Source organism: Bombus terrestris, chromosome 17, assembly GCF_910591885.1.
Source record: "Bombus terrestris chromosome 17, iyBomTerr1.2, whole genome shotgun sequence".
NCBI classification, from domain to species: domain Eukaryota; kingdom Metazoa; phylum Arthropoda; class Insecta; order Hymenoptera; family Apidae; genus Bombus; species Bombus terrestris.
Window position 1 is genome coordinate 1,645,495 of NC_063285.1, and position 576,716 is coordinate 2,222,210.

The 576,716-nt window shown below is 41.2% G+C and overlaps 7 protein-coding genes, 10 long non-coding RNA genes, 2 other non-coding genes and 1 pseudogene across 33 annotated transcripts; 12 read left to right on the forward strand and 8 right to left on the reverse strand.

Moving 5' to 3' along the window:
- Nucleotides 1–2,981: 2,981 nt before the first annotated feature.
- Nucleotides 2,982–3,100, forward strand: LOC125386845. The gene has a single exon (XR_007227284.1). It is a non-coding gene; the product is annotated as a 5S ribosomal RNA (ribosomal RNA).
- Nucleotides 3,101–19,342: 16,242 nt separating this feature from the next.
- Nucleotides 19,343–74,841, reverse strand: LOC125386732. Of its 3 annotated transcripts, XM_048413829.1 has the most exons (4): nucleotides 74,710–74,750; nucleotides 53,739–53,895; nucleotides 30,495–30,847; nucleotides 19,343–19,642 (listed from the first exon to the last, which is right to left on the reverse strand). In XM_048413829.1, exons 2-4 carry the CDS (start codon nucleotides 53,765–53,767, stop codon nucleotides 19,533–19,535), a joined length of 492 nt encoding a protein of 163 aa, XP_048269786.1. In that variant the 5' UTR covers nucleotides 53,768–53,895; nucleotides 74,710–74,750; the 3' UTR covers nucleotides 19,343–19,532. The 3 variants fall into 3 exon arrangements, 1 of the variants encoding a protein (XP_048269786.1); XR_007227122.1 differs by lacking the exons at nucleotides 19,343–19,642; nucleotides 30,495–30,847; nucleotides 53,739–53,895 and adding an exon at nucleotides 68,734–69,078 and having other exon boundaries at nucleotides 74,710–74,841; XR_007227121.1 differs by lacking the exons at nucleotides 19,343–19,642; nucleotides 30,495–30,847; nucleotides 53,739–53,895 and adding an exon at nucleotides 73,254–73,486 and having other exon boundaries at nucleotides 74,710–74,841.
- On the forward strand, nucleotides 71,223–85,456 carry LOC125386734. 2 transcript variants are annotated; one of them, XR_007227125.1, is made up of 3 exons: nucleotides 71,223–71,572; nucleotides 78,156–78,307; nucleotides 85,259–85,456. It is a non-coding gene; the product is annotated as an uncharacterized LOC125386734 (long non-coding RNA). The 2 variants fall into 2 exon arrangements; XR_007227126.1 differs by lacking the exon at nucleotides 85,259–85,456 and adding an exon at nucleotides 85,197–85,226.
- Nucleotides 85,457–105,654: 20,198 nt separating this feature from the next.
- LOC125386735 lies at nucleotides 105,655–106,357 on the forward strand. The gene is made up of 2 exons (XR_007227127.1): nucleotides 105,655–105,716; nucleotides 106,046–106,357. It is a non-coding gene; the product is annotated as an uncharacterized LOC125386735 (long non-coding RNA).
- A 25,143-nt stretch (nucleotides 106,358–131,500) lies between these two features.
- LOC125386736 lies at nucleotides 131,501–132,160 on the forward strand (annotated as a pseudogene).
- A 19,682-nt stretch (nucleotides 132,161–151,842) lies between these two features.
- Nucleotides 151,843–155,473, forward strand: LOC125386738. Its single transcript, XR_007227129.1, has 2 exons — nucleotides 151,843–152,291; nucleotides 152,424–155,473. It is a non-coding gene; the product is annotated as an uncharacterized LOC125386738 (long non-coding RNA).
- Nucleotides 155,474–156,093: 620 nt separating this feature from the next.
- Nucleotides 156,094–177,603, forward strand: LOC125386761. The gene is made up of 4 exons (XM_048413891.1): nucleotides 156,094–156,304; nucleotides 157,012–157,276; nucleotides 175,213–177,477; nucleotides 177,588–177,603. Exons 1-4 carry the CDS (start codon nucleotides 156,094–156,096, stop codon nucleotides 177,601–177,603), a joined length of 2,757 nt encoding a protein of 918 aa, XP_048269848.1.
- Nucleotides 177,604–197,730: 20,127 nt separating this feature from the next.
- LOC125384634 (GDP-D-glucose phosphorylase 1-like) lies at nucleotides 197,731–429,152 on the reverse strand. Of its 9 annotated transcripts, none has more exons than XM_048413837.1 (8): nucleotides 428,961–429,152; nucleotides 428,460–428,634; nucleotides 427,845–427,992; nucleotides 424,861–425,141; nucleotides 421,929–422,031; nucleotides 339,969–340,250; nucleotides 339,448–339,659; nucleotides 197,731–198,042 (listed from the first exon to the last, which is right to left on the reverse strand). In XM_048413837.1, the coding sequence occupies exons 3-7, from the start codon at nucleotides 427,932–427,934 to the stop codon at nucleotides 339,585–339,587; spliced, it is 831 nt and encodes a 276-aa protein (XP_048269794.1). In that variant the 5' UTR covers nucleotides 427,935–427,992; nucleotides 428,460–428,634; nucleotides 428,961–429,152; the 3' UTR covers nucleotides 197,731–198,042; nucleotides 339,448–339,584. The 9 variants fall into 9 exon arrangements, with proteins under 9 accessions (XP_048269794.1, XP_048269791.1, XP_048269793.1 ...); XM_048413834.1 differs by lacking the exon at nucleotides 428,961–429,152 and adding an exon at nucleotides 428,756–428,954; XM_048413836.1 differs by lacking the exons at nucleotides 428,460–428,634; nucleotides 428,961–429,152 and adding an exon at nucleotides 428,756–428,954.
- Nucleotides 229,319–273,601, forward strand: LOC125386762. Its single transcript, XM_048413892.1, has 3 exons — nucleotides 229,319–229,359; nucleotides 250,155–250,311; nucleotides 273,214–273,601. Exons 2-3 carry the CDS (start codon nucleotides 250,283–250,285, stop codon nucleotides 273,599–273,601), a joined length of 417 nt encoding a protein of 138 aa, XP_048269849.1. The 5' UTR covers nucleotides 229,319–229,359; nucleotides 250,155–250,282.
- On the reverse strand, nucleotides 295,330–295,448 carry LOC125386847. Its single transcript, XR_007227286.1, has one exon. It is a non-coding gene; the product is annotated as a 5S ribosomal RNA (ribosomal RNA).
- On the forward strand, nucleotides 375,489–379,004 carry LOC125386739. The gene is made up of 3 exons (XR_007227130.1): nucleotides 375,489–375,908; nucleotides 376,041–376,366; nucleotides 376,465–379,004. It is a non-coding gene; the product is annotated as an uncharacterized LOC125386739 (long non-coding RNA).
- Nucleotides 414,116–417,317, reverse strand: LOC125386740. The gene is made up of 2 exons (XR_007227131.1): nucleotides 415,100–417,317; nucleotides 414,116–414,162 (listed from the first exon to the last, which is right to left on the reverse strand). It is a non-coding gene; the product is annotated as an uncharacterized LOC125386740 (long non-coding RNA).
- On the forward strand, nucleotides 424,339–426,116 carry LOC125386741. 2 transcript variants are annotated; one of them, XR_007227132.1, is made up of 3 exons: nucleotides 424,339–424,491; nucleotides 424,846–424,924; nucleotides 425,627–426,116. It is a non-coding gene; the product is annotated as an uncharacterized LOC125386741 (long non-coding RNA). The 2 variants fall into 2 exon arrangements; XR_007227133.1 differs by having other exon boundaries at nucleotides 424,339–424,432.
- A 13,463-nt stretch (nucleotides 429,153–442,615) lies between the features above and the next one.
- Nucleotides 442,616–452,688, reverse strand: LOC125386763. Its single transcript, XM_048413893.1, has 3 exons — nucleotides 451,989–452,688; nucleotides 448,771–451,340; nucleotides 442,616–442,759 (listed from the first exon to the last, which is right to left on the reverse strand). Exons 1-3 carry the CDS (start codon nucleotides 452,686–452,688, stop codon nucleotides 442,616–442,618), a joined length of 3,414 nt encoding a protein of 1,137 aa, XP_048269850.1.
- Nucleotides 452,689–458,507: 5,819 nt separating this feature from the next.
- LOC125386764 lies at nucleotides 458,508–463,153 on the forward strand. The gene is made up of 4 exons (XM_048413894.1): nucleotides 458,508–458,630; nucleotides 459,567–459,669; nucleotides 460,081–462,743; nucleotides 463,043–463,153. Exons 1-4 carry the CDS (start codon nucleotides 458,508–458,510, stop codon nucleotides 463,151–463,153), a joined length of 3,000 nt encoding a protein of 999 aa, XP_048269851.1.
- Nucleotides 463,154–470,195: 7,042 nt separating this feature from the next.
- Nucleotides 470,196–493,116, reverse strand: LOC125386766. The gene is made up of 2 exons (XM_048413895.1): nucleotides 492,002–493,116; nucleotides 470,196–470,580 (listed from the first exon to the last, which is right to left on the reverse strand). The coding sequence occupies exons 1-2, from the start codon at nucleotides 492,028–492,030 to the stop codon at nucleotides 470,196–470,198; spliced, it is 414 nt and encodes a 137-aa protein (XP_048269852.1). The 5' UTR covers nucleotides 492,031–493,116.
- A 22,026-nt stretch (nucleotides 493,117–515,142) lies between these two features.
- Nucleotides 515,143–516,101, reverse strand: LOC125386622. Its single transcript, XR_007226963.1, has 2 exons — nucleotides 515,650–516,101; nucleotides 515,143–515,487 (listed from the first exon to the last, which is right to left on the reverse strand). It is a non-coding gene; the product is annotated as an uncharacterized LOC125386622 (long non-coding RNA).
- A 1,203-nt stretch (nucleotides 516,102–517,304) lies between these two features.
- On the forward strand, nucleotides 517,305–537,704 carry LOC125386620. Of its 3 annotated transcripts, none has more exons than XR_007226960.1 (4): nucleotides 517,305–517,971; nucleotides 524,507–524,658; nucleotides 537,198–537,379; nucleotides 537,467–537,704. It is a non-coding gene; the product is annotated as an uncharacterized LOC125386620 (long non-coding RNA). The 3 variants fall into 3 exon arrangements; XR_007226961.1 differs by having other exon boundaries at nucleotides 517,308–517,971; nucleotides 537,260–537,379; XR_007226959.1 differs by lacking the exon at nucleotides 537,198–537,379 and having other exon boundaries at nucleotides 517,512–517,971.
- On the reverse strand, nucleotides 519,595–521,233 carry LOC125386621. Its single transcript, XR_007226962.1, has 2 exons — nucleotides 521,102–521,233; nucleotides 519,595–519,878 (listed from the first exon to the last, which is right to left on the reverse strand). It is a non-coding gene; the product is annotated as an uncharacterized LOC125386621 (long non-coding RNA).
- Nucleotides 537,705–557,675: 19,971 nt separating the features above from the next.
- LOC125386623 lies at nucleotides 557,676–558,357 on the forward strand. Its single transcript, XR_007226964.1, has 2 exons — nucleotides 557,676–557,716; nucleotides 558,046–558,357. It is a non-coding gene; the product is annotated as an uncharacterized LOC125386623 (long non-coding RNA).
- Nucleotides 558,358–576,716: the final 18,359 nt, after the last annotated feature.

Here is a 576,716-nt window from a genome sequence, read left to right on the forward strand (position 1 = left end):
AACTCAAACGGCCTACAACAACGGGCCATAGAAACTAAAACATTCATATACAATAATAATATAGACATACTACTTGTCTCAGAAACACACTTCACTACAAAAAGCTATTTGAAAATATCATACTACACCATAAATGATACCAAACACCCCTCAGGAAAAGCTCACGGAGGGACAGCAGTGATAGTCAGAAACGATATCAAACATTATCTACACAGCCAAGTTAACAAAGAATATTTACAAGCAACCACTGTGACAGTTCAAACTAGCAGCAACTACTTCCAGTTGTCAGCAGTATATGTGCCTCCGCGACACAAAATAACAACACAAATGTGGGAAGAATACTTCCAGGACCTAGGGGACAAGTACATCGCAGCGGGAGACTACAACTCAAAGCACACGCTTTGGGGGTCAAGAAACATTACACCTCGAGGCAGAACACTGGAAAAATACATTAGAAATAATCACCTGAATATATTATCCACAGGAACACCGACACATTGGCCGACTGACCTGAACAAAAAACCAGATCTTCTGGACTTTGCAGTTACAAGGGGACTAAACACAAATAAACTAAAAATAACACCCAACCTCGAGCTCAGCTCCGATCATACACCCATAATAATTGAATACAGAAACAAACCAATTCACTATAGCAAACCAGAAACACTATGCAATAAAACCACCAAATGGCAAACTTTCAAAGAAATAATAGAAAGCAAAATAAACTGCAACATCCCGTTAAAAACTCCTGAACACATAGAACAGGCAGTAGCAACATTGACAGCAACTATTCAGGAAGCAGCAAGGACAACCACTATTCCCGAACCAACCAGCAGACAAACAATAACAATCCCGCAAGAAATACTCGACAAAATCAAAGAAAAAAGAAAAGCAAAAGCAAAATGGCAAAAATACAGAACCCGAGAAAACAAAAAGCACTTAAACAAACTTGCAAAGGAAATAAAAAACAAAATAAAGGAGCACAACGATAACGAATTCGCAAAGTTCATAGGGACACTCTCCACACACGAGAACACCAACTATTCACTATGGAAAGCCACGAAAAAAATAAGGAAGCCAATAATACCCGTCCCGGCAATCAGAAAAGCAGATAACACATGGGCAAGAAGCAACGAAGAACAAGCTGAAGAATTCTCCAACCACCTCTGCAACACATTCACACCACACATTATCAACAACAGCAACCTCAAAGGTCATACGGAGGAGGATCCACAAACTACTATTACCACAACCGACAAGGTTACCACCATACCTAAAACATCGGCACAAGAAATTAGAAACATAATTGATAAAACAAAAAACAACAAAGCGCCAGGAATCGACCTAATCAATGGTAAAATCTTGAAAAACCTTCCGCCAAAAGGAATAAGACTAATGACAATAATATTCAGTGCAATTCTAAGAATTCAATACTTCCCCAAACCATGGAAATTAGCACAGATCAAAATGTTACACAAACCAGGCAAAGACTCGCACCAAACTGCATCTTACAGACCAATAGCACTGCTCCCAGTATTTTCCAAAATACTGGAAAAGATAATATACGACCGCATAAAACCAATAATAGAGACAAAAAAACTAATACCGGATCACCAATTTGGTTTCAGAAACAAACACTCCACGATAGAGCAAATGCACAGGCTTATAAACGAAATAATAGTAGCACTAGAAAACAAGGAATACTGCACAGCCCTCTTTATAGACATAGAGAAAGCATTCGATAAAATTAACCATGAAAGTCTACTACAAACAATTAGGAAACAATTCCCGGAGCAAATACACCACTTAATAAAATCCTACCTAAGCAGCAGAACCTTCGTAATAAAAATCAAGGACACACATTCTCAAGTTAAAGACATCAAGGCCGGGGTACCACAAGGAAGCGTCCTAGGCCCAATACTATACACATTATACACGGCGAACATACCAACAACTACCAACAGCACAGTATTGACATTCGCGGACGACACAGCTATACTAGTCAGGCATACTAACCCAGAAACGGCAGTCAAAATACTACAAGAACATATCATAAAAATAGAAAATTGGCTACAAGAAAAACAAATAAAAGCAAACCCCAATAAATGCAACCTTATTACATTCACGCTACGGAAAAAGATACCACCAAACATCCTATTGAACGGCACGCATATAACGCAAACAAAGCATGTCAAATACCTAGGACTCCACTTAGATCAAAAACTCACCTGGAAACTACACATCAAATCAATAGTAGAAAAAATACAGAAAACAAGGAGACAAATGCATTGGCTAACAAGCCGAAAATCCAAACTAAGCACAGAAAACAAATTAAAAATATATAAAACGATCATAAAACCAATCTGGACGCACGGAATACCACTATGGGGGACGGCAGCAATGAGCCATATAAACAAAATAGAGGTAATACAGGCTAAAATCCTTAGAACAATAGTAAACGGACGTTGGTACGTCAGAAACGAAGATATACGGAGGTATACTCCGTATATACGGAGGTACGAAGATATACTCAGAAAAATACAAATCAAGAATAGCAACACACATAAACCGGCTAGCTGCGGAAACATACAAAATCATAAATATGGACAGAAGACTAAAAAGGAAGCACCCAGCAGACCTTATAAAGGACATAACCTAAGAAACACGAGGATGGTACCCCGCTGGGGGTAGTCACCAACATGCTAATTTAACCGTTAAAAAATTCCACCAAATGTCCAAATTGGACAAATTGTGAATTTTAATAAATAAATAAAAAAAAAACTTGACTCGCTACTTTTTAAGTATACGCGTACCTATATGACGGAACTTCACAATCCATTGTTTGGGAAACGAAGCCAGGAAAAATGTTATATATCTGTATGCACGTCTAAAAAAATACCATTTATCCTCATAAATACATGTATGTTTTCTTAAATATTTTGTCTATTGGATAACATGAAATAACAAAGCTGATTACTTCAGCCAACGCTCATACCGCGTTGAGAGTACTCGTTCTCGTCCGATCACGAAAGTCAAGCAGCGCTGGGCACGGTTAGTACTTAGATGGGTAACCGCTTGGGAACTCCGTGTGGTGTTGGCTCTTTTTACTTTTGTTAACACTTAGCCAACCAAACCATCAGGTCTTCCCTCTGTGAAGAACATCACTGAGTGACCGAACGGGGAGATCTCCCTTTTTGACTCTAGCAACGCATTCCCTTTTTTGTTGTTGTTGTTATTATCAGTTATTGTTTACTTATCCAGTTACCTAGAATTGTTCCCAATTAATTGCGACTCTTCTTCTGCTTTTATAAAGTGCAATATGTAGTAAAATACACCAATTTAGTGGTCTTAAAATTAATTAAAAAGTTACACTATCAGTTATGACTAAATAAAGTTGAAGTCGAACGATACCACACTGTAAAAAAAAATATTAAAATGCATTATGAATTTTTAACTTCACGTTCAAGTCGTGTCATTTATCATTGGTCATCTTTAATGTTTTTAATTTTACCTATATCTTTTTATACTTTTAATTTGATGTTTTGTATAAACAATATGTGAAATCATTACCGTAAAATATAATTGACCACTTAAATAATTTTTAGACTTTTCTGTTTTTCAAATATTAGTCCTGCTTACTTAGAAAACTGCACATTGTTTTGGTTTTGCGGCCTGTTACGTAGATGATTAGGTCATCTGCGAAGGCTATGAAGCGTTTATGGGTGGATGTATTGAGATTAAATAGATTTAGTAAGTCGCTATTGTAAATACAGAAAAGTAACGGAGAATTTACTATTCCTTGTTGTAGACTATTTTCTATGGAGAATTCTTTGCTTAATGCGTGTGAGCCGTCGGTCATTACGAATGTTTTGTTTGTTATCATATTCCAGACTATTTTAATTAAGTATTGCGAGAAGTTTTTCTTGATCATTTTGTATATAAGACCTGGGATCCAGACTGTGTCGAAGGCTTTTTCAATGTCTATTAAACAGGCGGCTACTCGTTGCCTTGCGTTTAACGCTCAGCAGATGTCCGAGGTCAATTTATTTATTGCGTGGATTGTGGAGTGTTTGTACTGGATGCCGAATTGATTTTCTGGGATTACCTTATTTTTGCGCAGAAGGAGGCTTATAGGTCGTAGGTTTGCAGGCGATGAGCCGTATTTATCTTTTTTTGTAATGCCATCGAAGCCGGAGGATTTTTTGTTGCTTAGTTTGGAGAAGATTATTTTTAGTTGGTTGTAATTTGTAGTTTGTTTCTGGTTCTGATTGTTGGGGGCTATCCGAGATGTTTTCATTTGAGAATGAGCAGACTATTTTATTTAGCGCTATGTCTTGTTCTATTTTATTTTTGAGTTTGTTTGTTTTGGCGATGATAATTCTGTTTAATTGTTCTCGACCCATGTGATCGTTTTGCGTAGGTGTTTTGGAAAAGTGGGTGCCAATAATGTCTACTTTTTCCGTTGTTTTGGATATTATGAAGTTATCCTCGGTGTCTTTGTTGGTGTTGCGTAACGCTATACCTGCTTCTTGGACGAGGGAGGCTTTTTCTGGGGGCAGTTTGAGAGGCGGGATGGAGTTTTGTTGTTTTGGTCTGAAAATTTGACTTATATGCGGGAACATGCTGGCAGAGTCGTTTTTGGAGATATTTTTCATTTTGTTTATCCAGTATTGATTTATAGAGTTTGTAAATTCTTGTTTCGTTTGCGATTTTATTTTGTATAGTAGGTACTTTAGGAATTCTAAATCTTCTCTTTTGTCGTAAGAATAGTTGTATTTTATATTGTTTAATTTGGATAGTATGTAGGTTTTGTCTCGTTGTAGTTTTTATATTTTATTGTTGATATAGGGTTCGCAAAAATTATTTTCTTTTTATCCTTTAGTGATCTTGTCACTTTTCTGAATGTGTCTAGGGTGTTGGTTTGCACTTTCACCTGATTTATTTTTGTTTGTTTAATGGTGTAGTTTTCTTTCCCTGCTGTGTTGTTTAGCAGTTCAATGAGGAGGGGGTCTATTATTTTCGCACCTACCAGGTATGTAAATATGAAACCGGAATTTTTGTATAGAAAATACACGTTTATTGTATGAAAATGATTAAAAATATTTTATTCGAAGTATTGCCCATCGCTAGCTATACATTTTTCCCACCTGTCTGGCAATTGGTGGATGCCACGCCAAAAAAAACTGTCGCTATTTTGAGGCAAACCAGTCATCGAGCCATTTTCGTACATCTTTGTAAGAAATGAAGTGCTGGTCAGAAAGTGCGTGTCCCATCGATGCAAATAAATAGTAATCGGACGGAGCCAAGTCTGGTGAGTAAGCCGCGTGCGAAAGTATTTCCCAACTGAACGCATCAATCGTTTCCTTGACCGGTTTTGCTGTATGTGATGGTGCATTATCATGAAGCAAAATTACTTTGTGTTGCCTTTGTAGATTCGAGCTATCGCGGGGAGACGCGGTCGTTAGAATACGCGTCAACGGCAGTCGTAAATTCCCGTTACGATTAGAATAATCGACACCACGAATAGTTCGATTCCCGTATTTCGGTTAGGATAATCGGGGTAGTTGTTGCGGTATAACACTGGGAGTCACGGAGTTATAATAATGTATATTTCCAACAGTTAGTCTACACGATTGAATAGATATAAACAATTAACAACTTTATCGCACGCAAATAATATAGATGTGTACAATATAGAGCAAGGCTCTTACAATTGAATTCAGTCTCTTAGTGGACGTAGCACGGTATGATACTAAATAGAATAAGCGAATGTTTGGCAATGTCGCGGACCGACTTGAATTACGCTCCGTTGGCGTTCTGTTCAGAGTTAGACGTTAGGCGTTAGAATTTTGACTCCTTGGTCGCTCTTGCGTTCAGGCGGAAGAAAGTTCGGTGTGGGTGTGCCTTTTGCATGACGAACGCGGATTCGTTGTTCACACTTTTCGTTAAGGAGTTCGCTGTCGAGTGCCGAAGCGTGCAGACGTGTCTCTAGTGCCCAGTGAAGTTCGAAAGTAACACGGGTCACCCAACCGTCGAAAGTGAACACAACGTGCTCCTATCTTCCCAAGTGTTTCCTATCTGCCAGAGAGAAGAAAAGCCTACGCACCTAACTCCAACCCGATCCCTGCCGCATAGCCTCATGACTAGTTATTCATATTGAAATAGCTAGCTCGATGATGGCCCAACAATCACGACCAGGCTCGCCTGTGCAAACCCATTACTACCCCGCGCTACTCCCCCCGTGGCAGAAATTCAGCAGATCCCCCCGTGCCAACGACGCCAATAAGGCGAAAAAACGCAAAACCGAACCATCAGACACAAACTCGAACGAACAGCCATCAACGCAAATTAACACCCACAACAGGTTCGCAATTTTGGAATCCACAAACGACGCCATGGAAACCGCAGGCTCGCCACCTAACCACCACGCACAGAGAAGCCCTCCTCCCCCACCAATATTTATTAATGATGTCATCGATATCCAGACAATGACCAAGTCCTTAGAGAGAGATATCTCCAAGGAGGACTACAACCTGAAGATAACCAACAACCAGGTAAAAATCCTGCCGACGAATCCAGAAGCCTACAGGAAGCTCACCAAGACACTTAGGGTCCTGAACGCCAATTTCCACACCTACCAACTCAAAGAAGAAAGACCTTTTCGGGTGGTGCAACGAAACATCCACCACTCCGCAGACATCGACGAACTAAAAATAGAACTATCGAAACTCGGCCACGAAGTCACCAATATCAGCAACATAAGGCATAGACTCACAAAAGACCCGCTATCCCTATTTTTCATCGATTTAAAACAGAAACCCAACAACAAGGAAATCTACAATATCAGCCGCCTAATGAACGCCATCGTAAAATTCGAACCACCGCAAATCAAAAAGGAGTTAGTGCAATGCAAAAGGTGCCAAAGATACGGGCACACGCAGAAATACTGCAACCATACCTTCCGCTGCGTCAAATGTGCAGGTACACACCCCACCGACCAGTGCAGGAAATCACCGAAAACCCCAGCGAAGTGCATCCACTGTCAAGGTCACCATCCTGCCAACTACAAAGGCTGCTCAGCCTACAAAACACTGTACTCAAACAAGTACCCCAGAGCAAAAGAGGTAACCTACCAAACACCCAGCCCGCCGAAATTCACTATTACCCCAATCCCCTCAACCAATCAAACACCCAGTCCTACCAAATTCACCATTCCTTCAACCTCCTATGCCCAAGCGGTACAAGGCACTCAAAATATACCAAATAGCCACAGGGACCTTCCTCAAAGTAGTACCCCCAACTCACCTAACACAGACAACGTCTCTAGGCTTGAAAATCTAATAGAGAAACAATCAGAGCAAATAAATAATTTGCTATCGCTACTAACACTCATCATGGATAAATTAATACGCCCCGACGCAAAATAAAACCAAGACGCATAGCTCTGTGGAATGCCAACGGTCTAGCGCAACACAAATTTGAACTAGAACTCTTCCTAAAACACCAGCAAATCGACGTAATGCTCGTATCGGAAACCCACTTCACCGACAAAAACTACCTGAACATAAACGGATACAAGTTCTAGCCTCACGACTAGTTATTCATATTGAATTAGCTAGATCGACGATGGCCCAATCATACCAAACCGATTCTACGGAGCTTAGTTACAACAACGCCGCTTTTCCTCCCCCGTGACAAAGGGGCAATACACCTCTCTTTGCAAACGATCCTCTTGCGAAAAAACGCAAACTCGAAGCTAGCAGGACCAATGTCAACAAAAGGCAAACCAACCCGCCAGCTAGCCAAGTGACCACCCACAACAGGTTCGCGATACTGGAGGCTGAAGTCGCTATGGATACAACCACAGAAGTAAATACACAACCTACACAAAAAAACCCCTCCACCGCCAATCTTCATCGATGATGTCATTGACATTCAATCAATGACAAAGACAATCCAAAAAGCAATCGACAAGAACGAATATAAATTGAAAATCAGCAACAACAGCGTAAAAGTCCTGCCGGCCAACCCAGACGCATACAGAAAATTAACGAAGCTGTTAAAAACTCTGAATGCCAACTTCCACACATACCAACTCAAGCAAGAAAGACCATTTCGATTAGTGCTACGCAATATCCACCACTCAGTCGACCTAGACGATCTAAAGTTCGAACTTCAAAAGCTTGGCCATGAGGTAACCAACATCAGCAACATAAGACATAGAGTCACAAAAAATCCACTATCGCTATTTTTCATAGATATAAAACAAAAAGAAAATAACAAAGAAATCTACAACGTCAACCGGCTGATGAACTCCATAGTTAAGTTGGAACCACCTCTTGCAAAGAAAGAGATAGTACAATGCAAAAAGTGCCAAATGCACGGCAACACGCAGAAATACTGCAATCATAATTTCCGGTGCGTAAAATTAGCAGGTAGTCACCCCACTGACCAATGCGCTAAATCCCCAGAAACCCCCGCGAAGTGCATCCACTGTCAGGGAGAGCATCCTGCGAACTACAAAGGATGCTCAGCCTATAAACTCTACATAATACTAAGTATCCAAAGCTGAGACCCAAGGAGATAACCATACAAGAACCAAGACCCCCAAAACTCACCACACCATCAATATCCTATGCTCAGGCAACACAAGGAAACATAAACAACTCGAAAACCCACAGTAAACACTCAGAAAATAGTGTTCCCATCTCACAAAACACAGACAACTTCACCAGACTCGAAAAACTTATCGAGAAGCAATCTGAGTAAATTTACAACTTGCTGTCACTACTCACACTCTTCATGGACAAATTTATACGCACAGAAGCAAAATAAAACCAATGCGAATAGCTCTGTGGAAACGCCAACGGTCTAGCTCAGCACAAATTTCTACTAGAACTATTCTTAAAGCAACAGCAAATCGACGTAATGCTCATATCTGAAACCCACTTCACCGACAAAAACTACCTCAAAATACACGGCTACAACTTCTACCACATCCAACACCCCAGTGGAAAGGCACACGGCGGTACCGGAATCATCATCAAATCCAGCATTAAGCATTACGATCTTCCATCATTCCAGAAAGACTACCTTTAAGCCACAAGCGTAGCAATAGAAGACCGCCATGGTACAATCACCACCTCAGCAGTATACTGCCCTCCCAGACACTCGATTGCTAAAGAGAACTTCGACAGCCTCTTTGATGCCCTAGGCAATAGATTCTTTGGTGGAGGAGACTATAACGCCAAACATACCCAATGGGGCAGCAGACTTGTCACATCAAGAGGCAAAAACCTCCTGCATAGCATAACCACCAACAATCTCAACTACCTCATCACATATGAACCCACATATTGGCCCACTGACACTAACAAAATTCCTGATTTACTTGACTTCTTCATAACAAAAAATATCTCGCCTAGATATATCTCGCCAAACTGACTAACTGCGGAAACGATCAGCACTTTAAATATGGAGAGAAGGCTAAAAACGAACCTCCCAACAGATCTCACGAAGGATATAACCTAGCAAACGCGAGGATGGTACCCCGCTGGGGGTAGCCACCAACATGTTAATATAACTATTAAAAAATTCTACCAAATTTCCAGGTTAGACAAATTGTGAATATAAAGAAATAAATAAAAAACCAACCTACATCAGGCGATCGAAAATCCACCACAAACAACAAACTCAGCTCCGCGCTCAAACCAAAACTTAACCTCAACCGATAACACCACTCAACTAAACATCATAAACGTCATCGAAGACTTTAAAAAAAGTATACTCAAAACATTAAACGAATAACAAATACAATTAAATGAAATGAAAAGATCGTTATCAACGCACGAAGAACGAATCGACGCCATCTTTAACACTATCCATAGTATAGATGACGAATAACCAAAATCCATTAAACCAACAATTACAGCAAAAAACATCGGTTTAACTTAAAACATCTGAAAATAATTGCAATAAATGCCAACTCTCTAATTTCAAACTAAAACCAAAAAAGATACAGTATGCTAACCCTAATAAATAAAGAAACCCCCGACATCGTACTTATCTCAGAAGCAACATTGAACAAAAGACACAAAGTACACATCAAAAACTATTCTATGTTAAGACGCGACAGGCCGAACGCTAGCCAAGGAGGAGGAATGGCAATCCTCATAAAAAAATCCACTGTTTCAACCGTTCGTGGAGAGACGCGATCGCGAGATGACGCGTCAACGAGAGTTGTAAATTGTCGTTACGATTAAACAATTGACGCCACGAACTGATTGATCCCCTATTTCTATTACGAGAATAGAAGTGATTGGAATGAGTGCATACGGAAAACTACACTTGATTTGTTAATAAAGTTTAATAATAAATAAAGAAGCAACAATTTCAGTTCAAAATTGAGAAGATATAGAATGGATTCGGAAATACAAATAATTCCCTTTATTTAGCACACAACTGTTATACATATATCTTATACTCTTAAGACCTCAAAATCCTACTCGCACGCACGCTTGTTGTCAACCGACTCTTCCAGATACTTCTAACGACTGCTCTTGTCTTTTGTCTTGTCTAAAATGAGAAAGAAATTTAAAGGAGAGAAGAATGCTTTATTTTTTTCCTCGTTTATACACTTCTGAACTCTAGCCGTGCCCGTTCGAGATTGAGGCTCTTACAATATTTTTTACTTTCGGTGACATCTGTTTCTTCTTTTGTTTTTCATCCTTCATCATCCCCACCACCCTGCAGGCGCACGCGACCGCTGCCACGCTTCCAGAACATTCGGTGGAAGGACCGTTAGGACACAGATGAACCCTCAGGCACTCCGGCAATATACATTGTCGCCAAGGTCGCCATGTGTAATGTTCAAGTATCGGCTGTCTGGAGAATGTTTAGAAGTGGTCGCCTAAGGTGACGTCAGGGCAAAAGAGTTTGGGGTTACACTCCCCTCTCCTTAGAATGAACTTAGTCCTCGAAGTTCCTTTTCCTCTTTAAGATAGATGGGTGAAATTTTGCCTTGGGTGTTTCCAGGTCGAAGGTTACTTGTGAATCGTTGCTGGTGCTGGGCACAGGTAGAATCGGGGTGAATATGTTGATAGGTGCCGGGTTGATTGGCATCGGAGCGCTGGTTGGTGGATTGTTATTTGTCGTGTTTCGCTTGATTTTACAACAGAATAAATGAAAACACAATTTCGGCATTCCTATTTTGTTGAGAAAGTATAAGCATATGAGAGCAATGGATAAATATCCTATAATTTGTAATATAGATATTCCCCGTGATCCAACTTGATCGATTCTATGAGCAAAAGTTAGTTGATTCGTTTGATCTTCGATTCCATCCAGAGTGTTTTTGTATCCGTAATTATCGTTAATAAGTTTTGGAGTTTTCTCTAGTTTATTTAGTAAAATAATCCAGTCTGAATCATTAGCTACATTGACTGTTTTGATTTTAATCTCGTAAGAAATTTCCTTGCTACTACCACTGATTCTCATATGGTTATTCTTGTACAATATGTCTACGGTTTTATTAGTTTGTAACAAAGATGGTTTCTCTAGTCTAACAATTCGATGTGTCTTTTCTTCGAAAATGCTCAGATCTATTGGTTTTTCTGGTATAGCTATAAAATGATTCTCAGCGTTTAATGGGATAAAAGTTATATCTTCAATGTTATAAACTACTACCTTACAGAATTTGACAGTGTTTTCTGCGCTTAAGATTTCAGAGTTACAATCGTGCTTCACTCGACGGTCATGAATCGGCTGAGTTTGTTTGCAAATGTAAAAGTTAGATATAGAACGGCATTGCTTATCCAAGTAGTTTTGATCGACATTGATGTAATTTAGTCCTGACGTTAAAAATATCGGATGAACTACTAAAGGTGCTAAAAACACTTTGTTCGTGAGAGATGGTATGGGATATATTTGCTCTATATCCCATTCCATGTCCATAACTGTTGGTACAGAAATTACAAAGAAAACTTTGTTTCGTCGAGTAAACAATGTGAGTTCTGAGATATCTAAAATATTTTGGAAATTCTCTTCCTTTGGTATAAAAGCGTTTCCTACTGTTTTGCTACCTAGTACTTGGGCGTAATTGTTAATAAAAGTTCCGGGATCAATAATCTGTGGGCTTATTATTCCTTGTTTTCCTAATTGAATATTTCGTCGATTTGGAAATGTAAGTCAGAGAGTGAGCTTTCTAGAGCTATGACTTTTATTAAGGTGATCTCGTTTTTGTTAAGCGTTTTAAGTTCGTTTGTTACACCTGTGTCTACTTGTTTCAGTCGCTGGATGACGTCGTTATTTAAAATTCGTTTAATCAAAGCTGTCTGGTTGGCTACTATGGTTTTTAGGCTGTTACCTTCTTCAAAGAGTTTGTCTATATTTTTGTTGATTATATCTAGATCGTTCGCGGCTAGGGTTCCAAAAAGAGTTTTACTAATAGATCCGATAGCGTCTACTAGTCCTCGTCTACTTCTGAGATGAATGTGAGCTAAGGATCGTAATTCGATGCTAAGTGTTCTGACGTTATTTAGTTTTGCTTGTAAAGAGCGTATTTCTGGTAATATGTTACAGTCCTTTCGTGTCTCGCAATGATTCCTAACTTCGGTTACTCCCTTTTCAATATATCTTACTTGTTCCAATACAGCACTAATATCTAGTCCTATAATAACATTTATGTATTCGCTATAAAGATATGCTTTGGATATTTTCTCATGAAATATTCCATTATTGTCAATAGGGGTTATTGTTAATCCGTTAAGGGTGGTAAAGCCGACGGCAAGGGTGATCGTCCTGAAAAATAAGGTTTTATTCTGTTACCGTGGATTTTCTTAACTCGATCTCTAATGAGAATCTCATAATACGGTGTCTTGACTGATTTAATAACGTAGGGTCCTAACCATTCGTCGTCCAATTTATCCGACTTATGATCGTTGTGAAGGAGTATACGATCTCCTTCCTTAAATAAGGTTTGAGTTCTAATGATTTTCCTTGTCTGATCTCTCATGTACCTCTTTCTACTTTGTTCAAGAGTGTTCTTCGCTATCATTCTATATTTTTGCAATTGTTTTTGCCATAGTGCAAACATTTCTTCGTAGGTGTAATTGAAAGTTCGGGATACGGAAGACGGGAGGTTGGCTTTTCTTCCAAATGTTAGTTCGAAGGGTGAAAATCCAGTTGCATCGTGTATCGCGGTATTATACCCTAGGCAAATAAAGTCTAATACCTGATCTCATTCTTTATTAGAATCGTGTAGGCTCGTGCGAATCATGTCTTTTACTGTGGCGTGTGTTCGTTCTAAGGATCCGTTAGATTGAGGATGAAAACTAGTGGTCTTTATATGTTTGATTTTAAATGCTTCCTCGAATTTTTCCATTAGTTCGCTAATAAAGTTTTGTCCCTGGTCTGTTAGTATCGTTTTGGGTGCTGAGAAGATGTAAATGTAGTGGTGTAGTAGTGCATCGATAATCGATTCGGTTCGTTGTGTTTTCAGTGGTACTAAAACGAGATATTTCGTTAGGTCATCGTGAATCGAAAGAATGTATTGATTTCCACGTGTGGTTTTGGGCATCGGACCAATTAGATCCATGGCTATCTTTTCGTTTGGTTCTACTGGTGTCTGAGGAATTACGGGTTGTTCCTTGGGTCTGATTCTAACTAGCTTTTGTCGTTGACAAGCTTCGCAATTTTTTATAAAATCTTCTATCCTTTCCATGAGGCGTGGGATTTTGAATTGGTCTTTGATTTTACTATATGTCTTTTGAATACCCAAGTGTCCACTAATGTCGTTATGGTTTTCGCGTATAATGTCTAGAGCTTGTTCGTCAGTTATGGTTTGTATTGGTTCGTATGCAAAAGTTATTTCTTCAATTTGGTCATTAATAAACATGAGTGTTACTTTGATCCTAGCTTTTTCGGTTTCGGTAAAACTATTGTCTCCTATCCCAATTTTCTTGTGTTTCTTGGTTAGTTCAAAAATTTTTCGAATCCAAGTATCTTTGTCGAATGGACCTAATGTTTCTCTATTTAATTGATAGAAGGTGTGATCGTTTGGCGTGATTTTAAGTCGTCTCGGGGGTGTCGCGTCTTCTGACCATGCGTTAAAGTGTTCTACAATATTTTCGGAGTTTGCAGGTGTGTCTGGGACTGATTTGTCGGTAATTTGGTAAATTTTTCTGGAAAGTGCGTCGGCTGCTGTGTTCTCTTTACCTTTGCAATACTGAATATCGTACTCGTATTCTTCGAGTTTAAGTCTCCATCTAATCAAACGCGAGGAAGGGTCTTTGCAATTTTTGAGCCAAGTGAGTGCTTGGTGATCGGTTCGAATAACGAATCGTCTTCCTAACAGGTATTGCCTGAGTCTCTTAACTGCCCATACGATAACTAATAATTCCTTTTCTGTGGTAGAATAATTTTTCTCTGGGGGGTTGAGTGTCCGTGATATGTAACAACAAGGATGTCCGTCTTGTGATAAGATTGCGCCTATTCCTTCATTGGAAGCGTCTGTGGTGAGTGTGAATGTTTTCGTGTAGTCTGGGTATGCTAAAACTGGGGCTGAGCATAGCTTTTCTTTTAGTGTGTCAAAGCTTGTCTGTTGCGTTTCTGTCCATCTAAAAGGATTGTCTTTCTTTGTGAGATCTGTTAATGGTTTGGCGAGCTTGGAAAAGTTTTTAATGAATTTTCTGTAGTATCCAGCTAATCCGAGAAATGAATTTACGTCTGTTGGTGTTTTGGGAATCTTAAAGTCTTTAACTGCGGAGATCTTTTTAGGATTTGGCTTTATGCCCTCGTGTGTTATGACATGTCCTAAGTATTCTAATTCAGGTTTTAGAAACTCGCATTTATCGGGTTGGATTTTTAGTCCTAACTCTTTTAATCTTTGCAATACTATAGCAAGATTTTCATTGTGTTGTTGAATTGTACTACCGAATATTATTATGTCGTCAAGGTATACAAAGCAATATTTGTTCAATAATCCTCGTAACGCGGTATCCATCATGCGTTGGAAGGTGGCTGGGGCGTTTTTTAAACCGAATGGCATGCGATTATAGTGAAAGTGTCCCTGAGGTGTGCTAAAGGCTGTATATTTCTTTGAGTCGGGGTCCATAGGTATTTGATGGAATCCCGAAGATAAATCTAGAGCAGAGAAGAATTTGGCGTTGCCTAATTGTGATAGAATGTCGTCGATTGTCGGTAGTGGGTAGGCGTCTTGATCGGTAAGTTCATTTAATTTTCGAAAGTCGATAACTATACGCCATTTCTGTTTGCCTGATGCGTCTGATTTCTTGGGTACTACCCATACTGGACTGTTGTAAGGAGAATCTGATTCTTCAATGATATTTTTATCTAACATTTTTTTCATTTGTTTTTCAATTTCTGCTTTATGGGCTTCGGGAGGTCGGTACGATTTGGTATTGACGATTTTGTTTTCGCGTAGGGTAATAGTGTGTTTTGTTAGGTTAGTACAAGGTAGGGTATCGGATTCTAGGTCAAACACGTCTATGTAATGTAGGAGGATCTTTTCGATAGGAATACGAAGTTTGTCTTCAATATAGTCTAGTCTAATTATTTGTTTCATTTTAGCAATTTTATCGAGATCGTGTTCATAAGAAAGATCATTAGTGATTATAGTTGGTTGCTCACCAGTATTGCAGAAACATACTCTCGTCGGAACTTTATCCAGATAAATTGTTTCGATTTTGGTTTGCCCTGGGAGAATGGTTTTCGGCGCCTGGAAAAATATTTCGTTCCCGTTTAATTGTATTGATTCGTTGTTAATTCGATATGAGTAGTTAGAGAGCATAGGTAAACCAATTATTCCGTCTTCTATTAAAGGAAAATCGTCTGGCACAACGTGAAATGTGTTCATGATGTTAAAGAATTGAAAGTCTACTGTTTCGTCAGTTTGGTATTTGTCATTGCCCATGTAAAATGTTTTAGCTACTGTCTTTTTAGGTTTAAATATGGCACTTGATCTTTTAACTAAATTTATTCCTGCACCGGTATCGATTAAATATCGTTTGATTTCTGTTCCCGATCGAACTCCAATGGATAGAAGTTTTCCTGTTGTTGCGTGTACTCGTACGACGTCTCTCGAGGTTCTGGTAGCGCTGTTTCCTCTTCTCGTCCCGCATTCTCCATGTTTATATTGTAGCTGCGCGGTGGCGGAAGATTTCGCTGGCTGACCGGTTGAAAATTTCGGCAGTAATTTGCGGTATGTCCTATTTGGTTGCACTTAAAACACTTTATTCTTCCTCCGTTGTTTATTTGAGTGCTTGTCGGCAGGCGATTGAGCGTAGTCATCGGACCGCTCCTAAGTGGGGGTTTGCGTTGTGACGATGCATTCCCTCGGGCGAATGAGTGAGCTCTTATTTGCTGCCTGCACTGATTTCCGCGGTTTCGCTCAATTTCTCCGATTAATAGTTCTGCTTCGAACGCGGCATCTTGTGCTTCTTGTAAGGTGCGCGGTTTCATGCTTGATGTTCTGATTTCTATCTCAGGTTTTAAATTTAGTATGAACGTTTTGGTTGCGCGTTCGTTCTCTAGGTCTATCGCGACTGCTCGTCGAATAGGATCGCGAATTTCGTGTTGCAATGCGTATATAAGTTCATTAAGACCTTGTCGAAATCTTTTGACGTATCCGTGTACTGATTCGTTGAAACTTTGCCGAGTTCTTTGTAATTTATCGCGCGCACCGTTTGAAGTTACGCTAATCGATACGAACTTCCTCAGATTTTCGAATAAGGCGCCGTACGTCTCGATAACCGAATGTCTAATGCCTCTTTCGGCTTCGCCGACAATGCGTTTGGTTAGAATTAATTTCAATAAAGCACGCTTTTCCTTACATTCCGATCTAGCTTCGCTTACCTGCTTGATGAATCCCTCCACTCCAATGTCATCTTGACCGTTGAGGACTGGGATGAACTCGATGCTGGTTTTCGCGTCGAACATATGTCGTTCGTACGAGGCTGATTCTTCTTCCTCATCCTCGGAGTTCGCTGGGTCGGAGGTTTCTGGAGTTTCTTTGATCCGAACGCGTTCTTCCGGAGATTTCACTATACGGGTGTCCCGAGTAGTGCTTCTGCTGGCAGAACTAGTATCGTCTGTCATAATTGAGTTGATCTCAGACGTATCTACGGAGGATTGTACTCCTAGCTTGAGTTCGGCCACAGTCTTCCCTATTAATTCCATTTCCTTGATCCGTTGAGTGCTTTCATCGCGGATTAGTTTATACAAATCATTTATAACTGCCTTATGTTCTTCGTGCTGGCGCTGCATCATATCCAAAATTGCCCGCAGGTTTGGATCACCGCTAGTCGAAGCGACAGGTGTAACTTTCTTATCGTCCCTTTTGTCCATTTCAGAGTAATAGATCGTCGGAGTCTGACGTTATCGAATGCAATCGATCGATCCTTTTAGAGGAAATGGTTCTACTTACTAATAAAACCGTTTTTCGTAGTCCAGGTTGCTTGATACACCTTTGGTCGGATGTCCCGTAGGCCAAAACCGTAATCTTGTTTTATCCAACGTTGATGTATCCTGGCAGGATCGCCAAAATGTCACGTAAAATGAGAAAGAAATTTAAAGGAGAGAAGAAAACTTTATTTTTTCCTCGTTTATACACTTCTGAACTCTAGCCGTGCCCGTTCGAGACTGAGGCTCTTACAATATTTTTTACTTTCGGTGACATCTGTTTCTTCTTTTGTTTTTCATCCTTCATCATCCCCTCCACCCTGCAGGCGCACGCGACCGCTGCCACGCTTCCAGAACATTCGGTGGAAGGACCGTTAGGACACAGATGAACCCTCAGGCACTCCGGCAATATACATTGTCGCCAAGGTCGCCATGTGTAATGTTCAAGTATCGGCTGTCTGGAGAATGTTTAGAAGTGGTCGCCTAAGGTGACATCAGGGCAAAAGAGTTTGGGGTTACAAGATCAAGGTTTTCGAAAACATTATATGATCTTTGAAACGGAGTTCGGGATTTCGAGTGGCCGTTCGTTTATGCCTTGGATAGCACCTATCCGTTCTTTGAGAAATTTCGAATTACCTATCCTCCTCGAGCTGTAAATCTGATGATTCAGAGGTCAGGGAGAAACCCCAGGGAAAACCCCCGGTCGGGAAGGCACGATGCATGGACGAGACCCAACGGCTGATGGGGGAAATCAGCGACATACTAGGACAATCACCAACAGAGCGTCGTACCGTGCGGGTGAAATACTTCACTCTCAACAAGATCTTACAACTGCTGTGTTCAAAAGATCAAACTTTACTTTTATGCAACAACATTACTTTTACTTTTATACACTAACAATCGATCTATTAAACCTCCTCCACCTTGAGTATTAAGTCATTCAAGGTACGCGATATCGACCAATCGGTTGGGCTTGGCCGGTCGCTCTTTAGTTGATAATTCGCAACAGACAGTATGCAAGATAACATCATAGATACAGATTTTCAGAATGTTGTCTCAAAATTTTCACATTATCTTAAAACTTGAGAATGAAATGACAAGTATGGATATAATATTTCGATATGATTACAATAATAAAGCACTTCAATGAGGTTGAAAGAAGCGATAACTTTTTTTTTGACGTGGAGGAAATCCGCACGGACACCCGAGTACCTGCGTCACCCTATAAGTCAGGGGGCCCCGGCCCCGTCCAACCAAACGTCCCAGTTTGGAAGGACGGCCTCGAGGACCCTTAGCCCCGGCGCGCCTGTTCTCATGCCGAGCCTAGCACGCCATCTGTCGAGCAGGGCCCGTCGAGCCCGACCCTCAACGTCGGCGCCCACCGGATCGACCTCGTCCGACAGACCCCGAGTGTGAAGGTAAATCTCGCGACACCTCAGTGCCTGCAGTTCGAAAGGGGGGAACCCGGCGAGCACCGCCGCTGCTGCCGCAAAAATGGTGTGGAAGCCCCTCACTACCCTGATGGCCGCCGTCCTCTGCAACCTCCTGACCTTCAGAAGACTGCGGCGGCTGGCTATCAGGTCCTCTGCCCAGATTGGAGCTCCATAGAGGAGCCTCGATCGCACCACGCCGGCGTACAGCCGGCGCACTCCGATGCCGGGCTAGCTGAACATGTACTGTAGAGATGCGTCGACATCTGGTAATCATTTTACCCGAAGAATAGGGTCTGCGTGTGGCGAGCCACAGGACAGAAACCGTTAGAATTGTCGTTTACACGCGTTTACTGTCGCGTGCCGCTATAACTATTTCTTTTAAGGAGAGCTATAGAATTACTCCATACCTTTGTTAGGTAAAAACGTTCATCCCTTGACCGCGGTTACGTTCGGCGACTGGTTATCGCCTCGAGCCCAAGTTCACTATCATAAATCCCGAACAAACACAGTCGGATTGAATGACGACAATTGCTTAATTACGGCTATGGTAGAATCTAGATTAAAGTGTTAAGGGACTTTCCCAAAATTCTAAAGGGAAGGCTCCGGTGTCCTTTCATCATCGACATATATATTATTATTTAAATATGTAGTATTATTTAAGTATGTGTCAAATTTGATATTTCATCTTACCAATAATGGCACTAAAATCTCCATTTCTGTATGTCTCCTACTAAGGTGTGCGTGGGCTGCATGTAATTCGAAAAGAATCAGGCCTCGAATTCGATTTTCAGCTGAAACAAAAAGCTCAAATTATACGTACTATTACTATCCGTACCAAGTGGATGAGATACAATGAAATCGTAAAGTAAAGCATGACGTAAGTAAGCGTACTAATTGATCTGATTCAGGTAGGATCGTGCTCATTGCGCACATACATACGTAGGCAACTGTATGAATTTTTGAAATTGCCGATTTTTATAATCTTATGTAATTGACGATTTTTAAGAAAGCATACTAGTTATATTTGAAATAAAAATAGAGTTAAAATTAAAGATAATGTTTTTTCGTTGCAGCTTTGCTTTCTGATAAATTTGTAAAAGTTTATCAATTGCATGTTTATTGTTTTCTCTTATATATACCCATCATGTATAGCTATAAATGATATGCAGTGATATTTGTACCTACCATATCAAATTGCAAAGAAGAAATATTAGTAGTAATAACATAATATTAATATATCTTCTATACAAGGATTATTGGCAATTATTTACGACGTGGATGAACTTATCGATTTCACTGACCTTGAAATATGTCATCAGGATCAACGTTTTGAGCAATTTTTCCCTATATACATGCCGAGTTATCATTAGGGTTAGGGGCGTGTAACGAATCTTCATTTGGATTAGACATGGTTATTACGCAATAGAAAAAATATTTACTAGTACAAATATGATTATTACAGAATTTGACAAGTAACCGTGGTAATTATATATTCGAAATGCTAATGGCAATGATCTTAGGCCCAATAACGAATCCACGGTCAACGGGGTAGCCAATGTGCTTTTTTCCAAAGTCCAAGTCGAACTGAACTCACTGGTCCACAATTCAAGTGTAACTCAACTTACTTATCTACAAGTAGATCTGCCCAATGTCGGGTGACCCGACGCTGGAGAAGTTGAAGGCTGATAATACAAGGGAAATAAGGAATATGAGGCGTTGGATCGACACCAACGCCGAAATGAAAAGGGAACGTCGTGACAGGAGAATGGTGCCCACCCAGATGACTCCTAAGGAACAAGAGTGAATACACCGCGCTGGCGTGTCGGCAGCCGTTCAAACCAAGGTCGGCCAGTCGGCAAAAGGGAAAGGAATATCGCCGTTGAAAGAAAGAAGAACGACTAATAGGAGAAATCCGAGGCAAGAGAAGCTATCATATGCCGAGGCATGTGGTAGGAACAGACAAAATGCCGAAAGCGAGGGTGAATGGACGGCGATCGTCAGGCGAAGAGGGATTAGGAGTGTAGCTGATAAGACCGATGAGAAGGCACTGAGAAATAAAAGTGGTAAGGATGAAAGAAGGGATATAGTAGCAAGGGGAAAGAGCGAAGCGATCCTGGTTAAAGTTGGCCAGGACGCTAACTGGTTAGATTCTTACAGAGAGGTAGTGGGAGCGAAAGATGTACTTGTTAAGAGCATGATACATTTACACTATACATGTGAATGTGTGTGTAAGCGTCAGAGGGCGTCCAGACCTTAGTTGGGACAAAAGACAATAGTCAGTCGTTAGAAGTATCTGGAAGAGTCGGTTGACAACAAGCGTACGTGCCAGTAGGATTACGTCTTTAGAGTGTAAGATATATGTATAACTGTTGCGTGCTAAATAAAGGAACTTATTTGTATTTCCGAATTCCTCCTATATCTTTACATGGTAGTAGAGCGTGGTTCATAGTTTTGCAAGTTATTTAGTGCGTGGTTTTCAATCTTGAAAGTTAGTTCGAGTGAGTTTTCAGTAAGGGAAGAAACCTTCAAAGGTTACAAAGAGGAAAGATATACTTCGAGCACGTAGGAACGCTTGAGTAAGAGATAAGGAATCATTTATCGGAATCATGATCGGAAATCATGATACCTATATTCGATCGTGAGGATTACGGTATGTGGAAGCAAAGAATAACGATGTTTCTCAGGTATATAGAATGCGAGATTGTCACAACTAGGGTGAAGACCGAAACCGACAGTGAAGACTGGGACAAAAAGGATCTGAAAGCAATAAATATAATTTACAGTGCCATCACAAATAGACAATTGGAATATATTAGAGAAGAAAACACGGCGTATGAGATAGTGAAAAAGTTCAATGAAATGTACTTGAAAGAGTCGACGGCACTACAGATCGTATGCAGAAGGAGATTGGAAAAGATAAGACTTGACAACTACAGTGATTCAGCATCGTTCTTTAGCGATTTCGAAAAATTAATAAACGAATTAAAATGTGCGGGTGCACAAGTGAGTGAGAGGGAAAAATTAAATTATATGCTGAATACGTTACCCGAAGAATACAGCTACATAGCGGATATAATAGATGCATTGAAAGAAGAAAATCAAACGGTAGCGTATGTAAAAAATAAAATTGAAATAGCGGAGAAGAAAAATAAGTCCAATCGAGGAGAAATGCAATCCAACGCCTTTTCTGCAAAAAAGGAAGGATGCTTCAGATGTGGAAGAGTAGGACACTTTGCGAGAGAGTGTCAAAATGGCGTCCAAGCGAGAAGCAGTAACAGTTTTTGGCGTGGGTCAACACGTGGTCGCAGCAGAGGAAGAGGAAACAAAGGCAATACGAGCAGGGGATGTGAAAATTTCCATCGTCAATCAACAACCGGCACGAGCGAGCATGGTAACTCAAAAACAGGCACATGGATAGTGTCACGGTGGTCCCGGGAATACAGCGATAGGATAATCATATCTCATATACCTTAGCCATCGAAACAATAACTAAGCAGTAATAGGATGCTAATGTAATCGGCATCCAGCGATAACCCCTCCACAGGAACCAAACCCTTGATATAAAAACCCTCCCAAGTCAATACTCGACATTCTATTCTATTCTGTTATAACATTCTGTATCGTTACTCTGTCAGTTGCTAATAAATTTTGTAATAACGATCATAATTGAAATACGAGTCTCTCGCCTCTCGTGCGGAACGTGAAGTAATCTCGAATCGACATGCCAATAGCAACAGCGCTCGCAGCACACAGCAGTGAGGTGAACGAGATAAGTGCTAATGAAATAATGTGGCTATTAGGTAGCGGTTGTACAGATCACATAATTAATAATGTCAATTATTTTGATAAATCTATCGACCTTAAAGAACCGGTAAATATATATTTAGGCGATAATAGATCGATAAAGGCAACAAAAGTAGGGAATGTTATAAGCTATTTTGAAGCATTTGGAAAGCAAAATAAAATAAATATGAATAATGTTTTTTATGCGAAAGAAATGTCCGCAAACTTGATTAGTTTAGGCAAGTTAACAGATGATAAGAACACGGTTATTTCAAAAGGAAATATTGCAAAAGTAATAGAAGAGTACAATAAACTTACAGCGGTAGCGGTTAAAGAAAATGGAACATATAGAATGAAAAGTATATTGAAAGGGAAGGAGCACTTAGCAAACAGTGCCGAACGTATGAGTAAAAAGGAAAGATGGCATAGGATAGGATGCTAGGACACGTAAATTTTAAATATTTAAATATTTTGGGTAAGGAGCAGCTAGTGACTGGTATACCGAATGAATTTGAAAAGGAATTTTTGAAATGTAGGGTGTGCATAGAAAGTAAAATGCATAATTTACCATTCAAAAATAATCGAACCAAGGCTAGGGAGATAATGGAAATTATTCATACGGACGTGTGCGGTCCCTTTAAGACTACCGGATTCAATGAAGAGAAATATTTCATCTTATTTATCGATGATTATAGTAAAATAGCTAGAATTTATTGTATAAAATCAAAAGATGAGGTCTTTGATTGTTTCGTACAGCTTGTAAATGAAGCCGAGAATTTAACGAGCAAGAGGTTAAAAATATTGAGATGCAATAATGGAGAAGAACATTTAAATAATCGAATTTATAAATTTGCTAGAGATAAAGGTATCAGAATAAATAATTGCCCAACCTACGTACATGAATTAAACGGGACAGCGGAAAGGTATAATAGAACAGTGATAGACATGGCACGTTGCTTGTTAGCGGAAGCGAAAGTATATAAAAGGTACTGGCCGAAAATAGTTTGTACAGCGGTATACTTGAAAAATCGAATACTGGTAAATACTATAGAGAGAAAGATATCTTTTGAAATATTCTTCGGGAGAAAACCAAGTGTTGAAAATCTACATCTATATGGAAGTAAAGTTTTTGTAAGAAGATCAGAACAAAAAAGAGTTTTGTGTCGGCGCACGAGCACGGAACTTTCCAACGGCTTCGCGACACAAAGCGCTATATCTTCAAAGCGTAAGGCCGACGCGCCTAATGTGTCATCGATATTCCTATGGTTCTTCCGCCGAATGTTTGGAAGAATGCACGCGCGGCAACCGCCGCGGTACATCTAATAAACGCGTGTGTAGTAGGGATATCGAAGGGCAACTAAGAAAAGAATCCGTTCGGTTTCGAACAAGGAGTCATTCTGCCTCCAGCCGCGAAGTGCGAAAGGTTCAGTATCATAGCGACGCAAACACAAGCCGAGACACGCGATTATAAACTCTCGATGGTTAATCGTTAAGTGTGAATCGTATGAATTGTTGACTCGTTGATTGTTATAAGTAATAAACTTTTTGTTGAACATCGGAGTATTCCTTCTGCACCTATCACGACACACCACCTCAGTTTCTAAATGGGATAAGAAGGCAGACATGGGAATTTTGTTAAGATATAGTGAAGTAGGTTACAGAGTGTTATTAGGTGGGAAAATAACAGTAGCTAGACGTGTAGAGGTCATAGAAACAGACACAAAATGTGTCGGTTTTATGGACAATTCATTCGATAAAGATAACGATGACATTGAGGATAATGATTTATTGGTAAGCGTGAATAAGGAAGAGTTAGAAAGTAGGGAAGATGAAAATGATAACAGTCCTGGAAGCTTAAACATCCGTAGGAGATCTACACGTAATAAGAGAAATCCAGTAAGGTATCCAGAAAAAGAAAACATTAGTGAAATCCATGCAAATTATTGTAGAGTAGATATCCCTTGTACATTTGAGGAGGCGATTTGTTGTGAAAATAGCGAAGATTGGAAACAAGCTATGGATAAGGAAATAGAATGTCTTTATAAGAATAAAACTTGAAAATTGGTAGAAAGGATAAAAGGCAAAGAAGTATTAGATGTAAAATGGGTTTATACGAGAAAATCAGATGACTAAGGCTAGATTAGTGGTAAGAGGATTCCAACAAAGAAACGTAGCCGATGACATATATTCCTCAGTAGCGAGTAATCAGACTTTTAAGATATTGCTATCATATTGTTGTCAAAATGGATTAATTATTGAGCAAATGGATATAGAAACTGCTTTTTTAAATGGTGAAGTAACCTCGGAGATATATGTAAATTAACCAAAGGGATATACGGACGGAACGAATAGAGTTTGTAAACTATCGAAAGCGCTTTAAGAGTTAAAAGAAAGTCCAAGGGACTGGTATGAGTGTTTTGATAGGTATGTGACGAGATTAGGTTTTAAGAAGAATAACATAGAGTTGTGTCTATATACACGTGGAGAGGGAGAAAATGTTGTTTATTTATTAATGTATGTAGACGATTTGCTAATTTGTAGTAAAAACAAAAGGAAGATACAAAGTGTAAAGAAGTTATTAACTAATAGATTTGAAATGAAAGATTTAGGTGAAGTCAAAGAATATCTCGGAATAAATATAGAGTATGATTATTTCAAAAATGAAATGAGATTAAGCCAAAAGAAATACATTGAATCATTAGCAAACAAATATAAGTTACAAAATGGCAAATTGTACTGTACACCTATGGAGACCAAGCTAGAAATTGAAAAAGCTGAGATAAATAGAGAGGATATTGGATACAAAAATTTAATTGGCACATTGTTGTATATTAGTGTAAATACCAGACCCGATATAAGTTGTAGTGTGAATTATTTGAGTAGATTTCAAGATTGTTGTAATGAGATACATTTTAAATATGCTTTGCGAATATTGAAATATTTGTACCGGACTAGAGATTTAAGATTAGATTATAAAAGGAATGAAAAATGTGAAACGATAGATTGTTATGTGGACGCTGATTGGGCAGGAGATCATTTAGATAGGAAATCGACTCTGGATATGTAATTAGATTGTATGGAAATGTAATCGGTTGGAAGTCTAAAAAACAAAGGTGTGTGACAAAAGCCTCGACCTATGCAGAGTATGTAGCTCTACCGGAAGCGGCGAATGAATTAATGTCTATTAGGGAAATTATGAAAATCATCAATGTAAATTTAGACGATAACCCTGTACAAATTTATGAGGATAACTCTGAAGTGGTAAGTATAGCAAAGCATGGAAATTTTACAAAAAATTCTAAACACATTAAAGTTCATTATCACTATGTTCACGAGTGCTTAAAGGAGAACAAGATAAACATACTTAAAGTAAGTACAGACGAAAATACTGCGGATATTTTTACGAAGGCACTGTGTAGAGAGAAATTCGAAAGGTTTAGGTCATGGATGAATGTAAACTAAGAGAAATGTAAATAGAGCAATAAGTGTTAAAGTTTCTGTTACATAATTTCTCAAAGCATGTAAATACGATTAAGTGTACAGTATAAATGTAAGGAGGCGTGTTAGGAACATGATACATTTACACTGTACATGTGAATGTGTGTGTAAGCGTCGAAGAGCGTCCAGGCCTTAGTTGGGACAAAAGACAATAGTAAGTCGTTAGAAGTATCTGGAAGAATTGGTTGACAACAAGCGTGCGTGCGAGTAGGATTTCGAGGTCTGAGATATATGTATAACTGTTGTGTGCTAAATAAAGGAAATTATTTGTATTTCCGAATCCCTTCTATATCTTTACAGTACTCAAGGAAACAACTGGTGTGAGGAAGACGAGGGCAGGGCACATCTTGATTGAAATTAATAATAAGGTACCGGCGCACGAGGTTGCAGTGAAACTGAAGACGGCCATGAAGAAGGACATGGAAATATCAAGTAGGGAGACATTGAGATAAAAAATATAGATCCCATTGCTACCAGGGAGGAGCTGACCGAGGACACCGAGCTGGACATCAAGGAGGAAATATGAATTCAGATAAAATCGCTGAGAACCCAGCAGGCGATGGTGGTAGCTCCAGTGAATAGCATTCCACGTGAGAAATCCACCATCAGGATTAGGACAGGATTGACAATAGCAACAGCCAGAGTTATCCCGAATGTCCTCAGATGCTATAGATGTCACATGCTGGGGCATAATGTGTACGGTACTGAGTACAAGGAGGGAGCTATGTCGGAGGTGTGACGATAGGGATCACGCTATAAACGGCTGCAGCAAAGAGCCAAGATGTGCGATCTGCGCGGCAGAGAGAAGAGACAACCTGAGACATATAACAGGATCACTGGCATGTCCAGCGGTGAAGGATACGATGAGAGGAGGAAATAGACTTAGAAGATAATAATCCTAATTTAAAGTTTGAATAGGTGTAGGTTGGCCCAAGAGCTAATGTATCAGTATGTCTGCAAAACTAAAGTCGACGTGGTCCTTATCACTGAGCTTTATCAACAGAAGGCTTACTGGTGTAACGATAACAAAGGTGATGCATCGTTGTGGGTGATCCTGTTCAGAGGAAAACATCCAGATGAAAGTACTGTGACAACCAGCAACGGACTAGTGAGCATTACTGTTAACGACGTGCATTGCTTTCGGGGTATTATTCCCCCAATGTCAAACCAGAAGAATTTTACGAATACTTAAGGGAAATGGAGATCATCATCCAGACAAACAGGAAGAGTTATCCCTCAGTGATGATCGCCGGCGATTTTAACACGAAGACTACTGCGTGGGGCGGCTAGAGAACTGATCGCTGGGAGACGAATCCAATGAATATGTTGGTAAAGAATGGTATCGTACCCATCAATATGAGGGAAAGCTATGCGTTCCGTAGGAACGGGAGAACGAGTTTCATCGATGTGATCAGTACGGATTGAAGACTGGCCAAGAAATACGTGAGAGAGAAAATAGCAAATGTGTGGATAGCGTCAGACCATACGTATGTCCTGCATGATTTTAAAACGAGAAAGACGAGGCGTAACCGAAAAAATTTTAGGTATACTTCGAAGGATGCCGATTTAAATAAAGTTATTTTAAAATTTTACGAAATCTAGTAAACCTCAGTGAAAGGATACCTGCGATATGGAAGGTGACGAAGGAGGTACCTATCCGGAAACCGGGTAGGGACCCCATAATACTATCGTTGTACCGGTCGATCAGTATGTTGCCAACACTTAGTAAAGTCTAGGAACATGCCTTCAAGAATTTGACCAAGGAAAAGCTGGGGCTCGACCCCTTCCATATAAACCAGTTTGGATTTTGCAAGAGGAAGAACACGGTGGACGCGCTGCGCCGGGTAGTTGAATTGGCGGACAGCTTCAGAAGAAAAAAACGGATATGTGTGCTTGCAGCGGTGGATATTAAGAATGTGTTCAATGCTCTTACTGGAATAAGATTCTGCTGGAGGCTGAAGCGAGAGGGATGCCCCGGAAGCTTTTATGTCTTCTAGGCAGCTACCTGAAAGACAAGAAGATTGTAATCCGTAACAGCGGAGGGACGGTGAAGAGGAAAGTTTACCCGGGTGTCCTACAGGGTTCTATATTAGGTTCCCTGTTATGGAATCTTTTATACGAAGGCCTCCTGAAGGAGCTTCAGGATATCCCTCGTTTGAATGCGGTCGCCTTTGCCGACGAACTGGCACTGATACTTGACATAACTAGCCAAGAGGAGATCGGAGTAAGCTTGGGCAATGAATGTAGTGACACTGTGATGTGCTGACAATAGATTAGTGATAGCACACGAAAAGACGGAGGTAATCCTGCCCACCGGGAAACATAATCCCAATGTCATGGACATTTAGATTGAGAGTCATCCAGTGAGAACCAAGAAAGGGATCAGATACCTTGGGGTGCAGTTGCATAATTGCAGGAGGTTCGGAGCTCACTTTGACAAAGTCCGTGGCAAGGCGGATTTATTCATGGAGGCGCTGAGGATGTTGCTAGCTAACGTTAACGGGTCCACTGTCTCAGTCAGGAAACTTTACTATGGAATATGGGAGACAGTGGTGCTTTATGCTGTTGATCAGGAAAAACAGAAACATCTTCCAGGAGGCAGCATTCGTAAAATCGTCTACGGCCTACAGCACTGCATCGCATGCAGTGCCGTGCGTATTGACGGGCACAATGCCGATTTACTACAAAGCGGAACTCCGGGCCGAGATGTATGAAGTAAAGAAGAATTACCAACAAGAACATTATGAGAGTCGGTCTAGCGTAGGAATTGCTTCAAATTTCGTGGAAAGGATGAAGGCAGTGAAAGAACGTATAGACGACAAGTGGAGGAAGAATGGAGCACTTATAGAAATGACAATTGGACGAAGAAATTAATAGGGGACGCTTGTACTTTCAAGAAGTGCAAAAGAAATATTGATCATTGGACGATGCAACTATTGGCCGGATACGAGATATTGAACGTGTATCATAGGGCTATCAGCAAAGAGGTTCATTCTAGATGCTGGGATGCGACACAGAAGGAGACGACACGGAGCATGCGTTGTGACACTGTCCTAGGTGGATCCTCGGCAGAACCAAATTGGGGAGCTATGTCGGCACGCTATTGACGACGGAAAATATTATTGAAGAGGTAATCATGATGACAACTGGAGTTACTTATTATTATACATTACTTATTATTATTATATATTATTATATTATTATTATTATTATTATATTATATTATATATTATACATACTTATTATTACTAAAATGAAGTCACTTGCGGTCGACCCTGACGTGAAGGGGTGGGACACTTCCCCTGACGGGAAGTTCGAACTAAAAGAACCTAATGTGAAATCCGAGTGCCACTGAGAAGAACGGCGTAGATAAACTCCATGACGTGTCATTATTTATTGATTATTTATGGAGGAAAGGACTAAAGGAAACATTAATACTTTGTACTCGAAAATTCCATGAGGTGATTAAAAAAAGAAGCTATGGTCAAGACATGTAGCTAAACTATGGAAAGAAAGAGAACAAAGCTAAAGGCTAAAAACATTATATACTGGTGGACACGGGAGATTGAGATGGGTGGGAAAGAACTGATCAAGAAAAGGTATATTTTAAAAACTTTGAAATAGAGAAGTAGACTACACCTAGAAGAGATTCGTAGTGCTGGGAGAAGGAATGGCTAAAAATGAGCGGAAATGACATGATGTACTCGGTTAAACTCCGACCTAGCCAGGAAGTTAAAAAGCTCGAAAGTAACCTTAGGTTAAGCGCGCGCTCATCATCACGATACCCGAGGAGGAGAGAGTGGAGAACGGCGAATTGGAAATTGTACAATTACCCTCATCTCCCGGGGATCCCTGACGCCTAACCAACAAGAATTTGGTACTATTTCGCATTCTTTCTAGGGTGTGCAATTTCTATATATATTTGCAAATATTTGCATATTTTCAAAAAGAGGGAAATTCTCAACTGCCCTAAGCAATGTGCAATACACACTCAGAAGGAAAGGTAAAGAAGTACGGGGGTTTCTGTGAAAGTATTGGACGGGCAGGTATACGGTTGTATTAAATACATTATAATTTGTTAAAAATCACCCTGATCCCTCCGTCAAATTCCTATAACAATAACAACGGTGGCATCAGAAAATATTAATCGAGTAAACAAATTAAATAACAAAATGTTTCCAGGAATTCCTTGAAATCCTACCATCATGTATTTGTATTTGAGTATTTTGCGTATCTATGGTGAAGTGAATCAGCTAATTTTAACACATAAGACTCGTTGAATTTGTCAGAAATGAGTAAGGTAAATGAAGGTAACATGGAATAATTGTCGTTAGTTATCATTTCTTAAATAAAATACATTACCAGGAACGAGTGTCTTGAGCAATTTATCCAGTTTTTTGCATAATTCTATTTTCTCGATGAGAAGATCTTTTTCTACTGCTGCTAATCCTCCAGTTTGTTGTCCAATCAATTGAGCCAGAGCAATCGTTACATCAATGTTGTAAAAATGATTTGGGTGGAGAGTACTTTCGTAACGACTTATAAATTCGTTACATGCAATAATGTCATTTTTCTTCATGGTTGAAAGGTATATACCAATATTTTCTAATATTTTTTCAATTTCCGCATAAGGAACAATTGATTCACAAATTTTGCATATATAATCCTGTTCCTGTTCAAAAAAAGTTTTTGGTAACATGTATCCTGGACAATTCCTGGAAAGAAGCAAACAGATAAAATCATTCTTGTATACAAATAATTTGAAAAATAATGTTCCCCAACTTTTCGTAGTATTTTTGTGTTAAAGAGAAAGTGTTTAAGACTTTAAGAGCTCATAGTACTTTTCAAGAGAGCGTGTAATTATCATAGATTCTGAAAGCAACTCTTTTGCTGTAAAATTAATTTTTTTTATTTACAAGTGTCTGACATTGTACGTCAGCCACTTCGCAACATATTCCAAATAAGCCACAGCATAGATTTAGTTTAAAAGTACTATAACGTTGCCACTCTCATTCCTGGACCATCAATATAAAAATGACTACTTTATGTTATTTTTATTTAGAAAAAATTGTATTTTAGTTTAAATTATGTATTTTTCTTTAAGATTAAATCAGGATTATTATTAATATAAGCTCGCGTTTATTTTTTATATTTTTTTATAAAAAATTAGCAACAAAATATATTCGAGGCCAGACACTGCGCATCCACGTGAGTGCACCACATAATCACGACTATCAAGCATAAATAGGGGGCTGGTAGTTCGATTCAGTTCCTGGATTAGTGGCTTCAAGAACCGACTTAGAGACTAGATCTTTGAGAAACCAAGAGACTCATAATCGGTTGATTCGCTTCAAGTTTAATGAGCTCGCGAAGAGCTTAATCACCTAGAATTTGCCTGATCCGGTTTTATCTGTCTGTGTAGAGCTCTCAAGATCAACTTGATTAAATTAGCTAACGAAGGAACACTTTTGGTTTAAGGACACACTCTGGGATAAATCTAATGTTGATTTAAGGTTGAGTTAAGATTCGTTCCACGTCTAATGATCTAGCGAGGAGCGGAGCTTCTTAGTAGCGATGTTGTTCAATAAAACTTACTGGATTTACTGAGTTTGAGCTTTATTTACAAAGCCTGTCGCACATGCGCAGTCAGTTTAATTAATAAGATAGATTTTAGGCATCTCAATTATCGTACATATTGAAAACGTTTCAGAATATTATAAACTTCCGTATTCAAACTTTCAATATTATATCATTATCATTCAAATACTTGTCATTTCAGTTTATTATATTAGTATTGTTGTATTTATTGTATCACTATTATTATTCATATTATTTTCATTGAATAAATCTCTGTTTAAAGATCTTAACTTGTGAATTTCTACTCTAAACGCGCCACACGAACATTATTTCCACTCTTACTCCACTCTTACGCCACTGATGCTAACCGTTCTTTTATCAATAACAGGTGCCATAACCTCTGAGAGCGCTTCTTCAAGATTGTCGTTATAATATTTATTAATGCCAACAAAAATTATTTCACAGCAATCTAGACGAAGAAGCTTCGAAGTATGATTGAAGCGCGAATTACAAGCTCTTTTGGATAGTAGAATTTCCATTATTCGAATTTATGGAGGAAATTAATGGAGTGACGACTGCTTGAATGAGGGAATTTGTGGATGGTAGAACACGCGTGTTTTATTATCATTATCGTTCCACTTTTCAAAAAAAATAATTCAAGAACAATTACAAAAAGTACAATATAATATAAATTTTTAAAATCATTTATGGATTTCATATTTTTTTTTGACTGCTATGTCAAATAAATTTGTTAATAGCTTGAGCTGCGTTGAATCATCCTATTTATACCTGAAGACAGTGGTTTCCAACGTGGAAGGCGCGGAGTATTGCCAGGGGAGGCGGCAACATTTTTTAATAAAACATTAATTTTCATACCATAATATCTACAAATAAATAAAACTTCATATTGTAAAGCACGTATATGTTATAACAAAATTTTATTATTATTCTGTTAATTGTAGTTTTCAACTTTTTTTTATTATTTAAAACGTGTTTATATTATTATATCTGTTAAAAAAGTAAAAGGTAGGGAGGCGCGGAAAGAAATTTTTTTTTAGGAGAAGCATAGTAGCATAAAGGTTGGAAACCGCTGTCTCAAGACACTTAAGTCCATTAATGTCATGCTGGCCCCAAACGTCTTAGGAATCGTCGAGGAGGACGCGTGGGATCAGTGGCGATCCCAGCTGTACAACGAGAGAGGCGAACATCGAGGCGCGGAGGCGGTCCTTCCAAACTGGGAAACATGGAGAAGCTGCCGCGACCTCCCGCTCACCTATAGGATGATCCAGGTGCTCACGGGACACGACGTATTCGGCGAGTAACTGAGGAAAATCAGACAGGAGAGACGGACACCTATCACCACTGCGGGGAGGGCAGGGACACGGCGCAGCACACGCTGAAGCTTTGTCCGGCATGGAAGCTGTCCCGCTACACCCTGTGACACGTCATAGGTAAAAGATTGATCCCCCTCGGCGATTGTACAAGCGATGCTGAGCGGGCCACAGGAATACGAGGCTGCCCGCCCCTTTTGCGAGCGAGTTATGCTCGCAAAGGAACGAGCAGAAAGGGAGTGAAAGAAAAACTCACACCCTTGTAGGATAACGCGATAGAGGGGGATGGCGGTCAGGCGGTCTGGAGCCGCTCCATCGTCGTCTCAACGGACCACGACTAAAAGGGGGGATAGCGCTAGGGACAACGCCCCCCCCTCTAACACCAAATTCAACAGTCGGAGAATCATTAAAACTGGCTCGAACAAGAGGACGGGGGAAAGGGGTACAACTGAAGACAATTCATAAGAGGTTCCTGGAGCACTCCTATCATACGCGTAGGATGGGCATCGTGGAGTTTTAGTCGGTAAGAGTTAGACATTACTCTGCTGTTATCGATTATTAGCAACAGCGGAGTGTCCATGAGGATTTCTCCACGTACAAGAAAAGAAGGTCCATTAACGGTTCATAAACGTTTCGAAATAAGAAGACTTTATTATGTCTGAAGATCACTTTCTTGTGGACTTCTGAACGCGTTCTACCTCAACACTAAAGTAATAGAAATATATGAAATTATAGAAGGACATACTTAGAAATATTGTGTAATTAATGATACGTTTGGGTGGTGGAACGTCTCAATAATAAATTATTCTGATAATAGGTCTTCAGATACTGGAAGTCTCACTATATTGACTTTTACCGAGAAAAGATACAAAAGTCACGCGCAGCTCGAACACATAGCTTACTATTTGGCTTTTTACGTTTTATATTTAAATCAAAATTCGTCTGTGACTCCTGCATTAGATAGAATGGAGGTTATCAATCCGTTAGGAAGATACTTTCGTTTAGGTAAGAATCTGATGGAGGAATAAAAGATTTGTTGGATCCTCATGTCGGAAGTTGGTGAAAATACGGAAAAATTCAATAAAACAGTCGTCGCAGAACCGGAAAAAATATTAATTCATCTAGTACATCGATGGAAGACGTTTACAGGTAGATGGGAATAACCGATTTTTCTACTAGATACCATTCCGAAAATTCCTAATTTATAAATTTATTGGAAAAGTACAGGGAAAACTTAAATTACGGTATATGTATGTTGTACATACTATCTTCTGTTGGTAACTTTAAGTTAATGTACAGATATACATTGAATGAAACTCAAAATGATGGCGGCAAGCAGAACGGACACGTGCACGTCGCTCCGTAGGCATAACCGTAATATCTGGGTATATTAAAGAATTCGGGCGGAAAGTGCACGAAAGTGAAGTTTCTAGTGCTCCGGAATGAGTGGGAACACAAGAGATAGGTGAGCTCGCTGGTATAAAAGCGAGAGAAACGATTGAAAGTGCTGTGTGTGAAAAGTGAGGTTAGGGGCAGAGCGGGGGCCATCTTGGGTCGCGCGACCGAAGCGCCACCGTGCGGGCTACCTGGGTAACCAAGGAGTGGTGGAGAGCACCCCCGTGGAGGGCCAGTCAGAACTCCCCGCGTCGAACAGACACGAATCGCATACACGCGGAAGGATACAGTGGGATTATACGACGACCGGCTACGTTGAAGGACATCCATCTCAAACATACATATATATATATATATGTATATTAAGACAAACACAATATGGACAAGTACTGTAAGTCAAGTAAACTTACGGCTCAGGGGGTTTCGGAGCTTCCAGGCCCCGTCGGGGATTCGAGTAGCGTCCCAGGATCGACCCGACGGTCACCCAACGACTGGACGAACGGCGAGGGGAAGGTCGATCCCAGGGCCTCCCCTCGTTCGGCAAACACGACCGGGGACCAAGAAACATCCGCAGTTGTCACAGAGGAAAAGACGTGCACGAAAAGCACTAGAAGATACCTCGAATTTGATGAAGACATCGCGGGAATCATCGAGGATGTCGAGATGCCAATGCAGGCACTCAAGGATAAGACACCACCCACCGACAAGGCGACCCGAATCGCCAAGGAAAAAATCTTCAACGGTGACAAGATCACCAGATATATGAGAAAGTCCCCAGTGGAGGGGAGCGAGTGCAAGCAAACGAGAAGCCTGGCCAGGAGCCAGCCGAGGGCAACGAGGGACGAAGCGGCCAGCACCTCGGAGCTAGACACACCGGCGGAAATGTCGGACAGCGGCAGCGAAGCGGCGGCACCAAGGGAATGTCTCAGGAGGAAGGCCATGGCGAACAGAGCAACGGCCGAGACCGAAGGCAACGACGAGGACAGTATCGTCATTAAGATGAGCGAATGGAAGGCGATGACGGAAATCATCACAGAAGTCTTCCGCGAAATCCAATACATAGGTAGCAGACTCTACCTCATGAGCAAAAAGGATACCGACATCAAGAAAAGGAGGGACGCCATCAGTAAAAAAGCGATCAAGCTCCACTCGATGTTGGACGAGATGAGGCTCAAGAGGAACGCGAGGACAGTCACGGCCACCAGGATGACCACCCCTCCGGGGAGGAGTGAGGAGAAGGAAGGAAAAAGGAAGGAGATATCGCCCGTCGAGGGGAAGGGCGACACCAAGAGGAAGAGACCAACGACAGTGGAGGCCTCCTACGCAGGAGCCTGTGCCGGCAACAGCTCGGCAAAAGCGACTACGGAATGCACGGACAGCGATGTAAAGGAAAACTGGATCCCTATCCGCGGAAGGAGAGGAAAAGGAACGGACACCCCGACGGTGGTCAGGAAGGCGAACGCAGGAAGGGCGGCATTGGACAAGCCAAAGAGGCCGGAGGGACCGAAGAGGATACGTAACAGACCCGAAGCCATCCTCGTCAAAGTAGGGCAGGACAAGGAGTGGATCCAGGTCTACAAAGATCTGATGGGGGCAAGGGGGACCCTAACAGAGAGCTGTGGGATTAGGAGGACCAGAACAGGTGACATCCTGATCGAGCTGAAAGCAGGTAGCAACGCCAAAAAGACCGCGGCGGATATGAACACGGCGCTAAGAGGCAAGGTGAGAGCGCTACCAATGCGCGACAAGACCTCCGTAGAGATCAGGGATATAGACTCGCTCGTAGGCAAGGAAGAACTAGCCAGGGAGATAGTAGAACAACTGGGCATAAGCGACATTACTGAGGTCGAAGTAAAGACCCTAAAAATGGCGCCGTGGGGCACCCAATCGGCAATAGTGACGATGCCGAAAGCCTATCTGGCCAAAGAGGGGGCGAGCCGGAATATCAGAACCGGCTTGACGATAGCCTCGATAAAGGCACTACCCAATGTGGTAAAGTGCTTCAGATGTCACATGTTTGGGAATATCGCGAACAAGTGCACGGCGATAAGCCCTGGAAAGGAGATTTGCAGGAAGTGCGGAGCCAAAGACCACACGATAGCTGCCTGCGTCAACGCACCCTGCTGCTCCATCTGCAGCAAGGAGAAAGGAGTGAAATTTGACCACGTAACCGGATCCCTGGCTTGTCCAGAATATAGAAGGCGGTTGAAAGCGAGTAAATGAGGATACTGCAGATAAACCTCAACAGATGCAAGCTGGCGCAGGACATGATGCACCAATGCGCGATCGAACTTAGGCCGGATATAATAATAATTTCCGAGCCGAACAGGCAGCTACCGCACTGGTTTAATGACACCAAAGGAGACGCCTCGATATGGGTCACACTCCTCAATGGCAAGCTGCCTGATGAAACAACGGAGGTCAAGAGCGACGGGATAGTGGGCGTCCGCGTTGGCGACGTCTTCTGCTTCAGCTGATACCGTTCGCCCAGCATAAATAAGCCAGCATACTGCAAATACATAGACACGCTGTCTGCTATGACGAAGAGCGTTGCAAGAAGACACGACAAGGTCGTCGTGGCCAGAGTCTTCAACGCAAAGTCAACCTGTTGGGGAGGATCGACCACAGACAAGAGAGGGAGAGTCTTAAGGGAGGCACTAAGCGGCCACCGGGTGTTTCCATTGAGGCTCAAGGAAAAGTACACCTTCTTCATGAACGGGAAGACGAGCTTCCCCGACATAATAAGCGTATCCAACAAGGTCAGCGAGATACACGCCGGAAGCGCGGTCTTGGACAAATACTCGGCCTCGGACCATCTAGACGTGCTCCACAGGTTTAAGACGAGGAGGACCCGAACCGTATTGAAGTTCTACAGGTACGTGACCAAGGACATGTCGCCGGAGGAGTTCCTGAGCAGATTCGACGACACACTGAAGAAGGAGGACCTCAACGCCGCTATCGGTGAGGATGGGGCCGAGCCCTTGCAGAAGAGCATCGAAGGTACGAGCGAAGGGATGCTAAGGAAGTCGAACGGTGCGGCGAGCCGCAAGTACGCGAACTACTGGTGGAAACCGATGATCGCGGAACTGAGAGCGCAGGCGCACAAAGCGCTCAGGAAGGTGACGAGAGAAAGAAAGAAGAATGCCGGCAACACCGAGCCCCTCGTCAACGCCTACAAGGAGATCCGTAGGCAGTTAAAAAAGGAGATCGTCTGTAGCAAAAAAACAGCTTGGGCAGAATACTGCAAGATACTGGAGAGCGACCCTTGGGGCAAACCCTATCGCACGGTCATGAAGAAATGTAAAAGCAAGGGACCAACAAACGACATGCCGATCGACATGGTGAAGGCAGTCCTACAGAGGCTATTCACCTTGGGACACGGACCCCCCCCCCCCATTATGAGAGCCGCGAAGAGGCAGAGACCGGAGAAGAAGGAGATATTAGCCTCAGCGTCGCAATCGGCGAAGGCGATGTCGTCGATGCCGCCGGAAGAATGAACTCCGAGAAGGCTGCAGGAGTCGATGGCGTGCCGGGCGAGATCGCGAAGCTGGTAGCGAGTCGCAGGAGCGAGCTCGTGACAAGGGCGTTCAACGGCATCACCGAATCAGGAAGGATCCCAGACTGCTGGAAGACGGTCAGAGTAATACTGCTAAGGAAACCGGGAAAGGATCCCAGTCTCCCCAACGCGTACCGGCCGATAGGCATACTCCCAACCATGAGCAAGATCTGGGAAAAATGCTTTAAGAGGATCATCGAGAGATGCATCGGGACGGACCCGTTCCATCGGAAGCAATATGGCTTCAGAAAGAAGAGGAGCACGGTAGATGCCATCACGCAGGTGATGAAGGTTGCCAACATCTGCAAACAGAAGAAGGTAATATGCGTGATGATCACCCTGGATATTAGCAATGCCTTCAATTCGCTCAGCTGGAAGAGCATATACGAGGAATTTGACAAGAGGAAGCTGCCATGGAAGGTCAAAAGGCTAATCGGCAGTTACCTATCCGGAAGGAGGATCATCGTGAGCAACCAGCACGGCACGGTGGAGCACGAGGTGGCGGCGGGAGTTCCGCAGGGATGCATCCTCGGACCATTCCTGTGGAACTTGGTATACGACCGGTTGCTCGAGAGACTCGACAACATGCCAATGGTCAGAGCAACCGCCTTCGCGGATGATCTGGCCATCACATGTTCCGTCGGGAGGAACGAAGATGCCTCCGTCAAGGTCAACACGATGCTAAGGATCGCCAACGATTGGTGCACGAGTGTCGGGCTCACCCTGGCGAGGGAAAAGACGGAGGTCATGCTCATCACAAGCTTGCGAGTGCCGAGAGTGGTGAAACTCAGGTTGGGCTCCTCGGACATCGAAACAGTCGATCGCATCAGGTATCTCGGAGTCGTCATCGACTCCAGTCGGAGGTTCGGTGCGCATATCGAGATGGTGTGTAACAGAGCCGACAAGTTAATAGGAGCCCTTAGGGGAATTCTACCCAACATCAACGGGCCGCCCAGCTTGGCTCGTAGGCTCTACTACAATGTGTGGGAGTCCATCGTAACTTACGGAGCACCGGTGTGGGCTAGAGCAGCAAATACCGATAAGAACAGGAGAAAGCTGAAACGAGCACAACGAACGGCCCTGAGCATAACAACGACGGCATACCGTACCGTCTCCCACGCGGCACTTTGCGTGTTGACCGGGAATCTCCCGATTTACATAAAGATAAAGATGCTCGGAGAGACCTACGAGAGGAACAAGATCTATGGGTCCAGGATTGGCACGGGTGACGGCTCCAAGCTGAAGGAGGAACTGGAGGCGATTCGCAAGAAGGCCCAAGAGGACTGGCAGAAGGAGTGGGACAACTACAAAAAGGAAAATATCACAAAGAAGCTAATACCGAGTGCGCTGCTATTTACCAAAAAGAAGATGGACATCGATCACCACACCATGCAGCTGCTAACCGGGCATGGGAGCTTCGGTGTCTATAGGAAAAGGATTGGCAGGGACAGCGACAGCAACTGTCTCGACTGTGGAGACCCGAACGACGATGCAGAGCACGCCCTCTTCGCGTGCCCGAAGTGGACGCACAGAAGGATCGAGCTGGAGAACGCTCTGGGAGGGAAGATAGACGTGGGCAATCTGATCGCCACGGTGACCGCCAAGGACGAGAGCTGGAATAAATTCAGGCAATTCTGCAAGACCGTCATGTGTCACAGGAGGGTGACAGCGAGGGCCTGGGAAGAGGCAAGGAGGAGAACGAGCGTAACAACAACTACGCGGAGCAATGAGGGCAAGAACATGGAACAACGAAAAACCGCAGAAGGAGACCAGCCCAGTATTCTGAACTGGCTGAGAGGACGATATGAGCAGTAACTGCCCGAAGAAGTAGATACAACGGGGCACGAAAGGACAACCCTGATGACTGCCGACAGGTTTTACCGGGGTTGTCTGCCCTCTAAGCGGAGGAAGAAGGAGGAGGGGTTTTTAATGGGTATGGCAACGACATCCGACCGACTCCCACATAACCCAGTGATGCGGGTCACTGGGCATGCGTAATAGCATTTTCCCCTCCCCACGCAAAAAAAAAAGATATACATTGAATGTAGTACTGTGTTATATGATGACACAATAAGGAAATTCATTTAAAATATCGTGTCCTGCCGCGCAACACATCTACACTCCATCCCTCGCGGCTTGACAGCCAACGGTCTACGTGCCGTCCTTTGAACCCTCCATAGGCCCAAGGAGACAAATTAATATTTTATTTCAACATAAAGTTGAAATCCTAACTGCATTGTTTGCACATATGGTTTAAGTCAAACTGTTTGCCTGAAAAGACTTTCTAATTCTAGAAGTGTTTTCGGCCGGTTATTAGAAAGGTCCTTGGGTTTATTACGCGCTCTTAAGAATTACGGAGAAAGCGGGTAGTGGCCTAACGAAAACAACGGAGAGTTTCCTATTGCTCCGACTAGAGAGTTTCTCTAGCTCCGACGAAGAGTTCCTACGGCTCTCACGGTGCTTAGAGTTCCCATAGCTCTCACAGTGCCTACAGTTCCAGTCAGTCAGTCAGTCAGATGGTCGAGGTCAAGCAGTCGACGTCTATTCATTCGGTCATTCGGTTGATTCTGTTGATTCGATTCAGTCAAAGTCGGATCTGATAAATCGCTGCGTCTATTACGACCCGAGAGCTTTCATCTATCAAATTGGCAGTCAGAATCTGAATAAGATCAAGGCAATCCCCATACTCAGCGACGTTACTAGTGTGTGTGATTATACGAAGTTGTTGGAAAAAATATAAGTTATAACACTGTTAATCACGGAGTTATATCATTTCAACCACCCCTATTGTCTTAACGGAAATCAAGGGATCGATCTACTCGCAGCGTCGATTATTATAATCGTAACGGGAATTTACGACTCCCGTTGACGTGTTTCCTCGCGATTGCGTCTCCCCGCGATTGGTCGAATTTACATATCGAATGAGTAAAAAAATTTGACTTTACTTCAGGATTTTGATGTAATGCATATATTATATAGGTAATACGTACAAATAAATAGGGAATTGCATATATATGTCGGAGATGAAAGGACACCGGGATCTCCAATATTTTAGTCTCTATACTTTAACTCGATTATAATTGTCCGAGATCTGCGATAATGAGTGTGGCGGCACTCGACAGCATAAATACCACCACTCAACAATAACTAGAGTCGGACGACGGCAGTGCAGTGGTTAGCGCCTTAGGTTACGAACGTTCGGGACCTGGGTTCAAATATCGGCGCTCGTAGTCCGATTTTTCTTCCACGATTCTTAAATAAGAAAAATACAGCAGTACCCCAGCAGCGACATCTACAGTCAGCTACTACAATTATCACGGACAACACAATACACCTCAGGTCAAATCGTCGGAGTAGTAAGAAATATCTGAGAACGCCATCATAGATAATGTTTCACAAAGTTGGTCCCAGTATGGAATCCTGTGGACTATCCCTCTCCTTATGAACAGAAATTTTATTCATACCTGTTTTAAAATCAGTCAAAATGTGTCTGTACTCAAATGCAGTGAAAACAATTCATCGAAACTATTTTGATTACTTGTGAGAAATTCCTATTATCAGTTTCTCGTAGGATAGGATGCGATTAAATAAATCGCAAGCTTAGCCACTTTGTGAAAATGGATCCTCTCCTTTTTCTAATACCGATTTGAAAATTTGCAAGACTATCAGGCCCCAGAGCGAGACAATTTGGGTTCAATTACACATTCCCGTATCTACATAATGCTTAAGAAGATCTCTGATGGTTGGCAATCGGATGGGGAGGAAACAACTCTCCCTCCTCGGTTTCTTAATAAGAAATAGGCAGATCTCTTTTTATTTTTAGGGAATCTTTCCATAGGTAAAAGTATTGTTATATAGAACGCAAAAGTCCTATGACCTGTTATCAATCAGAAGTTTCACAATTTTTCTGGCTTAGGATTAAATAGCTAAATAGCTGCTACCTAAGGCGACTGTTCAGTTAATGAAGAAGTTTCTTAATGGTAATTCTTGTAGCCATCGCTGCTTTTCTGTATCTAAGTTTCCTGCGGCACTTGTTCCTGGAGTTATTTTACGTTTTCCAGTTTTCGTCCTGGTAACATCTTTCGTTAACGTGACTGCACTCCTCCTGCCTCCACTGCTCTTCCATTTCTTCTATAACCATGTCGTTTTGATTATTATTACATTGCTGCTGTTGCTATAGGCCTGGTAAATCTACCGACCTTTTTATATAATACATTTCTCTTTCAGTTGCAATTTTAATTGTTGGTATCTGCTGCTGCATTGTTGGACTTCCCCTCACTATTACTAATCGTTAATTTTATTTCACTTTGAAACACTTCTCTGAATCACTTCACTGGAGCACATGATTGATTACACACGTCTGTTTACCTCGGTTGCCCGAGCAGAACTTTAGCTACCAAAGGTGTTGGTGTTACTGTGGTTAGTGTTCATTGCGTGCTGTGAATTTGGAGTTGTCTCAGTTTCTGTGCTATCCTGTTGCGCTTGTAAGTTATTGTACGCCCTGTTTCGTAGCGGCGGAAACAGTTTACGTTGCGGTTGTTTTCTGATTACACAGCCTTTGTAGCTAGCTGGGTGGTTTCGATTGCAGTTGAAGCATTTTACTTCGTTTATTTTTCCTACGTATGGACAGTTTATTGTTAGGTGCGTTTCTGCGCATTTGACACACGCCGGGTTTCTGTTGCAGTAATTTTTTGTGTGTCCATATTGTTGACACCGTATGCATTGCGGTATGTCTTTTTATGTCTTGGTGGCGCCACTGTTACTATTGTGTTTAGAACTTTTTTAATTTCAAATATTTCTTTGTTGTTGTTTTTAGGTTCAAGCTCTATTAGAAATAGCGGTAATGGCTGTTTAGTATCGTATCTGGTTATGTTGTTCATTGATCTTACCTGGTGTCCGATTTTTGCTAGTTCCTCGCATATGTTGTTTGTGTTTGTTTTTGGGTGTAATCCCCTGATTACTGCTTTGAAACTTCTGTCGGCTTTGAGCTGGTAAGTGTGATACCCCGCGTTTTTCTCATTTAGTGCTTTTGTCACTTTTCTGAATGTTTCTGGGGTGTTGGTCCGAACTTTGACTTGGACTACTTTTAGTTGTTTTATGCTATAATTTTCTTTTCCTGCCGTGTTGTTTAGTAGTTCAATGAGGGGGTCTATTATTTGAGCATCTATGTAGATTGGTGGTGGTTTAGCGATGCGGGTTATTGGTTTTTCAACTGGGTCTGTTACTTTCTCTTCTGGCAGTGTGCTGAAGGAGTTTCGAAGATTGATTTCTTGTAGCCATTGTTGCTTATTTGCTACTATAGCTTTCCTACTGCTTGTGCATGGTGTTACTTTTCTTTCTTTGTTGCAAGTTGCCACCTTCCAGCTTTCGTCCTGATGAGTTAGTTCATTGTTGGTTTTATTCTCATAATTGTTTTGTATTGATTCCATATCTATTTCATTTATAATTGAATACTCCTGTTCTTCATTTAGCGATTGTCTTGGGTTTGTTATGCTTGTAGCTCTATTCGTAGAATATGTTTCGCCTTTGCTTGTAATTTTTATTGTTGGTATTTGCATTTTCCACCATTTAGCGATGGGCGTTGACGTTACTATTTTTTTTCCCACTTTTTTTTTGCGTGGGGAGGGGAAAATGCTATTACGCATGCCCAGTGACCCGCAACACTGGGTTATGTGGGAGTCGGTCGGATGTCGTTACCATACCCATTAAAAACCCCTCCCCCTTCTTCCTCCTCTTAGAGGGCAGACAACCCCGGTAAAACCTGTCGGCAGTCATCAGGGTTGTCCTTTCGTGCCCCGTTGTATCTACTTCTTCGGGCAGTTACTGCTCATATCGTCCTCTCAGCCAGTTCAGAATACTGGGCTGGTCTCCTTCTGCGGATTTTCGTTGTTCCATGTTCTTGCCCTCATTGCTCCGCTCGTTGTTGTTACGCTCGTTCTCCTCCTTGCCTCTTCCCAGGCCCTCGCTGTCACCCTCCTGTGACACATGACGGTCTTGCAGAATTGCCTGAATTTATTCCAGCTCTCGTCCTTGGCGGTCACCGTGGCGATCAGATTGCCCACGTCTATCTTCCCTCCCAGAGCGTTCTCCAGCTCGATCCTTCTGTCCGTCCACTTCGGTCACGCGAAGAGGGCGTGCTCTGCATCGTCGTTCGGGTCTCCACAGTCGAGACAGTTGCTGTCGCTGTCCCTGCCAATCCTTTTCCTATAGACCCCGAAGCTCCCATGCCCGGTTAGCAGCTGCATGGTGTGGTGATCGATGTCCATCTTCTTTTTGGTAAATAGCAGCGCACTCGGTAATAGCTTCTTTGTGATATTTTCTTTTTTGTAGTTGTTCCACTCCTTCTGCCAGTCCTCTTGGGCCTTCTTGCGAATCGCCTCCAGTTCCTCCTTCAGCTTGGAGCCGTCATCCGTGTCAATCCTGGACCCATGGATCTTGTTCCTCTCGTAGGTCTCTCCGAGCATCTTTATCTTTATGTAAATCGGGAGATTCCCGGTCAACACGCAAAGTGCGGCGTGGGAGACGGTACGGTATGCCGTCGTTGTTATGCACAGGGTCGTTCGTTGTGCTCGTTTCAGCTTTTTCCTGTTCTTATCGGTATATGCTGCTCTAGCCCACACCGGTGCTCCGTAAGTTACGATGGACTCCCACACATTGTAGTAGAGCCTACGAGCCAAGCTGGGCGGCCCGTTGATGTTGGGTAGAATTCCCCTAAGGGCTCCTATTAACTTGTCGGCTCTGTTACACACCATCTCGATATGCGCAACCGAACCTCCGACTGGAGTCCATGACGACTCCGAGATACCTGATGCGATCGACCGTTTCGATGTCCGAGGAGCCCAACCTGAGTTTCACCACTCTCGGCACTCGCAAGCTTGTGATGAGCATGACCTCCGTCTTTTCCCTCGCCAGGGTGAGCTCGACACTCGTGCACCAATCGTTGGCGATCCTTAGCATCGTGTTGACCTTGACGGAGGCATCTTCGTTCCTCCCGACGGAACATGTGATGGCCAGATCATCCGCGAAGGCGGCTGCTCTGACCATTGGCATGTTGTCGAGTCTCTCGAGCAACCGGTCATATACCAAGTTCCACAGGAATGGTCCGAGGATGGATCCCTGCGGAACTCCCGCCGCCACCTCGTGCTCCACCGTGCCTTGCTGGTTGCTCACGATGATCCTCCTTCCGGATAGGTAACTGCCGATTAGCCTTTTGACCTTCCATGGCAGCTTCCTCTTGTCACATTCCTCGTATATGCTCTTCCAGCTGAGCGAATTGAAGGCATTGCTAATATCCAGGGTGATCATCACGCATGTTACCTTCTTCTGTTTGCAGATGTTGGCAAACTTCATCACCTGCGTGATGGCATCTACCGTAGTCCTTTTCTTTCTGAAGCCATATTGCCTCCGATGGAATGGGTCCATCCCGATGCATCTCTCGATGATATTCTTAAAGCATTTTTCCCAGATCTTGCTCATGGTTGGGAGTATGCTTATCGGCCGGTACGCGTTGGGGAAACTGGGATCCTTTCCCGGTTTCCTTAGCAGTATTACTCTGGCCGTCTTCCAGCAGTCTGGGATCCTTCCTGATTCGGTGATGCCGTTGAACGCCCTTGTCACGAGCTCGCTCCTGCGACTCGCTACCAGCTTCGCGATCTCGCCCGGCACGCCATCGACTCCTGCAGACTTCTTGGTGTTCATTCTTCCGGCGGCATCGACGACATCGCCTTCGCCGATGGCGACGCTGAGGCTAATATCTCCTTCTTCTTCGGTCTCTGCCTCTTCACGGCCCTCATAATGGGGGGGGGGGGGGGTCCGTGTCCCACGGTGAATAGCCTCTGTAGGACTGCCTTCACCATGTCGATCGGCATGTCGTTTGTTGGTCCCTTGCTTTTACATTTCTTCATGACCGTGCGATAGGGTTTGCCCCAAGGGTCGCTCTCCAGTATCTTGCAGTATTCTGCCCAAGCTGTTTTTTGCTACAGGCGATCTCCTTTTTTATCTGCCTTCGGATCTCCTTGTAGGCGTTGACGAGGGGCTCGGTGTTGCCGGCATTCTTCTTTCTTTCTCTCGTCACCTTCCTGAGCGCTTTGTGCGCCTGCGCTCTCAGTTCCGCGATCATCGGGTTCCACCAGTAGTTCGCGTACTTGCGGCTCGCCGCACCGTTCGACTTCCTTAGCATCCCTTCGCACGTACCTTCGATGCTCTTTTGCAAGGGCTCGGCCCCATCCTCTCCGATAGCCGCGTTGAGGTCCTCCTTCTTCAGTGTGTCGTCGAATCTGCTCAGGAACTCCTCCGGCGACATGTCCTTGGTCACGTACCTGTAGAACTTCGATACGGTTCGGGACTTCCTCGTCTTAAACCTGTGGAGCACGTACAGATGGTCCGAGGCCGAGTATTTGTGCAAGACCGCGCTTCCGGCGTGTATCTCGCTGACCTTGTTGGATACGCTTATTATGTCGGGGAGCTCGTCTTCCCGTTCATGAAGAAGGGGTACTTTTCCTTGAGCCTCAATGGAAACACCCGGTGGCCGCTTAGTGCCTCCATTAAGACTCTCCCTCTCTTGTCTGTGGTCGATCCTCCCCAACAGGTTGACTTTGCGTTGAAGTCTCCGGCCACAACGACCTTGTCGTGTCTTCTAGCAACGCTCTTCGTCATAGCAGACAGCGTGTCTATGTATTTGCAGTATGCTCGCTTATTTATGTTGGGCGAACAGTATCCGCTGAAGCAGAAGACGTCGCCGACGCGGACGCCCACTATCCCGTCGCTCTTGACCTCCGTTGTTTCATCAGGCAGCTTGCCATTGAGGAGTGTGACCCATATCGACGCGCCTCCTTTGGTGTCATTAAACCAGTGCGGTAGCTGCCTGTTCGGCTCGGAAATTATTATTATACCCGGCCTAAGTTCGATCGCGCATTGGTGCATCATGTCCTGCGCCAGCTTGCATCTGTTGAGGTTTATCTGCAGTATCCTCATTTACTCGCTTTCAACCGCCTTCTACATTCTGGACAAGCCAGGGATCCGGTTACGTGGTCAAATTTCACTCCTTTCTCCTTGCTGCAGATGGAGCAGCAGGGTGCGTTGACGCAGGCAGCTATCGTGTGGTCTTTGGCTCCGCACTTCCTGCAAATCTCCTTTCCAGGGCTTATCGCCGTGCACTTGTTCGCGACATGCCCAAACATGTGACATCTGAAGCACTTTACCACATTGGGTAGTGCCTTTATCGAGGCTATCGTCAAGCTGGTTCTGATCTTCCGGCTCACCCCCTCTTTGGCCAGGTAGGCTTTCGGTATCGTCACTATTGCCGATTGGGTGCCCCACGGCGCCATTTTTATGGTCTTTACTTCGACCTCAGTGATGACGCTTACGCCCAGTTGCTCTACTATCTCCCTGGCTAGTTCTTCCTTGCCTACGAGCGGGTCTATATCCCTGATCTCTACGGAGGTCTTGTCGCGCATTGGTAGCGCTCTCACCTTGCCTCTTAGCGCCGTGTTCATATCCGCCGCGGTCTTTTTGGCGTTGCTACCTGCTTTCAGCTCGATCAGGATGTCACCTGTTCTGGTCCTCCTAATCCCACAGCTCTCTTTTAGGGTCTCCCTTTCCCCCATCACGTCTTTGTAGACCTGGAACCACTCCTTGTCCTGCCCTCCTTTGACGAGGATGGCTTCGGGTCTGTTACGTATCCTCTTCGGTCCCTCCGGCCTCTTTGGCTTGTCCAATGCCACCCTTCCTGCGTTCGCCTTCCTGACCACCGTCGGCGTGTCTGTTCCTTTTCCTCTCCTTCCGCGGACAGGGATCCAGTCTTCCATTACATCGCTGTCCGTGCATTCCGTAGTCGCTTTTGCCGAGCTGTTGCCGGCACAGGCTCCTGCGTATGAGGCCTCCACGGTCGTTGGTCTCTTTCTCTTGGTGTCGCCCTTCCCCTCGACGGCCGATATCTCCTTCCTTTTTCCTTCCTTCTCCTCACTCCTCCCCGGAGGGGTGGTCATCCTGGTGGCCGCGACTGTCCTCGCGTTCCTCTTGAGCCTCATCTCGTCCAACATCGAGTGGAGCTTGATCGCTTTTTTACTGATGGCGTCCCTCCTTTTCTTGATGTCGGTATCCTTTTTGCTCATGAGGTAGAGTCTGCTACCTATGTATTGGATTTCGCGGAAGACTTCTGTGATGATTTCCGTCATCGCCTTCCATTCGCTCATCTTAATGACGATACTGTCCTCGTCGTTGCCTTCGGTCTCGGCCGTTGCTCTGTTCGCCATGGCCTTCCTCCTGAGACATTCCCTTGGTGCCGCCGCTTCGCTGCCGCTGTCCGACATTTCCGCCGGTGTGTCTAGCTCCGAGGTGCTGGCCGCTTCGTCCCTCGTTGCCCTCGGCTGGCTCCTGGCCAGGCTTCTCGTTTTCTTGCACTCGCTCCCCTCCACTGGGGACTTTCTCATATATCTGGTGATCTTGTCACCTTTGAAGATTTTTTCCTTGGCGATTCGGGTCGCCTTTTCGGTGGGTGGTGTCTTATCCTTGAGTGCCTGCATTGGCATCTCGACATCCTCGATGATTCCCGCGATGTCTTCATCAAATTCGAGGTATCTTCTAGTGCTTTTCGTGCACGTCTTTTCCTCTGTGACAACTGCGGATGTTTCTTGGTCCCCGGTCGTGTTTACCGAACGAGGGGAGGCCCTGGGATCGACCTTCCCCTCGCCGTTCGTCCAGTCGTTGGGTGACCGTCGGGTCGAGCCTGGGACGCTATTCGAATCCCCGACGGGGCCTGGAAGCTCCGAAACCCCCTGAGCCGTAAGTTTACTCGACTTACAGTACTTGTCCATTATTGTGTTTGTGTCTTAATATACATATATATATATAATATATGTATGTTTGAGATGGATGTCCTTCGACTTAGCCGGTCGTCGTATAATCCCACTGTATACTTCCGCGTGTATGCGATTCGTGTCTGTTCGACGCGGGGAGTTTTGACTGGCCCTCCACGGGGGCGCTCTCCACCACTCCTTGGTTACCCAGGTAGCCCGCACGGTGCCGCTTCGGTCGCGCGACCCAAGATGGCCCCCGCTCTGCCCCTAACCACACTTTTCACACACAGCACTTTCAATCGTTTCTCTCGCTTTTATACCAGCGAGCTCACCTATCTCTTGTGTTCCCACTCATTCCGGAGCACTAGAAACTTCACTTTCGTGCACTTTCCGCCCGAATTCTTTAATATACCCAGATATTTCGGTTATGCCTACGGAGCGACGTGCACGTGTCCGTTCTGCTTACCGCCATCCCCAAAGTTTGTTTCTTTTCCCACTTGCCGCACTTTCACTGAAGCACTGTTTCGCACGTCCGTTTATCTCGGCTGCTTGGGTAGGACTGTTGACCGAGTAAACTTGTCTCAAAACTTTAAACGCGTTTTTCTCAAAATTACTTTTTTCAAGTTGACATGCACGATATCTCAAGTTCCAATAAATCGATTTATTTGAAATTTGGTGCGAATATTCTTTATATATTTTTCTATCGCCTCAACCATGGTCGGATTAAAATTTTTAATTTTACTATTTTAAAAAAATTCGGAATTGCCAAAAAACATGCCAAAAAGGAAAATTATTTTCAAACGGCCGCCATTTTGTGAAAAAATAATTTGTTGACTCTTCCAAGGTTCATACTATAGTCGAATCTATTCTAATTAAGAATCCGTTCAGCTTTTTTGTTTCAGACGACCAGAAGGGTCGATATCATGCACGCCAGGACACCCTTTCTTTGGACCTCCACTTTGCCAGCTCATAACTTTGTGAATTTTTAGTCTTTTTCGGTTAATTTTTTATGTAATCTTAAAATATCAAGATACAAATCATAAAAAAATGGATAGCAAAAATATTTTTTGTTTCGTTTGTACAGAGCTTCAAAAATCGCTCGAAATTCATACCTCTAGACTAAAATACCCCCTTAAAAAGGAAAACAATGATCTGACCCGAATCTCTAATCTTCGCATTCTCTTAACTCGTATGTTACATTTTGATCAGTTATATCAAAGCGATCTTCCTCGTTTGTTAGTAATATTTGTTTTGTTGGCAGATAGAAGAAGATATCATAGTAATAAAAAATATTAACTGGGATATAACAAATTGAAATAGCGAAACACAGACGTCGGTCAAGAAGTGTGTGATGTGAAATATTTTCCGGATATATCTGTGGCATACTTCGGATACATTTTACAAATACAAACATTTGTTCTTACATCAAATAAGGATAAAGTATTGATATATGCATCACAAGTTAAACTTTGAGATAAATAATTTTGTAAGCATTTCCCGTAACCATGAAATTGTATGATACAAGCTTTTTAACACTTAGGCAACCGAATAGGGAGACCTCCCTTTTTGGCTTTAGCAACGTGTTTTATTTTTTCGCTGTTATTATCAGTTATTGTTTACCTGGAATTGTTCCCAATTAATTGCGCCACTTTTTCTGCTTTTATAATGTACAGTATATAACAAAATACGCCAATTTAGTGGTGTTAAAATTAATTAAAAAGTTACACTATCCGTTATGACTAAATAGAGTTATGATCGAACGATACTACATTGTAGAAAAATATTAAAATGCATTATGAATTTTTAATTTCACGTTCAAGTTGTGTTATTTATCTTTAATCGTCTTGAACGTTTTTAATATTACCTATATTTTTTTATACTTTTAAACATGATGTATTGCATAAACAATATGTGAAATCGTTAAATAAAATCATTACCACAAAATATAATTAATTACTTAAATAATTTTTAGACCTTTTTGTTACTTATGTACTGAATATTGGTCCTCGATACTTGGAAAAATGCGCGGTGGAAACGTATAATTCATTGTGACGCGCGCCGGTTGGCTAAGTGTTAAAAGATTTATATTCGAAATATAATGTAATAGTTTGAAACATCCTCTATATCTCCGCGAATATAGAAACAATTACGAAATTGTGCTTCCTTTTCTAAATTCTATTACAGTAGAGCCTTCTTTATCTGAACATCCGTTATCCGAATACAGTACTATTCGAACGTTCTGCTATTCCAACATGATACTTCTCAGTAATAGGTGCCCTTTTCTGTTTCAGGCATGTACATATTGTATTGGTGTTCGTATACAATGTATTCTTTCCTTAATTCAATTTAGTGACTGCTAATTGTAAGAATTTGATACAGAACTTGTTGCGACCTATCAATTAGACGGCGATGAGTCAGGCGCAACTGTTATCTTGAGGTTGCGCCCCTTGAACAATATTACCGCTCAAGGTGGATGTAGACTAATGATGCAAAGTAGTTGGTTTATTTGCACTGTTTGGTATACGTTGCAATAGTCGGAATTCGCGTCAGATCTCTACTGTTTGAGAAAAATCGAAAAGAGTACTCCAAAATTAGGGTCAAAGTTGGTCCCATCAGCTTTACTTAATATTTATAGATATCTGCAAATTGATATTGCCAAACTATTCTATATCAATGTATTAGTTGAAGTCCACGGAATTCATTGAACCCAACAGGAATCGTATAGCTTTTGTAATTTTGCTATAAATTAACAGTGCTGAACAGTCTAATCTGGCGCTGCGCAGCCGTACGAAGCAGACCGTGCAGTCGGGCGCCACATCATAGAGAAAACCCTGAATATCGGCGCCGGCGTCAACGTGTTAACTTGCCTTGTTTGTGTTATGTGCGTGCCAGTCAATTGGATATTTGGTGGTTTCTGTTTTCTTAGTGTAAATGTAATATGGTGGCATTTATTGAGGTTTGCTTTTATTTGTTTATCTTGTAGCCACTTTTCTATTTTTGTGATGTGCTCTTGTAGTAATGTAGCTACTGTTGCTGGATTAGTATGCCTGACTAGCACAGCCGTGTTGTCCGCGAATGTCTGTATTTTGCTGTTGGTAGTTGTTGGTATGCCGGCCGTGTATAGTGTGTATAATATTGGGCCTAAGACGCTTCCTTGCGGTACCCCTGCCTTCAGGCAGCGTCTTTTACTTCAGAATATACATCCTTTATTTTTACTATAAAGGTTCTGTTGCTTGGGTATGATTTGAGTAAGTGGTGGATTTATTCCGGGAAGTGTTTTTTGATTGTTTGTAAGAGGCTTTCATGGTTCACTTTGTCAAATGCTTTCGCAATGCCCATGAAGGAGCCTGTACAGTATTGTTTCCTTTCTATTGCTGGTAAAATTTCGTTGACGAGCCTGTGCCTTTTGCTCTATCGTGGAGTGTTTTTTTCTGAATCCAAATTGGTAATCTGGTATTAATTTTTCTTGTTCTATTGTTGGTTATATTATTTTCTCTACTATTTTGGAAAACACTGGAAGTAGTGATATTGCTCTGTAAGATACAGTTTGGTGTGGGTTTTTGCCTGGTTTAACTAACATTATGATCTGTGCTAACTTCCATAGATTAGGAAAGTATTGAATTCTTAAAATTGCATTGAACATTATTATGATTAAACGTATTGCTTTTGGGGGAAGGTTTTTCAAGATTTTACCATAGATTGGGTCGACTCCTGATGCTTTATTGTTTTTTGTTTTCTTCATTATGATTCTCATTTCTTGAACTGTTGTATTAGGTATGGTACGGTGCTTGTCAGTTGAGCTACTAGTATTTTGCGCATCTTCGTCTCAATGATATTTGGTTTTACTGTTGTTAATATTATATAGAGTAAATGTGTTACAAAGGTGGTTGAACAATCCTGTAGCTTGCTCTTCGTTGCTTCAGGCCCATATGTTATCTGCTTTTCTAATTGCTGGGATTATTTTTATTGGCTTCTTTATTTTGTTCGTGGCTTTCCACTGAGAGTGTTTCTATGAATTTTGAGAATTCGTTACTATTATGATCTTTTATTTTACTTTTTATTTCCTTTGCAAGTTTGTATAGATGTTTTTTGTTTTCACATGTTCTATGTTTTTGCCATTTTACTTTCGCTTTCCTTTTTTCTCTGATTTTGTCAAGGATGTTTGGTTTCTTTTGGTTTATAAGTAATAGTTGCCCCTGCTGCTTCTTGCATAATTTCTGTCAATGTTGTTACTGCCTGTTCGATGCGTTCAGGTGTTTTCAATGGAATATTGCAGTTGATTTCGCTCTTGATTAGTTCTTTATGTTTGCCATTTGATGCTTCTATTGCAAAGCGACTCTGATTTGTTATAAAGTATTAGTTTGCTTGCGTATTGTATTATTAACGGTGTATGATGGGAGCCAAGCTCCCATCTTACTTTTAATTTGTTTGCGTTTACTCCTTTTATACCTGCAAAATTAAGCAAGTCAGGAATTTTGTTTAGATCCGTCTGCCAGTGTGTTGGTCTTCCTGTGAATAATATGTTGAGATCACTAGTTCTAGTAAATGTTTCTAGTGTTCTACTTCGAGGTGTGTTAATTCTTGAATCCTATAGCGTGTGCTTTGTATGTGTGTGAAGTCTTCCGCTGCGATGTAATTACTTATGTTGAAAGAATTACGTGACTTAGCAGTCAAAAAGATATTGATATTCAATATTTAGAGAAGCTATCGATTAATCTTAATTTGTATTTGAAATAAATGAAATTTTACACGAGAATAATGATTGTTATAGTATCAGAAAATTCCATTATCCGAAGAGTATATCTGCTTATAAATTCGCATAAAGAAGACTCTACTGTACTTGCATCAGTTCTGTACAATATTGTAAAGTGGGAAAATATTTTTATTTATAGTAATCCATTCTTCGTTTTCATAATAATTTCTATAAGACTTAATTTTTAACTTAACTTACATTCGATTGCACTTTAAAGCATTAAACATTGTTCCAAATTCTGTGGGATCCTTGCATCGATCACAAGTACATTCAAAAAATTTTGTTTTAAGAAGATGGTGTCTTCTGTTTGCAGTACCCCACAATGGATCCGTATAACATATAGAAATGTGGTCTCCTAAAATATTTCATACAAATTCATACAGTTGCATTTATCTAGAAGATTTAGGCTAAGAACAGACAATTTATTCGACACGATTTTTGACGAATTGGTCACATCGCCTTATACTCGATAGCTGAATTGCTTACAGAAACAGGCACATAATTTCTTAATCTCGCGCGAAAATTTTTAATTCTACCATCGTAAGTGATCCTTTACACCGTTGATTTATTTTCACCTATGAGAGGTACAAGTACACACAAGAAACAGTCCCTTAGCATAAATGTATGTATATACATACACGAACAGGTCATACAGCTGGAACCACTTCGATCACTACATCTTCACTATTTTAGTGAAAAGTATTTCAGATAAAAGTTGAATGGTTGCAAAGAGGACAGAATTTGACGCGATTAGTGTCTTTGTAGGAGAATGCGAAAATACATATGAAGGTCAGATCTATCTTTTTAAATAAAATCATATACTTTTTATTATGTTAGTCGATCCAACTCATAATCCTATATAGAAAAGAATTAACCTATTCATATAAAAATACATTAGTTTATAAGTGGCATAACTGTAGCCACTGCGATACCTCTAAAAATAGTAACTTGAATTCGAGCAGTTCACAAAAAACAAAACTTGACCTTCTGTGCATCTTTGAAACCAACTTATATCTGAAAAATTTGTCACTAAAATCATGACATGCACAGTGATCGAAGTGGTTCCGGTTACCTTCATCCCGTATATTGAATATTCTCAGTAGATGACCATATTAGGTATTCATAGGAAATTTTAAAGTGTAAAATTACATAAAGTGCGTATAATGTGATAAAAGAATTTTCCTCCCTATCTATATTCTCAAAAAGATGAATTTGCATAAAAATACTCAATCCAATTATTAGCAAATTTCTATTGTAATGGCTGTAACAAAAGCTAATATTTTAAATTACTTGTTGTCTTACTTAGAAAGAGGGGAAGAGAGAAGCATGGATATTTACATAGATATTGGAAAATTATTTTGTTGTAATTTTTTTCAATCAACATTGTAATATTTTCAATCAACATGAACTTGGCTATTTGTATATGTAATCAACAGTTTGCAATTGAAATCTATTTTGTAATAGTAGTGTGACTAATTTCTATAAAATTGATTTGGTAATCTCAACGTCTTTTTGTCGACTTTCGTCGACTACCCTGTGTGTACAGTTAAGAAACAGTTAAAAGAGCCTATTACTTCTTTAAAAATTGCTTCGCGTGTTCTTAGTCATAATAATGCTTCTATATGTATATATACAGATCATTTATGTGATATCAAATTATTTGTAAATATGAAAACGGCAAAAAAGGTTAATATATAGAAATACTAGATAAATGATAAACAATTTAACTTTACACTACAAAATGTTTATGTAGACGTCAGTCGTTTTGCCTTAGCATTCACATTTGTCCGAATGACAGACAAAACGTTCAATAACACATTACTTGTTAAGTAGAGCCAAAATGTTCAACACACATATGTACACATGTAATATAGAGTATTCTATTCACTCATCGTAAAACATTGCCAGCATATTCCATAATTAAGAATAAAAGAATCATATAAACATAGGCTTATAAACTTTTTATCAAAAAGTTGTAATGATGATGCGAAATTAGCGAAATTTTCGTTTAAATATAACAGGCAACGAGTACCAACAATGTCGCACCTCAACAACGTCGAGTAATTCTTTGGTTCAACCAGATTTTTAATTGTGATTTTTAATTGTAAACGAAGAAATTTATGTAACATGATTTAATGTACGTCAGGAATCAATATAAAGAAATCAATGAGAAGTTTGTAATATAACGAGGATACTATATCTTTTATCGAACGAAAAATTAATCGGTTGTTTCGCGTTTGTGTTCTAACTTTTTAGAAATGGATTAACACAACATTTTTTCCCTCATATTTAGTCATAGGATATGCCAACACCGTTTTGAACAAAAGAATATGGAATATGCTGTACTATTTGTTGCTCAGAAAATTATATTTGAGACTGCAGAGCAGCAAGAGCATTATTCCGCTAACTCGCTCACCATCACACGATGCCTCATGGTCTTATTTGTAGATACAAAGTTTTTAGCTGACACGCATATCTATTTTTATGATTGAGGCTACCCAAACCAACAAAAATGAAAGCTACATTCGTTCCAAGCGCCTTATTCTGAACGAGTTATATACAGGATGTTCGACTACAGATGTAAAAAAAATTTAAGGGGTGATTATTAAAGCTAAAATATGATAAAAATCAAGAATAAAAAAGTCATTTTATGGAGTAATGTGTAATAATACAAATTGTTGCAGTGAGTCTCATTGCTAGAAAAACTCTACATCTTCTCTAGTCAGTTCGCTGTTGAGTGCCGAAGCGTGCAGACGTGTCTCTAGTGCCCAGTGAAGTTCGAAAGCAACACGTGTCACCCAACCGTCGAAAGTGAACACAACGTGCTCCAATCCTCCCAAGTGTCTCCTATCCGCCAGAGAGAAGAAAAGCCTACGCATCTAACCCCTACCCGAACCTTGCCTCATAGCCACACGACTAGTTATTTATATTGAAATAGCTAGCTCGATGATGGCCCAGCAATCACCACCAGGCTCGCCCACGCAAACTTACAACTACCCCGCACTACTCCCCCCGTGGCAGAAGTGCAGCAGATCCCCATGCGCCAACGACGCCAATAAGGCGAAAAAACGCAAAATTGAATCACCAAACATAAACTCAAACCAACAGCAAACAACACAAATCAACACCCACAATAGGTTCGCAATACTAGAATCCTCAAACGACGCCATGGAAATCGCAGGCCCGCCACCAAACCAACAAGCACAGAGAAGCCCCCCTCCCCCACCAATATTTGTTAATGATGTCATCGACATCCAGACAATGATCAAGTCCTTAGAGAGAGATATCTCCAAGGAGGACTACAACCTGAAGATAACCAACAACCAAGTAAAAATCCTGCCGACGAATCCAGAAGCCTACAGGAAGCTCACCAAGACACTTAAGACCCTGAACGCCAATTTCCACACCTACCAACTCAAAGAAGAAAGACCTTTTCGGGTGGTGCTACGAAACATCCACCACTCCGCAGACATCGACGAACTAAAAATAGAACTATCGAAACTCGGCCACGAAGTCACCAATGTCAGCAACATAAGGCATAGAGTCACAAAAGACCCGCTATCCCTATCTTTCATGGATTTAAAACAGAAACCCAACAACAAGGAAATCTACAACATCAGCCGCCTAATGAACGCCATCGTAAAACTCGAACCACCGCAAACCAAAAAGGAGATAGTGCAATGCAAAAGGTGCCAAAGATACGGGCACACGCAGAAATACTGCAACCATACCTTCCGCTGCGTCAAATGTGCAGGAACACACCCCACCGACCAATGCAGGAAATCACCGGAAACCCCAGCGAAGTGCATCCACTGTCAAGGTGATCATCCTGCCAACTACAAAGGCTGCTCAGCCTACAAAACTCTGTACTCAAACAAGTACCCCAAACTTAGAACAAAAGAGGTAAATTACCAAACACCCAGCTCGCCGAAATTCACCTTTACCCCAATCCCCCCAACCAATCAAACACCCAGCCCTATCAAACTCACCACTCCCTCAAACTCCTATGCCCAAGCGGTACAAGGCACTCGAAATACACCAAATAGCCACAGGGATACTCCCCAAAATAGTGCCCCCATCTCACCTAATACAGACAACGTCTCTAGACTTGAAAAGCTAATAGAGAAACAATCAGAGCAAATAAACAATTTGCTATCGCTATTAACACTCATCATGGATAAATTAATACGCCCCGACACAAAATAAAACCAAGACGCATAGCTCTGTGGAATGCCAACGGTCTAGCGCAACGCAAACTTGAGCTAGAACTCTTCCTAAAACACCAGCTAATCGACATAATGCTCATATCTGAAACCCACTTCACCGACAAAAACTACCTGAACATAAACGGATACAAGTTCTACCATACCCAACACCCCAGCGGAAAGGCCCACGGCGGCACCGGAATCATAATCAAATCAAACATTAAGCACTACGAACTTCCACCATTCCAGAAAGACTACCTCCAAGCAACAAACGTAGCAATAGAAGACTGTCATGGTACAATCACCACTTCAGCTGTATACTGCCCTCCCAGACACTCCATCGCCAAAGAAGACTTCGACAACTTCCTGGACACCCTGGGCAATACATTCATAGCCGGAGGAGACTACAATGCTAAACACACCCAATGGGGCAGCAGGCTGGTTACAGTAAGAGGCAAAAACCTCCTCAACAGCATAATAACCAACAACCTCAACTACCTTACCACATACGAACTCACACACTGGCCCACCGACACAAACAAAATACCCGATCTCCTTGATTTCCTCATAACTAAAAATATCTCGTCAAGACACGTCCAAATCAATTCCTCGGCTGATCTCTCCTCTGATCATTCCCCCGTGATAGTAACAGTCAGTTCAACTATCATCGAGAATACACCTAATGGCTCCATTCATAACCAACACACCAACTGGCAGCTCTTTAGAGAAGTCTTTACCCACACAACTTCAGCCTCAACCTCACTAAAAACCAATGAAGAAATCGAAGCAGCCACGGAATACCTAAACGCGAGCATAATAAACGCTATCCGCTTCTCCACACCGGCAAAAACATCCATCAGCAATCACGAATAATCCCAGTACATATTAAAAAAAATAGCAGAAAAACGTAGACTAAGAAGGATATGGCAGACACATAGAACACCGGAGGACAAACGCAAACTAAACAACGCAACTAGAAAACTATCCAAAACCATAAAAAACTACAATAATGACCGTTTTCACAAATATCTCGCCAGCTTGTCCCCCACAGCCGACTCCAACTACTCACTATGGAAAGCCTCCAGGAAACTCACGCGCCCCCCACAAATAATACCTCCAATCCGCCGCCCACAGGGTGGATGGGCGCGTAGCCCTATAGAAAAAGCTAACCTATTTGCCAAACACTTGACTGAAGTATTCCAACCGCATTCCTCCATAGCTGCAGCGGACGTCACCGAATACCAGCACACCCCCTTCCAAATGTCCCCTCCTATTGAATCCTTCACTTCTGCAGAGATCATAGAAGCAATCAGTCGCCTAAACCCCAAGAAAGCAGCAGGCCACGACCTAATAGGAAATAAAGCAATCAAGGAACTTCCCATAAAAGGGATTGCACTCATCGCATCAATCTTTAACGCCATCCTCCGCCTTGAACACTTTCCTAAGGCGTGGAAAATCTCACTAATCACTCTCATCCCCAAACCCGGTAAACCAATATATGAAACCAGCTCCTATCGCCCAATCAGTCTTTTACCTACCCTGTCTAAACTATTCGAGAGGATGCTCACGAATCGTCTCCTTCCACTCCTAGAAGAATTGAAAACACTCCCAGATCACCAATTCGGCTTCCGAAAACAACACTCAGCAGTAGAGCAAATCCACCGCATAACCCACATGATCAGCCAAACCCTTGAAAAGAAAAAATACTGCTCAGCGGTATTCCTAGACATCCAACAGGCATTCGATAAAGTATGGCATGAAGGGCTACTCTACAAGCTTAAAAAAATCCTACCCCACCCATACTACTCCATCTTAAAATCCTACCTAACCAACGGACAATTCATAGTTAAATGTCTAGACGCCACTTCCGCAACATTCCCAATAGAATCCGGCATACCACAAGGTAGTGTCCTCGGACCCCTACTATTCTCCATCTACACTGCCGACTTACCCATATCTAACGAGGTAACAATAGCAACATTTGCCGACGACACAGCACTATTAACTACCCACGCAGACCCGGCAATTGCCTCATCTACTCTCTAGCGAGGTCTCGACTCCATGGAAAAGTGGTTCCAAAAATGGGGTTTTAAAATAAACGAAAAAAATCCTCCCATGTAACCTTCACGCTCCGAAAACAAACCTGCCCCCAGGTCACCATTAACAACACAATAATCCCAAGCAAGGACTCCGTAAGATACCTCGGCATGACCCTGGACAGGAGGCTAACTTTGAAAAATTCTATTGGCTAAGAAAATTCTATTGGCTCACGGGCCGACGCTCCAAACTAAACATACAGAACAAAATAACCCTCCACAAGGCCGTAATAAAACCTGTCTGGACCTACGGAATCCAACTATGGGGAACAGCAAGTAACTCCAACGTTGAAATACTCCAACGCTTCCAATCGAAAACGCTAAGATCCCTATTAAATTCACCCTGGTATGTTACCAACGAAATAATCCACCGTGACCTCAAGATACCTACAGTCAAAGATGAAATACACAAGTCCAGAAGCAGATATAACACAAGAGTCAACAACCACCACAACCCACTAGTCACCCAACTACTGGACACGACGGACCAGATCCGCAGACTAAAAAGAAAATACCCACTAGATTAAATCCTTAGTTCTACTAGAATCAACAATATAAAGCTATTATAATCCATGTCATTGTATCACGCCAAATTAAGTTACTGAAAATTCTCAACGAGAATTGATTGTAAATATTCTAATAAATAAAAAAAAAAAATCTTCTCTAGTGTTTAGTCTTTGGCACAACGATCCTCTTTACAACGGCTTCTTTGGTCTCTATTATAGTACCGCGGAAAGATCACCGACAATACAGACAATGTCGATGATAAAGCGCAAATGCCGATAAACCGAAAGGGTCGGGAAACTTCAATAGGTCTAACGACCATCAATATATTTCAGCACCGCAGTCATTGATGTTCAGTTGGCCACCTGAAAGTCTAGAGTCAAGAGTCGTTAATCGAGAGTTGTCATATCATACTACTGCATTAAGTTCACGTTAAATAATCATCGTTTTCCGTTTAATCCACTGTAGTAAATCCATCTATCAATACATTATTCTATCGAATAAAAACCATTGGAAATTCGAATTTCTAACATTTCTGAATAAAGCATTTCTATAATACGTTCACCCATGCGTTTTTTCTCTCTATTCCGATATATATACGTCGGAGATGAAAAGACACCGGGGCCTCCCCTTTGGAATTCTTCGGAAAACCCCCAACATTTTAGTCTCTATAATTTAACTCAATTACAATTGTCCGACATTTGTGATAGCGAGCTTGGGCTCGAGGCGACAACAAGTCGCTGAACGTGGCCGCGGCCACGGAATGAACGCTTTTACTTAACATAGGGATGGAGTAATTCTATAGCTCTCCTTAAAAGAAATTATTGTAGCGGCACGCGACAGTAAACATTCCAACGGTTTCTGTCGCGTGGCTCGCCACACACAGACCCTATTCTTTGAGTAAGATGATTACCAGATGTCGACGCGTCTCCACAGTACATGTTCAGCTAGCCTGAGGACCTGCTATAAATCTTAAGATCTGTTTAACTAAAGTCCTTCAAACCGACAAACAGTCCTCGTCCCAACTACGAGAAAATAGGAGAAATCTATTTTCTCACGAACGACGCTTCCTCTTCTCGAACTTTCTCTTAAGGGCGACTAGCACCCTTCCCTAACCACCAACATGGAAATTGACCAATTAACAGTAACGCCGATTTCCCTCACTTTCCGAATGAAGGCTTTTCTCCACGAATCCGATGATTTCGTGCCCTTAGGCACACCCGTCATAATTTTCCTCGACAGCGTTACCGTGATGGAAAACCACTCTCCGGTACGATCGCAAAGACGATTCAAGTAACTCTCAGATACGTAGTGATTGCCTCGTGCATTAACATTGAGTACAACTTAGACGCTGAAGAAAAGTAGAGTTCGTCATCCCCTTGACCGCGGATTCGTTAGTGAGCCTAGGATCATTGTCATTAGCTTCTCGAGTACCTAATTATCGCGATTACTTGTCCAATTCGTTCATAGTCATATTTGCACTAGTAAATATCTCCTCTATTGCATGATGATCACGTCTAGCGCCAATAGGGATTCGTTTATATCGGACATATATATATATATATATATATATATATATATATATATATATATATATATATATATATATATACATACGTACCAAAGAATGCCTCTCCGTCTCGACGATGTCGTCGAGGAAAACTATATTGGGTGGGTCTAAGGATATGAGATCCTCGGATTCGTCAAAGAAAGCTTTCGTTCCGAAGGAGAGGGAAATTAGCGCTATTGCTAATTGGTCGATCTCCATATCGGCGTTTTGAAAGAGATGCTGGCCGCCCTTGAGGGGAGGTTGTTGACGGGGGGCAACGCTCGTGGGGGATAGGTTTCTCCTATCTTCCCGTAGTTGCAACAAAGTCTATTTGACGGACTTCGCTTGACTAAATCTTAAGATCTATAGCGGGTCCTCACGTTAGCTAAACATACGCCGCAAAGGCATGCCGACACCCGGCGATCATCTTACCCGGAGGACAAAATCTGCGTGTGGCGGGCCGCGGGATAGAAACTATTGAAGTATTTACTGCCACGTGTCGCTACGACTATTTCTTTTAAGGAGAGGTATAGAGTTACTCTGTGCCTTTGTTAGATAAAACGTTCATCCCTTTGACCGCGGCTACGTTCGGCGACTGATTGTCGCCTCGAGCCCAAGCTCATGATCATAAATCTCGAATAGTCGGAGCGGCATTTGTTTAATCTAAGTTACAACGTTACGGTATTCCCGCGAATCCAGGGAGGGGTTCCGGTGTTCTTTCATCTCCGACATATATATATATACATGTGTATTGTAGTATCGTGAGGAAAAAACCTGGTTAGAAACAAACCAAAACATTGTCGTCTGACCTTCGGCTGTTGGTTTACATAAGAGAAAAACCTATTGACTAAAGTCATCTAGTCCTTGCGGCACGAAAACAGGACCGGATTAGGAAAAGGACAAAATAACGTTGATCGAGAAGTGAGAACGTTTTATCGAGAGGTCAGAGTTAGTCGAGAAGCGGAGGAGTAGAGTTGTAGAGTTGAAAGAGTCAGCGGAGTTGCCAGAGTTGCTAGCGTTCTTGAGAGATTTAGTTGTTAGAGTTATAGAGTTGCGAGAGTGATTTGAGTAGAATAAGATTTTTGCGTTTAGTTCAAGTTGAACATTTATCGTTCTCTGTCCAATAAATCTCTGTTATTTTTATTTATCTTAAATAAATAGCATTAGGAGAATTTTACAAATCTAAATTATCCTAATCCTATCCTTTCCGATACTACATTTTGGGGGCTCATCCGGGATTGAAACCAGACAGAGAACGACACGTTTTACGGAACTACTCGTGCTGAAAAGAAAAGAGTTGAAAATGGCAAATTGTGAAGAAGAACAGTTTTCAAGTGAGGAAAATCTAACGCTGGAAGAATTAAGAAACAAGCTTGCACAGTTAAATCTACCAATATCTGGTGCAAGGTCAGTGTTGGTTGCCAGGCTAAGTCGAGCATATAGTACTGGACAACCAAGTCCTAAAGAGCCAGCAAACGGTAAAAAGACCACGGAGAAGCAAGGTTCAGGGGCAATACCAAAAACTAAGCGTGATCGAGATGAAGACGAAGATCTCGAGAAGCTTAGGACAAAAGAATTAAGAGAACGTCTTGCTAGTATGGGGCTAGAGACGAGAGGAAGAAAAGCTGAACTACGTGTGAGACTACAGGCGGCGATGGAAGAAGAGAATACGTCGTCGGAAGAAGAGAACGACGACGAAAGCGAAACTGAAGACGACGAAGAAGACGAAAGAGAAAGCAAAAGGAACGTGCGAGGTGTATATCAAAAACCTGACAAATTCCGTAGGAAAGCACGTAGGTATACAACAGTAAGTTTTCAGGATGTCCAAGACGCCTTAGAAGTTTTTACAGGCGAAAACAACGAAAATATTAATCAATGGTTCGAGGCGTTCGAAGAAACTGCAAGCATATGTAGGTGGACAAAAGAATAAAAGGTAATTTATGCAAAAAAGTTGATGAACGGATCGGCAAAAATATTTGTGAATTATGAGTGCCATGCTAGAACTTGGCGCGAGTTAAAAGAAGGTCTGATAAGGGAGTTTTCGAAAAAATTTAACACTTGGCAAATACACCGGAAACTGCAGGAAACAAAAAAAAAAAAAAGGAGACGACGAAGGATGTACAGCGTACATGTACCGAATGCTTGGTATAGCCAGTCAAATGAATATGGAAGAAGCAGCAAAGATAAGGTACATCATAGATGGAATAAGAGACAAAGAAGTCAATAAAACAATATTGTACGGGGCTAAATCAATAAAAGAGCTAAAAGAAAATCTTATCATCTATGAGGAACAAGAATCCCGTATAGCAGAGTCAACTATGAGACCGGTGAGAGCTAAGGACAATGGAAGATACAAGCAGTCGGAAGATGTAAGGAAGTATAAAAGGTGTTATAATTGCGGTGATGAAGAACACGTGTGTGCAGAGTGTCCGAACAAGTCGAGGGGACCTAAATGTTTCAAGTGTAGAGAATACGGATACATTGCATCGAGGTGCGACAATCTGAGCGAGTCCATTAAAGAGGTTGGTAGTGTGTTTCGATTGTTACCGACGAAGCGTGGTAAAGTCGTGAAGATCGGAAATTTCGAACTGAGCGCGCTGGTAGACACCGGTAGCGAGTTAACCTTGATGCGGTATAATCAGTATGTAAGAATCGGAGCGCCCAAATTAAGTCGAGACATTATTGAATTTCACAGTATCGGGTCTAAAAGAAATTTTACGCTCGGGAAATTTCCGACAGATATTATTATAGACGGTGAATTGTATCATATAACGATACACGTAGTTCCGAACACTGCGATGCAACACTCGTTGTTGATAGGTACAGACTTCCTGGATACCGTTGAGATAAACATGAAGAGGGGAGATATCTCCATTAGTAGAATAAAAAACGAGAATTCCGATGGGTTTCCAGAGGTCCTTAAAGTAGACATAGAGACGGGAGCGCGTGAGGTAGATCTATCTCGTGTCGACACAAGCAGGCAGTTGTAGTTCCCACGAGTGCTTGTCTCAAGGACACCGTCGTAATGAACAAAATTTCGTTAGATGAATCGGTTGCGACAAACATAACCGCAATAGCGTCGGGTGGAAACGACATGGACGGTTGCGATGAAGTTTTTGTAGGATGCAGCGAGGATCGCGCGAATTATAGAGTTGTACAAACAAATTCTGTCGCGAGTTCTAAGAAGCGAACCAAAAGCGAGAATGAGGCGGCTGCAAGAGAATTTGAGGTAGTGCGTAGACGAGCTATCAATCCGACCTCTTGTCGGCGAAGGGCGTTCAACTTATTACCAACTTACAAGGGCGTTATTTTGAAAATATAAATTCGATTTGAAATATATATTCGTTTGAAATATAAATTCTGATTTCCTGATATAATAATTAATAATAGCAAATATCTACAAACAACTATTCGCTGTTGTAACCTTCGACCCTGCTGCGGTTGAAAGAATCGCAACGAGTTACGGTATCTTCAGTAGCTGAAAACGCCTACCGGTTTTCGCAATCGCCCTCTCACAGTTAGCGGATAATAACCTGCTCGTCTTTGGGCACGATTTGCGAAGCCGCATTGGTTCCCGCAGAGGACACTGTTATAAATAACCATTTGTTCACATTAGATGCCAAAAGCAAGATAGAATTTTAAAGGTTTATTGATTACTTTGGATTGAATTAAGCTATTGTGACGTAATCTTATACGTCTTGTAGAGATAGCTTACAAATTTCCTACTTTTCCATTCTTAACTATTGTTATTGCGAATGATATGTTATTATTCGCCAATTTCATTTCTTTGTGTCTGAGCGTTTCTCCATGGAAACTGGTCGCTGCAAGTGCTCTTTCGTCACATGGTTTGTTAAAAATTTCATTCGATGCTAGATCAGATATGTCCAAGCTGCCTAAACTTTCCACACGACTAGAAGCGGCATAGATTTGCACTTTTGCAAAATTCTCTTTGCCAAGATCAATTACGGTCCTATCTATTATAGCCATTTGTAATCTGTGTACCGCTACTGTCCAGCTTAGCACAAGCGATGACATTCTTTATTCAACATCTCCGTAACATTTCGTCAGTTGAAACATTGCTATTACTGGAGATATGGGAATGTAGCCGTCAGCATATTTGAATCTGCTTCCAATTCTCTCACTTTCAGCTGACCTCTTCAAATAAATTTCTGACAAATAAATTTCTTTGCCATTCCCATTGCGTCGTTTATCAAACCAACGGAAATTGGTATGTTTCGTCGCAACATAACTCGTGATCCCTCGGCTAATGTTATTGCATGCAACAGTTATCCATGATTATTTACATCTGCATGAATAATATTTTCGGAAGTTTTTTTCTCGCATGTAGCTGCTTCCCGACTCTCGCCTACTCAATGAATAACGTACACACGACGTAATTTCGCTAATTCATCAATCATTTTTGTGTTATATTCGTCTACGAATCTTACTATCTGGAATATTCTTACTGCTATATATCACTCCTTCGCACTCATAGTATTTCAAACTCAGAAGTTGTTATTTCGCCAAACTGTAAATTATCTAATAGGTCGATAAACTCTGTATCATCCTTTTACCTCATATTAATGATGAGTTCGCAGAATGAAACTTGGTACTATAAATTAATCTTTACAGCACACCACTGTTTTTATACAATACAACAATGTTCTTTTGCTGGGAATAATCGCATGAAAGAGATGTCATCGAAGAGAAATACATTTCTGTCACCAAATATTTTTTTATATATCTTGAATTCTTGCAGTCTTAAATGAATTATTCGCAAATTCTCGTAAGATACCATTGAGATCTCATCAACAATCAACTATCTTTTATGACGTCACTTTCGTTCCTCCTGTTCAAACTTTTGTCCTGTCACGCGGTTATAGCAGTGCCTTTCTCAATAGGCAAGGGGAAACAGACAGATACAAAATTATCCCAAATATTTCAACGACAGTAACGTCAATCTTTATATATGTCGGAGATGTAGGGACATCGGGCCTTTCTTTAGGAAGATCCCCAATACTTGGGCTCGAGGTGACGTAACTGGTCGCCGAACGTAGCCACGGTCACGGGATGAACGAAATGTCTTACAGAGGAGGTACCGATGTTGAGGGATACGCTGTATAAGCAATCAAGTCTCGATCAGGAGCAATGCTGGTTTACGCGGGACTGCCTAGTTACGGCGCTTGGGAATTTGTTGATATTCCCGATCTATATGTATTTGACATATGTGACTGTATCTGTCTTTTATTTTGCAATCACCTTAGAGAGTTTACTGTCATCGTCTTGGCTGTCAGTCTGAAAGTAACCCAGCGTCTGAGTTAACGTGTCTGCGTGCTACAAAATGTATTCCATTGTACAAAGAGTTTACCCGTTGACCGTGGATTCGTTATTGAGCCCAGGAACATTGTCAATAGCTTTCGTTATACTTATTAATTATTTCACGCCTAAAATTTCTAACGATAACCCGACATATAAATCTAAGTGGTCATTGTATATTCTTTAGTCGGCATAAATCGTCACAGGATACGATCTTCTGCGAATTATTCATTTTCGACGGAAATCTGTTCGCCGCGAAGTGATGTCTGACGCACTATTAAGTTATAGAAATATCCTTCTCTGTCACTGTTCAAAGTATAATACTGCTGGCGCAGTATAGCTGGTTTATTCCTTATTCGCATACAGCACTGGATAGCCCACACAATTGTTTATTCATTAATAAGTATAAAGAAACGAAACAAGAGTAATAAATAGATAGAAAGAAATTACCGCCTTATCAATAACAATGAAAACCGTTTTACGTTCACCCTGTATTATTGGTCGCTACACTAAAGAATGTATAATAAGATGAAAAATCTTTTCCAAAGAAATATTATCAATTTTGAAATGCATTGCAAAGTGACAAATAATTTTCTTTGTATTTATACAAATAAGGAATATTACAAGAATTAAATAATGTCAACCATATTTATATTTTATTTATACGCACGTATAACAATAGTTAGGATTACTCATTCACTTACTAAACAGCATATTATATATACCGCAACCTTTTCGAAGGTGGCGCAAAATTAAAGATACTACAATATATAGACATATCCTAAATACATATATAAAGATAACCTTTATTGTTAAGATGAGTACAAAGTGTAAGGAGAAGGGTTAAAACTTTACAAAGATGCCTGGATTTCAACTGAAGCGTTTAGCACACAATACGATGGAAAAACGGTCAGGGCATATTTAGGGATGCTTAACTGTTTCAGAGCTCGTGATGGTCTGGACTGTCTCTAAGTTTCCAAAGAGGCTAATTGAGAAAGTCGTAAAATAACCGTCTACAGCCATTCCTGACAATAGTGACGACCTTGATAATAGTCACGAATTTACGACTTCTCATTAACATAAACGAAAGAAATACGAACTACAGAACGAATCCAAACAGAGCTTGTCAGTACGATGTAGTCAAATAAAATGCAAGATATTCCGACGGCAAAATCAAACCAAAACTGATGTAACAATAAATCTAAAATAATGCGATGCATACGTAGACACGGATTTCCGATAAATATTACAAAAATATATTCTTAACCTATGTATATCGCATGGGTATACACACATATCGAAAATATCGCCGGCGAATTTACCTTCATTTTCGAGGTAATCACGCAAATACAAAAGTAAAATGACAGAAGGTGTGCTTTATAAATAATCGAATTATTAATTGTTAATTATCCTCTGAAATGCAAAATTTCATCTGATCGACTCTTACTATTCCTGTAAAGGGCATACGTGTTAATTAAAACCCACCTATATCTGTAACAACATATCTATTTTTCTCTAAAATCTTTTTAATAACGTAGGGGCTTTCAAATTTCGGTACCAATTCCTTATCTACTCCCGGTGCGACGTCCGAATCACGTATCCGATCATCACGTATCGTCGATTTTGATACCCTGTCGCATTTTTATGTTTTCTGTCGTAGACGCGTTCATTTTCTTGCTCAGGCTTGTCACTTATTCCTGTCGCTTAATGAAGCCAAGCTGATTTATTTCAAACAACAATTGCGAAAGACTTTCTCCCGTTGACCTGCAAATTGTATTGTTCTAGGCGAATTCGACTGGACTCTAGACTCAAGACTGCCATTTCCCGGGTGTTTCCGACAATTTTGCCAGCATCGGTGTTCCGTTTGCCTGTGGAGTACCGAATGTAACATGTTCGACCGCATTATTAGTTAGGAATTCTTTGAACGGCCCAGTCGAGAAAACAAAAGTCTCGATTGCTAATTACTCGTCTGGGTCTACTTTAAGTTCTAAAATATTTCGTCATGAAAACTCATATTGGTAAACACCAACCTTTTATGTCTTTGTCGACTGGCATGGGCATAACCGTTTGAAAAGGTACGTTACCTTTTCTCAACTACGCAAATATCCTTCGATTTTACCACTAGTCGGCGAAAACTTTGAGCATTTCAAACAATTGCCAAAATATTTCTGTCTTACTTTCTGTCAACAAATGTACTCTACTAATACTTTCGACGATTTTATTGAATCCTAAATGATATTATTTTCCAATTACAGCTCGTGCTAATCGCTGATGGAATCGAAGATCGAGCATCCTCCGATCGGCTCAATATCAATGGTCAGCGGCCATCGAGCGTGCGATCAGTTCGTTTTTATTGCCAGACACAGCTAAATTTCTAAACTAAACAAGTACCTTCAGCTCCCCAATGGTAAGTTTTATTATTATTATTATTATTATTATTTAATTTGTACTTTACCATTTGTCCGGCTGGAAATTTGGTAAATTTTTCTAACTTAATTGCTAAATAATATGTGGATGGCTACCCCCAGCGGGATACCATCTTCGAGTTTGACTATTTTGTTTCTTTAGCGAGGTCAATGGGGTGTTTTCTTTTTAGTCTTCTATAAATGGTAAATGTGTTCAGATTTCTTCCACGCTATTTGTTTCTCAGGGTTGTATGTGTATATATATATATATATATATATATATACACATATACAGGGCGATACTCTACAGCTGTAGAAAAATTTAAGAGGCGATTCTTCAAGCTAAAATAAGATGCAAATCAAGAATAAAAAGATTGCGTTTTCAGCTTTGTTTTTTAGTTATTGTCAATTAAAACTTAGCCGAAATGTCTCTGTGTCCGAGCAAACCTCCTTAACTGAACAAAAGTAGGTCAGCCTAAACAGCGAGACGCACAGGGATCCTCAAATCGAACGACACATAGGCTTGCCTAGCACAAATCGTAGAAAAGAATATTATGACATTTGACGACGTAAACCATCTTGCGCGACGCTTTGTAAGAAAAATCGTAAATGAATGACAAATAATATTTAAAAGTAAAAGAAATCAAAACGTTTAAAAAACTAAAAACGGAAAGGCTCAAAAATATCTACAGTAGAATAACCTAAACCTCTACTAAATTAAACTTTATGTTTGTTCTTTATGTTTGACTGTTGAAATGATCCTGCCCTTCCAAAACTGTTTTACCCTCCTACCAAATTTCTAAAATCTAAACATGTTATGTAACAAGATAGTAGTGGAGAGTCCATTCAGAAAGAAACTAATATTTAGTTGCGAATAACTAAAAAAACAGAGCCCGAAACGCAATTTTTTTTATCCTTGATTTTGACTTTATTTTAGTTTCAGGAATCACCCCTTAAATATTTTTACACCTGTGACCGAACATCCCGCATAATTCCATTAACGCGCACGCTATTAATACATTTACTGTAATTTGTATCAGTACAGATACAAGCTTTCTGTTATAATGTACTGTTATAAGGACTTTCTGTTATAATGTATTGCAATTTAATACAAATAAATATAAAGTTGACGAGATTTTAAATAATATAAATATAAACGAGTTGAAGTTTTATAGCATGGCACTCGAGCATTGCCATACCAAATGCAGGTTGCTGCAGTATACTTATTATACTGTAATATGTAAATAGAGTAATCTTAACCATTGTTATCAACGGGGATCAAGCGAACTTAAAACACCGTGCACAACCAACATACTCGAGGCTGTAAGAAATATCTGTCGTAATTCAATCAAAAATGAATATTATCTATGTATTGAGTTTGAGTTAGCTTCTCGAATCACTACGTGAAATAATAAAAAATATTATTTTCATAGAATAATGTTATCTAATTAATCATTCGCCTACTATTCTAATAATTGATTCGTTATTATTTCATGCAACTCAACCCTCTGGCAACGGCATTGAAAAATCTAAACCAAATCGGAAACATAGATCATATTCACTTTTAATTTAGCTGTAAATTATAATCATAGAGATATAAGGATAGAGTGCGAGGGCGAGCTGAGAAAGCGAAAGCGAAAGCGAAAGAGAACGCTGCATAAAGGCCTCTTGTGTCCTTGTCTAATAACGCATGCTCGTTCGTATAGCAAACATATAAGTGTATAGCCAACACAAACATTGTCAGTGTCATGCCTGATTAGACAAGGACAGAAGACACTTTTATGCAGCGTTCTTTCTACTCCTATATCGCATCCACTTACACGATAATTTAAGACTATATGACTCGCGTACTCTAACTCTTTGTATATCTATGGTTATAATAGACATTTATTGCAGTCTCACAGTTGTTAGAAATTTTGAGTTTTAGGACATGTCTAAGAATCATCGAAATGGAAAGGTAGGTAGCATTTCTGCACTTCCATCAAAATTACTATTAACAAATTGAACACTTTAAACACTCCATCCATTACATAAACCTCTATTATATAATTGTGATAGTATGACATATTTTTAATCTTCTAATCTATGACCAGAGAGGAAACTTCCTTTCTGCTGTGACGTCCATATCTCATAAAAAGGTTATTTGAAAGTTAGTGGTTTTCACGTTCGTGTTCTATGTATATATGTAGCGCTTAAAGTTCTAAAACAGACAACAATTTAAATATCCGTGAAGGTCACCTTTTATGAACATTGGAAGTTATAATTTAATTTTATACAAATAAGAGATCATTCATATTATAATATTGAAATATACATCTATACAGATATTGCATACATATGTATGTATGTTAGGTTAGAAAAATTTACCAAATATCCAGCTGGACAAATTGTAAAGTACAAATTAAATAAAAAAAAAAAAAAAAAAAGAAAAAAAGAAAAAAAAAAGAAAGAAAAGATATGTATCTATATATATATATATATGTACAGCAAATTTCCAATTAGATGAATTTTTTACTGTATATTCCAAAAACAATATGTAAAACGATTTTAATTAATATTATCATTTGTCATTTTACATCTACCTATTTACAAAGTTACTGTGGACTTGTCTAAAACCACCAGAAATGAATAACATAGAAACTTAGGACTTTACCGTGTCGCTGCTGTTAATGTAAAAAGCACACGACCACAAAGTATTAGTAATAGTAGTTGGTAATATTAGTATTGCTAACTACTATTACTAGTAATAAATATTAGTAATAATGATTATGAAAACAGTCAATCATATACATTTTGAAAATATTTAGATTTTTTTTCTTTGGTTATACTAAAATAAATTCTCTCTTATTTAAGCAAACGGCTCAAAAAATATTTGTTTAGGTATACAATATAATGTATATCTCCTATATGATTATAAAATGGTACATGTAACTTAGAAGAAACCATGTTTAGAACCTCGTATGACTGGTTACTACTTACAGACTTATTAATATGTGTAAATATTTATAGTATATTTAAGAGATTTATGGCCTAACAAAATGATAAGCCTCATTAAATAGACATAGCGACAAATGATTTCTATCAGACTGTTTTAACATTATTAAGCGAACTATTAAGAATGATATTATTTTACAATTTTCATGTATAATAAAGATTTAGAGGTCGTCTTCAAATACTTTAACAAATTACTGAGTATCCTAAATCTAACTTACAAAAGGATATTATAAAAGATGTATACCAACTTTGTCTATCTGAAATATCTCTTATTACTTTAAATAACAGAAAACAGTAAGTTATAAAATATATTTAGATTCTAAAACAGATCTAATATGATGACAATGTATTTTCTTTTATATATATATATGGTGATATCATATACAAAAGATCTTCAGAGTCCTTTCAAGATCTTTTAAGACCTTCATGTCAGTTTCATTTTTTAGTGAAATGTCTTATATTCCAATTTCATAAAATGTTGAATAATGAACATAAAAGTACTTCATTAGATTAATTGTAAAATTCAGTGTTACTAAGATTCCTTCTATCTTTCTTTACAGAAAGATTAATTTTATTAGTGTTTTTTAGATGTGTATGTGTGCATATATTGTTTATCGTAATGAGGCTTGTAATTTAGTACAACCTTTGCTTAGATAAGTACACGTTTAATATTTTAGATACAAACAAACAGTAAATAGTGACTATTAGAAACAGCAGTGTTAGATTGTTGGCGTTATTCTTACAAGAATATTGATATTGAGACATTGTGAAAGTCTAAACCACACATATTTTTCATACCAGAAACACAATTTTTTGGCCTGCTCGAACCTTACAATTGTTATTTTTGGATGTTTTGTTGGGTAGTATATCAGTAACACTGCAAAATATAATAGAAATATTTCACAATGCAAGTAATAAATTCGACAAACTCAAATGTATGAGGAATTATTTTCAATATAATCCCTATTCTATTGAAGTCAGACATAAAAGTTATATGCCTTGACAACAGAAATTCTACAGAGCGTTTTACCTTTTCGCCTACAAAGAAACTATTACAACAAAGTATGTCTTCTTCCTAATTTTTTGTAAATAATTCTTATTCTTCTCTTATTATTTGAAACAATAAAAATGAAGTGAACAGAGTTGGAGGAATACCTTGTATAATACTTACAGCAGCTACAATATCTACATAAATTTTAAAACATTTATCCTATTTAATATTTTTTAAATTTAAGTGACACAATCTTAAACTTAATAATTGTCAATTGTATGAATTTAAAAGTTGTGTTCATGTGTTACAAAGCCTAAAAAACACAAAGAGTAACATGCAGTTTTGTAACAAAATTTTACTTGAAATTTTTTACGCAAACATTCTATGAAGATAAGAAGAACAGTACATATTTTCCTAAGACCTCTGTTATATGATTTTTTGCTGTCATATCCCAATTGGTTATAAGTTTCAAACATAATAATGATGAATGCATATAATTCTGTTCATATTCAATTGTCAGTAGTCGTTGAAATCCATGATTGTTTTCCAGATTGGGGTTAGGTTATATAAACTTTTATATGAATAATCTAATATAAAAAAAGAATATTTATATGTATCTAATGTTGATATTGACTAGATTTTATGTAATTATTCTATTATACGTATACAATTAGCGATATTTAATTTTGTTACTAAATGTATACACATATTCGTGTTTACGAGTTATATTTCTTTAAATATTTATACGCAATTATTCTTCAACCTATTTGTTATTAGAAGTAAAAATACTACTCTTATTTATGTAAAAATATCTCTAGAATCTTCAGGCGACTCTTATCTTTCTAAATGGGACTAAATGTAACATTTAAACATGATAAATTATGTATGAATTTTTTTCTAAAGCTCAAAAATTGCCTTTATTATAACGTATGGTCTAACCTATATTCTAATATTCTACATTTCTGATATTTTATTGTATTCTAATATTCTAACGTATTCTAATATTTTATAACTCTGGTATTCTCATATATTCTAATATTCTATAATTCTGGTATTTTAATATATTCTAATATTTATATAAAAGCATTGTTCTTTATTACTTAACGTACATAATATACGTCACCGTGATTCTTCAGGACTAACGTTACTCCATTAAACCAGTTGCACTACCAGCCAAATATTTATATTTATATTTAATTAATAAATAGATTTTAAATTATATTGATTGTTAAAGAGAAATCTGGTTTATTAATTTAAATTTAAATAGAAATATTATTATGAGTCTATGAACCAAAAATTTTAAGGAGAATAGATTTAAATTAAAATTTAATTAATAAATAGATTTTAAATTATATTGATTGTTAAAGAGAAATTTAGTTTATTAATTTAAATTTAAATGTGAATATTATTTGAGTTTATGAATTAAAATTTTGGGAGGAATAAATTTAAATTGATTAGATTTAATTAATAAATAGATTTTAAATTATATTAATTGTTAAATATAAATTTAATTAATAAATAGATTTGAAATTATATTAATTATTAGAAATAAATCAAATTTATTTTATTAGTTTAAATTTTAATAGAAATATTACATAAGTTTATAATTTAAATTTTGGAAAGAATAAATTTAAATTGAAATTTAATTAATAAATATATTTTAAATTATATTGATTGTTAAAGAAAAATACAGTTCAATTTAAATTTTAATAAGAATATTATTTTAGTTTATTAATAAAATTTAATCAATTTAATTTATTAATTTAAATTTCAATTAATAAAATAAATTTTAATTTAAATTATATTATTAAATAAAATTTTAAAATAATAAGTTTAATTTTTGTAAAATTGGGTTGGGGGGGAGGATAATTTTAAATTTGTTAATTTAAATTTTGATAAAATTGAAAGATTAATAAATATAATTTTAAATTTAATTAATATAAATAAATTTATAATATTAATTAAATTTTATAAAATAAATTATATAAAAATTTTTTAAATTTATCGACGGGGTATGAATCTATAAGCTTAAATTTATCCTATTATATATATATATATACGTATTTAAATATTTAAATTATAAATTGATTTTAAATTTATTTAATTTTTTAAATAAAAATATTTTAGTTATAATATTTTCTTTTTAATGAAATTTATTTTTAATATTAATATTTTAAATAATTAATATATTTTTATATAAAAATTTAAAAAATTTATTAATAGAATATAAATCTATTAATTTATATTTAATTTATTATTTAAATGTTGATAATAAAATTTTTAAAACTATAAATTTTTAAAAATATAATTATTTAGGTTATAGTTATTTAAAAAATATTTATTTATTTATTTTGGTTCATTTGTGAGAAATGTGGTTTTATATAAAAATTTTAAAAATTCATCGATAGGGCATGAGCCTATTAGCTTGAACTTAGCTTATTATATAAATGTTAATTTAAATAATTTTAATAATTTAAAAATTTAAAAAATATTATTTTTATAATTTATTAAAAATATATTAATTATTTTTTTATTTAATACTAAAATTTCAAGAATTATTAAAAGTATATAAATTTATTAATGTAAATATTTATTAAAAATAAAGAAATTTTTTAAATATGTTGTTAGTGTTTATAATTTGTTTAAAGAATTATATTAATTTTGATTAAATTTCAAGTAAAAAATTTATAAATTCGTTATAGAGTATAAATATATTGATTTTAATTTAATTTATTATATTTATATAAATAATATTATTCTTTATTTAAGTTAAAAATATTTAATATAATTTAATTAAAATATTAAAATTAAATTAAAATAAATATATAATATTTAAAAATTAATAACTAAAATTAATAAAATGTAAATTATTAATAAATTATTATGATTTTCTTTTTTTTTTTTTTTTTAAGAAAAAAAGTGGAAATTTAATAAAATTTAAATATTTAAAAATTTGCTTGAATATATATATATATATATATATATATATATATATATATATATATATATATATATATATTGTATTAAACAATAGTAATAATAATATGATATTTTATAAAAATATTTAATATTCTTTTAAAAAAATATTTTTATAAAGAATATATTTTTTATAAATATTATTTTTATAAATAATATATTTTTAAAAAATTTAATATTTAAAAATATATATATAAAAAAATGATGTTTTTATAAAAAATGCATTATTTTTTTTTAAAAATAGATTATCTTATATATAAGTATATATTAACATATAATTATTAATTATAAATATAAATAAAATATACTTTTAATATAAATATTTATATTATATAAAAATTTATATATATTTTAAAATTTAAACAAAAAAAATATATTATATAATTATTTATATAAATATTATTGTTTATGTAAAACATTATTATTTAATAATCTTTAAATATATAATTATTTTAGAAAATATATTGGATAACATAAATATATAATTATTTCTGTATTCATAAAATATATTATACATTTATATATATATATATATGTCGGGTTGAAGTGAGGATTATGGAGAGGGGCGTTTAATGAATTCTCATTAGAATTAGCCATTGCTGTGATACAATGAAGAGATTATTAGCACAGGCTTATTAACAAGATTAGGTACTCGTAGCACTAGTGATAATGACCGATATCGTATAGTTTTTCCGTCGTTTTACATGTTATGAAATAACTAGACTCCATGCTTTTATTGATTTTCTCTATCGCTATACCTGCATCTTGGTGGAGGGGAGCTTTCTCTGGAGGCAGTTTGAAAGAAGGGATAGAGTTAGATTCTTTTTACCTAAAAATTTGATTTGTCTGCAGGAACATTTTAGACATATTTTTTTTTATTTTGTTTGCCAATCTTCTCTTTTTGTCGTAAGAATAGTTGTATTTTAGATTGTTTATTTTGGATAGTACGTAGCTTTTGCCTCGTTGTAGCTCGTTGTAGCTCGTTGTAGCTCGTTGTAGCTCGCTTTCACAGTCAAGGCGCTATTTTAGAAGGGTACTCCAACAGCTAAAACGATTCCCTTCAACATTCGTAGCAGTATTTCTAATTTCCTATGCTATGAGTTTTTTGTAAGGATAATTGACGGATTTTAACGGTCCGAACGGTCGAGCGCCCCTTACCCCTCGGCCAATAATATCTATGCATGGCATTCATCCAGGTATCGTTCACGCTCTTCCAGCGAAGGATCGCCCCACTTGGGGCGTATTCGCGCAGTAAACGCCATCCTGCGGGCGAATATGCCGTTTGACGATTTTCTTGAAAACCAATCAGCGTGCGTATTTGGGGTCATTCGTTTTGAGCCTTGTTGGAGTCTCATTCGACGCTCGCACTTGGGTCTAACACGTTCGAGTTTAACAACGGTATTGGTAGTCTCGTTCGAGTAGTTCAATCGCGAACATGTAGCATCGAGTCAGTTTCCGTGCCTTCGTATCGCTAAACGTGGACTAAACAACCGTTTCAATTTCTCAGTGCTCTTCAAGCGCTCGTGCAGGTGAAATCGTTTCGTCAGTCGTAATGATCAGTTGATACTTTTCTGAACAGGTTTCCTCGGTGCGTCAATATCTTCAAGAATTCGTGGACATGGCTGCAAGCGTTAGTGGAGAGGACAGAGTCGTTCTATCAGGCGTAACGATCAGTGGACAGTCCTGTGCGAAATCTTCAGTTGCGAACAGTATCTCCAAGCATCGATGAAGGTAAGTATCGTTTTAGCGAGCGAACGATTAGTAAACCGTCTCGTGCGGGTCTTTCAAATGCGTGCGGCATCGACACGCGTGTATCGTTAATCATTCGCATCGTCGTACGATAATTCAGTCGCATTCGTTCAGTCGTAAATCGCGTCGCGGCATTCGCTTCAGTTGTATTCGTAAATTTCGTTTTAATCGTCGAAAACAATTTGAAACATTCTCATCGTTTGTTCTTCGATATTTCTTTTTTCCAATTTTAACTTTGTCAATTGTTCTACGCGCATTAAAGCTGTTACCCAAGATTAATTCGGCGGGGAACAAGTTAGAGAGCGCGGTATCGTCGTTATCAGACACACGCGCACGTTAGACGTATCGTTGTTTCTTTAACCGATTGAGTAGCAAACAGCGTGATCGGGCTGTTTAGATTTTGTGTCGAAAAGTCCCAGTACATTTGAACTCTACGGACGACTAACGGTATTTTGTATTTCATTGTTATCTTGATGATTTTTATTGAACAAAACTTGAAATATTTATAAACTAATAGTACGCGTATATAAATATATAGATGTATTTCGTAAGAGTAACAAATATGACGAGCGCTATTGTGCCGCTTGTTTCTCTTCGCAATCGATTAAGAGGCTATCGTGCCGTTCGGCACGTTTCGACCCTGGTTTTTCAAAGACCCCTGGGGCTCAAACGGTTAAATTATGTCAATATTATCTGCAAATAATTATTTTTCTATTTACTCTATATGATTTTCGAAACATTAAAAGATTATTATTACTCGACTACTTCAATATTGATTACGATAATTTTTTAATTACGGTTAAAAACTTGTCACTACTGGTGTGAGAGACTGTAAAATTGATTCGAAATAGTATTTTACAGAGTAACCGATGAAACCGATGAAACCGATGAGTTAGATATTTATATAATAAAAAGTTATTTCTATTTCTGAATTTCCTTTCTGGATATTTCTTTTAAATACCATTTTAAGTAGTTGTTGTTTTACAGTACGAATAAAATATTTTAAATATGTAGTAAAAAATAAACTATCTTTATTTTCACAACGCGGTACATAAAATAAAGTATTTTATCTTTGTATTGTAAATAGTATTGTGTTTAAAATGTTTCTTAACAATGAAAATAGATTAAGCAGAAGGTTAATATCAGGATGCGAGAATCCAAAATATTTGGAAATTAAATTCATGTTCTTTTTAACCCTGCTGCGCGCTCTTCGGGTCTCTTTGTTCTTACTGCTCTCCTTTCTTTCTCTAAGAACTTTTGTATTCTTTAAACGTATAGAGCAAAATTTTGTCCGACCGTTGAAACCGACATATTTGAGAAAAAGACGTGCGATCATAGAAAATCTAGGGAACGCACTGATACAAAATTATATTATAAGATGGTAATATGACCCGCGTAGGAAAGCTGCGAAAGAAATAGCAGAGAATGTTATAAATACATTGGAACATTTCAAAGAGAAAATAAGAGTTTGTAAAAATTTCACTAATGCCAAAATTTTGTTTGCGATAATAGAATGTACCGGTTCTTTGCAATGAAAATTATTATGAAGGATATAAGTAACATATTACTACATTTCCCCGGTCCTTACTTAGAAGATAAAACAAACGAAAACGAATCTTTGTATGCAAAGGTAATTTTCTTCTTCAAACTCTTACCGAATAATTTAGTTGAATGGAAGACCGCAGCAGGGTGTTAAGTAACATGCATTATTCAAAGTTTTCATCGCTTGGATTACTCTTATATGGGCAAACATGCAATCCATTTCCTTTTTTTTTTTTTATTCTTTTTTTATTCTTTTTTTTTATATTTATATTTAATTTGCACTTTACAATTTGTCCAGCTGGACATTTGTTAAATTTTTCTAACTTTATCCGAGTTTGACTATTTTATTTCTGTAGCGAGGTCAGTGGGGTGTTTTCTTTTTATTCTTCTTTTTACGAGAGTTTTGCTCGCTTCAGCAGCTAGCTGGTTTGGATGTATTGCCGTTATTTCCTTGTGTTTTTCTTTTTAAGTACTTGCCGATTTCTTCTTTGACCATTGGTATTTACGTACAACTCTCGATTCCAACTGACGATTCTCTCCCCTCGGTTACAACTCAACTATTTTCTTGATCCGATTCGTTTCTTTTCGTCATCCATCAATATCTCTACTACGCGCGCGTTCGTTACGCGTCCGCCACCGTTGCTACCTACGCCTTCTTCCAATATTACAAAAAATGTCCTATAAGGAAGAACCTTACGGATATCGATGGCTGATTAGGCCTGTCGGCACTTGCGCCTCGGTGATGTTTGGACCGCCGTTGGAAAGTTTTGTTGCCGAGTGCCGCTAAGCCCTATTCGAGTTTTCCGACCGTTTCTGCTTGTTGGCATTTGCTCTTCGTCGCCGACATTGTCTCTATGTCGGCGATCTTTCCGCGTTACTATAATAGAGACCAAAGAAGCCGTTCTACAGTGTCACCTAACTAGTACAGTGTCACGTAAAATTTATGATAAAGAAGGAGTAACGTAATTTGACCGTGTTTTTTAAATTTTGTAGGCTTTTATTCACGAGAACGATTAAGTATAATATTACAATGAAGTTCAAATCACGGCCAAACTGTACACAAGACTAGACTCGAGACTAAAAAAAGACTCTTCTTGGTCGAATGATTGCAGTTTTTACAGGCTGCTGCGTTTGTCGGTGTTGAGGGACAAGGGACGGATCCTAATTGCCCTACGTAATGGGTGGCAAATGTAATGTTGGGCCATGTGCAAAGGTCAATTCAAAACCTTAACGGTCCGCTGTCAGGTAGTATGGAATGACGTGGATTTGACGATTTATGATCGTTGTCAGAACAGCCGTTCGTGAATGTTAATATTTTGCTGTTGGTAGTTATACGCAATGCAGTGAAACTAAATAATTTCAAAATTGAAGTAGGCGAGAAAATTAGAGTATTATGATGGTGCAGGTCGAAAGGGCCTGATTTCCTATACAAAAATAAGTCGATGATGAAGTGACAATTTTTAACACAAGACTTGGTTTTCCAGAAAATCAATTACGAAGTTCCGTCCACTTGACTCGCTACTTTTTAAGTATACGCGTACTTATATGACGGAACTTCACAATCCATTGTGTGGGAAACGAAGCCAGGAAAAATGTTATGTATCTGTATGCACGTCTAAAAAAAATACCATTTATCCTCATAGATACATGTATGTTTTCTTAAATATTTTGTCTATTGTGATAACATGAAATAACAGAGCTGATTACTTCAGCCAACGCTCATACCGCGTTGAAAGTACTCGTTCTCGTCCATATGTGAAATCGTTAAACAAAATCATTACCGTAAAATATAATTGACGACTTAAATAATTTTTAGACTTTTTTGTTTTTCAAGTATTAGTGAATATTAGTCCTGCTTACTTAGAAAACTGCACGTGCGCATACAGTGTTTCTATGAATTTTGAGAATTTGTTATTATTATGATCTTTTATTTTACTTTTTATTTCCTTTGCGAGTTTGTTTAGATGTTCTCCTTACTTAGAAATATGCACGATGGGCAGTTTATAGGTTGGCCTGTGCTGGCGCGGTTGGCTAAGTATTAATAAGATATGGTCGTATACATGAAGAAAATATCTTTTTAGCATTAAACGATTATCACCATATGTTGTATCATTCTCGCATACATGCTTACTTATATATTACTTTGTTTATACTTTCCGATAATGTTATATGTATTCAAAATTGGGAATTGGAGAATGTGCAAGTATTATACATACGTACGTCGTTTGAGAGAGTGCAAAAATACATGTGCCAAAAATTGTGACACAAACCGAAGGGCGATGATTCCCTGCGCGTGGCGAAAATGAAGTCGAAAATGTAAAATGACATTTTTCGCTTTGTTTTCGCGAAAGTCAATTATGAAGTTGCCTCTACTTAACTTCACAGTCCATTTTCTTGAAAACGAAACCGGGCATGATTTTACATATCTCTTTTATCCTCTTACATAATTGTACGACGTAAAAGCTTTTTATTCAGTAATATTATATACCAAAATTGATTACTTCAACTAACGCTCATACCGAGCTGAATGCATTCTTTCTCGTCAGAGTGCTGGGAACCCCCCAAGCAGGTCGGTCCTCACTGGAAAAAAATACCAGGCGCAAGGCCTGTTAGTGAGTTTGCCAATTTATACAGTAAAACTCAATAACGAAAAGTGATAAATAATGCTCACTATAAAAACAATCAAGAAAATAAGAGAAGGAAAGAAACAACCAAAAGAAAAATATAGCAAAAGTGAATCAGGAACTTTCTTGGCAATACAAGCTTTGGCACCCAAAGGACGCGGAAACTCAACCGCCCACCAAACCTGTTGAACAGGAATAACAGGGCACAAAGTAGCCAGGAAAGTGTAAGCAAAAAGGAAAGCACGACAGGAGACGCGGACAGCGAATGAAACGAAACCATAAATTCAGCAGATGGCTCCCCATTATCGGCAATACGAACGAAAAATAGGTTCAGCGTATTGCAATCGTAAGAGTCCTGCCTATCTCGGATACAGCAACACCCTCAAATAGGAACAATAAAAGAAACCACCATAATAAGGAAAAAGAACGGAAGCCTACGGAAGAAAGCAAGTAGGAATACGGCCTCTCAGGAAATCACATGTCCGAAAGAGAATAAAGAATGGATCGAGAGAGAGATATACTATCATCAACGAAAACCTCAACGTCCCAGGCGTAGCCCAGCGAAATGGACAATGAATTTCCAGCGGCAACGCTACCGAGAAGTCAGACACAACCCAGGGAGGCCACCAGCCTCTACAACAAAGAACGCTGACACCACTGCCCCCCACAAATAGAGACAAATCGCCTCCAACATACATTACCAATCAAGACCAGAAGGAGACAGTAAAACTCTTTGAAGAGACTCTAAACACAAATTCATTCCATATTAAACGGATACACACAGATAAACATGTGCTATTCCTACGAAGTATGCCAGTCTTTAACAAAGCGAAAGAAATCGTAATTGCAACTAAGACAGCGTTTACGCATATACACCCAAATCAAAGAAGTACCACACGGTCTTACTAAAGGGTCTAAACAATAGTTTCTCCGAGTCAGAGATACTCGCAGAGTTACAAGCACTACAGATGTCTGACGTACAATTGACAAAATATTGGTGCTTCTCAATAAAAAGATCAATAGAGAACAATGAATTGCTTCCAATTTACATAATCCAAGTATCCCCACAAAGCAATATTAGTTACCTACTAAAATTGAACCGTCTAAATTACTTTAGGGTAAATTGGATAAAGTCAGAAAAAATGACATAACGCAATGTCACAAATGCAAACTGCACGGAGCCGCACGGTCCAAGCGAGTGCAAACTTTGCAAAAAACTTTGCGAGAATATCATCAAATGCAAAGAATCAACAATTTGCGTTACTCAAATAAGCCGCAAATTCGCCCCGTAGTCAAATTTCTTAGCCATCCTAAGACAAGGAATAAGCCGAAACCAAGTCTCTGAAAACCAATCACATCGAACAAATTTATTACCACGCGTAATGCAAAATCCAAATCCAATTAAAACCATATCCGTAACAAACCATACCGTAATAAACTTATCGAAGACTTCAAAAAAAGCATATTCAAAGCCCTAAATGAACAACAAACACAATTGAACTAAAATAATCATTAAGAACGCACGAAGAATGGATTGACTCTTGCCCAAAAGAAGGTTCATACCTAAACATATGCCTTGGAGACACACAATTACAATTCCCTAATTTACGGGCAAATAACAGGCTCAAAACTATAGACTACGAATGCGACCATAACGCTCCCGTATTACAGATAAATAAAAATACATCTGACTTCCTAACCCTAGAAACACAGAGTGACGAACCCAGGTGCGAGTACAAAAAAATAAACTAGAAAAAATTACAAAATCAGCTCGAAAAGTACTGCGACCTAAGTATCCACAACAATGTCAACCTAACCAAGAGGCAAATCGTCTCATTTATAGACAAAATAAAAAAACTTATACAAACCGCTCTTCAAGAATCCGTACTAATAATAAAGTAAGAAAGTCGGCTTTCGAGCCCTATACCTATAATAAAAAAAAAAAAAAAAAATTACGAGACAAAAGCTTGATACCATCCAATATTAACAATCTAAAATAAAACTATTCCTACGATCAAAAAGAAGATTCAGAATAATTAAAGTACCTTTTGCACAAAATAAAGTTGTGTCAAAACAAGAATTCGCAAACATTATAAATCAACAGTGGGCAAACAAAATAAAAAATATCTCTAAAAAGGACTCTGCTAGCATGTCCCACAGAGGAATCAAATTTTTACATCAAAAGAATCAAACTCTACCCCATCTCTCAAATTGCCTTCAGACGAGAATGATTCCATTATGCGCGGTATGAACGTTAGCTGAAATAAGTGATTTATTTGCTTTTAATGTACAAAAAAAGAATATTAGAAAAAATGTATGCAAGAATGAGTGTTATATATGGTATTAGTCATGTAATACTATAACATTTCTATTTCCTCATGTTTAGATTATAGATTATTGAAAATAGATTATTAAGGGAAGTAAAAAGGATTGGAAAAACAAAAAGGTGTTTTGTTTTTCACCACGCGGAGTTACCAAGCGGTCACCTATTTAAGTACTATCCGTGCCTGGCGCTGCTTAACTTTCGTGATCGGATGAGAACGAGTGCTTTTTTTCTATATAACATTTATTGACCAGTAGATGAGTATTACATTTGTATGTTGTTCACAATAAACAATGGACTTCGAGTGCGGGCTGGCTTAGGCAAAAGTACCGATACGTGACGATACGACATAACCATACAATGTTTTGTGTCGGAATTACAGTTTTTACCGGTTGCAGTTTACCAGTTTGAACCGGCGTCCTTGATCGATAGTTATTTTCGAAGGTACGCCGAAACGAGCTATTCGTGTAGAGAGGAGAACCGAGGCAACGGTTGTCGCTTCCATATCAACGATGGGAATGGCTTCGGACCAACGCGAAAAACGGTCGATACACGTTAGACAATGTCGGTATCCTTGTGAATATTGCATCGCGATAATGTCTATGTGTATGTGCTTGAACCGGCCTGCTGAAGTTTCGAACGTTCCGACAGGTGAGAATACGTGCCTGGTGACATTGCATCGTTGACACGGGATACATTGTCGTGCCCAAGTCCGGCAATCTTTATTTACGGACGGTCAAATGAAACGCGACGTCACCAATTTTTGCGTGGCACGTATCTCTGGATGGGAAAGTCCGTGGAGCGAATTAAACACGTCGCGCCGCAAGGATTTCGGTACGTACCATCGTACAATGTCGCCTGATATGTCGCAATAAATTTCTACCTATAATTCTAATGGTAAAAAATTAATTCCTTCACCAAGCTTAGCGTAAATTAGTGTTGTAGTTACGATGAACGTCTTGAAAAATATGTCTAACCTATTACCGTGAATTTTCTTAACGACCTTGTCAATTATTATCTCATAATAAGATGTTTTGACTGGATGTATTCGATATGGTTCTAACCATTCGGTATCCCTTTTGTCTTTCTTATGATCGTTGTGAATTAGTACAAAGTCTCCTTCTTTGAAAATTGTTTGAGTTCGCACGACCTTTTTTTTTGATCTCGAGCGTATCGTTTCTCGCTACGTATTAGTGTTTGTCTCGTAAACTTCAAATATTAGTTCAACTTTTTTTGTCATGGAAAAGACATATCATTACACGTTAGGTAGTGGTTTCTGCAATCGCGGAAGGTAAATTAGCTTTTCTTCCGAACGCTAATTCAAAAGGGATAAATTCTGTTCCTACGTGAAGTGCTGTATTATACCCTAAACATATAACATTGAGTATCTCATCCCATTCTTTATCATCGTTATCTCGTAGGCTAGTATAAATTAGATCTTTAACTACTGTGTGAGTACGTTCTAATGATCCGTTGGATCGAGGGTGAAAGTTAGTCGTCTTGATATGTTTAATCTTAAAAGCTTCGTCAAATTTCGTTATGAGCTCGCTAATAAAATTCTGTCCTTGGTCAGTAAGGATTGTCTTGGGAGCAGAGAATATATAAATGTAAGATTGTTTATCTCTCGGGGTAATTCAGGTGACCGATTCTGAAATCTGAAAATGGAGTTTATTGTGAAAATACTTAAATAAAATACAGGAGTAAACAATAATTAATAATTAACAACAATTAATAACAGTAATAATTAAATAAACAGGAACCAATTAATAACATTAAACAATAAATAACAAGTTCTGTGCAATGTCTAGCTGAAAATCGAGAATCGATTTTCAACCTCCTGAGCTGCCGATCTTTCTCCGTCAATCTTCAATGTTTTAAATAATTACTCCTTCTTCTGTAATCTTGATTATCTCTGATGTTGCTCTCTGTCCGTCCGTTTGGGAAATGAATGTAAAACAAAGAAAGTCGCTCTGTCCGTGAAAGAAAAGAAGTCGTGCTGTCCGTAAACCGAGAGAGTTCCTATCACACTTGAACTCTAGGGAGTTTATATAAATATAATGATTTAATTGCGTTAATAATGGATTCGCTTTGTTGTGTCTTCAGTGGAACTAGCGTCAAGTATTTCGTCAGTTCGTCGTGAATTGATAGGATAAATTGGTTTCCTTATTCTTTGTCGTTGGTCGTATAGTGTCCATGGCTATTTTGTCGTTGGGGTTTAAAGGCGTGTCTGAAATTACTGGTTCTTCCTTAGGTCGTATTCTAACTAGTTTTTCTTTTTGGCAAACGTCACAATTTTGAATGAGATCTTCGATTCTACTTATTAAATTTTGGATCTTACATCGTTCTTTGATTCTTTGGTATATCTTTTGGATTCCTAAATGTCCTATCGTACCGTTATGATTTTCCTGAATTATTTTTTCTATCTCTTCCTCGGTTAATTCCTGGATTGGGTCCCATGCAAAAATGACAGGGTATCGGGTATCATTGAAACATAGAAGCATATGTTTGATCTGGTTCTTTTCTAATTCTGCAAACGTGTTGTCTCCTATACCTACTTTTTTGTTATTTCGTAATATGTTGTCGATTTTCCGTAACCATATTGCCTCGTCGAACTCTTCTAATTCTGTTTTAGTTAATTGATAGAAAGATTGATCGTTAGGTTTCATTTCTAATCGTTTTGGGATTTCTTTTTCCATTCCGTAAAATGTTGTAAGAAATCTAAGACTACTGTTCCTTCAGGGGTTTCTACTTTTTGAATCGCATGAATTCTAGATGAACTATCTGCGACTGGGTTTTCTTTGCCTTTAACGTGTTCGATTGTGTATTCATACTCTTCTATCTGTAGCGAGGCACGAGACAGAAACCGTTGGGAAGTTTGCTGTCGAGTGCCGCTACAGTACCCCCTTACCAGTGACAACGTTACAATTTTTTTACCAAATGTCGGGGTTGATTCCGCATTCGGCGACTTTTAACGCCTAGCCGAAACCTGCCTGAAACCAATCGGGAAATCGGACTCTACGCCCTGATCACGTAACGCGTCTATTCCGAGCGTTTTCTTCGTTCGTCCGGTTGTTGTCGGCTACATCGCTTTCGTCGCGGGCGTTCATTTGATCGGTGTTTTGTTCGTACCGAAGCCTCATCGGAATCGACACGTTACGAGTCTCGGCGGTTCTTTGTTCGAGGTCCTCCGGTACGATAAAAGCGGGCTTTAAGCGGTCTATGGAGACCGTCACGTCGCGATTATTTATCTTTAACGTGTAATTTTTTTCGCCTCTTTGGATTATCTTAAATGGCCCGTCATAAGGCGGCTGTAAGGGACCTCCGATCGCGTCGTGGCGCAAGAATACGTACGGCGAAGATTCTAACTCGCGAAAAACGAAAATTTTCTTTTCACCGTGTCGCGTAACCGGATGCGGTCTGACGTTGCCCATTTGTTCCTTTAGTCGGCTCGCGTATTCCGAATTGGCCCGTTGATTCGTCGGTAAGAAAAATTCTGCCGGCAATCGTATGCCGGTGCCGTAAATCATTTCGGCCGCCGTTGCGTTGAGGTCCTCCTTGATAGCGGTTCGAATGCCTAACAAAACTATTGGCAAAATGTCGACCCAGTTGCTCGTGTCGTGGCACTTGATTGCCGCTTTGAGTTGTCGATGGAGGCGCTCTACCATCCCGTTGGACGCAGGATGATAGGCCGTCGTGCGTAGATGTTTGACGCCGAGCAACCGGCATAATTCCTCGAATAAGCGCGATTCGAATTAACGTCCTTGATCGGTTGTAATTTTCAAAGGTACGCCAAAACGAGATGAGATATCCAGGTCGAAAGGAGGGCCGTAGCAACGGTTGGCGCTTTCATGTCGGCGATAGGGATTGCTTCGGGACAACGCGAAAAACGGTCGTACGCGCTATATTTTCGCTGGGCGGAACTCAACGGTTTAGTGAGGAACCCTAACGGCTGCTAAGAGTCGTTGACGCGTTGCTGGAGTACCGCTCCTACTGCACAGTCGGATGCGTCTACCGCGAGGCTAACGGGAGCGCCAGGTATCGGGTGCGCTAACATCGTGGCGTTAGCTAGGGCGCGTTTCGATTCGCGGAAACTAGCTTCGGATTGCTTCGACCATTCGATGGGCGCGTTGCCCTTTTTTCCTCCTTTTAACAGGTCGTTTAGCGGCTGGAAAATTTTTGCTGCCCCCGGTATGAAACGTCGGTAGAAGTTAATCATACCGAGGTACCTGCGTAGTGCTTTAACGGTCTCGGGGAGCGGTACTTCTACAATGGCGTCAACACGTTCTGCAAGCGGCTTTATTCCGAATGCGTTTACGGTGTGTCCCAGGAATGTGATCTCGTTCACACCGAATTCGCACTTTCCGGGGTTGATGACTACCCCGTAATGATTCAGGCGTTGGAAGAGCATTCGGAGGTGTTCGCGGTGCTGCTCTTCGGTTTCGGAGGCGATTAGAAAGTCGTCGATGTACGCGAACACGAAATCTAAACCTCGGGTGATTTCATCGACAAACCTTTGACACGTTTGCGCGGCGTTTCGAAGCCCAAACATCATGTTGGTTGCTTCGGAAAGTCCGAAGGGTGTCGTGATCGCGGTTTTCCTGACGTCTTCGGGCGCGATCGGGATTTGATGGTAAGCGCGGATGAGATCGATTTTTGAAAAAAAAACGCGTACCGTGCAGGTGTTGCGCGAAATCCTCTATATGCGGGGGGGGGGGTGGGAATACTTGTCGGGCACAGTGCGGGCGTTCAACGCACGATAATCGCCGCATGGTCGTAGATTTCCGTCCTTCTTGGGTACGACGTGTAGGGGTGATGCCCACGGGCTTTTCGATGGCTGCATCACTCCTTGCACGATCATGGTTGCGAACTCTGCCTTGACTTGCTTGAGTCGATCTGGTGCGAGGCGGCGAGGCTTGCAGGAGACGGGGGGGCCGGGTGTGGTTTCGATATGGTGTACCACAGCGTGTCGAATTTTTGAACTTTTCGAGAAGAGAAATCAATCGGCCTTTATCGTTACCAAGTACCTCAGTGTCTATTTCACTAAGATCGATCTCGTTTTCGACGGTCTCATTACAGGCGTTAACTATCTTCGTTTTGCAAATATCGAGGCTGTCGGGCGTAATACGTACGTCGAAGCTTTGACTTAGAATTTCGCGACCAATCATGATATCATATTTTAAGTGACTATCAGGGAGGACGTGAAAAGTTATCTCCAATGTAAGACCGTTGATACATATGGTGGACAAAATCTGTGACGTACTCTTAACACATGTATTCTCTATCCCTCGCATTACTACTATATCGGTCATTCTTCTGCCGGAAAATTTCGGGGCTATGGATTCCTTAATTAACGAGCATTCGACTCCAGAATCGAAGCAAAATGGGAACGACTCACCCTGGTGACTCAGTTTACCGGTTGAGGCCTCCACCACGCAGAATCCGACTCGACGTTCCTTGTCGTTGCTGTCTCTTCCCTCCTTCCGCAACGGGCAGTCAGGTGCGATGTGGCCCTCCGCTTGGCACTTGAAGCAAACCACCTTGGACGATGTAGCTGGTCGGCTTTCTTCTGGGCGTCGTGTCTTCGGTTTTTCGGTCCGCATTCTCTTGCGGCACTCGGTCATTTTATGTCCGGGAATTCCACAGTGGTAGCACCTAGCTCGGTCCATTGTCCTGCTTCGTTTTACTCCAGGTTCCGTCGGTGGATCGCTTGACGAAGAAGTCAGCCCCTTCTTAGCGTACGAGAAAGCCCGCATCTCTTCATAGAATTGCTCCCGCGTCCGGATGTTACGCGTGAATGCTAGCCGCTCGGCCTCCTTGTCCGATAAACGCAATCGATAAAGGACGAAAGTGTTAACTGTTTCGATCATGGTTAGATTTTCCCATCTCGACCATAGGAGAGAGTGAAGACGATGGCCGAAAGCCCCCGTGGTTTCGTCCTCCAGTTGCTGTTCATTGAGGAATCCGACCATCATTGAGGTTATTGTCTCCGTGGTGCCAAAACGCGAGAGAAAATATTCGGTAAATTTTGTCCAAGTAAGACCATCGACCGGAATTTGCGAAAGCCGCCGTGCTGCAGTACCTTCCAGAGCACTGCTTAAAAGGAGATATAGATCGCTATATCTTGTATAGACCTCGAAATTTCTTGTTGAGTTTTTGAATGCTTCTTCTCTGTCTCTTTTTAGGTTTATCTTATTCTCCATTATTTCCTTAGGGACGATTTCAATCATTTTTCCATACAGTAAATGATTTGGAACAAATTCCGTTACACTGTGTCTGGTGTTATTGTACTCTTCTACGCTTTCTTCTGCGATTTTTGTCCAGTTTCTTTTTTTTCCGAATTGATTTTACATCTGATCCTGTTTACTAATGTTTGATTTACCCTCTCGTTTAGTCTTACCTGCATTGATTGATTGTTGAGGCGATTACTAGCGGAAGGCAAGCGACTACTTGAGCAATTGGCTTGCCGTTCTTCTCGCGAGTAGCGTTCTAAGTTGGCTGCTTTCTTTTCAGCTTCTTCAAGATTCACGAGTTCAATGATTAATAATGTTCGACCTATGTCGCGCCTGAGTTCCTTTAGGTACACACGGACAATTTTCTTTGTAGTTTCTTCGATCATTAGCTTGCGTAGAAGTGGATGTGGGTACTCGTTGGTTACTGCGTATAGTAAACGGTTGAGTATTCTTATGAACCGAATATTAAAACTCTGCACTGATTCTTCCCGTCCCTGTCTCAACTCTTTTAATTGTTCCCGATATTCTTCCGAAGTCACTTGAGCTGCCACATTGTTCCTCAGTGCGTTGTACAGATCACTGTAGCACTCAATGGGGATGTTGCGGATACTTTGAGCTGCTTTTCCTACGATTTTTTCTACCTTTATTGCTTTTAGCATTAAATCTTGCTCCATGCAACGGTCTTTCATACTGCTCACTTCTTTGATGAATTCTTCCACACCTACGTCATCGTCTCCGTTGAGCATTGGAATACAACGTATTGCATCCTTAACTCGTAGAGTGGAAAGAGCAGGTGGAAAATAGCCTCTTTTTTCAACCTCGGGTTGTTCGGTGTCGAAGTGCGCAGGTGGGATGCCTGGAACCGTTAACCCGGTCGGTTCGCGTGCCCTAACCGTACTCCCGGTGCGATTAATCGCCGTCGATTTACTTTCGTTTCTTTCGGTAATGATGGAACCAGAATCATCGGTCGCAAGGGATCCGAACCCAGTCCGTAGCTCTGCGACGGTTCTCCCAAGACTTCCGAATTCTGTTACCCAGTATCTATTTGTTTCGTCACTTTGCATAGACAAACGTAACATATCCTCTTGTAAACGGGCAAGACTCTCTTGCTGTTTTTGAATGCTTCACTCAGACCACTCCCGGACTGCCACGGTTGCTCGATGAAGAACTACTGTTGCTCCTGTAGAATTATTTACAATATTTACAATGTTAAATTATGTTTCTTTTACTCAATGTACTTACGTTTCTTTTAATTATGTTTATTATCTTTTTGCACATTAAAAATAAATAAGAAAACCAGTTATTTAAGCCAACGCGCATACCGCGCTGAGTGCACTCGTTCTCGTCGGTTGGCCGTGAACTTTACAGGACGCCGACAGTGAAACCGAAAGCAAGGAGGCGGAACCCGCCATAAATTCAGCTTAGCATTGAATCGAACAGATAATCATAATTCAAAAGACAACCAAAGACACTAACAGCATCATAGGACTTCCCGCACAAAAGACGCAGAAGCTCGCTATTAAAGAGGCGATTCAGTACTGGCAACATTGGTTAATCGATAGATATTTCACTGTCCTTTCAGATCATAAACCGTTGGAATAAATAAGAATAAAGGCAAGAACCAATGAAACTCGACAGACTGTCCATCCTCCAATGGACTGAACGAGAGGGTAAATCAAACATTAGTAAACAGGATCAGATGTAAAATCAATTCGGAAAAAAAAGAAACTGGACAAAAATCGCAGAAGAAAGCGTAGAAGAGTACAATAACACCAGACACAGTGTAACGGGATTTGCTCCAAATCATTTACTGTATGGAAAAATGATTGAAATCGTCCCTAAGGGTATAATGGAGAATAAGATAAACCTAAAAAGAGACAGAGAAGAAACATTCAAAAACTCAACAAGAAATTTCGAGGTCTATACAAGATATAGCGACCTATATCTCCTTTTAAGCAGTGCTCTGGAAGGTACTGCAGCACGGCGGCTTTCGCAAATTCCGGTCGATGGTCTTACTTGGACAAAATTTACCGAATATTTTCTCTCGCGTTTTGGCACCACGGAGACAATAACCTCAATGATGGTCGGATTCCTCAATGAACAGCAACTGGAGGACGAAACCACGGGGGCTTTCGGCCATCGTCTTCACTCTCTCCTATGGTCGAGATGGGAAAATCTAACCATGATCGAAACAGTTAACACTTTCGTCCTTTATCGATTGCGTTTATCGGACAAGGAGGCCGAGCGGCTAGCATTCACGCGTAACATCCGGACCCGGGAGCAATTCTATGAAGAGATGCGGGCTTTCTCGTACGCTAAGAAGGGGCTGACTTCTTCGTCAAGCGATCCACCGACGGAACCTGGAGTAAAACGAAGCAGGACAATGGACCGAGCTAGGTGCTACCACTGTGGAATTCCCGGACATAAAATGACCGAGTGCCGCAAGAGAATGCGGACCGAAAAACCGAAGACACGACGCCCAGAAGAAAGCCGACCGGCTACATCGTCCAAGGTGGTTTGCTTCAAGTGCCAAGCGGAGGGCCACATCGCACCTGACTGCCCGTTGCGGAAGGAGGGAAGAGACAGCAACGACAAGGAACGTCGAGTCGGATTCTGCGTGGTGGAGGCCTCAACCGGTAAACTGAGTCACCAGGGTGAGTCGTTCCCATTTTGCTTCGATTCTGGAGTCGAATGCTCGTTACTTCAGGAATCCGTAGCCCCGAAATTTTCCGGCAGAAGAATGACCGATATAGTAGTAATGCGAGGGATAGAGAATACATGTGTTAAGAGTACGTCACAGATTTTGTCCACCATATGTATCAACGGTCTTACATTGGAGATAACTTTTCACGTCCTCCCTGATAGTCACTTAAAATATGATATCATGATTGGTCGCGAAATTCTAAGTCAAGGCTTCGACGTACGTATTACGCCCGACAGCCTCGATATTTGCAAAACGAAGATAGTTAACGCCTGTAATGAGACCGTCGAAAACGAGATCGATCTTAGTGAAATAGACACTGAGGTACTTGGTAACGATAAAGGCCGATTGATTTCTATTCTCGAAAAGTTCAAAAATTCGTTCATTACGGGTTTCCCACGTACTCGCGTAAGTACGGGCCAGCTAGAAATACGACTAATCGACCCTAACGTCACCGTCCAAAGAAGTCCTTACAGACTTAGCGAGGAAGAGCGGAGAACCGTGCGGGAGAGAATCAGCTAACTAATTAGAGCAAACATTATAAGGCCCAGTAAGTCACCATTGGCGAGCACTATGTTGCTCGTGAAGAAGAAGGATGGCTCAGATAGACTGTGCGTAGACTTCCGAGCGCTAAATAAAAATACGGTCGCGGATCGGTATCCCCTACCCCTTATCTCAGATCAAATCACGAGATTGCAGAAGGCGAAGTACTTTATTAGCCTGGACATGGCCAGCGGGTTCCTTCAAATTCCCATACATCCAAACTCGACAGAGTACACAGCGTTCGTTACACCCGACGGACAATATGAGTATGTAACGATGCCGTTCGGATTGAAAAATGCACCGTCCGTTTTTCAGAGGGCCATTTTCAACGCCTTAGGCGACCTCGCGTATTCATACGTCGTTGTTTATTTAGATGACGTCCTAATTATTGCCGACTCGATAGATCAAGCTCTAGAAAGATTGAACACCGTATTAGATACTCTTGTGAAAGCCGAATTTTCCTTCAACTTCGCGAAATGTTCTTTTCTGAAGACATCGGTACTTTACTTGGGGTATGTGATCCACAACGGAGAAGTTCGCCCGAACCCGGGTAAAATACACGCCCCAAGTTCCTTACCTGCGCCAATGACCGTCACCCAGATCAGGCAATTCATCGGGTTAGCTTCGTATTTCCGCAGGTTCGTCCCTAAATTCTCACGGATGATGAAACCCTTGTATGCGCTCACCTCAGGTAACAAAAGTATAACATGGACCGATAGACACGATAAAATAAGACAGCAGGTAGTTTCCATCCTGACAGACGCGCCGGTGCTAATGATATTTAACCCCAATTGCCCGATAGAACTACACACTGACGCTAGCTCGGAGGGTTACGGGGCGATTTTGATGCATAAGGTCGACGGCAAAAATAGAGTAATCGAGTACTACAGTAAAAGAACTACCCCTGCGGAATCTGGGTATCATTCCTACGAACTAAAGACGTTGATAGTCGTAAACGCCATCAAGCATTTCCGTCACTACCTACATGGACGGGAATTTCTTGTCGTTACGGATTGCAACTCGCTGAAAGCGTCAAGTAATAAAGTACGTTTAAGTGACAGAGTCCACAGGTTGTGGGCTTACTTGCAGACGTTCACCTTCGACATTATGTATCGAGAGGGTAAGAAGATGGCCCACGTAGATTTCTTCTCGCGAAACCCCGTAGACTTAGACCACCGTAAAGTTGATAAAATCGCGGAGAAAGAAAACAATCTGGCCGAAATACCGGAAGACTGGCTACTAGCCGAACAGCGTCGCGACCCGCAAATTATAGAAATCACCCGCAAACTACGAAACGACGAACTCGCGGAAGATATCGCGAATACTTATGAGTTGCGTGCAGGTACCCTTTACCGCAAAGTGCAGCGGCGGGGCACAACCCTCTGCTTGCCCATTGTCCCGAGAGGCTTTAGATGGTCCGTTATTAACCATGTGCATAAGTCAATTATGCACTTGGGTTGGGATAAGACGCTCGAGAAACTGTACGAGTATTACTGGTTCGAAGGAATGGTGAAGTACGTTCGCAAATTAGTAGAGAACTGCCATGCTTGTAGAGTTTCGAAGGCTAGTTCAGGTAAGATACAAGCCGAACTACATCCTATACCTAAGACCAGCATACCTTGGCATACGGTCCACATGAATATAACGGGCAAGTTGAGTCGTAAAAGCGATTCGAAGGAGTACGTCATTGTGTTGATCGACGCCTTCACTAAATTTGTATACCTGCATCATACTCGTAAGATGGATTCCCTTAACACCATTAAAGCGCTTAAATCCGCTATATTTTTATTCGGGAGTCCCTGTCGGATAATAGCGGACCAGGGAAGATGTTTTACGGGTAAAGAGTTTCGAGAGTTCTGCGAAAGCAAACGAATTAAAGTCCACTTGATAGCGACAGGTACCAGTAGAGCTAATGGACAGGTAGAGCGTGTTATGGGCACGTTGAAAAAACGTGTTCACGACAGTAGAAACGACCGGGCGGTCGTGGCAAGACGCGATTGGGGAAATACAGTTGGCTTTGAATTGCACCACTAACCGCGTGACAAACTCGAGAGCATTAGAACTACTAATAGGTAGAACGGCAAAATCATACGATCTGTTGTTACCCGGTAACATCGAAGTGAAGGAAATCGGTATCTCCAATGTAAGACGACTGGCAATAAAAGGGATAGAAACGAATGCTAAATACACGAAAGACAAGTTCAACAAAGCTAAAGCTAGAGTGGTTAGGTTTACCCTCGGTGATTTCGTATTACGCAAGAATGAGGAAAGAAATCAAACCAAACTAGATCCAAAATTTAGAGGTCCACTTGTAATAGCAGAAGTCTTGGAAGGGGACAGGCATATCTTAGAGACATTAGACGGTAAGCGATTGTACAAGTACAGTCATGACGGGTTGAGGAAAATGCCAGATTGTCGCATCTCTCCCGAGTTGGATGTCTGTAGTGATGACAATAACAGTGACCATGACGATATGAGTACTTCGATCTCGGAAGATCAGTAGCACTATGCCAATAACTCCCGGCAGAGCGACTTCGCACGTGTTTCGGGACGATAATGTGATAAAGCTCAGAGAGAACGTGTGATGTGGTTCATACGCTTTTTGTGGTGATAGTATGATAAGGCTCAGTGAGAACATGCGATGTGACTTGCATGCTTTTCGGGGCGACAATATGGTAAAACTCGGTGAGATCGTGGAACGAAGCTCTATGTGCTCTTACGATCCAGAAGACCGACATCCTTTGGAGTGCGAAATCGAAAATGGTCCATCATGCCGTTACGATCCGTCTGATAACCTGCAGGATACAACTATCACCTTGAATACCAACTATAACGCTACTAATTTTCATTATCTTTTATTTCTTTGCTGCCAAACCCCCGAACAGGATTTGTTGCTACACTGGACCCTTGCCTTATTCGACCATTTAGTTTAATTCTAAATAATGTTAATCATATCGAGTCTAATGTTAGAAAACTCAATATTTTAGTTACACCCGAGTGCAACCAAATAGGACATACCGCAAATTACTGCCGAAATTTTCAACCGGCAAGCCAGCGAAATCTTCCGCCAGTGCGTAGCTACAATATAAACATGGAGAATGCGGGACGAGAAGAGGAAACAGCACTACCAGAACCTCGAGAGACGTCATACGAGTACACGCAACAACAGGGAAACTTCTATCCATTGGAGTTCGATCAGGAACAGAAATCAAACGATATTTAATTGATACCGAAATGCAGGAATAAATTTAGTTAAAAGATCAAGTGCCACATTTAAACCTAAAAAGACAGTAGCTAAAACATTTTACATGGACAATGACAAATACCAAACTGACGAAACAGTAGACTTTCAATTCTTTAACATCATGAACACATTTCACGTTGTGCCAGATGATTTTCCTTTAATAGAAGACGGAATAATTGGTTTATCTATGCTCTCTAACTACTCATACCAAATTAACAACGAATCAATACAACTAAACGGGAACGAAATATTTTTTCAGGCGCCGAAAACCATTCTCCCAGGGCAAACCAAAATCGAAACAATTTATCTGGATAATGTTCCGACGAGAGTATGTTTCTGCAATACTGGTGAGCAACCAACTATAATCACCAATGATCTTTCTTATGAACACGATCTCGATAAAATTGCTAAAATGAAACAAATAATTAGACTAGACCATATTGAAGACAAATTTCGTATTTCTATCGAAAAGATCCTCCCACATTACATAGACGTATTTGACCTAGAATCCGATACCCTACCTTGTACCAACCTAACAAAACACACTATCACCCTACGCGAAAACAAAATCGTCAATACCAAATCGTACCGACCTCCCGAAGCCCATAAAGCAGAAATTGAAAAACAAATGAAAAAAATGTTAGATAAAAATATCATTGAAGAATCAGATTCTCCTTACAACAGTCCAGTATGGGTAGTACCCAAGAAATCAGACGCATCAGGCAAACAGAAATGGCGTATAGTGTAGCGGCACTCGACAGCAAACTTCCCAACGGTTTCTGTCTCGTGTCTCGCTACACAAAGACTCTACCCTTCGAACGAGATGATTGCCAGATGTCGATACATTCTAGCCGAATATTTACGTCGAGCCTAAGGACCCGCTATAAATCTTAGAATTCATGCAGCTAAGATTCTCTAAAGGGACAAATAGTCTTTGTCTCAATAGTCTCTACACATACCACCTACTACGGGAAATCTGCTTTTTCTCACGTACGACGCTCCTCGCTAGCAACTCTCTCTCAAGGGCAGTTACCATCCCTTTCCAACTACCAACTCACAATTTAGCCAATTAACAGCGACGTCCATTTCCCTCACTCTCTGAACCAACACTTTTCTTAACGAATCCGATGATCCCGTATCCTTAGACACACCCAAACACAGTTTTCCTAAGGAGCATCATCGCGTCACAAATTCATTCGGAGCTATCGCGAGCCGCGAAGCAAGTTGGAAGACGTTTATCGGAATTGTTTGTCCGCAGTCGTACATAATAGCGAATCTGACTCTCTGGACATCTGTGCAATCGTCTCGACTCGAACCACCGCATAAAGTACCGCGCCGAGTTTGAACTTGTACTCTCGAACCGATAATTGTACCGTGTTTTCACCGCGCTAGTGTATACCACGAACACAAGCAAATAAACAATTATTGTTAAATAACACCGAGTGATTCTTCAATACCTATCACGCCTCATCACCTCAAATTGGTGACCCCGACGTGATTTATTCAGAAAGAGGTGAGTGACGTGATAGTGCCACTAAGTTATTCCCGCAACGCGAAGGAAGTGCGTCAGTGCGATGGAAAACGACAATTCGGGAAAGGGTGCCAACCCGACGATCGCTATGTTTCCTCTGCTGCCAGAGAACACTAAAGGATGGTTCGCCTTCTTGGAGAGGCAATTCCGTCTAGCGCAGATCACAGATGACGAAACTAAATTCGTGACTCTCGTTAAATGCCTCGAGGGCCGTAACGTGCAGCACGTTGAAGATTTACTGGACACCCCACCATCAGCAGGTAGTTATGAGAAATTAAAACGTGCGCTTATTCTCGCACTAACCGACACAGACAACACATGGGTGAAAAAACTTGTGGAGAGCGAGGAGATGGGCGACCGAAAGCCATCTGAATTTTATCAACATTTGAGAAATCTCGCGAGCCTCTCCACCCCAGACGATTTCGTCCTCTCGCTGTGGCGGACCCGATTACCCGATAATATACGGCGTATCCTCGCAGCCGTGGACGACTCAGACTCGGAACGGCTATTGCACCAGGCGGACCTCATCGCTGGGAAGTTTCAACAGGATCACCAGCGTACCTCCCGGATAGCAGCGGCAATCCCATCAGGCGCCGGGTATAAACGAACCGTGGGTCGCCGCATTCAACACATTGAGCGAGCAGATGACACAGATGCGAGTTCAGGTGCAGGCGTTAAGCGTTAGTAATCAACGCCGTCCACGATCACGACCACGGCAACGTACGCGTTACCGCCGCCGTTCGCGGTCCCGAGACCCGCCGCCGAAAGACGGCCTTTGTTATTACCATGCGACGTTCGGAGATCGCGCGAGGGGCTGTCGTTCCCCATGCACGTGGAATTCGGGAAACGCGACCAGCCGTCCGTAAACGCGGCCAACGACGACGGCTTGGGTACCCGCCGCATCTTCGTCAGGGATAGGAAGACGAGAATATCGTTCCTCGTAGACACCGGCGCCGACACGTGTGTGTATCCGCGCAGCAGGATACGCGAACAGGTGAACAAAACTGATTACGAGCTGTTCGCAGCCAACGGAACGCGAATCGCGATCTACGGTACTATTATGATGTCCCTCGACTTATCGTTACGTCGGCCCTTCGAATGGCGTTTCGTGATAGCCGACGTCCAGACGCCTATCATCGGGGTAGACTTTCTGAGCCACTATGGGTTGCTCGTGGACCCGCGAAACAGACGACTCCTCGACACCACAACCCAACTGGCATCAAAAGGATATCCCGCCTCGACTAAGGAGATGTCCATCAAAACCGTATACGGCGAAACGGTCTACCATCGACTTTTGGCGGAGTTTCCAGATCTAACCCGTCCATCGGCCTTCGGACGGGAGAAAATTCGACACGCTGTGGTACACCATATCGAAACCACACCCGCCCCCCCCGGCTCCTGCAAGCCTCGCCGCCTCGTACCAGATCGACTCAAGCAAGTCAAGGCAGAGTTCGCAACCATGATCGAGCAAGGAGTGATGCGGCCATCGAAAAGCCCGTGGGCATCACCCCTACACATCGTACCCAAGAAGGACGGAAATCTACGACCATGCGGCGATTATCGTGCGTTGAACGCCCGCACTGTGCCCGACAAGTATTCTCCCCCCCCCCCGCATATAGAGGATTTCGCGCAACACCTGCACGGTACGCGTTTATTTTTCAAAAATCGATCTCATCCGCGCTTACCATCAAATCCCGATCGCGCCCGAAGACGTCAGGAAAACCGCGATCACGACACCCTTCGGACTTTCCGAAGCAACCAACATGATGTTTGGGCTTCGAAACGCCGCGCAAACGTGTCAAAGGTTTGTCGATGAAATCACCCGAGGTTTAGATTTCGTGTTCGCGTACATCGACGACTTTCTAATCGCCTCCGAAACCGAAGAGCAGCACCGCGAACACCTCCGAATGCTCTTCCAACGCCTGAATCATTACGGGGTAGTCATCAACCCCGGAAAGTGCGAATTCGGTGTGAACGAGATCACATTCCTGGGACACACCGTAAACGCATTCGGAATAAAGCCGCTTGCAGAACGTGTTGACGCCATTGTAGAAGTACCGCTCCCCGAGACCGTTAAAGCACTACGCAGGTACCTCGGTATGATTAACTTCTACCGACGTTTCATACCGGGGGCAGCAAAAATTTTCCAGCCGCTAAACGACCTGTTAAAAGGAGGAAAAAAGGGCAACGCGCCCATCGAATGGTCGAAGCAATCCGAAGCTAGTTTCCGCGAATCGAAACGCGCCCTAGCTAACGCCACGATGTTAGCGCACCCGATACCTGGCGCTCCCGTTAGCCTCGCGGTAGACGCATCCGACTATGCAGTAGGAGCGGTACTCCAGCAACGCGTCAACGACTCTTGGCAGCCGTTAGGGTTCCTCACTAAACCGTTGAGTTCCGCCCAGCGAAAATATAGCGCGTACGACCGCGAACTACTGGCAATATACACGGCGGTCAAGCGTTTCCGACATGCCTTAGAAGGGAGGCATTTTATAATTTACACAAATCACAAACCCCTTACGTATTCCTTCAAACAAAACCCCGACAAGTGCTCGCCGCGACAATTCCGACACTTGGATTACATCGGGCAATTCACGACCGACATCCGATACATAAAGGGGCCCAACAATAACGTAGCCGACGCTTTATCACGCATCGAAGCGATAGGAATGTCTGTGGACCACCGAACTCTCGCCGCCGCGCAGGAAAGCGACGACGAACTACGCGACATTGTTAACACCGGCACGTGCGCGTTGCGATTAAAGAGAGTGCGCTTCCCTGGTCACAACGTAGAATTATATTGCGATGTGCCAGGAGACATTGTACGACCGTACGTACCGAAATCCTTGCGGCGTGACATATTTAACTCGCTCCACGGACTTTCCCACCCCGGGATACGCGCCACCCAAAAGCTGGTGATAACGCGTTTCGTCTGGCCGTCCATGAACCAAGATTGCCGGACATGGACACGACAATGCATCCCTTGTCAACGATGCAAAGTCACCAGGCACGTATCCTCACCCGTCGGAACGTTCGGAACGTTAGCAGGCCGGTTAGAGCACATACACGTGGACATTATCGCCATGCAATATTCGCAGGGGTACCGATATTGTCTAACGTGTATCGACCGTTTTTCGCGTTAGCCCGAAGCAATCCCTATCGCCGACATGGAAGCGCCAACCGTTGCTACGGCCCTCCTTTCGACCTGGATATCTCGTTTTGGCGTACCTTTGAAAATTACAACCGATCAAGGACGTTAATTCGAATCGCGCTTATTCGAGGAATTATGCCGGTTGCTCGGCGTCAAACATCTACGCACGACGGCCTATCATCCTGCGTCCAACGGGATGGTAGAGCGCCTCCATCGACAACTCAAAGCGGCAATCAAGTGCCACGACACGAGCAACTGGGTCGACATTTTGCCAATAGTTTTGTTAGGCATTCGAACCGCTATCTAGGAGGACCTCAACGCAACGGCGGCCGAAATGATTTACGGCACCGGCATACGATTGTCGGCAGAATTTTTCTTACCGACGAATCAACGGGCCAATTCGGAATACGCGAGCCGACTAAAGGAACAAATGGGCAACGTCAGACCGCACCCGGTTACGCGACACGGTGAAAAGAAATTTTTCGTTTTTCGCGAGTTAGAATCTTCGCCGTACGTATTCTTGCGCCACGACGCGATCGGAGGTCCCTTACAGCCGCCTTATGACGGGCCATTTAAGATAATCCAAAGAGGCGAAAAAAATTACACGTTAAAGATAAATAATCGCGACGTGACGGTCTCCATAGACCGCTTAAAGCCCGCTTTTATCATACCGGAGGACCTCGAACAAAGAACCGCCGAGACTCGTAACGTGTCGATTCCGATGAGGCTTCGGTACGAACAAAACACCGATCAAATGAACGCCCGCGACGAAAGCGATATAGCCGACAACAACCGGACGAACGAAGAAAACGCTCGGAATAGACACGTTACGCGATCAGGGCGTAGAGTCCGATTTCCCAGGCAGGTTTCGGTTAGGCGTTAAAAGTCGTCGAATGCGGAATCAACCCCGACATTTGTAAAAAAAAAAAAAAAAATTGTAACGTCACTGGTAAGGGGGTACTGTGGCGACACTCGACCTCGGAAATTTCCAACGGTTACGCGGCACGAGGCGCTTTATCTTAAAAGCGCTATGCCGACGAGCCTTAGGTGTCATCGATATCCCTACGGCTCCTTCGCCGAACTTTCGGGAGACCGCACACGTGGCAGTCGTCGCGGACTTCTAAACAAACGCGCGCGATATCGATGGCTAACAAAGAAAGGAATCAGCGTGGCTTTTGAATCAAAGAGATTCAGTCTGCCCCGAGCTGCGAAGTGCGAAGGATTACATAATACGAGCGTTCTACTTCCTATTACCTACGTTAAGCACTGATCGTTACCAAGCGTGTTAACTGTTAATTGTTAATCGTTACTTGTGTTAATTGTTGTTTGTTGCTTGTTGTTATTGTACGTCAGTTGTTGAGTTAATAAACGTTTTTTGTTGAAACATCTGAGCATTCCTTCTACACCTATCACGACATACCACTTCACGTCATTGTGTTGATCGACGCCTTCACTAAATTTGTATACCTGCATCATACTCGTAAGATGGATTCCCATAACACCATTAAAGCGCTTAAATCCGCTATATTTTTATTCGGGAGTCCCTGTCAGATAATAGCGGACTAGGGAAGATGTTTTACGGGTAAAGAGTTTCGAGAGTTCTGCGAAAGCAAACGAATTAAAGTCCACTTGATAGTGACAGGTGCCAGTAGAGCTAATGGACAGGTAGAGCGTGTTATGGTCACGTTGAAAAAACGTGTTCACGACAGTAGAAACGACCGGGCGGTCGTGGCAAGACGCGATTGGGGAAATACAGTTGGCTTTGAATTGCACCACTAACCGCGTGACAAACTCGAGAGCATTAGAACTACTAATAGGTAGAACGGCAAAATCATACGATCTGTTGTTACCCGGTAACATCGAAGTGAAGGAAATCGGTATCTCCAATGTAAGACGACTGGCAATAAAAGGGATAGAAACGAATGCTAAATACACGAAAGACAAGTTCGACAAAGCTAAAGCTAGAGTGGTTAGGTTTACCCTCGGTGATTTCGTATTACGCAAGAATGAGGAAAGAAATCAAACCAAACTAGATCCAAAATTTAGAGGTCCACTTGTAATAGCAGAAGTCTTGGAAGGGGACAGGCATATCTTAGAGACATTAGACGGTAAGCGATTGTACAAGTACAGTCATGACGGGTTGAGGAAAATGCCAGATTGTCGCATCTCTCCCGAGTTGGATGTCTGTAGTGATGACAATAACAGTGACCATGACGATATGAGTACTTCGATCTCGGAAGATCAGTAGCACTATGCCAATAACTCCCGGCAGAGCGACTTCGCACGTGTTTCGGGACGATAATGTGATAAAGCTCAGAGAGAACGTGTGATGTGGTTCACACGCTTTTTGTGGTGATAGTATGATAAGGCTCAGTGAGAACATGCGATGTGACTTGCATGCTTTTCGGGGCGACAATATGGTAAAACTCGCTGAGATCGTGGAACGAAGCTCTATGTGCTCTTACGATCCAGAAGACCGAGATCCTTTGGAGTGCGAAATCGAAAATGGTCCATTATGCCGTTACGATCCAACTGATAACCTGCAGGATGCAACTATCACCTTGAATACCAACTATAACGCTACTAATTTTCATTATCTTTTATTTCTTTGCTGCCAAACCCCCGAACAGGATTTGTTGCTACACTGGACCCTTGCCTTATTCGAACATCTATTTAATTTGCGAATAATGTTAATTGTATCGAGTCTAATGTTAGGAAACTCAATATTTTAGTTACACCCGAGGACATGTGATAGTCAGAATGGCCGTGTCGGAGATGAAAGAGCGCCGGAACCTTCCCAACGGAACTTTGGGAAGACACCTAGTACTGTAATTTAGATTCCACCATAGTCGTATTAAGAAAACCGTTGTCATTCGATTCGACTGTACTTATTTGAGATTTATGATAGTGAGCTCGGGCTCGAGGCGACAACCAGTTGCCGAACGTAGTCGCGGTCAAGGGGATGAACGTTTTGTTTAACAAAGGCATGAAGTAACTCTATAGCTCTCCTTAAAAGAAATTCTTGGGACAGGGCACGACGGTAAACGTTTCAATGGTTTCTGTCCCGTGGCTCGCCACGCGCAGACTCTATTCTTCGAGTAAGACGATTACCAGATGTTGACGCGTACCCACAGTACATCTTCAGCTAGCCCGAGGACCCGCTATAAATCTTAAGATTTATTTAACGAAAGTCCTTCAAACCGACAAGCAGTCTTTGTTCCAACTATGGGAAAATTGTAGAAGTCTATTTTTCTCACGAACGACGCTACCCGATAGCAACTTTCTCTCAAGGGCTGCTAGCATCCTTCCCTAACCACCAACATGGAAATTGACCAATTAACAGTAACACCAATTTCTCTCATTTTCCGAACGAAGACTTTTCTCCACGAATCCGATGATCTCGTGCCCTTAGACACACCCATCATAGTTTTCCTCGACAGCATCACCATGATGGAGAGACACTCTTCCGTACGATCTTAAGGACGATACAAGTAATTCTCAGGTACGTAGTGCTTGCTCTGTGTGACAACCAGAATATAACTTAGCCTCTCACGAAATATACACGTTCGACATCCCGTTGACCGCGCATTCGTTACCGGACCCGAGACCATTGTCATAGTGCCGCGAGTATCTAAATATTGTGATTAACTACCAACGCTGTAATACCTCTAACTTGTGTCAATAAACTCCATCATTGATCCACCGCATCGATGGCCAATACCAACTAAGATTCATCGAACACTTCTACCCCCAATCCCAACGTTAAGCCGACATATATATGACTTATAATTTGTAGTAATAGATTAAGATTTGAAATTTGTTTTGTTGCAGCGAGATGGTTGTCCAAAAGTTATAAATCCTGGGAGTTCAGAGACTGATCTATATTATGAAAAGAAAAAATATGGGTTCAATAGAAGATAATGACTGATACCAACAATTTTTGACGTGTACAAAATGTTTTTAATGTCGCAAATAAACAACTATGTTTATAAAATTGTAATAATTTATATTTTTTATTTTAAAAATTTAATTTCAAATTCGCGATCATGCAATCGTTTTGTTACAAAATGTGTGTACGGATTAATGTTTTTGTAAGTTGTAAAGAAATTTAAAATAGAGAAATAAATTGTAATCGTGCATAGAGATGCGTTGTATTCTTCTTTTATATAAATATTATCTTGCATAAAATAATACTGTGTTTTGAAAAAGAATATCAACACTCTTTGTCAATTTCGAAAATCTTTATTTTAATTGCATATTTAATCCATAATTTAATTTATAAAATTAGATTTGTAATAGAATTGCCACTCCACCAAGAATCCATTTACTAGCTCTCTCCTTAGTTCTTAATTTGAACGTCCACACGTAAGTAGGTCTTCGCGATCGTGTTTTATAAACAGGACATTCATACATATTCTTTAAATCTTGCTTATCCTGTGTAATCGCCCTAATATATATATTATTGGTAATAATGGAAACAATTCTTTAAATCGAGAGTCCATGATACATCCTGTTTGATCGTCCCATCGTGCAACTTCCATGTATAATCCATTTATATATGCACCTTGTTATTTTATAAAGGTTGGGGTTGATAATCAAGCTGATCCACTCGGATTGGCTATCACACCTTTTCTTTCTTATACAAAACGCCAAATCACACAGCAAGCGTCTAATCACTCGGGATGCGTCTTAGAAAAATAACACGCGGTCGACACCTAAGACAAAAAAGCGTCGTCAGGTGTCAACCTGGTACCAACATAACCTTAGTAACCTTTTAGTAACTAGCGGTCATACCAACTGAGCATTTCTCAACACTCCCCTTTGATCGCTAGTTTCTACAAGCCCCATAGCTTTGGTAAAATATTGGGTCTTAACTCTATTTAACCCTTTGGTTAGAATGTCGTTAACATTCTCAGAACTAGATATATAGGTATAATCCAGTATCCCTTTCGACACGCAGTTCTTAACATAAAAGTAACGCACTTGAACATGTTTAGAACTCTCAGCCCATGTGATCGCTCCAATGTTGTCACAAAAAATTTTGCATGGACGCGGACAATATGACGATTGACCTAACTCCCTTAATAATAAGGACATCCGCACAGAGTCTCTAGCTGCCTCTTGCATCGCTACAAACTCTGCCTCGCATATCGATTGAGATATGATTGGTTGTTTCTTCGACAACCAAGACACCGCCCCACCAGCAAGTATAAAAACATAACCGCTTCTAGACTTCCTATCTATTGCACAGCCTGCAAAGTCTGAATCACAAAACACCTTTAGAGGTTGCCCTGTCCTTTGGTATACTAACTTTAAGTCTTTAGTTTTCAACAGGTACCTAAAAACACGTTTCACTGCCTTCCAGTCAGACACCGTCGGATTCGCACATCTTTGGCTTAATTTTCATATTGCACACGCGACATCAGGACGGCTTACTGTAGCGATGTACATTATATGCCCCACAGCCTGTTCGTACAACTTATTGTCTATTGGTTCACTATCCACAATGTCTAGACCAGCCTCGCACTCCTTAGCTAGTGGTGTAGACACTCCAACCTCTTGAGTAATGTCAAACAGCTCCAACATTTGACTTATCTGCATGGATTGGTCGAACACCACGGTAGTGCTGTTTGGCTTACTCAAGTGGATGGATAGGAATTGAGTATCGCTTCCTAGCATCCTCACATCTAGTTTCTCCTTAATCCTAGTTTTGAACGTGTGAATCATAGCCTCCGTACCGAATACGAGGATATCATCCACATACACAGCCACAATGAGATCCTTGGATGTATTCACATACATGCATGGATCACTCACACATGGGTTCAGATTCATATCTCTCAAGATACAATTTATATACTTAAACCACACTCTCCCCGCTTGCTTCAAACCATATAAACTCTTTTTAAGCTTACACACATACTGAGTTCTATCCTTCCCCGGAACCTTGTAGAAATCAGGTTGCTCCATATATATGTCCTCGTCCAAAGGACTGTTTAGATACGCACACTCCACATCAATGTGTTCGTAACACCACTCATTCTCCGCACACAGAGCAAGCAATATCCTTAGTGTCCTACGCTTTACTATTGGACTAAAGGTTTCGGAATAATCTACTCCAGGCCTTTGCCAGAATCCTCGAGCTACAAGTCTATCCTTATGACTATCTGGGTCTCTTTTCATGACTAGCACCCACTTACAATCTGTTACATTTCTGTCTAAAGGTCTTTTCACTATGTCCCACACATCTTTGTTCGCTAAATTTTCTAACTCCTTCGCAATTGCATCTGTCCACTTTTGAGCATCTGGCCCCTTTAGAGCATCGTGCACATTCACTGACTCACATGAACCTTGCTTTCTACAAGCTGTCGCAACACAGGCACAACTATTGCACGTCTTTGGTTTGTGCAATCTCGCTGATCTCCTAGGTACGATTGATGCACTCACAACTTCTTGCTGACTGTTTTCATTTGTTAGGCTATCCAGGAAGTAGTCACTGTGTCCCTCATCGTTTTCACCGTCGCTTTTAGTCCCTATATCGGTTATATTACATCTTCCTCGGAGTTCGATGTCTTCAACGTCCCATATCCATTCGGTGAATCTCCTTTTGATATTCCTTGCATCCACTTTCATACGCTTATAGGGGAATACGTTTTCCTCGAACTTGACATGACAAGAAATTATTACCTTTTTGGTCTTCGGTAGGTAGATTCTATATCCCTTGACCTGCCTGTCATAACCTACAAATATCACTTCATCCGCCCTGCTGTCGAATTTACCTTCACCTGGGCTTTTTAGGTACCAGACCCTGCATCCGAATACCCTTAGCCTATTGATCTCCCCTTGGATGTCGCATCCCTTACCTTTCCACAGTTCTAGTGGGATCTTATCTCCGATAGCAGTGGATGGGCATAAGTTCCTGATGTGGCATGCAGTGTTCACCGCTTCTCCCCACAGAGAGTCAGGGAGTCCTGATTCGATTAGTAGGCATCTAGACATCTCAACCAGTGTCCTGTTCGCCCGTTCTGAAACTCCATTTTGCGCAGGGTTCCTCGGAACAGTCTTTCTGTGCAAGATATCTCTCTCCTTTAAATAGTTCTCAAAGTCAACTCCTGTATACTCCCCTCCGTTATCTGTCTGAAGGGCACAGATTCTCGATTGATGTAGGGCTTCTACTTCCATCTGGTATTCCTTGAAGCACTTGAATACCTCGCTCTTCCTACTGATGATCCTAATGTACATGTACCTGGAGAAATCATCTATGAACGTTACAAAATAATTACGTCCACCTAACGATCTGCACTGGGCTCTGCCACTGACATCGCTGTGTACGATTTCTAGAGGACGTTGGCACATGTGGTGGGCTGTCTTCGAGAATGGCACCCTTGTCATCTTTCCTTTTACGCAGACTCCACATAGCTCGTCTTGTCTCTTGGACTCCTCCTTCACACTCTCTATAGGAAACTTTCTCATTGCATTTCCATACAAGTGACCCAATCTCTCGTGCCACGACGTGGTACCCTTGTATGCCCTTGCCTCAATGACCTCAATGTCTCCGTCATCCTGGCTTGGTTTCTCCTGATCATGCTCCATGGAGAGGCCTGCCATGTGCTCCTCCGCAGGTATCGTCTCCACATAATATACGTCGTCTCCAACCATCTCCATCATCGTGCGTTCCAATGGCTTCATCCCTAGTGCACACTGTGGTGACGCCCTTCTTCGCTAGTTGTCTAATCGAAATTAGATTTACGTCTAGCTCGGGCACCCATAGAGCGTTGGATAGGGATAGCGTCCAGCCACCGCAGGACTCCGCCATCTTTACGATGATTGTTCCCCTTCCCTTGACTTCCAGATACCCCTTGCCGATTCTGATCTGTCCCGTCGCGGGCGTGAATTCTACGAATCGGTGTCTGTCCGATGTCATATGGTTTGAGGCGCCTGAGTCCAGGTAACTTATCATCTCCCTACTCACATGGCTGATCGAAGATAAAGCCAGAGTCGATATAAGTCTCTTAGACCTTGGCCTTTCTTCCGATTCTCTATCTCTCCTGTTGTCCTCTTGTCTCCTTTTCTCCTTCTGGTTCCTTTCCTCCTTGTCTCCCTTTTGGTCTTGGCATTGATACGATATGTGACCCATTTTGCCACATTTGTAGCACTTCTGATCATGTGCGTCCTTTGTCTTCGGCTTGGCGCCATCTTTGTGCTGCTTGGACTTCCCTTGTCTCCGGGTCGCCATTGCGCTGCCCCTTTCGGATGATCCTTCCGCCGCATCGAATCTCCTCTCCTCGAGTAATAAATCAGATTTTACAACACTCGCGCTCAGATCCTTATCGATTCTCGTTGTTCTGAGATAGGTTGAGTAATCTGGGTCCGCCACGAGGCCGGCTAAGAGGAAACACGCCCTAACGTGGTTATCGATTTTTATACCTACGTTGGATAATTTGTCGCATAGATCTTGTATTCTACCGCAATACTCGGACACATCCATGCTAGGGGTCTTCTCCATTGTTCCTAGTTCTCGCATGCATAATACAATGTCCATCGACGTGAATCTTCCGTGGATATCTTCTAATGCCTTCCAGCACTCCCTTGCTGTTTTCAGGGTTCTGATATCCCCAAGGTATTGGCGGTGTACATGCCGGAAAATATACGCACGTGCTTTGTCCATCTTTATGCATTCGGGCTTCATCATTTCCGCTGGCGTAAATCCTGGCTGTATGGCATCCCAGCAGCCCAGAAAGACCAACGAAGCTTCCGTCATTGTTCTCCAGTACTCGTAATTTCCTTTCTTCAAGATTGGATTCATCTCCTTGTCCACATCGGCCATGCTTTTGTCACGTAAAAATAAAGAGAAATTTTATTATGAAGGAGAAGACTTTATTTTTATTTCGTTTATACAAGTATAAGACACTTCCGAACTCTAGCCGTGACCGTACGAGAGTGAGTCCCTACAATCTTTTTACTTTCGGTCATCTGTTCTCTCATTACCCCCCACTACCCTGTAGGCGTACGTGACCGTTGCTACGCTTCTGGAACATTTTATGGCAGGACCGTTAGGCCATAAATGAATCCTTAGGTACTCTGCCAATATACATTGTCGCCAAGGTCGCCATGTGTTCCTCTCGTCGGTGCATCGGGTGCGAAGTATGCCGACCGGGACACCATGCTGCCCGAGGTGTGTGTGTGTCCTGGTCTCTGATGTGATTTACGTTACATACCTCCCTCCTTAGATTGATTTTGGTCCTCTAAAATCTCAGTATTTCTTCAGGATTGTTTTATGGAGGCTAATTGGCTAAAAGTGTGTTTTCTTCTTTGTCTTAATCGACAAGACAAAATAAAAACAAAGTGCATAACTACTTATGGAGAAGGTGAAGACCGTCCTGGAAAATAAGGTTTAATACGATTACCATGTATTTTCCTAATCGAGTCATTCACCATTATTTCGTAATAAGGGGTTTTTACTTTTTCAATGGTGTATGGCCCTAGCCATTCAGTATCTAACTTGTGTTTTTTATGATCATTATGAACTAATATCAAATCTCCTTCTCTAAAAATGGATTGAGGTTTAATAATTTTTTTTCTTTGATCTCTTTGGTATCTTTGTTTACTCTTCATTAGAGTTTCCCTGGCTTTAAGTAGCTTGGCATCTCATTCTCGTTTCCTGAAGCTGACCTCATCAGCGTATGTTCTTTGCGGATTTTGGGATATGGTAGATGGGAGATTGGCCTTGTGTCCAAATGTTAGTTGGAAAGGGGTATATCCAGTGGCATCATGAACCATAGTGTTATATGCTAGACACACAAAATTTATTGTTACATTCTGTTTCATTATCGTTTTGTATAGCTTTTAACATGTCGGATATTACAGCATGTGTTCGTTCTAGGCTTCCGTTGGATTGTGGATGGAATGAGGTGGTTTTTATGTGTTTGATCCTAAATGCTTCTTCGTATCTTTGCATTAGCTCGCTAATGAAACTTTGTCCTCTGTCAGTTAATATACGTTTCGGTGCGGAGAATATATAAATGTAATGATTCAGTAAAGCATTCCAGATTGATTGGGTCTGTTGTGTTTTTAGGGGCACAAGTATTAAATATTTGGTTAGTTCATCGTGTATAGAGAGAATGTATTGGTTTCCTATCTTGGTCTTTTTCAACGGGCCTATCACATCCATAGCGATTTTGTCGTTAGATTCTAACGGGGTGTCGGTTATCTGTGGTTCCTCCTTTCCTCTTATCCGAGTAGTCTTTGATGTTTGACATGTCGCGCAAGTTCCTATTCTGCCTTTTATTCTGTCTATTAGGTGTGGGATATCATATTTGCCTCGGATTCTGTCGTACGTCTTTTGTATTCCGGGATGTCCTACCAAGTCATGATTTTCTTTTAGTACTTGTTCTATTTCCTCTTCGCTTAAACTCTGTATTGGTTCGTAAGCAAATTCTATGTCGTCGCGTTGGTCATTGAAAAATAAAAGAAATCTTTTTATGTGTGCTTTGTCTTGTGCGTTTAAGTTATTGTCTCCTATTCCTATCTTTCTATTTGTTTTAAGTATGTCTGATATTTTCTGTAATCATACGGTTTCGTCATATGGGCCCAGATATGGTTTTGTTAATTGGAAAAAGTTGTCTTTGTTAGATGTTAGTTTCAATAATTTTGGTATTTCTTCTGATTTTTCCCAGTCTCTGAATTGTCTTAATAAAACGTCAGTTTGTGTTATCGCGTGTACTCTGGATAGGGTGTCAGCGGCTACGTTTTCCCTTCCTTTTACGTACTCTATATCGTATTCGTATTCCTCTAATCTCAATCTCCATCGAATCAATCGACTAGAGGGGTCCTTGCAGTTGTGCAGCCATTTAAGGGCTTGGTGGTCTGTTTGAATTCTGAATTTGCGGCCTAATAAATATTGCCTAAATCTTCTAACTGCCCAAACGATGGCCAATAATTCTTTTTCGGTCGTAGTATAATTTCGTTCAGGGGGGTTTAATGTCCTTGAAATGAAGCAACAAGGGTGTCCGTCCTGTGAAAGGATGGCTCCTAGACCTTCATTACTGACGTCCGTTGTTAACGTAAATGTTTTCGTATAGTCGGGGTATTTTAGTACTGGTGCTTGGCATAGTCTTTCTTTTAATGTATCGAAGCTAAGTTGTGTTTTGTCAGTCCAGTGGAATTGTATGTCTTTCTTAGTTAGTTCCGTTAACGGTTTGGCAATTTTCGAGAAATTCCTAATAAATTTTCTATAGTATCCGGCTAACCCAAGGAACGATTTTACATCCGTAGGATTTTTGGGTAGTTTGAAGTTCTTTACTGCTTCTATCTTTTCAGGGTTAGGTTTTACTCCGTTTGCTGTCACTAAGTGTCCTAAATATTCCAATTCGGGTTTTAGGAATTCACATTTATCCGGTTGTACTTTTAGACCTACTTCCCTGAGTCTTTGGAGTATAATGGCTAAGTTTTTATTATGTTCCTCTATCGATTGCCCGAATATAATGATATCATCGAGATAGACGAAACAATGATTATTAATTAAACCTCTTAACGCAGTGTCTATCATTCTTTGAAAGGTAGCGGGTGCGTTCTTGAGCCCGAATGGCATTCTGTTATAGTGGAAGTGCCCTTGTGGTGTGCTAAATGCAGTGTACTTCCTCAAATTCTCATCCATGGGTATTTGGTGGAATCCCGAGGATAAGTCTAAAGCGGAGAAATATTTTGCGTTCCCTAGTTGCGATAGTATATCGTCAATGTCGGGTAATGGATATGCGTCTTGGTCCGTTAATTCGTTTAACTTCCGAAAGTCAATCACTATTCGCCACTTTTGTTTCCCCGACGCGTCGATTTTCTTTGGGACGACCCAGATGGGAGAGTTATAGGGAGAGTCGGAGGGTTCTATAATCTTTTTGTCTAACATTTCCGTTATCTGTTTGTTTATTTTGATTTTATGGTGTTCGGGAGGACGGTAGGATTTTACGTTGATGATTTTATCTTCTTTCAATGTAATGGAATGTTTAGCAAGAGATGTACACGGTAATGTTTCGCTGTCTAAATTAAATACATCCATGTAATAGAGAAGAATCTTTTCTATAGGTTCTCTGAGAGGTTTTTCTATGTGCGATAGTCGAATCGAAGATTTGAATTTTTGCATTTGATCTATGGTATTTGTATTTTCGATAATGTTAGAAACTTGAATTGAGGACTTACCACCATTGATAAAGCACACTGGCGTTGGCTTCCCTTCGAGGTATACAAGGGTTGGTTCTTGTTGCAGCAGAAGGGTGTTGTTATCTAATTTCAATGTTTCGTTGGAGAGTTCGAATCGATATTGATTCAAACCGGGTAAGCCTAATACGCCATCTTCTATAATTGGGAAATCGTCATCTATTAAAGAGAAGTCTATCTTTTTGTCGAACAAATTCAATTTGACTTTGGAATTAGATTCGTATTCGGAATGTCCCATGGAGAATTTCTTTGTGTCTGGTATTGTTGTCTTTCCTGGGTAGCATCTTTGTTTAAGCAAGTTGATTCCTGCCCCGGAGTCAACGAGAAATCGCAATCCTGGTCGTCCTGGTAATTGTAATAGTATTGTGGGTAATCTTCCTGAGATAGCATTGTTAATTCTGATTGTTCTTGAACGTGGTTTATTCCTGGAGGGGCTTTCCTTTGAGGCGGTATCCGAAAATTTTGGCATTGATTGGGAAGGTGTCCCAATCGATTGCATTTGGGACATTTCGCTTAATGGTCTGTTCTCAAACTTCGTAAAATTGTTCGTTCTTGGTAGAATATTTTGTGTGAGTGAAGTTTTATTATTTGTGTTACTTGTAATAGCGAGGCGATTGTCTACTGGATGAGAAGCCTGGTTACGATAAAATGGCGGGGCGGTTGTTTGTCGCGTCATCTGTCTGCGAGAGTTGTGCTCGCGAAAGTATCTTTCCATATTCATTGCTTTCCTTTCTGCTTCGATGAGGTTTGGGGGGGGGGGGATTAGCCATTAGCGCCTGCCCTATTTCTGGACGAAGGCCTCTTACATAGTCGGTCACAGAGTCCATGTATAGTTGCTCGTTCATCACCCGTCGAGTTAGTTCGTCTCTATACTCGTTGGTAATGCTGTGTTGGAGTTTGTTAAAAACGCTTCGAAATCTGATGTTATAGTTTTGCACGCTCTCAGTTAATCCTTGCCTCATTCCTCTTAATTCGTCCTGTTGTTCTCTCACTGACACTTGCGCAGCTACATTACGTCTCAATGCTTCATACAGAGATTCGAATTCGGTAATACGAATATTGCGGATTGCCATTGCGGCTTTTCCTACAATCTTCTCTATTTTAATCATTTTTAGTAATAGTGTTGGTTCGCTACACATCATTCTTACTTCTTGTATTTCATGAATAAAATCCTCCACGTCTATATCATCCTTTCCGTTTAATATCGGAATGCATTTTAATGCACTCTCAGCTTTTAGCTCTGGTTGCGTATATTGTTCAGGAAAAGTCCTTTCCCAGGATGGTTGAGGTGGTGTTTGAAGTAATGGGCGAGGTTCTCGAAGGACCGATTGATCTTTAGCGGTGTGGGTTACTTCGTCTACGGTTATTAAGGAACTGGCCTCCGATACATTTCCCGTTTTTGTTTTTGCTACAACTTCATCCATACGCAGTGTAAGCATACTCATTTGTTGGGTCAGTCTCTCATTCTGCTTCTGCATCGCATCAAGCAGAGCTTTAACTGTTGGGTCTATTCGCTGTTAGTTAAAGCGGCGCTAACAGTTTAGGTTTTGTCTTCTCGTGGCGTTGCCATTGTTATACTAATTGTGCTGTCTGTTCTCGATCTGTATTTGACAAAAGAATCCAGGGCTTGCTCACCTTGATCGTTTAACCCGTAGGAAAGGTTCCGTTGCGGTGTTCCTTTGTCGAAACGTCGAAAGTGTCTGCTCTGTTACAGTGGTCCACTGATCCTCAATCTTCAAAGTTGACCGTAGCCCGAAATGCGTAATTTCGTTTTCTTGAAGTTGATGGATCCTGGCACGGATCGCCAAAATGTCACGTAAAATAAAGAGAAATTTTATAAGGAAGAAGAAAACTTTATTTTTCTTTCGTTTATACACTTATAAGACACTTCCGTGCTCTAGCCGTGACCGTACGAGAGTGAGTCCCTACAATCTTTTTATTTTCGGTCATCTGTTCTCTCATTATCCCCACTACCCTGTAGGCGTACGTGACCGTTGCTACGCTTCTGGAACATTTTATGGTAGGACCGTTAGGCCATAAATGAATCCTTAGGTACTCTGCCAATATACATTGTCGCCAAGGTCGCCATGTGTTCCTCTCGTCGGTGCATCGGGTGCGAAGTATGCCGACCGGGACACCATCCTGCCCGAGGTGTGTGTGTGTGTGTGTCCTGGTCTCTGATGTGATTTACGTTACACTTTCTTGGTCGGACATAGTGTGCTTTCTCCTCGGATAATTTCGCAAAAAAAATTGAAAACTCAAAAATATATGTCTCTCCTGCCGCAGTTTACTGCCCTGGGCCCATAACCTGTTATTTTATATAGGTTGGGGTTGATAATCAAGCTGATCCACTCGGATTGGTTATCACACCTTTTATTTTCTTTCTTATACAAAACGCCAAATCACACAGCAAGCGTCTAATCACTCGGGATGCGTCTTAGCAAATAACACGCGGTCGACTCCTAAGACAAAAGAGCGTCGTCAGGAGTCGTACCAACATAACCCTAGTAACCTTTTAGTAACTAGCGGTCATACCAACTGAGCATTTCTCAACAAATAATAGTATAGTAATAGCTCCAGCTAATACTGGTAAAGATAAAATTAATAAGATAACTGTAATACACACTGATCATGAAAATAAATTAATTTGATGATAATTTAATGAAAAATTTTTTATTATTATAATAGTTACAATAAAATTTAATGATCCAATAATAGAAGAAATACCTGTTATGTGTAAGGAAATAATTGCAATATCAACTGATGGTGATGAATGAAATAGATATGAAGATAAAGGTGGATATACAGTTCATCCTGTACCTACTTTAGGTGTAAATATATTTCTTAATAATAATATAAATAATGATGGAGGTAAAAGTCAAAATCTAATATTATTTATGCGTGGGAAAGCTGTATCAGGTGAACCTAATATTAATGGGATTAAATAATTACCAAATCCTCCAATTATAAATGGTATAACTATAAAAGAAATTATTAAAAATGCATGTATTGTAACTAAAGAATTATAAATTTGATCACTATTAATTCGTATACCTGGATGACTTAATTCTGTTCGAATTAATAAACTTACAGATGAACCAATTATTCCTGATCAAATAGCGAAAATAAAATATATTATTCCAATATTTTTGTGGTTAGTTGATGTTCCGCCGCGCAACACATCTGCACGCCAACCCGCGCGGCTTGCCAACCAATGGTCTACGTGTCGTCCTTCGAACACTCCATAGGCCCAAGGACCCACCAGTTCGTTCGTGAGTGCCGAGGCGTGCAGACGTGTGTCCAGTGCCCGGCAAAGTCCACAAAGCAGCACGTGACCATCCAGTTGCTGCTGAGTGCCGAGACGTGCAGACGTGTGTCCAGTGCCCTGTGAAGTTCACAAAACTCCACGTGACGCCCATCTGTCGAAAGCGAATCCAACTAACCTAGCCAGGGGTTAACAGCCTCTCGACTAGTTCTTTCACACTGAATTAACTATCTCGATGACGGCTCTATCATTTCCAACAGGCTCCCCGGAGCTAAATTATCACACCGCCATTTTTCCTCCCCCGTGGCAAGAGGGCAACACGTCCATCCTGGTAAACGACCAGCACACGAAAAAACGAAAGCTCGAACCGACCAAGACAAACGTAAACAAGAATCAAACCAAACCATCAGCCAGCCAAGTGACCACCTACAATAGATTCTCAATACTGGAGTCCACGGAAGACTCCATGATTACAACCGAAAAGGTAAACAATCTCCATACTCAAAGAATTCCCCCTCCCCCACGGATATTCATAAACGACGTAATCGACATTCAGTCAATGATTAAGACTATCGAAAAAGACATCAGCAAAGAGGACTACAAGTTAAAGATTAACAACAACCACGTGAAAATACTGCCGACCCACCCAGACGCCTATAGAAAGTTAACCAAGCTATTAAAAACATTAAACGCTAAACTCCACACATACCAGCTCAAACAAGAAAGACCATTTCGAGTGGTGCTACGCAACATCCATCACTCAGTCGATCTAGACGAACTAAAGTGCGAACTGTCAAACCACGGCCACGAAGTAACTAATATCAGCAACATTAGGCATAGAATCACAAAAAACCCACTATCCTTATTCTTTATAGACTTAAAACAAAAAACAAACAACAAAAAAATCTACAATATCAATCGGCTGATGAACTCCATAGTTAAGTTCGAGCCACCTCTAGTAAAGAAAGAAATAATACAATGCAAAAGGTGCCAAAGGTACGGCCACACGCAGAAATACTGCAATCACAACTTCCGGTGCGTAAAATGTGCAGGTAATCACCCCACTGACCAATGCACTAAATCCCCGGAAACCCCCGCCAAGTGTATCCACTGCCAAGGAGAGCATCCTGCGAACTACAAAGGATGCTCAGCCTATAAATCGCTACATAATATAAAGTATCCAAAACTGAGACTCAAGGACATAAACATACAAGAACCTAAACCCCAAAAACTCACCTCACCAACAGTATCCTATGCGCAGGCAACGCAAGGAAACGTATACAACTCGAAAACACACAGTGTACACACAGAAAATAGAATTCCCACCCCACAAAGCGCAGACAACTTTACCAGACTCGAAAAACTTATCGAGAAGCAAACTGAGCAAATTAACAACTTGCTGTCACTACTCACACACTTCATGGACAAATTCATAAACACAGAAGCAAAATAAAACCAATGCGAATAGCTCTGTGGAACGCCAACGGTCTAGCTCAGCACAAATCTGAGCTAGAACTATTCTTAAAACAACAGCAAATCGATGTGATATTCATATCCGAAACCCACTTCACCGACAAAAACTACCTCAAAATACACGGCTACAACTTCTACCACGCCCAACACCCCAGCGGAAAGGCTCACGGCGGCACCGGAATCATAATCAAGTCAAACATCAAGCACTACGAACTTCAACCATTCCAGAAAGACTACCTCCAAGCAACAAACGTAGCAATAGAAGACTGTCATGGTACAATCACCACTTCAGCTGTATACTGCCCTCCCAGACACTCCATCGCCAAAGAAGACTTCGACTACTTCCTGGACACCCTGGGCAACAGATTCATAGCCGGAGGAGACTACAACGCTAAACATACCCAATGAGGTAGCAGACTGGTTACAGTAAGAGGCAAAAACCTCCTCAACAGCATAATAACCAACAACCTCAACTACCTTACCACATACGAACCCACACACTGGCCCACCGACACAAACAAAATACCCGATCTCCTTGATTTCCTCATAACTAAAAATATCTCGTCAAGACACGTCCAAATCAATTCCTCGGCTGATCTCTCCTCTGATCATTCCCCCGTGATAGTAACAGTCAGTTCAACTATCATCGAGAATACACCTAATGGCTCCATTCATAACCAACACACCAACTGGCAGCTCTTTAGAGAAGTCTTTACCCACACAACTTCAGCCTCAACCTCACTAAAAACCAATGAAGAAATCGAAGCAGCCACGGAATACCTAAACGCGAGCATAATAAACGCTATCCGCTTCTCCACACCGGCAAAAACATCCATCAGCAATCACGAATAATCCCAGTACATATTAAAAAAAATAGCAGAAAAACGTAGACTAAGAAGGATATGGCAGACACATAGAACACCGGAGGACAAACGCAAACTAAACAACGCAACTAGAAAACTATCCAAAACCATAAAAAACTACAATAATGACCGTTTTCACAAATATCTCGCCAGCTTGTCCCCCACAGCCGACTCCAACTACTCACTATGGAAAGCCTCCAGGAAACTCACGCGCCCCCCACAAATAATACCTCCAATCCGCCGCCCACAGGGTGGATGGGCGCGTAGCCCTATAGAAAAAGCTAACCTATTTGCCAAACACTTGACTGAAGTATTCCAACCGCATTCCTCCATAGCTGCAGCGGACGTCACCGAATACCAGCACACCCCCTTCCAAATGTCCCCTCCTATTGAACCCTTCACTTCTGCAGAGATCATAGAAGCAATCAGTCGCCTAAACCCCAAGAAAGCAGCAGGCCACGACCTAATAGGAAATAAAGCAATCAAGGAACTTCCCATAAAAGGGATTGCACTCATCGCATCAATCTTTAACGCCATCCTCCGCCTTGAACACTTTCCTAAGGCGTGGAAAATCTCACTAATCACTCTCATCCCCAAACCCGGTAAACCAATATATGAAACCAGCTCCTATCGCCCAATCAGTCTTTTACCTACCCTGTCTAAACTATTCGAGAGGATGCTCACGAATCGTCTCCTTCCACTCCTAGAAGAATTGAAAACACTCCCAGATCACCAATTCGGCTTCCGAAAACAACACTCAGCAGTAGAGCAAATCCACCGCATAACCCACATGATCAGCCAAACCCTTGAAAAGAAAAAATACTGCTCAGCGGTATTCCTAGACATCCAACAGGCATTCGATAAAGTATGGCATGAAGGGCTACTCTACAAGCTTAAAAAAATCCTACCTCACCCATACTACTCCATCTTAAAATCCTACCTAACCAACAGACAATTCATAGTTAAATGTCTAGACGCCACTTCCGCAACATTCCCAATAGAATCCGGCATACCACAAGGTAGTGTCCTCGGACCCCTACTATTCTCCATCTACACAAAGACTTTCTAATTCTAGAAGTGTTTTCAGCTGGTTTTTTAGAAAGGTCCTTGGGTTTATTACGCGCTCTTAAGAATTCCGCAGAAAGCGGGTAGTGGCCTAACGTAAGATGGAAATGCCTAACGGAAAAGTCGGGTTTCCCAAAAAACAAAGGCATCAAACTAGCAACAGTAGTAGGAGGTTCCGTCCCCTCTCATCACTCATCAACATCGACTAACCAATGGATATCGCAGATCGTTGCCCTCACTTCACGAACGAAAAGTGTGAGCAACGAATCCGTTTTCTTCACCCAAAAAACCACACCCACACGAGCTTTCCTCCGCAATTGCACGAGAGCAAAGAGTCAGTCTTACTCATGCGGTCACCCGGTCAATCTTCTTTATACAGTCAATCGACTAATCAGTCGCGAACTCTCTCTTCTAAGAATAATCCTTCTCTTCGCTATCGGTATCTTATGTAACGACGTTATTATTTTGTGTGATTGTATAAATCGTTGGAAAAATATATATTTTTTCTAACTCTGTGAATCACAGTGTTATACCACAACTACCCCTATTATCCTAACCGAAATACGGTGATCGAACTATTCGTGATGTCGATTATTCTAATTGTAGCGGGAATTTACGACTCCCGTTGACGCGTATTCTAACGACCGCGTCTCCCCGCGATAGCTCGAAAATACAGTTGATATTAACCATTTTTTTATTAAGATTTATAAATTTATTTTATATTTTTAATTTTGAAGATTAATAGTTTTAGAAATTAACTTAAAATCTTTATATTTAAATATTAAAGTATTATGTCTGAAAAAGAAATAAATTGTAAATTTATTAGTGGAAGTTAAAATTTTTCTAATACTAATTATATATATATGTCGGAGATGAAAGAATATCGGAACCCCTCCTTGGATTCGCGGGAATACCGTAACTTTGTAACTTAGCATAAACAAATGTCGCTCCGATTGTTTGAGATTTATGATCATGACCTTGGGCTCGAGGCGACAATTAGTCGCCGAACGTAGCCGCGGTCAAAGGGATGAACGTTTTATCTAACAAAGGCACAGAGCAACTCTATACCTCTCCTTAAAAGAAATAGCCGTAGCGACACGTGGCAGTAAATATTTCAAAGGTTTCTGTTCCGTGGCTCGCCACACGCAGATCTTATCCTTCGGGTAAGATGATCTCCAGATGTCAATATACCTCCGCAGTATGTTTAGCTAACGTGAGGACCCGCAATAAATCTTAAGATTTAGTCAAGCAAAGTTCTTCATTTAGACAAACAGTCCTTGTCGCAACTACGGGAAGATAGGAGAAGCCTATCTTCCACGAACGATGCCCCCGTCAACAACCTCCCCTTAAGGGCGGCCAGCATCTCTTTCAAAACGCCGATATGGAGATCGACCAATTAGCAACAGCGCTAATTTCCCTCACCTTTGGAACGAAAGCTTTCTTTGACGAATCCGAGGATCTCATATCCTTAGACCCACCCATTATAGTTTTCCTCGACGACATCGTCGAGACGGAGAGTCATTCTTTCGTGCGATCTCATTGACGAGTGACAGTATTATCTTACAACCAGTGAATACCTCACGTCTAGTTAACAAAGAGTCAGACTTGAACTGTGCGATAACATACGTTTATCATCCTGTGACCGCGGATTCGTTTCGAACCTAAGGTCATTATCACTAGTGCTACGAGTGCTTAATCTTGTTAATAAGCCTGTGCTAATAAACTCTTCGTTGTATCACGACAATGGCTAATTCTAATGAAAATTCATTAAACGCCCATCTCCTTAATCCTGACTTCAATCCGACATCAGAAGTGGGATCAGGGCCATACGTAACGATGGAACAACTTATGGGCATCATGCGCCAGATGACTCAATCGCGAGAGCAAAGACCGAGTGAAACATTTACGACCGTACCGCTTCCACGTTTTAACCCCGGAAGCTTGGGTTCCGACCCAGCCGCATGGTGTGCGACTGTTGACGTGATCATGGAAGAAAAACCTTTGCAAGGCAGTGCGCTACTTTGTGCCTTGAGTGCCGCTCTAGAAAGCTCGGCAGCGCAGTGGCTTACGCAAGTACCTGCTACTCAAGTTTCCTCTTGGCCAAAGTTTAAAGACCGTTTCCTTATACGCCATGGTGGGAAAGAAACAGTTGCCACGGCGCTATGGAAGATGAAAAATGGAGCACGGCTGGAGGGTGAAACCCTGGGAGATTATAGTAGCCGTTTACGTTTCTTCCTGATGGCGAGGTAGGAAAGGTGCACCAAGGACGAGATAGTCAACGCTGCCGTGCTCCTCCATATAGGTTCACAGGACCAGCGCGTTTTACGGATAGCACTCATAAGCGATATCAAGACCGAGGACCAGTTCACAAGCGAAATGACAGTGCTCTACGATTCGGTGAAGAGGCCGGCGTCTTGAGTAAGTAGCTCCTCTACGGGTCCCGAAGCTAAACGGCATAAGCCTTCTGACTCCCGACACAAGTGCTACCACTGTGGTAGACACGGACATAAAGCATCTGAGTGCCGCGGGAGGACAAGACTGGAGGCGGAGAAACGCAATCGAAAACCAGGGGAAAACCAGGCTGCCACGTCTTCGAAGGTGTCCTGCTACAGGTGTAACGAGGAGGGCCACATCGCGCCCAACTGCCCGACCTTACGTAGAGGAAACCCTGCTACGAAAGAGGAGCGCCATGTTAACTTCTGCGTGGTGGAGGCCCCGACCGGTAAATTAAGTCACCAGGGTGAGTCGTTCCTGTTTTGCTTTGATTCCGGAGCTGAATGCTCATTAATCAAAGAATCGGTAGCCTCAAAATTTTCCGGCAAGAGAACGACCGAGATAGTTGTAATGCGAGGAATTGGGAACACTTGCGTTAAGAGTACGATCCAAATTCTGTCCGCCGTATGTATCAGCGGTCTTATACTGGAGGTAACTTTTCACGTCCTTGCCGACAATTACTTAAAACACGATATTATTATTGGGTGCGAAATTTTAAGCCAAGGCTTCGACGTACACATGACGCGCAATAGCCTCGATATTTGTAAGTCGAAAACGGTTAATGTCTGTAATAATATCGCCGAACCTGCGATCGATCTCAATGATGTAGACACCGTGGTACTCGGCGACGATAAAGACCGATTGATTTCCATTCTCGACAGATTCAAAAACTCGTTCATCACGGGTTTCCCACGTACCCGCGTAAATACGGGCCAATTAGAAATACGGTTGATCGACCCTAACATCACCGTCCAAAGAAGCCCCTGTAGACTTAGCGAGGAAGAGCGGAGAATCGTACGAGCGCGAATCAGCGAACTACTCAGAGCTAACATTATAAGACCTAGCAATTCGCCGTTCGCGAGCCCTATGCTACTCGTGAAGAAAAAGGACGGTTCGGATAGATTGTGCGTAGATTTTCGAGCGTTAAATAAGAATACGGTCGCGGATCGGTACCCCCCACCCCTTATCGCGGATCAAATCGCGAGGTTGCACACGGCGAAATACTTCATTAGCCTGGACATGGCCAGCGGGTTCCACCAAATTCCTATACACCCCAATTCGGTGGAATACACGGCGTTCGTTACACCCGACGGGCAGTACGAGTACGTAACGATGCCGTTCGGATTGAAAAATGCACCGTCCGTTTTTCAGAGGGCCATTTTCAATGCCCTGGGCGACCTTGCGTATTCCTACGTCGTTGTCTACTTGGATGACGTCCTAATTATTGCCGACTCAATAGATCAAGCCTTAGAGAGGTTGGACATCGTGTTAAGTACCGTTGTAAACGCCGGGTTTTCGTTTAACTTTTCTAAGTGCTCTTTCCTGAAGACGTCGATACTCTATTTGGGATATGTAATCCAGAACGGAGAAGTCCGTCCCAACCCGGGTAAAGTATATGCCTTAAGCTCCCTACTTGCGCCGACGACCGTCACACAGCTCAGGCAGTTCATAGGGCTAGCCTCGTACTTTTCGGCTCTAGCTTGGTTTGATTTCTTTCCTCGTTTTTGCCTCGTTTCGTAGTACGAAGTCGGCGAGGTTAAACCTAACCACTTTAGCTTTGTTCCTATCAAATCTTTCTTTATCGTATTGGGCGTTACTTTCTATGTTCTGTACGGCCTGCTGTCTTACATCGGAGATATCGACTTCTTTTTCTTCGATATTGTCGGGTAGCAATAGGTCATACGGTCTCTCCGATCTACCGATTAGTAGTTGTAAAGGGTTCGAATTAGTCACGCGGTTGACGGTGCAGCTCAACGCTAGCTGCATTTCCCCAATCGCGTCTTGCCACGGCCGCCCGGTCGTTTCTACTGTCGTGAACATGTTTTTCGACGTGCCCATAACACGTTCTACTTGTCCGTTAGCCCTACTGGCACCGGTCGCTATCAGGTGAACTTTAATTCCTTTGCTTTCGCAGAACTCGCGAAATTCTTTACCCGTAAAACATCTTCCCTGGTCCGCTATTATCCGACAGGGACTCCCGAATAAAAATATAGCGGATTTAAGCGCTTTAATGGTGTTAAGAGAATCTATCTTAGGAGTATGATGCAGGTATACAAATTTAGTGAAGGCGTCGATCAACACAATGACGTACTCCTTCGAATCGCTTTTACCACTCAACTTGCCCGTTATATCCATGTGGACCGTATGCCAAGGTATGCTGGTCTTAGGTATAGGATGTAGTTCGGCTTGTATCTTACCTGAACTAGCCTTCGAAACTCTACAAGCATGGCAGTTCTCTACGAACTTGCGAACGTACTTCGCCATTCCTTCGAACCAGTAATACTCGTACAGTTTCTCGAGCGTCTTATCCCAACCCAAGTGCATAATTGACTGATGCGCATGGTTAATAACGGACCATCTAAACCCTCTTGGAACAATAGGTAAACTGAGAGTCCTGCCTCTTCTTTGAATTTTTCGGTAGAGAGTACCGGACCGTAATTCGTAAGTGTTCGCGATGTCTTCCGCGAGCTCATCATTTTGCAACTTTTCGACAATTCCGGAAATTTGGGGGTCACCACGTTGTTCGGCTAGTAGCCAATCTTCCGATATTTCGGCCAAATTGATTTCTTTCTCCGCGATTTTATCAATGTTACAGTGATCTGAATCTACGTGATTTCGTGAAAAGAAGTCAACGTGGGCCGATACATAATGTCAAAGGTGAAAGTCTGTAAGTAAGCCCACCACCTGTGGACCCTGTCATTCAAATGTGCCTTACTATTTGATGCTTTCAACGAGTTGCAATCGGTAACAACAAGAAATTCCCGTCCATGTAAATAGTGACGGAAATGCTTGACGGCGTTTACGACTGCCAACGTCTCTAGCTCGTAGGAATGATATCTAGATTCCGTAGGGGTAGTTCTTTTACTGTAGTACTCGATCACTCTATTCTTACCTTCGACTTTATGCATCAAGATCGCTGCATAACCCTCCGAACTAGCGTCAGTATGTAGCTCAATGGGGTAATTAGGGGCGAATATCATCAGTACCGGCGCGTCTGTCAGGACGGAAACTATCTGTTGCCTGATTTTCTCGTGCCTATCTGACCATGTTATGTTTTTGCTACCTGAGGTGAGCGCATACAGGGGTTTCATCGTCTGTGAGAACTTGGGGACGAACTTACGGAAGTAGGAAGCTAACCCAATAAATTGTCTGAACTGAGTGACCATCGTTGGCGCAGGTAAGGAACTCAAGGCGTGTATTTTACCCGGGTTGGGGCGAACTTCCCCGTTATGAATTATGTACCCCAAATAAAGTACCGACGTCCTCAAGAAGGAACACTTCGCGAAATTGAACGAAAATCCGGCTTTCACAAGGGTATCCAATACATTGTTCAGTCTTTCTAAAGCTTGGTCTACAGAGTCGGCAATAATTAGGACGTCGTCTAGATAAACAACGACGTATGAATGAGCGAGGTCGCCTAAGGCATTGAGAATGGCCCTCTGAAAAACGGACGGCGCATTTTTCAATCCAAACGGCATCGTTACATACTCATATTGTCGGTCGGGTGTAACGAACGCGGTATACACCGTTGAATTGGGATGTATGGGAATCTGATGAAACCCGCTGGCCATATCCAGGCTAATGAAGTATTTCGCGTTCTGCAATCTCGCGATTTGATCTGCGATAAGGGGTAGAGGATACCGATCTGCGACCGTATTCTTATTTAGCGCTCGGAAGTCCACGGACAGTCTATTTGAGCCGTTTTTTTTCTTCACGAGCATCATCGGGCTCGCAAATGGCGAATTACTGGGTCTTATGATGTTAGCTTTAATCAGTTCACCGATTCTTTCTCGTCCCGTCCTACGCTCTTCCTCGCTAAGTCTGTAAGGGCTTCTTTGGACAGTGACGTTGAGGTCGATTAGCCTTATTTCTAGCTGGCCTGTGTTTACGCGTGTACGCGGAAAACCCGTGATGAATGAGTTTTTAAACTTTTCTAGAATAGAAATCAATCGACCTTTATCACTACCAATTACCTCAGTGTCTACTTCATTAAGATCGATCTCTTTTTCGACGGTCCTGTCACAGACATTGACTACCTTCGTTTTGCAAATATCGAGACTAGTGCGCGTGATATGCACGTCGAAGCCCCGACTTAAAATCTCGCGACCGATCTTGATATCGTATTTCAAGTATTTATCAGGGAGAACGTGAAAAGTTATCTCCAACGTAAAACCGTTGATACACACAGTGGATAAAATCTGAGACGTACTCTTAACACACGTATTTCCTATCCCTCGCATTACTACTACATCGGTGGTTCTTTTGCCAGAAAATTTCGAGGCAGCGGATTCCATAATTAATGAGCACTCGGCTCCAGAATCGAAGCAAAATGGGAACGACTCACCCTGGTGACTTAATTTACCGGTTGGAGCCTCCACCACGCAGGAGTCGACTCGCCGTTCCTTGTTGTGACCGCTTTTCTTATCCTCCCGTAACAGACAATTGGGTGCGATATGGCCGTCCGCACGGCACCTTAAGCAAAACACCTTGGATGATGTGGCTGGTCGGCTCCATTCCCGGCGCCTTGTCTCCTTCTGCTTTTCGGTCCGCATCTTCTTGCGGCACTCCATCGCCTTATGCCCGGGGGTTCCACAGTGATAACACCTAGTCTGGGAGTTGGATGGCCTGCTCCGTTTAGTTTCAGGTTCTGTCGGCAGATCATCTGCCAAGGGTAACGGCCTCTTCCTCGAACGAGGGAGAGCTCTCAGTTCCCGAAGAAATTGGTCCTGTGTCCGGACGTCTTGCGTGAGTGCTATCCGTTCGACACGCTGATCATATGACGTCAGTCGGAGGAGGATGACAGCGTTAATTAATTCGGCGTTGGATATACCACTCCATCTCGCAGCCAGGAGGGAGCGAAATCGAATGCCGAAATTTACCGTGGGTTCGTCCTCCTCTGGTGGTTCCTCGAACACCTTTATCAGCGTTGAGGTTGCCGTCTCCTTGCCGTCGTAGTGCGAAAGGAAATATTCCTTGAATCGTTCCCAAGTAAGGCCGCAGACCGGAACTTGCGTAAGCCACTGCGATGCAAAACCCCCCATCGCACGATTTAGGACGAAAAATAACTCGCGGTCTTGTAGGGGCTCGTTGCCCATAAGCTTACTGACTGTCTCGCACCACCCCATTGGGTCGGCGCCCGCCAGTTCAGGGTTAAAGAACGGTAGCGAAAATTTTTCGAGTTCCACTCCATCTTTCTTTGTTAGCGTATGAAATACGTCACGCATGAAATCCATTTGCCGTTTCATCGCTCTTAACAAGTCCTTGGATCCCACTTCTGATGTCGGGGAGGCACTAGGATTTGAGGTGTGGGCAGGTAACGAATCTTCACCAGTAGTAGCCATTGTCAAGGTATGATCCAGAGTTTATTGACACAAGTATGGAGATGTGAGGTTTGACAAATAAACTGCGGCGGTTAGGTACTCGCGATGCGAATGACAATAGTCTTAGGTCCGATAACGAATCCGCGGTCAACGGGACTCTTTTACTCTTTACTCGTCGGCAACGCCTAGGTGGTACTCTCAGTTAGCACGCGAAGTAAGCACTCTATCGAAATGATACCTTAGTCGATGAAATCGTACTGGAAACTCTCACGGTGACGCTGTTTAGGAAAAACTGCTCCACTCTCTAGCGGCACTAGGTCTTTTATATTCGTGTAGACAAGTCTTCGTTCGGAGAGTGAGGGAAATTGCCGTTGTTGTTAATTGGTCAGTCTTTGGAAGTGTCCTTCACGGAAAAGACTGTTTGCCTATTTTCGTTAATTAAGGTTTAAGGTTTATGACGGGTCATTAGGCTGGCTGCCGATGTTTTGCGAATATGTCTCGACAACCGGCAATCAACCTACCCATAGAATAGGGTCTGCTTATGACGAGCCATGAAACAGAAACCGTTAGTATGCTTACTGTCGAGTGCCGTTATAACTACTTCTTTTTATGGAGGGCTATAGACTTTTTCATCACTTTGTTAGAAAAATGTTCGTCCCTTGACCGCGGCTACGTTCGGTGACTGGTTGTCATCTCGAACCCAAACTCATTCTCATAGATTGCAGGCAATTACAATCAGGCTGAAGGACGGTGATTGTTTAACTACGGCTATGGTGGAATCCAAACTACAATATTAGGGGTTTTTCCCCGGTTTCGACGGAAGGCTCCGGTGTCTCTCCATCTCCGACATATATATATGTCGGAGATGAAAGAGCACCGGAGCCTTCTCCTCGGAACTTTGGGAAGACACCTAGTACTGTAATTTAGATTTCACCATAGCTGTATTAAGAAAACCGTTGTCATTCGATCCGACTGTACTTATTCGAGATTTATGATAGTGAGCTCGGGCTCGAGGCGACAACCAGTCGCCAAACGCAGTCGCGGTCAAGGGGATGAACGTTTTGTTTAACCAAGGCAGGAAGTAACTCTATAACTCTCCTTAAAAGAAATGCTTGGGACAGGGTGCGATGGTAAATGTCTCAATGGTTTCTGTCCCGTGGCTCGCCACACGCAGACTATGTTTCGAGTAAGACGATTGCCAGATGTTGATGCGTCTCCACGGTACATGTTCGGCTAGCCCGAGGACCCGCTATAAATCTTAAGATCTATTTAACGAAAGTCCTTCAAACCGACAAACAGCCCTTGTTCTAACTACGGGAAAATTGGAGAAGTATATTCTTCTCACGAACGACGCGACCCGATGGCGACTTTCTCTTAAGGGCGGCTAGCACCCTTCCCCAACCACCAACATGGAAATTGACCAATTAACAGTAACTCCAATTTCCCTCACTTTCCGAATGAAGACTTTCCTCCACGAATCCGATGATCTCGTGCCCTTAGACACACCCATCATAGTTCTCCTCGACAGCGTCACCGTGATGGAGAGACACTCTTTCGTGCGATCTTAACGGCGATACAAGTAATTCTCCGGTACGGAGTGCTCGTTCTGTGGCGATCGGAATATAACTTAGACTTCCACGAAGTATACACGTTCGACATCCCGTTGACCGCGGATTCGTTACCGGACCCGAGGCCATTGTCATAGCGCCGCGAGCATCTAACATTGTGATTAATTACCAACGCTGTAATACCACTCTCTTGTGCCAATAAACTCTACCATTGTTACTCCGCATCGATGGCCAATATCAACGAAGATTCATCGAACACCTCCACCCCCAATCCTATCGATAACCCGACATATATATATATATCGGAGATGGAGAGACGAGATCATCGGATTCGCAGAGGAAAGTCTTCGTTCGAAGGGTGAGGGAAATTGACGTTACTGTTAATTGGTCAATTTCCATGTTGGTGGTTAGAGAAGGACGTTAGCTGTCCTTGGGAAAAGCTGCCAGTGGGAAGCGTTCGTGGAAGGATAGATTGCTCTTATCTTCCCGTAGTTGCAACAAAGACTGCTTGTCTATATGAAGGACTTTGCTTGACTAAATCTTAAGATTTATTGCGGGTCCTCACGTTAGCTAAACATATACTGCGGAGGTATGTTGACATCTGGAGATCATCTTACCCGGAGTATAGAATCTGCTTGTGGCGAGCCACGGGACAGAAACCATTGAAATATTTACTGCCGCTTGTCGCTACGACTATTTCTTTTAAGGAGAGGTATAGAGTTACTCTGTGCCTTTGTTAGATAAATCGTTCATTCCTTGGACCGCGGCTACGTTCGGCGACTGATTGTCGCCTCGAGCCCGAGCTCACTATCATAAATCTCAAATAAGTACAGTCGGATCGAATGACAACAGTTTCTCAATACGGCTATGGTGAAATCTAAATTACAATACTAGGGGTCTTCCAATACGTGTGTTAAGTTCCAAAGGGAAGATTCCGGTGTTCTTTCATCTCCGACATATATATATTTTAATAAAACATTAATTTTGAATTGAACTTAAAATTCAAATAAACTTACTTATTACAAATTTCTACATGAAATATATTTATATTTCAAGACTCAAATTCTGTTTATTCAGATAATCTTATTTCATTTCATAATTTAACTATAATAATAATTATTATTATTATTACTTTAACTACATTTTTCCTTATAGATTTTACATTAAATAATTTCTTAAACTTAAATTTATTAAAAAATCATACTATTGAAATTATTTGAACTTTAACTCCTATAATTATTTTAATAATTATTCGTTTTCCATCACTAAAAATTTTATATTATATTGATGAAATCATAAATCCTTATTTTTCTATTAAATCTATTTGTCATCAATGATATTGATCTTATGAATATCCAGAATTTAATAACTATGAATTTGATTCATATATATTAAATTGTGAATCAATAAATCAATTTCGACTTTTAGAAACTGATAATCGATTAATTATTCCATTTAAAATTTCAATACGTATAATTGTATCTTCTACAAATGTAATTCACTCATGAACAATCCCTTCATTAGGAATTAAAGTTGATGCAATTCCTGATAGAATTAATCAACTAAACATATTTTGTATTCGTCCTGGAATTTATTTTGGTCAACGCTCTGAAATTTGTGGAATAAATCATAGTTTTATACCAATTATATTAGAAAGAACTTCTTATGAATTATTTTCAAATCGGATTAAAAAAAATTAATATGAAAAATTAGTTAATTAAATAACATTAGATTGTCATTCTAAAATTAATAATTTAACTTATTATTTTTCTATCATTAAATGTCTGAAATTAAGAATTGATCTTTTAAATCAATTAGAGTAATTAAAATTTACTTCTAACGAATTCCACAAATGATACCTATTAATTGATTTATTTATCTTTTTATTATGTATGATTTGCTTATTATTAATTATAATTTTAATAAATTCATTACTATTAAATTTAAAAATTAAAAATATGTTGAGGTGGCCGTGAGTGAGTTATAGTTGTTGGGCCTGGTACGCTGTAATTGTCACTGGGGGCTGTAGATGTCGCTGCCGGGATACTGCTGATTTTTCCTCCGTTTTTTTGGTACGTGGAAATAAAATCGGACTCCGGTCGCCGGGATTCGAACCCGGGTTCCGAACGTTCGCAACCTAAGGCGTTAACTATTGCTTTTTTTTATTTTTGTTTATTAATTCCAGGTTTTTTACATATTTTTTTTACATAATTTTTTTTCCAGAATAAACGTAGCCATGCATTATTACTTTTTTTTTTTTTTAAGATTATTATTGTGCCTTAAATTTAAGCCGCTGTTGCGCTGTGCCAATGTACGATATTTCAATTTATGTCCTGAAAGCCTGGACGCAAAAACAGGACAGTTCGCTAGCCTATTAGGGAGGGATGGGAGGGGTGTTCTGTGGGATTAGTATAATATTTGTTTATCTATTTACATATTTACATATTTACACTTTATTTGGTGAGCGTTGCCGTTCTGTGGCTCTTTATCTTGTTGTTTTTTGTTATGGGTTCCGTATCCACCAATATTTTTTTGAGTTTTTTCTGTGTTTGTCTTCTGTATCCTTTTGGGGGAGTGCCATGTTGTATCTCCACCTAGTGTCTGCAGTACGGCCATCTAGGTTTTCCTCGTATTGTATAGATTTCATTCCTATTTTCCTTTGCATATGGTAAATTATAGGGATGTTGTTTTGGTCTTGGAAATAGTTTCTTTCGTCTAGGTTCGGGGGGGGGGGATGTAGCCTGTTAAAAGAGTGTCTTTGAAGTATGCGTCGTTTGGGAATAAGCAGCCGAAGATTAGGCTGTTTTCTTTGATCTTCGCGGCTTGCGCGAAGTGGTTTCTTGTTAGTTTTTAGGATGTGACAGTCGATGCGGTGGATGTTGGCTAAGTCGTATATTTTTTTGTTTTTTACGTATTTTCTGTATCCGCTGTGTTCTGATCTGTAAATGCTCAGGTAAGCTCTGGTGCATTTTCTTTCGAATATGCGAATTTTTTCCATTACTGACGCTGGTATTTTGTACCATATTGGATAGTCGTAGGTTATAATGGGTCTTATTAGCGTTTAGTAGCACATGATTTTTACTTTGCTATCGAGATGTCTGGAATAAAACAACCTTTTTGTATTCCAAAAAGCTTTGCTGGCTTTGGAGAGTTGGATTTCGATGTGTTGCTTGTAGTTTAGTTTTTCATCTATATTTACTCCTAGGTATTTTACGCAATTTTTGTGTGGTATGAGGTTCTCTTCGTTTGCTTTTTCTTTTAGATGGAATTTCCTGATGCGATCCCTTTCTGCTGGACCGATTTTGCTTGTCATGGGTCTGAATAGAATGATTTCGCATTTGCTTGCGTTAATTTTTAGTTTCCATGTGTGATAGTAATCGCTGATTTTGTTAAAGAGTTCTTGCAGTTCTGTTCTTATCGTTTTGGTTTTGCGGCCTGTTACGTAGATGATTAGGTCATCCGCGAAGGCTATGGAGCGTTTGTGTGTGGATGTGTTGAGGTTAAAGAGGTTTAGTAAGTCGTTATTGTAGATGCTGAAGAGTAGCGGGGAGTTTACTGTTCCTTGTTGCAGGCCGTTCTCTATGGAGAATTCTTTGCTTGAAGTGTGCGAGCCGTCGGTCATTATGAAAGTTTTGTTTGTTACCATGTCCCATACTATTTTGATTAGGTATTCGGGGAAGTTCTTTTTAATCATTTTATAAATGAGCCCTGGGATCCAGACGGTGTCGAAGGCTTTTTCGATGTCTATTAGGCAGGCGGCTACTCGCTGGTTTGCGTTAAGTGCCCAGCAGATATCCGACGTAAGTTTGTTTATTGCGTGGATTGTGGAGTGTTTGTGGCGGAAGCCGAATTGGTTTTCCGGGATTATCTTATTTTTTGAGCAGAAGGCTGCTAGGGGGTTGTTTATGATCATTTCGTATACTTTGCTTATGTTGGGGAGGAGGCTTATGGGTCGTAGGTTTGCAGGTGATGAGCCGTCTTTATTTTTTTTTGTAATGGCTATGAGTTTGGCTTTTTTCCATTTTTTAGGGAAGTACGTGTTGTTTAGTGCGTTATTAAACAGTACTGTGTAGTACCATTTTATTTTGTTTGGTAAGCGTTTGAGCGAGAAGTTTGGGATGCCATCGAAGCCGGCGGATTTTTTGTCGTTTAGCGTGCAGAAGATTGTACTTAGTTCATTGAAGTTTGTAAAGTAGTTTATTTCTGGGTCGGGCTGTTTGGGGTCGTCCGATGTGTTTTCGTTTGAGAATGTGCAGACTGTTTTGTTCAGCGCTATGTCTTGTTCTATTTTATTTTTTAGTTTGTTTGTTTCGTCGATGATAATTCTGTTTAATTGTTCTCGGCCCATGTGTTCGTTTTGTGTGTGAGTTTTGGCGAAGTGGGTGCCGATAATGTCTAGTTTTTCCGTTGTTTTTGAAATTATGAAGTTATCCTCGGTGTCTTTGTTGGTGTTGTGTATCTCGATGCCTGCTTCTTGGATGAGGGAGGCTTTTCTGGTGGCAGTTTGAGGGGCGGAATGGAGTTTTGTTCCTTTGGTCTGAAAATTTGATTTATCTGCGGGAACATGCTAGCAGAGTCTTTTTTGGAGATACTTTTTATTTTATTTGTCCAGTATTGATTTATAGAGTTTGCGAATTCTTGTTTTAGTTGTGATTTTATTTCGTGTAGCAGGTACTTTAGGAATTCTATGTCTTCTCTTTTGTCGTAAGAGTAGTTGTGTCTTAGGTTGTTTAATTTAGATAGTATGTAGCTTTTATCTCGTTGTAGTTTTTTTAATTTATAGTTTACATATGGCTAGCAGGAGTCTTTTTTTTAACGTCAGTACGAATTCTAGTAGGGCGTTTTGTATATGTTTTTCTATTTCGTCTATGAACGAGTCGATTTGTCTGTCTGTTAGGTTGACATTGTTATGGATTTTTAGGTCGCAATTCTGTTCGAGTAGGTTTTGGAACTTTTTCCAGTCTGTCTTTTTGTAGTTGTACCTGGGTGTTTCGGTCTATGTTTCGAGTGTTAGGTAGTCAGATGTGTTCCAGCTTATGTGAAATACTATGGCGTTATGGTCTCTGTCGTAGTCTATGGTTTTAAGAGTGTTATTTGGTCATAAGTTTTGGAATTTTATTCGGGCGACTGCTAGGCATATGTCTAGGTAGAAGCGTCCTTTTGGGTAAGAGGGTAGCTCGGAGCTGTAGAGGTTTGTTTTGTAGAAAATGCTTTTATTGTCTAGCCAGATTCTGACGGAGTTTCCTCTCGTGTTGTTTATTTCGTTTTTCCAGCTGGTATGTTTGGCGTTACGGTCACCGGCTATTATGTAGTAGATTTCCTGTTTGTCGAGCTGCAAAAGTTGGAAGAGATTGTCGAATTCGTCATTAAATTGTTTCTGGTTTCCGTAGGCAGCGTAGGCTGCGGTGATAAATAAGTTTTCCTTATTGTTTATTTTTATTTTTATGATCGTCGTCTCTAGGATTTTGAAGTTTGTTATTTTGTCGTTTTGTATTGTTTTGAACTTCAGGGGGTTTTTTATGAGGATTGCCGTTCCTCCTCCTTGGGTAGCGTTTGGTCTGTCGTGTCTTATTATAGAGTAGTTTTTGTAGTGCACTTTGTGTCTATAGTTCAGTTTTCTTTCTGAGATAAGTACTATGTCGGGGGTTTCTTTCTTAATTAGGGTTAGCATGCTGTACCTTTTTTGGTTTGAGATTAGTGAGTTGGCGTTTATTGAGATGATTTTCAGATGTTTAACTTTTATCCGGTTTATTTTTTGCTGTGATTGGTGGACGGGTGGGTTTTGGCTAATCTTCGTCTATATTTTCGATGATGTTGAAGATGGAATCGATTCTTTCTTCATGCGTATTTAATGCTTTTTTTATTTCATTTAGTTGTGTTTGTTGGTCGCCTAGTGCTTTTAGAATGCTTTTTTTGAAGTATTCAATGACATTTATTATGCTTATTTGGGGTGAGTATATCGTTGGGTTAGGGTTTTGTTTGACTCGTGCCGCTATATTTGTTACTTGTGGGCTTGTCTCGTTCATACTTGTTTTTTGTTTTACTATATCCGCGAACTTTAGCTCGGGGACGTACTTACGGCTTATTTTGGCGATTCTTTCGGTTTTTGCTGTTTTTGCTTTGGTGATTTTTTCATTAATCTTTTTACGTAGTTCGGCGAGTTTTGGGCATCCTTTGTATGATGCAGGATGCCCGAAGTTTTTGCAGTTTACGCAGTAGATTTTTTCTTTGCTTACTGCGACTTCTTTTTTTATCTTGCACTCGCCTGGTCCGTGCGGCTCAGTGCATTTTACACAGCGGTAGTTTAGGTTACAGTTTTGAGCTGTGTGGCCTATTCGCTGGCATTTGTAGCACTGCGTGATGTCGTTTTTTTTAATTTTTTCCCATGCTATTTTCAGGTAGTTTAGTCTGTTTATTTTTAGTAGATTCCCAATGTTGCTATCGGGGGATACTTGAATTATATAGATTGGGAGCAATATATTATTCTCCCTTGATTTTCTTGGTGTGAATCGAGTCACTTTGGTGAAGTTAACTTCTTCTATTTTCAGGGCCTTTATGTCTTCTAGAATTTCTGCTTCTGTGTAGCTGTTTCCTAGCCCTTTTAGCAGGTACGTGTGAGGTTTTTGGCATTTTGGGGTATATGTGTAATAGACCGTGTTGGCTGCGGTCAGTATTTTTTTTGCTTTTGCGTGGTCATTTAGGTTTTGAAGATAAAGCACGTGCTTACCTGCATGGATTCTTTTGATATGGAAATTCTTGATATTGAGGGAGTTTTCCATGAGTGCTATTGTGTCTTTCGGGTCTTGTAATGTTATGTTGATGGAGGGCGGCCTGGCCCCTTTTGTCGATGTGGGGGGGTCTGCCTGGTCTTCAGCGGGGTGGCTGGGTGGCAGGCCCTTATGCGTTTGGTTTTCTGTAATGTTGAAGGTTGTGGTGTTGTTATTTTCGGCGGAGCGTCGGGGGGTGGGGGGGTGCTTGTCCGGGCGGTATAGCTTTTGCTCGTGGTTATTGGTGACGTGTCCAGGGGAGTGGGTTGTCTGGTTGCCTTTTTCCTTACTACGTCGTTTTTTTTTTTTTTAAATGTTTTCGATAATAGTTTGCTGCGGATGCGATGCGCAGGGGTCTTGAGCTTGGAGGGCTTCGAATCTGTTTTTTATTGGGATTGCCATTGGTTGAGGGCTTCTTTTTTGTTTCATATTTTCGTTTTTTTCGTCGCGCTCTTCTTGTGAATCGCTTTCTTCTTCTTTTAAATTTTCTTGTCTGATGTTTTTTTTGTTCCTGCTTACCAGATTTGGAGGCGGATTGAGTTTCCGCGTCTTTTGTACAGCAGGTCTTATGCTGCTATCTTTAATTATCTGTTGTTTTTCTATCTTCCTTTTGATCCCTTTTTTTGTCGGGCTTATGGCGGATTCCGCCTCCTTGGTTTCAATTTCATTCCTTTCCTCTTCTATTTTTATATTGTTTGTAGTAGGGGTGATGTTATCACTATTGTAGTATCGGAAACAGGATAGGATTAGGATAATTTAGATTTGTAAAATTCTCCTAATACTATTTATTAAGATAAATGAAAATAACAGAGATTAATTGGACAGAGAACTATAAATGTTTAACTTGAACTAAAACACAAAAGTCTTATTCCGCTGAAATCACTCTCGCAACTCTATAACTATAACAACTCGATCTCTCTACAACACTAGCAACTCTACAACTCTCGTCTTCGGCATCTGCACTCGCACGCTCTCGCTTCTCAACTCATACTGCACGCCTCTTGCATTCGTTCTCGCTGGCGTCTCAACTAACTCTACCCTTAGCGTTTCATTGTCTTTTCTCGTCCCATCGAACACGTGTCCCGAAACCCCGTGGCCAGGGTCACGCAGGCTCTTTCCACAAAACTGTCCACTTGAAAGGACTGACGACACATTGATGTACTCGACGGCGCCACGGCTCTCGCCACTTTGTATACGGTTCGGCCGATATCTTGGGCCTTTTGCCCACGATACTACACTATTTTTTCACTGTTTAGCACTCTTTTTGTTTTTTTTTTTTTTGCTCTATCACTGAATACTGTACACTGTATAGCTTGCCGCGCTCACTGTTAGGGCCTACGCCTGGTAATCCCTTAGAGCCGAGAGGTCCGGCCTGCTCGGAGGATCACAGTCAACTGCCCGCGTTAACCACTGCGCTGCCGTCGTCCGACACTAGTTAGTGTCGAGTGGATGGTATTTGGCTTGTCGAGTGCCGCCACATATAGATAAACTTTTTGACGAAAACAATAAATTAAAAACCAATATAACTAACAAAACATGTCTCAAAACTATAGCTTTACCCATAAATGACAGTCTAGAAGAAATCCTAACAAACGGGTAACGGATCCTCGGCCAGCTAAACATATACTGTGAAGATGCGTTGACATCTGGCAATCATCTTACCCGAAGGACAAAGTCTGCGTGCAGTTGACCGTGATCCTCCGAGCAGGCCGGACCTCTCGGCCCTAAGGGATAACCAGGCGTAGGCCCTAACAGTGAGCGCGACAAGCTATACAGTGTACAGTAGACAGTGAGAGAGCAAAAAAAAAAGAAAAACAAAAAGAGTGCTAAACAGTGAAAAAATAGTGATAACATCAACCACTCTACAAACAATATAAAAATAGAAGAAGAAAGGAATGAAATCGAAACCAAGGAGGCGGAATCCGCCATAAGCCCGACAAAAAAAGGAATCAAAAGAAAGATAGAAAAACAACAAATAATTAAAGATAGCAGCATAAGAACTGCTGCACAAAAGACGCGGGAACTCAATCCGCCTCCAAACTTGGTAAGCAGGAAAAAAATAAACTCAAAACAAGAAAATTTAAAAGGAGAAGAAAGCGATGCACAAGAAGAGCACGACGAAAAAAACGAAAATATGAAACAAAAAAGAAGCCCAAAACCTCAACCAATGGCAATCACATTAAAAAACAGATTCGAAGCCCTCCAAGCTCAAGACCCCTGCACACCGCAACCGCATGAAACCATTATCGAAAGCATTAAAAAAAAAACGACGTATTAAGGAAAGAGGCAACCAGACAGCCCACTCCCCTGGACACGTCGCCAATAACCACGAGCAAAAGCTATACCGCCCGGACAAGCACCCCCCCCAACGCTCCGCCGAAAAAAAAACACCACAACCTTCAACATTACTGAAAAACCAAACGCATAAGGGCCTGCCACCCAGCCACCCCGCTGAAGACCAGGCAGACCCCCCCACATCGGCAAAAGGGGCCAGGCCGCCCTCCATCAACATAACATTACAAGACCCGAAAGACACAATAGCACTCATGGAAAACTCCCTCAAAATCAAGAATTTCCATATCAAAAGAATCCATGCAGGTAAGCACGTGCTTTATCTTCAAAACCTAAATGACCACGCGAAAGCAAAAAAAATACTGACCGCAGCCAACACGGCCTATTACACATATACCCCAAAATGCTAAAAACCTCACACGTACCTGCTAAAAGGGCTAGGAAACAGCTACACAGAAGCAGAAATTCTAGAAGACCTAAAAGCCCTGAAAATAGAAGAAGTTAACTTCACCAAAGTGACTCGATTCACACCAAGAAAATCAAGGGAGAACAATATATTGCTCCCAATCTATATAATTCAAGTATCCCCCGATAGCAACATTGGGAACCTACTAAAAATAAACAGACTTAACTATCTGAAAATAGCATGGGAAAAAATTAAAAAAAAAACGATATCACGCAGTGCTACAAATGCCAGCGAATAGGCCACACAGCACAAAACTGTAACCTAAACTATCGCTGTGTAAAATGCACTGAGCCGCACGGACCAGGCGAGTGCAAGATAAAAAAAGAAGTCGCAGTAAGCAAAGAAAAAATCTACTGCGTAAACTGCAAAAACTACGGACATCCCGCATCATACAAAGGATGCCCAAAACTCGTCGAATTACGTAAAAAGATCAATGAAAAAATCACCAAAGCAAAAACAGCAAAAACCGAAAGAATCGCCAAAATAAGCCGTAAGTACGTCCCCGAGATAAAGTTCGCGGACATAGTAAAACAAGGAACAAGTATAAACGAGACAAGCCCACAAGTAACAAATATAGCGGCACGAGTCAAACAAATCCCCAACCCAACAATAGACTCAAACCAAATAAGCATAATAAATGTCATTGAAGACTTCAAAAAAAGCATTCTAAAAGCTCTAAGCGACCAACAAACACAACTAAACGAAATAAAAAAAGCATTAAATACACATGAAGAAAGAATCGATTCCATCTTCAACATCATCGAAAATATAGACGAAGATTAGCCAAAACCCACCCGTCCACCAATCACAGCAAAAAATAAACCAGATAAAAGTTAAACATCTGAAAATCATCTCAATAAACGCCAACTCACTAATCTCAAACCAAAAAAGATACAGCATGCTAACACTAATTAAGAAAGAAACCCCCGACATAGTACTTATCTCAGAAACCAAGCTGAACTATAGACATAAAGTGCAATACAAAAACTACTCTATAATAAGACACGACAGACCAAACGCTACCCAAGGAGGAGCAACGGCAATCCTAATAAAAAACCCCCTGAAGTTCAAAACAATACAAAACGACAAAATAACAAACTTCAAAATCCTAGAGACGACGATCATAAAAATAAAAATAAATAATAAGGAAAACTTATTTATCTCCGCAGCCTACGCAGCCTACGGAAACCAGAAACAATTTAACGACGAATTCGACAATCTCTTCCAACTTTTACAGCTCGACAAACAGGAAAACTACTACATAATAGCCGGTGACCTTAACGCCAAACATACCAGCTGAAAAAACGGAATAAACAACACGAGAGGAAACTCCGTCAGAACCTGGCTAGACAATAAAAGCATTTTCTACAAAACAAACCTCTATAGCTCCGAGCTACCCTCTTACCCAAAAGGACGCTCCTACCTAGACATATGCCTAGCAGATGCCCGAATAAAATTCCAAAACTTACGACCAAATAACACTCTCAAAACCATAGACTACGACAGCGACCACTCGAAACGCAGACCGAAACACCCAGGTACAACTACAAAAAGACAGACTGGAAAATGTTCCAAAACCTGCTCGAAGAGAACTGCGACCTAAAAATCTACAACAGTGTCAACCTAACAGACAGACGAATCGACTCGTTCATAGACGAAACAGAAAAACATATACAAAACGCCCTACAAGAATCCGTACTATTATGTATATAATTATTATCATTATATGTATCGTGAACCTGATACAACTTTTCGTAGGTAACGTCTCTATTAACACTTTTCAAATCTTTTTTACTTGATACACGTTTTCTAATTTCTGTCTCTTCGTAAGTTCTTTGGTATTAGTTGAGAACTTGGTATTAGTTTGGTATTGGTTGAGAACTCGGATGATTTCTCACTCATGATCCTGTCTGTGGTGTCGTGCGTCCTCTTCTTATTTACAGTAAGATTATCCTTTATCATAGCAGCGGAATAGTGTTTGTATTGGGAAGTCATATGGAATGAGCTTGAATCTTCTAACTTCCTTGTATCAGAAACCTTTGATTGTTTCAAATGATCAGTATCCCTCTTTTGACTTAGACTTCTATCTATCTAAGTATTCATCTATGCATTTTTCTTCCTAGGTTATTGCTTTTCTTGCTCTTTTCCTGACATCTAGATTAAGTTCAGAGGGCGTTGGGCAGCTAGCATTTGTAGATATACTCGAAGTCTTTATCTTCTTTCTCCTAAGTTCTTTATCGTCTTTCAATGCTTGCAACTCATCATTAGATAATGTTGGGCTTAAATTTGCATTAGAATCAATGTCATCGTTCGACTTACTTTTCTTTATTCCCGGTTTTGTCTCTCGCGATGTTATCGACGATGATGCAGGTATCTTAATTTCGTTTGTTACCCTACTCATACCCATTTTTTCCTCTAATTTACCAAGTGCTAGGTCGAGGTCGGTTATTACGCGAAATTTTTCATCCAACGCGTTCAAATTTTCTAACAATGTCAGGAGCGCGTCCTCATACCGTGAGTTTCATGCGGTCGACATGTTTTCTGTTTATATTTTGTCAATACTCGTAAGAAATTTAATCCTCTGTGGAGCGTATCCCACCGTTGTCACCAAAAAATATTTGTTACGTTCTATTTAGTTGCCGACGAGAAGGTAGCGTTAACTGACGTTTAATGCAACTGGCAATAAGCTCCACTTTCGGCTAACCTGCTATGTGCGAGAATACTGGCATGGGAGAGGATTAAAGTTGTTTAAAAGTAAATTAACAATATGTAATGATTTATTCAAATCTTACTTGATTTCGATATTGAAAATTGACTAACAGACTGACGGATACAAAATTCTTCGGTTGACAAAATGATGATTCTTCGGTTAACAAAATAATAACTAACTATTCGATAGACAAAATAATAATTAACTCCTCGATAGACAAAACGACAACTAACTCTTTGATAGACAATGGTAATTAATCGGTTGACAAACGGTAATTAATTAATATGCTCAATAGACAAACGGTAAAGAATCTCACTCGATTAACGAACGGAAAATATTCTCATTCGATTAACGCACGGAAATATTCTCATCATGACTTCTCTGAGTCGCTACATTTATATCCGTCGAAGTTAAAAAAACGTCGTCGTCTTTCTTTTGAAAATGTTTCGGAAGACCCTCAACGTTTGTTCAACTACCGACTTTGTTCACAATTTAAGTTGTCTTAATATCGTTATAGAAACATGGTTAGATAAGTTTTCGCTAGATACAGCTTTTAGCGGCTTTAACCGTCTTTCACTTCAAATACTGTAAACATGGTTTCAAATAGACTTGATTTGAAGAAATTATCGATTTTTCTTTCGCGCTACGGATCGTGCGAGTCGCGGGACGTGACCCCCCCCTCTGGTTCCCTCTGCTGCATCGATAATTATTAAGGCTTTGAAGGAGCCACCCAGGGACCGAAAAAGGCAGAAGAATATAAGACATAATGAGAATCTATCATTTGATGATATCGTTTCCATTGCTCGGTCGATGAGACCGATATCTACGGCAAAGAACCTTAGTGGTACTGTTAAAGAAATATTAGGTACATGTCAATTAGTTGGATGTACTGTTGAAGGTAGACTACCACGAGATCTCATCGAAGAATAACAGTGTCAAGTAAAACAGTGTAAAATAGTGCTCCTATTACCCTTGGTAAAAGCAAAAACAAAAAAATAGAAGAGAAAGAGAATGAAATTGAAATCAAGGAGGCGGAACCCGCCATAAACCCAACAAAACAGGGGGTTAAGAGGAAGATACAAAATCAAAAGACAACCAAAGACAGTAGCAGCAGCATAAGACCTGCCGCACAAAAGACGCGGAAACTCAACCCGCCACCAAATCTGGTAAGCAGGAATAAAAAATACAACAGCCAAGAAAGTATAAACGAAGAAGAAAACGATACACAAGAAGCGTACTGTGAAAAAAACGAAAACATGAAGCAAAAAAGAAGCTCCCAGCCAACAGTAATACCAACAAAAGATAGATTTGAAGTCCTACAATCACAAGAACCCAGCTTATCGCAACTGCAGGGCCATCCAAAATCAATATTAACGAAAAAAACAGAAACTCAAAATACGATTGTGGAAAGCATAAAAAAAGAAAATAAAATGTTAAGAAACAAACCAAACAGACAACCTACGTCCCTGGCTACAACACCAGAAACCAGAAACATGAGCAATGACGTACGGTCAATCACCCCCCTCCCCTCGAACTAATGAAAAAGACAACATCACAAGCGCAGCCCATGCAAACAGACAAACCCAAATGTCTATCACCACCGACAACGCCACTGAAGGGACAAGTAGTTTGAGCGGTTAGGGATCAACCATTTGGGCCGACCACGCCATTCCTGGAGTATAGCACTCATACTGGCTTCGCAATCAGATGTTAATTATATCCTACTTTCTGACGTCCAATGCCCGGGGAACGACGCGCATAGGTGGTCGGCGCGCGACTTGGAAAAACCCTGCTCTCTCCTTTCGGGTCATTGGACACATTGAACCTACCCTTTCGGGTGGCAGCTCGCTTAGCCGGCGCCGAGCGATGCACGCATCGCACAGCACCGTTACCAGCGGGGGCCACGAAGAGGCCGGAACTGCCAGCATGTAATTCGATCCCAGCAGGTTGGCTTTGCAACCAATTGTCCCTGCACCGTCTCTGCACTCATTTGCATGAGTACCGTCTGCACTGACGGTCACAGGTCGCCTCTCCGACTCGTACTGGTTGTCCTCTCCTCTTCTTCTTAATTCTCATCTCCGTTCCCAGTACTTTTGTGTATTGTCCTGTCTTGGGTCCTGAGTTGTTTTGCAGGTTTTCTTCCTCTTCGCTGTTTTCTTCTTCTTCTTAATCCCTCTCCTCTTCTATTGGGTATTGCCGTCTTCTTCTTCGTTGTTATTGTGGTTGTCGTTGTTGCTGTTGCTGTTGCCTTTGCTGTTGTTGTTGATATTAGTCTCTCCGCTTTCAGGTGCCGTCATTGTGGTGGGTCCCTCTGCGTTGCTTTCTTCTTCTTCTTCCCTTCTTTGTTCGGGCACCCGCCGAGCCAGCCTTGGTCTTCGACTTGGAGGCCGGCCTGTTTGCTCCTCCAGTTGTGTCGATCTTCTTTCTGGGGGTCGTCCTAGCTGCGATGCGCCTCCCATCTCTCGTAGGGTTCTCCTTCTCTTCTATTCCTTTGCTTGGAGTACTTTCCTTGTGAACTGACGGAAGTGGGGGTATACGTCCTTTGTTACGAAATCCCACTTTTCTTCCGGCCAGCGCAGATCGAGTTCTCCTATTGCGTTCCGGAATTCTTGCCTTTCTTCGTTGAAGATTGGACAGTCCCCTAGGATGTGATGAGGGTTTCTGTTCTGCCGCATTTGCATGTGTCCACTTCTCTGAGACTGAATGACTTGAGTTTGCTGTTGAAGTCCCCGTGGCCGCTAATGAACTGTGTCGTGTAGTGGTCGGGTCTTACCCAGCGGTTCTCATGTCTGTCCTTGACACTGTCGAAGTACTCGAACGTCGTCCTGCCCTTCGATGTTGTTCGCCAGCGTTCTTGCCACTTCTCTATCGCCTCTCCGACGATGGTTCTTTCGCCGCGCACTTCGTCGCGTCCTTTTTTCTTGTTGTGGAGTCTCGCCCTGGTTTCAACTAGGAGGTCGATGGGTATGACTCCAGTGATGACCTGTAGTGCCTCGGTTGACGTTGTTCTATAGGCCTTGGTAACTTGGAGAAGCGCCATCCTCTGTAACCTTATCAACTTACTCCTCGCTTTCCCCTTCAGCAGATCACTCCAACCGGCTGCGGCGTATGTGGTTATCGATCGGCTCGTACAGCCCTTTGTACAGGGAACGCATGGCCGCGTGTCCGTGTCCCCATTTTGCCTTGGCCACTCTCGCGAGGCTGCTGAAAAGTTTTTGGCACTTACCGGTTATTTCTTGTACGTGCCTGTAGATTTTTAGGCCTCCTTCGAGATGCACTCCCAGGTATTTGATCGCTTGTTCCATCCTTACATTACTGCTGCTGATCTTAATGATTGGTGGTCTCTCCGCGTTCAGTTTGCCTTTGACAAGCAGCATCTCGGTCCTCCGTGCCGATAACGCTAATTTCTTCCTGGTGCACCAGGCAGAGATTCGGGTAACTACCTCCTGCCCTTTTTCCTGAAGCTCGCTCCTCGCGTTACCGGCGACCAGCATCATTATGTCGTCCGCGTACGCGATAGGTTCGCACTCTGTCTCGCTTTCCGTTAGCTCGGCCAGCAGGTCATCGAATATCAGGTCTGTAAGTATGAAACCGGAATTTGCCTATAGTTGGCCCTAGCTGATAATGTAGTTATCACTGAACTGCGTCATTGATGCCAAAAGTCTTTGTTGACATCTCACAAACATTTTCGACTCAGAACAATACAAGTTTCATACAACAGCATAGTTTGTGATAGCGTTGAACATGTCGAATTTTGTGCCTGGAAACTACGATTTGCGGACAGCATTGATTTTCTGTTACCATTTGAAGAAAACTGCTGCAGAATCGCATCGAATGCTTGTCGAAGCTTACGGTGAGCATGCTTTTGGTAAATCACAGTGCTTTGAGTGGTTTAAAAAATTCAGAAGTGGCAATTTTGACGTGAGGAACGAAGAACGTGGAAGACCACCGAAAAAGTTTCAAGACAGCGAATTGCAAGCATTGTTGGACGAGAATGACGCTCAAACGCAACAATAACTCGTTGATCAATTAAACGTGAAACGAGAAGCCGTCTCCATACGTTTGAAAGCCATGGGAAAGATCTAGAAGGTGGAAAAATGGGTTCCACATGAACTGAATGAAAGACAGCGGAAAACCGAAAAATCACTTGCGAAATGCTGCTCGTCAGATACAAAAGAAAGTCATTTCTCCACCGAATTGTGACTGGCTATGAAAATTCGATATATTTTGAGAATCCTAAGCGTAAAAGATCATGGGTAGCTCCAGACGAATCACCGACATCGACTACAAGACCAAATCGCTATGGACGGAAGATAATGCTCTGTGTTTGGTGGAATTAGAAGGGTGTGATCTATTACGAGCTGTTAAAACCTGATGAAACCGGTTAATGCTGAGCGCTACCGACAACAAATAATTGATTTGAATCAAGCTTTGCGTGAAAAACGACCAGAATATCAAAAAAGGCAACACAAAGTAATTTTGCTTCATGATAATGCACCATCACAACAAAACCGGCATACAGCAAAACCGGTCAAGGAAACGATTGATGCGTTCAGTTGGGAAATACTTTCGCACGCGGCTTACTCACCAGACTTGGCTCCGTCCGATTACTATTTATTTGCATCGATGGGACACGCACTTTCTGACCAGCACGTCATTTCTTACAAAGATGTACGAAAATGGCTCGATGACTGGTTTGCCTCAAAATAGCGACAGTTTTTTTTGGCGTGGCATCCACCAATTGCCAGACAGGTGGGAAAAATGTATAGCTAGCGATGGGCGATACTTCGAATAAAATATTTTTAATCATTTCCATACAATAAACGTGTATTTTCTATACAAAAATTCCGTATTCATATTTACATACCTGGTACAAGGTTCCAGAAGCTTGGACACAGTACCGATCCCTGCGGGTATCCTTTCGTAATGGGCTTGCACACTATTCGTTTTTCCCAACGAGAACTGCCGCGTCGACTACGAAATCTGCGCACACTGCGCAGAAAGCGGGCATAGCACGAAAGAGTGCACAAGCAAAAACAAAGACGCCAGCTGCGTAAACTGCAGGAAGGCAGGGAAGAAGGGCGATCACGCAGCCTCCAGCGTGAACTGCCCGAAGTATAAGAAAGCACTGGAAGTACTTGTTTCACGCACACAGTATGAGTGAAACAGGAAACAGAGACCGAAGAGGACATGGGAAAAAAGGGGGAATATGGATCCTGCAGCATAACATTCAGCGATCCAAAACAGTTCCCTACGAGATCAGCATCAGGATGGATGCTGATGGTGACGATATCCTGTTAATACAAGAACTATACAGCTTCGAAGGAAAAATACCATACCATAGGATACTGGAGACGCTCCTAGATTTCGGGAAGAGAAGTACCATGCCGCAGCTTCAGGAAAGAAGATACAATACGCAGAAGGCCAACTGGGAGGAATTTCAGAGAGCTGTCATGGAGGGAACAGAGACACTCAAAGAAATAACCCTCCAGCGGGCTGAGGACGTCGAGCGAATGGCCGAACAACTCCAGGTAACCTTGATAAGAGCCTGCGATGCCGCCATTCAAAAGAAGAAGTGGCACTACAGGTCAGTACCCTGGTGGACGCCCGAACTCACCAGAGCAAAAAGGAGCACCTACCAGGCGAGAAGAAGATACCAAGGGGTCAAGGACCTCGCAACGAGGGAACAAGAGAAGTTGCGATACAGGGAAACCCGAAAGGAGTATCAGCGGATGATATCAAGAACAAAAGTCCAAAGTTGGCAGGATTTCTTTACCAAAGAAGATAACAGGGAATCTTGGGGCATCGCATATAGAACAGTCACAGGGAAACTCAGAAGGGAGGAAACAATATCAACTCTGAAAACGCCACAAGGAGACACCTCCAACTGGCCGGTACCTAATTAGAGACCAATTAGAATTAAAATTAACTATAAGTATTCGATTGGCGATTTTACGACGACACTGGAAAGTTTATTTGGATACGAATTGTATACATTCGGAAGGATACAGTGTGATTATACGACGACCGGCTACGTCAACGGACATTTCCCTTTTATATAAAAAAAACAATATGGATAAGTTAAATAAGGTAAATAAACTTACTTACGGCTCAGGGGGTTTCGGAGCCACCAGGTCCCGTCGATGATTCGAGTAGCGTCCCAGGCTCGACCCGATGGTCACCTAGCGACTGGACGAACGGCGAGGGGAAGGTCGATTCCAGGGTCACCCCTCGTTCGGTAAATACGACCGGGGACCAAGAAACACCCGCAGTTGTCACAGAGGAAAAGATGTGCAAGAAAGCCACAAGAAGATACCTCGAATTTGATGAAGACATCGCGGGAACCATCGAGGATGTCGAGATGCCAATGCAGGCATTCAAGGAAAAGACACCACCCACCGAAAAGGCGACCCGAATCGCCAAGAAAAAAATGTTGAAAGGTGACAAGATCACCAGATATATGAGTAAGTCCCCAGTGGAGGAGGGCGCGTGCAAGACAACGAAAAGCCTGGCCAGGAGCCAGCCGATGGCAACGAGGGACAAAGCAGCCAGCACCTCGGAGCTAGACACACCGGCGAAAATGTCGGACAGCGGCAGCGAAGCTGCGGCACCAAGGGAATCTCTCAGGAGGAAAGCCATGGCGAACAGAGCGACGGCCGAGACCAAATGCAATGACGAGGACAGTATCGTCATCAAAATGAGCGAATGGAAGGCGATGACGGAAATCATCACAGAAGTCTTCCGCGAAATCCAATGCATAGGTAGCAGACTCTACCTCATGAGCAAAAAGGACACCGACATCAAGAAAAGGAGGGACGCTATCAGTAAAAAAGCGATCAAGCTCCACTCGACGTTGGACGAGATGAGGCTCAAGAGGAACGCTAGGATAGTCACGGCCACCAGGATGACCACCCCTCCGGGGAGGAGTGAGGAGAAGGAAGGAAAAAGGAAGGAGATATCGCCCGTCGAGGGGAAAGGCTACACCAAGAGAAAGAGACCAACGACCGTGGAGGCCTCCTACGCAGGAGCCTGTGCCGGCAACAGCTCGGCAAAAGCGACTACGGACTGCACGGACAGCGATTGAAAGGAAGACTGGATCTGTCCGCGGAAGAAGAGGAACAAGAAAGGACATCCCGACGATGGACAGGAAGGCGAACGCAGAAAGGGTAGCAGTGGACAAGCCAAAGAGGCCGGAGAGACCGAAGAGGCTACGTAACAGGCCCGAAGCCATCCTTGTCAAAGTAGGACAAGACAAGGAGTGGACAGCTATAACAGCTGCATGGTATGATGATCGATGTTCATCTTCTTTTTGGTAAATAGCAGCGCATTCGGTATTAATTTCCTTGTGACATTCTCCTTTTTGTAGTTGTTCCACTCCTGCCACTCCTCTTGGGCTTTCTTGTGAATCGCCTCCAGTTCCTCCTTCAGCTCGCTGCCGTCATCCGCGCCGATCCTGGTCTTATGGATCTTGTTCCTCTCGTAAGTCTCTCCGAGCATCTTCATCTTTATGTAGATCCTTTCCCTTCGATGGGCGATATCTCCTTCCTTTTCCCTTTCTTCTTATCGCTCCTCCCCGGAGAGAAGGTCAGCCTGGTGGCTCTGACCATCCTAGCATTCTTCTTGAGCCTTATCTCGTCCAGCATCGAGTGGAGCTTGTTCGCTTTGTTACTAATAGCGTCCCTCCTTTTCTTGATGTCGGCATCTTTTTTGCTCGTGAGGTATAGTCTGTTACCTATTCCTTGAATTTCGCGGAAGACTTCTCTGATGATTTCCGTCATCGCCTTCCATTCGCTCACTTTAATGACGATACTGTCTTCGTCGTTGCTTTTGTTCTCGGCCGTTGCTCTGTTCATCATGGCCTTCCTCCTGAGACATTCTCTTGTTACTGCCGCTTCGCCGCCGCTGTCAGACATATCTGCCGATGTGTCTAGCTCCAAAGTGCTGGCTGCCTCGTCCCTCGTTGCCTTCGACTGGCTCCTGGCCAGGCTTCTCGTTGGCCTGCACGCTCTTTCCTCCTCTGATGACTTTCTCATATATCTAATGATCTTGTCGCATTTCAAGAATTCTTCCTTGACGATTTGGGTCGCCTTTTCGCTGGGTGGTGTTTTTTCTTTGCTTGCCTGCATCGGCATCTCGACTTCTTCGTTGATCTCCGCGATATCTTCGTCAAATTCCAGGTATCTCCTTGTGATTTTCTTGCACCTATTCTCCTCCTTGACAACTGTGGATGTTTCTTGGTCCCCGGTCGTATTTATCGAACGAGGGGAGGCCTTGGGATCGACCTTCCCCTCGCCGTTCGTCCAGTCGCTAGGTGACCATCGGGTCGAGCCTGGGACGCTACTCGAATCACCGACGGAGCCTGGAGACTCCGAAACCCCCTGAGCCGTAAGTAAGTTTATTTACCTTATTTAACTTATCCATATTGTTTGTTATATAAAAGGGAAATGTCCGTTGACGTAGCCGGTCGTCGTATAATCACACTATATCCTTCCGAATGTATACAATTCGTATCCAAATAAACTTGCCAGTGTCGTCGTAAAATCGCCAATCGAATACTTATAGTTAATTTTAATTCTAGTTGGTCTCAATAATTAGGTACTAACTATAATACTAGCAATTCGTAATTTATTTTAACGAATCTAACTTTATAACCTTAATTTTATTTTTATCATTCTCACTTTCAGTTTTACTAATTAGATGGTTATTATCAGTTCTAACTTTACTCGTAGTACTGCTAACAATTACTTATTGGTTTAAATCTAACTTTGGTCTTAGTAATTGTTTAGTTATAATTATTCTAACTTTAACTCGTAATTATTATCTTACGATCAATCTTACTAATTGTTATTAACAATTTGTTGGTATAATTAAATCTAACTTTTATTCGTAATTATCCTTTTACGAATCAAGTCCTAACTTTATAACTTTAATTTATATTTTTTTTTTATCCGTGCGCGTGTCGATTATGTGTGTGCAGATCTACTTTCTTTCATCTACGTTCGATATTAGCTACTTAATTTACATTTAAATTAAGTGTTTATATTCTCCATTATTGCATCGGTTTTGCCATCGAGTTCGACTCTATGCATCGTGCACTCCGTGACTCATTGATATCCGCATCGATACGAGTCGTCGATCTTGCGACCGTGTGCTCTATGCTTCGGTCGGCCCGCCACGTGCCACGAGTGTAATGGCGGCGCGTCACTGGCGTAATGGCGGCGCCCGGTGATCACCGCACGTTTCACATCGCAGTTACGGTTTACGAGTTTTTTAAAAAATAATAAAATATTCACAGTAATATCCGGATATTTGTAAAAATTCACCGTGACCTGTGCTCTCCTTCTTCGCCTCGATTAGAAAAACCCACCGATTCATGCCCGCTGACGATGCGCTGTCCGCGGAGGGTAAATATTTACCTCGCAAAGTCACTATCACTATTCGTCGAGGAGAATCTTAACTTGCACTACAGCTAGTTGATAAGTTTGTTCATCGGCCTTTATTGATTTGAAAAAATGAGCACGATGCCCCTGGTTACTGCATAACCTCAACCGTGTGACAGCTTGCCTTATAGGCACAAAACCTTAGTAAGTAATATTTGCTTATTATGGACTATTGCCTTCTCATCATAAGAACAATTATGTCCAAAAGTGGCATCGAATTCAGATGTTAGATATCCAGATTGTCATATATCAATTATGAACTTTTCCTCGTTTTAGGTTTGCGACGAGCAATTTTTATAAGCTATCCTGCTACGACACAATCAAGAGCGCTTGTGCCAGGAGAAAGGCACTAGAATTTAGTTTATTGACTATAATTATAGTGCTATAATTAATCTGGCGTTCTATCCAAGATCAGTTCTACAGATGTTTCCTCCCCTTGAGTTGCGTCATATGACCACACGCTTCTATGTATCCCAGACTTTTCCCTTTCCCATGGAGAGTCTCCTCATTTGATTGTATTACACCCAAAGGGCTCGTGAACACATTCAGACACTAGTTGCTTTTACTTATAATGAAGAGCACGTATCTTGCTCCGACAGCTAGTATACAAGATAAGTATTACACTAATAACTTGTTGCTTCGGGCTTATCACATACACGAATCACATACATACAACTATCACTAATACTTTTTCTTCCAGGTGGAGGATTTAACACAACAATCAACCACTCTGCTCTCACACATAATATTTACCTAACTTAATTTAACTTAATACCACTCTACCTTCTGTGACGGTAATGGCCATACCCTGCGTCTACCCTGCTTTTCGCATAATCACTTTCTTAAATGCGACACAAGTTAAACTCATTGCATGGATTACCATCTCATATTTAATAAAGAATCTATAACATCCACCTTTGATTTATAATTTTGTTTTAAACCTATTTGTCCCTATAGAGAGTTATGAACACCGGACATAGCAAAGTATGCTATCACAATATCTTTCTACGTTGGTATTAACCCTTTCCCACTCCTTCTTAGCTCTGAAGGACCGTCGCCACTATTGCTGGTCAAAATTATAACCACATTGTATCAAGAACTCTATAGACTTTTTCAGAAACCTAACCTCGACTTTTCACAGCTCGCCTAGCCTTTGTTTTGACTGAATATATGCCAAAGCTAATGTTAGCATAATCGTTACACCTTGCACTTTTGATTGCACACATCGTAGTTGAGAAATTTATTAATTCGTAAGTTTTCAAGCATATTCTACGAAGTCGATATAACATCGGCATGGCCGGGCCACGTGGCCCGGCATACGATCCCCTATTGATAAGGCATATCTAGATAGCCTAACACGCCAGTATCCAGGACCTAAACAAAAATTTTCTATGGGACGAGACAAATACGAAACGAACGAATACGTAACGAAACGAATTTTTGGACAGGATCACATCTTTCACATAGTATCGGACAACTTCCCTATTATCGAAGACGGAATCATTGGGCTACCATGTTTAGGGAAGTATAACTATTCAATATCCAATGACAAAATCCGACTAAACGACAAAACCATTTTGTTTCAGAAACCAATACACTTAACTCCTGGTGTACTGTTGACCCGAGGAGATCGCTCGTCTCCGCGAGGCGTGAATCCGCGCTCGGCGCCGGTTCACCAGATCCCGCCGTAAACGGCGGCTGGACGAAGCCACGGTGGCTCGTGTGTACGAGGTGAAGAGACGGGCTTGGGACGAGCTTCTGACCAGCCTCGACTCCGATTCCCTGGGGGCACCCTTACAAGATGGTATTGAACAAATTCCGTCCATGGGCGCCTTCCGCAACGGAGAGCATGGACCTTCGGTTCATGGAAGAGGTTGTCGGCACTCTGTTCCCGGGAGCGGTGAACGAGGAAGAGCGCAGGTTCACCGATGAGGAAGAGCAGGAGCGTCAACCGCCGGAAGTTGGAGCCCGGAATCGAGGGTCACCGAGGAAGAATTGACCTAGGCTGTAGGGAGGCTCGGAGCGCGGAAAGCTCCGGGTCCCGACGGAGTCCCAGCCCGCCTGTGGAAGGACGTCGCCGGGGTCTTGCCCTGAGATTAATACGTCTGTTCGACAGATGCCTGTCTCGGGGCGAATTCCCCGTCTTGTGGAAGGAGGGACGGATGGTCCTGCTGCCGAAGCCGGGATGGTCTTCGTACTCGCCTTCCGTCTTTCGGCCGGTATGCCTTTTGGACGAGGCTGGCAAGCTACTGGAGAGAGTGGTAGCTGCCCGCCTCGAGTCGCATTTGTCTGGAAGTGTTCTCGGACTGCACGACAGCTAGTTTGGCTTTCGGAGGGAGCGGTCTACGGCCGACGCTGTCGCCCGTGTCCGTTCCTTGGCCAAGGGGGTCGAGCAGCGTGGTTGCGTGGCATTGGCCGTGTCGCTGAACGTGGTCAACGCTTTCAACAGTATCCCCTGGAACAAGATATGCCGGGCCCTCGAGTTTCATTGGGTACCCGCGTACCTGCGGCGTGTGGTCCGGGCGTTCCACCGGGACCGGAGTATCGTCTACACCGTTCGCGGCGGGGGGATGGCAGATAGGGCGGTGTACTGCGCGGGGTCCTGCAGGATTCTGTGTTGGGTCCGTTGCTGTGGAACATCGCGTACGACGCGGTGCTTCCCCCGGACTCGGCATTGGCGTGCTACGCCGACGACACCGTCAATTCACATCCATTCACATCAGAGACCAGGCCACACACCGCGGGCAGGATGGCACCCAGATGTCTGCACATCCTTGACGCGTACCCTCAATAGTCTTAAGTACTCACCAGGGGTCTTGCAATTTTCATAGTTAAGGTCCCTCAGACCAAGCGAGTATCTCTTGTCTTAGATTTCCTTTTACGTTTATTGTTTACTACGGAAAGTCGGTTTTCCTCACTTCTGGTATATTCCGTTGGCAACTTTCTCACGAGGGCGGTTGAAACCCTTCCTGGTCCACCAACCGTCTTATTATCCAATCGGAGACTGTGTCTACTGCCCTCACTTCCTTAACCAAAATTAACATCAACAAATCCGATAGATCCGTGTCCTCAGACACGCCCACACCTACTTTCCTCGGATACAGTATCGTCAGTACGTCTTATACGTACTGATTGCTCCATGCATTAACCTCGAGTACAACTTAGACGCTAACGAAGAGTAAAGTTCGTCATCCCGTTGACCGCGGATTCGTTATCGAACCTGAGGCCATTGTCATTAGTGTCGCGAGTACCTAGACGTTGTGGTTAACTACCAACGCTGTAATATCTCTACTTGTGTTAATAAATTGTACCTTTGTTCTAACGCATCGATGGCTAATTCCAGTGAAGGTTCATTGAACACCCCTAACCCTAATCCTAACTGCAACCCGACATCAGAAGTGGGATCAGGGCAGTTAACTATGCAACAGCATATAGCCATCTTGCGTGAGTTAGTTCAGACGCTAGTGCAAAAATCGAGTGAGGAAACTAAAAATTTATCGCTTCCGCGCTTTAATCCTGGTATCGCGGGTTCCGACCCAGCTGCATGTTGCGCGGTTGTTAATCTGATCTTGGAAGAAAATCCTTTACGGGGCAGTGCGTTATTTTTTGCTCTAGAAGGTTCTGCAACACAATGGCTTTCGCAAGTACCTGTTGCTCAAGATGTTACCTGGTCAAAGTTTAAGGTCATTTTTATTGCACGTTTTGGTGGCAAAGAAACAGCTACCTCAGTACTAATGAAGATGTCCAATGAAAAACCACTGAAGGACGAAACCACGGGAGCTTTCGGCATTCGTATCCGTTCCTTCCTGAAGGCGAAGTGGGAAAATTTAACTTTGGTTGAGGTAATCAACGCCTCCGTCGTTTTTCAATTGGCTTCACTAGACCAGCGTATTGAACGGATAGCACTTCAAGCGATATCAAGACTGAAGATCAATTCCTGAATGAAATGGGAGCTTTCTACTACGCGAAGAAGAGGCCGGCGTCTTCGTCAGACAACTCCTCAGCGGGTCCTGAAGCTAAACGACATAAGCCTTTTGACTCCCGGAATAGGTGCTACCACTGTCGTAACTATGGACATAAAGCACCCGAGTGCCGAAAGAGGATAAAATCGGAGGCGGAGAAGTACAGAGAAAAACCGATCGGCCACATCGTCGAAGGTGTCCTGCTACAAGTGTAACGAGGAGGAGCATATCACGCCTAATTGCCCAGTGTTGCGGAAAGGAAACCGTACTTCCAAGGATGAGCGCCGGGTTGACTCCTGTGCGGTGGAGGCCCCAACTGATAGATTAAGTCATCTGGGTGAGTCGTTCCCATTTTGCTTCGATTCTGGAGCCGAATGTTCATTGATTAAGGAATCCGCAGCCTCGAAATTTTCCGGCAAAAGAACGACCGATATAATAGTAATGCGAAGAATAGGGAATACATGTGTTAAGAGTACATCTCAGATTTTGTCCACTATATGTATTAACGGTTTTGCATTGGAGATAACTTTTCATGTCCTGACCGATAAGCTATTTAAAACATGATATCATGATTGGTCGCGAGATTTTAAGCCAAGGTTTTGACGTACATATTACGCAAAATAGCCTCGTTATCAGTAAACCAAAGATAATTAATGCCTGTAGTAAAACTACGGAAGATGAGATCGATATTAACATGATCGACACTGATGTAATTAGTAACGATAAAAGTCGATTAATATCCGTTTTCGAAAAATTCAAAGATTCTTTCATTACGGGTTTTCCACGCACTCGCGTAAGTACGGGCAAGTTGGAAATACGGTTAATTGATCCTAACGTCACCGTACAGAGAAGCCCTTACAGACTTAGTGAAGAAGAGTGAAGAATAGTACGTGAGATTATAGGCGAACTAATTAAAGCCAACATTGTAAGGCCTAGCAATTCATCGTACGCGAGCCCTATGTTACTCGTGAAGAAGAAGGACGGCTCAGATAGATTGTGTGTAGACTTTCGAGAGTTAAATAAAAATACGGTCGCGGATCGGTATCCCCTGCCTCTTACTCCGGATCAAATCGCAAGACTGCAACAGGCGAGATACCTTACTAGCCTAGACATGACCACCGGGTTTCACCAAATCCCCATTCATCCTAATTCGACGGAGTACACAACGTTCGTTACCCCTGACGGACAATATGGATACATAACGATGCCGTTTGGACTGATAAAAATGCATCGTCCGTTTTTCAGAGGGCCATTCTCAATGCCTTAGGCGACATCGCTTATTCATATGTTGTTGTTTATATGGATGACGACCTAACTATTGCCGGCTCGATAGATCAAGTTTTAGAAAGATTGGACATCGTATTAAATGCCCTCGTAAACGCCGGATTTTCTTTTTGTTGAAGTGGTCACCACTTCTAGGAAAACTCCACATCTGGTCTTTTTAGCTTTCTCAAGCGCTGAAGCCATCGACAGCACATAGACAAAAGAATAGCAGGGAGGCAGACCATAAACAGTAGACAGGCGACGTTGGCTTCGGGGTTTTCAGTCATAAAGTAACACTGCTAGCATGCGGATCTGGACCAGCTCAAATTGTATTCCTGTATTTCATTATTAAGTCAAATATATACTTTGTATCTTACACTTTATCCACGCGTTTTTCTCTCTTTATATACCGAATAACCTCAACACTTTTAACTTCGCTAAATGCTGTTTTTTAAAGACGTCGATACTCTATTTGGGATATGTATGTAGTATCGTGGAGAAAAAGGCCTAAGATATCGGTCGAAACATAAACAATGTCGCGAGAGCCGAGGCGTCGTCGGGTCCATCAATGTGTCGTAGGTCCTTTCAAGTGAATAGTTTCGTAGAAAAGGCTCACGTGATCCTGGCCACGGGTGTCTGCGGAACACGGAACGTTCTACCGACGTTTCATACCGGAGGCCACAAAAACACTTAAACCGCTCAATGATCTGTTAACTGCAAACCTGTAAATTGCATCCGCTAAGGTTCGCAACGATATTTTTGACCCCCGCTCGGCAAAAATATAGCGCGTACGATCGCGAACTACTCGCAATATACAGCGCAATCAAACACTTTCGACACACTTTAGAGGGCAGAAACTTCGTAGTATATACCGACCACAAACCTCTTACCTACGCGTTCAGACAAAAACTAGAAAAATGTTCGCCCCGACAATTTCGATATCTAGACTACATCGGTCAATTCACCACCGACATACGTTACATAAAGGGTCTAGATAACAACGTAGCCGACGCTCTGTTCCGCATCGAAGCGATAGGAAAGTCAGTGAATCATTAAACTCTCGCCGCCGCGTAAGAAAACGACAACGAACTAAGCGACATCGTCAACTCCGGTACAACCGCGTTACGGTTAATGAAGATACGCTTTCCTGATCACGACGCAGAAATATCCTGCCACATATCAAACGACATTGTAAGACCGTACGTACCGAAATCCTTGAAGCGCGACGCATTTAATTCGCTCCACGGACTTTCCCATCCAGGGATACGTGCCACGCAAAAATTGGTGACGTCACGTTTCATTTGGCCGTCCGTAAATAAAGATTACCGGACTTGGGCTCGACAATGTATCCCGTGTCAACGATGCAATGTCACCAGGCACTTATTCTCACCTGTCAGAACGTTCGAAACTTCAGCAGGCGGGTCGAGCACATACACACATACATTATCGCGATGCAATATTCACAAGGATACCGATATTGTCTAACGTGTATCGACCGTTTTTCGCGTTGGCCCGAAGCCATTCCCATCGTTGATATGGAAGCGACAACCGTTGCCTCGGTTCTCCTCTCTACACGAATAGCTCGTTTCGGCGTACCTTCGAAAATAACTATCGATCAAGGACGCCGGTTCAAACTGGTAAACTGCAACCGGTAAAAACTGTAATTCCGACACAAAACATTGTATGGTTATGTCGTATCGTCACGTATCGGTACTTTTGCCTAAGCCAGCCCGCACTCGAAGTCCATTGTTTATTGTGAACAACATACAAATGTAATACGCATCTACTGGTCAATAAATGTTATATAGAAAAAAAGCACTCGTTCTCATCCGATCACGAAAGTTAAGCAGCGCCAGGCACGGATAGTACTTAAATAGGTGACCGCTTGGTAACTCCGCGTGGTGAAAAACAAAACACCTTTTTGTTTTTCCAATCCTTTTTACTTCCCTTAATAATCTATTTTCAATAATCTATAATCTAAACATGAGGAAATAGAAATGCTTTAGTTTTACATGACTAATACCATATATAACACTCATTCTTGCATAAATTTTTTCAAATATTCTTTTTTTGTACATTAAAAGCAAATAAATCACTTATTACAGCTAACGTTCATACCGCTCATAATGGAATCATTTTCGTCTGAAGGCAATTTGAGAGATGTGGTAGAGTTTGATTCTTTTGATGTAAAAATTTGATTCCTATGTGGGGCATGCTAGCAGAGTCCCTTTTAGAGATATTTTTTATTTTGTTTGCCCACTGTCGATTTATAAAGTATGTGAATTCTTGTTTTGACTCAAATTTATTTTGTGCAAAAGGTACTTTAATTATTCTAAATCTTCTTTTTGATCGTAGGAATAGTTTTATTTTAGATTGTTAATATTGGATGGTATCAAGCTTTTGTCTCGTAATTTTTTTTTTTTTTATTATAGGTATAGGGCTCGAAAGCCGACTTTCTTACTTTATTTTTAGTACGGATTCTTGAAGAGCGGTTTGTATAAGTTTTCCTATTTTGTCTATAAATGAGACGATTTGCCTCTTGTTTACACACAGAAACACTCTGTGTTTCTAGGGTTAGGAAGTCAGATGTATTTTTATTTATCTGTAATACGGGAGCGTTATGGTCGCATTCGTAGTCTATAGTTATGAGCCTGTTATTTGCCCGTAAATTAGGGAATTGTAATTGTGTGTCTCCAAGGCATATGTTTAGGTATGAGCCTTCTTTTGGGCAAGAGTCAATCCATTCTTCGTGCGTTTTTAATGATTGTTTTAGTTCAATTGTGTTTGTTGTTCATTTAGGGCTTTGAATATGCTTTTTTTGAAGTCTTCGATAAGTTTATTACGGTATGGTTTGTTACGGATATGGTTTTAATTGGATTTGGATTTTGCATTACGCGTGGTAATAAATTTGTTCGATGTGATTGGTTTTTCAGAGACTTGGTTTCGGCTTATTCCTTGTCTTAGGATGGCTGAGAACATTGGCTACGGGATGAATTTGCGGCTTATTTGAACAACGCGTTTGTTTTTGATTCTTTGCATTTGATGATATTTTCGCAAAGTTCTTTGAAAGGTTTGCAAAGAATTTTGGGCATCCTTCATACAAAGGATGTATCCGCAGTTTTTATGGTTCACGCAGTACACTTTGCCTTTGTTTACCGTGTCTTCCTTTCTGATTCTGCACTCGCTTGGACCGTGCGGCTCCGTGCAGTTTGCATTGGTGACATTGCGTTATGTCATTTTTTCTGACTTTATCCAATTTACCCTAAAGTAAATTAGACGGTTCAATTTTAGTAAGTAACTAATATTGCTTTGTGGGCATACTTGGATTTTGTAAATTGGAAGCAATTCATTGTTTTCTATTGATCTTTTTATTGAGAAGTACCAATATTTTGTCAATTGTACGTCGGACATCCGTAGTGCTTGTAACTCTGCGAGTATCTTTGTCTCGAAGAAACTATTGTTTAGACCCTTTAGTAAGACCGTGTGGTACTTCTTTGATTTGGATGTATATGCGTAAACCCTGTCTTAGTTGCAATTACGATTTCTTTCGCTTTGTTAAAGACTGGTATACTTCGTAGGAATAGCACATGTTTATCTGCGTGTATTCGTTTAATATGGAATGAATTTATGTTTAGAGTCTCTTCAAAGAGTTTTACTGTCTCCTTCTGGTCTTGGTTGATAATGTATATTGGAGGCGATTTGTCTCTATTTGTGGGGGGCTGTGGTGTCAGCGTTCTTTGTTCATCAGCGTTCTCTGGCTTCTCGGTAGCGTTGCCGCTGGAAATGCATTGTCCATTTCGCTGGGCTACGCCTGGGACGTTGAGGTTTTCGTTGATGATAGTATATCTCTCTCTCGATCCATCCTTTATTCTCTTTCGCACATGTGATTTCCCTGTGATTTCCTGAGAGGCCGTATGACTACTTGCTTTCTTCCGTAGGTTTTCGTTCTTTTTCCTTATTATGATGGTTTCTTTTATTGTTCCTATTTGAGGGTGTTGCTGTATCCGAGATAGGCAGGACTCTTGCGAATGCAATACGCTGAACCTATTTTTCGTTCGTATTGCCGATAATGGGGAGCTATCTGCTGAATTTATGGTTTCGTTTCCTTCGCGGTCCGCGTCTCCTGTTGCGCTTTCCTTTTTGTTTACACTTTCCTGGCTACTTTGTGCCCTGTTATTCCTGTTCACCAGGTTTGGCGGACGGTTGAGTTTCCGCGTCCTTTGGGTGCCAAAGCTTGTATTGCCAAGAAAGTTCTTGATTCACTTTTGCTATATTTTTCTTTTGGTTGTTTCTTTCATTCTCTCTACCTTCTTTCCTTCTCTTATTTTCTTGATTGTTTTTATAGTGAGCATTATTTATCACTTTTCGTTATTGAGTTTTACTGTATAAATTGGCAAACTCACTAACAGGCCTTACGCCTGGTATTTTTTGCCAGGGAGGACCGACCTGCTTGGGGGGTTCCCAGCACTCCGACGAGAAAGAATGCATTCAGCTCGGTATGAGCGTTAGTTGAAGTAATCAATTTCGGTATTTAATATTATTGAATAAAAAGCTTTTACGACGTACAATTATGTAAGAGGATAAAAGAGATATGTAAAATCTTGCCCGGCTTCGTTTTCAAGAAAATGGACTGTGAAGTTAAGTAGGGGCAACTTCATAATTGATTTTCGCGAAAACAAAGCGAAAAATGTCATTTTACATTTTCGACTTCATTTTCGCCACGCGCAGGGAATCATTGCCCTTCGGTTTGTGTCACAATTTTTGGCACATGTATTTTTGCATTCTCTCAAACGACGTACGTATGTATAATACTTGCACATTCTCCAATTCCCAATATTGAATACATATAACATTATCGGAAAGTATAAACAAAGTAATATATAAGTAAGCGTGTATGCGAGAATGATACAACATATGGTGATAATCGTTTAATGCTAAAAAGATATTTTCTTCGTGTATACGACCATATCTTATTAATACTTAGCCAACCGCGCCAGCACAGGCCAACCTATAAACTGCCCATCGTGCATATTTCTAAGTAAGGAGGAGAACATCTAAATAAACTCGCAAAGGAAATAAAAAGTAAAATAAAAGATCATAATAATAACAAATTCTCAAAATTCATAGAGACACTCTCTGCGCACGTGCATTTTTCTAAGTAAGCAGGACTGATATTAACTAATATTTGAAAAACAAAGAAGTCTAAAAATTATTTAAGTGGTCAATTATATTCTGCGGTAATGATTTTGTTGAATGATTTCACATATTGTGTATACAAAACGTCAAATTAAAACTATAAACAGATATAGGTAAAATTAAAAACATTAAAGATGACTAATGATAAATGACACGACTTGAACGCGAAGTTAAAAATTCATAATACATTTTAATATTTTTTTACAGTGTGGTATCGTTCGACTTCAACTTTATTTAGTCATAACTGATAGTGTAACTTTTTAATTAATTTTAAGACCACTAAATTGGTGTATTTTACTACATATTGCACTTTATAAAAGCAGAAAGAATCGCAATTAATTGGGAACAATTCCAAGTAGACAATAACTGATAATAACAGCAACATCAAAAAAGAAAATGCGTTGCTAAAGTCAAAAAGGGAGACCTCCCCCTGTTCGGTCACTCAGCGATGTTCTTCACAGGGGGGGGGGGGAGAGATCTGATGGTTCGGTTGGCCAAGTGTGAACAAAAGTAAAAAGAGCCAACACCACACGGAGTTCCCAACCGGTCGCCCATCTAAGTACTAACCGTGCCCAGCGATCGGACGAGAACGACTACTTTTTTTCTTTTATAACGTTTATTGACCAGTAGGTAGTATTACATGTGTATGTTTCTCATAATAAACAATGAATTTCGGTTGTGGGGTGGATCAGGCAAAAGTACCGATACGTGACGGTACGACATAGCCATGCTATATTTTGTGTGTCGGGTTTACGTTTTTTTAAGTTTACAATTTGTAACTGAAATTTAGGTTGACGTTGTTGTAGACCTTTAGGTCGCAATTCTGTTCGAGTAGGTTTTGGAACTTTTTTCAGTCTGTCTTTTTGTAATTGAACCTGGGTGTTTCGGTCTGTGTTTCGAGTGTTAGGAAGTCAGACGTGTTCTTGTTTATCTGAAATGCTATGCCGTTATGGCCGCAGTCGTAGTCTAGGGTTCTGAGAGTGCTATTTGGTCATACATTTTAGAATTTTAGTCGCCTGTCTGCTAGGCATATGTCCAGGCATGAGCGTCCTTTTAGATAAGAGGATAGCTCGGAGCTGTAATGATTTGTTTTGTAATGTATGCTTTTATTGTCTAGCCAGGTTCTGACGGAGTTTCCTCTCGTGTTGTTTATTTCGTTTTTTCAGCTGGTATGTTTGGCGTTAAGGTCACCGGCTATTATGTAGTAGTTTTCCTGCTTGTCGAGCTGTAAAAGTTGGAAGAGATTGTCGAATTCGTCGTTAAATTGTTTCTGGTTTCCGTAGGCTGCGTAGGCCGCAGTGATAAATAAATTTTCCATACTGCTTATTTTTATTTTTATGATCGTTGTTTCTAGGATTTTGAAACTTGTTATTTTGTCGTTTTGGATTGTTTTGAAATTCAGTGGTCGTTACGGTTTGCCAATTCTCTCTCTAATCAAGTGTTCAAGGAAACTTTAATTTGTGGCGGCATCGACCACGAAACTTTCCAACGGCTTCGCGGTACAAAGAGCTATGCCGTCGAAGCGCAATACCGACATGACCAATGTATCATCGATATCTCTACGTTTCTTTCGCCGAATTCTCGGAAGAACGCATATGCGGCGACCGTCGCGGTACATGTAATAAACGTATGTGTAGTAGGAATATCGAAGAGTAACAAAGGAAAGAATCCATGGTTTCCAACAAAAGAATCAGTCAGTCTATCTCAAACTGCGAAGTACGAAAAGTCCCGGTATAAACAAACCACTAACAAAACATGAATTGTTATATTTTCGTCTTAATTGTTAATCGAAGATACATTTTTGTTGGGAATATGATACATTTACACTGTACATGTGAATGTGTGTGTAAGCGTCAGAGGACGTCCGGGTCTTGGTTGAGACAAAAGACAAGAGCAGTCGTTAGAAGTATCTGGAAGAGTCGGTTGACAACAAGCGTGCGTGCGAGTAGGATTTTGAGGTCTTAAGAGTATAAGATATATGTATAACAGTTGTGTGCTAAATAAAGGGAATTATTTGTATTTCCGAATCCATTCTATATCTTTTCAATTTCGAACTGAAATTGTTGCTTCTTTATTTATTATTAAACTTTATTAACAAATCAAGTGTAGTTTTCCGTATGCACTCATTCCAATCACTTCTATTCTCGTAATAGAAATAGGGGATCAATCAGTTCGTGGCGTCAATTGTTTAATCGTAACGACAATTTACAACTCTCGTTGACGCGTCATCTCGCGATCGCGTCTCTCCACGAACGGTGGAAACAGTGGATTTTTTTATGAGGATTGCCATTCCTCCTCCTTGGCTAGCGTTCGGCCTGTCGCGTCTTAACATAGAATAGTTTTTGATGTGTACTTTGTGTCTTCTGTTCAATGTTGCTTCTGAGATAAGTACGATGTCGGGGGTTTCTTTATTTATTAGGGTTAGCATACTATATCTTTTTTGGTTTTGGTTTGAAATTAGAGAGTTGGCATTTATTGCAATTATTTTCAGATGTTTTAAGTTAAACCGATGTTTTTTGCTGTAATTGTTGGTTTAATGGATTTTGGTTATTCGTCATCTATACTATGGATAGTGTTAAAGATGGCGTCGATTCGTTCTTCGAGCGTTGATAACGATCTTTTCATTTCATTTAATTGTATTTGTTGTTCGTTTAATGTTTTGAGTATACTTTTTTTAAAGTCTTCGATGACGTTTATGATGTTTAGTTGAGTGGTATTATCGGTTGAGGTTAAGTTTTGGTTTGAGCGCGGAGCTGAGTTTGTTGTTTGTGGTGGATTTTCGATCGCCTGATGTAGGTTATTTTTTTATTTATTTCTTTATATTCACAATTTGTCTAACCTGGAAATTTGGTAGAATTTTTTAATAGTTATATTAACATGTTGGTGGCTACCCCCAGCGGGGTACCATCCTCGCGTTTGCTAGGTTATATCCTTCGCGAGATCTGTTGGGAGGTTCGTTTTTAGCCTTCTTTCCATATTTAAAGTGCTGATCGTTTCCGCAGTTAGTCAGTTTGGCGAGATATATCTAGGCGAGATATTTTTTGTTATGAAGAAGTCAAGTAAATCAGGAATTTTGTTAGTGTCAGTGGGCCAGTATGTGGATTCATATGTGGTGAGGTAGTTGAGATTGTTGGTGGTTATGCTATGCAGGAGGTTTTTGCCTCTTGCTGTGACAAGTCTGCTGCCCCATTGGGTATGTTTGGCGTTATAGTCTCCTCCACCTAAGAATCTATTGCCTAGGGCATCAAAGAGGCTGTCGAAGTTCTCTTTAGCAATCGAGTGTCTGGGAGGGCAGTATACTGCTGAGGTGGTGATTGTACCATGGCGGTCTTCTATTGCTACGCTTGTGGCTTAAAGGTAGTCTTTCTGGAATGATGGAAGATCGTAGTGCTTAATGCTGGATTTGATGATGATTCCGGTACCGCCGTGTGCCTTTCCACTGGGGTGTTGGGTGTGGTAGAAGTTGTAGCCGTGTATTTTGAGGTAGTTTTTGTCGGTGAAGTGGGTTTCAGATATGAGCATTACGTCGATTTGCTGTTGCTTTAAGAATAGTTCTAGTACAAATTTGTGCTGAGCTAGACCGTTGGCGTTCCACAGAGCTATTCGCATTGGTTTTATTTTGCTTCTGTGCGTATAAATTTGTCCATGAAGAGTGTGAGTAGTGACAGCAAGTTGTAAATTTACTCAGATTGCTTCTCGATAAGTTTTTCGAGTCTGGTGAAGTTGTCTGTGTTTTGTGAGATGGGAACACTATTTTCTGAGTGTTCACTGTGTGTTTTCGAGTTGTATACGTTTCCTTGCGTTGCCTGCGCATAGGATACTGTTGGTGAGGTGAGTTTTTGGGGTTTAGGTTCTTGTATGTTTATGTCCTTGGGTCTCAGTTTTGGATACTTTATATTATGTAGCGATTTGTAGGCTGAGCATCCTTTGTAGTTCGAGTTCAAATGATGGCGGCAAGCAGAACGGACACGTGCACGTCGCTCCGTAGGCATAACCGAAATATCTGGGTATATTAAAGAATTCGGGCGGAAAGTGCACGAAAGTGAAGTTTCTAGTGCTCCGGAATGAGTGGGAACACAAGAGATAGGTGAGCTCGCTGGTATAAAAGCGAGAGAAACGATTGAAAGTGCTGTGTGTGAAAGGTGAGGTTAGGGGCAGAGCGGGGGCCATCTTGGGTCGCGCAACCGAAGCGCCACCGTGCGGGCTACCTGGGTAACCAAGGAGTGGTGGAGAGCGCCCCCGTGAAGGGCCAGTCAAAACTCCCCGCGTCGAACAGACACGAATCGCATACACGCGGAAGGATACAGTGGGATTATACGACGACCGGCTACGTCGAAGGACATCCACCTCAAACATACATATATATATGTATATTAAGACACAAACACAATATGGACAAGTACTGTAAGTCAAGTAAACTTACGGCTCAGGGGGTTTCGGAGCTTCCAGGCCCCGTCGGGGATTCGAGTAGCGTCCCAGGCTCGACCCGACGGTCACCCAACGACTGGACGAACGGCGAGGGGAAGGTCGATCCCAGGGCCTCCCCTCGTTCGGTAAACACGACCGGGGACCAAGAAACACCCGCAGTTGTCACAGAGGAAAAGACGTGCAAGAAAAGCACTAGAAGATACCTCGAATTTGATGAAGACATCGCGGGAATCATCGAGGATGTCGAGATGCCAATGCAGGCACTCAAGGATAAGACACCACCCACCGAAAAGGCGACCCGAATCGCCAAGGAAAAAATCTTCAAAGGTGACAAGATCACCAGATATATGAGAAAGTCCCCAGTGGAGGGGACCGCGTGCAAGACAACGAGAAGCCTGGCCAGGAGCCAGCCGAGGGCAACGAGCGACGAAGCGGCCAGCACTTCGGAGCTAGACACACCGGCGGAAATGTCGGACAGCGGCAGCGAAGCGGCGGCACCAAGGGAATGTCTCAGGAGGAAGGCCATGGCGAACAGAGCAACGGCTGAGACCGAATGCAACGACGAGGACAGTATCGTCATTAAGATGAGCGAATGGAAGGCGATGACGGAAATCATCACAGAAGTCTTCCGCGAAATCCAATACATAGGTAGCAGATTCTACCTCATGAGCAAAAAGGATACCGACATCAAGAAAAGGAGGGACGCCATCAGTAAAAAAGCGATCAAGCTCCACTCGATGTTGGACGAGATGAGGCTCAAGAGGAACGCGAGGACAGTCACGGCCACCAGGATGACCACCCCTCCGGGGAGGAGTGAGGAGAAGGAAGGAAAAAGGAAGGAGATATCGCCCGTCGAGGGGAAGGGCGACACCAAGAGAAAGAGACCAACGACCGTGGAGGCCTCCTACGCAGGAGCCTGTGCCGGCAACAGCTCGGCAAAAGCGACTACGGAATGCACGGACAGCGATGTAAAGGAAGACTGGATCCCTGTCCGCGGAAGGAGAGGAAAAGGAACGGACACCCCGACGGTAGTCAGGAAGGCGAACGCAGGAAGGGCGGCATTGGACAAGCCAAAGAGGCCGGAGGGACCGAAGAGGATACGTAACAGACCCGAAGCCATCCTCGTCAAAGTAGGGCAGGACAAGGAGTGGATCCAGGTCTACAAAGACCTGATGGGGGCAAGGAACAGGTGACATACTGATCGAGCTGAAAGCAGGTAGCAACGCCAAAAAGACCGCGGCGGATATGAACACGGCGCTAAGAGGCAAGGTGAGAGCGCTACCAATGCGCGACAAGACCTCCGTAGAGATCAGGGATATAGACCCGCTCGTAGGCAAGGAAGAACTAGCCAGGGAGATAGTAGTGCAACTGGGCGTAAGCGACATCACTGAGGTCGAAGTAAAGACCCTAAAAATGGCGCCGTGGGGCATCCAATCGGCAATAGTGACGATGCCGAAAGCCTATCTGGCCAAAGAGGGGGCGAGCCGGAAGATCAGAACCGGCTTGACGATAGCCTCGATAAAGGCACTACCCAATGTGGTAAAGTGCTTCAGATGTCACATGTTCGGGCATATCGCGAAAAAGTGCACGGCGATAAGCCCTGGAAAGGAGATTTGCGGGAAGTGCGGAGCCAAAGACCACACGATAGCTGCCTGCGTCAACGCACCCTGCTGCTCCATCTGCAGCAAGGAGAAAGGAGTGAAATTTGACCACGTAACCGGATCCCTGGCTTGTCCAGAATATAGAAGGCGGTTGAAAGCGAGTGAATGAGGATACTGCAGATAAACCTCAACAGATGCAAGCTGGCGCAGGACATGATGCACCAATGCGCGATCGAACTTAGGCCGGATATAATAATAATTTCCGAGCCGAACAGGCAGCTACCGCACTGGTTTAATGACACCAAAGGAGGCGCCTCGATATGGGTCACACTCCTCAATGGCAAGCTGCCTGATGAAACAACAGAGGTCAAGAGCGACGGGATAGTGGGCGTCCGCGTCGGCGACGTCTTCTGCTTCAGCGGATACTGTTCGCCCAACATAAATAAGCCATCATACTGCAAATACATAGACACGCTGTCTACTATGACGAAGAGCGTTGCTAGAAGACACGACAAGGTCGTCGTGGCCGGAGACTTCAACGCAAAATCAACCTGTTGGGGAGGATCGACCACAGACAAGAGAGGGAGAGTCTTAATGGAGGCACTAAGCGGCCACCGGGTGTTTCCATTGAGGCTCAAGGAAAAGTACACCTTCTTCATGAACGGGAAGACGAGCTTCCCCGACATAATAAGCGTATCCAACAAGGTCAGCGAGATACACGCCGGAAGCGCGGTCTTGGACAAATACTCGGCCTCGGACCATCTGTACGTGCTCCACAGGTTTAAGACGAGGAAGACCCGAACCGTATCGAAGTTCTACAGGTACGTGACCAAGGACATGTCGCCGGAGGAGTTCCTGAGCAGATTTGACGACACACTGAAGAAGGAGGACCTCAACGCGGCTATCGGAGAGGATGGGGCCGAGCCCTTGCAAAAGAGCATCGAAGGTACGTGCGAAGGGATGCTAAGGAAGTCGAACGGTGCGGTGAGCCGCAAGTACGCGAACTACTGGTGGAACCCGATGATCGCGGAACTGAGAGCGCAGGCGCAAAAAGCGCTCAGGAAGGTGACGAGAGAAAGAAAGAAGAATGCCGGCAACACCGAGCCCCTCGTCAACGCCTACAAGGAGATCCGTAGGCAGTTAAAAAAGGAGATCGCCTGTAGCAAAAAAACAGCTTGGGCAGAATACTGCAAGATACTGGAGAGCGACCCTTGGGGCAAACCCTATCGCACGGTCATGAAGAAATGTAAAAGCAAGGGACCAACAAACGACATGCCGATCGACATGGTGAAGGCAGTCCTACAGAGGCTATTCACCTTGGGACGCGGACCCCCCCCCCCCATTATGAGAGCCGCGAAGAGGCAGAGACCGAAGAAGAAGGAGATATTAGCCTCAGCGTCGCCATCGGCGAAGGCGATGTCGTCGATGCCGCCGGAAGAATGAACTCCGAGAAGGCTGCAGGAGTCGATGGCGTGCCGGGCGAGATCGCGAAGCTGGTAGCGAGTCGCAGGAGCGAGCTCGTGACAAGGGCGTTCAACGGCATCACCGAATCAGGAAGGATCCCAGACTGCTGGAAGACGGCCAGAGTAATACTGCTAAGGAAACCGGGAAAGGATCCCAGTCTCCCCAACGCGTACCGGCCGATAAGCATACTCCCAACCATGAGCAAGATCTGGGAAAAATGCTTTAAGAGGATCATCGAGAGATGCATCGGGACGGACCCGTTCCATCGGAGGCAATATGGCTTCAGAAGGAAGAGGAGCACGGTATATGCCATCACGCAGGTGATGAAGTTTGCCAACATCTGCAAACAGAAGAAGGTAATATGCGTGATGATCACCCTGGATATTAGCAATGCCTTCAATTCGCTCAGCTGGAAGAGCATATACGAGGAATTTGACAAGAGGAAGCTGCCATGGAAGGTCAAAAGGCTAATCGGCAGTTACCTATCCGGAAGGAGGTTCATAGTGAGCAACCAGCACGGCAGGGTGGAGCACGAGGTGGCGGCGGGAGTTCCGCAGGGATCTATCCTCGGACTATTCCTGTGGAACTTGGTATACGACCGGTTGCTCGAGAGGCTCGACAACATGCCAATGGTCAGAGCAACCGCCTTCGCGGATGATCTGACCATCACATGTTACGTCGGGAGGAGCGAAGATGCCTCCGTCAAGGTCAACACGATGCTAAGGATCGCCAACGATTGGCGCACGAGTGTCGGGCTCACCCTGGCGAGGGAAAAGACGGAGGTCATGCTCATCACAAGCTTGCGAGTGCCGAGAGTGGTGAAACTCAGGTTGGGCTCCTCGGACATCGAAACGGTCGATCGCATCAGGTATCTCGGAGTCGTCATCGACTCCAGTCGGAGGTTCGGTGCGCATATCGAGATGGTGTGTAACAGAGCCGACAAGTTAATAGGAGCCCTTAGGGGAATTCTACCCAACATCAACGGGCCGCCCAGCCTGGCTCGTAGGCTCTACTACAATGTGTGGGAGTCCATCGTAACTTACGGAGCACCGGTGTGGGCTAGAGCAGCGAATACCGATAAGAACAGGAAAAAGCTGAAACGAGCACAACGAACGGCCCTGTGCATAACAACGACGGCATACCGTACCGTCTCCCACGCCGCACTTTGCGTGTTGACCGGGAATCTCCCGATTTACATAAAGATAAAGATGCTCGGAGAGACCTACGAGAGGAACAAGATCCATGGGTCCAGGATTGGCACGGATGACGGCTCCAAGCTGAAGGAGGAACTGGAGGCGATTCGCAAGAAGGCCCAAGAGGACTGGCAGAAGGAGTGGAACAACTACAAAAAAGAAAATATCACAAAGAAGCTATTACCGAGTGCGCTGCTATTTACCAAAAAGAAGATGGACATCGATCACCACACCATGCAGCTGCTAACCGGGCATGGGAGCTTCGGGGTCTATAGGAAAAGGATTGGCAGGGACAGCGACAGCAACTGTCTCGACTGTGGAGACCCGAACGACGATGCAGAGCACGCCCTCTTCGCGTGCCCGAAGTGGACGAACAGAAGGATCGAGCTGGAGAACGCTCTGGGCGGGAAGATAGACGTGGGCAATCTGATCGCCACGGTGACCGCCAAGGACGAGAGCTGGAATAAATTCAGGCAATTCTGCAAGACCGTCATGTGTCACAGGAGGGTGACAGCGAGGGCCTGGGAAGAGGCAAGGAGGAGAACGAGCGAAACAACAACTACGCGGAGCAATGAGGGCAAGAACATGAAACAACGAAAAACCGCAGAAGGAGACCAGCCCAGTATTCTGAACTGGCTGAGAGGACGACATGAGCAGTAACTGCCCGAAGAAGTAGATACAACGGGGCACGAAAGGACAACCCTGATGACTGCCGACAGGTTTTACCGGGGTTGTCTGCCCTCTAAGCGGAGGAAGAAGGAGGAGGGGTTTTTAGTGGGTATGGCAACGACATCCGACCGACTCCCACATAACCCAGTGATGCGGGTCACTTGGCATGCGTAATAGCATTTTCCCCTCCCCACGCAAAAAAAAAAAATGATACAATTATACGTATTGAAATTTTAAATGGAATAATTAATCGATTATCAGTTTCTAAAAGTCGAAATTGATTTATTGATTCACAATTTAATATATATGAATCAAATTCATAGTTATTAAATTCTGGATATTCATAAGATCAATATCATTGATGACAAATAGATTTAATAGAAAAATAAGGATTTATGATTTCATCAATATAATATAAAATTTTTAGTGATGGAAAACGAATAATTATTAAAATAATTATAGGAGTTAAAGTTCAAATAATTTCAATAGTATGATTTTTTAATAAATTTAAGTTTAAGAAATTATTTAATGTAAAATCTATAAGGAAAAATGTAGTTAAAGTAATAATAATAATAATTATTATTATAGTTAAATTATGAAATGAAATAAGATTATCTGAATAAACAGAATTTGAGTCTTGAAATATAAATATATTTCATGTAGAAATTTTTAATAAGTAAGTTTATTTGAATTTTATGTTCAATTCAAAATTAATGTTTTATTAAAATATATATATGTCGGAGATGAAAGAACACCGGAATCTTCCCTTTGGAACTTAACACACGTATTGGAAGACCCCTAGTATTGTAATTTAGATTTCACCATAGCCGTATTGAGAAACTGTTGTCATTCGATCCGACTGTACTTATTTGAGATTTATGATAGTGAGCTCGGGCTCGAGGCGACAATCAGTCGCCGAACGTAGCCGCGGTCCAAGGAATGAACGATTTATCTAACAAAGGCACAGAGTAACTCTATACCTCTCCTTAAAAGAAATAGTCGTAGCGACAAGCGGCAGTAAATATTTCAATGGTTTCTGTCCCGTGGCTCGCCACAAGCAGATTCTATACTCCGGGTAAGATGATCTCCAGATGTCAACATACCTCCGCAGTATATGTTTAGCTAACGTGAGGACCCGCAATAAATCTTAAGATTTAGTCAAGCAAAGTCCTTCATATAGACAAGCAGTCTTTGTTGCAACTACGGGAAGATAAGAGCAATCTATCCTTCCACGAACGCTTCCCACTGGCAGCTTTTCCCAAGGACAGCTAACGTCCTTCTCTAACCACCAACATGGAAATTGACCAATTAACAGTAACGTCAATTTCCCTCACCCTTCGAACGAAGACTTTCCTCTGCGAATCCGATGATCTCGTCTCTCCATCTCCGATATATATATATATGTCGGGTTATCGATAGGATTGGGGGTGGAGGTGTTCGATGAATCTTCGTTGATATTGGCCATCGATGCGGAGTAACAATGGTAGAGTTTATTGGCACAAGAGAGTGGTATTACAGCGTTGGTAATTAATCACAATGTTAGATGCTCGCGGCGCTATGACAATGGCCTCGGGTCCGGTAACGAATCCGCGGTCAACGGGATGTCGAACGTGTATACTTCGTGGAAGTCTAAGTTATATTCCGATCGCCACAGAACGAGCACTCCGTACCGGAGAATTACTTGTATCGCCGTTAAGATCGCACGAAAGAGTGTCTCTCCATCACGGTGACGCTGTCGAGGAGAACTATGATGGGTGTGTCTAAGGGCACGAGATCATCGGATTCGTGGAGGAAAGTCTTCATTCGGAAAGTGAGGGAAATTGGAGTTACTGTTAATTGGTCAATTTCCATGTTGGTGGTTGGGGAAGGGTGCTAGCCGCCCTTAAGAGAAAGTCGCCATCGGGTCGCGTCGTTCGTGAGAAGAATATACTTCTCCAATTTTCCCGTAGTTAGAACAAGGGCTGTTTGTCGGTTTGAAGGACTTTCGTTAAATAGATCTTAAGATTTATAGCGGGTCCTCGGGCTAGCCGAACATGTACCGTGGAGACGCATCAACATCTGGCAATCGTCTTACTCGAAACATAGTCTGCGTGTGGCGAGCCACGGGACAGAAACCATTGAGACATTTACCATCGCACCCTGTCCCAAGCATTTCTTTTAAGGAGAGTTATAGAGTTACTTCCTGCCTTGGTTAAACAAAACGTTCATCCCCTTGACCGCGACTGCGTTTGGCGACTGGTTGTCGCCTCGAGCCCGAGCTCACTATCATAAATCTCGAATAAGTACAGTCGGATCGAATGACAACGGTTTTCTTAATACAGCTATGGTGAAATCTAAATTACAGTACTAGGTGTCTTCCCAAAGTTCCGAGGAGAAGGCTCCGGTGCTCTTTCATCTCCGACATATATATATGTCGGAGATGGAGAGACACCGGAGCCTTCCGTCGAAACCGGGGAAAAACCCCTAATATTGTAGTTTGGATTCCACCATAGCCGTAGTTAAACAATCACCGTCCTTCAGCCTGATTGTAATTGCCTGCAATCTATGAGAATGAGTTTGGGTTCGAGATGACAACCAGTCACCGAACGTAGCCGCGGTCAAGGGACGAACATTTTTCTAACAAAGTGATGAAAAAGTCTATAGCCCTCCATAAAAAGAAGTAGTTATAACGGCACTCGACAGTAAGCATACTAACGGTTTCTGTTTCATGGCTCGTCATAAGCAGACCCTATTCTATGGGTAGGTTGATTGCCGGTTGTCGAGACATATTCGCAAAACATCGGCAGCCAGCCTAATGACCCGTCATAAACCTTAAACCTTAATTAACGAAAATAGGCAAACAGTCTTTTCCGTGAAGGACACTTCCAAAGACTGACCAATTAACAACAACGGCAATTTCCCTCACTCTCCGAACGAAGACTTATCTCCACGAATATAAAAGACCTAGTGCCGCTAGAGAGTGAAGCAGTTTTTCCTAAACAGCGTCACCGTGAGAGTTTCGAGTACGATTTCATCGACTAAGGTATCATTTCGATAGAGTGCTTACTTCGCGTGCTAACTGAGAGTACCACCTAGGCGTTGCCGACGAGTAAAGAGTAAAAGAGTCCCGTTGACCGCGGATTCGTTATCGGACCTAAGACTATTGTCATTCGCATCGCGAGTACCTAACCGCCGCAGTTTATTTGTCAAACCTCACATCTCCATACTTGTGTCAATAAACTCTGGATCATACCTTGACAATGGCTACTACTGGTGAAGATTCGTTACCTGCCCACACCTCAAATCCTAGTGCCTCCCCGACATCAGAAGTGGGATCCAAGGACTTGTTAAGAGCGATGAAACGGCAAATGGATTTCATGCGTGACGTATTTCATACGCTAACAAAGAAAGATGGAGTGGAACTCGAAAAATTTTCGCTACCGTTCTTTAACCCTGAACTGGCGGGCGCCGACCCAATGGGGTGGTGCGAGACAGTCAGTAAGCTTATGGGCAACGAGCCCCTACAAGACCGCGAGTTATTTTTCGTCCTAAATCGTGCGATGGGGGGTTTTGCATCGCAGTGGCTTACGCAAGTTCCGGTCTGCGGCCTTACTTGGGAACGATTCAAGGAATATTTCCTTTCGCACTACGACGGCAAGGAGACGGCAACCTCAACGCTGATAAAGGTGTTCGAGGAACCACCAGAGGAGGACGAACCCACGGTAAATTTCGGCATTCGATTTCGCTCCCTCCTGGCTGCGAGATGGAGTGGTATATCCAACGCCGAATTAATTAACGCTGTCATCCTCCTCCGACTGACGTCATATGATCAGCGTGTCGAACGGATAGCACTCACGCAAGACGTCCGGACACAGGACCAATTTCTTCGGGAACTGAGAGCTCTCCCTCGTTCGAGGAAGAGGCCGTTACCCTTGGCAGATGATCTGCCGACAGAACCTGAAACTAAACGGAGCAGGCCATCCAACTCCCAGACTAGGTGTTATCACTGTGGAACCCCCGGGCATAAGGCGATGGAGTGCCGCAAGAAGATGCGGACCGAAAAGCAGAAGGAGACAAGGCGCCGGGAATGGAGCCGACCAGCCACATCATCCAAGGTGTTTTGCTTAAGGTGCCGTGCGGACGGCCATATCGCACCCAATTGTCTGTTACGGGAGGATAAGAAAAGCGGTCACAACAAGGAACGGCGAGTCGACTCCTGCGTGGTGGAGGCTCCAACCGGTAAATTAAGTCACCAGGGTGAGTCGTTCCCATTTTGCTTCGATTCTGGAGCCGAGTGCTCATTAATTATGGAATCCGCTGCCTCGAAATTTTCTGGCAAAAGAACCACCGATGTAGTAGTAATGCGAGGGATAGGAAATACGTGTGTTAAGAGTACGTCTCAGATTTTATCCACTGTGTGTATCAACGGTTTTACGTTGGAGATAACTTTTCACGTTCTCCCTGATAAATACTTGAAATACGATATCAAGATCGGTCGCGAGATTTTAAGTCGGGGCTTCGACGTGCATATCACGCGCACTAGTCTCGATATTTGCAAAACGAAGGTAGTCAATGTCTGTGACAGGACCGTCGAAAAAGAGATCGATCTTAATGAAGTAGACACTGAGGTAATTGGTAGTGATAAAGGTCGATTGATTTCTATTCTAGAAAAGTTTAAAAACTCATTCATCACGGGTTTTCCGCGTACACGCGTAAACACAGGCCAGCTAGAAATAAGGCTAATCGACCTCAACGTCACTGTCCAAAGAAGCCCTTACAGACTTAGCGAGGAAGAGCGTAGGACGGGACGAGAAAGAATCGGTGAACTGATTAAAGCTAACATCATAAGACCCAGTAATTCGCCATTTGCGAGCCCGATGATGCTCGTGAAGAAAAAAAACGGCTCAAATAGACTGTCCGTGGACTTCCGAGCGCTAAATAAGAATACGGTCGCAGATCGGTATCCTCTACCCCTTATCGCAGATCAAATCGCGAGATTGCAGAACGCGAAATACTTCATTAGCCTGGATATGGCCAGCGGGTTTCATCAGATTCCCATACATCCCAATTCAACGGTGTATACCGCGTTCGTTACACCCGACCGACAATATGAGTATGTAACGATGCCGTTTGGATTGAAAAATGCGCCGTCCGTTTTTCAGAGGGCCATTCTCAATGCCTTAGGCGACCTCGCTCATTCATACGTCGTTGTTTATCTAGACGACGTCCTAATTATTGCCGACTCTGTAGACCAAGCTTTAGAAAGACTGAACAATGTATTGGATACCCTTGTGAAAGCCGGATTTTCGTTCAATTTCGCGAAGTGTTCCTTCTTGAGGACGTCGGTACTTTATTTGGGGTACATAATTCATAACGGGGAAGTTCGCCCCAACCCGGGTAAAATACACGCCTTGAGTTCCTTACCTGCGCCAACGATGGTCACTCAGTTCAGACAATTTATTGGGTTAGCTTCCTACTTCCGTAAGTTCGTCCCCAAGTTCTCACAGACGATGAAACCCCTGTATGCGCTCACCTCAGGTAGCAAAAACATAACATGGTCAGATAGGCACGAGAAAATCAGGCAACAGATAGTTTCCGTCCTGACAGACGCGCCGGTACTGATGATATTCGCCCCTAATTACCCCATTGAGCTACATACTGACGCTAGTTCGGAGGGTTATGCAGCGATCTTGATGCATAAAGTCGAAGGTAAGAATAGAGTGATCGAGTACTACAGTAAAAGAACTACCCCTACGGAATCTAGATATCATTCCTACGAGCTAGAGACGTTGGCAGTCGTAAACGCCGTCAAGCATTTCCGTCACTATTTACATGGACGGGAATTTCTTGTTGTTACCGATTGCAACTCGTTGAAAGCATCAAATAGTAAGGCACATTTGAATGACAGGGTCCACAGGTGGTGGGCTTACTTACAGACTTTCACCTTTGACATTATGTATCGGCCCACGTTGACTTCTTTTCACGAAATCACGTAGATTCAGATCACTGTAACATTGATAAAATCGCGGAGAAAGAAATCAATTTGGCCGAAATATCGGAAGATTGGCTACTAGCCGAACAACGTGGTGACCCCCAAATTTCCGGAATTGTCGAAAAGTTGCAAAATGATGAGCTCGCGGAAGACATCGCGAACACTTACGAATTACGGTCCGGTACTCTCTACCGAAAAATTCAAAGAAGAGGCAGGACTCTCAGTTTACCTATTGTTCCAAGAGGGTTTAGATGGTCCGTTATTAACCATGCGCATCAGTCAATTATGCACTTGGGTTGGGATAAGACGCTCGAGAAACTGTACGAGTATTACTGGTTCGAAGGAATGGCGAAGTACGTTCGCAAGTTCGTAGAGAACTGCCATGCTTGTAGAGTTTCGAAGGCTAGTTCAGGTAAGATACAAGCCGAACTACATCCTATACCTAAGACCAGCATACCTTGGCATACGGTCCACATGGATATAACGGGCAAGTTGAGTGGTAAAAGCGATTCGAAGGAGTACGTCATTGTGTTGATCGACGCCTTCACTAAATTTGTATACCTGCATCATACTCCTAAGATAGATTCTCTTAACACCATTAAAGCGCTTAAATCCGCTATATTTTTATTCGGGAGTCCCTGTCGGATAATAGCGGACCAGGGAAGATGTTTTACGGGTAAAGAATTTCGCGAGTTCTGCGAAAGCAAACGAATTAAAGTTCACCTGATAGCGACCGGTGCCAGTAGGGCTAACGGACAAGTAGAACGTGTTATGGGCACGTCGAAAAACATGTTCACGACAGTAGAAACGACCGGGCGGCCGTGGCAAGACGCGATTGGGGAAATGCAGCTAGCGTTGAGCTGCACCGTCAACCGCGTGACTAATTCGAACCCTTTACAACTACTAATCGGTAGATCGGAGAGACCGTATGACCTATTGCTACCCGACAATATCGAAGAAAAAGAAGTCGATATCTCCGATGTAAGACAGCAGGCCGTACAGAACATAGAAAGTAACGCCCAATACGATAAAGAAAGATTTGATAGGAACAAAGCTAAAGTGGTTAGGTTTAACCTCGCCGACTTCGTACTACGAAACGAGGCAAAAACGAGGAAAGAAATCAAACCAAGCTAGAGCCGAAAAGTACGAGGCTAGCCCTATGAACTGCCTGAGCTGTGTGACGGTCGTCGGCGCAAGTAGGGAGCTTAAGGCATATACTTTACCCGGGTTGGGACGGACTTCTCCGTTCTGGATTACATATCCCAAATAGAGTATCGACGTCTTCAGGAAAGAGCACTTAGAAAAGTTAAACGAAAACCCGGCGTTTACAACGGTACTTAACACGATGTCCAACCTCTCTAAGGCTTGATCTATTGAGTCGGCAATAATTAGGACGTCATCCAAGTAGACAACGACGTAGGAATACGCAAGGTCGCCCAGGGCATTGAAAATGGCCCTCTGAAAAACGGACGGTGCATTTTTCAATCCGAACGGCATCGTTACGTACTCGTACTGCCCGTCGGGTGTAACGAACGCCGTGTATTCCACCGAATTGGGGTGTATAGGAATTTGGTGGAACCCGCTGGCCATGTCCAGGCTAATGAAGTATTTCGCCGTGTGCAACCTCGCGATTTGATCCGCGATAAGGGGTGGGGGGGTACCGATCCGCGACCGTATTCTTATTTAACGCTCGAAAATCTACGCACAATCTATCCGAACCGTCCTTTTTCTTCACGAGTAGCATAGGGCTCGCGAACGGCGAATTGCTAGGTCTTATAATGTTAGCTCTGAGTAGTTCGCTGATTCGCGCTCGTACGATTCTCCGCTCTTCCTCGCTAAGTCTACAGGGGCTTCTTTGGACGGTGATGTTAGGGTCTATCAACCGTATTTCTAATTGGCCCGTATTTACGCGGGTACGTGGGAAACCCGTGATGAACGAGTTTTTGAATCTGTCGAGAATGGAAATCAATCGGTCTTTATCGTCGCCGAGTACCACGGTGTCTACATCATTGAGATCGATCGCAGGTTCGGCGATATTATTACAGACATTAACCGTTTTCGACTTACAAATATCGAGGCTATTGCGCGTCATGTGTACGTCGAAGCCTTGGCTTAAAATTTCGCACCCAATAATAATATCGTGTTTTAAGTAATTGTCGGCAAGGACGTGAAAAGTTACCTCCAGTATAAGACCGCTGATACATACGGCGGACAGAATTTGGATCGTACTCTTAACGCAAGTGTTCCCAATTCCTCGCATTACAACTATCTCGGTCGTTCTCTTGCCGGAAAATTTTGAGGCTACCGATTCTTTGATTAATGAGCATTCAGCTCCGGAATCAAAGCAAAACAGGAACGACTCACCCTGGTGACTTAATTTACCGGTCGGGGCCTCCACCACGCAGAAGTTAACATGGCGCTCCTCTTTCGTAGCAGGGTTTCCTCTACGTAAGGTCGGGCAGTTGGGCGCGATGTGGCCCTCCTCGTTACACCTGTAGCAGGACACCTTCGAAGACGTGGCAGCCTGGTTTTCCCCTGGTTTTCGATTGCGTTTCTCCGCCTCCAGTCTTGTCCTCCCGCGGCACTCAGATGCTTTATGTCCGTGTCTACCACAGTGGTAGCACTTGTGTCGGGAGTCAGAAGGCTTATGCCGTTTAGCTTCGGGACCCGTAGAGGAGCTACTTACTCAAGACGCCGGCCTCTTCACCGAATCGTAGAGCACTGTCATTTCGCTTGTGAACTGGTCCTCGGTCTTGATATCGCTTATGAGTGCTATCCGTAAAACGCGCTGGTCCTGTGAACCTATATGGAGGAGCACGGCAGCGTTGACTATCTCGTCCTTGGTGCACCTTTCCTACCTCGCCATCAGGAAGAAACGTAAACGGCTACTATAATCTCCCAGGGTTTCACCCTCCAGCCGTGCTCCATTTTTCATCTTCCATAGCGCCGTGGCAACTGTTTCTTTCCCACCATGGCGTATAAGGAAACGGTCTTTAAACTTTGGCCAAGAGGAAACTTGAGTAGCAGGTACTTGCGTAAGCCACTGCGCTGCCGAGCTTTCTAGAGCGGCACTCAAGGCACAAAGTAGCGCACTGCCTTGCAAAGGTTTTTCTTCCATGATCACGTCAACAGTCGCACACCATGCGGCTGGGTCGGAACCCAAGCTTCCGGGGTTAAAACGTGGAAGCGGTACGGTCGTAAATGTTTCACTCGGTCTTTGCTCTCGCGATTGAGTCATCTGGCGCATGATGCCCATAAGTTGTTCCATCGTTACGTATGGCCCTGATCCCACTTCTGATGTCGGATTGAAGTCAGGATTAAGGAGATGGGCGTTTAATGAATTTTCATTAGAATTAGCCATTGTCGTGATACAACGAAGAGTTTATTAGCACAGGCTTATTAACAAGATTAAGCGCTCGTAGCACTAGTGATAATGACCTTAGGTTCGAAACGAATCCGCGGTCACAGGATGATAAACGTATGTTATCGCACAGTTCAAGTCTGACTCTTTGTTAACTAGACGTGAGGTATTCACTGGTTGTAAGATAATACTGTCACTCGTCAATGAGATCGCACGAAAGAATGACTCTCCGTCTCGACGATGTCGTCGAGGAAAACTATAATGGGTGGGTCTAAGGATATGAGATCCTCGGATTCGTCAAAGAAAGCTTTCGTTCCAAAGGTGAGGGAAATTAGCGCTGTTGCTAATTGGTCGATCTCCATATCGGCGTTTTGAAAGAGATGCTGGCCGCCCTTAAGGGGAGGTTGTTGACGGGGGCATCGTTCGTGGAAGATAGGCTTCTCCTATCTTCCCGTAGTTGCGACAAGGACTGTTTGTCTAAATGAAGAACTTTGCTTGACTAAATCTTAAGATTTATTGCGGGTCCTCACGTTAGCTAAACATACTGCGGAGGTATATTGACATCTGGAGATCATCTTACCCGAAGGATAAGATCTGCGTGTGGCGAGCCACGGAACAGAAACCTTTGAAATATTTACTGCCACGTGTCGCTACGGCTATTTCTTTTAAGGAGAGGTATAGAGTTGCTCTGTGCCTTTGTTAGATAAAACGTTCATCCCTTTGACCGCGGCTACGTTCGGCGACTAATTGTCGCCTCGAGCCCAAGGTCATGATCATAAATCTCAAACAATCGGAGCGACATTTGTTTATGCTAAGTTACAAAGTTACGGTATTCCCGCGAATCCAAGGAGGGGTTCCGATATTCTTTCATCTCCGACATATATATATAATTAGTATTAGAAAAATTTTAACTTCCACTAATAAATTTACAATTTATTTCTTTTTCAGACATAATACTTTAATATTTAAATATAAAGATTTTAAGTTAATTTCTAAAACTATTAATCTTCAAAATTAAAAATATAAAATAAATTTATAAATCTTAATAAAAAAATGGTTAATATCAACTGTATTTTCGAGCTATCGCGGGGAGACGCGGTCGTTAGAATACGCGTCAACGGGAGTCGTAAATTCCCGCTACAATTAGAATAATCGACATCACGAATAGTTCGATCACCGTATTTCGGTTAGGATAATAGGGGTAGTTGTGGTATAACACTGTGATTCACAGAGTTAGAAAAAATATATATTTTTCCAACGATTTATACAATCACACAAAATAATAACGTCGTTACATAAGATACCGATAGCGAAGAGAAGGATTATTCTTAGAAGAGAGAGTTCGCGACTGATTAGTCGATTGACTGTATAAAGAAGATTGACCGGGTGACCGCATGAGTAAGACTGACTCTTTGCTCTCGTGCAATTGCGGAGGAAAGCTCGTGTGGGTGTGGTTTTTTGGGTGAAGAAAACGGATTCGTTGCTCACACTTTTCGTTCGTGAAGTGAGGGCAACGATCTGCGATATCCATTGGTTAGTCGATGTTGATGAGTGATGAGAGGGGACGGAACCTCCTACTACTGTTGCTAGTTTGATGCCTTTGTATTTTGGGAAACCCGACTTTTCCGTTAGGCATTTCCATCTTACGTTAGGCCACTACCCGCTTTCTGCGGAATTCTTAAGAGCGCGTAATAAACCCAAGGACCTTTCTAAAAAACCAGCTGAAAACACTTCTAGAATTAGAAAGTCTTTGTGTAGATGGAGAATAGTAGGGGTCCGAGGACACTACCTTGTGGTATGCCGGATTCTATTGGGAATGTTGCGGAAGTGGCGTCTAGACATTTAACTATGAATTGTCTGTTGGTTAGGTAGGATTTTAAGATGGAGTAGTATGGGTGAGGTAGGATTTTTTTAAGCTTGTAGAGTAGCCCTTCATGCCATACTTTATCGAATGCCTGTTGGATGTCTAGGAATACCGCTGAGCAGTATTTTTTCTTTTCAAGGGTTTGGCTGATCATGTGGGTTATGCGGTGGATTTGCTCTACTGCTGAGTGTTGTTTTCGGAAGCCGAATTGGTGATCTGGGAGTGTTTTCAATTCTTCTAGGAGTGGAAGGAGACGATTCGTGAGCATCCTCTCGAATAGTTTAGACAGGGTAGGTAAAAGACTGATTGGGCGATAGGAGCTGGTTTCATATATTGGTTTACCGGGTTTGGGGATGAGAGTGATTAGTGAGATTTTCCACGCCTTAGGAAAGTGTTCAAGGCGGAGGATGGCGTTAAAGATTGATGCGATGAGTGCAATCCCTTTTATGGGAAGTTCCTTGATTGCTTTATTTCCTATTAGGTCGTGGCCTGCTGCTTTCTTGGGGTTTAGGCGACTGATTGCTTCTATGATCTCTGCAGAAGTGAAGGGTTCAATAGGAGGGGACATTTGGAAGGGGGTGTGCTGGTATTCGGTGACGTCCGCTGCAGCTATGGAGGAATGCGGTTGGAATACTTCAGTCAAGTGTTTGGCAAATAGGTTAGCTTTTTCTATAGGGCTACGCGCCCATCCACCCTGTGGGCGGCGGATTGGAGGTATTATTTGTGGGGGGCGCGTGAGTTTCCTGGAGGCTTTCCATAGTGAGTAGTTGGAGTCGGCTGTGGGGGACAAGCTGGCGAGATATTTGTGAAAACGGTCATTATTGTAGTTTTTTATGGTTTTGGATAGTTTTCTAGTTGCGTTGTTTAGTTTGCGTTTGTCCTCCGGTGTTCTATGTGTCTGCCATATCCTTCTTAGTCTACGTTTTTCTGCTATTTTTTTTAATATGTACTGGGATTATTCGTGATTGCTGATGGATGTTTTTGCCGGTGTGGAGAAGCGGATAGCGTTTATTATGCTCGCGTTTAGGTATTCCGTGGCTGCTTCGATTTCTTCATTGGTTTTTAGTGAGGTTGAGGCTGAAGTTGTGTGGGTAAAGACTTCTCTAAAGAGCTGCCAGTTGGTGTGTTGGTTATGAATGGAGCCATTAGGTGTATTCTCGATGATAGTTGAACTGACTGTTACTATCACGGGGGAATGATCAGAGGAGAGATCAGCCGAGGAATTGATTTGGACGTGTCTTGACGAGATATTTTTAGTTATGAGGAAATCAAGGAGATCGGGTATTTTGTTTGTGTCGGTGGGCCAGTGTGTGGGTTCGTATGTGGTAAGGTAGTTGAGGTTGTTGGTTATTATGCTGTTGAGGAGGTTTTTGCCTCTTACTGTAACCAGTCTGCTACCTCATTGGGTATGTTTAGCGTTGTAGTCTCCTCCGGCTATGAATCTGTTGCCCAGGGTGTCCAGGAAGTAGTCGAAGTCTTCTTTGGCGATGGAGTGTCTGGGAGGGCAGTATACAGCTGAAGTGGTGATTGTACCATGACAGTCTTCTATTGCTACGTTTGTTGCTTGGAGGTAGTCTTTCTGGAATGGTTGAAGTTCGTAGTGCTTGATGTTTGACTTGATTATGATTCCGGTGCCGCCGTGAGCCTTTCCGCTGGGGTGTTGGGCGTGGTAGAAGTTGTAGCCGTGTATTTTGAGGTAGTTTTTGTCGGTGAAGTGGGTTTCGGATATGAATATCACATCGATTTGCTGTTGTTTTAAGAATAGTTCTAGCTCAGATTTGTGCTGAGCTAGACCGTTGGCGTTCCACAGAGCTATTCGCATTGGTTTTATTTTGCTTCTGTGTTTATGAATTTGTCCATGAAGTGTGTGAGTAGTGACAGCAAGTTGTTAATTTGCTCAGTTTGCTTCTCGATAAGTTTTTCGAGTCTGGTAAAGTTGTCTGCGCTTTGTGGGGTGGGAATTCTATTTTCTGTGTGTACACTGTGTGTTTTCGAGTTGTATACGTTTCCTTGCGTTGCCTGCGCATAGGATACTGTTGGTGAGGTGAGTTTTTGGGGTTTAGGTTCTTGTATGTTTATGTCCTTGAGTCTCAGTTTTGGATACTTTATATTATGTAGCGATTTATAGGCTGAGCATCCTTTGTAGTTCGCAGGATGCTCTCCTTGGCAGTGGATACACTTGGCGGGGGTTTCCGGGGATTTAGTGCATTGGTCAGTGGGGTGATTACCTGCACATTTTACGCACCGGAAGTTGTGATTGCAGTATTTCTGCGTGTGGCCGTACCTTTGGCACCTTTTGCATTGTATTATTTCTTTCTTTACTAGAGGTGGCTCGAACTTAACTATGGAGTTCATCAGCCGATTGATATTGTAGATTTTTTTGTTGTTTGTTTTTTGTTTTAAGTCTATAAAGAATAAGGATAGTGGGTTTTTTGTGATTCTATGCCTAATGTTGCTGATATTAGTTACTTCGTGGCCGTGGTTTGACAGTTCGCACTTTAGTTCGTCTAGATCGACTGAGTGATGGATGTTGCGTAGCACCACTCGAAATGGTCTTTCTTGTTTGAGCTGGTATGTGTGGAGTTTAGCGTTTAATGTTTTTAATAGCTTGGTTAACTTTCTATAGGCGTCTGGGTGGGTCGGCAGTATTTTCACGTGGTTGTTGTTAATCTTTAACTTGTAGTCCTCTTTGCTGATGTCTTTTTCGATAGTCTTAATCATTGACTGAATGTCGATTACGTCGTTTATGAATATCCGTGGGGGAGGGGGAATTCTTTGAGTATGGAGATTGTTTACCTTTTCGGTTGTAATCATGGAGTCTTCCGTGGACTCCAGTATTGAGAATCTATTGTAGGTGGTCACTTGGCTGGCTGATGGTTTGGTTTGATTCTTGTTTACGTTTGTCTTGGTCGGTTCGAGCTTTCGTTTTTTCGTGTGCTGGTCGTTTACCAGGATGGACGTGTTGCCCTCTTGCCACGGGGGAGGAAAAATGGCGGTGTGATAATTTAGCTCCGGGGAGCCTGTTGGAAATGATAGAGCCGTCATCGAGATAGTTAATTCAGTGTGAAAGAACTAGTCGAGAGGCTGTTAACCCCTGGCTAGGTTAGTTGGATTCGCTTTCGACAGATGGGCGTCACGTGGAGTTTTGTGAACTTCACAGGGCACTGGACACACGTCTGCACGTCTCGGCACTCAGCAGCAACTGGATGGTCACGTGCTGCTTTGTGGACTTTGCCGGGCACTGGACACACGTCTGCACGCCTCGGCACTCACGAACGAACTGGTGGGTCCTTGGGCCTATGGAGTGTTCGAAGGACGACACGTAGACCATTGGTTGGCAAGCCGCGCGGGTTGGCGTGCAGATGTGTTGCGCGGCGGAACATCAACTAACCACAAAAATATTGGAATAATATATTTTATTTTCGCTATTTGATCAGGAATAATTGGTTCATCTGTAAGTTTATTAATTCGAACAGAATTAAGTCATCCAGGTATACGAATTAATAGTGATCAAATTTATAATTCTTTAGTTACAATACATGCATTTTTAATAATTTCTTTTATAGTTATACCATTTATAATTGGAGGATTTGGTAATTATTTAATCCCATTAATATTAGGTTCACCTGATACAGCTTTCCCACGCATAAATAATATTAGATTTTGACTTTTACCTCCATCATTATTTATATTATTATTAAGAAATATATTTACACCTAAAGTAGGTACAGGATGAACTGTATATCCACCTTTATCTTCATATCTATTTCATTCATCACCATCAGTTGATATTGCAATTATTTCCTTACACATAACAGGTATTTCTTCTATTATTGGATCATTAAATTTTATTGTAACTATTATAATAATAAAAAATTTTTCATTAAATTATCATCAAATTAATTTATTTTCATGATCAGTGTGTATTACAGTTATCTTATTAATTTTATCTTTACCAGTATTAGCTGGAGCTATTACTATACTATTATTTGTTGAGAAATGCTCAGTTGGTATGACCGCTAGTTACTAAAAGGTTACTAGGGTTATGTTGGTACGACTCCTGACGACGCTCTTTTGTCTTAGGAGTCGACCGCGTGTTATTTGCTAAGACGCATCCCGAGTGATTAGACGCTTGCTGTGTGATTTGGCGTTTTGTATAAGAAAGAAAATAAAAGGTGTGATAACCAATCCGAGTGGATCAGCTTGATTATCAACCCCAACCTATATAAAATAACAGGTTATGGGCCCAGGGCAGTAAACTGCGGCAGGAGAGACATATATTTTTGAGTTTTCAATTTTTTTTGCGAAATTATCCGAGGAGAAAGCACACTATGTCCGACCAAGAAAGTGTAACGTAAATCACATCAGAGACCAGGACACACACACACACCTCGGGCAGGATGGTGTCCCGGTCGGCATACTTCGCACCCGATGCACCGACGAGAGGAACACATGGCGACCTTGGCGACAATGTGTATTGGCAGAGTACCTAAGGATTCATTTATGGCCTAACGGTCCTACCATAAAATGTTCCAGAAGCGTAGCAACGGTCACGTACGCCTACAGGGTAGTGGGGATAATGAGAGAACAGATGACCGAAAATAAAAAGATTGTAGGGACTCACTCTCGTACGGTCACGGCTAGAGCACGGAAGTGTCTTATAAGTGTATAAACGAAAGAAAAATAAAGTTTTCTTCTTCCTTATAAAATTTCTCTTTATTTTACGTGACATTTTGGCGATCCGTGCCAGGATCCATCAACTTCAAGAAAACGAAATTACGCATTTCGGGCTACGGTCAACTTTGAAGATTGAGGATCAGTGGACCACTGTAACAGAGCAGACACTTTCGACGTTTCGACAAAGGAACACCGCAACGGAACCTTTCCTACGGGTTAAACGATCAAGGTGAGCAAGCCCTGGATTCTTTTGTCAAATACAGATCGAGAACAGACAGCACAATTAGTATAACAATGGCAACGCCACGAGAAGACAAAACCTAAACTGTTAGCGCCGCTTTAACTAACAGCGGAATAGACCCAACAGTTAAAGCTCTGCTTGATGCGATGCAGAAGCAGAATGAGAGACTGACCCAACAAATGAGTATGCTTACACTGCGTATGGATGAAGTTGTAGCAAAAACAAAAACGGGAAATGTATCGGAGGCCAGTTCCTTAATAACCGTAGACGAAGTAACCCACACCGCTAAAGATCAATCGGTCCTTCGAGAACCTCGCCCATTACTTCAAACACCACCTCAACCATCCTGGGAAAGGACTTTTCCTGAACAATATACGCAACCAGAGCTAAAAGCTGAGAGTGCATTAAAATGCATTCCGATATTAAACGGAAAGGATGATATAGACGTGGAGGATTTTATTCATGAAATACAAGAAGTAAGAATGATGTGTAGCGAACCAACACTATTACTAAAAATGATTAAAATAGAGAAGATTGTAGGAAAAGCCGCAATGGCAATCCGCAATATTCGTATTACCGAATTCGAATCTCTGTATGAAGCATTGAGACGTAATGTAGCTGCGCAAGTGTCAGTGAGAGAACAACAGGACGAATTAAGAGGAATGAGGCAAGGATTAACTGAGAGCGTGCAAAACTATAACATCAGATTTCGAAGCGTTTTTAACAAACTCCAACACAGCATTACCAACGAGTATAGAGACGAACTAACTCGACGGGTGATGAACGAGCAACTATACATGGACTCTGTGACCGACTATGTAAGAGGCCTTCGTCCAGAAATAGGGCAGGCGCTAATGGCTAATCCCCCCCCCCCCCCAAACCTCATCGAAGCAGAAAGGAAAGCAATGAATATGGAAAGATACTTTCGCGAGCACAACTCTCGCAGACAGATGACGCGACAAACAACCGCCCCGCCATTTTATCGTAACCAGGCTTCTCATCCAGTAGACAATCGCCTCGCTATTACAAGTAACACAAATAATAAAACTTCACTCACACAAAATATTCTACCAAGAACGAACAATTTTACGAAGTTTGAGAACAGACCATTAAGCGAAATGTCCCAAATGCAATCGATTGGGACACCTTCCCAATCAATGCCAAAATTTTCGGATACCGCCTCAAAGGAAAGCCCCTCCAGGAATAAACCACGTTCAAGAACAATCAGAATTAACAATGCTATCTCAGGAAGATTACCCACAATACTATTACAATTACCAGGACGACCAGGATTGCGATTTCTCGTTGACTCCGGGGCAGGAATCAACTTGCTTAAACAAAGATGCTACCCAGGAAAGACAACAATACCAGACACAAAGAAATTCTCCATGGGACATTCCGAATACGAATCTAATTCCAAAGTCAAATTGAATTTGTTCGACAAAAAGATAGACTTCTCTTTAATAGATGACGATTTCCCAATTATAGAAGATGGCGTATTAGGCTTACCCGGTTTGAATCAATATCGATTCGAACTCTCCAACGAAACATTGAAATTAGATAACAACACCCTTCTGCTGCAACAAGAACCAACCCTTGTATACCTCGAAGGGAAGCCAACGCCAGTGTGCTTTATCAATGGTGGTAAGTCCTCAATTCAAGTTTCTAACATTATCGAAAATACAAATACCATAGATCAAATGCAAAAATTCAAATCTTCGATTCGACTATCGCACATAGAAAAACCTCTCAGAGAACCTATAGAAAAGATTCTTCTCTATTACATGGATGTATTTAATTTAGACAGCGAAACATTACCGTGTACATCTCTTGCTAAACATTCCATTACATTGAAAGAAGATAAAATCATCAACGTAAAATCCTACCGTCCTCCCGAACACCATAAAATCGAAATAAACAAACAGATAACGGAAATGTTAGACAAAAAGATTATAGAACCCTCCGACTCTCCCTATAACTCTCCCATCTGGGTCGTCCCAAAGAAAATCGACGCGTCGGGGAAACAAAAGTGGCGAATAGTGATTGACTTTCGGAAGTTAAACGAATTAACGGACCAAGACGCATATCCATTACCCGACATTGACGATATACTATCGCAACTAGGGAACGCAAAATATTTCTCCGCTTTAGACTTATCCTCGGGATTCCACCAAATACCCATGGATGAGAATTCGAGGAAGTACACTGCATTTAGCACACCACAAGGGCACTTCCACTATAACAGAATGCCATTCGGGCTCAAGAACGCACCCGCTACCTCTCAAAGAATGATAGACACTGCGTTAAGAGGTTTAATTAATAATCATTGTTTCGTCTATCTCGATGATATCATTATATTCGGGCAATCGATAGAGGAACATAATAAAAACTTAGCCATTATACTCCAAAGACTCAGGGAAGTAGGTCTAAAAGTACAACCGGATAAATGTGAATTCCTAAAACCCGAATTGGAATATTTAGGACACTTAGTGACAGCAAACGGAGTAAAACCTAACCTTGAAAAGATAGAAGCAGTAAAGAACTTCAAACTACCCAAAAATCCTACGGATGTAAAATCGTTCCTTGGGTTAGCCGGATACTATAGAAAATTTATTAGGAATTTCTCGAAAATTGCCAAACCGTTAACGGAACTAACTAAGAAAGACATACAATTCCACTGGACTGACAAAACACAACTTAGCTTCGATACATTAAAAGAAAGACTATGCCAAGCACCAGTACTAAAATACCCCGACTATACGAAAACATTTACGTTAACAACGGACGCCAGTAATGAAGGTCTAGGAGCCATCCTTTCACAGGACGGACACCCTTGTTGCTTCATTTCAAGGACATTAAACCCCCCTGAACGAAATTATACTACGACCGAAAAAGAATTATTGGCCATCGTTTGGGCAGTTAGAAGATTTAGGCAATATTTATTAGGCCGCAAATTCAGAATTCAAACAGACCACCAAGCCCTTAAATGGCTGCACAACTGCAAGGACCCCTCTAGTCGATTGATTCGATGGAGATTGAGATTAGAGGAATACGAATACGATATAGAGTACGTAAAAGGAAGGGAAAACGTAGCCGCTGACACCCTATCCAGAGTACACGCGATAACACAAACTGACGTTTTATTAAGACAATTCAGAGACTGGGAAAAATCAGAAGAAATACCAAAATTATTGAAACTAACATCTAACAAAGACAACTTTTTCCAATTAACAAAACCATATCTGGGCCCATATGACGAAACCGTATGATTACAGAAAATATCAGACATACTTAAAACAAATAGAAAGATAGGAATAGGAGACAATAACTTAAACGCACAAGACAAAGCACACATAAAAAGATTTCTTTTATTTTTCAATGACCAACGCGACGACATAGAATTTGCTTACGAACCAATACAGAGTTTAAGCGAAGAGGAAATAGAACAAGTACTAAAAGAAAATCATGACTTGGTAGGACATCCCGGAATACAAAAGACGTACGACAGAATCCGAGGCAAATATGATATCCCACACCTAATAGACAGAATAAAAGGCAGAATAGGAACTTGCGCGACATGTCAAACATCAAAGACTACTCGGATAAGAGGAAAGGAGGAACCACAGATAACCGACACCCCGTTAGAATCTAACGACAAAATCGCTATGGATGTGATAGGCCCGTTGAAAAAGACCAAGATAGGAAACCAATACATTCTCTCTATACACGATGAACTAACCAAATATTTAATACTTGTGCCCCTAAAAACACAACAGACCCAATCAATCTGGAATGCTTTACTGAATCATTACATTTATATATTCTCCGCACCGAAACGTATATTAACTGACAGAGGACAAAGTTTCATTAGCGAGCTAATGCAAAGATACGAAGAAGCATTTAGGATCAAACACATAAAAACCACCTCATTCCATCCACAATCCAACGGAAGCCTAGAACGAACACATGCTGTAATATCCGACATGTTAAAAGCTATACAAAACGATAATGAAACAGAATGTAACAATAAATTTTGTGTGTCTAGCATATAACACTATGGTTCATGATGCCACTGGATATACCCCTTTCCAACTAACATTTGGACACAAGGCCAATCTCCCATCTACCATATCCCAAAATCCGCAAAGAACATACGCTGATGAGGTCAGCTTCAGGAAACGAGAATGAGATGCCAAGCTACTTAAAGCCAGGGAAACTCTAATGAAGAGTAAACAAAGATACCAAAGAGATCAAAGAAAAAAAATTATTAAACCTCAATCCATTTTTAGAGAAGGAGATTTGATATTAGTTCATAATGATCATAAAAAACACAAGTTAGATACTGAATGGCTAGGGCCATACACCATTGAAAAAGTAAAAACCCCTTATTACGAAATAATGGTGAATGACTCGATTAGGAAAATACATGGTAATCGTATTAAACCTTATTTTCCAGGACGGTCTTCACCTTCTCCATAAGTAGTTATGCACTTTGTTTTTATTTTGTCTTGTCGATTAAGACAAAGAAGAAAACACACTTTTAGCCAATTAGCCTCCATAAAACAATCCTGAAGAAATACTGAGATTTTAGAGGACCAAAATCAATCTAAGGAGGGAGGTATGTAACGTAAATCACATCAGAGACCAGGACACACACACACCTCGGGCAGCATGGTGTCCCGGTCGGCATACTTCGCACCCGATGCACCGACGAGAGGAACACATGGCGACCTTGGCGACAATGTATATTGGCAGAGTACCTAAGGATTCATTTATGGCCTAACGGTCCTGCCATAAAATGTTCCAGAAGCGTAGCAACGGTCACGTACGCCTACAGGGTAGTGGGGGGTAATGAGAGAACAGATGACCGAAAGTAAAAAGATTGTAGGGACTCACTCTCGTACGGTCACGGCTAGAGTTCGGAAGTGTCTTATACTTGTATAAACGAAATAAAAATAAAGTCTTCTCCTTCATAATAAAATTTCTCTTTATTTTTACGTGACAAAAGCATGGCCGATGTGGACAAGGAGATGAATCCAATCTTGAAGAAAGGAAATTACGAGTACTGGAGAACAATGACGGAAGCTTCGTTGGTCTTTCTGGGCTGCTGGGATGCCATACAGCCAGGATTTACGCCAGCGGAAATGATGAAGCCCGAATGCATAAAGATGGACAAAGCACGTGCGTATATTTTCCGGCATGTACACCGCCAATACCTTGGGGATATCAGAACCCTGAAAACAGCAAGGGAGTGCTGGAAGGCATTAGAAGATATCCACGGAAGATTCACGTCGATGGACATTGTATTATGCATGCGAGAACTAGGAACAATGGAGAAGACCCCTAGCATGGATGTGTCCGAGTATTGCGGTAGAATACAAGATCTATGCGACAAATTATCCAACGTAGGTATAAAAATCGATAACCACGTTAGGGCGTGTTTCCTCTTAGCCGGCCTCGTGGCGGACCCAGATTACTCAACCTATCTCAGAACAACGAGAATCGATAAGGATCTGAGCGCGAGTGTTGTAAAATCTGATTTATTACTCGAGGAGAGGAGATTCGATGCGGCGGAAGGATCATCCGAAAGGGGCAGCGCAATGGCGACCCGAAGACAAGGGAAGTCCAAGCAGCACAAAGATGGCGCCAAGCCGAAGACAAAGGACGCACATGATCAGAAGTGCTACAAATGTGGCAAAATGGGTCACATATCGTATCAATGCCAAGACCAAAAGGGAGACAAGGAGGAAAGGAACCAGAAGGAGAAAAGGAGACAAGAGGACAACAGGAGAGATAGAGAATCGGAAGAAAGGCCAAGGTCTAAGAGACTTATATCGACTCTGGCTTTATCTTCGATCAGCCATGTGAGTAGGGAGATGATAAGTTACCTGGACTCAGGCGCCTCAAACCATATGACATCGGACAGACACCGATTCGTAGAATTCACGCCCGCGACGGGACAGATCAGAATCGGCAAGGGGTATCTGGAAGTCAAGGGAAGGGGAACAATCATCGTAAAGATGGCGGAGTCCTGCGGTGGCTGGACGCTATCCCTATCCAACGCTCTATGGGTGCCCGAGCTAGACGTAAATCTAATTTCGATTAGACAACTAGCGAAGAAGGGCGTCACCACAGTGTGCACTAGGGATGAAGCCATTGGAACGCACGATGATGGAGATGGTTGGAGACGACGTATATTATGTGGAGACGATACCTGCGGAGGAGCACATGGCAGGCCTCTCCATGGAGCATGATCAGGAGAAACCAAGCCAGGATGACGGAGACATTGAGGTCATTGAGGCAAGGGCATACAAGGGTACCACGTCGTGGCACGAGAGATTGGGTCACTTGTATGGAAATGCAATGAGAAAGTTTCCTATAGAGAGTGTGAAGGAGGAGTCCAAGAGACAAGACGAGCTATGTGGAGTCTGCGTAAAAGGAAAGATGACAAGGGTGCCATTCTCGAAGACAGCCCACCACATGTGCCAACGTCCTCTAGAAATCGTACACAGCGATGTCAGTGGCAGAGCCCAGTGCAGATCGTTAGGTGGACGTAATTATTTTGTAACGTTCATAGATGATTTCTCCAGGTACATGTACATTAGGATCATCAGTAGGAAGAGCGAGGTATTCAAGTGCTTCAAGGAATACCAGATGGAAGTAGAAGCCCTACATCAATCGAGAATCTGTGCCCTTCAGACAGATAACGGAGGGGAGTATACAGGAGTTGACTTTGAGAACTATTTAAAGGAGAGAGATATCTTGCACAGAAAGACTGTTCCGAGGAACCCTGCGCAAAATGGAGTTTCAGAACGGGCGAACAGGACACTGGTTGAGATGTCTAGATGCCTACTAATCGAATCAGGACTCCCTGACTCTCTGTGGGGAGAAGCGGTGAACACTGCATGCCACATCAGGAACTTATGCCCATCCACTGCTATCGGAGATAAGATCCCACTAGAACTGTGGAAAGGTAAGGGATGCGACATCCAAGGGGAGATCAATAGGCTAAGGGTATTCGGATGCAGGGTCTGGTACCTAAAAAGCCCAGGTGAAGGTAAATTCGACAGCAGGGCGGATGAAGTGATATTTGTAGGTTATGACAGGCAGGTCAAGGGATATAGAATCTACCTACCGAAGACCAAAAAGGTAATAATTTCTTGTCATGTCAAGTTCGAGGAAAACGTATTCCCCTATAAGCGTATGAAAGTGGATGCAAGGAATATCAAAAGGAGATTCACCGAATGGATATGGGACGTTGAAGACATCGAACTCCGAGGAAGAGGTAATATAACCGATATAGGGACTAAAAGCGACGGTGAAAACGATGAGGGACACAGTGACTACTTCCTGGATAGCCTAACAAATGAAAACAGTCAGCAAGAAGTTGTGAGTGCATCAATCGTACCTAGGAGATCAGCGAGATTGCACAAACCAAAGACGTGCAATAGTTGTGCCTGTGTTGCGACAGCTTGTAGAAAGCAAGGTTCATGTGAGTCAGTGAATGTGCACGATGCTCTAAAGGGGCCAGATGCTCAAAAGTGGACAGATGCAATTGCGAAGGAGTTAGAAAATTTAGCGAACAAAGATGTGTGGGACATAGTGAAAAGACCTTTAGACAGAAATGTAACAGATTGTAAGTGGGTGCTAGTCATGAAAAGAGACCCAGATAGTCATAAGGATAGACTTGTAGCTCGAGGATTCTGGCAAAGGCCTGGAGTAGATTATTCCGAAACCTTTAGTCCAATAGTAAAGCGTAGGACACTAAGGATATTGCTTGCTCTGTGTGCGGAGAATGAGTGGTGTTACGAACACATTGATGTGGAGTGTGCGTATCTAAACAGTCCTTTGGACGAGGACATATATATGGAGCAACCTGATTTCTACAAGGTTCCGGGGAAGGATAGAACTCAGTATGTGTGTAAGCTTAAAAAGAGTTTATATGGTTTGAAGCAAGCGGGGAGAGTGTGGTTTAAGTATATAAATTGTATCTTGAGAGATATGAATCTGAACCCATGTGTGAGTGATCCATGCATGTATGTGAATACATCCAAGGATCTCATTGTGGCTGTGTATGTGGATGATATCCTCGTATTCGGTACGGAGGCTATGATTCACACGTTCAAAACTAGGATTAAGGAGAAACTAGATGTGAGGATGCTAGGAAGCGATACTCAATTCCTATCCATCCACTTGAGTAAGCCAAACAGCACTACCGTGGTGTTCGACCAATCCATGCAGATAAGTCAAATGTTGGAGCTGTTTGACATTACTCAAGAGGTTGGAGTGTCTACACCACTAGCTAAGGAGTGCGAGGCTGGTCTAGACATTGTGGATAGTGAACCAATAGACAATAAGTTGTACGAACAGGCTGTGGGGCATATAATGTACATCGCTACAGTAAGCCGTCCTGATGTCGCGTGTGCAATATGAAAATTAAGCCAAAGATGTGCGAATCCGACGGTGTCTGACTGGAAGGCAGTGAAACGTGTTTTTAGGTACCTGTTGAAAACTAAAGACTTAAAGTTAGTATACCAAAGGACAGGGCAACCTCTAAAGGTGTTTTGTGATTCAGACTTTGCAGGCTGTGCAATAGATAGGAAGTCTAGAAGCGGTTATGTTTTTATACTTGCTGGTGGGGCGGTGTCTTGGTTGTCGAAGAAACAACCAATCATATCTCAATCGATATGCGAGGCAGAGTTTGTAGCGATGCAAGAGGCAGCTAGAGACTCTGTGCGGATGTCCTTATTATTAAGGGAGTTAGGTCAATCGTCATATTGTCCGCGTCCATGCAAAATTTTTTGTGACAACATTGGAGCGATCACATGGGCTGAGAGTTCTAAACATGTTCAAGTGCGTTACTTTTATGTTAAGAACTGCGTGTCGAAAGGGATACTGGATTATACCTATATATCTAGTTCTGAGAATGTTAACGACATTCTAACCAAAGGGTTAAATAGAGTTAAGACCCAATATTTTACCAAAGCTATGGGGCTTGTAGAAACTAGCGATCAAAGGGGAGTGTTGAGAAATGCTCAGTTGGTATGACCGCTAGTTACTAAAAGGTTACTAAGGTTATGTTGGTACCAGGTTGACACCTGACGACGCTTTTTTGTCTTAGGTGTCGACCGCGTGTTATTTTTCTAAGACGCATCCCGAGTGATTAGACGCTTGCTGTGTGATTTGGCGTTTTGTATAAGAAAGAAAAGGTGTGATAGCCAATCCGAGTGGATCAGCTTGATTATCAACCCCAACCTTTATAAAATAACAAGGTGCATATATAAATGGATTATACATGGAAGTTGCACGATGGGACGATCAAACAGGATGTATCATGGACTCTCGATTTAAAGAATTGTTTCCATTATTACCAATAATATATATATTAGGGCGATTACACAGGATAAGCAAGATTTAAAGAATATGTATGAATGTCCTGTTTATAAAACACGATCGCGAAGACCTACTTACGTGTGGACGTTCAAATTAAGAACTAAGGAGAGAGCTAGTAAATGGATTCTTGGTGGAGTGGCAATTCTATTACAAATCTAATTTTATAAATTAAATTATGGATTAAATATGCAATTAAAATAAAGATTTTCGAAATTGACAAAGAGTGTTGATATTCTTTTTCAAAACACAGTATTATTTTATGCAAGATAATATTTATATAAAAGAAGAATACAACGCATCTCTATGCACGATTACAATTTATTTCTCTATTTTAAATTTCTTTACAACTTACAAAAACATTAATCCGTACACACATTTTGTAACAAAACGATTGCATGATCGCGAATTTGAAATTAAATTTTTAAAATAAAAAATATAAATTATTACAATTTTATAAACATAGTTGTTTATTTGCGACATTAAAAACATTTTGTACACGTCAAAAATTGTTGGTATCAGTCATTATCTTCTATTGAACCCATATTTTTTCTTTTCATAATATAGATCAGTCTCTGAACTCCCAGGATTTATAACTTTTGGACAACCATCTCGCTGCAACAAAACAAATTTCAAATCTTAATCTATTACTACAAATTATAAGTCATATATATGTCGGCTTAACGTTGGGATTGGGGGTAGAAGTGTTCGATGAATCTTAGTTGGTATTGGCCATCGATGCGGTGGATCAATGATGGAGTTTATTGACACAAGTTAGAGGTATTACAGCGTTGGTAGTTAATCACAATATTTAGATACTCGCGGCACTATGACAATGGTCTCGGGTCCGGTAACGAATGCGCGGTCAACGGGATGTCGAACGTGTATATTTCGTGAGAGGCTAAGTTATATTCTGGTTGTCACACAGAGCAAGCACTACGTACCTGAGAATTACTTGTATCGTCCTTAAGATCGTACGGAAGAGTGTCTCTCCATCATGGTGATGCTGTCGAGGAAAACTATGATGGGTGTGTCTAAGGGCACGAGATCATCGGATTCGTGGAGAAAAGTCTTCGTTCGGAAAATGAGAGAAATTGGTGTTACTGTTAATTGGTCAATTTCCATGTTGGTGGTTAGGGAAGGATGCTAGCAGCCCTTGAGAGAAAGTTGCTATCGGGTAGCGTCGTTCGTGAGAAAAATAGACTTCTACAATTTTCCCATAGTTGGAACAAAGACTGCTTGTCGGTTTGAAGGACTTTCGTTAAATAAATCTTAAGATTTATAGCGGGTCCTCGGGCTAGCTGAAGATGTACTGTGGGTACGCGTCAACATCTGGTAATCGTCTTACTCGAAGAATAGAGTCTGCGCGTGGCGAGCCACGGGACAGAAACCATTGAAACGTTTACCGTCGTGCCCTGTCCCAAGAATTTCTTTTAAGGAGAGCTATAGAGTTACTTCATGCCTTTGTTAAACAAAACGTTCATCCCCTTGACCGCGACTACGTTCGGCAACTGGTTGTCGCCTCGAGCCCGAGCTCACTATCATAAATCTCAAATAAGTACAGTCGAATCGAATGACAACGGTTTTCTTAATACGACTATGGTGGAATCTAAATTACAGTACTAGGTGTCTTCCCAAAGTTCCGTTGGGAAGGTTCCGGCGCTCTTTCATCTCCGACACGGCCATTCTGACTATCACATGTCCTCGGGTGTAACTAAAATATTGAGTTTCCTAACATTAGACTCGATACAATTAACATTATTCGCAAATTAAATAGATGTTCGAATAAGGCAAGGGTCCAGTGTAGCAACAAATCCTGTTCGGGGGTTTGGCAGCAAAGAAATAAAAGATAATGAAAATTAGTAGCGTTATAGTTGGTATTCAAGGTGATAGTTGCATCCTGCAGGTTATCAGTTGGATCGTAACGGCATAATGGACCATTTTCGATTTCGCACTCCAAAGGATCTCGGTCTTCTGGATCGTAAGAGCACATAGAGCTTCGTTCCACGATCTCAGCGAGTTTTACCATATTGTCGCCCCGAAAAGCATGCAAGTCACATCGCATGTTCTCACTGAGCCTTATCATACTATCACCACAAAAAGCGTGTGAACCACATCACACGTTCTCTCTGAGCTTTATCACATTATCGTCCCGAAACACGTGCGAAGTCGCTCTGCCGGGAGTTATTGGCATAGTGCTACTGATCTTCCGAGATCGAAGTACTCATATCGTCATGGTCACTGTTATTGTCATCACTACAGACATCCAACTCGGGAGAGATGCGACAATCTGGCATTTTCCTCAACCCGTCATGACTGTACTTGTACAATCGCTTACCGTCTAATGTCTCTAAGATATGCCTGTCCCCTTCCAAGACTTCTGCTATTACAAGTGGACCTCTAAATTTTGGATCTAGTTTGGTTTGATTTCTTTCCTCATTCTTGCGTAATACGAAATCACCGAGGGTAAACCTAACCACTCTAGCTTTAGCTTTGTCGAACTTGTCTTTCGTGTATTTAGCATTCGTTTCTATCCCTTTTATTGCCAGTCGTCTTACATTGGAGATACCGATTTCCTTCACTTCGATGTTACCGGGTAACAACAGATCGTATGATTTTGCCGTTCTACCTATTAGTAGTTCTAATGCTCTCGAGTTTGTCACGCGGTTAGTGGTGCAATTCAAAGCCAACTGTATTTCCCCAATCGCGTCTTGCCACGACCGCCCGGTCGTTTCTACTGTCGTGAACACGTTTTTTCAACGTGACCATAACACGCTCTACCTGTCCATTAGCTCTACTGGCACCTGTCACTATCAAGTGGACTTTAATTCGTTTGCTTTCGCAGAACTCTCGAAACTCTTTACCCGTAAAACATCTTCCCTAGTCCGCTATTATCTGACAGGGACTCCCGAATAAAAATATAGCGGATTTAAGCGCTTTAATGGTGTTATGGGAATCCATCTTACGAGTATGATGCAGGTATACAAATTTAGTGAAGGCGTCGATCAACACAATGACGTGAAGTGGTATGTCGTGATAGGTGTAGAAGGAATGCTCAGATGTTTCAACAAAAAACGTTTATTAACTCAACAACTGACGTACAATAACAACAAGCAACAAACAACAATTAACACAAGTAACGATTAACAATTAACAGTTAACACGCTTGGTAACGATCAGTGCTTAACGTAGGTAATAGGAAGTAGAACGCTCGTATTATGTAATCCTTCGCACTTCGCAGCTCGGGGCAGACTGAATCTCTTTGATTCAAAAGCCACGCTGATTCCTTTCTTTGTTAGCCATCGATATCGCGCGCGTTTGTTTAGAAGTCCGCGACGACTGCCACGTGTGCGGTCTCCCGAAAGTTCGGCGAAGGAGCCGTAGGGATATCGATGACACCTAAGGCTCGTCGGCATAGCGCTTTTAAGATAAAGCGCCTCGTGCCGCGTAACCGTTGGAAATTTCCGAGGTCGAGTGTCGCCACAGTACCCCCTTACCAGTGACGTTACAATTTTTTTTTTTTTTTTTACAAATGTCGGGGTTGATTCCGCATTCGACGACTTTTAACGCCTAACCGAAACCTGCCTGGGAAATCGGACTCTACGCCCTGATCGCGTAACGTGTCTATTCCGAGCGTTTTCTTCGTTCGTCCGGTTGTTGTCGGCTATATCGCTTTCGTCGCGGGCGTTCATTTGATCGGTGTTTTGTTCGTACCGAAGCCTCATCGGAATCGACACGTTACGAGTCTCGGCGGTTCTTTGTTCGAGGTCCTCCGGTATGATAAAAGCGGGCTTTAAGCGGTCTATGGAGACCGTCACGTCGCGATTATTTATCTTTAACGTGTAATTTTTTTCGCCTCTTTGGATTATCTTAAATGGCCCGTCATAAGGCGGCTGTAAGGGACCTCCGATCGCGTCGTGGCGCAAGAATACGTACGGCGAAGATTCTAACTCGCGAAAAACGAAAAATTTCTTTTCACCGTGTCGCGTAACCGGGTGCGGTCTGACGTTGCCCATTTGTTCCTTTAGTCGGCTCGCGTATTCCGAATTGGCCCGTTGATTCGTCGGTAAGAAAAATTCTGCCGACAATCGTATGCCGGTGCCGTAAATCATTTCGGCCGCCGTTGCGTTGAGGTCCTCCTAGATAGCGGTTCGAATGCCTAACAAAACTATTGGCAAAATGTCGACCCAGTTGCTCGTGTCGTGGCACTTGATTGCCGCTTTGAGTTGTCGATGGAGGCGCTCTACCATCCCGTTGGACGCAGGATGATAGGCCGTCGTGCGTAGATGTTTGACGCCGAGCAACCGGCATAATTCCTCGAATAAGCGCGATTCGAATTAACGTCCTTGATCGGTTGTAATTTTCAAAGGTACGCCAAAACGAGATATCCAGGTCGAAAGGAGGGCCGTAGCAACGGTTGGCGCTTCCATGTCGGCGATAGGGATTGCTTCGGGCTAACGCGAAAAACGGTCGATACACGTTAGACAATATCGGTACCCCTGCGAATATTGCATGGCGATAATGTCCACGTGTATGTGCTCTAACCGGCCTGCTAACGTTCCGAACGTTCCGACGGGTGAGGATACGTGCCTGGTGACTTTGCATCGTTGACAAGGGATGCATTGTCGTGTCCATGTCCGGCAATCTTGGTTCATGGACGGCCAGACGAAACGCGTTATCACCAGCTTTTGGGTGGCGCGTATCCCGGGGTGGGAAAGTCCGTGGAGCGAGTTAAATATGTCACGCCGCAAGGATTTCGGTACGTACGGTCGTACAATGTCTCCTGGCACATCGCAATATAATTCTACGTTGTGACCAGGGAAGCGCACTCTCTTTAATCGCAACGCGCACGTGCCGGTGTTAACAATGTCGCGTAGTTCGTCGTCGCTTTCCTGCGCGGCGGCGAGAGTTCGGTGGTCCACAGACATTCCTATCGCTTCGATGCGTGATAAAGCGTCGGCTACGTTATTGTTGGGCCCCTTTATGTATCGGATGTCGGTCGTGAATTGCCCGATGTAATCCAAGTGTCGGAATTGTCGCGGCGAGCACTTGTCGGGGTTTTGTTTGAAGGAATACGTAAGGGGTTTGTGATTTGTGTAAATTATAAAATGCCTCCCTTCTAAGGCATGTCGGAAACGCTTGACCGCCGTGTATATTGCCAGTAGTTCGCGGTCGTACGCGCTATATTTTCGCTGGGCGGAACTCAACGGTTTAGTGAGGAACCCTAACGGCTGCCAAGAGTCGTTGACGCGTTGCTGGAGTACCGCTCCTACTGCATAGTCGGATGCGTCTACCGCGAGGCTAACGGGAGCGCCAGGTATCGGGTGCGCTAACATCGTGGCGTTAGCTAGGGCGCGTTTCGATTCGCGGAAACTAGCTTCGGATTGCTTCGACCATTCGATGGGCGCGTTGCCCTTTTTTCCTCCTTTTAACAGGTCGTTTAGCGGCTGGAAAATTTTTGCTGCCCCCGGTATGAAACGTCGGTAGAAGTTAATCATACCGAGGTACCTGCGTAGTGCTTTAACGGTCTCGGGGAGCGGTACTTCTACAATGGCGTCAACACGTTCTGCAAGCGGCTTTATTCCGAATGCGTTTACGGTGTGTCCCAGGAATGTGATCTCGTTCACACCGAATTCGCACTTTCCGGGGTTGATGACTACCCCGTAATGATTCAGGCGTTGGAAGAGCATTCGGAGGTGTTCGCGGTGCTGCTCTTCGGTTTCGGAGGCGATTAGAAAGTCGTCGATGTACGCGAACACGAAATCTAAACCTCGGGTGATTTCATCGACAAACCTTTGACACGTTTGCGCGGCGTTTCGAAGCCCAAACATCATGTTGGTTGCTTCGGAAAGTCCGAAGGGTGTCGTGATCGCGGTTTTCCTGACGTCTTCGGGCGCGATCGGGATTTGATGGTAAGCGCGGATGAGATCGATTTTTGAAAAATAAACGCGTACCGTGCAGGTGTTGCGCGAAATCCTCTATATGCGGGGGGGGGGGGGGAGAATACTTGTCGGGCACAGTGCGGGCGTTCAACGCACGATAATCGCCGCATGGTCGTAGATTTCCGTCCTTCTTGGGTACGATGTGTAGGGGTGATGCCCACGGGCTTTTCGATGGCCGCATCACTCCTTGCTCGATCATGGTTGCGAACTCTGCCTTGACTTGCTTGAGTCGATCTGGTACGAGGCGGCGAGGCTTGCAGGAGCCGGGGGGGCGGGTGTGGTTTCGATATGGTGTACCACAGCGTGTCGAATTTTCTCCCGTCCGAAGGCCGATGGACGGGTTAGATCTGGAAACTCCGCCAAAAGTCGATGGTAGACCGTTTCGCCGTATACGGTTTTGATGGACATCTCCTTAGTCGAGGCGGGATATCCTTTTGATGCCAGTTGGGTTGTGGTGTCGAGGAGTCGTCTGTTTCGCGGGTCCACGAGCAACCCATAGTGGCTCAGAAAGTCTACCCCGATGATAGGCGTCTGGACGTCGGCTATCACGAAACGCCATTCGAAGGGCCGACGTAACGATAAGTCGAGGGACATCATAATAGTACCGTAGATCGCGATTCGCGTTCCGTTGGCTGCGAACAGCTCGTAATCAGTTTTGTTCACCTGTTCGCGTATCCTGCTGCGCGGATACACACACGTGTCGGCGCCGGTGTCTACGAGGAACGATATTCTCGTCTTCCTATCCCTGACGAAGATGCGGCGGGTACCCAAGCCGTCGTCGTTGGCCGCGTTTACGGACGGCTGGTCGCGTTTCCCGAATTCCACGTGCATGGGGAACGACAGCCCCTCGCGCGATCTCCGAACGTCGCATGGTAATAACAAAGGCCGTCTTTCGGCGGCGGGTCTCGGGACCGCGAACGGCGGCGGTAACGCGTACGTTGCCGTGGTCGTGATCGTGGACGGCGTTGATTACTAACGCTTAACGCCTGCACCTGAACTCGCATCTGTGTCATCTGCTCGCTCAATGTGTTGAATGCGGCGACCCACGGTTCGTTTATACCCGGCGCCTGATGGGATTGCCGCTGCTATCCGGGAGGTACGCTGGTGATCCTGTTGAAACTTCCCAGCGATGAGGTCCGCCTGGTGCAATAGCCGTTCCGAGTCTGAGTCGTCCACGGCTGCGAGGATACGCCGTATATTATCGGGTAATCGGGTCCGCCACAGCGAGAGGACGAAATCGTCTGGGGTGGAGAGGCTCGCGAGATTTCTCAAATGTTGATAAAATTCAGATGGCTTTCGGTCGCCCATCTCCTCGCTCTCCACAAGTTTTTTCACCCATGTGTTGTCTGTGTCGGTTAGTGCGAGAATAAGCGCACGTTTTAATTTCTCATAACTACCTGCTGATGGTGGGGTGTCCAGTAAATCTTCAACGTGCTGCACGTTACGGCCCTCGAGGCATTTAACGAGAGTCACGAATTTAGTTTCGTCATCTGTGATCTGCGCTAGACGGAATTGCCTCTCCAAGAAGGCGAACCATCCTTTAGTGTTCTCTGGCAGCAGAGGAAACATAGCGATCGTCGGGTTGGCACCCTTTCCCGAATTGTCGTTTTCCATCGCACTGACGCACTTCCTTCGCGTTGCGGGAATAACTTAGTGGCACTATCACGTCACTCACCTCTTTCTGAATAAATCACGTCGGGGTCACCAATTTGAGGTGATGAGGCGTGATAGGTATTGAAGAATCACTCGGTGTTATTTAACAATAATTGTTTATTTGCTTGTGTTCGTGGTATACACTAGCGCGGTGAAAACACGGTACAATTATCGGTTCGAGAGTACAAGTTCAAACTCGGCGCGGTACTTTACGCGGTGGTTCGAGTCGAGACGATTGCACAGATGTCCAGAGAGTCAGATTCGCTATTATGTACGACTGCGGACAAACAATTCCGATAAACGTCTTCCAACTTGCTTCGCGGCTCGCGATAGCTCCGAATGAATTTGTGACGCGATGATGCTCCTTAGGAAAACTGTGTTTGGGTGTGTCTAAGGATACGGGATCATCGGATTCGTTAAGAAAAGTGTTGGTTCAGAGAGTGAGGGAAATGGACGTCGCTGTTAATTGGCTAAATTGTGAGTTGGTAGTTGGAAAGGGATGGTAACTGCCCTTGAGAGAGAGTTGCTAGCGAGGAGCGTCGTACGTGAGAAAAAGCAGATTTCCCGTAGTAGGTGGTATGTGTAGAGACTATTGAGACAAAGACTATTTGTCCCTTTAGAGAATCTTAGCTGCATGAATTCTAAGATTTATAGCGGGTCCTTAGGCTCGACGTAAATATTCGGCTAGAATGTATCGACATCTGGCAATCATCTCGTTCGAAGGGTAGAGTCTTTGTGTAGCGAGACACGAGACAGAAACCGTTGGGAAGTTTGCTGTCGAGTGCCGCTACACTATACGCCATTTCTGTTTGCCTGATGCGTCTGATTTCTTGGGTACTACCCATACTGGACTGTTGTAAGGAGAATCTGATTCTTCAATGATATTTTTATCTAACATTTTTTTCATTTGTTTTTCAATTTCTGCTTTATGGGCTTCGGGAGGTCGGTACGATTTGGTATTGACGATTTTGTTTTCGCGTAGGGTGATAGTGTGTTTTGTTAGGTTGGTACAAGGTAGGGTATCGGATTCTAGGTCAAATACGTCTATGTAATGTGGGAGGATCTTTTCGATAGAAATACGAAATTTGTCTTCAATATGGTCTAGTCTAATTATTTGTTTCATTTTAGCAATTTTATCGAGATCGTGTTCATAAGAAAGATCATTGGTGATTATAGTTGGTTGCTCACCAGTATTGCAGAAACATACTCTCGTCGGAACATTATCCAGATAAATTGTTTCGATTTTGGTTTGCCCTGGGAGAATGGTTTTCGGCGCCTGAAAAAATATTTCGTTCCCGTTTAGTTGTATTGATTCGTTGTTAATTTGGTATGAGTAGTTAGAGAGCATAGATAAACCAATTATTCCGTCTTCTATTAAAGGAAAATCATCTGGCACAACGTGAAATGTGTTCATGATGTTAAAGAATTGAAAGTCTACTGTTTCGTCAGTTTGGTATTTGTCATTGTCCATGTAAAATGTTTTAGCTACTGTCTTTTTAGGTTTAAATGTGGCACTTGATCTTTTAACTAAATTTATTCCTGCATTTCGGTATCAATTAAATATCGTTTGATTTCTGTTCCTGATCGAACTCCAATGGATAGAAGTTTCCCTGTTGTTGCGTGTACTCGTATGACGTCTCTCGAGGTTCTGGTAGTGCTGTTTCCTCTTCTCGTCCCGCATTCTCCATGTTTATATTGTAGCTACGCACTGGCGGAAGATTTCGCTGGCTTGCCGGTTGAAAATTTCGGCAGTAATTTGCGGTATGTCCTATTTGGTTGCACTCGGGTGTAACTAAAATATTGAGTTTTCTAACATTAGACTCGATATGATTAACATTATTTAGAATTAAACTAAATGGTCGAATAAGGCAAGGGTCCAGTGTAGCAACAAATCCTGTTCGGGGGTTTGGCAGCAAAGAAATAAAAGATAATGAAAATTAGTAGCGTTATAGTTGGTATTCAAGGTGATAGTTGTATCCTGCAGGTTATCAGACGGATCGTAACGGCATGATGGACCATTTTCGATTTCGCACTCCAAAGGATGTCGGTCTTCTGGATCGTAAGAGCACATAGAGCTTCGTTCCACGATCTCACCGAGTTTTACCATATTGTCGCCCCGAAAAGCATGCAAGTCACATCGCATGTTCTCACTGAGCCTTATCATACTATCACCACAAAAAGCGTGTGAACCACATCACACGTTCTCTCTGAGCTTTATCACATTATCGTCCCGAAACACGTGCGAAGTCGCTCTGCCGGGAGTTATTGGCATAGTGCTACTGATCTTCCGAGATCGAAGTACTCATATCGTCATGGTCACTGTTATTGTCATCACTACAGACATCCAACTCGGGAGAGATGCGACAATCTGGCATTTTCCTCAACCCGTCATGACTGTACTTGTACAATCGCTTACCGTCTAATGTCTCTAAGATATGCCTGTCCCCTTCCAAGACTTCTGCTATTACAAGTGGACCTCTAAATTTTGGATCTAGTTTGGTTTGATTTCTTTCCTCATTCTTGCGTAATACGAAATCACCGAGGGTAAACCTAACCACTCTAGCTTTAGCTTTGTCGAACTTGTCTTTCGTGTATTTAGCATTCGTTTCTATCCCTTTTATTGCCAGTCGTCTTACATTGGAGATACCGATTTCCTTCACTTCGATGTTACCGGGTAACAACAGATCGTATGATTTTGCCGTTCTACCTATTAGTAGTTCTAATGCTCTCGAGTTTGTCACGCGGTTAGTGGTGCAATTCAAAGCCAACTGTATTTCCCCAATCGCGTCTTGCCACGACCGCCCGGTCGTTTCTACTGTCGTGAACACGTTTTTTCAACGTGCCCATAACACGCTCTACCTGTCCATTAGCTCTACTGGTACCTGTCGCTATCAAGTGGACTTTAATTCGTTTGCTTTCGCAGAACTCTCGAAACTCTTTACCCGTAAAACATCTTCCCTGGTCCGCTATTATCCGACAGGGACTCCCGAATAAAAATATAGCGGATTTAAGCGCTTTAATGGTGTTAAGGGAATCCATCTTACGAGTATGATGCAGGTATACAAATTTAGTGAAGGCGTCGATCAACACAATGACGTACTCCTTCGAATCGCTTTTACGACTCAACTTGCCCGTTATATTCATGTGGACCGTATGCCAAGGTATGCTGGTCTTAGGTATAGGATGTAGTTCGGCTTGTATCTTACCTGAACTAGCCTTCGAAACTCTACAAGCATGGCAGTTCTCTACTAATTTGCGAACGTACTTCACCATTCCTTCGAACCAGTAATACTCGTACAGTTTCTCGAGCGTCTTATCCCAACCCAAGTGCATAATTGACTTATGCACATGGTTAATAACGGACCATCTAAAGCCTCTCGGGACAATGGGCAAGCAGAGGGTTGTGCCCCGCCGCTGCACTTTGCGGTAAAGGGTACCTGCACGCAACTCATAAGTATTCGCGATATCTTCCGCGAGTTCGTCGTTTCGTAGTTTGCGGGTGATTTCTATAATTTGCGGGTCGCGACGCTGTTCGGCTAGTAGCCAGTCTTCCGGTATTTCGGCCAGATTGTTTTCTTTCTCCGCGATTTTATCAACTTTACGGTGGTCTAAGTCTACGGGGTTTCGCGAGAAGAAATCTACGTGGGCCATCTTCTTACCCTCTCGATACATAATGTCGAAGGTGAACGTCTGCAAGTAAGCCCACAACCTGTGGACTCTGTCACTTAAACGTACTTTATTACTTGACGCTTTCAGCGAGTTGCAATCCGTAACGACAAGAAATTCCCGTCCATGTAGGTAGTGACGGAAATGCTTGATGGCGTTTACGACTGCCAACGTCTCTAGCTCGTAGGAATGATATCTAGATTCCGTAGGGGTAGTTCTTTTACTGTAGTACTCGATTACTCTATTTTTGCCGTCGACCTTATGCATCAAAATCGCCCCGTAACCCTCCGAGCTAGCGTCAGTGTGTAGTTCTATCGGGCAATTGGGGTTAAATATCATTAGCACCGGCGCGTCTGTCAGGATGGAAACTACCTGCTGTCTTATTTTATCGTGTCTATCGGTCCATGTTATACTTTTGTTACCTGAGGTGAGCGCATACAAGGGTTTCATCATCTGTGAGAATTTAGGGACGAACCTGCGGAAATACGAAGCTAACCCGATGAATTGCCTGATCTGGGTGACGGTCATTGGCGCAGGTAAGGAACTTGGGGCGTGTATTTTACCCGGGTTCGGGCGAACTTCTCCGTTGTGGATCACATACCCCAAGTAAAGTACCGATGTCTTCAGAAAAGAACATTTCGCGAAGTTGAAGGAAAATTCGGCTTTCACAAGAGTATCTAATACGGTGTTCAATCTTTCTAGAGCTTGATCTATCGAGTCGGCAATAATTAGGACGTCATCTAAATAAACAACGACGTATGAATACGCGAGGTCGCCTAAGGCGTTGAAAATGGCCCTCTGAAAAACGGACGGTGCATTTTTCAATCCGAACGGCATCGTTACATACTCATATTGTCCGTCGGGTGTAACGAACGCTGTGTACTCTGTCGAGTTTGGATGTATGGGAATTTGAAGGAACACGCTGGCCATGTCCAGGCTAATAAAGTACTTCGCCTTCTGCAATCTCGTGATTTGATCTGAGATAAGGGGTAGGGGATACCGATCCGCGACCGTATTTTTATTTAGCGCTCGGAAGTCTACGCACAGTCTATCTGAGCCATCCTTCTTCTTCACGAGCAACATAGTGCTCGCCAATGGTGACTTACTGGGCCTTATAATGTTTGCTCTAATTAGTTAGCTGATTCTCTCCCGCACGGTTCTCCGCTCTTCCTCGCTAAGTCTGTAAGGACTTCTTTGGACGGTGACGTTAGGGTCGATTAGTCGTATTTCTAGCTGGCCCGTACTTACGCGAGTACGTGGGAAACCCGTAATGAACGAATTTTTGAACTTTTCGAGAATAGAAATCAATCGGCCTTTATCGTTACCAAGTACCTCAGTGTCTATTTCACTAAGATCGATCTCGTTTTCGACGGTCTCATTACAGGCGTTAACTATCTTCGTTTTGCAAATATCGAGGCTGTCGGGCGTAATACGTACGTCGAAGCCTTGACTTAGAATTTCGCGACCAATCATGATATCATATTTTAAGTGACTATCAGGGAGGACGTGAAAAGTTATCTCCAATGTAATACCGTTGATACATATGGTGGACAAAATCTGTGACGTACTCTTAACACATGTATTCTCTATCCCTCGCATTACTACTATATCGGTCATTCTTCTGCCGGAAAATTTCGGGGCTACGGATTCCTGAAGTAACGAGCATTCGACTCCAGAATCGAAGCAAAATGGGAACGACTCACCCTGGTGACTCAGTTTACCGGTTGAGGCCTCCACCACGCAGAATCCGACTCGACGTTCCTTGTCGTTGCTGTCTCTTCCCTCCTTCCGCAACGGGCAGTCAGGTGCGATGTGGCCCTCCGCTTGGCACTTGAAGCAAACCACCTTGGACGATGTAGCCGGTCGGCTTTCTTCTGGGCGTCGTGTCTTCGGTTTTTCGGTCCGCATTCTCTTGCGGCACTCGGTCATTTTATGTCCGGGAATTCCACAGTGGTAGCACCTAGCTCGGTCCATTGTCCTGCTTCGTTTTACTCCAGGTTCCGTCGGTGGATCGCTTGACGAAGAAGTCAGCCCCTTCTTAGCGTACGAGAAAGCCCGCATCTCTTCATAGAATTGCTCCCGGGTCCGGATGTTACGCGTGAATGCTAGCCGCTCGGCCTCCTTGTCCGATAAACGCAATCGATAAAGGACGAAAGTGTTAACTGTTTCGATCATGGTTAGATTTTCCCATCTCGACCATAGGAGAGAGTGAAGACGATGGCCGAAAGCCCCCGTGGTTTCGTCCTCCAGTTGCTGTTCATTGAGGAATCCGACCATCATTGAGGTTATTGTCTCCGTGGTGCCAAAACGCGAGAGAAAATATTCGGTAAATTTTGTCCAAGTAAGACCATCGACCGGAATTTGCGAAAGCCGCCGTGCTGCAGTACCTTCCAGAGCACTGCTTAAAAGGAGATATAGATCGCTATATCTTGTATAGACCTCGAAATTTCTTGTTGAGTTTTTGAATGCTTCTTCTCTGTCTCTTTTTAGGTTTATCTTATTCTCCATTATTTCCTTAGGGACGATTTCAATCATTTTTCCATACAGTAAATGATTTGGAACAAATTCCGTTACACTGTGTCTGGTGTTATTGTACTCTTCTACGCTTTCTTCTGCGATTTTTGTCCAGTTTCTTTTTTTTCCGAATTGATTTTACATCTGATCCTGTTTACTAATGTTTGATTTACCCTCTCGTTCAGTCCATTGGAGGATGGACAGTCTGTCGAGTTTCATTGGTTCTTGCCTTTATTCTTATTTATTCCAACGGTTTATGATCTGAAAGGACAGTGAAATATCTATCGATTAACCAATGTTGCCAGTACTGAATCGCCTCTTTAATAGCGAGCTTCTGCGTCTTTTGTGCGGGAAGTCCTATGATGCTGTTAGTGTCTTTGGTTGTCTTTTGAATTATGATTATCTGTTCGATTCAATGCTAAGCTGAATTTATGGCGGGTTCCGCCTCCTTGCTTTCGGTTTCACTGTCGGCGTCCTGTAAAGTTCACGGCCAACCGACGAGAACGAGTGCACTCAGCGCGGTATGCGCGTTGGCTTAAATAACTGGTTTTCTTATTTATTTTTAATGTGCAAAAAGATAATAAACATAATTAAAAGAAACGTAAGTACATTGAGTAAAAGAAACATAATTTAACATTGTAAATATTGTAAATAATTCTACAGGAGCAACAGTAGTTCTTCATCGAGCAACCGTGGCAGTCCGGGAGTGGTCTGAGTGAAGCATTCAAAAACAGCAAGAGAGTCTTGCCCGTTTACAAGAGGATATGTTACGTTTGTCTATGCAAAGTGACGAAACAAATAGATACTGGGTAACAGAATTCGGAAGTCTTGGGAGAACCGTCGCAGAGCTACGGACTGGGTTCGGATCCCTTGCGACCGATGATTCTGGTTCCATCATTACCGAAAGCAACGAAAGTAAATCGACGGCGATTAATCGCACCGGGAGTACGGTTAGGGCACGCGAACCGACCGGGTTAACGGTTCCAGGCATCCCACCTGCGCACTTCGACACCGAACAACCCGAGGTTGAAAAAAGAGGCTATTTTCCACCTGCTCTTTCCACTCTACGAGTTAAGGATGCAATACGTTGTATTCCAATGCTCAACGGAGACGATGACGTAGGTGTGGAAGAATTCATCAAAGAAGTGAGCAGTATGAAAGACCGTTGCATGGAGCAAGATTTAATGCTAAAAGCAATAAAGGTAGAAAAAATCGTAGGAAAAGCAGCTCAAAGTATCCGCAACATCCCCATTGAGTGCTACAGTGATCTGTACAACGCACTGAGGAACAATGTGGCAGCTCAAGTGACTTCGGAAGAATATCGGGAACAATTAAAAGAGTTGAGACAGGGACGGGAAGAATCAGTGCAGAGTTTTAATATTCGGTTCATAAGAATACTCAACCGTTTACTATACGCAGTAACCAACGAGTACCCACATCCACTTCTACGCAAGCTAATGATCGAAGAAACTACAAAGAAAATTGTCCGTGTGTACCTAAAGGAACTCAGGCGCGACATAGGTCGAACATTATTAATCATTGAACTCGTGAATCTTGAAGAAGCTGAAAAGAAAGCAGCCAACTTAGAACGCTACTCGCGAGAAGAACGGCAAGCCAATTGCTCAAGTAGTCGCTTGCCTTCCGCTAGTAATCGCCTCAACAATCAATCAATGCAGGTAAGACTAAACGAGAGGGTAAATCAAACATTAGTAAACAGGATCAGATGTAAAATCAATTCGGAAAAAAAAGAAACTGGACAAAAATCGCAGAAGAAAGCGTAGAAGAGTACAATAACACCAGACACAGTGTAACGGAATTTGTTCCAAATCATTTACTGTATGGAAAAATGATTGAAATCGTCCCTAAGGAAATAATGGAGAATAAGATAAACCTAAAAAGAGACAGAGAAGAAGCATTCAAAAACTCAACAAGAAATTTCGAGGTCTATACAAGATATAGCGATCTATATCTCCTTTTAAGCAGTGCTCTGGAAGGTACTGCAGCACGGCGGCTTTCGCAAATTCCGGTCGATGGTCTTACTTGGACAAAATTTACCGAATATTTTCTCTCGCGTTTTGGCACCACGGAGACAATAACCTCAATGATGGTCGGATTCCTCAATGAACAGCAACTGGAGGACGAAACCACGGGGGCTTTCGGCCATCGTCTTCACTCTCTCCTATGGTCGAGATGGGAAAATCTAACCATGATCGAAACAGTTAACACTTTCGTCCTTTATCGATTGCGTTTATCGGACAAGGAGGCCGAGCGGCTAGCATTCACGCGTAACATCCGGACGCGGGAGCAATTCTATGAAGAGATGCGGGCTTTCTCGTACGCTAAGAAGGGGCTGACTTCTTCGTCAAGCGATCCACCGACGGAACCTGGAGTAAAACGAAGCAGGACAATGGACCGAGCTAGGTGCTACCACTGTGGAATTCCCGGACATAAAATGACCGAGTGCCGCAAGAGAATGCGGACCGAAAAACCGAAGACACGACGCCCAGAAGAAAGCCGACCGGCTACATCGTCCAAGGTGGTTTGCTTCAAGTGCCAAGCGGAGGGCCACATCGCACCTGACTGCCCGTTGCGGAAGGAGGGAAGAGACAGCAACGACAAGGAACGTCGAGTCGGATTCTGCGTGGTGGAGGCCTCAACCGGTAAACTGAGTCACCAGGGTGAGTCGTTCCCATTTTGCTTCGATTCTGGAGTCGAATGCTCGTTAATTAAGGAATCCATAGCCCCGAAATTTTCCGGCAGAAGAATGACCGATATAGTAGTAATGCGAGGGATAGAGAATACATGTGTTAAGAGTACGTCACAGATTTTGTCCACCATATGTATCAACGGTCTTACATTGGAGATAACTTTTCACGTCCTCCCTGATAGTCACTTAAAATATGATATCATGATTGGTCGCGAAATTCTAAGTCAAAGCTTCGACGTACGTATTACGCCCGACAGCCTCGATATTTGCAAAACGAAGATAGTTAACGCCTGTAATGAGACCGTCGAAAACGAGATCGATCTTAGTGAAATAGACACTGAGGTACTTGGTAACGATAAAGGCCGATTGATTTCTCTTCTCGAAAAGTTCAAAAATTCGACACGCTGTGGTACACCATATCGAAACCACACCCGGCCCCCCCCGTCTCCTGCAAGCCTCGCCGCCTCGCACCAGATCGACTCAAGCAAGTCAAGGCAGAGTTCGCAACCATGATCGTGCAAGGAGTGATGCAGCCATCGAAAAGCCCGTGGGCATCACCCCTACACGTCGTACCCAAGAAGGACGGAAATCTACGACCATGCGGCGATTATCGTGCGTTGAACGCCCGCACTGTGCCCGACAAGTATTCCCACCCCCCCCCCGCATATAGAGGATTTCGCGCAACACCTGCACGGTACGCGTTTTTTTTTCAAAAATCGATCTCATCCGCGCTTACCATCAAATCCCGATCGCGCCCGAAGACGTCAGGAAAACCGCGATCACGACACCCTTCGGACTTTCCGAAGCAACCAACATGATGTTTGGGCTTCGAAACGCCGCGCAAACGTGTCAAAGGTTTGTCGATGAAATCACCCGAGGTTTAGATTTCGTGTTCGCGTACATCGACGACTTTCTAATCGCCTCCGAAACCGAAGAGCAGCACCGCGAACACCTCCGAATGCTCTTCCAACGCCTGAATCATTACGGGGTAGTCATCAACCCCGGAAAGTGCGAATTCGGTGTGAACGAGATCACATTCCTGGGACACACCGTAAACGCATTCGGAATAAAGCCGCTTGCAGAACGTGTTGACGCCATTGTAGAAGTACCGCTCCCCGAGACCGTTAAAGCACTACGCAGGTACCTCGGTATGATTAACTTCTACCGACGTTTCATACCGGGGGCAGCAAAAATTTTCCAGCCGCTAAACGACCTGTTAAAAGGAGGAAAAAAGGGCAACGCGCCCATCGAATGGTCGAAGCAATCCGAAGCTAGTTTCCGCGAATCGAAACGCGCCCTAGCTAACGCCACGATGTTAGCGCACCCGATACCTGGCGCTCCCGTTAGCCTCGCGGTAGACGCATCCGACTGTGCAGTAGGAGCGGTACTCCAGCAACGCGTCAACGACTCTTAGCAGCCGTTAGGGTTCCTCACTAAACCGTTGAGTTCCGCCCAGCGAAAATATAGCGCGTACGACCGTTTTTCGCGTTGTCCCGAAGCAATCCCTATCGCCGACATGAAAGCGCCAACCGTTGCTACGGCCCTCCTTTCGACCTGGATATCTCATCTCGTTTTGGCGTACCTTTGAAAATTACAACCGATCAAGGACGTTAATTCGAATCGCGCTTATTCGAGGAATTATGCCGGTTGCTCGGCGTCAAACATCTACGCACGACGGCCTATCATCCTGCGTCCAACGGGATGGTAGAGCGCCTCCATCGACAACTCAAAGCGGCAATCAAGTGCCACGACACGAGCAACTGGGTCGACATTTTGCCAATAGTTTTGTTAGGCATTCGAACCGCTATCAAGGAGGACCTCAACGCAACGGCGGCCGAAATGATTTACGGCACCGGCATACGATTGCCGGCAGAATTTTTCTTACCGACGAATCAACGGGCCAATTCGGAATACGCGAGCCGACTAAAGGAACAAATGGGCAACGTCAGACCGCATCCGGTTACGCGACACGGTGAAAAGAAAATTTTCGTTTTTCGCGAGTTAGAATCTTCGCCGTACGTATTCTTGCGCCACGACGCGATCGGAGGTCCCTTACAGCCGCCTTATGACGGGCCATTTAAGATAATCCAAAGAGGCGAAAAAAATTACACGTTAAAGATAAATAATCGCGACGTGACGGTCTCCATAGACCGCTTAAAGCCCGCTTTTATCGTACCGGAGGACCTCGAACAAAGAACCGCCGAGACTCGTAACGTGTCGATTCCGATGAGGCTTCGGTACGAACAAAACACCGATCAAATGAACGCCCGCGACGAAAGCGATGTAGCCGACAACAACCGGACGAACGAAGAAAACGCTCGGAATAGACGCGTTACGTGATCAGGGCGTAGAGTCCGATTTCCCGATTGGTTTCAGGCAGGTTTCGGCTAGGCGTTAAAAGTCGCCGAATGCGGAATCAACCCCGACATTTGGTAAAAAAATTGTAACGTTGTCACTGGTAAGGGGGTACTGTAGCGGCACTCGACAGCAAACTTCCCAACGGTTTCTGTCTCGTGCCTCGCTACAGATAGAAGAGTATGAATACACAATCGAACACGTTAAAGGCAAAGAAAACCCAGTCGCAGATAGTTCATCTAGAATTCATGCGATTCAAAAAGTAGAAACCCCTGAAGGAACAGTAGTCTTAGATTTCTTACAACATTTTACGGAATGGAAAAAGAAATCCCAAAACGATTAGAAATGAAACCTAACGATCAATCTTTCTATCAATTAACTAAAACAGAATTAGAAGAGTTCGACGAGGCAATATGGTTACGGAAAATCGACAACATATTACGAAATAACAAAAAAGTAGGTATAGGAGACAACACGTTTGCAGAATTAGAAAAGAACCAGATCAAACATATGCTTCTATGTTTCAATGATACCCGATACCCTGTCATTTTTGCATGGGACCCAATCCAGGAATTAACCGAGGAAGAGATAGAAAAAATAATTCAGGAAAATCATAACGGTACGATAGGACATTTAGGAATCCAAAAGATATACCAAAGAATCAAAGAACGATGTAAGATCCAAAATTTAATAAGTAGAATCGAAGATCTCATTCAAAATTGTGACGTTTGCCAAAAAGAAAAACTAGTTAGAATACGACCTAAGGAAGAACCAGTAATTTCAGACACGCCTTTAAACCCCAACGACAAAATAGCCATGGACACTATACGACCAACGACAAAGAATAAGGAAACCAATTTATCCTATCAATTCACGACGAACTGACGAAATACTTGACGCTAGTTCCACTGAAGACACAACAAAGCGAATCCATTATTAACGCAATTAAATCATTATATTTATATAAACTCCCTAGAGTTCAAGTGTGATAGGAACTCTCTCGGTTTACGGACAGCACGACTTCTTTTCTTTCACGGACAGAGCGACTTTCTTTGTTTTACATTCATTTCCCAAACGGACGGACAGAGAGCAACATCAGAGATAATCAAGATTACAGAAGAAGGAGTAATTATTTAAAACATTGAAGATTGACGGAGAAAGATCGGCAGCTCAGGAGGTTGAAAATCGATTCTCGATTTTCAGCTAGACATTGCACAGAACTTGTTATTTATTGTTTAATGTTATTAATTGGTTCCTGTTTATTTAATTATTACTGTTATTAATTGTTGTTAATTATTAATTATTGTTTACTCCTGTATTTTATTTAAGTATTTTCACAATAAACTCCATTTTCAGATTTCAGAATCGGTCACCTGAATTACCCCGAGAGATAAACAATCTTACATTTATATATTCTCTGCTCCCAAGACAATCCTTACTGACCAAGGACAGAATTTTATTAGCGAGCTCATAACGAAATTTGACGAAGCTTTTAAGATTAAACATATCAAGACGACTAACTTTCACCCTCGATCCAACGGATCATTAGAACGTACTCACACAGTAGTTAAAGATCTAATTTATACTAGCCTACGAGATAACGATGATAAAGAATGGGATGAGATACTCAATGTTATATGTTTAGGGTATAATACAGCACTTCACGTAGGAACAGAATTTATCCCTTTTGAATTAGCGTTCGGAAGAAAAGCCAATTTACCTTCCGCGATTGCAGAAACCACTACCTAACGTGTAATGATATGTCTTTTCCATGACAAAAAAAGTTGAACTAATATTTGAAGTTTACGAGACAAACACTAATACGTAGCGAGAAACGATACGCTCGAGATCAAAAAAAAAGGTCGTGCGAACTCAAACAATTTTCAAAGAAGGAGACTTTGTACTAATTCACAACGATCATAAGAAAGACAAAAGGGATACCGAATGGTTAGAACCATATCGAATACATCCAGTCAAAACATCTTATTATGAGATAATAATTGACAAGGTCGTTAAGAAAATTCACGGTAATAGGTTAGACATATTTTTCAAGACGTTCATCGTAACTACAACACTAATTTACGCTAAGCTTGGTGAAGGAATTAATTTTTTACCATTAGAATTATAGGTAGAAATTTATTGCGACATATCAGGCGACATTGTACGATGGTACGTACCGAAATCCTTGCGGCGCGACGTGTTTAATTCGCTCCACGGACTTTCCCATCCAGAGATACGTGCCACGCAAAAATTGGTGACGTCGCGTTTCATTTGACCGTCCGTAAATAAAGATTGCCGGACTTGGGCACGACAATGTATCCCGTGTCAACGATGCAATGTCACCAGGCACGTATTCTCACCTGTCGGAACGTTCGAAACTTCAGCAGGCCGGTTCAAGCACATACACATAGACATTATCGCGATGCAATATTCACAAGGATACCGACATTGTCTAACGTGTATCGACCGTTTTTCGCGTTGGTCCGAAGCCATTCCCATCGTTGATATGGAAGCGACAACCGTTGCCTCGGTTCTCCTCTCTACACGAATAGCTCGTTTCGGCGTACCTTCGAAAATAACTATCGATCAAGGACGCCGGTTCAAACTGGTAAACTGCAACCGGTAAAAACTGTAATTCCGACACAAAACATTGTATGGTTATGTCGTATCGTCACGTATCGGTACTTTTGCCTAAGCCAGCCCGCACTCGAAGTCCATTGTTTATTGTGAACAACATACAAATGTAATACTCATCTACTGGTCAATAAATGTTATATAGAAAAAAAGCACTCGTTCTCATCCGATCACGAAAGTTAAGCAGCGCCAGGCACGGATAGTACTTAAATAGGTGACCGCTTGGTAACTCCGCGTGGTGAAAAACAAAACACCTTTTTGTTTTTCCAATCCTTTTTACTTCCCTTAATAATCTATTTTCAATAATCTATAATCTAAACATGAGGAAATAGAAATGTTATAGTATTACATGACTAATACCATATATAACACTCATTCTTGCATACATTTTTTCTAATATTCTTTTTTTGTACATTAAAAGCAAATAAATCACTTATTTCAGCTAACGTTCATACCGCGCATAATGGAATCATTCTCGTCTGAAGGCAATTTGAGAGATGGGGTAGAGTTTGATTCTTTTGATGTAAAAATTTGATTCCTCTGTGGGACATGCTAGCAGAGTCCTTTTTAGAGATATTTTTTATTTTGTTTGCCCACTGTTGATTTATAATGTTTGCGAATTCTTGTTTTGACACAACTTTATTTTGTGCAAAAGGTACTTTAATTATTCTGAATCTTCTTTTTGATCGTAGGAATAGTTTTATTTTAGATTGTTAATATTGGATGGTATCAAGCTTTTGTCTCGTAATTTTTTTTTTTTTTTTTTATTATAGGTATAGGGCTCGAAAGCCGACTTTCTTACTTTATTATTAGTACGGATTCTTGAAGAGCGGTTTGTATAAGTTTTTTTATTTTGTCTATAAATGAGACGATTTGCCTCTTGGTTAGGTTGACATTGTTGTGGATACTTAGGTCGCAGTACTTTTCGAGCTGATTTTGTAATTTTTTCTAGTTTATTTTTTTGTACTCGCACCTGGGTTCGTCACTCTGTGTTTCTAGGGTTAGGAAGTCAGATGTATTTTTATTTATCTGTAATACGGGAGCGTTATGGTCGCATTCGTAGTCTATAGTTTTGAGCCTGTTATTTGCCCGTAAATTAGGGAATTGTAATTGTGTGTCTCCAAGGCATATGTTTAGGTATGAACCTTCTTTTGGGCAAGAGTCAATCCATTCTTCGTGCGTTCTTAATGATTATTTTAGTTCAATTGTGTTTGTTGTTCATTTAGGGCTTTGAATATGCTTTTTTTGAAGTCTTCGATAAGTTTATTACGGTATGGTTTGTTACGGATATGGTTTTAATTGGATTTGGATTTTGCATTACGCGTGGTAATAAATTTGTTCGATGTGATTGGTTTTCAGAGACTTGGTTTCGGCTTATTCCTTGTCTTAGGATGGCTAAGAAATTTGACTACGGGGCGAATTTGCGGCTTATTTGAGTAACGCAAATTGTTGATTCTTTGCATTTGATGATATTCTCGCAAAGTTTTTTGCAAAGTTTGCACTCGCTTGGACCGTGCGGCTCCGTGCAGTTTGCATTTGTGACATTGCGTTATGTCATTTTTTCTGACTTTATCCAATTTACCCTAAAGTAATTTAGACGGTTCAATTTTAGTAGGTAACTAATATTGCTTTGTGGGGATACTTGGATTATGTAAATTGGAAGCAATTCATTGTTCTCTATTGATCTTTTTATTGAGAAGCACCAATATTTTGTCAATTGTACGTCAGACATCTGTAGTGCTTGTAACTCTGCGAGTATCTCTGACTCGGAGAAACTATTGTTTAGACCCTTTAGTAAGACCGTGTGGTACTTCTTTGATTTGGGTGTATATGCGTAAACGCTGTCTTAGTTGCAATTACGATTTCTTTCGCTTTGTTAAAGACTGGCATACTTCGTAGGAATAGCACATGTTTATCTGTGTGTATCCGTTTAATATGGAATGAATTTGTGTTTAGAGTCTCTTCAAAGAGTTTTACTGTCTCCTTCTGGTCTTGATTGGTAATGTATGTTGGAGGCGATTTGTCTCTATTTGTGGGGGGCAGTGGTGTCAGCGTTCTTTGTTGTAGAGGCTGGTGGCCTCCCTGGGTTGTGTCTGACTTCTCGGTAGCGTTGCCGCTGGAAATTCATTGTCCATTTCGCTGGGCTACGCCTGGGACGTTGAGGTTTTCGTTGATGATAGTATATCTCTCTCTCGATCCATTCTTTATTCTCTTTCGGACATGTGATTTCCTGAGAGGCCGTATTCCTACTTGCTTTCTTCCGTAGGCTTCCGTTCTTTTTCCTTATTATGGTGGTTTCTTTTATTGTTCCTATTTGAGGGTGTTCCTGTATCCGAGATAGGCAGGACTCTTACGATTGCAATACGCTGAACCTATTTTTCGTTCGTATTGCCGATAATGGGGAGCCATCTGCTGAATTTATGGTTTCGTTTCATTCGCTGTCCGCGTCTCCTGTCGTGCTTTCCTTTTTGCTTACACTTTCCTGGCTACTTTGTGCCCTGTTATTCCTGTTCAACAGGTTTGGTGGGCGGTTGAGTTTCCGCGTCCTTTGGGTGCCAAAGCTTGTATTGCCAAGAAAGTTCCTGATTCACTTTTGCTATATTTTTCTTTTGGTTGTTTCTTTCCTTCTCTTATTTTCTTGATTGTTTTTATAGTGAGCATTATTTATCACTTTTCGTTATTGAGTTTTACTGTATAAATTGGCAAACTCACTAACAGGCCTTGCGCCTGGTATTTTTTTCCAGTGAGGACCGACCTGCTTGGGGGGTTCCCAGCACTCTGACGAGAAAGAATGCATTCAGCTCGGTATGAGCGTTAGTTGAAGTAATCAATTTTGGTATATAATATTACTGAATAAAAAGCTTTTACGTCGTACAATTATGTAAGAGGATAAAAGAGATATGTAAAATCATGCCCGGTTTCGTTTTCAAGAAAATGGACTGTGAAGTTAAGTAGAGGCAACTTCATAATTGACTTTCGCGAAAACAAAGCGAAAAATGTCATTTTACATTTTCGACTTCATTTTCGCCACGCGCAGGGAATCATCGCCCTTCGGTTTGTGTCACAATTTTTGGCACATGTATTTTTGCACTCTCTCAAACGACGTACGTATGTATAATACTTGCACATTCTCCAATTCCCAATTTTGAATACATATAACATTATCGGAAAGTATAAACAAAGTAATATATAAGTAAGCATGTATGCGAGAATGATACAACATATGGTGATAATCGTTTAATGCTAAAAAGATATTTTCTTCATGTATACGACCATATCTTATTAATACTTAGCCAACCGCGCCAGCACAGGCCAACCTATAAACTGCCCATCGTGCATATTTCTAAGTAAGGAGAACATCTAAACAAACTCGCAAAGGAAATAAAAAGTAAAATAAAAGATCATAATAATAACAAATTCTCAAAATTCATAGAAACACTGTATGCGCACGTGCAGTTTTCTAAGTAAGCAGGACTAATATTCACTAATACTTGAAAAACAAAAAAGTCTAAAAATTATTTAAGTCGTCAATTATATTTTACGGTAATGATTTTGTTTAACGATTTCACATATGGACGAGAACGAGTACTTTCAACGCGGTATGAGCGTTGGCTGAAGTAATCAGCTCTGTTATTTCATGTTATCACAATAGACAAAATATTTAAGAAAACATACATGTATCTATGAGGATAAATGGTATTTTTTTTAGACGTGCATACAGATACATAACATTTTTCCTGGCTTCGTTTCCCACACAATGGATTGTGAAGTTCCGTCATATAAGTACGCGTATACTTAAAAAGTAGCGAGTCAAGTGGACGGAACTTCGTAATTGATTTTCTGGAAAACCAAGTCTTGTGTTAAAAATTGTCACTTCATCATCGACTTATTTTTGTATAGGAAATCAGGCCCTTTCGACCTGCACCATCATAATACTCTAATTTTCTCGCCTACTTCAATTTTGAAATTATTTAGTTTCACTGCATTGCGTATAACTACCAACAGCAAAATATTAACATTCACGAACGGCTGTTCTGACAACGATCATAAATCGTCAAATCCACGTCATTCCATACTACCTGACAGCGGACCGTTAAGGTTTTGAATTGACCTTTGCACATGGCCCAACATTACATTTGCCACCCATTACGTAGGGCAATTAGGATCCGTCCCTTGTCCCTCAACACCGACAAACGCAGCAGCCTGTAAAAACTGCAATCATTCGACCAAGAAGAGTCTTTTTTTAGTCTCGAGTCTAGTCTTGTGTACAGTTTGGCCGTGATTTGAACTTCATTGTAATATTATACTTAATCGTTCTCGTGAATAAAAGCCTACAAAATTTAAAAAACACGGTCAAATTACGTTACTCCTTCTTTATCATAAATTTTACGTGACACTGTACTAGTTAGGTGACACTGTAGAACGGCTTCTTTGGTCTCTATTATAGTAACGCGGAAAGATCGCCGACATAGAGACAATGTCGGCGACGAAGAGCAAATGCCAACAAGCAGAAACGGTCGGAAAACTCGAATAGGGCTTAGCGGCACTCGGCAACAAAACTTTCCAACGGCGGTCCAAACATCACCGAGGCGCAAGTGCCGACAGGCCTAATCAGCCATCGATATCCGTAAGGTTCTTCCTTATAGGACATTTTTTGTAATATTGGAAGAAGGCGTAGGTAGCAACGGTGGCGGACGCGTAACGAACGCGCGCGTAGTAGAGATATTGATGGATGACGAAAAGAAACGAATCGGATCAAGAAAATAGTTGAGTTGTAACCGAGGGGAGAGAATCGTCAGTTGGAATCGAGAGTTGTACGTAAATACCAATGGTCAAAGAAGAAATCGGCAAGTACTTAAAAAGAAAAACACAAGGAAATAACGGCAATACATCCAAACCAGCTAGCTGCTGAAGCGAGCAAAACTCTCGTAAAAAGAAGAATAAAAAGAAAACACCCCACTGACCTCGCTACAGAAATAAAATAGTCAAACTCGGATAAAGTTAGAAAAATTTAACAAATGTCCAGCTGGACAAATTGTAAAGTGCAAATTAAATATAAATATAAAAAAAAAGAATAAAAAAAGAATAAAAAAAAAAAAAGGAAATGGATTGCATGTTTGCCCATATAAGAGTAATCCAAGCGATGAAAACTTTGAATAATGCATGTTACTTAACACCCTGCTGCGGTCTTCCATTCAACTAAATTATTCGGTAAGAGTTTGAAGAAGAAAATTACCTTTGCATACAAAGATTCGTTTTCGTTTGTTTTATCTTCTAAGTAAGGACCGGGGAAATGTAGTAATATGTTACTTATATCCTTCATAATAATTTTCATTGCAAAGAACCGGTACATTCTATTATCGCAAACAAAATTTTGGCATTAGTGAAATTTTTACAAACTCTTATTTTCTCTTTGAAATGTTCCAATGTATTTATAACATTCTCTGCTATTTCTTTCGCAGCTTTCCTACGCGGGTCATATTACCATCTTATAATATAATTTTGTATCAGTGCGTTCCCTAGATTTTCTATGATCGCACGTCTTTTTCTCAAATATGTCGGTTTCAACGGTCGGACAAAATTTTGCTCTATACGTTTAAAGAATACAAAAGTTCTTAGAGAAAGAAAGGAGAGCAGTAAGAACAAAGAGACCCGAAGAGCGCGCAGCAGGGTTAAAAAGAACATGAATTTAATTTCCAAATATTTTGGATTCTCGCATCCTGATATTAACCTTCTGCTTAATCTATTTTCATTGTTAAGAAACATTTTAAACACAATACTATTTACAATACAAAGATAAAATACTTTATTTTATGTACCGCGTTGTGAAAATAAAGATAGTTTATTTTTTACTACATATTTAAAATATTTTATTCGTACTGTAAAACAACAACTACTTAAAATGGTATTTAAAAGAAATATCCAGAAAGAAAATTCAGAAATAGAAATAACTTTTTATTATATAAATATCTAACTCATCGGTTTCATCGGTTACTCTGTAAAATACTATTTCGAATCAATTTTACAGTCTCTCACACCAGTAGTGACAAGTTTTTAACCGTAATTAAAAAATTATCGTAATCAATATTGAAGTAGTCGAGTAATAATAATCTTTTAATGTTTCGAAAATCATATAGAGTAAATAGAAAAATAATTATTTGCAGATAATATTGACATAATTTAACCGTTTGAGCCCCAGGGGTCTTTGAAAAACCAGGGTCGAAACGTGCCGAACGGCACGATAGCCTCTTAATCGATTGCGAAGAGAAACAAGCGGCACAATAGCGCTCGTCATATTTGTTACTCTTACGAAATACATCTATATATTTATATACGCGTACTATTAGTTTATAAATATTTCAAGTTTTGTTCAATAAAAATCATCAAGATAACAATGAAATACAAAATACCGTTAGTCGTCCGTAGAGTTCAAATGTACTGGGACTTTTCGACACAAAATCTAAACAGCCCGATCACGCTGTTTGCTACTCAATCGGTTAAAGAAACAACGATACGTCTAACGTGCGCGTGTGTCTGATAACGACGATACCGCGCTCTCTAACTTGTTCCCCGCCGAATTAATCTTGGGTAACAGCTTTAATGCGCGTAGAACAATTGACAAAGTTAAAATTGGAAAAAAGAAATATCGAAGAACAAACGATGAGAATGTTTCAAATTGTTTTCGACGATTAAAACGAAATTTACGAATACAACTGAAGCGAATGCCGCGACGCGATTTACGACTGAACGAATGCGACTGAATTATCGTACGACGATGCGAATGATTAACGATACACGCGTGTCGATGCCGCACGCATTTGAAAGACCCGCACGAGACGGTTTACTAATCGTTCGCTCGCTAAAACGATACTTACCTTCATCGATGCTTGGAGATACTGTTCGCAACTGAAGATTTCGCACAGGACTGTCCACTGATCGTTACGCCTGATAGAACGACTCTGTCCTCTCCACTAACGCTTGCAGCCATGTCCACGAATTCTTGAAGATATTGACGCACCGAGGAAACCTGTTCAGAAAAGTATCAACTGATCATTACGACTGACGAAACGATTTCACCTGCACGAGCGCTTGAAGAGCACTGAGAAATTGAAACGGTTGTTTAGTCCACGTTTAGCGATACGAAGGCACGGAAACTGACTCGATGCTACATGTTCGCGATTGAACTACTCGAACGAGACTACCAATACCGTTGTTAAACTCGAACGTGTTAGACCCAAGTGCGAGCGTCGAGTGAGACTCCAACAAGGCTCAAAACGAATGACCCCAAATACGCACGCTGATTGGTTTTCAAGAAAATCGTCAAACGGCATATTCGCCCGCAGGATGGCGTTTACTGCGCGAATACGCCCCAAGTGGGGCGATCCTTCGCTGGAAGAGCGTGAACGATACCTGGATGAATGCCATGCATAGATATTATTGGCCGAGGGGTAAGGGGCGCTCGACCGTTCGGACCGTTAAAATCCGTCAATTATCCTTACAAAAAACTCATAGCATAGGAAATTAGAAATACTGCTACGAATGTTGAAGGGAATCGTTTTAGCTGTTGGAGTACCCTTCTAAAATAGCGCCTTGACTGTGAAAGCGAGCTACAACGAGCTACAACGAGCTACAACGAGCTACAACGAGGCAAAAGCTACGTACTATCCAAAATAAACAATCTAAAATACAACTATTCTTACGACAAAAAGAGAAGATTGGCAAACAAAATAAAAAAAAATATGTCTAAAATGTTCCTGCAGACAAATCAAATTTTTAGGTAAAAAGAATCTAACTCTATCCCTTCTTTCAAACTGCCTCCAGAGAAAGCTCCCCTCCACCAAGATGCAGGTATAGCGATAGAGAAAATCAATAAAAGCATGGAGTCTAGTTATTTCATAACATGTAAAACGACGGAAAAACTATACGATATCGGTCATTATCACTAGTGCTACGAGTACCTAATCTTGTTAATAAGCCTGTGCTAATAATCTCTTCATTGTATCACAGCAATGGCTAATTCTAATGAGAATTCATTAAACGCCCCTCTCCATAATCCTCACTTCAACCCGACATATATATATATATATAAATGTATAATATATTTTATGAATACAGAAATAATTATATATTTATGTTTTCCAATATATTTTCTAAAATAATTATATATTTAAAGATTATTAAATAATAATGTTTTACATAAACAATAATATTTATATAAATAATTATATAATATATTTTTTTTGTTTAAATTTTAAAATATATATAAATTTTTATATAATATAAATATTTATATTAAAAGTATATTTTATTTATATTTATAATTAATAATTATATGTTAATATATACTTATATATAAGATAATCTATTTTTAAAAAAAAATAATGCATTTTTTATAAAAACATCATTTTTTTATATATATATTTTTAAATATTAAATTTTTTAAAAATATATTATTTATAAAAATAATATTTATAAAAAATATATTCTTTATAAAAATATTTTTTTAAAAGAATATTAAATATTTTTATAAAATATCATATTATTATTACTATTGTTTAATACAATATATATATATATATATATATATATATATATATATATATATATATTCAAGCAAATTTTTAAATATTTAAATTTTATTAAATTTCCACTTTTTTTCTTAAAAAAAAAAAAAAAAAGAAAATCATAATAATTTATTAATAATTTACATTTTATTAATTTTAGTTATTAATTTTTAAATATTATATATTTATTTTAATTTAATTTTAATATTTTAATTAAATTATATTAAATATTTTTAACTTAAATAAAGAATAATATTATTTATATAAATATAATAAATTAAATTAAAATCAATATATTTATACTCTATAACGAATTTATAAATTTTTTACTTGAAATTTAATCAAAATTAATATAATTCTTTAAACAAATTATAAACACTAACAACATATTTAAAAAATTTCTTTATTTTTAATAAATATTTACATTAATAAATTTATATACTTTTAATAATTCTTGAAATTTTAGTATTAAATAAAAAAATAATTAATATATTTTTAATAAATTATAAAAATAATATTTTTTAAATTTTTAAATTATTAAAATTATTTAAATTAACATTTATATAATAAGCTAAGTTCAAGCTAATAGGCTCATGCCCTATCGATGAATTTTTAAAATTTTTATATAAAACCACATTTCTCACAAATGAACCAAAATAAATAAATAAATATTTTTTAAATAACTATAACCTAAATAATTATATTTTTAAAAATTTATAGTTTTAAAAATTTTATTATCAACATTTAAATAATAAATTAAATATAAATTAATAGATTTATATTCTATTAATAAATTTTTTAAATTTTTATATAAAAATATATTAATTATTTAAAATATTAATATTAAAAATAAATTTCATTAAAAAGAAAATATTATAACTAAAATATTTTTATTTAAAAAATTAAATAAATTTAAAATCAATTTATAATTTAAATATTTAAATACGTATATATATATATATAATAGGATAAATTTAAGCTTATAGATTCATACCCCGTCGATAAATTTAAAAAATTTTTATATAATTTATTTTATAAAATTTAATTAATATTATAAATTTATTTATATTAATTAAATTTAAAATTATATTTATTAATCTTTCAATTTTATCAAAATTTAAATTAACAAATTTAAAATTATCCTCCCCCCCAACCCAATTTTACAAAAATTAAACTTATTATTTTAAAATTTTATTTAATAATATAATTTAAATTAAAATTTATTTTATTAATTGAAATTTAAATTAATAAATTAAATTGATTAAATTTTATTAATAAACTAAAATAATATTCTTATTAAAATTTAAATTGAACTGTATTTTTCTTTAACAATCAATATAATTTAAAATATATTTATTAATTAAATTTCAATTTAAATTTATTCTTTCCAAAATTTAAATTATAAACTTATGTAATATTTCTATTAAAATTTAAACTAATAAAATAAATTTGATTTATTTCTAATAATTAATATAATTTCAAATCTATTTATTAATTAAATTTATATTTAACAATTAATATAATTTAAAATCTATTTATTAATTAAATCTAATCAATTTAAATTTATTCCTCCCAAAATTTTAATTCATAAACTCAAATAATATTCACATTTAAATTTAAATTAATAAACTAAATTTCTCTTTAACAATCAATATAATTTAAAATCTATTTATTAATTAAATTTTAATTTAAATCTATTCTCCTTAAAATTTTTGGTTCATAGACTCATAATAATATTTCTATTTAAATTTAAATTAATAAACCAGATTTCTCTTTAACAATCAATATAATTTAAAATCTATTTATTAATTAAATATAAATATAAATATTTGGCTGGTAGTGCAACTGGTTTAATGGAGTAACGTTAGTCCTGAAGAATCACGGTGACGTATATTATGTACGTTAAGTAATAAAGAACAATGCTTTTATATAAATATTAGAATATATTAAAATACCAGAATTATAGAATATTAGAATATATGAGAATACCAGAGTTATAAAATATTAGAATACGTTAGAATATTAGAATACAATAAAATATCAGAAATGTAGAATATTAGAATATAGGTTAGACTATACGTTATAATAAAGGCAATTTTTGAGCTTTAGAAAAAAATTCATACATAATTTATCATGTTTAAATGTTACATTTAGTCCCATTTAGAAAGATAAGAGTCGCCTGAAGATTCTAGAGATATTTTTACATAAATAAGAGTAGTATTTTTACTTCTAATAACAAATAGGTTGAAGAATAATTGCGTATAAATATTTAAAGAAATATAACTCGTAAACACGAATATGTGTATACATTTAGTAACAAAATTAAATATCGCTAATTGTATACGTATAATAGAATAATTACATAAAATCTAGTCAATATCAACATTAGATACATATAAATATTCTTTTTTTATATTAGATTATTCATATAAAAGTTTATATAACCTAACCCCAATCTGGAAAACAATCATGGATTTCAACGACTACTGACAATTGAATATGAACAGAATTATATGCATTCATCATTATTATGTTTGAAACTTATAACCAATTGGGATATGACAGCAAAAAATCATATAACAGAGGTCTTAGGAAAATATGTACTGTTCTTCTTATCTTCATAGAATGTTTGCGTAAAAAATTTCAAGTAAAATTTTGTTACAAAACTGCATGTTACTCTTTGTGTTTTTTAGGCTTTGTAACACATGAACACAACTTTTAAATTCATACAATTGACAATTATTAAGTTTAAGATTGTGTCACTTAAATTTAAAAAATATTAAATAGGATAAATGTTTTAAAATTTATGTAGATATTGTAGCTGCTGTAAGTATTATACAAGGTATTCCTCCAACTCTGTTCACTTCATTTTTATTGTTTCAAATAATAAGAGAAGAATAAGAATTATTTACAAAAAATTAGGAAGAAGACATACTTTGTTGTAATAGTTTCTTTGTAGGCGAAAAGGTAAAACGCTCTGTAGAATTTCTGTTGTCAAGGCATATAACTTTTATGTCTGACTTCAATAGAATAGGGATTATATTGAAAATAATTCCTCATACATTTGAGTTTGTCGAATTTATTACTTGCATTGTGAAATATTTCTATTATATTTTGCAGTGTTACTGATATACTACCCAACAAAACATCCAAAAATAACAATTGTAAGGTTCGAGCAGGCCAAAAAATTGTGTTTCTGGTATGAAAAATATGTGTGGTTTAGACTTTCACAATGTCTCAATATCAATATTCTTGTAAGAATAACGCCAACAATCTAACACTGCTGTTTCTAATAGTCACTATTTACTGTTTGTTTGTATCTAAAATATTAAACGTGTACTTATCTAAGCAAAGGTTGTACTAAATTACAAGCCTCATTACGATAAACGATATATGCACACATACACATCTAAAAAACACTAATAAAATTAATCTTTCTGTAAAGAAAGATAGAAGGAATCTTAGTAACACTGAATTTTACAATTAATCTAATGAAGTACTTTTATGTTCATTATTCAACATTTTATGAAATTGGAATATAAGACATTTCACTAAAAAATGAAACTGACATGAAGGTCTTAAAAGATCATGAAAGGACTCTGAAGATCTTTTGTATATGATATCACCATATATATATATAAAAGAAAATACATTGTCATCATATTAGATCTGTTTTAGAATCTAAATATATTTTATAACTTACTGTTTTCTGTTATTTAAAGTAATAAGAGATATTTCAGATAGACAAAGTTGGTATACATCTTTTATAATATCCTTTTGTAAGTTAGATTTAGGATACTCAGTAATTTGTTAAAGTATTTGAAGACGACCTCTAAATCTTTATTATACATGAAAATTGTAAAATAATATCATTCTTAATAGTTCGCTTAATAATGTTAAAACAGTCTGATAGAAATCATTTGTCGCTATGTCTATTTAATGAGGCTTATCATTTTGTTAGGCCATAAATCTCTTAAATATACTATAAATATTTACACATATTAATAAGTCTGTAAGTAGTAACCAGTCATACGAGGTTCTAAACATGGTTTCTTCTAAGTTACATGTACCATTTTATAATCATATAGGAGATATACATTATATTGTATACCTAAACAAATATTTTTTGAGCCGTTTGCTTAAATAAGAGAGAATTTATTTTAGTATAACCAAAGAAAAAAAATCTAAATATTTTCAAAATGTATATGATTGACTGTTTTCATAATCATTATTACTAATATTTATTACTAGTAATAGTAGTTAGCAATACTAATATTACCAACTACTATTACTAATACTTTGTGGTCGTGTGCTTTTTACATTAACAGCAGCGACACGGTAAAGTCCTAAGTTTCTATGTTATTCATTTCTGGTGGTTTTAGACAAGTCCACAGTAACTTTGTAAATAGGTAGATGTAAAATGACAAATGATAATATTAATTAAAATCGTTTTACATATTGTTTTTGGAATATACAGTAAAAAATTCATCTAATTGGAAATTTGCTGTACATATATATATATATATAGATACATATCTTTTCTTTCTTTTTTTTTCTTTTTTTCTTTTTTTTTTTTTTTTTTATTTAATTTGTACTTTACAATTTGTCCAGCTGGATATTTGGTAAATTTTTCTAACCTAACATACATACATATGTATGCAATATCTGTATAGATGTATATTTCAATATTATAATATGAATGATTTCTTATTTGTATAAAATTAAATTATAACTTCCAATGTTCATAAAAGGTGACCTTCACGGATATTTAAATTGTTGTCTGTTTTAGAACTTTAAGCGCTACATATATACATAGAACACGAACGTGAAAACCACTAACTTTCAAATAACCTTTTTATGAGATATGGACGTCACAGCAGAAAGGAAGTTTCCTCTCTGGTCATAGATTAGAAGATTAAAAATATGTCATACTATCACAATTATATAATAGAGGTTTATGTAATGGATGGAGTGTTTAAAGTGTTCAATTTGTTAATAGTAATTTTGATGGAAGTGCAGAAATGCTACCTACCTTTCCATTTCGATGATTCTTAGACATGTCCTAAAACTCAAAATTTCTAACAACTGTGAGACTGCAATAAATGTCTATTATAACCATAGATATACAAAGAGTTAGAGTACGCGAGTCATATAGTCTTAAATTATCGTGTAAGTGGATGCGATATAGGAGTAGAAAGAACGCTGCATAAAAGTGTCTTCTGTCCTTGTCTAATCAGGCATGACACTGACAATGTTTGTGTTGGCTATACACTTATATGTTTGCTATACGAACGAGCATGCGTTATTAGACAAGGACACAAGAGGCCTTTATGCAGCGTTCTCTTTCGCTTTCGCTTTCGCTTTCTCAGCTCGCCCTCGCACTCTATCCTTATATCTCTATGATTATAATTTACAGCTAAATTAAAAGTGAATATGATCTATGTTTCCGATTTGGTTTAGATTTTTCAATGCCGTTGCCAGAGGGTTGAGTTGCATGAAATAATAACGAATCAATTATTAGAATAGTAGGCGAATGATTAATTAGATAACATTATTCTATGAAAATAATATTTTTTATTATTTCACGTAGTGATTCGAGAAGCTAACTCAAACTCAATACATAGATAATATTCATTTTTGATTGAATTACGACAGATATTTCTTACAGCCTCGAGTATGTTGGTTGTGCACGGTGTTTTAAGTTCGCTTGATCCCCGTTGATAACAATGGTTAAGATTACTCTATTTACATATTACAGTATAATAAGTATACTGCAGCAACCTGCATTTGGTATGGCAATGCTCGAGTGCCATGCTATAAAACTTCAACTCGTTTATATTTATATTATTTAAAATCTCGTCAACTTTATATTTATTTGTATTAAATTGCAATACATTATAACAGAAAGTCCTTATAACAGTACATTATAACAGAAAGCTTGTATCTGTACTGATACAAATTACAGTAAATGTATTAATAGCGTGCGCGTTAATGGAATTATGCGGGATGTTCGGTCACAGGTGTAAAAATATTTAAGGGGTGATTCCTGAAACTAAAATAAAGTCAAAATCAAGGATAAAAAAAATTGCGTTTCGGGCTCTGTTTTTTTAGTTATTCGCAACTAAATATTAGTTTCTTTCTGAATGGACTCTCCACTACTATCTTGTTACATAACATGTTTAGATTTTAGAAATTTGGTAGGAGGGTAAAACAGTTTTGGAAGGGCAGGATCATTTCAACAGTCAAACATAAAGAACAAACATAAAGTTTAATTTAGTAGAGGTTTAGGTTATTCTACTGTAGATATTTTTGAGCCTTTCCGTTTTTAGTTTTTTAAACGTTTTGATTTCTTTTACTTTTAAATATTATTTGTCATTCATTTACGATTTTTCTTACAAAGCGTCGCGCAAGATGGTTTACGTCGTCAAATGTCATAATATTCTTTTCTACGATTTGTGCTAGGCAAGCCTATGTGTCGTTCGATTTGAGGATCCCTGTGCGTCTCGCTGTTTAGGCTGACCTACTTTTGTTCAGTTAAGGAGGTTTGCTCGGACACAGAGACATTTCGGCTAAGTTTTAATTGACAATAACTAAAAAACAAAGCTGAAAACGCAATCTTTTTATTCTTGATTTGCATCTTATTTTAGCTTGAAGAATCGCCTCTTAAATTTTTCTACAGCTGTAGAGTATCGCCCTGTATATGTGTATATATATATATATATATATATATACACATACAACCCTGAGAAACAAATAGCGTGGAAGAAATCTGAACACATTTACCATTTATAGAAGACTAAAAAGAAAACACCCCATTGACCTCGCTAAAGAAACAAAATAGTCAAACTCGAAGATGGTATCCCGCTGGGGGTAGCCATCCACATATTATTTAACAATTAAGTTAGAAAAATTTACCAAATTTCCAGCCGGACAAATGGTAAAGTACAAATTAAATAATAATAATAATAATAATAATAAAACTTACCATTGGGGAGCTGAAGGTACTTGTTTAGTTTAGAAATTTAGCTGTGTCTGGCAATAAAAACGAACTGATCGCACGCTCGATGGCCGCTGACCATTGATATTGAGCCGATCGGAGGATGCTCGATCTTCGATTCCATCAGCGATTAGCACGAGCTGTAATTGGAAAATAATATCATTTAGGATTCAATAAAATCGTCGAAAGTATTAGTAGAGTACATTTGTTGACAGAAAGTAAGACAGAAATATTTTGGCAATTGTTTGAAATGCTCAAAGTTTTCGCCGACTAGTGGTAAAATCGAAGGATATTTGCGTAGTTGAGAAAAGGTAACGTACCTTTTCAAACGGTTATGCCCATGCCAGTCGACAAAGACATAAAAGGTTGGTGTTTACCAATATGAGTTTTCATGACGAAATATTTTAGAACTTAAAGTAGACCCAGACGAGTAATTAGCAATCGAGACTTTTGTTTTCTCGACTGGGCCATTCAAAGAATTCCTAACTAATAATGCGGTCGAACATGTTACATTCGGTACTCCACAGGCAAACGGAACACCGATGCTGGCAAAATTGTCGGAAACACCCGGGAAATGGCAGTCTTGAGTCTAGAGTCCAGTCGAATTCGCCTAGAACAATACAATTTGCAGGTCAACGGGAGAAAGTCTTTCGCAATTGTTGTTTGAAATAAATCAGCTTGGCTTCATTAAGCGACAGGAATAAGTGACAAGCCTGAGCAAGAAAATGAACGCGTCTACGACAGAAAACATAAAAATGCGACAGGGTATCAAAATCGACGATACGTGATGATCGGATACGTGATTCGGACGTCGCACCGGGAGTAGATAAGGAATTGGTACCGAAATTTGAAAGCCCCTACGTTATTAAAAAGATTTTAGAGAAAAATAGATATGTTGTTACAGATATAGGTGGGTTTTAATTAACACGTATGCCCTTTACAGGAATAGTAAGAGTCGATCAGATGAAATTTTGCATTTCAGAGGATAATTAACAATTAATAATTCGATTATTTATAAAGCACACCTTCTGTCATTTTACTTTTGTATTTGCGTGATTACCTCGAAAATGAAGGTAAATTCGCCGGCGATATTTTCGATATGTGTGTATACCCATGCGATATACATAGGTTAAGAATATATTTTTGTAATATTTATCGGAAATCCGTGTCTACGTATGCATCGCATTATTTTAGATTTATTGTTACATCAGTTTTGGTTTGATTTTGCCGTCGGAATATCTTGCATTTTATTTGACTACATCGTACTGACAAGCTCTGTTTGGATTCGTTCTGTAGTTCGTATTTCTTTCGTTTATGTTAATGAGAAGTCGTAAATTCGTGACTATTATCAAGGTCGTCACTATTGTCAGGAATGGCTGTAGACGGTTATTTTACGACTTTCTCAATTAGCCTCTTTGGAAACTTAGAGACAGTCCAGACCATCACGAGCTCTGAAACAGTTAAGCATCCCTAAATATGCCCTGACCGTTTTTCCATCGTATTGTGTGCTAAACGCTTCAGTTGAAATCCAGGCATCTTTGTAAAGTTTTAACCCTTCTCCTTACACTTTGTACTCATCTTAACAATAAAGGTTATCTTTATATATGTATTTAGGATATGTCTATATATTGTAGTATCTTTAATTTTGCGCCACCTTCGAAAAGGTTGCGGTATATATAATATGCTGTTTAGTAAGTGAATGAGTAATCCTAACTATTGTTATACGTGCGTATAAATAAAATATAAATATGGTTGACATTATTTAATTCTTGTAATATTCCTTATTTGTATAAATACAAAGAAAATTATTTGTCACTTTGCAATGCATTTCAAAATTGATAATATTTCTTTGGAAAAGATTTTTCATCTTATTATACATTCTTTAGTGTAGCGACCAATAATACAGGGTGAACGTAAAACGGTTTTCATTGTTATTGATAAGGCGGTAATTTCTTTCTATCTATTTATTACTCTTGTTTCGTTTCTTTATACTTATTAATGAATAAACAATTGTGTGGGCTATCCAGTGCTGTATGCGAATAAGGAATAAACCAGCTATACTGCGCCAGCAGTATTATACTTTGAACAGTGACAGAGAAGGATATTTCTATAACTTAATAGTGCGTCAGACATCACTTCGCGGCGAACAGATTTCCGTCGAAAATGAATAATTCGCAGAAGATCGTATCCTGTGACGATTTATGCCGACTAAAGAATATACAATGACCACTTAGATTTATATGTCGGGTTATCGTTAGAAATTTTAGGCGTGAAATAATTAATAAGTATAACGAAAGCTATTGACAATGTTCCTGGGCTCAATAACGAATCCACGGTCAACGGGTAAACTCTTTGTACAATGGAATACATTTTGTAGCACGCAGACACGTTAACTCAGACGCTGGGTTACTTTCAGACTGACAGCCAAGACGATGACAGTAAACTCTCTAAGGTGATTGCAAAATAAAAGACAGATACAGTCACATATGTCAAATACATATAGATCGGGAATATCAACAAATTCCCAAGCGCCGTAACTAGGCAGTCCCGCGTAAACCAGCATTGCTCCTGATCGAGACTTGATTGCTTATACAGCGTATCCCTCAACATCGGTACCTCCTCTGTAAGACATTTCGTTCATCCCGTGACCGTGGCTACGTTCGGCGACCAGTTACGTCACCTCGAGCCCAAGTATTGGGGATCTTCCTAAAGAAAGGCCCGATGTCCCTACATCTCCGACATATATAAAGATTGACGTTACTGTCGTTGAAATATTTGGGATAATTTTGTATCTGTCTGTTTCCCCTTGCCTATTGAGAAAGGCACTGCTATAACCGCGTGACAGGACAAAAGTTTGAACAGGAGGAACGAAAGTGACGTCATAAAAGATAGTTGATTGTTGATGAGATCTCAATGGTATCTTACGAGAATTTGCGAATAATTCATTTAAGACTGCAAGAATTCAAGATATATAAAAAAATATTTGGTGACAGAAATGTATTTCTCTTCGATGACATCTCTTTCATGCGATTATTCCCAGCAAAAGAACATTGTTGTATTGTATAAAAACAGTGGTGTGCTGTAAAGATTAATTTATAGTACCAAGTTTCATTCTGCGAACTCATCATTAATATGAGGTAAAAGGATGATACAGAGTTTATCGACCTATTAGATAATTTACAGTTTGGCGAAATAACAACTTCTGAGTTTGAAATACTATGAGTGCGAAGGAGTGATATATAGCAGTAAGAATATTCCAGATAGTAAGATTCGTAGACGAATATAACACAAAAATGATTGATGAATTAGCGAAATTACGTCGTGTGTACGTTATTCATTGAGTAGGCGAGAGTCGGGAAGCAGCTACATGCGAGAAAAAAACTTCCGAAAATATTATTCATGCAGATGTAAATAATCATGGATAACTGTTGCATGCAATAACATTAGCCGAGGGATCACGAGTTATGTTGCGACGAAACATACCAATTTCCGTTGGTTTGATAAACGACGCAATGGGAATGGCAAAGAAATTTATTTGTCAGAAATTTATTTGAAGAGGTCAGCTGAAAGTGAGAGAATTGGAAGCAGATTCAAATATGCTGACGGCTACATTCCCATATCTCCAGTAATAGCAATGTTTCAACTGACGAAATGTTACGGAGATGTTGAATAAAGAATGTCATCGCTTGTGCTAAGCTGGACAGTAGCGGTACACAGATTACAAATGGCTATAATAGATAGGACCGTAATTGATCTTGGCAAAGAGAATTTTGCAAAAGTGCAAATCTATGCCGCTTCTAGTCGTGTGGAAAGTTTAGGCAGCTTGGACATATCTGATCTAGCATCGAATGAAATTTTTAACAAACCATGTGACGAAAGAGCACTTGCAGCGACCAGTTTCCATGGAGAAACGCTCAGACACAAAGAAATGAAATTGGCGAATAATAACATATCATTCGCAATAACAATAGTTAAGAATGGAAAAGTAGGAAATTTGCAAGCTATCTCTACAAGACGTATAAGATTACGTCACAATAGCTTAATTCAATCCAAAGTAATCAATAAACCTTTAAAATTCTATCTTGCTTTTGGCATCTAATGTGAACAAATGGTTATTTATAACAGTGTCCTCTGCGGGAACCAATGCGGCTTCGCAAATCGTGCCCAAAGACGAGCAGGTTATTATCCGCTAACTGTGAGAGGGCGATTGCGAAAACCGGTAGGCGTTTTCAGCTACTGAAGATACCGTAACTCGTTGCGATTCTTTCAACCGCAGCAGGGTCGAAGGTTACAACAGCGAATAGTTGTTTGTAGATATTTGCTATTATTAATTATTATATCAGGAAATCAGAATTTATATTTCAAACGAATATATATTTCAAATCGAATTTATATTTTCAAAATAACGCCCTTGTAAGTTGGTAATAAGTTGAACGCCCTTCGCCGACAAGAGGTCGGATTGATAGCTCGTCTACGCACTACCTCAAATTCTCTTGCAGCCGCCTCATTCTCGCTTTTGGTTCGCTTCTTAGAACTCGCGACAGAATTTGTTTGTACAACTCTATAATTCGCGCGATCCTCGCTGCATCCTACAAAAACTTCATCGCAACCGTCCATGTCGTTTCCACCCGACGCTATTGCGGTTATGTTTGTCGCAACCGATTCATCTAACGAAATTTTGTTCATTACGACGGTGTCCTTGAGACAAGCACTCGTGGGAACTACAACTGCCTGCTTGTGTCGACACGAGATAGATCTACCTCACGCGCTCCCGTCTCTATGTCTACTTTAAGGACCTCTGGAAACCCATCGGAATTCTCGTTTTTTATTCTACTAATGGAGATATCTCCCCTCTTCATGTTTATCTCAACGGTATCCAGGAAGTCTGTACCTATCAACAACGAGTGTTGCATCGCAGTGTTCGGAACTACGTGTATCGTTATATGATACAATTCACCGTCTATAATAATATCTGTCGGAAATTTCCCGAGCGTAAAATTTCTTTTAGACCCGATACTGTGAAATTCAATAATGTCTCGACTTAATTTGGGCGCTCCGATTCTTACATACTGATTATACCGCATCAAGGTTAACTCGCTACCGGTGTCTACCAGCGCGCTCAGTTCGAAATTTCCGATCTTCACGACTTTACCACGCTTCGTCGGTAACAATCGAAACACACTACCAACCTCTTTAATGGACTCGCTCAGATTGTCGCACCTCGATGCAATGTATCCGTATTCTCTACACTTGAAACATTTAGGTCCCCTCGACTTGTTCGGACACTCTGCACACACGTGTTCTTCATCACCGCAATTATAACACCTTTTATACTTCCTTACATCTTCCGACTGCTTGTATCTTCCATTGTCCTTAGCTCTCACCGGTCTCATAGTTGACTCTGCTATACGGGATTCTTGTTCCTCATAGATGATAAGATTTTCTTTTAGCTCTTTTATTGATTTAGCCCCGTACAATATTGTTTTATTGACTTCTTTGTCTCTTATTCCATCTATGATGTACCTTATCTTTGCTGCTTCTTCCATATTCATTTGACTGGCTATACCAAGCATTCGGTACATGTACGCTGTACATCCTTCGTCGTCTCCTTTTTTTTTTTTTTTGTTTCCTGCAGTTTCCGGTGTATTTGCCAAGTGTTAAATTTTTTCGAAAACTCCCTTATCAGACCTTCTTTTAACTCGCGCCAAGTTCTAGCATGGCACTCATAATTCACAAATATTTTTGCCGATCCGTTCATCAACTTTTTTGCATAAATTACCTTTTATTCTTTTGTCCACCTACATATGCTTGCAGTTTCTTCGAACGCCTCGAACCATTGATTAATATTTTCGTTGTTTTCGCCTGTAAAAACTTCTAAGGCGTCTTGGACATCCTGAAAACTTACTGTTGTATACCTACGTGCTTTCCTACGGAATTTGTCAGGTTTTTGATATACACCTCGCACGTTCCTTTTGCTTTCTCTTTCGTCTTCTTCGTCGTCTTCAGTTTCGCTTTCGTCGTCGTTCTCTTCTTCCGACGACGTATTCTCTTCTTCCATCGCCGCCTGTAGTCTCACACGTAGTTCAGCTTTTCTTCCTCTCGTCTCTAGCCCCATACTAGCAAGACGTTCTCTTAATTCTTTTGTCCTAAGCTTCTCGAGATCTTCGTCTTCATCTCGATCACGCTTAGTTTTTGGTATTGCCCCTGAACCTTGCTTCTCCGTGGTCTTTTTACCGTTTGCTGGCTCTTTAGGACTTGGTTGTCCAGTACTATATGCTCGACTTAGCCTGGCAACCAACACTGACCTTGCACCAGATATTGGTAGATTTAACTGTGCAAGCTTGTTTCTTAATTCTTCCAGCGTTAGATTTTCCTCACTTGAAAACTGTTCTTCTTCACAATTTGCCATTTTCAACTCTTTTCTTTTCAGCACGAGTAGTTCCGTAAAACGTGTCGTTCTCTGTCTGGTTTCAATCCCGGATGAGCCCCCAAAATGTAGTATCGGAAAGGATAGGATTAGGATAATTTAGATTTGTAAAATTCTCCTAATGCTATTTATTTAAGATAAATAAAAATAACAGAGATTTATTGGACAGAGAACGATAAATGTTCAACTTGAACTAAACGCAAAAATCTTATTCTACTCAAATCACTCTCGCAACTCTATAACTCTAACAACTAAATCTCTCAAGAACGCTAGCAACTCTGGCAACTCCGCTGACTCTTTCAACTCTACAACTCTACTCCTCCGCTTCTCGACTAACTCTGACCTCTCGATAAAACGTTCTCACCTCTCGATCAACGTTATTTTGTCCTTTTCCTAATCCGGTCCTGTTTTCGTGCCGCAAGGACTAGATGACTTTAGTCAATAGGTTTTTCTCTTATGTAAACCAACAGCCGAAGGTCAGACGACAATGTTTTGGTTTGTTTCTAACCAGGTTTTTTCCTCACGATACTACAATACACATGTATATATATATATGTCGGAGATGAAAGAACACCGGAACCCCTCCCTGGATTCGCGGGAATACCGTAACGTTGTAACTTAGATTAAACAAATGCCGCTCCGACTATTCGAGATTTATGATCATGAGCTTGGGCTCGAGGCGACAATCAGTCGCCGAACGTAGCCGCGGTCAAAGGGATGAACGTTTTATCTAACAAAGGCACAGAGTAACTCTATACCTCTCCTTAAAAGAAATAGTCGTAGCGACACGTGGCAGTAAATACTTCAATAGTTTCTATCCCGCGGCCCGCCACACGCAGATTTTGTCCTCCGGGTAAGATGATCACCGGGTGTCGGCATGCCTTTGCGGCGTATGTTTAGCTAACGTGAGGACCCGCTATAGATCTTAAGATTTAGTCAAGCGAAGTCCGTCAAATAGACTTTGTTGCAACTACGGGAAGATAGGAGAAACCTATCCCCCACGAGCGTTGCCCCCCGTCAACAACCTCCCCTCAAGGGCGGCCAGCATCTCTTTCAAAACGCCGATATGGAGATCGACCAATTAGCAATAGCGCTAATTTCCCTCTCCTTCGGAACGAAAGCTTTCTTTGACGAATCCGAGGATCTCATATCCTTAGACCCACCCAATATAGTTTTCCTCGACGACATCGTCGAGACGGAGAGGCATTCTTTGGTACGTATGTATATATATATATATATATATATATATATATATATATATATATATATGTCCGATATAAACGAATCCCTATTGGCGCTAGACGTGATCATCATGCAATAGAGGAGATATTTACTAGTGCAAATATGACTATGAACGAATTGGACAAGTAATCGCGATAATTAGGTACTCGAGAAGCTAATGACAATGATCCTAGGCTCACTAACGAATCCGCGGTCAAGGGGATGACGAACTCTACTTTTCTTCAGCGTCTAAGTTGTACTCAATGTTAATGCACGAGGCAATCACTACGTATCTGAGAGTTACTTGAATCGTCTTTGCGATCGTACCGGAGAGTGGTTCTCCATCACGGTAACGCTGTCGAGGAAAATTATGACGGGTGTGCCTAAGGGCACGAAATCATCGGATTCGTGGAGAAAAGCCTTCATTCGGAAAGTGAGGGAAATCGGCGTTACTGTTAATTGGTCAATTTCCATGTTGGTGGTTAGGGAAGGGTGCTAGTCGCCCTTAAGAGAAAGTTCGAGAAGAGGAAGCGTCGTTCGTGAGAAAATAGATTTCTCCTATTTTCTCGTAGTTGGGACGAGGACTGTTTGTCGGTTTGAAGGACTTTAGTTAAACAGATCTTAAGATTTATAGCAGGTCCTCAGGCTAGCTGAACATGTACTGTGGAGACGCGTCGACATCTGGTAATCATCTTACTCAAAGAATAGGGTCTGTGTGTGGCGAGCCACGCGACAGAAACCGTTGGAATGTTTACTGTCGCGTGCCGCTACAATAATTTCTTTTAAGGAGAGCTATAGAATTACTCCATCCCTATGTTAAGTAAAAGCGTTCATTCCGTGGCCGCGGCCACGTTCAGCGACTTGTTGTCGCCTCGAGCCCAATCTCGCTATCACAAATGTCGGACAATTGTAATTGAGTTAAATTATAGAGACTAAAATGTTGGGGGTTTTCCGAAGAATTCCAAAGGGGAGGCCCCGGTGTCTTTTCATCTCCGACGTATATATATCGGAATAGAGAGAAAAAACGCATGGGTGAACGTATTATAGAAATGCTTTATTCAGAAATGTTAGAAATTCGAATTTCCAATGGTTTTTATTCGATAGAATAATGTATTGATAGATGGATTTACTACAGTGGATTAAACGGAAAACGATGATTATTTAACGTGAACTTAATGCAGTAGTATGATATGAGAACTCTCGATTAACGACTCTTGACTCTAGACTTTCAGGTGGCCAACTGAACATCAATGACTGCGGTGCTGAAATATATTGATGGTCGTTAGACCTATTGAAGTTTCCCGACCCTTTCGGTTTATCGGCATTTGCGCTTTATCATCGACATTGTCTGTATTGTCGGTGATCTTTCCGCGGTACTATAATAGAGACCAAAGAAGCCGTTGTAAAGAGGATCGTTGTGCCAAAGACTAAACACTAGAGAAGATTTTTTTTTTTTATTTATTAGAATATTTACAATCAATTCTCGTTGAGAATTTTCAGTAACTTAATTTGGCGTGATACAATGACATGGATTATAATAGCTTTATATTGTTGATTCTAGTAGAACTAAGGATTTAATCTAGTGGGTATTTTCTTTTTAGTCTGCGGATCTGGTCCGTCGTGTCCAGTAGTTGGGTGACTAGTGGGTTGTGGTGGTTGTTGACTCTTGTGTTATATCTGCTTCTGGACTTGTGTATTTCATCTTTGACTGTAGGTATCTTGAGGTCACGGTGGATTATTTCGTTGGTAACATACCAGGGTGCATTTAATAGGGATCTTAGCGTTTTCGATTGGAAGCGTTGGAGTATTTCAACGTTGGAGTTACTTGCTGTTCCCCATAGTTGGATTCCGTAGGTCCAGACAGGTTTTATTACGGCCTTGTGGAGGGTTATTTTGTTCTGTATGTTTAGTTTGGAGCGTCGGCCCGTGAGCCAATAGAATTTTCTTAGCCAATAGAATTTTTCAAAGTTAGCCTCCTGTCCAGGGTCATGCCGAGGTATCTTACGGAGTCCTTGCTTGGGATTATTGTGTTGTTAATGGTGACCTGGGGGCAGGTTTGTTTTCGGAGCGTGAAGGTTACATGGGAGGATTTTTTTCGTTTATTTTAAAACCCCATTTTTGGAACCACTTTTCCATGGAGTCGAGACCTCGCTAGAGAGTAGATGAGGCAATTGCCGGGTCTGCGTGGGTAGTTAATAGTGCTGTGTCGTCGGCAAATGTTGCTATTGTTACCTCGTTAGATATGGGTAAGTCGGCAGTGTAGATGGAGAATAGTAGGGGTCCGAGGACACTACCTTGTGGTATGCCGGATTCTATTGGGAATGTTGCGGAAGTGGCGTCTAGACATTTAACTATGAATTGTCCGTTGGTTAGGTAGGATTTTAAGATGGAGTAGTATGGGTGGGGTAGGATTTTTTTAAGCTTGTAGAGTAGCCCTTCATGCCATACTTTATCGAATGCCTGTTGGATGTCTAGGAATACCGCTGAGCAGTATTTTTTCTTTTCAAGGGTTTGGCTGATCATGTGGGTTATGCGGTGGATTTGCTCTACTGCTGAGTGTTGTTTTCGGAAGCCGAATTGGTGATCTGGGAGTGTTTTCAATTCTTCTAGGAGTGGAAGGAGACGATTCGTGAGCATCCTCTCGAATAGTTTAGACAGGGTAGGTAAAAGACTGATTGGGCGATAGGAGCTGGTTTCATATATTGGTTTACCGGGTTTGGGGATGAGAGTGATTAGTGAGATTTTCCACGCCTTAGGAAAGTGTTCAAGGCGGAGGATGGCGTTAAAGATTGATGCGATGAGTGCAATCCCTTTTATGGGAAGTTCCTTGATTGCTTTATTTCCTATTAGGTCGTGGCCTGCTGCTTTCTTGGGGTTTAGGCGACTGATTGCTTCTATGATCTCTGCAGAAGTGAAGGATTCAATAGGAGGGGACATTTGGGAGGGGGTGTGCTGGTATTCGGTGACGTCCGCTGCAGCTATGGAGGAATGCGGTTGGAATACTTCAGTCAAGTGTTTGGCAAATAGGTTAGCTTTTTCTATAGGGCTACGCGCCCATCCACCCTGTGGGCGGCGGATTGGAGGTATTATTTGTGGGGGGCGCGTGAGTTTCCTGGAGGCTTTCCATAGTGAGTAGTTGGAGTCGGCTGTGGGGGACAAGCTGGCGAGATATTTGTGAAAACGGTCATTATTGTAGTTTTTTATGGTTTTGGATAGTTTTCTAGTTGCGTTGTTTAGTTTGCGTTTGTCCTCCGGTGTTCTATGTGTCTGCCATATCCTTCTTAGTCTACGTTTTTCTGCTATTTTTTTTAATATGTACTGGGATTATTCGTGATTGCTGATGGATGTTTTTGCCGGTGTGGAGAAGCGGATAGCGTTTATTATGCTCGCGTTTAGGTATTCCGTGGCTGCTTCGATTTCTTCATTGGTTTTTAGTGAGGTTGAGGCTGAAGTTGTGTGGGTAAAGACTTCTCTAAAGAGCTGCCAGTTGGTGTGTTGGTTATGAATGGAGCCATTAGGTGTATTCTCGATGATAGTTGAACTGACTGTTACTATCACGGGGGAATGATCAGAGGAGAGATCAGCCGAGGAATTGATTTGGACGTGTCTTGACGAGATATTTTTAGTTATGAGGAAATCAAGGAGATCGGGTATTTTGTTTGTGTCGGTGGGCCAGTGTGTGAGTTCGTATGTGGTAAGGTAGTTGAGGTTGTTGGTTATTATGCTGTTGAGGAGGTTTTTGCCTCTTACTGTAACCAGCCTGCTGCCCCATTGGGTGTGTTTAGCATTGTAGTCTCCTCCGGCTATGAATGTATTGCCCAGGGTGTCCAGGAAGTTGTCGAAGTCTTCTTTGGCGATGGAGTGTCTGGGAGGGCAGTATACAGCTGAAGTGGTGATTGTACCATGACAGTCTTCTATTGCTACGTTTGTTGCTTGGAGGTAGTCTTTCTGGAATGGTGGAAGTTCGTAGTGCTTAATGTTTGATTTGATTATGATTCCGGTGCCGCCGTGGGCCTTTCCGCTGGGGTGTTGGGTATGGTAGAACTTGTATCCGTTTATGTTCAGGTAGTTTTTGTCGGTGAAGTGGGTTTCAGATATGAGCATTATGTCGATTAGCTGGTGTTTTAGGAAGAGTTCTAGCTCAAGTTTGCGTTGCGCTAGACCGTTGGCATTCCACAGAGCTATGCGTCTTGGTTTTATTTTGTGTCGGGGCGTATTAATTTATCCATGATGAGTGTTAATAGCGATAGCAAATTGTTTATTTGCTCTGATTGTTTCTCTATTAGCTTTTCAAGTCTAGAGACGTTGTCTGTATTAGGTGAGATGGGGGCACTATTTTGGGGAGTATCCCTGTGGCTATTTGGTGTATTTCGAGTGCCTTGTACCGCTTGGGCATAGGAGTTTGAGGGAGTGGTGAGTTTGATAGGGCTGGGTGTTTGATTGGTTGGGGGGATTGGGGTAAAGGTGAATTTCGGCGAGCTGGGTGTTTGGTAATTTACCTCTTTTGTTCTAAGTTTGGGGTACTTGTTTGAGTACAGAGTTTTGTAGGCTGAGCAGCCTTTGTAGTTGGCAGGATGATCACCTTGACAGTGGATGCACTTCGCTGGGGTTTCCGGTGATTTCCTGCATTGGTCGGTGGGGTGTGTTCCTGCACATTTGACGCAGCGGAAGGTATGGTTGCAGTATTTCTGCGTGTGCCCGTATCTTTGGCACCTTTTGCATTGCACTATCTCCTTTTTGGTTTGCGGTGGTTCGAGTTTTACGATGGCGTTCATTAGGCGGCTGATGTTGTAGATTTCCTTGTTGTTGGGTTTCTGTTTTAAATCCATGAAAGATAGGGATAGCGGGTCTTTTGTGACTCTATGCCTTATGTTGCTGACATTGGTGACTTCGTGGCCGAGTTTCGATAGTTCTATTTTTAGTTCGTCGATGTCTGCGGAGTGGTGGATGTTTCGTAGCACCACCCGAAAAGGTCTTTCTTCTTTGAGTTGGTAGGTGTGGAAATTGGCGTTCAGGGTCTTAAGTGTCTTGGTGAGCTTCCTGTAGGCTTCTGGATTCGTCGGCAGGATTTTTACTTGGTTGTTGGTTATCTTCAGGTTGTAGTCCTCCTTGGAGATATCTCTCTCTAAGGACTTGATCATTGTCTGGATGTCGATGACATCATTAACAAATATTGGTGGGAGAGGGGGGCTTCTCTGTGCTTGTTGGTTTGGTGGCGGGCCTGCGATTTCCATGGCGTCGTTTGAGGATTCTAGTATTGCGAACCTATTGTGGGTGTTGATTTGTGTTGTTTGCTGTTGGTTTGAGTTTATGTTTGGTGATTCAATTTTGCGTTTTTTCGCCTTATTGGCGTCGTTGGCGCATGGGGATCTGCTGCACTTCTGCCACGGGGGGAGTAGTGCGGGGTAGTTGTAAGTTTGCGTGGGCGAGCCTGGTGGTGATTGCTGGGCCATCATCGAGCTAGCTATTTCAATATAAATAACTAGTCGTGTGGCTATGAGGCAAGGTTCGGGTAGGGGTTAGATGCGTAGGCTTTTCTTCTCTCTGGCGGATAGGAGACACTTGGGAGGATTGGAGCACGTTGTGTTCACTTTCGACGGTTGGGTGACACGTGTTGCTTTCGAACTTCACTGGGCACTAGAGACACGTCTGCACGCTTCGGCACTCAACAGCGAACTGACTAGAGAAGATGTAGAGTTTTTCTAGCAATGAGACTCACTGCAACAATTTGTATTATTACACATTACTCCATAAAATGACTTTTTTATTCTTGATTTTTATCATATTTTAGCTTTAATAATCACCCCTTAAATTTTTTTTACATCTGTAGTCGAACATCCTGTATATAACTCGTTCAGAATAAGGCGCTTGGAACGAATGTAGCTTTCATTTTTATTGGTTTGGGTAGCCTCAATCATAAAAATAGATATGCGTGTCAGCTAAAAACTTTGTATCTACAAATAAGACCATGAGGCATCGTGTGATGGTGAGCGAGTTAGCGGAATAATGCTCTTGCTGCTCTGCAGTCTCAAATATAATTTTCTGAGCAACAAATAGTACAGCATATTCCATATTCTTTTGTGCAAAACGGTGTTGGCATATCCTATGACTAAATATGAGGGAAAAAATGTTGTGTTAATCCATTTCTAAAAAGTTAGAACACAAACGCGAAACAACCGATTAATTTTTCGTTCGATAAAAGATATAGTATCCTCGTTATATTACAAACTTCTCATTGATTTCTTTATATTGATTCCTGACGTACATTAAATCATGTTACATAAATTTCTTCGTTTACAATTAAAAATCACAATTAAAAATCTGGTTGAACCAAAGAATTACTCGACGTTGTTGAGGTGCGACATTGTTGGTACTCGTTGCCTGTTATATTTAAACGAAAATTTCGCTAATTTCGCATCATCATTACAACTTTTTGATAAAAAGTTTATAAGCCTATGTTTATATGATTCTTTTATTCTTAATTATGGAATATGCTGGCAATGTTTTACGATGAGTGAATAGAATACTCTATATTACATGTGTACATATGTGTGTTGAACATTTTGGCTCTACTTAACAAGTAATGTGTTATTGAACGTTTTGTCTGTCATTCGGACAAATGTGAATGCTAAGGCAAAACGACTGACGTCTACATAAACATTTTGTAGTGTAAAGTTAAATTGTTTATCATTTATCTAGTATTTCTATATATTAACCTTTTTTGCCGTTTTCATATTTACAAATAATTTGATATCACATAAATGATCTGTATATATACATATAGAAGCATTATTATGACTAAGAACACGCGAAGCAATTTTTAAAGAAGTAATAGGCTCTTTTAACTGTTTCTTAACTGTACACACAGGGTAGTCGACGAAAGTCGACAAAAAGACGTTGAGATTACCAAATCAATTTTATAGAAATTAGTCACACTACTATTACAAAATAGATTTCAATTGCAAACTGTTGATTACATATACAAATAGCCAAGTTCATGTTGATTGAAAATATTACAATGTTGATTGAAAAAAATTACAACAAAATAATTTTCCAATATCTATGTAAATATCCATGCTTCTCTCTTCCCCTCTTTCTAAGTAAGACAACAAGTAATTTAAAATATTAGCTTTTGTTACAGCCATTACAATAGAAATTTGCTAATAATTGGATTGAGTATTTTTATGCAAATTCATCTTTTTGAGAATATAGATAGGGAGGAAAATTCTTTTATCACATTATACGCACTTTATGTAATTTTACACTTTAAAATTTCCTATGAATACCTAATATGGTCATCTACTGAGAATATTCAATATACGGGATGAAGGTAACCGGAACCACTTCGATCACTGTGCATGTCATGATTTTAGTGACAAATTTTTCAGATATAAGTTGGTTTCAAAGATGCACAGAAGGTCAAGTTTTGTTTTTTGTGAACTGCTCGAATTCAAGTTACTATTTTTAGAGGTATCGCAGTGGCTACAGTTATGCCACTTATAAACTAATGTATTTTTATATGAATAGGTTAATTCTTTTCTATATAGGATTATGAGTTGGATCGACTAACATAATAAAAAGTATATGATTTTATTTAAAAAGATAGATCTGACCTTCATATGTATTTTCGCATTCTCCTACAAAGACACTAATCGCGTCAAATTCTGTCCTCTTTGCAACCATTCAACTTTTATCTGAAATACTTTTCACTAAAATAGTGAAGATGTAGTGATCGAAGTGGTTCCAGCTGTATGACCTGTTCGTGTATGTATATACATACATTTATGCTAAGGGACTGTTTCTTGTGTGTACTTGTACCTCTCATAGGTGAAAATAAATCAACGGTGTAAAGGATCACTTACGATGGTAGAATTAAAAATTTTCGCGCGAGATTAAGAAATTATGTGCCTGTTTCTGTAAGCAATTCAGCTATCGAGTATAAGGCGATGTGACCAATTCGTCAAAAATCGTGTCGAATAAATTGTCTGTTCTTAGCCTAAATCTTCTAGATAAATGCAACTGTATGAATTTGTATGAAATATTTTAGGAGACCACATTTCTATATGTTATACGGATCCATTGTGGGGTACTGCAAACAGAAGACACCATCTTCTTAAAACAAAATTTTTTGAATGTACTTGTGATCGATGCAAGGATCCCACAGAATTTGGAACAATGTTTAATGCTTTAAAGTGCAATCGAATGTAAGTTAAGTTAAAAATTAAGTCTTATAGAAATTATTATGAAAACGAAGAATGGATTACTATAAATAAAAATATTTTCCCACTTTACAATATTGTACAGAACTGATGCAAGTACAGTAGAGTCTTCTTTATGCGAATTTATAAGCAGATATACTCTTCGGATAATGGAATTTTCTGATACTATAACAATCATTATTCTCGTGTAAAATTTCATTTATTTCAAATACAAATTAAGATTAATCGATAGCTTCTCTAAATATTGAATATCAATATCTTTTTGACTGCTAAGTCACGTAATTCTTTCAACATAAGTAATTACATCGCAGCGGAAGACTTCACACACATACAAAGCACACGCTATAGGATTCAAGAATTAACACACCTCGAAGTAGAACACTAGAAACATTTACTAGAACTAGTGATCTCAACATATTATTCACAGGAAGACCAACACACTGGCAGACGGATCTAAACAAAATTCCTGACTTGCTTAATTTTGCAGGTATAAAAGGAGTAAACGCAAACAAATTAAAAGTAAGATGGGAGCTTGGCTCCCATCATACACCGTTAATAATACAATACGCAAGCAAACTAATACTTTATAACAAATCAGAGTCGCTTTGCAATAGAAGCATCAAATGGCAAACATAAAGAACTAATCAAGAGCGAAATCAACTGCAATATTCCATTGAAAACACCTGAACGCATCGAACAGGCAGTAACAACATTGACAGAAATTATGCAAGAAGCAGCAGGGGCAACTATTACTTATAAACCAAAAGAAACCAAACATCCTTGACAAAATCAGAGAAAAAAGGAAAGCGAAAGTAAAATGGCAAAAACATAGAACATGTGAAAACAAAAAACATCTATACAAACTTGCAAAGGAAATAAAAAGTAAAATAAAAGATCATAATAGTAACGAATTCTCAAAATTCATAGAAACACTCTCAGTGGAAAGCCACGAACAAAATAAAGAAGCCAATAAAAATAATCCCAGCAATTAGAAAAGCAGATAACATATGGGCCTGAAGCAACGAAGAGCAAGCTACAGGATTGTTCAACCACCTTTGTAACACATTTACTCTATATAATATTAACAACAGTAAAACCAAATATCATTGAGACGAAGATGCGCAAAATACTAGTAGCTCAACTGACAAGCACCGTACCATACCTAATACAACAGTTCAAGAAATGAGAATCATAATGAAGAAAACAAAAAACAATAAAGCATCAGGAGTCGACCCAATCTATGGTAAAATCTTGAAAAACCTTCCCCCAAAAGCAATACGTTTAATCATAATAATGTTCAATGCAATTTTAAGAATTCAATACTTTCCTAATCTATGGAAGTTAGCACAGATCATAATGTTAGTTAAACCAGGCAAAAACCCACACCAAACTGTATCTTACAGAGCAATATCACTACTTCCAGTGTTTTCCAAAATAGTAGAGAAAATAATATAACCAACAATAGAACAAGAAAAATTAATACCAGATTACCAATTTGGATTCAGAAAAAAACACTCCACGATAGAGCAAAAGGCACAGGCTCGTCAACGAAATTTTACCAGCAATAGAAAGGAAACAATACTGTACAGGCTCCTTCATGGGCATTGCGAAAGCATTTGACAAAGTGAACCATGAAAGCCTCTTACAAACAATCAAAAAACACTTCCCGGAATAAATCCACCACTTACTCAAATCATACCCAAGCAACAGAACCTTTATAGTAAAAATAAAGGATGTATATTCTGAAGTAAAAGACGCTGCCTGAAGGCAGGGGTACCGCAAGGAAGCGTCTTAGGCCCAATATTATACACACTATACACGGCCGGCATACCAACAACTACCAACAGCAAAATACAGACATTCGCGGACAACACGGCTGTGCTAGTCAGGCATACTAATCCAGCAACAGTAGCTACATTACTACAAGAGCACATCACAAAAATAGAAAAGTGGCTACAAGATAAACAAATAAAAGCAAACCTCAATAAATGCCACCATATTACATTTACACTAAGAAAACAGAAACCACCAAATATCCAATTGACTGGCACGCACATAACACAAACAAGGCAAGTTAACACGTTGACGCCGGCGCCGATATTCAGGGTTTTCTCTATGATGTGGCGCCCGACTGCACGGTCTGCTTCGTACGGCTGCGCAGCGCCAGATTAGACTGTTCAGCACTGTTAATTTATAGCAAAATTACAAAAGCTATACGATTCCTGTTGGGTTCAATGAATTCCGTGGACTTCAACTAATACATTGATATAGAATAGTTTGGCAATATCAATTTGCAGATATCTATAAATATTAAGTAAAGCTGATGGGACCAACTTTGACCCTAATTTTGGAGTACTCTTTTCGATTTTTCTCAAACAGTAGAGATCTGACGCGAATTCCGACTATTGCAACGTATACCAAACAGTGCAAATAAACCAACTACTTTGCATCATTAGTCTACATCCACCTTGAGCGGTAATATTGTTCAAGGGGCGCAACCTCAAGATAACAGTTGCGCCTGACTCATCGCCGTCTAATTGATAGGTCGCAACAAGTTCTGTATCAAATTCTTACAATTAGCAGTCACTAAATTGAATTAAGGAAAGAATACATTGTATACGAACACCAATACAATATGTACATGCCTGAAACAGAAAAGGGCACCTATTACTGAGAAGTATCATGTTGGAATAGCAGAACGTTCGAATAGTACTGTATTCGGATAACGGATGTTCAGATAAAGAAGGCTCTACTGTAATAGAATTTAGAAAAGGAAGCACAATTTCGTAATTGTTTCTATATTCGCGGAGATATAGAGGATGTTTCAAACTATTACATTATATTTCGAATATAAATCTTTTAACACTTAGCCAACCGGCGCGCGTCACAATGAATTATACGTTTCCACCGCGCATTTTTCCAAGTATCGAGGACCAATATTCAGTACATAAGTAACAAAAAGGTCTAAAAATTATTTAAGTAATTAATTATATTTTGTGGTAATGATTTTATTTAACGATTTCACATATTGTTTATGCAATACATCATGTTTAAAAGTATAAAAAAATATAGGTAATATTAAAAACGTTCAAGACGATTAAAGATAAATAACACAACTTGAACGTGAAATTAAAAATTCATAATGCATTTTAATATTTTTCTACAATGTAGTATCGTTCGATCATAACTCTATTTAGTCATAACGGATAGTGTAACTTTTTAATTAATTTTAACACCACTAAATTGGCGTATTTTGTTATATACTGTACATTATAAAAGCAGAAAAAGTGGCGCAATTAATTGGGAACAATTCCAGGTAAACAATAACTGATAATAACAGCGAAAAAATAAAACACGTTGCTAAAGCCAAAAAGGGAGGTCTCCCTATTCGGTTGCCTAAGTGTTAAAAAGCTTGTATCATACAATTTCATGGTTACGGGAAATGCTTACAAAATTATTTATCTCAAAGTTTAACTTGTGATGCATATATCAATACTTTATCCTTATTTGATGTAAGAACAAATGTTTGTATTTGTAAAATGTATCCGAAGTATGCCACAGATATATCCGGAAAATATTTCACATCACACACTTCTTGACCGACGTCTGTGTTTCGCTATTTCAATTTGTTATATCCCAGTTAATATTTTTTATTACTATGATATCTTCTTCTATCTGCCAACAAAACAAATATTACTAACAAACGAGGAAGATCGCTTTGATATAACTGATCAAAATGTAACATACGAGTTAAGAGAATGCGAAGATTAGAGATTCGGGTCAGATCATTGTTTTCCTTTTTAAGGGGGTATTTTAGTCTAGAGGTATGAATTTCGAGCGATTTTTGAAGCTCTGTACAAACGAAACAAAAAATATTTTTGCTATCCATTTTTTTATGATTTGTATCTTGATATTTTAAGATTACATAAAAAATTAACCGAAAAAGACTAAAAATTCACAAAGTTATGAGCTGGCAAAGTGGAGGTCCAAAGAAAGGGTGTCCTGGCGTGCATGATATCGACCCTTCTGGTCGTCTGAAACAAAAAAGCTGAACGGATTCTTAATTAGAATAGATTCGACTATAGTATGAACCTTGGAAGAGTCAACAAATTATTTTTTCACAAAATGGCGGCCGTTTGAAAATAATTTTCCTTTTTGGCATGTTTTTTGGCAATTCCGAATTTTTTTAAAATAGTAAAATTAAAAATTTTAATCCGACCATGGTTGAGGCGATAGAAAAATATATAAAGAATATTCGCACCAAATTTCAAATAAATCGATTTATTGGAACTTGAGATATCGTGCATGTCAACTTGAAAAAAGTAATTTTGAGAAAAACGCGTTTAAAGTTTTGAGACAAGTTTACTCGGTCAACAGTCCTACCCAAGCAGCCGAGATAAACGGACGTGCGAAACAGTGCTTCAGTGAAAGTGCGGCAAGTGGGAAAAGAAACAAACTTTGGGGATGGCGGTAAGCAGAACGGACACGTGCACGTCGCTCCGTAGGCATAACCGAAATATCTGGGTATATTAAAGAATTCGGGCGGAAAGTGCACGAAAGTGAAGTTTCTAGTGCTCCGGAATGAGTGGGAACACAAGAGATAGGTGAGCTCGCTGGTATAAAAGCGAGAGAAACGATTGAAAGTGCTGTGTGTGAAAAGTGTGGTTAGGGGCAGAGCGGGGGCCATCTTGGGTCGCGCGACCGAAGCGGCACCGTGCGGGCTACCTGGGTAACCAAGGAGTGGTGGAGAGCGCCCCCGTGGAGGGCCAGTCAAAACTCCCCGCGTCGAACAGACACGAATCGCATACACGCGGAAGTATACAGTGGGATTATACGACGACCGGCTAAGTCGAAGGACATCCATCTCAAACATACATATATTATATATATATATGTATATTAAGACACAAACACAATAATGGACAAGTACTGTAAGTCGAGTAAACTTACGGCTCAGGGGGTTTCGGAGCTTCCAGGCCCCGTCGGGGATTCGAATAGCGTCCCAGGCTCGACCCGACGGTCACCCAACGACTGGACGAACGGCGAGGGGAAGGTCGATCCCAGGGCCTCCCCTCGTTCGGTAAACACGACCGGGGACCAAGAAACATCCGCAGTTGTCACAGAGGAAAAGACGTGCACGAAAAGCACTAGAAGATACCTCGAATTTGATGAAGACATCGCGGGAATCATCGAGGATGTCGAGATGCCAATGCAGGCACTCAAGGATAAGACACCACCCACCGAAAAGGCGACCCGAATCGCCAAGGAAAAAATCTTCAAAGGTGACAAGATCACCAGATATATGAGAAAGTCCCCAGTGGAGGGGAGCGAGTGCAAGAAAACGAGAAGCCTGGCCAGGAGCCAGCCGAGGGCAACGAGGGACGAAGCGGCCAGCACCTCGGAGCTAGACACACCGGCGGAAATGTCGGACAGCGGCAGCGAAGCGGCGGCACCAAGGGAATGTCTCAGGAGGAAGGCCATGGCGAACAGAGCAACGGCCGAGACCGAAGGCAACGACGAGGACAGTATCGTCATTAAGATGAGCGAATGGAAGGCGATGACGGAAATCATCACAGAAGTCTTCCGCGAAATCCAATACATAGGTAGCAGACTCTACCTCATGAGCAAAAAGGATACCGACATCAAGAAAAGGAGGGACGCCATCAGTAAAAAAGCGATCAAGCTCCACTCGATGTTGGACGAGATGAGGCTCAAGAGGAACGCGAGGACAGTCGCGGCCACCAGGATGACCACCCCTCCGGGGAGGAGTGAGGAGAAGGAAGGAAAAAGGAAGGAGATATCGGCCGTCGAGGGGAAGGGCGACACCAAGAGAAAGAGACCAACGACCGTGGAGGCCTCATACGCAGGAGCCTGTGCCGGCAACAGCTCGGCAAAAGCGACTACGGAATGCACGGACAGCGATGTAATGGAAGACTGGATCCCTGTCCGCGGAAGGAGAGGAAAAGGAACAGACACGCCGACGGTGGTCAGGAAGGCGAACGCAGGAAGGGTGGCATTGGACAAGCCAAAGAGGCCGGAGGGACCGAAGAGGATACGTAACAGACCCGAAGCCATCCTCGTCAAAGGAGGGCAGGACAAGGAGTGGTTCCAGGTCTACAAAGACGTGATGGGGGAAAGGGAGACCCTAAAAGAGAGCTGTGGGATTAGGAGGACCAGAACAGGTGACATCCTGATCGAGCTGAAAGCAGGTAGCAACGCCAAAAAGACCGCGGCGGATATGAACACGGCGCTAAGAGGCAAGGTGAGAGCGCTACCAATGCGCGACAAGACCTCCGTAGAGATCAGGGATATAGACCCGCTCGTAGGCAAGGAAGAACTAGCCAGGGAGATAGTAGAGCAACTGGGCGTAAGCGTCATCACTGAGGTCGAAGTAAAGACCATAAAAATGGCGCCGTGGGGCACCCAATCGGCAATAGTGACGATACCGAAAGCCTACCTGGCCAAAGAGGGGGTGAGCCGGAAGATCAGAACCAGCTTGACGATAGCCTCGATAAAGGCACTACCCAATGTGGTAAAGTGCTTCAGATGTCACATGTTTGGGCATGTCGCGAACAAGTGCACGGCGATAAGCCCTGGAAAGGAGATTTGCAGGAAGTGCGGAGCCAAAGACCACACGATAGCTGCCTGCGTCAACGCACCCTGCTGCTCCATCTGCAGCAAGGAGAAAGGAGTGAAATTTGACCACGTAACCGGATCCCTGGCTTGTCCAGAATGTAGAAGGCGGTTGAAAGCGAGTAAATGAGGATACTGCAGATAAACCTCAACAGATGCAAGCTGGCGCAGGACATGATGCACCAATGCGCGATCGAACTTAGGCCGGGTATAATAATAATTTCCGAGCCGAACAGGCAGCTACCGCACTGGTTTAATGACACCAAAGGAGGCGCGTCGATATGGGTCACACTCCTCAATGGCAAGCTGCCTGATGAAACAACGGAGGTCAAGAGCGACGGGATAGTGGGCGTCCGCGTCGGCGACGTCTTCTGCTTCAGCGGATACTGTTCGCCCAACATAAATAAGCGAGCATACTGCAAATACATAGACACGCTGTCTGCTATGACGAAGAGCGTTGCTAGAAGACACGACAAGGTCGTTGTGGCCGGAGACTTCAACGCAAAGTCAACCTGTTGGGGAGGATCGACCACAGACAAGAGAGGGAGAGTCTTAATGGAGGCACTAAGCGGCCACCGGGTGTTTCCATTGAGGCTCAAGGAAAAGTACCCCTTCTTCATGAACGGGAAGACGAGCTCCCCGACATAATAAGCGTATCCAACAAGGTCAGCGAGATACACGCCGGAAGCGCGGTCTTGCACAAATACTCGGCCTCGGACCATCTGTACGTGCTCCACAGGTTTAAGACGAGGAAGTCCCGAACCGTATCGAAGTTCTACAGGTACGTGACCAAGGACATGTCGCCGGAGGAGTTCCTGAGCAGATTCGACGACACACTGAAGAAGGAGGACCTCAACGCGGCTATCGGAGAGGATGGGGCCGAGCCCTTGCAAAAGAGCATCGAAGGTACGTGCGAAGGGATGCTAAGGAAGTCGAACGGTGCGGCGAGCCGCAAGTACGCGAACTACTGGTGGAACCCGATGATCGCGGAACTGAGAGCGCAGGCGCACAAAGCGCTCAGGAAGGTGACGAGAGAAAGAAAGAAGAATGCCGGCAACACCGAGCCCCTCGTCAACGCCTACAAGGAGATCCGAAGGCAGATAAAAAAGGAGATCGCCTGTAGCAAAAAACAGCTTGGGCAGAATACTGCAAGATACTGGAGAGCGACCCTTGGGGCAAACCCTATCGCACGGTCATGAAGAAATGTAAAAGCAAGGGACCAACAAACGACATGCCGATCGACATGGTGAAGGCAGTCCTACAGAGGCTATTCACCGTGGGACACGGACCCCCCCCCCCATTATGAGGGCCGCGAAGAGGCAGAGACCGAAGAAGAAGGAGATATTAGCCTCAACGTCGCCATCGGCGAAGGCGATGTCGTCGATGCCGCCGGAAGAATGAACACCAAGAAGTCTGCAGGAGTCGATGGCGTGCCGGGCGAGATCGCGAAGCTGGTAGCGAGTCGCAGGAGCGAGCTCGTGACAAGGGCGTTCAACGGCATCACCGAATCAGGAAGGATCCCAGACTGCTGGAAGACGGCCAGAGTAATACTGCTAAGGAAACCGGGAAAGGATCCCAGTTTCCCCAACGCGTACCGGCCGATAAGCATACTCCCAACCATGAGCAAGATCTGGGAAAAATGCTTTAAGAAGATCATCGAGAGATGCATCGGGATGGACCCATTCCATCGGAGGCAATATGGCTTCAGAAAGAAGAGGAGTACGGTAGATGCCATCACGCAGGTGATGAAGTTTGCCAACATCTGCAAACAGAAGAAGGTAATATGCGTGATGATCACCCTGGATATTAGCAATGCCTTCAATTCGCTCAGCTGGAAGAGCATATACGAGGAATGTGACAAGAGGAAGCTGCCATGAAAGGTCAAAAGGCTAATCGGCAGTTACCTATCCGGAAGGAGGATCATCGTGAGCAACCAGCAAGGCACGGTGGAGCACGAGGTGGCGGCGGGAGTTCCGCAGGGATCCATCCTCGGACCATTCCTGTGGAACTTGGTATATGACCGGTTGCTCGAGAGACTCGACAACATGCCAATGGTCAGAGCAGCCGCCTTCGCGGATGATCTGGCCATCACATGTTCCGTCGGGTGGAACGAAGATGCCTCCGTCAAGGTCAACACGATGCTAAGGATCGCCAACGATTGGTGCACGAGTGTCGAGCTCACCCTGGCGAGGGAAAAGACGGAGGTCATGCTCATCACAAGCTTGCGAGTGCCGAGAGTGGTGAAACTCAGGTTGGGCTCCTCGGACATCGAAACGGTCGATCGCATCAGGTATCTCGGAGTCGTCATTGACTCCAGTCGGAGGTTCGGTTGCGCATATCGAGATGGTGTGTAACAGAGCCGACAAGTTAATAGGAGCCCTTAGGGGAATTCTACCCAACATCAACGGGCCGCCCAGCTTGGCTCGTAGGCTCTACTACAATGTGTGGGAGTCCATCGTAACTTACGGAGCACCGGTGTGGGCTAGAGCAGCATATACCGATAAGAACAGGAAAAAGCTGAAACGAGCACAACGAACGACCCAGTGCATAACAACGGCGGCATACCGTACCGTCTCCCACGCCGCACTTTGCGTGTTGACCGGGAATCTCCCGATTTACATAAAGATAAAGATGCTCGGAGAGACCTACGAGAGGAACAAGATCCATGGGTCCAGGATTGACACGGATGACGGCTCCAAGCTGAAGGAGGAACTGGAGGCGATTCGCAAGAAGGCCCAAGAGGACTGGCAGAAGGAGTGGAACAACTACAAAAAAGAAAATATCACAAAGAAGCTATTACCGAGTGCGCTGCTATTTACCAAAAAGAAGATGGACATCGATCACCACACCATGCAGCTGCTAACCGGGCATGGGAGCTTCGGGGTCTATAGGAAAAGGATTGGCAGGGACAGCGACAGCAACTGTCTCGACTGTGGAGACCCGAACGACGATGCAGAGCACGCCCTCTTCGCGTGACCGAAGTGGACGGACAGAAGGATCGAGCTGGAGAACGCTCTGGGAGGGAAGATAGACGTGGGCAATCTGATCGCCACGGTGACCGCCAAGGACGAGAGCTGGAATAAATTCAGGCAATTCTGCAAGACCGTCATGTGTCACAGGAGGGTGACAGCGAGGGCCTGGGAAGAGGCAAGGAGGAGAACGAGCGTAACAACAACGAGCGGAGCAATGAGGGCAAGAACATGGAACAACGAAAATCCGCAGAAGGAGACCAGCCCAGTATTCTGAACTGGCTGAGAGGACGATATGAGCAGTAACTGCCCGAAGAAGTAGATACAACGGGGCACGAAAGGACAACCCTGATGACTGCCGACAGGTTTTACCGGGGTTGTCTGCCCTCTAAGCGGAGGAAGAAGGAGGAGGGGTTTTTAATGGGTATGGCAACGACATCCGACCGACTCCCACATAACCCAGTGATGCGGGTCACTGGGCATGCGTAATAGCATTTTCCCCTCCCCACGCAAAAAAAAAAGATATACATTGAATGTAGTACTGTGTTATATGATGACACAATAAGGAAATTCATTTAAAATATCGTGTCCTGCCGCGCAACACATCTACACTCCATCCCTCGCGGCTTGACAGCCAACGGTCTACGTGCTGTCCTTTGAACCCTCCATAGGCCCAAGGAGACAAATTAATATTTTATTTCAACATAAAGTTGAAATCCTAACTGCATTGTTTGCACATATGGTTTAAGTCAAACTGTTTGCCTGAAAAGACTTTCTAATTCTAGAAGTGTTTTCGGCCGGTTATTAGAAACGTCCTTGGGTTTATTACGCGCTCTTAAGAATTACGGAGAAAGCGGGTAGTGGCCTAACGAAAACAACGGAGAGTTTCCTATTGCTCCGACTAGAGAGTTTCTCTAGCTCCGACGAAGAGTTCCTACGGCTCTCACGGTGCTTAGAGTTCCCATAGCTCTCACAGTGCCTACAGTTCCAGTCAGTCAGTCAGTCAGACGGTCGAGGTCAAGCAGTCGACGTCTATTCATTCGGTCATTCGGTTGATTCTGTTGATTCGATTCAGTCAAAGTCGGATCTGATAAATCGCTGCGTCTACTACGACCCGAGAGCTTTCATCTATCAAATTGGCAGTCAGAATCTGAATAAGATCAAGGCAATCCCCATACTCAGCGACGTTACTAGTGTGTGTGATTATACGAAGTTGTTGGAAAATATATAAGTTATAACACTGTTAATCACGGAGTTATATCATTTCAACCACCCCTATTGTCTTAACGGAAATCAAGGGATCGATCTACTCGCAGCGACGATTATTATAATCGTAACGGGAATTTACGACTCCCGTTGACGTGTTTCCTCGCGATTGCGTCTCCCCGCGATTGGTCGAATTTACATATCGAATGAGTAAAAAAATTTGACTTTACTTCAGGATTTTGATGTAATGCATATATTATATAGGTAATACGTACAAATAAATAGGGAATTGCATATATATGTCGGAGATGAAAGGACACCGGGATCTCCAATATTTTAGTCTCTATACTTTAACTCGATTATAATTGTTCGAGATCTGTGATAATGAGTGTGGCGGCACTCGACAGCATAAATACCACCACTCAACAATAACTAGAGTCGGACGACGGCAGTGCAGTGGTTAGCGCCTTAGGTTACGAACGTTCGGGACCCGGGTTCAAATATCGGCGCTCGTAGTCCGATTTTTCTTCCACGATTCTTAAATAAGAAAAATACAGCAGTACCCCAGCAGCGACATCTACAGTCAGCTACTACAATTATCACGGACAACACAATACACCTCAGGTCAAATCGTCGGAGTAGTAAGAAATATCTGAGAACGCCATCATAGATAATGTTTCACAAAGTTGGTCCCAGTATGGAATCCTGTGGACTATCCCTCTCCTTATGAACAGAAATTTTATTCATACCTGTTTTAAAATCAGTCAAAATGTGTCTGTACTCAAATGCAGTGAAAACAATTCATCGAAACTATTTTGATTACTTGTGAGAAATTCCTATTATCAGTTTCTCGTAGGATAGGATGCGATTAAATAAATCGCAAGCTTAGCCACTTTGTGAAAATGGATCCTCTCCTTTTTCTAATACCGATTTGAAAATTTGCAAGACTATCAGGCCCCAGAGCGAGACAATTTGGGTTCAATTACACATTCCCGTATCTACATAATGCTTAAGAAGATCTCTGATGGTTGGCAATCGGATGGGGAGGAAACAACTCTCCCTCCTCGGTTTCTTAATAAGAAATAGGCAGATCTCTTTTTATTTTTATGGAATCTTTCCATAGGTAAAAGTATTGTTATATAGAACGCAAAAGTCCTATGACCTGTTATCAATCAGAAGTTTCACAATTTTTCTGGCTTAGGATTAAATAGCTAAATAGCTGCTACCTAAGGCGACTGTTCAGTTAATGAGCTGAAGAAGTTTCTTAATGGTAATTCTTGTAGCCATCGCTGCTTTTCTGTATCTAAGTTTCCTGCGGCACTTGTTCCTGGAGTTATTTTACGTTTTCCAGTTTTCGTCCTGGTAACATCTTTCGTTATCGTGACTGCACTCCTCCTGCCTCCACTGCTCTTCCATTTCTTTTATAACCATGTCGTTTTGATTATTATTACATTGCTGCTGTTGCTATAGGCCTGGTAAATCTACCGACCTTTTTATATAATACATTTCTCTTTCAGTTGCAATTTTAATTGTTGGTATCTGCTGCTGCATTGTTGGACTTCCCCTCACTATTACTAATCGTTAATTTTATTTCACTTTGAAACACTTCTCTGAATCACTTCACTGGAGCACATGATTGATTACACACGTCTGTTTACCTCGGTTGCCCGAGCAGAACTTTAGCTACCAAAGGTGTTGGTGTTACTGTGGTTAGTGTTCATTGCGTGCTGTGAATTTGGAGTTGTCTCAGTTTCTGTGCTATCCTGTTGCGCTTGTAAGTTATTGTACGCCCTGTTTCGTAGCGGCGGAAACAGTTTACGTTGCGGTTGTTTTCTGATTACACAGCCTTTGTAGCTAGCTGGGTGGTTTCGATTGCAGTTGAAGCATTTTACTTCGTTTATTTTTCCTACGTATGGACAGTTTATTGTTAGGTGCGTTTCTGCGCATTTGACACACGCCGGGTTTCTGTTGCAGTAATTTTTTGTGTGTCCATATTGTTGACACCGTATGCATTGCGGTATGTCTTTTTATGTCTTGGTGGCGCCACTGTTACTATTGTGTTTAGAACTTTTTTAATTTCAAATATTTCTTTGTTGTTGTTTTTAGGTTCAAGCTCTATTAGAAATAGCGGTAATGGCTGTTTAGTATCGTATCTGGTTATGTTGTTCATTGATCTTACCTGGTGTCCGATTTTTGCTAGTTCCTCGCATATGTTGTTTGTGTTTGTTTTTGGGTGTAATCCCCTGATTACTGCTTTGAAACTTCTGTCGGCTTTGAGCTGGTAAGTGTGATACCCCGCGTTTTTCTCATTTAGTGCTTTTGTCACTTTTCTGAATGTTTCTGGGGTGTTGGTCCGAACTTTGACTTGGACTACTTTTAGTTGTTTTATGCTATAATTTTCTTTTCCTGCCGTGTTGTTTAGTAGTTCAATGAGGGGGTCTATTATTTGAGCATCTATGTAGATTGGTGGTGGTTTAGCGATGCGGGTTATTGGTTTTTCAACTGGGTCTGTTACTTTCTCTTCTGGCAGTGTGCTGAAGGAGTTTCGAAGATTGATTTCTTGTAGCCATTGTTGCTTATTTGCTACTATAGCTTTCCTACTGCTTGTGCATGGTGTTACTTTTCTTTTTTTGTTGCAAGTTGCCACCTTCCAGCTTTCGTCCTGATGAGTTAGTTCATTGTTGGTTTTATTCTCATAATTGTTTTGTATTGATTCCATATCTATTTCATTTATAATTGAATACTCCTGTTCTTCATTTAGCGATTGTCTTGGGTTTGTTATGCTTGTAGCTCTATTCGTAGAATATGTTTCGCCTTTGCTTGTAATTTTTATTGTTGGTATTTGCATTTTCCACCATTTAGCGATGGGCGTTGACGTTACTATTTTTTTCCCACTTTTTTTTGCGTGGGGAGGGGAAAATGCTATTACGCATGCCCAGTGACCCGCATCACTGGGTTATGTGGGAGTCGGTCGGATGTCGTTGCCATACCCATTAAAAACCCCTCCTCCTTCTTCCTCCGCTTAGAGGGCAGACAACCCCGGTAAAACCTGTCGGCAGTCATCAGGGTTGTCCTTTCGTGCCCCGTTGTATCTACTTCTTCGGGCAGTTACTGCTCATATCGTCCTCTCAGCCAGTTCAGAATACTGGGCTGGTCTCCTTCTGCGGATTTTCGTTGTTCCATGTTCTTGCCCTCATTGCTCCGCTCGTTGTTGTTACGCTCGTTCTCCTCCTTGCCTCTTCCCAGGCCCTCGCTGTCACCCTCCTGTGACACATGACGGTCTTGCAGAATTGCCTGAATTTATTCCAGCTCTCGTCCTTGGCGGTCACCGTGGCGATCAGATTGCCCACGTCTATCTTCCCTCCCAGAGCGTTCTCCAGCTCGATCCTTCTGTCCGTCCACTTCGGTCACGCGAAGAGGGCGTGCTCTGCATCGTCGTTCGGGTCTCCACAGTCGAGACAGTTGCTGTCGCTGTCCCTGCCAATCCTTTTCCTATAGACCCCGAAGCTCCCATGCCCGGTTAGCAGCTGCATGGTGTGGTGATCGATGTCCATCTTCTTTTTGGTAAATAGCAGCGCACTCGGTAATAGCTTCTTTGTGATATTTTCTTTTTTGTAGTTGTTCCACTCCTTCTGCCAGTCCTCTTGGGCCTTCTTGCGAATCGCCTCCAGTTCCTCCTTCAGCTTGGAGCCGTCATCCGTGTCAATCCTGGACCCATGGATCTTGTTCCTCTCGTAGGTCTCTCCGAGCATCTTTATCTTTATGTAAATCGGGAGATTCCCGGTCAACACGCAAAGTGCGGCGTGGGAGACGGTACGGTATGCCGTCGTTGTTATGCACAGGGTCGTTCGTTGTGCTCGTTTCAGCTTTTTCCTGTTCTTATCGGTATATGCTGCTCTAGCCCACACCGGTGCTCCGTAAGTTACGATGGACTCCCACACATTGCAGTAGAGCCTACGAGCCAAGCTGGGCGGCCCGTTGATGTTGGGTAGAATTCCCCTAAGGGCTCCTATTAACTTGTCGGCTCTGTTACACACCATCTCGATATGCGCAACCGAACCTCCGACTGGAGTCAATGACGACTCCGAGATACCTGATGCGATCGACCGTTTCGATGTCCGAGGAGCCCAACCTGAGTTTCACCACTCTCGGCACTCGCAAGCTTGTGATGAGCATGACCTCCGTCTTTTCCCTCGCCAGGGTGAGCTCGACACTCGTGCACCAATCGTTGGCGATCCTTAGCATCGTGTTGACCTTGACGGAGGCATCTTCGTTCCTCCCGACGGAACATGTGATGGCCAGATCATCCGCGAAGGCGGCTGCTCTGACCATTGGCATGTTGTCGAGTCTCTCGAGCAACCGGTCATATACCAAGTTCCACAGGAATGGTTCGAGGATGGATCCCTGCGGAACTCCCGCCGCCACCTCGTGCTCCACCGTGCCTTGCTGGTTGCTCACGATGATCCTCCTTCCGGATAGGTAACTGCCGATTAGCCTTTTGACCTTCCATGGCAGCTTCCTCTTGTCACATTCCTCGTATATGCTCTTCCAGCTGAGCGAATTGAAGGCATTGCTAATATCCAGGGTGATCATCACGCATATTACCTTCTTCTGTTTGCAGATGTTGGCAAACTTCATCACCTGCGTGATGGCATCTACCGTACTCCTCTTCTTTCTGAAGCCATATTGCCTCCGATGGAATGGGTCCATCCCGATGCATCTCTCGATGATCTTCTTAAAGCATTTTTCCCAGATCTTGCTCATGGTTGGGAGTATGCTTATCGGCCGGTACGCGTTGGGGAAACTGGGATCCTTTCCCGGTTTCCTTAGCAGTATTACTCTGGCCGTCTTCCAGCAGTCTGGGATCCTTCCTGATTCGGTGATGCCGTTGAACGCCCTTGTCACGAGCTCGCTCCTGCGACTCGCTACCAGCTTCGCGATCTCGCCCGGCACGCCATCGACTCCTGCAGACTTCTTGGTGTTCATTCTTCCGGCGGCATCGACGACATCGCCTTCGCCGATGGCGACGCTGAGGCTAATATCTCCTTCTTCTTCGGTCTCTGCCTCTTCGCGGCCCCCATAATGGGGAGGTCCGTGTCCCAAGGTGAATAGCCTCTGTAGGACTGCCTTCACCATGTCGATCGGCATGTCGTTTGTTGGTCCCTTGCTTTTACATTTCTTCATGACCGTGCGATAGGGTTTGCCCCAAGGGTCGCTCTCCAGTATCTTGCAGTATTCTGCCCAAGCTGTTTTTTGCTACAGGCGATCTCCTTTTTTATCTGCCTTCGGATCTCCTTGTAGGCGTTGACGAGGGGCTCGGTGTTGCCGGCATTCTTCTTTCTTTCTCTCGTCACCTTCCTGAGCGCTTTGTGCGCCTGCGCTCTCAGTTCCGCGATCATCGGGTTCCACCAGTAGTTCGCGTACTTGCGGCTCGCCGCACCGTTCGACTTCCTTAGCATCCCTTCGCACGTACCTTCGATGCTCTTTTGCAAGGGCTCGGCCCCATCCTCTCCGATAGCCGCGTTGAGGTCCTCCTTCTTCAGTGTGTCGTCGAATCTGCTCAGGAACTCCTCCGGCGACATGTCCTTGGTCACGTACCTGTAGAACTTCGATACGGTTCGGGACTTCCTCGTCTTAAACCTGTGGAGCACGTACAGATGGTCCGAGGCCGAGTATTTGTGCAAGACCGCGCTTCCGGCATGTATCTCGCTGACCTTGTTGGATACGCTTATTATGTCGGGGAAGCTCGTCTTCCCGTTCATGAAGAAGGTGTACTTTTCCTTGAGCCTCAATGGAAACACCCGGTGGCCGCTTAGTGCCTCCATTAAGACTCTCCCTCTCTTGTCTGTGGTCGATCCTCCCCAACAGGTTGACTTTGCGTTGAAGTCTCCGGCCACAACGACCTTGTCGTGTCTTCTAGCAACGCTCTTCGTCATAGCAGACAGCGTGTCTATGTATTTGCAGTATGCTCGCTTATTTATGTTGGGCGAACAGTATCCGCTGAAGCAGAAGACGTCGCCGACGCGGACGCCCACTATCCCGTCGCTCTTGACCTCCGTTGTTTCATCAGGCAGCTTGCCATTGAGGAGTGTGACCCATATCGAGGCGCCTCCTTTGGTGTCATTAAACCAGTGCGGTAGCTGCCTGTTCGGCTCGGAAATTATTATTATATCCGGCCTAAGTTCGATCGCGCATTGGTGCATCATGTCCTGCGCCAGCTTGCATCTGTTGAGGTTTATCTGCAGTATCCTCATTTACTCGCTTTCAACCGCCTTCTACATTCTGGACAAGCCAGGGATCCGGTTACGTGGTCAAATTTCACTCCTTTCTCCTTGCTGCAGATGGAGCAGCAGGGTGCGTTGACGCAGGCAGCTATCGTGTGGTCTTTGGCTCCGCACTTCCTGCAAATCTCCTTTCCAGGGCTTATCGCCGTGCACTTGTTCGCGATATGCCCAAACATGTGACATCTGAAGCACTTTACCACAACATTGGGTAGTGCCTTTATCGAGGCTATCGTCAAGCCGGTTCTGATCTTCCGGCTCGCCCCCTCTTTGGCCAGATAGGCTTTCGGCATCGTCACTATTGCCGATTGGGTGCCCCACGGCGCCATTTTTAGGGTCTTTACTTCGACCTCATTAATGTCGCTTATGCCCAGTTGCTCTACTATCTCCCTGGCTAGTTCTTCCTTGCCTACGAGCGAGTCTATATCCCTGATCTCTATTGAGGTCTTGTCGCGCATTGGTAGCGCTCTCACCTTGCCTCTTAGCGCCGTGTTCATATCCGCCGCGGTCTTTTTGGCGTTGCTACCTGCTTTCAGCTCGATCAGGATGTCACCTGTTCTGGTCCTCCTAATCCCACAGCTCTCTTTTAGGGTCCCCCTTGCCCCCATCAGATCTTTGTAGACCTGGATCCACTCCTTGTCCTGCCCTACTTTGACGAGGATGGCTTCGGGTCTGTTACGTATCCTCTTCGGTCCCTCCGGCCTCTTTGGCTTGTCCAATGCCGCCCTTCCTGCGTTCGCCTTCCTGACCACCGTCGGGGTGTCCGTTCCTTTTCCTCTCCTTCCGCGGATAGGGATCCAGTCTTCCTTTACATCGCTGTCCGTGCATTCCGTAGTCGCTTTTGCCGAGCTGTTGCCGGCACAGGCTCCTGCGTAGGAGGCCTCCACTGTCGTTGTTCTCTTCCTCTTGGTGTCGCCCTTCCCCTCGACGGGCGATATCTCCTTCCTTTTTCCTTCCTTCTCCTCACTCCTCCCCGGAGGGGTGGTCATCCTGGTGGCCATGACTGTCCTCGCGTTCCTCTTGAGCCTCATCTCGTCCAACATCGAGTGGAGCTTGATCGCTTTTTTACTGATGGCGTCCCTCCTTTTCTTGATGTCGGTATCCTTTTTGCTCATGAGGTAGAGTCTGCTACCTATGTATTGGATTTCGCGGAAGACTTCTGTGATGATTTCCGTCATCGCCTTCCATTCGCTCATCTTAATGACGATACTGTCCTCGGCATTGCCTTCGGTCTCGGCCGTTGCTCTGTTCGCCATGGCCTTCCTCCTGAGACATTCCCTTGGTGCCGCCGCTTCGCTGCCGCTGTCCGACATTTCCGCCGGTGTGTCTAGCTCCGAGGTGCTGGCCGCTTCGTCCCTCGTTGCCCTCGGCTGGCTCCTGGCCAGGCTTCTCGTTTTCTTGCACTCGCTCCCCTCCACTGGGGACTTTCTCATATATCTGGTGATCTTGTCACCTTTGAAGATTTTTTCCTTGGCGATTCGGGTCGCCTTTTCGGTGGGTGGTGTCTTATCCTTGAGTGCCTGCATTGGCATCTCGACATCCTCGATGATTCCCGCAATGTCTTCATCAAATTCGAGGTATCTTCTAGTGCTTTTCGTGCACGTCTTTTCCTCTGTGACAACTGCGGATGTTTCTTGGTCCCCGGTCGTGTTTACCGAACGAGGGGAGGCCCTGGGATCGACCTTCCCCTCGCCGTTCGTCCAGTCGTTGGGTGACCGTCGGGTCGAGCCTGGAACGCTATTCGAATCCCCGACGGGGCCTGGAAGCTCCGAAACCCCCTGAGCCGTAAGTTTACTTGACTTACAGTACTTGTCCATTATTGTGTTTGTGTCTTAATATACATATATATATATATATATATATGTATGTTTGAGATGGATGTCCTTCGACTTAGCCGGTCGTCGTATAATCCCACTGTATACTTCCGCGTGTATGCGATTCGTGTCTGTTCGACGCGGGGAGTTTCGACTGGCCCTCCACGGTGGCGCTCTCCACCACTCCTTGGTTACCCAGGTAGCCCGCACGGTGGCGCTTCGGTCGCGCGACCCAAGATGGCCCCCGCTCTGCCCCTAACCTCACTTTTCACACACAGCACTTTCAATCGTTTCTCTCGCTTTTATACCAGCGAGCTCACCTATCTCTTGTGTTGCCACTCATTCCGGAGCACTAGAAACTTCACTTTCGTGCACTTTCCGCCCGAATTCTTTAATATACCCAGATATTTCGGTTATGCCTACGGAGCGACGTGCACGTGTCCGTTCTGCTTGCCGCCATCATTTTGAGTTTCATTCAATGTATATCTGTACATTAACTTAAAGTTACCAACAGAAGATAGTATGTACAACATACATATACCGTAATTTAAGTTTTCCCTGTACTTTCCCAATAAGTTTATAAATTAGGAATTTTCGGAATGGTATCTAGTAGAAAAATCGGTTATTCCCATCTACCTGTAAACGTCTTCCATCGATGTACTAGATGAATTAATATTTTTTCCGGTTCTGCGACGACTGTTTTATTGAATTTTTCCGTATTTTCACCAACTTCCGACATGAGGATCCAACAAATCTTTTATTCCTCCATCAGATTCTTACCTAAACGAAAGTATCTTCCTAACGGATTGATAACCTCCATTCTATCTAATGCAGGAGTCACAGACGAATTTTGATTTAAATATAAAACGTAAAAAGCCAAATAATAAGCTATGAGTTCGAGCTGCGCGTGACTTTTGTATCTTTTCCCGGTAAAAGTCAATATAGTGAGACTTCCAGTATCTGAAGACCTATTATCAGAATAATTTATTATTGAGACGTTCCACCACCCAAACGTATCATTAATTACACAATATTTCTAAGTATGTCCTTCTATAATTTCATATATTTCTATTACTTTAGTGTTGAGGTAGAACGCGTTCAGAAGTCCACAAGAAAGTGATCTTCAGACATAATAAAGTCTTCTTATTTCGAAACGTTTATGAACCGTTAATGGACCTTCTTTTCTTGTACGTGGAGAAATCCTCATGGACACTCCGCTGTTGCTAATAATCGATAACAGCAGAGTAATGTCGAACTCTTACCGACTAAAACTCCACGATGCCCATCCTACGCGTATGATAGGAGTGCTCCAGGAACCTCTTATGAATTGTCTTCAGTTGTACCCCTTTCCCCCGTCCTCTTGTTCGAGCCAGTTTTAATGATTCTCCGACTGTTGAATTTGGTGTTAGAGGGGGGGGCATTGTCCCTAGCGCTATCCCCCCTTTTAGTCGTGGTCCGTTGAGACGACGATGAAGCGGCTCCAGACCGCCTGACCGCCATCCCCCTCTATCGCGTTATCCTACAAGGGTGTGAGTTTTTCTTTCTCTCCCTTTCTGCTCGTTCCTTTGCGAGCATAACTCGCTCGCAAAAGAGGCGGGCAGCCTCGTATTCCTGTGGCCCGCTCAGCATCGCTTGTAAATCGCCGAGGGGGATCAATCTTTTACCTATGACGTGTCACAGGGTGTAGCGGGACAGCTTCCATGCCGGACAAAGCTTCAGCGTGTGCTGCGCCGTGTCCCTGCCCTCCCCGCAGTGGTGATAGGTGTCCGTCTCTCCTGTTTGATTTTCCTCAGTTACTCGCCGAATACGTCGTGTCCCGTGAGCACCTGGATCATCCTATAGGTGAGCGGGAGGTCGCGGCAGCTTCTCCATGTTTCCCAGTTTGGAAGGACCGCCTCCGCGTCTCGATGTTCGCCTCTCTCGTTGTACAGCTGGGATCGCCACTGATCCCACGCGTCCTCCTCGACGATTCCTAAGACGTTTGGGGCCAGCATGACATTAATGGACTTAAGTGTCTTGAGACAGCGGTTTCCAACCTTTATGCTACTATGCTTCTCCTAAAAAAAGATTTCTTTCCGCGCCTCCCTACCTTTTACTTTTTTAACAGATATAATAATATAAACACGTTTTAAATAATAAAAAAAAGTTGAAAACTACAATTAACAGAATAATAATAAAATTTTGTTATAACATATACGTGCTTTACAATATGAAGTTTTATTTATTTGTAGATATTATGGTATGAAAATTAATGTTTTATTAAAAAATGTTGCCGCCTCCCCTGGCAATACTCCGCGCCTTCCACGTTGGAAACCACTGTCTTCAGGTATAAATAGGATGATTCAACGCAGCTCAAGCTATTAACAAATTTATTTGACATAGCAGTAAAAAAAAAATATGAAATCTATAAATGATTTTAAAAATTTATATTATATTGTATTTTTTGTAATTGTTCTTGAATTATTCTTTTTGAAAAGTGGAACGATAATGATAATAAAACACGCGTGTTCTACCATCCACAAATTCCCTCATTCAAGCAGTCGTCACTCCATTAATTTCCTCCATAAATTCGAATAATGGAAATTCTACTATCCAAAAGAGCTTGTAATTCGCGATTCAATCATACTTCGAAGCTTCTTCGTCTAGATTGCTGTGAAATAATTTTTGTTGGCATTAATAAATATTATAACGACAATCTTGAAGAAGCGCTCTCAGAGGTTATGGCACCTGTTATTGATAAAAGAACGGTTAGCATCAGTGGCGTAAGAGTGGAGTAAGAGTGGAAATAATGTTCGTGTGGCGCGTTTAGAGTAGAAATTCACAAGTTAAGATCTTTAAACAGAGATTTATTCAATGAAAATAATATGAATAATAATAGTGATACAATAAATACAACAATACTAATATAATAAACTGAAATGACAAGTATTTGAATGATAATGATATAATATTGAAAGTTTGAATACGGAAGTTTATAATATTCTGAAACGTTTTCAATATGTACGATAATTGAGATGCCTAAAATCTATCTTATTAATTAAACTGACTGCGCATGTGCGACAGGCTTTGTAAATAAAGCTCAAACTCAGTAAATCCAGTAAGTTTTATTGAACAACATCGCTACTAAGAAGCTCCGCTCCTCGCTAGATCATTAGACGTGGAACGAATCTTAACTCAACCTTAAATCAACATTAGATTTATCCCAGAGTGTGTCCTTAAACCAAAAGTGTTCCTTCGTTAGCTAATTTAATCAAGTTGATCTTGAGAGCTCTACACAGACAGATAAAACCGGATCAGGCAAATTCTAGGTGATTAAGCTCTTCGCGAGCTCATTAAACTTGAAGCGAATCAACCGATTATGAGTCTCTTGGTTTCTCAAAGATCTAGTCTCTAAGTCGGTTCTTGAAGCCACTAATCAAGGAACTGAATCGAACTACCAGCCCCCTATTTATGCTTGATAGTCGTGATTATGTGGTGCACTCACGTGGATGCGCAGTGTCTGGCCTCGAATATATTTTGTTGCTAATTTTTTATAAAAAAAATGTAAAAAACAAACGCGAGCTTATATTAATAATAATCCTGATTTAATCTTAAAGAAAAATACATAATTTAAACTAAAATACAATTTTTTCTAAATAAAAATAAAAATAACATAAAGTAGTCATTTTTATATTGATGGTCCAGGAATGAGAGTGGCAACGTTATAGTACTTTTAAACTAAATCTATGCTGTGGCTTATTTGGAATATGTTGCGAAGTGGCTGACGTACAATGTCAGACACTTGTAAATAAAAAAAATTAATTTTACAGCAAAAGAGTTGCTTTCAGAATCTATGATAATTACACACTCTCTTGAAAAGTATTATGAGCTCTTAAAGTCTTAAACACTTTCTCTTTAACACAAAAATACTACGAAAAGTTGGGAAACATTATTTTTCAAATTATTTGTATACAAGAATGATTTTATCTGTTTGCTTCTTTCCAGGAATTGTCCAGGATACATGTTACCAAAAACTTTTTTTGAACAGGAACAGGATTATATATGCAAAATTTGTGAATCAATTGTTCCTTATGCGGAAATTGAAAAAATATTAGAAAATATTGGTATATACCTTTCAACCATGAAGAAAAATGACATTATTGCATGTAAAGAATTTATAAATCGTCGTTACGAAAGTACTCTCCACCCAAATCATTTTTACAACATTGATGTAACGATTGCTCTGGCTCAATTGATTGGACAACAAACTGGAGGATTAGCAGCAGTAGAAAAAGATCTTCTCATCGAGAAAATAGAATTATGCAAAAAACTGGATAAATTGCTCAAGACACTCGTTCCTGGTAATGTATTTTATTTAAGAAATGATAACTAACGACAATTATTCCATGTTACCTTCATTTACCTTACTCATTTCTGACAAATTCAACGAGTCTTATGTGTTAAAATTAGCTGATTCACTTCACCATAGATACGCAAAATACTCAAATACAAATACATGATGGTAGGATTTCAAGGAATTCCTGGAAACATTTTGTTATTTAATTTGTTTACTCGATTAATATTTTCTGATGCCACCGTTGTTATTGTTATAGGAATTTGACGGAGGGATCAGGGTGATTTTTAACAAATTATAATGTATTTAATACAACCGTATACCTGCCCGTCCAATACTTTCACAGAAACCCCCGTACTTCTTTACCTTTCCTTCTGAGTGTGTATTGCACATTGCTTAGGGCAGTTGAGAATTTCCCTCTTTTTGAAAATATGCAAATATTTGCAAATATATATAGAAATTGCACACCCTAGAAAGAATGCGAAATAGTACCAAATTCTTGTTGGTTAGGCGTCAGGGATCCCCGGGAGATGAGGGTAATTGTACAATTTCCAATTCGCCGTTCTCCACTCTCTCCTCCTCGGGTATCGTGATGATGAGCGCGCGCATAACCTAAGGTTACTTTCGAGCTTTTTAACTTCCTGGCTAGGTCGGAGTTTAACCGAGTACATCATGTCATTTCCGCTCATTTTTAGCCATTCCTTCTCCCAGCACTACGAATCTCTTCTAGGTGTAGTCTACTTCTCTATTTCAAAGTTTTTAAAATATACCTTTTCTTGATCAGTTCTTTCCCACCCATCTCAATCTCCCGTGTCCACCAGTATATAATGTTTTTAGCCTTTAGCTTTGTTCTCTTTCTTTCCATAGTTTAGCTACATGTCTTGACCATAGCTTCTTTTTTTAATCACCTCATGGAATTTTCGAGTACAAAGTATTAATGTTTCCTTTAGTCCTTTCCTCCATAAATAATCAATAAATAATGACACGTCATGGAGTTTATCTACGCCGTTCTTCTCAGTGGCACTCGGATTTCACATTAGGTTCTTTTAGTTCGAACTTCCCGTCAGGGGAAGTGTCCCACCCCTTCACGTCAGGGTCGACCGCAAGTGACTTCATTTTAGTAATAATAAGTATGTATAATATATAATATAATATAATAATAATAATAATAATATAATAATATATAATAATAATAAGTAATGTATAATAATAAGTAACTCCAGTTGTCATCATGATTACCTCTTCAATAATATTTTCCGTCGTCAATAGCGTGCCGACATAGCTCCCCAATTTGGTTCTGCCGAGGATCCACCTAGGACAGTGTCACAACGCATGCTCCGTGTCGTCTCCTTCTGTGTCGCATCCCAGCATCTAGAATGAACCTCTTTGCTGATAGCCCTATGATACACGTTCAATATCTCGTATCCGGCCAATAGTTGCATCGTCCAATGATCAATATTTCTTTTGCACTTCTTGAAAGTACAAGCGTCCCCTATTAATTTCTTCGTCCAATTGTCATTTCTATAAGTGCTCCATTCTTCCTCCACTTGTCGTCTATACGTTCTTTCACTGCCTTCATCCTTTCCACGAAATTTGAAGCAATTCCTACGCTAGACCGACTCTCATAATGTTCTTGTTGGTAATTCTTCTTTACTTCATACATCTCGGCCCGGAGTTCCGCTTTGTAGTAAATCGGCATTGTGCCCGTCAATACGCACGGCACTGCATGCGATGCAGTGCTGTAGGCCGTAGACGATTTTACGAATGCTGCCTCCTGGAAGATGTTTCTGTTTTTCCTGATCAACAGCATAAAGCACCACTGTCTCCCATATTCCATAGTAAAGTTTCCTGACTGAGACAGTGGACCCGTTAACGTTAGCTAGCAACATCCTCAGCGCCTCCATGAATAAATCCGCCTTGCCACGGACTTTGTCAAAGTGAGCTCCGAACCTCCTGCAATTATGCAACTGCACCCCAAGGTATCTGATCCCTTTCTTGGTTCTCACTGGATGACTCTCAATCTAAATGTCCATGACATTGGGATTATGTTTCCCGGTGGGCAGGATTACCTCCGTCTTTTCGTGTGCTATCACTAATCTATTGTCAGCACATCACAGTGTCACTACATTCATTGCCCAAGCTTACTCCGATCTCCTCTTGGCTAGTTATGTCAAGTATCAGTGCCAGTTCGTCGGCAAAGGCGACCGCATTCAAACGAGGGATATCCTGAAGCTCCTTCAGGAGGCCTTCGTATAAAAGATTCCATAACAGGGAACCTAATATAGAACCCTGTAGGACACCCGGGTAAACTTTCCTCTTCACCGTCCCTCCGCTGTTACGGATTACAATCTTCCTGTCTTTCAGGTAGCTACCTAGAAGACATAAAAGCTTCCGGGGCATCCCTCTCGCTTCAGCCTCCAGCAGAATCTTATTCCAGTAAGAGCATTGAACACATTCTTAATATCCACCGCTGCAAGCACACATATCCGTTTTTTTCTTCTGAAGCTGTCCGCCAATTCAACTACCCGGCGCAGCGCGTCCACCGTGTTCTTCCTCTTGCAAAATCCAAACTGGTTTATATGGAAGGGGTCGAGCCCCAGCTTTTCCTTGGTCAAATTCTTGAAGGCATGTTCCTAGACTTTACTAAGTGTTGGCAACATACTGATCGACCGGTACAACGATAGTATTATGGGGTCCCTACCCGGTTTCCGGATAGGTACCACCTTCGTCACCTTCCATATCGCAGGTATCCTTTCACTGAGGTTTACTAGATTTCGTAAAATTTTAAAATAACTTTATTTAAATCGGCATCCTTCGAAGTATACCTAAAATTTTTTCGGTTACGCCTCGTCTTTCTCGTTTTAAAATCATGCAGGACATACGTATGGTCTGACGCTATCCACACATTTGCTATTTTCTCTCTCACGTATTTCTTGGCCAGTCTTCAATCCGTACTGATCACATCGATGAAACTCGTTCTCCCGTTCCTACGGAACGCATAGCTTTCCCTCATATTGATGGGTACGATACCATTCTTTACCAACATATTCATTGGATTCGTCTCCCAGCGATCAGTTCTCTAGCCGCCCCACGCAGTAGTCTTCGTGTTAAAATCGCCGGCGATCATCACTGAGGGATAACTCTTCCTGTTTGTCTGGATGATGTTCTCCATTTCCCTTAAGTATTCGTAAAATTCTTCTGGTTTGACATTGGGGGAATAATACCCCGAAAGCAATGCACGTCGTTAACAGTAATGCTCACTAGTCCGTTGCTGGTTGTCACAGTACTTTCATCTGGATGTTTTCCTCTGAACAGGATCACCCACAACGATGCATCACCTTTGTTATCGTTACACCAGTAAGCCTTCTGTTGATAAAGCTCAGTGATAAGGACCACGTCGACTTTAGTTTTGCAGACATACTGATACATTAGCTCTTGGGCCAACCTACACCTATTCAAACTTTAAATTAGGATTATTATCTTCTAAGTCTATTTCCTCCTCTCATCGTATCCTTCACCGCTGGACATGCCAGTGATCCTGTTATATGTCTCAGGTTGTCTCTTCTCTCTGCCGCGCAGATCGCACATCTTGGCTCTTTGCTGCAGCCGTTTATAGCGTGATCCCTATCGTCACACCTCCGACATAGCTCCCTCCTTGTACTCAGTACCGTACACATTATGCCCCAGCATGTGACATCTATAGCATCTGAGGACATTCGGGATAACTCTGGCTGTTGCTATTGTCAATCCTGTCCTAATCCTGATGGTGGATTTCTCACGTGGAATGCTATTCACTGGAGCTACCACCATCGCCTGCTGGGTTCTCAGCGATTTTATCTGAATTCATATTTCCTCCTTGATGTCCAGCTCGGTGTCCTCGGTCAGCTCCTCCCTGGTAGCAATGGGATCTATATTTTTTATCTCAATGTCTCCCTACTTGATATTTCCATGTCCTTCTTCATGGCCGTCTTCAGTTTCACTGCAACCTCGTGCGCCGGTACCTTATTATTAATTTCAATCAAGATGTGCCCTGCCCTCGTCTTCCTCACACCAGTTGTTTCCTTGAGTACTGTAAAGATATAGAAGGGATTCGGAAATACAAATAATTTCCTTTATTTAGCACACAACAGTTATACATATATCTTAGACCTCGAAATCCTACTCGCACGCACGCTTGTTGTCAACCAATTCTTCCAGATACTTCTAACGACTTACTATTGTCTTTTGTCCCAACTAAGGCCTGGACGCTCTTCGACGCTTACACACACATTCACATGTACAGTGTAAATGTATCATGTTCCTAACACGCCTCCTTACATTTATACTGTACACTTAATCGTATTTACATGCTTTGAGAAATTATGTAACAGAAACTTTAACACTTATTGCTCTATTTACATTTCTCTTAGTTTACATTCATCCATGACCTAAACCTTTCGAATTTCTCTCTACACAGTGCCTTCGTAAAAATATCCGCAGTATTTTCGTCTGTACTTACTTTAAGTATGTTTATCTTGTTCTCCTTTAAGCACTCGTGAACATAGTGATAATGAACTTTAATGTGTTTAGAATTTTTTGTAAAATTTCCATGCTTTGCTATACTTACCACTTCAGAGTTATCCTCATAAATTTGTACAGGGTTATCGTCTAAATTTACATTGATGATTTTCATAATTTCCCTAATAGACATTAATTCATTCGCCGCTTCCGGTAGAGCTACATACTCTGCATAGGTCGAGGCTTTTGTCACACACCTTTGTTTTTTAGACTTCCAACCGATTACATTTCCATACAATCTAATTACATATCCAGAGTCGATTTCCTATCTAAATGATCTCCTGCCCAATCAGCGTCCACATAACAATCTATCGTTTCACATTTTTCATTCCTTTTATAATCTAATCTTAAATCTCTAGTCCGGTACAAATATTTCAATATTCGCAAAGCATATTTAAAATGTATCTCATTACAATAATCTTGAAATCTACTCAAATAATTCACACTACAACTTATATCGGGTCTGGTATTTACACTAATATACAACAATGTGCCAATTAAATTTTTGTATCCAATATCCTCTCTATTTATCTCAGCTTTTTCAATTTCTAGCTTGGTCTCCATAGGTGTACAGTACAATTTGCCATTTTGTAACTTATATTTGTTTGCTAATGATTCAATGTATTTCTTTTGGCTTAATCTCATTTCATTTTTGAAATAATCATACTCTATATTTATTCCGAGATATTCTTTGACTTCACCTAAATCTTTCATTTCAAATCTATTAGTTAATAACTTCTTTACACTTTGTATCTTCCTTTTGTTTTTACTACAAATTAGCAAATCGTCTACATACATTAACAAATAAACAACATTTTCTCCCTCTCCACGTGTATATAGACACAACTCTATGTTATTCTTCTTAAAACCTAATCTCGTCACATACCTATCAAAACACTCATACCAGTCCCTTGGACTTTCTTTTAACTCTTAAAGCGCTTTCGATAGTTTACAAACTCTATTCGTTCCGTCCGTATATCCCTTTGGTTAATTTACATATATCTCCGAGGTTACTTCACCATTTAAAAAAGCAGTTTCTATATCCATTTGCTCAATAATTAATCCATTTTGACAACAATATGATAGCAATATCTTAAAAGTCTGATTACTCGCTACTGAGGAATATATGTCATCGGCTACGTTTCTTTGTTGGAATCCTCTTACCACTAATCTAGCCTTAGACCTGTCATCTGATTTTCTCGTATAAACCCATTTTACATCTAATACTTCTTTGCCTTTTATCCTTTCTACCAATTTTCAAGTTTTATTCTTATAAAGACATTCTATTTCCTTATCCATAGCTTGTTTCCAATCTTCGCTATTTTCACAACAAATCGCCTCCTCAAATGTACAAGGGATATCTACTCTACAATAATTTGCATGGATTTCACTAATGTTTTCTTTTTCTGGATACCTTACTGGATTTCTCTTATTACGTGTAGATCTCCTACGGATGTTTAAGCTTCCAGGACTGTTATCATTTTCATCTTCCCTACTTTCTAACTCTTCCTTATTCACGCTTACCAATAAATCATTATCCTCAATGTCATCGTTATCTTTATCGAATGAATTCTCCATAAAACCGACACATTTTGTGTCTGTTTCTATGACCTCTACACGTCTAGCTACTGTTATTTTCCCACCTAATAACACTCTGTAACCTACTTCACTATATCTTAACAAAATTCCCATGTCTGCCTTCTTATCCCATTTAGAAACTGAGGTGGTATGTCGTGATAGGTGCAGAAGGAATACTCCGATGTTCAACAAAAAGTTTATTACTTATAACAATCAACGAGTCAACAATTCATACGATTCACACTTAACGATTAACCATCGAGAGTTTATAATCGCGTGTCTCGGTTTGTGTTTGCGTCGCTATGATACTGAACCTTTCGCACTTCGCGGCTGGAGGCAGAATGACTCCTTGTTCGAAACCGAACGGATTCTTTTCTTAGTTGCCCTTCGATATCCCTAGTACACACGCGTTTATTAGATGTACCGCGGCGGTTGCCGCGCGTGCATTCTTCCAAACATTCGGCGGAAGAACCATAGGAATATCGATGACACATTAGGCGCGTCGGCCTTACGCTTTGAAGATATAGCGCTTTGTGTCGCGAAGCCGTTGGAAAGTTCCGTGCTCGTGCGCCGCCACAAAACTCTTTTTTGTTCTGATCTTCTTACAAAAACTTCACTTCCATATAGATGTAGATTTTCAACACTTGGTTTTCTCCCGAAGAATATTTCAAAAGGTATCTTTCTCTCTATAGTATTTACCAGTATTCGATTTTTCAAGTATACCGCTGTACAAACTATTTTCGGCCAGTACCTTTTATGTACTTTCGCTTCCGCTAACAAGCAACGTGCCATGTCTATTATAACCCCAAACTCTTTTGCCCTGATGTCACCTTAGGCGACCACTTCTAAACATTCTCCAGACAGCCGATACTTGAACATTACACATGGCGACCTTGGCGACAATGTATATTGCCGGAGTGCCTGAGGGTTCATCTGTGTCCTAACGGTCCTTCCACCGAATGTTCTGGAAGCGTGGCAGCGGTCGCGTGCGCCTGCAGGGTGGTGGGGATGATGAAGGATGAAAAACAAAAGAAGAAACAGATGTCACCGAAAGTAAAAAATATTGTAAGAGCCTCAGTCTCGAACGGGCACGGCTAGAGTTCAGAAGTGTATAAACGAGGAAAAAATAAAGTTTTCTTCTCTCCTTTAAATTTCTTTCTCATTTTACGTGACATTTTGGCGATCCTGCCAGGATACATCAACGTTGGATAAAACAAGATTACGGTTTTGGCCTACGGGACATCTGACCAAAGGTGTATCAAGCAACCTGGACTACGAAAAACGGTTTTATTAGTAAGTAGAACCATTTCCTCTAAAAGGATCGATCGATTGCATTCGATAACGTCAGACTCCGACGATCTATTACTCTGAAATGGACAAAAGGGACGATAAGAAAGTTACACCTGTCGCTTCGACTAGCGGTGATCCAAACCTGCGGGCAATTTTGGATATGATGCAGCGCCAGCACGAAGAACATAAGGCAGTTATAAATGATTTGTATAAACTAATCCGCGATGAAAGCACTCAACGGATCAAGGAAATGGAATTAATAGGGAACACTGTGGCCGAACTCAAGCTAGGAGTACAATCCTCCGTAGATACGTCTGAGATCAACTCAATTATGACAGACGATACTAGTTCTGCCAGCAGAAGCACTACTCGGGACACCCGTATAGTGAAATCTCCGGAAGAACGCGTTCGGATCAAAGAAACTCCAGAAACCTCCGACCCAGCGAACTCCGAGGATGAGGAAGAAGAATCAGCCTCGTACGAACGACATATGTTCGACGCGAAAACCAGCATCGAGTTCATCCCAGTCCTCAACGGTCAAGATGACATTGGAGTGGAGGGATTCATCAAGCAGGTAAGCGAAGCTAAATCGGAATGTAAGGAAAAGCGTGCTTTATTGAAATTAATTCTAACCAAACGCATTGTCGGCGAAGCCGAAAGAGGCATTAGACATTCGGTTATCGAGACGTACGGCGCCTTATTCGAAAATCTGAGGAAGTTCGTATCGATTAGCGTAACTTCAAACGGTGCGCGCGATAAATTACAAAGAACTCGGCAAAGTTTCAACGAATCAGTACACGGATACGTCAAAAGATTTCGACAAGGTCTTAATGAACTTATATACGCATTGCAACACGAAATTCGCGATCCTATTCGACGAGCAGTCGCGATAGACCTAGAGAACGAACGCGCAACCAAAACGTTCATACTAAATTTAAAACCTGAGATAGAAATCAGAACATCAAGCATGAAACCGCGCACCTTACAAGAAGCACAAGATGCCGCGTTCGAAGCAGAACTATTAATCGGAGAAATTGAGCGAAACCGCGGAAATCAGTGCAGGCAGCAAATAAGAGCTCACTCATTCGCCCGAGGGAATGCATCGTCACAACGCAAACCCCCACTTAGGAGCGGTCCGATGACTACGCTCAATCGCCTGCCGACAAGCACTCAAATAAACAACGGAGGAAGAATGAAGTGTTTTAAGTGCAACCAAATAGGACATACCGCAAATTACTGCCGAAATTTTCAACCGGCCAGCCAGCGAAATCTTCCGCCACCGCGCAGCTACAATATAAACATGGAGAATGCGGGACGAGAAGAGGAAACAGCGCTACCAGAACCTCGAGAGACGTCGTACGAGTACACGCAACAACAGGAAAACTTCTATCCATTGGAGTTCGATCGGGAACAGAAATCAAACGATATTTAATCGATACCGGTGCAGGAATAAATTTAGTTAAAAGATCAAGTGCCATATTTAAACCTAAAAAGACAGTAGCTAAAACATTTTATATGGGCAATGACAAATACCAAACTGACGAAACAGTAGACTTTCAATTCTTTAACATCATGAACACATTTCACGTTGTGCCAGACGATTTTCCTTTAATAGAAGACGGAATAATTGGTTTACCTATGCTCTCTAACTACTCATATCGAATTAACAACGAATCAATACAATTAAACGGGAACGAAATATTTTTCCAGGCGCCGAAAACCATTCTCCCAGGGCAAACCAAAATCGAAACAATTTATCTGGATAAAGTTCCGACGAGAGTATGTTTCTGCAATACTGGTGAGCAACCAACTATAATCACTAATGATCTTTCTTATGAACACGATCTCGATAAAATTGCTAAAATGAAACAAATAATTAGACTAGACTATATTGAAGACAAACTTCGTATTCCTATCGAAAAGATCCTCCTACATTACATAGACGTGGTTGACCTAGAATCCGATACCCTACCTTGTACTAACCTAACAAAACACACTATTACCCTACGCGAAAACAAAATCGTCAATACCAAATCGTACCGACCTCCCGAAGCCCATAAAGCAGAAATTGAAAAACAAATGAAAAAAATGTTAGATAAAAATATCATTGAAGAATCAGATTCTCCTTACAACAGTCCAGTATGGGTAGTACCCAAGAAATCAGACGCATCAGGCAAACAGAAATGGCGTATAGTTATCGAATTTCGAAAATTAAATGAACTTACCGATCAAGACGCCTACCCACTACCGACAATCGACGACATTCTATCACAATTAGGCAACGCCAAATTCTTCTCTGCTCTAGATTTATCTTCGGGATTCCATCAAATACCTATGGACCCCGACTCAAAGAAATATACAGCCTTTAGCACACCTCAGGGACACTTTCACTATAATCGCATGCCATTCGGTTTAAAAAACGCCCCAGCCACCTTCCAACGCATGATGGATACCGCGTTACGAGGATTATTGAACAAATATTGCTTTGTATACCTTGACGACATAATAATATTCGGTAGTACAATTCAACAACACAATGAAAACCTTGCTATAGTATTGCAAAGATTAAAAGAGTTAGGACTAAAAATCCAACCCGATAAATGCGAGTTTCTAAAACCTGAATTAGAATACTTAGGACATGTCATAACACACGAGGGCATAAAGCCAAATCCTAAAAAGATCTCCGCAGTTAAAGACATTAAGATTCCCAAAACACCAGCAGACGTAAATTCATTTCTCTGATTAGCTGGATACTACAGAAAATTCATTAAAAACTTTTCCAAACTCGCCAAACCATTAACAGATCTCACAAAGAAAGACAATCCTTTTAGATGGACAGAAACGCAACAGACAAGCTTTGACACACTAAAAGAAAAGCTATGCTCAGCCCCAGTTTTAGCATACCCAGACTACACGAAAACATTCACACTCACCACAGACGCTTCCAATGAAGGAATAGGCGCAATCTTATCACAAGACGGACATCCTTGTTGTTACATATCACGGACACTCAACCCCCCAGAGAAAAATTATTCTACCACAGAAAAGGAATTATTAGTTATCGTATGGGCAGTTAAGAGACTCAGGCAATACCTGTTAGGAAGACGATTCGTTATTCGAACCGATCACCAAGCACTCACTTGGCTCAAAAATTGCAAAGACCCTTCCTCGCGTTTGATTAGATGGAGACTTAAACTCGAAGAATACGAGTACGATATTCAGTATTGTAAAGGTAAAGAGAACACAGCAGCCGACGCACTTTCCAGAAAAATTTACCAAATTACCGACAAATCAGTCCCAGACACACCTGCAAACTCCGAAAATATTGTAGAACACTTTAACGCATGGTCAGAAGACGCGACACCCCCGAGACGACTTAAAATCACGCCAAACGATCACACCTTCTATCAATTAAATAGAGAAACATTAGGTCCATTCGACAAAGATACTTGGATTCGAAAAATTTTTGAACTAACCAAGAAACACAAGAAAATTGGGATAGGAGACAATAGTTTTACCGAAACCGAAAAAGCTAGGATCAAAGTAACACTCATGTTTATTAATGACCAAATTGAAGAAATAACTTTTGCATACGAACCAATACAAACCATAACTGACGAACAAGCTCTAGACATTATACGCGAAAACCATAACGACATTAGTGGACACTTGGGTATTCAAAAGACATATAGTAAAATCAAAGACCAATTCAAAATCCCACGCCTCATGGAAAGGATAGAAGATTTTATAAAAAATTGCGAAGCTTGTCAACGACAAAAGCTAGTTAGAATCAGACCCAAGGAACAACCCGTAATTCCTCAGACACCAGTAGAACCAAACGAAAAGATAGCCATAGATCTAATTGGTCCGATGCCCAAAACCACACGTGGAAATCAATACATTCTTTCGATTCACGATGACCTAACGAAATATCTCGTTTTAGTACCACTGAAAACACAACGAACCGAATCGATTATCGATGCACTACTACACCACTACATTTACATCTTCTCAGCACCCAAAACGATACTAACAGACCAGGGACAAAACTTTATTAGCGAACTAATGGAAAAATTCGAGGAAGCATTTAAAATCAAACATATAAAGACCACTAGTTTTCATCCTCAATCTAACGGATCCTTAGAACGAACACACGCCACAGTAAAAGACATGATTCGCACGAGCCTACACGATTCTAATAAAGAATGAGATCAGGTATTAGACTTTATTTGCCTAGGGTATAATACCGCGATACACGATGCAACTGGATTTTCACCCTTCGAACTAACATTTGGAAGAAAAGCCAACCTCCCGTCTTCCGTATCCCGAACTTTCAATTACACCTACGAAGAAATGTTTGCACTATGGCAAAAACAATTGCAAAAATATAGAATGATAGCGAAGAACACTCTTGAACAAAGTAGAAAGAGGTACATGAGAGATCAGACAAGGAAAATCATTAGAACTCAAACCTTATTTAAGGAAGGAGATCGTATACTCCTTCACAACGATCATAAGTCGGATAAATTGGACGACGAATGGTTAGGACCCTACGTTATTAAATCAGTCAAGACACCGTATTATGAGATTCTCATTAGAGATCGAGTTAAGAAAATCCACGGTAACAGAATAAAACCTTATTTTTCAGGACGATCACCCTTGCCGTCGGCTTTACCACCCTTAACGGATTAACAATAACTCCTATTGACAATAATGGAATATTTCATGAGAAAATATCCAAAGCATATCTTTATAGCGAATACATAAATGTTATTATAGGACTAGATATTAGTGCTGTATTGGAACAAGTAAGATATATTGAAAAGGGAGTAACCGAAGTTAGGAATCATTGCGAGACACGAAAGGACTGTAACATATTACCAGAAATACGCTCTTTACAAGCAAAATTAAATAACGTCAGAACACTTAGCATCGAATTACGATCCTTAGCTCACATTCATCTCAGAAGTAGACGAGGACTAGTAGACGCTATCGGATCTATTAGTAAAACTCTTTTTGGAACCCTAGCCGCGAACGATCTAGATATAATCAACAAAAATATAGACAAACTCTTTGAAGAAGGTAACAGCCTAAAAACCATAGTAGCCAACCAGACAGCTTTGATTAAACGAATTTTAAATAACGACGTCATCCAGCGACTGAAACAAGTAGACACAGGTGTAACAAACGAACTTAAAACGCTTAACAAAAACGAGATCACCTTAATAAAAGTCATAGCTCTAGAAAGCTCACTCTCTGACTTACATTTCCAAATCGACGAAATATTCAATTAGGAAAACAAGGAATAATAAGCCCACAGATTATTGATCCCGGAACTTTTATTAACAATTACGCCCAAGTACTAGGTAGCAAAACAGTAGGAAACGCTTTTATACCAAAGGAAGAGAATTTCCAAAATATTTTAGATATCTCAGAACTCACATTGTTTACTCGACGAAACAAAGTTTTCTTTGTAATTTCTGTACCAACAGTTATGGACATGGAATGGGATATAGAGCAAATATATCCCATACCATCTCTCACGAACAAAGTGTTTTTAGCACCTTTAGTAGTTCATCCGATATTTTTAACGTCAGGACTAAATTACATCAATGTCGATCAAAACTACTTGGATAAGCAATGCCGTTCTATATCTGACTTTTACATTTGCAAACAAACTCAGCCGATTCATGACCGTCGAGTGAAGCACGATTGTAACTCTGAAATCTTAAGCGCAGAAAACACTGTCAAATTCTGTAAGGTAGTAGTTTATAACATTGAAGATATAACTTTTATCCCATTAAACGCTGAGAATCATTTTATAGCTATACCAGAAAAACCAATAGATCTGAGCATTTTCGAAGAAAAGACACATTGAATTGTTAGACTAGAGAAACCATCTTTGTTACAAACTAATAAAACCGTAGACATATTGTACAAGAATAACCATATGAGAATCAGTGGTAGTAGCAAGGAAATTTCTTACGAGATTAAAATCAAAACAGTCAATGTAGCTAATGATTCAGACTGGATTATTTTACTAAATAAACTAGAGAAAACTCCAAAACTTATTAACGATAATTACGGATACAAAAACACTCTGGATGGAATCGAAGATCAAACGAATCAACTAACTTTTGCTCATAGAATCGATCAAGTTGGATCACGGGGAATATCTATATTACAAATTATAGGATATTTATCCATTGCTCTCATATGCTTATACTTTCTCAACAAAATAGGAATACCGAAATTGTGTTTTCATTTATTCTGTTGTAAAATCAAGCGAAACACGACAAATAACAATCCACCAACCAGCGCTCCGATGCCAATCAACCCGGCACCTATCAACATATTCACCCCGATTCTACCTGTGCCCAGCACCAGCAACGATTCACAAGTAACCTTCGACCTGGAAACACCCAAGGCAAAATTTCACCCATCTATCTTAAAGAGGAAAAGGAACTTCGAGGACTAAGTTCATTCTAAGGAGGGGGGAGTGTAACCCCAAACTCTTTTGCCCTGACGTCACCTAAGGCGACCACTTCTAAACATTCTCCAGACAGCCGATACTTGAACATTACACATGGCGACCTTGGCGACAATGTATATTGCCGGAGTGCCTGAGGGTTCATCTGTGTCCTAACGGTCCTTCCACCGAATGTTCTGGAAGCGTGGCAGCGGTCGCGTGCGCCTGCAGGGTGGTGGGGATGATGAAGGATGAAAAACAAAAGAAGAAACAGATGTCACCGAAAGTAAAAAATATTGTAAGAGCCTCAATCTCGAACGGGCACGGCTAGAGTTCAGAAGTGTATAAACGAGGAAAAAAATAAAGCATTCTTCTCTCCTTTAAATTTCTTTCTCATTTTAGACAAGACAAAAGACAAGAGCAGTCGTTAGAAGTATCTGGAAGAGTCGGTTGACAACAAGCGTGCGTGCGTGTAGGATTTTGAGGTCTTAAGAGTATAAGATATATGTATAACAGTTGTGTGCTAAATAAAGGGAATTATTTGTATTTCCGAATCCATTCTATATCTTTTCAATTTTGAACTGAAATTGTTGCTTCTTTATTTATTATTAAACTTTATTAACAAATCAAGTGTAGTTTTCCGTATGCACTCATTCCAATCACTTCTATTCTCGTAATAGAAATAGGGGATCAATCAGTTCGTGGCGTCAATTGTTTAATCGTAACGACAATTTACAACTCTCGTTGACGCGTCATCTCGCGATCGCGTCTCTCCACGAACGGTTGAAACAGTGGATTTTTTTATGAGGATTGCCATTCCTCCTCCTTGGCTAGCGTTCGGCCTGTCGCGTCTTAACATAGAATAGTTTTTGATGTGTACTTTGTGTCTTTTGTTCAATGTTGCTTCTGAGATAAGTACGATGTCGGGGGTTTCTTTATTTATTAGGGTTAGCATACTGTATCTTTTTTGGTTTTAGTTTGAAATTAGAGAGTTGGCATTTATTGCAATTATTTTCAGATGTTTTAAGTTAAACCGATGTTTTTTGCTGTAATTGTTGGTTTAATGGATTTTGGTTATTCGTCATCTATACTATGGATAGTGTTAAAGATGGCGTCGATTCGTTCTTCGTGCGTTGATAACGATCTTTTCATTTCATTTAATTGTATTTGTTGTTCGTTTAATGTTTTGAGTATACTTTTTTTAAAGTCTTCGATGACGTTTATGATGTTTAGTTGAGTGGTGTTATCGGTTGAGGTTAAGTTTTGGTTTGAGCGCGGAGCTGAGTTTGTTGTTTGTGGTGGATTTTCGATCGCCTGATGTAGGTTGGTTTTTTATTCATTTCTTTATATTCACAATTTGTCTAACCTGGAAATTTGGTAGAATTTTTTAATAGTTATATTAACATGTTGGTGGCTACCCCCAGCGGGGTACCATCCTCGCGTTTGCTAGGTTATATCCTTCGTGAGATCTGTTGGGAGGTTCGTTTTTAGCCTTCTCTCCATATTTAAAGTGCTGATCGTTTCCGCAGTTAGTCAGTTTGGCGAGATATATCTAGGCGAGATATTTTTTGTTATGAAGAAGTCAAGTAAATCAGGAATTTTGTTAGTGTCAGTGGGCCAATATGTGGGTTCATATGTGATGAGGTAGTTGAGATTGTTGGTGGTTATGCTATGCAGGAGGTTTTTGCCTCTTGATGTGACAAGTCTGCTGCCCCATTGGGTATGTTTGGCGTTATAGTCTCCTCCACCAAAGAATCTATTGCCTAGGGCATCAAAGAGGCTGTCGAAGTTCTCTTTAGCAATCGAGTGTCTGGGAGGGCAGTATACTGCTGAGGTGGTGATTGTACCATGGCGGTCTTCTATTGCTACGCTTGTGGCTTAAAGGTAGTCTTTCTGGAATGATGGAAGATCGTAATGCTTAATGCTGGATTTGATGATGATTCCGGTACCGCCGTGTGCCTTTCCACTGGGGTGTTGGGTGTGGTAGAAGTTGTAGCCGTGTATTTTGAGGTAGTTTTTGTCGGTGAAGTGGGTTTCAGATATGAGCATTACGTCGATTTGCTGTTGCTTTAAGAATAGTTCTAGTAGAAATTTGTGCTGAGCTAGACCGTTGGCGTTCCACAGAGCTATTCGCATTGGTTTTATTTTGCTTCTGTGCGTATAAATTTGTCCATGAAGAGTGTGAGTAGTGACAGCAAGTTGTAAATTTACTCAGATTGCTTCTCGATAAGTTTTTCGAGTCTGGTGAAGTTGTCTGTGTTTTGTGAGATGGGAACACTATTTTCTGAGTGTTTACTGTGGGTTTTCGAGTTGTTTATGTTTCCTTGTGTTGCCTGAGCATAGGATATTGATGGTGTGGTGAGTTTTGGGGGTCTTGGTTCTTGTATGGTTATCTCCTTGGGTCTCAGCTTTGGATACTTAGTATTATGTAGAGTTTATAGGCTGAGCATCCTTTGTAGTTCGCAGGATGCTCTCCCTGACAGTGGATGCACTTCGCGGGGGTTTCTGGGGATTTAGCGCATTGGTCAGTGAGGTGACTACCTGCTAATTTTACGCACCGGAAATTATGATTGCAGTATTTCTGCGTGTGGCCGTGCATTTGGCACTTTTTGCATTGTACTATCTCTTTCTTTGCAAGAGGTGGTTCCAACTTAACTATGGAGTTCATCAGCCGGTTGACGTTGTAGATTTCTTTGTTATTTTCTTTTTGTTTTATATCTATGAAAAATAGCGATAGTGGATTTTTTGTGACTCTATGTCTTATGTTGCTGATGTTGGTTACCTCATGGCCAAGCTTTTGAAGTTCGAACTTTAGATCGTCTAGGTCGACTGAGTGGTGGATATTGCGTAGCACTAATCGAAATGGTCTTTCTTGCTTGAGTTGGTATGTGTGGAAGTTGGCATTCAGAGTTTTTAACAACTTCGTTAATTTTCTGTATGCGTCTGGGTTGGCCGGCAGGACTTTTACGCTGTTGTTGCTGATTTTCAATTTATATTCGTTCTTGTCGATTGCTTTTTGGATTGTCTTTGTCATTGATTGAATGTCAATGACATCATCGATGAAGATTGGCGGTGGAGGGGTTTTTTTGTGTAGGTTGTGTATTTACTTCTGTGGTTGTATCCATAGCGACTTCAGCCTCCAGTATCGCGAACCTGTTGTGGGTGGTCACTTGGCTGGCTGGCGGGTTGGTTTGCCTTTTGTTGACATTGGTCCTGCTAGCTTCGAGTTTGCGTTTTTTCGCAAGAGGATCGTTTGCAAAGAGAGGTGTATTGCCCCTTTGTCACGGGGGAGGAAAAGCGGCGTTGTTGTAACTAAGCTCCGTAGAATCGGTTTGGTATGATTGGGCCATCGTCGATCTAGCTAATTCAATATGAATAACTAGTCGTGAGGCTAGAACTTGTATCCGTTTATGTTCAGGTAGTTTTTGTCGGTGAAGTGGGTTTCCGATACGAGCATTACGTCGATTTGCTGGTGTTTTAGGAAGAGTTCTAGTTCAAATTTGTGTTGCGCTAGACCGTTGGCATTCCACAGAGCTATGCGTCTTGGTTTTATTTTGCGTCGGGGCGTATTAATTTATCCATGATGAGTGTTAGTAGCGATAGCAAATTATTTATTTGCTCTGATTGTTTCTCTATTAGATTTTCAAGCCTGGAGACGTTGTCTGTGTTAGGTGAGTTGGGGGTACTACTTTGAGGAAGGTCCCTGTGGCTATTTGGTATATTTTGAGTGCCTTGTACCGCTTGGGCATAGGAGGTTGAGGGAATGGTGAATTTGGTAGGACTGGGTGTTTGATTGGTTGAGGGGATTGGAGTAATAGTGAATTTCGGCGGGCTGGGTGTTTGGTAGGTTACCTCTTTTGCTCTGGGGTACTTGTTTGAGTACAGTGTTTTGTAGGCTGAGCAGCCTTTGTAGTTGGCAGGATGGTCACCTTGACAGTGGATGCACTTCGCTGGGGTTTCCGGTGATTTCCTGCACTGGTCGGTGGGGTGTGTACCTGCACATTTGACGCAGCGGAAGGTATGGTTGCAGTATTTCTGCGTGTGCCCGTATCTTTGGCACCTTTTGCATTGCACTATCTCCTTTTTGGTTTGCGGTGGTTCGAATTTTACGATGGCGTTCATTAGGCGGCTGATATTGTAGATTTCCTTGTTGTTGGGTTTCTGTTTTAAATCGGTGAAAAATAGGGATAGCGGGTCTTTTGTGACTCTATGCCTTATGTTGCTGATATTGGTGACTTCGTGGCCGAGTTTCGATAGTTCTATTTTTAGTTCGTCGATGTCTGCGGAGTGGTGGATGTTTCGTTGCACCACCCGAAAAGGTCTTTCTTCTTTGAGTTGGTAGGTGTGGAAATTGGCGTTCAGGGCCCTAAGTGTCTTGGTGAGCTTCCTGTAGGCTTCTGGATTCGTCGGCAGGATTTTTACCTGGTTGTTGGTTATCTTCAGGTTGTAGTCCTCCTTGGAGATATCTCTCTCTAAGGACTTGGTCATTGTCTGGATGTCGATGACATCATTAATAAATATTGGTGGGGGAGGAGGGCTTCTCTGTGCGTGGTGGTTAGGTGGCGAGCCTGCGGTTTCCATGGCGTCGTTTGTGGATTCCAAAATTGCGAACCTGTTGTGGGTGTTAATTTGCGTTGATGGCTGTTCGTTCGAGTTTGTGTCTGATGGTTCGGTTTTGCGTTTTTTCGCCTTATTGGCGTCGTTGGCACGGGGGGATCTGCTGAATTTCTGCCACGGGGGGAGTAGCGCGGGGTAGTAATGGGTTTGCACAGGCGAGCCTGGTCGTGATTGTTGGGCCATCATCGAGCTAGCTATTTCAATATGAATAACTAGTCATGAGGCTATGCGGCAGGGATCGGGTTGGGGTTAGGTGCGTAGGCTTTTCTTCTCTCTGGCAGATAGGAAACACTTGGGAAGATAGGAGCACGTTGTGTTCACTTTCGACGGTTGGGTGACCCGTGTTACTTTCGAACTTCACTGGGCACTAGAGACACGTCTGCACGCTTCGGCACTCGACAGCGAACTCCTTAACGAAAAGTGTGAACAACGAATCCGCGTTCGTCATGCAAAAGGCACACCCACACCGAACTTTCTTCCGCCTGAACGCAAGAGCGACCAAGGAGTCAAAATTCTAACGCCTAACGTCTAACCTGAACAGAACGCCAACGGAGCGTAATTCAAGTCGGTCCGCGACATTGCCAAACATTCGCTTATTCTATTTAGTATCATACCGTGCTACGTCCACTAAGAGACTGAATTCAATTGTAAGAGCCTTGCTCTATATTGTACACATCTATATTATTTGCGTGCGATAAAGTTGTTAATTGTTTATATCTATTCAATCGTGTAGACTAACTGTTGGAAATATACATTATTATAACTCCGTGACTCCCAGTGTTATACCGCAACAACTACCCCGATTATCCTAACCGAAATACGGGAATCGAACTATTCGTGGTGTCGATTATTCTAATCGTAACGGGAATATACGACTGCCGTTGACGCGTATTCTAACGACCGCGTCTCCCCGCGATAGCTCGAATCTACAAAGGCAACACAAAGTAATTTTGCTTCATGATAATGCACCATCACATACAGCAAAACCGGTCAAAGAAACGATTGATGCGTTCAGTTGGGAAATACTTTCGCACGCGGCTTACTCACCAGACTTGGCTCCGTCCGATTACTATTTATTTGCATCGATGGGACACGCACTTTCTGACCAGCACTTCATTTCTTACAAAGATGTACGAAAATGGCTCGATGACTGGTTTGCCTCAAAATAAAAATTTTTTTTTGGCGTGGCATCCACCAATTGCCAGACAGGTGGGAAAAATGTATAGCTAGCGATGGGCAATACTTCGAATAAAATATTTTTAATCATTTTCATACAATAAACGTGTATTTTCTATACAAAAATTCCGGTTTCATATTTACATACCTGGTAGGTGCGAAAATAATAGACCCCCTCCTCATTGAACTGCTAAACAACACAGCAGGGAAAGAAAACTACACCATTAAACAAACAAAAATAAATCAGGTGAAAGTGCAAACCAACACCCTAGACACATTCAGAAAAGTGACAAGATCACTAAAGGATAAAAAGAAAATAATTTTTGCGAACCCTATATCAACAATAAAATATAAAAACTACAACGAGACAAAACCTACATACTATCCAAATTAAACAATATAAAATACAACTATTCTTACGACAAAAGAGAAGATTTAGAATTTCTAAAGTACCTACTATACAAAATAAAATCGCAAACGAAACAAGAATTTACAAACTCTATAAATCAATACTGGATAAACAAAATGAAAAATATCTCCAAAAACGACTCTGCCAGCATGTTCCCGCATATAAGTCAAATTTTCAGACCAAAACAACAAAACTCCATCCCGCCTCTCAAACTGCCCCCAGAAAAAGCCTCCCTCGTCCAAGAAGCAGGTATAGCGATACGCAACATCAACAAAGACACCGAGGATAACTTCATAATATCCAAAACAACGGAAAAAGTAGACATTATTGGCACCCACTTTTCCAAAACACCTACGCAAAACGATCACATGGGTCGAGAACAATTAAACAGAATTATCATCGCCAAAACAAACAAACTCAAAAATAAAATAGAACAAGACATAGCGCTAAATAAAATAGTCTGCTCATTCTCAAATGAAAACATCTCGGATAGCCCCAAACAATCAGAACCAGAAACAAACTACAAATTACAACCAACTAAAAATAATCTTCTCCAAACTAAGCAACAAAAAATCCTCCGGCTTCGATGGCATTACAAAAAAAGATAAATACGGCTCATCGCCTGCAAACCTACGACCTATAAGCCTCCTTCTGCGCAAAAATAAGGTAATCCCAGAAAATCAATTCGGCATCCAGTACAAACACTCCACAATCCACGCAATAAATAAATTGACCTCGGACATCTGCTGAGCGTTAAACGCAAGGCAACGAGTAGCCGCCTGTTTAATAGACCTTGAAAAAGCCTTCGACACAGTCTGGATCCCAGGTCTTATATACAAAATGATCAAGAAAAACTTCTCGCAATACTTAATTAAAATAGTCTGGAATATGATAACAAACAAAACATTCGTAATGACCGACGGCTTACACGCATTAAGCAAAGAATTCTCCATAGAAAATAGTCTACAACAAGGAATAGTAAATTCTCCGTTACTTTTCTGTATTTACAATAGCGACTTACTAAATCTATTTAATCTCAATACATCCACCCATAAACGCTTCATAGCCTTCGCAGATGACCTAATCATCTACGTAACAGGCCGCAAAACCAAAACAATGTGCAGTTTTCTAAGTAAGCAGGACTAATATTTGAAAAACAGAAAAGTCTAAAAATTATTTAAGTGGTCAATTATATTTTACGGTAATGATTTCACATATTGTTTATACAAAACATCAAATTAAAAGTATAAAAAGATATAGGTAAAATTAAAAACATTAAAGATGACCAATGATAAATGACACGACTTGAACGTGAAGTTAAAAATTCATAATGCATTTTAATATTTTTTTTTACAGTGTGGTATCGTTCGACTTCAACTTTATTTAGTCATAACTGATAGTGTAATTTTTTAATTAATTTTAAGACCACTAAATTGGTGTATTTTACTACATATTGCACTTTATAAAAGCAGAAGAAGAGTCGCAATTAATTGGGAACAATTCTAGGTAACTGGATAAGTAAACAATAACTGATAATAACAACAACAACAAAAAAGGGAATGCGTTGCTAGAGTCAAAAAGGGAGATCTCCCCGTTCGGTCACTCAGTGATGTTCTTCACAGAGGGAAGACCTGATGGTTTGGTTGGCTAAGTGTTAACAAAAGTAAAAAGAGCCAACACCACACGGAGTTCCCAAGCGGTCACCCATCTAAGTACTAACCGTGCCTAGCGCTGCTTGACTTTCGTGATCGGACGAGAACGAGTACTCTCAACGCGGTATGAGCGTTGGCTGAAGTAATCAGCTTTGTTATTTCATGTTATCCAATAGACAAAATATTTAAGAAAACATACATGTATTTATGAGGATAAATGGTATTTTTTTAGACGTGCATACAGATATATAACATTTTTCCTGGCTTCGTTTCCCAAACAATGGATTGTGAAGTTCCGTCATATAGGTACGCGTATACTTAAAAAGTAGCGAGTCAAGTTTTTTTTTTATTTATTTATTAAAATTCACAATTTGTCCAATTTGGACATTTGGTGGAATTTTTTAACGGTTAAATTAGCATGTTGGTGACTACCCCCAGCGGGGTACCATCCTCGTGTTTCTTAGGTTATGTCCTTTATAAGGTCTGCTGGGTGCTTCCTTTTTAGTCTTCTGTCCATATTTATGATTTTGTATGTTTCCGCAGCTAGCCGGTTTATGTGTGTTGCTATTCTTGATTTGTATTTTTCTGAGTATATCTTCGTACCTCCGTATATACGGAGTATACCTCCGTATATCTTCGTTTCTGACGTACCAACGTCCGTTTACTATTGTTCTAAGGATTTTAGCCTGTATTACCTCTATTTTGTTTATATGGCTCATTGCTGCCGTCCCCCATAGTGGTATTCCGTGCGTCCAGATTGGTTTTATGATCGTTTTATATATTTTTAATTTGTTTTCTGTGCTTAGTTTGGATTTTCGGCTTGTTAGCCAATGCATTTATCTTCTTGTTTTCTGTATTTTTTCTACTATTGATTTGATGTGTAGTTTCCAGGTGAGTTTTTGATCTAAGTGGAGTCCTAGGTATTTGACATGCTTTGTTTGCGTTATATGCGTGCCGTTCAATAGGATGTTTGGTGGTATCTTTTTCCGTAGCGTGAATGTAATAAGGTTGCATTTATTGGGGTTTGCTTTTATTTGTTTTTCTTGTAGCCAATTTTCTATTTTTATGATATGTTCTTGTAGTATTTTGACTGCCGTTTCTGGGTTAGTATGCCTGACTAGTATAGCTGTGTCGTCCGCGAATGTCAATACTGTGCTGTTGGTAGTTGTTGGTATGTTCGCCGTGTATAATGTGTATAGTATTGGGCCTAGGACGCTTCCTTGTGGTACCCCGGCCTTGATGTCTTTAACTTGAGAATGTGTGTCCTTGATTTTTATTACGAAGGTTCTGCTGCTTAGGTAGGATTTTATTAAGTGGTGTATTTGCTCCGGGAATTGTTTCCTAATTGTTTGTAGTAGACTTTCATGGTTAATTTTATCGAATGCTTTCTCTATGTCTATAAAGAGGGCTGTGCAGTATTCCTTGTTTTCTAGTGCTACTATTATTTCGTTTATAAGCCTGTGCATTTGCTCTATCGTGGAGTGTTTGTTTCTGAAACCAAATTGGTGATCCGGTATTAGTTTTTTTGTCTCTATTATTGGTTTTATGCGGTCGTATATTATCTTTTCCAGTATTTTGGAAAATACTGGGAGCAGTGATATTGGTCTGTATGATGCAGTTTGGTGCGAGTCTTTGCCTGGTTTATGTAACATTTTGATCTGTGCTAATTTCCATGGTTTGGGGAAGTATTGAATTCTTAGAATTGCACTGAATATTATTGTCATTAGTCTTATTCCTTTTGGCGGAAGGTTTTTCAAGATTTTACCATTGATTAGGTCGATTCCTGGCGCTTTGTTGTTTTTTGTTTTATCAATTATGTTTCTAATTTCTTGTGCCGATGTTTTAGGTATGGTGGTAACCTTGTCGGTTGTGGTAATAGTAGTTTGTGGATCCTCCTCCGTATGACCTTTGAGGTTGCTGTTGTTGATAATGTGTGGTGTGAATGTGTTGCAGAGGTGGTTGGAGAATTCTTCAGCTTGTTCTTCGTTGCTTCTTGCCCATGTGTTATCTGCTTTTCTGATTGCCGGGACGGGTATTATTGGCTTCCTTATTTTTTTCGTGGCTTTCCATAGTGAATAGTTGGTGTTCTCGTGTGTGGAGAGTGTCCCTATGAACTTTGCGAATTCGTTATCGTTGTGCTCCTTTATTTTGTTTTTTATTTCCTTTGCAAGTTTGTTTAAGTGTTTTTTGTTTTCTCGGGTTCTGTATTTTTGCCATTTTTCTTTTGCTTTTCTTTTTTCTTTGATTTTGTCGAGTATTTCTTGCGGGATTGTTATTGTTTGTCTGCTGGTTGGTTCGGGAATAGTGGTTGTCCTTGCTGCTTCCTGAATAGTTGCTGTCAATGTTGCTACTGCCTGTTCTATGTGTTCAGGAGTTTTTAACGGGATGTTGCAGTTTATTTTGCTTTCTATTATTTCTTTGAAAGTTTGCCATTTGGTGGTTTTATTGCATAGTGTTTCTGGTTTGCTATAGTGAATTGGTTTGTTTCTGTATTCAATTATTATGGGTGTATGATCGGAGCTGAGGTCGAGGTTGGGTGTTATTTTTAGTTTATTTGTGTTTAGTCCCCTTGTAACTGCAAAGTCCAGAAGATCTGGTTTTTTGTTCAGGTCAGTCGGCCAATGTGTCGGTGTTCCTGTGGATAATATATTCAGGTGATTATTTCTAATGTATTTTTCCAGTGTTCTGCCTCGAGGTGTAATGTTTCTTGACCCCCAAAGCGTGTGCTTTGAGTTGTAGTCTCCCGTTGCGATGTACTTGTCCCCTAGGTCCTGGAAGTATTCTTCCCACATTTGTGTTGTTATTTTGTGTCGCGGAGGCACATATACTGCTGACAACTGGAAGTAGTTGCTGCTAGTTTGAACTGTCACAGTGGTTGCTTGTAAATATTCTTTGTTAACTTGGCTGTGTAGATAATGTTTGATATCGTTTCTGACTATCACTGCTGTCCCTCCGTGAGCTTTTCCTGAGGGGTGTTTGGTATCATTTATGGTGTAGTATGATATTTTCAAATAGCTTTTTGTAGTGAAGTGTGTTTCTGAGACAAGTAGTATGTCTATATTATTATTGTATATGAATGTTTTAGTTTCTATGGCCCGTTGTTGTAGACCGTTTGAGTTCCAGACTGCTATTTTTAGAGTGTCCGTTTTTATTTTTTGCTTAGCACGTTTGTAATTAGTTGTAGCATGACTGTGATTTGATGGGTTTGCTGTTTGAGTACTGCGTTTTGTTCACTTATCATTCTGGTTAGCATTTCGGTGTTCTTTGTGGATTGTTTGAGCAGTTCTTCGATTTCTGCAGTGTCATTGTTACTATTGCTGTGGTATTGGTTGTGTGTATGTGTTGGTTGGTTGGTTACTTGAGCATAGCTTAGACCACCAATGGTGTTGGTGCTGATAGGTTTGGTGTTTATTGCTTGCTCTGTATTCGGTATTATTTCTGGTTTTGTGCTGTCCTGATGGGTTTGTGTGTTAGTGCTTGTCCTGCTTCGTAGGGGCGGGAACAGTTTACGTTGTAATTGTTTTCTTACTTCACATCCTTTATAGCTGGCTGGGTGGTTTCCGTTACAGTTGAAGCATTTAACTTTTTCTATTTTTCCAGAATATAATGCCCACCTTATGTTCACGAGTTAAATGGAACAGCTGAGCGCTACAATAGAACAATCATGAATTCCGCTAGATGCTTATTACATAATTCAAAACTAAATATTAAATATTGGCCGGAAATAGTTATGTTGAGGTTATTCGTTATATAAAGAGAGAACGCGTGGATAAAGTGTAAAATACAAAATATATATTTGATTTAATAGTGAAATACAGAAATAAAATTTGAGCTGGTCCAGATCCGCACGCTAGCAATGGTACTTTACAACTGAAAACCCCGAAGCCAACGTCGCCTGTCTACTGTTTATGGTCTGCCTCCCTGCTATTCTTTTGTCTATGTACTGTCGATGGCTTCAGCGCTTGAGAAAACTAAAAAGACCAGATGTGGAGTTTTCCTAGAAGCGGTGACCACTTCAACAAGATAGAACCGCGGCGTACGTAAAAAATAGAACCATTTCGAAAATGTATGAAAGTAAAACACCAGTCGAAATATTGTTAAGAAGGAAACCGAATATAAATAATTTAGGATTGTACGGAAGTAGAGTTTTCGTAAGAATACCTGAAATTAAAAGAAATTCGAAGTGGGACAAAAAGGCAGATATTGGAATACTTGTAGGTTATGAAAACGTTAGATATGGAATCTTAGTTAATAATAAAATTATAATTGCAAGACACGTAGAATTTATAGGTGAAAATGAAAGTTTAGTAGGATTTCAAGGAAAGGATAAATCAGATAATGAAACGGAAAGGGATTTTGACGAATATTCGGATATAAACGAAATTCATGAATGTGAAACAAGTAACAAAAAGGTCGCGCAGGTTGTAATAAAAAAGGAGAGAAACTTAAATAACGAATCAGAAGAAAAACTTGAGGACATAGAAAATAATTTGAGAAGGTCAGGACGGGAAACAAAGAAACCTCAAAGATATGGCCAAACGAGCTCATATTTCATTTATGTGAATGTAGTTAGCGCAGACAGTCCTCAAACCTATGAAGAAGCTTTATGTGGAGATGATAGCAGATCATGGAAGGAAGCAATGGATCGAGAAATAAATAGTTTAGTCAAAAATAAAACCTGGCAATTAGTAGAGAAACCAAAAGAGAAAAAGGTATTAGATTTGAAATGGGTATATACGAATAAATCCGATAATAGTAAGAAAGCGCGACTAGTTGTTCGAGGCTTCCAACAAAAGGAAATACTGGAAGATTTATGCTCTCCAGTAGCAAAAATGCAAACGCTGAAGTTATTACTATCTTATTGTTGTCAATGTGGTTTGATGATTATGCAAATGGATGTAGAAACAGCATTCCTAAACGGAACTATAAAATCGGAAGTATTTGTAAAACAACCTATGGGTTACAACGATAAAAACGGGAAAGTATGTAAACTATCAAAGGCGTTATATGGATTGTGTGAAAGTTCAAGAGTTTGGTATGAATGTTTCGACGAGTATATAAAAAAATTAGGTTTTCAAAGAAGTGAGAATAATTATTGTCTGTATATGAAGTATGAGAACGATGATGTTATATACTTAATTCTATTCGTAGATGATTTATTAATATGTGGAAAAAACAAAAGAAAAATCGATGAAATTACCCCCACGCGCCAACGACGCCAATAAGGCGAAAACACGCAAAATTGAATCACCAAACACAAACTCAAACCAACAGCAAACAACACAAATCAACACCCACAATAGGTTCGCAATACTAGATTCCGCAAACGACGCCATGGAAATCGCAGGCCCGCCACCAAACCAACAAGCACAGTGAAGCCCCCCTCCCCCACCAATATTTGTCAATGATGTCATCGACATCCAGACAATGATCAAGTCCTTAGAGAGAGATATCTCCAAGGAGGACTACAACCTGAAGATTACCAACAACCAAATAAAAATCCTGCCGACAAATCCAGAAGCCTACAGGAAACTCACCAAAACACTTAGGGCCCTGAACGCCAATTTCCACACCTACCAACTCAAAGAAGAAAGACCTTTTCGGGTGGTGCTACGAAACATCCACCACTCCGCAGACATCGACGACCTAAAAACCGAACTATCTAAACTCGGCCACGGTCATCAATGTCAGCAACATAAGGCATAGAGTCACGAAAGACCCGTTATCCCTATTCTTTATTGACCTAAAACAGAAACCCAACAACAAGGAAATATACAACACCAGTCGCCTAATGAACGCCATCGTAAAATTCGAACCACCGCAAATCAAAAAGGAGATAGTGCAATGCAAAAGGTGCCAAAGATACGGGCACACGCAGAAAACTGACTCCAGTGGCGTTTTGTCATGCATACACTTTTGGAGGAAGATGACCTGATCAACATGTGTGAAGGGAATCTGTGTCATCCAGGTAACAATGCGGAGAAAGAAATCGCCCGTAGAAAATTTTTTAAGGCTAATCGGTTAGCGAGAAAATTAATTGTGACCTCAGTAGGAAGGAAACCGTTGGATCTTCTTTTATGTTGCACAACAGCACATGAAATGTGGAAAAAGTTGAATACAGTATATGACATGAAGTCGGATGAGAATCTAAGTATGGTCCAGAAGCATTTCTTCAATTTTAAATAGGAAGAATCTGAAAATGTATCTTACAACTTATCAAAGTTGGAATTGATAGCGGCGAAGATGAAAGCTCTTGGGAGCGAAATTGGCGAGAAAATGCTGATAACACGCATTTTATCGGTGTTACCGAACAAATTTGACCATTTTCACAGTGCGTGGGATTCAGTGGAAGAAGAAAAGAAGACCTTAGACAGGCTTAGTACCAGGTTGATGGCGGAAGAAATCACATGGAAGAAAGACGACCAGGAAACATCGGTGGCTCTGGTAACAAAAGGCAACAATTACAAAAGGGAACAGCAGAAGCAGTCAAGCAAACCTGAATACGAGAAACAAGGACCAAGCTGTTTCAACTGTGGAAAAGGTGGCCATCTAAAGAAGGATTGTTTTAGATGCTTTACATGCAAATGGAAAAGGGAATAATAACAAAAATTGCTTCAAAAATAAGAAAGGAAACAACAGTAGAGACAACTAGGAACCCAGAAATGAAAATCGAGATCACAGCGGAATTGGTCTATTAGGAAGCACCTCAACGATACAAGTGGCAAACCATGATGCTTGAATAATCGACTCAGGAGCTACGAATCACATGACAGGACGACAAGAATGGTTTAGCGTCTTCGAAAAATTCGATAACACGGTGAAGATAGAAATCGGCGATGGTACCGTTCATGGATGCGTACGGCAAAGGAAAAATCAAGGTAGAGACTTTTGTGGACGGCAAATGGGTAGCATGTACAATGAACGATGTCTTGTATGTACCAGATATGAAAAGAAATCTATTTTCCATTAGATACGTCACAAGAAGTGTTGAGAGATGCTCAGTTGGTATGACCGCTAGTTACTAAAAGGTTACTAGGGTTATGTTGGTACTACTACTCACGACGCTCTTTTGTCTTAGGAGTCGACCACGTGTTAATTGCTAAGACGCATTGGGAGAGATTAGACGTTTGCTGTGTGATTTGGTGTTTTGTACAAGAGAGAAAATAAAAGGTGTGATAACCAATCCGAGTGGATCAGCTTGATTATCAACCCCAACCTATATAAAAGAACAGGTTATGGCCCCAGAGCAGTAAACTGCGGCAGGAGAGATATATATTTTTGAGTTTTGAATTTTTTGTGTGAAATTATCCGAGGAGAAAGCACACTATGTCCGACCAAGAAAGCATGGCCGATGTGGACAGGGAGATGAACCCAATCTTGAGGAAAGGAAATTACGATTACTGGAGAACAATGACGGATGCTTCGTTGGTTTTTTTGGGCTGCTGGGATGCCGTACAGCCAGGATTTACGCCAGCGGAAATGATGAAGCCAGAATGTATAAAGATGGACAGCAAAGCACGTGCGTATATTTTCCGGCATGTACGCCCCCAATACCTTGGGGATATCAGGACCCGGAAAACAGCAAGGGAGTGCTGGAAGGCATTAGAAAATATCCACGGGAGATCCACGGCGATGGACATTGTATTATGCATGCGAGAACTAGGAACAATGGAGAAGACCCCTAGCATGGACGTGTCCGAGTATTGCGGGAGGATACAAGATCTATGCGACAAATTATCCAGCGTAGGTATAAAAATCGAAGACCACGTTAGGGCGTGTTTTCTCTTAGCCGGCCTCGTGGCGGACCCAGATTACTCAACCTATCTCAGAACATCGAGAATCGATAAGGATCTGAGCGCGAGTGTTGTAAAATCTGATTTATTACTCGAGGAGAGGAGACTCGATGCGGCGGAAGGATCATCCGAAAGGGGCAGCGCAATGGCGACCCGGAAACAAGGGAAGTCCAAGCAGCACAAAGATGGCGCCAGGCCGAAGACAAAGGACGCACATGATCAGAAGTGCTACATATGTGGCAAAATGGGTCACATATCGTATCAATGCCGAGACCAAAAGGGAGACAAGGAGGAAAGGAACCAGAAGGAGAAAAGGAGGGATAGAGGATCGGAAGAAAGGCCAAGGTCTAAGGGACTTATATCGACTCTGGCTTTGTCTTCGATCAGCCATATGAGTAGGGGGATGATAAGTTACCTGGACTCAGGCGCCTCAAACCACATGACACCGGACAGACACCGATTCGTAGAATTCACGCCCGCGACGGGACAGATCAGAATCGGCAAGGGGTACTTGGAAGTAAAGGGAAGGGGAACAATCATCGTAAGGATGGCGGAGTCCTGTGGTGGCTGGATGCTATCCCTATCCAACGCTCTATGGGTGCCCGAGCTAGACGTAAATCTAATTTCGGTTAGACAACTAGCAAAAAAGGGCGTCACCACGGTGTGCACTAGGGATGAAGCCATTGGAACACACGATGACGGAGATGTCGTATTCAACTCAAAGGTTGGAGACGACGTATACTATCTGGAGACAATACCTGCGGAGGAGCACATGGCAGGCCTCTCCGTGGAGCATGATCAGGAGAAAGCTAGCCAGGATGAAGGAGACATTGAGGTCATTGAGGCAAGGGCATACAAGGGTACCACGTCGTGGCACGAGACATTGGGTCACTTGCATGGAAATGCAATGAGAAAGATTCCCATAGAAAGTGTGAAGGAGGAGTCCAAGAGACAAGACGAGCTATGTGGAGTCTGCGTAAAAGGAAAGATGACAAAGGTGCCATTCCCGAAGACAGCCCACAACATGTGCCAACGTCCTCTAGAAATCGTACACAGCGATGTCAGTGGCAGAGCCCAGTGCAGACCGTTAGGTGGAGGTAATTATTTTGCAACGTTCATAGATGATTTCTCCAGGTACATGTACGTTAGGATCATCAGTAGGAAGAGCGAGGTATTCAGGTGCTTCAAGGAATACCAGATGGAAGTAGAAGCCCTACATCAATCGAGAATCTGTGCCCTTCAGACAGATAACGGAGGAGAGTATACAGGGGTTGACTTTGAGAACTATTTAAAGGAGAGAGGTATCTTGCACAGAAAGACCGTTCCGAGGAACCCTGAGCAAAATGGAGTTTCAGAACGGGCGAACAGGACATCGGTCGAGATGTCTAGATGCCTACTAATCCAATCAGGGCTCCCTGACTATCTGTGGGGAGAAGCGGTGAACACTGCATGCCATATCAGGAACCTATGCCCATCCACTGCTATCGGAGATAAGATCCCACTAGAACTGTGGAAAGGTAAGGGATGCGACATCCAAGGGGAGATCGATAGGCTAAGGGTATTCGGATGCAGGGTCTGGTACCTAAAAAGCCCAGGTGAAGGTAAATTCGACAGCAGGGCAGATGAAGGGATATTTGTAGGTTATGACAGACAGGTCAAGGGATGTAGAATCTACCTACCGAAGACCAAAAGGGTAATAATTTCTTGTCATGTCAGGTTCGAGGAAAACGTATTCCCCTATAAGCGTATGAAAGTGGATGCAAGGAATATCAAAAGGAGATTCACCGAATGGATATGGGACGTTGAAGACTTCGAACTCCAAGGAGGAGGTAATACAACCGATATAGAGACTCAAAGCGACGGTGAAAACGATGAGGGACACAGTGACTACTTCCTGGATAGCCTAACAAATGAAAACAGTCAGCAAGAAGTTGTGAGTGCACCAATCGTACCTAGGAGATCAGCGAGGTTGCACAAACCAAAGACGTGCAATAGTTGTGCCTGTGTTGCGACAGCTTGTAGAAAGCAAGGTTCATGTGAGTCAGTGAATGTGCACGATGCTCTAAAGGGGCCAGATGCTCAAAAGTGGACAGATGCAATTGCGAAGGAGTTAGAAAATCTAGCGAACAAAGATGTGTGGGATATAGTGAAGAAACCTTTAGATAGAAATGTGATAGATTGTAGGTGGGTGCTAGTCATGAAAAGAGACCCAGATAGGCATAAAGCTAGACTTGTAGCCCAAGGATTCTGGCAAAGGCCTGGATAGACTATTCCGAAACCTTTAGCCCATTAGTAAAGCGTAGGACACTAAGGATATTGCTTGCTCTGTGTGCGGAGAATGAGTGGTGTTACGAACACATTGATGTGGAGTGTGCGTATCTAAACAGTCCTTTGGACGAGGACATATATATGGAGCAACCTGATTTCTACAAGGTTCCGGGGAAGGATAGAACTCAGTATGTGTGTAAGCTTAAAAAGAGTTTATATGGTTTGAAGCAAGCGGGGAGAGTGTGGTTTAAGTATATAAATTGTATCTTGAGAGATATGAATCTGAACCCATGTGTGAGTGATCCATGCATGTATGTGAATACATCCAAGGATCTCATTGTGGCTGTGTATGTGGATGATATCCTCGTATTCGGTACGGAGGCTATGATTCACACGTTCAAAACTAGGATTAAGGAGAAACTAGATGTGAGGATGCTAGGAAGCGATACTCAATTCCTATCCATCCACTTGAGTAAGCCAAACAGCACTACCGTGGTGTTCGACCAATCCATGCAGATAAGTCAAATGTTGGAGCTGTTTGACATTACTCAAGAGGTTGGAGTGTCTACACCACTAGCTAAGGAGTGCGAGGCTGGTCTAGACATTGTGGATAGTGAACCAATAGACAATAAGTTGTACGAACAGGCTGTGGGGCATATAATGTACATCGCTACAGTAAGCCGTCCTGATGTCGCGTGTGCAATATGAAAATTAAGCCAAAGATGTGCGAATCCGACGGTGTCTGACTGGAAGGCAGTGAAACGTGTTTTTAGGTACCTGTTGAAAACTAAAGACTTAAAGTTAGTATACCAAAGGACAGGGCAACCTCTAAAGGTGTTTTGTGATTCAGACTTTGCAGGCTGTGCAATAGATAGGAAGTCTAGAAGCGGTTATGTTTTTATACTTGCTGGTGGGGCGGTGTCTTGGTTGTCGAAGAAACAACCAATCATATCTCAATCGACATGCGAGGCAGAGTTTGTAGCGATGCAAGAGGCAGCTAGAGAGACTGTGTGGATGTCCTTATTATTAAGGGAGTTAGGTCAATCGTCATATTGTCCGCGTCCATGCAAAATTTTTTGTGACAACATTGGAGCGATCTCATGGTCCAAGGATGAAGTAGTGGCCGAGAGTTCTAAACATGTTCAAGTGCGTTACTTTTATGTTAAGAACTGCGTGTCGAAAGGGATACTGGATTATATCTACATATCTAGTTCTGAGAATGTTGCCGACATTCTTACCAAAGGGTTAAATAGAGTTAAGACCCAGTATTTTATCAAAGCTATGGGGCTTTTGGAAACTAGCGATCAAAGGGGAGTGTTGAGAAATGCTCAGTTGGTATGACCGCTAGTTACTAAAAGGTTACTAGGGTTCTGTTGGTACGACTCCTCACGACGCTCTTTTGTCTTAGGAGTCGACCACGTGTTAATTGCTAAGACGCATTGGGAGAGATTAGACGTTTGCTGTGTGATTTGGTGTTTTGTACAAGAGAGAAAATAAAAGGTGTGATAACCAATCCGAGTGGATCAGCTTGATTATCAACCCCAACCTATATAAAAGAACAAGAAGAGGCATTGATTTCTGTATTTTAAGGGAAGCGATAAACTGTATGTTTTTACAAAATCGGAAAATAATAGTAAGGGGTTCTGTTATCGGAAATTTATATAAGGTCGATATGCGAGTTATCATACCGTCAGTTTGTAATCTTAGCAATAGAGCGGAGTCAAACGCGGACACACTGCAGTTATGGCACAAACGGCCATGTCATCGAAACATCAGACACGTTAAGGATTTTTTAAAGAATTCGAATATAAAAGTTGTAGAGGATAGTAACTTTTTCTGTGAAGGTTGCGCGTACGGGAAACATCATAGATCGAGTTTTCACGAGAAAATCAAGCGTGCGACTAAACCTCGCGAAATTATTTATACGGATGTATGTGGACCTATGGAAGTCGAGTCATTAGGCAAGAAATTGTATTTTCTTGCGTTTAAAGATGATTTTTCTAAATTCACAAAGATTTACTTCTTACGACATAAGTCAGAAGTAATCGAAAAGTTAAGAACTTTTTGCCTAGAAGTCGAAAAACAATTCAATGATAAGATCAAAGAAATTCATAGTGATGGAGGGAAAGAATTCAAAAATAAAGAGGTTAAAGAATTTTTAAGAAGTCAGGGAATTAAACATACGATTAACGTCCCATACACTCCTGAACAGAATGGCGTCGCAGAAAGAGAAAATAGAACAATAGTAGAAGCAGGACGGTCGATGTTATATTCGAAATCTAATCTACCGCTGTTTTTATGGGCCGAAGCCATGAACACTGCAGTGCATGTCATAAATAAGACCGGGCCGACAAGACAAGACAAGAAAACACCATATGAACTGTGGTACGGGAAACCGCCAGATATAGAAAAGTTTAGGGTTTTTGGTACTGAGTGCTTTGCACACATACCTGCGGAAAAGAGAAGAAAATTGGACAAAAAGGCTAACAAAGGATATTTGGTAGGCTATCTAAATGACGGACGAGGCTATCGAGTGTACGTGCCGACCGTAAGAAATGTAATATTGAGCCGTGACGTAATATTTAAGCCCGAACTAGAAACTGGAAAATGTGTTAATTTAAGTTTACCGAAAATTGTGGAACGCGAAGATGTGTATGCACAGAGCGATAGAGCATGTAAGTACGAAAGTGCAGAGAGTGAACCTGAAAAACAACCTTTTATAACTAGCGAGAATGTGAGACAATTGAGAGATAGAGGTAAGATCAAACGAACCGATTTTTATGGTAGCCCAGTAACGTACGTAGCGGAAAAATTACCGGTGGATTTTAACGAAGCGATGAGATCTGAAAAGAAAGAGTTATGGGAAACGGTTATGAATGATGAAATGAAATCGCACTACGAAAATAAAACGTGGATTCTTGTAGAAAAACCAAAAGATCAAAAGATACTTAGTAATAGGTGGGTTTTAACGGTAAAGCTAAATCCGGACAATTAGGAACGATACAGAGCGCGACTTGTAATAAAACGGTATTCACAGAAAGAAGGCATAGATTATAAGGAAACCTATAGTCCCGTTGCTCGGTTTGACACAATTAGATTAATGCTCGGTATTGCTGCCAAAAATAATTTACACTTTGAACAGTTTGACATTAAAACCGCATTTTTATATGGAAGTCTGAAAGAAGACATCTATATGAAACAACCTAAAGGTTATGATGATGGTTACGAATCGCGTTTATAAATTACTAAAAAGTCTATATGGCTTAAAGCAGTCTCCAAGATGTTGTAAAATTCTATCAGAGTAACGCAGATCCTTGTTTTTATATTTATACAGAAGATGACAAATTAATGCTGATGACCATATACGTAGACAATGGATTGGTAGCAGCTTCAGACAAATCTCTAATCGATAAATTTTTCAGTGATTTAAATAAAGAATTCAAAATTATGAGTTCGAAAGAAGTAAAGAGTTTTCTTGGACTTGAAATTAATAGATTACAAAATGGTTCAATATTCATTCATCAGAGCAGGTATATCGAAAGAATGTTAGAAAAATTTAATATGAATGGGGCAAACAGTGTTTCTACACCTATCGAGACTAATTGGAGCGAAAGTAACATAGACAATAATGAGTGTAATGCACCATACAGAGAAGCCGTAGGAAACTTAATGTTTTTACGAACCATAAGTAGGCCAGATATCAGTTTTGCAATAAATATAGCGTCGAGACATTTAGAGAATCCAAACGAGTATCAGTGGAAATTAGTCAAACGAATTTTGCGCTAGATAAAAGGGACCGCAGACATGGGATTCTTATATACAAAGCAGGCGGTCTGGAAACCTTTAGCGATGCTGACTATGCAGGCGACAAAGAAACAAGAAAGTCGACATCAGGCGTTGTATGTAAGTATGCGAATGCGGCCATTACATGGCAATGTGAGCGAAAACAATGTGTAGCTCTATCCACAACAGAAGCTGAGTATGTCAGTGCAGTCTCAGGAGCGAAAGAAATTATGTGGCTAAAGAAAATATTTTTTGAACGTAAAATAGAGATCTTTAAGTATATGCTACGTATAGACAATACTAGTGCCGTAAAATTAATTAAGATTCCAGAATTCCACCAAAGACGTAAGCATATTGACGTAAGATATTATTTCTTGCGAGATTTATACAATAGAGGCGAAATTGATGAAACATATGTAACAAACGAAGAGCAACTGGCAGATATATGTACAAAGGCGTTGTCAAAACCAAGATTTGAATATTTAAGACAAAAGTTAGGTTTGAAAAATAAAAAAGATGTTAAGAGGTAATTGTTTATAGAGATGTAGAGTTTTTAGGGAGGGTGTCGAAGTGACTATCACTTCTAAAAAAAAAACTCTACATGATCTGTTTAGTCTTCTCGTAATTTGTTTTTAGTAATAAATTAATTTGAATGGAAAAGAGAAAGGCAGCTGGAAAATGTATTTGTGAAGACATTGACAAAATCAAGGTTCAGATATTTACGACGAGAGTTAGAAAAATATTAAGATATAATTGTTTGTAGGGATGTAGAGTTTTGGGGAGGGTGTTGAAGTGGTCGCCACTTCTAGGAAAACTCCACATCTCGTCTTTTTAGCTTTCTCAAGCGCTGAAGCCATCGACAGTATATAGACAAAAGAATAGCAGGGAGGCAAACCATAAACAGTAGACAGGCGACATTGGCTTCGGGGTTTTCAGTTGTAAAGTACCATTGCTAGCGTGCGGATCTGGACCAGCTCAAATTTTATTTCTGTATTTCACTATTAAATCAAATATATATTTTGTATTTTACACTTTATCCACGCGTTCTCTCTTTATATAACGAATAACCTCAACATAACTATTTCCGGCCAATATTTAATATTTAGTTTTGAATTATGTAATAAGCATCTAGCGGAATTCATGATTGTTCTATTGTAGCGCTCAACTGTTCCATTTAACTCGTGAACATAAGGTGGGCATCATATTCTGGAAAAATAGAAAAAGTTAAATGCTTCAACTGTAACGGAAACCACCCAGCCAGCTATAAAGGATGTGAAGTAAGAAAACAATTACAACGTAAACTGTTCCCGCCCCTACGAAGCAGGACAAGCACTAACACACAAACCCATCAGGACAGCACAAAACCAGAAATAATACCGAATACAGAGCAAGCAATAAACACCAAACCTATCAGCACCAACACCATTGGTGGTCTAAGCTATGCTCAAGTAACCAGCCAACCAACACATACACACAACCAATACCACAGCAATAGTAACAATGACACTGCAGAAATCAAAGAACTGCTCAAACAATCCACAAAGAACACCGAAATGCTAACCAGAATGATAAGTGAACAAAACGCAGTACTCAAACAGCAAACCCAACAAATCACAGTCATGCTACAACTAATTACAAACGTGCTAAGCAAAAAATAAAAACGGACACTCTAAAAATAGCAGTCTGGAACTCAAACGGCCTACAACAACGGGCCATAGAAACTAAAACATTCATATACAATAATAATATAGACATACTACTTGTCTCAGAAACACACTTCACTACAAAAAGCTATTTGAAAATATCATACTACACCATAAATGATACCAAACACCCCTCAGGAAAAGCTCACGGAGGGACAGCAGTGATAGTCAGAAACGATATCAAACATTATCTACACAGCCAAGTTAACAAAGAATATTTACAAGCAACCACTGTGACAGTTCAAACTAGCAGCAACTACTTCCAGTTGTCAGCAGAATATGTGCCTCCGCGACACAAAATAACAACACAAATGTGGGAAGAATACTTCCAGGACCTAGGGGACAAGTACATCGCAACGGGAGACTACAACTCATAGCACACGCTTTGGGGGTCAAGAAACATTACACCTCGAGGCAGAACACTGGAACACTTTGCAGTTACAAGGGGACTAAACACAAATAAACTAAAAATAACACCTAACCTCGAGCTCAGCTCCGATCATACACCCATAATAATTGAATACAGAAACAAACCAATTCACTATAGCAAACCAGAAACACTATGCAATAAAACCACCAAATGGCAAACTTTCAAAGAAATAATAGAAAGCAAAATAAACTGCAACATCCCGTTAAAAACTCCTGAACACATAGAACAGGCAGTAGCAACATTGACAGCAACTATTCAGGAAGCAGCAAGGACAACCACTATTCCCGAACCAACCAGCAGACAAACAATAACAATCCCGCAAGAAATACTCGACAAAATCAAAGAAAAAAGAAAAGCAAAAGCAAAATGGCAAAAATACAGAACCCGAGAAAACAAAAAACACTTAAACAAACTTGCAAAGGAAATAAGAAAACAAAATAAAGGAGCACAACGATAACGAATTCGCAAAGTTCATAGGTACACTCTCCACACACGAGAACACCAACTACTCACTATGGAAAGCCACGAAAAAAATACGGAAGCCAATAATACCCGTCCCAGTAATCAGAAAAGCAGATAACACATAGGCAAGAAGCAACGAAGAACAAGCTGAAGAATTCTCCAACCACCTCTGCAACACATTCACACCACACATTATCAACAACAGCAACCTCAAAAGACATACGGAGGAGGATCCGCAAACCACTACTACCACATCCGACAAGGAATACACCATACCTAAAACATCAACACAAGAAATTAGAAACATAATTGATAAAACAAAAAACAACAAAGCGCCAGGAATCGACCTAATCAATGGCAAATTCTTGAAAAACCTTCCGCCAAAAGCGATAAGACTAATGACAATAATATTCAATGCAATTCTAAGAATTCAATACTTCCCCAAACCATGGAAATTAGCACAGATCAAAATGTTACCTAACCAGGCAAAGACCCACACCAAACTGCATTTTACCTAGCAAACGCGAGCATGGTACCCCGCTGGGGATAACCACCTACATGTTAATATAACTAGTATTGTTTTTTGGTAACGGGTGCTTTCCTCGGATATAATTCCACACAGTATCCGGGCCCCCTAGGACCACAGGGGTTGGAGATTACGCCCAACCATCGCGCAAAGCATCCAGTACCTTGCTCCCTGGATTAGCTAAGCTTGCAGGGGCTGTCGCTCGTCTCAGGTCGAATGGGACACATTCTAAGCCCTCCCGTCTCACCAGGACGGTTCCAGAGCAGGTGGGACGCTGCTCACCCACCGAAGGCCATTCGGTGGAGCCATCACCTTAAATCGGCCCTCTTGTCAGCATTTTGGCCATCAACCACCGCCACCACTAGTCCATACCCATTAATTGGCCGAGCAGAGGGGTCGCTACTCCCTCCGGGCTGTAACTCGACCGTCCGTGGTACCAACCTTAGTCGTTGGTGGGACTACCGTATGGATGTACGGCCACATCACTGCCGGCCGGCAAGCTGCTAACCGTGCTCGGCAGTTCCAGATGGGACTCACGTCAGCGGGGGGCTCAAGGTACTTTTGTACCCGGGAACTTATCCCGATGGTCCCATCCTTGGCATCAGGATCGTGGGTGCGCTACTACCCAAGGCCACGTAGGGAGAATGTAACCGTAATTAGACGCCTTACATTCCCGGCGACCTTCCCTGCGGAGTACATAGGGACTCACGTAAGCGGGACGCTTGTCCCGACGGTCCCCCTGGCTGCGGGAACGTGGGTTTGCCAGCCCCCATAGGCTCGCATAAGCGAGCCCTCCCTGCGGGAATGATAATATAACTGTTAAAAGAAATTCTACCAAATGTCCAAATTGAACAAATTGTGAATTCAAATAATAAATTAAAAAGAAAAAAAACGTAAACTGTTTCCGCCGCTTCGAAACAGGACACATATTAACTTTCACGCGCAACAGGATAGCACAGAAACAGAAATACAATTGGCTTTGAATTGCAACACCAACCGCGTGACTAAATCGAGCCGATTGGAACTGTTAATCGGTAGAACAACAAGGCCGTACGATTTGTTACTACTCGATAATATTGAAGAAACAGAAATAGATATCTCCGATGTAAGACGACAGGCAATAAAAAATATAGAAATTAGTGCTAAATACGATAAAGATAGATTTGACAAAACTAAAGCTAAAGTGGTTAGATATAGTCTCGGTGATTTTGTATTACGCAAAAATGAAGAAAGAAGAAACTAAATTAGATCCAAAATTTAAGGGTCCATTTGTAATAGCGGAGATTTTGGAAGCAGATAGGTATATTTTGAAAACATTAGACAGTAAACAATCATATAAATCCAGTCACGATATATTGAGAAAAATGCCAGGTAGTTGTATTCCTACTGAATTGGATGTCTGTAGTGATGGCAGGAACAGTGACCGTGACGATATGAGTACCCCGATATCAGAAGATCGTTGACATTATGACCATAACATTTGGCGGAGAGGTCCACATGCGTTTGGGGCGACAATATAACGCAGGTCATTAAGACCTTGTGATGCAATTCACATGCGTTTGGAGCGACAATATAACGAATAGCGATTCTAAGTGTACTAGTGAAGTGGCAAACAACAATAAAGTAATTACAACCAGTCAAGTTTTCCGCATGCCTCCAATAATGCCCCAGTACATAGTGCTATCCATGTCTCGAGCCTGGATCTCAAGCGAGTACCTGAAGCGAATCGAGGACATAACGTTGAATCTCCCAGCCATTGGATAATATGACAAACTCAAGGACAAGCTTACTCGCATCCTGGCCGAGTCAGACAGTGAGAGAGTAACAAGGTTGGTGGAAAGCGAAGTGATGTAGCCGACAGGAAGCTGTCCCAATTCTACCATGACCTGAAAAAACTCGCCAGTCCATTTGCGTCGGACCAATTCATCCTCACGCTTTAGAGGAATCGACTACCAGATCGAATCCGGGAAGTCCTGGCTGCGGTCGACGATACTAATGTAGAACCAGCTGACAATGTAGAGGAAGCCTATTCACGGAATAGCCAGCCCGCGTCCAGCATAACAGCCGTTATCGAGACGCATGTACAAAATGCGGCAACAAGCGACCCTGTGTCCGCCGCCATCAACGGCTTGGACGACCGGATTACCCATATACAAGTGCAAATAGGCACGCTGAGAAACAATAAATATCGTTGATCGCGACGATAACCGCGCTTGCGTACGCGATTTCGCCGCCAAAAAATACGCCGCTCGGCAAAATACGGGAAGGACTAACTTGGACTATGGTCAGACTTGACGACACATTCACAGTCCACGAATCCAGAAGACCTTTAGAACTGGAACCATTTACGGAAGCTAACAAATCAATTCATCAATCGACTCATTTTCTACATGTAGAGATAGACTAGCTTTGAGCAAGACTTAGAAGAACAGTTCGAAATATTCAGGATGTTGTCGAAAGATAGGGCATCCACCGGTAGAGACGATGACAAACTGGGACAAATTATCGAAATGCTAAACAAACTAAACAAACAGCAAGAACACTTGCAAAACCATTTTGAAGCGCAAAGACGCATGGACAATATAGCCCGACAAACGAACGAAGAATACAAACAACGGGCAAAAGAAATCGAGATATTGGGACGCGTAGTAGTCGAATTAAAGGTATGACTAGATGGCAGCCAAGTCGCGATAATGACAGAGGACTTCGAATCAGTCCGCGATAATACATCTCGACGCACCCGGCCGTCGGCGCCAGAGATAGGATGCGATGACGACTTGCAAATGCAACCAAGAAACGCACACCAGCAACTTCTGACAGCAGAAAAAGCAGTGAGATATATCCCAATACTTAACGGTGACGACATAGGCATCGAAGATTTTATAACAGAAATCCGATCAATGGGAAGCCTTTGTTCGGAAGAAGAATTGTTACTAAAGGCCATTACGGTCGAGAAAATAATAGGCAAAGCAGCACAAAGCATTCGAAATATACGAATCGAGAACTATACCGATCTGTTCGACGCATTGTGACAGAACGTAGCAGCCTCAGTGACGTTTGACGAATATGCAGAGCAGATCAGGGAACTAAGACGAGGAAGAGACGAGTCAGTTCAATTATTCAATATTAGATTCCAACGAGTGCTTAACAAACTGACTTACGCAATAACTAACGAACACCGTGACTTTCGGTTTGGTTCGGGGCGAGGGTAACACGCGGACGGAGAGCTCTATGGAAAAAGTGAAGTGTGAAGGGAAAAGGGAGAAGGAAGCACAAAGTGACACGAAGAAGGGAGAATAAAGGGGGAGCATACGAGGAGAAAGTGAAAGAAAAGCGAAAAGAAGTCAGGAACGAGAGAGATACAAATTAGAAAAACTGGAGGAGAAGAGGTTAGGAAGACAGAAGCGCGGCAAACAAAGTAAGGTAGGCAAACGACAGATGGCGATAAACAGAGAAAGACTAAGGAACACGGGTAAAGCGGGAGATAAGGCAGATTTCAAAAACGCATTGGATAAATACAGCTTGTCAGAAAAAGAGACACCAAACAGGGAGAGAGGAATAGAGGTAATGATGGAAAAAATGGAGAAAATGGAATGAGGATTCGAGGCAATGATAAAGGAAATAAAACGGATGTTTGAAAAGCAAGTGGAGGAGATGAAGAGGAAAATGAAAGAGGAAAGGGAAAGAAGTGAAAGAGAGAGAGAGAGAGAGTGAAAGGGAAGAGGAGGAACTATTGGGCAGAATCAGAAGAATCGAAGAGGAGGATAGAGCAGAGAGAGAAATAGAGAGAGAGAAAAGAAGGAACATAGTAATCAAAGGAATAGACTGGAACGAAGGAAGCAATGAAGGAACAGTAAAGGAGTTCATAAGAGAAAAAATGAAAGTAGGGGCGGGAGTAGAAAGAACACATATGATAAGGGTGGGGGTACAAAAACACAATAATAGTGGCGACGATGAAATCGATGGAGGAAAAAGTAGGGGTTGTTGAAGTGGTCACCACTTCTAGGAAAACTCCACATCTGGTCTTTTTAGCTTTCTCAAACGCTGAAGACATCGACGGTATATAGACAAAAGAATAGCAGGGAGGCAGACCATAAACAGTAGACAGGCGACGTTGGCTTCGGGGTTTTCAGTTATAAAGTACCACTGCTAGCGTGTGGATCTGGACCAGCTCAAATTGTATTTCTGTATTTCACTATTAAATCAAATATATTTTGTATCTTACACTTTATCCACGCGTTTTTCTCTCTTTATATACCGAATAACCTCAACAGGTTATGAGCCCAGGGCTGTAAAGTGTAAGATAGCAACGCGAAGTGAATAAATTGTCAAAGTATTGTGCTTAGTAAAGTAAGTGATAGTGCTAAAATGGAATAAGCAAGTGCGAAGATCGAGATGTTACGTGGCGAAGAAAACTGGCTCCAGTGGCGTTTTGTCATGCGTACACTTTTGGAGGAAGATGACGACTTGATCAACATGTGTGATGGGAATCTGTGTCATCCAGGTAACAATGCGGAGAAAGAAATCGCCCGTGGAAAATTTTTGAAGGCTAATCGATTAGCGAGAAAATTAATTGTGACCTCAGTAGGAAGGAAACCGTTGGATCTTCTTTTATGTTGCACAACAGCACATGAAATGTGGAAAAAGTTGAATACAGTATATGACATGAAGTCGGATGAGAATCTAAATATGGCCCACAAGCAGTTCTTCAATTTTAAATGGGAAGAATCTGAAATTGTATCTTACAACTTATCAAAGTTGGAATTGATAGCGGCGAAGATGAAAGCTCTTGGGAGCGAAATTGGCGAGAAAAGGCTGATAACACGCATTTTATCGGTGTTACCGAACAAATTTGACCATTTTCACAGTGCGTGGGATTCGGTGGAAGAAGAAAAGAAGACCTTAGACAGGCTTAGTACCAGGTTGATGGCGGAAGAAATCACATGGAAGAAAGACGACCAGGAAACGTCGGTGGCTCTGCTAACAAAAGGGAATAGCAGAAGCAGTCAAGCAAACCTGAATACGAGAAGCAAGGACCAAGCTGTTTCAACTGTGGAAAAGTTGGCCATCTAAAGAAGGATTGCTTTAGATGTTTTACATGCAAAAGGAAAGGCCACACCAGCAAAAATTGCTTCAAAAATAAGAAAGGAAACAACAGCAGAGACAACCAGGAACCCAGAAATGAAAATCGAGATCACAGCGGAATTGGTCTATTAGGAAGCACCTCAACGATACAAGTGGCAAACCATGATGCTTGGATAATCGACTCAGGAGCTACGAATCACATGACAGGACTACGAGAATAGTTCAGCGTCTTCGAAAAATTCGATAACACGGTGAAGATAGAAATCGGCGATGGTACGTTCATGGATGCGTACGGCAAAGGAAAAATCAAGGTAGAGACTTTTGTGGACGGCAAATGGGTAGCATGTACAATGAACGATGTCTTGTATGTACCAGATATGAAAAGAAATCTATTTTCCATTAGATACGTCACAAGAAGTGTTGAGAGATGCTCAGTTGGTATGACCGCTAGTTACTAAAAGGTTACTAGGGTTATGTTGGTACTACTACTCACGACGCTCTTTTGTCTTAGGAGTCGACCACGTGTTAATTGCTAAGACGCATTGGGAGAGATTAGACGTTTGCTGTGTGATTTGGTGTTTTGTACAAGAGAGAAAATAAAAGGTGTGATAACCAATCCGAGTGGATCAGCTTGATTATCAACCCCAACCTATATAAAAGAACAGGTTATGGCCCCAGAGCAGTAAACTGCGGCAGGAGAGATATATATTTTTGAGTTTTGAATTTTTTGTGTGAAATTATCCGAGGAGAAAGCACACTATGTCCGACCAAGAAAGCATGGCCGATGTGGACAGGGAGATGAACCCAATCTTGAGGAAAGGAAATTACGATTACTGGAGAACAATGACGGATGCTTCGTTGGTTTTTTTGGGCTGCTGGGATGCCGTACAGCCAGGATTTACGCCAGCGGAAATGATGAAGCCAGAATGTATAAAGATGGACAGCAAAGCACGTGCGTATATTTTCCGGCATGTACACCCCCAATACCTTGGGGATATCAGGACCCGGAAAACAGCAAGGGAGTGCTGGAAGGCATTAGAAAATATCCACGGGAGATCCACGGCGATGGACATTGTATTATGCATGCGAGAACTAGGAACAATGGAGAAGACCCCTAGCATGGACGTGTCCGAGTATTGCGGGAGGATACAAGATCTATGCGACAAATTATCCAGCGTAGGTATAAAAATCGAAGACCACGTTAGGGCGTGTTTTCTCTTAGCCGGCCTCGTGGCGGACCCAGATTACTCAACCTATCTCAGAACAACGAGAATCGATAAGGATCTGAGCGCGAGTGTTGTAAAATCTGATTTATTACTCGAGGAGAGGAGACTCGATGCGGCGGAAGGATCATCCGAAAGGGGCAGCGCAATGGCGACCCGGAAACAAGGGAAGTCCAAGCAGCACAAAGATGGCGCCAGGCCGAAGACAAAGGACGCACATGATCAGAAGTGCTACATATGTGGCAAAATGGGTCACATATCGTATCAATGCCGAGACCAAAAGGGAGACAAGGAGGAAAGGAACCAGAAGGAGAAAAGGAGGGATAGAGGATCGGAAGAAAGGCCAAGGTCTAAGGGACTTATATCGACTCTGGCTTTGTCTTCGATCAGCCATATGAGTAGGGGGATGATAAGTTACCTGGACTCAGGCGCCTCAAACCACATGACACCGGACAGACACCGATTCGTAGAATTCACGCCCGCGACGGGACAGATCAGAATCGGCAAGGGGTACTTGGAAGTAAAGGGAAGGGGAACAATCATCGTAAGGATGGCGGAGTCCTGTGGTGGCTGGATGCTATCCCTATCCAACGCTCTATGGGTGCCCGAGCTAGACGTAAATCTAATTTCGGTTAGACAACTAGCAAAAAAGGGCGTCACCACGGTGTGCACTAGGGATGAAGCCATTGGAACACACGATGACGGAGATGTCGTATTCAACTCAAAGGTTGGAGACGACGTATACTATCTGGAGACAATACCTGCGGAGGAGCACATGGCAGGCCTCTCCGTGGAGCATGATCAGGAGAAAGCTAGCCAGGATGAAGGAGACATTGAGGTCATTGAGGCAAGGGCATACAAGGGTACCACGTCGTGGCACGAGACATTGGGTCACTTGCATGGAAATGCAATGAGAAAGATTCCCATAGAAAGTGTGAAGGAGGAGTCCAAGAGACAAGACGAGCTATGTGGAGTCTGCGTAAAAGGAAAGATGACAAAGGTGCCATTCCCGAAGACAGCCCACAACATGTGCCAACGTCCTCTAGAAATCGTACACAGCGATGTCAGTGGCAGAGCCCAGTGCAGACCGTTAGGTGGAGGTAATTATTTTGCAACGTTCATAGATGATTTCTCCAGGTACATGTACGTTAGGATCATCAGTAGGAAGAGCGAGGTATTCAGGTGCTTCAAGGAATACCAGATGGAAGTAGAAGCCCTACATCAATCGAGAATCTGTGCCCTTCAGACAGATAACGGAGGAGAGTATACAGGGGTTGACTTTGAGAACTATTTAAAGGAGAGAGGTATCTTGCACAGAAAGACCGTTCCGAGGAACCCTGAGCAAAATGGAGTTTCAGAACGGGCGAACAGGACATCGGTCGAGATGTCTAGATGCCTACTAATCCAATCAGGGCTCCCTGACTATCTGTGGGGAGAAGCGGTGAACACTGCATGCCATATCAGGAACCTATGCCCATCCACTGCTATCGGAGATAAGATCCCACTAGAACTGTGGAAAGGTAAGGGATGCGACATCCAAGGGGAGATCGATAGGCTAAGGGTATTCGGATGCAGGGTCTGGTACCTAAAAAGCCCAGGTGAAGGTAAATTCGACAGCAGGGCAGATGAAGGGATATTTGTAGGTTATGACAGACAGGTCAAGGGATGTAGAATCTACCTACCGAAGACCAAAAGGGTGATAATTTCTTGTCATGTCAGGTTCGAGGAAAACGTATTCCCCTATAAGCGTATGAAAGTGGATGCAAGGAATATCAAAAGGAGATTCACCGAATGGATATGGGACGTTGAAGACTTCGAACTCCAAGGAGGAGGTAATACAACCGATATAGAGACTCAAAGCGACGGTGAAAACGATGAGGGACACAGTGACTACTTCCTGGATAGCCTAACAAATGAAAACAGTCAGCAAGAAGTTGTGAGTGCACCAATCGTACCTAGGAGATCAGCGAGGTTGCACAAACCAAAGACGTGCAATAGTTGTGCCTGTGTTGCGACAGCTTGTAGAAAGCAAGGTTCATGTGAGTCAGTGAATGTGCACGATGCTCTAAAGGGGCCAGATGCTCAAAAGTGGACAGATGCAATTGCGAAGGAGTTAGAAAATCTAGCGAACAAAGATGTGTGGGATATAGTGAAGAAACCTTTAGATAGAAATGTGATAGATTGTAGGTGGGTGCTAGTCATGAAAAGAGACCCAGATAGGCATAAAGCTAGACTTGTAGCCCAAGGATTCTGGCAAAGGCCTGGATAGACTATTCCGAAACCTTTAGCCCATTAGTAAAGCGTAGGACACTAAGGATATTGCTTGCTCTGTGTGCGGAGAATGAGTGGTGTTACGAACACATTGATGTGGAGTGTGCGTATCTAAACAGTCCTTTGGACGAGGACATATATATGGAGCAACCTGATTTCTACAAGGTTCCGGGGAAGGATAGAACTCAGTATGTGTGTAAGCTTAAAAAGAGTTTATATGGTTTGAAGCAAGCGGGGAGAGTGTGGTTTAAGTATATAAATTGTATCTTGAGAGATATGAATCTGAACCCATGTGTGAGTGATCCATGCATGTATGTGAATACATCCAAGGATCTCATTGTGGCTGTGTATGTGGATGATATCCTCGTATTCGGTACGGAGGCTATGATTCACACGTTCAAAACTAGGATTAAGGAGAAACTAGATGTGAGGATGCTAGGAAGCGATACTCAATTCCTATCCATCCACTTGAGTAAGCCAAACAGCACTACCGTGGTGTTCGACCAATCCATGCAGATAAGTCAAATGTTGGAGCTGTTTGACATTACTCAAGAGGTTGGAGTGTCTACACCACTAGCTAAGGAGTGCGAGGCTGGTCTAGACATTGTGGATAGTGAACCAATAGACAATAAGTTGTACGAACAGGCTGTGGGGCATATAATGTACATCGCTACAGTAAGCCGTCCTGATGTCGCGTGTGCAATATGAAAATTAAGCCAAAGATGTGCGAATCCGACGGTGTCTGACTGGAAGGCAGTGAAACGTGTTTTTAGGTACCTGTTGAAAACTAAAGACTTAAAGTTAGTATACCAAAGGACAGGGCAACCTCTAAAGGTGTTTTGTGATTCAGACTTTGCAGGCTGTGCAATAGATAGGAAGTCTAGAAGCGGTTATGTTTTTATACTTGCTGGTGGGGCGGTGTCTTGGTTGTCGAAGAAACAACCAATCATATCTCAATCGACATGCGAGGCAGAGTTTGTAGCGATGCAAGAGGCAGCTAGAGAGACTGTGTGGATGTCCTTATTATTAAGGGAGTTAGGTCAATCGTCATATTGTCCGCGTCCATGCAAAATTTTTTGTGACAACATTGGAGCGATCTCATGGTCCAAGGATGAAGTAGTGGCCGAGAGTTCTAAACATGTTCAAGTGCGTTACTTTTATGTTAAGAACTGCGTGTCGAAAGGGATACTGGATTATATCTACATATCTAGTTCTGAGAATGTTGCCGACATTCTTACCAAAGGGTTAAATAGAGTTAAGACCCAGTATTTTATCAAAGCTATGGGGCTTTTGGAAACTAGCGATCAAAGGGGAGTGTTGAGAAATGCTCAGTTGGTATGACCGCTAGTTACTAAAAGGTTACTAGGGTTCTGTTGGTACGACTACTCACGACGCTCTTTTGTCTTAGGAGTCGACCACGTGTTAATTGCTAAGACGCATTGGGAGAGATTAGACGTTTGCTGTGTGATTTGGTGTTTTGTACAAGAGAGAAAATAAAAGGTGTGATAACCAATCCGAGTGGATCAGCTTGATTATCAACCCCAACCTATATAAAAGAACAAGAAGAGGCATTGATTTCTGTATTTTAAGGGAAGCGATAAACTGTATGTTTTTACAAAATCGGAAAATAATAGTAAGGGGTTCTGTTATCGGAAATTTATATAAGGTCGATATGCGAGTTATCATACCGTCAGTTTGTAATCTTAGCAATAGAGCGGAGTCAAACGCGGACACACTGCAGTTATGGCACAAACGGCCATGTCATCAAAACATCAGACACGTTAAGGATTTTTTAAAGAATTCGAATATAAAAGTTGTAGAGGATAGTAACTTTTTCTGTGAAGGTTGCGCGTACGGGAAACATCATAGATCGAGTTTTCACGAGAAAATCAAGCGTGCGACTAAACCTCGCGAAATTATTTATACGGATGTATGTGGACCTATGGAAGTCGAGTCATTAGGCAAGAAATTGTATTTTCTTGCGTTTAAAGATGATTTTTCTAAATTCACAAAGATTTACTTCTTACGACATAAGTCAGAAGTAATCGAAAAGTTAAGAACTTTTTGCCTAGAAGTCGAAAATCAATTCAATGATAAGATCAAAGAAATTCATAGTGATGGAGGGAAAGAATTCAAAAATAAAGAGGTTAAAGTATTTGTAAGAAGTCAGGGTATTAAACATACGATTAACTTCCAGCGGAAAGGCTCACGGCGGCACCGGAATCATAATCAAATCAAACATTAAGCACTACGAACCATTCCAGAAAGACTACCTCCAAGCAACAAACGTAGCAATAGAAGACTGTCATGGTACAATCACCACGTCAGCTGTATTCTGCCCTCCCAGACACTTCATCGCCAAAGAAGACTTCGACTACTTCCTGGACACCCTGGGCAACAGATTCATAGCCGGAGGAGACTACAATGCTAAACACACCCAATGGGGTAGCAGACTGATTACAGTAAGAGGCAAAAACCTCCTCAACAGCATAATAACCAACAACCTCAACTACCTTACCACATACGAACCCACATACTGGCCCACCGACACAAACAAAATACCCGATCTCCCTGATTTCCTCATAACTAAATATATCTCGTCAAGACACGTCCAAATCAATTCCTCGGCTGATCTCTCCTCTGATCACTCCCCCGTGATAGTAACAGTCAGTTCAACTATCATCGAGAATACACCTAATGGCTCTATTCATAACCAACACACCAACTGGCAGCTCTTTAGAGAATTCTTTACACACACAACTTCAGCCTCAACTTCACTAAAAACCAATGAAGAAATCGAAGCAGCCACAGAATACCTAAACACGAGCATAATAAACGCTATCCGCTTCTCCACACCGGCAAAAACGTCCATCAGCAAACACGAATATCCCCAGTACATATTAAAAAAAATAGCAGAAAAACGTAGACTAAGAAGGTTATGGCAGACCTATAGAACACCGGAGGACAAACGCAAACTAAACAACGCAACTAGAAAACTATCCAAAACCAAAGAAAACTACAATAATGACCGTTTTCACAAATATCTCACCAGCCTGTCCCCCACAGCCGACTCAAACTACTCACTATGGAAAGCCTCCAGGAAACTCACGCGCCCCCCACAAATAATACCTCCAATCCGCCGTCCGCAGGGTGGATGGGCGCGTAGCCCTATAGAAAAAGCCAACCTATTTGCCAAACACTTGACTGAAGTATTCCAACCCCATTCCTCCATAGCTGCAGCGGACGTCACCGAATACCTGCTCACTCCCTTCCAAATGTCCCCTCCTATTCAACCCTTCACTTCTGCAGAGATCATAGAAGCAATCAGTCGCCTAAACCCCAAGAAAGCAGCAGGTCACGACCTAATAGGAAATAAAGCAATCAAGGAACTTCCCATAAAAGGGATTGCACTCATCGCATCAATCTTTAACGCCATCCTCCGCCTTGAACACTTTCCTAAGGCGTGGAAAATCTCACTTATCACTCTCATCCCCAAACCCGGTAAACCAATATATGAAACCAGCAATATAAAACTATTACAATATAAAACTATTATAATCCATGCCATTGTATCACGCCAAATTAAGTTACTGAAAATTCTCAACGAGAATTGATTGCAAATATTCTAATAAATAAAAAAAAACGCGTTTAGCCAAACCGGCTAGCAGCGGAAACGTTCAAAACCATAAACATGGATAGAAGGCTAAAAAGGAAGCACCCAGCAGACCTCACAAATGATATGACCTAGCGAAACCGAGGATGGTTTACATGTTAATATAACTGTTAAAAAATTCTACCAAATGTCCAAATTGGACAAATTGTGAATACAAATAATAAATAAAAAAAAGAGAAAAAGAAAACGAAAACTCGCGTTATCCTCTTCTACGTTGAGCATATCGAAGATCTCAGTTTTTAGAACAGTCTCTACCTCCCTATAACTGCAACACTTGAGTTTTGACTTTTGTGCAAATACCGAATGTTTCTTATATGTGTGAGGTGGTATGTCGTGATAGGTGCAGAAGGAATACTCCGATGTTCAACAAAAAGTTTATTACTTATAACAATCAACGAGTCAACAATTCATACGATTCACACTTAACGATTAACCATCGAGAGTTTAGAATCGCGTGTCTCGGCTTGTGTTTGCGTCGCTATGATACTGAACCTTTCGCACTTCGTGGCTGGAGGCAGAATGAGTCTTTGTTCGAAACCGAACGGATTCTTTTCTTAGTTGCCCTTCGATATCCCTACTACACACGCGTTTATTAGATGTACCGCGGCGGTTGCCGCGCGTGCATTCTTCCAAACATTCGGCGGAAGAACCATAGGAATATCGATGGCACATTAGGCGCATCGGCCTTACGCTTTTAAGATATAGCGCTTTGTGTCGCGAAGCCGTTGGAAAGTTCCGTGCTCGTGTGCCGCCACATGTGTTTTTGGAACCTAATTTCCAAATTGTATGTTATATAAAATATTTTTAAATATATCGTAATGAAAGAAATCATTGTAGAATTATATCATACGATGAGTGTGTCACGACCGGCATACTTCAAATCCGATGGACCGATGATGGAGATAGAGATGTGGCGGGCTTGGCGACAATGTATATCGCCGAAGTGCCTAATGAGTCATCTGTATCCTAACGGTCCTTCCACCGAATGTCCTAGAAGCGTGACAACGGTCACGTACGCCTACACGGTAGTGGGGATATTGAGGGATGACAAACAAAGAAGAAACAGATGCCACCAAAAGTCAAATTGTAAGAGCTTCAGTCTTGGAAAGTCACGGCTGGAGCTCAGAACAAAATCGCAGTCAGTGTAAATTCAGAATACAAGAAATAAATTCTCTTGTTTTTTTGTTACCTTAATTTTTTTCTTTTCGTCCAAGTCTCCTGCTTTTTATTTTACGTGACATTTTTGGCGATTACTGCCAGGATAGTGAAAAGTGTTTGTTCGGAAACCAAAAGACATTCATCATCTACGGAAGATAGAATTATTTGGGACTACGGTCATCCGCAACAACGAAGTAACTATCACGAACCGAGTGAAGTGACAAAGGAAGGTAAACTGGATTCCTTCGTACGTTACCGTGAAAGAAAATCTAGCTTCAGTAGCCAAGACTCATCTTCGCCCGAAGGCAGGAAGATGTCTAAGACAAACGAATCTCAAACTTCTACCTCAACGGATCCAACGTTGCGAACAATATTGGATAGCATTCAAAAACAGGAAGAGAGTATTGCCCGTTTACAAGAGGATATATTACGTTTGTCTATGCAAAGTGACGAAACAAATAGATACTGGGTAACAGAATTCGGAAGTCTTGGGAGAACCGTCGCAGAGCTATGGACTGGGTTCGGATCCCTTGCGACCGATGATTCTGGTTCCATCATTACTGAAGGCAACGAAAGTGAATCGACGGCGATTAATCGCATCGGGAGTACGGTTAGGGCACGCGAACCGACCGGGTTAACGATTCCAGGCATCCCACCTGCGCACATCGACACCGAACAACCCGAGGTTGAAGAAAGAGGCTATTTTCCACACGCTCTTTCCACTCTGCGAATTAAGGATGCAATACCTTGTATTCCAATGTTCAACGGAGACGATGATGTAGGTGTGGAAGAATTTATCAAAGAAGTGAGCAGTATGAAAGACCGTTGCATGGAGCAAGATTTATTGCTAAAAGCAATAAAGGTAGAAAAAATAGTAGGAAAAGCAGCTCAAAGTATCCGCAACATCCCCATTGAGTGCTATAGTGATCTGTACAACGCACTGAGGAACAATGTGGCAGTTCAAGTGACTTCGGAAGAATATCGGGAACAATTAAAAGAGTTGAGACAGGGACGAGAAGAATCAGTGCAGAGTTTTAATATTCGGTTCAGAAGAATACTCAACCGTTTACTGTACGCAGTAACCAACGAGTACCCACAACCATTTCTATGCAAGCTAATGATCGAAGAAACTACAAAGAAGATTGTCTGTGTGTACCTAAAGGGACTCAGGTGCGACATAGGCCGAACATTATTAATCATTGAACCCGTGAATCTTGAAGAAGCTGAAAAGAAAGCAGCCGACTTAGAACGCTATTCACGAGAAGAACGGCAAGCCAATTGGTCAAGTAGTCGCTTGCCTTCCGCTAGTAATCGCCTCAACAATCAATCAATGCAGGTAAGACGATCTAATACACTATCTAGATCGCCTAACGCACTAGTAGCTCAGAAACCTACCACATTTGACCGAGTAGAGAATAGGCCACCCGCTGAACGCGCGCAAATGAAGTGTTTCAAATGCGGAAAGCTGGGACACATGGCCAACAAATGCCAAAATTTTCTACAACCGAGCCAGTACGACCGACCACCCGCAAGAATTCAAGCAGTCCAGGAAAGGGACGAAACACGAGAAGTAACATCGAACCAGAGTATAGACGAACCGCGCGAAACATACGAGTCAACATCACCACAGGAAGATTACTCACAATACCTTTGTCAACCCGAACCACAGAGCGAGTATTTCTGGTCGACACAGGAGCAGGGATAAACCTAGTGAAACGTAACAAAACTGTCAACGCGATACAAATAGAGCCTAGACAAAAATTTTCTATGGCACGAGACAAATACGAAACGAACGAATACGTAACGAAACGAATTTTTGGACAAGACCACATCTTTCACATAGTACCGGACAACTTCCCAATCATCGAAGACGGAATCATTGGGCTACCATGTTTAGAGAAGTATAACTATTCAATATCCAATGACAGAATCCGACTAAATGACAAAACCATTTTATTTCAGAAACCAATACAATTAACTCCTGGAGAAAACAGAGTTCAAACAATCTATCTGGAAGGCAAACCGACTAAAGTATGTTTTATCAACACTGGTGAGCAAAACATTGAAATTTCTAATAATATTCAAAATTCTCATGATGTTTCCAACGTATCAAAACTAAAAAGCCTAGTGAGAACAGATCACATTGAAAAGCCAATCCGCGAATCCATAGAAAAGATTATTCTCCACTACGTTGACATCTTTAATTTAGAAACCGACCTTTTGCCCTGTACTAATTTAACCCAGCACACAATTTCATTAACCAAAGATAAAATCATTAACACACGATCGTATAGACCACCGGAATGTCATCGAGACGAAATTTCGCGACAAATAGGAGACATGTTAAAGAAAAATATTACAGAAGAATCAGATTCCCCTTATAACTCTCCGGTATGGGTAGTTCCGAAAAAATTAGACGCCTCAGGAAAACAGAAATGGAGGATAGTCATTGATTTTAGGAAACTAAATGAACTCACGGAACAAGACGCTTATCCTTTACCTGACATAGACGACATTTTGACACAACTAGGAAACGCGAAATTCTTTTCGGCGCTTGATTTATCCTCAGGATTTCATCAAATTCCAATGAACGAGAAATCCAAAAAATATACCGCTTTTTCGACACCGCAAGGCCACTTTCAGTTCGATCGAATGCCATTCGGTCTTAAAAACGCACCCGCTACTTTTCAAAGATTAATGGACAGAGCCTTAACTGGACTTGTAGGAAAATATTGCCTTGTTTATTTGGACGACATAGTGATATTCGGAAAAACGATTCAAGACCATAATGAAAACCTCGCGATAGTATTTCAGAGACTCAGAGAATTAGGACTTAAATTGCAACCGGATAAGTGCGAATTCGTAAAACCGGAACTAGAATACTTAGGCCACGTAGTTTCAGCCGAAGGAGTTAAACCAAACTCCAAGAAATTAGACGCTGTAAAAAACTTTCGATTACCCCGCAATGCCACGGACGTTAAATCATTCTTAGGTTTAGCAGGTTATTACCGCAAATTTATTCGGAATTTTTCTAAAATCGCGAAAAGCCTTACAGACTTAACAAAAAAGGACACACCATTCCATTGGACTGACAAACACCAGACTAGCTTTGATACTTTAAAGGACAAACTCTGTAATTCCCCAATACTAGCTTATCCGGACTTTAACAAAACCTTTACCCTAACCACCGACGCAAGTAACGAAGGACTAGGAGCAATACTGTCACAAGACGGTCATCCTTGCTGTTACATTTCAAGGACACTAAACCCACCCGAACAAAACTATACCACGACAGAAAAGGAACTCTTGGCCATCGTATGGGCCGTGAAAAGACTTAGGCAATACTTGTTAGGACGACGCTTCATTATTCGAACCGACCACCAAGCCCTTAAGTGGCTACACAATTGCAAAGACCCCTCTAGTCGACTGATTCGTTGGAGACTTAGACTCGAAGAATACAACTATGAAATCGAATACACAAAGGGTAAAGATAATACAGCTGCAGACGCCTTATCTAGGGTTCACGCGGTAACTCGCAACGAAATAGTTAATCTCGACCTATTAATTGACCACACTAATTCATTCAACGAATGGAAGAACAACAACGAGAACCCGAAACTCTTAGAAATTAAACCGAATGATCAAACATTTTACCAATTAACTCGAAAAGATTTAGGAGAATACGACGAGACACTTTGGATCAGAAAACTTTACAAAATTCTTAAAAATACAACAAAAATCGGCATAGGAAATAACGATTTCACTGAATTAGAGAAAACACAGATTAAACTCATGCTAATATACTTTAACGACACATACAAGGAAATTACTTATGCGCCCAACCCCATCTTAAAACTAGACGAAAGCGAAATACTACAAACAATAAAGGAAAACCATAACGACACCGTAGGACATTTAGGGATACAGAAAACGTATCAACGGATTAAGGATAAATTCAAAATCCCCGGCCTTTTTGAAAGAGTAGAAAACTTTGTGAAGACATGCGACACATGTCAAAAGGAGAAACTAACACGTATCAGACCCAAAGAATCCCCACAGATCTCAGACACACCACTTCACCCTAACGACAAAATCGCTGTGGACATCATAGGACCGATGACGAAAACCAAACGCGGAAATCAATATATACTTTCAATTCACGACGAACTTACGAAATATCTGATCCTTGTTCCCCTTAAAACGCAACGAACTGAATCTATAATTAACGCACTCATTGAGCACTATATTTACATATTTTCGGCACCAAAGACGATTCTGACAGACCAAGGACAAAATTTTGTTAGCGATTTAATGACGAAATTCGAAGAGGCCTTTAAAATTAAACACGTCAAAACAACTTCATTTCACCCACAGAGTAACGGATCCCTCGAAAGAACACATGCCTCGGTTAAAGATTTAATTCGTACTGCGTTACACGACAATGACAAAGAATGGGACGAAGTACTTAATTTCATTTGTTTAGGATACAACACTGCAAAACATGAAGGAACAGGATTCTCCCCCTTCGAATTGACTTTTGGGCGAAAAGCGAACTTACCTTCCGCAATATCCAAATTCCCCACATTTACCTATGACGATATGTACTCACTTTGGCAAAAACAGTTAAATAAATATTGGGAAACAGCTCACAAAACACTTATTCAAAATAAGCAACGCTACAAGCGAGACCAGGAAAGAAAGATTGTTAAAACTCAGACCGTGTTTAGGAAAGGAGACTTTGTTTTAATTCACAATGACCATAAAAGAGATAAGTTGGACATTGAATGGTTAGGACCCTATAGAATCAATGATGTGAAAACTCCTTACTACATTATATCTATCGACAATATTAAGAAAAAGATACATGGTAACCGATTGAAAACGTACTTTTTCCAGGATAATGCTGACCCTAGCACTAGTAACAATACCCTTGGTTAGTTGTCTTAAATTCACAGGATAGGAATTACGATTTATAAACAAATCCAACCAATTCTACTACGATCTTAGAGGACCAAGATCAATCTAAACTGGGGGGTATGTCACGACCGGCATACTTCAAATCCGATGGACCGATGATGGAGATAGAGATGTGGCGGGCTTGGCGACAATGTATATCGCCGAAGTGCCTAATGAGTCATCTGTATCCTAACGGTCCTTCCGCCGAATGTCCTAGAAGCGTGACAACGGTCACGTACGCCTACAGGGTAGTGGGGATATTGAGGGATGACAAACAAAGAAGAAACAGATGCCACCAAAAGTCAAATTGTAAGAGCTTCAGTCTTGGAAAGTCACGGCTGGAGCTCAGAACAAAGTCGCAGTCAGTGTAAATTCAGAATACAAGAAATAAATTCTCTTGTTTTTTTTTTTGTTACCTTAATTTTTTCTTTTCGTTCGAGCCCCCTGTTTTTTATTTTACGTGACAATTGCACCGCTGAAATCATTAGCTTCTCGAACACTATCAAATATTGTGCAGTTACTATATTTAAGATTAACAAAATAACTTTGTACCATTACATGCAGAAAATCAACTCATAGCGATCTCAGTACTTTGTTGCAAATACACTTCCTCGCAAATCCTTCAAAAACCCTCGATAGCGCGATCAGACAAAATATGTGATCTATTGTGTGGAAATAACCATATCAAGATCGGACGAAAAAAAAGGGTGTAAACATATCCTTTGATTTACATTTAAAAATGATTCCATTCTATTACGATCTTAAAAAACCAATAATTCCATTCTATTACGATCTAACCAGGGGGGTATGTCACGACCGGCATCCTTCAAATTCGATGGACTGATGATGGAGATAAAGATGTGGCGGCATTCGGCGGAAATGTATATCGCCGAAGTGCCTAATGAGCCATCGATATCCCAACGGTCCTTCCGCCGATCGTTCTAGAAGAAGGCGTGCGTGACAACGGTCGCGGACACCTAACAAACGCGTGGATAGTGGGGATATTGACGGGTAACAAGGAAAAAAGAAACAGATCCCATCGAAAGTCAAATTGTAAGAGCTTCACTCTTGGAAAGTCACGGCTGGAGCTCAGAACCAAATCGTAATTAGTGTAAACTAAGTGTTCAAAAATAAATTTTCTTTTTATTTTTTTCACATTTTATTTTTCTTTTCATCTGAGATTTCCTTTTTTCATTTTACGTGACAACAGACTGTTTACGAGAGACCGACAAAACATAAGCAAGATCGCGACGAAGCGTAAGTGTCGACAGGCCTGATGAGCCATCGATATTGAGAGGTGACAAAAAGAAACGAAATGGATTGAGAGATGAGTAGTGACCGAGAAGCGTGGTTGAGCAGTCGAAATCGAGAAACGTGAACAAATTGTCGTTCGCTCAAGTCGCGAGTCGAAACTTGTAACAAAGCCGTTAAGCGAGAATAAATATACCGTTAAACAAAACGCCGAGTATTTCTTTGGCACTCTACACGTACTACCAACACCTCAAATATATACAAAATAAAAAAAGAAAACGAATAGTAATCATTAAATAGTAAAGAATTATATGCATCCCTAAAGCAAATACATTGATATAAATCATATTTTGTTTCACTATTAAAAAGTTTTGATTATTGTAAGAAGAGACCAATAAAGAATGTACAAACTTAAAATTTTATAGAAAAAATTGTATTTAAAAAGATTTAATATACCGAATATGTTGGAAATATAATTGTGAATTACCATATATACCTTCAACTAATTTCGTTTTCAAATATTCTACTAAATATGTCTTGCATAGTCTTCTATCCCAATCATCTGTTATGTGGCCTCCATACATTATTTCTCCAAATAAGTAACGAAGATCCTCCCAAGGTACTTTGATACTATTTTCCAGCTAATTAAATAATACAGATACGCTGATTGCTAGATCATCGAAGTTGAATGGATAGGACACTAAAGAAAATGGTTTTTTGAACATACATATATGTGTAAATTTAGTATATAACTTATAAGCTTATTATAATTATATAAATTTGTTTAAACATATTTTGAATGAGAATAAATCACATTGTACTAATCAGAAAATTATTCTACGGAAAGTGTTGTTTGAAAAAATTGCCGAAAATCATTGCTAATATCATATTTATATAGTATCGAAAAGAGGGAGATGTACGTTCTGTTATGCTGCGAGGTTTTAGCATAGGTCGTGTTTCTGGCCGTCGCTCGCGGTCATACAATGTCGCAGGCGGATCGCCTTGTCTTCCGGACGAGGGACATACAGTGTATCGACGAGCGCATCCAAGCAGCGACTTCCAGAAACGTCGATTTCGGCTGCCTGTTTCAAAAGAATGCGGCATATGTGATCATAGGCGCAAACGCTGGCGTGATCCGAGCGTAGTGGGGGTCGTCTCCCGGAGAAGACCAAGAAATGATGTAAGAAGGATAGTCCTTATTGAAGATTTTAAGAGCACACGTCGAGAGGTCGGATGTATAAAGCCGCTAAGCCGAACGAACACGTTGACATTGTTTATCACTGAATAATCTGTCACTCTTTATTATTATATTCATCGTTATTAAATACACAAACTATACCAACTTGTTAACAAATAAAGCGTCTTTACTTGTCCTACCTCTAGACCCATTAAGTTACTACATCTAATTATATTAATAATTACTTATCTCTGAACGTTATACATAAATTTTATATATACATATATTATAGTATACATATATATGTATACAATACACATACATTATACATACATAAATTATATATATGTCGGGTTAACGTTCGGTTCATGGGCGTGTAACGAATCTTCATTCGGACTGGCCATCGTTGTTGTACAGTAGAGATTATATTTACTGGTATGAATATTGATTTTTACAAAGTTTGACAAATAACCGTGCTGATTAAACACTCGAGATGTTAGTGACAATGTTCTTAGATTCAATAACGAATCCACGGTCAACGGGGTAACTCAAAGTAACGTTTTCTGTAACGCTCGGTATAATAATGCACGTAAAGACGACGTGTTCAACTCTCAAAGACGATCGCAAGAATAATAGATCGATGGGAATTTTCCTCTCCTTACGATAGCGTTTGTTCGTTGCATATTGCCCGGGGATATCAACAAAATTCCAGCCGCGGTTGCTAGGACATTATTTACAATTTAACCAAATGTCCTAACAAGCCAAGGGTCCAGTGCAGCAACAAAAACTCTGATCGAATGTCCAATAGCAAAAAAACGAAAAACAACAATCAGTAACATTATGATTAGTATTCAAAGTGCTAGTTGCATTCTGTGAATTACCAGTCAAACCGTAATGACATGACAGATCATTTTCGATTTCGTATATGGATGAATCTCAGTTTGTTGGGTCATATTACCATACTGGGTGTGTGTGAAGACACTGAATGTCAGTGCATTGTCGCAGTAGACGTGTGTGTGGAGATACTGAATGCTAGTACACTGTCGTACTAGGCTTGTGTGCTAGTACATCATCGCACTAGGCTTGTGTGTGGAAATACTGAATGATAGTATTGTGTTCATAGTGCTAATGATCCCCTGGGATCGGTGTATTCATATTGTCATTGTCACTGCCATCGTCATCACTACAGACATCTAACTCAGCAGGAATGCAACTATCTGACATTTTTCTCAACCTATCATGACTGTATTTGTATGTTCGTTTACCATCCAATGTTTTTAAAACATATCTATCTCCTTCCAAAATCTCTGCTATTACAAATGGACCCCTGAATTTTGGATTTAATTTGGTTTGGTTTCTCTCCTCATTTTTGCGTAAAACAAAATCACCAAGATTAAACTTAACCACTTTAGCTTTCGTTTTGTCGAATCTTTTTTTATCGTATTGGGCGTTAATCTCTATGTTCTGTACGGCCTGCTGTCTTACATCGGAGATATTTATTTCTCTTTCTTCAACATTGTCAGACAGTGATAAATCGTAGAGTATTGCTGTTCTATCAATTAGCAATTCCAACGAACTCGATCCAGTCACACGATTGATGGTGCAATTCAAAGCCAATTGTATTTCGCCAATCGTGTCTTGCCATGACTACCCGGGCGATTCTACCGTTGTAAACATATTTTTCAACGTACCCATAATGCGTTCTACCTGCCCATTGGCTCTACTAGCACCGGTTGCTATTAAGTGGAGCTTAATTTGTTGATTTTGACAGAAATCTTAGAATTCTTTACCGGTAAAACATCTTCCTTGATGCGCTATTATCCGGCTAGGACTCCCGAATAAAAATATAGCGCTTAAGCTTAATATAGACTTAAGCGCCTTAATTGTATTAAGGGAATCTATTTTAAGCAGGTAAAATCTATCTATGATGCAGGTATACAAATTTAGTGAAAGCATCGACCAAAACAATGATATATTCCTTCGAGTCACTTTTAGCGCTTAGCTTGCCCGTTATGCCCATGTGAACTGTACGCCAAGGTACGCTGGTCTTAGGTATAGGATGTAATTCAGCTTGTATTTTACCTGAACTAGCTTTCGAAACTTGACAAGCATGACAGTTCTCTACGAATTTACGAACATATTTCGCCATTCCTTCGAACCAGTAATACTCGTACAGCTTCTCAAGCGTTTTATCCCAACCTAAGTACATAATTGACTGGTGCACATGATTAATAACAGACCATCTAAAATCTCTTGGGACAATAGGCAAACAGAGAGTTGTGCTTTTTCTTTGTATTCTACGATAAAGGGTATCAGATCGTAATTCGTATGTATTTGCGATATCTTTCGCGAGATCATCATTTTGCAATTTAATAACGATTTCCGAAATTTGAGGATCACCACGTTGTTCCGCTAATAGCCAATCTTCCGAGATTTCAGCCAGATTAATTTCTTTCTCTTTAATTTTGTTAATTTTGGTATAATCAATATCTATGGGATTCCGCGAAAAGAAATCTACGTGAGCCATTCGTTTACCTTCTCGATATATAATGTTAAAACTAAACGTTTGTAGGTAAGCCCACCACCTGTGATCCCTGTCATTTAGACTCACCTTATTACCGGATGCCTTCAAAGAATTACAATTAGTAACGACAAGGAATTCTTGTCCATGCAAATAGTGACGAAAATGTTTAACAGCGTTTACAACTGCTAACGTCTCTAATTCCTACGAATGGTACCTGGATTCCGCAGGACTAGTTCTTTTACTATAGTACTCTACTACTCTGTTTTCTATCTTTTACTTTCTGCATTAAAACAGCCCCATATCCATCCGAACTAGCGTCAGTATGTAATTCTATAGGATAATTAGGGCCAAATATCATTAATACCGGCGCATCGGCCAGGATAGAAATTACTTTTTGCCTTATCTTTTCGTGTTTAACCGTCCAATTTATGGTTTTGCTACCTGAAGTGGGCGCATACAGGGGTTTCATTGTCTGTGAAAATTTACGAATGAATTTTCTGAAATAAGAGGCTAAGACTATGAACTGCCTAAGTTGTGTGACGGTCGTTGGTGCGGGTAAAGAATTCAAGGCTTGTATTTTACCCGGGTTGGGACGAACTTCTACGTTATGAATTACATATCCTAAATAGAGTATCGACGTCTTTAGAAAAGACCATTTAACGAAGTTAAAAGAAAATCCGGCGTTTACGAGGGCATTTAATACGATGTCCAATCTTTCTAAAACTTGATCTATCGAGCCGGCAATAATTAGGACGTCATCCATATAAACAACAACGTATGAATAAGCGATGTCGCCTAAGGCATTGAGAATGGCCCTCTGAAAAACGGACGATGCATTTTTTTCAGTCCAAACGGCATCGTTATGTATTCATATTGTCCGTCGGGGGTAACGAACGCTGTATACTCCGTCGAATCAGGATGAATGGGAATTTGATGAAACCCATTGGCCATGTCCAAGCTAATAAAGTACCTCGCCTTTTGCAATCTCGCGATTTGATCCGCAATAAGGGGTAGGGAATACCGATCCGCGATCGTATTTTTATTTAGCTCCCGGAAAGCCACACAGAGTTTATCTGAACCGTCTTTCTTTTTCACGAGTAACATAGAGCTCGCGAATGGTGAATTACTAGGTCTTATAATTTTTGCTTCGATTAATTTGTTTATTCTCTCACGTACGATTCTTCGTTCTCCCTCGCTAAGTCTATAAGGACTTCTCTGTACAATGACGTTAGGATCAATTAACCGTATTTCTAACTGACCTGTATTTACACGAGCACGTGGGAAACCCGTAATGAGTGAATCTTTGAATTTTTCGAGAACAGAAATTAATCGGCTTTTATCATTACCAATTACATCAGTGTCGACCTCATTAATATTGATCTCGTTTTCAGCGAATTTGTTACATGCATTAATTGTTTTTGTTTTACAAACAACGATGTTGTTCTGTGTGATATTTACGTAAAAACCTTGACTTAAAATTTCACGACCAATCATTATATCATACTTTAAATAACTATCTGCAAGGACATGAAAAATTATCTCCAATGTAAAACCACTAATACGTAGAATGGACAAAATTTGTGATGTACATTTAATAGAAGTATCTCCTATTCATCGCATTATTACTATGTCAGTCATTCTTTTGCCGGAAAATTTCAAGGCTACGAATTCTTTAGTCAGCGAACACTCGGCTCCAGAATCGAAGTAAAATGGAAACGACTCACCCAGATGACTTAATTTACCAATTGAAGCTTTCGCTACGCAAAAGTCGACTCGACGCTCGTTATTGGAATTATAGTTTACTTTCGGTGTGCTACTCTTGTCTTTTTTTCCTTCCGCAATAACGAGCAATTAGGCTCGATATGACCCTCCTCATGGCACTTGAAACAAGACACCTTTGACAATGCGGCTGGTCGATTTCCTTCTGGGTTTCGTATGTTCTTCTGCTGCTCAAATTTTATTCTTTTACAGCACTCCACTATTTTATGTCCGTGGTTTCCACACCAGAGGCACTTAATACGGTTGTCAGAAGGCTTATGTCGTTTAGCTACAGGACCCACTGATGAATTGTCTGACGAAGGCGCCGGCCTCTTCTTCGCGTAAGAGAAAGCTCGCATTTCATTTAAAAATTGATCCTCGATCTTGATATCATTCGTAGGTGCTATTCGTTCAATACGCTGATCTTGTGAAGCCAATTGAAAAAGGACGGAGGCGTTGATTACCTCAGCCAAAGTTAAATTTTTCCACCTCGCCTTCAGGAAGGAACGGAGACGAATGCCGAAAGCTCCCGTGGTTTCGTGCTTCAGTGGTTTTTCATTGGACATCTTCATTAGCGCTGAGGTTGCTGTCTCTTTGCCACCAAAACGCGCGATAAAAAGTTCTTTAAATTTTGACCAGGTAATATCTCCACCAACCAGTACTTGCGTAAGCTATTGCGCTCCAGAACCTTCTAAAGCACAACTCAAAGCAGAAAGTAACGCACTGCCTTGTAAAGGAGCTTCGTTCATGATCAGATTAACAACTGCGCACCATGTAGCTGAATCGGAGCCCGCGATTTCAGGGTTAAAACGCGGTAGTGATAAATTTTTAGGTTCCGCACTCGGTTTTTGCACTAGCGTGTGAATTATCTCGCGCATGATAGTCATATGCTCTTGCATTGTTATAACCGGCATTGATCCCACTTCTGATGTCGGGTTAACGTTCGGTTCAGGGGCGTGTAACGAATCTTCATTCGGACTGGCCATCGTTGTTGTACAGTAGAGATTATATTTACTGGTATGAATATTGATTTTTATAAAGTTTGACAAATAACCGTGCTGATTAAACACTCGAGATGTTAGTGACAATGTTCTTAGGTTCAATAACGAATCCACGGTCAACGGGGTAACTCAAAGTAACGTTTTCTGTAACGCTCGGTATAATAATGCACGTAAAGACGACGTGTTCAACTCTCCAAGATGATCGCAAGAATAATAGACTGATGGGAATTTTCCTCTCCTTACGATAGCGTTTGTTCGTTGCGTATTGCCCGGGGATATCAACAAAATTCCAGCTGCCGTTGCTAGGCAGACCCGCGTAGAGCTGACATTGCTCCTGCCCGGGGTTTGATTGTTAATACAACATGTGTCCCACAATATTGGCACTTCTCTGTTAGGTAAAAACGTTTATCCTGTGATCGCGGCCACGTTCGGCGACCAGCCGTGTCACCTCGAGCCCAAGCCCACCGTCACAAATCTCGGGCAAACATAATAGGATTGAATCATAACAACTATTTCTAAATCTTACGATATAAGTAGAGCTATACAAAATAGTTTAGACTAAAATATTGGGGATCTTCCCAAAAATTCCAATAGAAAGGCTCCGATGTCCCCTCATATACGACATATATATATGTAAATGTGATATTTTAACAACGATTATCAACATAGTAACGGAGAAATTTGTTTAATTGCTATTTCTGCTTAGTTACGTTCTAAATTATTTAATAATTTATTATTAAAACATATATTGACTAAAAAAAAACAATTATCAAAGAATATAATTTACGAACTTTGCTAATATTATCACTATTAAAATGGAATGCTTTATCTTATTAGTAGCTTTGCCTAATTTAATTGCAGGTTACAAGGAAGACAGTTACAGTACGTTTTAAATTATACCACCGTTGAAAGATATATTCGAAATATGTCTTATGATTAATAAAAGATCTGTTAAAGAGTATTAATTTCAAGTTATTCACACAAGATATCGTAAACATTGTTTTTTGCATTCTCTCAATGTTTCAACATTTACAAATCTTCGATCCATAATTTCTAATATAACGTTATGATCCATTAAGATTTAAAGTCACTTACCCTATTTCATTCTTGCGCTCCAAATTTTCTACGTTCTGCAAGTACAGCGTGATAATAACAAAGTGCGAATACTATTGCTTTGAATTCGGTTTCCTTGCCGCAGGACTCCAAAGTTTGCTGGCTAAAGTTATGGATGTTTATGCTTTATGGATGTTTGCTTGAATTTCAGATGGTGGTTCGTTTGTGATCTTTATGGCTGATTTCAGTATACCCTGTGTACAATTTAACGAACCCTACATTTAGTAATTAGTGTTCCTTATCGATATTATCTACTTATTGGCTAAAGTATCATTTATATAGTAAATTAGGAACTATACTAGGTATCTCAGAATTTTCTTAGATTTTTTTAAAGCAAAAAACAGTAAGAAATTAGGCCAGTTACTGAAAAACCTGTAATGCCGACCCCGGTAGTGGAAAACCATATTACCGACGGAAGGTTAAAGAATAGAATTAGCACATGTTAGCTTAATTTAGAATGCATATTTTCTTTTGCTTTTTTAAATTATATAATTATTTATTACCTGAGGTGTTATTGATTCATGACGATCAGGACTGGGTTCCGCTCTGATGAACAATCGATAATCATCATGTGGATTCTTCGAGCATTGTTCCATCTTTTTTTCTAATGCAGGCAACCATTTCCTCACCAAATGGACATTTTGCAAACTTACCCAGTGGCCTTCGTTCTCTGAAAGTTCTATGGTTTCTTCAGCAATGGGTTCTTGACCTTGATCCAGTGACACATTATGGAAATTTCTTCCTCCAAAAGTGAAACTCAATTGCATTCTCAGTTTTTCAACGTCCTGAAATTTTATCGTTGTCGTTATTCTAAATACATATTCGATATGATTACGTTGATTTTCGTAACATGTTCTTGTATAATTTATTAGGTATCGATAATTCTTAATTTTAATTATCTTCGATTCAGGTTATAAACTGGTAAACAAAAGATATGTCACCGAAAGCAACGGAGTATAGGAAATGAGAAGAGTAAGAAGGTATTACAATTATATTGCATTAAAAAAAAATTATTAAATGTTGTGCAGTTTGGTTAGAGGTTATTGGTTGTTCAGGGTATTTAAGAATTATATCTCATGACTTTTGTAGATGATCCTATATCTTCAGATCAGTGGAGATTTATTAAAAAAAGATACCGTACAACAGAATTTCAAAGCCAAATTTTTTTATTGCATCGCGTAATGGATATCTAATGGATCACGTAATATCTGCAAGGAACCATGGGTCGCAAAGGAACCGTTCTTTTGAAAAGTGATCTTAAAATTCCATTAGCTCTTATATTGAAATTACATTAGAAAATGTTTACATTTCCCAATTAGATAAAAACTAAGTAATGCCATATTAATGAACAAACAGAAAGCTATTGCTTTGAATGTATGATAATCTACGCTAAATAGGATGAAGCATCTAACTTCATCATTCCAAACTATTAGAAAATTACTTACTTTATAGCAAAATCTTTCGAATAAAAATTGAATAGCGTTGAAGAGAATATGATTTGATAGGTGGAACTGCAGAAACATTAACTATTCATCGATTTCGATGTTTTTGAATATGTTGTAGAAATCGATATTTTAAATAATCTTTTCCTATATAAGAAGTGACAGAAGAAAAACTATCAATATCATTACAGTGAATTCTGCATCTGCAGTTGTGCAACCGTGACAGCGTATGCTTTAGTTTGGTTGCCGATTGTCGGTCACTTATCTTCTCTTTGAAAACGACGATCGGGCGAGTTTAAAGGCTTCGTGCACAATGTACACATGCGAGGCTACAAGAGTCTGTTATAATTCGTAACTCATAGCTCAATTAAAAGTGAATATCTTCAATGTATTGAATTCAAATGTTAAATAATTAAATAATTGTTAATAAACAGAAAATAAGTGACCGGCAACTGGCAACCAGACCGATGCATTCTGTGTCACGATGAACATCTATAGGCAGAAATACACTATAATTGAGCCGGTAGTTTCTTGCCAATATATTGAAAACTAAACAAATTCACTCTTTATGTACAGTATAGTATATAGGTAAAAGTTGTTCAAAATATTTCTACATTATATCCAAAAATCATAGAAATCCGAGGGTCGATAACGTTTCTACAGTTTCACCCTATATAGCGTTATATATTGCATACAATATTATACATTATATATATTATTATTATAAGTTAATAGTGCTATACATTAAATAAATAAATGAATAAATAAATAAATAAATAAATAATTCTCAGTAAGGCCTCCTGATATTCTAACAGCAAAATGACGCTTAGTCGCGCGCTATTCGATTATTTCGCACGTGTGCATAACACGTATATATATGTATGTTTTCATATACTTTGTAGTCGCAGAGTCGTATTTTAACTTCGCGGTTGCACGCGTCTCGTTGCGAATGGGAAGAAGAATAAAGAGTATAATTCGTTTAAAGGATCTTGTTACGGAGTGGGGAAAGTAGTGATGCCTTTTAGTAAGCAGATTGTAAGGGACTGCACGATACTTAGCCCAGAACCTTGGAGGCGCGAAGAACTTAACAAAAAAGAACACAAAAGATTTTTACGAATCTTCAGTCAAATTTTGTTTTCCTTTCCTGCGATAAATATTTCATTGATTAAAGCTGAGAAACTTTTAAACAGCTCATCCAGACGAATCTTGATAAGCTTTTGGAAACTATCCCAGTAGACTACAAACAAACTACTGGATTTTTGTCTCGATTGATAACACAACACTATATAGTTGCTAATAACTAATAAGCCGATGTGACGTTATGTAAATAAAAAAAATTAACAGATCTGCTATGCGTAAAGAATGTTTGTAGTTATTGAATAAATTTCTTACCTTCAACGGATCAACGCCTGGAGAGAGAATGAAAAATATAGGCGTGATTGAACTAGTTTCTTCAAAGGATTTATGAAAAGGTGGAGATCTGGATTCAACAAATTTTGAACCAAACTTTTCTTCTACGAAGTACCTAAATAAATTCATGAGATACAATATTTTAAACAATTTAAGGAAAAAGGAAATATTTTAACTTAAAATGATACCAGGTAGTATACAAGGTGTTCCCGATATTCTTAATGCTCTTTTTTTATAGATAACAGATTTGTGAGATTGACAGAAAAGGAAAATAATTAATTATTTCATATACATGCTACGATAGGGTGAATAAATTTTTGAAATGTTATTGTTTCTATGAAAATATTAAGGTTATGTATATTTTTTAAACTTATCAATAACGTAATACTAAAAGTCTTTCTTTCTCCCATAGAAGTAAGACAATTTGTATTGAATGAATTAAATGAATACTCTTAGTTTGAATACTCTTTGAATAAGACATTTTTTTGCTTCTTACACGTTAAAATACTTTCATCTTTCATTCTTTCATAAAAAGTATCATCTTTTTACACAAGTTTTATACATACATACTACAATGAAATTTCATTAATATGTAAAAAAATGCAAATATACTGTTCAAGACTACTGAATAGGTAAGGATTTATGACACTGCTGAGCGAGACCTAAGAGTCTAGACCCGAAAACTCTTCAATGACCAATAGTGTCATAAACTACTCGGTAAAAAGAAGCAAACTGTTATTCTTCAGCGTCATCTTGAACGATCAACAGCGTGGCAGATGCGATTCATGGTTCGCTTTGTCAAATGCTTTCTCAATGGCAATGCTCCCATGAATGGCATGGCTGTACAGTATTGTTTCTTTTCTATTGTTAGTAAAATTTGCTCCATCGTAGAGTGTTTGTTTCTGAATCCAAATTGGTGATCTGATATTAATTTCTTTTTCCTCTATTGTTGGTTTTAGCCGATCGTATATTATTGTGTCTAGTATTTTGGACAACACAGGAAGTAATAATATTGGTCTGTAGGATGCAGTTTGGTGTGGGTCTTTGCCTGGCTTAGGTAACATTATGATCTCTACTAGCTTTCATAGATTAGCAAAGTATTCGATTCTTAAAATTGCATTGAATATTATTGCGATTAAACGTATTGCTTTAAGGTTTTTCAGGAGTTTACCATTGATTAGGTCGACTCCTGGTGCTTTATTGTTTTTTGTATTCTCGATTATGATTCAAATTTCTTGTGCTGTTGTATTAGGTATGGTGTAGTGCTTGTTAGTTGGAGTACTATTATTTTGCGCGTCTTCGTCTGAATAACATTTGGTTTTACTGTTGTTAGTATTATATGGAGCAAATGTGTTACAATAGTGGTTGGAGAATTGTGAAGCTTACTCTTCGATGCTTCTAGCCCATCTGTTGTCTGCTTTTCTGATTGCTGGGATTAGTTTTATTGGTTCCTTTATTTTGTTCGTCGCTTTTCATAGAAAGTAGATGGTATTCTCGTGCGCAGGGAGTGTTTCTATGAATGTAGAGGATTCGTTATTAAATTTTTTGTTTACATGTCTTTTGTTTTCACGTGTTTTACGTTTTTGAAAAAATGGACGCTGAAGTTTCGTCGAGTACGCATACACGTGAAAGGACAATCGATTGAATGGGCTAGCACTTGGGTACCCTATTCGGTGGTACGAGCCAAATGGTGGTTCCCTGTGTACTCAAAGTCGAAAATATAGAAAAACAATTTTCGATATCAATCCGTTATAATAAAATTTTTGCACATCAAGAAACATGACTTCTTTTAGTTTTAAAACATGTGCCAATTTATTTGTACGTCTATGAGAGAACGATATAATGTGAGTTAATAGTCGTGTAATACCAAAACATTTATTTTTTTCGACGCTTAGATTGTAGATTATTAAAAATATATTTTCTTTTCATTTATTTCTTTATATTTTCAATTTGTCCATCTGGACATTTGGAAGAATTTTTGAGCGGTATTATTTCCATGTGGGTGACCACAAGCGGGGTACCATCCTCGCGTCTGATAGGTTATAACCTTTGTGAGGTCTGCTGGGTGTTTCCTTTCCATATCTAAAGCGTTGATCGTTCCCGCTGCTAGCCGGTTTAGGTGTGCTGCTATTCTTGATTTGTATTTTTCTGAGTATCTGCTAATTTCTTCCTTGACCGTTGGGATTCCCAGATCCCTGCATAGTACTCATTTCTAACATACCATGGGGCGTTTACTATTGTTCTGAAGATTTTAGCCTGTATTACCTCTATTTTGTTTATATGGTTCATTGCTGCCGTCCCCCATAATGGTATTCCGTACGTCCTGATTGGTTTTATGATCGTTTTATATATTTTTAATTTATTTTCTATGTTTAATTTGGATTTTCGGCTTGTTAGCCAATGCATTTGTCTCCTTGTTTTCTACTATTGATGTATTTTTTCTACCATTGATTTGATATGTAGTTTCCATGTGAGATGTGTATCTAGGTGGAGTCCTAGGTATTTGACATGCTTTGTGTTATATGCGTGCCGTTCAATAGGATGTTTGGTGGTATCTTTTTTCGTAGCGTGAATGTAATATGGTTGCATTTATTGGGGTTTGCTTTTATTTGTTTTTCGTGTAGCCAATTTTCTATTTTTATGATATGTTCTTGTAGTATTTTCACTGCCGTTTCTGGGTTACTATGCCTGACTAGTATAGCTGTGTCGTCCGCGAATGTCAATACTGTGCTGTTGGTAGTTGTTGGTATGTTCGCCGTGTATAACGTGTATAGTATTGGGCCTAGGACGCTTCCTTGTGGTACCCCGGCCTTGATGTCTTTAACTTGAGAATATGTGTCCTTGATTTTTATTACGAAGGTTCTGCTGCTTAGGTAGGATTTTATTAATTGGTGTATTTGCTCCGGGAATTGTTTCCTAATTGTTTGTAGTAGACTTTCATGGTTAATTTTATCGAATGCTTTCTCTATGTTTATAAAGAGGACTGTGCAGTATTCCTTGTTTTCTAGTGCTACTATTATTTCGTTTATAAGCCTGTGCATTTGCTCTATCGTGGAGTGTTTGTTTCGGAAACCAAATTGGTGATCCGGTATTAGTTTTTTTGTCTCTATTATTGTTTTTATCCGGCAATATATTATTTTTTCCAGTATTTTGGAAAATACTGGAATCAGTGATATTGGTCTGTAACATGCAGTTTGGTATGGGTCTTTGCCTGGTTTAGGTAACATTTTGGTTACCTGGTTTCCATGGCTTTCCATGGTTAGGGAAAGCATTGGATTCTTAGTATTGCATTGAAATATTATTGTCATCAATCTTATCGCTTTTGGCGGAAGGTTTTTCTAGCTTTTGCCATTGTTAGGTCGACTCCTGGTGCTTTGTTGTTTTTTTTTTTTTTATGGATTATGCTTCTAATTTCTTGTGCTGTTGTTTTAGGTATGATGTATTCCTTGTCAGTTGAGGTACTAGTGGTTTGCGCATTCTCATCCGTATGGCATTTGAGGTTGCTGTTATTGATATTGTGTGGTGTAAATGTGCTGCAAAGGTGGTTGGAGAATTCTTCAGCTTGTTTTTCGTTGCTTCTTGCCCATGTGCTATATGCTTTTCTAGTTGCTGGGACTGGTTTTCCATAGAGAGTAGTTGGAATTCTTGTGTGCAGAGAGTGTCTCTATAAACTTTGCGAATTCGTTATTGTTGTGCTCTTTTATTTTTTATTCCTTTGCAAGTTTGTTTAGGTGTTTTTTTGTTTTCTCGAGTTCTATGTTTTGGCATTTTGCGTCCGTCTTTCTTTTTTCTCTCATTTTTTCGAGTATTTCTTGCGGAATTGTTTTTGTTTGTCTGCTGGTTGATTCGGGTGTAGTGGTTGTCCTTGCTGCTTCTTGAATAGTTGCTGTCAATGATGCTACTGCCTGTTCTATCTGTTCAGGAGTTTTTAACGGGATGTTGCAGTTTATTTTGCTTTCTATTATTTCTATGAAAGTTTGCCATTTGGTGGTTTTATTGCATAGTGTTTCTGGTTTGCTATAGAGTATTGGTTTGTTTCTGTATTCAATTATTATGGGTCTATGATCGGAGCTGAGCTCGAGGTTGGGTGTTATTTTTAGTTTATTTGTGTTTAGTTCCCTTGTAACTGCAAAGTCCAGAAGATCTGGTTTTTTGTTCAGGTCAGTCGGCCAATATGTTGGTGTTCCTGTGGATAATATATTGAGGTTATTATTTCTAATGTATTTTTCCAGGGTTCTACCTCGAGGTGTAGGTCTTGATCCCCATAACGTGTGTTTTAAGTTGTAGTCTCCCGCTGCGATGTACTTGTTCGCTAAGTGTTGGAAGTACTCCTCCTCACATTTGTGATGTTATTTTGTGTCGCGGAAATACATATACTGCTGGCAACTGGAAGTAGTTGCTGCTAGTTTGAACTGTAACGGTGGTTGCTCGTATATATTCCTTATTATCTTAGCTGTGTAAATGGTGTTTGATATCGTTTCTTATTATTACTGCCGTCCCTCCGTGTGCTTTTCCTGAGGGATGTTTAGTATCATGTATGGTGTAGTATGATATTTTTATGTAACTTTTTGGAGTGAAGTGTATGTTTGAAACAAGTAATATGTCGATATTGTTGTTATACAGGAATGTTTAAGTTTCTAGGGCCCGTTGTTGTAGGCCGTTTGAGTTCCAGGCTGCTATTTTCAACGTGTCCGTTTTTATTTTTTGCTCAGCATGTTTATAAACAGTTGTAGCATGACTGTGATTTGTTGCGTTTGCTGTCTGAGAACTGCGTTTTGTTCGCTTATCAGTCTGGTTAGCATTTCGGTGTTTTTGATGGATTGTTTGAGTAGTTCCTTGATTTCTGTAGTGTCGTTGCTGATGTTGTTGTGATTTTGGTTGTCAGAAGATGGCGATTGGTTGATTACTTGCGCATAGCTTCGGCTACTAAAGGTGTTAGTGTTATTGTGGTTAATGTTCATTGCGTGCTGTGAATTTGCTGTTGTCTCAGTTTTTGTACTGTCTTATTTCGTAGCGGCGGAAACAGTTTGCGTTGAAGTTGTTTTCTGACTACCCAACCTTTGTAACTAGCTGGGTGGTTTCCATTGCAGTTGAAGCATTTTACTTCGTTTATTTTTCCTACGTATGGACAGTTTATTGTTAGGTGCGTTTCTGTGCAATTGACACGCGCCGGGTTTCTATTGTAGTAACTTTTTATGTTCCATATTGCTGACACCGTATGCATTGCGCTATATTTTTTTTATGTCTAGGTAGCTCCACTGTTACTATTGTGTTTAGAACTTTTTAAATTTCTTATATATATTTGTTGCTGTTTTTAGATTCTAGCTTTATTAAAAATAGCGGTAATGGCTGTTTAGTATCGTATCTGGTTATGTTGTTTATTGATCTTACCTGGTGTCAGATTTTTGCTAGTTCCTCGCTTATGTTGTCGGTGTTTGTTTTTGGGTGTAATCCCCTGATTACTATTTTGTAACTTTTGTCGGCTTTGAGCTGGTAAGTGTGATACCCAGCGTTTTTCTCCTTTAGTGTTTTTGTCACTTTTCTAAATGTTTCTGGAGTGTTGGTTTGAACTTTGACCTGGTCTACTTTTATCTGTTTTATAGTGTAGTTTTCTTTCTCTGCCGTGTTGTTTAGTAGCTCAATGAGGGGGTTTATTATTTTAGCATCAATGTAGATTGGCGGTGGTTTAGCGATGCGGGTTGTTGATTTTTTAGTTGGGTCTGTTACTGTCTCTTCTGGCAGTGCGCTAAATGAGTTACGGAGCGTGATTTCTTGTAGCTATTGTTGTTTATCTGCTATTCAAGCTTTCCTGCCGCTTGTGCACGATGTTACTTTTCGTTTTTTGTTAGAAGTTGCCACCTTTCAGCTTTCGTCATGGTGTGTTGGTTCATTGTTCTCGTCATTGTCTTGTGTTATTTCCATGTTTGTTTCGTTTGTATCTGTATTTCCGTGTTCTCCGTTTATTGGTTGTCTATTGTTGGTAGAATCTGTGGCTCTGTTTACATAGTATGTTTTGCCTTTACTTGTAATTTTTATTGGTGGAATCTGCATTTTCCCTCTTGCCGCACTTTCACTGAAGCACTGTTTCGCACGTCCGTTTAACTCGGCTGCTCAGGCAGAACTGATTAAAAATAGATTATCAAAAAAAAAGAAAAAAAAAAGATTGGAAAAATAACAAAAAGGGCCAACACCATACAGAGTTCCCAGGCGGTCGCATATCCAGGTACTATCCGTGCCCGGCGCTGCTTAACTTTCGTGATCGTACGAGAACGAGTGCTTTTTTTATAACTTTTTTTTTTTATAACGTTTATTGACCAGTAGATGAGTATTACATTGGTGTGTTGTCCACAATAAACAATGAACTTTGGTTGTGGGGTGGTTTAGGCAAAAGTACCGATACGTGACGGTACGAGCCAACGGAGATAGCCATACAATGTTTTGTGTGTTGAAATTACATTTGTTAGCTTACTATTTTTAAATTAGATTTAAGTCGCTATGGGGTGGTGCTTATATACGATATTGTTATTTTCTTCCTATTCCTGTCCTGAAAACCTGGTCGCAAAAACAGGACACTTCTACTTTTGGTTTCGGAGGGGCTGTGGGCTGTGGCTGAGGAGAAGGAAGGGGTATCCTGTAGAAATATTTAGAATATTTACAATCTTTACAATAATTACACTATTTTACACGGAGGGAGATTTGAGCGTTGCCGTTTTGTGGCTCTTTCTCTTGTTATTTTTTTTTTTATTATGGTTCCGGTATCCAGCAATATTTTTTTATGTTTTTTCTGTGATTGTATTCTGTGTCATTTTGGGAGAGGGCCATGTTGTATCTCCACCTAATGTCTACAGTCTGTCCATTTAAGTTCTCCTCGTAGAGTATTGTTTTAATTCCATCAATACGACATATCGGACCAGGGCCGCCTCGAGAAAAACACGCCCACACCACAACGTTCCCGCCACCACGTTTAAGAGTGTTTAAAACGCCAAATTTCAAATTTCCGTCAATTCGACGTCTAATATACCGTATCCCGTCAGAAGGATTGAATTTCGATTCGTCTGAAAACAATACCTTCTGCCAATCATCACTTGTCCAATGCTTATGAGCTGTAGCAAAGGTAAGTCGTCTTTTTCGATTCCTAGAACTCAGCAGTGGCTTCTTTTGGGGTTTTCGTCCTCTTAAGTTAAAGTCTTCTAATCTTCTTCTAACAGTTCTAGCACGAATTTGTGTATCGTTATTATGGTTTATCTCCGCAGCAATATTATTTGCACCACGAAAACGATCCTTTTAGCTTAATCGATGAATCCGTTGATCCATATTCGGCGTTGTTTTCCGCGATCTTCTGTTTTTCAGTTGATCCCAATACATATCTGCTTTTAAAAATTTATACCCAGCTTACTTACAAGCCGTTTCTGACCTGTTCGCTATATTTGCCATTTCCGTGAAGGTTTCACTTTGCTTTCGCAACCGTACAATTTGTTCTCTTTCGTATTCAAGTAAATTCTTTGATTTATCCATAATCTGTTTCCACCTAAACGAATTTTAAGCAATAAAAGGTACACTAAACAATGATTTTGACACTCCAGAATCAAAATGTTCAAAAACTGTACTCATATTCAGATTTTATACAGATCGTCATAAACTAATGTCCACTGTTTACAAGTGCTAAGCGGTAACTAACTGTTGTAACTCCTGCATTGTTTGTATTTAATAACTCACGATCTGAGGTTACGAAGGTCAAACATACAGTTATGTTATTCCAAAGAGACAAACCGAATAGAAAAACAATATGCGTATAAGATATTTGTAATCAGGTTTACTACTCAGTTCCGCCTGGGCAGGCGACCTAAACGGACGTGCGCAACAGTGCTCCAGTGAAAGTGCGGCAAGAGGGAAGAGAAAGCGACAAAGTAAATGCCCATTGACAAAACGTGGAATCATGCAGATTCCACCAATAAAAATAACCAACGCAGGAGACACATATTTTATAAATAGAGCTACAGACTCTACATATGTAGAGAAAAAAGACGATATCATGGAAACAACACAATCTGACGGAGAGGAAAACGTACCAATACACCACGAAGAAAGCTGGACGGTGGCAACTTCCAGCAAAAAACGCAAGGTAACCCCGTTCGCAAGCGCGTGGAAAACTGAAACACTGGAAAAGAAACAATGATTTTAAGATATCAAATTGCATAATCCATTCAGCGCACTGCCAGAAGAGGCAGCAACGGACGCAACGGAAAGTCCGACAAACCGCATTCCTAAACCACCACCGATATACATTGATGCGAAAATAATTGACCCCCTCATCGAACTACTAAATAACACTGCAGGGAAAGATAACTATGTTATCAAACAGATAAAAATAGACCAGGTGAAAGTGCAAACCAACACCCCGGAAATATTCAGAAAAGTGACAAGATCACTAAAGGAAAAAAACGCAGCGTATCACATCTTTTAGCTCAAAACCGACAACAGCTACAAAGCAGTAATCAGGGGATTACACCCAAAACCAAATACCGAAAAAATAAGCGAAGAACTTGCAAAAAACCGGACACCAGGTAAGGACAATTAATACCATTAACAAACACGATACCAAACAACCATTACTGCTATTCCTAGTCGAACTAGAACCTAGAAACAACAACAAAGACATATACGATATAGAAAAATTACTAAACACAGTAGTAAAAGAGGAGCCACTTAGACATAAAAAAGATATCCCACAATGCATAAGGTGCCAGCAATACGGCCGCACAAAAAACTATTGCAATAGAAGCCCGGCATGCGTTAAATGCGCAAAAAATCATCTTACGATACACTGCCCATCCACGGGAAAAATAGAGGAGGTTAGATGCTACAACTGCAACGGAAAACACCCAGCCAGTTATAAAGGTTGCGAAGCTAAGAAACAATTACAACGCAAACTGTTCCCGCCCCTACGAAGCAGGACAATCACTAACATACAAGCCCAACAGGACAGCACAAAACCCGAAATAACACCAAATACAGAGCAAGCAACAAACACCAAACCCATCAGCACCAACACCATTGGCAGTCTAAGCTACGCTCAAGTAACCAGCCAATCGACACATACAGACAACCAATACCACAGCAATAGTAACAATGACACTGCAGAAATCAAAGAACTGCTCAAACAATCCATAAAGAACACCGAAATGCTAACCAGAATGATAAGCGAACAAAACGCAGTACTCAAACAGCAAACCCAACAAATCACAGTCATGCTACAACTAATTACAAACGTGCTAAGCAAAAAATAAAAACGGACACTCTAAAAATAGCAGCCTGGAACTCAAACGGCCTACAACAACGGGCCCTCGAAATTAAAACATTCATATACAATAACAATATAGACATACTACTTGTCTCAGAAACACACTTCACTACAAAAAGCTACTTGAAAATACCATACTACACCATATATGATACCAAACACCCCTCAGGAAAAGCTCACGGAGGGACAGTAGTGATAGTCAGAAACGATATCAAACATTATCTACACAGCCAAGTTAACAAAGAATATTTACAAGCAACCACCGTTACAGTTCAAACTAGCAACAACTACTTCCAGTTGTCAGCAGTATATGTGCCTCCGTGACACAAAATAACATCACAAATGTGGGAAGAATACTTCCAGGACCTAGGGGACAAGTAAATCGCAGGGGGAGACTACAACTCAAAGCACACGCTATGGGGGTCAAGACCTACACCTCGAGGCAGAACACTGGAAAAATACATTAGAAATAATAACCTCAATATATTATCCACAGGAACACCAACATATTGGCAGACTGACCTGAACAAAAAACCAGATCTTCTGGACTTTGCAGTTACAAGGGAACTAAACACAAATAAACTAAAAATAACACCCAACCTTGAGCTCAGCTCCGATCATAAACCCATAATAATTGAATACAGAAACAAACCAATACTCTATAGCAAACCAGAAACACTATGCAATAAAACCACCAAATGGCAAACTTTCAAAGAAATAATAGAAAACAAAATAAACTGCAACATCCCGTTGAAAACTCCTGAACACATAGAACAGGCAGTAGCAACATTGACAGCAACTATTCAAGAAGCAGCAAGGACAACCACTACACCCTAATCAACCAGCAGACAAACAATAACAATCCCGCAAGAAATACTCGACAAAATTAGAGAAAACAGAAAAGCAAAAGCAAAATGGCAAAAATACAGAACTCGAGAAAACAAAAAACACTTAAACAAACTTGCAAAGGAAATAAAAAAACAAAATAAAGGAGCACAACGATAACGAATTCGCAAAGTTCATAGGTACACTCTCCACACACGAGAACACCAACTACTCACTATGGAAAGCCACGAAAAAAATACGGAAGCCAATAATACCCGTCCCAGTAATCAGAAAAGCAGATAACACATAGGCAAGAAGCAACGAAGAACAAGCTGAAGAATTCTCCAACCACCTCTGCAACACATTCACACCACACATTATCAACAACAGCAACCTCAAAAGACATACGGAGAAGGATCCGCAAACCACTACTACCACATCCGACAAGGAATACACCATACCTAAAACATCAACACAAGAAATTAGAAACATAATTGATAAAACAAAAAACAACAAAGCGCCAGGAATCGACCTAATCAATGCTAAATCTTGAAAAACCTTCCGCCAAAAGCAATAAGACTAATGACAATAATATTCAGTGCAATTCTAAGAATTCAATACTTCCCCAAACCATGGAAATTAGCACTGATCAAAATGTTACATAAACCAGGCAAAGACTCGCACTAAACTGCATCTTACAGACCAATAGCACTGCTCCCAGTATTTTCCAAAATACTGGAAAAGATAATATACGACCGCATAAAACCAATAATAGAGACAAAAAAACTAATACCGGATCACCAATTTGGTTTCAGAAACAAACACTCCACGATAGAGCAAATGCACAGGCTTATAAACGAAATAATAGTAGCACTAGAAAACAAGGAATACTGCACAGCCCTCTTTATAGACATAGAGAAAGCATTCGATAAAATTAACCATGAAAGTCTACTACAAACAATTAGGAAACAATTCCCGGAGCAAATACACCACTTAATAAAATCCTACCTAAGCAGCAGAACCTTCGTAACAAAAATCAAGGACACACATTCTCAAGTTAAAGACATCAAGGCCGGGGTACCACAAGGAAGCGTCCTAGACCCAATACTATACACATTATACACGGCGAACATACCAACAACTACCAACAGCACAGTATTGACATTCGCGGACGACACAGCTATACTAGTCAGGCATACTAACCCAGAAACGGCAGTCAAAATACTACAAGAACATATCGTAAAAATAGAAAATTGGCTACAAGAAAAACAAATAAAAGCAAACCCCAATAAATGCAACCTTATTACATTCACGCTACGGAAAAAGATACCACCAAACATCCTATTGAACGGCACGCATATAACGCAAACAAAGCATGTCAAATACCTAGGACTCCACTTAGATCAAAAACTCACCTGGAAACTACACATCAAATCAATAGTAGAAAAAATACAGAAAACAAGGAGACAAATGCATTGGCTAACAAGCCGAAAATCCAAACTGAGCACAGAAAACAAATTAAAAATATATAAAACGATCATAAAACCAATCTGGACGCACGGAATACCACTATGGGGGACGGCAGCAATGAGCCATATAAACAAAATAGAGGTAATACAGGCTAAAATCCTTAGAACAATAGTAAACGGACGTTGGTACGTCAGAAACGAAGATATACGGAGGTATACTCCGTATATACGGAGGTACGAAGATATACTCAGAAAAATACAAATCAAGAATAGCAACACACCCAAACCGGCTAGCTGCGGAAACGTACAAAACCATAAACATGGACAGAAGACTAAAAAGGAAGCACCCAGCAGACCTTATAAAGGACATAACCTAGCAAACACGAGGATGGTTCCCCGCTAGGGGTAGCCACCAACATGCTAATTTAACTGTTAAAAAATTCCATCAAATGTCCAAATTGGACAAATTGTGAATTTCAAGAAATAAATAAAAAAAAAACGCTGGATAATTTGTCGCATAGATCTTGTATTCTCCCGCAATACTCGGACACATCCATGCTAGGGGTCTTCTCCATTGTTCCTAGTTCTCGCATGCATAATACAATGTCCATCGACGTGGATCTCCCGTGGATATCGTCTAATGCCTTCCAGCACTCTCTTGCTGTTTTCAGGGTTCTGATATCCCCAAGGTATTGGCGGCGTACATGCCGGAAAATATACGCACGTGCTTTGTTGTCCATCTTTATGCATTCTGGCTTCATCATTTCCGCTGGCGTAAATCCTGGCTGTACGGCATCCCAGCAGCCCAGAAAGACCAACGAAGCTTCCGTCATTGTTCTCCAGTACTCGTAATTTCCTTTCTTCAAGATTGGATTCATCTCCTTGTCCACATCGGCCATGGTTTCTTGGTCGGACATAGTGTGCTTTCTCCTCGGATAATTTCACAAAAAAAATTGAAAACTCAAAAATATATGTCTCTCCTGCCGCAGTTTACTGCCCTGGGCCCATAACCTGTTATTTTATATAGGTTGGGGTTGATAATCAAGCTGATCCACTCGGATTGGTTATCACACCTTTTATTTTCTTTCTTATACAAAACGCCAAATCACACAGCAAGCGTCTAATCACTCGGGATGCGTCTTAGCAAATAACACGCGGTCGACTCCTAAGACAAAAGAGCGTCGTCAGGAGTCGTACCAACATGACCCTAGTAACCTTTTAGTAACTAGCGGTCATACCAACTGAGCATTTCTCAACAAATAATAGTATAGTAATAGCTCCAGCTAATACTGGTAAAGATAAAATTAATAACATAACTGTAATACACATTGATCATGAAAATAAATTAATTTGATAATAATTTAATGAAAAATTTTTTATTATTATAATAGTTACAATAAAATTTAATGATCCACTAATAGAAGAAATACCTGTTATGTGTAAGGAAATAATTGCAATATCAACTGATGGTGATGAATGAAATAGATATGAAGATAAAGGTGGATATACAGTTCATCCTGTACCTACATTAGGTGTAAATATATTTCTTAATAATAACATAAATAATGATGGAGGTAAAAGTCAAAATCTAATATTATTTATGCGTGGGAAAGCTGTATCAGGTGAACCTAATATTAATGGGATTAAATAATTACCAAATCCTCCAATTATAAATGGTATAACTATAAAAAAAATTATTAAAAATGCATGTCTTGTAACTAAAGAATTATAAATTTGATCACTATTAATTCGTATACCTGGATGACTTAATTCTGTTCGAATTAATAAACTTACAGATGAACCAATTATTCCTGATCAAATAGCGAAAATAAAATATATTATTCCAATATTTTTGTGGTTAGTTGATGTTCCGCCGCGCAACACATCTGCACGCCAACCCGCGCGGCTTGCCAACCAATGGTCTACGTGTCGTCCTTCGAACACTCCATAGGCCCAAGGATTCACCATAAAGTTGCAATTCTAGCTGCATTGTTCGCACACATGGTCTAAGCACATCTGTTTGCCAGAAAAGACTTTCTAATTCTAGAAGTGTTTTCAGCTGGTTTTTTAGAAAGGTCCTTGGGTTTATTACGCGCTCTTAAGAATTCCGGAGAAAGCGGGTAGTGGCCTAACGTAAGATGGAAATGCCTAACGGAAAAGTCGGGTTTCCCAAAAAACAAAGGCATCAAACTGGCAACAGTAGTAGGAGGTTCCGTCCCCTCTCATCATTTATCAACATCGACTAACCAATGGATATCGCAGATCATTGCCCTCACTTCACGAACGAAAAGTGTGAGCAACGAATCCGTTTTCTTCACCCAAAAAACCACTCCCACACGAGCTTTCCTCCGCAATTGCACGAGAGCAAAGAGTCAGTCTTACTCATTCGGTCACCCGGTCAATCTTCTTTATACACGTCAATCGACTAATCAGTCGCCCTTGTACACGAACTCTCTCTTCTAAGAATAATCCTTCTCTTCGCTATCGGTATCTTAAGTAACGACGTTATTATTTTATGTGATTGTATAAATCGTTGGAAAAATATATATTTTTTATAACTCTGTGAATCACAGTGTTATACCACAACTACCCCTATTATCCTAACCGAAATACGGTGATCGAACTATTCGTGATGTCGATTATTCTAATTGTAGCGGGAATTTACGACTCCCGTTGACGCGTATTCTAACGACCGCGTCTCCCCGCGATAGCTCGAAAATACAGTTGATATTAACCATTTTTTTATTAAGATTTATAAATTTATTTTATATTTTTAATTTTGAAGATTAATAGTTTTAGAAATTAACTTAAAATCTTTATATTTAAATATTAAAGTATTATGTCTGAAAAAGAAATAAATTGTAAATTTATTAGTGGAAGTTAAAATTTTTCTAATACTAATTATATATATATATGTCGGAGATGAAAGAATATCGGAACCCCTCCTTGGATTCGCGGGAATACCGTAACTTTGTAACTTAGCATAAACAAATGTCGCTCCGATTGTTCGAGATTTATGATCATGAACTTGGGCTCGAGGCGACAATTAGTCGCCGAACGTAGCCGCGGTCAAAGGGATGAACGTTTTATCTAACAAAGGCACAGGGTAACTCTATACCTCTCCTTAAAAGAAATAGCCGTAGCGACACGTGGCAGTAAATATTTCAAAGGTTTCTGTTCCGTGGCTCGCCACACGCAGATCCTATCCTTCGGGTAAGATGATCTCCAGATGTCAATATACCTCTGCAGTATGTTTAGCTAACGTGAGGACCCGCAATAAATCTTAAGATTTAGTCAAGCAAAGTTCTTCATTTAGACAAACAGTCGTTGTCGCAACTACGGGAAGATAGGAGAAGCCTATCTTCCACGAACGATGCCCCCGTCAACAACCTCCCCTTAAGGGCGGCCAGCATCTCTTTCAAAACGCCGATATGGAGATCGACCAATTAGCGACAGCGCTCATTTCCCTCACCTTTGGAACGAAAGCTTTCGTTGACGAATCCGAGGATCTCATGTCCTTAGACACACCCATTATAGTTCTCCTCGACGGCATCGTCGAGACGGAGAGTCATTCTTTCGTGCGATCTCATTGACGAGTGACAGTATTATCTTACAACCAGTGAATACCTCACGTCTAGTTAACAAAGAGTCAGACTTGAACTGTGCGATAACATACGTTTATCATCCTGTGACCGCGGATTCGTTTCGAACCTAAGGTCATTATCACTACTGCTACGAGTGCTTAATCTTGTTAATAAGCCTGTGCTAATAAACTCTTCGTTGTATCACGACAATGGCTAATTCTAATGAAAATTCATTAAACGCCCATCTCCTTAATCCTGACTTCAATCCGACATCAGTAGTGGGATCAGGGCCATACGTAACGATGGAACAACTTATGGGCATCATGCGCCAGATGACTCAGTCGCGAGAGCAAAGACCGAGTGAAACATTTACGACCGTACCGCTTCCACGTTTTAACCCCGGAAGCTTGGGTTCCGACCCAGCCGCATGGTGTGCGACTGTTGACGTGATCATGGAAGAAAAACCTTTGCAAGGCACTGCGCTACTTTGTGCCTTGAGTGCCGCTCTAGAAAGCTCGGCAGCGCAGTGGCTTACGCAAGTACCTGCTACTCAAGTTTCCTCTTGGCCAAAGTTTAAAGACCGTTTCCTTATACGCTATGGTGGGAAAGAAACAGTTGCCACGGCGCTATGGAAGATGAAAAATGGAGCACGGCTGGAGGGTGAAACCCTGGGAGATTAGAGTAGCCGTTTACGTTTCTTCCTGATGGCGAGGTAGGAAAGGTGCACCAAGGACGAGATAGTCAACGCTGCCGTGCTCCTCCATATAGGTTCACAGGACCAGCGCGTCTTACGGATAGCACTCATAAGCGATATCAAGACCGAGGACCAGTTCACAAGCGAAATGACAGTGCTCTACGATTCGGTGAAGAGGCCGGCGTCTTGAGTAAGTAGCTCCTCTACGGGTCCCGAAGCTAAACGGCATAAGCCTTCTGACTCCCGACACAAGTGCTACCACTGTGGTAGACACGGACATAAAGCATCTGAGTGCCGCGGGAGGACAAGACTGGAGGCGGAGAAACGCAATCGAAAACCAGGGGAAAACCAGGCTGCCACGTCTTCGAAGGTGTCCTGCTACAGGTGTAACGAGGAGGGCCACATCGCGCCCAACTGCCCGACCTTACGTAGAGGAAACCCTGCTACGAAAGAGGAGCGCCATGTTAACTTCTGCGTGGTGGAGGCCCCGACCGGTAAATTAAGTCACCAGGGTGAGTCGTTCCTGTTTTGCTTTGATTCCGGAGCTGAATGCTCATTAATCAAAGAATCGGTAGCCTCAAAATTTTCCGGCAAGAGAACGACCGAGATAGTTGTAATGCGAGGAATTGGGAACACTTGCGTTAAGAGTACGATCCAAATTCTGTCCGCCGTATGTATCAGCGGTCTTATACTGGAGGTAACTTTTCACGTCCTTGCCGACAATTACTTAAAACACGATATTATTATTGGGTGCGAAATTTTAAGCCAAGGCTTCGACGTACACATGACGCGCAATAGCCTCGATATTTGTAAGTCGAAAACGGTTAATGTCTGTAATAATATCGCCGAACCTGCGATCGATCTCAATGATATAGACACCGAGGTACTCGGCGACGATAAAGACCGATTGATTTCCATTCTCGACAGATTCAAAAACTCGTTCATCACGGGTTTCCCACGTACCCGCGTAAATACGGGCCAATTAGAAATACGGTTGATCGACCCTAACATCACCGTCCAAAGAAGCCCCTATAGACTTAGCGAGGAAGAGCGGAGAATCGTACGAGCGCGAATCAGCGAACTACTCAGAGCTAACATTATAAGACCTAGCAATTCGCCGTTCGCGAGCCCTATGCTACTCGCGAAGAAAAAGGACGGTTCGGATAGATTGTGCGTAGATTTTCGAGCGTTAAATAAGAATACGGTCGCGGATCGGTACCCCCCACCCCTTATCGCGGATCAAATCGCGAGGTTACACACGGCGAAATACTTCATTAGCCTGGACATGGCCAGCGGGTTCCACCAAATTCCTATACACCCCAATTCGGTGGAATACACGGCGTTCGTTACACCCGACGGGCAGTACGAGTACGTAACGATGCCGTTCGGATTGAAAAATGCACCGTCCGTTTTTCAGAGCGCCATTTTCAATGCCCTGGGCGACCTTGCGTATTCCTACGTCGTTGTCTACTTGGATGACGTCCTAATTATTGCCGACTCAATAGATCAAGCCTTAGAGAGGTTGGACATCGTGTTAAGTACCCTTGTAAACGCCGGGTTTTCGTTTAACTTTTCTAAGTGCTCTTTCCTGAAGACGTCGATACTCTATTTGGGATATGTAATCCAGAACGGAGAAGTCCGTCCCAACCAGGGTAAAGTATATGCCTTAAGCTCCCTACCTGCGCCGACGACCGTCACACAGCTCAGGCAGTTCATAGGGCTAGCCTCGTACTTTTTGGCTCTAGCTTGGTTTGGTTTCTTTCCTCGTTTTTGCCTCGTTTCGTAGTACGAAGTCGTCGAGGTTAAACCTAACCACTTTAGCTTTGTTCCTATCAAATCTTTCTTTATCGTATTGGGCGTTACTTTCTATGTTCTGTACGGCCTGCTGTCTTACATCGGAGATATCGACTTCTTTTTCTTCGATATTGTCGGGTAGCAATAGGTCATACGGTCTCGCCGATCTACCGATTAGTAGTTGTAAAGGGTTCGAATTAGTCACGCGATTGACGGTGCAGCTCAACGCTAGCTGCATTTCCCCAATCGCGTCTTGCCACGGCCGCCCAGTCGTTTCTACTGTCGTGAACATGTTTTTCAACGTGCCCATAACACGTTCTACTTGTCCGTTAGCCCTACTGGCACCGGTCGCTATCAGGTGAACTTTAATTCCTTTGCTTTCGCAGAACTCGCGAAATTCTTTACCCGTAAAACATCTTCCCTGGTCCGCTATTATCCGACAGGGACTCCCGAATAAAAATATAGCGGATTTAAGCGCTTTAATGGTGTTAAGAGAATCTATCTTAGGAGTATGATGCAGGTATACAAATTTATTGAAGGCGTCGATCAACACAATGACGTACTCCTTCGAATCGCTTTTACCACTCAACTTGCCCGTTATATCCATGTGGACCGTATGCCAAGGTATGCTGGTCTTAGGTATAGGATGTAGTTCGGCTTGTATCTTACCTGAACTAGCCTTCGAAACTCTACAAGCATGGCAGTTCTCTACGAACTTGCGAACGTACTTCGCCATTCCTTCGAACCAGTAATACTCGTACAGTTTCTCGAGCGTCTTATCCCAACCCAAGTGCATAATTGACTGATGCACATGGTTAATAACGGACCATCTAAACCCTCTTGGAACAATAGGTAAACTGAGAGTCCTGCCTCTTCTTTGAATTTTTCGGTAGAGAGTACCGGACCGTAATTCGTAAGTGTTTGCGATGTCTTCCGCGAGCTCATCATTTTGCAACTTTTCGACAATTCCGGAAATTTGGGGGTCACGACGTTGTTCGGCTAGTAGCCAATCTTCCGATATTTCGGCCAAATTGATCTCTTTCTCCGCGATTTTATCAATCTTACGGCGATCCGAATCTACGTGGTTTCGTGAAAAGAAGTCAACGTGGGCCGATACATAATGTCAAAGGTGAAAGTCTGTAAGTAAGCCCACCACCTGTGGACCCTGTTATTCAAATGTGCCTTACTACTTGATGCTTTCAACGAGTTGCAATCGGTAACAACGAGAAATTCCCGTCCATGTAGATAGTGACGGAAATGCTTGACGGCGTTTTCGACTGCCAACGTCTCTAGCTCGTAGGAATGATATCTAGATTCCGTAGGGGTAGTTCTTTTACTGTAGTACTCGATCACTCTATTCTTGCCTTCGACTTTATGCATCAAGATCGCCCCGTAACCCTCCGAACTAGCGTCAGTATGTAGCTCAATGGGGTAATTAGGGTCGAATATCATCAGTACCGGCGCGTCTGTCAGGACGGAAACTATCTGTTGCCTGATTTTCTCGTGCCTATTTGACCATGTTATGTTTTTGCTACCTGAGGTGAGCGCATACAGGGGTTTCATCGTCTGTGAGAACTTGGGGACGAACTTACGGAAGTAGGAAGCTAACCCAATAAACTGTCTGAGCTGAGTGACCGTCGTTGGCGCAGGTAAGGAACTTAATGCGTGTATTTTACCCGGGTTGGGGCGAACTTCCCCGTTATGAATCATGTACCCCAAATAAAGTACCGACGTCCTCAAGAAGGAACACTTCGCGAAATTGGACGAAAATCCGGCTTTCACAAGGGTATCCAATACATTGTTCAGTCTTTCTAAAGCTTGGTCTACAGAGTCGGCAATAATTAGGACGTCGTCTAGATAAACAACGATGTATGAATGAGCGAGGTCGCCTAAGGCATTGAGAATGGCCCTCTGAAAAACGGACGGCGCATTTTTCAATCCAAACGGCATCGTTACATACTCATATTGTCCGTCGGGTGTAACGAACGCGGTATACTCCGTTGAATTGGGATGTATGGGAATCTGATGAAACCCGCTGGCCATATCCAGGCTAATGAAGTATTTCGCGTTCTGCAATCTTGCGATTTGATCTGCGATAAGGGGTAGAGGATGCCGATCTGCGACCGTATTCTTATTTAGCGCTCGGAAGTCCACGGACAGTCTATCTGAGCCGTTTTTTTTCTTCACGAGCAACATCGGGCTCGCAAATGGCGAATTACTGGGTCTTATGATGTTAGCTTTAATCAGTTCACCGATTCTTTCTCGTACCGTCCTACGCTCTTCCTCGCTAAGTCTGTAAGGGCTTCTTTGGACAGTGACGTTGGGGTCGATTAGCCTTATTTCTAGCTGGCCTGTGTTTACGCGTGTACGCGTAAAACCCGTGATGAATGAGTTTTTAAACTTTTCTAGAATAGAAGTCAATCGACCTTTATCACTACCAATTACCTCAGTGTCTACTTCATTAAGATCGATCTCTTTTTCGACGGTCCTATCACAGACATTGACTACCTTCGTTTTGCAAATATCGAGACTAGTGCGCGTGATATGCACGTCGAAGCCCTGACTTAAAATTTCACGACCGATCATGATATCGTATTTCAAGTATTTATCAGGGAGAACGTGAAAAGTTATCTCCAACGTAAAACCGTTGATACACACAGTGGATAAAATCTGAGACGTACTCTTAACACACGTATTTCCTATCCCTCGCATTACTACTACATCGGTGGTTCTTTTGCCAGAAAATTTCGAGGTGGCGGATTCCTTAATTAATGAGCACTCGGCTCCAGAATCGAAGCAAAATGGGAACGACTCACCCTGGTGACTTAATTTACCGGTTGGAGCCTCCACCACGCAGGAGTCGACTCGCCGTTCCTTGTTGTGACCGCTTTTCTTATCCTCCCGTAACAGACAATTGGGTGCGATATGGCCGTCCGCACGGCACCTTAAGCAAAACACCTTGGATGATGTGGCTGGTCGGCTCCATTCCCGGCGCCTTGTCTCCTTCTGCTTTTCGGTCCGCATCTTCTTGCGGCACTCCATCGCCTTATGCCCGGGGGTTCCACAGTGATAACACCTAGTCTGGGAGTTGGATGGCCTGCTCCGTTTAGCTTCAGGTTCTGTCGGCGGATCATCTGCCAAGGGTAACGGCCTCTTCCTCGAACGAGGGAGAGCTCTCAGTTCCCGAAGAAATTGGTCCTGTGTCCGGACGTCTTGCGTGAGTGCTATCCGTTCGACACGCTGATCATATGACGTCAGTCGGAGGAGGATGACAGCGTTAATTAATTCGGCGTTGGATATACCACTCCATCTCGCAGCCAGGAGGGAGCGAAATCGAATGCCGAAATTTACCGTGGGTTCGTCCTCCTCTGGTGGTTCCTCGAACACCTTTATCAGCGTTGAGGTTGCCGTCTCCTTGCCGTCGTAGTGCGAAAGGAAATATTCCTTGAATCGTTCCCAAGTAAGGCCGCAGACCGGAACTTGCGTAAGCCACTGCGATGCAAAACCCCCCATCGCACGATTTAGGACGAAAAATAACTCGCGGTCTTGTAGGGGCTCGTTGCCCATAAGCTTACTGACTGTCTCGCACCACCCCATTGGGTCGGCGCCCGCCAGTTCAGGGTTAAAGAACGGTAGCGAAAATTTTTCGAGTTCCACTCCATCTTTCTTTGTTAGCGTATGAAATACGTCACGCATGAAATCCATTTGCCGTTTCATCGCTCTTAACAAGTCCTTGGATCCCACTTCTGATGTCGGGGAGGCACTAGGATTTGAGGTGTGGGCAGGTAACGAATCTTCACCAGTAGTAGCCATTGTCAAGGTATGATCCAGAGTTTATTGACACAAGTATGGAGATGTGAGGTTTGACAAACTGCGGCGGTTAGGTACTCGCGATGCGAATGACAATAGTCTTAGGTCCGATAACGAATCCGCGGTCAACGGGACTCTTTTACTCTTTACTCGTCGGCAACGCCTAGATGGTACTCTCAGTTAGCACGCGAAGTAAGCACTCTATCGAAATGATACCTTAGTCGATAAAATCGTACTCGAAACTCTCACGGTGACGCTGTTTAGGAAAAACTGCTTCACTCTCTAGCGGCACTAGGTCTTTTATATTCGTGGAGATAAGTCTTCGTTCGGAGAGTGAGGGAAATTGCCGTTGTTGTTAATTGGTCAGTCTTTGGAAGTGTCCTTCACGGAAAAGACTATTTGCCTATTTTCGTTAATTAAGGTTTAAGGTTTATGACAGGTCATTAGGCTGGCTGCCGATGTTTTGCGAATATGTCTCGACAACCGGCAATCTACCTACCCATAGAATAGGGTCTGCTTATGACGAGCCATGATTCAGAAACCGTTAGTATGCTTACTGTCGAGTGCCGTTATAACTATTTCTTTTTATGGAGGGCTATAGACTTTTTCATGACTTTGTTAGAAAAATGTTCGTCCCTTGACCGCGGCTACGTTCGGTGACTGGTTGTCACCTCGAACCCAAACTCATTCTCATAGATTGCAGGCAATTACAGTCGGGCTGAAGGACGGTGATTATTTAACTACGGCTATGGTGGAATCCAAACTACAATATTAGGGGTTTTTCCCCGGTTTCGACGGAAGGCACCGGTGTCTCTCCATCTCCGACATATATATATATATGTCGGATTGAAGTCAGGATTATGGAGATGGGCGTTTAATGAATTTTCATTAGAATTAGCCATTGTCGTGATACAATGGAGAGTTTATTAGCACGGGCTTATTAACAAGATTAAGCACTCGTAGCACTAGTGATAATGACCTTAGGTTCGAAACGAATCCGCGGTCACGGGATGGTAAACGTATGTTCTCGCACAGTTCAAGTCTAACTCTTTGTTAACTAGATGTGAGGTATTCACTGGTTGTAAGGTGGCACTGTCATTCGTCGATGAGATCGTACGAAAGAATGAATCTCCGTCTCGACGATGCCGTCGAGGAGAACTATAATGGGTGTGTCTAAGGACATGAGATCCTCGAATTCGTCAACGAAAGCTTTCGTTCCAAAGGCGAGGGAAATTAGCGCTGTTGCTAATTGGTCGATCTCCATATCGGCGTTTTGAAAGAGATGCTGGCCGCCCTTGAGGGGAGGTTGTTGACGGGGGGCAACGTTCGTGGAAGATAGGTTTCTCCTATCTTCCCGTAGTTGCAACAAAGACTACTTGACGGACTTCGCTTGACTAAATCTTAAGATCTATAGCGGGTCCTCACGTTAGCTAAACATACACCACAAAGGCATGCCGACACCCGGCGATCATTTTACCCGGAGGACAAAATCTGCGTGTGGCGGGCCGCGGGATAGAAACTATTGAAGTATTTACTGCCACGTATCGCTACGACTATTTCTTTTAAGGAGAGGTATAGAGTTACTCTGTGCCTTTGTTAGATAAAACGTTCATCCCTTTGACCGCGGCTACGTTCGGCGACTGATTGTCGCCTCGAGCCCGAGCTCACTATCATAAATCTCAAATAAGTACAGTCGGATCGAATGACAACAGTTTCTCAATACGGCTATGGTGAAATCTAAATTACAATACTAGGGGTCTTCCAATACGTGTGTTAAGTTCCAAAGGGAAGGTTCCGGTGTTCTTTCATCTCCGACATATATATATTTTAATAAAACATTAATTTTGAATTGAACTTAAAATTCAAATAAACTTACTTATTAAAAATTTCTACATGAAATATATTTATATTTCAAGACTCAAATTCTGTTTATTCAGATAATCTTATTTCATTTCATAATTTAACTATAATAATAATTATTATTATTATTACTTTAACTACATTTTTCCTTATAGATTTTACATTAAATAATTTCTTAAACTTAAATTTATTAAAAAATCATACTATTGAAATTATTTGAACTTTAACTCCTATAATTATTTTAATAATTATTCGTTTTCCATCACTAAAAATTTTATATTATATTGATGAAATCATAAATCCTTATTTTTCTATTAAATCTATTTGTCATCAATGATATTGATCTTATGAATATCCAGAATTTAATAACTATGAATTTGATTCATATATATTAAATTGTGAATCAATAAATCAATTTCGACTTTTAGAAACTGATAATCGATTAATTATTCCATTTAAAATTTCAATACGTATAATTGTATCTTCTACAAATGTAATTCACTCATGAACAATCCCTTCATTAGGAATTAAAGTTGATGCAATTCCTGATAGAATTAATCAACTAAACATATTTTGTATTCGTCCTGGAATTTATTTTGGTTAACGCTCTGAAATTTGTGGAATAAATCATAGTTTTATACCAATTATATTAGAAAGAACTTCTTATGAATTATTTTCAAATCGGATTAAAAAAAATTAATATGAAAAATTAGTTAATTAAATAACATTAGATTGTCATTCTAAAATTAATAATTTAACTTATTATTTTTCTATCATTAAATGTCTGAAATTAAGAATTGATCTTTTAAATCAATTAGAGTAATTAAAATTTACTTCTAACGAATTCCACAAATGATACCTATTAATTGATTTATTTATCTTTTTATTATGTATGATTTGCTTATTATTAATTATAATTTTAATAAATTCATTACTATTAAATTTAAAAATTAAAAATATGTTGAGGTGGCCGTGAGTGAGTTATAGTTGTTGGGCCTGGTCCGCTGTAATTGTCACTGGGGGCTGTAGATGTCGCTGCCGGGATACTGCTGATTTTTCCTCCGTTTTTTTGGTACGTGGAAATAAAATCGGACTCCGGTCGCCGGGATTCGAACCCGGGTTCCGAACGTTCGCAACCTAAGGCGTTAACTATTGCTTTTTTTTATTTTTGTTTATTAATTCCAGGTTTTTTACATATTTTTTTTACATAATTTTTTTTCCAGAATAAACGTAGCCATGCATTATTACTTTTTTTTTTTTTTAAGATTATTATTGTGCCTTAAATTTAAGCCGCTGTTGCGCTGTGCCAATGTACGATATTTCAATTTATGTCCTGAAAGCCTGGACGCAAAAACAGGACAGTTCGCTAGCCTATTAGGGAGGGATGGGAGGGGTGTTCTGTGGGATTAGTATAATATTTGTTTATCTATTTACATATTTACATATTTACACTTTATTTGGTGAGCGTTGCCGTTCTGTGGCTCTTTATCTTGTTGTTTTTTGTTATGGGTTCCGTATCCACCAATATTTTTTTGTGTTTTTTCTGTGTTTGTCTTCTGTATCCTTTTGGGGAAGTGCCATGTTGTATCTCCACCTAGTGTCTGCAGTACGGCCATCTAGGTTTTCCTCGTATTGTATAGATTTCATTCCTATTTTCCTTTGCATATGGTAAATTATAGGGATGTTGTTTTGGTCTTGGAGATAGTTTCTTTCGTCTAGGTTCGGGGGGGGGGGGGATGTAGCCTGTTAAAAGAGTGTCTTTGAAGTATGCGTCGTTTGGGAATAAGCAGCCGAAGATTAGGCTGTTTTCTTTGATCTTCGCGGCTTGCGCGAAGTGATTTCTTGTTAGTTTTTAGGATGTGACAGTCGATGCGGTGGATGTTGGCTAAGTCGTATATTTTTTTGTTTTTTACGTATTTTCTGTATCCGCTGTGTTCTGATCTGTAAATGCTCAGGCAAGCTCTGGTGCATTTTCTTTCGAATATGCGAATTTTTTCCATTACTGACGCTGGTATTTTGTACCATATTGGATAGTCGTAGGTTATAATGGGTCTTATTAGCGTTTGGTAGCACATGATTTTTACTTTGCTATCGAGATGTCTGCAATAAAACAACCTTTTTGTATTCCAAAAAGCTTTGCTGGCTTTGGAGAGTTGGATTTCGATGTGTTGCTTGTAGTTTAGTTTTTCATCTATATTTACTCCTAGGTATTTTACGCAATTTTTGTGTGGTATGAGGTTCTCTTCGTTTGCTTTTTCTTTTAGATGGAATTTCCTGACGCGATCCCTTTCTGCTGGACCGATTTTGCTTGTCATGGGTCTGAATAGAATGATTTCGCATTTGCTTGCGTTAATTTTTAGTTTCCATGTGTGATAGTAATCGCTGATTTTGTTAAAGAGTTCTTGCAGTTCTGTTCTTATCGTTTTGGTTTTGTGGCCTGTTACGTAGATGATTAGGTCATCCGCGAAGGCTATGGAGCGTTTATGTGTGGATGTGTTGAGGTTAAAGAGGTTTAGTAAGTCGTTATTGTAGATGCTGAAGAGTAGCGGGGAATTTACTGTTCCTTGCTGCAGGCCGTTCTCTATGGAGAATTCTTTGCTTGATGTGTACGAGCCGTCGGTCATTATAAAAGTTTTGTTTGTTATCATGTCCCAGACTATTTTAATTAGGTATTCAGGGAAGTTCTTTTTAATCATTTTATAAATGAGCCCTGGGATCCAGACTGTGTCGAAGGCTTTTTCGAGGTCTATTAGGCAGGCGGCTACTCGTTGATTTGCGTTAAGTGCCCAGCAGATATCCGACGTAAGTTTGTTTATTGCGTGGATTGTGGAGTGTTTGTGACGGAAGCCGAATTGATTTTCCGCTATTACCTTATTTTTTTTAAGCAGAAGGAGGCTTATAGGTCGTAGGTTTGCAGGTGATGAACCGTCTGTATTTTTTTTTTTTTTTTTTTTTTTTTGTAATGGCTATGAGTTTGGCTTTTTTCCATTTTTTGGGGAAGTACGTGTTGTTTAGTGCGTTATTAAACAGTACTGTGTAGTACCATTTTATTTTGTTTGGTAAGCGTTTGAGCGAGAAGTTTGGGATGCCATCGAAGCCGGCGGATTTTTTGTCGTTTAGCGTGCAGAAGATTGTACTTAGTTCATTGAAGTTTGTAAAGTAGTTTATTTCTGGGTCGGGCTGTTTGGGGTCGTCCGATGTGTTTTCGTTTGAGAATGTGCAGACTGTTTTGTTCAGCGCTATGTCTTGTTCTATTTTATTTTTTAGTTTGTTTGTTTCGTCGATGATAATTCTGTTAATTGTTCTCGGCCCATGTGTTCGTTTTGTGTGTGAGTTTTGGCGAAGTGGGTGCCGATAATGTCTAGTTTTTCCGTTGTTTTTGAAATTATGAAGTTATCCTCGGTGTCTTTGTTGGTGTTGTGTATCTCGATGCCTGCTTCTTGGATGAGGGAGGCTTTTCTGGTGGCAGTTTGAGGGGCGGAATGGAGTTTTGTTCCTTTGGTCTGAAAATTTGATTTATCTGCGGGAACATGCTAGCAGAGTCTTTTTTGGAGATACTTTTTATTTTATTTGTCCAGTATTGATTTATAGAGTTTGCGAATTCTTGTTTTAGTTGTGATTTTATTTCGTGTAGCAGGTACTTTAGGAATTCTATGTCTTCTCTTTTGTCGTAAGAGTAGTTGTGTCTTAGGTTGTTTAATTTAGATAGTATGTAGCTTTTATCTCGTTGTAGTTTTTTTAATTTATAGTTTACATATGGCTAGCAGGAGTCTTTTTTTTAACGTCGGTACGAATTCTAGTAGGGCGTTTTGTATATGTTTTTCTATTTCGTCTATGAACGAGTCGATTTGTCTGTCTGTTAGGTTGACATTGTTATGGATTTTTAGGTCGCAATTCTGTTCGAGTAGGTTTTGGAACTTTTTCCAGTCTGTCTTTTTGTAGTTGTACCTGGGTGTTTCGGTCTATGTTTCGAATGTTAGGTAGTCAGATGTGTTCCAGCTTATGTGAAATACTATGGCGTTATGGTCTCTGTCGTAGTCTATGGTTTTAAGAGTGTTATTTGGTCATAAGTTTTGGAATTTTATTCGGGCGACTGCTAGGCATATGTCTAGGTAGAAGCGTCCTTTTGGGTAAGAGGGTAGCTCGGAGCTGTAGAGGTTTGTTTTGTAGAAAATGCTTTTATTGTCTAGCCAGATTCTGACGGAGTTTCCTCTCGTGTTGTTTATTTCGTTTTTCCAGCTGGTATGTTTGGCGTTACGGTCACCGGCTATTATGTAGTAGATTTCCTGTTTGTCGAGCTGCAAAAGTTGGAAGAGATTGTCGAATTCATCATTAAATTGTTTCTGGTTTCCGTAGGCAGCGTAGGCTGCGGTGATAAATAAGTTTTCCTTATTGTTTATTTTTATTTTTATGATCGTCGTCTCTAGGATTTTGAAGTTTGTTATTTTGTCGTTTTGTATTGTTTTGAACTTCAGGGGGTTTTTTATGAGGATTGCCGTTCCTCCTCCTTGGGTAGCGTTTGGTCTGTCGTGTCTTATTATAGAGTAGTTTTTGTAGTGCACTTTGTGTCTATAGTTCAGTTTTCTTTCTGAGATAAGTACTATGTCGGGGGTTTCTTTCTTAATTAGGGTTAGCATGCTGTACCTTTTTTGGTTTGAGATTAGTGAGTTGGCGTTTATTGAGATGATTTTCAGATGTTTAACTTTTATCTGGTTTATTTTTTGCTGTGATTGGTGGACGGGTGGGTTTTGGCTAATCTTCGTCTATATTTTCGATGATGTTGAAGATGGAATCGATTCTTTCTTCATGCGTATTTAATGCTTTTTTTATTTCATTTAGTTGTGTTTGTTGGTCGCTTAGTGCTTTTAGAATGCTTTTTTTGAAGTATTCAATGACATTTATTATGCTTATTTGGGGTGAGTATATCGTTGGGTTGGGGTTTTGTTTGACTTGTGCCGCTATGTTTGTTACTTGCGGGCTTGTCTCGTTTATACTTGTTCTTTGTTTTACTATGTCCGCGAGCTTTGTCTCGGGGACGTACTTACGGCTTATTTTGGCGATTCTTTCGGTTTTTGCTGTTTTTGCGTTGGTGATTTTTTCATTAATCTTTTTACGTAGTTCGGCGAGTTTTGGGCATCCTTTGTATGATGCAGGATGCCCGAAGTTTTTGCAGTTTACGCAGTAGATTTTTTCTTTGCTTACTGCGACTTCTTTTTTTATCTTGCACTCGCCTGGTCCGTGCGGCTCAGTGCATTTTACACAGCGGTAGTTTAGGTTACAGTTTTGTGCTGTGTGGCCTATTCGCTGGCATTTGTAGCACTGCGTGATGTCGTTTTTTTTTTATTTTTTCCCATGCTATTTTCAGGTTGTTTAGTCTATTTATTTTTAGTAGATTCCCAATGTTGCTATCGGGGGATACTTGAATTATATAGATTGGGAGCAATATATTATTCTCCCTTGATTTCCTTGGTGTGAATCGAGTCACTTTGGTGAAGTTAACTTCTTCTATTTTCAGGGCTTTTATGTCTTCTAGAATTTCTGCTTCTGTGTAGCTGTTTCCTAGCCCTTTTAGCAGGTACGTGTGAGGTTTTTGGCATTTTGGGGTATATGTGTAATAGGCCGTGTTGGCTGCGGTCAGTATTTTTTTTGCTTTTGCGTGGTCATTTAGGTTTTGAAGATAAAGCACGTGCTTACCTGCATGGATTCTTTTGATATGGAAATTCTTGATTTTGAGGGAGTTTTCCATGAGTGCTATTGTGTCTTTCGGGTCTTGTAATGTTATGTTGATGGAGGGCGGCCTGGCCCCTTTTGCCGATGTGGGGGGGTCTGCCTGGTCTTCAGCGGGGTGGCTGGGTGGCAGGCCCTTATGCGTTTGGTTTTCTGTAATGTTGAAGGTTGTGGTGTTGTTTTTTTCGGAGGAGCGTCGGGGGGGGGGAGGTGCTTGTCCGGGCGGTATAGCTTTTGCTCGTGGTTATTGGTGACGTGTCCAGGGGAGTGGGTTGTCTGGTTGCCTTTTTCCTTAATACGTCGTTTTTTTTTAATGCTTTCGATAATGGTTTCATGCGGTTGCGGTGTGCAGGGGTCTTGAGCTTGGAGGGCTTCGAATCTGTTTTTTATTGGGATTGCCATTGGTTGAGGGCTTCTCTTTTGTTTCATATTTTCGTTTTTTTCGTCGCGCTCTTCTTGTGAATCGCTTTCTTCTTCTTTTAAATTTTCTTGTCTGATGTTTTTTTTGTTCCTGCTTACCAGATTTGGAGGCGGATTGAGTTTCCGCGTCTTTTGTACAGCAGGTCTTATGCTGCTATCTTTAATTATCTGTTGTTTTTCTATCTTCCTTCTGATCCCTTTTTTTGTCGGGCTTATGGCGGATTCCGCCTCCTTGGTTTCAATTTCATTCCTTTCCTCTTCTATTTTTATATTGTTTGTAGTAGGGGTGATGTTATCACTATTGTAGTATCGGAAACAGGATAGGATTAGGATAATTTAGATTTGTAAAATTCTCCTAATACTATTTATTAAGATAAATGAAAATAACAGAGATTAATTGGACAGAGAACTATAAATGTTTAACTTGAACTAAAACACAAAAGTCTTATTCCGCTGAAATCACTCTCGCAACTCTATAACTATAACAACTCGATCTCTCTACAACACTAGCAACTCTACAACTCTCGTCTTCGGCATCTGCACTCGCACGCTCTCGCTTCTCAACTCATACTGCACGCCTCTTGCATTCGTTCTCGCTGTCGTCTCAACTAACTCTACCCTTAGCGTTTCATTGTCTTTTCTCGTCCCATCGAACACGTGTCCCGAAACCCCGTGGCCAGGGTCACGCAGGCTCTTTCCACAAAACTGTCCACTTGAAAGGACCGACGACACATTGATGTACTCGACGGCGCCACGGCTCTCGCCACTTTGTATACGGTTCGGCCGATATCTTGGGCCTTTTGCCCACGATACTACACTATTTTTTCACTGTTTAGCACTCTTTTTGTTTTTTTTTTTTTTTGCTCTATCACTGAATACTGTACACTGTATAGCTTGCCGCGCTCACTGTTAGGGCCTACGCCTGGTAATCCCTTAGAGCCGAGAGGTCCGGCCTGCTCGGAGGATCAGCGACAGTTTTTTTTTGGCGTGGCGTCCACCAATTGCCAGACAGGTGGGAAAAATGTATAGCTAGCGATGGGCGATACTTCGAATAAAATATTTTTAATCATTTCCATACAATAAACGTGTATTTTCTATACAAAAATTCCGTATTCATATTTACATACCTGGTACAAGGTTCCAGAAGCTTGGACACAGTACCGATCCCTGCGGGTATCCTTTCGTAATGGGCTTGCGCACTATTCGTTTTTCCCAACGAGAACTGCCGCGTCGACTACGAAATCTGCGCACACTGCGCAGAAAGCGGGCATAGCACGAAAGAGTGCACAAGCAAAAACAAAGACGCCAGCTGCGTAAACTGCAGGAAGGCAGGGAAGAAGGGCGATCACGCAGCCTCCAGCGTGAACTGCCCGAAGTATAAGAAAGCACTGGAAGTACTTGTTTCACGCACACAGTATGAGTGAAACAGGAAACAGAGACAGAAGAGGACATGGGAGAAAAGGGGGAATATGGATCCTGCAGCATAACATTCAGCGATCCAAAACAGTTCCCTACGAGATCAGCATCAGGATGGATGCTGATGGTGACGATATCCTGTTAATACAAGAACTATACAGCTTCGAAGGGAAAATACCATACCATAGCATACTGCAGACGCTCCTCGATTTCGGGAAGAGAACTACCATGCCGCAGCTTCAGGAAAGAAGATACAATACGTAGAAGGCCAGCTGGGAGGAATTTCAGAGAGCTGTCATGGAGGGAACAGAGACACTCAAAGAAATAACCCTCCAGCGGGCTGAGGACGTCGAGCGAATGGCCGGGCACCTCCAGGTAACCTTGATAAGAGCCTGCGATGCCGCCATTCAAAAGAAGAAGTGGCACTACAGGTCAGTACCCTGGTGGACGCCCGAACTCACCAGAGCAAAAAGGAGCACCTACCAGGCGAGAAGAAGATACCAAGGGGTCAAAGACCTCGCAACGAGGGAACAAGAGAAGCTGCGGTACAGGGAAACCCGAAAGGAGTATCAGCGGATGATATCAAGAACAAAAGTCCAAAGTTGGCAGGATTTCTTTACCAAAGAAGATAACAGGGAATCTTGGGGCATCGCATATAGAACAGTCACAGGGAAACTCAGAAGGGAGGAAACAATATCAACTCTGAAAACGCCACAAGCAGACACCTCCAACTGGCGGGTACCTAATTAGAGACCAATTAGAATTAAAATTAACTATAAGTATTCGATTGGCGATTTTACGACGACACTGGCAAGTTTATTTGGATACGAATTGTATACATTCGGAAGGATACAGTGTGATTATACGACGACCGGCTACGTCAACGGACATTTCCCTTTTATATAAAAAAAACAATATGGATAAGTTAAATAAGGTAAATAAACTTACTTACGGCTCAGGGGGTTTCGGAGCCACCAGGTTCCATCGGTGATTCGAGTAGCGTCCCAGGCTCGACCCGATGGTCACCTAGCGACTGGACGAACGGCGAGGGGAAGGTCGATTCCAGGGTCACCCCTCGTTCGGTAAATACGACCGGGGACCAAGAAACACCCGCAGTTGCCACAGAGGAAAAGATGTGCAAGAAAACCACAAGAAGATACCTCGAATTTGATGAAGACACCGCGGGAACCATCGAGGATGTCGAGATGCCAATGCAGGCATTCAAGGAAAAGACACCACCCACCGAAAAGGCGACCCGAATCGCCAAGGAAAAAATCTTGAAAGGTGACAAGATCACCAGATATATGAGAAAGTCCCCAGTGGAGGAGGGCGCGTGCAAGACGAGAAGCCTGGCCAGGAGCCAGCCGATGGCAACGAGGGACGAAGCAGCCAGCACCTCGGAGCTAGACACACCGGCCGAAATGTCGGACAAATGCCTGGGACGCTACTCGAATCACCGACGGGGCCTGGAGACTCCGAAACCCCCTGAGCCGTAAGTAAGTTTATTTACCTTATTTAACTTATCCATATTGTTTTTTGTACAAAAGGGAAATGTCCGTTGACGTAGCCGGTCGTCGTATAATCACACTATATCCTTCCGAATGTATACAATTCGTATCCAAATAAACTTGCCAGTGTCGTCGTGAAATCGCCAATCGAATACTTATAGTTAATTTTAATTCTAGTTGGTCTCAATAATTAGGTACTAACTATAATACTAGCAATTCGTAATTTATTTTAACGAATCTAACTTTATAACCTTAATTTTATTTTTATGATTCTCACTTTCAGTTTTACTAATTAGACGGTTATTATCAGTTCTAACTTTACTCGTAGTACTGCTAACAATTACTTATTGGTTTAAATCTAACTTTGGTCTTAGTAATTGTTTAGTTATAATTATTCTAACTTTAACTCGTAATTATTATCTTACGATCAATCTTACTAATTGTTATTAACAATTTGTTGGTATAATTAAATCTAACTTTTATTTGGAATTATCCTTTTACGAATCAAGTCCTAACTTTATAACTTTAATTTATATTTTTTTTTTATCCGTGCGCGTGTCGATTATGTGTGTGCAGATCTACTTTCTTTCATCTACGTTCGATATTAGTTACTTAATTTACATTTAAATTAAGTGTTTATATTCTCCATTATTGCATCGGTTTTGCCATCGAGTTCGACTCTATGCATCGTGCACTCCGTGACTCATTGATATCCGCATCGATACGAGTGGTCGATCTTGCGACCGTGTGCTCTATGCTTCGGTCGGCCCGCCACGTGCCACGAGTGTAATGGCGGCGCGTCACTGGCGTAATGGCGGCGCCCGGTGATCACCGCACGTTTCACATCGCAGTTACGGTTTACGAGTTTTTTAAAAAATAATAAAATATTCACAGTAATATCCGGATATTTGTAAAAATTCACCGTGACCTGTGCTCTCCTTCTTCGCCTCGGTTAGAAAAACCCACCGATTCATGCCCGCTGACGATGCGCTGTCCGCGGAGGGTAAATATTTACCTCGCAAAGTCACTATCACTATTCGTCGAGGAGAATCTTAACTTGCACTACAGCTAGTTGATAAGTTTGTTCATCGGCCTTTATTGATTTGAAAAAATGAGCACGATGCCCCTGGTTACTGCATAACCTCAACCGTGTGACAGCTTGCCTTATAGGCACAAAACCTTAGTAAGTAATATTTGCTTATTATGGACTATTGCCTTCTCATCATAAGAACAATTATGCCCAAAAGTGGCATCGAATTCAGATGTTAGATATCCAGATTGTCATATATCAATTATGAACTTTTCCTCGTTTTAGGTTTGCGACGAGCAATTTTTATAAGCTATCCTGCTACGACACAATCAAGAGCGCTTGTGCCAGGAGAAAGGCACTAGAATTTAGTTTATTGGCTATAATTATAGTGCTATAATTAATCTGGCCTTCTATCCAAGATCAGTTCTACAGATGTTTCCTCTCCTTGAGTTGCGTCATATGACCACACGCTTCTATGTATCCCAGACTTTTCCCTTTCCGATGGAGAGTCTCCTCATTTGATTGTATTACACCCAAAGGGCTCGTGAACACATTCAGACACTAGTTGCTTTTACTTATAATGAAGAGAACGTATCCTGCTCCGACAGCTAGTATACAAGATAATTATTACACTAATAACTTGTTGCTTCGGGCTTATCACATACACAAATCACATACATACAACTATCACTAATACTTTTTCTTCCAGGTGGAGGATTTAACACAACAATCAACCACTCTGCTCTCACACATAATATTTGCCTAACTTAATTTAACTTAATACCACTCTACCTTCTGTGACGGTAATGGCCACACCCTGCGTCTACCCTGCTTTTCGCATAATCACTTTCTTAAATGCGACACAAGTTAAACTCATTGCATGGATTACCATCTCATATTTAATAAAGAACCTATAACATCCACCTTTGATTTATAATTTTGTTTTAAACCTATTTGTCCCTATAGAGAGTTACGAACACCGGACATAGCAAAGTATACTATCACAATATCTTTCTACGTTGGTATTAACCCTTTCCTACTCCTTCTTAGTTCTAAAGGACCGTCGCCACTATTGCTGGTCAAAATTATAACCACATTGTATTAAGAACTCTATAGACTTTTTTAGAAACCTAACCTCGACTTTTCACAGCTCGCCTAGCCTATTTGTTTGACTGAATATATGCCAAAGCTAATGTTAGCACAATCGTTGCACTTTTGGTTGCACACATCGTAGTTGAGAAATTTATTAATTCGTAAGTTTTTAAGCATATTCTACGAAGTCGATATAACATCGGCATGGCTGGGCCACGTGGCCCGGCATACGATCCCCTATTGATAAGGCATATATAGATAGCCTAACACGCCAGTATCCAGGACCTAAACAAAAATTTTCTATGGGACGAGACAAATACGAAACGAACGAATACGTAACGAAACGAATTTTTGGACAGGATCACATCTTTCACATAGTATCGGACAACTTCCCTATTATCGAAGACGGAATCATTGGGCTACCATGTTTAGGGAAGTATAACTATTCAATATCCAATGACAAAATCCGACTAAACGACAAAACCATTTTGTTTCAGAAACCAATACACTTAACTCCTGGTGTACTGGTGACCCGAGGAGATCGCTCGTCTCCGCGAGGCGTGAATCCGCGCTCGGCGCCGGTTCACCAGATCCCGCCGTCCCTGCGGACGCCCTTACAAGATGGTATTGAACAATTTCCATCCATGGGCGCCTTCCGCAACGGAGAGCATGGACCTTCGGTTCATGGAAGAGGTTGTCGGCACTCTGTTCCCGGGAGCGGCGAACGAGGAAGATGGCAGGTTCACCGATGAGGAGGAGCAGGAGCGTCAACCGCCGGAAGTTGGAGCCCGGAATCGAGGGTTAGCGAGGAAGAATTGACCTAGGCTGTAGGGAGGCTCGGAGCGCGGAAAGCTCCGGGTTCCGACGGAGTCCCAGCCCGCCTGTGGAAGGACGTCGCCGGGGTCTTGCCCTGAGATTAATACGTCTGTTCGACAGATGCCTGTCTCGGGGCGAATTCCCCGTCTTGTGGAAGGAGGGACGGATGGTCCTGCTGCCGAAGCCGGGACGGTCTTCGTACTCGCCTTCCGTCTTTCGGCCGGTATGCCTTTTGGACGAGGCTGGCAAGCTACTGGAGAGAGTGGTAGCTGCCCGCCTCGAGTCGCATTTGTCTGGAAGTGTTCTCGGACTGCACGACAGCTAGTTTGGCTTTCGGAGGGGGCGGTCTACGGCCGACGCTGTCGCCCGTGTCCGTTCCTTGGTCGAGGGGGTCGAACAGCGTGGTTGCGTGGCATTGGCCGTGTCGCTGAACGTGGTCAACGCTTTCAACAGCATCCCCTGGAACAAGATATGTCGGGCCCTCGAGTTTCATTGGGTACCCGCGTACCTGCGGCGTGTGGTCCGGGCGTTCCACCGGGACCGGAGTATCGTCTACACCGTTCGCGGCGGGGGGATGGCAGGTAGGGCGGTGTACTGCGCGGGGTCCTGCAGGATTCTGTGTTGGGTCCGTTGCTGTGGAACATCGCGTACGACGCGGTGCTTCCCCCGGACTCGGCATTGGCGTGCTACGCCGACGACACCGTCAATTCACATCAATTCACATCAGAGACCAGGCCACACACCGCGGGCAGGATGGCACCCAGATGTCTGCACATCCTTGACGCGTACCCTCAATAGTCTTAAGTACTCACCAGGGGTCTTGCAATTTTCATAGTTAAGGTCCCTCAGACCAAGCGAGTATCTCTTGTCTTACATTTCCTTTTACGTTTATTGTTTACTACGGAAAGTCGGTTTTCCTCACTTCTGGTATATTCCGTTGGCAACTTTCTCACGAGGGCGGTTGAAACCCTTCCTGGTCCACCAACCGTCTTATTATCCAATCGGAGACGGTGTCTACTGCCCTCACTTCCTTAACCAAAATTAACATCAACAAATCCGATAGATCCGTGTCCTCAGACACGCCCACACCTACTTTCCTCGGATACAGTATCGTCAGTACGTATAAGACGTACTGATTGCTCCATGCATTAACCTCGAGTACAACTTAGACGCTAACGAAGAGTAAAGTTCGTCATCCCGTTGACCGCGGATTCGTTATCGAACCTGAGGCCATTGTCATTAGTGTCGCGAGTACCTAGACGTTGTGGTTAACTACCAACGCTGTAATATCTCTACTTGTGTTAATAAACTGTACCTTTGTTCTACCGCATCGATGGCTAATTCCAGTGAAGATTCATTGAACACCCCTAACCCTAATCCTAACTGCAACCCGACATCAGATGTGGGATCAGGGCAGTTAACTATGCAACAGCATATAGCCATCTTGCGTGAGTTAGTTCAGACGCTAGTGCAAAAATCGAGTGAGGAAACTAAAAATTTATCGCTTCCGCGCTTTAATCCTGGTATCGCGGGTTCCGATCCAGCTGCATGTTGCGCGGTTGTTAATCTGATCTTGGAAGAAAATCCTTTACGGGGCAGTGCGTTATTTTCTGCTCTAGAAGGTTCTGCAACACAATGGCTTTCGCAAGTACCTGTTGCTCAAGATGTTACCTGGTCAAAGTTAAGGTCATTTTTATTCCACGTTTTGGTGGCAAAGAAACAGCTACCTCAGTACTAATGAAGATGTCCAATGAAAAACCCCACTGAAGGACGAAACCACGGGAGCTTTCGGCATTCGTATCCGTTCCTTCCTGAAGGCGAAGTGGGAAAATTTAACTTTGGCTGAGGTAATCAACGCCTCCGTCGTTTTTCAATTGGCTTCACTAGACCAGCGTATTGAACGGATAGCACTTCAAGCGATATCAAGACTGAAGATCAATTCCTGAATGAAATGGGAGCTTTCTACTACGCGAAGAAGAGGCCGGCGTCTTCGTCAGACAACTCCTCAGCGGGTCCTGAAGCTAAAAGATATAAGCCTTTTGACTCCCGGAATAGGTGCTACCACTGTCGTAACTATGGATATAAAGCACCCGAGTGCCGAAAGAGGACAAAATCGGAGGCGGAGAAGTACAGAGAAAAACCGATCGGCCACATCGTCGAAGGTGTCCTGCTACAAGTGTAACGAGGAGCAGCATATCACGCCTAATTGCCCAGTGTTGCGGAAAGGAAACCGTACTTCCAAGGATGAGCGCCGGGTTGACTCCTGTGTGGTGGAGGCCCCAACTGATAGATTAAGTCATCTGGGTGAGTCGTTCCCATTTTACTTCGATTCTGGAGCCGAATGTTCATTGATTAAGGAATCCGCAGCCTCGAAATTTTCCGGCAAAAGAACGACCGATATAATAGTAATGCGAAGAATAGGGAATACATGTGTTAAGAGTACATCTCAGATTTTGTCCACTATATGTATTAACGGTTTTGCATTGGAGATAACTTTTCACGTCCTGACCGATAAGCTATTTAAAACATGATATCATGATTGGTCGCGAGATTTTAAGCCAAGGTTTTGACGTACATATTACGCAAAATAGCCTCGTTATCAGTAAACCAAAGATAATTAATGCCTGTAGTAAAACTACGGAAGATGAGATCGATATTAACATGATCGACATTGATGTAATTAGTAACGATAAAAGTCGATTAATATCCGTTTTCGAAAAATTCAAAGATTCTTTCATTACGGGTTTCCCACGCACTCGCGTAAGTACGGGCAAGTTGGAAATACGGTTAATTGATCCTAACGTCACCGTACAGAGAAGCCCTTACAGACTTAGTGAAGAAGAGCGAAGAATAGTACGTGAGATTATAGGCGAACTAATTAAAGCCAACATTGTAAGGCCTAGCAATTCATCGTACGCGAACCCTATGTTACTCGTGAAGAAGAAAGACGGCTCAGATAGATTGTGTATAGACTTTCGAGAGTTAAATAAAAATACGGTCGCGGATCGGTATCCCCTGCCTCTTACTCCGGATCAAATCGCAAGACTGCAACAGGCGAGATACCTTATTAGCCTAGACATGACCACCGGGTTTCACCAAATCCCCATTCATCCTAATTCGACGGAGTACACAGCGTTCGTTACCCCCGACGGACAATATGAATACATAACGATGCCGTTTGGACTGAAAAAAATGCATCGTCCGTTTTTCAGAGGGCCATTCTCAATGCCTTAGGCGACATCGCTTATTCATATGTTGTTGTTTATATGGATGACAACCTAACTATTGCCGGCTCGATAGATCAAGTTTTAGAAAGATTGGACATCGTATTAAATGCCCTCGTAAACGCCGGATTTTCTTTTTGTTGATGTGGTCGCCACTTCTAGGAAAACTCCACATCTCGTCTTTTTAGCTTTCTCAAGCGCTGAAGCCATCGACAGTATATAGACAAAAGAATAGCAGGGAGGCAGACCATAAACAGTAGACAGGCGATGTTGCCTTCGGGGTTTTCAGTTATAAAGTAACACTGCTAGCGTGCGGATCTGGACCAGCTCAAATTGTATTCCTGTATTTCATTATTAAGTCAAATATATACTTTGTATCTTACACTTTATCCACGCGTTTTTCTCTCTTTATATACCGAATAACCTCAACACTTTTAACTTCGCTAAATGCTCTTTTTTAAAGACGTCGATACTCTATTTGGGATATGTATGTAGTATCGTGGAGAAAAAGGCCTAAGATATCGGTCGAACCATAAACAATGTCGCGAGAGCCGAAGCGTCGTCGGGTCCATCAATGTGTCGTAGGTCCTTTCAAGTGAATAGTTTCGTAGAAAAGGCCCACGTGATCCTGGCCACGGGTGTCTGCGGAACACGGAACGTTCTACCGACGTTTCATACCGGAGGCCACAAAAACACTTAAACCGCTTAATGATCTGTTAACTGCAAACCTGTAAATTGCATCCGCTAAGGTTCGCAACGATATCTTTGACCCCCGCTCGGCAAAAATATAGCGCGTACGATCGCGAACTACTCGCAATATACAGCGCAATCAAACACTTTCGACACACTTTAGAGGGCAGAAACTTCGTAGTATATACCGACCACAAACTTCTTACCTACGCGTTCAGACAAAAACTAGAAAAATATTCGCCCCGACAATTTCGATATCTAGACTACATCGGTCAATTCACCACCGACATACGTTACATAAAGGGTCTAGATAACAACGTAGCCGACGCTCTGTTCCGCATCGAAGCGATAGGAAAGTCAGTGAATCATTAAACTCTCGCCGCCGCGTAAGAAAACGACAACGAACTAAGCGACATCGTCAACTCCGGTACAACCGCGTTACGGTTAATGAAGATACGCTTTCCTGATCACGACGCAGAAATATCCTGCCACATATCAGACGACATTGTAAGACCGTACGTACCGAAATCCTTGAAGCGCGACGCATTTAATTCGCTCCACGGACTTTCCCATCCAGGGATACGTGCCACGCAAAAATTGGTGACGTCACGTTTCATTTGGCCGTCCGTAAATAAAGATTACCGGACTTGGGCACGACAATGTATCCCGTGTCAACGATGCAATGTCACCAGGCACTTATTCTCACCTGTCAGAACGTTCGAAACTTCTGCAGGCCGGTTCGAGCACATACACACATACTTTATCGCGATGCAATATTCACAAGGATATCGATATTGTTTAACGTGTATCGACCGTTTTTCGCGTTGGCCCGAAGCCATTTCCATCGTTGATATGGAAGCGACAACCCTTGCCTCGGTTCTCCTCTCTACACGAATAGCTTGTTTCGGCGTACCTTCGAAAATAACTATCGATCAAGGACGCCGGTTCAAACTGGTAAACTGCAACCGGTAAAAACTGTAATTCCGACACAAAACATTGTATGGTTATGTCGTATCGTCACGTATCGGTACTTTTGCCTAAGCCAGCCCGCACTCGAAGTCCATTGTTTATTGTGAACAACATACAAATGTAATACTCATCTACTGGTCAATAAATGTTATATAGAAAAAAAGCACTCGTTCTCATCCGATCACGAAAGTTAAGCAGCGCCAGGCACGGATAGTACTTAAATAGGTGACCGCTTGGTAACTCCGCGTGGTGAAAAACAAAACACCTTTTTGTTTTTCCAATCCTTTTTACTTCCCTTAATAATCTATTTTCAATAATCTATAATCTAAACATGAGGAAATAGAAATGTTATAGTATTACATGACTAATACCATATATAACACTCATTCTTGCATAAATTTTTTCAAATATTCTTTTTTTGTACATTAAAAGCAAATAAATCACTTATTTCAGCTAACGTTCATACCGCGCATAATGGAATCATTCTCGTCTGAAGGCAATTTGAGAGATGGGGTAGAGTTTGATTCTTTTGATGTAAAAATTTGATTCCTCTGTGGGACATGCTAGCAGAGTCCTTTTTAGAGATACTTTTTATTTTGTTTGCCCACTGTTGATTTATAATGTTTGCGAATTCTTGTTTTGACACAACTTTATTTTGTGCAAAAGGTACTTTAATTATTCTAAATCTTCTTTTTGATCGTAGGAATAGTTTTATTTTAGATTGTTAATATTGGATGGTATCAAGCTTTTGTCTCGTAATTTTTTTTTTTTTTTTTTTTTATTATAGGTATAGGGCTCGAAAGCCGACTTTCTTACTTTATTTTTAGTACGGATTCTTGAAGAGCGGTTTGTATAAGTTTTTCTATTTTGTCTATAAATGAGACGATTTGCCTCTTGGTTAGGTTGACATTGTTGTGGATACTTAGGTCGCAGTACTTTTCGAGCTGATTTTGTAATTTTTTCTAGTTTATTTTTTTGTACTCGCACCTGGGTTCGTCACTCTGTGTTTCTAGGGTTAGGAAGTAAGATGTATTTTTATTTATCTGTAATACGGGAGCATTATGGTCGCATTCGTAGTCTATAGTTTTGAGCCTGTTATTTGCCCGTAAATTAGGGAATTGTAATTGTGTGTCTCCAAGGCATATGTTTAGGTATGAGCCTTCTTTTGGGCAAGAGTCAATCCATTCTTCGTGCGTTTTTAATGATTGTTTTAGTTCAATTGTGTTTGTTGTTCATTTAGGGCTTTGAATATGCTTTTTTTGAAATCTTCGATAAGTTTATTACGGTATGGTTTGTTACGGATATGGTTTTAATTGGATTTGGATTTTGCATTACGCGTGGTAATAAATTTGTTCGATGTGATTGGTTTTTCAGAGACTTGGTTTCGGCTTATTCCTTGTCTTAGGATGGCTGAGAACTTTGGCTACGGGATGAATTTGCGGCTTATTTGAGCAACGCGTTTGTTTTTGATTCTTTGCATTTGATGATATTTTCGCAAAGTTTTTTGAAAGGTTTGCATAGAATTTTGGGCATCCTTCATACAAAGGATGTATCCGCAGTTTTTACGGTTCACGCAGTACACTTTGCCTTTGTTTACCGTGTCTTCCTTTCTGATTCTGCACTCGCTTGGACCGTGCGGCTCCGTGCAGTTTGCATTTGTGACATTGCGTTATGTCATTTTTTCTGACTTTATCCAATTTACCCTAAAGTAAATTAGACGGTTCAATTTTAGTAAGTAACTAATATTGCTTTGTGGGGATACTTGGATTATGTAATTTGGAAGCAATTCATTGTTTTCTATTGATCTTTTTATTGAGAAGTACCAATATTTTGTCAATTGTACGTCGGACATCTGTAGTGCTTGTAACTCTGCGAGTATCTTTGTCTCGAAGAAACTATTGTTTAGACCCTTTAGTAAGACCGTATGGTACTTCTTTGATTTGGATGTACATGCGTAAACCCTGTCTTAGTTGCAATTACGATTTCTTTCGCTTTGTTAAAGACTGGTATACTTCGTTTTTTTTTCATTTATTTATTAAAATTCACAATTTGTCCAATTTGGACATTTGGTGGAATTTTTTAACGGTTAAATTATCATGTTGGTGGCTACCCCAGCGGGGTACCATCCTCGTGTTTCTTAGGTTATGTCCTTTATAAGGTCTGCTGGGTGCTTCCTTTTTAGTCTTCTGTCCATATTTATGGTTTAGTATGTTTCCGCAGCTAGCCGGTTTATGTGTGTTGCTATTCTTAATTTGTATTTCTCGGAGTATCTGCTAATTTCTTCCTTGACCGTTGGCATTCCCAGGTCCCTTCGTATATCTTCGTTTCTGACGTACCATGGTCCGTTTACTATTGTTCTGAGGATTTTAGCCTGTATTACCTCTATTTTGTTTATATGGCTCATTGCTGTCGTCCCCCATAGTGGTATTCCGTACGTTCAGATTGGTTTTATGATCGTTTTATATATTTTTAACTTGTTTTCTGTGCTTAGTTTGGATTTTCGGCTTGTTAGCCAATGCATTTGTCTTCTTGTTTTCTGTATTTTTTCTACTATTGATTTGATGTGTAGTTTCCAGGTGAGTTTTTGATCTAAGTGGAGTCCTAGGTATTTGACATGCTTTGTTTGCGTTATATGCGTGCCGTTCAATAGGATGTTTGGTGGTATCTTTTTCCGTAGCGTGAATGTAATATGGTTGCATTTATTGGGGTTTGCTTTTATTTGTTTTTCTTTTAGCCAATTTTCTATTTTTACGATATGTTCTTGTAGTATTTTGACTGCCGTTTCTGGGTTAGTATGCCTGACTAGTATAGCTGTGTCGTCCGCGAATGTCAATACTGTGCTGTTGGTAGTTGTTGGTATGTTCGCCGTGTATAATGTGTATAGTATTGGGCCTAGGACGCTTCCTTGTGGTACCCCGGCCTTGATGTCTTTAACTTGAGAATGTGTGTCCTTGATTTTTATTACGAAGGTTCTGCTGCTTAGGTAGGATTTTATTAAGTGGTGTATTTGCTCCGGGAATTGTTTCCTAATTGTTTGTAGTAGACTTTCATGGTTAATTTTATCGAATGCTTTCTCTATGTCTATAAAGAGGGCTGTGCAGTATTCCTTGTTTTCTAGTGCTACTATTATTTCGTTTATAAGCCTGTGTATTTGCTCTATCGTGGAGTGTTTGTTTCTGAAACCAAATTGGTGATCCGGTATTAGTTTTTTTGTCTCTATTATTGTTTTTATCCGGCAATATATTATTTTTTCCAGTATTTTGGAAAATACTGGAAGCAGTGATATTGGTCTGTAAGATGCAGTTTGGTGCGGGTCTTTGCCTGGATTATGTAACATTTTGATCTGTGCTAATTTCCATGGTTTGGGGAAGTATTGAATTCTTAGAATTGCATTGAATATTATTGTCATTAGCCTTATTGCTTTTGGCGGAAGGTTTTTCAAGATTTAGCATTGATTAGGTCGATTCCTGGCGCTTTGTTGTTTTTTGTTTTATCAATTATGTTTCTAATTTCTTGTGCCGATGTTTTAGGTATGGTGTATTCCTTGTCGGATGTGGTAGTAGTGGTTTGCGGATCCTCCTCCGTATGTCTTTTGAGGTTGCTGTTGTTGATAATGTGTGGCGTGAATGTGTTGCAGAGGTGGTTGGAGAATTCTTCAGCTTGTTCTTCGTTGCTTCTTGCCCATGTGTTATCTGCTTTTCTGATTGCCGGGACGGGTATTATTGGCTTCCTTATTTTTTTCGCGGCTTTCCATAGTGAATAGTTGGTGTTCTCGTGTGTGGAGAGTGTCCCTATGAACTTTGCGAATTCGTTATCGTTGTGCTCCTTTATTTTGTTTTTTATTTCCTTTGCAAGTTTGTTTAAGTGTTTTTTGTTTTCTCGGGTTCTGTATTTTTGCCATTTTGCTTTTGCTTTTCTTTTTTCTTTGATTTTGTCGAGTATTTCTTGCGGGATTGTTATTGTTTGTCTGCTGGTTGGTTCGGGAATAGTGGTTGTCCTTGCTGCTTCCTGAATAGTTGCTGTCAATGTTGCTACTGCCTGTTCTATGTGTTTAGGAGTTTTTAACGGGATGTTGCAGTTTATTTTGCTTTCTATTATTTCTTTGAAAGTTTGCCATTTGGTGGTTTTATTGCATAGTGTTTCTGGTTTGCTATAGTGAATTGGTTTGTTTCTGTATTCAATTATTATGGGTGTATGATCGGAGCTGAGCTCGAGGTTGGGTGTTATTTTTAGTTTATTTGTGTTTAGTCCCCTTGTAACTGCAAAGTCCAGAAGATCTGGTTTTTTGTTCAGGTCAGTCGGCCAATGTGTCGGTGTTCCTGTGGATAATATATTCAGGTGATTATTTCTAATGTATTTTTCCAGTGTTCTGCCTCGAGGTGTAATGTTTCTTGACCCCCAAAGCGTGTGCTTTGAGTTGTAGTCTCCCGTTGCGATGTACTTGTCCCCTAGGTCCTGGAAGTATTCTTCCCACATTTGTGTTGTTATTTTGTGTCGCGGAGGCACATATACTGCTGACAACTGGAAGTAGTTGCTGCTAGTTTGAACTGTCACAGTGGTTGCTTGTAAATATTCTTTGTTAACTTGGCTGTGTAGATAATGTTTGATATCGTTTCTGACTATCACTGCTGTCCCTCCGTGAGCTTTTCCTGAGGGGTGTTTGGTATCATTTATGGTGTAGTATGATATTTTCAAATAGCTTTTTGTAGTGAAGTGTGTTTCTGAGACAAGTAGTATGTCTATATTATTATTGTATATGAATGTTTTAGTTTCTATGGCCCGTTGTTGTAGGCCGTTTGAGTTCCAGACTGCTATTTTTAGAGTGTCCGTTTTTATTTTTTGCTTAGCACGTTTGTAATTAGTTGTAGCATGACTGTGATTTGTTGGGTTTGCTGTTTGAGTACTGCGTTTTGTTCACTTATCATTCTGGTTAGCATTTCGGTGTTCTTCGTGGATTGTTTGAGCAGTTCTTTGATTTCTGCAGTGTCATTGTTACTATTGCTGTGGTACTGGTTGTGTGTATGTGTTGGTTGGCTGGTTACTTGAGCATAGCTTAGACCACCAATGGTGTTGGTGCTGATAGGTTTGGTGTTTATTGCTTGCTCTGTATTCGGTATTATTTCTGGTTTTGTGCTGTCCTGATGGGTTTGTGTGTTAGTGCTTGTCCTGCTTCGTAGGGGCGGGAACAGTTTACGTTGTAATTGTTTTCTTACTTCACATCCTTTATAGCTGGCTGGGTGGTTTCCGTTACAGTTGAAGCATTTAACTTTTTCTATTTTTCCAGAATATGATGCCCACCTTATGTTCACGAGTTAAATGGAACAGCTGAGCGCTACAATAGAACAATCATGAATTCCGCGAGATGCTTATTACATAATTCAAAACTAAATATTAAATATTGGCCGGAAATAGTTATGTTGAGGTTATTCGTTATATAAAGAGAGAACGCGTGGATAAAGTGTAAAATACAAAATATATTTGATTTAATAGTGAAATACAGAAATACAATTTGAGCTGGTCCAGATCCGCACGCTAGCAATGGTACTTTACAACTGAAAACCCCGAAGCCAATGTCGCCTGTCTACTGTTTATGGTTTGCCTCCCTGCTATTCTTTTGTCTATATACTGTCGATGGCTTCAGCGCTTGAGAAAGCTAAAAAGACGAGATGTGGAGTTTTCCTAGAAGTGGCGACCACTTCAACACCCTCCCCAAAACTCTACATCCCAACAAACAATTATATCTTAATATTTTTCTAACTCTCGTCGTAAATATCTGAACCTTGATTTTGTCAATGTCTTCACAAATACATTTTCCAGCTGCCTTTCTCTTTTCCATTCAAATTAATTTATTACTAAAAACAAATTACGAGAAGACTAAACAGATCATGTAGAGTTTTTTTTTTTAGAAGTGATAGTCACTTCGACACCCTCCCTAAAAACTCTACATCTCTATAAACAATTACCTCTTAACATCTTTTTTATTTTTCAAACCTAACTTTTGTCTTAAATATTCAAATCTTGGTTTTGACAACGCCTTTGTACATATATCTGCCAGTTGCTCTTCGTTTGTTACATATGTTTCATCAATTTCGCCTCTATTGTATAAATCTCGCAAGAAATAATATCTTACGTCAATATGCTTACGTCTTTGGTGGAATTCTGGAATCTTAATTAATTTTACGGCACTAGTATTGTCTATACGTAGCATATACTTAAAGATCTCTATTTTACGTTCAAAAAATATTTTCTTTAGCCACATAATTTCTTTCGCTCCTGAGACTGCACTGACATACTCAGCTTCTGTTGTGAATAGAGCTACACATTGTTTTCGCTCACATTGCCATGTAATGGCCGCATTCGCATACTTACATACAACGCCTGATGTCGACTTTCTTGTTTCTTTGTCGCCTGCATAGTCAGCATCGCTAAAGGTTTCCAGACCGCCTGCTTTGTATATAAGAATCCCATGTCTGCGGTCCCTTTTATCTAGCGCAAAATTCGTTTGACTAATTTCCACTGATACTCGTTTGGATTCTCTAAATGTCTCGACGCTATTGCACGCTAATGTCTGGCCTACTTACGGTTTGTTAAAATATTAAGTTTTGTTGGGAATATGATACATTTACACTGTACATGTGAATGTGTGTGTAATCGTCAGAGGACGTCCGGGTCTTGATTGAGACAAAAGACAAGAGCAGTCGTTAGAAGTATCTGGAAGAGTCGGTTGACAACAAGCGTGCGTGCGAGTAGCATTTTGAGGTCTTAAGAGTATAAGATATATGTGTAACAGTTGTGTGCTAAGTAAAGGGAATTATATGTATTTCCGAATCCATTCTATATCTTTTCAAGTTTCCTACGGCTTCTCTGTATGGTGCGTTACAATCATTATTGTCTATGTTATTTTTGCTCCAATTAGTCTCGATAGGTGTAGAAACACTGTTTGATGAATGAGAAAATGAATGATGAATATTGAAAAATGAAAAATGAATATTGAACCATCTTTTAATCTATTAATTTCAAGTCCAAGAAAACTCTTTACTTCTTTCGAACTCATAATTTTGAATTCTTTATTTAAATCACTGAAAAATTTATCGATTAGAGATTTGTCTGAAGCTGCTACCAATCCATTGTCTACGTATATGGTCATCAGCATTAATTTGTCATCTTCTGTATAAATATAAAAACAAGGATCTGCGTTACTCTGATAGAATTTTACAACATCTTGGAGACTGCTTTAAGCCATATAGACTTTTTAGTAATTTATAAACGCGATTCGTAACCATCATCATAACCTTTAGGTTGTTTCATATAGATCTCTTCTTTCAGACTTCCATATAAAAATGCGGTTTTAATGTCAAACTGTTCAAAGTGTAAATTATTTTTGGCAGCAATACCGAGCATTAATCTAATTGTGTCAAACCGAGCAACGGGACTATAGGTTTCCTTATAATCTATGCCTTCTTTCTGTGAATACCGTTTTATTACAAGTCGCGCTCTGTATCGTTCCTAATTGTCCGGATTTAGCTTTACCGTTAAAACCCACCTATTACTAAGTATCTTTTGATCTTTTGGTTTTTCTACAAGAATCCACGTCTTATTTTCGTAGTGCGATTTCATTTCATCATTCATAACCGTTTCCCATAACTCTTTCTTTTCAGATCTCATCGCTTCGTTAAAATCCACCGGTAATTTTTCCGCTACGTACGTTACTGGGCTACCATAAAAATCGGTTCGTTTGATCTTACCTCTATCTCTCAATTGTCTCACATTCTCGCTAGTTATAAAAGGTTGTTTTTCAGGTTCACTCTCTGCACTTTCGTACTTACATGCTCTATCGCTCTGTGCATACACATCTTCGCGTTCCACAATTTTCGGTAAACTTAAATTAACACATTTTCCAGTTTCTAGTTCGGGCTTAAATATTACGTCACGGCTCAATATTACATTTCTTACGGTCGGCACGTACACTCGATAGCCTCGTCCGTCATCTAGATAGCCTACCAAATATCCTTTGTTAGCCTTTTTGTCCAATTTTCTTCTCTTTTCCGCAGGTATGTGTGCAAAGCACTCAGTACCAAAAACCCTAAACTTTTCTACATCTGGCGGTTTCCCGTACCACAGTTCATATGGTGTTTTCTTGTCTTGTCTTGTCGGCCCGGTCTTATTTATGACATGCACTGCAGTGTTCATGGCTTCGGCCCATAAAAACAGCGGTAGATTAGATTTCGAATATAACATCGACCGTCCTGCTTCTACTATTGTTCTATTTTCTCTTTCTGCGACGCCATTCTGTTCAGGAGTGTATGGGACGTTAATCGTATGTTTAATTCCCTGACTTCTTAAAAATTCTTTAACCTCTTTATTTTTGAATTCTTTCCCTCCATCACTATGAATTTCCTTGATCTTATCATTGAATTGTTTTTCGACTTCTAGGCAAAAAGTTCTTAACTTTTCGATTACTTCTGACTTATGTCGTAAGAAGTAAATCTTTGTGAATTTAGAAAAATCATCTTTAAACGCAAGAAAATACAATTTCTTGCCTAATGACTCGACTTCCATAGGTCCACATACATCCGTATAAATAATTTCGCGAGGTTTAGTCGCACGCTTGATTTTCTCGTGAAAACTCGATCTATGATGTTTCCCGTACGCGCAACCTTCACAGAAAAAGTTACTATCCTCTACAACTTTTATATTCGAATTCTTTAAAAAATCCTTAACGCGTCTGATGTTTCGATGACATAGCCGTTCGTGCCATAACTGCAGTGTGCCCGCGTTTGACTCCGCTCTATTGCTAAGATTACAAACTGACGGTATGATAACTCGCATATCGACCTTATATAAATTTCCGATAACAGAACCCCTTGCTATTATTTTCTGATTCTGTAAAAACATACAGTTTATCCCTTCCCTTAAGATACAGAAATCTATGCCTCTTCTTGTGACGGATCTAATGGAAAATAGATTTCTTTTCATACCTGGTACATACAAGACGTCGTTCATTGTACATGCTACCCATTTGCCGTCCACAAAAGTCTCTACCTTGATTTTTCCTTTGCCGTACGCATCCATGAACGGTACCATCGCCGATTTCTATCTTCACCGTGTTATCGAATTTTTCGAAGACGCTAAACCATTCTTGTCGTCCTGTCATGTGATTCGTAGCTCCTGAGTCGATTATCCAAGCATCATGGTTTGCCACTTGTATCGTTGAGGTGCTTCCTAATAGACCAATTCCGCTGTGATCTCGATTTTCATTTCTGGGTTCCTAGTTGTCTCTACTGTTGTTTCCTTTCTTATTTTTAAACCAATTTTTGTTATTATTTCCTTTTCCATTCGCATGTAAAGCATCTAAAACAATCCTTCTTTAGATGGCCACCTTTTCCACAGTTGAAACAGCTTGGTCCTTGTTTCTCGTATTCAGGTTTGCTTGACTGCTTCTGCTGTTCCCTTTTGTAATTGTTGCCTTTTGTTACCAGAGCCACCGATGTTTCCTGGTCGTCTTTCTTCCATGTGATTTCTTCCGCCATCAACCTGGTACTAAGCCTGTCTAAGGTCTTCTTTTCTTCTTCCACCGAATCCCACGCACTGTGAAAATGGTCAAATTTGTTCGGTAACACCGATAAAATGCGTGTTATCAGCATTTTCTCGCCAATTTCGCTCCCAAGAGCTTTCATCTTCGCCGCTATCAATTCCAACTTTGATAAGTTGTAAGATACATTTTCAGATTCTTCCTATTTAAAATTGAAGAAATGCTTCTGGACCATACTTAGATTCTCATCCGACTTCATGTCATATACTGTATTCAACTTTTTCCACATTTCATGTGCTGTTGTGCAACATAAAAGAAGATCCAACGGTTTCCTTCCTACTGAGGTCACAATTAATTTTCTCGCTAACCGATTAGCCTTAAAAAATTTTCTACGGGCGATTTCTTTCTCCGCATTGTTACCTGGATGACACAGATTCCCTTCACACATGTTGATCAGGTCATCTTCCTCCAAAAGTGTATGCATGACAAAACGCCACTGGAGTCAGTTTTCTCCGCCACGTAACATCTTCGCACTTGCTGATTCCATTTTAGCACTATCACTTACTTTACTAAGCACAATACTTTGACAATTTATTCACTTCGCGTTACTATCTTACACTTTACAGCCCTGGGCCCATAACCTGTTGAGGTTATTCGGTATATAAAGAGAGAAAAACGCGTGGATAAAGTGTAAGATACAAAATATATATTTGATTTAATAGTGAAATACAGAAATACAATTTGAGCTGGTCCAGATCCGCACGCTAGCAGTGTTACTTTATAACTGAAAACCCCGAAGCCAACGTCGCCTGTCTACTGTTTATGGTCTGCCTCCCTGCTATTCTTTTGTCTATGTACTGTCGATGGCTTCAGCGCTTGAGAAAACTAAAAAGACCAGATGTGGAGTTTTCCTAGAAGCGGTGACCACTTCAACAAGATAGAACCGCGGCGTACTTAAAAAATAGAACCATTTCGAAAATGTATGAAAGTAAAACACCAGTCGAAATATTGTTAAGAAGGAAACCGAATATAAATAATTTAGGATTGTACGGAAGTAGAGTTTTCGTAAGAATACCTGAAATTAAAAGAAATTCGAAGTGGGACAAAAAGGCAGATATTGGAATACTTGTAGGTTATGAAAACGTTAGATATGGAATCTTAGTTAATAATAAAATTATAATTGCAAGACACGTAGAATTTATAGGTGAAAATGAAAGTTTAGTAGGATTTCAAGGAAAGGATAAATCAGATAATGAAACGGAAAGGGATTTTGACGAATATTCGGATATAAACGAAATTCATGAATGTGAAACAAGTAACAAAAAGGTCGCGCAGGTTGTAATAAAAAAGGAGAGAAACTTAAATAACGAATCAGAAGAAAAACTTGAGGACATAGAAAATAATTTGAGAAGGTCAGGTCCGGGAAACAAAGAAACCTCAAAGATATGGCCAAACGAGCTCATATTTCATTTATGTGAATGTAGTTAGCGCAGACAGTCCTCAAACCTATGAAGAAGCTTTATGTGGAGATGATAGCAGATCATGGAAGGAAGCAATGGATCGAGAAATAAATAGTTTAGTCAAAAATAAAACCTGGCAATTAGTAGAGAAACCAAAAGAGAAAAAGGTATTAGATTTGAAATGGGTATATGCGAATAAATCCGATAATAGTAAGAAAGCGCGACTAGTTGTTCGAGGCTTCCAACAAAAGGAAATACTGGAAGATTTATGCTCTCCAGTAGCAAAAATGCAAACGCTGAAGTTATTACTATCTTATTGTTGTCAATGTGGTTTGATGATTATGCAAATGGATGTAGAAACAGCATTCCTAAACGGAACTATAAAATCGGAAGTATTTGTAAAACAACCTATGGGTTACAACGATAAAAACGGGAAAGTATGTAAACTATCAAAGGCGTTATATGGATTGTGTGAAAGTTCAAGAGTTTGGTATGAATGTTTCGACGAGTATATAAAAAAATTAGGTTTTCAAAGAAGTGAGAATAATTATTGTCTGTATATGAAGTATGAGAACGATGATGTTATATACTTAATTCTATTCGTAGATGATTTATTAATATGTGGAAAAAACAAAAGAAAAATCGATGAAATTACCCCCACGCGCCAACGACGCCAATAAGGCGAAAACACGCAAAATTGAATCACCAAACACAAACTCAAACCAACAGCAAACAACACAAATCAACACCCACAATAGGTTCGCAATACTAGATTCCGCAAACGACGCCATGGAAATCGCAGGCCCGCCACCAAACCAACAAGCACAGAGAAGCCCCCCTCCCCCACCAATATTTGTCAATGATGTCATCGACATCCAGACAATGATCAAGTCCTTAGAGAGAGATATCTCCAAGGAGGACTACAACCTGAAGATTACCAACAACCAAGTCAAAATCCTGCCGACAAATCCAGAAGCCTACAGGAAACTCACCAAAACACTTAGGGCCCTGAACGCCAATTTCCACACCTACCAACTCAAAGAAGAAAGACCTTTTCGGGTGGTGCTACGAAACATCCACCACTCCGCAGACATCGACGACCTAAAAACCGAACTATCTAAACTCGGCCACGAAGTCATCAATGTCAGCAACATAAGGCATAGAGTCACGAAAGACCCGTTATCCCTATTCTTTATTGACCTAAAACAGAAACCCAACAACAAGGAAATATACAACACCAGTCGCCTAATGAACGCCATCGTAAAATTCGAACCACCGCAAATCAAAAAGGAGATAGTGCAATGCAAAAGGTGCCAAAGATACGGGCACACGCAGAAAACTGACTCCAGTGGCGTTTTGTCATGCATACACTTTTGGAGGAAGATGACCTGATCAACATGTGTGAAGGGAATCTGTGTCATCCAGGTAACAATGCGGAGAAAGAAATCGCCCGTAGAAAATTTTTTAAGGCTAATCGGTTAGCGAGAAAATTAATTGTGACCTCAGTAGGAAGGAAACCGTTGGATCTTCTTTTATGTTGCACAACAGCACATGAAATGTGGAAAAAGTTGAGTACAGTATATGACATGAAGTCGGATGAGAATCTAAGTATGGTCCAGAAGCATTTCTTCAATTTTAAATAGGAAGAATCTGAAAATGTATCTTACAACTTATCAAAGTTGGAATTGATAGCGGCGAAGATGAAAGCTCTTGGGAGCGAAATTGGCGAGAAAATGCTGATAACACGCATTTTATCGGTGTTACCGAACAAATTTGACCATTTTCACAGTGCGTGGGATTCGGTGGAAGAAGAAAAGAAGACCTTAGACAGGCTTAGTACCAGGTTGATGGCGGAAGAAATCACATGGAAGAAAGACGACCAGGAAACATCGGTGGCTCTGGTAACAAAAGGCAACAATTACAAAAGGGAACAGCAGAAGCAGTCAAGCAAACCTGAATACGAGAAACAAGGACCAAGCTGTTTCAACTGTGGAAAAGGTGGCCATCTAAAGAAGGATTGTTTTAGATGCTTTACATGCGAATGGAAAAGGAAATAATAACAAAAATTGGTTTAAAAATAAGAAAGGAAACAACAGTAGAGACAACTAGGAACCCAGAAATGAAAATCGAGATCACAGCGGAATTGGTCTATTAGGAAGCACCTCAACGATACAAGTGGCAAACCATGATGCTTGGATAATCGACTCAGGAGCTACGAATCACATGACAGGACGACAAGAATGGTTTAGCGTCTTCGAAAAATTCGATAACACGGTGAAGATAGAAATCGGCGATGGTACCGTTCATGGATGCGTACGGCAAAGGAAAAATCAAGGTAGAGACTTTTGTGGACGGCAAATGGGTAGCATGTACAATGAACGACGTCTTGTATGTACCAGGTATGAAAAGAAATCTATTTTCCATTAGATCCGTCACAAGAAGAGGCATAGATTTCTGTATCTTAAGGGAAGGGATAAACTGTATGTTTTTACAGAATCAGAAAATAATAGCAAGGGGTTCTGTTATCGGAAATTTATATAAGGTCGATATGCGAGTTATCATACCGTCAGTTTGTAATCTTAGCAATAGAGCGGAGTCAAACGCGGACACACTGCAGTTATGGCACGAACGGCTATGTCATCGAAACATCAGACGCGTTAAGGATTTTTTAAAGAATTCGAATATAAAAGTTGTAGAGGATAGTAACTTTTTCTGTGAAGGTTGCGCGTACGGGAAACATCATAGATCGAGTTTTCACGAGAAAATCAAGCGTGCGACTAAACCTCGCGAAATTATTTATACGGATGTATGTGGACCTATGGAAGTCGAGTCATTAGGCAAGAAATTGTATTTTCTTGCGTTTAAAGATGATTTTTCTAAATTCACAAAGATTTACTTCTTACGACATAAGTCAGAAGTAATCGAAAAGTTAAGAACTTTTTGCCTAGAAGTCGAAAAACAATTCAATGATAAGATCAAGGAAATTCATAGTGATGGAGGGAAAGAATTCAAAAATAAAGAGGTTAAAGAATTTTTAAGAAGTCAGGGAATTAAACATACGATTAACGTCCCATACACTCCTGAACAGAATGGCGTCGCAGAAAGAGAAAATAGAACAATAGTAGAAGCAGGACGGTCGATGTTATATTCGAAATCTAATCTACCGCTGTTTTTATGGGCCGAAGCCATGAACACTGCAGTGCATGTCATAAATAAGACCGGGCCGACAAGACAAGACAAGAAAACACCATATGAACTGTGGTACGGGAAACCGCCAGATATAGAAAAGTTTAGGGTTTTTGGTACTGAGTGCTTTGCACACATACCTGCGGAAAAGAGAAGAAAATTGGACAAAAAGGCTAACAAAGGATATTTGGTAGGCTATCTAGATGACGGACGAGGCTATCGAGTGTACGTGCCGACCGTAAGAAATGTAATATTGAGCCGTGACGTAATATTTAAGCCCGAACTAGAAACTGGAAAATGTGTTAATTTAAGTTTACCGAAAATTGTGGAACGCGAAGATGTGTATGCACAGAGCGATAGAGCATGTAAGTACGAAAGTGCAGAGAGTGAACCTGAAAAACAACCTTTTATAACTAGCGAGAATGTGAGACAATTGAGAGATAGAGGTAAGATCAAACGAACCGATTTTTATGGTAGCCCAGTAACGTACGTAGCGGAAAAATTACCGGTGGATTTTAACGAAGCGATGAGATCTGAAAAGAAAGAGTTATGGGAAACGGTTATGAATGATGAAATGAAATCGCACTATGAAAATAAGACGTGGATTCTTGTAGAAAAACCAAAAGATCAAAAGATACTTAGTAATAGGTGGGTTTTAACGGTAAAGCTAAATCCGGACAATTAGGAACGATACAGAGCGCGACTTGTAATAAAACGGTATTCACAGAAAGAAGGCATAGATTATAAGGAAACCTATAGTCCCGTTGCTCGGTTTGACACAATTAGATTAATGCTCGGTATTGCTGCCAAAAATAATTTACACTTTGAACAGTTTGACATTAAAACCGCATTTTTATATGGAAGTCTGAAAGAAGAGATCTATATGAAACAACCTAAAGGTTATGATGATGGTTACGAATCGCGTTTATAAATTACTAAAAAGTCTATATGGCTTAAAGCAGTCTCCAAGATGTTGTAAAATTCTATCAGAGTAACGCAGATCCTTGTTTTTATATTTATACAGAAGATGACAAATTAATGCTGATGACCATATACGTAGACAATGGATTGGTAGCAGCTTCAGACAAATCTCTAATCGATAAATTTTTCAGTGATTTAAATAAAGAATTCAAAATTATGAGTTCGAAAGAAGTAAAGAGTTTTCTTGGACTTGAAATTAATAGATTAAAAGATGGTTCAATATTCATTTTTCATTTTTCAATATTCATCATTCATTTTCTCATTCATCAAACAGTGTTTCTACACCTATCGAGACTAATTGGAGCAAAAATAACATAGACAATAATGATTGTAACGCACCATACAGAGAAGCCGTAGGAAACTTGAAAAGATATAGAATGGATTCGAAAATACATATAATTCCCTTTATTTAGCACACAACTGTTACACATATATCTTATACTCTTAAGACCTCAAAATGCTACTCGCACGCATGCTTGTTGTCAACCGACTCTTCCAGATACTTCTAACCACTGCTCTTGTCTTTTGTCTCAATCAAGACCCGGACGTCCTCTGACGATTACACACACATTCACATGTACAGTGTAAATGTATCATATTCCCAACAAAACTTAATATTTTAACAAACCGTAAGTAGGCCAGACATTAGCGTGCAATAGCGTCGAGACATTTAGAGAATCCAAACGAGTATCAGTGGAAATTAGTCAAACGAATTTTGCGCTAGATAAAAGGGACCGCAGACATGGGATTCTTATATACCCTGCGAAGTTCACAAAACAACACGTGACGCCCATCTGTCGAAAGCGTGTCCAACAAACCAAGCCAAGCGTTCGCAAACGTGCCAGTGAAAAGTGAAAAATTCAACGCCACTAAGCTCTGATCGAAATCACAGCCTCTCGACTAGTCATTTCACATTGAATTAACTAGATCGACGATGGCCCAATCACCCCTAACGGGAGCTACGGAGCGTATTTACAACAACGCTGCTCTTCCTCCCCCGTGGCAAAGGGGCAATACACCCCATCTTGCAAACGACCCTCAAACGAAAAAACGCAAACTCGAAGCCAGCAGGGGCAATGTGAGCAAAAGGCAAGCCAACCCGCCAGCCAACCAAGTGACTATCCACAACAGGTTCGCGATACTGGAGGCTGAGGTCGCCATGGACACAACCACAGAGGTAAATAAACAACATACACAAAAAACCCCCCTCCCCCGCCAATCTTTATCGATGATGTCATTGACATCCAATCTATGACAAAGACAATCCAAAAAGAAGTCGGCAAGGACGAATATAAACTGAAAATCAGCAATAACAGCATTAAAATCCTGCCAGCCAACCCTGACGCATACAGGAAACTAACGAAGTTGCTAAAAAACCTGAATGCCAACTTCCACACTTACCAACTCAAGCAAGAAAGACCATTTCGAGTGGTGCTACGCAACATCCACCACTTAGTCGACCTAGATGAACTAAAGTTCGAACTTCAAAATCTTGGCCATGAGGTAACAAACATAAGCAACATTAAACATAGAATCTCAAAAAATCCACTATCACTATTTTTCATAGATTTAAAACAAAAAGCAAACAACAAAGAAATCTACAACATCAACCGGCTGATGAACTCCATAGTTAAGTTCGAGCCACCTCTTGTAAAGAAAGAAGTAGTACAATGCAAAAGGTGCCAAAGGTACGGCCACACGCAGAAATACTGCAACGATAACTTCCGGTGCGTAAAATTAGCAGGTAGTCATCCCACTGACCAATGCGCTAAATCCCCAGAAACCCCCGCGAAGTGCATCCACTGTCAGGGAGAGCATCCTGCGAACTACAAAGGATGCTCAGCCTATAAACTCTACATAATATTAAGTATCCAAAACTGAGACCCAAGGACATAACCATACAAGAATCTAAACCCCAAAAACTCACCTCACCATCAGTATCCTATGCGCAGGCAACACAAGGAAACGTAAACAACTCGAAAACACACAGTGTACACACAGAAAATAGAATTCCCACCCCACAAAACACAGACAACTTCACCAGATTCGAAAAACTTATCGAGAAGCAAACTGAGCAAATTAACAACTTGCTGTCACTACTCACACTCTTCATGGACAAATTCATACGCACAGAAGTAAAATAAAACCAATGCGAATAGCTCTGTGGAACGCCAACGGTATAGCTCAGCACAAATTTAAACTAGAACTATTCTTAAAACAACAGCAAATCGATGTGATGCTCATATCCGAAACCCACTTCACCGACAAAAACTACCTCAAAATACACGGCTACAACTTCTACCACACCCAACACCCCAGCGGAAAGGCCCACGGCGGCACCCGAATCATAATCAAATCAAACATTAAGCACTACGAACTTCCACCATTCCAGAAAGACTACCTCCAAGCAACAAACGTAGCAATAGAAGACTGTCATGGTACAATCACCACTTCAGCTGTATACTGCCCTCCCAGACACTCCATCGCCAAAGAAGACTTCGACAACTTCCTGGACACCCTGGGCAATAGATACATAGCCGGAGGAGACTACAACGCTAAACACACCCAATGGGGCAGCAGACTGGTTACAGTAAGAGGCAAAAACCTCCTCAACAGCATAATAACCAACAACCTCAACTACCTTACCACATACGAACTCACACACTGGCCCACCGACACAAACAAAATACCCGATCTCCTTGATTTCCTCATAACTAAAAATATCTCGTCAAGACACGTCCAAATCAATTCCTCGGCTGATCTCTCCTCTGATCATTCCCCCGTGATAGTAACAGTCAGTTCAACTATCATCGAGAATACACCTAATGGCAGAACAAAATAACCCTCTACAAGGCCGTAATAAAACCTGTCTGGACCTACGGAATCCAACTATGGGGAACAGCAAGTAACTCCAACATTGAAATACTCCAACGCTTCCAATCGAAAACCCTAAGATCCCTAATTGATGCACCTTGGTACGTTACCAACGAAGCAATCCACCGTGACCTCAAGATACCTACAGTCAAAGATGAAATACACAATTCCAGAAGCTGATATATCACAAGAGTCAACAACCACCACAACCCACTAGTCACCCAACTACTGGACACGACGGACCAGATCCGCAGACTAAAAAGATAATACCCTCTAGATTAAATCCTTAGTTTCTACTAGAATCAACAATATAAAGCTATTATAATCCATGTCATTGTATCACGCCAAACTAAGTTACTGAAAATTCTCAACGAGAATTGATTGTAAATATTCTAATAAATAAAAAAAAATTTATTTAATATGTGCTTTATAAGATATTTGTAGATACACATTGCACGCGTCTCAGCATTCTTTTTGTCGCACCATCTTTTGTACCACCACGCGTACGAAACAGTTGCATTCTTCTGTTTTACAAGACGCTACGCACGCACATACTCTCACACAAACTCATACTCATATGTATGTAGCTGTTTTCAGAGTGTTATAACAGAGTATCAATGAGGAATCTGGCTCTTGCTCTGGTTCACGTCACCGATCATGTACACCTCCCCCGCACATGTTAAGGCATTTAAGAATCTTATTGTTCCAGTGTGCATCATTAACGCCTCGTCGATAAACACACGAGAGTACTCCTCTTTTACTCCGTTAACCAATACCGACGCGACGGTCCTAACGTCACGCAACCAAATTTTCTCCGAGACAGTTGGATATCTCCTCGCTAATTTATCTCGTATTTCTTTCGCGCCCTTCTTCGTCGTGGTCAAGATAATATCATTCGTCCTAGAAAAAACCGGAACGATAAACTGATTTATCAAATGGGCTTATCACACCCAGGCGGTCCATTAACCCAAGTTATATTGGGCAACGGAACAGATGTCACATCAACACCCCTAATATTATTCGAAATCTGCTGATTTAACATGATCTCAGTTTTACGCGAAACTAGAACATATCTACAGTCGGTATCAAAATGTGGATTTTGTCATCAAATTTTACATACTTATCTTTTACAAAACCAAAATTATACTTTTTTGTATATTCTTTGACTAACCATCTCTTAATGATGTTAAAGGATTTTTCCCCTAACTGACGAATAACATCTAAACTAATTTTTAAAGAATTATCACCGATGAACGAAATATAAAAATCATATTCTTTCGGGTTAAATGAGTCAGTCAAAAGGGTTGAATACCTGAATTCTATCATAGCATTTACGAAATTTGTGTGGAAATCTTAACCAACTAAATATTCCGGCAACCGGGCCATTGCCAGATCTACGTTTGTCACTTTCGGGAAAACCAGCGGTAAAGACTGTTCCACCGCCATAATCTCCGATGGAACTAAGGTCATTAATGGGTGCAAATCTACTGCGAGTGCTGAACAGATGGAAGTGTTTCACCATTCATCTCAAAAAGCAGCCAGGACGAGAACGTTAATATCGTCCGCTATCTCCGGAGTGACTGTTCCCAAATCAGACGGCAACCAACATAAAAACTTTTCTATCTCCGTCGCCGTCGCAGCGGTCGCGCAAACTTTCGGCAATATATCTCTTCGAAGCATCCGCGAATGCCGTCTTCAGGTTTAGACCTCGCATCTCACACAAATGAGCAAAAGTGGCCACACTCTGGTTCACACGGATTGCTTGATCGTCATTATCCCCTAGACCACCTATACGTGCGTCCGAAAATATCACGGAGGCCATGGCATTACTCAGCAACACAGGTTCGCTAAACGTGTCAACGTGGTACAATCCCGCGTGCGCACAGACCAGAGATGGTATATAACAATCCCAGGAAACTGTCGCGAAAAGGTACCCAAAAACATGCCTGACATGTAGGTAACCGTTATTGCCTCCCGCTTGGACGCCATTCTGACATTCTCTCACAAAATGCCCTGCTTCCCCACATTTGAATCATCCTCCTTTTTTTGCAGCAAATGCGTTAGTTCTTCTTTCTCCATGATCAAATTTATTTTGCATTTCAGCTATTTCGATTTTATTTTTCACATACGCTACTGTTTCATCTTCTTTCTTCAAGGCATCAACCAAATCTCCCATATAGCTATATGCTTCGGATAAGATGTTTAGCAAGTAAATCAGTTTTTCCTTTTCTTTCACTTGTGCACCCGCATTTTTTCATACATTTACTAGCTTATCAAGCCTTATTTTTCCACTCTATTTCTGCACACAATTTGTAGCGCTGTAAATTCCTTCAAATACATCTCGTCTAACTTTTTCATTATTCCATATGCCGTTTGTTCTTCACTAATAAATTCTAATTGCTTATTTGAGATGTAAGTTATATTTATTGCCTTCAAATCATTTTTCCCCCAGTCTGCATTATCTGTACTAGTCTTTTTTCTAATTACGACAGTATCACATTTTTTAAGCTTCAGAAACATGGTAATTGTTTTCTTCTACATATTGTAATCCTCTCCATCAAACACCGGTATCGTGATTTCCTTCCTTTCCATTTTATTTTTTTTTCTTTTTTGATTATTCTCAAACGTTCCCGCGTGTTCGAAATCTTCCTATTGTTTTCTTACTTAACCTTTGGTGTCGTGATCTTTTCCATAAACGTCTCGAACTTTTATTCACTTAATGAAACTCATTCACTGATTAAATCCCCCGAACAAACCAACCAACAAAATCAACAGAACCATTAACCATGCTCTGTTGCCATGTTAAGATATATTAATTTTAGTTTTTCAGCACTGTATCATATTTGGATCTTGCCTTGAACACTTCTACTCTATTAGTGTTGCTCTTCTTAAGATATCGTTCTCGCAGGAGGTTTATAGCACTAACAAAAACCCATCGCCCTTACTCAACAGTTCTGGTTATCATGTGACGCTCATACACATACGTGTGTGTTCACTCTACGTTTCCTTACTCTCGCACGTACAATACCAATGTACTATATATTCAACAAGTAAGTGCAGCAAAGGCACATGAAGAATCTGCTCTAGAACTTTTATAAGACGAGGTCATCGATAACAATGATGTTTATATTCAAATTGAAATATATATGATCGAGCCACAAATACGCTTCGATTTAAATCCATTTGAATGGTAGAAGGCTAAGGCAAACAAGTATCCAACAATTTCCGAACTTACCAAGAAATATTTAACAATTCCAGCAACCTCGGCGATATCGAAACGGAGTTTTTTGTATGCTGGAAATATTGTAACAAAAAGAAAAAAAGGGGGGAAGGAGCCGTTTACTTTCACAAAATTTTAATACTTCAGTTTTCTTATTTGAAAATAAGAAGTTAATAAACTAAACTTTATTAACCAAAACCATGTTTCTTATTTTCACCTGCAACCTAATAAATTAAATGTCATAAAAAATGTACATATCTAAATATTCTGACATTTAATTATAAAATAAAACATGAGGTACGGGTTAATACACGTGAAACTATACATTTCGATACGTGTATTCGTGAATCTCAGTACACGGATGCATATATAGATATTATGATCCCTGTATCCCTGTATTTTGATATATGTGTAGCCGCGTATTTCAATACCCGCGTATTGAGAAGTACACGGCTTAAAACACGGTAATATTTACATTAATCCAATCGAATCAAATACAGACATGAATCATAAAAAACTGTTAATAAATATCTTATTGCTTAATGCAACCCTAATTATGATTATGAATGTGAACGTGATCCAGATAATAAATGATTTTCAACAATAAACGATTAACACGTTCGTCGCCACATCACCCATATCTACATGACGGTTATACTTTCGTAGGGGCCCCGTCACCAAAGTATGGGTGACGCTCTTTTTGTTCGAGTTAATTAAATATAGGATATTACATATAGGATATACAACATAAAAATATTAAAAACACATTATACCATACATTTTATTAATTTATATTCTGGATAAAATATTACATTATGCTATATCGCATGGTATTCGTTAAAACATTCCAAACACATTTGGGATGATTTTGGGTTGTAGTTTTTTTTATGTTTTTTGTCGCTTCTTCGCGTGAGACAGTTTGCTTCTTCTTCTTGTAACATAGGGTGCACATCCTTCTTATAGGCTTGCCCTCCTGATTCTTTCGTATCACCAAATGGTGGGGCACCTTCTTCGTTTTCTTCCGATGGTTGCCGGACACACTATTTTCTGAGAACACATTGAACCATTCGGAAACGAGAATTTCCCGAAATTTTCTTATCGGTATTTTTTTTTTTTTTTTTTTTTTTTTTTTTTTTTTTTTTTTTTTTTTTTTGTTGCTGTTTGGTACACAATATGAGCATTTGCTATAGTTGTTCCTAAGAGTAAATGTGGTGCTAATTTCCGATACCACTTGATGCTTTTTCATATCGTAGTGGCATATGAGACCACCTGGTCACTTCTATCGATACCAGTTTTTCCATTATTATATACATGTAGTATCTTAATGGGTCTTAGAGGAAAGGACAAGTAATGATGTTTTGATTTAATTAATAATATTCGAAGCAACGAAATAATTACAATGCTGTCGTACGTCTTATTTTCAGACGCGGCTTTCGACTTCCCGATTCACACTCTTCGGCTTCTACACTCGCTCGCTCTCGCTTCTCAATTCACACTCTGCACACCTTTTGCATCCGTTCTCTCCGGCTTCTCAACTAATACTAACTTTAACGTCTCTTTTGTCTTTTCCCGTCGTTCGAGACACGTGTCCCAAAACGCGCGTGGCCAGGGTCACGCGGGCCCTTTCCACGAAACTATCCACTTAAAAAGGACCGACGACACATTGATGTACCCGACGATGCCGCGGCTCTCGCAACATTGTTTACGATTCGGCAGATATCTTAGGCCTTTTGTCCACGATACTACATACAATTACCACCAAAGGTTTCTGTTTCGGAAGACATCCATGATATGTAGAATTCGTGCTTGAAATCATAATGGGTGCATATTTTGTTGTTAATATTCCAACATTTCGAACGTCTCCCCACTTGGGCACACCCATACCGAGCTTTCCTCCGTATTCACATCAGAATAAACTTGAGAGTTACATCATCTCTCACGGTGACTAGAGTTCCTGCAATCCCTATAACTCTCACCGTTCCTACATCTCAAGAGTTCCATCATCTTTCGCGGTGCCTAGAGTTCCTACAGTCCCTATAACTCTCACCGTTCCTACATTTCTAAGAGTTCCATCATCTTTCGCGGTGCCTAGAGTTCCTACAGTCCCTATAGCTCTCACCGTTCCTACATTTCTAAGAGTTCCATCATCTTTCGCGGTGCCTAGAGTTCCTACAGTCCCTATAGCTCTCACCGTTCCTACATCTCTAAGAGTTCCATCATCTTTCGCGGTGCCTAGAGTTCCTACAGTCCCTATAGCTCTCACCGTTCCTACATCTCTAAGAATTTCATCATCTTTCGCGGTGCCTAGAGTTCCTACAGTCCCTATAACTCTCACCGTTCCTATATCTCTCAGAGTTATCCTAACCGAAATACGGGGATCGAACTATTCGTGGTGTCGATTATTCTAATCGTAACAGGAATTTACGACTCCCGTTGACGCGTATTCTAACGACCGCGTCTCCCCGCGATAGCTCGAAAATACATTGGGCATATATTTTTTTGTGCCGTACAGTTCCAACGACATGCATCCTAAACTTTAAAAATTTCACTGCTAACTGATAGCTCGTATAAAAGTTGTTGACGGACAAAGCTCGTCCTTCATTTAGCAATTCAGCTGCAAGTTCAATGCAGACGTTTTCAGCCATGCTAACTTGCTTACTTCCGGTGATTTCTCGTCTAGAATATACTTTTGCAGACCATGTGTAACCTTCGGTGAAACACAGTTTGTATAGTTTTATATCATACTTATGTGATTTCGTCGGTATGTACTGCCGGAATGTTAGTCGTCCCCTCCAAGGAACCATTGTCTCGTTGACTATAATATTGCCTGGTGAAAAAATTTGTTTGTAACTGTCTATCAATATGTTTATGAGTGGTAAAACTTTTTTGCTAATAGCAATTCAAAACGATTACATTATGTAACAAGCGGTGTCTGTACTAGACCCATCCAAACCATTAGTTCGATAAATTTTATAATTTCTTTGGAAGTGGTGGGTTTCCGTCTCCTATGTCGAGTTTGATCGATCACTTCATGTTGATGTAATTTTTATTCTACATATCTATTAGTCTCTGTAACTAAAAGGCTTAGCACTTTTTCATCAACGAATAACGAAAGCACTTATTTGCGCTAATGTCAAACGGCAAATCCATCAGAAGTCCGCTTTTTCCGGTGAACGGAAACGTCTGTTGCCTGTTAGCGAATTCATTCCATTGAATATTGTTCAATGAATTATCAATAGAGTTGAATTTCTCTTCTTCGTCTATGGCAAGTTCTTCCAACATGTCTTTGATGTCTTCGCCTGCAAATGCTTCCTCAATATCCGAGTCCGAACTCGATGAAATTCTATTTATAACTTTTCTTCTAAAATTCGCTATTTCGTCGTCGCTACTCTTCTCACTTTCAAATGTATTTTCACTTTGTTTGCTGAACATTTTGAAGATGAAAAAATCACTGATGTACGTCTTACAAGTATGCTTCTCGACTAAATGAAAGATCTGAGATATCTGCCATGAGATCCCTCGGAACACTCTAGCTGGAAAGCTTATCGCTTTCTCCATTTCAAAACTAAATAATCTTTTCTTTATAATGAATCGAAGGCGATAAACAATAAATTCCCGCTTATCGCTCTATTTACGTTCTGCGTATCGGCGGTCGGATTTGGGCCCCGCAGGAAACATAGTCGAATCACGCTGGACGACGAATGTGTTAAGAGTATAATTGTAAAAATGAATCCTTTTTTACTCATTGACTCATATCTTGGGACTGAGCTTACAGCATATGTAAAAATTGTTATTTTTATTTATTTTATTCTTATTCACATGTTGTGTTGAAATCATGTTCTTATATAGTTCAATTTACTTCAAAGTTTAACGATCAATATTTTATATAGAAATAATTTATTAATCAAGATAACATGATTTTGCAACAATAAAAATAATTTTAATAACATCGTTAAATGGAAAAAGACACAAGAGATTTGGTTCCTATCTTTCGTCTTTAAAAAACGTTCAAAAGGGAAACAGATATTACATCATTTTCGTTTTAAGTAATCCCGAATTTAAAAAAATACATTCTTCTAAATATTATAGTTGTCAAGATAATGTGCAATTGCAAGAGGAAACTTCAACGGAAACTCCACGGATTCTATAGCGAAGGAGCACGGACACCTACTTGGTCAAAAGAATAGTAAATTGGCTTTCGCACACTATGTAAACAGTAGAGCCGAAATACGTTCCGAAGGTAGCGATTCTTCTTCTGCTAAAAGTGTCATGCCTCTCAACATGAATCCAACTGACAAAAGTACCGAAAAGCAAAGCGAACTAATTGCTACTTTGATTGAACAATTTCAAAGCCTAACTCACGAGTATAGAAGCTTTAGAAATAGTACCGATGAAATCATTGAAAGTATGAAACAATTTACAGAAACTAGCGATAGAAACTGCTCCAAAGAAATAGTAATCTTGCAAAAACCATAGAATTGAAATACGACACCGGAACCGACCAGTCACAGATGACCATCCATTTTAGAAACCGCTACCGATAACGTAACAGATGACGAAACTGACGGATCAGACGCTTTACAAAGATTACGAAGTAAAACTAGTCACGTCACAATTGGACCAAGAAACAGCTACGACGAAGAACAAGGCATCCAAGCAGAAAAGGTCATACGTACTGTTGAAACAGTACGGGGTCAAGACGACGTAATTGTGGAAGACTTTATCCTATCAATCCGAAAGTAACAGCCATGACAAAGTGTGCAAGTGATAGAGAGCTACTATTTGACCTTATACTCATCGAAAGTATAACCGACGAAAAAAAAGCGGAAAAAAATACGATACCTGAATATTAACTCGCTTGGAGACTTATATTCGTGTTTAAGACAACACGTATCAGCACCAACCACTATTAGTAACTGCTGGGACAAATTGAAAAATTTAAAGCAAGGAGCAACAGAAAGCGTATAATCTTTCAACTCCAGATTCCGACAACAGCTCAATGAATTAAATTACGCGGTTTAAAACGAAAACCGCACGACGCGTAGCTATGGATATTGAAGAATGCGAAACACTTAAGACACATTTGCTCAATTTATGATACGAAATAGAACATATGGTAATAGCTAGCGATCCGAGAAACCTGAACCTCGCCCAACGACTAGCAGCCGACAGAGGACAATGGTTACGAGAAGTAAATCGTGTTACCAACCGCCGAAAGAACCAATCTAACAGCACTACGCCAGTATCGAAACGAAATGCTACCGATCCACGATCACGAACTTTTACTCAGTCATCTAACCAACCATCAGGTGACCGCATGAAAATAAATGTTCCAAGTGTCAACGAATCGGACACGTAGCCGAAATCTGCTGCTCTAGAAAAAAAATTTTCTATTCGCCAACCAAGGAAAGGTCCCAAACCAAACAACGAAGAATCCGGAGAAAACGTACCTAGAGTCAACTGCACCACTACCTGAAGATTATTGTCAATCGTATTGCAACGAAGAAACAGAGAAAGAGACAGATTCCTCATCGACACTCTGTTATAACACTCTGAACCGTTACTCTGTTATATTGGTACATTAAATTTTACTATCTATTGAGATATACGTAATTTTGTGTGCTACACTGGATTATCCGCGTAGTATTTACATACATATGAATATGAGTTATTGTGAGAGTATGTGCATGCGCAGCGTTTTGTAAAACAGAAAAATGCAAGTGTTCCGTACGCATGGTGGTAAAAAAGGTGGTGCTACAAGAAGAGTGCTGAAACGCGTGTGTGACATCGACCACACCTTAAACTACGTCAGAGATAAGACTTTCTCCCCTACCTTCGGACTCTTTCGCACACGGCACCACTTCATCATCATCATAACCTACACCGAGCCCCTCAACATGCCCAAACTAAAACATATATAAGCCGAATCTTCAGCAAGCTCAGGCAGTTCTTGTTCAGATTTCTCTGATTCAGAATATTATACTACTCATGTAAAACTATTGTAATCATTGAATTTATAATAAAGTTTGATAACAGAATGTTAAGAGCTGGGCTACGGCTCAACCTTCTTTTTTTATAATCTAAGTCACAAGTTTACGTGACACCAGTGTAGAATGATTTTTTTTTATTAGAAATTAAAGAATTCAAATTTGATTATTTTAATTTTATTTATTTATTAATATCTTTTTTAGTTAAAATTCCAATATATATATTTCATGGGTAATTAATTAAAGCTCATGTAGAAGCTTCATTTTTTAGATCAATAATTTTGGCTTCAGTTATATTAAAATTAGAGAGATATGGAATATTACGTTTAATTTTAATTTTTAAAAATAAATTTATTAATTTATCTTATTATTTAATAATAATTAATTTATTTGGAATATTAATTTTAAGAATGTGTTTGTTTCAATTTGATATAAAATTGATTATTGCTATATCTTCAGTAATTCATATAGGAATTATATCTATAGGAATATTAAGGGGTTTAAAGGTTGGTTTATTAGGTGGTTTATTAATAATGATTTCTCATGGGTTAGTTTCTTCTGGTTTATTTTATTTAGTTAACATAATTTATAGACAAACTAATAGACGAAATATTTTTATCAATAAAGAATTAATTAATTTAATACCTTCAATATCAATAATGTGATTTATAATATGTATTTATAATTCAGGTGCTCCAATTTCTTTAAATATAGTAAGTGAAATTTTTTTATTAATAAGATTAATTAGATGATGCAAATATTTATTTATATTTTTATTTTTTTATTGTTTATTTAGATTTATATATTCAATTTATTTATTTAGTTTTATTCAGTTTGGAAAAATTTCTGATCTAAATATAAATTTAATAAATAGAATAGGTGTGCAGTGTGAGTTGAGAAGCGAGAGCGAGCGAGCGTAGAAGCCGGAGAGTGTGAATCAGGAAGTCGAAAGCCGCGTATGAAAATAAGACGTACGACAGCATTGTAATCATTTCGTTGCTTCGAATATTATTTATTAAATCAAAACATCATTACTTGTCCTTTCCTCTAAGACCCATTTAGATACCACATATATATTAATATATAATTAATTATATATACATATATAAAAATTTAAAACATTTATTAATAGAATATAGATTTATTAATTTATATTTAATTTATTATATAAATGTTGATAATAAAATTTTTAAAATAACTATAAATTCTAAAAAATATTATTGTTTATGTTATACTTTATTTAAAAAATATTTATTTATTTATTTATTTTGATTTATTTGAAAGAAATATGGTTTTATATAAAAATTTAAAAAATTTATCGATAGGGCATGAGCCTATTAGCTTAAACTTAGCTTATTATATAAATGTTGATTTAAATATTTTTAAAATAACTATAAATTTTATTTATTTATCGGTGTGGACTGAGGACATATATATACATGCGTTTTCTGTAAGTGCCCGGCATGGACTAAGGACGCATGTATGGGTTTTTCAATTTTTCCGAACACCTACGCAGAAGTAATACTATTACGTTTGTGTGAAATAAATATAAATGCATTCCTTACGGCAGTAAACAAATGCCAATAGTGCCTCGTTATTGTTGAAGTGGTCACCACTTGTAAGAAAACTCTACATCTGGTTTTTTTAGTTTTCTCAAGCACTGAATTTTTCACACACAACTAAATTATTAACTTGTGTTATATTTACTAAATTTAGTTTTCTAGTTTATTGTTTTCTAGTTTATTACCCAAATTCTAGTTAACTGTAAATTTCAATGTTTATAATAAACAATTAAAAATAACTAAAAAATAATGCTCTTGAATCATTTAATCTCGTGCAAAAGGATTACTATAACTTATTACGATTTGCGCTTTGAATAGTCAATCAACAGAGTTCACTCTAACGAAAAAGTATTCCGTCCACAGCGATCGTCAGTGCTAGACGCGCGCCGTCCGTACGGACGGCATAGGCCGCGAGTATTTAGCACTCAAAGGGTTGATACAGATAAGGAAGAGAAGGATTGTTCTTAGATGAGAGAAGGAGAGCTTTAGGAGCTCTAGGCCCTTGAGAGCTATAGGAGCTGTCAGACTTCTGGATACTGCGAGAGCCGTAGGAGACTCTAGCCCGTGTAGGCACCTTGAGAGTTGTAGGAAACTCTGAGAGATATAGGAACGGCGATAGTTATAGGGACTGTAGGAACTCTAGGCACCGCGAAAGATGATGGAATTCTTAGAGATGTAGGAACGGTGAGAGCTATAGGGACTGTAGGCTTAAACTTAGCTTATTACATAAATGTTGATTTAAATATTCTTTAATAATTTTAAATTTTTAAAAATTTTTATAGTTTATTAAAAAATATATTAATTATTTTTTGATTTAATAATAAAATTTAAAAAATTATTAAAAGTATATAAATTTATTAATATGAATATTTATTAAAAATAAAAAATTTTAGAAATATGTTATTATCGTTTATAATTTATTTAAAGAATTAGATTAATATTAGTTCAATTTCAAATAAAAAATTTTTAAATTTATTATAGAGTATAAATATATTGATTTAAATTTAATTTATTATGTTTATTTATATAAATATTATTATTATTATTATTATTTAAGTTAAAAATATTAAATATATATATATATTATATATTATATTATATTGTATTATATAATAATAATATAATATGATATAATATAATATTTTATAAAAATATTTAATATTTTTTTTTTTAATATAATATTTTTGTAAGAAATGTAATATTTTTGTGAAAAAATGCATTATTTTTTGGAAAAAATGAATTATCGTATATATAAGTATATATTAACATATAATTATTAATTATAAATATAAATAAATTATAATTTTAATATAAATATTTATATTATATAAAAATTTATATATAAATATATATAGTTTGAAATTTAAACAAAATAAAGAGAGAGAGAGAGAGAGAGAGAGTTGAATCCGTGGTAAGGAGAATTGCTAATTAATTATCTAGTTGTCTTAATTATAATACGTTGTTGTTATTAGTTCACGTTGAACAACCATCGTTTCCTATTTAATCAGCATCTGTTTAATCCATTTATAATAAATAAACTAATCATAATAGTACACGACACTACAATACATTACTATTGTAACAAATATAAATGTAAAGAAGCATGTTGAATATATAGCATATAGGATAGTATAGTAATAGATAGATAGTAATAGGATAACCACGGCTGACAAAACATCCTGCATACCACAGTCATCGAAACAATAACCAGACAGTAACAGGACAGCTACGTCTGTTAGGCACCCGACGATAACTCCTTCAGAGGAATCAAACCTTAGTATATAAACCTTCCCAAATTCAGCACTTAATACGCTTTTATTATAACACTCTGAACCGTTACTCTGTTGGATTCATATAATAAATTTTACTATCATATCTAAAGTCCGAAATTTTTACCTTACTTGCGAAAAGTTCGAACTACGACGTGAGGAGACAACCGGTGATCTATTAATTTCGCGATTTTCTGTGTCTTCTATGTGACACCCGCAACGCTGAAGTTCTCGGGACTGTACACTCCAAACAACTCTGCAAACGTTCTTCTATCCAATCAGTACGAAAAACAATCCACATATAATACAAGTAATAAACTTTAAAATGGCACATGTTTCATCTTTTATTGTTTAATTGTTTAGTATTGACGATTCTTTTTTAGATTGATCTTAGAGCCAATTGGTCCTAGAGAAACGTTTTCTTTTTTAAATCATGTGGAATAATTCCAGAACAAAGATATTTTATTTCGATTCTTCGGTAATTACTTAATAAGAATGGCATTTTTTGCATTTTTTGAATTTCGAAAACCAATTTTGCGCTATGACGGTAAGTATAACATGCACTAAAGAACTAAGCTGAGTCACAGCTCAAGTGAATCCATATTTTCAGCTTTTGTGTAAATAATTATTTATTATCATAAACAGTAACGCTTCAAAAATAATCAATGAAAATGATAAAACGGTAAAGTTTCTGCCGATTAAACAATGTTGCCAATACAGAATCGCTTCTTTAATAACAAGACATTCGAGATGGAACGCTTTCTTCTTCGATTCTGTCAGTTTCAATTTTCTTGAGAAGTAAGCAATAGGCTGTAATATTCCGTTGTCTCGGGGTTGCTTCAAAACAGCTCCTAAACCGATCCCCACTTGTATCTGTATAAATGAATATTTCTTGATTTTGATCATATATTGATAGAATCGAACTTAGAGATATTTCTTAAGCTTTTGGAATGACTTCCCACATTTCTCAGTCCAGCTAAATTCCACATTTTTCCTCAGTAAGTAATGAAGTGATCCCAAGAGTTTGTAAGCATCTTCTACGTACCTATAATAAAAATTAATTTTTCCTATCAATTGTCTTACATTTCTTTTGTTCTTTGAACGTTCAAATACGCGTATTGCTCTGAGGTTATCTTTTCCTGGTCGCACACCGCCATTTTCGATGATGTGACGAACATATTTCACTGAATTTTTTGCAAAATTACATTTGGCCAGTTTCAAGTGAAAGCCTTATTTCTTAATAGCCCTCATCAACAGCTCTATATGCCCGATATACTGGTCGAATGTTTCAGAAAAAACCAAGATGCCATCAATGTAATTTATGCAAAAAACTTACAATCTGTTCATTCTAAGAATATTTACAATAGATCTGGAATCGAACACCTATATGGTCTTTTTTATATATGGAGTTTCACAGTTCTCACGTCAAATTTGTGTTTGACGTGTAGAGGTTTAACAGGTTAAGGATAGTGCGAAATGATAAAAGCAGTTATTGCTGTCACAGCTTGTTATATGAATTTCTGATCCTTAAATAATCCTACGTACACAATATACAAGTATTGCGGAGATACCCGTTAATGCTGATGATTTCTGTGTATATTCGCTCGATGCTGTACTATATTCTGTTTATTTATACTGGTCGGAGGAGAGTCGAAACATTTGAATTTGTTCTGACCCGACGGTTGCCTGTAGCGGCGACATTGTTCTGCCCGGAGTTTACGTTGCTTGTATTCTAACGGTCTTGATGCTCCGGGACAGAACAATAACATGATTTGATTTGTCCTCTAAATCATGTGCCGCTACATTACCCCCCTACCAGTGCTAGCGTTTTTATTAAGTTAGGCCGAGTATCTCCTCGTCGTCGTTATTTTAAAAGTTGCGGATATATCCTGTGTCTGATAATTTGCGGGTTTTTTTGTTATCCAAACTCTGCCTGATACTAGTCGGGAAAACGCACTCTTTGTCCGGATCTCGTAACATACCTGTCCCTGGTGTTTTCTTCCCTGGTTTGATCGTTGCTGTTTGTGCCGTTTCCATCGCGGCTGTTCGTTTGATCTACGGAGATCAATATGTTACGAGATTCGACGCCTCTATCTTCTAAATCATCCGGAACAATGAACGCGAGTTTTAGACGGTCGATGGAAACTGCTCGTCGCGATTGTTTATTTTTATAACGTAGTTTTTTTGTCCCTTTTTATAACTTTGAAGAGTCCATCGAATTGAGGCTGTAAAGGGCCACCCGTCGCGTCGTGGCGTAAGAAAACGTAAGGCGAGGAATCCAATTCTTTGAAAATGAAAATTTTCCTTTCGCCATGACGCGTGCCCGGTTGCGGCCTGACCTTTTCCATTCGTTTTTTAAGCCGGTTCGCGTATTCCGCTGTGGCCTGCTGTCTTGTTGGTAAAAAAAATTCCGCCGGCAGTCGTATGCTCCTTCCATCTTGACTTCTTTGAGGCGATCGGGGGCCAGGCGACGGGGTTTACTGTAGACTGGTGAGCCAGGTGTGGTTTCGATGTGGTGTACTACCCCGTGACGTATCTTCTCACGCCCGAAAATAGATGGACGAGTTAGGTCGGGAAACTCCATCAAAAGTCGATGATACACTGATTCACCGACTATATTTCTTACGGACGCTCCATCCGTCGTGCCGGTGTATCCTCTTGCTGTCAATTGAGTCCTCGTGTCGATGAGAGCTTGTTTCGCGGGTCCACGAGCAACCCATAGTGGCTCAAAAAGTCCACACCGATGATGGGTGATTGGACGTTGGCTATCACAAATCGCCATGTGAATGCACTTCTGAGGGACAGGTTGAGGGTGACGGCGATGGTGCCGTACGTCGGGATCCGCGTCCCATTGGCCGCGAACAGTTCGTATTCGCATCTGTTCGTTGGTTGGTGGGTGTATTTTGCTGCGGGGATACACGCTTATGTCGGCCCCAGTATCCACGAGAAAGGACGTCAGCGTCGCCTTGTCGGTGACAAAAATGCGGCGGGAGCCCATGCCGTCGTCGTCTGCCGCTTTTACGGACGGCGGGCCCCGTTTCCCTGCATCCATTTGCACGGAGACTGGCACTTGTACGCCCGGTCTCCGAACGTTCGATGGTAGTAGCAGAAGTCGAGGTTTCCCGATCTCTCTCTCGGTCTTTCTCTTGATCTCGGCCGGTTACGCCTTCCCGCTTCGGGTCGCAGCCTAGGACGAAGCTCGCGCTTCGACGTGCGCATTTCCGCTCGCAGTTGAGATATTTGTTCGCTCAGGGCGTTGACGACGGAAAGTCAGGGTTCGCTTGTTGTCTCGGGTTGTGCCGGCTGCTCGACAACGATCGCCAAACGAGGTGCGTGCCGGTCGCCCTCTGAGATCCTCGTGTACCTCGTCAGCTATCCGCAACATCCTAGCTACGTCGTCGCCGTCGACTCCAGCCAGAAAGCACCTGATCCGCGTTGGTAGGCGATTCTTCCACAGAGTGAGGATAAACTTGGCTGACGCAAGAGGACCGGCAAGTCTTTTGAAATCATGATAAAATTTCGAAGGTTTCCTGTCGCCGATCTCTTCCTTTTCCATCAACCTTCTGAATTTCTCGTCATTCGATTCCTCAAGGGCGCGCGTTAGTTCGGCCTTGAGGCTTGTCGGCCTACCGCCCGACGGCTGGTAGGGACAAATACACATCCCCGATTTGCTCTAGGTATTGCGGCTCGTGGCAGCCGACGAGGGCTCTACACTTCGCCCGATCGTCTGTTATATCCACTGCCTTCATTTGCTCTTCCAGTATGCTGAACCAGAGTCTCATGTTCTTAGGCATTATCGGAGGCACGCGGACCAGCGAATGGGCTGCAATGGCGGGATTGCTCGTCATGCTTAGGCACACACACAAAAAAAAGTGATTGGTCTATCAGCGGCACTATCACAGTCACCTCTTTCACTTATATCACGTCGATCACGCCTATCACGACGATCACGCCTGTCACGACGATCACGTCAGGGTCACCAATGTAGAGGTTTAACACGTTAAGGATAGTGCGAAATGATAAAAGCAGTTATTGCTGTCACAGCTTGTTATATGTATTTCTGCTCCTTAAATAGCTCTACGTACACAATATACAAGTATTGCGGAGATACCCGTTAGTGCTGATGATTTCTGTGTACATTCGCTCGATGCTGTACTATATTCTGCTCGCCCGCGAACGTGTATGTTTATTTATACTGGTCGGAAGAGAGTCGAAAAATTTGAATTTGTCTTGACCCGACGGTTGCCTGTAGCGGCGACATTGTTCTGCCCGGAGTTTACGTTACTTGTATTCTAACGGTCTTGATGCTCCGGCACAGAACAATAACATGATTTGATTTGTCCTCTAAATCATGTGCCGCTACAACGAATACCTCTCTGTATTTCTCTATAAGACAAAGCACTTCTTTTTTCTCTGGTCTGTTTAAATGTTCAAGGTTGTCAACAAATTTATCATTCTCCATGTACTCAATGAAGTTTATCTCTCTTCTCATCTGATCATTCTTTCTTTCTTTATTTTTCCCGGATATTATTTCTTCTTCTTTGTGATCTATCTTTCTATAACAATTTTTTTTAACTTTTTGAGCAATTCTCAAATCCTTATCTTGTATTAATTTGAACTTTTTATGGCGTCCAACCCTAGGACAAGGTGGTATGTGAACTTATCGTTGCGTACCACAAAAACATCCATTATTTCTTCTATTTTATTTATCTTCATTCGCGGTTTCGCCCGGACACTCGTGAGTCATTGCCACTGAGTTTTGAAAATACTCTTATGTTCGGTTAGATCTGCTTTTATTTGATCAACAATCTTTTGGTTAATAGAACTTGCATTGGCTCCAGTGTCATAAACACCTTTAACATCTTTCTGATCATTGATTCTAACTCGGTGTTTTATCAATGGTTTATATACTTCTCCGGGGTTTTTAGTTTTTTCATTCTCATCCAATCTTATTGACTTCTTGTTTTCGGATGCGAATATCTCAAGTGAATTTACCTGTTTGAAATTCTTCTGAACATTCTTGTTTATGTTCCTGCATAATTCTACCGGATGGAATCGGCCAGGAAAATTCAGTGATTCACAAAAGCTAGTTTCGCGAATGATAGATTTTAATTTCTATCAAGACATACCTTCATCTTCTGCATTTCTTTTCCTTTCATCTGAACTTCGTTATTGAATTTTTTTGTGATAATTATCTTCATACTGTCCCAAAATTTTTATCAAATCATCTGTTGAGTATCGTTTCTTTATCGATTCTATCCTTAATGTGAATAGATAATCTCATAACAATCAAACCAATTCTTGTGTTTTCAATAGTCTTCCTCTCTTTTTCAAATATTAAGCGTTCTTTTTTTTAGCGTAATCAACGAACGAACCTGAAATATATTTGAAATTATACACGTATCGTGATGAAGACCAAACTTTATTGCTGAAAACTTTGAAAAATGAAGTCCTCCAATCTTCCCAATTATATTCTTTGTTCTTCAACAGATTTGTTTGATACCACTCCAGTGCTATTTTCTCCAAATACATCTTCAAGCACTTGATTTTCTACTCATAATTTGGATCTTGAATTTTTCCCACTCTGTTTCATAGTTTAACATCCAATCTGTGGCTTTTTGAGTCCCATGAAATTGCTTTAAAGCGAAGTACGTTTCTTCTCTTTTATAATTATCTAGTTTTTGAAGAATTTCCAAAAGTCTTTCCATGTCAAAACTAGATTTACTTTCAGTCTTTATTTTCCTTTTTTGAGATGATTTCTGATTCTTCTAAGTAGGTATTTTGAAATATAAAGTTTAAGTTCGTATCAATGTATGACGTCGCAGTCTCATCATCCATCGTGAGTGTGATATATTTCTATATTGGCCTACCTTGGTTACACTTTTTGAGGCGTTCTTAACAATTGATGAATTGAATAATCTAGGATGATAACTTCTTGATTGATATTCCAGCGGAAAAAACATAATTCACTTCATCTTTTGGTTTTCTTATAGATTCTACACATTCTATTCTTTCACCTTTTGTGTTTTCGTTTATGGTGATACGGAGAATAATCTTCGACGGCATGGCGTAGTGAAAATCGATTTGTAATAACGTTAATCCTTATCTGCTTTTTTCGTTAGTTTTTCTTCTAACATCATTGCATAAACCTTATACGCAGTGTTCAATAGTAATAGTCCTCTGTAGTTATATACTTCATGTTTACTACCATTTTTATTTATGGCTGTTATTTCTCCCTTTCTCCAATCTCTTGAGAGGTCTTCTTCATTCCAGATTGTTCTTACTATTTCTTTTAGTTTCCTTCTGGCTTCTCCTGCACCATATATTCATGCTTCATTTTTATCTTGTCTCTGCTTACTGCTTTCCTCTTGTTTATTCTTCCTATTTAATCCTCTATTTCCCTTTCTTCTAATTCTCCTGCATATCCCTTGTTTATCTTATAATAGGTCATTGAAATGTTATTTCCACTCTTCCATCTTTATATGAGCACTTGTCTTGCTTTTCTTCTTTCTCTTCTTATTAACATATGCCCATATTTCTGCCTTTGTTTTTCTTTGTTCTTCTTTTCTTTGCATAATATTTTATACTCTTCTTTTTCTGCTCTTTATACTTTTATACTCTTCTTATGTCATACTTGTTTTACTTTTTTAGCATTCCCAAGACATGTTGTCAGTGCCTTTTCGTTTCCCAGTATTCTGCATCCTACCACTTTAGTCCTCTTGTTCTTCTTCCTTTTCGCTCGCATTGCTTCTATTAATTCTATTATGCAATTCAATGAGTGACCGATGATAGCGATGGAACATACGAATCACACATTCGTCTTTTTAATAATTCCCATAGATTTTCTGTGGATCTGGGGTCGAAGTTTTTTGCACAACAATCTAAAACTAGAAATGTTACAGTTTTTAGCCAATTTTTTATGCTTTTGCGTATATGCTTTAGTTTCCCATCTGGTTTGTTTGAGGATATTTTTAATGAGTATTACTCTAAACGTTAGATATATACTGCACGTTTCAAATTTGCTGCTTCATTTCAACTTGATATGAAGGGAAACCACAAGCATATATAAATTTATTAAATTATAATTTATTGTTTTCACTACTTGTTCCGCATTAGCTTCATATTCATAGCATTTATTACAATTTATATGAATAATTTTATTTCTTATGTATAGTGCAGCATCATTACTTATCCAGTGTTCTATTAAAAATTCGATAAGAGCTCGTTGAAAGTCAAGCCAAAACTTCACTCCGAGCGAAAGCACCAAGCTAAGATATCGTGGCAGACCTGAGCATTATAAATCGACTTCATTACCCTCTTCATTTATTTGAAATTTTATTTATTCATTTATTTTGTAGTAACTGATATAAAACGAATATCACGCAGCCATTATACAAATAAATAGTAATAAGAGTTAAATAGTTTTCAAGACATAAGTAATCATATGGAGAGGTAGAGTCACTACCTTCCGGTATCCACTATCCTACTATAATAAGAGTAGCTGTTAAAGGTAGCGAGTGAACTTTTATTATCCAAATGATCTTGTTTCTCGAGTCGTTTGGATAAACGTAGTACTACTGTATAGTCAAAAAATTTCTTATATTTCCTCTAACCATGATAATTGTACACATTTTATTTATGACAGCGAATAATGATTTATACAAAAGCTACGATTATTGACTCATCATTTTGTTCATATAAATACTAAAAACTTTTCTTTTAAATTTTCTTTGTACATACAACTGTATAATTTAGCTTGCTCACCGTGTGCATTATTATCATTATTACAATATTTAGTAAATAAAATTGGCTTCGCGAGTTATAAAAAAAATAAAAAAAAACGATATGTGAAATTGTTGATTTATGAAATTTTAATAAAGAAATAATAAATGTTTTTTAATTCAAGAAATGCCATTCCTGTTAAGTAGTTATTTCTAGAGTTATTCCATTTATTTATAATTAAATGTTTCAATTGTTTATGAGTGTTTAAGTCACAAAGAAATCAATACAATTGGAAGTAACAGAGTACCATGTGTCCCCTCTGTCATAGCGACATAACATTCTTATTAAGCACCCATAGTTTATAATAATATCCTGATACTCGTGATTATCGTGATGACTGCCCTATTCCAATCGTTTGATTCTTTGACATAGCAACTACTCAATTCACTATATATATAAAAACAGCAAGAATATCAATAAAAAATGGCTCCCTCATTCAGCATTCAATCAAGTATATAATATATATAATTATAATTAAGTATAAGTATACTTAAACACCTTTTTACCACCCTGAAAATAAGTTTATTTCAAAATTATGAATTTTAAAGTTTTCATTTGTTTTTTTAAAAAGAATAAAACTTTGTAACACATGTTATAATTTGTTAATACAGTAAGTTATTAATTTTTCACACAGATATTCTTGTGTGATAATAATAATTTGTTATCCAAATTGCAGTTCAATTGGTGCTGCTATCTTAACAAAACACAACTCATTTTATAGCTTATTTAATCACCTATAACATTCATTCTTAATATTTTCCTCTATCTCCACTCAGTCCCCAGATATATGCCAATAAGTAAGAGAAGAGACTGATTTTTACAATTATACCACTTCTGATTGTGTATTGTTGAAAATAATCTCTTACCTTGAACAGATTCTCATTCTCAATTATCAATAGGAACACATTAAACGATAGGACAACAATTTGAATTTTTTAATGAAATGGATATAATTTAATTCGATGTATTTCGACTGGACTAGTGGGATATATATATATATAAGAAATAAAAGAATAAAAATATAGTTACAATATATTCCAGTAACATCCTCCATTTCAAGTAGTATAAATGCCAATGAAGATGGTTCACAGATGCAAAAGCACAAAGACTGTTGAAAGCCACCCTGATGTATCTGCAAACAACATATTATCAAATTATTAAGTTTTAGTTATTTATTTACTCCAATTATTTTTTTTATTCTCTGTAGATCTCATATCAAAAATTCAAATATATTTAAGCTCTTGGTTATTTAAAATAGTAGATTAAAAATATTATTTTATTGTAAGTATAAATATAATATGGATTAGATTTTGAAATATGTAATATTATTTCTTTGATCAGAATTTCACAATTAGATTCTATTGAACAATAAAATCACAAACTTAACCGTTTGCGTCCCAAGCAGCGCGATCGCGCTGTTTAGATTTTGTGTCGAAAGGTCCCAGTACATTTGAACGCTACGGACGACTGACGGTATTCTGTATTTCATTGTTATCTTCTCAATAATTTTTATTGAACAAAACTGTTAGGAACATGATACATTTACACTGTACATGTGAATGTGTGTGTAAGCGTCAGAGGACGTCCGGGCCTTAGTTGGGACAAAAGACAAAAGTCAGTCGTTAGAAGTATCTGGAAGAGTCGGTTGACAACAAGCGTGCGTGCGAATAGGATTTCGAGGTCTTTAGAGTTTAAGATATATGTATAACTGTTGTGTGCTAAATAAAGGGAATTATTTGTATTTCCGAATCCTTTCTATATCTTTACAAAAACTTGAAATATTTATAAACTATGTCAGAAAAATAACAAATATGACGAGCGTTATTGCGCCGCTTGTTTCTCTTCGCAATCGATTAAGACAAGCGTTAGCGCGCTGTTCGCGATTTTTCGACCCCTGAGACTCAAACGGTTAAGACATTTATTGTTGCATGTTGCACAAATCCAAGATAGTTAATCCATTGCCTTGCGATTTAAGTTCCAATAGCGCGTGCTATAACCAACGGCAGTGCACCAAAGTTGTGCAAATCGCACCGTTCTTCTGATGAGTAACGTACAACTGTAGAGGACAGGTATATATGGATGTTTGACCATGAGATTTATTGCAAATTATCGTTTGTTGTCGTAACCGTCGAATTTATTTAAAATAATAAATTAATGTACAGCCCATATTCGCTAAGTCGTTAGTACAAAGTATAAATCGCAAAATAAAATCGCGGATAAATACTCGTCCCGTAACTCGGTAAATAACTCGTGATAACACTTGGATCGCTCGTTGATACAGAAAGATGCTCGTAAATACTCGTAGATACTAAATTGTTTCTGGTTGCGTCGGTTTATTTATACTGGACAATGCAGGAGGGGGGGGGGGAAGTCGGAAGATTCAAATTCACCTTTATTCGACAGTTAGTTCTTTGACAACACTTTAGGATGCACTGTCACTAGAATTTATTTTATCACTACTAATGTATATTTTAAAATCATAACAATAACCCGATTTTGACTCACATAATTTATAAAATTTTATACCGGATCTTGTCCCTCCCAATGGATTAAATTGTTTGTAGGATAAGCGTCCCTTATAATTCATCAATCATTCATTGGTAACAATGTCCTCTTGCGTTGTATATACTTCTTATAAATCTTTGATTCAAAAAAAAGATTTAAAAAAGGTTTTATTTTACATAATTTATCTGTATTGTTAGCCAAATTGTTATCTGCAAAATGCAAACATCTAGTTATTTACAGAAATCTTTTGAATGACATCGTTTTTCTGAAAATTGGAGTTTCTATGACTGCTCTCTTAGATCAATTTATTTGTATTGTTGGTTTCTTAACTTCAGTCATTATTATACATAGTGCAAAATATACTTTGATCCCACCACAGTTTACAGGAAATCAAGTTTCCTCTAGTTTTAGTTTTTTATTTTCATTGTTCATTATTTGATTTGCATATCGATTCATTTCCATAACAATATTTTCCCAAAATATATTATCAAATATTATATTAAAAACATCTACTTCTTTTTTGTTTTCACCTAACTTACTCAAAGTTGCCACTTTTATACCACAAATCTCTGTATAGTTTCAAATTTTTTCTACATTACATTAGTTTCTTCTTTCCAAATCCATAGCTCTAGTTGTTGATGATTACTGTGATCTTCGTCGTCGGTATCATCTTCGATAACCAGTCGCTTACAACGTTCTCGTACAGAAAGTGAAATATCACTACTGTCACTATCACTATTTAAAATATCTATTAAATCACTTTTTGCGATGTTAGCAGAACTTTCAATGTCCTCAACAACGCTTAACATTCTTTTTGAAGTTATTTTTAGGGGTACCTTTCTAATATTTTTCAAGAAAATATACTGCACCTCCGAATGCGGACAAGAAAAAAAAGCATTTGTCGCATGTATCCCAACAAATATACAAAGTTTCTCGTACAAAGTGCACGTGTTGTTTATGTTTGGCCCGAAGGATATACCACGTCTCTAACACGACGTTGTAGGTTAAAAGCTTAATGATACAATAAGGTTAATTGAAAATACTTATAAACTGTAAACAACAATGTGATATTGTAAATAGTTATAATGTAAATATTTTTAAATGTCAGAAAATGTTAATAAATCACGCCAAAATTTCAAAATTTTTATTTTTCCTATTAAATTGGAATTGCATCACTGATTAAGCTTTATGCTATAACAATTAAAGTTTCAAAAATAAAATAGAATCATAAAATAATTACTTCTTTACTCATAATGCATTACTACAATAATCTTATTTTATTAACTGAATAATGCTTAATAAATATTATTAAGAAAAATGAAATTTATCAGAGTACTGTGTATGTTTTATTAACTTTCCTTTGACATTGCACTTTTTAACAATCAACATATGTATTTATAAATTAATTAAAGATTTAATTTCTGTTATTTTTGCTTCAAAGGTGGAATATACTTACGAAGACAAACTCAAGGAAAACAACTCAACAGCTTTCACTAAGCTATGTTTTGTTACAAGTTGAGGTAATTGTTTACATCTTTGTGGCAACAGCAGAGAATGACAGTATTCAATCGGACTAGCATTAATTGCAATTATATCATCTTTGTCTGTATTATTTAAATTCATTATTTGTTCTTCTGACACAAGTTTTATAAAGTTAAAATCTTTCTCATTGAAAGGTTGGTTCATTGAAATAATACTTTCTGGAGATCTTCTTTTATAACCGCGATCAATATTTAGCTAAAATTAATAAAAATGGTCAGTATTAAATATTAAAAAAAGTAAATATTATTTATTATAAGATTACCAATAATAAAGAAAATTTATATAATGATTAAAACAAGTTTGTATGGTATGTTTTGTCAGAGGACAATATATAATTGGATTGTTCATATAAAACTTTTATAAAAATTTGAATCATTAAATATTTTAGACATTTAATGCCTATGTCTTATGAATAGAAAATATCAGTACATATAAGAATCAATCTAATATACATTACTATTTTATCTTCATCCGTATAAGATCAATTATTTTTTAGATGAGAAAAAAAGTTGAAATTTGATATAAGATGTTTTTTTTGGTAAACTATTATATGGCACACCATTACATAAATTCGGTTGTAAGACTCTTTTGACCCCGTTCACTGGCTATACTTTTTAGATAAAAGTAGCTTTAGATAAAAGCTGCTATTTTACTAATTTTCTATTCCTTACAATGTTTAGATATTTTGCAAATTTTTAACCACAATTTCTATGGATTAAATTAATGGAAGTCATATTCACAAGACACAAGTATTCCAAGATCTGGTTAATGACTAAATGTACAAATGAAGGTGCAACATCCCATTGGAAGATAAAGTACATTATTGGCAAACAGATACAGGTACAGGTACAAGCTAATGAGTTCAGAAGTCTTCCAACAAAGTCTCAGCCACCATAAATGTCCGATGCTGAGAAGATAGATAAAATTGTGTAGGTCGGGCATACCATAGGTAACCACATTATTGTCGAGATCAATAGCAACTCATTTTGCCAACCAGCACTCTGGCAACGCACACATATTAATCTTTTTTGCAAAAAGATGTTAACGAGATGCTAGTCACAACAACTTAGTAATAGGCAACGTTTATAGCATGGAGGCATGTTTAACCAGGGAATACTCATCATGTCAGAAAATGGCAATATTTTGTGTTATGGCGATTCATATCAGTAATAAGATTAAAAAATAAAACCGTCATTTCATTACAACTTAATTCTATATTATAACAGCCACATATACTCTGTATTTGGCCATTATACTTCACCGCTTACTTTTTGTGATACATTTTAGGTACACAATTTTCAAAGTTTTCAAAGAAGGCACAACAGCTAACTGGTTAATCAGCAATTGTATACTCCAATAAATGTACTGTGGCACGCAATATGATTTTTCTCAAATATTAAGTTTTCTGAATGTGAGGTTGGCGGTAGCCAAAACTTTCATCATTGAACTCCTCTACTTACAAGTTTTCTAACAATATATCATGCATTCTATGGACATTAAAGTACTGAATACTATAGTATTTCAAATTTATTTACTATGCAGAAAAAACAATATTACATTTATGTTTCATTTATAAATGTTATATTTATGATTGTATATATAAAATGCTATTTATCATAAGAATAAGGTAAGAAGAGAAGAAACATTTATGTCAAAATAGAATAAAAACTAGAATAGAATAAAAAATAGAATAAAAAAATATTGAAAAACAGACATTATATGTATACAGAAGAATTGAATCCTGAATCTTAGCATAGGACTTTAACGGATTACCATCATACTATCGCATTGTTTGTTAAATACCACAGTTGAATCACATTTTAGCGTAGTAGTAAAATTTCAATCACTAATGTTTCAAAAAATATTGGATCTTTGCCCTTATAATGGAATACTTTTGCAGAGTAAGGATCTTCCCATATGCAGAATTTTAACTAAATCAGTAATACAAATGTCTTGCAGTTCCCTTGTTATTTGTTAATTATGAATTTACATATATATGAATCGGTATAATTATTTTTTTCTTTTCATTGTGTTAAATAGTTACATTAACTAAGTCATACTAGAGTAACTTAGCACCATGACTCACATATATGTCATTTGGATTCCTCTGCTAGAACCTGAATGATATATATAGATGAGTTTCTCAATGCTCTGATGCCAATGTGTTAAAGGATTATAAGTTCTTTGAAATACAATTGGGGAGAGAGACATTATAATTCTCACAATCATAAATCATAAAACATTAAATAATTTCAGTTCACTAATACATATAAATTCCTAAAAGTATAATACATTGATTAATAAATAAACAATCCCTGATATTGTCTTGGCAATATAATAACAAATATGATATATTCATTGCTACTTCTTTAACTGTTATTTTATATATGATTTTGCACTATAAAATTAATTTATATAATTTTATTCTTATAAAAATTCCTAGAATAAACAATATTATCTATATTATATTATTAGATATAATTACAGTTACATAATATTTATTTCATTTTTATTTTTGTAAATTGTCACTGATTTTGTAAATATTTTTGTTTTGTCTGTTTATTTTTATTTTATAAGTTATCAACAAACTGTACTTGTAAGTATTAAAACTAAGAGATAAGCATACGTAACAAGATTTATAGGTATTAATGACATTAATACACAAAACATATTTGTAATTATTAAAATTTGAACCAGAAAATTATCTTACGAATATTTATGCAAGGGATGGTAAAATTAAAGCATACATTTACACATATGACAAGTGAACAATAAAAACATGTGAAATATTTTATCCTGTAAATTACTATATTACTTAAACAAAATTGTAACAACTAAAAAATATTTAAAAATAAATTAAACAAATATTTATTATAATTAATTATTTAATAACATTACCTGGACTAAAAAGTGATATTTGCCTTCCAATATTTTCGAATCTTGAATGTTTAATATATAACGAAACACTTCATTCTTCTGGGCTTCCATCCACTTTTCTTTTAAAACCAAATCAAAATTAGATTCCTCATCTTTTTTAATATCTTCACTACAAACACAATTTGCTTCAGTAGAAGAATTGTAGGACATGACTATGTCGGATTTTGTTATGTAGATTTAAATAATATGAAATCATTTAGCACAACTAACCACACCTATTTTAGGTATAAACTATGTGGTTAAATATTTATTTTTTATCTTTTATCTTAGGTATTTTAATCTACAATATGATAGTATTACATAATTTTTTTTACATTAAGATCTTATTAATTAACAATATCATTGTATTACTGTAACACTAGTTACATGAAAGTTATGATATGACTTTTTTAAAGAATAAAGGCATGATATCTTTATTATATTAGAAAATATGTTTAACCCTTTGCACTCCAAATTTTATTTCAATTTTGTTACCAGCAGCTCCTAACGCTTTTAAGTGCTTTATTTGAAATTTACTTTAACTAAAAAATAAGACAATTTAAATAAATAAAGGAAGAAACAAATTCATTTAAATACCAGTTTTATTCACGCTATTGTTGTATTTTGTAATTTTTAAGTGTATGTATTATGTATGTAAGTATTAAGTGTATCTTGAAACAATTTCCAGGATGCAATCCTTGTTTTCTTTCGCACATTTCACAAAAAAAGGTGGAATTGAAAGAATGTGGAGTGAGACTCGACAAAGTAGCTCCTGAAATAAAAACTGATGTTGAGTCATACTCGACATAGGAGTGCAAAGGGTTAATACATTAATAAAAAATTAATAGTACAAAATTTAACAAAGAAGAAATTAAAAGAAGACATTAAGTTACATTTAAAATTTGTATTTCATATTGAATTTGTTGATCTCTGTTAAAAGTTTCTCATGGTGGTATTAAAGCTAGTAAGTATAAGTAAATAAAGATAATTAGTTTAAAAAATTGTTATTTTAATGTTTGATCTCTGAATTAATTTTTTCATTCTGATGTTAATTTGAAATTTTATTAATTTTTAATGAAATCTTGTATTAGATTTAACTTTTTGTTGAAAAATATAAAAGAACAATTTTTTTCTATTGTAACTTTGGGAATATTTTGATTTAAATTTTCTTCTACTTCCTTTTCATTGTTATTTTTACTATCTGATATTATGAAAATCATTGTTAAAACTTGGAAACGCGCACGTCGATTATATTGTCTATTCGGTACAACACACGCACAAGGGTCGACTTCCGAGACTACGCATGCCGAACCGAAAAATCAATGGAAAACCATAAATAAGGAAAGAGAACAAGAAGTGTATCAACGCTATGTTACAAACAGCACGCCAGCGACATCCATATACTCATTCATCAAACACGCACAAATGTCGCAGGACACTTGAATTCCTAATAATTATTTTATATTTACAAATAATAATCACTACGGTAAATATATTTTCTATATTTCACTGTGCTTCTAGATGTTTTTGTGTTTTCTTTTATTTCTTTCATTTCTGAATCTTATTTGCTTTCTTTATGCTCTTCCATTTTCTAATGTAGTATAGCAAAGTCTGAATATTGTCTGGTCTATGTTTGCGAGTTAAAAATTAACAATTTTTTATTACAATTCTTTTGTATTGCCAGTCATAATTTACTTGCATTACTCTGTTTTTTACCACATAAATTTGGAACCTACATAAAGAACAATATAAAATTTGTAGATACGTGCAAAATAGCTATACTCTATATATATCTATATAATATCACAGAGGAAATTTCCTCTCTCATACATATGTGTATATATGATACATATATGATATATATGTATAAAGCAAATCAGTTATACATATATGTTAGTATATTATTATATACTATTTATTATATAATATATAATTATTTATTATTGTTATATATTATTTTGTATATATAATTTTGTATTATTATAATTATATATTATAGTTATATTATTTTACTATTTCATTAATAGTATTAGTAAATTATTAATAATAAATAATAAATTAAATATGAATTATATAAATTGTACACAAAATAGTAAATTATTATTTTATAATAATAATATTGTTGAATTTATTTATTTATTGAAATTATTTTGAATTTACCAGAAACGATATTAGAAAGAACGAATTATTAATTAGATAAATAAATATGAATCAAATTGTATCATGTTCGATCTCACTTTATTCAAAAAAGGTTCGTCAGTAGCAAAATCTTTTTTCACAAGGAACCGAAAAGAAAGAAGGTTTGTCGTTGCAACGGTAATATTCCCTGATACATAAACTTTTAATCTTTTTCTATCGTTTCCGCCCTGTACTGTATTGTACCAATACTATATCCCTCTCTGTTGTACATTCGGTATTTTTTCAGTATTTTTCGCTGCCGGCAAAATATATATAAAGCATGTGGAGAATTTATTCTATCGTCGTATCCCTTTCAGAAGAACTAAGATTGTTGATTCGTTAGAAGTTTCTAAAATTACTTACCAAATTAAGAGAACGTTAATATGAATAGGGGAAAATGATGGCGGCAAGCCGAACGGACACGTGCACGTTGCTCCGTAGGCATATCCGAAATATCCCGGTATATTAAAGAATTCGGGCGGAAAGTGCACGGAAGTGAAGTTTCTAGTGCGCCGGAATGAGTGGGAACACAAGTGATAGGTGAGCTCGCTGGTATAAAAGCGAGAGAAACGATTGAAAGTGCTGTGTGTGAAAAGTGTGGTTAGGGGCAGAGCGGGGGCCATCTTGGGTCGCGCGACCGAAGCGCCACCGTGCGGGCCACCTGGGTAACCAAGGAGTGGTGGAGAGCGCCCCCGTGGAGGGCCAGTCAAAACTCCCCGCGGCGAACAGTCACGAATCGCATACACGCGGAAGGATACAGTGGGATTATACGACGACCGGCTACGTTGAAGGACATCCATCTCAAACAACATATATATATATATATATATATATATATATATATATATATATGTCGGGTTGGCGTTACGATTAGAGTTAGGGTTGAGGGCGTAAACGAATCCCTATTGACACTAGACGTGATCACTATGCAATAGAGGAGATATTTACTAGTGCAAACATGACCATGTTGGAATTGGACAAGTAATCGCGATAAATTGACACTCGAGAAGCTAATGACAATGATCCTAGGCTCAATAACGAATCCACGGTCATCGGGATGACGAACTCTACTCTTCTTTAGCGTCTAAGTTGTACTCAATGTTAATGCGTGGGGCAATCACTACGTATCCGAGAGTTACTTGAATCGTCGTCGAGATCGTACCGGGGAGTGTCTCTCCGTCGCGGTGATGCTGTCGAAGAAAACTATGACGGGTGTGCCTAAGGGCACGAGATCATCGGATTCGCGGAGAAAAGTCTTCGCTCGAAGGGTGAGGGAAATTGACGTTGCTGTTAATTGGTCAATTTCCATGTTGGTGGTTAGAGAAAGATATTAGCTGTCCTTGGGGAGAGTTGCTAGCGAGAAGCGTCGTTCGTGGAAGGATAGATTTCTCTTATCTTCCCGTAGTTGGGGCACGGGCCATTTGTCTATTTGAGAGACTTTGTGTAATTGAAATTTAATATTCGTAGCGGGTCCTCGCCCAGCTAAACATATACTGTGAAGATGCGTTGGCATCTGGCAATCGTCTTACCCGAAGGACAAAGTCTGCGTGTGGCGAGCCACGGGACAGAAATCGTTGAAATGTTTACCGTCGTGCCCCGTCCCAAGTATTTCTTTTAAGGAGAGCTATAGAATTACTTCATGCCTTTGTTAGACAAAACGTTCATCCCTTGACCGCGACTACGTTCGGCGACCGGTTGTCACCTCGAGCCCGAGCTCACTATCATAAATTTCGAATAAGTACAGTCGGATCGAATTACAACAGTTTCTTAGTGCGGCTATGATGAAATCTGGGTTACAGCGCTAAAGGGGTCCTCCCACCGCTCCAAAGGGGAGGCTCCGGTGTTCTTTCATCTCCGACACGGCCATTCTGACTATCACACGTCCTCGGGTGGATCTAAAATATTGAGTTTTCCTAATGTTAAACTTGATATAACTAGTATTTTGTTCCTTTATAGTTTAGCTAAATTATATTGTACTAGTTTCTTTATGGCTTAACTAACTGTCCAAATAGGTCAAGGGCCCAGGTTAACAACAGAAATTTCGATCGGACGTTCAATGATAAAGTAGGGAAGAAAAAAAACACAAAAGTCAGTAGCATTATGATTGGTATTCAAAGCGCCAGTTGCATTTTGTGAGTTACCAGTCAGACCGTAATGACATGACAGATCATTTTCGATTTCGTACACGGACGAGTCTCAGTTTGTTGGATCATATTACCGCACTGGGCGTGTGTGGAGACACTGAGTGCGGGTGCATTGACGTAATAGGTGTGTATGAAGACACTGAATGCGAGTGCAGTGTATGGAGACACTGAACACGAGTGCATTGATGTAATAGGCGTGTATGGAGACACTGAATGCGAGTGCAGTGTATGGAGACACTGAACACGAGTGCATTGATGTAATAGGCGTGTATGGAGACACTGAATGCTAGTGTGTGGTCACACTAGGCTTATGTGGGAATATCGAATGCTAGTGTGTGGTCGCACTAGGCTTGTGTGGAAATATCGAATGCTAGTGTGTGGTCGCACTAGGCTTGTGTGGAAATATCGAATGCTAGTGTGTGGTCGCACTAGGCTTGTGTGGAAATATCGAATGCTAGTGTGTGGTCGCACTAGGCTTGTGTGCTAGTGTATGGTAACACTAGGCTTGTGTGGAAACACTGTGTTACATGTCATAGTCATAGTGTTAATGATCCTCTGAGATCGGTGTAGTCATATCGTCATTGTCACTGCCATTGTCATCACTACAGACGTCCAACTCAGCAGGAACGCAACTATTCGGCATTTTTCTTAATCTGTCATGACTGTATTTATACGATCGTTTGCCATCTAATGTCTTTAAAGTATATCTATCCCCTTCCAAAATCTCTGCTATTACGAATGGACCCTTGAATTTTGGCTCTAGCTTGGTTTGGTTTCTTTTCTCGTTTTTGCGTGGTACGAAATCGCCGAGGTTAAACCTAACCACTTTAGCTTTGTTTCTATCAAATCTTTCTTTGTTGTACTGGGCTTTACTCTCTATGTTCTACGCAGCCTGCTATCTTACATCAGGGATATCGACTTCCTTTTCCTCGATATTGTCGGGTAGCAATAGGTCGTACGGTCTCGCTGTTCTACCGATTAGTAGTTGTAAAGGGCTCGAATTAGTCACGCGGTTGGTGGTGCAGTTCAACGCTAGCGGTATTTCCCCAATCGCGTCTTGCCACGGCCGCCCGGTCGTTTCTACTGTCGTGAACGTATTTTCAATGTACGCATAACACACTCTACCTGTCTATTGGCTCTATCATCGGTCGCTATCGAGTGAACTTTAATTCGTTTGCTTTCGCAGAATTCTCGAAATTCATTACCCTTAGGACATCTTTCCTGATCTGCTACTATCCGGCAGGGACTTCCGAATAAAATATAGCGGGTTTAAGCGCTTTAATGGTGTTACGGAAATCTATCTTACGAGTACGATGCAGGTATACGAATTTAGTGAACACATCGATCAAAACAATGACGTACTCCTTTGAATCGCTTTTACCACTCAACTTGCCTGTTATGTCCATGTGGACCGTATGCCAGGGTATGCTGGTCTTAGGTATAGGATGTAGTTCGGCTTGTATCTTACCTGAACTAGCTTTCGAAACTTGACAAGCATGACAGTTCTCAATGAATCGGCGAACGTACTTCGCCATCCCTTCGAACCAGTAATACCTGTACAGTCTCTCGAGCGTTTTCTCCCAACCTAAGTGCATAATTGACTGGTGCACATGGTTAATAACAGACTATCTAAAACCTCTTAGGACTATAGGTAAACAGAGAGTCCTGCCTTTTCTTTGTATCCTACGGTAAAGAGTACCGGACCGTAATTCGTATGTATTCGCGATGTCTTCCGCGAGCTCATCGTTTTGCAATTTCTTGACGATTCCCAAGGTTTGAGAATCACGACGTTGTTCGGCTAATAGCTAGTATTCCGATATTTCGGCCAGATTGATTTCTTTCTCCGCAATTTTATCAATTTTACGGTGGTCTAAATCTACGGGGTTTCGCGAGAAGAAATCTACGTGGGCTGTCCGTTTACTTTCCAGATACATAATGTCAAAAACAAAAGTCTGCAAGTAGGCCCATCACCGATGGTCCCTGTCATTTAAATGTACTTTATTACTCGACGCTTTCGACGAGTCGCAATCCGTGACGACAAGAAATTCCCGTCCATGTAGATAGTGACGGAAACGCTCGACTGCGTTTACGACTGCTAACGTCTCTAGTTCGTAGGAATTATACCTAGATTCTGCGAGGGTAGTTCTTTTGCTGTAATACTCTATTGCTTTGCCTTTACCTTCGACTTGATGCGTCAAAATCGCCCCGTAACTCTCCGAGCTAGCGTCAGTATGTAGTTCTATCGGGTAACTGGGGTCGAATATCATTAACACCGGCGCGTCGGTCAGGGCGGAAACTGCCTGTTGTCTTATTTTCTCGTGCCTATCTGTCCAAGTTATATTTCTGTTATTTGAGATGAGCGCATACAGGGGTTTGATCACCTGTGAGAATTTAGGGATGAACTTTCGGAAGTACGAAGCTAAGCCTATGAACTGCCTGGACTGTGTGACGGCTGATGGCACAGGTAAAGAGCTTAAGGTGTGTATTTTACCCGGGTTCGGACGAACTTCTTCGTTATGAATTACATATCTCAAATAGAGCACCGATGTCTTTAGAAAAGAACAGTTCGCAATGTTAACAGAGAATCCTGCTTTTACGAGGGTATCTAATACGGTGTTCAGTCTTCCTAAAGCTTGATCTATCGAGTCGGCAATAATTAGAACGTTATCGAAATAAATAACAACGTACGAATGAGCGAGGTCGCCTAGGGCCTTGCGAATGGCCCTCCGAAAGACGGACGGCGCAATTTTTCAGTCCAAACGGCATCGTTATCTACTCATATTGTCTGTCGGGAGTAACGAACGCTGTATACTGCGCTGAATTAGGATAAGTAGGAATTTGGTGAAACCCGCTGGCCATATCCAGGCTAATAAAATATCTCGCCTCTTGCAATCTCGCGACTTGATCCGCAATAAGGAGTAAAGGGTACCGATCCGCGACGGTACTTTGATTTAGTTCTCGGGGATCCACTCGTAATCTATCTGAGCCGCTTTCTTCTTCACGAGTTACGTAAGGCTCGCGAATGGCGAATTACTAGGCCTTATGATCTTTGCTTTAATTAAAACGCTTATTTTCTCACGTACCGCTCTTCGGTCCTCCTCACTAAATCTATAAGAACTTCCTCGTACGGTGATGTTAGGATCAATTAATCGTATTTCTAACCGGCCTGTATTTACGCGAATACGTAGGGAATCCGTAACGAATGAATCTTTGAATTTGTCGAGAAGAGAAATTGATCGACTTTTATTATTACCATGTACATCAGTGTCAGCTTCATTAACGACGATCTCGTTTGCAGTGGTTTCATTACAGACATTAATTATTTTTGTTTTACACATAGCGAGGCTATTTTGTGTAATGTTACGTCAAAACCCAGACTTAGAGTTCCGCAACTAATCGCGATATCATATTTTAGATAACTATCAGCAAGGACATGAGAAATTGTCTTCGATGTAAAAATCATTAATACACACGATGAACAAATGGGAGGCGTATGTTTAATACAAGTATTTCCTGCTCCTCGCATTACTAATATGTCAGTCATTCTTTTGCCAGAAATCTCGAGGCCACGGACTCTTTAATTAGTGAACGCTCGGCTCCCGAATCGGAGTAAAATGGAAACGACTCACCCAGATGACTTGATCTACCCGATGATGCTTCCAGTACGTAGAAGTCGACTCGCCACTTGTTATTGAAATTATGGTTTTCTTTCATAATCAGGTTGACAGTTGCGCCCCGTGCAGCGGGGTCGGAACGTGCGATTTTAAGGGTTAAAACGTGGTAGCGAAAACTTGTTAGGTTTCACACTCGATTTTGCACTAGCGACTGGGTTACTCGCGCACGATGGTCGTAAGTTCTAACACTGTTATAATCGGCACTGATCCCACTTCTGATGTCGGGTTGGGGTTACGATTAGAGTTAGGGTTGAGGGCGTAAACGAATCCCTATTGACACTAGACGTGATCACTATGCAATAGAGGAGATATTTACTAGTGCAAACATGACCATGTTGGAATTGGACAAGTAATCGCGATAAATTGACACTCGAGAAGCTAATGACAATGATCCTAGGCTCAATAACGAATCCACGGTCATCGGGATGACGAACTCTACTCTTCTTTAGCGTCTAAGTTGTACTCAATGTTAATGCGTGGGGCAATCACTACGTATCCGAGAGTTACTTGAATCGTCGTCGAGATCGTACCGGGGAGTGTCTCTCCGTCGCGGTGATGCTGTCGAAGAAAACTATGACGGGTGTGCCTAAGGGCACGAGATCATCGGATTCGCGGAGAAAAGTCTTCGCTCGAAGGGTGAGGGAAATTGACGTTGCTGTTAATTGGTCAATTTCCATGTTGGTGGTTAGAGAAAGATATTAGCTGTCCTTGGGGAGAGTTGCTAGCGAGAAGCGTCGTTCGTGGAAGGATAGATTTCTCTTATCTTCCCGTAGTTGGGGCACGGGCCATTTGTCTATTTGAGAGACTTTGTGTAATTGAAATTTAATATTCGTAGCGGGTCCTCGCCCAGCTAAACATATACTGTGAAGATGCGTTGGCATCTGGCAATCGTCTTACCCGAAGGACAAAGTCTGCGTGTGGCGAGCCACGGGACAGAAATCGTTGAAATGTTTACCGTCGTGCCCCGTCCCAAGTATTTCTTTTAAGGAGAGCTATAGAATTACTTCATGCCTTTGTTAGACAAAACGTTCATCCCTTGACCGCGACTACGTTCGGCGACCGGTTGTCACCTCGAGCCCGAGCTCACTATCATAAATTTCGAATAAGTACAGTCGGATCGAATTACAACAGTTTCTTAGTGCGGCTATGATGAAATCTGGGTTACAGCGCTAAAGGGGTCCTCCCACCGCTCCAAAGGGGAGGCTCCGGTGTTCTTTCATCTCCGACATATATATATATACGTATATAAGACAAGCACAATATGGACAAGTACTGTAAGTCAAGTAAACTTACGGCTCAGGGGGTTTCGGAGCTTCCAGGCCCCGTCGGGGATTCGAGCAGCGTCCCAGGCTCGACCCGACGGTCACCCAACGACTGGACGAACGGCGAGGGGAAGGTCGATCCCAGGGCCTCCCCTCGTTCGGTAAACACGACCGGGGACCAAGAAACACCCGCAGTTGTCACAGAGGAAATGACGGGCATGAAAAGCACTAGAAGATGCCTCGAATTTGATGAAGACAACGCGGGAATCATCGAGGATGTCGAGATGCCAATGCAGGCACTCAAGGACAAGACACCACTCACCGAAAAGGCGACCCGAATCGCCAAGGAAAGAATCTTCAGAGGTGACAAGATCACCAGATATATGAGAAAGTCCCCAGTGGAGGGGGGCGCGTGCATGACAACGAGAAGCCTGGCCAGGAGCCAGCCGGGGGCAACGAGGGACGAAGCGGCCAGCACCTCGGAGCCAGACACGCCGGCGGAAATGTCGGACAGCGGCAGCGAAGCGGCGGCACCAAGAGAATGGCTCAGGAGGAAGGCCATGGCGAACAGAGCAACGGCCGAGACCGAAGGCAACGACGAGGACAGCATCGTCATTAAGATGAGCGAATGGAAGGCGATGACGGAAATCATCACAGAAGTCTTCCGCGAAATCCAACACATAGGTAGCAGACTCTACCTCATGAGCAAAAAGGATACCGACATCAAGAAAAGGAGGGACGCCATCAGTAAAAAAGCAATCAAGCTCCACTCGATGTTGGACGAGATGAGGCTCAAGAGGAACGCGAGGGCAGTCACGGCCACCAGGATGACCACCCCTCCGGGGAGGACTGAGGAGAAGGAAGGAAAAAGGAAGGAGATATCGCCCGTCGAGGGGAAGGGAGACACCAAGAGAAAGAGACCGACGACCGCGGAGGCCTCCTACGCAGGAGCCTGTGCCGGCAACACCTCAGTAAAAGCGACTACGGAATGCACGGACAGCGATGTAAAGGAAGACTGGATCCCTGCCCGCGGAAGGAGAGGAAAAGGAACGGACACCCCGACGGTGGTCAGGAAGGCGAACGCAGGAAGGGCGGCATTGGACAAGCCAAGGAGGCCGGAGGGACCGAAGAGGATACGTAACAGACCCGAAGCCATCCTCGTCAAAGTAGGGCAGGACAAGGAGTGGATCCAGGTCTACAAAGACTTGATGGGGGCAAGGGAATCCCTCAAAGAGAGCTGCGGGATCAGGAGGACCAGAACAGGTGACATCCTGATCGAGCTGAAAGCAGGTAGCAACGCCAAAAAGACCGCGGCGGATATGAACACGGCGCTAAGAGGCAAGGTGAGAGCGCTACCAATGCGCGACAAGACCTCCGTAGAGATCAGGGATATAGACCCGCTCGTAGGCAAGGAAGAACTAGCCAGGGAGATAGTAGAGCAACTGGGCGTAAGCGACATCACTGAGGTCGAAGTAAAGACCCTAAAAATGGCGCCGTGGGGCACCCAATCGGCAATAGTGACGATGCCGAAAGCCTACCTGGCCAAAGAGGGGGCGAGCCGGAAGATCAGAACCGGCTTGACGATAGCCTCGATAAAGGCACTACCAAATGTGGTAAAGTGCTTCAGATGTCACATGTTTGGGCATATCGCGAACAAGTGCACGGCGATAAGCCCTGGAAAGGAGATTTGCAGGAAGTGCGGAGCCAAAGACCACACGATAGCTGACTGCGTCAACGCACCCTGCTGCTCCATCTGCAGCAAGGAGAAAGGAGTGAAATTTGACCACGTAACCGGATCCCTGGCTTGTCCAGAATAGAGAAGGCGGTTGAAAGCGGGTAAATGAGGATACTGCAGATAAACCTCAATAGATGCAAGCTGGCGCAGGACATGATGCACCAATGCGCGATCGAACTTAGGCCGGATATAATAATAATTTCCGAGCCGAACAGGCAGCTACCGCACTGGTTTAATGACACCAAAGGAGACGCCTCGATATGGGTCACACTCCTCAATGGCAAGCTGCCTGATGAAACATCGGAGGTCACGAGCGACGGGATAGTGGGCGTCCGTGTTGGCGACGTCTTCTGCTTCAGCGGATACTGTTCGCCCAACATAAACAAGCCAGCATACTGCAAATACATAGACACGCTGTCGGCTATGACGAAGAGTGTTACTAGAAGACACGACAAGGTCGTCGTGGCCGGAGACTTCAACGCAAAGTCAACCTGTTGGGGAGGATCGACCACAGACAAGAGAGGGAGAGTCTTAATGGAGGCACTAAGCGCCCACCGGGTGTTTCCATTGAGGCTCAAGGAAAAGTACACTTTCTTCATGAACGGGAAGACGAGCTTCCCCGACATAATGAGCGTATCCAACAAGGTCAGCGAGATACACGCCGGAAGCGCGGTCTTAGACAAATACTCGGCCTCGGACCATCTGTACGTGCTCCACAGGTTTAAGACGAGAAGGACCCGAACCGTATCGAAGTTCTACAGGTACGTGACCAAGGACATGTCGCCGGAGGAGTTCCTGAGCAGATTCGACGTCACACTGAAGAAGGAGGACCTCAACGCGGCTAGCGGTGAGGATGGGGCCGAGCTCTTGCAAAAGAGCATAGAAGGTGCGTGCGAAGGGACGCTAAGGAAGTCGAACGGCGCAGCGAGCCACAAGTACGCGAACTACTGGTGGAACCAGAGGATCGCGGAACTGAGAGCGCAGGCGCACAAAGCGCTCAGGAAGGTGACGAGAGAAAGAAAGAAGAACGCCGGCAACACCGAGCCCCTCGTCAACGCCTTCAAGGAGATCCGTAGGCAGTTAAAAAAGGAGATCGCCTGTAGCAAAAAAACAGCTTGGGCAGAATACTGCAAGATACTGGAGAGCGACCCTTGGGGCAAACCCTATCGCACGGTCATGAAGAAATGTAAAAGCAAGGGACCAACAAACGACATGCCGATCGACATGGTGAAGGCAGTCCTACAGAGGCTATTCACCTTGGGACACGGACCCCCCCATTATGAGGGCCGCGAAGAGGCAGAGACCGAAGAAGAAGGAGATATTAGCCTCAGCGTCGCCATCGGCGAAGGCGATGTCGTCGATGCCCCCGGAAGAATGAACACCAAGAAGGCTGCAGGAGTCGATGGCGTGCCGGGCGAGATCGCGAAGCTGGTAGCGAGTCGCAGGAGCGAGCTCGTGACAAGGGCGTTCAACGGCATCACCGAATCAGGAAGGATCCCAGACTGCTGGAAGACGGCCAGAGTAATACTGCTAAGGAAACCGGGAAAGGATCCCAGTCTCCCCAACGCGTACCGGCCGATAAGCATACTCCCAACCATGAGCAAGATCTGGGAAAAATGCTTTAAGAGGATCATCAGGAGATGCATCGGGACGGACCCGTTCCATCGGAGGCAATATGGCTTCAGAAAGAAGAGGAGCACGGTAGATGCCATCACGCAGGTGATGAAGTTTGCCAACATCTGCAAACAGAAGATGGTAATATGCGTGATGATCACCCTGGATATTAGCAATGCCTTCAATTCGCTCAGCTGGAAGAGCATATACGAGGAATTTGACAAGAGGAAGCTGCCATGGAAGGTCAAAAGACTAATCGGCAGTTACCTATCCGGAAGGAGGATCATCGTGAGCAACCAGCACGGCACGGTGGAGCACGAGGTGGCGGCGGGAGTCCCGCAGGGATCCATCCTCGGACCATTCCTGTGGAACTTGGTATACGACCGGTTGCTCGAGAGACTCGACAACATGCCAATGGTCAGAGCAACCGCCTTCGCGGATGATCTGGCCATCACATGTTCCGTCGGGAGGAGCGAAGATGCCTCCGTCAAGGTCAACACGATGCTAAGGATCGCCAACGATTGGTGCATGAGTGTCGGGCTCACCCTGGCGAGGGAAAAGACGGAGGTTATGCTCATCACAAGCTTGCGAGTGCCGAGAGTGGTGAAACTCAGGTTGGGCCCCTCGGACATCGAAACGGTCGACCGCATCAGGTATCTCGGAGTCGTCATCGACTCCAGTCGGAGGTTCGGTGCGCATATCGAGATGGTGTGTAACAGAGCCGACAAGTTAATAGGAGCCCTTAGGGGAATCCTACCCAACTTCAATGGGCCGCCCAGCCTGGCTCGTAGGCTCTACTACAATGTGTGGGAGTCCATCGTAACCTATGGAGCACCGGTGTGGGCTAGAGCAGCGAATACCGATAAGAACTGGAAAAAGCTGAAACGAGCACAACGAACGGCCCTGTGCATAACAACGACGGCATACCGTACCGTCTCCCACGCGGCACTTTGTGTGTTGACCGGGAATCTCCCGATCTACATAAAGATAAAGATGCTCGGAGAGACCTACGAGAGGAACAAGAACCATGGGACCAGGATTGGCACGGATGACGGCTCCAAGCTGAAGGAGGAACTGGAGGCGATTCGCAAGAAGGCCCAAGAGGATTGGCAGAAGGAGTGGAACAACTACAAAAAAGATAATATCACAAAGAAGCTAATACCGAGTGCGTTGCTATTCACCAAAAGGAAGATGGACATCGATCACCACACCATGCAGCTGCTAACCGGGCATGGGAGCTTCGGTGTCTATAGGAAAAGGATTGGCAGGGACAGCGACAGCAACTGCCTCGACTGCGGAGACCCGAACGACGATGCAGAGCACGCCCTATTCGCGTGCCCGAAGTGGACGGACAGAAGGATCGAGCTGGAGAACGCTTTGGGCGGGAAGATAGACGTGGGCAATCTGATCGCCACGGTGACCGCCAAGGACGAGAGCTGGAATAAATTCAGGCAATTCTGCAAGACCGTCATGTGTCACAGGAGGGTGACAGGGAGGGCCTGGGAAGAGGCAAGGAGGAGAACGAGCGAAACAACAACTACGCGGAGCAATGAGGGCAAGATCATGAAACAACGGCAAACCGTAGAAGGAGACCAGCCCAGTATTCTGAACTGGCTGAGAGGACGACATGAGCAGTAACTGCCCGAAGAAGTAGACACAACGGGGCACGAAAGGACAACTCTGATGACTGCCGACAGGTTTTACCGGGGTTGTCTGCCCCCTAAGCGGAGGAAGAAGGAGGAGGGGTTTTTAGTGGGTATGGCAACGACATCCGACCGACTCCCACATAACCCAGTGATGCGGGTCACTGGGCATGCGTAATAGCATTTTCCCCTCCCCACGCAAAAAAAAAAAAAAAAAAAAAAAAAAAAAAAAAAAAAAAAAAAAAAAAGAGAACGTTAATATAAATTATATCATTGATTCATGTGTTAATTTTTCTAACATGTGCTAAAAATGAACCCCTCAATCAAAGAATGCTAATACATGATAACTACCGCTTGTAATTATACTTATTAAAATTTTTTTAACAATTTTATTTCGATATGTTTGTTGCTTACGAAGGCTATGTATATATACAGTTTTGTTTTTCGTTTAATATTTACTCCCAAACGTAGAACTTACTTAGCAAACTACGTACTGATAAAGTTTATGTTACATTGAATCGTTTTAAGAGCTTATTTATTTCGTGTAAATTTTGTTCTGCATGTTGAGCTATTTTTCCTTCCAGTAGAACTTTTGGTTCGTACTTCAGCAATTGATAGCCATCAACTAAATACTTCTTTGGCTCCTGCTGCAAAAAGAAACAAACCTTCAAATACTTGTTAATGTAAAGTGCAAATAAATGATGGCAGAAATTTTTGTTCACAATTTATGTAATTGTCTGTTAATATTGTATAATTATCGTATTATGTAAAAAATGCTTCAGCCCCTTATAACTATAATTACTGTTAGAACACGCGTATATTACCGAAAGAAATAGAAACAAAGGCAACCGAAGATAATACAAAAAATGTATTTTGTAGATTAAGTACGTTGCATATATGGTACATTTGTATTGTATGTGGAGAGTGAGGGAACGTAGAGAGAAACGATACACAAGTATGTATCCCCTCCATAGTATGTATGCGAGCGTTGTATGATGGCCTAGAATTCCGTTGAGAAAAAAGAGAAGTGCAGTGTGAAATCTCGTGCCCTAGGCCTCCGGCAAGTAGCCCACGTGGCGAGCAGAGTTATGTGAATATTCTAATATTCTAGTATTCTAATACTAGGGAGGGGATACATACTTGTTTGTGTTTTCGCTCTACGTTCCCTCTCCCTCGCACGTACAATACAAATATACTACATATTCAACAAAGACCAATAGTGTTGAATCTACTGATTAGTAATGTTATCAAAAATTCCTTATTGACTATTTTTGACTAGTAGTTTTCTGAGTCCATGAGTCAACAGCTTATCACAGACAACGTAACTTTTCACGTGCGGATCCATGATCTTAAAAATGATCAATTATTTATCAGTTATTTTGTTTATAAAAATAGTACATACAAGTTGTTATACTCCAAAATTTTATAGAAAATTGCTGTGCGACGACAGTATCTTCAAAATGATTAATAAGTACAATATTCTACGCTTCTAACATTCGTTACGAAATAGTCGAATAAGTAGACAAATATCCTCGAACAATTGAGTACTATACAACTTTTTGTAACGAACTTTGCAACGAACGGCAGTCAACGTGGACAAAATTTTAAGTACTTTAAGTATTAACGTGTTAGTTTATTAAAGAGACGAGTAGTAAAAATGTAATAGTTAATTATATTAAAATCATTTTAAGTACAAGTACAGAGATAGTGCATGTCGGTCGTAACCATCGCTCACTTGATTCTACCGTATGACTCGCTATGCTGCTCGCTATATTCTTCGCTATACTAATTCGCTCTAAAGACTCCTTTCCCTAGAGGGGATGTCCGTCTATTTATATTGTCCGATGGATTTACAGAAGGTCATATGTGGTTCCGGTTGACGATTATTCATAACAGCGATAATGTTTTTATCCAATTATTTTGTTTATTCTTAAACCTTGCAAATCAAAACAGCGTCGATACTCTAAGGTACAACAATAAAAGTCACTCCTGATTCGAATCGTCCTATGACTCATGTGTCGCTACATATCCATGTTTATAAGAGCAGTAATAGGCCACCTACTTAGCCTTATCAGAAATTATTTTAGCTTCTTTTCAAATCACAGACGATGAGATCAAGGTTTTCGAAAACTTTGTATGATCTTTGAAACGGTGTTCGGGATTTCGAGTGGCCGTTCGTTTATGCCTTGGATAGCACCTATCCGTTCTTTGAGAAATTTCGAATTACCTATCCTCCTCGAGCTGTAAATCTGATGATTCAGAGGTCAGGGAGAAACCCCAGGGAAAACCCCCGGTCCGGAAGGCACGATGCATGGACGAGACCCAACGGCTGATGGGGGAAATCAGCGACATACTAGGACAGTCACCAACAGAGCGTCGTACCGTGCGGGTGAAATACTTCACTCTCAACAAGATCTTACAACTGCTGTGTTCAAAACATCAAACTTTACTTTTATGCAACAATTTTACTTTTACTTTTATACACTAACAATCGATCTATTAAACCTCCTCCACCTTGAGTATTAAGTCATTCAAGGTACGCGATATCGACCAATCGGTTGGGCTTGGCCGGTCGCTCTTTAGTTGATAATTCGCAACAGACGGTATGCAAGATAACATCATAGATACAGATTTTCAGAATGTTGTCTCAAAATTTTCACATTATCTTAAAACTTGAGAATGAAATGACAACTATGAATATAATATTTCGATATGATTAGAATAATAAAGCACTTCAATGAGGTTGAAAGAAGCGATAACTTTTTTTTTTTGACGTGGAGGAAATCCGCACGGACACCCGAGTACCTGCGTCACCCTATAAGTCAGGGGGCCCCGGCCCCGTCCAACCAAACGTCCCAGTTTGGAAGGACGGCCTCGAGGACCCTTAGCCCCGGCGCGCCTGCTCTCATGCCGAGCCTAGCACGCCATCTGTCGAGCAGGGCCCGTCGAGCCCGACCCTCAACGTCGGCGCCCACCGGATCGACCTCGTCCGACAGACCCCGAGTGTGAAGGTAAATCTCGCGACACCTCAGTGCCTGCAGTTCGAAAGGGGGGAACCCGGCGAGCACCGCCGCTGCTGCCGCAAAAATGGTGTGGAAGCCCCTCACTACCCTGATGGCCGCCGTCCTCTGCAACCTCCTGACCTTCAGAAGACTGCGGCGGCTGGCTATCAGGTCCTCTGCCCAGATTGGAGCTCCATAGAGGAGCCTCGATCGCACCACGCCGGCGTACAGCCGGCGCACTCCGATGCCGGGCTAGCTGAACATGTACTGTAGAGATGCGTCGACATCTGGTAATCATTTTACCCGAAGAATAGGGTCTGCGTGTGGCGAGCCACAGGACAGAAACCGTTAGAATTGTCGTTTACACGCGTTTACTGTCGCGTGCCGCTATAACTATTTCTTTCAAGGACAGCTATAGAATTACTCCATACCTTTGTTAGGTAAAAACGTTCATCCCTTGACCGCGGTTACGTTCGGCGACTGGTTATCGCCTCGAGCCCAAGTTCACTATCATAAATCCCGAACAAACACAGTCGGATTGAATGACGACAATTGCTTAATTACGGCTATGGTAGAATCTAGATTAAAGTGTTAAGGGACTTTCCCAAAATTCTTAAGAGAAGGCTCCGGTGTCCTTTCATCATCGACATATATATTATTATTTAAATATGTAGTATTATTTAAGTATGTGTCAAATTTGATATTTCATCTTACCAATAATGGCACTAAAATCTCCATTTCTGTATGTCTCCTACTAAGGTCTGCGTGGGCTGCATGTAATTCGAAAAGAATCAGGCCTCGAATTCGATTTTCAGCTGAAACAAAAAGCTCAAATTATACGTACTATTACTATCCGTACCAAGTGGATGAGATACAATGAAATCGTAAAGTAAAGCATGACGTAAGTAAGCGTACTAATTGATCTGATTCAGGTAGGATCGTGCTCATTGCGCACATACATACGTAGGCAACTGTATGAATTTTTGAAATTGCCGATTTTTATAATCTTATGTAATTGACGATTTTTAAGAAAGCATACTAGTTATATTTGAAATAAAAATAGAGTTAAAATTAAAGATAATGTTTTTTCGTTGCAGCTTTGCTTTCTGATAAATTTGTAAAAGTTTATCAATTGCATGTTTATTGTTTTCTCTTATATATACCTATCATGTATAGCTATAAATGATATGCAGTGATATTTGTACCTACCATATCAAATTGCAAAGAAGAAATATTAGTAGTAATAACATAATATTAATATATCTTCTATACAAGGATTATTGGCAATTATTTACGACGTGGATGAACTTATCGATTTCACTGACCTTGAAATATGTCATCAGGATCAACGTTTTGAGCAATTTTTCCCTATATACATGCCGAGTTATCATTAGGGTTAGGGGCGTGTAACGAATCTTCATTTGGATTAGACATGGTTATTACGCAATAGAAAAGATATTTACTAGTACAAATATGATTATTATAGAATTTGACAAGTAACCGTGGTAATTATATATTCGAAATGCTAATGGCAATGATCTTAGGCCCAATAACGAATCCACGGTCAACGGGGTAGCCAATGTGCTTTTTTCCAAAGTCCAAGTCGAACTGAACTCACTGGTCCACAATTCAAGTGTAACTCAACTTACTTATCTACAAGTAGATCTGCCCAATGTCGGGTGACCCGACGCTGGAGAAGTTGAAGGCTGATAATACAAGGGAAATAAGGAATATGAGGCGTTGGATCGACACCAACGCCGAAATGAAAAGGGAACGTCGTGACAGGAGAATGGTGCCCACCCAGATGACTCCTAAGGAACAAGAGTGAATACACCGCGCTGGCGTGTCGGCAGCCGTTCAAACCAAGGTCGGCCAGTCGGCAAAAGGGAAAGGTATATCGCCGTTGAAAGAAAGAAGAACGACTAATAGGAGAAATCCGAGGCAAGAGAAGCTATCATATGCCGAGGCATGTGGTAGGAACAGACAAAATGCCGAAAGCGAGGGTGAATGGACGGCGATCGTCAGGCGAAGAGGGATTAGGAGTGTAGCTGATAAGACCGATGAGAAGGCACTGAGAAATAAAAGTGGTAAGGATGAAAGAAGGGATATAGTAGCAAGGGGAAAGAGCGAAGCGATCCTGGTTAAAGTTGGCCAGGACGCTAACTGGTTAGATTCTTACAGAGAGGTAGTGGGAGCGAAAGATGTACTTGTTAAGAGCATGATACATTTACACTATACATGTGAATGTGTGTGTAAGCGTCAGAGGGCGTCCAGACCTTAGTTGGGACAAAAGACAATAGTCAGTCGTTAGAAGTATCTGGAAGAGTCGGTTGACAACAAGCGTACGTGCCAGTAGGATTACGTCTTTAGAGTGTAAGATATATGTATAACTGTTGTGTGCTAAATAAAGGAACTTATTTGTATTTCCGAATTCCTCCTACATCTTTACATGGTAGTAGAGCGTGGTTCATAGTTTTGCAAGTTATTTAGTGCGTGGTTTTCAATCTTGAAAGTTAGTTCGAGTGAGTTTTCAGTAAGGGAAGAAACCTTCAAAGGTTACAAAGAGGAAAGATATACTTCGAGCACGTAGGAACGCTTGAGTAAGAGATAAGGAATCATTTATCGGAATCATGATCGGAAATCATGATACCTATATTCGATCGTGAGGATTACGGTATGTGGAAGCAAAGAATAACGATGTTTCTCAGGTATAAAGAATGCGAGATTGTCACAACTAGGGTGTAAAATTCGTACTATCGCGGGGAGACGCGGTCGTTAGAATACGCGTCAACGAGAGTCGTAAATTCCCGTTACGATTAGAATAATCGACACCACGAATAGTTCGATCCCCGTATTTCGGTTAGGATAATCGGGGTGGTTGATGCGGTATAACACTGAGAGTCACAGAATTATAATAATGTATATTTCCAACAACTAGTCTACACGATTGAAAAGATATAAAACAATTAACAACTTTATCGCACGCAGATAATGTAAATGTATACAGTATCGAGCAAGGCTCTTACACTTGAAGTTAGTCTCTTGGTGGACGTAGCACGATATGATACTTAACAGAATAAGCGAATGTTTGGCAATGTGTAATGTTCGACGCGTCACAAGGAACTGATCCACTTTCGATGATTTCTTTGTCTCATCTTTAAGACGACCCCCACTATACTTAGGTCACGCCACCGTTCGCGCCTATGCTCACGTATGTCTATTCTTGCGTGGAAAACGTAACGGACCAAATTCGACGTTTCGAGAACTCGCTGCTTGGCAACAGCTATGCGCTCGTCGATACATTGTATATGATCCGGCGGTCAGATAAGACGATCTGACTGAGACATTGTAGGGCCGCGAGTGACGGTTAGAAAATACAGCCTGTGTTAAGCCTCGTGGCGTAACATCCTCCCCCCGTTGAGAGGGTACCGATCAAATGATATGGTGTGGAGTCAGTTGCGTCGCTGGCGAATCTCCTTGGCTCCGTGTGGGTGGTCGGACTCGTCTGGATCTGGGTGAATGGGTAAGGGGACCAGTCTTTTGACGCCACGATCCAGGGTAGTTGTTGCCGTCTGCACGGTGGCGGTCCGTATGATTCCGTCGACTCCTGGAAGGACCTTGATCACGCGGCCCAAAGGCCATTGCATGGATGGTACGTTATCCTCCCTGAGGACTACTATGGTGCCTACTCGGATGTCGTGACTGCCCTTGCTCCATTTATTTCGGATGTTCAGCTCGTTCAGGTATTCTCGATGCCAACGGCGCCAGAAATGTTGTTTGATCCTTTGAATATGTTGCCAGCTGGAGAGACGATTGGATGGAGTGTCCCGGAAATCTCGTTCTCGAAAGCTTGTTAGTGCATCTCCGATGAGGAAGTGACCGGGAGTAAGGACAAGAAGATCGTTTGGGTCAGATGATATTGGAGTCAGAGGACGGGAGTTGAGGATAGACTCGATTTCAATGATCAGTGTGTTCAAATTTTCGTATGTTAAGAGCTCGTTACCTGCGACACGTCTGAGATGTCTTTTGAAGGACTTCACCGCAGCCTCCCACAGCCCGCCGAAGTGAGGTGAGTTGGGAGGAATGAAGTGCCATTCGATTCGTCGATCGGCTAAAAAGGACTGAATCCTTACCTTATGATCGTCGGACTGCAGGAGGTTTCGGAGCTCTCGTAATTCATTGTTGGCGCCAACGAAGTTGGTGCCGTTGTCAGAATAAATTGTTACACAGAATCCTCGGCGAGCGATGAATCTTCGCAGAGCAGCAATGAAGGCCTCGCTAGTGAGATCGGTGACCAGCTCGAGGTGGACTGCTTTAACTGCAAGGCATACGAAGATTGCTACATATACCTTGATTTTTCGTCGGCTGCGATCCTTTCGTTCCTTGATGTAGAACGGTCCGCAATAATCGATTCCGACGTTCGTAAATGGACGAGATTCCGTTATCCGTGCAGCTGGAAGGTCGCCCATTACGTACTCTACTGGAGGTGGATTGGCTCGGCAGCAACGTACGCACTTCTTCAGCGTGCTCCAAACTTGACTACGGCCGTCGATAGGCCAGTAAGATCTCCTTAAGGCATATAAGGTAGCTTGAGTTCCGGAGTGGAGATTTAGGAGGTGTTCATGCTCGATTATGAGTGCTGTAACTGAGGATTTGGGTAGAATGATTGGGTGTTTCTGAGTGAAGGGCATTGGTGAATGACTGAGTCGGCCTCCGACTCGCAATATCTCGTCCTTGTCCAGAAATGGATTGAGTCGTTGCAGCTTCCCCTTCACTGCAGAATTTTGATCTGTGCGGAGAGTACGTATTTCATCTGGAAAATAACAGAGTTGTAACAATTTGACCAATTTGTTATGCGCATTGGTTAAATCATGTGTGGTTAGAGGTCCCCCCCGATCCTGTTTTTGCCTCCATCGGAGGCAACGAGCGGCAATTCTTATCAGCTTGGGCCAAGAGGAATATCTCTCCAGTAGACTGTGGTCAGGCGGAGTCACGGACAGACATGTTGCCTTCTTTTGCTCTGGTATTTCAACTAATGGTACTGGGTTCCACGACGGCCAGTATTTTTCAGGTTGTTGGAGCCATTCTGGTCCATGTTGCCAAATGGTAGATCGCAGGAAGTCTTGGGGTGATTGGCCTCGAGATATGAGATCTGCAGGGTTATCGGTAGTGGGAATGTGGCGCCAATCTGAGGTGTGAGTCTTTTGTTGAATCTCTGTCACACGATTGGCGACGAAGGTTTTCAGCGTATGGGGTGATGTATTAATCCAGTGTAAAACGATTGTAGAATCAGTCCAGTAAACGGTCCGAGAAATGTTGCTTGGTAACGCTTGAAGGACTGTAGTGGCCAATGATGCGAGAAGAAGTGCTCCACTCAGTTCCAGCCTTGGAATGGTTTGTGATTTGAATGGAGCCACTTTTGACCTTGCGGTGAGGAGTCGTGTCCAAACATGACCATCCGGAGCGATGGTGCGAAGGTAGACGCATGCCCCATACGCCCTCTCGCTGGCGTCGCAGAATCCGTGTAATTCAATTTCCGCTGCAGTCTTGATTATAGTTTTACGTGGAAACTTCACGTTATTTAGCAAAGGTAGCTGTGAATAATATTTGCTCCATTCTGTGTGTACGTCAGCCGGAAGAGATTCGTCCCAGTCAAGTTTTAAAGTCCAAAGTCGTTGGAGCAACATCTTAGCGCGAACGATCACTGGTGCCAGTAATCCAAGAGGGTCGTAGATCTTGGCAATTTCGGAGCTGATTGTTCTCTTCGTAATTCGAGAGGCGGTAGGATTGATTTTGACGGAATATAGGATCGAATCGTCAAAGGAATTCCAAACAACACCCAGAGTTTTGAAAGTTTGCGATTCGCCTAGTAGCAGCTTATCGTTTATGTCCTGCTCGGAAAGTCCTCGTAGCAGTTCCCGGTCGTTCGCTGCCCATTTTCGGATGTTTAAGCCGGCTAATTTAAGCAATTCTATGAGCTCCGTTCTTAGTGATTGTGCCTCGTTCTTTGTTTCGGCTCCTGTGAGAACATCGTCGACGTAGAAGTCTCGCTGTAAGACCATCGCTGCTCGTGGGTATCGATGTCCCTCGTCGTCTGCCAGTTGTTTGAGGCACCGAATGGCTAGATAGGGGGCCGCTGACAGCCCGAATGTCACTGTGTTAAGTTGATAGATGTCCACTTCTCCGTCCGAGTTGCGCCACAAGATTTGTTGGAATTTCCGATCCTCTGGACGCACAAGAAATTGTCGATACATCTTTTCGACATCGCCTGTAATGACATACTGATGAAAACGAAATCTTAAAAGGATAAGAAATATGTCGTCTTGTAGTTTCGGTCCCGTATGAAGTACGTCGTTTAATGAAACTCCGGTGGTGGTTGGTGCAGATCCGTCAAACACAACTCGGAGTTTTGTAGTCCGGCTGGATTCTTTGATCACGCCGTGATGTGGCAGAAAATATCCGTCGTCCGTGCAGTGGTCCGTGGTGATCTTCGTCATATGTCCTAATTCCAAGTATTCCTGTATTACGGCGTGATAGTCGGCTTCGAATTGTTTGTCTCGTTGGAATCGACGGCAGAGGGAAGTGAGTCGCTTCATTGCCATGGCTTTCGAAGATCCAAGCGGAGGAGTTGTTTCGTTGAATGGGAGAGCGACAACGTATCGCCCTTCGTTGTTGCGTTGAACGTGATTTCGAAAGTGCTCCTCGCACTGTCGTTCCGATTCCGAAATTCTTGCGGTGGGCGGTCCCTCGTCGATTTCCCAAAAACGGGCGAGGTCCGCCTGTAAAGCCGTCGTGGAGGTGTGAAATGCGTATGCTAATGATTGTGAGGTTGGGCTCCCCCCGATGACCCATCCGAATCTCGTCTTTTGCAGACGCAAGTCGGGCCCGTTTGCTTGACTGATATCAAGTTGGCCGACACAGAGTGATGCTAGTGTTTTGCTATGCCCCTGGTCTTGATGCAGATACGTGTGATGTCGCTGTCTACAGATGCGACATGATCCCGCGGAGCATTGAGTGAGAGCGTGTCCCTTGCCTAAACAATTGGTACAGAGCGACGCCCTTTTGGCGATTTCCAGGCGTTCTTTGGGCGTCTTCGTTTTGAAGACATGGCAATTCCATAATTTGTGTTGTCCGTGGCAGTTCGGACACAACAACGTATTATGTGTAGTTATGAATGTGTAGCTTCGCGGCGCGTCCTGTCGCCGACGGTCGTGTTGATCGGACGCCCCTTTTTTGACGGTTAATGATGAACACGCTCTGTCGCTATTCGTCCGTGTTTTTAGAAAATCTACTAAATGCGTATATGGCGGCAATTTCTTGTCCGGTAGGGTATGTTGCCACTCGCGAACAACGGCTGAGGGTAACTTCGACGTGACAAGCTTTATGAGAATGGCGTTTGACGTGACTGGGTCCCCGAGTCTTTCTAACGCTTGGAGATGTACTTTGACTGTCTCGATAAGATCGTCTATAGCTTCGGGTGTTTCTTTAGTTATTCTGGGATAGTCGAGAATCAGGTCCCAGTGACGCATGCAGATCTGGCGGTGGCAGTCGAATTTTTCCCTAAGAGCGTCCATGGCGATTGCGTAATTTGCGTCGGTGATGGGTAATGACTGTATGCTTCGCGCGGCCCAGCCAGTCAGGGCTGTTCGGAGATGATGAAATTTCTGAACCGGTGCTAAATTTTCATTTCTATCTATCGCTGATGAGAAGGCATCGTGAAACGAATGCCAATCCTCGAGGGCGCCATCAAATGTAGGTATGCGAACCTCCGGTAGTTTAAGCGGTGCGGACTCGCGGCCGACGGCTGATTCGCCGCTTGTCGACTGTGACGGCGTGCTCCGTCGTGTATTGCTTAATTGTTTGGCTACTCGGCGTTACAGCCTCTCGTATTCTTCCTCTAGCTCACTGCCGCGCGCGGTCTCTCCCTCGTCTAGAGTTACGATCTGGTATTGTAGTGCACGGATGTCCTTCTCGTAGGTTTCTAGACGGTCTTTAATGTGAAGCAAGTCGAACTCGTCCGGACAGCCTGATTGTTCAATGTCGCCCAGTTTTTTTGCGAGGCGTGTAAACTGGGCGCTACAGTAGCCCCGGCGACGACGCAAGTTGGCGAGCTCGTCTCCGGTTGCCATTATTTTTTATGTAATTGGTAATGAAATCGTTTGAACTTACTTCTGTTGGCGATTGTCCACTTTGTGGCGGGAGGCTGTGTGGTTGCGTTTCAACCACCGAATTATACCTCTTCAAAGGTGACGACCCTTTACGTTACTGACCTCGCTGGGGTGGTAACGGTTCTGCTGCTGGTTGTGTTGGATTCACGTGGCACTGTATGAGAGTGGGTGTCACTGGCGTGCACTTTTCACTTGACACAGAATCCGGCTCGAAGGACCATGTAAAATTCGTACTATCGCGGGGAGACGCGGTCGTTAGAATACGCGTCAACGAGAGTCGTAAATTCCCGTTACGATTAGAATAATCGACACCACGAATAGTTCGATCCCCGTATTTCGGTTAGGATAATCGGGGTGGTTGATGCGGTATAACACTGAGAGTCACAGAATTATAATAATGTATATTTCCAACAACTAGTCTACACGATTGAAAAGATATAAAACAATTAACAACTTTATCGCACGCAGATAATGTAAATGTATACAGTATCGAGCAAGGCTCTTACACTTGAAGTTAGTCTCTTGGTGGACGTAGCACGATATGATACTTAACAGAATAAGCGAATGTTTGGCAATGTGTAATGTTCGACGCGTCACAAGGAACTGATCCACTTTCGATGATTTCTTTGTCTCATCTTTAAGACGACCCCCACTATACTTAGGTCACGCCACCGTTCGCGCCTATGCTCACGTATGTCTATTCTTGCGTGGAAAACGTAACGGACCAAATTCGACGTTTCGAGAACTCGCTGCTTGGCAACAGCTATGCGCTCGTCGATACATTGTATATGATCCGGCGGTCAGATAAGACGATCTGACTGAGACATTGTAGGGCCGCGAGTGACGGTTAGAAAATACAGCCTGTGTTAAGCCTCGTGGCGTAACATAGGGTGAAGACCGAAACCGACAGTGAAGACTGGGACAAAAAGGATCTGAAAGCAATAAATATAATTTACAGTGCCATCACAAATAGACAATTGAAATATATTAGAGAAGAAAACACGGCGTATGAGATAGTGAAAAAGTTCAATGAAATGTACTTGAAAGAGTCGACGGCACTACAGATCGTATGCAGAAGGAGATTGGAAAAGATAAGACTTGACAACTACAGTGATTCAGCATCGTTCTTTAGCGATTTCGAAAAATTAATAAACGAATTAAAATGTGCGGGTGCACAAGTGAGTGAGAGGGAAAAATTAAATTATATGCTGAATACGTTACCCGAAGAATACAGCTACATAGCGGATATAATAGATGCATTGAAAGAAGAAAATCAAACGGTAGCGTATGTAAAAAATAAAATTGAAATAGCGGAGAAGAAAAATAAGTCCAATCGAGGAGAAATGCAATCCAACGCCTTTTCTGCAAAAAAGGAAGGATGCTTCAGATGTGGAAGAGTAGGACACTTTGCGAGAGAGTGTCAAAATGGCGTCCAAGCGGGAAGCAGTAACAGTTTTTGGCGTGGGTCAACACGTGGTCGCAGCAGAGGAAGAGGAAACAAAGGCAATACGAGCAGGGGATGTGAAAATTTCCATCGTCAATCAACAACCGGCACGAGCGAGCATGGTAACTCAAAAACAGGCACATGGATAGTGTCACGGTGGTCCCGGGAATACAGCGATAGGATAATCATATCTCATATACCTTAGCCATCGAAACAATAACTAAGCAGTAATAGGATGCTAATGTAATCGGCATCCAGCGATAACCCCTCCACAGGAACCAAACCCTTGATATAAAAACCCTCCTAAGTCAATACTCGACATTCTATTCTATTCTGTTATAACATTCTGTATCGTTACTCTGTCAGTTGCTAATAAATTTTGTAATAACGATCATAATTGAAATACGAGTCTCTCGCCTCTCGTGCGGAACGTGAAGTAATCTCGAATCGACATGCCAATAGCAACAGCGCTCGCAGCACACAGCAGTGAGGTGAACGAGATAAGTGCTAATGAAATAATGTGGCTATTAGGTAGCGGTTGTACAGATCACATAATTAATAATGTCAATTATTTTGATAAATCTATCGACCTTAAAGAACCGGTAAATATATATTTAGGCGATAATAGATCGATAAAGGCAACAAAAGTAGGGAATGTTATAAGCTATTTTGAAGCATTTGGAAAGCAAAATAAAATAAATATGAATAATGTTTTTTATGCGAAAGAAATGTCCGCAAACTTGATTAGTTTAGGCAAGTTAACAGATGATAAGAACACGGTTATTTCAAAAGGAAATATTGCAAAAGTAATAGAAGAGTACAATAAACTTACAGCGGTAGCGGTTAAAGAAAATGGAACATATAGAATGAAAAGTATATTGAAAGGGAAGGAGCACTTAGCAAACAGTGCCGAACGTATGAGTAAAAAGGAAAGATGGCATAGGATAGGATGCTAGGACACGTAAATTTTAAATATTTAAATATTTTGGGTAAGGAGCAGCTAGTGACTGGTATACCGAATGAATTTGAAAAGGAATTTTTGAAATGTAGGGTGTGCATAGAAAGTAAAATGCATAATTTACCATTCAAAAATAATCGAACCAAGGCTAGGGAGATAATGGAAATTATTCATACGGACGTGTGCGGTCCCTTTAAGACTAACGGATTCAATGAAGAGAAATATTTCATCTTATTTATCGATGATTATAGTAAAATAGCTAGAATTTATTGTATAAAATCAAAAGATGAGGTCTTTGATTGTTTCGTACAGCTTGTAAATGAAGCCGAGAATTTAACGAGCAAGAGGTTAAAAATATTGAGATGCAATAATGGAGAAGAACATTTAAATAATCGAATTTATAAATTTGCTAGAGATAAAGGTATCAGAATAAATAATTGCCCAACCTACGTACATGAATTAAACGGGACAGCGGAAAGGTATAATAGAACAGTGATAGACATGGCACGTTGCTTGTTAGCGGAAGCGAAAGTATATAAAAGGTACTGGCCGAAAATAGTTTGTACAGCGGTATACTTGAAAAATCGAATACTGGTAAATACTATAGAGAGAAAGATACCTTTTGAAATATTCTTCGGGAGAAAACCAAGTGTTGAAAATCTACATCTATATGGAAGTAAAGTTTTTGTAAGAAGATCAGAACAAAAAAGAGTTTTGTGGCGGCGCACGAGCACGGAACTTTCCAACGGCTTCGCGACACAAAGCGCTACATCTTCAAAGCGTAAGGCCGACGCGCCTAATGTGTCATCGATATTCCTATGGTTCTTCCGCCGAATGTTTGGAAGAATGCACGCGCGGCAACCGCCGCGGTACATCTAATAAACGCGTGTGTAGTAGGGATATCGAAGGGCAACTAAGAAAAGAATCCGTTCGGTTTCGAACAAGGAGTCATTCTGCCTCCAGCCGCGAAGTGCGAAAGGTTCAGTATCATAGCGACGCAAACACAAGCCGAGACACGCGATTATAAACTCTCGATGGTTAATCGTTAAGTGTGAATCGTATGAATTGTTGACTCGTTGATTGTTATAAGTAATAAACTTTTTGTTGAACATCGGAGTATTCCTTCTGCACCTATCACGACATACCACCTCAGTTTCTAAATGGGATAAGAAGGCAGACATGGGAATTTTGTTAAGATATAGTGAAGTAGGTTACAGAGTATTATTAGGTGGGAAAATAACAGTAGCTAGACGTGTAGAGGTCATAGAAACAGACACAAAATGTGTCGGTTTTATGGAGAATTCATTCGATAAAGATAACTGTTACGCCACGAGGTTTAACACAGGCTGTATTTTCTAACCGTCACTCGCGGCCCTACAATGTCTCAGTCAGATCGTCTTATCTGACCGCCGGATCATATACAATGTATCGACGAGCGCATAGCTGTTGCCAAGCAGCGAGTTCTCGAAACGTCGAATTTGGTCCGTTACGTTTTCCACGCAAGAGCGGACATACGTGATCATAGGCGCGAACGGTGGCGTGACCTAAGGATGGTGGGGGTCGTCTTAAAGATGAGACAAAGAAATCATCCAAAGTCGATCAGTTCCTTGTGACGCGTCGAACATTACACATTGCCAAACATTCGCTTATTCTGTTAAGTATCATATCGTGCTACGTCCACCAAGAGACTAACTTCAAGTGTAAGAGCCTTGCTCGATACTGTATACATTTACATTATCTGCGTGCGATAAAGTTGTTAATTGTTTATATCTTTTCAATCGTGTAGACTAGTTGTTGGAAATATAAATTTTAACTCTGTGAGTCACAGTGTTATCATACCTGAATCACCCCTATTATCTTAATCGAAATACGGGGATCGAACTATTCGTGGTGTCGATCATTTTAATCGTAACGGGAATTTACGACTCCCGTTGGCGCGTATTCTAACGACCGCGCCTCCCCGCGATAGCTCGAAAATACAAGGTCCTTCGAGCCGGATCACGTGCCACCAAAGAAGTGTACTGACCAGTGACTATACAGTGTCACGTGAAATCCACACTCCAACATCTTAGTCAACTGACCAAAGGAGCCGCCACCGGAGAGGAACACCTCCTTCGTTCAGCATCTACACGAGACCACACCACACTGTAGCGAGTAAAAAACGACTCTCAGATCAACGCCCATTTGATCAAGGTAAGATCGTTCCTACCATTAACACCAAACATGGCTCAACCTGACTCGATCAGCACATTGAGGCGGAGACGCAGCGGCCTCGCCAACCGCTTTACAATCACGAAACGCCAACTCGATGAATACGAAGAGTCTGGTCAAGTAAACAACGGTTACTTAGTATCTTGCCGTCAAGCGTTCGACGACATCTGGAAGAAGTTAGTCGCGGTTCAAGACGAGTTAAAAGGGTTAGATGAAGGGGAAGTCGGTCGGGCCGCCGCGTTGTATCAAGAGAAGCTGGAGATTGACGTACGGTTCACAGGTCTCCTTGATAAAATACCCGCACCAAACCCCTCGCCAACTAAAACGCGCGATTCAGGCGTGAAGCCCGAGCCGACATCACTCACCCTACCAGAGGTCCGCGCTCCTCAGTTCGACGGTGCCCTCGAGAACTGGACCTATTTTTATGACACGTTCTCATCCACGGTAGATCGCAATGAAAATTTAACAAATGTCCAGAAATTTCAATATCTACGCGCAGCTATCACTGGACGGGCCGCACGGAGCATCCAATCATTGGAACCCACAGATGCCAACTACCCCATCGCGCTTAACACATTGAAGGAGAAATTCAATTGCCCCCTCCGGATCTGTATGCGCCATTGGGAATTGATGCGCGGTTATCCCGAAATAGAAAAGGAAACTCCTGAAGCCATTGAGGATTTGATGGAAACCATCAGCGTAAATCTCAAAGCGCTCGAAAGATTAGGACAGTCGGTAACTTCAGATGTAGTACTGATCGAGTTGATCGCGTCAAAATTGCCTGCGTCCAGTATGCGTAAATGGCAACGTACGTTGCCAAATCAGGAAGTACCTTCCTACCATCAGCTGATGGAATTCCTAAAAACACGAGCCAACGGGAATCAGCTCCTCTCTAAAGTAACGAAAACAAAGGAGTCACCCCCCAAACCTCCTCGTCGCCGATATAACCTACCACGTGGACGAACCTATGCCACAACCAGCAGGGCGCTGGTGTGTCCGACCTGCGACGGACCCCACAAACTCAGAGACTGTAAGGTTTTCAAAGCCAAATCAACCATAGAACGTCTTCAACTCGTAAAAATGGCATCGCTGTGTACAAACTGTCTAGGCAACGGACATTCGATAACACAGTGCACCGCGCGTTCGTGTCATATCTGCGGGCGACGACATCATACGTACCTACATCGAGAACAAATACAAGAAAATCCTCGGTCGTCCTGCGGTCGGTCGTCAAAGGGTCGGTCGCCAAGCATTCAGTCGTCGGATAGTTGTTCATCGAGCGGTCGGGCGTCGGGCAATCGTTCATCGAGCGGTCGGTCGTGGTCAGACAGTCGTTCATCAAGCGGTCGATCGTCGGGAGGTCGTTCATCGTACAAACGATCCTCTCATGGACAATCGCCATCCGGATCATCGAAGCCGCGTTCGGTCCACCATTCGAGACGACCCGCCAAACATTCAAATAACCCTACACCTTCGGCCCCAAGCGATACGAAAGCTCACACTTCGTATGAGTCACGCGCATCACGGACCAAGGGTAATGTCCCAGAGTCCGCGTCCAAAACCCACCCAGGTCAAAACTGACTAGACAAACGGGCCGCAAAGGAAGGGACCGAAACGACACATATATCTCTAGACGTTACGCCGCATCATGATCTGCTGGTCACAACACAGATCGATGTGCTAGACAAGAGGGCATCTCCAATTCGAGCCAGAGCACTGCTAGATACTGGCTCTAGTATGAATTTCATGACTGAGAAATTCGCAAACTCCCTCGGTATAAAACGAAAGAGATGTTCGGTCCCAATCGGAGCCCTCGACGACTTAACCACTATCGCAAGGAGCCAACTAACGACCACCATTGTTTCTACGGATGGCAAATATGAACGCACAGCAACGTTTTTAGTAATCCCAACAATATCATCGGCAGTCCCAGACCATCCAATCGATCGGTCCGCTCTCCAGATACCCAAAAATCTAAAATTAGCCGATCCAACATTTCACATACCAAGCCCTATCGAAATATTACTAAGCTCGGGACCAACGTTAGCCTCATTATGTGTCGGGCAGATTAAAATACCACAATCCATCGATACTGAGTTATGTTTGCAAAAAACTCGCTTCGGTTGGGTTATCGGGGGGAGCCCATCCACGCAATCGGGCACACATTCGTTTCACATTACCACAGCCGATCTACAAACGGATCTCTCGCGATTCTGGGAAATCGACGAGGGACCATCCACTACACATTTATCAGAATCGGAATTACAGTGCGAAGAACATTTCCGTAACCATGTCCGACGCAACAAGGAAGGGCGATATATCGTCGCCCTGCCCTTCAACGAGAAGCTTCCCACACTTGGGACATCAAAGTCCGTTGCAATGAGTAGACTCGCCGCTCTTTCTCGCCGGTTCCAACGCGATAAGCAATTCGAAGCCGCGTACAACACGGTGATCCAAGAATATTTAGACTTAGGTCATATGACCAAGATTCCGCACACTCAGCCCTCAAATAATGGTTACTATTTGCCGCATCATGGCGTGATAAAGGAATCGAGCAACACCACTAAACTCCGGGTAGTGTTCGATGGATCAGCAATCAGCACCACCGGAGTTTCTCTCAACGACACTCTGCATACCGGACCCAAACTCCAAGAAGATCTGGTTGAAATTCTGCTGAGATTCCGATCACACCAGTATGTCCTAACGGGTGACATCGAGAAGATGTATCGACAAATTCTCGTACGCCCAGACGATCGTAAATATCAGCTGATTCTATGGCGCAATTCCAACGGGGAAATCGATACTTATCAGCTCAACACCGTGACCTTCGGACTATCAGCTGCCCCATATTTAGCACTCCGCTGCCTGAAACAACTAGCAGAAGACGAAGGAGATCGATTTCTGCGAGCGTCATCGGTTGTACAGCGTGATTTCTATGTCGACGACGCCCTCACCGGGGCCGATACAAAGGAAGAGTTAATAGCGGTACGACACGAACTCACGGACCTTCTCAGATCGGGCGGCTTAAACATCCGTGAATGGGCATCTAACGATAAGGACATACTGCGTGGACTATCCGAGAAAGATACAAATCGAACACTACAATTGGGTGAGTCACAGACATTGAAAACTCTAGGTATCTATTGGAATTCCCAGGATGACACAATACTATACTCAGTTGCACCCACAGCGACCATCACCCGTGTCACAAAGCGATCAATAAGTTCGGTGATAGCCCGAATTTATGATCCACTAGGATTGCTCGCGCCAGTGATTGTCAGAGCCAAAATATTGCTTCAACGCGTCTGGGCATTAAAACTAGACTGGGATGAATCCTTGCCATCCGAGTTGCATACAGAATGGGACCGATACTATATCCAACTACCCTTGCTTAGTGATACTCGATTTCCTCGCAAAACGGTGGTCAAGGCAGCTACTCAGATAGAACTACACGGTTTTTGCGACGCCAGTGAAAAGGCATACGGGGCATGTATATATCTGCGCAGTCGCAGCTCGGATGGACGTATCGAAACCCAACTACTCACCGCGCGATCAAAGGTCGCGCCGCTAAAATCCCTGACAATCCCAAGACTCGAATTAAGCGGAGCATTGCTCCTCACCTCGCTAATGTCCATGGTAAAGACTTCCCTCACTATAGACGTTTCTCGAATAGTTTATTGGACAGATTCGACTATCGTGCTCCAGTGGATCAAGTCCTCGCCACATACATTAAAAACATTCGTAGCGAACCGCGTGGCCGAGATCCAAGCGAAAACCAACATCGCCGATTGGCGGCATGTGCCTACGGATGACAACCCAGCGGATCTGATCTCCCGAGGGCAGGCTCCCAAGGAATTCCTGCGTCCAAACATCTGGAAACACGGACCCGAATGGCTCAAGCAGCAGCCGGAGAACTGGCCGATCTGGATCCCTACACCGTCGGGGGACATCCCGGAACAGAAAAAAACGATCTGTCTAACGACGAATAACAACGATAACCCCCTCCTCCACCGATACTCGTCCTGGACCAGACTAATCAGAGTCGTCGCTTGGTGTCTTCGATGGAAACATAAACAACACCTAGCTGCCCATCTAACAACAGACGAATTAACCAGGGCTCACAACAGGGTGATCAAAATCATACAATCCGGTCATTTTGCGACGGAAATTCGGACACTACAGAAAGATCGAAGCAGGGACGTTGGAGGAAAACTACAGCCATTAAATCCCTTCCTCGACGAAGATGGGATATTACGAGTCGGAGGACGACTAACCAACTCTTCTATACCCTTCAATCAAAAACACCCCATTATATTGCCCAAAGCATCTGTTACAGAGCTCATCATAGACCAGGAGCATCGGAAAAACCACCACACCGGGACACAAGCTACCCTGTACGCGGTAAGATTGCGCTATTGGCCGATCGACGGTCGTAGCCAAGTGTGGCGTACCATTAAAAGGTGCGTCCGCTGCTGCAGAGCCAACCCGCCGCCAGTGGAATATTTGATGGGTGATTTGCCAGAGGCGCGCATTACCGAATCGCGTCCGTTTACGAACGTCGGAATCGACTACTGCGGCCCATTCTACATCAAGGAGAGGAGGGATCGCAACCGACGTAAAATAAAAATATACGCTGCCATATTCGTTTGTCTAGCAACCAAGGCTGTCCACATAGAGCTAGTCAGCGATCTAACCACCGACGCTTTCCTAGCCGCCTTACGTCGATTCATTTCGCGGCGAGGACATTGCGCAACCATCCTTACCGACAATGGCACCAATTTCGTCGTGGCCAACCGGGAGCTGCAAGAACTCCGGACCCTATTGCAGTCTGACGACCACAAGGAGAGGGTACAGACTTTTCTCGCCGACCGACAGATCCAATGGCGTTTCAACCCTCCAAACTCACCACACTTTGGCGGTTTATGGGAAGCCGCGGTGAAATCCTTCAAGCGCCATCTCATCCGCGTCGTCGGCACGGAACTCTTGACCTTTGAGCACCTTCATACTCTTGTGGTTGAAATTGAAGCCATCCTTAATTCACGCCCACTGACTCCCATATCATCCGATCCGAAAGATCCCCCTGTCCTCACTCCCGGTCATTTTCTAATCGGTGACACACTCACGAATTTACGGGAGCGTGATTTCAGGACAGTTCCATCAGGGCGGCTATCAAGTTGGCAGCGCATCCACCAGATCAAACAGCAGTTCTGGAGCAGATGGCATCGAGAGTACCTCAACGAGCTAACCCGCCGCAATAAATGGGATAAGGGCAAACATGATATCCGAGAAGGCACCGTAGTAGTTCTCAGGGAGGATAACGTACCATCCATGCAATGGCCTTTGGGCCGCGTGATCAAGGTCCATCCAGGAGTCGACGGAATCATACGGACCGCCACCGTGCAGACGGCAACAACTACCCTGGATCGTGGCGTCAAAAGACTGGTCCCCTTACCCATTCACCCAGATCCAGACGAGTCCGACCACCCACACGGAGCCAAGGAGATTCGCCAGCGACGCAACTGACTCCACACCATATCATTTGATCGGTACCCTCTCAACGGGGGGAGGATGTTACGCCACGAGGTTTAACACAGGCTGTATTTTCTAACCGTCACTCGCGGCCCTACAATGTCTCAGTCAGATCGTCTTATCTGACCGCCGGATCATATACAATGTATCGACGAGCGCATAGCTGTTGCCAAGCAGCGAGTTCTCGAAACGTCGAATTTGGTCCGTTACGTTTTCCACGCAAGAGCGGACATACGTGATCATAGGCGCGAACGGTGGCGTGACCTAAGGATGGTGGGGGTCGTCTTAAAGATGAGACAAAGAAATCATCCAAAGTCGATCAGTTCCTTGTGACGCGTCGAACATTACACATTGCCAAACATTCGCTTATTCTGTTAAGTATCATATCGTGCTACGTCCACCAAGAGACTAACTTCAAGTGTAAGAGCCTTGCTCGATACTGTATACATTTACATTATCTGCGTGCGATAAAGTTGTTAATTGTTTATATCTTTTCAATCGTGTAGACTAGTTGTTGGAAATATAAATTTTAACTCTGTGAGTCACAGTGTTATCATACCTGAATCACCCCTATTATCTTAATCGAAATACGGGGATCGAACTATTCGTGGTGTCGATCATTTTAATCGTAACGGGAATTTACGACTCCCGTTGGCGCGTATTCTAACGACCGCGCCTCCCCGCGATAGCTCGAAAATACAATAACGATGACATTGAGGATAATGATTTATTGGTAAGCGTGAATAAGGAAGAGTTAGAAAGTAGGGAAGATGAAAATGATAACAGTCCTGGAAGCTTAAACATCCGTAGGAGATCTACACGTAATAAGAGAAATCCAGTAAGGTATCCAGAAAAAGAAAACATTAGTGAAATCCATGCAAATTATTGTAGAGTAGATATCCCTTGTACATTTGAGGAGGCGATTTGTTGTGAAAATAGCGAAGATTGGAAACAAGCTATGGATAAGGAAATAGAATGTCTTTATAAGAATAAAACTTGAAAATTGGTAGAAAGGATAAAAGGCAAAGAAGTATTAGATGTAAAATGGGTTTATACGAGAAAATCAGATGATAGGTCTAAGGCTAGATTAGTGGTAAGAGGATTCCAACAAAGAAACGTAGCCGATGACATATATTCCTCAGTAGCGAGTAATCAGACTTTTAAGATATTGCTATCATATTGTTGTCAGAATGGATTAATTATTGAGCAAATGGATATAGAAACTGCTTTTTTAAATGGTGAAGTAACCTCGGAGATATATGTAAATTAACCAAAGGGATATACGGACGGAACGAATAGAGTTTGTAAACTATCGAAAGCGCTTTAAGAGTTAAAAGAAAGTCCAAGGGACTGGTATGAGTGTTTTGATAGGTATGTGACGAGATTAGGTTTTAAGAAGAATAACATAGAGTTGTGTCTATATACACGTGGAGAGGGAGAAAATGTTGTTTATTTGTTAATGTATGTAGACGATTTGCTAATTTGTAGTAAAAACAAAAGGAAGATACAAAGTGTAAAGAAGTTATTAACTAATAGATTTGAAATGAAAGATTTAGGTGAAGTCAAAGAATATCTCGGAATAAATATAGAGTATGATTATTTCAAAAATGAAATGAGATTAAGCCAAAAGAAATACATTGAATCATTAGCAAACAAATATAAGTTACAAAATGGAAATTGTACTGTACACCTATGGAGACCAAGCTAGAAATTGAAAAAGCTGAGATAAATAGAGAGGATATTGGATACAAAAATTTAATTGGCACATTGTTGTATATTAGTGTAAATACCAGACCCGATATAAGTTGTAGTGTGAATTATTTGAGTAGATTTCAAGATTATTGTAATGAGATACATTTTAAATATGCTTTGCGAATATTGAAATATTTGTACCGGACTAGAGATTTAAGATTAGATTATAAAAGGAATGAAAAATGTGAAACGATAGATTGTTATGTGGACGCTGATTGGGCAGGAGATCATTTAGATAGGAAATCGACTCTGGATATGTAATTAGATTGTATGGAAATATAATCGGTTGGAAGTCTAAAAAACAAAGGTGTGTGACAAAAGCCTCGACCTATGCAGAGTATGTAGCTCTACCGGAAGCGGCGAATGAATTAATGTCTATTAGGGAAATTATGAAAATCATCAATGTAAATTTAGACGATAACCCTGTACAAATTTATGAGGATAACTCTGAAGTGGTAAGTATAGCAAAGCATGGAAATTTTACAAAAAATTCTAAACACATTAAAGTTCATTATCACTATGTTCACGAGTGCTTAAAGGAGAACAAGATAAACATACTTAAAGTAAGTACAGACGAAAATACTGCGGATATTTTTACGAAGGCACTGTGTAGAGAGAAATTCGAAAGGTTTAGGTCATGGATGAATGTAAACTAAGAGAAATGTAAATAGAGCAATAAGTGTTAAAGTTTCTGTGACATAATTTCTCAAAGCATGTAAATACGATTAAGTGTACAGTATAAATGTAAGGAGGCGTGTTAGGAACATGATACATTTACACTGTACATGTGAATGTGTGTGTAAGCGTCAAAGAGCGTCTTGGCCTTAGTTGGGACAAAAGACAATAGTAAGTCGTTAGAAGTATCTGGAAGAATTGGTTGACAACAAGCGTGCGTGCGAGTAGGATTTCGAGGTCTAAGATATATGTATAACTGTTGTGTGCTAAATAAAGGAAATTATTTGTATTTCCGAATCCCTTCTATATCTTTACAGTACTCAAGGAAACAACTGGTGTGAGGAAGACCAGGGCAGGGCACATCTTGATTGAAATTAATAATAAGGTACCGGCGCACGAGGTTGCAGTGAAACTGAAGACGGCCATGAAGAAGGACATGGAAATATCAAGTAGGGAGACATTGAGATAAAAAATATAGATCCCATTGCTACCAGGGAGGAGCTGACCGAGGACACCGAGCTGGACATCAAGGAGGAAATATGAATTCAGATAAAATCGCTGAGAACCCAGCAGGCGATGGTGGTAGCTCCAGTGAATAGCATTCCACGTGAGAAATCCACCATCAGGATTAGGACAGGATTGACAATAGCAACAGCCAGAGTTATCCCGAATGTCCTCAGATGCTATAGATGTCACATGCTGGGGCATAATGTGTACGGTACTGAGTACAAGGAGGGAGCTATGTCGGAGGTGTGACGATAGGGATCACGCTATAAACGGCTGCAGCAAAGAGCCAAGATGTGCGATCTGCGCGGCAGAGAGAAGAGACAACCTGAGACATATAACAGGATCACTGGCATGTCCAGCGGTGAAGGATACGATGAGAGGAGGAAATAGACTTAGAAGATAATAATCCTAATTTAAAGTTTGAATAGGTGTAGGTTGGCCCAAGAGCTAATGTATCAGTATGTCTGCAAAACTAAAGTCGACGTGGTCCTTATCACTGAGCTTTATCAACAGAAGGCTTACTGGTGTAACGATAACAAAGGTGATGCATCGTTGTGGGTGATCCTGTTCAGAGGAAAACATCCAGATGAAAGTACTGTGACAACCAGCAACGGACTAGTGAGCATTACTGTTAACGACGTGCATTGCTTTCGGGGTATTATTCCCCCAATGTCAAACCAGAAGAATTTTACGAATACTTAAGGGAAATGGAGATCATCATCCAGACAAACAGGAAGAGTTATCCCTCAGTGATGATCGCCGGCGATTTTAACACGAAGACTACTGCGTGGGGCGGCTAGAGAACTGATCGCTGGGAGACGAATCCAATGAATATGTTGGTAAAGAATGGTATCGTACCCATCAATATGAGGGAAAGCTATGCGTTCCGTAGGAACGGGAGAACGAGTTTCATCGATGTGATCAGTACGGATTGAAGACTGGCCAAGAAATACGTGAGAGAGAAAATAGCAAATGTGTGGATAGCGTCAGACCATACGTATGTCCTGCATGATTTTAAAACGAGAAAGACGAGGCGTAACCGAAAAAATTTTAGGTATACTTCGAAGGATGCCGATTTAAATAAAGTTATTTTAAAATTTTACGAAATCTAGTAAACCTCAGTGAAAGGATACCTGCGATATGGAAGGTGACGAAGGTGGTACCTATCCGGAAACCGGGTAGGGACCCCATAATACTATCGTTGTACCGGTCGATCAGTATGTTGCCAACACTTAGTAAAGTCTAGGAACATGCCTTCAAGAATTTGACCAAGGAAAAGCTGGGGCTCGACCCCTTCCATATAAACCAGTTTGGATTTTGCAAGAGGAAGAACACGGTGGACGCGCTGCGCCGGGTAGTTGAATTGGCGGACAGCTTCAGAAGAAAAAAACGGATATGTGTGCTTGCAGCGGTGGATATTAAGAATGTGTTCAATGCTCTTACTGGAATAAGATTCTGCTGGAGGCTGAAGCGAGAGGGATGCCCCGGAAGCTTTTATGTCTTCTAGGCAGCTACCTGAAAGACAGGAAGATTGTAATCCGTAACAGCGGAGGGACGGTGAAGAGGAAAGTTTACCCGGGTGTCCTACAGGGTTCTATATTAGGTTCCCTGTTATGGAATCTTTTATACGAAGGCCTCCTGAAGGAGCTTCAGGATATCCCTCGTTTGAATGCGGTCGCCTTTGCCGACGAACTGGCACTGATACTTGACATAACTAGCCAGGAGGAGATCGGGGTAAGCTTGGGCAATGAATGTAGTGACACTGTGATGTGCTGACAATAGATTAGTGATAGCACACGAAAAGACGGAGGTAATCCTGCCCACCGGGAAACATAATCCCAATGTCATGGACATTTAGATTGAGAGTCATCCAGTGAGAACCAAGAAAGGGATCAGATACCTTGGGGTGCAGTTGCATAATTGCAGGAGGTTCGGAGCTCACTTTGACAAAGTCCGTGGCAAGGCGGATTTATTCATGGAGGCGCTGAGGATGTTGCTAGCTAACGTTAACGGGTCCACTGTCTCAGTCAGGAAACTTTACTATGGAATATGGGAGACAGTGGTGCTTTATGCTGTTGATCAGGAAAAACAGAAACATCTTCCAGGGGGCAGCATTCGTAAAATCGTCTACGGCCTACAGCACTGCATCGCATGCAGTGCCGTGCGTATTGACGGGCACAATGCCGATTTACTACAAAGCGGAACTCCGGGCCGAGATGTATGAAGTAAAGAAGAATTACCAACAAGAACATTATGAGAGTCGGTCTAGCGTAGGAATTGCTTCAAATTTCGTGGAAAGGATGAAGGCAGTGAAAGAACGTATAGACGACAAGTGGAGGAAGAATGGAGCACTTATAGAAATGACAATTGGACGAAGAAATTAATAGGGGACGCTTGTACTTTCAAGAAGTGCAAAAGAAATATTGATCATTGGACGATGCAACTATTGGCCGGATACGAGATATTGAACGTGTATCATAGGGCTATCAGCAAAGAGGTTCATTCTAGATGCTGGGATGCGACACAGAAGGAGACGACACGGAGCATGCGTTGTGACACTGTCCTAGGTGGATCCTCGGCAGAACCAAATTGGGGAGCTATGTCGGCACGCTATTGACGACGGAAAATATTATTGAAGAGGTAATCATGATGACAACTGGAGTTACTTATTATTATACATTACTTATTATTATTATATATTATTATATTATTATTATTATTATATTATATTATATATTATACATACTTATTATTACTAAAATGAAGTCACTTGCGGTCGACCCTGACGTGAAGGGGTGGGACACTTCCCCTGACGGGAAGTTCGAACTAAAAGAACCTAATGTGAAATCCGAGTGCCACTGAGAAGAACGGCGTAGATAAACTCCATGACGTGTCATTATTTATTGATTATTTATGGAGGAAAGGACTAAAGGAAACATTAATACTTTGTACTCGAAAATTCCATGAGGTGATTAAAAAAAGAAGCTATGGTCAAGACATGTAGCTAAACTATGGAAAGAAAGAGAACAAAGCTAAAGGCTAAAAACATTATATACTGGTGGACACGGGAGATTGAGATGGGTGGGAAAGAACTGATCAAGAAAAGGTATATTTTAAAAACTTTGAAATAGAGAAGTAGACTACACCTAGAAGAGATTCGTAGTGCTGGGAGAAGGAATGGCTAAAAATGAGCGGAAATGACATGATGTACTCGGTTAAACTCCGACCTAGCCAGGAAGTTAAAAAGCTCGAAAGTAACCTTAGGTTATGCGCGCGCTCATCATCACGATACCCGAGGAGGAGAGAGTGGAGAACGGCGAATTGGAAATTGTACAATTACCCTCATCTCCCGGGGATCCCTGACGCCTAACCAACAAGAATTTGGTACTATTTCGCATTCTTTCTAGGGTGTGCAATTTCTATATATATTTGCAAATATTTGCATATTTTCAAAAAGAGGGAAATTCTCAACTGCCCTAAGCAATGTGCAATACACACTCAGAAGGAAAGGTAAAGAAGTACGGGGGTTTCTGTGAAAGTATTGGACGGGCAGGTATACGGTTGTATTAAATACATTATAATTTGTTAAAAATTACCCTGATCCCTCCGTCAAATTCCTATAACAATAACAACGGTGGCATCAGAAAATATTAATCGAGTAAACAAATTAAATAACAAAATGTTTCCAAGAATTCCTTGAAATCCTACCATCATGTATTTGTATTTGAGTATTTTGCGTATCTATGGTGAAGTGAATCAGCTAATTTTAACACATAAGACTCGTTGAATTTGTCAGAAATGAGTAAGGTAAATGAAGGTAACATGGAATAATTGTCGTTAGTTATCATTTCTTAAATAAAATACATTACCAGGAACGAGTGTCTTGAGCAATTTATCCAGTTTTTTGCATAATTCTATTTTCTCGATGAGAAGATCTTTTTCTACTGCTGCTAATCCTCCAGTTTGTTGTCCAATCAATTGAGCCAGAGCAATCGTTACATCAATGTTGTAAAAATGATTTGGGTGGAGAGTACTTTCGTAACGACTTATAAATTCGTTACATGCAATAATGTCATTTTTCTTCATGGTTGAAAGGTATATACCAATATTTTCTAATATTTTTTCAATTTCCGCATAAGGAACAATTGATTCACAAATTTTGCATATATAATCCTGTTCCTGTTCAAAAAAAGTTTTTGGTAACATGTATCCTGGACAATTCCTGGAAAGAAGCAAACAGATAAAATCATTCTTGTATACAAATAATTTGAAAAATAATGTTCCCCAACTTTTCGTAGTATTTTTGTGTTAAAGAGAAAGTGTTTAAGACTTTAAGAGCTCATAGTACTTTTCAAGAGAGCGTGTAATTATCATAGATTCTGAAAGCAACTCTTTTGCTGTAAAATTAATTTTTTTTATTTACAAGTGTCTGACATTGTACGTCAGCCACTTCGCAACATATTCCAAATAAGCCACAGCATAGATTTAGTTTAAAAGTACTATAACGTTGCCACTCTCATTCCTGGACCATCAATATAAAAATGACTACTTTATGTTATTTTTATTTAGAAAAAATTGTATTTTAGTTTAAATTATGTATTTTTCTTTAAGATTAAATCAGGATTATTATTAATATAAGCTCGCGTTTATTTTTTATATTTTTTTATAAAAAATTAGCAACAAAATATATTCGAGGCCAGACACTGCGCATCCACGTGAGTGCACCGCATAATCACGACTATCAAGCATAAATAGGGGGCTGGTAGTTCGATTCAGTTCCTTGATTAGTGGCTTCAAGAACCGACTTAGAGACTAGATCTTTGAGAAACCAAGAGACTCATAATCGGTTGATTCGCTTCAAGTTTAATGAGCTCGCGAAGAGCTTAATCACCTAGAATTTGCCTGATCCGGTTTTATCTGTCTGTGTAGAGCTCTCAAGATCAACTTGATTAAATTAGCTAACGAAGGAACACTTTTGGTTTAAGGACACACTCTGGGATAAATCTAATGTTGATTTAAGGTTGAGTTAAGATTCGTTCCACGTCTAATGATCTAGCGAGGAGCGGAGCTTCTTAGTAGCGATGTTGTTCAATAAAACTTACTGGATTTACTGAGTTTGAGCTTTATTTACAAAGCCTGTCGCACATGCGCAGTCAGTTTAATTAATAAGATAGATTTTAAGCATCTCAATTATCGTACATATTGAAAACGTTTCAGAATATTATAAACTTCCGTATTCAAACTTTCAATATTATATCATTATCATTCAAATACTTGTCATTTCAGTTTATTATATTAGTATTGTTGTATTTATTGTATCACTATTATTATTCATATTATTTTCATTGAATAAATCTCTGTTTAAAGATCTTAACTTGTGAATTTCTACTCTAAACGCGCCACACGAACATTATTTCCACTCTTACTCCACTCTTACGCCACTGATGCTAACCGTTCTTTTATCAATAACAGGTGCCATAACCTCTGAGAGCACTTCTTCAAGATTGTCGTTATAATATTTATTAATGCCAACAAAAATTATTTCACAGCAATCTAGACGAAGAAGCTTCGAAGTATGATTGAAGCGTGAATTACAAGCTCTTTTGGATAGTAGAATTTCCATTATTCGAATTTATGGAGGAAATTAATGGAGTGACGACTGCTTGAATGAGGGAATTTGTGGATGGTAGAACACGCGTGTTTTATTATCATTATCGTTCCACTTTTCAAAAAGAATAATTCAAGAACAATTACAAAAAATACAATATAATATAAATTTTTAAAATCATTTATGGATTTCATATTTTTTTTTTACTGCTATATCTAATAAATTTGTTAATAGCTTGAGCTGCGTTGAATCATCCTATTTATACCTGAAGACAGTGGTTTCCAACGTGGAAGGCGCGGAGTATTGCCAGGGGAGGCGGCAACATTTTTTAATAAAACATTAATTTTCATACCATAATATCTACAAATAAATAAAACTTCATATTGTAAAGCACGTATATGTTATAGCAAAATTTTATTATTATTCTGTTAATTGTAGTTTTCAACTTTTTTTATTATTTAAAACGTGTTTATATTATTATATCTGTTAAAAAAGTAAAAGGTAGGGAGGCGCGGAAAGAAATTTTTTTTTAGGAGAAGCATAGTAGCATAAAGGTTGGAAACCGCTGTCTCAAGACACTTAAGTCCATTAATGTCATGCTGGCCCCAAACGTCTTAGGAATCGCCGAGGAGGACGCGTGGGATCAGTGGCGATCCCAGCTGAACAACGAGAGAGGCGAACATCGAGACGCGGAGGCGGTCCTTCCAAACTGGGAAACATGGAGAAGCTGCCGCGACCTCCCGCTCACCTATAGGATGATCCAGGTGCTCACGGGACACGACGTATTCGGCGAGTAACTGAGGAAAATCAGACGGGAGAGACGGACATCTATCACCACTGCGGGGAGGGTAGGGACACGACGCAGCACACGCTGAAGCTTTGTCCGGCATGGGAGCTGTCCCGCTACACCCTGTGACACGTCATAGGTAAAAGATTGATCCCCCTCGGCGATTGTACAAGCGATGCTGAGCGGGCCACAGGAATACGAGGCTGCCCGCCTCTTTTGCGAGCGAGTTATGCTCGCAAAGGAACGAGCAGAAAGGGAGAGAAAGAAAAACTCACACCCTTGTAGGATAACGCGATGGACGGGGATGGCGGTCAGGCGGTCTGGAGCCGCTCCATCGTCGTCTCAACGGACCACGACTAAAAGGGGGGATAGCGCTAGGGACAATGCCCTCCCCCCTCTAACACCAAATTCAACAGTCGGAGAATCATTAAAACTGGCTCAAACAAGAGGACGGGGGAAAGGGGTACAACTGAAGACAATTCATAAGAGGTTCCTGGAGCACTCCTATCATACGCGTAGGATGGGCATCGTGGAGTTTTAGTCGGTAAGAGTTCGACATTACTCTGCTGTTATCGATTATTAGCAACAGCGGAGTGTCCATGAGGATTTCTCCACGTACAAGAAAAGAAGGTCCATTAACGGTTCATAAACGTTTCGAAATAAGAAGACTTTATTATGTCTGAAGATCACTTTCTTGTGGACTTCTGAACGCGCTCTACCTCAACACTAAAGTAATAGAAAGATATGAAATTATAGAAGGACATACTTAGAAATATTGTGTAATTAATGATACGTTTGGGTGGTGGAACGTCTCAATAATAAATTATTCTGATAATAGGTCTTCAGATACTGGAAGTCTCACTATATTGACTTTTACCGAGAAAAGATACAAAAGTCACGCGCAGCTCGAACACATAGCTTACTATTTGGCTTTTTACGTTTTATATTTAAATCAAAATTCGTCTGTGACTCCTGCATTAGATAGAATGGAGGTTATCAATCCGTTAGGAAGATACTTTCGTTTAGGTAAGAATCTGATGGAGGAAGAAAAGATTTGTTGGATCCTCATGTCGGAAGTTGGTGAAAATACGGAAAAATTCAATAAAACAGTCGTCGCAGAACCGGAAAAAATATTAATTCATCTAGTACATCGATGGAAGACGTTTACAGGTAGATGGGAATAACCGATTTTTCTACTAGATACCATTCCGAAAATTCCTAATTTATAAATTTATTGGAAAAGTACAGGGAAAACTTAAATTACGGTATATGTATGTTGTACATACTATCTTCTGTTGGTAACTTTAAGTTAATGTACAGATATACATTGAATGATACTCAAAATGATGGCGGCAAGCAGAACGGACACGTGCACGTCGCTCCGTAGGCATAACCGAAATATCTGGGTATATTAAAGAATTCGGGCGGAAAGTGCACGAAAGTGAAGTTTCTAGTGCTCCGGAAAGAGTGGGAACACAAGAGATAGGTGAGCTCGCTGGTATAAAAGCGAGAGAAACGATTGAAAGTGCTGTGTGTGAAAAGTGAGGTTAGGGGCAGAGCGGGGGCCATCTTGGGTCGCGCGACCGAAGCGCCACCGTGCGGGCTACCTGGGTAACCAAGGAGTGGTGGAGAGCGCCCCCGTGGAGGGCCAGTCAGAACTCCCCGCGTCGAACAGACACGAATCGCATACACGCGGAAGGATACAGTGGGATTATACGACGACCGGCTACGTTGAAGGACATCCATCTCAAACATACATATATATATATATATGTATATTAAGACAAACACAATATGGACAAGTACTGTAAGTCAAGTAAACTTACGGCTCAGGGAGTTTCGGAGCTTCCAGGCCCCGTCGGGGATTCGAGTAGCGTCCCAGGCTCGACCCGACGGTCACCCAACGACTGGACGAACGGCGAGGGGAAGGTCGATCCCAGGGCCTCCCCTCGTTCGGTAAACACGACCGGGGACCAAGAAACATCCGCAGTTGTCACAGAGGAAAAGACGTGCACGAAAAGCACTAGAAGATACCTCGAATTTGATGAAGACATCGCGGGAATCATCGAGGATGTCGAGATGCCAATGCAGGCACTCAAGGATAAGACACCACCCACCGAAAAGGCGACCCGAATCGCCAAGGAAAAAATCTTCAAAGGTGACAAGATCACCAGATATATGAGAAAGTCCCCAGTGGAGGGGAGCGAGTGCAAGAAAACGAGAAGCCTGGCCAGGAGCCAGCCGAGGGCAACGAGGGACGAAGCGGCCAGCACCTCGGAGCTAGACACACCGGCGGAAATGTCGGACAGCGGCAGCGAAGCGGCGGCACCAAGGGAATGTCTCAGGAGGAAGGCCATGGCGAACAGAGCAGCGGCCGAGACCGAAGGCAACGACGAGGACAGTATCGTCATTAAGATGAGCGAATGGAAGGCGATGACGGAAATCATCACAGAAGTCTTCCGCGAAATCCAATACATAGGTAGCAGACTCTACCTCATGAGCAAAAAGGATACCGACATCAAGAAAAGGAGGGACGCCATCAGTAAAAAAGCGATCAAGCTCCACTCGATGTTGGACGAGATGAGGCTCAAGAGGAACGCGAGGACAGTCACGGCCACCAGGATGACCACCCCTCCGGGGAGGAGTGAGGAGAAGGAAGGAAAAAGGAAGGAGATATCGCCCGTCGAGGGGAAGGGCGACACCAAGAGGAAGAGACCAACGACAGTGGAGGCCTCCTACGCAGGAGCCTGTGCCGGCAACAGCTCGGCAAAAGCGACTACGGAATGCACGGACAGCGATGTAAAGGAAGACTGGATCCCTATCCGCGGAAGGAGAGGAAAAGGAACGGACACCCCGACGGTGGTCAGGAAGGCGAACGCAGGAAGGGCGGCATTGGACAAGCCAAAGAGGCCGGAGGGACCGAAGAGGATACGTAACAGACCCGAAGCCATCCTCGTCAAAGTAGGGCAGGACAAGGAGTGGATCCAGGTCTACAAAGATCTGATGGGGGCAAGGGGGACCCTAAAAGAGAGCTGTGGGATTAGGAGGACCAGAACAGGTGACATCCTGATCGAGCTGAAAGCAGGTAGCAACGCCAAAAAGACCGCGGCGGATATGAACACGGCGCTAAGAGGCAAGGTGAGAGCGCTACCAATGCGCGACAAGACCTCCGTAGAGATCAGGGATATAGACTCGCTCGTAGGCAAGGAAGAACTAGCCAGGGAGATAGTAGAACAACTGGGCATAAGCGACATTACTGAGGTCGAAGTAAAGACCCTAAAAATGGCGCCGTGGGGCACCCAATCGGCAATAGTGACGATGCCGAAAGCCTATCTGGCCAAAGAGGGGGCGAGCCGGAAGATCAGAACCGGCTTGACGATAGCCTCGATAAAGGCACTACCCAATGTGGTAAGTGCTTCAGATGTCACATGTTTGGGCATATCGCGAACAAGTGCACGGCGATAAGCCCTGGAAAGGAGATTTGCAGGAAGTGCGGAGCCAAAGACCACACGATAGCTGCCTGCGTCAACGCACCCTGCTGCTCCATCTGCAGCAAGGAGAAAGGAGTGAAATTTGACCACGTAACCGGATCCCTGGCTTGTCCAGAATATAGAAGGCGGTTGAAAGCGAGTAAATGAGGATACTGCAGATAAACCTCAACAGATGCAAGCTGGCGCAGGACATGATGCACCAATGCGCGATCGAACTTAGGCCGGATATAATAATAATTTCCGAGCCGAACAGGCAGCTACCGCACTGGTTTAATGACACCAAAGGAGACGCCTCGATATGGGTCACACTCCTCAATGGCAAGCTGCCTGATGAAACAACGGAGGTCAAGAGCGACGGGATAGTGGGCGTCCGCGTTGGCGACGTCTTCTGCTTCAGCTGATACCGTTCGCCCAACATAAATAAGCCAGCATACTGCAAATACATAGACACGCTGTCTGCTATGACGAAGAGCGTTGCAAGAAGACACGACAAGGTCGTTGTGGCCGGAGACTTCAACGCAAAGTCAACCTGTTGGGGAGGATCGACCACAGACAAGAGAGGGAGAGTCTTAATGGAGGCACTAAGCGGCCACCGGGTGTTTCCATTGAGGCTCAAGGAAAAGTACACCTTCTTCATGAACGGGAAGACGAGCTTCCCCGACATAATAAGCGTATCCAACAAGGTCAGCGAGATACACGCCGGAAGCGCGGTCTTGGACAAATACTCGGCCTCGGACCATCTGTACGTGCTCCACAGGTTTAAGACGAGGAGGACCCGAACCGTATCGAAGTTCTACAGGTACGTGACCAAGGACATGTCGCCGGAGGAGTTCCTGAGCAGATTCGACGACACACTGAAGAAGGAGGACCTCAACGCGGCTATCGGTGAGGATGGGGCCGAGCCCTTGCAGAAGAGCATCGAAGGTACGAGCGAAGGGATGCTAAGGAAGTCGAACGGTGCGGCGAGCCGCAAGTACGCGAACTACTGGTGGAAACCGATGATCGCGGAACTGAGAGCGCAGGCGCACAAAGCGCTCAGGAAGGTGACGAGAGAAAGAAAGAAGAATGCCGGCAATACCGAGCCCCTCGTCAACGCCTACAAGGAGATCCGTAGGCAGTTAAAAAAGGAGATCGTCTGTAGCAAAAAAACAGCTTGGGCAGAATACTGCAAGATACTGGAGAGCGACCCTTGGGGCAAACCCTATCGCACGGTCATGAAGAAATGTAAAAGCAAGGGACCAACAAACGACATGCCGATCGACATGGTTAAGGCAGTCCTACAGAGGCTATTCAGCCTGGGACACAGACCCCCCCATTATGAGGGCCGCCAAGAGGCAGAGACCGAAGAAGAAGGAGATATTAGCCTCAGCGTCGCCATCGGCGAAGGCGATGTCGTCGATGCCGCCGGAAGAATGAACTCCGAGAAGGCTGCAGGAGTCGATGGCGTGCCGGGCGAGATCGCGAAGCTGGTAGCGAGTCGCAGGAGCGAGCTCGTGACAAGGGCGTTCAACGGCATCACCGAATCAGGAAGGATCCCAGACTGCTGGAAGACGGTCAGAGTAATACTGCTAAGGAAACCGGGAAAGGATCCCAGTCTCCCCAACGCGTACCGGCCGATAGGCATACTCCCAACCATGAGCAAGATCTGGGAAAAATGCTTTAAGAGGATCATCGAGAGATGCACCGGGACGGACCCGTTCCATCGGAGGCAATATGGCTTCAGAAAGATGAGGAGCACGGTAGATACCATCACGCAGGTGATGAAGGTTGCCAACATCTGCAAACAGAAGAAGGTAATATGCGTGATGATCACCCTGGATATTAGCAATGCCTTCAATTCGCTCAGCTGGAAGAGCATATACGAGGAATTTGACAAGAGGAAGCTGCCATGGAAGGTCAAAAGGCTAATCGGCAGTTACCTATCCGGAAGGAGGATCATCGTGAGCAACCAGCACGGCACGGTGGAGCACGAGGTGGCGGCGGGAGTTCCGCAGGGATGCATCCTCGGACCATTCCTGTGGAACTTGGTATACGACCGGTTGCTCGAGAGACTCGACAACATGCCAATGGTCAGAGCAACCGCCTTCGCGGATGATCTGGCCATCACATGTTCCGTCGGGAGGAACGAAGATGCCTCCGTCAAGGTCAACACGATGCTAAGGATCGCCAACGATTGGTGCACGAGTGTCGGGCTCACCCTGGCGAGGGAAAAGACGGAGGTCATGCTCATCACAAGCTTGCGAGTGCCGAGAGTGGTGAAACTCAGGTTGGGCTCCTCGGACATCGAAACGGTCGATCGCATCAGGTATCTCGGAGTCGTCATCGACTCCAGTCGGAGGTTCGGTGCGCATATCGAGATGGTGTGTAACAGAGCCGACAAGTTAATAGGAGCCCTTGGGGGAATTCTACCCAACATCAACGGGCCGCCCAGCCTGGCTCGTAGGCTCTACTACAATGTGTGGGAGTCCATCGTAACTTACGGAGCACCGGTGTGGGCTAGAGCAGCGAATACCGATAAGAACAGGAAAAAGCTGAAACGAGCACAACGAACGGCCCTGTGCATAACAACGACGGCATACCGTACCGTCTCCCACGCGGCACTTTGCGTGTTGACCGGGAATCTCCCGATTTACATAAAGATAAAGATGCTCGGAGAGACCTACGAGAGGAACAAGATCCATGGGTCCAGGATTGGCACGGATGACGGCTCCAAGCTGAAGGAGGAACTGGAGGCGAATCGCAAGAAGGCCCAAGAGGACTGGCAGAAGGAGTGGAACAACTACAAAAAAGAAAATATCACAAAGAAGCTAATACCGAGTGCGCTGCTATTTACCAAAAAGAAGATGGACATCGATCACCACACCATGCAGCTGCTAACCGGGCATGGGAGCTTCGGGGTCTATAGGAAAAGGATTGGCAGGGACAGCGACAGCAACTGTCTCGACTGTGGAGACCCGAACGACGATGCAGAGCACGCCCTCTTCGCGTGCCCGAAGTGGACGGACAGAAGGATCGAGCTGGAGAACGCTCTGGGAGGGAAGATAGACGTGGGCAATCTGATCGCCACGGTGACCGCCAAGGACGAGAGCTGGAATAAATTCAGGTAATTCTGCAAGACCGTCATGTGTCACAGGAGGGTGACAGCGAGGGCCTGGGAAGAGGCAAGGAGGAGAACGAGCGTAACAACAACTACGCGGAGCAATGAGGGCAAGAACATGGAACAACGAAAAACCGCAGAAGGAGACCAGCCCAGTATTCTGAACTGGCTGAGAGGACGATATGAGCAGTAACTGCCCGAAGAAGTAGATACAACGGGGCACGAAAGGACAACCCTGATGACTGCCGACAGGTTTTACCGGGGTTGTCTGCCCTCTAAGCGGAGGAAGAAGGAGGAGGGGTTTTTAATGGGTATGGCAACGACATCCGACCGACTCCCACATAACCCAGTGATGCGGGTCACTGGGCATGCGTAATAGCATTTTCCCCTCCCCACGCAAAAAAAAGATATACATTGAATGTAGTACTGTGTTATATGATGACACAATAAGGAAATTCATTTAAAATATGGATGCGGATAAAATATAGGATGCGATTAAATAAATCGCAAGCTTAGCCACTTTGTGAAAATGGATCCTCTCCTTTTTCTAATACCGATTTGAAAATTTGCAAGACTATCAGGCCCCAGAGCGAGACAATTTGGGTTCAATTACACATTCCCGTATCTACATAATGCTTAAGAAGATCTCTGATGGTTGGCAATCGGATGGGGAGAAAACAACTCTCCCTCCTCGGTTTCTTAATAAGAAATAGGCAGATCTCTTTTTATTTTTAGGGAATCTTTCCATAGGTAAAAGTATTATTATATAGAACGCAAAAGTCCTATGACCTGTTATCAATCAGAAGTTTCACAATTTTTCTGGCTTAGGATTAAATAGCTAAATAGCTGCTACCTAAGGCGACTGTTCAGTTAATGAGCTGAAGAAGTTTCTTAATGGTAATTCTTGTAGCCATCGCTGCTTTTCTGTATCTAAGTTTCCTGCGGCACTTGTTCCTGGAGTTATTTTACGTTTTCCAGTTTTCGTCCTGGTAACATCTTTCGTTATCGTGACTGCACTCCTCCTGCCTCCACTGCTCTTCCATTTCTTCTATAACCATGTCGTTTTGATTATTATTACATTGCTGCTGTTGCTATAGGCCTGGTAAATCTACCGACCTTTTTATGTAATACATTTCTCTTTCAGTTGCAATTTTAATTGTTGGTATCTGCTGCTGCATTGTTGGACTTCCCCTCACTATTACTAATCGTTAATTTTATTTCACTTTGAAACACTTCTCTGAATCACTTCACTGGAGCACATGATTGATTACACACGTCTGTTTACCTCGGTTGCCCGAGCAGAGCTTTAGCTACCAAAGGTGTTGGTGTTACTGTGGTTAGTGTTCATTGCGTGCTGTGAATTTGGAGTTGTCTTAGTTTCTGTGCTATCCTGTTGCGCTTGTAAGTTATTGTACGCCCTGTTTCGTAGCGGCGGAAACAGTTTACGTTGCGGTTGTTTTCTGATTACACAGCCTTTGTAGCTAGCTGGGTGGTTTCGATTGCAGTTGAAGCATTTTACTTCGTTTATTCTTCCTACGTATGGACAGTTTATTGTTAGGTGCGTTTCTGCGCATTTGACACACGCCGGGTTTCTGTTGCAGTAATTTTTTGTGTGTCCATATTGTTGACACCGTATGCATTGCGGTATGTCTTTTTATGTCTTGGTGGCGCCACTGTTACTATTGTGTTTAGAACTTTTTTAATTTCAAATATTTCTTTGTTGTTGTTTTTAGGTTCAAGCTCTATTAGAAATAGCGGTAATGGCTGTTTAGTATCGTATCTGGTTATGTTGTTCATTGATCTTACCTGGTGTCCGATTTTTGCTAGTTCCTCGCATATGTTGTTTGTGTTTGTTTTTGGGTGTAATCCCCTGATTACCGCTTTGAAACTTCTGTCGGCTTTGAGCTGGTAAGTGTGATACCCCGCGTTTTTCTCTTTTAGTGCTTTTGTCACTTTTCTGAATGTTTCTGGGGTGTTGGTCCGAACTTTGACTTGGACTACTTTTAGTTGTTTTATGCTATAATTTTCTTTTCCTGCCGTGTTGTTTAGTAGTTCAATGAGGGGGTCTATTATTTGAGCATCTATGTAGATTGGTGGTGGTTTAGCGATGCGGGTTATTGGTTTTTCAACTGGGTCTGTTACTTTCTCTTCTGGCAGTGTGCTGAAGGAGTTTCGAAGATTGATTTCTTGTAGCCATTGTTGCTTATTTGCTACTATAGCTTTCCTACTGCTTGTGCATGGTGTTACTTTTCTTTTTTTGTTGCAAGTTGCCACCTTCCAGCTTTCGTCCTGATGAGTTAGTTCATTGTTGGTTTTATTCTCATAATTGTTTTGTATTGATTCCATATCTATTTCATTTATAATTGAATACTCCTGTTCTTCATTTAGCGATTGTCTTGGGTTTGTTATGCTTGTAGCTCTATTCGTAGAATATGTTTCGCCTTTGCTTGTAATTTTTATTCTTGGTATTTGTATTTTCCACCATTTAGCGATGGGCGTTGACGTTACTATTTTTTTTCCCCACTTTTTTTTTGCGTGGGGAGGGGAAAATGCTATTACGCATGCCCAGTGACCCGCATCACTGGGTTATGTGGGAGTCGGTCGGATGTCGTTGCCATACCCACTAAAAACCCCTCCTCCTTCTTCCTCCGCTTAGAGGGCAGACAACCTCGGTAAAACCTGTCGGCAGTCATCAGGGTTGTCCTTTCGTGCCCCGTTGTATCTACTTCTTCGGGCAGTTACTGCTCATGTCGTCCTCTCAGCCAGTTCAGAATACTGGGCTGGTCTCCTTCTGCGGTTTTTCGTTGTTCCATGTTCTTGCCCTCATTGCTCCGCTCGTTGTTGTTACGCTCGTTCTCCTCCTTGCCTCTTCCCAGGCCCTCGCTGTCACCCTCCTGTGACACATGACGGTCTTGCAGAATTGCCTGAATTTATTCCAGCTCTCGTCCTTGGCGGTCACCGTGGCGATCAGATTGCCCACGTCTATCTTCCCTCCCAGAGCGTTCTCCAGCTCGATCCTTCTGTCCGTCCACTTCGGGCACGCGAAGAGGGCGTGCTCTGCATCGTCGTTCGGGTCTCCACAGTCGAGACAGTTGCTGTCGCTGTCCCTGCCCATCCTTTTCCTATAGACCCCGAAGCTCCCATGCCCGGTTAGCAGCTGCATGGTGTGGTGATCGATGTCCATCTTCTTTTTGGTAAATAGCAGCGCACTCGGTATTAGCTTCTTTGTGATATTTTCTTTTTTGTAGTTGTTCCACTCCTTCTGCCAGTCCTCTTGGGCCTTCTTGCGATTCGCCTCCAGTTCCTCCTTCAGCTTGGAGCCGTCATCCGTGCCAATCCTGGACCCATGGATCTTGTTCCTCTCGTAGGTCTCTCCGAGCATCTTTATCTTTATGTAAATCGGGAGATTCCCGGTCAACACGCAAAGTGCCGCGTGGGAGACGGTACGGTATGCCGTCGTTGTTATGCACAGGGCCGTTCGTTGTGCTCGTTTCAGCTTTTTCCTGTTCTTATCGGTATTCGCTGCTCTAGCCCACACCGGTGCTCCGTAAGTTACGATGGACTCCCACACATTGTAGTAGAGCCTACGAGCCAGGCTGGGCGGCCCGTTGATGTTGGGTAGAATTCCCCCAAGGGCTCCTATTAACTTGTCGGCTCTGTTACACACCATCTCGATATGCGCACCGAACCTCCGACTGGAGTCGATGACGACTCCGAGATACCTGATGCGATCGACCGTTTCGATGTCCGAGGAGCCCAACCTGAGTTTCACCACTCTCGGCACTCGCAAGCTTGTGATGAGCATGACTTCCGTCTTTTCTCTCGCCAGGGTGAGCCCGACACTCGTGCACCAATCGTTGGCGATCCTTAGCATCGTGTTGACCTTGACGGAGGCATCTTCGTTCCTCCCGACGGAACATGTGATGGCCAGATCATCCGCGAAGGCGGTTGCTCTGACCATTGGCATGTTGTCGAGTCTCTCGAGCAACCGGTCGTATACCAAGTTCCACAGGAATGGTCCGAGGATGCATCCCTGCGGAACTCCCGCCGCCACCTCGTGCTCCACCGTGCCGTGCTGGTTGCTCACGATGATCCTCCTTCCGGATAGGTAACTGCCGATTAGCCTTTTGACCTTCCATGGCAGCTTCCTCTTGTCAAATTCCTCGTATATGCTCTTCCAGCTGAGCGAATTGAAGGCATTGCTAATATCCAGGGTGATCATCACGCATATTACCTTCTTCTGTTTGCAGATGTTGGCAACCTTCATCACCTGCGTGATGGTATCTACCGTGCTCCTCATCTTTCTGAAGCCATATTGCCTCCGATGGAACGGGTCCGTCCCGGTGCATCTCTCGATGATCCTCTTAAAGCATTTTTCCCAGATCTTGCTCATGGTTGGGAGTATGCCTATCGGCCGGTACGCGTTGGGGAGACTGGGATCCTTTCCCGGTTTCCTTAGCAGTATTACTCTGACCGTCTTCCAGCAGTCTGGGATCCTTCCTGATTCGGTGATGCCGTTGAACGCCCTTGTCACGAGCTCGCTCCTGCGACTCGCTACCAGCTTCGCGATCTCGCCCGGCACGCCATCGACTCCTGCAGCCTTCTCGGAGTTCATTCTTCCGGCGGCATCGACGACATCGCCTTCGCCGATGGCGACGCTGAGGCTAATATCTCCTTCTTCTTCGGTCTCTGCCTCTTGGCGGCCCTCATAATGGGGGGGGGGGGGGGGTCCGTGTCCCAGGCTGAATAGCCTCTGTAGGACTGCCTTAACCATGTCGATCGGCATGTCGTTTGTTGGTCCCTTGCTTTTACATTTCTTCATGACCGTGCGATAGGGTTTGCCCCAAGGGTCGCTCTCCAGTATCTTGCAGTATTCTGCCCAAGCTGTTTTTTTGCTACAGACGATCTCCTTTTTTAACTGCCTACGGATCTCCTTGTAGGCGTTGACGAGGGGCTCGGTATTGCCGGCATTCTTCTTTCTTTCTCTCGTCACCTTCCTGAGCGCTTTGTGCGCCTGCGCTCTCAGTTCCGCGATCATCGGTTTCCACCAGTAGTTCGCGTACTTGCGGCTCGCCGCACCGTTCGACTTCCTTAGCATCCCTTCGCTCGTACCTTCGATGCTCTTCTGCAAGGGCTCGGCCCCATCCTCACCGATAGCCGCGTTGAGGTCCTCCTTCTTCAGTGTGTCGTCGAATCTGCTCAGGAACTCCTCCGGCGACATGTCCTTGGTCACGTACCTGTAGAACTTCGATACGGTTCGGGTCCTCCTCGTCTTAAACCTGTGGAGCACGTACAGATGGTCCGAGGCCGAGTATTTGTCCAAGACCGCGCTTCCGGCGTGTATCTCGCTGACCTTGTTGGATACGCTTATTATGTCGGGGAAGCTCGTCTTCCCGTTCATGAAGAAGGTGTACTTTTCCTTGAGCCTCAATGGAAACACCCGGTGGCCGCTTAGTGCCTCCATTAAGACTCTCCCTCTCTTGTCTGTGGTCGATCCTCCCCAACAGGTTGACTTTGCGTTGAAGTCTCTGGCCACAACGACCTTGTCGTGTCTTCTTGCAACGCTCTTCGTCATAGCAGACAGCGTGTCTATGTATTTGCAGTATGCTGGCTTATTTATGTTGGGCGAACGGTATCAGCTGAAGCAGAAGACGTCGCCAACGCGGACGCCCACTATCCCGTCGCTCTTGACCTCCGTTGTTTCATCAGGCAGCTTGCCATTGAGGAGTGTGACCCATATCGAGGCGTCTCCTTTGGTGTCATTAAACCAGTGCGGTAGCTGCCTGTTCGGCTCGGAAATTATTATTATATCCGGCCTAAGTTCGATCGCGCATTGGTGCATCATGTCCTGCGCCAGCTTGCATCTGTTGAGGTTTATCTGCAGTATCCTCATTTACTCGCTTTCAACCGCCTTCTATATTCTGGACAAGCCAGGGATCCGGTTACGTGGTCAAATTTCACTCCTTTCTCCTTGCTGCAGATGGAGCAGCAGGGTGCGTTGACGCAGGCAGCTATCGTGTGGTCTTTGGCTCCGCACTTCCTGCAAATCTCCTTTCCAGGGCTTATCGCCGTGCACTTGTTCGCGATATGCCCAAACATGTGACATCTGAAGCACTTACCACATTGGGTAGTGCCTTTATCGAGGCTATCGTCAAGCCGGTTCTGATCTTCCGGCTCGCCCCCTCTTTGGCCAGATAGGCTTTCGGCATCGTCACTATTGCCGATTGGGTGCCCCACGGCGCCATTTTTAGGGTCTTTACTTCGACCTCAGTAATGTCGCTTATGCCCAGTTGTTCTACTATCTCCCTGGCTAGTTCTTCCTTGCCTACGAGCGAGTCTATATCCCTGATCTCTACGGAGGTCTTGTCGCGCATTGGTAGCGCTCTCACCTTGCCTCTTAGCGCTGTGTTCATATCCGCCGCGGTCTTTTTGGCGTTGCTACCTGCTTTCAGCTCGATCAGGATGTCACCTGTTCTGGTCCTCCTAATCCCACAGCTCTCTTTTAGGGTCCCCCTTGCCCCCATCAGATCTTTGTAGACCTGGATCCACTCCTTGTCCTGCCCTACTTTGACGAGGATGGCTTCGGGTCTGTTACGTATCCTCTTCGGTCCCTCCGGCCTCTTTGGCTTGTCCAATGCCGCCCTTCCTGCGTTCGCCTTCCTGACCACCGTCGGGGTGTCCGTTCCTTTTCCTCTCCTTCCGCGGATAGGGATCCAGTCTTCCTTTACATCGCTGTCCGTGCATTCCGTAGTCGCTTTTGCCGAGCTGTTGCCGGCACAGGCTCCTGCGTAGGAGGCCTCCACTGTCGTTGGTCTCTTCCTCTTGGTGTCGCCCTTCCCCTCGACGGGCGATATCTCCTTCCTTTTTCCTTCCTTCTCCTCACTCCTCCCCGGAGGGGTGGTCATCCTGGTGGCCGTGACTGTCCTCGCGTTCCTCTTGAGCCTCATCTCGTCCAACATCGAGTGGAGCTTGATCGCTTTTTTACTGATGGCGTCCCTCCTTTTCTTGATGTCGGTATCCTTTTTGCTCATGAGGTAGAGTCTGCTACCTATGTATTGGATTTCGCGGAAGACTTCTGTGATGATTTCCGTCATCGCCTTCCATTCGCTCATCTTAATGACGATACTGTCCTCGTCGTTGCCTTCGGTCTCGGCCGTTGCTCTGTTCGCCATGGCCTTCCTCCTGAGACATTCCCTTGGTGCCGCCGCTTCGCTGCCGCTGTCCGACATTTCCGCCGGTGTGTCTAGCTCCGAGGTGCTGGCCGCTTCGTCCCTCGTTGCCCTCGGCTGGCTCCTGGCCAGGCTTCTCGTTTTCTTGCACTCGCTCCCCTCCACTGGGGACTTTCTCATATATCTGGTGATCTTGTCACCTTTGAAGATTTTTTCCTTGGCGATTCGGGTCGCCTTTTCGGTGGGTGGTGTCTTATCCTTGAGTGCCTGCATTGGCATCTCGACATCCTCGATGATTCCCGCGATGTCTTCATCAAATTCGAGGTATCTTCTAGTGCTTTTCGTGCACGTCTTTTCCTCTGTGACAACTGCGGATGTTTCTTGGTCCCCGGTCGTGTTTACCGAACGAGGGGAGGCCCTGGGATCGACCTTCCCCTCGCCGTTCGTCCAGTCGTTGGGTGACCGTCGGGTCGAGCCTGGGACGCTACTCGAATCCCCGACGGGGCCTGGAAGCTCCGAAACTCCCTGAGCCGTAAGTTTACTTGACTTACAGTACTTGTCCATATTGTGTTTGTCTTAATATACATATATATATATATATGTATGTTTGAGATGGATGTCCTTCAACGTAGCCGGTCGTCGTATAATCCCACTGTATCCTTCCGCGTGTATGCGATTCGTGTCTGTTCGACGCGGGGAGTTCTGACTGGCCCTCCACGGGGGCGCTCTCCACCACTCCTTGGTTACCCAAGTAGCCCGCACGGTGGCGCTTCGGTCGCGCGACCCAAGATGGCCCCCGCTCTGCCCCTAACCTCACTTTTCACACACAGCACTTTCAATCGTTTCTCTCGCTTTTATACCAGCGAGCTCACCTATTTCTTGTGTTCCCACTCATTCCGGAGCACTAGAAACTTCACTTTCGTGCACTTTCCGCCCGAATTCTTTAATATACCCAGATATTTCGGTTATGCCTACGGAGCGACGTGCACGTGTCCGTTCTGCTTGCCGCCATCCCCAAAGTGTGTTTCTTTTCCCACTTGCCGCACTTTCACTGAAGCACTGTTTCGCATGTCCGTTTATCTCGGCTGCTTGGGCAGGACTGTTGACCGAGTAAACTTGTCTCAAAACTTTAAACGCGTTTTTCTCAAAATTACTTTTTTCAAGTTGACGTGCACGATATCTCAAGTTCCAATAAATCGATTTATTTGAGATTTGGTGCGAATATTCTTTATATATTTTTCTATCGCCTCAACCATGGTCGGATTAAAATTTTTAATTTTACTATTTTAAAAAAATTCGGAATTGCCAAAAAAACATGCCAAAAAGGAAAATTATTTTCAAACGGCCGCCATTTTGTGAAAAAATAATTTGTTGACTCTTCCAAGGTTCATCCTATAGTCGAATCTATTCTAATTAAGAATCCGTTCAGCTTTTTTGTTTCAGACGACCAGAAGGGTCGATATCATGCACGCCAGGACACCCTTTCTTTGGACCTCCACTTTGCCAGCTCATAACTTTGTGAATTTTTAGTCTTTTTCGGTTAATTTTTTATGTAATCTTAAAATATCAAGATACAAATCATAAAAAAATGGATAGTAAAAATATTTTTTGTTTCGTTTATACAGAGCTTCAAAAATCGCTCGAAATTCATACCTCTAGACTAAAATACCCCCTTAAAAGGAAAACAATGATCTGACCCGAATCTCTAATCTTCGCATTCTCTTAACTCGTATGTTACATTTTGATCAGTTATATCAAAGCGATCTTCCTCGTTTGTTAGTAATATTTGTTTTGTTGGCAGATAGAAGAAGATATCATAGTAATAAAAAATATTAACTGGGATATAACAAATTGAAATAGCGAAACACAGACGTCGGTCAAGAAGTGTGTGATGTGAAATATTTTCCGGATATATCTGTGGCATACTTCGGATACATTTTACAAATACAAACATTTGTTCTTACATCAAATAAGGATAAAGTATTGATATATGCATCACAAGTTAAACTTTGAGATAAATAATTTTGTAAACATTTCCCGTAACCATGAAATTGTATGATACAAGCTTTTTAACACTTAGGCAACCGAATAGGGAGACCTCCCTTTTTGGCTTTAGCAACGTGTTTTATTTTTTCGCTGTTATTATCAGTTATTGTTTACCTGGAATTGTTCCCAATTAATTGCGCCACTTTTTCTGCTTTTATAATGTACAGTATATAACAAAATACGCCAATTTAGTGGTGTTAAAATTAATTAAAAAGTTACACTATCCGTTATGACTAAATAGAGTTATGACCGAACGATACTACATTGTAGAAAAATATTAAAATGCATTATGAATTTTTAATTTCACGTTCAAGCTGTGTTATTTATCTTTAATCGTCTTGAACGTTTTTAATATTACCTATATTTTTTTATACTTTTAAACACGATGTGTTGCATAAACAATATGTGAAATCGTTAAATAAAATCATTACCACAAAATATAATTAATTACTTAAATAATTTTTAGACCTTTTTGTTACTTATGTACTGAATATTGGTCCTCGATACTTGGAAAAATGCGCGGTGGAAACGTATAATTCATTGTGACGCGCGCCGGTTGGCTAAGTGTTAAAAGATTTATATTCGAAATATAATGTAATAGTTTGAAACATCCTCTATATCTCCGCGAATATAGAAACAATTACGAAATTGTGCTTCCTTTTCTAAATTCTATTACAGTAGAGCCTTCTTTATCTGAACATCCGTTATCCAAATACAGTACTATTCGAACGTTCTGCTATTCCAACATGATACTTCTCAGTAATAGGTGCCCTTTTCTGTTTCAGGCATGTACATATTGTATTGGTGTTCGTATACAATGTATTCTTTCCTTAATTCAATTTAGTGACTGCTAATTGTAAGAATTTGATACAGAACTTGTTGCGACCTATCAATTAGACGGCGATGAGTCAGGCGCAACTGTTATCTTGAGGTTGCGCCCCTTGAACAATATTACCGCTCAAGGTGGATGTAGACTAATGATGCAAAGTAGTTGGTTTATTTGCACTGTTTGGTATACGTTGCAATAGTCGGAATTCGCGTCAGATCTCTACTGTTTGAGAAAAATCGAAAAGAGTACTCCAAAATTAGGGTCAAAGTTGGTCCCATCAGCTTTACTTAATATTTATAGATATCTGCAAATTGATATTGCCAAACTATTCTATATCAATGTATTAGTTGAAGTCCACGGAATTCATTGAACCCAACAGGAATCGTATAGCTTTTGTAATTTTGCTATAAATTAACAGTGCTGAACAGTCTAATCTGGCGCTGCGCAGCCGTACGAAGCAGACCGTGCAGTCGGGCGCCACATCATAGAGAAAACCCTGAATATCGGCGCCGGCGTCAACGTGTTAACTTGCCTTGTTTGTGTTATGTGCGTGCCAGTCAATTGGATATTTGGTGGTTTCTGTTTTCTTAGTGTAAATGTAATATGGTGGCATTTATTGAGGTTTGCTTTTATTTGTTTATCTTGTAGCCACTTTTCTATTTTTGTGATGTGCTCTTGTAGTAATGTAGCTACTGTTGCTGGATTAGTATGCCTGACTAGCACAGCCGTGTTGTCCGCGAATGTCAGTATTTTGCTGTTGGTAGTTGTTGGTATGCCGGCCGTGTATAGTGTGTATAATATTGGGCTTAAGACGCTTCCTTGCGGTACCCCTGCCTTCAGGCAGCGTCTTTTACTTCAGAATATACATCCTTTATTTTTACTATAAAGGTTCTGTTGCTTGGGTATGATTTGAGTAAGTGGTGGATTTATTCCGGGAAGTGTTTTTTGATTGTTTGTAAGAGGCTTTCATGGTTCACTTTGTCAAATGCTTTCGCAATGCCCATGAAGGGGCCTGTACAGTATTGTTTCCTTTCTATTGCTGGTAAAATTTCGTTGACGAGCCTGTGCCTTTTGCTCTATCGTGGAGTGTTCTTTTCTGAATCCAAATTGGTAATCTGGTATAAATTTTTCTTGTTCTATTGTTGGTTATATTATTTTCTCTACTATTTTGGAAAACACTGGAAGTAGTGATATTGCTCTGTAAGATACAGTTTGCTGTGGGTCTTTGCCTGGTTTAGCTAACATTATGATCTGTGCTAACTTCCATAGATTAGGAAAGTATTGAATTCTTAAAATTGCATTGAATATTATTATGATTAAACGTATTGCTTTTGGGGGAAGGTTTTTCAAGATTTTACCATAGATTGGGTCGATTCCTGGTGCTTTATTGTTTTTTGTTTTCTTCATTATGATTCTCATTTCTTGAACTGTTGTATTAGGTATGGTACGGTGCTTGTCAGTTGAGCTACTAGTATTTTGCGCATCTTCGTCTCAATGATATTTGGTTTTACTGTTGTTAATATTATATAGAGTAAATGTGTTACAAAGGTGGTTGAACAATCCTGTAGCTTGCTCTTCGTTGCTTCAGGCCCATATGTTATCTGCTTTTCTAATTGCTGGGATTAGAGTTATTGGCTTCTTTATTTTGTTCGTGGCTTTCCACTGAGAGTGTTTCTATGAATTTTGAGAATTCGTTACTATTATGATCTTTTATTTTACTTTTTATTTCCTTTGCAAGTTTGTATAGATGTTTTTTGTTTTCACATGTTCTATGTTTTTGCCATTTTACTTTCGCTTTCCTTTTTTCTCTGATTTTGTCAAGGATGTTTGGTTTTTTTTGGTTTATAAGTAATAGTTGCCCCTGTTGCTTCTTGCATAATTTCTGTCAATGTTGTTACTGCCTGTTCGATGCGTTCAGGTGTTTTCAATGGAATATTGCAGTTGATTTCGCTCTTGATTAGTTCTTTATGTTTGCCATTTGGTGCTTCTATTGCAAAGCGACTCTGATTTGTTATAAAGTATTAGTTTGCTTGCGTATTGTATTATTAACGGTGTATGATGGGAGCCAAGCTCCCATCTTACTTTTAATTTGTTTGCGTTTACTCCTTTTATACCTGCAAAATTAAGCAAGTCAGGAATTTTGTTTAGATCCGTCTGCCAGTGTGTTGGTCTTCCTGTGAATAATATGTTGAGATCACTAGTTCTAGTAAATGTTTCTAGTGTTCTACTTCGAGGTGTGTTAATTCTTGAATCCTATAGCGTGTGCTTTGTATGTGTGTGACGTCTTCCGCTGCGATGTAATTACTTATGTTGAAAGAATTACGTGACTTAGCAGTCAAAAAGATATTGATATTCAATATTTAGAGAAGCTATCGATTAATCTTAATTTGTATTTGAAATAAATGAAATTTCACACGAGAATAATGATTGTTATAGTATCAGAAAATTCCATTATCCGAAGAGTATATCTGCTTATAAATTCGCATAAAGAAGACTCTACTGTACTTGCATCAGTTCTGTACAATATTGTAAAGTGGGAAAATATTTTTATTTATAGTAATCCATTCTTCGTTTTCATAATAATTTCTATAAGACTTAATTTTTAACTTAACTTACATTCGATTGCACTTTAAAGCATTAAACATTGTTCCAAATTCTGTGGGATCCTTGCATCGATCACAAGTACATTCAAAAAATTTTGTTTTAAGAAGATGGTGTCTTCTGTTTGCAGTACCCCACAATGGATCCGTATAACATATAGAAATGTGGTCTCCTAAAATATTTCATACAAATTCATACAGTTGCATTTATCTAGAAGATTTAGGCTAAGAACAGACAATTTATTCGACACGATTTTTGACGAATTGGTCACATCGCCTTATACTCGATAGCTGAATTGCTTACAGAAACAGGCACATAATTTCTTAATCTCGCGCGAAAATTTTTAATTCTACCATCGTAAGTGATCCTTTACACCGTTGATTTATTTTCACCTATGAGAGGTACAAGTACACACAAGAAACAGTCCCTTAGCATAAATGTATGTATATACATACACGAACAGGTCATACAGCTGGAACCACTTCGATCACTACATCTTCACTATTTTAGTGAAAAGTATTTCAGATAAAAGTTGAATGGTTGCAAAGAGGACAGAATTTGACGCGATTAGTGTCTTTGTAGGAGAATGCGAAAATACATATGAAGGTCAGATCTATCTTTTTAAATAAAATCATATACTTTTTATTATGTTAGTCGATCCAACTCATAATCCTATATAGAAAAGAATTAACCTATTCATATAAAAATACATTAGTTTATAAGTGGCATAACTGTAGCCACTGCGATACCTCTAAAAATAGTAACTTGAATTCGAGCAGTTCACAAAAAACAAAACTTGACCTTCTGTGCATCTTTGAAACCAACTTATATCTGAAAAATTTGTCACTAAAATCATGACATGCACAGTGATCGAAGTGGTTCCGGTTACCTTCATCCCGTATATTGAATATTCTCAGTAGATGACCATATTAGGTATTCATAGGAAATTTTAAAGTGTAAAATTACATAAAGTGCGTATAATGTGATAAAAGAATTTTCCTCCCTATCTATATTCTCAAAAAGATGAATTTGCATAAAAATACTCAATCCAATTATTAGCAAATTTCTATTGTAATGGCTGTAACAAAAGCTAATATTTTAAATTACTTGTTGTCTTACTTAGAAAGAGGGGAAGAGAGAAGCATGAATATTTACATAAATATTGGAAAATTATTTTGTTGTAATTTTTTTCAATCGACATTGTAATATTTTCAATCAACATGAACTTGGCTATTTGTATATGTAATCAACAGTTTGCAATTGAAATCTATTTTGTAATAGTACTGTGACTAATTTCTATAAAATTGATTTGGTATTCTCAACGTCTTTTTGTCGACTTTCGTCGACTACCCTGTGTGTACAGTTAAGAAACAGTTAAAAGAGCCTATTACTTCTTTAAAAATTGCTTCGCGTGTTCTTAGTCATAATAATGCTTCTATATGTATATATACAGATCATTTATGTGATATCAAATTATTTGTAAATATGAAAACGGCAAAAAAGGTTAATATATAGAAATACTAGATAAATGATAAACAATTTAACTTTACACTACAAAATGTTTATGTAGACGTCAGTCGTTTTGACTTAGCATTCACATTTGTCCGAATGACAGACAAAACGTTCAATAACACATTACTTGTTAAGTAGAGCCAAAATGTTCAACACACATATGTACACATGTAATATAGAGTATTCTATTCACTCATCGTAAAACATTGCCAGCATATTCCATAATTAAGAATAAAAGAATCATATAAACATAGGCTTATAAACTTTTTATCAAAAAGTTGTAATGATGATGCGAAATTAGCGAAATTTTCGTTTAAATATAACAGGCAACGAGTACCAACAATGTCGCACCTCAACAACGTCGAGTAATTCTTTGGTTCAACCAGATTTTTAATTGTGATTTTTAATTGTAAACGAAGAAATTTATGTAACATGATTTAATGTACGTCAGGAAACAATATAAAGAAATCAATGAGAAGTTTGTAATATAACGAGGATACTATATCTTTTATCGAACGAAAAATTAATCGGTTGTTTCGCGTTTGTGTTCTAACTTTTTAGAAATGGATTAACACAACATTTTTTCCCTCATTTTTAGTCATAGGATATGCCAACACCGTTTTGCACAAAAGAATATGGAATATGCTGTACTATTTGTTGCTCAGAAAATTATATTTGAGACTGCAGAGCAGCAAGAGCATTATTCCGCTAACTCGCTCACCATCACACGATGCCTCATGGTCTTATTTGTAGATACAAAGTTTTTAGCTGACACGCATATCTATTTTTATGATTGAGGCTATCCAAACCAACAAAAGTGAAAGCTACATTCGTTCCAAGCGCCTTATTCTGAACGAGTTATATACAGGATGTTCGACTACAGATGTAAAAAAATTTAAGGGATGATTATTAAAGCTAAAATATGATAAAAATCAAGAATAAAAAAGTCATTTTATGGAGTAATGTGTAATAATACAAATTGTTGCAGTGAGTCTCATTGCTAGAAAAACTCTACATCTTCTCTAGTCAGTTCGCTGTTGAGTGCCGAAGCGTGCAGACGTGTCTCTAGTGCCCAGTGAAGTTCGAAAGCAACACGTGTCACCCAACCGTCGAAAGTGAACACAACGTGCTCCAATCCTCCCAAGTGTCTCCTATCCGCCAGAGAGAAGAAAAGCCTACGCATCTAACCCCTAACCGAACCTTGCCTCATAGCCACACGACTAGTTATTTATATTGAAATAGCTAGCTCGATGATGGCCCAGCAATCACCACCAGGCTCGCCCACGCAAACTTACAACTACCCCGCACTACTCCCCCCGTGGCAGAAGTGCAGCAGATCCCCATGAGCCAACGACGCCAATAAGGCGAAAAAACGCAAAATTGAATCACCAAACATAAACTCAAACCAACAGCAAACAACACAAATCAACACCCACAATAGGTTCGCAATACTAGAATCCTCAAACGACGCCATGGAAATCGCAGGCCCGCCACCAAACCAACAAGCACAGAGAAGCCCCCCTCCCCCACCAATATTTGTTAATGATGTCATCGACATCCAGACAATGATCAAGTCCTTAGAGAGAGATATCTCCAAGGAGGACTACAACCTGAAGATAACCAACAACCAAGTAAAAATCCTGCCGACGAATCCAGAAGCCTACAGGAAGCTCATCAAGACACTTAAGACCCTGAACGCCAATTTCCACACCTACCAACTCAAAGAAGAAAGACCTTTTCGGGTGGTGCTACGAAACATCCACCACTCCGCAGACATCGACGAACTAAAAATAGAACTATCGAAACTCGGCCACGAAGTCACCAATGTCAGCAACATAAGGCATAGAGTCACAAAAGACCCGCTATCCCTATCTTTCATGGATTTAAAACAGAAACCCAACAACAAGGAAATCTACAACATCAGCCGCCTAATGAACGCCATCGTAAAACTCGAACCACCGCAAACCAAAAAGGAGATAGTGCAATGCAAAAGGTGCCAAAGATACGGGCACACGCAGAAATACTGCAACCATACCTTCCGCTGCGTCAAATGTGCAGGAACACACCCCACCGACCAATGCAGGAAATCACCGGAAACCCCAGCGAAGTGCATCCACTGTCAAGGTGATCATCCTGCCAACTACAAAGGCTGCTCAGCCTACAAAACTCTGTACTCAAACAAGTACCCCAAACTTAGAACAAAAGAGGTAAATTACCAAACACCCAGCTCGCCGAAATTCACCTTTACCCCAATCCCCCCAACCAATCAAACACCCAGCCCTATCAAACTCACCACTCCCTCAAACTCCTATGCCCAAGCGGTACAAGGCACTCGAAATACACCAAATAGCCACAGGGATACTCCCCAAAATAGTGCCCCCATCTCACCTAATACAGACAACGTCTCTAGACTTGAAAAGCTAATAGAGAAACAATCAGAGCAAATAAACAATTTGCTATCGCTATTAACACTCATCATGGATAAATTAATACGCCCCGACACAAAATAAAACCAAGACGTATAGCTCTGTGGAATGCCAACGGTCTAGCGCAACGCAAACTTGAGCTAGAACTCTTCCTAAAACACCAGCTAATCGACATAATGCTCATATCTGAAACCCACTTCACCGACAAAAACTACCTGAACATAAACGGATACAAGTTCTACCATACCCAACACCCCAGCGGAAAGGCCCACGGCGGCACCGGAATCATAATCAAATCAAACATTAAGCACTACGAACTTCCACCATTCCAGAAAGACTACCTCCAAGCAACAAACGTAGCAATAGAAGACTGTCATGGTACAATCACCACTTCAGCTGTATACTGCCCTCCCAGACACTCCATCGCCAAAGAAGACTTCGACAACTTCCTGGACACCCTGGGCAATACATTCATAGCCGGAGGAGACTACAATGCTAAACACACCCAATGGGGCAGCAGGCTGGTTACAGTAAGAGGCAAAAACCTCCTCAACAGCATAATAACCAACAACCTCAACTACCTTACCACATACGAACTCACACACTGGCCCACCGACACAAACAAAATACCCGATCTCCTTGATTTCCTCATAACTAAAAATATCTCGTCAAGACACGTCCAAATCAATTCCTCGGCTGATCTCTCCTCTGATCATTCCCCCGTGATAGTAACAGTCAGTTCAACTATCATCGAGAATACACCTAATGGCTCCATTCATAACCAACACACCAACTGGCAGCTCTTTAGAGAAGTCTTTACCCACACAACTTCAGCCTCAACCTCACTAAAAACCAATGAAGAAATCGAAGCAGCCACGGAATACCTAAACGCGAGCATAATAAACGCTATCCGCTTCTCCACACCGGCAAAAACATCCATCAGCAATCACGAATAATCCCAGTACATATTTAAAAAAATAGCAGAAAAACGTAGACTAAGAAGGATATGGCAGACACATAGAACACCGGAGGACAAACGCAAACTAAACAACGCAACTAGAAAACTATCCAAAACCATAAAAAACTACAATAATGACCGTTTTCACAAATATCTCGCTAGCTTGTCCCCCACAGCCGACTCCAACTACTCACTATGGAAAGCCTCCAGGAAACTCACGCGCCCCCCACAAATAATACCTCCAATCCGCCGCCCACAGGGTGGATGGGCGCGTAGCCCTATAGAAAAAGCTAACCTATTTGCCAAACACTTGACTGAAGTATTCCAACCGCATTCCTCCATAGTTGCAGCGGACGTCACCGAATACCAGCACACCCCCTTCCAAATGTCCCCTCCTATTGAACCCTTCACTTCTGCAGAGATCATAGAAGCAATCAGTCGCCTAAACCCCAAGAAAGCAGCAGGCCACGACCTAATAGGAAATAAAGCAATCAAGGAACTTCCCATAAAAGGGATTGCACTCATCGCATCAATCTTTAACGCCATCCTCCGCCTTGAACACTTTCCTAAGGCGTGGAAAATCTCACTAATCACTCTCATCCCCAAACCCGGTAAACCAATATATGAAACCAGCTCCTATCGCCCAATCAGTCTTTTACCTACCCTGTCTAAACTATTCGAGAGGATGCTCACGAATCGTCTCCTTCCACTCCTAGAAGAATTGAAAACACTCCCAGATCACCAATTCGGCTTCCGAAAACAACACTCAGCAGTAGAGCAAATCCACCGCATAACCCACATGATCAGCCAAACCCTTGAAAAGAAAAAATACTGCTCAGCGGCATTCCTAGACATCCAACAGGCATTCGATAAAGTATGGCATGAAGGGCTACTCTACAAGCTTAAAAAAATCCTACCCCACCCATACTACTCCATCTTAAAATCCTACCTAACCAACGGACAATTCATAGTTAAATGTCTAGACACCACTTCCGCAACATTCCCAATAGAATCCGGCATACCACAAGGTAGTGTCCTCGGACCCCTACTATTCTCCATCTACACTGCCGACTTACCCATATCTAACGAGGTAACAATAGCAACATTTGCCGACGACACAGCACTATTAACTACCCACGCAGACCCGGCAATTGCCTCATCTACTCTCTAGCGAGGTCTCGACTCCATGGAAAAGTGGTTCCAAAAATGGGGTTTTAAAATAAACGAAAAAAATCCTCCCATGTAACCTTCACGCTCCGAAAACCTGCCCCCAGGTCACCATTAACAACACAATAATCCCAAGCAAGGACTCCGTAAGATACCTCGGCATGACCCTGGACAGGAGGCTAACTTGGAAAAAACATATCTCGGAAAAAACAAAGCAACTAAAGGAAAAACTAAGAAAATTCTATTGGCTCACGGGCCGACGCTCCAAACTAAACATACAGAACAAAATAACCCTCCACAAGGCCGTAATAAAACCTGTCTGGACCTACGGAATCCAACTATGGGGAACAGCAAGTAACTCCAACGTTGAAATACTCCAACGCTTCCAATCGAAAACGCTAAGATCCCTATTAAATGCACCCTGGTATGTTACCAACGATATAATCCACCGTGACCTCAAGATACCTACAGTCAAAGATGAAATACACAAGTCCAGAAGCAGATATAACACAAGAGTCAACAACCACCACAACCCACTAGTCACCCAACTACTGGACACGACGGACCAGATCCGCAGACTAAAAAGAAAATACCCACTAGATTAAATCCTTAGTTCTACTAGAATCAACAATATAAAGCTATTATAATCCATGTCATTGTATCACGCCAAATTAAGTTACTGAAAATTCTCAACGAGAATTGATTGTAAATATTCTAATAAATAAAAAAAAAAAATCTTCTCTAGTGTTTAGTCTTTGGCACAACGATCCTCTTTACAGCGGCTTCTTTGGTCTCTATTATAGTACCGCGGAAAGATCACCGACAATACAGACAATGTCGATGATAAAGCGCAAATGCCGATAAACCGAAAGGGTCGGGAAACTTCAATAGGTCTAACGACCATCAATATATTTCAGCACCGCAGTCATTGATGTTCAGTTGGCCACCTGAAAGTCTAGAGTCAAGAGTCGTTAATCGAGAGTTGTCATATCATACTACTGCATTAAGTTCACGTTAAATAATCATCGTTTTCCGTTTAATCCACTGTAGTAAATCCATCTATCAATACATTATTCTATCGAATAAAAACCATTGGAAATTCGAATTTCTAACATTTCTGAATAAAGCATTTCTATAATACGTTCACCCATGCGTTTTTTCTCTCTATTCCGATATATATACGTCGGAGATGAAAAGACACCGGGGCCTCCCCTTTGGAATTCTTCGGAAAACCCCCAACATTTTAGTCTCTATAATTTAACTCAATTACAATTGTCCGACATTTGTGATAGCGAGCTTGGGCTCGAGGCGACAACAAGTCGCTGAACGTGGCCGCGGCCACGGAATGAACGCTTTTACTTAACATAGGGATGGAGTAATTCTATAGCTCTCCTTAAAAGAAATTATTGTAGCGGCACGCGACAGTAAACATTCCAACGATTTCTGTCGCGTGGCTCGCCACACACAGACCCTATTCTTTGAGTAAGATGATTACCAGATGTCGACGCGTCTCCACAGTACATGTTCAGCTAGCCCGAGGACCTGCTATAAATCTTAAGATCTGTTTAACTAAAGTCCTTCAAACCGACAAACAGTCCTCGTCCCAACTACGAGAAAATAGGAGAAATCTATTTTCTCACGAACGACGCTTCCTCTTCTCGAATTTTCTCTTAAGGGCGACTAGCACCCTTCCCTAACCACCAACATGGAAATTGACCAATTAACAGTAACGCCGATTTCCCTCACTTTCCGAATGAAGGCTTTTCTCCACGAATCCGATGATTTCGTGCCCTTAGGCACACCCGTCATAATTTTCCTCGACAGCGTTACCGTGATGGAGAACCACTCTCCGGTACGATCGCAAAGACGATTCAAGTAACTCTCAGATACGTAGTGATTGCCTCGTGCATTAACATTGAGTACAACTTAGACGCTGAAGAAAAGTAGAGTTCGTCATCCCCTTGACCGCGGATTCGTTAGTGAGCCTAGGATCATTGTCATTAGCTTCTCGAGTACCTAATTATCGCGATTACTTGTCCAATTCCATCATAGTCATATTTGCACTAGTAAATATCTCCTCTATTGCATGATGATCACGTCTAGCGCCAATAGGGATTCGTTTACGCCCTTAACCCTAACTCAAATCTTAACGCTAACCCGACATATATATATATGTCGGAGATGAAAGAATACTGGAACCTTCCCTTCGGAACTTTGGGAAGACCCCTAGTGTTGTAATTTAGATTTCACCATAGCCGAATTAAGAAACTGTTGTCATTCGATTCGACTGTACTTATTTGAGATTTATGATAGTGAGCTCGGGCTCGAGGCGACAACCAGTCGCCGAACGTAGTCGCGGTCAAGGGATGAACGTTTTGTCTAACGAAGGCATGAAGTAACTCTATAGCTCTCCTTAAAAGAAATACTTAGGACGGGGCACGACGGTAAGCATTTCAACGATTTCTGTCCCGTGGCTCGCCACACGCAGACTCTATTCTTTGAGTAAGATGGTTACCAGATGTCGACGCGTCTCCACAGTACATGTTCAGCTAGCCCGAGGACCTGCTATAAATCTTAAGATCTGTTTAACTAAAGTCCTTCAAACCGACAAACAGTCCTCGTCCCAACTACAAGAAAATAGGAGAAATCTATTTTCCTCACCAACGACGCTTCCTCTTCTCGAACTTTCTCTTAAGGGCGGCTAGCACCCTTCCCTAACCACCAACATGGAAATTGACCAATTAACAGTAACGCCAATTTCCCTCACTTTCCGAATGAAGGCTTCTCTCCACGAATCCGATGATTTCGTGCCCTTGGGCACACCCGTCATAGTTTTCCTCGACAGCGTTACCGTGATGGAGAACCACTCTCCGGTACGATCTCAAAGACGATTCAAGTAACTCTCAGATACGTAGTGATTGCCTCGTGCATTAACATTGAGTACAACTTAGACGCTGAAGAAAAGTAGAGTTCGTCATCCCCTTGACCGCGGATTCGTTATTGAGCCTAGAATCATTGTCATTAGCTTCTCGAGTATCTAATTATCGCGATTACTTGTCCAATTCCATCATAGTCATATTTGCACTAGTAAATATCTCCTCTATTGCATAATGATCACGTCTAGCGCCAATAGGGATTCGTTTCACGCCCTCAACCCTAACTCAAATCTTAACGCCAACCCGACATCAGAAGTGGGATCAGTGCCGATTATAACAGTGCTAGAACTTACGATCATCGTGCGCAAGTCGCAAGTCGCGCGCAATTCAGTCGCTAGTGCGAATCGAGTGTGAAACCTAACAATTATCGCTACCACGTTTTAACTCTTAAAATCGCGTGCTCCGACTCCGCTGCATGGGGCGCAGCTGCCAACCTGATTATGGAAGGAAACTATAATTTCAATAACGGGTGGCGAGTCGACTTCTACGTACTGGAAGCACCAACGGATAGATCAAGTCATCTGGGTGAGTCGTTTCCATTTTACTCCGATTCGGGAGCCGAGCGTTCACTAATTAAAGAGTCCGCGGCCTCGAGATTTTCTGGCAAAGGAATGACTGACATATTAGTAATGCGAGGAGTAGGGAATACCTGTATTAAACATACGCCTCCCATTTGTTCATCGTGTGTATTAATGATTTTTACATCGAAGATAATTTCTCATGTCCTTGCTGATAGTTATTTGAAATATGATGTCGCGATTAGTTGCGGAACTCTAAGTCTGGTTTTCGACGTAACATTAAACAAAATAGCCTCGCTATGTGTAAAACAAAAATGATTGATGGCTGTAATGAAACCACTGCAAACGAGATCGTCGTTAATGAAGTTGACGCTGATGTACATGGTAATAATAAAAGTCGATCAATTTCTCTTCTCGACAAATTCAAAGATTCATTCGTTACGGGTTTCCTACGTATTCGCGTAAATGTAGGCCGGTTAGAAATACGATTAATTGATCCTAACACCACCGTAGGAGGAAGTCCTTATAGACTTAGCGAGGAGGAGCGGAGAGCGGTACGTGAGAAAACAAGCGTTCTAATTAAAGCAAAGATTATAAGGCCTAGTAATTCGCCATTAGCGAGCCGTAACTCGTGAAGAAAAAAAAACGGCTCAGATAGATTACGAGTGGATCCCCGAGATCTAAATCAAAGTATCGTCGCGGATCGGTACCCTTTACTCCTTATTGCGGATCAAGTCGCGAGATTGCAAGAGGCGAGATATTTTATTAGCCTGGATATGGCCAGCGGGTTTCACCAAATTTTTATTTATCCTGATCCAACGGAGTTTACAGCGTTCGTTATCCCGACAGACAATACGAGTAGATAACGATGCCGTTTGGACTGAAAAAATGCGCCGTCCGTCTTTTGGAGGGTCATTCGCAAGGCCTTAGGTGATCTCGCTCATTCGTACGTTGTTATTTATTTCAATGACGTCCTAATTATTGCCAACTCGATAGATCAAGCTTTAGAAAGATTGAACACCGTATTAGATACCCTCGTAAAAGCCGGATTCTCTTTTAATTTTGCGAAACGTTCTTTTTTTAAAGACATCGGTGCTCTATTTGCGATATGTAATTCATAACGGAGAAGTTCGTCCTAACCCGGGTAAAATACACACCTTAAGTTCTTCACCTGTGCCAATGACCGTTACACAGTTCAAGCAGTTCATAAGGTTAGCTCCGTACTTCCGAAAATTCATCCCTAAATTCTCACAGACGATGAAATCCCTGTATGCGCTCGTCTCAGATAACAGAAATATAACTTGGACAGATAGACACGAGAAAATAAGACAACAGGTAGTTTCCGCCCTGACCGACGCGCCGGTACTAACGATATTCAACCCCAATTACCCGATAGAACTACATACTGACGCTAGCTCGGAGAGTTACGGGGTGATTCTGACGCATCAAGCCGAAGGTAAGACCAAGGTAATAGAGTATTACAGTAAAAGAACCAGCTCCGCGGAATCCAGATATCACTCCTATGAACTCAATACATTAGCTATCGTAAACGCCGTAAAACATTTCTGTCACTATCTATAGGGACGGGAATTCCTTATCGTCACGGATTGCAACTCGTCGAACACATCGAGTGATAAAGTACATTTAAATGACAGGGACCATAGGTGATGGGCTTACTTGCAGACTTTTATTTTTGACATTATGTATCGGGAAAGTAAACGGGCGGCTCACAAATTTCTTGTCGCGAAACCCCACAGGCGTTGACCCTATTAAATTCGACAAAATCAAAGAGAAAATAGCTGACTGGCCGAAGTTTCGGAAGATTGACTATTAGCGGGACAACGTCGTGATTCTCAAACCTTGGAAATCGTCAAGGGATTGCAAAACGATGGACTCGCGGAAGACATCGCGAATACATACGAATTACGGTTCGGTACTCTGCACCGTAGGATACAAAGAAAAGGCAGGATTCTCTGTGTACCTATAGACCCAAGATGTTTTAGATAGTCTGTTATTAACCATGTGCACCAGTCAATTATGCACTTAGGGTGGGAGAAAACGCTGGAGAAACTATACGAGTATTACTGGTTCGAAGGGATGGCGAAGTACGTTCGCCGATTCATTGAGAACTGTCATGCTTGTCAAGTTTCGAAAGCCAGTTTAGGTAAGATACAAGCCGAACTGCATCCTATACCTAAGACCAGCATACCCTGGCATACGGTCCACATGGACATAACAGGCAAGTTGAGTGGTAAAAGCAATTCAAAGGAGTACGTCATTGTTTTGATCGACGTCTTCACTAAATTCGTATACCTGCATCATACTCGTAAGATAGATTCCCTTAACACCATTAAAGCGCTTAAATCCGCTATATTTTTATTCGGAAGCCCCTGCCGGATAATAGCAGATCGGGGGAAAATGTTTTAAGGGTAAAAGAATTTCGAGAATTCTGCGAAAGCAAACGAATTAAAGTTCACTTGATAGCGATCGGTGCTAGTAGAGCCAATGGACAGGTAGAGCGTGTTATGGGTACATTGGAAAATATGTTCACGGTAGTAGAGACGACCGGGCGGCCGTGGCAAGACGCGATTGGGGAAATACAGTTGGCTTTGAATTGCACCACCAACCGCGTGACAAACTCGAGCTCATTAGAACTACTAATAGGTAGAACGGCAAGACTTCACGATCTGTTGTTACCCGATAACATCAAAAGTATCGGTATCTCCAATATAAGACGACAGGCAATAAAGTGGATGGAAACTAGTGCTAGGTATGATGAGGATGGATTTGACAAAGCTAAAGCTTAAGCGGTTAGGTTTAATCTCGGTGATTTCGTATTACGCAAGAATGAGGAAAGGAATCAAACCAAACTAGATCCAAAATTTAGAGGTCCACTTGTAATAGCAGAAGTCTTGGAAGGGGACAGGTATATCCTAAAGACATTAGACGGTAAGCGATCGTACAAATACAGTCACGACAGGTTGAGGAAAATGCCAGATGGTCGCATCCCTGCTGAGTTGGATGTCTGTAGTGAAGGCAATAACAGTGACCATGACGATATGTGCACTTCGATCTCGGAAGATCAGTAGCACTATGCCATTAACACCCGGCAGAGCGAGTTCGCACGTGTTTCGGGGTGACAGTGTGATGAGGCTCAGTGAGAACATGCGATGTGATTCGCATGCATTTCGGGGCGACAGTATGATAAGGCTCAGTGAGAACATGCGATGTGATTCGCATGCATTTCGGGGCGACAGTATGATAAGGCTCAGTGAGAACATGCGATGTGATTCGCATGCATTTCGGGGCGACAGTATGATAAGGCTCAGTGAGAACATGCGATGTGATTCGCATGCATTTCGGGGCGACAGTATGATAAGGCTCAGTGAGAACATGCGATGTGATTCGCATGCATTTCGGGGCGACAGTATGATAAGGCTCAGTGAGAACATGCGGTGTGGTTCGCATGCATTTCGGGGCAACAATATGGTAAAACTCGGTGAAACCGTGGAACAAGGCTCTATGTGCTCACACGATCTAGAAGACCGAGATCCTTTGGAGTGCGAAATCGAAAATGGTCCATCATGCCGTTACGATCCGACTAATAACCTGCAGGATGCAACTATCACCTTGAATACAAACTATAACGCTACTAATTTTCATTATCTTTTATTTCTTTGCTGCCAAACCCCCGAACAGGATTTGTTGCTACACTGGACCCTTGCCTTATTCGAACATCTAGTTAAATTGTGAATAATGTCAATTGTATCGAGTCTAATATTAGGAAACTCAATATTTTAGTTACACACGAGGACGTGTGATAGTCAGAATGGCCGTGTCGGAGATGAAAGAATACTGGAACCTTCCCTTCGGAACTTTGGGAAGACCCCTAGTGTTGTAATTTAGATTTCACCATAGCCGAATTAAGAAACTGTTGTCATTCGATTCGACTGTACTTATTTGAGATTTATGATAGTGAGCTCGGGCTCGAGGCGACAACCAGTCGCCGAACGTAGTCGCGGTCAAGGGATGAACGTTTTGTCTAACGAAGGCATGAAGTAACTCTATAGCTCTCCTTAAAAGAAATACTTAGGACGGGGCACGACGGTAAGCATTTCAACGATTTCTGTCCCGTGGCTCGCCACACGCAGACTCTATTCTTTGAGTAAGATGGTTACCAGATGTCGACGCGTCTCCACAGTACATGTTCAGCTAGCCCGAGGATCTGCTATAAATCTTAAGATCTGTTTAACTAAAGTCCTTCAAACCGACAAACAGTCCTCGTCCCAACTACAAGAAAATAGGAGAAATCTATTTTCCTCACCAACGACGCTTCCTCTTCTCGAACTTTCTCTTAAGGGCGGCTAGCACCCTTCCCTAACCACCAACATGGAAATTGACCAATTAACAGTAACGCCAATTTCCCTCACTTTCCGAATGAAGGCTTCTCTCCACGAATCCGATGATTTCGTGCCCTTGGGCACACCCGTCATAGTTTTCCTCGACAGCGTTACCGTGATGGAGAACCACTCTCCGGTACGATCTCAAAGACGATTCAAGTAACTCTCAGATACGTAGTGATTGCCTCGTGCATTAACATTGAGTACAACTTAGACGCTGAAGAAAAGTAGAGTTCGTCATCCCCTTGACCGCGGATTCGTTATTGAGCCTAGAATCATTGTCATTAGCTTCTCGAGTATCTAATTATCGCGATTACTTGTCCAATTCCATCATAGTCATATTTGCACTAGTAAATATCTCCTCTATTGCATAATGATCACGTCTAGCGCCAATAGGGATTCGTTTCACGCCCTCAACCCTAACTCAAATCTTAACGCCAACCCGACATATATATATATATGTCGGATTAGAGTCAGGATTAAGGAGATGGGCGTTTGATGGATTTTCATTAGAATTAGCCATAGTTGTGATACAACGGAGAGTTTATTAGCACAGGTTTATTAACAAGATTAAGCACTCGTAGCACTAGTGATAATGACCTTAGGTTCGAAACGAATCCGCGGTCACGGGATGGTAAACGTATGTTCTCGCACAGTTCAAGTCTAACTCTCTCTGTTAACTAGATGTGTGGTAATCACTGGTTGTAAGGCGGCACTGTCATTCGTCGATGAGGTCGTACCAAAGAATGCCTCTCCGTCTCGACGATGTCGTCGAGGAAAACTATATTGGGTGGGTCTAAGGATATGAGATCCTCGGATTCGTCAAAGAAAGCTTTCGTTCCAAAGGAGAGGGAAATTAGCGCTATTGCTAATTGGTCGATCTCCATATCGGCATTTTGAAAGAGATGCTGGCCGCCCTTGAGGGGAGGTTGTTGACGGGGGGCAACGCTCGTGGAGGATAGGTTTCTCCTATCTTCCCGTAGTTGCAACAAAGTCTATTTGACGGACTTCGCTTGACTGAATCTTAAGATCTATAGCGGGTCCTCACGTTAGCTAAACATACGCCGCAAAGGCATGCCGACACCCGGCGATCATCTTACTCGGAGGACAAAATCTGCGTGTGGCGGGCCGCGGGATAGAAACTATTGAAGTATTTACTGCCACGTGTCGCTACGACTATTTCTTTTAAGGAGAGGAATAGAGTTACTCTGTGCCTTTGTCAGATAAAACGTTCATCCCTTTGACCGCGGCTACGTTCGGCGACTGATTGTCGCCTCGAGCCCAAGCTCATGATCATAAATCTCGAACAATCGGAGCGGCATTTGTTTAATCTAAGTTACAGAGTTGCGGTGTTCCCGCGAATCCAAGGAGGAGCTCCGGCGTTCTTTCATCTCCGACATATATATATATATATATATATATATATATATATATATATATATGTCGGAGATGAAAGAATACTGGAACCTTCCCTTCGGAACTTTGGGAAGACCCCTAGTGTTGTAATTTAGATTTCACCATAGCCGAATTAAGAAACTGTTGTCATTCGATTCGACTGTACTTATTTGAGATTTATGATAGTGAGCTCGGGCTCGAGGCGACAACCAGTCGCCGAACGTAGTCGCGGTCAAGGGATGAACGTTTTGTCTAACGAAGGCATGAAGTAACTCTATAGCTCTCCTTAAAAGAAATACTTAGGACGGGGCACGACGGTAAGCATTTCAACGATTTCTGTCCCGTGGCTCGCCACACGCAGACTCTATTCTTTGAGTAAGATGATTACCAGATGTCGACGCGTCTCCACAGTACATGTTCAGCTAGCCCGAGGACCTGCTATAAATCTTAAGATCTGTTTAACTAAAGTCCTTCAAACCGACAAACAGTCCTCGTCCCAACTACGAGAAAATAGGAGAAATCTATTTTTCTCACCAACGACGCTTCCTCTTCTCGAACTTTCTCTTAAGGGCGGCTAGCACCCTTCCCTAACCACCAACATGGAAATTGACCAATTAACAGTAACGCCAATTTCCCTCACTTTCCGAATGAAGGCTTCTCTCCACGAATCCGATGATTTCGTGCCCTTGGGCACACCCGTCATAGTTTTCCTCGACAGCGTTACCGTGATGGAGAACCACTCTCCGGTACGATCTCAAAGACGATTCAAGTAACTCTCAGATACGTAGTGATTGCCTCGTGCATTAACATTGAGTACAACTTAGACGCTGAAGAAAAGTAAAGTTCGTCATCCCCTTGACCGCGGATTCGTTAGTGAGCCTAGAATCATTGTCATTAGCTTCTCGAGTATCTAATTATCGCGATTACTTGTCCAATTCCATCATAGTCATATTTGCACTAGTAAATATCTCCTCTATTGCATAATGATCACGTCTAGCGCCAATAGGGATTCGTTTCACGCCCTCAACCCTAACTCAAATCTTAAGGCCAACCCGACATATACATACATACGTACCAAAGAATGCCTCTCCGTCTCGACGATGTCGTCGAGGAAAACTATATTGGGTGGGTCTAAGGATATGAGATCCTCGGATTCGTCAAAGAAAGCTTTCGTTCCGAAGGAGAGGGAAATTAGCGCTATTGCTAATTGGTCGATCTCCATATCGGCGTTTTGAAAGAGATGCTGGCCGCCCTTGAGGGGAGGTTGTTGACGGGGGGCAACGCTCGTGGAGGATAGGTTTCTCCTATCTTCCCGTAGTTGCAACAAAGTCTATTTGACGGACTTCGCTTGGCTAAATCTTAAGATCTATAGCGGGTCCTCACGTTAGCTAAACATACGCCGCAAAGGCATGCCGACACCCGGCGATCATCTTACCCGGAGGACAAAATCTGCGTGTGGCGGGCCGCGGGATAGAAACTATTGAAGTATTTACTGCCACGTGTCGCTACGACTATTTCTTTTAAGGAGAGGTATATAGTTACTCTGTGCCTTTGTTAGATAAAACGTTCATCCCTTTGACCGCGGCTACGTTCGGCGACTGATTGTCGCCTCGAGCCCAAGCTCATGATCATAAATCTCGAACAATCGGAGTGGCATTTGTTTAATCTAAGTTACAGAGTTGCGGTATTCCCGCGAATCCAAGGAGGAGCTCCGGCGTTCTTTCATCTCCGACATATATATATATACATGTGTATTGTAGTATCGTGAGGAAAAAACCTGGTTAGAAACAAACCAAAACATTGTCGTCTGACCTTCGGCTGTTGGTTTACATAAGAGAAAAACCTATTGACTAAAGTCATCTAGTCCTTGCGGCACGAAAACAGGACCGGATTAGGAAAAGGACAAAATAACGTTGATCGAGAAGTGAGAACGTTTTATCGAGAGGTCAGAGTTAGTCGAGAAGCGGAGGAGTAGAGTTGTAGAGTTGAAAGAGTCAGCGGAGTTGCCAGAGTTGCTAGCGTTCTTGAGAGATTGAGTTGTTAGAGTTATAGAGTTGCGAGAGTGATTTGAGTAGAATAAGATTTTTGCGTTTAGTTCAAGTTGAACATTTATCGTTCTCTGTCCAATAAATCTCTGTTATTTTTATTTATCTTAAATAAATAGCATTAGGAGAATTTTACAAATCTAAATTATCCTAATCCTATCCTTTCCGATACTACATTTTGGGGGCTCATCCGGGATTGAAACCAGACAGAGAACGACACGTTTTACGGAACTACTCGTGCTGAAAAGAAAAGAGTTGAAAATGGCAAATTGTGAAGAAGAACAGTTTTCAAGTGAGGAAAATCTAACGCTGGAAGAATTAAGAAACAAGCTTGCACAGTTAAATCTACCAATATCTGGTGCAAGGTCAGTGTTGGTTGCCAGGCTAAGTCGAGCATATAGTACTGGACAACCAAGTCCTAAAGAGCCAGCAAACGGTAAAAAGACCACGGAGAAGCAAGGTTCAGGGGCAATACCAAAAACTAAGCGTGATCGAGATGAAGACGAAGATCTCGAGAAGCTTAGGACAAAAGAATTAAGAGAACGTCTTGCTAGTATGGGGCTAGAGACGAGAGGAAGAAAAGCTGAACTACGTGTGAGACTACAGGCGGCGATGGAAGAAGAGAATACGTCGTCGGAAGAAGAGAGCGACGACGAAAGCGAAACTGAAGACGACGAAGAAGACGAAAGAGAAAGCAAAAGGAACGTGCGAGGTGTATATCAAAAACCTGACAAATTCCGTAGGAAAGCACGTAGGTATACAACAGTAAGTTTTCAGGATGTCCAAGACGCCTTAGAAGTTTTTACAGGCGAAAACAACGAAAATATTAATCAATGGTTCGAGGCGTTCGAAGAAACTGCAAGCATATGTAGGTGGACAAAAGAATAAAAGGTAATTTATGCAAAAAAGTTGATGAACGGATCGGCAAAAATATTTGTGAATTATGAGTGCCATGCTAGAACTTGGCGCGAGTTAAAAGAAGGTCTGATAAGGGAGTTTTCGAAAAAATTTAACACTTGGCAAATACACCGGAAACTGCAGGAAACAAAAAAAAAAAAAAAAAAAGACGACGAAGGATGTACAGCGTACATGTACCGAATGCTTGGTATAGCCAGTCAAATGAATATGGAAGAAGCAGCAAAGATAAGGTACATCATAGATGGAATAAGAGACAAAGAAGTCAATAAAACAATATTGTACGGGGCTAAATCAATAAAAGAGCTAAAAGAAAATCTTATCATCTATGAGGAACAAGAATCCCGTATAGCAGAGTCAACTATGAGACCGGTGAGAGCTAAGGACAATGGAAGATACAAGCAGTCGGAAGATGTAAGGAAGTATAAAAGGTGTTATAATTGCGGTGATGAAGAACACGTGTGTGCAGAGTGTCCGAACAAGTCGAGGGGACCTAAATGTTTCAAGTGTAGAGAATACGGATACATTGCATCGAGGTGCGACAATCTGAGCGAGTCCATTAAAGAAGTTGGTAGTGTGTTTCGATTGTTACCGACGAAGCGTGGTAAAGTCGTGAAGATCGGAAATTTCGAACTGAGCGCGCTGGTAGACACCGGTAGCGAGTTAACCTTGATGCGGTATAATCAGTATGTAAGAATCGGAGCGCCCAAATTAAGTCGAGACATTATTGAATTTCACAGTATCGGGTCTAAAAGAAATTTTACGCTCGGGAAATTTCCGACAGATATTATTATAGACGGTGAATTGTATCATATAACGATACACGTAGTTCCGAACACTGCGATGCAACACTCGTTGTTGATAGGTACAGACTTCCTGGATACCGTCGAGATAAACATGAAGAGGGGAGATATCTCCATTAGTAGAATAAAAAACGAGAATTCCGATGGGTTTCCAGAGGTCCTTAAAGTAGACATAGAGACGGGAGCGCGTGAGGTAGATCTATCTCGTGTCGACACAAGCAGGCAGTTGTAGTTCCCACGAGTGCTTGTCTCAAGGACACCGTCGTAATGAACAAAATTTCGTTAGATGAATCGGTTGCGACAAACATAACCGCAATAGCGTCGGGTGGAAACGACATGGACGGTTGCGATGAAGTTTTTGTAGGATGCAGCGAGGATCGCGCGAATTATAGAGTTGTACAAACAAATTCTGTCGCGAGTTCTAAGAAGCGAACCAAAAGCGAGAATGAGGCGGCTGCAAGAGAATTTGAGGTAGTGCGTAGACGAGCTATCAATCCGACCTCTTGTCGGCGAAGGGCGTTCAACTTATTACCAACTTACAAGGGCGTTATTTTGAAAATATAAATTCGATTTGAAATATATATTCGTTTGAAATATAAATTCTGATTTCCTGATATAATAATTAATAATAGCAAATATCTACAAACAACTATTCGCTGTTGTAACCTTCGACCCTGCTGCGGTTGAAAGAATCGCAACGAGTTACGGTATCTTCAGTAGCTGAAAACGCCTACCGGTTTTCGCAATCGCCCTCTCACAGTTAGCGGATAATAACCTGCTCGTCTTTGGGCACGATTTGCGAAGCCGCATTGGTTCCCGCAGAGGACACTGTTATAAATAACCATTTGTTCACATTAGATGCCAAAAGCAAGATAGAATTCTAAAGGTTTATTGATTACTTTGGATTGAATTAAGCTATTGTGACGTAATCTTATACGTCTTGTAGAGATAGCTTGCAAATTTCCTACTTTTCCATTCTTAACTATTGTTATTGCGAATGATATGTTATTATTCGCCAATTTCATTTCTTTGTGTCTGAGCGTTTCTCCATGGAAACTGGTCGCTGCAAGTGCTCTTTCGTCACATGGTTTGTTAAAAATTTCATTCGATGCTAGATCAGATATGTCCAAGCTGCCTAAACTTTCCACACGACTAGAAGCGGCATAGATTTGCACTTTTGCAAAATTCTCTTTGCCAAGATCAATTACGGTCCTATCTATTATAGCCATTTGTAATCTGTGTACCGCTACTGTCCAGCTTAGCACAAGCGATGACATTCTTTATTCAACATCTCCGTAACATTTCGTCAGTTGAAACATTGCTATTACTGGAGTTATGGGAATGTAGCCGTCAGCATATTTGAATCTGCTTCCAATTCTCTCACTTTCAGCTGACCTCTTCAAATAAATTTCTGACAAATAAATTTCTTTGCCATTCCCATTGCGTCGTTTATCAAACCAACGGAAATTGGTATGTTTCGTCGCAACATAACTCGTGATCCCTCGGCTAATGTTATTGCATGCAACAGTTATCCATGATTATTTACATCTGCATGAATAATATTTTCGGAAGTTTTTTTCTCGCATGTAGCTGCTTCCCGACTCTCGCCTACTCAATGAATAACGTACACACGACGTAATTTCGCTAATTCATCAATCATTTTTGTGTTATATTCGTCTACGAATCTTACTATCTGGAATATTCTTACTGCTATATATCACTCCTTCGCACTCATAGTATTTCAAACTCAGAAGTTGTTATTTCGCCAAACTGTAAATTATCTAATAGGTCGATAAACTCTGTATCATCCTTTTACCTCATATTAATGATGAGTTCGCAGAATGAAACTTGGTACTATAAATTAATCTTTACAGCACACCACTGTTTTTATACAATACAACAATGTTTTTTTGCTGGGAATAATCGCATGAAAGAGATGTCATCGAAGAGAAATACATTTCTGTCACCAAATATTTTTTTATATATCTTGAATTCTTGCAGTCTTAAATGAATTATTCGCAAATTCTCGTAAGATACCATTGAGATCTCATCAACAATCAACTATCTTTTATGACGTCACTTTCGTTCCTCCTGTTCAAACTTTTGTCCTGTCACGCGGTTATAGCAGTGCCTTTCTCAATAGGCAAGGGGAAACAGACAGATACAAAATTATCCCAAATATTTCAACGACAGTAACGTCAATCTTTATATATGTCGGAGATGTAGGGACATCGGGCCTTTCTTTAGGAAGATCCCCAATACTTGGGCTCGAGGTGACGTAACTGGTCGCCGAACGTAGCCACGGTCACGGGATGAACGAAATGTCTTACAGAGGAGGTACCGATGTTGAGGGATACGCTGTATAAGCAATCAAGTCTCGATCAGGAGCAATGCTGGTTTACGCGGGACTGCCTAGTTACGGCGCTTGGGAATTTGTTGATATTCCCGATCTATATGTATTTGACATATGTGACTGTATCTGTCTTTTATTTTGCAATCACCTTAGAGAGTTTACTGTCATCGTCTTGGCTGTCAGTCTGAAAGTAACCCAGCGTCTGAGTTAACGTGTCTGCGTGCTACAAAATGTATTCCATTGTACAAAGAGTTTACCCGTTGACCGTGGATTCGTTATTGAGCCCAGGAACATTGTCAATAGCTTTCGTTATACTTATTAATTATTTCACGCCTAAAATTTCTAACGATAACCCGACATATAAATCTAAGTGGTCATTGTATATTCTTTAGTCGGCATAAATCGTCACAGGATACGATCTTCTGCGAATTATTCATTTTCGACGGAAATCTGTTCGCCGCGAAGTGATGTCTGACGCACTATTAAGTTATAGAAATATCCTTCTCTGTCACTGTTCAAAGTATAATACTGCTGGCGCAGTATAGCTGGTTTATTCCTTATTCGCATACAGCACTGGATAGCCCACACAATTGTTTATTCATTAATAAGTATAAAGAAACGAAACAAGAGTAATAAATAGATAGAAAGAAATTACCGCCTTATCAATAACAATGAAAACCGTTTTACGTTCACCCTGTATTATTGGTCGCTACACTAAAGAATGTATAATAAGATGAAAAATCTTTTCCAAAGAAATATTATCAATTTTGAAATGCATTGCAAAGTGACAAATAATTTTCTTTGTATTTATACAAATAAGGAATATTACAAGAATTAAATAATGTCAACCATATTTATATTTTATTTATACGCACGTATAACAATAGTTAGGATTACTCATTCACTTACTAAACAGCATATTATATATACCGCAACCTTTTCGAAGGTGGCGCAAAATTAAAGATACTACAATATATAGACATATCCTAAATACATATATAAAGATAACCTTTATTGTTAAGATGAGTACAAAGTGTAAGGAGAAGGGTTAAAACTTTACAAAGATGCCTGGATTTCAACTGAAGCGTTTAGCACACAATACGATGGAAAAACGGTCAGGGCATATTTAGGGATGCTTAACTGTTTCAGAGCTCGTGATGGTCTGGACTGTCTCTAAGTTTCCAAAGAGGCTAATTGAGAAAGTCGTAAAATAACCGTCTACAGCCATTCCTGACAATAGTGACGACCTTGATAATAGTCACGAATTTACGACTTCTCATTAACATAAACGAAAGAAATACGAACTACAGAACGAATCCAAACAGAGCTTGTCAGTACGATGTAGTCAAATGAAATGCAAGATATTCCGACGGCAAAATCAAACCAAAACTGATGTAACAATAAATCTAAAATAATGCGATGCATACGTAGACACGGATTTCCGATAAATATTACAAAAATATATTCTTAACCTATGTATATCGCATGGGTATACACACATATCGAAAATATCGCCGGCGAATTTACCTTCATTTTCGAGGTAATCACGCAAATACAAAAGTAAAATGACAGAAGGTGTGCTTTATAAATAATCGAATTATTAATTGTTAATTATCCTCTGAAATGCAAAATTTCATCTGATCGACTCTTACTATTCCTGTAAAGGGCATACGTGTTAATTAAAACCCACCTATATCTGTAACAACATATCTATTTTTCTCTAAAATCTTTTTAATAACGTAGGGGCTTTCAAATTTCGGTACCAATTCCTTATCTACTCCCGGTGCGACGTCCGAATCACGTATCCGATCATCACGTATCGTCGATTTTGATACCCTGTCGCATTTTTATGTTTTCTGTCGTAGACGCGTTCATTTTCTTGCTCAGGCTTGTCACTTATTCCTGTCGCTTAATGAAGCCAAGCTGATTTATTTCAAACAACAATTGCGAAAGACTTTCTCCCGTTGACCTGCAAATTGTATTGTTCTAGGCGAATTCGACTGGACTCTAGACTCAAGACTGCCATTTCCCGGGTGTTTCCGACAATTTTGCCAGCATCGGTGTTCCGTTTGCCTGTGGAGTACCGAATGTAACATGTTCGACCGCATTATTAGTTAGGAATTCTTTGAATGGCCCAGTCGAGAAAACAAAAGCCTCGATTGCTAATTACTCGTCTGGGTCTACTTTAAGTTCTAAAATATTTCGTCATGAAAACTCATATTGGTAAACACCAACCTTTTATGTCTTTGTCGACTGGCATGGGCATAACCGTTTGAAAAGGTACGTTACCTTTTCTCAACTACGCAAATATCCTTCGATTTTACCACTAGTCGGCGAAAACTTTGAGCATTTCAAACAATTGCCAAAATATTTCTGTCTTACTTTCTGTCAACAAATGTACTCTACTAATACTTTCGACGATTTTATTGAATCCTAAATGATATTATTTTCCAATTACAGCTCGTGCTAATCGCTGATGAAATCGAAGATCGAGCATCCTCCGATCGGCTCAATATCAATGGTCAGCGGCCATCGAGCGTGCGATCAGTTCGTTTTTATTGCCAGACACAGCTAAATTTCTAAACTAAACAAGTACCTTCAGCTCCCCAATGGTAAGTTTTATTATTATTATTATTATTATTATTTAATTTGTACTTTACCATTTGTCCGGCTGGAAATTTGGTAAATTTTTCTAACTTAATTGCTAAATAATATGTGGATGGCTACCCCCAGCGGGATACCATCTTCGAGTTTGACTATTTTGTTTCTTTAGCGAGGTCAATGGGGTGTTTTCTTTTTAGTCTTCTATAAATGGTAAATGTGTTCAGATTTCTTCCACGCTATTTGTTTCTCAGGGTTGTATGTGTATATATATATATATATACACATATACAGGGCGATACTCTACAGCTGTAGAAAAATTTAAGAGGCGATTCTTCAAGCTAAAATAAGATGCAAATCAAGAATAAAAAGATTGCGTTTTCAGCTTTGTTTTTTAGTTATTGTCAATTAAAACTTAGCCGAAATGTCTCTGTGTCCGAGCAAACCTCCTTAACTGAACAAAAGTAGGTCAGCCTAAACAGCGAGACGCACAGGGATCCTCAAATTGAACGACACATAGGCTTGCCTAGCACAAATCGTAGAAAAGAATATTATGACATTTGACGACGTAAACCATCTTGCGCGACGCTTTGTAAGAAAAATCGTAAATGAATGACAAATAATATTTAAAAGTAAAAGAAATCAAAACGTTTAAAAAACTAAAAACGGAAAGGCTCAAAAATATCTACAGTAGAATAACCTAAACCTCTACTAAATTAAACTTTATGTTTGTTCTGTATGTTTGACTGTTGAAATGATCCTGCCCTTCCAGAACTGTTTTACCCTCCTACCAAATTTCTAAAATCTAAACATGTTATGTAACAAGATAGTAGTGGAGAGTCCATTCAGAAAGAAACTAATATTTAGTTGCGAATAACTAAAAAAACAGAGCCCGAAACGCAATTTTTTTTATCCTTGATTTTGACTTTATTTTAGTTTCAGGAATCACCCCTTAAATATTTTTACACCTGTGACCGAACATCCCGCATAATTCCATTAACGCGCACGCTATTAATACATTTACTGTAATTTGTATCAGTACAGATACAAGCTTTCTGTTATAATGTACTGTTATAAGGACTTTCTGTTATAATGTATTGCAATTTAATACAAATAAATATAAAGTTGACGAGATTTTAAATAATATAAATATAAACGAGTTGAAGTTTTATAGCATGGCACTCGAGCATTGCCATACCAAATGCAGGTTGCTGCAGTATACTTATTATACTGTAATATGTAAATAGAGTAATCTTAACCATTGTTATCAACGGGGATCAAGCGAACTTAAAACACCGTGCACAACCAACATACTCGAGGCTGTAAGAAATATCTGTCGTAATTCAATCAAAAATGAATATTATCTATGTATTGAGTTTGAGTTAGCTTCTCGAATCACTACGTGAAATAATAAAAAATATTATTTTCATAGAATAATGTTATCTAATTAATCATTCGCCTACTATTCTAATAATTGATTCGTTATTATTTCATGCAACTCAACCTTCTGGCAACGGCATTGAAAAATCTAAACCAAATCGGAAACATAGATCATATTCACTTTTAATTTAGCTGTAAATTATAATCATAGAGATATAAGGATAGAGTGCGAGGGCGAGCTGAGAAAGCGAAAGCGAAAGCGAAAGAGAACGCTGCATAAAGGCCTCTTGTGTCCTTGTCTAATAACGCATGCTCGTTCGTATAGCAAACATATAAGTGTATAGCCAACACAAACATTGTCAGTGTCATGCCTGATTAGACAAGGACAGAAGACACTTTTATGCAGCGTTCTTTCTACTCCTATATCGCATCCACTTACACGATAATTTAAGACTATATGACTCGCGTACTCTAACTCTTTGTATATCTATGGTTATAATAGACATTTATTGCAGTCTCACAGTTGTTAGAAATTTTGAGTTTTAGGACATGTCTAAGAATCATCGAAATGGAAAGGTAGGTAGCATTTCTGCACTTCCATCAAAATTACTATTAATAAATTGAACACTTTAAACACTCCATCCATTACATAAACCTCTATTATATAATTGTGATAGTATGACATATTTTTAATCTTCTAATCTATGACCAGAGAGGAAACTTCCTTTCTGCTGTGACGTCCATATCTCATAAAAAGGTTATTTGAAAGTTAGTGGTTTTCACGTTCGTGTTCTATGTATATATGTAGCGCTTAAAGTTCTAAAACAGACAACAATTTAAATATCCGTGAAGGTCACCTTTTATGAACATTGGAAGTTATAATTTAATTTTATACAAATAAGAAATCATTCATATTATAATATTGAAATATACATCTATACAGATATTGCATACATATGTATGTATGTTAGGTTAGAAAAATTTACCAAATATCCAGCTGGACAAATTGTAAAGTACAAATTAAATAAAAAAAAAAAAGAAAAAAAAGAAAAAAAAAAAGAAAGAAAAGATATGTATCTATATATATATATATGTACAGCAAATTTCCAATTAGATGAATTTTTTACTGTATATTCCAAAAACAATATGTAAAACGATTTTAATTAATATTATCATTTGTCATTTTACATCTACCTATTTACAAAGTTACTGTGGACTTGTCTAAAACCACCAGAAATGAATAACATAGAAACTTAGGACTTTACCGTGTCGTTGCTGTTAATGTAAAAAGCACACGACCACAAAGTATTAGTAATAGTAGTTGGTAATATTAGTATTGCTAACTACTATTACTAGTAATAAATATTAGTAATAATGATTATGAAAACAGTCAATCATATACATTTTGAAAATATTTAGATTTTTTTTCTTTGGTTATACTAAAATAAATTCTCTCTTATTTAAGCAAACGGCTCAAAAAATATTTGTTTAGGTATACAATATAATGTATATCTCCTATATGATTATAAAATGGTACATGTAACTTAGAAGAAACCATGTTTAGAACCTCGTATGACTGGTTACTACTTACAGACTTATTAATATGTGTAAATATTTATAGTATATTTAAGAGATTTATGGCCTAACAAAATGATAAGCCTCATTAAATAGACATAGCGACAAATGATTTCTATCAGACTGTTTTAACATTATTAAGCGAACTATTAAGAATGATATTATTTTACAATTTTCATGTATAATAAAGATTTAGAGGTCGTCTTCAAATACTTTAACAAATTACTGAGTATCCTAAATCTAACTTACAAAAGGATATTATAAAAGATGTATACCAACTTTGTCTATCTGAAATATCTCTTATTACTTTAAATAACAGAAAACAGTAAGTTATAAAATATATTTAGATTCTAAAACAGATCTAATATGATGACAATGTATTTTCTTTTATATATATATATGGTGATATCATATACAAAAGATCTTCAGAGTCCTTTCAAGATCTTTTAAGACCTTCATGTCAGTTTCATTTTTTAGTGAAATGTCTTATATTCCAATTTCATAAAATGTTGAATAATGAACATAAAAGTACTTCATTAGATTAATTGTAAAATTCAGTGTTACTAAGATTCCTTCTATCTATCTTTAGAGAAAGATTAATTTTATTAGTGTTTTTCAGATGTGTATGTGTGCATATATTGTTTATCGTAATGAGGCTTGTAATTTAATACAACCTTTGCTTAGATAAGTACACGTTTAATATTTTAGATACAAACAAACAGTAAATAGTGACTATTAGAAACAGCAGTGTTAGATTGTTGGCGTTATTCTTACAAGAATATTGATATTGAGACATTGTGAAAGTCTAAACCACACATATTTTTCATACCAGAAACACAATTTTTTGGCCTGCTCGAACCTTACAATTGTTATTTTTGGATGTTTTGTTGGGTAGTATATCAGTAACACTGCAAAATATAATAGAAATATTTCACAATGCAAGTAATAAATTCGACAAACTCAAATGTATGAGGAATTATTTTCAATATAATCCCTATTCTATTGAAGTCAGACATAAAAGTTATATGCCTTGACAACAGAAATTCTACAGAGCGTTTTACCTTTTCGCCTACAAAGAAACTATTACAACAAAGTATGTCTTCTTCCTAATTTTTTGTAAATAATTCTTATTCTTCTCTTATTATTTGAAACAATAAAAATGAAGTGAACAGAGTTGGAGGAATACCTTGTATAATACTTACAGCAGCTACAATATCTACATAAATTTTAAAACATTTATCCTATTTAATATTTTTTAAATTTAAGTGACACAATCTTAAACTTAATAATTGTCAATTGTATGAATTTAAAAGTTGTGTTCATGTGTTACAAAGCCTAAAAAACACAAAGAGTAACATGCAGTTTTGTAACAAAATTTTACTTGAAATTTTTTACGCAAACATTCTATGAAGATAAGAAGAACAGTACATATTTTCCTAAGACCTCTGTTATATGATTTTTTGCTGTCATATCCCAATTGGTTATAAGTTTCAAACATAATAATGATGAATGCATATAATTCTGTTCATATTCAATTGTCAGTAGTCGTTGAAATCCATGATTGTTTTCCAGATTGGGGTTAGGTTATATAAACTTTTATATGAATAATCTAATATAAAAAAAGAATATTTATATGTATCTAATGTTGATATTGATTAGATTTTATGTAATTATTCTATTATACGTATACAATTAGCGATATTTAATTTTGTTACTAAATGTATACACATATTCGTGTTTACGAGTTATATTTCTTTAAATATTTATACGCAATTATTCTTCAACCTATTTGTTATTAGAAGTAAAAATACTACTCTTATTTATGTAAAAATATCTCTAGAATCTTCAGGCGACTCTTATCTTTCTAAATGGGACTAAATGTAACATTTAAACATGATAAATTATGTATGAATTTTTTTCTAAAGCTCAAAAATTGCCTTTATTATAACGTATAGTCTAACCTATATTCTAATATTCTACATTTCTGATATTTTATTGTATTCTAATATTCTAACGTATTCTAATATTTTATAACTCTGGTATTCTCATATATTCTAATATTCTATAATTCTGGTATTTTAATATATTCTAATATTTATATAAAAGCATTGTTCTTTATTACTTAACGTACATAATATACGTCACCGTGATTCTTCAGGACTAACGTTACTCCATTAAACCAGTTGCACTACCAGCCAAATATTTATATTTATATTTAATTAATAAATAGATTTTAAATTATATTGATTGTTAAAGAGAAATCTGGTTTATTAATTTAAATTTAAATAGAAATATTATTATGAGTCTATGAACCAAAAATTTTAAGGAGAATAGATTTAAATTAAAATTTAATTAATAAATAGATTTTAAATTATATTGATTGTTAAAGAGAAATTTAGTTTATTAATTTAAATTTAAATGTGAATATTATTTGAGTTTATGAATTAAAATTTTGGGAGGAATAAATTTAAATTGATTAGATTTAATTAATAAATAGATTTTAAATTATATTAATTGTTAAATATAAATTTAATTAATAAATAGATTTGAAATTATATTAATTATTAGAAATAAATCAAATTTATTTTATTAGTTTAAATTTTAATAGAAATATTACATAAGTTTATAATTTAAATTTTGGAAAGAATAAATTTAAATTGAAATTTAATTAATAAATATATTTTAAATTATATTGATTGTTAAAGAAAAATACAGTTCAATTTAAATTTTAATAAGAATATTATTTTAGTTTATTAATAAAATTTAATCAATTTAATTTATTAATTTAAATTTCAATTAATAAAATAAATTTTAATTTAAATTATATTATTAAATAAAATTTTAAAATAATAAGTTTAATTTTTGTAAAATTGGGTTGGGGGGGAGGATAATTTTAAATTTGTTAATTTAAATTTTGATAAAATTGAAAGATTAATAAATATAATTTTAAATTTAATTAATATAAATAAATTTATAATATTAATTAAATTTTATAAAATAAATTATATAAAAATTTTTTAAATTTATCGACGGGGTATGAATCTATAAGCTTAAATTTATCCTATTATATATATATATATATACGTATTTAAATATTTAAATTATAAATTGATTTTAAATTTATTTAATTTTTTAAATAAAAATATTTTAGTTATAATATTTTTTTTTTAATGAAATTTATTTTTAATATTAATATTTTAAATAATTAATATATTTTTATATAAAAATTTAAAAAATTTATTAATAGAATATAAATCTATTAATTTATATTTAATTTATTATTTAAATGTTGATAATAAAATTTTTAAAACTATAAATTTTTAAAAATATAATTATTTAGGTTATAGTTATTTAAAAAATATTTATTTATTTATTTTGGTTCATTTGTGAGAAATGTGGTTTTATATAAAAATTTTAAAAATTCATCGATAGGACATGAGCCTATTAGCTTGAACTTAGCTTATTATATAAATGTTAATTTAAATAATTTTAATAATTTAAAAATTTAAAAAATATTATTTTTATAATTTATTAAAAATATATTAATTATTTTTTTATTTAATACTAAAATTTCAAGAATTATTAAAAGTATATAAATTTATTAATGTAAATATTTATTAAAAATAAAAAAATTTTTTAAATATGTTGTTAGTGTTTATAATTTGTTTAAAGAATTATATTAATTTTGATTAAATTTTAAGTAAAAAATTTATAAATTCGTTATAGAGTATAAATATATTGATTTTAATTTAATTTATTATATTTATATAAATAATATTATTCTTTATTTAAGTTAAAAATATTTAATATAATTTAATTAAAATATTAAAATTAAATTAAAATAAATATATAATATTTAAAAATTAATAACTAAAATTAATAAAATGTAAATTATTAATAAATTATTATGATTTTTTTTTTTTTTTTTTTAAGAAAAAAAGTGGAAATTTAATAAAATTTAAATATTTAAAAATTTGCTTGAATATATATATATATATATTGTATTAAACAATAGTAATAATAATATGATATTTTATAAAAATATTTAATATTCTTTTAAAAAAATATTTTTATAAAAAATATATTTTTTATAAATATTATTTTTATAAATAATATATTTTTAAAAAATTTAATATTTAAAAATATATATATAAAAAAATGATGTTTTTATAAAAAATGCATTATTTTTTTTTAAAAATAGATTATCTTATATATAAGTATATATTAACATATAATTATTAATTATAAATATAAATAAAATATACTTTTAATATAAATATTTATATTATATAAAAATTTATATATATTTTAAAATTTAAACAAAAAAAATATATTATATAATTATTTATATAAATATTATTGTTTATGTAAAACATTATTATTTAATAATCTTTAAATATATAATTATTTTAGAAAATATATTGGAAAACATAAATATATAATTATTTCTGTATTCATAAAATATATTATACATTTATATATATATATATATGTCGGGTTGAAGTGAGGATTATGGAGAGGGGCGTTTAATGAATTCTCATTAGAATTAGCCATTGCTGTGATACAATGAAGAGATTATTAGCACAGGCTTATTAACAAGATTAGGTACTCGTAGCACTAGTGATAATGACCGATATCGTATAGTTTTTCCGTCGTTTTACATGTTATGAAATAACTAGACTCCATGCTTTTATTGATTTTCTCTATCGCTATACCTGCATCTTGGTGGAGGGGAGCTTTCTCTGGAGGCAGTTTGAAAGAAGGGATAGAGTTAGATTCTTTTTACCTAAAAATTTGATTTGTCTGCAGGAACATTTTAGACATATTTTTTTTTATTTTGTTTGCCAATCTTCTCTTTTTGTCGTAAGAATAGTTGTATTTTAGATTGTTTATTTTGGATAGTACGTAGCTTTTGCCTCGTTGTAGCTCGTTGTAGCTCGTTGTAGCTCGTTGTAGCTCACTTTCACAGTCAAGGCGCTATTTTAGAAGGGTACTCCAACAGCTAAAACGATTCCCTTCAACATTCGTAGCAGTATTTCTAATTTCCTATGCTATGAGTTTTTTGTAAGGATAATTGACGGATTTTAACGGTCCGAACGGTCGAGCGCCCCTTACCCCTCGGCCAATAATATCTAAGCATGGCATTCATCCAGGTATCGTTCACGCTCTTCCAGCGAAGGATCGCCCCACTTGGGGCGTATTCGCGCAGTAAACGCCATCCTGCGGGCGAATATGCCGTTTGACGATTTTCTTGAAAACCAATCAGCGTGCGTATTTGGGGTCCTTCGTTTTGAGCCTTGTTGGAGTCTCACTGGACGCTCGCACTTGGGTCTAACACGCTCGAGTTTAACAACGGTATTGGTAGTCTCGTTCGAGTAGTTCAATCGCGAACATGTAGCATCGAGTCAGTTTCCGTGCCTTCGTATCGCTAAACGTGGACTAAACAACCGTTTCAATTTCTCAGTGCTCTTCAAGCGCTCGTGCAGGTGAAATCGTTTCGTCAGTCGTAATGATCAGTTGATACTTTTCTGAACAGGTTTCCTCGGTGCGTCAATATCTTCAAGAATTCGTGGACATGGCTGCAAGCGTTAGTGGAGAGGACAGAGTCGTTCTATCAGGCGTAACGATCAGTGGACAGTCCTGTGCGAAATCTTCAGTTGCGAACAGTATCTCCAAGCATCGATGAAGGTAAGTATCGTTTTAGCGAGCGAACGATTAGTAAACCGTCTCGTGCGGGTCTTTCAAATGCGTGCGGCATCGACACGCGTGTATCGTTAATCATTCGCATCGTCGTACGATAATTCAGTCGCATTCGTTCAGTCGTAAATCGCGTCGCGGCATTCGCTTCAGTTGTATTCGTAAATTTCGTTTTAATCGTCGAAAACAATTTGAAACATTCTCATCGTTTGTTCTTCGATATTTCTTTTTTCCAATTTTAACTTTGTCAATTGTTCTACGCGCATTAAAGCTGTTACCCAAGATTAATTCGGCGGGGAACAAGTTAGAGAGCGCGGTATCGTCGTTATCAGACACACGCGCACGTTAGACGTATCGTTGTTTCTTTAACCGATTGAGTAGCAAACAGCGTGATCGGGCTGTTTAGATTTTGTGTCGAAAAGTCCCAGTACATTTGAACTCTACGGACGACTAACGGTATTTTGTATTTCATTGTTATCTTGATGATTTTTATTGAACAAAACTTGAAATATTTATAAACTAATAGTACGCGTATATAAATATATAGATGTATTTCGTAAGAGTAACAAATATGACGAGCGCTATTGTGCCGCTTGTTTCTCTTCGCAATCGATTAAGAGGCTATCGTGCCGTTCGGCACGTTTCGACCCTGGTTTTTCAAAGACCCCTGGGGCTCAAACGGTTAAATTATGTCAATATTATCTGCAAATAATTATTTTTCTATTTACTCTATATGATTTTCGAAACATTAAAAGATTATTATTACTCGACTACTTCAATATTGATTACGATATTTTTTTAATTGCGGTTAAAAACTTGTCACTACTGGTGTGAGAGACTGTAAAATTGATTCGAAATAGTATTTTACAGAGTAACCGATGAAACCGATGAGTTAGATATTTATATAATAAAAAGTTATTTCTATTTCTGAATTTTCTTTCTGGATATTTCTTTTAAATACCATTTTAAGTAGTTGTTGTTTTACAGTACGAATAAAATATTTTAAATATGTAGTAAAAAATAAACTATCTTTATTTTCACAACGCGGTACATAAAATAAAGTATTTTATCTTTGTATTGTAAATAGTATTGTGTTTAAAATGTTTCTTAACAATGAAAATAGATTAAGCAGAAGGTTAATATCAGGATGCGAGAATCCAAAATATTTGGAAATTAAATTCATGTTCTTTTTAACCCTGCTGCGCGCTCTTCGGGTCTCTTTGTTCTTACTGCTCTCCTTTCTTTCTCTAAGAACTTTTGTATTCTTTAAACGTATAGAGCAAAATTTTGTCCGACCGTTGAAACCGACATATTTGAGAAAAAGACGTGCGATCATAGAAAATCTAGGGAACGCACTGATACAAAATTATATTATAAGATGGTAATATGACCCGCGTAGGAAAGCTGCGAAAGAAATAGCAGAGAATGTTATAAATACATTGGAACATTTCAAAGAGAAAATAAGAGTTTGTAAAAATTTCACTAATGCCAAAATTTTGTTTGCGATAATAGAATGTACCGGTTCTTTGCAATGAAAATTATTATGAAGGATATAAGTAACATATTACTACATTTCCCCGGTCCTTACTTAGGAGATAAAACAAACGAAAACGAATCTTTGTATGCAAAGGTAATTTTCTTCTTCAAACTCTTACCGAATAATTTAGTTGAATGGAAGACCGCAGCAGGGTGTTAAGTAACATGCATTATTCAAAGTTTTCATCGCTTGGATTACTCTTATATGGGCAAACATGCAATCCATTTCCTTTTTTTTTTTTTTTTATTCTTTTTTTATTCTTTTTTTTTATATTTATATTTAATTTGCACTTTACAATTTGTCCAGCTGGACATTTGTTAAATTTTTCTAACTTTATCCGAGTTTGACTATTTTATTTCTGTAGCGAGGTCAGTGGGGTGTTTTCTTTTTATTCTTCTTTTTACGAGAGTTTTGCTCGCTTCAGCAGCTAGCTGGTTTGCATGTATTGCCGTTATTTCCTTGTGTTTTTCTTTTTAAGTACTTGCCGATTTCTTCTTTGACCATTGGTATTTACGTACAACTCTCGATTCCAACTGACGATTCTCTTGTCACGTAAAATAAAAAAAAGAAATTAAAAAAAAAAGAAACTTTATTTTTTACTTCGTTTATACACTTATAAGACACTTCTGAGCTCTAGGCGTGACCGTTCGAGACTGAAACTCTTACAATTTGACTTTCGGGGGGATCTGCTTCTTCTTTGTTTATCACTCCTCAATAATCCCCACTATCCTGTAGGCGTACAGGACCGTTGCCACGCTTCTAGAGCATTCGATGGAAGGACCGTTGGGACATCGATGACTCATTAGGCACTTCGGCGATATACATTATCGCCAAAGCCGCCATATCTTTATCTCCATTGTCGGTCCATCGGATTCGAAGTATGCCGATTGTGACACCATCCAGCCCGCGGTGTGTGTGTGTCCTGGTCTCTGGCGTGATTTACGTTACATACCCCCCTCCTTAGATTGATTTTGGTCCTCCAAAATCTTAGTGTTTCTTCAGGATTGTTTTATGGACTAAATGGTTAAAAGTGTGTTTTCTTCTTTGTCTTAATCAACAAAACAAAACAAAAACAAAATGCATAACAGCTACTTATGGAGAAGGTGAAGACCGTCCTGGAAAATAAGGTTTAATACGATTACCATGTATTTTCCTAATCGAGTCATTCACCATTATTTCGTAATAAGGGGTTTTTACTTTTTCAATGGTGTATGGCCCTAGCCATTCAGTATCTAACTTGTGTTTTTTATGATCATTATGAACTAATATCAAATCTCCTTCTCTAAAAATGGATTGAGGTTTAATAATTTTTTTTCTTTGATCTCTTTGGTATCTTTGTTTACTCTTCATTAGAGTTTCCCTGGCTTTAAGTAGCTTGGCATCCCATTCTCGTTTCCTGAAGCTGACCTCATCAGCGTATGTTCTTTGCGGATTTTGGGATATGGTAGATGGGAGATTGGCCTTGTGTCCAAATGTTAGTTCGAAAGGGGTATATCCAGTGGCATCATGAACCATAGTGTTATATGCTAGACACACAAAATTTAGGTTTTGATCCCATTCTGTTTCATTATCGTTTTGTATAGCTTTTAACATATCGGATATTACAGCATGTGTTCGTTCTAGGCTTCCGTTGGATTGTGGATGGAATGAGGTGGTTTTTATGTGTTTGATCCTAAATGCTTCTTCGTATCGTTGCATTAGCTCGCTAATGAAACTTTGTCCTCTGTCAGTTAATATACGTTTCGGTGCGGAGAATATATAAATGTAATGATTCAGTAAAGCATTCCAGATTGATTGGGTCTGTTGTGTTTTTAGGGGCACAAGTATTAAATATTTGGTTAGTTCATCGTGTATAGAGAGAATGTATTGGTTTCCTATCTTGGTCTTTTTCAACGGGCCTATCACATCCATAGCGATTTTGTCGTTAGATTCTAACGGGGTGTCGGTTATCTGTGGTTCCTCCTTTCCTCTTATCCGAGTAGTCTTTGATGTTTGACATGTCGCGCAAGTTCCTATTCTGCCTTTTATTCTGTCTATTAGATGTGGGATATCATATTTGCCTCGGATTCTGTCGTACGTCTTTTGTATTCCGGGATGTCCTACCAAGTCATGATTTTCTTTTAGTACTTGTTCTATTTCCTCTTCGCTTAAACTCTGTATTGGTTCGTAAGCAAATTCTATGTCGTCGCGTTGGTCATTGAAAAATAAAAGAAATCTTTTTATGTGTGCTTTGTCTTGTGCGTTTAAGTTATTGTCTCCTATTCCTATCTTTCTATTTGTTTTAAGTATGTCTGATATTTTCTGTAACCATACGGTTTCGTCATATGGGCCCAGATATGGTTTTGTTAATTGGAAAAAGTTGTCTTTGTTAGATGTTAGTTTCAATAATTTTGGTATTTCTTCTGATTTTTCCCAGTCTCTGAATTGTCTTAATAAAACGTCAGTTTGTGTTATCGCGTGTACTCTGGATAGGGTGTCAGCGGCTACGTTTTCCTTTCCTTTTACGTACTCTATATCGTATTCGTATTCCTCTAATCTCAATCTCCATCGAATCAATCGACTAGAGGGGTCCTTGCAGTTGTGCAGCCATTTAAGGGCTTGGTGGTCTGTTTGAATTTTGAATTTGCGGCCTAATAAATATTGCCTAAATCTTCTAACTGCCCAAACGATGGCCAATAATTCTTTTTCCGTCGTAGTATAATTTCGTTCAGGGGGGTTTAATGTCCTTGAAATGAAGCAACAAGGGTGTCCATCTTGTGAAAGGATGGCTCCTAGACCTTCATTACTGGCGTCCGTTGTTAACGTAAATGTTTTCGTATAGTCGGGGTATTTTAGTACCGGTGCTTGGCATAGTCTTTCTTTTAATGTATCGAAGCTAAGTTGTGTTTTGTCAGTCCAGTGGAATTGTATGTCTTTCTTAGTTAGTTCCGTTAACGGTTTGGCAATTTTCGAGAAATTCCTAATAAATTTTCTATAGTATCCGGCTAACCCAAGGAACGATTTTACATCCGTAGGATTTTTGGGTAGTTTGAAGTTCTTTACTGCTTCTATCTTTTCAGGGTTAGGTTTTATTCCGTTTGCTGTCACTAAGTGTCCTAAATATTCCAATTCGGGTTTTAGGAATTCACATTTATCCGGTTGTACTTTTAGACCTACTTCCCTGAGTCTTTGGAGTATAATGGCTAAGTTTTTATTATGTTCCTCTATCGATTGCCCGAATATAATGATATCATCGAGATAGACGAAACAATGATTATTAATTAAACCTCTTAACGCGGTGTCCATCATTCTTTGAAAGGTAGCGGGTGCGTTCTTGAGCCCGAATGGCATTCTGTTATAGTGGAAGTGTCCTTGTGGTGTGCTAAATGCAGTGTACTTCCTCGAATTCTCATCCATGGGTATTTGGTGGAATCCCGAGGATAAGTCTAAAGCGGAGAAATATTTTGCGTTCCCTAGTTGCGATAGTATATCGTCAATGTCGGGTAATGGATATGCGTCTTGGTCCGTTAATTCGTTTAACTTCCGAAAGTCAATCACTATTCGCCACTTTTGTTTCCCCGACGCGTCGATTTTCTTTGGGACGACCCAGACGGGAGAGTTATAGGGAGAGTCGGAGGGTTCTATAATCTTTTTGTCTAACATTTCCGTCATTTGTTTGTTTATTTCGATTTTGTGGTGTTCGGGAGGACGGTAGGATTTTACGTTGATGATTTTATCTTCTTTCAATGTAATGGAATGTTTAGCAAGAGATGTACACGGTAATGTTTCACTGTCTAAATTAAATACATCCATGTAATAGAGAAGAATCTTTTCTATAGGTTCTCTGAGAGGTTTTTCTATGTGCGATAGTCGAATCGAAGATTTGAATTTTTGGATTTGATCTATGGTATTTGTATTTTCGATAATGTTAGAAACTTGAATTGAGGACTTACCACCATTGATAAAGCACACTGGCGTTGGCTTCCCTTCGAGGTATACAATTTTTTGAATGGTTTCTCCTGGTGCAAGGGTTGGTTCTTGTTGCAGCAGAAGGGTGTTGTTATCTAATTTCAATGTTTCGTTGGAGAGTTCGAATCGATATTGATTCAAACCGGGTAAGCCTAATACGCCATCTTCTATAATTGGGAAATCGTCATCTATTAAAGAGAAGTCTATTTTTTTGTCGAACAAATTCAATTTGACTTTGGAATTAGATTCGTATTCGGAATGTCCCATGCAGAATTTCTTCGTGTCTGGTATTGTTGTCTTTCCTGGGTAGCATCTTTGTTTAAGCAAGTTGATTCCTGCCCCGGAGTCAACGAGAAATCGCAATCCTGGTCGTCCTGGTAATTGTAATAGTATTGTGGGTAATCTTCCTGAGGTAGCATTGTTAATTCTGATTGTTCTTGAACGTGGTTTATTCCTGGAGGGGCTTTTCTTTGAGGCGGTATCGGAAAATTTTGGCATTGATTTGGAAGGTGTCCCAATCGATTGCATTTGGGACATTTCGCTTGCGTCCTTTCGCTTAATGGTCTGTTCCCAAACTTCGTAAAATTGTTCGTTCTTGGTAGAATATTTTGTGTGAGTGGAGTTTTATTATTTGTGTTACCTGTAATAGCGAGGCGATTGTCTACTGGATGAGAAGCCTGGTTACGATAAAATGGCGGGGCGGTTGTTTGTCGCGTCATTTGTCTGCGAGAGCTGTGCTCGCGAAAGTATCTTTCCATATTCATTGCTTTCCTTTCTGCTTCGATGAGATTTGGGGGGAGATTAGCCATTAGCGCCTGCCCTATTTCTGGACGAAGGCCTCTTACATAGTCGGTCACAGAGTCCATGTATAGTTGCTCGTTCATCACCCGTCGAGTTAGTTCGTCTCTATACTCGTTGGTAATGCTGTGTTGGAGTTTGTTAAAAACGCTTCGAAATCTGATGTTATAGTTTTGCACGCTCTCAGTTAATCCTTGCCTCATTCCTCTTAATTCGTCCTGTTGTTCTCTCACTGATACTTGCGCAGCTACATTACGTCTCAATGCTTCATACAGAGATTCGAATTCGGTAATACGAATATTGCGGATTGCCATTGCGGCTTTTCCTACAATCTTCTCTATTTTAATCATTTTTAGTAATAGTGTTGGTTCGCTACACATCATTCTTACTTCTTGTATTTCATGAATAAAATCCTCCACGTCTATATCATCCTTTCCGTTTAATATCGGAATGCATTTTAATGCACTCTCAGCTTTTAGCTCTGGTTGCGTATATTGTTCAGGAAAAGTCCTTTCCCAGGATGGTTGAGGTGGTGTTTGAAGTAATGGGCGAGGTTCTCGAAGGACCGATTGATCTTTAGCGGTGTGAGTTACTTCGTCTACAGTTATTAGGGAACTGGCCTCCGATACATTTCCCGTTTTTGTGTTTGCTACAACTTCATCCATACGCAGTGTAAGCATACTCATTTGTTGGGTCAGTCTCTCATTTTGCTTCTGCATTGCATCAAGCAAAGCTTTAACTGTTGAGTCTATTCCGCTGTTAGTTAAAGCGGCGCTAACAGTTTCGGTTTTGTCTTCTCGTGGCGTTGCCATTGTTATACTAATTGTGCTGTCTGTTCTCGATCTGTATTTGACAAAAGAATCCAGGGCTTGCTCACCTTGATCGTTTAACCCGTAGGAAAGGTTCCGTTGCGGTGTTCCTTTGTCGAAACGTCGAAAGTGTCTGCTCTGTTACAGTGGTCCACTGATCCTCAATCTTCAAAGTTGACCGTAGCCCGAAATGCGTAATTTCGTTTTCTTGAAGTTGATGGATCCTGGCACGGATCGCCAAAATGTCACGTAAAATAAAAAAAAAGAAATTAAAAAAAAAAGAAACTTTATTTTTTACTTCGTTTATACACTTATAAGACACTTCTGAGCTCTAGGCGTGACCGTTCGAGACTGAAACTCTTACAATTTGACTTTCGGGGGGATCTGCTTCTTCTTTGTTTATCACTCCTCAATAATCCCCACTATCCTGTAGGCGTACAGGACCGTTGCCACGCTTCTAGAGCATTCGATGGAAGGACCGTTGGGACATCGATGACTCATTAGGCACTTCGGCGATATACATTATCGCCAAAGCCGCCATATCTTTATCTCCATTGTCGGTCCATCGGATTCGAAGTATGCCGATTGTGACACCATCCAGCCCGCGGTGTGTGTGTGTCCTGGTCTCTGGCGTGATTTACGTTACACTCTCCCCTCGGTTACAACTCAACTATTTTCTTGATCCGATTCGTTTCTTTTCGTCATCCATCAATATCTCTACTACGCGCGCGTTCGTTACGCGTCCGCCACCGTTGCTACCTACGCCTTCTTCCAATATTACAAAAAATGTCCTATAAGGAAGAACCTTACGGATATCGATGGCTGATTAGGCCTGTCGGCACTTGCGCCTCGGTGATGTTTGGACCGCCGTTGGAAAGTTTTGTTGCCGAGTGCCGCTAAGCCCTATTCGAGTTTTCCGACCGTTTCTGCTTGTTGGCATTTGCTCTTCGTCGCCGACATTGTCTCTATGTCGGCGATCTTTCCGCGTTACTATAATAGAGACCAAAGAAGCCGTTCTACAGTGTCACCTAACTAGTACAGTGTCACGTAAAATTTATGATAAAGAAGGAGTAACGTAATTTGACCGTGTTTTTTAAATTTTGTAGGCTTTTATTCACGAGAACGATTAAGTATAATATTACAATGAAGTTCAAATCACGGCCAAACTGTACACAAGACTAGACTCGAGACTAAAAAAAGACTCTTCTTGGTCGAATGATTGCAGTTTTTACAGGCTGCTGCGTTTGTCGGTGTTGAGGGACAAGGGACGGATCCTAATTGCCCTACGTAATGGGTGGCAAATGTAATGTTGGGCCATGTGCAAAGGTCAATTCAAAACCTTAACGGTCCGCTGTCAGGTAGTATGGAATGACGTGGATTTGACGATTTATGATCGTTGTCAGAACAGCCGTTCGTGAATGTTAATATTTTGCTGTTGGTAGTTATACGCAATGCAGTGAAACTAAATAATTTCAAAATTGAAGTAGGCGAGAAAATTAGAGTATTATGATGGTGCAGGTCGAAAGGGCCTGATTTCCTATACAAAAATAAGTCGATGATGAAGTGACAATTTTTAACACAAGACTTGGTTTTCCAGAAAATCAATTACGAAGTTCCGTCCACTTGACTCGCTACTTTTTAAGTATACGCGTACCTATATGACGGAACTTCACAATCCATTGTGTGGGAAACGAAGCCAGGAAAAATGTTATGTATCTGTATGCACGTCTAAAAAAAATACCATTTATCCTCATAGATACATGTATGTTTTCTTAAATATTTTGTCTATTGTGATAACATGAAATAACAGAGCTGATTACTTCAGCCAACGCTCATACCGCGTTGAAAGTACTCGTTCTCGTCCATATGTGAAATCGTTAAACAAAATCATTACCGTAAAATATAATTGACGACTTAAATAATTTTTAGACTTTTTTGTTTTTCAAGTATTAGTGAATATTAGTCCTGCTTACTTAGAAAACTGCACGTGCGCATACAGTGTTTCTATGAATTTTGAGAATTTGTTATTATTATGATCTTTTATTTTACTTTTTATTTCCTTTGCGAGTTTGTTTAGATGTTCTCCTTACTTAGAAATATGCACGATGGGCAGTTTATAGGTTGGCCTGTGCTGGCGCGGTTGGCTAAGTATTAATAAGATATGGTCGTATACATGAAGAAAATATCTTTTTAGCATTAAACGATTATCACCATATGTTGTATCATTCTCGCATACATGCTTACTTATATATTACTTTGTTTATACTTTCCGATAATGTTATATGTATTCAAAATTGGGAATTGGAGAATGTGCAAGTATTATACATACGTACGTCGTTTGAGAGAGTGCAAAAATACATGTGCCAAAAATTGTGACACAAACCGAAGGGCGATGATTCCCTGCGCGTGGCGAAAATGAAGTCGAAAATGTAAAATGACATTTTTCGCTTTGTTTTCGCGAAAGTCAATTATGAAGTTGCCTCTACTTAACTTCACAGTCCATTTTCTTGAAAACGAAACCGGGCATGATTTTACATATCTCTTTTATCCTCTTACATAATTGTACGACGTAAAAGCTTTTTATTCAGTAATATTATATACCAAAATTGATTACTTCAACTAACGCTCATACCGAGCTGAATGCATTCTTTCTCGTCAGAGTGCTGGGAACCCCCCAAGCAGGTCGGTCCTCACTGGAAAAAAATACCAGGCGCAAGGCCTGTTAGTGAGTTTGCCAATTTATACAGTAAAACTCAATAACGAAAAGTGATAAATAATGCTCACTATAAAAACAATCAAGAAAATAAGAGAAGGAAAGAAACAACCAAAAGAAAAATATAGCAAAAGTGAATCAGGAACTTTCTTGGCAATACAAGCTTTGGCACCCAAAGGACGCGGAAACTCAACCGCCCACCAAACCTGTTGAACAGGAATAACAGGGCACAAAGTAGCCAGGAAAGTGTAAGCAAAAAGGAAAGCACGACAGGAGACGCGGACCGCGAATGAAACGAAACCATAAATTCAGCAGATGGCTCCCCATTATCGGCAATACGAACGAAAAATAGGTTCAGCGTATTGCAATCGTAAGAGTCCTGCCTATCTCGGATACAGCAACACCCTCAAATAGGAACAATAAAAGAAACCACCATAATAAGGAAAAAGAACGGAAGCCTACGGAAGAAAGCAAGTAGGAATACGGCCTCTCAGGAAATCACATGTCCGAAAGAGAATAAAGAATGGATCGAGAGAGAGATATACTATCATCAACGAAAACCTCAACGTCCCAGGCGTAGCCCAGCGAAATGGACAATAAATTCCAGCGGCAACGCTACCGAGAAGTCAGACACAACCCAGGGAGGCCACCAGCCTCTACACAAAGAACGCTGACACCACTGCCCCCCACAAATAGAGACAAATCGCCTCCAACATACATTACCAATCAAGACCAGAAGGAGACAGTAAAACTCTTTGAAGAGACTCTAAACACAAATTCATTCCATATTAAACGGATACACACAGATAAACATGTGCTATTCCTACGAAGTATGCCAGTCTTTAACAAAGCGAAAGAAATCGTAATTGCAACTAAGACAGCGTTTACGCATATACACCCAAATCAAAGAAGTACCACACGGTCTTACTAAAGGGTCTAAACAATAGTTTCTCCGAGTCAGAGATACTCGCAGAGTTACAAGCACTACAGATGTCTGACGTACAATTGACAAAATATTGGTGCTTCTCAATAAAAAGATCAATAGAGAACAATGAATTGCTTCCAATTTACATAATCCAAGTATCCCCACAAAGCAATATTAGTTACCTACTAAAATTGAACCGTCTAAATTACTTTAGGGTAAATTGGATAAAGTCAGAAAAAATGACATAACGCAATGTCACAAATGCAAACTGCACGGAGCCGCACGGTCCAAGCGAGTGCAAACTTTGCAAAAAACTTTGCGAGAATGTCATCAAATGCAAAGAATCAACAATTTGCGTTACTCAAATAAGCCGCAAATTCGCCCCGTAGTCAAATTTCTTAGCCATCCTACGACAAGGAATAAGCCGAAACCAAGTCTCTGAAAAACCAATCACATCGAACAAATTTATTACCACGCGTAATGCAAAATCCAAATCCAATTAAAACCATATCCGTAACAAACCATACCGTAATAAACTTATCGAAGACTTCAAAAAAAGCATATTCAAAGCCCTAAATGAACAACAAACACAATTGAACTAAAATAATCATTAAGAACGCACGAAGAATGGATTGACTCTTGCCCAAAAGAAGGCTCATACCTAAACATATGCCTTGGAGACACACAATTACAATTCCCTAACTTACGGGCAAATAACAGGCTCAAAACTATAGACTACGAATGCGACCATAACGCTCCCGTATTACAGATAAATAAAAATACATCTGACTTCCTAACCCTAGAAACACAGAGTGACGAACCCAGGTGCGAGTACAAAAAAATAAACTAGAAAAAATTACAAAATCAGCTCGAAAAGTACTGCGACCTAAGTATCCACAACAATGTCAACCTAACCAAGAGGCAAATCGTCTCATTTATAGACAAAATAAAAAAACTTATACAAACCGCTCTTCAAGAATCCGTACTAATAATAAAGTAAGAAAGTCGGCTTTCGAGCCCTATACCTATAATAAAAAAAAAAAAAAATTACGAGACAAAAGCTTGATACCATCCAATATTAACAATCTAAAATAAAACTATTCCTACGATCAAAAAGAAGATTCAGAATAATTAAAGTACCTTTTGCACAAAATAAAGTTGTGTCAAAACAAGAATTCGCAAACATTATAAATCAACAGTGGGCAAACAAAATAAAAAATATCTCTAAAAAGGACTCTGCTAGCATGTCCCACAGAGGAATCAAATTTTTACATCAAAAGAATCAAACTCTACCCCATCTCTCAAATTGCCTTCAGACGAGAATGATTCCATTATGCGCGGTATGAACGTTAGCTGAAATAAGTGATTTATTTGCTTTTAATGTACAAAAAAAGAATATTTGAAAAAATGTATGCAAGAATGAGTGTTATATATGGTATTAGTCATGTAATACTATAACATTTCTATTTCCTCATGTTTAGATTATAGATTATTGAAAATAGATTATTAAGGGAAGTAAAAAGGATTGGAAAAACAAAAGGGTGTTTTGTTTTTCACCACGCGGAGTTACCAAGCGGTCACCTATTTAAGTACTATCCGTGTCTGGCGCTGCTTAACTTTCGTGATCGGATGAGAACGAGTGCTTTTTTTCTATATAACATTTATTGACCAGTAGATGAGAATTGCATTTGTATGTTGTTCACAATAAACAATGGACTTCGAGTGCGGGCTGGCTTAGGCAAAAGTACCGATACGTGACGATACGACATAACCATACAATGTTTTGTGTCGGAATTACAGTTTTTACCGGTTGCAGTTTACCAGTTTGAATCGGCGTCCTTGATCGATAGTTATTTTCGAAGGTACGCCGAAACGAGCTATTCGTGTAGAGAGGAGAACCGAGGCAACGGTTGTCGCTTCCATATCAACGATGGGAATGGCTTCGGACCAACGCGAAAAACGGTCGATACACGTTAGACAATGTCGGTATCCTTGTGAATATTGCATCGCGATAATGTCTATGTGTATGTGCTTGAACCGGCCTGCTGAAGTTTCGAACGTTCCGACAGGTGAGAATACGTGCCTGGTGACATTGCATCGTTGACACGGGATACATTGTCGTGCCCAAGTCCGGCAATCTTTATTTACGGACGGTCAAATGAAACGCGACGTCACCAATTTTTGCGTGGCACGTATCTCTGGATGGGAAAGTCCGTGGAGCGAATTAAACACGTCGCGCCGCAAGGATTTCGGTACGTACCATCGTACAATGTCGCCTGATATGTCGCAATAAATTTCTACCTATAATTCTAATGGTAAAAAATTAATTCCTTCACCAAGCTTAGCGTAAATTAGTGTTGTAGTTACGATGAACGTCTTGAAAAATATGTCTAACCTATTACCGTGAATTTTCTTAACGACCTTGTCAATTATTATCTCATAATAAGATGTTTTGACTGGATGGATTCGATATGGTTCTAACCATTCGGTATCCCTTTTGTCTTTCTTATGATCGTTGTGAATTAGTACAAAGTCTCCTTCTTTGAAAATTGTTTGAGTTCGCACGACCTTTTTTTTGATCTCGAGCGTATCGTTTCTCGCTACGTATTAGTGTTTGTCTCGTAAACTTCAAATATTAGTTCAACTTTTTTTGTCATGGAAAAGACATATCATTACACGTTAGGGTAGTGGTTTTTGCAATCGCGGAAGGTAAATTAGCTTTTCTTCCGAACGTTAATTCAAAAGGGATAAATTCTGTTCCTACGTGAAGTGCTGTATTATACCCTAAACATATAACATTGAGTATCTCATCCCATTCTTTATCATCGTTATCTCGTAGGCTAGTATAAATTAGATCTTTAACTACTGTGTGAGTACGTTCTAATGATCCGTTGGATCGAGGGTGAAAGTTAGTCGTCTTGATATGTTTAATCTTAAAAGCTTCGTCAAATTTCGTTATGAGCTCGCTAATAAAATTCTGTCCTTGGTCAGTAAGGATTGTCTTGGGAGCAGAGAATATATAAATGTAAGATTGTTTATCTCGGGGTAATTCAGGTGACCGATTCTGAAATCTGAAAATGGAGTTTATTGTGAAAATACTTAAATAAAATACAGGAGTAAACAATAATTAATAATTAACAACAATTAATAACAGTAATAATTAAATAAACAGGAACCAATTAATAACATTAAACAATAAATAACAAGTTCTGTGCAATGTCTAGCTGAAAATCGAGAATCGATTTTCAACCTCCTGAGCTGCCGATCTTTCTCCGTCAATCTTCAATGTTTTAAATAATTACTCCTTCTTCTGTAATCTTGATTATCTCTGATGTTGCTCTCTGTCCGTCCGTTTGGGAAATGAATGTAAAACAAAGAAAGTCGCTCTGTCCGTGAAAGAAAAGAAGTCGTGCTGTCCGTAAACCGAGAGAGTTCCTATCACACTTGAACTCTAGGGAGTTTATATAAATATAATGATTTAATTGCGTTAATAATGGATTCGCTTTGTTGTGTCTTCAGTGGAACTAGCGTCAAGTATTTCGTCAGTTCGTCGTGAATTGATAGGATAAATTGGTTTCCTTATTCTTTGTCGTTGGTCGTATAGTGTCCATGGCTATTTTGTCGTTGGGGTTTAAAGGCGTGTCTGAAATTACTGGTTCTTCCTTAGGTCGTATTCTAACTAGTTTTTCTTTTTGGCAAACGTCACAATTTTGAATGAGATCTTCGATTCTACTTATTAAATTTTGGATCTTACATCGTTCTTTGATTCTTTGGTATATCTTTTGGATTCCTAAATGTCCTATCGTACCGTTATGATTTTCCTGAATTATTTTTTCTATCTCTTCCTCGGTTAATTCCTGGATTGGGTCCCATGCAAAAATGACAGGGTATCGGGTATCATTGAAACATAGAAGCATATGTTTGATCTGGTTCTTTTCTAATTCTGCAAACGTGTTGTCTCCTATACCTACTTTTTTGTTATTTCGTAATATGTTGTCGATTTTCCGTAACCATATTGCCTCGTCGAACTCTTCTAATTCTGTTTTAGTTAATTGATAGAAAGATTGATCGTTAGGTTTCATTTCTAATCGTTTTGGGATTTCTTTTTCCATTCCGTAAAATGTTGTAAGAAATCTAAGACTACTGTTCCTTCAGGGGTTTCTACTTTTTGAATCGCATGAATTCTAGATGAACTATCTGCGACTGGGTTTTCTTTGCCTTTAACGTGTTCGATTGTGTATTCATACTCTTCTATCTGTAGCGAGGCACGAGACAGAAACCGTTGGGAAGTTTGCTGTCGAGTGCCGCTACAGTACCCCCTTACCAGTGACAACGTTACAATTTTTTTACCAAATGTCGGGGTTGATTCCGCATTCGGCGACTTTTAACGCCTAGCCGAAACCTGCCTGAAACCAATCGGGAAATCGGACTCTACGCCCTGATCACGTAACGCGTCTATTCCGAGCGTTTTCTTCGTTCGTCCGGTTGTTGTCGGCTACATCGCTTTCGTCGCGGGCGTTCATTTGATCGGTGTTTTGTTCGTACCGAAGCCTCATCGGAATCGACACGTTACGAATCTCGGCGGTTCTTTGTTCGAGGTCCTCCGGTACGATAAAAGCGGGCTTTAAGCGGTCTATGGAGACCGTCACGTCGCGATTATTTATCTTTAACGTGTAATTTTTTTCGCCTCTTTGGATTATCTTAAATGGCCCGTCATAAGGCGGCTGTAAGGGACCTCCGATCGCGTCGTGGCGCAAGAATACGTACGGCGAAGATTCTAACTCGCGAAAAACGAAAATTTTCTTTTCACCGTGTCGCGTAACCGGATGCGGTCTGACGTTGCCCATTTGTTCCTTTAGTCGGCTCGCGTATTCCGAATTGGCCCGTTGATTCGTCGGTAAGAAAAATTCTGCCGGCAATCGTATGCCGGTGCCGTAAATCATTTCGGCCGCCGTTGCGTTGAGGTCCTCCTTGATAGCGGTTCGAATGCCTAACAAAACTATTGGCAAAATGTCGACCCAGTTGCTCGTGTCGTGGCACTTGATTGCCGCTTTGAGTTGTCGATGGAGGCGCTCTACCATCCCGTTGGACGCAGGATGATAGGCCGTCGTGCGTAGATGTTTGACGCCGAGCAACCGGCATAATTCCTCGAATAAGCGCGATTCGAATTAACGTCCTTGATCGGTTGTAATTTTCAAAGGTACGCCAAAACGAGATGAGATATCCAGGTCGAAAGGAGGGCCGTAGCAACGGTTGGCGCTTTCATGTCGGCGATAGGGATTGCTTCGGGCCAACGCGAAAAACGGTCGTACGCGCTATATTTTCGCTGGGCGGAACTCAACGGTTTAGTGAGGAACCCTAACGGCTGCTAAGAGTCGTTGACGCGTTGCTGGAGTACCGCTCCTACTGCATAGTCGGATGCGTCTACCGCGAGGCTAACGGGAGCGCCAGGTATCGGGTGCGCTAACATCGTGGCGTTAGCTAGGGCGCGTTTCGATTCGCGGAAACTAGCTTCGGATTGCTTCGACCATTCGATGGGCGCGTTGCCCTTTTTTCCTCCTTTTAACAGGTCGTTTAGCGGCTGGAAAATTTTTGCTGCCCCCGGTATGAAACGTCGGTAGAAGTTAATCATACCGAGGTACCTGCGTAGTGCTTTAACGGTCTCGGGGAGCGGTACTTCTACAATGGCGTCAACACGTTCTGCAAGCGGCTTTATTCCGAATGCGTTTACGGTGTGTCCCAGGAATGTGATCTCGTTCACACCGAATTCGCACTTTCCGGGGTTGATGACTACCCCGTAATGATTCAGGCGTTGGAAGAGCATTCGGAGGTGTTCGCGGTGCTTCTCTTCGGTTTCGGAGGCGATTAGAAAGTCGTCGATGTACGCGAACACGAAATCTAAACCTCGGGTGATTTCATCGACAAACCTTTGACACGTTTGCGCGGCGTTTCGAAGCCCAAACATCATGTTGGTTGCTTCGGAAAGTCCGAAGGGTGTCGTGATCGCGGTTTTCCTGACGTCTTCGGGCGCGATCGGGATTTGATGGTAAGCGCGGATGAGATCGATTTTTGAAAAAAAAAACGCGTACCGTGCAGGTGTTGCGCGAAATCCTCTATATGCGGGGGGGGGGGTGGGAATACTTGTCGGGCACAGTGCGGGCGTTCAACGCACGATAATCGCCGCATGGTCGTAGATTTCCGTCCTTCTTGGGTACGACGTGTAGGGGTGATGCCCACGGGCTTTTCGATGGCTGCATCACTCCTTGCACGATCATGGTTGCGAACTCTGCCTTGACTTGCTTGAGTCGATCTGGTGCGTGGCGGCGAGGCTTGCAGGAGACGGGGGGGCCGGGTGTGGTTTCGATATGGTGTACCACAGCGTGTCGAATTTTTGAACTTTTCGAGAAGAGAAATCAATTGGCCTTTATCGTTACCAAGTACCTCAGTGTCTATTTCACTAAGATCGATCTCGTTTTCGACGGTCTCATTACAGGCGTTAACTATCTTCGTTTTGCAAATATCGAGGCTGTCGGGCGTAATACGTACGTCGAAGCTTTGACTTAGAATTTCGCGACCAATCATGATATCATATTTTAAGTGACTATCAGGGAGGACGTGAAAAGTTATCTCCAATGTAAGACCGTTGATACATATGGTGGACAAAATCTGTGACGTACTCTTAACACATGTATTCTCTATCCCTCGCATTACTACTATATCGGTCATTCTTCTGCCGGAAAATTTCGGGGCTATGGATTCCTTAATTAACGAGCATTCGACTCCAGAATCGAAGCAAAATGGGAACGACTCACCCTGGTGACTCAGTTTACCGGTTGAGGCCTCCACCACGCAGAATCCGACTCGACGTTCCTTGTCGTTGCTGTCTCTTCCCTCCTTCCGCAACGGGCAGTCAGGTGCGATGTGGCCCTCCGCTTGGCACTTGAAGCAAACCACCTTGGACGATGTAGCTGGTCGGCTTTCTTCTGGGCGTCGTGTCTTCGGTTTTTCGGTCCGCATTCTCTTGCGGCACTCGGTCATTTTATGTCCGGGAATTCCACAGTGGTAGCACCTAGCTCGGTCCATTGTCCTGCTTCGTTTTACTCCAGGTTCCGTCGGTGGATCGCTTGACGAAGAAGTCAGCCCCTTCTTAGCGTACGAGAAAGCCCGCATCTCTTCATAGAATTGCTCCCGCGTCCGGATGTTACGCGTGAATGCTAGCCGCTCGGCCTCCTTGTCCGATAAACGCAATCGATAAAGGACGAAAGTGTTAACTGTTTCGATCATGGTTAGATTTTCCCATCTCGACCATAGGAGAGAGTGAAGACGATGGCCGAAAGCCCCCGTGGTTTCGTCCTCCAGTTGCTGTTCATTGAGGAATCCGACCATCATTGAGGTTATTGTCTCCGTGGTGCCAAAACGCGAGAGAAAATATTCGGTAAATTTTGTCCAAGTAAGACCATCGACCGGAATTTGCGAAAGCCGCCGTGCTGCAGTACCTTCCAGAGCACTGCTTAAAAGGAGATATAGATCGCTATATCTTGTATAGACCTCGAAATTTCTTGTTGAGTTTTTGAATGCTTCTTCTCTGTCTCTTTTTAGGTTTATCTTATTCTCCATTATTTCCTTAGGGACGATTTCAATCATTTTTCCATACAGTAAATGATTTGGAACAAATTCCGTTACACTGTGTCTGGTATTATTGTACTCTTCTACGCTTTCTTCTGCGATTTTTGTCCAGTTTCTTTTTTTTCCGAATTGATTTTACATCTGATCCTGTTTACTAATGTTTGATTTACCCTCTCGTTTAGTCTTACCTGCATTGATTGATTGTTGAGGCGATTACTAGCGGAAGGCAAGCGACTACTTGAGCAATTGGCTTGCCGTTCTTCTCGCGAGTAGCGTTCTAAGTTGGCTGCTTTCTTTTCAGCTTCTTCAAGATTCACGAGTTCAATGATTAATAATGTTCGACCTATGTCGCGCCTGAGTTCCTTTAGGTACACACGGACAATTTTCTTTGTAGTTTCTTCGATCATTAGCTTGCGTAGAAGTGGATGTGGGTACTCGTTGGTTACTGCGTATAGTAAACGGTTGAGTATTCTTATGAACCGAATATTAAAACTCTGCACTGATTCTTCCCGTCCCTGTCTCAACTCTTTTAATTGTTCCCGATATTCTTCCGAAGTCACTTGAGCTGCCACATTGTTCCTCAGTGCGTTGTACAGATCACTGTAGCACTCAATGGGGATGTTGCGGATACTTTGAGCTGCTTTTCCTACGATTTTTTCTACCTTTATTGCTTTTAGCATTAAATCTTGCTCCATGCAACGGTCTTTCATACTGCTCACTTCTTTGATGAATTCTTCCACACCTACGTCATCGTCTCCGTTGAGCATTGGAATACAACGTATTGCATCCTTAACTCGTAGAGTGGAAAGAGCAGGTGGAAAATAGCCTCTTTTTTCAACCTCGGGTTGTTCGGTGTCGAAGTGCGCAGGTGGGATGCCTGGAACCGTTAACCCGGTCGGTTCGCGTGCCCTAACCGTACTCCCGGTGCGATTAATCGCCGTCGATTTACTTTCGTTGCTTTCGGTAATGATGGAACCAGAATCATCGGTCGCAAGGGATCCGAACCCAGTCCGTAGCTCTGCGACGGTTCTCCCAAGACTTCCGAATTCTGTTACCCAGTATCTATTTGTTTCGTCACTTTGCATAGACAAACGTAACATATCCTCTTGTAAACGGGCAAGACTCTCTTGCTGTTTTTGAATGCTTCACTCAGACCACTCCCGGACTGCCACGGTTGCTCGATGAAGAACTACTGTTGCTCCTGTAGAATTATTTACAATATTTACAATGTTAAATTATGTTTCTTTTACTCAATGTACTTACGTTTCTTTTAATTATGTTTATTATCTTTTTGCACATTAAAAATAAATAAGAAAACCAGTTATTTAAGCCAACGCGCATACCGCGCTGAGTGCACTCGTTCTCGTCGGTTGGCCGTGAACTTTACAGGACGCCGACAGTGAAACCGAAAGCAAGGAGGCGGAACCCGCCATAAATTCAGCTTAGCATTGAATCGAACAGATAATCATAATTCAAAAGACAACCAAAGACACTAACAGCATCATAGGACTTTCCGCACAAAAGACGCAGAAGCTCGCTATTAAAGAGGCGATTCAGTACTGGCAACATTGGTTAATCGATAGATATTTCACTGTCCTTTCAGATCATAAACCGTTGGAATAAATAAGAATAAAGGCAAGAACCAATGAAACTCGACAGACTGTCCATCCTCCAATGGACTGAACGAGAGGGTAAATCAAACATTAGTAAACAGGATCAGATGTAAAATCAATTCGGAAAAAAAAGAAACTGGACAAAAATCGCAGAAGAAAGCGTAGAAGAGTACAATAACACCAGACACAGTGTAACGGGATTTGCTCCAAATCATTTACTGTATGGAAAAATGATTGAAATCGTCCCTAAGGGTATAATGGAGAATAAGATAAACCTAAAAAGAGACAGAGAAGAAACATTCAAAAACTCAACAAGAAATTTCGAGGTCTATACAAGATATAGCGACCTATATCTCCTTTTAAGCAGTGCTCTGGAAGGTACTGCAGCACGGCGGCTTTCGCAAATTCCGGTCGATGGTCTTACTTGGACAAAATTTACCGAATATTTTCTCTCGCGTTTTGGCACCACGGAGACAATAACCTCAATGATGGTCGGATTCCTCAATGAACAGCAACTGGAGGACGAAACCACGGGGGCTTTCGGCCATCGTCTTCACTCTCTCCTATGGTCGAGATGGGAAAATCTAACCATGATCGAAACAGTTAACACTTTCGTCCTTTATCGATTGCGTTTATCGGACAAGGAGGCCGAGCGGCTAGCATTCACGCGTAACATCCGGACCCGGGAGCAATTCTATGAAGAGATGCGGGCTTTCTCGTACGCTAAGAAGGGGCTGACTTCTTCGTCAAGCGATCCACCGACGGAACCTGGAGTAAAACGAAGCAGGACAATGGACCGAGCTAGGTGCTACCACTGTGGAATTCCCGGACATAAAATGACCGAGTGCCGCAAGAGAATGCGGACCGAAAAACCGAAGACACGACGCCCAGAAGAAAGCCGACCGGCTACATCGTCCAAGGTGGTTTGCTTCAAGTGCCAAGCGGAGGGCCACATCGCACCTGACTGCCCGTTGCGGAAGGAGGGAAGAGACAGCAACGACAAGGAACGTCGAGTCGGATTCTGCGTGGTGGAGGCCTCAACCGGTAAACTGAGTCACCAGGGTGAGTCGTTCCCATTTTGCTTCGATTCTGGAGTCGAATGCTCGTTACTTCAGGAATCCGTAGCCCCGAAATTTTCCGGCAGAAGAATGACCGATATAGTAGTAATGCGAGGGATAGAGAATACATGTGTTAAGAGTACGTCACAGATTTTGTCCACCATATGTATCAACGGTCTTACATTGGAGATAACTTTTCACGTCCTCCCTGATAGTCACTTAAAATATGATATCATGATTGGTCGCGAAATTCTAAGTCAAGGCTTCGACGTACGTATTACGCCCGACAGCCTCGATATTTGCAAAACGAAGATAGTTAACGCCTGTAATGAGACCGTCGAAAACGAGATCGATCTTAGTGAAATAGACACTGAGGTACTTGGTAACGATAAAGGCCGATTGATTTCTATTCTCGAAAAGTTCAAAAATTCGTTCATTACGGGTTTCCCACGTACTCGCGTAAGTACGGGCCAGCTAGAAATACGACTAATCGACCCTAACGTCACCGTCCAAAGAAGTCCTTACAGACTTAGCGAGGAAGAGCGGAGAACCGTGCGGGAGAGAATCAGCTAACTAATTAGAGCAAACATTATAAGGCCCAGTAAGTCACCATTGGCGAGCACTATGTTGCTCGTGAAGAAGAAGGATGGCTCAGATAGACTGTGCGTAGACTTCCGAGCGCTAAATAAAAATACGGTCGCGGATCGGTATCTCCTACCCCTTATCTCAGATCAAATCACGAGATTGCAGAAGGCGAAGTACTTTATTAGCCTGGACATGGCCAGCGGGTTCCTTCAAATTCCCATACATCCAAACTCGACAGAGTACACAGCGTTCGTTACACCCGACGGACAATATGAGTATGTAACGATGCCGTTCGGATTGAAAAATGCACCGTCCGTTTTTCAGAGGGCCATTTTCAACGCCTTAGGCGACCTCGCGTATTCATACGTCGTTGTTTATTTAGATGACGTCCTAATTATTGCCGACTCGATAGATCAAGCTCTAGAAAGATTGAACACCGTATTAGATACTCTTGTGAAAGCCGAATTTTCCTTCAACTTCGCGAAATGTTCTTTTCTGAAGACATCGGTACTTTACTTGGGGTATGTGATCCACAACGGAGAAGTTCGCCCGAACCCGGGTAAAATACACGCCCCAAGTTCCTTACCTGCGCCAATGACCGTCACCCAGATCAGGCAATTCATCGGGTTAGCTTCGTATTTCCGCAGGTTCGTCCCTAAATTCTCACAGATGATGAAACCCTTGTATGCGCTCACCTCAGGTAACAAAAGTATAACATGGACCGATAGACACGATAAAATAAGACAGCAGGTAGTTTCCATCCTGACAGACGCGCCGGTGCTAATGATATTTAACCCCAATTGCCCGATAGAACTACACACTGACGCTAGCTCGGAGGGTTACGGGGCGATTTTGATGCATAAGGTCGACGGCAAAAATAGAGTAATCGAGTACTACAGTAAAAGAACTACCCCTGCGGAATCTGGGTATCATTCCTACGAACTAAAGACGTTGATAGTCGTAAACGCCATCAAGCATTTCCGTCACTACCTACATGGACGGGAATTTCTTGTCGTTACGGATTGCAACTCGCTGAAAGCGTCAAGTAATAAAGTACGTTTAAGTGACAGGGTCCACAGGTTGTGGGCTTACTTGCAGACGTTCACCTTCGACATTATGTATCGAGAGGGTAAGAAGATGGCCCACGTAGATTTCTTCTCGCGAAACCCCGTAGACTTAGACCACCGTAAAGTTGATAAAATCGCGGAGAAAGAAAACAATCTGGCCGAAATACCGGAAGACTGGCTACTAGCCGAACAGCGTCGCGACCCGCAAATTATAGAAATCACCCGCAAACTACGAAACGACGAACTCGCGGAAGATATCGCGAATACTTATGAGTTGCGTGCAGGTACCCTTTACCGCAAAGTGCAGCGGCGGGGCACAACCCTCTGCTTGCCCATTGTCCCGAGAGGCTTTAGATGGTCCGTTATTAACCATGTGCATCAGTCAATTATGCACTTGGGTTGGGATAAGACGCTCGAGAAACTGTACGAGTATTACTGGTTCGAAGGAATGGTGAAGTACGTTCGCAAATTAGTAGAGAACTGCCATGCTTGTAGAGTTTCGAAGGCTAGTTCAGGTAAGATACAAGCCGAACTACATCCTATACCTAAGACCGGCATACCTTGGCATACGGTCCACATGAATATAACGGGCAAGTTGAGTCGTAAAAGCGATTCGAAGGAGTACGTCATTGTGTTGATCGACGCCTTCACTAAATTTGTATACCTGCATCATACTCGTAAGATGGATTCCCTTAACACCATTAAAGCGCTTAAATCCGCTATATTTTTATTCGGGAGTCCCTGTCGGATAATAGCGGACCAGGGAAGATGTTTTACGGGTAAAGAGTTTCGAGAGTTCTGCGAAAGCAAACGAATTAAAGTCCACTTGATAGCGACAGGTACCAGTAGAGCTAATGGACAGGTAGAGCGTGTTATGGGCACGTTGAAAAAACGTGTTCACGACAGTAGAAACGACCGGGCGGTCGTGGCAAGACGCGATTGGGGAAATACAGTTGGCTTTGAATTGCACCACTAACCGCGTGACAAACTCGAGAGCATTAGAACTACTAATAGGTAGAACGGCAAGATCTTACGATCTGTTGTTACCCGGTAACATCGAAGTGAAGGAAATCGGTATCTCCAATGTAAGACGACAGGCAATAAAAGGGATAGAAACGAATGCTAAGTACGAGAAAGACAAGTTCGACAAAGCTAAAGCTAGGGTGGTTAGGTTTAACCTCGGTGATTTCGTATTACGCAAGAATGAGGAAAGAAATCAAACCAAACTAGATCCAAAATTTAGAGGTCTACTTGTAATAGCAGAAGTCTTGGAAGGGGACAGGCATATCTTAGAGACATTAGACGGTAAGCGATTGTACAAGTACAGTCATGACGGGTTGAGGAAAATGCCAGATTGTCGCATCCCTCCCGAGTTGGATGTCTGTAGTGATGACAGTAACAGTGACCATGACGATATGAGTACTGCGATCTCGGAAGATCAGTAGCACTATGCCAATAACTCCCGGCAGAGCGACTTCGCACGTGTTTCGAGACGATAATGTGATAAAGCTCAGAGAGAACGTGTGATGTGGTTCACACGCTTTTTGTGGTGATAGTATGATAAGGCTCAGTGAGAACATGCGATGTGACTTGCATGCTTTTCGGGGCGACAATATGGTAAAACTCGGTGAGATCGTGGAACGAAGCTCTATGTGCTCTTACGATCCAGAAGACCGACATCCTTTGGAGTGCGAAATCGAAAATGGTCCATCATGCCGTTACGATCCGTCTGATAACCTGCAGGATACAACTATCACCTTGAATACCAACTATAACGCTACTAATTTTCATTATCTTTTATTTCTTTGCTGCCAAACCCCCGAACAGGATTTGTTGCTACACTGGACCCTTGCCTTATTCGACCATTTAGTTTAATTCTAAATAATGTTAATCATATCGAGTCTAATGTTAGAAAACTCAATATTTTAGTTACACCCGAGTGCAACCAAATAGGACATACCGCAAATTACTGCCGAAATTTTCAACCGGCAAGCCAGCGAAATCTTCCGCCACCGCGTAGCTACAATATAAACATGGAGAATGCGGGACGAGAAGAGGAAACAGCACTACCAGAACCTCGAGAGACGTCATACGAGTACACGCAACAACAGGGAAACTTCTATCCATTGGAGTTCGATCAGGAACAGAAATCAAACGATATTTAATTGATACCGAAATGCAGGAATAAATTTAGTTAAAAGATCAAGTGCCACATTTAAACCTAAAAAGACAGTAGCTAAAACATTTTACATGGACAATGACAAATACCAAACTGACGAAACAGTAGACTTTCAATTCTTTAACATCATGAACACATTTCACGTTGTGCCAGATGATTTTCCTTTAATAGAAGACGGAATAATTGGTTTATCTATGCTCTCTAACTACTCATACCAAATTAACAACGAATCAATACAACTAAACGGGAACGAAATATTTTTTCAGGCGCCGAAAACCATTCTCCCAGGGCAAACCAAAATCGAAACAATTTATCTGGATAATGTTCCGACGAGAGTATGTTTCTGCAATACTGGTGAGCAACCAACTATAATCACCAATGATCTTTCTTATGAACACGATCTCGATAAAATTGCTAAAATGAAACAAATAATTAGACTAGACCATATTGAAGACAAATTTCGTATTTCTATCGAAAAGATCCTCCCACATTACATAGACGTATTTGACCTAGAATCCGATACCCTACCTTGTACCAACCTAACAAAACACACTATCACCCTACGCGAAAACAAAATCGTCAATACCAAATCGTACCGACCTCCCGAAGCCCATAAAGCAGAAATTGAAAAACAAATGAAAAAAATGTTAGATAAAAATATCATTGAAGAATCAGATTCTCCTTACAACAGTCCAGTATGGGTAGTACCCAAGAAATCAGACGCATCAGGCAAACAGAAATGGCGTATAGTGTAGCGGCACTCGACAGCAAACTTCCCAACGGTTTCTGTCTCGTGTCTCGCTACACAAAGACTCTACCCTTCGAACGAGATGATTGCCAGATGTCGATACATTCTAGCCGAATATTTACGTCGAGCCTAAGGACCCGCTATAAATCTTAGAATTCATGCAGCTAAGATTCTCTAAAGGGACAAATAGTCTTTGTCTCAATAGTCTCTACACATACCACCTACTACGGGAAATCTGCTTTTTCTCACGTACGACGCTCCTCGCTAGCAACTCTCTCTCAAGGGCAGTTACCATCCCTTTCCAACTACCAACTCACAATTTAGCCAATTAACAGCGACGTCCATTTCCCTCACTCTCTGAACCAACACTTTTCTTAACGAATCCGATGATCCCGTATCCTTAGACACACCCAAACACAGTTTTCCTAAGGAGCATCATCGCGTCACAAATTCATTCGGAGCTATCGCGAGCCGCGAAGCAAGTTGGAAGACGTTTATCGGAATTGTTTGTCCGCAGTCGTACATAATAGCGAATCTGAATCTCTGGACATCTGTGCAATCGTCTCGACTCGAACCACCGCGTAAAGTACCGCGCCGAGTTTGAACTTGTACTCTCGAACCGATAATTGTACCGTGTTTTCACCGCGCTAGTGTATACCACGAACACAAGCAAATAAACAATTATTGTTAAATAACACCGAGTGATTCTTCAATACCTATCACGCCTCATCACCTCAAATTGGTGACCCCGACGTTATTTATTCAGAAAGAGGTGAGTGACGTGATAGTGCCACTAAGTTATTCCCGCAACGCGAAGGAAGTGCGTCAGTGCGATGGAAAACGACAATTCGGGAAAGGGTGCCAACCCGACGATCGCTATGTTTCCTCTGCTGCCAGAGAACACTAAAGGATGGTTCGCCTTCTTGGAGAGGCAATTCCGTCTAGCGCAGATCACAGATGACGAAACTAAATTCGTGACTCTCGTTAAATGCCTCGAGGGCCGTAACGTGCAGCATGTTGAAGATTTACTGGACACCCCACCATCAGCAGGTAGTTATGAGAAATTAAAACGTGCGCTTATTCTCGCACTAACCGACACAGACAACACATGGGTGAAAAAACTTGTGGAGAGCGAGGAGATGGGCGACCGAAAGCCATCTGAATTTTATCAACATTTGAGAAATCTCGCGAGCCTCTCCACCCCAGACGATTTCGTCCTCTCGCTGTGGCGGACCCGATTACCCGATAATATACGGCGTATCCTCGTAGCCGTGGACGACTCAGACTCGGAACGGCTATTGCACCAGGCGGACCTCATCGCTGGGGAGTTTCAACAGGATCACCAGCGTACCTCCCGGATAGCAGCGGCAATCCCATCAGGCGCCGGGTATAAACGAACCGTGGGTCGCCGCATTCAACACATTGAGCGAGCAGATGACACAGATGCGAGTTCAGGTGCAGGCGTTAAGCGTTAGTAATCAACGCCGTCCACGATCACGACCACGGCAACGTACGCGTTACCGCCGCCGTTCGCGGTCCCGAGACCCGCCGCCGAAAGACGGCCTTTGTTATTACCATGCGACGTTCGGAGATCGCGCGAGGGGCTGTCGTTCCCCATGCACGTGGAATTCGGGAAACGCGACCAGCCGTCCGTAAACGCGGCCAACGACGACGGCTTGGGTACCCGCCGCATCTTCGTCAGGGATAGGAAGACGAGAATATCGTTCCTCGTAGACACCGGCGCCGACACGTGTGTGTATCCGCGCAGCAGGATACGCGAACAGGTGAACAAAACTGATTACGAGCTGTTCGCAGCCAACGGAACGCGAATCGCGATCTACGGTACTATTATGATGTCCCTCGACTTATCGTTACGTCGGCCCTTCGAATGGCGTTTCGTGATAGCCGACGTCCAGACGCCTATCATCGGCGTAGACTTTCTGAGCCACTATGGGTTGCTCGTGGACCCGCGAAACAGACGACTCCTCGACACCACAACCCAACTGGCATCAAAAGGATATCCCGTCTCGACTAAGGAGATGTCCATCAAAACCGTATACGGCGAAACGGTCTACCATCGACTTTTGGCGGAGTTTCCAGATCTAACCCGTCCACCGGCCTTCTGACGGGAGAAAATTCGACACGCTGCGGTACACCATATCGAAACCACACCCGCCCCCCCGGCTCCTGCAAGCCTCGCCGCCTCGCACCAGATCGACTCAAGCAAGTCAAGGCAGAGTTCGCAACCATGATCGAGCAAGGAGTGATGCGGCCATCGAAAAGCCCGTGGGCATCACCCCTACACATCGTACCCAAGAAGGACGGAAATCTACGACCATGCGGCGATTATCGTGCGTTGAACGCCCGCACTGTGCCCGACAAGTATTCCCCCCCCCCCCCCGCATATAGAGGATTTCGCGCAACACCTGCTCGGTACGCGTTTTTTTTTTTCAAAAATCGATCTCATCCGCGCTTACCATCAAATCCCGATCGCGCCCGAAGACGTCAGGAAAACCGCGATCACGACACCCTTCGGACTTTCCGAAGCAACCAACATGATGTTTGGGCTTCGAAACGCCGCGCAAACGTGTCAAAGGTTTGTCGATGAAATCACCCGAGGTTTAGATTTCGTGTTCGCGTACATCGACGACTTTCTAGTCGCCTCCGAAACCGAAGAGCAGCACCGCGAACACCTCCGAATGCTCTTCCAACGCCTGAATCATTACGGGGTAGTCATCAACCCCGGAAAGTGCGAATTCGGTGTGAACGAGATCACATTCCTGGGACACACCGTAAACGCATTCGGAATAAAGCCGCTTGCAGAACGTGTTGACGCCATTGTAGAAGTACCGCTCCCCGAGACCGTTAAAGCACTACGCAGGTACCTCGGTATGATTAACTTCTACCGACGTTTCATACCGGGGGCAGCAAAAATTTTCCAGCCGCTAAACGACCTGTTAGAAGGAGGAAAAAAGGGCAACGCGCCCATCGAATGGTCGAAGCAATCCGAAGCTAGTTTCCGCGAATCGAAACGCGCCCTAGCTAACGCCACGATGTTAGCGCACCCGATACCTGGCGCTCCCGTTAGCCTCGCGGTAGACGCATCCGACTATGCAGTAGGAGCGGTACTCCAGCAACGCGTCAACGACTCTTGGCAGCCGTTAGGGTTCCTCACTAAACCGTTGAGTTCCGCCCAGCGAAAATATAGCGCGTACGACCGCGAACTACTGGCAATATACACGGCGGTCAAGCGTTTCCGACATGCCTTAGAAGGGAGGCATTTTATAATTTACACAAATCACAAACCCCTTACGTATTCCTTCAAACAAAACCCCGACAAGTGCTCGCCGCGACAATTCCGACACTTGGATTACATCGGGCAATTCACGACCGACATCCGATACATAAAGGGGCCCAACAATAACGTAGCCGACGCTTTATCACGCATCGAAGCGATAGGAATGTCTGTGGACCACCGAACTCTCGCCGCCGCGCAGGAAAGCGACGACGAACTACGCGACATTGTTAACACCGGCACGTGCGCGTTGCGATTAAAGAGAGTGCGCTTCCCTGGTCACAACGTAGAATTATATTGCGATGTGTCAGGAGACATTGTACGACCGTACGTACCGAAATCCTTGCGGCGTGACATATTTAACTCGCTCCACGGACTTTCCCACCCCGGGATACGCGCCACCCAAAAGCTGGTGATAACGCGTTTCGTCTGGCCGTCCATGAACCAAGATTGCCGGACATGGACACGACAATGCATCCCTTGTCAACGATGCAAAGTCACCAGGCACGTATCCTCACCCGTCGGAACGTTCGGAACGTTAGCAGGCCGGTTAGAGCACATACACGTGGACATTATCGCCATGCAATATTCGCAGGGGTACCGATATTGTCTAACGTGTATCGACCGTTTTTCGCGTTAGCCCGAAGCAATCCCTATCGCCGACATGGAAGCGTCAACCGTTGCTACGGCCCTCCTTTCGACCTGGATATCTCGTTTTGACGTACCTTTGAAAATTACAACCGATCAAGGACGTTAATTCGAATCGCGCTTATTCGAGGAATTATGCCGGTTGCTCGGCGTCAAACATCTACGCACGACGGCCTATCATCCTGCGTCCAACGGGATGGTAGAGCGCCTCCATCGACAACTCAAAGCGGCAATCAAGTGCCACGACACGAGCAACTGGGTCGACATTTTGCCAATAGTTTTGTTAGGCATTCGAACCGCTATCTAGGAGGACCTCAACGCAACGGCGGCCGAAATGATTTACGGCACCGGCATACGATTGCCGGCAGAATTTTTCTTACCGACGAATCAACGGGCCAATTCGGAATACGCGAGCCGACTAAAGGAACAAATGGGCAACGTCAGACCGCACCCGGTTACGCGACACGGTGAAAAGAAATTTTTCGTTTTTCGCGAGTTAGAATCTTCGCCGTACGTATTCTTGCGCCACGACGCGATCGGAGGTCCCTTACAGCCGCCTTATGACGGGCCATTTAAGATAATCCAAAGAGGCGAAAAAAATTACACGTTAAAGATAAATAATCGCGACGTGACGGTCTCCATAGACCGCTTAAAGCCCGCTTTTATCGTACCGGAGGACCTCGAACAAAGAACCGCCGAGACTCGTAACGTGTCGATTCCGATGAGGCTTCGGTACGAACAAAACACCGATCAAATGAACGCCCGCGACGAAAGCGATATAGCCGACAACAACCGGACGAACGAAGAAAACGCTCGGAATAGACACGTTACGCGATCAGGGCGTAGAGTCCGATTTCCCAGGCAGGTTTCGGTTAGGCGTTAAAAGTCGTCGAATGCGGAATCAACCCCGACATTTGTAAAAAAAAAAAAAAATTGTAACGTCACTGGTAAGGGGGTACTGTGGCGACACTCGACCTCGGAAATTTCCAACGGTTACGCGGCACGAGGCGCTTTATCTTAAAAGCGCTATGCCGACGAGCCTTAGGTGTCATCGATATCCCTACGGCTCCTTCGCCGAACTTTCGGGAGACCGCACACGTGGCAGTCGTCGCGGACTTCTAAACAAACGCGCGCGATATCGATGGCTAACAAAGAAAGGAATCAGCGTGGCTTTTGAATCAAAGAGATTCAGTCTGCCCCGAGCTGCGAAGTGCGAAGGATTACATTATACGAGCGTTCTACTTCCTATTACCTACGTTAAGCACTGATCGTTACCAAGCGTGTTAACTGTTAATTGTTAATCGTTACTTGTGTTAATTGTTGTTTGTTGCTTGTTGTTATTGTACGTCAGTTGTTGAGTTAATAAACGTTTTTTGTTGAAACATCTGAGCATTCCTTCTACACCTATCACGACATACCACTTCACGTCATTGTGTTGATCGACGCCTTCACTAAATTTGTATACCTGCATCATACTCGTAAGATGGATTCCCATAACACCATTAAAGCGCTTAAATCCGCTATATTTTTATTCGGGAGTCCCTGTCAGATAATAGCGGACTAGGGAAGATGTTTTACGGGTAAAGAGTTTCGAGAGTTCTGCGAAAGCAAACGAATTAAAGTCCACTTGATAGTGACAGGTGCCAGTAGAGCTAATGGACAGGTAGAGCGTGTTATGGTCACGTTGAAAAAACGTGTTCACGACAGTAGAAACGACCGGGCGGTCGTGGCAAGACGCGATTGGGGAAATACAGTTGGCTTTGAATTGCACCACTAACCGCGTGACAAACTCGAGAGCATTAGAACTACTAATAGGTAGAACGGCAAAATCATACGATCTGTTGTTACCCGGTAACATCGAAGTGAAGGAAATCGGTATCTCCAATGTAAGACGACTGGCAATAAAAGGGATAGAAACGAATGCTAAATACACGAAAGACAAGTTCGACAAAGCTAAGGCTAGAGTGGTTAGGTTTACCCTCGGTGATTTCGTATTACGCAAGAATGAGGAAAGAAATCAAACCAAACTAGATCCAAAATTTAGAGGTCCACTTGTAATAGCAGAAGTCTTGGAAGGGGACAGGCATATCTTAGAGACATTAGACGGTAAGCGATTGTACAAGTACAGTCATGACGGGTTGAGGAAAATGCCAGATTGTCGCATCTCTCCCGAGTTGGATGTCTGTAGTGATGACAATAACAGTGACCATGACGATATGAGTACTTCGATCTCGGAAGATCAGTAGCACTATGCCAATAACTCCCGGCAGAGCGACTTCGCACGTTTTTCGGGACGATAATGTGATAAAGCTCAGAGAGAACGTGTGATGTGGTTCACACGCTTTTTGTGGTGATAGTATGATAAGGCTCAGTGAGAACATGCGATGTGACTTGCATGCTTTTCGGGGCGACAATATGGTAAAACTCGCTGAGATCGTGGAACGAAGCTCTATGTGCTCTTACGATCCAGAAGACCGAGATCCTTTGGAGTGCGAAATCGAAAATGGTCCATTATGCCGTTACGATCCAACTGATAACCTGCAGGATGCAACTATCACCTTGAATACCAACTATAACGCTACTAATTTTCATTATCTTTTATTTCTTTGCTGCCAAACCCCCGAACAGGATTTGTTGCTACACTGGACCCTTGCCTTATTCGAACATCTATTTAATTTGCGAATAATGTTAATTGTATCGAGTCTAATGTTAGGAAACTCAATATTTTAGTTACACCCGGGGACATGTGATAGTCAGAATGGCCGTGTCGGAGATGAAAGAGCGCCGGAACCTTCCCAACGGAACTTTGGGAAGACACCTAGTACTGTAATTTAGATTCCACCATAGTCGTATTAAGAAAACCGTTGTCATTCGATTCGACTGTACTTATTTGAGATTTATGATAGTGAGCTCGGGCTCGAGGCGACAACCAGTTGCCGAACGTAGTCGCGGTCAAGGGGATGAACGTTTTGTTTAACAAAGGCATGAAGTAACTCTATAGCTCTCCTTAAAAGAAATACTTGGGACAGGGCACGACGGTAAACGTTTCAATGGTTTCTGTCCCGTGGCTCGCCACGCGCAGACTCTATTCTTCGAGTAAGACGATTACCAGATGTTGACGCGTACTCACAGTACATGTTCAGCTAGCCCGAGGACCCGCTATAAATCTTAAGATTTATTTAACGAAAGTCCTTCAAACCGACAAGCAGTCTTTGTTCCAACTATGGGAAAATTGTAGAAGTCTATTTTTCTCACGAACGACGCTACCCGATAGCAACTTTCTCTCAAGGGCTGCTAGCATCCTTCCCTAACCACCAACATGGAAATTGACCAATTAACAGTAACACCAATTTCTCTCATTTTCCGAACGAAGACTTTTCTCCACGAATCCGATGATCTCGTGCCCTTAGACACACCCATCATAGTTTTCCTCGACAGCATCACCATGATGGAGAGACACTCTTCCGTACGATCTTAAGGACGATACAAGTAATTCTCAGGTACGTAGTGCTTGCTCTGTGTGACAACCAGAATATAACTTAGCCTCTCACGAAATATACACGTTCGACATCCCGTTGACCGCGCATTCGTTACCGGACCCGAGACCATTGTCATAGTGCCGCGAGTATCTAAATATTGTGATTAACTACCAACGCTGTAATACCTCTAACTTGTGTCAATAAACTCCATCATTAATCCACCGCATCGATGGCCAATACCAACTAAGATTCATCGAACACTTCTACCCCCAATCCCAACGTTAAGCCGACATATATATGACTTATAATTTGTAGTAATAGATTAAGATTTGAAATTTGTTTTGTTGCAGCGAGATGGTTGTCCAAAAGTTATAAATCCTGGGAGTTCAGAGACTGATCTATATTATGAAAAGAAAAAGTATGGGTTCAATAGAAGATAATGACTGATACCAACAATTTTTGACGTGTACAAAATGTTTTTAATGTCGCAAATAAACAACTATGTTTATAAAATTGTAATAATTTATATTTTTTATTTTAAAAATTTAATTTCAAATTCGCGATCATGCAATCGTTTTGTTACAAAATGTGTGTACGGATTAATGTTTTTGTAAGTTGTAAAGAAATTTAAAATAGAGAAATAAATTGTAATCGTGCATAGAGATGCGTTGTATTCTTCTTTTATATAAATATTATCTTGCATAAAATAATACTGTGTTTTGAAAAAGAATATCAACACTCTTTGTCAATTTCGAAAATCTTTATTTTAATTGCATATTTAATCCATAATTTAATTTATAAAATTAGATTTGTAATAGAATTGCCACTCCACCAAGAATCCATTTACTAGCTCTCTCCTTAGTTCTTAATTTGAACGTCCACACGTAAGTAGGTCTTCGCGATCGTGTTTTATAAACAGGACATTCATACATATTCTTTAAATCTTGCTTATCCTGTGTAATCGCCCTAATATATATATTATTGGTAATAATGGAAACAATTCTTTAAATCGAGAGTCCATGATACATCCTGTTTGATCGTCCCATCGTGCAACTTCCATGTATAATCCATTTATATATGCACCTTGTTATTTTATAAAGGTTGGGGTTGATAATCAAGCTGATCCACTCGGATTGGCTATCACACCTTTTCTTTCTTATACAAAACGCCAAATCACACAGCAAGCGTCTAATCACTCGGGATGCGTCTTAGAAAAATAACACGCGGTCGACACCTAAGACAAAAAAGCGTCGTCAGGTGTCAACCTGGTACCAACATAACCTTAGTAACCTTTTAGTAACTAGCGGTCATACCAACTGAGCATTTCTCAACACTCCCCTTTGATCGCTAGTTTCTACAAGCCCCATAGCTTTGGTAAAATATTGGGTCTTAACTCTATTTAACCCTTTGGTTAGAATGTCGTTAACATTCTCAGAACTAGATATATAGGTATAATCCAGTATCCCTTTCGACACGCAGTTCTTAACATAAAAGTAACGCACTTGAACATGTTTAGAACTCTCGGCCCATGTGATCGCTCCAATGTTGTCACAAAAAATTTTGCATGGACGCGGACAATATGACGATTGACCTAACTCCCTTAATAATAAGGACATCCGCACAGAGTCTCTAGCTGCCTCTTGCATCGCTACAAACTCTGCCTCGCATGTCGATTGAGATATGATTGGTTGTTTCTTCGACAACCAAGACACCGCTCCACCAGCAAGTATAAAAACATAACCGCTTCTAGACTTCCTATCTATTGCACAGCCTGCAAAGTCTGAATCACAAAACACTTTTAGAGGTTGCCCTGTCCTTTGGTATACTAACTTTAAGTCTTTAGTTTTCAACAGGTACCAAAAAACACGTTTCACTGCCTTCCAGTCAGACACCGTCGGATTCGCACATCTTTGGTTTAATTTTCCTATTGCGCACGCGACATCAGGACGGCTTACTGTGGCGATGTACATTATATGCCCCACAGCCTGTTCGTACAACTCATTGTCTACTGGTTCACTATCCACAATGTCTACACCAGCCTCGCACTCCTTGGCTAGTGGTGTAGACACTCCAACCTCTTGAGCAATGTCAAACAGCTCCAACATTTGACTTATCTGCGTGGATTGGTCGAACACCACCGTAGTGCTGTTTGGCTTACTCAAGTGGATGGATAGGAATTGAGTATCGCTTCCTAACATCCTCACATCTAGTTTTTCCTTAATCCCAGTTTTGAACGCGTGAATCATAGCCTCCGTACCGAATACAAGGATATCATCCACATACACAGCCACAATGAGATCTTTGGATGTGTTTACATACATGCATGGATCACTCACGCATGAGTTCAGATTCATATCTCTCAAAATACAATTTATATACTTAAACCACATTCTCCCCGCTTGCTTCAAACCATACAAACTCTTTTTGAGCTTACACACATACTGAGTTCTGTCCTTCCCCGGAACCTTGTAGAAATCAGGTTGCTCCATATATATGTCCTCATCCAAAGGACTGTTTAGATACGCGCACTCCATGTCAATGTGTTCGTAACACCACTCATTCTCCGCACACGGAGCAAGCAATATCCTTAGTGTCCTACGCTTTACTATTGGACTAAAGGTTTCGGAATAATCTACTCCAGGTCTTTGCCAGAATCCTCGAGCTACAAGTCTATCCTTATGACTATCTGGGTCTCTTTTCATGACTAGCACCCACTTACAATCTATTACATTTCTGTCTAAAGGTCTTTTCACTATGTCCCACACATCTTTGTTCGCTAAATTTTCTAACTCCTTCGCAATTGCATCTGTCCACTTTTGAGCATCTGGCCCCTTCAGAGCATCGTGCACATTCACTGACTCACATGAACCTTGCTTTCTACAAGCTGTCGCAACACAGGCACAACTATTGCACGTCTTTGGTTTGTGCAATCTCGCTGATCTCCTAGGTACGATTGGTGCACTCACAACTTCTTGCTGACTGTTTTCATTTGTTAGGCTATCCAGGAAGTAGTCACTGTGTCCCTCATCGTTTTCACCGTCGCTTTTAGTCCCTATATCGGTTATATTACCTCTTCCTCGGAGTTCGATGTCTTCAACGTCCCATATCCATTCGGTGAATCTCCTTTTGATATTCCTTGCATCCACTTTCATACGCTTATAGGGGAATACGTTTTCCTCAAACTTGACATGACAAGAAATTATTACCTTTTTGGTCTTCGGTAGGTAGATTCTATATCCCTTGACCTGCCTGTCATAACCTACAAATATCACTTCATCCGCCCTGCTGTCGAATTTACCTTCACCTGGGCTTTTTAGGTACCAGACCCTGCATCCGAATACCCTTAGCCTATTGATCTCCCCTTGGATGTCGCATCCCTTACCTTTCCACAGTTCTAGTGGGATCTTATCTCCGATAGCAGTGGATGGGCATAAGTTCCTGATGTGGCATGCAGTGTTCACCGCTTCTCCCCACAGAGAGTCAGGGAGTCCTGATTGGATTAGTAGGCATCTAGACATCTCAACCAGTGTCCTGTTCGCCCGTTCTGAAACTCCATTTTGCGCAGGGTTCCTCGGAACAGTCTTTCTGTGCAAGATATCTCTCTCCTTTAAATAGTTCTCAAAGTCAACTCCTGTATACTCCCCTCCGTTATCTGTCTGAAGGGCACAGATTCTCGATTGATGTAGGGCTTCTACTTCCATCTGGTATTCCTTGAAGCACTTGAATACCTCGCTCTTCCTACTGATGATCCTAATGTACATGTACCTGGAGAAATCATCTATGAACGTTACAAAATAATTACGTCCACCTAACGATCTGCACTGGGCTCTGCCACTGACATCGCTGTGTACGATTTCTAGAGGACGTTGGCACATGTGGTGGGCTGTCTTCGAGAATGGCACCCTTGTCATCTTTCCTTTTACGCAGACTCCACATAGCTCGTCTTGTCTCTTGGACTCCTCCTTCACACTCTCTATAGGAAACTTTCTCATTGCATTTCCATACAAGTGACCCAATCTCTCGTGCCACGACGTGGTACCCTTGTATGCCCTTGCCTCAATGACCTCAATGTCTCCGTCATCCTGGCTTGGTTTCTCCTGATCATGCTCCATGGAGAGGCCTGCCATGTGCTCCTCCGCAGGTATCGTCTCCACATAATATACGTCGTCTCCAACCTTCGAGTTGAATACCACATCTCCATCATCGTGCGTTCCAATGGCTTCATCCCTAGTGCACACTGTGGTGACGCCCTTCTTCGCTAGTTGTCTAATCGAAATTAGATTTACGTCTAGCTCGGGCACCCATAGAGCGTTGGATAGGGATAGCGTCCAGCCACCGCAGGACTCCGCCATCTTTACGATGATTGTTCCCCTTCCCTTGACTTCCAGATACCCCTTGCCGATTCTGATCTGTCCCGTCGCGGGCGTGAATTCTACGAATCGGTGTCTGTCCGATGTCATGTGGTTTGAGGCGCCTGAGTCCAGGTAACTTATCATCTCCCTACTCATATGGCTGATCGAAGATAAAGCCAGAGTCGATATAAGTCTCTTAGACCTTGGCCTTTCTTCCGATTCTCTATCTCTCCTGTTGTCCTCTTGTCTCCTTTTCTCCTTCTGGTTCCTTTCCTCCTTGTCTCCCTTTTGGTCTTGGCATTGATACGATATGTGACCCATTTTGCCACATTTGTAGCACTTCTGATCATGTGCGTCCTTTGTCTTCAGCTTGGCGCCATCTTTGTGCTGCTTGGACTTCCCTTGTCTCCGGGTCGCCATTGCGCTGCCCCTTTCGGATGATCCTTCCGCCGCATCGAATCTCCTCTCCTCGAGTAATAAATCAGATTTTACAACACTCGCGCTCAGATCCTTATCGATTCTCGTTGTTCTGAGATAGGTTGAGTAATCTGGGTCCGCCACGAGGCCGGCTAAGAGGAAACACGCCCTAACGTGGTTATCGATTTTTATACCTACGTTGGATAATTTGTCGCATAGATCTTGTATTCTACCGCAATACTCGGACACATCCATGCTAGGGGTCTTCTCCATTGTTCCTAGTTCTCGCATGCATAATACAATGTCCATCGACGTGAATCTTCCGTGGATATCTTCTAATGCCTTCCAGCACTCCCTTGCTGTTTTCAGGGTTCTGATATCCCCAAGGTATTGGCGGTGTACATGCCGGAAAATATACGCACGTGCTTTGTCCATCTTTATGCATTCGGGCTTCATCATTTCCGCTGGCGTAAATCCTGGCTGTATGGCATCCCAGCAGCCCAGAAAGACCAATGAAGCTTCCGTCATTGTTCTCCAGTACTCGTAATTTCCTTTCTTCAAGATTGGATTCATCTCCTTGTCCACATCGGCCATGCTTTTGTCACGTAAAAATAAAGAGAAATTTTATTATGAAGGAGAAGACTTTATTTTTATTTCGTTTATACAAGTATAAGACACTTCCGAACTCTAGCCGTGACCGTACGAGAGTGAGTCCCTACAATCTTTTTACTTTCGGTCATCTGTTCTCTCATTACCCCCCACTACCCTGTAGGCGTACGTGACCGTTGCTACGCTTCTGGAACATTTTATGGCAGGACCGTTAGGCCATAAATGAATCCTTAGGTACTCTGCCAATATACATTGTCGCCAAGGTCGCCATGTGTTCCTCTCGTCGGTGCATCGGGTGCGAAGTATGCCGACCGGGACACCATGCTGCCCGAGGTGTGTGTGTGTCCTGGTCTCTGATGTGATTTACGTTACATACCTCCCTCCTTAGATTGATTTTGGTCCTCTAAAATCTCAGTATTTCTTCAGGATTGTTTTATGGAGGCTAATTGGCTAAAAGTGTGTTTTCTTCTTTGTCTTAATCGACAAGACAAAATAAAAACAAAGTGCATAACTACTTATGGAGAAGGTGAAGACCGTCCTGGAAAATAAGGTTTAATACGATTACCATGTATTTTCCTAATCGAGTCATTCACCATTATTTCGTAATAAGGGGTTTTTACTTTTTCAATGGTGTATGGCCCTAGCCATTCAGTATCTAACTTGTGTTTTTTATGATCATTATGAACTAATATCAAATCTCCTTCTCTAAAAATGGATTGAGGTTTAATAATTTTTTTTCTTTGATCTCTTTGGTATCTTTGTTTACTCTTCATTAGAGTTTCCCTGGCTTTAAGTAGCTTGGCATCTCATTCTCGTTTCCTGAAGCTGACCTCATCAGCGTATGTTCTTTGCGGATTTTGGGATATGGTAGATGGGAGATTGGCCTTGTGTCCAAATGTTAGTTGGAAAGGGGTATATCCAGTGGCATCATGAACCATAGTGTTATATGCTAGACACACAAAATTTATTGTTACATTCTGTTTCATTATCGTTTTGTATAGCTTTTAACATGTCGGATATTACAGCATGTGTTCGTTCTAGGCTTCCGTTGGATTGTGGATGGAATGAGGTGGTTTTTATGTGTTTGATCCTAAATGCTTCTTCGTATCTTTGCATTAGCTCGCTAATGAAACTTTGTCCTCTGTCAGTTAATATACGTTTCGGTGCGGAGAATATATAAATGTAATGATTCAGTAAAGCATTCCAGATTGATTGGGTCTGTTGTGTTTTTAGGGGCACAAGTATTAAATATTTGGTTAGTTCATCGTGTATAGAGAGAATGTATTGGTTTCCTATCTTGGTCTTTTTCAACGGGCCTATCACATCCATAGCGCTTTTGTCGTTAGATTCTAACGGGGTGTCGGTTATCTGTGGTTCCTCCTTTCCTCTTATCCGAGTAGTCTTTGATGTTTGACATGTCGCGCAAGTTCCTATTCTGCCTTTTATTCTGTCTATTAGGTGTGGGATATCATATTTGCCTCGGATTCTGTCGTACGTCTTTTGTATTCCGGGATGTCCTACCAAGTCATGATTTTCTTTTAGTACTTGTTCTATTTCCTCTTCGCTTAAACTCTGTATTGGTTCGTAAGCAAATTCTATGTCGTCGCGTTGGTCATTGAAAAATAAAAGAAATCTTTTTATGTGTGCTTTGTCTTGTGCGTTTAAGTTATTGTCTCCTATTCCTATCTTTCTATTTGTTTTAAGTATGTCTGATATTTTCTGTAATCATACGGTTTCGTCATATGGGCCCAGATATGGTTTTGTTAATTGGAAAAAGTTGTCTTTGTTAGATGTTAGTTTCAATAATTTTGGTATTTCTTCTGATTTTTCCCAGTCTCTGAATTGTCTTAATAAAACGTCAGTTTGTGTTATCGCGTGTACTCTGGATAGGGTGTCAGCGGCTACGTTTTCCCTTCCTTTTACGTACTCTATATCGTATTCGTATTCCTCTAATCTCAATCTCCATCGAATCAATCGACTAGAGGGGTCCTTGCAGTTGTGCAGCCATTTAAGGGCTTGGTGGTCTGTTTGAATTCTGAATTTGCGGCCTAATAAATATTGCCTAAATCTTCTAACTGCCCAAACGATGGCCAATAATTCTTTTTCGGTCGTAGTATAATTTCGTTCAGGGGGGTTTAATGTCCTTGAAATGAAGCAACAAGGGTGTCCGTCCTGTGAAAGGATGGCTCCTAGACCTTCATTACTGACGTCCGTTGTTAACGTAAATGTTTTCGTATAGTCGGGGTATTTTAGTACTGGTGCTTGGCATAGTCTTTCTTTTAATGTATCGAAGCTAAGTTGTGTTTTGTCAGTCCAGTGGAATTGTATGTCTTTCTTAGTTAGTTCCGTTAACGGTTTGGCAATTTTCGAGAAATTCCTAATAAATTTTCTATAGTATCCGGCTAACCCAAGGAACGATTTTACATCCGTAGGATTTTTGGGTAGTTTGAAGTTCTTTACTGCTTCTATCTTTTCAGGGTTAGGTTTTACTCCGTTTGCTGTCACTAAGTGTCCTAAATATTCCAATTCGGGTTTTAGGAATTCACATTTATCCGGTTGTACTTTTAGACCTACTTCCCTGAGTCTTTGGAGTATAATGGCTAAGTTTTTATTATGTTCCTCTATCGATTGCCCGAATATAATGATATCATCGAGATAGACGAAACAATGATTATTAATTAAACCTCTTAACGCAGTGTCTATCATTCTTTGAAAGGTAGCGGGTGCGTTCTTGAGCCCGAATGGCATTCTGTTATAGTGGAAGTGCCCTTGTGGTGTGCTAAATGCAGTGTACTTCCTCAAATTCTCATCCATGGGTATTTGGTGGAATCCCGAGGATAAGTCTAAAGCGGAGAAATATTTTGCGTTCCCTAGTTGCGATAGTATATCGTCAATGTCGGGTAATGGATATGCGTCTTGGTCCGTTAATTCGTTTAACTTCCGAAAGTCAATCACTATTCGCCACTTTTGTTTCCCCGACGCGTCGATTTTCTTTGGGACGACCCAGATGGGAGAGTTATAGGGAGAGTCGGAGGGTTCTATAATCTTTTTGTCTAACATTTCCGTTATCTGTTTGTTTATTTCGATTTTATGGTGTTCGGGAGGACGGTAGGATTTTACGTTGATGATTTTATCTTCTTTCAATGTAATGGAATGTTTAGCAAGAGATGTACACGGTAATGTTTCGCTGTCTAAATTAAATACATCCATGTAATAGAGAAGAATCTTTTCTATAGGTTCTCTGAGAGGTTTTTCTATGTGCGATAGTCGAATCGAAGATTTGAATTTTTGGATTTGATCTATGGTATTTGTATTTTCGATAATGTTAGAAACTTGAATTGAGGACTTACCACCATTGATAAAGCACACTGGCGTTGGCTTCCCTTCGAGGTATACAAGGGTTGGTTCTTGTTGCAGCAGAAGGGTGTTGTTATCTAATTTCAATGTTTCGTTGGAGAGTTCGAATCGATATTGATTCAAACCGGGTAAGCCTAATACGCCATCTTCTATAATTGGGAAATCGTCATCTATTAAAGAGAAGTCTATCTTTTTGTCGAACAAATTCAATTTGACTTTGGAATTAGATTCGTATTCGGAATGTCCCATGGAGAATTTCTTTGTGTCTGGTATTGTTGTCTTTCCTGGGTAGCATCTTTGTTTAAGCAAGTTGATTCCTGCCCCGGAGTCAACGAGAAATCGCAATCCTGGTCGTCCTGGTAATTGTAATAGTATTGTGGGTAATCTTCCTGATATAGCATTGTTAATTCTGATTGTTCTTGAACGTGGTTTATTCCTGGAGGGGCTTTCCTTTGAGGCGGTATCCGAAAATTTTGGCATTGATTGGGAAGGTGTCCCAATCGATTGCATTTGGGACATTTCGCTTAATGGTCTGTTCTCAAACTTCGTAAAATTGTTCGTTCTTGGTAGAATATTTTGTGTGAGTGAAGTTTTATTATTTGTGTTACTTGTAATAGCGAGGCGATTGTCTACTGGATGAGAAGCCTGGTTACGATAAAATGGCGGGGCGGTTGTTTGTCGCGTCATCTGTCTGCGAGAGTTGTGCTCGCGAAAGTATCTTTCCATATTCATTGCTTTCCTTTCTGCTTCGATGAGGTTTGGGGGGGGGATTAGCCATTAGCGCCTGCCCTATTTCTGGACGAAGGCCTCTTACATAGTCGGTCACAGAGTCCATGTATAGTTGCTCGTTCATCACCCGTCGAGTTAGTTCGTCTCTATACTCGTTGGTAATGCTGTGTTGGAGTTTGTTAAAAACGCTTCGAAATCTGATGTTATTGTTTTGCACGCTCTCAGTTAATCCTTGCCTCATTCCTCTTAATTCGTCCTGTTGTTCTCTCACTGATACTTGCGCAGCTACATTACGTCTCAATGCTTCATACAGAGATTCGAATTCGGTAATACGAATATTGCGGATTGCCATTGCGGCTTTTCCTACAATCTTCTCTATTTTAATCATTTTTAGTAATAGTGTTGGTTCGCTACACATCATTCTTACTTCTTGTATTTCATGAATAAAATCCTCCACGTCTATATCATCCTTTCCGTTTAATATCGGAATGCATTTTAATGCACTCTCAGCTTTTAGCTCTGGTTGCGTATATTGTTCAGGAAAAGTCCTTTCCCAGGATGGTTGAGGTGGTGTTTGAAGTAATGGGCGAGGTTCTCGAAGGACCGATTGATCTTTAGCGGTGTGGGTTACTTCGTCTACGGTTATTAAGGAACTGGCCTCCGATACATTTCCCGTTTTTGTTTTTGCTACAACTTCATCCATACGCAGTGTAAGCATACTCATTTGTTGGGTCAGTCTCTCATTCTGCTTCTGCATCGCATCAAGCAGAGCTTTAACTGTTGGGTCTATTCCGCTGTTAGTTAAAGCGGCGCTAACAGTTTCGGTTTTGTCTTCTCGTGGCGTTGCCATTGTTATACTAATTGTGCTGTCTGTTCTCGATCTGTATTTGACAAAAGAATCCAGGGCTTGCTCACCTTGATCGTTTAACCCGTAGGAAAGGTTCCGTTGCGGTGTTCCTTTGTCGAAACGTCGAAAGTGTCTGCTCTGTTACAGTGGTCCACTGATCCTCAATCTTCAAAGTTGACCGTAGCCCGAAATGCGTAATTTCGTTTTCTTGAAGTTGATGGATCCTGGCACGGATCGCCAAAATGTCACGTAAAATAAAGAGAAATTTTATAAGGAAGAAGAAAACTTTATTTTTCTTTCGTTTATACACTTATAAGACACTTCCGTGCTCTAGCCGTGACCGTACGAGAGTGAGTCCCTACAATCTTTTTATTTTCGGTCATCTGTTCTCTCATTATCCCCACTACCCTGTAGGCGTACGTGACCGTTGCTACGCTTCTGGAACATTTTATGGTAGGACCGTTAGGCCATAAATGAATCCTTAGGTACTCTGCCAATATACATTGTCGCCAAGGTCGCCATGTGTTCCTCTCGTCGGTGCATCGGGTGCGAAGTATGCCGACCGGGACACCATCCTGCCCGAGGTGTGTGTGTGTGTCCTGGTCTCTGATGTGATTTACGTTACACTTTCTTGGTCGGACATAGTGTGCTTTCTCCTCGGATAATTTCGCAAAAAAAATTGAAAACTCAAAAATATATGTCTCTCCTGCCGCAGTTTACTGCCCTGGGCCCATAACCTGTTATTTTATATAGGTTGGGGTTGATAATCAAGCTGATCCACTCGGATTGGTTATCACACCTTTTATTTTCTTTCTTATACAAAACGCCAAATCACACAGCAAGCGTCTAATCACTCGGGATGCGTCTTAGCAAATAACACGCGGTCGACTCCTAAGACAAAAGAGCGTCGTCAGGAGTCGTACCAACATGACCCTAGTAACCTTTTAGTAACTAGCGGTCATACCAACTGAGCATTTCTCAACAAATAATAGTATAGTAATAGCTCCAGCTAATACTGGTAAAGATAAAATTAATAAGATAACTGTAATACACACTGATCATGAAAATAAATTAATTTGATGATAATTTAATGAAAAATTTTTTATTATTATAATAGTTACAATAAAATTTAATGATCCAATAATAGAAGAAATACCTGTTATGTGTAAGGAAATAATTGCAATATCAACTGATGGTGATGAATGAAATAGATATGAAGATAAAGGTGGATATACAGTTCATCCTGTACCTACTTTAGGTGTAAATATATTTCTTAATAATAATATAAATAATGATGGAGGTAAAAGTCAAAATCTAATATTATTTATGCGTGGGAAAGCTGTATCAGGTGAACCTAATATTAATGGGATTAAATAATTACCAAATCCTCCAATTATAAATGGTATAACTATAAAAGAAATTATTAAAAATGCATGTATTGTAACTAAAGAATTATAAATTTGATCACTATTAATTCGTATACCTGGATGACTTAATTCTGTTCGAATTAATAAACTTACAGATGAACCAATTATTCCTGATCAAATAGCGAAAATAAAATATATTATTCCAATATTTTTGTGGTTAGTTGATGTTCCGCCGCGCAACACATCTGCACGCCAACCCGCGCGGCTTGCCAACCAATGGTCTACGTGTCGTCCTTCGAACACTCCATAGGCCCAAGGACCCACCAGTTCGTTCGTGAGTGCCGAGGCGTGCAGACGTGTGTCCAGTGCCCGGCAAAGTCCACAAAGCAGCACGTGACCATCCAGTTGCTGCTGAGTGCCGAGACGTGCAGACGTGTGTCCAGTGCCCTGTGAAGTTCACAAAACTCCACGTGACGCCCATCTGTCGAAAGCGAATCCAACTAACCTAGCCAGGGGTTAACAGCCTCTCGACTAGTTCTTTCACACTGAATTAACTATCTCGATGACGGCTCTATCATTTCCAACAGGCTCCCCGGAGCTAAATTATCACACCGCCATTTTTCCTCCCCCGTGGCAAGAGGGCAACACGTCCATCCTGATAAACGACCAGCACACGAAAAAACGAAAGCTCGAACCGACCAAGACAAACGTAAACAAGAATCAAACCAAACCATCAGCCAGCCAAGTGACCACCTACAATAGATTCTCAATACTGGAGTCCACGGAAGACTCCATGATTACAACCGAAAAGGTAAACAATCTCCATACTCAAAGAATTCCCCCTCCCCCACGGATATTCATAAACGACGTAATCGACATTCAGTCAATGATTAAGACTATCGAAAAAGACATCAGCAAAGAGGACTACAAGTTAAAGATTAACAACAACCACGTGAAAATACTGCCGACCCACCCAGACGCCTATAGAAAGTTAACCAAGCTATTAAAAACATTAAACGCTAAACTCCACACATACCAGCTCAAACAAGAAAGACCATTTCGAGTGGTGCTACGCAAAATCCATCACTCAGTCGATCTAGACGAACTAAAGTGCGAACTGTCAAACCACGGCCACGAAGTAACTAATATCAGCAACATTAGGCATAGAATCACAAAAAACCCACTATCCTTATTCTTTATAGACTTAAAACAAAAAACAAACAACAAAAGAATCTACAATATCAATCGGCTGATGAACTCCATAGTTAAGTTCGAGCCACCTCTAGTAAAGAAAGAAATAATACAATGCAAAAGGTGCCAAAGGTACGGCCACACGCAGAAATACTGCAATCACAACTTCCGGTGCGTAAAATGTGCAGGTAATCACCCCACTGACCAATGCACTAAATCCCCGGAAACCCCCGCCAAGTGTATCCACTGTCAAGGAGAGCATCCTGCGAACTACAAAGGATGCTCAGCCTACAAATCGCTACATAATATAAAGTATCCAAAACTGAGACTCAAGGACATAAACATACAAGAACCTAAACCCCAAAAACTCACCTCACCAACAGTATCCTATGCGCAGGCAACGCAAGGAAACGTATACAACTCGAAAACACACAGTGTACACACAGAAAATAGAATTCCCACCCCACAAAGCGCAGACAACTTTACCAGACTCGAAAAACTTATCGAGAAGCAAACTGAGCAAATTAACAACTTGCTGTCACTACTCACACACTTCATGGACAAATTCATAAACACAGAAGCAAAATAAAACCAATGCGAATAGCTCTGTGGAACGCCAACGGTCTAGCTCAGCACAAATCTGAGCTAGAACTATTCTTAAAACAACAGCAAATCGATGTGATATTCATATCCGAAACCCACTTCACCGACAAAAACTACCTCAAAATACACGGCTACAACTTCTACCACACCCAACACCCCAGCGGAAAGGCTCACGGCGGCACCGGAATCATAATCAAGTCAAACATCAAGCACTACGAACTTCAACCATTCCAGAAAGACTACCTCCAAGCAACAAACGTAGCAATAGAAGACTGTCATGGTACAATCACCACTTCAGCTGTATACTGCCCTCCCAGACACTCCATCGCCAAAGAAGACTTCGACTACTTCCTGGACACCCTGGGCAACAGATTCATAGCCGGAGGAGACTACAACGCTAAACACACCCAATGAGGTAGCAGACTGGTTACAGTAAGAGGCAAAAACCTCCTCAACAGCATAATAACCAACAACCTCAACTACCTTACCACATACGAACCCACACACTGGCCCACCGACACAAACAAAATACCCGATCTCCTTGATTTCCTCATAACTAAAAATATCTCGTCAAGACACGTCCAAATCAATTCCTCGGCTGATCTCTCCTCTGATCATTCCCCCGTGATAGTAACAGTCAGTTCAACTATCATAGATAATACACCTAATGGCTCCATTCATAACCAACATACCAACTGGCAGCTCTTTAGAGAAGTCTTTACCCACACAACTTCAGCCTCAACCTCACTAAAAACCAATGAAGAAATCGAAGCAGCCACGGAATACCTAAACGCGAGCATAATAAACGCTATCCGCGTCTCCACACCGGCAAAAACATCCATCAGCAATCACGAATACCCCCGGTACATATTAAAAAAAATAGCAGAAAAACGTAGACTAAGAAGGATATGGCAGACCCATAGAACACCGGAGGACAAACGCAAACTAAACAACGCAACTAGAAAACTATCCAAAACCATAAAAAACTACAATAATGGTCGTTTTCACAAATATCTCGCCAGCTTGTCCCCCACAGCCGACTCCAACTACTCACTATGGAAAGCCTCCAGGAAACTCACGCGCCCCCCACAAATGATACCTCCAATCCGCCGCCCGCAGGGTGGATGGGCGCATAGCCCTATAGAAAAAGCTAACCTATTTGCCAAACACTTGACCGAAGTATTCCAACCCCATTCCTCCATAGCTGCAGCGGACGTCACCAAATACCTGCACACCCCCTTCCAAATGTCCCCTCCTATTGAACCCTTCACTTCTGCAGAGATCATAGAAGCAATCAGTCGCCTAAACCCCAAGAAAGCAGCAGGCCACGACCTAATAGGAAATAAAGCAATCAAGGAACTTCCCATAAAAGGGATTGCACTCATCGCATCAATCTTTAACGCCATCCTCCGCCTTGAACACTTTCCTAAGGCGTGGAAAATCTCAGTAATCACTCTCATCCCCAAACCCGGTAAACCAATATATGAAACCAGCTCCTATCGCCCAATCAGTCTTTTACCTACCCTGTCTAAACTATTCGAGAGGATGCTCACGAATCGTCTCCTTCCACTCCTAGAAGAATTGAAAACACTCCCAGATCACCAATTCGGCTTCCGAAAACAACACTCAACAGTAGAGCAAATCCACCGCATAACCCACATGATCAGCCAAACCCTTGAAAAGAAAAAATACTGCTCAGCGGTATTCCTAGACATCCAACAGGCATTCGATAAAGTATGGCATGAAGGGCTACTCTACAAGCTTAAAAAAATCCTACCCCACCCATACTACTCCATCTTAAAATCCTACCTAACCAACAGACAATTCATAGTTAAATGTCTAGACGCCACTTCCGCAACATTCCCAATAGAATCCGGCATACCACAAGGTAGTGTCCTCGGACCCCTACTATTCTCCATCTACACAAAGACTTTCTAATTCTAGAAGTGTTTTCAGCTGGTTTTTTAGAAAGGTCCTTGGGTTTATTACGCGCTCTTAAGAATTCCGCAGAAAGCGGGTAGTGGCCTAACGTAAGATGGAAATGCCTAACGGAAAAGTCGGGTTTCCCAAAAAACAAAGGCATCAAGCTAGCAACAGTAGTAGGAGGTTCCGTCCCCTCTCATCACTCATCAACATCGACTAACCAATGGATATCGCAGATCGTTGCCCTCACTTCACGAACGAAAAGTGTGAGCAACGAATCCGTTTTCTTCACCCAAAAAACTACACCCACACGAGCTTTCCTCCGCAATTGCACGAGAGCAAAGAGTCAGTCTTACTCATGCGGTCACCCGGTCAATCTTCTTTATACAGTCAATCGACTAATCAGTCGCGAACTCTCCCTTCTAAGAATAATCCTTCTCTTCGCTATCGGTATCTTATGTAACGACGTTATTATTTTGTGTGATTGTATAAATCGTTGGAAAAATATATATTTTTTCTAACTCTGTGAATCACAGTGTTATACCACAACTACCCCTATTATCCTAACCGAAATACGGTGATCGAACTATTCGTGATGTCGATTATTCTAATTGTAGCGGGAATTTACGACTCCCGTTGACGCGTATTCTAACGACCGCGTCTCCCCGCGATAGCTCGAAAATACAGTTGATATTAACCATTTTTTTATTAAGATTTATAAATTTATTTTATATTTTTAATTTTGAAGATTAATAGTTTTAGAAATTAACTTAAAATCTTTATATTTAAATATTAAAGTATTATGTCTGAAAAAGAAATAAATTGTAAATTTATTAGTGGAAGTTAAAATTTTTCTAATACTAATTATATATATATGTCGGAGATGAAAGAATATCGGAACCCCTCCTTGGATTCGCGGGAATACCGTAACTTTGTAACTTAGCATAAACAAATGTCGCTCCGATTGTTCGAGATTTATGATCATGACCTTGGGCTCGAGGCGACAATTAGTCGCCGAACGTAGCCGCGGTCAAAGGGATGAACGTTTTATCTAACAAAGGCACAGAGTAACTCTATACCTCTCCTTAAAAGAAATAGCCGTAGCGACACGTGGCAGTAAATATTTCAAAGGTTTCTGTTCCGTGGCTCGCCACACGCAGATTTTGTCCTCCGGGTAAGATGATCGCCGGGTGTCGGCATGCCTTTGCGGCGTATGTTTAGCTAACGTGAGGACCCGCTATAGATCTTAAGATTTAGTCAAGCGAAGTCCGTCAAATAGACTTTGTTGCAACTACGGGAAGATAGGAGAAACCTATCCTCCACGAACGATGCCCCCGTCAACAACCTCCCCTTAAGGGCGGCCAGCATCTCTTTCAAAACGCCGATATGGAGATCGACCAATTAGCAACAGCGCTAATTTCCCTCACCTTTGGAACGAAAGCTTTCTTTGACGAATCCGAGGATCTCATATCCTTAGACCCACCCATTATAGTTTTCCTCGACGACATCGTCGAGACGGAGAGTCATTCTTTCGTGCGATCTCATTGACAAGTGACAGTATTATCTTACAACCAGTGAATACCTCACGTCTAGTTAACAAAGAGACAGACTTGAACTGTGCGATAACATACGTTTATCATCCTGTGACCGCGGATTCGTTTCGAACCTAAGGTCATTATCACTAGTGCTACGAGTGCTTAATCTTGTTAATAAGCCTGTGCTAATAAACTCTTCGTTGTATCACGACAATGGCTAATTCTAATGAAAATTCATTAAACGCCCATCTCCTTAATCCTGACTTCAATCCGACATCAGAAGTGGGATCAGGGCCATACGTAACGATGGAACAACTTATGGGCATCACGCGCCAGATGACTCAGTCGCGAGAGCAAAGACCGAGTGAAACATTTACGACCGTACCGCTTCCACGTTTTAACCCCGGAAGCTTGGGTTCCGACCCAGCCGCATGGTGTGCGACTGTTGACGTGATCATGGAAGAAAAACCTTTGCAAGGCACTGCGCTACTTTGTGCCTTGAGTGCCGCTCTAGAAAGCTCGGCAGCGCAGTGGCTTACGCAAGTACCTGCTACTCAAGTTTCCTCTTGGCCAAAGTTTAAAGACCGTTTCCTTATACGCTATGGTGGGAAAGAAACAGTTGCCACGGCGCTATGGAAGATGAAAAATGGAGCACGACTGGAGGGTGAAACCCTGGGAGATTAGAGTAGCCGTTTACGTTTCTTCCTGATGGCGAGGTAGGAAAGGTGCACCAAGGACGAGATAGTCAACGCTGCCGTGCTCCTCCATATAGGTTCACAGGACCAGCGCGTCTTACGGATAGCACTCATAAGCGATATCAAGACCGAGGACCAGTTCACAAGCGAAATGACAGTGCTCTACGATTCGGTGAAGAGGCCGGCGTCTTGAGTAAGTAGCTCCTCTACCGGTCCCGAAGCTAAACGGCATAAGCCTTCTGACTCCCGACACAAGTGCTACCACTGTGGTAGACACGGACATAAAGCATCTGAGTGCCGCGGGAGGACAAGACTGGAGGCGGAGAAACGCAATCGAAAACCAGGGGAAAACCAGGCTGCCACGTCTTCGAAGGTGTCCTGCTACAGGTGTAACGAGGAGGGCCACATCGCGCCCAACTGCCCGACCTTACGTAGAGGAAACCCTGCTACGAAAGAGGAGCGCCATGTTAACTTCTGCGTGGTGGAGGCCCCGACCGGTAAATTAAGTCACCAGGGTGAGTCGTTCCTGTTTTGCTTTGATTCCGGAGCTGAATGCTCATTAATCAAAGAATCGGTAGCCTCAAAATTTTCCGGCAAGAGAACGACCGAGATAGTTGTAATGCGAGGAATTGGGAACACTTGCGTTAAGAGTACGATCCAAATTCTGTCCGCCGTATGTATCAGCGGTCTTATACTGGAGGTAACTTTTCACGTCCTTGCCGACAATTACTTAAAACACGATATGATTATTGGGTGCGAAATTTTAAGCCAAGGCTTCGACGTACACATGACGCGCAATAGCCTCGATATTTGTAAGTCGAAAACGGTTAATGTCTGTAATAATATCGCCGAACCTGCGATCGATCTCAATGATGTAGACACCGAGGTACTCGGCGACGATAAAGACCGATTGATTTCCATTCTCGACAGATTCAAAAACTCGTTCATCACGGGTTTCCCACGTACCCGCGTAAATACGGGCCAATTAGAAATACGGTTGATCGACCCTAACATCACCGTCCAAAGAAGCCCCTATAGACTTAGCGAGGAAGAGCGGAGAATCGTACGAGCGCGAATCAGCGAACTACTCAGAGCTAACATTATAAGACCTAGCAATTCGCCGTTCGCGAGCCCTATGCTACTCGCGAAGAAAAAGGACGGTTCGGATAGATTGTGCGTAGATTTTCGAACGTTAAATAAGAATACGGTCGCGGATCGGTACCCCCCACCCCTTATCGCGGATCAAATCGCGAGGTTACACACGGCGAAATACTTCATTAGCCTGGACATGGCCAGCGGGTTCCACCAAATTCCTATACACCCCAATTCGGTGGAATACACGGCGTTCGTTACACCCGACGGGCAGTACGAGTACGTAACGATGCCGTTCGGATTG

Coding starts and splice junctions, on each gene's coding strand:
- LOC125386764 (XM_048413894.1), top strand. CDS start 458,508: ATGCGCCATTGGGAATTGATGCGCGGTTATCCCGAAATAGAAAAGGAA. Junction 458,631..459,566: donor TCGAAAGATTAGGACAGTCG/GTAACTTCAGAT, acceptor GTCACAACACAG/ATCGATGTGCTAGACAAGAG. Junction 462,744..463,042: donor CTGACGACCACAAGGAGAGG/GTACAGACTTTT, acceptor GCGTGATTTCAG/GACAGTTCCATCAGGGCGGC.
- LOC125386766 (XM_048413895.1), bottom strand. CDS start 492,030: ATGTTTAATGCTTTAAAGTGCAATCGAAT. Junction 470,581..492,001: donor GCTTTAAAGTGCAATCGAAT/GTAAGTTAAGTT, acceptor GCTTCTTTCCAG/GAATTGTCCAGGATACATGT.
- LOC125386762 (XM_048413892.1), top strand. CDS start 250,283: ATGTTTAATGCTTTAAAGTGCAATCGAAT. Junction 250,312..273,213: donor GCTTTAAAGTGCAATCGAAT/GTAAGTTAAGTT, acceptor GCTTCTTTCCAG/GAATTGTCCAGGATACATGT.
- LOC125384634 (XM_048413831.1), bottom strand. CDS start 428,033: ATGTCCTACAATTCTTCTACTGAAGCAAATTGTGTTTGTAGTGAAGAT. Junction 425,142..427,844: donor AATATCACTTTTTAGTCCAG/GTAATGTTATTA, acceptor TATTAATTTTAG/CTAAATATTGATCGCGGTTA. Junction 422,032..424,860: donor TTTTCCTTGAGTTTGTCTTC/GTAAGTATATTC, acceptor TGTTGTTTGCAG/ATACATCAGGGTGGCTTTCA.
- LOC125386763 (XM_048413893.1), bottom strand. CDS start 452,688: ATGGACGCTCTTAGGGAAAAATTCGACTGCCACCGCCAGATCTGCATG. Junction 451,341..451,988: donor AGCAAACGGGCCCGACTTGC/GTCTGCAAAAGA, acceptor TTGTGCGTCCAG/AGGATCGGAAATTCCAACAA. Junction 442,760..448,770: donor TAGTCCTCAGGGAGGATAAC/GTACCATCCATG, acceptor TTCTTTTTGCAG/CAGGAGCCAAAGAAGTATTT.
- LOC125386732 (XM_048413829.1), bottom strand. CDS start 53,767: ATGTTTAATGCTTTAAAGTGCAATCGAAT. Junction 30,848..53,738: donor GCTTTAAAGTGCAATCGAAT/GTAAGTTAAGTT, acceptor GCTTCTTTCCAG/GAATTGTCCAGGATACATGT. Junction 19,643..30,494: donor GCTCAAGACACTCGTTCCTG/GTAATGTATTTT, acceptor TTTTTGTTTCAG/CTGAAAATCGAATTCGAGGC.
- LOC125386761 (XM_048413891.1), top strand. CDS start 156,094: ATGGGAGCTTTCTACTACGCGAAGAAGAGGCCGGCGTCTTCGTCAGAC. Junction 156,305..157,011: donor GATCGGCCACATCGTCGAAG/GTGTCCTGCTAC, acceptor GTGAGATTATAG/GCGAACTAATTAAAGCCAAC. Junction 157,277..175,212: donor AATTCGACGGAGTACACAAC/GTTCGTTACCCC, acceptor CTCAAATCCTAG/TGCCTCCCCGACATCAGAAG.